This window comes from Ambystoma mexicanum, chromosome 3p (genome assembly GCF_040938575.1).
Source record: "Ambystoma mexicanum isolate Mex_15411 chromosome 3p, UKY_AmexF1_1, whole genome shotgun sequence".
Taxonomy (NCBI): domain Eukaryota; kingdom Metazoa; phylum Chordata; class Amphibia; order Caudata; family Ambystomatidae; genus Ambystoma; species Ambystoma mexicanum.
Window position 1 is genome coordinate 481,850,159 of NC_090925.1, and position 576,716 is coordinate 482,426,874.

The 576,716-nt window shown below is 45.7% G+C and overlaps 1 protein-coding gene across 1 annotated transcript; it reads left to right on the forward strand.

Annotated features, from left to right (window-relative positions):
* Positions 1–225,430: 225,430 nt before the first annotated feature.
* Positions 225,431–458,886, forward strand: ZFP64 (ZFP64 zinc finger protein). The gene is made up of 6 exons (XM_069651148.1): positions 225,431–225,630; positions 284,194–284,433; positions 304,657–304,812; positions 344,371–344,433; positions 363,542–363,793; positions 456,155–458,886. Exons 1-6 carry the CDS (start codon positions 225,564–225,566, stop codon positions 457,456–457,458), a joined length of 2,082 nt encoding a protein of 693 aa, XP_069507249.1. The 5' UTR covers positions 225,431–225,563; the 3' UTR covers positions 457,459–458,886.
* The last annotated feature ends 117,830 nt before the right edge of the window (positions 458,887–576,716 follow it).

Consider the following 576,716-nt stretch of genomic DNA (forward strand, 5'->3'; position numbering starts at 1 on the left):
AGCCCCAGGACCCAGTTGCCCACCCACGCCTGCCTCGGGGGTCGCCATGTCGGGGCAAACACCATCCGAGACCACTGGCGACCCCCAGCCAGAGGGGCAGAGGGCCACCAGCTTCAGTAAGAAGGAAGTTGGTGTCCTGGTGGAGCTTGTCCTGGGGCATTATGATGCCCTCTTCGGATCACCACGTGCCGACAAGGAAGGACGGGACAGGATCTGGGACGACTTTGTGGTTGCCATCAACACGGAGGGGGTGGCAACCCGCAACATCAAGCAAGTCAAGAAGCGCTGGGAGGACTTCATGTCCAGGACCCTCATAAAGGCCCGGCGCCTCGTGGAGGGGGGTCGGGGCAGCATGAGTACCATCCAGCTGAGGGTCCTGGAACGCGTACGCCCAGCGCTCCATGCCCAGATCCTTGAGAGGCAGACCCGTGTGGAGTCGAGCGGTAAGTGGCCAAGCATTGCTGTGTGAGACAGGGCATGTTGCAGCGTGCTGATTGTCTGATACTTGCCTGTATGTGTGACATAGGCCATGTACGCGTGTGTGTGTGTAGGGACATCATGGTCATGCATGTAAGACCAGTAATGTGTGAAGCACACGGTTGGTGTATGTGTTTAAATGTAACATGCGGAGACCTATGCGGAATGTACACATGAGTGCATGCCAGTCTCTGTTCCTGGACATGGGTGTGGGTGAGGGATGGGTGCTGATGCCATGTACATGTATGGTGTCCATGTCTGTGTTTCTAACCTGCGTGTCTGTGACTTGTGGATGCCATGGATGCATGACACATGTCTGTGACAATGTTCAGATTCACTGATGAAGCCTAGTTATCCTTGCATCCACTGTGTCTGGGGTGTACAAGTCCAGATGGATGAAAGTACGTTGAAGTGTGTGCATGTGATAGGCATGACCCATGATGCATGTGAGTCCAAAAACAACATTGTATGCTTCAAGAGTCCCTTGGACATGTTTGCTTATGTCCATAGCATGCACCATGCCTGTTACTGCATGTGTTTTGCCTGCACTGACCCATGTGTTGTGGAGGGATATGATGGAAGTGATCTTTGACAGTGCCACTCATCTGCTATTGCTTCCTGTCTAGGGGACCATTGTACAGTACCCTGATGCTTGTGTTCTATGTCTCCTTCTACACAGCGCAAAGTGAAGAAGAGGGCGGAGATGGCACTGTGGAGCTAAGCGGCGGGGATGCCCCCACGGCTGCAGCGGAAGGGGTAGGTGAGCCCCCACAGGGGCTTGCAACGGCGGAAGACGGTGTGGAGCCATCCAGGTTGGTGGTTTCCACAGAGGAGGAGGAGGCCGCTATTGAGCCGCACATGGGGCCTGGTGGGGGCATCCCTGCTAGTGCAAGTGGTGCAGTCCAGGGGCAGGGGCAGGAGGCAGCACAGGTTGCCGTGGAGGTGCCTGTGCATGTCACTGTCCCTGACACTGTGACTGCACCACCATGTACCAGCAGGGATGCCCCATCCCAGGCCCGTCCGCAGGTAGGGGGGATGTCCATGTGATCTGACTCCCCTCCACCTGCGGACGAGGGGACCCCTGGCCGTATGGAGAAGGTCCTGATTGGTGTTGCGTTGCGCACGGCTGTCATTCGTGATGAGGTGCGTGCTTCCCGGGGGCAGCACGCACCTCATCACGAAGAGCACCGTGCCAACGTGGCCCAGTTGGGAGCGGTCATGGTCGGGGGTCTCGTACATGTGTCGGGCACTCTGGCGACCCTCTCCTCCTCTGTGGAGGCTATGCGCCAGTCATACTCCATGCCGTCTTCCGGCCCAGATGCCACCAGGGCCCCCTGTGGACCTGCCCCGACCAATGCAGCCACCTCGGTGGGGATCCCATCCCTGCCACAGTCGGGAGTTGGAGGTCCAGCAGGGGTGGACACACCAGCAACTGGACCCCAGCAGATGGAGGATGTGACGGCATCATCGGGCAGGGCACGTGCACGATGGCGTCGGTGGTTTCCATCAGCCTGGATGCCGTCGTGCTGGCACAGGCAGTTGCGTCGGAGGCAGCGGCAGGCTCGACGTGGGAGGCATCATGGCTCGGGGCCATCAACATCAGGGGTGCAGGCATTGGCCGGAGGGCAGGAGAACCCTGGAATGGGAGTGGCTTCTGTGTGGGAGCGGTTGGGCCAGCAGATAGGTGCGGAGCCGCAGTGGGCAGAGGAGGATCGGCTCACAATGGTCAGGGCGGAGAACTCCATGCGGAGGGCGCTGAGGCGGGCTGAGTGCCTCGAGGGTCTTCGCAGGGAGTTGGAGCTGGACACTGCATTATCCCTGTGGGACCTCGGGGCCAGGGAACATGCCCCCCTCCAAGCCATTGAACAGGAGTTCGATGATGCCCTGGCCCATGACAACAACCAGTGAGCCGTCGGACTAGCCCGCTGCCCTTGTAAATAGTTCTGTAGTTAGTGTTAGGTTTCCTTTGCTTTTTTATTTATTTTGGACCTTTTGGACAATGGGCCACATTTTTGTATATAGTTTTATTTTATTAGGTAGTATTTTTATGTAGGTTTCATTTCTTCAGTTGGGATCATGGACCCTGGTTTGTTTATCTGTATATAGTTGACTGTTGGATTTTTTTTTTTTTTTTTTGGATTTACCCATGGAGCAATGGTTTTCGGTTTTGTTTTTACCTTGGATTTACTTTCTTGAACTGTGACTTTGGACACCTTTCCTTTGGATTATGATTTGTCGTTTTTCATTATTTTACAGACATGCTGCTTTTGGTTTTTGATTCCCGTTGTCATTTGTTTATTTTTAATTCCATTTATGCTGTTTTTAATACATTTTTTTCATCAAACTTCAATGTGTAGTTTCATCTCATTGGTATCATGCATATCATGATATGGGTTTTGAGATTCACTGACACCCATTGGGTGTATGTGAGGGCCATGTGTTCATTTCCAAACTTGCTATTGGGGTTCTATCATGTCATTGCCATTTCTAAGTGGGTGGATGCAATACTCGAGTGGGTGTTTTGCATTTGGAGGCTGACCATAAGGGCCAGGGATCTAGATTGTGATGACATGTTGGCTGGGGGACATGTGTGGGGGCCTGCTGGCAGGTGCCCCGCAATGCTGGGGGGTGGGGGTGCAGGGGGACATGAGTGGGACATGAGTGGGGGCCTTCTGGCAGGTGCCCCGCAATGCTGGGGGGTGGGGATGCAGGGGGACATGAGTGGGGGCTTGCTGGCAGGTGCCCCGCAATGCTGGGGGGTGGGGGTGCAGGGGGACATGAGTGGGACATGAGTGGGGGCCTGCTGGCAGGTGCCCCACAATGCTGGGGGGGTGGGGGTGCAGGGGGACATGAGTGGGACATGAGTGGGGGCCTGCTGGCAGGTGCCCCGCAATGCTGGGGGGTGGGGGTGCAGGGGGACATGAGTGGGACATGAGTGGGGGCCTGCTGGCAGGTGCCCCGCAAAGCTGGGGGGTGGGGGTGCAGGGGGACATGAGTGGGACATGAGTGGGAGCCTGCTGGCAGGTGCCCCGCAACGCTGGGGGTGGGGGTGCAAGGGGACATGAGTTGGTGATCAGTAGTGCAAGGAGACATGTGCCTTTGCTGGGGGGCATGCCCATGTTGGGTGGGCTGCCTGCGGGACATGACCAGGGATGCAGGGTAGTCCCCTGTGGTGTGGGCTGCCTGCAGGGGCCGTGGAGGGTGTACAAAGGACAGCTGGGAGGACCCACACTGCCAAATCACATGTAGGACTACCCGGCACCCCTGAAATACACGTAACCTGCTGAAGTCGCGTGTGAAAATTCTCGCGCACCCCTGAAATACACGTACCCTGCTGAAATCGCGTGTGAAAATTCTCGCGCACCCCTGAAATACACGTACCCTGCTGAAATTGCGTGTGAAAATTCTCGCGCACACCTGAAATACACGTACCCTGCTGAAATCGCGTGTGGAACTTCTCGCGCACCTCTGAAACACACGCGCCCAGGCCAATCGCGTGTGGAACTTCTCGCGCACCTCTGAAATACACGCACACACTCCCCCAGGCCCGATTGCGTGTGGAACTTCTCGCGCACCCCTGAAATACACGCGCACAGGCCAATCGCGTGTGAAACTTCTCGCGCACCTCTGGACTACATGCGCCCAGGCCAATCGCGTGTGGAACTTCTTGCGCACCTCTGAAATACACGCGCCCAGGCCAATCGCGTGTGGAACTTCTCGTGCACCTCTGAAATACATGCGCCCAGGCCAATCGCGTGTGGAACTTCTCGCGCACCCCTGAAATACACGCACACGCTCCCCCAGGCCCGATCGCGTGTGGAACTTCTCACGCACCTCTGAAATACACGCACCCAGGCCAATCGCGTGTGGAACTTCTCGCGCACCCCTGAAATACACGCACACACTCCCCTAGGCCCGATCGCGTGTGGAACTTCTCGCGCACCTCTGGAATACACGCGCCCAGGCCAATCGCGTGTGGAACTTCTCGCGCACCCCTGAAATACACGCACCCAGCCCGTTCGCGTGTGAAACTTCTCGCGCACCTCTGAAATACACGCACACGCTCCCCCAGGCCAGATCGCGTGTGAGACTTCTCGCGCACGTGTGTTCCCGAAACCCGTAATACACGTTCCCCGCTTTGCGTTTGCTGTTTGCCAGTGCGGTAAACTGGTACAGGGTTGGCGCAGCCCTTTTCGATGGTTTTGCGATCTTGATGGCTTTTCCTTGCGCGAGGGCGTTCTTGGGGGCGTAACTGGCGCTGCTGCAGGGTCGCTGCGCCACTCTGCGCCACGTCTGCTTTTGGAGGCGAGAATCCATGAATACGCTGTGCGCGGAAATTGATTTTATCTCACGCGGCTGGCGCAGACATTCGCACGGACACGCTGTGCGCCAGCCACGTGCAACACTTTTGTGAGGAATTCCATGAATCGGCCTGTATATAATTTGCATATTATGGAGTCCATCACATTATGACAATTTCAAATGAAAACAAGGAGCCAATGTGAAAATGTACAAACTCATATTACCAAATGAGATTATTAATCTATGGCTGTCAGATCTGCATAATCATGTGTATTTTTCTTGATTTAAAATACCAAACATAAAATATACAGTGATAGGAAGATGGAGAAATACAGAGAATTAGTAATATCAGGGATCTAAAAGCCTGACCTTAAGGAGTTAAACCCAATCCATGTTTTCAGTATAGCCACAAAAATTACATTTTTAAAAACATCAAATCTATATTGGAGGTATGTATAAAGTCAGTTCTCATCATTAAATACTTGTGTTTTGGGACTAATGGGGGTCCGAATTGACCACAGAATGTATTTTTATTGACTTGATAATGTATCACTAAACAGAAAATCTGCTCAAAACAAACATAAATCCCAGCAATTTAGTCTATTTTCCATTCCAATTTAAACATATTTCTGATATATTTTTAGGTGAGTAATGTTCGCCACCAATCAGCTGCTGAGATATTCAAGCTTTGCCTACAGATAAAAGCCAGCATTCTATGGTGCTGGCCAGTTTCTCCTCACTGATCATCCTAGTGTCCGCCATTTTTCGGACACCCAAACCCCCTTCCTCGATCCTTCTTGCCACCCTCCTCCTGTACCCTACATCTCCTTACCTCCAGTTCTGCGACGCCATACTACAAGCCTTTGCTCCAAACTCCAGACTGACTCGTCACACCAGTACCTCCATCACTGGCTATGTAAATGGAGGAGGGTCTCTGCTCGGATCCCTATTCGGAGCCTCAGTTTCCATTTGCAGGACGGGCATGACTACACACGCTGCGTGAATTCCGTGGCCTATATTTTTTTGAAAAGGTGCACCGCAGAGCCTACCCTGGAGCGCTAATAAAAAACATATTTCCCCTCTCCTTGGATTGTGCTGGGTTATAATCTCATTTTACTGTTTATTAAATCTGAACCACGTACCAACACAGGCAAGTGTAAATGGAGGACAACATTTTCCTTACCATCTAGGAACCCACCCACACCAAAATCCATGTGGCTTTTAGTAAGAATGCCAGTAACCCTAAATACATCAATATTATTTTTAAAGTTCATATTTCTATTTAGACATATTCCTGTGTTTGAACTATGTTATACAATTATTTCATAAAATCAATGACTGAATGTGGGAATAGTTTTTTTGATCAGCAAATGTATGGCCCCTCAGAAAGATAAAGGGCTTAAAGAGTCCTTCCGGTATTCCAACTTGTGACTGTGGGCTGCACAAGGATCTAAGAGACACACTCTGAACTCTTTTCTAAGCTAGCTTACTTGCTTGTGCACCCAATAAACAAGGATACTTCCATGGATTGGTATAGATTGGTCATTTCCTTCACCTACTCTACATATGTGTTCCAGTACCTACTCTATAAATGGCGATCCGCCCACTGACAAAACCCATTCCAGAAAATTATCCTTTTTTAACTCACCCCCCTTCCTCAACCAGTGTATAAAACCCCTTAGCTTACCAAGAATCCTCCTATTTCTCTTTCTGTCCTCTGGACAGTGATCCTGGACTGGTATGCATGGCTGGCATGCTTGTTTTCCTGAAGTTTAACTCCTCTGCTGTGCTTTCTGAGTTTATACATTAGATATTTTCCCTCTCAGTCGCAGGCACGCTGGTACATAGGAAGAGAAGGGTAGCCCCTTGCCTGGTGAGAATGTGGGGCACCTCAAGGGTTCAAGCTGAGTGAAGCACCAGGTGTGCCCATAAGTGGCTGCAAATTGCACTCCCTGAAATTGCAACTGCAAGGATCAGGGATTGAGATATATTGGAGGTCAATGTTTCCAGAGTCTATTCTGCATGGTAGACATCAGGAACAGGGCAGGATGGTGACTTGCATGCTTACACTCCCTTGTAGGTACATCGGCACGCAGTGATTGGAACATCTGCTCTGCTTGCTACATACATATTTAGCAGTGATGTGCTAAATTGGGAAATTCAGAAAGCATGTCCCTCACAATTGGGTTTGACCCCAACTGTGGGTTGTTCAGTGGGCAGAGCGGAATGACGTTTGGATCTCCTTGGACAATTCTGGTCTAGGTTCTCCACATCTGGATTGATAGACCACATTCTGGGAGCAAAACTTTGAGGTTCAATCTATGCCCTACCACTCTGTGAGTGTGTCTGTCTTATTAGAGACAGTAAGTCTTGGGGCCACAGGATTCCTGAAGGGTCAGAAATGTATGGGCTATCTCGGCGCATACACATGAATAGGGGAGGGGTCGATTTTTAGCAGGGTGCCCAGTTTTTTTTTAGCAAGCATTAAGAGGAGGCCACATTAAATGTGACTCAATTGCCCCAGTGTTGGTGTGCATTAGGATGGCTGCAGCCTCCTAAGTCACCTTCTGATTGGCTTCTATTGCCAACGGACAACGGACGCCCGCACGCTGATGTGTCGGCCAAGTTATGATCCCTGGAACCCAACCGGAGGAGTTAATACACCAAACAGTAAGTCATTATGACCAGTTGGAGGCTGCCGCTCTTTTCTTTCTTTCAGATTACGCAGAAATGTATTCAAGGAAATGGGTATCTAGGAGCTACTGGCATACTGTGCTTATCTTCAGAAACAGGTATCCCTCCATACCCTTCCTGCCATGATAACTGGTCCAAGACCCTGCCTGGTGGACAGGTGCATCCAACGCTATGCTCTCAATGAAGTGCTGACTTGGAGTCCCTCACTGTTGACTTGTATCCTGGATCTATTTGGAAGCTGTTGGTTTATGCCACTGGCTTATAATGGATTCCACCCTCCCACGAATTCCTCATCTATAATATTTTTCTACAGTGCAGCTGATGTTTGGAAACTGTCCGTCATGCGGGCCGCCGCTATTGTGCTGCACCCAGCACAAACAAAATACCCTGTAATCCACAATTTTAAAAGTGCGACTGATTTTCCTTTTTTTCACAATTTCTTGCACGTCTTTTGAACTGCAACTTGCTATATTTCTCACTAGTTTCTAACACTAATACATTGTGGATTATAATAGAACCAAGAGGACACACAACATTATAACCATTATTATATGCCACCTGACTCAGTTTATGTCTTAAAAGAGGATGGTTTATAAATAATAGCCCTACATGGGCGTTGTTGTTTCTGTGTAATTTTGCCTTGAAAAAGCCCAGCTGGGCGAAACTCATAGACATGTAGTCGACAACAGCGAAATCATTACTCTTACACTTACAAGTGCCTAATTATTGACTGCAATATGTATTACACAACACTATTACCTTACCAATCCTCACATTTACAATTATCAGTATGGCTTGCTCCGGAGATTACGCCAATTGATGCTAAAACAAAGATCAATTTAGCTTGTCGTATCGCATTATGTAATGGCATGAGAATGGCCTGTTGTAAATTAAGCATGGGCACTTTATTTTTGGACCTGAAACCAAGGGAGGGGTTCGAGCCATATCTGGATTGGGTGGGCCCCGGCTATGCCCAGGCACTGTTCATGCAGTTGCGGAACAACTCCCTTAAACTAGTTACATTTGCAGCTAAATGGTCCAGATCCAATGATTGTAGTTGTAAGGCACGAGTTGCACCCAGGGAAACCCTAATTCATTTTTTTTTATTCTGCCTAATTCATTTTTTTTTATTCTGCCCAATATATATGGATCTGAGGAACTGTTTTCTACTGCCTTTATTCAAAAGCAGGCCTGTCAGATGCGCTACCACGGCTATGGAATTATGTAAACAATCGTAGGACCTAAACGCAGTTCATTTAGTTTCAAAGTAAGTCATTAGGGCATGGCTACACAGGTCACGACTATTAACCCCAACATGAATTTATCCTTGAAGATTCCAAAGTTTTAATACTTTCCTCTTTTTCGATGCACTTTTTATTGGCCATGTCCCATTGTATTTAAGTATTTATCCATTGCTGTGTTTCTATTTTGTGTATGTGATAAAGAAATGCTTTTATGGTTACCACAACTGAATAAAGTTATGTTTAACTAATTTATGAATCATTTTGGTGTGTTAATATTAATCCCTATTGAGGATATGTAAAAAAAAAAATACCATGTTTCATGATTCAAACTCTTCACAAAACTGTTCTGACCAGATATTTCATTAGAGCGCCTGCATTGTGGATTGTGCCTTTTCTCAGTGTATTTTTACCCATGGTGATTGGTTGTTTGCTTAAATCCCCACAGTTAGCAGCTCTAACCTAGAGAAACACTTTCATTGTATAACCTAGTGGCAAAGGTCCCTCGGGTCTACTAACCACCCTGATTTATTTATTTACTTATTCACATTTATCAAGCACACAAACGGCCCTTGGGCATTGTGGCGCTGTTTACAGTAGGCTTACTTAGTTGCGAGAGGAGTACAAAGAATGACAATGAAGACAATAATAGAAGAAAATGGATACAAACACACAGTAGAATTACAAGTTAAAAGATAGGGTTGGCAATATGTTCCTTGGTTACAGGGTAACAGGGTAGCGGTGTAGATAGGCTAATGACAGTTACCGATTAATTAAACAGTTTGCTTTTAAGTACTTTATGGAGAACTGTGTATGATGCTTCATTTCTGAGTGCTGTGGGCAGAGCGTTGCAGTTCTTGGGAGCTAGATGTTGGAAGCTGGAGCCTCCAGCTTTAGCTCTTTTGAAAGTGGGGACGTACATCATGTTGAAGTGGCGTGAATGAATGGGTCTGGCAGATGTGACAGGAATGACTTTTTCTAATATGTAGAAGAGGGCATTGCGGGAGAGGCACTTGTGTGTGATGGCCATGGTTTTGAAAAGAATGCGCACTTTAACTGGTAGCCAGTGTACATCTCTCCGTGCCTGAGACAGATGTTGCCTTTTAGGGATGCTCAGTGCAGCTCTGAGGGCATTGTTTTGAGTAACTTGTAACCTATGGATGTTTTTTGAGGAATTACCCAGGAGAAGGGCATTACAATAGTCAAGTTTCACCCCAACTGTAGTTCTGGCTATTGCGAGGTGGTTTGTGGTTGACATGTAAGGTTTGGTCGCGTTGATGATTTTTGTGGTGAGTGCTGCAGAAGATGCAATGGCACTGACTTGGCACATCATGGACAAAGAGGAGTCAATAAAAACCCCTAGAGTTTTGACTGCTGGTGACACCGTACTAGGTGTATTATCAATGTTGAAACTCTTGTATTGAGGGTTGAGTTTGTTAAGTGTGTCTTTGGAGCCTACCTGGATGATCTCTGATTTATCTCAGTTGAGACATAAACCATTCGCTGCCATCCATGTCGGAATGGCTGCGTATATGTTGGTTAAGGCTGCTGCATCCTTTTCATGAGAGCTGCTGAGAAGGAGTAGGCCTTGGGTGTCGTCAGCATAGCTAGTGTATGCTATGCCGCGATCATCCAGGTCACTGAAAAGAGGTAGGGTAAATATATTGTATAGTGTAGGTGCGGAGCAGGATCTGTGCGGAACACCACAGTGTATGGTGGTTGGTGCTGCGCATGCCTGGTCTGAGAAGACCCTCATAAGTCTCCCCTTAAGGAATTAAGAGATCCATTCAGTGGCTTCGGGGGAGAAGTGGGCAGAATTTTAGAGATGTTTACACAACCTATCATGGTCCACGAGATCAAAGGTAGCTGACAAATCTAGTAGGAGGAGAAGTGCTGGCTTGTCTTTGTCCATTAGGTCACTTAGTTGGATCTTGAGATCCAATAGGTCAGATTCAGTCCCATGGCCCGGGCAGGACCCAGATAGCCTCTTGCCCAAGATGTTATTTGCTTCCAAGAACTGCTGAATTTTAGTGTATGCCACTTTGTCCAAAATTTTGTGCAGGAATGGGACCGTGGTGATAGGTCTGTAATTGCTGGGGTCTAGGCTAGGTTTTTTTAGTAGTGCTCGAACCCATGCCTCTTTAAGGCAGGCAGTGACTGTGTTGGAATTGAAAGAGGCATTAATGAAGGATGTCAGGGATGGGGCTAATGAGTCTGCACAATCTTTGACAAGATTGGCTGGGCAGACATCGCCTTTACAATTGGATGGTTTGGTTTTCTGGATGATGTCCAGTACCTTTGTCTCTGTGAGTTCCCTGAAGTAGAAGAGTGTTTTCTCTTTTGTGATTGTGCTGGTCGTATCATATGCAGGCATGTGTTCTTTGGAGAGGTCATTGAGGTGGTTGCTGATTTTCTTTTGTATGAGTTCAATTTTATTAATCATGGCAGTTTGTACTGTCAAAAGAGAAATTATATCGTGCCTCCTATTGCACTAAATATATGTATATTGGCCTACGCCCTGCTCGAAAGTCGCTTGCGAGAGAATCCGTGTTGCAAGGTCCTGACCTTAAATCAATGTAAGCCGCCATTTTAGGCCAATGTGCCATTTTAGGATTTGCTTTGTAAAAGTCACCTTGTGAGTTAAAATGGTGGACGATGTCATTCAAAAATACAACATGGCCAGCTTGACCTATGTACATAGCTAATATGTAACTTGCCTGCAGGCCACTTGTTGAGGTCGTGAACTGAGACCTTGTCCTTCGTTGACCTGTGTGTAAAAGGATTACTCATGCAACGAAACTAATCCACAAGCATTTGTTGAAACAATGTATTCAAATACTGAACCTAGAACACTTGTTTTACTACATTGTATTCATGTTTGAGAAGGCCTGCATGGAAAATCTTAGAATACACAGTTATTGCATAGGCTTGTTGATATGTGTATTAAAGGCAAACCAGTTATATGCCGTTGTTCGAGACTTGGCACGAACCCTAGATCGGTGATGTATTACATGGAATATTAACCCGAAGTGGGGCTGGGCATCGTGCCCACCAAGTGTATAAAAAGCGAATGCATTCTAATGTACAATGTCTCTCACTGAACACACTGAACCACGCTGGAGTTCGTTGTGTTGTACTGAGGGACGATAGCTATCTGATTTTACTCTGTTTTTGTAACTGGATTCAGTATAAAATAAAGTACTTTGTATGTTCCTTTATAACCCGTGTTCGGTGTATTTCCTTTTGGGGTACTCAGCCTCGACATTTTGATTCTGTTTTCACAGTACATTGGTGCACCAGGATTCGTCTTTAAGGACTTCTTGTGAGTTGGTGACGGGGGTGGCCAATTCTTTAAAAATGGCAAACAGCTCTTTTGATGCAGAGGTGGCATTGGAGAGCCTATCATTACAGGATGAGGATTTAGCTAGGATGATGGCTTTTTTGCATTGATTAGCCAGGGTTTTGTATGTGGCAAGTGTGGAATCCTGTGGGGTCCTTTGCCATTTGCTCAGGGCTATGCGCTTAAGGGCACATAGTTCTTTGAGCTCAGTGGAGAACCAGGAATTAGGATGTTTCTTTCTTTTGCTTTCTTGACCTCTAGAAGGCAATGGCATCCACGGCTGTACTGAGCGTGGCGTTGTAGAGATCAGCCAGCACAGAGGGGTCTGAGGAGAGTTGGGACTGTAGTGCTGGAATGTCTAAGTACGGAAGGGTCCTGTCTATGGTTGGGTTGCACAAACATCTGGCTAAGGCAGGTGGGACAGGCATAAATGTTTTAGATGCAATATTGTTGATAGGGATGAAGAAGTGGATAAGATGGTGGTCGGTCCATGGATACGGAGTATTGGTGCTGATGTCCACAGCGCAGTTGTGGACTACAACCCAGTCTAGGGTGGGCCCTCTGCAATGGGTGTGGTTGTCTATTTTTTCTGGAAGCCAAGTTCCTGCAGACATTTATCTAGGGCATTGGCTTGTTTATCTTTTGGGTCATTGAAGCCCAGATTGAAATCCACTAGAAGAATGGCTTTAGTGGAGGTTTTCAGATTATCCCCAAGGAGATGTATTAAATTATCATGAAAGTCAGCTAGTGGTCCCGGAGGGCGGTAGGCTATATGAATGTCAATGGTGGTGTTTGGAGAGATAGAAATCTTGACTGCCAGGGAATCAACATTCTCACCTAGATGTGACGAGGTTTGTCTAGCTGCTAGAGACTCTGGTTATTAGGGCTACTCCCTCACCTTTGGCATTTGGTCTGTCTTGTCAGAAGATGGTGTATCCTGGTAGAAGGGCTAGTGATATGGCAGGTCCTGACGCATCATGAAGCCATGGCTATAGCATCAAGGTCCAAGTTGGTAATCAGGTCATTGATTTTCAGTCGCATGTGCAGGGATTGATCTAGCATTTATCAGCGCACATTGCAGGGGACTAGGCTCTACCAATGTGATTGTATTACCTTTACATGGCTGGGTGGTCGTAGAGACCTTTGAGGCACTGGGTGGGGCCTGAGTAGGTATCAAGAAGGTGTTTGAGCACTGTGAGCTGGATTTGAGATATTTCTCTTCTGCGGCATGGTGGGAGCACTGACCTAGGAGTTTGTTTCTGGCGCCAGTCGATTGGGGTGCTTGAGGAAAGGGGGTGGTTTGGTGCTGCTCCCAAGCCTGTTGAGTCTAGTGGCTGGGGGTTAGTTGGAGCATTTGTTGGAGGCAAGAGGTGGCGTTTTGGAAACAGTTGGTTTATGGAAGAGATGGCAGGAAGTGGGTAGGGGCAATGTCCTCTGATTTGGGTGGTTCTTTGGTGGCCATGCTAGGTAAGATGGGGAAGGCAAAAGCTTCTAGTGTGCAGCTACTATGCTGGTGCCTGAGTATAGTGGGGAATAGGACAAATTCAAAGCTAAATACATATTCTTAGGATACAGCGTAGTTCAATTATGTATAGAGCTAGTATGGAAAAACTTCACTGTGGCCAGATTGATATGGTTTATAGTCAATAAGTCGAATTTAAAAAAGTCGAATACCAAAATGTCGAAAAAAATACATTTCAAATGTTTTTTATTTATTTTTTTAATGGGGGGTTCCCCTCCAGCCCCCCGTTTATTTTTATTAGCTAAAGCCAAAAAAACATACAAATAAAAAAAACACATTTGGATATTTCTTTTGACATATTTTTTTTCCGACATTTTTGTATTCAACTTTTTTCATTCGACATTATGACTGGCCACCGATTGATATGCGAGGGGCAGTCAGTTTACAAGCTAAACCACTAAGTTAATGTGGTATCAGTTGTAACTGTACAATGACAGTAAGCCCAGCTATCCGTTTGAGTAGAGGCAGGGTCGAGTAGTGGCATACGTCACTTAAATCAACAATTGGTGTTACAAAGTTAAGGCGAGGAGCATCTGTGCTCGGCATGCGGGTCAGCGGCGCAGCGCACAGAACTGTAATAGGCAGTTGATAAGGGGGCCGGCGACAAGGTGATAAGTATGCTGCAGTTCGCTAACAGCAGTGGGTCAATGAGGAGGTGTGGAAAGAGAATGTTAAGGAGCGATACTCGACCTTGGCAGTATGCTAGAAGTGGGGCGTGTTGCAGGGAGGAGCGCTAGGCGCACAAATAATGGTGTATGGAATAAGATTAGGTGGTTGCTATAGCTGCTGTGTGATAGCAGGTGTGGGGAAGAGGAGAGGGATAACAATACAGGGTATGCAAAGCACTTGTAGCTTTTTTACCGCATGATATTATAGGAGCACAACGTAAGTCCACAGTGTTCAGGAGATGTACAAAAGAGAATTACGGGATCTGCATGAGAAAGGTAGGGGGCAGCCCTCTAGTTCTCCCGGCTCAGACAGGCTCGGGAGAGGGCCTTTATACTTGGGGCCTTCTGCGGTAGGGCCGGCTTCCGCCTGCCGGCAAAGTCGATAGGCTTATGAAGACGGCTTCACGCTGGGTTGCTTAGCAACCAGTTAAACAACACAATGTGGTGGCCATTTCAGATCAGCTATGTAAAGCTGAAAACACGCACTCCGTGTGGCGCTCAAGGCAAACAAAGATGCTGCTGCAGGTAACAGATGGGAAATCAATTGGAAGGGCGTGCTTTGAGCCGGATAGTCGGCACCTGATGCTTTCTTTTGAGTTTTTCCAAACAAGGTGGCACAGCATGCCTCCGTCCGATGCTTCTACATGCCCCACACCTGACATGATATTGAGGCAGAATGTATTGTGACGTCAAGCCCCCTTTTTTCTGTGCACTTTGAATGCTTCAGGAACACGCTACTTCAATCAGAAAAGGACTAAAGAATGCCAAACTTTGCCTATGCCTCAGGATTTAAACCAGATGTCGGTTTCTGATTCCCAGCACATCTGTTTGTATTGCTCAGAGGATTGACACAATGTCAACAATTGTGGATCATGTCAATCCATGCATCCCAAGGCCCTCTTGGAAAGGGTGGCTAATCTCTGCACCTACCTCCACAAGGTGTCAGTGATTGCATCTTGTCCCACTAGAGGTCATGTAGAGCGCCTGCCTGAAGACATGAAGAAGCACCAAAGGAACTCTAGTTCCCCTTCAGCTTCTTCTCATCATCATTCTTCTTTGTCCTCAAGGAATAGGAGTCATTGTTCCAGAGCCTTCACAGAAGTGCTGCCACATGTGTCGTTTCCCACCCAATCTGCCCCTCTTTAGGAATAGGTGGGTTTCCAATTGAAGATGCTTGACATCTTCGTCAAGTCCCCGGGACCCACTGCGTTTCCCCAAACTAGCAGAGTACCTGCAGGTTAACACTCCTGAAAAAGTAGATGTTTGGGCCTGGAGACCCAAGGGCGACAAGGTCTCCCAGTGTCTGTCCAGTTGGCTAAAATGCCTGGGGAAGAGGAGGTTTGTGCACATAGTTCTTGAGAACAAGAAGAGTTTTCCAGACCTTTACCCTCATTACTTTACTTGCTGCTTGCTTTATAAGCTAGATCCACGATTCTTTGTTGACCATTCAGATTCTCAATACTGGTCATTATGATACTGAGGTGGTCCATGCTTTAGAGTGCATTTAGTATATTTTGTGGTACAGTTTGTCCTGCATGGGTTTGATTTCTGTCTAAAGGTGTGGTCTATCCTGGTGGGGTCCTGAACAGCTCGCGATTCACAGTTAAATATTCACTCTGATTTTGGTCTCCAACTTAGGTAGCAGATTTCAGTGTCTTCTTCCTTTCCCTGGTCAAGCAGCTTCTTTGCTGGACTGATCTGTTGTATTTGGTATTCTTCATAGAGTAAGTACTGAGACAAGAAAGAGGAACATGGAGGAAACGCTCTGATTATTTAACTGTAATGATCATTACTTCTAGTCTGACTCTTCATCGTCACACTGCTAACGACCTATCTCTTCCTACCCCATTGGGTATTGCCCGTGAGTGAGTCTTTGGTGGTAATGATGGATGCAGGGTAAGGTAACGGGCTTCATACCCTGTATGATGAAAGGGGGGAAGCTAATTGAGAATTTTTGAGAATTGGTTCTGATTGTGGGCGAATCACCCTCCATAGACCAAGTACTGTGACGAGGAAGAGCAGGACTAGGAGCACAAAGATTGCTAGCAAGTAATCGCAGTAATTTGTTTCAGATTCGTTCTGCTGCCAAGCATAATGTACGGATTTTGACTCCCGACTTCGACTCAATCAAATGGCAAAGAGCTGTTTTCCCAGTGACACAAATCCTGGTCCTACTTGTAAAGTAAATAATGAAGTTATGCACAATGTATCTGCTGAGGTATGTCTATAGGAAAACACCTATATACATTTGCAACAATCGAAAAATGAAAAGAAACCCTAGTTTTTAACTCTGCATTTCTAGTCAAAATATCACTCACGTTTCACGTGTATAGCCCTTAAATAAATCGTTTCCAGTATTGTCTGCACACCGATGGAGGCATACATTCGTGTCCTGACTCCATGAGAGGCTGAAAGACTGGAAAACGCAACAGCACGCACGACTGTAAGTTTGCGTACAGCCACAGCATTTAAACTAACCAATAAAATATCGCGCATTTCAAGAAATGCCAAAGGAATGCTCGTCTTTTACTTTCTGCGCAACAACACACAAACTGCGGAACATTGTCTTGGCTAGACTTAGTGAATGTTTTGTACAAGAGCATACACAAAAGTATTATTCTTGGACTGCTGAACGACGTTCAAGTTAATAAATTATAGCATTTGCAGCCCTCAGGAATAGGATTCTGTGTACATTTCGGTTTTGTTTTTCACCTTCTCTCCCTGGTGGCGTTGAACCCGGGAATCGCATCTTTCACTGGCTCGTTAGTTTGATAAGCTGTCATAAGTGACTAGCTACAATGGGCACCGCGAGTACAGAAGCATTTATGGCGCTCTGAGGAATTCTGAAAAACACAAGAAAGACTTTAGGTACCGAAACACAGCCAACCCTCCTGAATCTTTATTTTTTTTTTCTGAGGGGATGTCAGCACTAAAATATGGAACACAGTTTTCCCGTCTGGTTTTCGCTGCTTGTAAGCCATTGCAGGGCTTCCAGAGCGGGAATAACTCCATACCCATATGGACGGACAAGCAAACCCATGTCAACAAATCCATCGCCTGTCCTTGGTTTCCATTACGTGCAACAAATGTTTAAGCAATAATACCACGTGTTCGCGTCCCTTCCACCCGCCATTTTTCTTGTGCGCGGCAATGGGAGAATAACATTGCCGGAAGCCATTTTAGAGTAATAATGCCTGCTACGAAGGGCAGTTCATCTATTATTAAGCAGGTCTGTTGTTTCTAATGGAACAGCAAATGATCACTGTTTCAGGCCCACGTCTCCCGAAATCCAAAAGTATTGGCTTCTTTGTTGGACAATGATAACCGGATCTGGATTCAGACTGACAGATGTGGCAGACCCATGGAAGAGTTTAAAAGGGGAAAATAGATTTTGTAAACCTATGGAATTAGATATTATCAATCTGCGTTCCATTTATTTGAATTCAGCAAATGTGTGCTCTCGTAACCTCTACCAGATCAAATTGGCCTGATCCTACCAGACCAGAAAACTTTTGTGTGCTGAGTTAGATGAGATTGGTCGACTCATTTTCTTTAAAAACAGGAAAATACTTTCAGTTAAATATTTGCTCACCTTTATTTATTCATTATATTTTTACATTTACAAAGCGCACTAAACCCTGAGGTATCAAGGTGCTGATACATAATCAGTTACTCATAAAGACAGAACGTGTACAGGCTGTCAAATATATCAAGTTACAGGAACAACATTCAGGCAAACAGTAACGTTCTTGGAGATTTGCGGAAGGCTCCTTAGGAAGGTTCAGCTCGCAAGGTGGGAGGGAGTAGGTTCCATTGTTTGGATGCAATAGATGGGAAGCTCGAGCTTCCAGTTTAAACCCATTTAAATTTGGGTTGGACGAGACGATGGGCATAGGCTGCCCTCCTGGGTCTGTAGGAATTTACTTTGGTTATCGTCTGTGCAAGATACGAGGGGGGGGGAGGTCGTTGAAGAGGCACTCATGAGTGTTAACAATGTTTTGAATAGAATCCACTCCCGAATGGGGAGCTAATGGGCCTTTCAAGGTGGTGAATTTTGGATCCAAAATAAACCGCTCCCTTGCATAGGTGCAATAGTTCTCATACAGCAAAAATATTCATAGTACTATAAATGCCTATGGTCATTAGAACATTCCAACAGATAAGGTCCAATCACGTAGGAAAAGAGGACAACACGTGTTTTTGCCAGTACAATGTCCCTTCATCGCAGGATGTTTTTTTGCTGGGTTTTTTACAGCTATTTTTTTTACAAAAAAAAACACATTTTTTAGGAGGGGGTAGAAAATTATATGTATGGGGTGGGGTTTTTTGGGAATAGATAAAAAATTAAAGGGAATGGGGGGCTTGTGGGGGACACCCCCCAAAAATAATTTTTTAAAAATGTGTTGGTTTTTTTCGTTAAAATATTCACGGTAAAAAAAAAAAAGCGAAAAAACATCCCGCGATTAAATGACATGGAACCGTTTTTGCCATAGTCCTGCAAATATCAATTAGGAAATAAAGACAATGCAGAAATAAAATATGTTCATATGTTTGGAAATGTCTGTGTAGAGCAGCATGAAAACTCGGCAGAAGGGATTGGAATTCCTAGGGCACACTTAACATACATCAATGAAAGTATAAGGCAATCAAACGAGTGAGTTCAAAAACAAACGTACTATTGGCTTCCAGTTAATAATGGAACGTTGAATCCAACCACAGAAGGTGTTTATGCTCTTACTGACACTGTAAGGTGTGTTTTTATATGACCTCAGTCTTTTCACGTACGAGCCATAAAATCAAATTAAGAAACAACTTAATCAATTCTTAAAAAATGTCCTCATAGAGAATAAATAACTCAAAACGTTAAAATGAGTAAGAAAATAAAGATTAGTATGAGAAACAGTGAGGAAAACTTATTTTTCAAAAAGAAAACTGACAAGACATAGGTGTGCAGTCAAGATAAATATGGTGAAAAAACATATTCAGCATTTTGACGCGTGGCTTCCTTTCCAGTTTCTAGTCAGCGCACACCTGACTAATATAAGTATTAACTAGAGGTAGCGAGGATGTGGCATATCAACTTCCGAGAAGTAACCGGTCAGAGTTATGGGCTAGTCTGCAGGTTTTAAGAAGCTATATGCAGACGGATACCACTGTGAGGTTCTACAATTATCTATTTTCATGTGTACTGCTGTGGCTTCGCTCTCACAGAGTAGTGCATGGAATTGACTATGGGTACTTTAAGTCTAACTACTGTTGCACATCCCACTTGGGATCTTTGTTATGTTTACTCTTATATTAAGCGACTCTTGTAATTGTTGCATAACCACTGCTGTGACTTTGTCTTGATTGTCAATGGACAAGAACCATGATGCTTCAGAGTTGAAGATGCATTTGTCCTTCTCGTGTATAAAGTGATAAAACTTCATCCCAAAGCAGCAAAAAAGGGGCAACACGACATCAAATGTTATAAGCCTACAGCATCCCTTACATGGCATTGTCATTACTACACCTCACTCCTTCTCTTGCTCCTCACTTTCATTCTCACTCCTCAGTTATCCTCCCGACTTGTCAGCCGTTATCCTTCAGTGCTCGCTCTGATTTCTCCTCCTCATTCCTCACCACAGCTTCTCCTCACTCGTTACATACTGTGAATTTTAGGATATTATCATTCAGCCTCCTGTGGCCAAAGGGGAGTGAAGTATAGAGACCATGTGTCAGAAGGAATAAGGACAGTGGAGAATGCATCATAATGAATATGCATTATGCACAATAAGCAATAAGGATAATGTGAAGGAAGGAGTAAAGATGTGTGTGTGGAGTTTGGTACGAGGATTAAGAGGGTGACTGATGAATAAGAATGATGAATAGTCAATGAGGAGGAGGAATAATGAATGAGGAATAAAGCTGATGAGTAAGGAGCAATGAGGACAAATGGTAATATCTTTCAATGTACAAAATGTGTGACAAGTGAGAAGAAGGGATGAGGAGACCATGAAGGAGTGAGGCACGAGGAGAAGCCGTGAAGAGTGAGGGCTGAAAAGTGAGAAGGGTGATTGAAAAGTGAGAATGACAGGTGAGGTGCAAGGAGGAGGAGAGGTGAGGCTGTCCTCTAATAGATGTAGCATTGCAGAGGTATCATGTCTGGTTAGCAATCCATTTCCACATGATTTGCCTCTGCCCTCGCTCTCCTGATCAGAGTTACCCTTGTATTAAGGAATGTTCTCCTCTCTTCAGATAACAAGTAACACGCGTAAAGCAGCTTCAGAATAGGATCAGATGCCCATGGGTCCAATGAAGAGCTATCTATATGTCGTTCTCACTGCTGTTGTCAGCTTTGTTATCAGCATTTCTTTATGCTCCATTTTGTAGCAAGTCTCAGTCTTCTTCAATGTTTTGATGCCACCAGGAGAGCAGTCATGTTGTTTTCTTTAACAATATTAATTACTTTTGTTAGGCAGCATGTTTGGGGTTTTGTGCCTGCATCTCGTCCCAGATTGTGTCCTTAATAAATGGCTACAATTTCACCTTGCCAACTGGGCTTTCAAAAGCAGAATGGCAGTGTGGAGCAGAGCGTCTAACACCATACTTAATAAACGCTAAGTGTAGGGTTCTCAGTGGGAATGTGGTCATCTAGCGTGTATGGATGTATGTAAAGCTTTGGCTTGGTCAGCTGAGGGAAGTTATGGCAGGTGCTGGGAGAACATTGCTGTGCAGAGTAGTCTTAATGCTATCATTTCACTCTATTTGGCTGACCAGAGCTGGGTCAGGGCTGGTTGTACTGGCCAGAGTGTGGTTTCTTTCCTGGTGCTGAACGATGTTAGGTAAGGTTCTGTGCTTACTCCCCTCTTGTTGGCCCTCCACATCAGTGGACTGGAAAAGGCTTTGCTGCCTGTGACACATGATGTCCCGTCCATCAAGAGTAGGGTAAAGTCACCTGTATGTTTTGCTGATGATGCAGTGGTCATTGCTAAGACAGAAACAGCCCTCGAGGCATTACTGCGGTTATTTGAGGGATTTTGCCATGACCACCACTTGAAAAAGTATTCAAATAACTCTAAGGTTATGGAACTGGGAAAGAACCGTAGGCTGAAGCTGAATTCAAAGTAGAAAACAGAGAACTAGAGTTGGTAAAATATTATGATTATTTAGAAGATTTTAATCGAATGGGGCAATGGTATGACTATGATATATGATAGGTTATTAGCACTTAAAACCCAGAGGTTTCTAAGCGCAGATCCGAGGATCGAACCTGTGGCGCTCCATATTGTCTTGTGACCAAGGCGAGCACGTTGCCCGTGAGCTATCCTCCCGAGACTTTAGTTAAAACTGTTTTTTTTAATCTACCTGATCATCACCCCATTCTTGCTGACCGACTTCAAAGAAACCCTGAAGAGGGATAAATAATCATGCATTTATTATAACCCTCATGTTCTCTCTCCTTTGTAAATATAAACATAATAACTAGGAAAAACAGGAGGGACACAAACAACAAACCCTGACAAAGTACGTAATGTATGCATTTGCACAGGTATTGGGGGTCATTATGACCTAGGTGCAAAGGGATACCGGGCACCGGAAATGACACTGGTGCCGGTAATCACTTTGCGCCCTATTCCGAGGTGCCTTTGCGGGTCCTCCCTTAACACCTGGTTTTACCAGGCATTATGGATGGGACCCGCAAAGGGATACCGGGGTCAATAACGGTACCGCAATTTGTGGTACCGTTGTTGCCGCCTTCCCCCTTCCCATTGAGACCTATGGGGGCTCAAATGGGAATGGGGAATGGGTCTGGTGAATGGGGAATTACCGGTCCCGCCGACCTCGGACTGGACTGGTAATTATTCCCTTCACCAGACCGGAGTCGGACCGAATGAGGGTCATTGTATCGGTATTTCCAAACATTTTGCGCAATTGCCATCATATACTCACATCACTGGATAGACTGAATTCCCACTGAATCCAGGAGCATGCCCTCCACAGCATCCACTGTGGGGTGAATCCTTTGCGACCTACCACTTTGCAAATTAAAGGATACATACAGGACACCATTTTTGGAATTGCAGCACTTAGTTCAGTCGATCTCCTCAGCCCTCTATCATATGCATTACAACTGCTGTTCATTGTTGGCGGCACCACCGATCAAACCAAATTCAAAATCTTATTTTTGCTGCCAAAGATAAACCATGGGTTGCTAGAAGCCCAACTAGTGGCTACACTAGTGTAGTCTGTTTTCTTATTCCACTCCTTGCTCTTGTATTTTACGATCTATCGTCAATGGCCATTTGCGTTACATGCAATTGATTGAATCAGAAAGTGGTAACCACCTAAGACATGCTATTAAGACTATGCTACAATGAAACCTGTGAGTTAAATTAAATAACCCACCATGCCTGTTTTGCAAAAAAGCCTGCTATTAACTCATGTATGACACGGACACCCAAGAGAAGACTAGAAGTCATATGCTCAACACATTTTCCAGCACAGAAAAATGATAGAGGGAACCTAATGAAGCATGTTCACATGTAATCTATCATCTTAAATACACAGCCTGCAGTATGTGGCACACACTGGAAGGAAATAATAGAAATTGATTACACTCTATGTATTCTCTCCTCCAGAGTACAATCTCAGTTAAATAATTTATGATTCTGCAAAAATTATGATTTTGCATCAAGCCATGATAAATGAATGCAGAAGACGATAATAAATAGAAGGGTGGAAGCAGAAAGCAAGGCTAAATGGGTTTCCTCGACAATGATGCCATTTTTGAAGTGCTTAAAATATAAGCGAGGGATATTTAGAAGATATATCTAATTGTCTTGGTGTCTTTCCCCGAATCCCAACAAAATGCATTTCTTATGTTTAATTTCTTAGCACTTCTGGCGAGCTCTATGTTGCACATACATTTCAGATACAGCTTAATGCTTACACATTATTAGCTGTATTACATGAACTTTACAGGAACCCCTGTAAAATGAAGGTATTTAAAATCCCCGTGGTATGTTTTGCATTCGTTGAACACAATAACACAATTGGCACAATAACAGGAACCCGGATATTTGTTTTTTTGATACAAGCTTGCATTCCTGGGTGTGATCAAAGGTGTATCAGTCCTTGGGTGGACTGGGGAACTTTTGGAGGTGGGGCATCGGGGATTCCACACAGCTTCCCAGTTTTCCCTCGAGTGACTCTAGGCTGCAGCAGCTACCATCCTCAGGAATGGACCAGTGGCAGCTGGGGAATTGTTCTTACTAGAGGGGTGTACATCTCTTCACCTAATATGCAGGAGTGACCAAGCACAGAGAGTGAGCCCGAACCAAACAAGGACGTTTGGGGCGGGGTGGGGGGTAGGAGGGTTAGGAGTTGGAAATGTTTAAAATAATGGATTAAAATGGTGCTTTTTACAGCACTTTCTGTAGAAAATTGGTGAAAAAGCTACACCGTTTGCAATGGGTTGGGCATGGCAGGAAATGATAAAATCTATAAATAGATGTGTCAGCAACAGTGCACAGAACCATTTTCCAATGCTTTTCACGAGGCCTTTGCTCAAAACATATGCCAGCATAATAAACATTTTCATGCTGGCTGTGCCCTGTGATGAATCTAGGGAGTTCGTCCCTTCTCCTCAAGGAGGAGCCACCCTCTTTGGGACTAGGGAGGTGAGTCTGCTAGGGAGAACACTCCCGATACAGGTACAGGATCTCAATGTAACATCTTCCTTAACACAAGAGTCCCAATTGTTTGTTGGATGTATGGGGGCTGAACAGATAAATAATGGACAGGGTCATTTAACTGTACTTGGCTTGGGTGCTGAACGCACCTTGAAACCAGAAACAAGTAACAAATTGTGCTACATCCATGGACATCATTTAGTGGTCGCCAGCAGTCGCATTTATAATGCACTTAAAACCTCTGGGTATTAAGCGCATTATAAATAACCAATCAATCAAAAAACTGCGACCCCTGAGGTCTCCTTTGCTAGCCCTGAGGTTTCCCTTGCTACCCCTGTTGCCTCCCTTACTACCACTAAAACATTTCTTTTTGTTGCAATGTGTCTTCTAGTGGAATGTGGAATATCAAGATGGAATATGGACTGTACATCACAGTGGTAGAATGTTTGGATTCAAGGTCATGGTGGATGTGCTGGGGGGATTCTGCTATGTAACTGGACAGACAAACAGACATCATTGTCTACCTGGTGTGCGAATCACCTTCTTTACACTGGCATCAAGGACTTGGCTCAGCAGGCCCCCACCATCCACCATGTCGGTACGAGAGTGTGAATCAGCGACTCACTCCGTACTAAAGCGGATCTTCCAGGCAGTTCCCAGGTCGGAGAGGTGCCAGGAGAGGACAGGGCCGGAGCGGAACGTAGCATGTACTGGATCTGAAAGAAAGAGGCCCGGAGCGGAACACAGCAGGCCACGGGATGTGAAGGAAAGAAGCTCTCCTGCTCTTGTACGCCGACGTAGAGAGGCAGTGAGTGAAAGCCCTGGCAGGAGCAACAGAAGCCCAAGCAGTGCGCAGCAGGGAAGGGGAGCAGGAACCTTAAAAGCCTTGATCATCACCTTGAGGGTAACCGTGCACACCTAGGGCCCAAGGAGAGAGGCGTGAAGAGCCACAAACGTATTCTGTTCAAGGCAACAGTATGAGAAAGGGGGCATGTGTGCATGCGCATCCCTCGCAAACAAACAGCAGCTGACAGAACTGAACCCTTAGGGGGCCCTTTAAATCAGTAACACGTCATACTAGGGATGGAATGCAGAATAACTCTTACACCAAATAATATGACTGACTCAGGAAGTTGGCAAAAAGTCTCTCCCAAGTTTTATTTTCAATTGTCTAAAACAGGGAGTTACAACGGACATCAGCAGACGTCGCACAGCATTATCTCAACGCATTTCATAAAAAAACAAAACATTTATAGCAAAAATGTGTCACACGTGGCAAACTAAGAAAACCTACAGGGGTTGTGATTGGCTTAAGGGGAACATCTAAGTATACTTTCTTTAAGGGATTGGGTTGTGATTGGGTCTCTACAGTCAGGTGGACAACTTATGCCCACCCCTAGTGCAAGTCATCTTCATCAGTTACTAGATAAACGGTACACTATTGGCTATCAAACTATAAGGCCCTTCGTTATATGGCCCTCAACTATTGGTTGCCATGCTTGTACCCTTCTGGAACATTCGGCTCATTAGCCGAATGTAAACTCGTACCCCAGGTGCCCGTGGGTGGACTGGACCGTGTCTCCCCACCCAATGAGCCCAACATCTCTCATTGCTCATGCCGTCTGCCATTCAGATTGTCTTTGAACTTGCCCTTGCAAAGAATCATTGCTCCCGAGAATAAAAGGGGATATAGGCACACTCTTGTCGCAGTTCAGGTCTGTACACCCAACTCCTATTTCCATCCTGCACTCATGTGACAGGAGACCATATTTCGGCCTGCTTTGCAGCATTTAATTGTTTTTAATTAATAAACTTGGCACTCATGGTGTTCTTTCTTGTACCTTAACAAGGGCAGATTCAGCTTCTCACGTTCACTGTTATTCAAGGATAGATAACCGGTTCTTGGCTGCTCCATCCTCTGACATCAAGCCAGACATCCATTTCAGGCATTTCCTCGATCTTCTGCTGCTTTCTTACTGCAACACAGCTTTCCAATCCTTCTTTCTTCATAGGTCTAAGCTTAGTAAATATGTGACACTGATGTCCAGATTCTATATAATGGCAGTACTGCCTGCAGTCTATTCACTATGTATAGCCAGCCTTTATGATTACTTAATCTACTTGTGTTGCTGCATCTGTACAGTTATAATACGGCTTGCATTTTTCTGCAGCGCTCATTACACGTGCAATCTTCATTCCGCATTTGAAAGTTTACACAATTATTTACTTCATCATCATATTCTATAAGGTCTATGCATCTTCTTCCTCCACCATTCTTCTCAGTGCATCACACTCATTTCTTGTGACGTCACCAGCCTCTTTTCCTCTCATCTTCATATTCCTTCGGGGATCTCCTCCAAGAGATTGTCATTTCTGCGGGGTTAGTTCATGTAAGGTCTTCTCAAAGGACACCTTTCCTCAAAGACTCTCCTTGGAATTGGCACGATCACTGGTGTTGTGCATGTCATGATTTCCAGTTTCCACCATATAGGAAGAATGGGGGCAGGCCTTCCTGCAGAGGCATTCAGCTGCTCTTCTACACACACCCCTCTGGTTGATTCATCAATCCCACTCTCTTGAAGAAGTGCTTCTTTGGAGTCCAGATCTTTACTACTCCCTTCAGGGATCCTGCTGATTTCACATGTTCATCAACACTCCAGGTCATGTAGCTGCACTGTCCATTGGGATTACAGTAAACCCATCTTCCCACATATTATTTGTGATTTCTTGGATGCAGGAACATTGTTCCCTCAGGTGCTACAATGCTGGCCTCTATATATTTTCTGATCCCTTTATAGGTTAATTCCTTGGGTCCAAACAGTGACCCGACATCTATCATTATCTTCATTCCTACTGCTTTTTTTGCTGTCTTTTTGCACTGTGTGATAATTATCCTGATCACACAGAATCCAAACATTATCCCCACCAACACTGCTCCGAGGAACTTGAAGATATTCGCCATCCATCGTGGAACCCATGAGAAGATAGAAGCAAACCATGTATCATACGCAATGTCTTCCGTCTCATCTTCCATTTTGTTGTGTAGATTTGTCAGTAACGTTATGGCCTATGTCAAGGTCCCATTCTCATCATCATGAGAATGTATAAATGTGCAACATGATTCTCCGATTTTGGCGCAAACTCCTCCATCCATTGCTGGGAACATATCAAGGAAATATCTGTTCTGGAGGGTCATCACTCTTACAACCCTCTGTTCTTCCATGATAGCATTGAATCCCTTTATGGTGGTGTTGATTACCTGCAGGAGCTCCCAGCGAGTGATCTGTAGCCACTTTGCATTCACCATCATCTGGATCCCAGGCATAAGGATAGTTGTGAATATCGCTGAAGTCTGGCTGAACAACCCGTGCTCATATGGAATAGCATCAAAGACTTCTATCGATTTAGCAGAGAAATAATTCTCACTCCTTGTTCGGTTGAGGAATTCAAGTGATCTTTCTCCTCCTCAAATGGGTATCTGCTTTTGGAAACTCTCCAATGTTCAGGCCACTCTTTGGAATCACTAATACTAGAACATGAATAAGCACTATAGAACACATCCCCCCCAGTCTTTGGGTAGCTTCATGTAGGCTGTGGACCCACAAGCCCAATAGTGGTCCATCAGGACTTCTGTTCCTACTCCTATTTTAGTAACATCAACTGTAGTCTTGCAGCCTCTGTTATTTCCCACATGATTCTTTCCTTCTCTTCTAAAGCATAATGTCGCATTTGTTAATGGGATTACAAATATTGGACCTGATTCATCTGCGACCCAAGTTAATAGTTTGGCATACTTGGCCCATGACTTTGAACATTCCTTATCCACTTTCTGTACTTCTCGTATATATTCATTCTTTATTAAGTGAGCTGTTCAGGACATCAGCCCTTCTTCCCATCCCTTCTTTGTCTTAATTCGTCCATAGACTAGCAGCTGAGATTGTTCCCAGCATCCAGGCATCCAAGGTATCTCTGTTTTATAAGAACAGTTCAGTTTCTCCATTTCTTTAATGACTACCTCTTCTCGTTCTGCCGCCGGATACGTGAGCATTTTGCTCTTCCATGCAGGTTCCTTTTCCATCTGTGTAGTCTTGATATAATCATCCTGAAATGTAAACGACCACTGCGCTACTCCGCTCCTCATTGCAAAGTGGCCAAACTTCCTTGGAACTGTCTTCTGATTGTACATACTGCAAGATGAACAAGACATCTGGCATTGTGTTCTTAAATTTCTCTAGAGATAAAAGTTTGTCCAGTTTTTATGGCATAATGTATGAGTGTGCGGACATAGAAGTCCTCCTTAGACGTTTTCTCTCCCACCTTTTTCATGTACATGTTATTACCCAAGTGTGCTGTACTATCTAGATATGTGTTTAGCCAATTATTGTCTACCTCTGCACTTCTCCTGTGTCGCCTTAGCAAAATGTTTGCAGCCCATGGAAACAACTCTAAAGCAGCTCTATGCTGGGGATACAACACACGGGGACTTGGCTCATTAGCAATGGGCGCATCTATAAGGGTTCCTGGAGTGGGGAGAAGCAAAGGGACTTCTGCCTTTTTTGGATCAAAAGTAAAAAAGGTGAATCATGACAAACCAAATGACACAAAGCATAACTGTGCATATGATATGATAAGTTATTTATAACATGCTTAATACCCAGAGGTTTCTAAGCGCAGACCCGGGGATTGAACCTGTGTTGCTTCATTGCTTCCAAGACGAGCATGGTGCCGCTGAGCTATCCTCCCGAGACAATGTATATTGCAAACCAACATAATAATCCCCACCACTTATGCCACCCTGGTACTTCTTGAGCTTGCTCATTTTCTGAAATCGTGTTAACTTCACCATTTCTCATCTTTGCTGCAAGTTAGGGAAGGAAAACACTTTACTCAGGTAACTGTAATAGATTACATATTTGTAATAGTTCCCCTACTATTGCTATGAGCAGCCTTCTGATTACAGGGCCATTATTCGGATCCTGTAAAAAAGTGTGGATGTCCACATCTCTTGTAACAAGGGCCGGATATGCCCAAAGAATAAACACAAAAATAGTAAGCACAATACGATGCACATCACTTTCTGGGAGAACCATAAAGTCAGCCAAACAAATATTCAGTAAAAAAACGAATCGGAGTACTGTTCACGTTTCCAATTCTGAACCAAATGTTGGTGTTTAGGCATAATCATGATATATCAGCATTTGTCTAAAGTTCATTTTCAAAGATCCCTGTGGCTCAAGCAAAAGATTTGCACGCCTGCTTTAATATCTATAAGGAGTGTCCAAGGGGAGCCACAGTCCAAATGCAAATCTGCATTTATCAATCAGTTTGTAGCCTTATCGTCCATCTTCTTTGTCATCGATCAGGTCTGCACATGCTGAAATTCTTCGTCTTGTCTTTCTTCTGGATTGATGGCTGGGGGTGCTGCAGTCTCGCTGGTGTATAGCTTGAGGTTGTTCAGGTGAATCCTTCTTTTGCTGACTTCTGCAACCACTCCTTCACCACTGGAGTCTTCCCTTGCCCCCTGAAGCACTCACTTGTGCACCCACTTCTTAAGAAACCTTCAGCCGACCCCTCCTGCCCTGCTATCTACTGCCCAATCACCATCACTTCTTTCCTGGGCAAACTCCTGGAAAAGCTGGCCATCTCCCAGCTTAATCTTCACACTGAATTGGTTGGTTGTCTCCACAACCATCCATCTGGCATCAGAGCTGCCAGAAGCACGGAAACTGCTCTCCTGAACATCCTCGAAGACCTGCTCTCCAACCTTGACTCCAATAGCCCCTGTGTCCTCATCTTACTTGATCTGTCTTCTGCCTTTGACACGGTCAACCATGCCATCCTGCTCAACCGTCTCCATGATAACCTGGGTATCCCCAATGAGGCCCTAGCTTGGCTGCCCTCTTTCCTCTCTGATCGACCCTCCTAGGTACAACTTGGGTCCATCTTCTCCTCTATCTCTACCTGTGGTGTTCCTCAGGGGTCTAACCTCTCTCCCTGGTTGTTCAACCAATACCTGGCCCTTCTTGCCCACCGCATTGCCTCCCTTTGCCCCAAATTTCAGTGCTATGCGGATGACACTCAGCTCATTTTCAGGCTCCCTTCCGCCACCTCTTCTCCTTCTCTCATCTCTGACTGCCTGCTATCCATGACTGGTGTACCGTCAACAATCTCTGTCTTAATGCCAGTACAACTGAGATTCTCCTCATTGGCACACCTACTCTTTCCTTTTTCTGTCGCTCAATAGCCGACCTCTCGTGACCCTCTTCCTTCTCCCACCTGTGAGGCTAAAAACCTCTGGGTCATTTTCGACTCCACTCTCTCCTTCTCTCTTCACATCTCTGACGTCTCTAAGAAGTCACACTACCAGCTGCACCTGCAAGACTTGTCCCTGGCCTCAAGCCCAGGGATCATATCTCTCCAGGACTGACATCTCTGCACTGGCTCCCAGTGGCTGCGATGATTAAGTTCAAAACCCTCTGCATTGTCCACAAGGCCTTCTGGGGAATGGGGCCTCAATACCTCCAACTCTCTCTTCCTAAATATCTTCCTTCTCCAGCTCTTCGCTCATCTGCCTCCAACTCCCTCAAGGTCAGTCGCTTCTCCAAGCAACAAGTTGGTGGTAAATCTCTTTCTTTGGTTCGGGCCTCCCTCTGGAACAGCCTCCCTGCTTCCCTGAAACTCAAGGAGAACCATCTCTGGTTCCGGAAGCACCTCAAGACCTTCCTCTTTGCTTCTGCTTTCTCTCCTCCTCTCCCCTGCTGAACTCCTGACCGAAAATGCACAGGTCACCTGGCTACCATCTGATCTCGGGCCCAGGTCCCATCCTCCACCAGCTGCATGCCTGCACTGCCTCCCGGGCAACTCCTGCACTTGGGGGCTGTTTCTGTATCACTACAGTCCCCACCAGCTCTTGACACTTGATGTCTGCACTTACCCCTGCACTTGCCACAAGCTGGCTGCACTTATACCTACTGTTTTTATTTATTTTACTGTTGATCCTATGTATTACACTGCCCCCTACCACTCCTCCCGCAGTTTCCCTTTTCCCTCCCTCCCCTGCACTTGTATGATCTCAATGTCACCTGGCCTAGAGGCCTAGAAAGATTGTTGTCTCTGGTTCCCCTCTGTTCCCCTCCCTTTTATAGGCACGTTATGACTGCCATATCATATCATATCATGCTCATCTCCCTTGAACCTTTACTACCGAGGGAGTAATATTCTCTACAACAAATGGGCCATTAAACATTGGCTCGTGCCACTTCCTAGTGAAGTTTTTAATTAGCACGGTAATACCAGCAAAGTGCCTTGGTACTGATAAAAGTTCAGAAGATCCGGTTGCTGAATGGTTTTCATCTGTGTTCAGAGACCAACCCCCCTGGCGCTTGAGTTGATCTGAAATGAGAGAGACACTAGCAGTCATACATGTCAAATATTCACGTAACTCATTTCCTAACATTTTTGCTGTACTTTGGGCATCACTTCTACTCCTCAATGGAGGCGCTAAAGGTGTTCTCATTCGTCTTTCTGCCACTTGTTCGTGGGGTGTGAGGTGATGGTCCGAACCAGGCTGTTTTCTTAGGGCATATAAAGCTAGGGCAGTCAATATAGCCATCGCCTTTTCAGTGTCAGCTTGAGCTTGGCAATCCTTTCTTTAAGGAGGCCATTGAGTCTCTCACATATTCCGTTAACTTGCGGATGATAAGCTGAAGAAAACTTGTGCTTAATACTCAACAATAATTCTATCTGTTCAAACACTTCATTGACAAAATGTGACCCATTATTGGATCTCAGCACTTCACACAATCCCCATCTTGGAAAGACTTCACATACTAAAAACTTCGCTGTGCAAGTGGCGCCAGGGTGTGTATCATGGACCTGCTTCAGTCCACCTAGCGAAGGGACACACCACCACTATCTGATTCCTGTATCCACTACACACTTGCAGCATTTCAACATAATCAATATGTAAATGCTGAAAAGGGCAATTTGTTTGAGGAATTACTCCTCTAATCATTCGCAGAGTATGCCCAGCAGTAAACATTTGATATACGATGAAGTTTACTACATAAGATGCAACATGTTCTAACCAATTTGGAACAAACCATACTTCCGCTATTTTTGCAGCAAGACTTTCCCTAGTTATATGCAAAGGGTAGTGCAGCTGTTCAAGCACTACCCTTAACAAGGCTACTGGCATCACTGGCTGTCCAGTGCTGTCTTGTCACCATAATGCTTCAGTGGGGGATAAAGAACACCCCCTTCGCTTCCACAATTCCTGCTCTTCCTCTGGTGCACTTCCTTGAATCTCTATTAATTGCATTCTCGGTAAATGATTAGATCTTTCTTTCACTTCCATAATTGTGAATACTTTCTCTTTGATGTCTGGAGTATCACAACTTGAAATGTATGATGAATACGTAACCCTTTTGGCTTCTGCAGCTTTGTTCTGCAAGAAATAAAGTCAGTTTGCTTAGTATGTGCCGCACATTTAACTATCTCTATGGCTACTGGGAGTTGTAGTGTCTTCATAAGGCTGTCCAAAAAGGATGCATGCAGCATGTAAAGACTGGAGGGGGGTTTCTGTACTCCTGAACTCTATATGGCAGAGTAGAAGTACAGAGCACCCCAGCCAAGATTCCCTATTGTTGGTAGCAATGGACGAGCAACCAAGGCTTAAGCTCTCAGGAGGTGATGCGGGCTGGTTCTTAAGTACAGTGTAGTCCCCAAGCCCCCACAAAGGAATGTCTACACACTATGTTATGTGACAACACAGCTCTTTATATAAATAAGGTTCAATATCTATACACAATCAATTACACTCTTAGTACTTTGGCAAATCTCATATGGTAAATATGTACAATGTCTATGTGGGACTACTCTTAATTATCGACTCTTTTAAAAGGCACCAACTGCTGACAGTTCCAATGGCATACAAATCAAAAAGTAATGTGAATCAACATCAGACATAGGAAGGAAGACAAGTTAGGATAAACAATGGCAGAATAGTTTGTCCTACTACCATTAAACAGTTCTGTGTGAGGATCCCCCCACCTGGGCAACACATATATAAAGTGTATCAACAAGCCCAGTCCATATATGTTTAAAGCAGTCTTGTTTCCTGTTGAAATTTTGTACTACCTCAATGTACCTGAGTTTAGCAGAGTTTCTTCGACAGTTCGTCAATAGATCCCTCGTGGGTGTACTCCCTTTAAATCATGAGCCACATGGCATCAAGATTCCAAAGTGTGAACACTATCATCGAGAAAGCATCGAGAAAGCAGCTTCAAACTTTGTGGTGCTCGTAAATGATTGGTCGTGGATGTCCTGTGAATATGAGGCGTGCGGTACACCTCGATGACAAAGTGGTCGACAGTGATGGCCAGGGAGTCCTTGGTTTCAAATCTCTTAGGGAAAGGGTGGAGCGTTGTGGCAAGCAGCACGGCATCAAGCTGTCCCCACTTCTGGGCAGCACAACCTCGACGGGCTTGCAGTGGTTACGGAAAACCTCCGAACCCTGGTCGACGACAATGGACTTCGATGTCTGGGTGTTTCACTTCAGGATTCCTCGGCTGTTCCCCGTCTCCGGTCGACAGTCTTTCAGGAATGGCTTCCAGGGTGCTTTGGTGAACATTAGCTTTCTGCACGATGTTCCCTCGTAGCTCGGGGGGGAGTCTTCTAGCCAGGTTCTCTCTTGGATCAGTCCTTGACAGACACGACAGCTTTTGGATTTCAAACGACGGCAAGCAGCAGCAAAACCTTCTTCTTCCAGCTGGGCTTCAAGGTTATGTTGGGTATTTTGTGTAGATTTGGGGCCTAGCAGTATTTTCTTACCGCCAAAAATAAAAATAATTTAGCAATAATCACTCCTTGCATTCAGATTGGGTTTGGTATTATAGTGGTATCGTAGCTATGCATTATTTCAGTACACAGATATATTTGGTTGGTATACATTTCGTTGTGGTATAGTGATGAGCATAATTTCTTTGTTTTATTTGTGGCCCCAACATACAAAACCCCTTTCTTTTGTCTAGACTGTTCTTGTGATCTCTAGAGGCCTCAGACTTCTACATTATTCAATAACACCACATTTTCATATGGAGTGCCACTTATGGCTGTTATCACTGATTTATCTACACCAGTGAGCTATGCTTCCATTAAGTATTTACAATAACATGTGGTATAATCACTAATTCATTTACATTAGTGAAACTATTTCCAGAGGCCTCTCTCTCTGCTGACTCATGTACATCCAGCAGACTATCAGATTGTGTTCCACTCAGAAGTCACACACACATATACACTGAGTGGAGCCATGCATACAGCTACTTATAATTACTCATAGCATAACTTTTTCCACATGGGAACATGGCATATATTACCTAATAACCTCCCCATTTATCATGTGATATGGGCTAACTGCACCAGAGAAAAACAGAAGCAAATAGAAGCCTTTACACAGATTGTGATTTACATCAGTTTCATTTCAAAAATCATACATTACCAGTTTTGCGAGGCAGTCTTTTCTAGAATAAACATAAGAGAATCAATTGCAAAATACATGGCATTTCATTAGATTCTTTGCAACAATAAAAAGAACAGTGCATCAGTTGACTTGCATTTCTGAATGGCAACATTAGAATGCAGCTATCACTACACTGCCTGACTGAAATAGATTTCATTCACACACCACACTCTCACTTTGTATAAGATAATTACCAGCAAATTGTAGCTGTACAGCACGCAAACTCTCTGGGCTGGTCGCTTTCTTTAAATGGCTCAGGGCTTCCTTTTAGAGCACCCGGCGAGAACATGCAGTTCCAATCTGCACTCTTTTGTCCTCCAGCCGGTGCTAATTGACTGGAATCTCCAGCCTGTGAAGGTCAGCAGTGCACTGGAACAACGCCTCTCAATCAGGCAACCCCACAGCAACTCCCGCCAAGTCCTCACCGAAGCTGTGCAAAATGTCCACTAACTTTCTTTCTCCCCGGGCTGCTTCAAGAGACCTCTGTTACAGCCCCTTACGTGATGCCTGCTCAATAAGAATCCACTGTGTCATACCCTCCTTCTTCAAACAATAGCTCACTTTTCAGTAAGAAACTGTATCCACTAATGTCCTGCTTATTCGAGTTTTGTTTCCTGAGCAAGGACCTTGAAAAGCACAGAGAAAGAGAAAGAAAAAAAAAACCTGAATGCCCGTTTAAAATGAATTTCAGCCTGCCTCATTTTGCACATGGAGAACACATTATAATATTAAGAAGTTAGAATCATGTTAGTACTGTTAATTATATTACGTCATTAATCCTCTAATGTGTCTCCTGCAACAGAGGCATTTCAGGTGAGAAAAGAAATGGTGTGTTTTTAAATGTAAAAAATAATGAAGTGTTTTTGACTGAGTAGCCTGTCTTCATTCACATGTCCATATGTTACACTGGCAACACATGGCTTGCTGTACCGCATTAGAGCAATACATTGATCCCATGCAGTGGCGCTGCACTCCAAAAACACACTATACATTGATCCCGTGCAGTGGCGCTGCACTCCAAAACACACTAAATAATCCTACATATCCTCTCCTTTTTCTGAGAATTTTGCCATGGTCCAAGCCACAATTGGAAGAAATCCCTTTCTTCTTTTAAAATGTATGCGTGTTGGGATATCTTTCTCTACCTGTTGTAGCCACTAACATGAACAACATCTTCATTTTTACTGATAAAACAATCAACCATCCTCCGATTATTAGCACCAGGACAGCTAAACCCACTATAGAGCGTTCCCCCCAGGTTCCCCAATTAAATATTTCCACTTCTATTATACCCAGGTTACTAACCGTAATATTGTTCTTTCTTAGATTCATTTTCACTACGTGTTTCTCTTTATGATTCAATAAGAATTCTAGGTCCGGGTGTATTGGAAATGCATCCCTTTGAAATAATTCAATATTTTCTATTTGGCTTTCCCAAATGTCATTCGTAACATGAAATAATGTTAACCCTCCAATCGACACAATTGTATCTTGGAACCTGTAAGTAAAAGACATTATATTTCACCTGTTTAACCGCATATGTTCCATGATTTAAGTGTACTACTGTCAGGTTTTTTAAATAGGTGCTGATCAACCATTTACTTTTGACCATCTTAGCCTGTGCCAATTCTTCACTCCCCATATTGCTAATGATTACTTCACATCCTTCTGATATGCTTGGGTCAGATTTCAAACCACAAATAGCGTCTATAGCATCAAGAACAAACGGTTTACCTGGGCACATATAATTTTGTTCTTTAAATTTGACACACGTTTCCAAGTTTGGTATCAAGTAAACTTCAGGCTCCCATGACTGAAATTCCACCACTTCTGGAGTCTTAATCTTAATAAATTTGTCCTCTTGCCAAAATCCCACATTGTGTACCCACTTTGCAGCCTTGCTCTTCACCCCCTTCCAGGACTCCATCATCTCCCGTGGCCTCCGATTCTGGAAGCAGCAATTAAATGTACGTTAATATTCTAAGTCAAATAGAAAATAAACAAATTAAGTACATAGCACAATACTAACTTCACCCTTTTTCCAAAAATAAAACATGCTTTGTAAAACATTTCGCCCTTTTTCTCTCGCCTTCTGAAATTAAGCACAGGTTAAAGAGAAAACAAACATACATAAAACAGCATTCAATATTTAATACATTTTCATTTTGCAAACCAATTCCATTAATTTCAGCTTCTATTTTTTTTAATTTTTTTATATATATATATGAGACTAACATCTCCCAAAACAGCACCGATGACCACCGAAGCAACACCTACAAGTGCAAGCGAATTCTCTTCAATGTCAGAGTCAGATTTAACGGGGAGTGATACAGAAGAACCACATGTGCGTCGAAATTTTTTAGAAGAAATGCGCTTGCTACGCCAAGATGGCATAAAAAACAAACAAAAAAGAGGTGGAAGTGCAAATCGAGGCAGAGGGAGAGGCACCCGAAACAAACGAGGAGGGGACAAAGGAGCAGGAGGTTCCCAGAACAATACCTCGGGCAGATCACTGCGCTCTGGCAATTGAGCGAGGCTGACACACAGGACGATGAAAGTTTCAAAATTATAAATCTGTCTGACCACATTCTAACAAAGACTCAACAAAAACTTCTTGGCTTGGGACTAAACTATTGTCCAAATGCCAACAATGACTATGTGGACACTAGGATAGACCTGGACCATTTTATAAGAAAGATCCGCCTTAGAAAATTCTTTGCCAATAACACCTGGCAACAAAGAAAAAGGGAAGCACAGACAGGAAAAACAGAGATCACAATTAGGGAAGTCGATATACTTACTGATCTTATGGAACTGGAGAAGGGAACTGACATGGGAGAAGTAATCCCATCAACCGATCTTGAAGAAGCAGGAATAAGAACAGATTGGATGGCGAAAAGCAATTTGAAGTCGAAATCCAAATTCAATCCAACTACAAATGTGGCCAGTAATATTGGAGTGTTTCAAAGCCTCGTCATAGAAGATTTAAAAAGCTTACGTCGAAAAACAAAAAACTCAACATTGAAAGACAACTTGACAAAAAATGAGAGAAGGGCATTAAAAGATCTGCAGGAATTGAAGAACTGCATTATAAAACCTTCAGATAAGGGACGTAACATTGTTCTACAGAACAAAACTGAATATATTAAGGAGGCTTATAAACAGCTCAATGACATCAAGTGCTACATGAGATTGAAAGACAACCCCATGCCGGAATTAGAACTAACAGTGAAATCCTTTCTAAAGAAATACAAAGAAATGGGGATTATATCGGAAGAAACATACAAATTTTTATGGATCAGCAATGCCATAACCCCGACAATATACTTTTTACCCAAAGTTCATAAGAATCTGAAACAACCACCCGGGAGACCAATTGTGTGCCTAATAGGCTCAGCATTGGAAAACATATCGAAATATATTGACGAGGTACTGTTCCCGTTTGTGTATACACTTCCCTCATATGTAAAAGATACCACTGATTTCCTATGCAAAATAGAAAACATTCCCTGGGAAAAAGAATAACTGATGGCTACTATGGATGTTGTCTCCCTCTACACGTCGATCGGACATGAGGATGGAAAACCAGCATGTCTACACTATTTGAATACTAAATCTTTGAACTTTTTGAAACATAATGAGATGGTGATGCAAATGATCAACTTATGCCTTACGAACAATGTCTTCCTATTTAATGATGAATATTTCAAGCAGATGCAAGGGACAGCAATGGGAACAATCTTTGCGCCTTCTTATGCAAACCTGATGATGGGGGCATGGGAAGAACTTGAGGCATGGTCAGAGGGAAATCAGATTTATACGCAAAATGTGGTTCTATGGTTAAGATACATCGAAGACCTGTTTGTAATCTGGAGAGGGACTGCAAAGGGCTGGTTGGAGCATGTTAAGGTACTGAATCAAAACAATAAGAACTTAAAATTCAGAGAGACCCACAGCCGGACATTGACTACCTTTTTGGATGTGAACATCAGAATTGTGAATGATAAAATAACCTGCGAGCTGCACAGGAAAAAGATTGGCTCAAATACTCCTCTACATGCACACAGCGGACATCCCAAACATGTGATCTGGAGTGTCCCCTATGGGGAATTCGTAAGACTCAGAAGAAATAACACTACTTTGGAGTCTTACGACAGAGAGAGCAAATTGACGGCAGCAGGTTTCAAACGGCAGATGTACCCGAAGAAAGTCATCGAGAGAGCCTTCCTGAAAGCTAGAGCAATTGAGAGACATACTCTATTGGCTGGCAATAAGAACGAAGAAAAAGCAGAAGGGGGAATGAGCACTCAGTGTATACTAACGTTTGATAATCAGTCAAAAAGCATCAAACACATTTTGCAGAAACACTGGAGCATTTTGCTAGCTGACCCGGATTTAGCCAAAAGCCTTAAACCCCATCCCGAGGTGAAATTTAGAAGGAATAGATCCTTCAAAGATATGTCGGTCCAAAGCTTCATGACCAAGGAAGAAGAGAAGATTTCAGGAAACTGGTTAACAGCAAAAAGGAAAGGTTTTCATAAATGCACACGCTGCAATACATGCAAATATACAATTGATGGGGACAATTTTACACACCCAGTGACAGAGCACAAAATAGAGATCAAACAACGGATTACCTGTGAAACTGACTATGTAGTTTATGCCCTCACCTGTGCCTGCCATAAATACTACATTGGCAGCACGAAATGCAAGTTAAAGATCCGCATACAACAGCATGTGCGAGCCATTACACACAATGATGTGAACTATCCAATGGCCAAACACTTTTATGAATGCCACAATAAGGAAATAGACAGTTTCAGATTCTTTGGTGTATGTAAAATAGAATTGGGCCCTCGTGGAGGTGACAAGGAGAAGCAGCTAAGACAAAAAGAAACGAGGTGTATACTAGACTTTGAAAGCAAACAGCCCAATGGGCACAACATCGATGAGGAGTTATACACCTTTCTGGGCTGCTAAAAGATTTTTTAAGTTTTCATACCCATATGTCATTGGAAGAACGTTAACTTGCTGTTTACCTTGTTGTACTTTGGCTTTCAAATACTCATTTTAAACATTGGCATCTGGGTGTTAGAAGAGTGAAGAGATTAGTTGTAACAAGGGACTAACAAGAAATGCCTGATTGTAGATTTGGGTGCATATGTTACACAGCAGTCGTTTTTAATGCTTTTTTAACAATTTGAATGGTGTAGGTAGTTTTGTGTTTGTTTCTGATCACATTTGTTGCAAATGAATTTTAATTCTGCACAAATTTTTCTTTTAAAGAGGCTGGGAGAATAGAGAAGGGGACAAAGGGAGACATTGAAATATTGGTGGGAAGAAGGTTAAGCTGGATCAATACAGCTCAATGACCACTCAGCAACCCACAAATTTGAGGTGTGCTTTTTGGGATAAAAGGTCTGGTCTATGGTTACATTATGACCACTATGTCATCTCCAATTCAGCCACTATGGACAAAATGGAGAATTTCTGTGCATTAAGCACCTCATAAAGCAAGTAAACGCATAGGGGCCTGAGTTTGAGATTTAACATAGTTAATCATTCGATTATGGACACCACTATGCCATTTCTATAAGATCTAGTAGATGTCAGATTATGCACAGAATAGGTATAAATAAGCACGGACAACTGATACATTGGTAATGCTGCCGGCCCTTGAGTAGACCCTAGCCCCATGAAGTAAATCATGGATGGAATATCGGTACAATATGATCATGCATCGGGGGTGAGTCATGAAGACCTAGAAGCTGTAGTTTTTTAACACACCTTTATAGTTTAACAAGGTGGGAGAAGATGTTCTAAGCATGCACTTGTCACTTTAAAATTACATAAAAACCAAAGCTGCTAAATGCACTATGCACTTTAAAATCCCTACCCAGTACGATTAACAGACGTACTGGGTAAGGGTAGAAAAGCAACTAGGTCGAATGGGTTTTAATTAATTTTGTTTCAGTAAATTTTCACCCGTACTAGCTGGAAAATTGCATGAGCATTTTGGCAAACAAAAAATGTAAATCCAGAGGGTATGAGCACTGAGCCAACAGAAATAATAGACAAACGTTTTACCCAATGAGAAAACTATATACCCAGAAATGTCTGTTAAAGAATGCATTACCGAAGGGAAACCACACTAGGCAAAGATGCCTGACATGGAATTGGCTTGAAATGCTGATCTAAAATGTGGTCCTTTGTTGGTTTTCACTTTTGCTGCTCCCCCTCCACCTTTCTCCCTCCCTCCCCACTTGCTTAATGCTTTAAATCAGTACACGGTGAAGAGGGCTAACTGTTGCGAGCAAGCGACGAGTCAGTCGCGAAATGCGTTAACGCCTCAAAATAGGAGGAGTGTTGCACTTGGGAGGACCCATACTGGGGTCATTTTTCTATTTTATGGAAACGAATTTCCATTGTTTTTTCCCTGTGTTAATAAATAAAGGAAGATAACAAGAAAACGAGAAAGCGTTGGTGTGGACTTTAAATCCCCCCCTTTTTTTGTGGATACTGGGCGAACATGGAATTGTGGAGAGTGCAGCTCGATTTTGCTACCTGAAGGTAGAATTTGCTAATATATATATATATATATATATATATATACACATATATCACAGAGTTTATGTTCCATTATAATCAACCATCTTTATTTAACTTCTCTGCCACTGCTTTCTGACTAGACCCATTTACTTTGCTTTTTTTTTATGTTCAAGGGACTTTATCTGTTTCTACACGCTCAAGTTGTTTAATCTCATGTCTGGGGTGACATGGTTTAATTTGATTCACATGAACAAACTGTTCTGTTGCTGTTTCACCTTCAGTCTTCAAAATTTTATAGACCACAGGAGAGACCTTATCTATAATTCGAAATGGCCCCTGCCAGGCTGCTAGAAATGTGGAATTTTTCTGTTTACCTTTTCCAAAATGAAATTTATACAACTGATCGCCCACACAATATTCCTTTACTGACCTCTTTTTATCATAATATGACTTTGCACTGTCAGCAGCTCTTTCTAAATTTTTCTGTACAAAAGCAAATGCATGTTGTAAATGCTTACTCAGTTCATCAATGTATTCATGAACTGTGGATGCGCTCACAAGTGTTTGCTCATATGTCCTGTATAGCAGATGTTGTGGTAACACCATTTTCCTACCGTTAAAACTTCATGAGGGCTAATACCTGTTGCTTTGGCAGGAGTTGATCTGATTGCCATCAAAACCAAAGGTAAACGTAAATCCCAACTGGAAGCTGCTTCTGCCACGAATTTCTTTAAAATGTCCATAACAGACCTATTGCTGCGTTCAACTCCACCCGAAGAAGCCGCCCGATATGCAATATGTAGCTTTCTTTTCAAACCCAGTATTTGCCATACCTTACTCATTAGAGCACTTGTAAAATGACTTACTCTGTCTGATTCTATTCTTTGTGGCAACCCAAACCTTGAAAACACATGATTCTCCAGCAATGTGGCTGCTGTTTGCGCACTACAATCTGGTGCAGGAATACACTCAATCCACTTCGACATCAAACACACCACACTTAAAATATAACGGTTCCCCCTGCTCGACCTCTTTACAGGCCCTACATAGTCTATTTGCAAATCTGACCATGGAAGAGTTAGGCCTCTTTTCATTAATGGAGCTCTATGCATTGGTGAAGCAGGTTTAAATTGGGCGCATACTAGACATCCTCTAGTATATAAATCCACATCTTGGGACATGTGGCAAATAAGCATAATCCTTTAGTATTTCCAATGTTTTTTGTGAATCTCTGCGGCCTGCAGTTATTGCATCATGTGCATGGTGTAGCATTAGCCCTCTGAATGAAAGGGGTACCACCCACTGTATCTGTCCTGTTATGGACTCTCTAATCATGAGTCCATCCTGTAGTCTAATTCATTTTTTATTCTTTAATAACACCCTCAACTCTTCTTTTCCCATACAATCATTTTCTGTTAAGGGTTTTGTTCAGGATCTATCAAATGATTATAATAGATTCCCAAAATTCGATAATTCTTTTGTGCCTCAATCAGATCTTGGTCTGGTGTATCATAACTCCACTGTACCACTGGTTGCTCTGTCTCCTTTGGTGCTTTAGAACGTGTTACTGCACCAATTTGTATTTCACCCAGTAAATGTTCAATAGGTAGCAATTCTCCCATCACAACCCCAGTTTTAACCAGGTGATCTGCCTTATCATTCCCCTCTTTATCCTCTCCTGGAGTTTTTAAATGCCCACAAATGTTCCTCCAGTATATTTTAAATCATTTTCTGACACCAATTTGTCTATGGCTTGTATCATTTTTCCATGTTTAAGTGGCTTTTTGTTGTATGTAACCATGCCTCTCGCCTTGCAGCCAGATAAATATTCCACAAAGCTATTTCGTGCATAGTCAGAATCAGTCACCAGGACAATTTCACTGAATTTGTTATCAACTGCAGTAGCAATTGCTTTGCAAATGGTTGCCAATTCCGCTACTTGACTGCTCCTAGCACCAATTCTCATCCCTATACTCGGGATGCCTTCACATTTCAACCAGACATTTCCTGTTCCTGACACTAATTGTTTATTACTGTCATTTTCAATGTGGAAAGCACAACCATCAACATATACAGTTGGCAAGTCCTTGCATGTCTTTTCATCAAAAGCTTTGTGTGGTGATTGTTCAAATTCCTGCAAATTAAGTTCCACTTCCATTTCGTTTGATACTTGTTCAGCTGCACAGTCATGAAAATCTGCTAAACCTTGAGCAAGTGGGCTTTTTTATTTTGGCCATATCTCACTTCTACAGGAAAATCTTGCAATGCCAGCGTCCATGAAGTGATTCTGGACTGTGCTAGATTACCTGACCTAATTCTTTTACTCTCTAAAAACTGCAAAGGTTGATGATTTGTTTCAATAATCACCTTTTCCTCCTGAACAATGGGGCGGAAATGTTGTAGCGCCCACACAGTGGTTAATAGGGCCTTTTCACATTCATTGAATTTCATTTCAACTTGGGAAAACGCCTTACTTGCATAGGCAATGGTTTTGTGATTCAAATCATGTTTTTGCGATAACACTGCTGACATACCATGTTCAGAGAAACCTATTTCTATAAAGAAATCCCTATCCTTTATGGGGTATGCTAAACATGGTGTCCTTTACAAGACATTCCTTTAATTTAGCCACTGCCTTAGACTGCTCTTTTTCCCATTTCCAGGGTGTATTCAGTTTAAGCAGTTTAGTCAATGGTTGAGTGATTTCAGCATAATTTTCAATGAACTTTCTGTTATAGCCTGTCATTCCTAATAAACTTTTTACCCCTTTCACATTTTTAGGGTCTTTTAGTTTTTGTATAGCCACTATTTTTTTCTTTTGTGGATTTAGTCCATGTTCAGTCACTTCATGGCCTAGTCCATGTTCAGTCACTTCATGGCCTAGGAAATTCACCTTTTTCTTGCACCATTGTGCTTTTTGTAAAGATACTTTGGTGCCTGCTTTCTGCAATTGGCCAAGAACATGTCTTATTTCATCAAAATAGCTTCTCAAGCTTTCATTTTTTATCAAGACATCATCTACATAAATTATGGTTCCTCTTTCTGCTGCATCAGGCATGGCCTTCCTGAAAAATATTCCAAATTCACTCCCACTATTGACGTACCCGAATGGAGTTCTAACCCATGCATATTGAGTCTTATCAAATAAAAAGGAAAATAAATTCTGTATCTCCTCTGCCAATGGCACGCACCAATACCCAGAGGTGAGATCTAATGTGGTAAGTACTTTTGAACCATGTATCTGAGCAAATCCCTGATCAATGAATGGCAGTGGCCATCTGGATACTGGCACTCTTTTATTTAACTCCCTCAAATCTGCACACAGTCGCCATTGGCCATTTGGCTTTAACACACCTAAAATAGGTGTATTAGATGTGCTATGAATGGGCCTGATGATTCCCTGTGACTCCAAATATTTAATAATCTCTGCCAATGACTCTAAACACGCCAATGGTAGTCTATACCAGCGCGCAAATATTGGACTTCTGCTACACCCTTCCGGTAGCGTGGCCACATGTAAATCAGTTAGACCGCAATCATAAGCATCTTTTGCAAATACATCTTTAAACTCCATAAATATCCTCCTCAGTTCATTTATATCCTCATCATTGTCACATGCATCCGCTGATAAAATCTGCTCCTCTACCATTTTGGAGAATTCTGGAAAATGTTCTGGCATGGGAATCGCAGCGCTTTCCTCTAATTGTGTGGCTGTGTCTCTTTGTAAAGCTGCCACTTTTAAATGTTTTGGCATATCAGTTTCTACTTCAATGGGCTGATTTCCTATTTCATTTTCATTTAAGTTAAATGTTATGCAATCCTCTTGATGACAGCACACTGTCTCGCTTGAATCATAAGGGTACACAGAATGAATTTTAAATATCCCTTTGGGCTGAGAGTCCAGGTATTCTGGCAATTCACCCTTAGCATCTACATACTTTTCAGGGATATTTCCAATCACCATGTTATTTAGATCTGCTGTGTAATGTGATTTTTGTATGGCCATTCCTACTGGGGAGTTTTCCTCTAAATGAATATCCTGACAACCTTTATTATTCACCATCATTTTTACAGACCCTTACCTACATCTACCAATGGAATGTATTCATAATACAGGCCTTGCTGTTTTATGGATTCATTCAGACACACAAATGCATCAGAACCTTTCATCTGCTATCCATTTTTGCATTTCAGTGTTATTGCAAACTGCTTTGTGAATGTAGGGATAACAGTATCTTTCCTCATTTGTAATTCAATTGCATAAGGGACCAGCTGTGCGCAATGATAAGCCCTTCTTTTGTTTTCAAATTCAGGTGCCGGCCCACCTATGCGTGACCATATCTTTTGATTAAGGAAATCTAACACCATACACATTCTGTGCATGATGTCATTGCCCATGTAAAAGTCATTTTGTGTTCCACACACTATCCAAACATTATGGTAAATTGTTTTTTGTCCCTGCTAATTTTCAGCATGCATCTACCTGCAATTCGGTTTTCAAAGTCTGGAGAGTCCACACCAGAGACATACTGGTTTTTAATCCTAAATTTCGGGATCTCCTCCCTTTCCATTGTTTTTTGCAACAATTTCTCATTAATGAAGCTCCTTTCCTGTTCAAGCGCTAAAATGGCTTTTATTGTTTTAGAATAGTCATTTATCCCAACATGAACCCATGGTTGTTCATCTTCCATGTGTATTTCAGCAAGAGTGGTAATGTGTTTTTCTGAACCTGCTCCAGGAGCAGTATTCTGTTTGCATGTCTGCTCTTTTAAATAAAAACATAAGGTGTGCTCATCTATGGCAGTTTGCCATTCTTTCCTTGGGTCTAAGTATATTTGTACAGGTAATTTTTCATTTTCACTCTGCATTTTGTCTTGACACATTAATATAACAGTGACGCTAGGTATGCAACTATTCTGGAGATACACCTCCACTGCATCATTTGTTTTTGCAACAGTGTGACATTCATTTATATTGCTGTTTTGTGATTTTAGTTTCTTAGGTCACAATGGTTTTTTAGTTAAGGACCACAGTACTCCATTCACCCCATCTATGAGCGGAGATAATCTTTTCAGGCAATCTGTTCCCATCAGAAATGGAATATCACAAATGGATGTGACCAATACCTCCTGTTTCATTCTGTGTTTACCTATCTTTATGTCAACCTCGGTGACGCCTATAATAGGCACCTCCTCCCCATTAAAATTATGCACTGGACCTTGATTTTCCTTCACTGTGATCTGATTCTGCGGGGATCTCTCTTCATTGATACTCTTTACTAATTCTTTAGACATAATTGTGGCCTGTGCGCCAATGTCAATCATTGCAAATGTTTGGCATTTTTCTTCTAGAGTGATGGGAGCATAATACCTCTCTTCAACATCCTCTAACACACATAAGAAGTGTGAATTCTTACTGATTTCGGGGCTCACCTTTCTCAGGCCTTTTTCACTTTTGGCAAGCACATTGGTAAATGGAAAGACATTTTTCCCTCCCTTTTGCCCTTTTCTGTGCAAGAGACTTTATTCATTTCTCCATGTTCAGAGGTTTTTTGGAGTGTGGTCACTGTTCGCCTATCTATCCAGGTATCATCAGGGTCCACATTACAACCTTCCAACTGAACATGTGTAACAATATCATTCAGCAATTTGTCATTGTCTAATTCTGTGCATTTGTGATCATTTAGTGTGGTATCAGCCCTCTTAACCTCTTCAAAAATATGTGGCTCAAAGAATACTTCAGGTGATTGACATGTACCCTCCTTTGGAGTATTTCTTTTTACTGCCTGTGTTTGGTTATTATTCTGATTGCCCGGGGAAGGAGTTATAGCATCGCCACTTACTCCCTGTTCACTGGTATTCCCCATGCCTGAGTCATTTTTCCTAAATCTGTCTCTTTGTTCTTTTGGATCTTCAGGTTTTCTTATTTCATTTGTACATATCACCAACGTTTGATTTAGTTCTAGGTTAAACCGTACCTCTCTTTTGGAAGTATTTGCATTTTCTGTTACATATTCATGTACTGGTATTTTCACTTTTAAATCATTGGGCATCTCAGAGTCATTATGCAAAATTACATCAGAGCAAACTTTCTTTTTGGCGCTGCAGGTATCATAAGTACCTAGTCACTTTTCAGAAGCCCCCCGATCATTGCTATGGCCTTCTGCCCCCTCCTTTGATGACTGTTTTTGTGTTGTACAGAGCTTTCCTATTTGCTCAGCCAACATTTGCACTTGGGCCTCGAGGCATTGAAATCTATCCATCTCGCTAGAATCCTCTCTCTGTGGCCTAAATCGATATTGCTTGTTTTCTCCCTGATTGGATCTATTCTGATACCTCTCTGTCATGATCTCTGCTTCCAAAAGGTCAGGGTTTTCCCAACTCCCTTGGAAGCAGATCCATAACCCAGGTTCCGAGTGCCAACCAGTCCCAATTGGGACCTTTTGGACCCAGTCCTGGCGCCAGTGGCACCAGGCTCATAAATATGCCCAGTCCCAGTGCTGGAAGCGCCGGGCTCATAATGCTTGGGTGGACTTACCTGCAGCAGACCATGCTGCTTACTTGCCTGCCAGTTGAGCCTCTGATCCTCTTCTGTTTGGAACTACTTTTCCTGTTGGGTGGGGCAGGAGCCACTCCCTAGATTCAGAACACTGGAAAGCAGGAACTCTTTTCTTACCTAGGCGTGGCTGTGGAAGGAGACACCTAAGCACTACAGGAGGCTATTTAAACCACACCCGATGGATGAATCTTGCTTTGCGTTATTCTGCATCCTCTGCAGCAGAACGCTCATCATGTCTTCTGCATCTGATCCTGGGCCTAAGGAAAAAGGCTTACCATCCTGAATCCAGTCTTCAGCAACACCTATAAAGACAAGAAAGAACAGGTTAGCATTACGGTCTTCAGTGACAGCTCTTCACTTACCTGGTCCATCGGCTGTCACCAACGCCTCGCGCTGCATTCCGGCATCTGAAAGACAAAGGCTTACCAACTCTTTGCATGCTCCGGAGGCCTTCGGCGCTGCATCCCGCATCTGAAAGACAAAACAAGGTGCGTTTAAAGACATTGGGGAACTTTAATACTCACGTGCCATTACTCCTTTCCACATCTAACCCAGTGGGTATTCCGGCACCCTGCAGCCGCTCCGAACTTGTACCTGCAAAATAAAAAGACAGTTAGAGCGCATCGTGAAGCAGGCAACAGGCGCTTACTTACGTGCTTCCAGGCGCTTCTATTCATCACACGGACTCCATCTTCAACTCACTTCAGCCCGTCATCCGCCATCGCCGGAACCCTGCAAAACAAGAAACATCATTACTAAAGACTTTAAAGACATTAGAATTACTCGAAACTTACCGTTCGTGCAGTAAACGACGGACAGCAGTCCTCTGAAGTCAAAAGGCCTGCTCCCCTTATCCAGTGAAGAAACTGGTTACAGCACCCTGCCCCGAGGCAGATGGAGAGCACTTACCTAAGGTGAGAGCGTTAACCTTTGGGGTTCTACAGGAGAAGAGAAAGGGAAGAAGAGAGAGACATTCAATAACCCAGTTCCTTAATCCCATATTTTCTATCTGCAGACATCTTACCCTTCGAGTCAGACATACAGTGCACAGAGGTCCAGCCCAAAGAGCCAGCCGTGTGTTACACATCACCTTTGAAGATACGGTATACGCCCAGTCAAGACCGGCGCCTCTACGGGAATCAGGTGAGCGTTACAGAACGCAAAGCCTACCACAAAACTCCCGTCCAGGCGCTATGGAAACCTCGGATACCGACCAGCTAGCCCAGTTACTTGGGGAACTAAGGGCAGAAGTGCATGCAGCCCGTCAGGAAAAGAACGCTCTAAGAAGGGAACTGATTATTTCCAAGGAGCGAACAGATGATCTCGCTAGACAATTGCTACAGTCACAAGACGGACAGACCCCGTTACCCGCATCTGGGGGAAATCTTCCTTCTACATCCTCTATGAATCCAGTGCAGATCAACCTACCTGGGAATGTACCTCTGGCTCCGCCCGAACGATTTTCTGGTGACCCAAAGAGGTTTGCAGTATTTATCAATCAGTGCCGGTTGCATTTCTTATGCCGGCCAGCAGCCTTTCCAACTGATCAAGCTAAAGTAGCTTTCGTGCTTTCGTACCTTAGTGGCAATGCGGCAGACTGGTCGATCCCTCTAGTAAATCAAGATGATCCGGTCCTCCATTATTTTCAAGCTTTTCAGCTCAGTATGGAAAAACTGTTCGCAAGACATTCACAGGGGCAGGCCTTGGACAATGAGCTTCTTGCGTTACGACAAGGTAATCAAGACCTTTTGGCTTATATTGCGTCTTTCAACAGACTGATAGTGGAAACTCAATGGCCTGAGGACAAAAGGATTACGCTGTTTTATAGAGGTCTACGTGGAGAGCTCAAAGATGTGTAAGCCCAAGTAGTGAATCCCCCACAAGATTGTTCGGACTATATAGACTTAGTCGTTCAAATAGATCACAGACTGCAGAACAGGAAGGCCGATCGTTCCAAGTTTGATGCTCGAGTATTTTCCAAACCGCCAACTCCTTCCAAAGGAGTAGACTCTGGGGAACCCATGCATATAGGGGGTCTGAAAGGTCCTCTAACACAAAAGGAGCGGGAAAGGAGAAAACAGTTGCAATTATGCCTCTATTGCGGAAACTCAGGGCACTTTCTTCGAGACTGTCCGGTGAAACCTGCCAAGAAGGCAGTAGGAGCTGCAGTTACCAAAGTTACAAACTCTGAGCAGGGAAACGACCTCGCCCGACAAGAATAGAGGTCCTCTTGCCGAGCGTGAAAACCAGTTCCGTGAACTCGCATTTCGTGATACCTATGGTCCTCATTAGCCCTGATAATCCGGATCGATTACATGCAATTGAAGCTTACGTCGACAGCGGTGCCATCGGCAATTATGTGGATCATGAAATGGTTTTGAGGATGAATCTAACTCTTTGTCCCAAGGCTGTAAAGGACGTCATTACTACGGTGGATGGTACGGAGATAGCCTCCGGGCCAGTAACGCATACCACTCAAGAGGTGACGCTAGTAAGTCAAGATGGACACCATGAGAAGATCGTGTTCGATGTGATCAAGGCCCCTCAGTTTCAGATTATTCTAGGAATACCTTGGTTAGAGAAACACAATCCTCTGATCGATTGGCGAGCAAGAACGGTCCAGTTTCCAGAATGTGCCTCTACTTGTCACCCTCCACCTGGTGTTGCACTGGCAGCAATTTCTTCAGAGACTCCCCAGTTACCTCCCGAATACCTAGAATACCAAGATGTTTTCCGGAAGGATCAGGCTAACTCTCTACCTCCTCATAGGTCTTATGACTGCCAGATAGACCTGATACCTGGATCTACTCCTCCTTGTAGTAGAATTTATGCCCTCACCGAGCCTGAGAATCTTCACCTTCGACAATACCTGGATCAATACCTGGCAAATGGGTTTATTCGTCCTTCCAAGTCCCCTGCTTCTTCAGCTTTGTTCTTCGTTCCAAAAAAGGAAGGAGACCTTAGAACTTGTATAGATTATCGCTCCCTGAACCAGATCACCGTTAAGAATAGATATCCGTTACCTTTGATCCCTGAACTCCTGGACCAAGTCAGAAAAGCATGCATATATACAAAGCTGGATCTTAGAGGAGCTTACCACTTGGTACGAGTAACAGAGGGCGATGAATGGAAGACGGCCTTCCGCACCAAGTATGGGCTATTTGAATATCAGGTCATGCCCTTCGGACTTTGCAATGCCCCGGCCGCCTTTCAATATTTTATGAACAATGTCCTCAGAGAGCTCATAGATGTGTGTGTTGTTGTTTACATTGACGACATCCTCGTTTATTCTTCATTGGAATCTGAACATCGGAAACACGTGGAAATGGTCCTCGAAAGATTGCGTCAACACAAACTTTTCGCTAAGTTGGAAAAATGTGTTTTCAACGTGACTGAAGTTGAATTCTTGGGATTCATATTATCACCTGGCGGAGTGCGTATGGATTCAAAGAAGGTCAATGCAGTTCTCAAATGGCCATCACCATCCTCCGTAAAAGGTGTGCAAAGCATGTTAGGCTTTGCTAACTTTTACCGCAGGTTTATCCCCGAATTCTCTCGAATAGTCCAGCCCATCACTGCCTTGTTAAAGAAAAACAAACGTTTTGAATGGTCTACCGAGGCGGAACAAGCTTTCCAGGATTTGAAGACTAAATTTATCTCTGCACCAATCTTAAAACACCCTCGCCCCGAACTCCCCTACATCGTGGAAACTGATGCTTCAAGCCTTGCCATGGGGGCAGTTCTATCACAAAAGGACCCAGTAACCAATCAGTTGCATCCCGTGGCATTTTGGTCCCGCAAATTCTCGCCTCCTGAAATCAATTACACGATTACTGACAAGGAACTTCTGGCTATCAAGTCTGCCTTTAAGGCTTGGCGGCATTATCTGCTGGGGGCCCGACACACCGTTACTGTGATTACGGATCACCAAAACCTGCAATATTTGAAAACCGCAAAAGCCCAATCCTCTAGACAACTCCGTTGGGCATTATTCTTTGCTGAGTTTGACTTCATAATTACCTATCGACCTGGTACAAAGAACGGTAAAGCTGATGCCCTTTCTCGGATGGGAGTGGAAGAACACTTGATCAACCCTAAACCTGTACCAATCATTCCCGAACAAAGAATTCTGGGTGTAATCGCCACAGAATCCATAGAGGAAGTTAAGGATAAAGCCAGGCAACTTGTAACTCCAGCAGACATACAGAATTGGCATCTGCAGGGAAAGGACTTTGCAGTAAAGGACAACTTATTGTATTTCCAAGAACGATTATACCTACCCAGCACAGATTTACAGAAAAAAGTAATCTCTTGTTATCACGATTCTTTAATGGAAGGACATCCCGGTATGGCCAAGACCTCAGAAAAGATCAAGCGCTACTTCTGGTGGGCGTCTTGGAAAAAAGATATCAGAGACTTTATAATGTCCTGTGGAGTATGCGCCCAAAACAAGAGTCAAAAGGAAAGACCAGCATGCCTCTTACGCCCTATTGACATCCCACCTCGCCCATGGCATACGCTTTCTATGGACTTCATCACCGATCTACCTCCATGCTCCGGATACAATACGATTCTAATAATCGTGGACTTATTCTCCAAGATGGTGCATTTCATTCCGATGAAAGGCTTGCCAACAGCAGCAACTCTGGCCCGAGAATTTCTCGAAAACATCGTCCGACTGCACGGTTTTCCTTCGGTTCTAATTTCGGATCGAGGTAGTCAATTTATTTCTCATTTTTGGCGAAGTTGCTGTCGGTCGGCTCAAATTGATGTGAGACTATCGACCAGTCACCACCCTCAGACCGACGGACAAACCGAGAGGACCAATCAAACTCTGGAACAGTATTTACGCTGCATGCTGCAACAAACTGAAAAAACTTGGAAAGACATCCTTTGGATAGCCGAATATGCCTACAATAACTCTGTCCATTCGGGAACTGGGAAAACCCCGTTTTTTCTTTTGTACGGCAGTCACCCTCGAACCTCGGAGTTGGATCCCCTCCAAGATCTTGAAACACCAGCAGTAGACTACCTGCATTCTACAATCACCCAAGCCTTTAAGGAAGCTGTTTCTCACCTTCAAAGGGCTAAAGAACAATACAAGAAAGGAGCAGATCAACATCGGAAGGAAGCCCCTCAATATCAAGTAGGGGATCAAGTCTGGTTATCCACCAAATATCTACCTCTAAAAGGGCCACGCACATTCAACCCAAGATATCTTGGTCCTTATTCCATCACTACCATAGTAAACCCAGTAGCGGTCAAGTTGGACTTGCCCCCGCACATGAAGATACATCCGGTCTTCCACGTCTCTCTATTAAAACCTGTGCAACCTCAAACCCGACTAACTAAATCTCCAAAACCTATCCTAGTTGATGGAGAACTCGAGTTTGAAGTCAAAAGAATTCTGGACTCCAAGATCTCCAAATCTAAACTATTTTACCTAATTGACTGGAAAGGCTACGGCCCCCAAGAGAGATCCTGGGAACCTGCTGAATATGTCCACGCTCCTCGCCTAATCAAAAGATTTCACCGAACATTTCCTGACAAGCCAAAACCCCCGGAGAAGCCCGGTTTGGGAGGGGCCTTGAGGGGGGTACTGTCATGATCTCTGCTTCCAAAAGGTCAGGGTTTTCCCAACTCCCTTGGAAGCAGATCCATAACCCAGGTTCCGAGTGCCAACCAGTCCCAATTGGGACCTTTTGGACCCAGTCCTGGCGCCAGTGGCACCAGGCTCATAAATATGCCCAGTCCCAGTGCTGGAAGCGCCGGGCTCATAATGCTTGGGTGGACTTACCTGCAGCAGACCATGCTGCTTACTTGCCTGCCAGTTGAGCCTCTGATCCTCTTCTGTTTGGAACTACTTTTCCTGTTGGGTGGGGCAGGAGCCACTCCCTAGATTCAGAACACTGGAAAGCAGGAACTCTTTTCTTACCTAGGCGTGGCTGTGGAAGGAGACACCTAAGCACTACAGGAGGCTATTTAAACCACACCCGATGGATGAATCTTGCTTTGCGTTATTCTGCATCCTCTGCAGCAGAACGCTCATCGTGTCTTCTGCATCTGATCCTGGGCCTAAGGAAAAAGGCTTACCATCCTGAATCCAGTCTTCAGCAACACCTATAAAGACAAGAAAGAACAGGTTAGCATTACGGTCTTCAGTGACAGCTCTTCACTTACCTGGTCCATCGGCTGTCACCAACGCCTCGCGCTGCATTCCGGCATCTGAAAGAAAAAGGCTTACCTACTCTTCGTGCGCTCCGGAGGTCTTCACACTGCATTCCGGCATCTGAAAGACAAAAGCTTACCAACTCTTCGCACGCTCCGGAGGCCTTCAGCGCTGCATCCCGCATCTGAAAGACAAAACAAGGTGCGTTTAAAGACATTGGGGAACTTTAATACTCACGTGCCATTACTCCTTTCCACATCTAACCCAGTGGGTATTCCGGCACCCTGCAGCCGCTCCGAACTTGTACCTGCAAAATAAAAAGACAGTTAGAGCGCATCGTGAAGCAGGCAACAGGCGCTTACTTACGTGCTTCCAGGCGCTTCTATTCATCACACGGACTCCATCTTCAACTCACTTCAGCCCGTCATCCGCCATCGCCGGAACCCTGCAAAACAAGAAACATCATTACTAAAGACTTTAAAGACATTAGAATTACTCGAAACTTACCGTTCGTGCAGTAAACGACGGACAGCAGTCCTCTGAAGTCAAAAGGCCTGCTCCCCTTATCCAGTGAAGAAACTGGTTACAGCACCCTGCCCCGAGGCAGATGGAGAGCACTTACCTAAGGTGAGAGCGTTAACCTTTGGGGTTCTACAGGAGAAGAGAAAGGGAAGAAGAGAGAGACATTCAATAACCCAGTTCCTTAATCCCATATTTTCTATCTGCAGACATCTTACCCTTCGAGTCAGACATACAGTGCACAGAGGTCCAGCCCAAAGAGCCAGCCGTGTGTTACACATCACCTTTGAAGATACGGTATACGCCCAGTCAAGACCGGCGCCTCTACGGGAATCAGGTGAGCGTTACAGAACGCAAAGCCTACCACAAAACTCCCGTCCAGGCGCTATGGAAACCTCGGATACCGACCAGCTAGCCCAGTTACTTGGGGAACTAAGGGCAGAAGTGCATGCAGCCCGTCAGGAAAAGAACGCTCTAAGAAGGGAACTGATTATTTCCAAGGAGCGAACAGATGATCTCGCTAGACAATTGCTACAGTCACAAGACGGACAGACCCCGTTACCCGCATCTGGGGGAAATCTTCCTTCTACATCCTCTATGAATCCAGTGCAGATCAACCTACCTGGGAATGTACCTCTGGCTCCGCCCGAACGATTTTCTGGTGACCCAAAGAGGTTTGCAGTATTTATCAATCAGTGCCGGTTGCATTTCTTATGCCGGCCAGCAGCCTTTCCAACTGATCAAGCTAAAGTAGCTTTCGTGCTTTCGTACCTTAGTGGCAATGCGGCAGACTGGTCGATCCCTCTAGTAAATCAAGATGATCCGGTCCTCCATTATTTTCAAGCTTTTCAGCTCAGTATGGAAAAACTGTTCGCAAGACATTCACAGGGGCAGGCCTTGGACAATGAGCTTCTTTCGTTACGACAAGGTAATCAAGACCTTTTGGCTTATATTGCGTCTTTCAACAGACTGATAGTGGAAACTCAATGGCCTGAGGACAAAAGGATTACGCTGTTTTATAGAGGTCTACGTGGAGAGCTCAAAGATGTGTAAGCCCAAGTAGTGAATCCCCCACAAGATTGTTCGGACTATATAGACTTAGTCGTTCAAATAGATCACAGACTGCAGAACAGGAAGGCCGATCGTTCCAAGTTTGATGCTCGAGTATTTTCCAAACCGCCAACTCCTTCCAAAGGAGTAGACTCCGGGGAACCCATGCATATAGGGGGTCTGAAAGGTCCTCTAACACAAAAGGAGCGGGAAAGGAGAAAACAGTTGCAATTATGCCTCTATTGCGGAAACTCAGGGCACTTTCTTCGAGACTGTCCGGTGAAACCTGCCAAGAAGGCAGTAGGAGCTGCAGTTACCAAAGTTACAAACTCTGAGCAGGGAAACGACCTCGCCCGACAAGAATAGAGGTCCTCTTGCCGAGCGTGAAAACCAGTTCCGTGAACTCGCATTTCGTGATACCTATGGTCCTCATTAGCCCTGATAATCCGGATCGATTACATGCAATTGAAGCTTACGTCGACAGCGGTGCCATCGGCAATTATGTGGATCATGAAATGGTTTTGAGGATGAATCTAACTCTTTGTCCCAAGGCTGTAAAGGACGTCATTACTACGGTGGATGGTACGGAGATAGCCTCCGGGCCAGTAACGCATACCACTCAAGAGGTGACGCTAGTAAGTCAAGATGGACACCATGAGAAGATCGTGTTCGATGTGATCAAGGCCCCTCAGTTTCAGATTATTCTAGGAATACCTTGGTTAGAGAAACACAATCCTCTGATCGATTGGCGAGCAAGAACGGTCCAGTTTCCAGAATGTGCCTCTACTTGTCACCCTCCACCTGGTGTTGCACTGGCAGCAATTTCTTCAGAGACTCCCCAGTTACCTCCCGAATACCTAGAATACCAAGATGTTTTCCGGAAGGATCAGGCTAACTCTCTACCTCCTCATAGGTCTTATGACTGCCAGATAGACCTGATACCTGGATCTACTCCTCCTTGTAGTAGAATTTATGCCCTCACCGAGCCTGAGAATCTTCACCTTCGACAATACCTGGATCAATACCTGGCAAATGGGTTTATTCGTCCTTCCAAGTCCCCTGCTTCTTCAGCTTTGTTCTTCGTTCCAAAAAAGGAAGGAGACCTTAGAACTTGTATAGATTATCGCTCCCTGAACCAGATCACCGTTAAGAATAGATATCCGTTACCTTTGATCCCTGAACTCCTGGACCAAGTCAGAAAAGCATGCATATATACAAAGCTGGATCTTAGAGGAGCTTACCACTTGGTACGAGTAACAGAGGGCGATGAATGGAAGACGGCCTTCCGCACCAAGTATGGGCTATTTGAATATCAGGTCATGCCCTTCGGACTTTGCAATGCCCCGGCCGCCTTTCAATATTTTATGAACAATGTCCTCAGAGAGCTCATAGATGTGTGTGTTGTTGTTTACATTGACGACATCCTCGTTTATTCTTCATTGGAATCTGAACATCGGAAACACGTGGAAATGGTCCTCGAAAGATTGCGTCAACACAAACTTTTCGCTAAGTTGGAAAAATGTGTTTTCAACGTGACTGAAGTTGAATTCTTGGGATTCATATTATCACCTGGCGGAGTGCGTATGGATTCAAAGAAGGTCAATGCAGTTCTCAAATGGCCATCACCATCCTCCGTAAAAGGTGTGCAAAGCATGTTAGGCTTTGCTAACTTTTACCGCAGGTTTATCCCCGAATTCTCTCGAATAGTCCAGCCCATCACTGCCTTGTTAAAGAAAAACAAACGTTTTGAATGGTCTACCGAGGCGGAACAAGCTTTCCAGGATTTGAAGACTAAATTTATCTCTGCACCAATCTTAAAACACCCTCGCCCCGAACTCCCCTACATCGTGGAAACTGATGCTTCAAGCCTTGCCATGGGGGCAGTTCTATCACAAAAGGACCCAGTAACCAATCAGTTGCATCCCGTGGCATTTTGGTCCCGCAAATTCTCGCCTCCTGAAATCAATTACACGATTACTGACAAGGAACTTCTGGCTATCAAGTCTGCCTTTAAGGCTTGGCGGCATTATCTGCTGGGGGCCCGACACACCGTTACTGTGATTACGGATCACCAAAACCTGCAATATTTGAAAACCGCAAAAGCCCAATCCTCTAGACAACTCCGTTGGGCATTATTCTTTGCTGAGTTTGACTTCATAATTACCTATCGACCTGGTACAAAGAACGGTAAAGCTGATGCCCTTTCTCGGATGGGAGTGGAAGAACACTTGATCAACCCTAAACCTGTACCAATCATTCCCGAACAAAGAATTCTGGGTGTAATCGCCACAGAATCCATAGAGGAAGTTAAGGATAAAGCCAGGCAACTTGTAACTCCAGCAGACATACAGAATTGGCATCTGCAGGGAAAGGACTTTGCAGTAAAGGACAACTTATTGTATTTCCAAGAACGATTATACCTACCCAGCACAGATTTACAGAAAAAAGTAATCTCTTGTTATCACGATTCTTTAATGGAAGGACATCCCGGTATGGCCAAGACCTCAGAAAAGATCAAGCGCTACTTCTGGTGGGCGTCTTGGAAAAAAGATATCAGAGACTTTATAATGTCCTGTGGAGTATGCGCCCAAAACAAGAGTCAAAAGGAAAGACCAGCATGCCTCTTACGCCCTATTGACATCCCACCTCGCCCATGGCATACGCTTTCTATGGACTTCATCACCGATCTACCTCCATGCTCCGGATACAATACGATTCTAATAATCGTGGACTTATTCTCCAAGATGGTGCATTTCATTCCGCTGAAAGGCTTGCCAACAGCAGCAACTCTGGCCCGAGAATTTCTCGAAAACATCGTCCGACTGCACGGTTTTCCTTCGGTTCTAATTTCGGATCGAGGTAGTCAATTTATTTCTCATTTTTGGCGAAGTTGCTGTCGGTCGGCTCAAATTGATGTGAGACTATCGACCAGTCACCACCCTCAGACCGACGGACAAACCGAGAGGACCAATCAAACTCTGGAACAGTATTTACGCTGCATGCTGCAACAAACTGAAAAAACTTGGAAAGACATCCTTTGGATAGCCGAATATGCCTACAATAACTCTGTCCATTCGGGAACTGGGAAAACCCCGTTTTTTCTTTTGTACGGCAGTCACCCTCGAACCTCGGAGTTGGATCCCCTCCAAGATCTTGAAACACCAGCAGTAGACTACCTGCATTCTACAATCACCCAAGCCTTCAAGGAAGCTGTTTCTCACCTTCAAAGGGCTAAAGAACAATACAAGAAAGGAGCAGATCAACATCGGAAGGAAGCCCCTCAATATCAAGTAGGGGATCAAGTCTGGTTATCCACCAAATATCTACCTCTAAAAGGGCCACGCACATTCAACCCAAGATATCTTGGTCCTTATTCCATCACTACCATAGTAAACCCAGTAGCGGTCAAGTTGGACTTGCCCCCGCACATGAAGATACATCCGGTCTTCCACGTCTCTCTATTAAAACCTGTGCAACCTCAAACCCGACTAACTAAATCTCCAAAACCTATCCTAGTTGATGGAGAACTCGAGTTTGAAGTCAAAAGAATTCTGGACTCCAAGATCTCCAAATCTAAACTATTTTACCTAATTGACTGGAAAGGCTACGGCCCCCAAGAGAGATCCTGGGAACCTGCTGAATATGTCCACGCTCCTCGCCTAATCAAAAGATTTCACCGAACATTTCCTGACAAGCCAAAACCCCCGGAGAAGCCCGGTTTGGGAGGGGCCTTGAGGGGGGTACTGTCATGATCTCTGCTTCCAAAAGGTCAGGGTTTTCCCAACTCCCTTGGAAGCAGATCCATAACCCAGGTTCCGAGTGCCAACCAGTCCCAATTGGGACCTTTTGGACCCAGTCCTGGCGCCAGTGGCACCAGGCTCATAAATATGCCCAGTCCCAGTGCTGGAAGCGCCGGGCTCATAATGCTTGGGTGGACTTACCTGCAGCAGACCATGCTGCTTACTTGCCTGCCAGTTGAGCCTCTGATCCTCTTCTGTTTGGAACTACTTTTCCTGTTGGGTGGGGCAGGAGCCACTCCCTAGATTCAGAACACTGGAAAGCAGGAACTCTTTTCTTACCTAGGCGTGGCTGTGGAAGCAGACACCTAAGCACTACAGGAGGCTATTTAAACCACACCCGATGGATGAATCTTGCTTTGCGTTATTCTGCATCCTCTGCAGCAGAACGCTCATCGTGTCTTCTGCATCTGATCCTGGGCCTAAGGAAAAAGGCTTACCATCCTGAATCCAGTCTTCAGCAACACCTATAAAGACAAGAAAGAACAGGTTAGCATTACGGTCTTCAGTGACAGCTCTTCACTTACCTGGTCCATCGGCTGTCACCAACGCCTCGCGCTGCATTCCGGCATCTGAAAGAAAAAGGCTTACCTACTCTTCGTGCGCTCCGGAGGTCTTCACACTGCATTCCGGCATCTGAAAGACAAAAGCTTACCAACTCTTCGCACGCTCCGGAGGCCTTCAGCGCTGCATCCCGCATCTGAAAGACAAAACAAGGTGCGTTTAAAGACATTGGGGAACTTTAATACTCACGTGCCATTACTCCTTTCCACATCTAACCCAGTGGGTATTCCGGCACCCTGCAGCCGCTCCGAACTTGTACCTGCAAAATAAAAAGACAGTTAGAGCGCATCGTGAAGCAGGCAACAGGCGCTTACTTACGTGCTTCCAGGCGCTTCTATTCATCACACGGACTCCATCTTCAACTCACTTCAGCCCGTCATCCGCCATCGCCGGAACCCTGCAAAACAAGAAACATCATTACTAAAGACTTTAAAGACATTAGAATTACTCGAAACTTACCGTTCGTGCAGTAAACGACGGACAGCAGTCCTCTGAAGTCAAGAGGCCTGCTCCCCTTATCCAGTGAAGAAACTGGTTACAGCACCCTGCCCCGAGGCAGATGGAGAGCACGGCGTTCACTTACCTAAGGTGAGAGCGTTAACCTTTGGGGTTCTGCAGGAGAAGAGAAAGGGAAGAAGAGAGAGACATTCAATAACCCAGTTCCTTAATCCCATATTTTCTATCTGCAGACATCTTACCCTTCGAGTCAGACATACAGTGCACAGAGGTCCAGCCCAAAGAGCCAGCCGTGTGTTACACATCACCTTTGAAGATACGGTATACGCCCAGTCAAGACCGGCGCCTCTACGGGAATCAGGTGAGCGTTACACTCTCAGGAGAATGATTTCTATTGGGATGGTTACTGAATTCTTGATTCATTTGCGGAGGGGAGCGGGGTGCACCCATCCTTTGGTTGTAGTCCCCTTGTGGGGAATCATTTTACTGACGTGACATGTAGTTCATATTCTGTCTCATGTCCTGTCTCTCATGTGATGGGTACTGGCCCCTATGTTGATTCCCGTTATCAGCAAATCGATCCACATATCGGGGTCTATCCTGATTACCATACATCATGGTATTGGGATCAAATCTGCTTTGTGTCCCCAATGTCTGATAAGGACCATCATTTCTTTGATCCTGATTTTGTCTCTGGTTATTGTTCATACCTGACATATCAGGTCGATAGCCTGCCCGGGGCCTATCTCCTAAGTACCTGGGGCTGATGTAACTCTCCCTATTACTAGGATCATATGATTGGAACATTGGTGCAGTGTGTGATGACCTTTGTTGATTACCCCTCTGTTCAGGTGCCAAATTATTTTTACTTGGACTTTGAGCAGACTCAAGGGACATTTTGGCTGACCTGATTTAGGTCTAGTATCTTTCATTTTATCACTTTCTCTACCCTGACAATAGAGTACCTCATATAGTTGGACAATGGTGTACAATCCATTCCAGGGACTTGTCACGGTCAAATTCACGGACCAATTGGGATATGATGGCTTTCTTTAGCCCATAGAAGTAGGCAGTTTTAAACTCATTGGAATTGGGGTCAAAAGATACATCAAAGCGAGAAAATGCTCTTTTTAAGTCTTGTAAAAACTGGCGAGGGGATGTATTAGGCCCAGCAGTGATTGTGTAAGCGAATTTCTTTGCCTCCTGCAATGACTGCAAAGGAGAAAAATGACACCTAATCTCTTTTTCGAACTCTGCCATGTCATATTCTGCTGTTCATTCAATCCTCTTATAATACTGGCCGTCGGGGCATCTAAAGTTAAATGAAAATATTGCCTGTACTGTTCCTTAGGTATCTGGAGGGCTTTAAAAATGTCATGAACCGCTTCTAAGTGATCCTCTATGTAGCATTCCCCTCCGTTTTTAAATGGTTTGATCAGGCCTTTAATGGATTTCATTATCTTTATGGGGCTACTTGTTGCAATGCATGGAATTGCACTACTTGGTGACTCAACCCTGGTTCCAGGTGTATGGGATTGGTGGCGGCCCCCAATGGGAGTATCAAATCCCTCAAGGGCGCTGCAACCAAGTTCAGTCACAGGCCCAGTCACTGGGCCACTACCCCTTTGGGTAGAAATAGAATTCACCTCAACTCCATTGAATGTGGTACCCTGCCGCCTCTCCTGGGACATGGGAATGCACATTTGCTGTTCTAAGTCCTTACACTTTTTAAGGAGCCTGTTTGCTTCGTTTTGCAAATAGTTGTTTTCATCCCTCATTTTATTAATTACCTCCTGCATGTCACACATTTGCATTTGGCACTCATTAAATTCTTTATTCCTCTTGTCTCTTTCTTGAAGCATTTTAACCATTTCTTGTTCTGCATTTTGGAGGGCACATTCTTTCTCATAATGTTCTTTTTGTAAAATCTGCATTTCTGACACAACCTCATGTTTATCTTGTCTAATGTGGCCCACCAATGCTTTTAAGTGTACCATTTCTTGTTCACTGTCCTCAAACTGTTTCTTGCTTTTGGACAATCAAACATCAAAATTGCTGCATTTTAACTGCATGTCTTTTTGGCATACATCCAGTTCTGCTCTTAACGTTTCCTCTTTCTTACTTGCCCTATCTAAGTCAGTCTTTAACCTGTTAATTAGCTGGGTGTCATTTTCTTGCATTCGCAGGGACCTATTCAAAATAAACCAGATTTTGGCACATAGCCGTATCAAACAGTCTTTCTCTGCATTTTTATCGGCTGCATTCAATAACCTTAGAAGGCAGACTTGAATTATGCTGCCTTCTGCAAAAATATTGTCTAGTTTTTCTTTCTGCACCTCACCCTGAATGCGGTCATGCCATTCTGAGGTACTATTCGATGACCACGTCCCATGTGCAAATAACTTTGCCTCTAAATATTGCACTAGGTCTGAGAATGTGGTTTCCCTTTGAGACATTCTGAAATTCATTTTTAGTGACACACTGCTATTATGAAATGGGTTCCCTTTAATGTACAGATGGCAGTGTGAGACACACTTGCCACGCCCAGTAGGTGCTCTATGATCACTTTCCCCGCCTTCAACGCACCATAAATATGTTGGGTATTTTGTGTAGATTTGGGGCTTAGCGGTATTTTCTTACCGCCAAAAATAAAAATAATTTAGCAATAATCACTCCTTGCATTCAGATTGGGTTTGGTATTGTAGTGGTAACGTGGCTATGCATTATTTCAGTACACAGATATATTTGGTTGGTATACATTTCGTTGTGGGATAGTGATGAGCATAATTTGTTTGTTTTATTTGTGGCCCCAACATACAAAACCCCTTTCTTTTGTCTAGACTGTTCTTGTGATCTCTAGCGGCATCAGGCTTCTACATTATTCAATAACACCACATTTTCATATGGAGTGCCACTTATGGCTGTTATCACTGATTTATCTACACCAGTGAGCTATGCTTAACATGTGGTATAATCATTAATTTATTTACATTAGTGAAACTATTTCCAGAGACCTCTCTCTCTGCTGACTCATGTACGTCCAGCAGACTATCAGATTGTGTCCCACTGTTAACTGTTTTGTAAAGACAACAAAATTGTTCCGAAATACACTGGGAAGAAACAAAAAACCACCTACCTGGGGATTTATATGGTGAACAGATGTCTGAAGAAACCCTGGTGGATCTGCGAAGAATAGGAGAAATCCCCCTGAGAACTCCTCAAAGGACCTGCAAAAGCTTGTCCTTCGTGAAACTCTGAGGGAAACCCTCGTGGGGGATAAAACCCTGGAAGAGCTGCTGGTGGGCGTTGTCTTCCTGTGGAGACCCGGTGGGAGCTGGTCTGGGTATTCTTTCTGGCTGTTTTAGACGAGAGGCCTTTGAAACTGAGCTAAATATAGTGGGTAAAAATGAACACAGTTATTCCTGAAAGTAAGGAAAGGAGAAGTTCCTATAGAGGGTTCTGAGAGCTTACCATGTGCTAAACATGAAGAGAGCGGAGAGGTAAGGAATCTCCGTCGTGTTGCAAAAGTAAGAGGGCACTATGATGAGGGAAAGAAAAGACCTGTAAGATTTAGGCTGGATGTATCTAGTTCTATAAGAGTAGGATGAACTAGGAGAAAGCCTACCCTTTTACTTCCAAGTCCTTTTGAGCCAGCCTGAGGGGATGAGGAAAATCTGGAGGTTCCCAACAAGGTATTGCTATAAAGGAAGGGTGAGGAGTTAGAAACAGACGTCCGATAGCCGGGAGTGATTGAAGAAGTAAGATGAAAAGTAGATTAGTACCTAGAGACTCCCTGGAGGGAGGTATGGAGGAGATTCCGGGTCTAAGCGTGCTTAGAAGTAGAATCGATCCCGGAAATGCCGGAAATGAAAATGAAAGGTTCCGTAAAGCCTTCTGAAATAAAAGGGAGGAATGGAGAACAAGAAGGTGAGTAAAGTAGACAAAAAATGGTTGAGAGGAAAGGTCTTTGTAATCCTAGTGAGGCGAACTTACGAAGCGTGTGCCGGCTCCTGAGAGAGTAGCAACCCATCTTCCTTCTGTTGTTGCTGGATTATAAGGGAGTGAACAGGAAGTGATGGTGGAAGGTTGCAAGGCTTCCTGGGAATTAACAACTAGCCTGCATTGTACGCTAGCGATGGTAACCGCTGTGGCGGCCATCTTGGAATCAGTCTCAACTAGACTGTGGAGTAGACGATTTCCTAGTGCAGAAGTGGCGGCCATGTTGGAAATAGGTCGGAAGGCGAAATGCGCATTAGAAACCATCACACCCACTCAGAAGTCACACACACATATACACTGAGTGGAACCACACACACAGCTACTTATAATTACTCATAGCATACATTTTTCCACATGGGATGCTTGGCATATATTACCTAATAACCTCCCCTTTTATCATGTGATATGGGCTAACTGCACCAGAGAAAAACAGAAGCAAATAGAAGCCTTTACACAGATTGTGATTTACATCAGTTTCATTTCAAAAATCATACATTACCAGTTTTGCGAGGCAGTCTTTTCTAGAATAAACATAAGAGAAACAATTGCAAAATACATGGCATTTCATTAGATTATTTGCAACAATAAAAAGAGCAGTGCATCAGTTGACTTGCATTTCTGAATGGCAACATTATAATGCAGCTATCACTACGCTGCCTGACTGAAATAGATTTTATTCACACACCGCACTCTCACTTTGTATAAGATAATTGCCAGCAAATTGTAGCTGTTCAGCACGCAAACTCTCTGGGCTGGTCGCTTTCTTTAAATGGCTCAGGGCTTCCTTTTAGAGCACCCGGCGAGAACATGCAGTTCCAATCTGCACTCTTTTGTCCTCCAGTCGGTGCTAATTGACTGGAATCTCCAGCCTGTGAAGGTCAGCAGTGCACTGGAACGACACCTCTCAATCACGCAACCCCACAGCAACTCCCGCCAAGTCCTCACCGAAGCTGTGCAAAATGTCCACTAACTTTCCTTCTCCCCGGGCTGCTTCAAGAGACCTCTGTTACAGCCCCTAACGCAATGCCTGCCCAATAAGAATTCACTATGTCATACCCTCCTTCTTCAAACAATAGCTCACTTTTCAGTAAGAAACTGGATCCACTAATTTCCTGCTTATTCGAGTTTTGTTTCCTGAGCAAGGACCGTGAAAAGCACAGAGAAAGAGAAAGAAAAAAAAAATTCTGAATGCCCGTTTAAAATGAGTTTCAGCCTGCCTCATTTTGCACATGGAGAACACATTATAATATTAATAAGTTAGAATCATGTTAGTACTGTTAATTATATTACTTCATTAATCCTCTAATGTGTCTCCTGCAACAGAGGCATTTCAGGTGAGAAAAAAAAATGGTGTGTTTTTAAATGTAAAAAAAAATGATGTGTTCTGAGTAGCCTGTCTTCATTTACATGTCCATATGTTACACTGGCAACACATGGCTTGCTGTACCGCATTATAGCAATACATTCATCCCCTGCAGTGGCGCTGCACTCCAAAAACACGCTATACATTGATCCCGTGCAGTGGCGCTGCACTCCAAAACACACTAAATAATCCTACACTTAAGCACCAAGTTTCAATTTCAGCTTCTGAACAATTCTGGTAAGTGAGAGGTCCCCAGAAATACTCTTCTGTCCCTCATTCACATTGCTGATCCAATCTCAGGCAGCCAATCATTCAGAAGAGCATTCATGCAGGCAGGCAGGCAGCCAATGAGGCTCACAGTGCATTCAGGCCATTCTCTTTCATCCAGCCACCCATAACAAGGAATGTGGATAGGGGCAAGCACCCTGCCTTTCAGCAATTCACACTGCATTCATACAGTTTCGGGCAGGGCTGTCTCATTCTTTTTTTTCACCCACACAGATTCCAGACACCCATAACATGGAATGAATATTGGTCACACAATCCATTCACCCATATCCCGCCCCAATGGTGTCCCCACAACATACAGTCACCGGGAAGGCTCCAGCAAGTCTGGCCTGGACTTTACCACAATACGATATATGCTTTTTCCACACAACAGCAAGTCAGGAGAAGGGACAGAGTCAGGGTTTTCCAGGACTTTGGGAAAACAAGGTAACAGGTAATAGAAACCAAGAGGCCACAGGGGCCATCTGGTCTCCTATTAGGAATTCACTGATACCTATGGCAGGGCCTGGGTATCCCAAAACGGAGGATACTCAGAGCACCTGTCAAATTCAGCATGGAGCTGCTGCCAGCTCACACCCTACTTTGTGGGCCACACACAGGTGCCCAAAACATACACTAGGGGTAGAGAGCTGTACCCCCACCAAGGGGGGCCATAAGGGTATCCCAAAGGTCTCTGTTCACCACAGCCCAAAAGAGGAAGAGCTGCACCGCCCGGAGTTCCACATGGATTCCTGTTCTGAAAACAACACATAACACAAATGATTAAGGAGTGTAGGACAAGGACATGAAGGCACTGTCCCTCCAAAGCATTTCCAGCATCACAGTCAGCCCCCCCAGACTGAGGTTAGGGTGGTCTAAACTCGCGCGAGATTGACACCCTCATCCAGACGGTCCACATACCTTCTGGAAAGGCCATCTGCATTATCATGACTCTTCCCTGGTCTATGCTCTATAGTGAGGTCTAGCCCTTACAGGCTAATGGACCACCTGAGCAGTTTCAGGTAAGCCATTACAAGTGTTTATAGTCTGTTTAGACCTTGAAGGTAGACCCCCTGAGGTAGGGGCTAAAACGCCTAAGGCTCCAAACTATACTGAAACATTCCTTTTCAACAGTAGCCCACCTAAGTTCTCTACCTTTGAGTTGCCTACTGACGTATATGATAGGATGTTTCCTCCCTTTGTCATCTAACTGGGACAAGACAGCTCCAATTCCGGAGTCACAGGTATCAGTTTGAACAATAAAGGGTTTCTGTAGTCAGGTGCGCACAACACAGGTTGACCACAAAAGTGATGGGTGGAAGGTTTCAAATTAATCTAAACCACTGGCAATTGCTCTGGGCAACCTTCCACACCACCGTTTTTTAGCCCGTCTGCGCCATTGCAAAAGGGGACCAGCCATGTGCAAATCAGTCAGCAGCTGCCGCCACCGAAGGTAGCAGCCCAGCCCGAACTGCTCGGCCGGGTCCCCTCTGCACAGAAAACCAAGCAACCCCAGACATGTTTCGGCCTTGTTGGACCTCCTCAGTGAGGTGCAGCCTGGTTCCCTGTTGCGCAGCGAGCAAGGGACCCATGTCTGGGCATACCCTCTCTCACAAGGAGAAACAGACTGACCACAAAAGTGATGGGTGGAAGGTTTCGAATTAATCTAAACCACTGGCAATTGCTCTGGGCAACCTTCCACACCACCGTTTTTTAGCCCGTCTGCGCCATTGCAAAAGGCGACCAGCCATGTGCAAATCAGTCAGCAGCTGCCGCCATCGAAGGTAGCAGCCCAGCCCGAACTGCTCGGCCGGGTCCCCTCTGCACAGAAAACCAAGCAACCCCAGACATGTTTCGGCCTTGTTGGACCTCCTCAGTGAGGTGCAGCCTGGTTCCCTGTGGCGCAGCGAGCAAGGGACCCACGTCTGGGCATACCCTCTTTCACAAGGAGAAACAAACTGACCACAAAAGTGATGGGTGGAAGGTTTCGAATTAATCTAAACCACTGCCAATTGCTCTGGGCAACCTTCCACACCACCGTTTTTTAGCCCGTCTGCGCCATTGCAAAAGGGGACCAGCCAGACACAACACAGGTGCCCTACACAGACTTTCCTTCAATCCAACAAAGGCCTTCTGACAGTCTTCTGTCCAATTAACCTTCCTCTGTTGTGTGGGCAAAGTCAGAGCTGTCAGAGCTGACAGAGCGGCAGCTATGGTTCCATAGTCCACCATGAAGTTTCGGTAATACTCAGTGAGGGCCAAATAAGCTCTCACCTGGGTTTGAGTATTGGGAGTCTTCCAGTCATGTACATCCTGTACCTTACTGGGGACAGGTTGGATTCAACCCCCTCCTACCTCATGACCAAGTTAAGTGACTTTCTCCTGAGCTATCTGGCACTTGATGGCCTTGATAGTGAGGTTATCCCTTCAAAAGGCCTGCAACACCCAATCCAAAAGAGTCAAATGCTCTTCCCAGGTGGAACTGGAGACAGCAATGTCATCTAGGTAGGCCACACAAAAGGCCTCCAGCCCACTGAGCGCATGATTGACCAACCTTTGGGAGGTGGCAGGTGCATTCTTCAACCCAAAAGGCATGAGTCTAAACTGGTAGAGCCCCTCAGGTGTTGAGAGTGCAGTTTTTCCCTTGGCCTGGTCCATCAGAGCTATTTGCCAATAGCCTGAGGTAAGGTCAAAGGTGTTTACAAATTTGGCAGCACGTATGGTGTCCACAAGCTCAACAGCCCTGGGCAATGGGTACGCGTCAGTTTTGGTGACAGCATTGACCCCTCTGTAGACCACACAGAACTGTCAATTCTTGGTACCGGCCTGAGGACTTGCCTTGGCGACAAGGACCACTGGACTGTACCAGGGACTGGTTGAGGGTTCAATTACACCCAAACCCAATATCTTGGAGACCTCAGCCAGGATGTGGTTCTTCACAGTATCTGACATTCGATAGCACCTGCTTTTGACTAGTCCACTGTCACCAGTGTCAATTTCATGCCTGCACCATGGGTTGAGGCCAGGTGTCAGTGAGAAAAGAGGGGCATACTGCCAAAGCAAAGCCCTGCAGAACTCCCCAGCATGACTATTTCCACACACGCGTACTCTAGCCCAGATTGCGACCTCAAATCCTCTTGACTGACCCTGCCACCTCATTGTTATTACATGTAACATCTGCTGATTCACTGTGTCTTCAACCCTAACAGCGAACTCGAACTCAAATCTAGGTAGACCTTGATACCTATTTGTTGCTACATGCCTGCATACTATGTTTTCAGCCCCAATAGTGAATTTCGAATCTAGATAGACCTTGATACCTACTTGTTGCTACATGCCTGCATACTAGGTTTTCAGCCCCAATAGTGAATTTCGAATCTAGATAGACCTTGATACCTATTTGTTGTTACATGCCTGCTTACTATGTGTCAGCCCCAATAGTGAATTTCGGATCTAGATAGACCTTGATACCTATTTGTTGCCTGCATACTGTGTCCTCAGCCCAAATAGAGATTTCCCGATTTAGAACGACTTGCTGCCATATTTTGTTCCACATGCCTAGATTATGACTTTCATATTTAGGTAAACCTTTGTTGCTTGCTAAAACTACCCAAATCTATCACCAGATGCACCAACTGGCTACCGGCCATCCTATCTGACTGCTACTTCTGACAACCCTATTTTGAGCCTAACAGCCTTGCTTGAAGGTCAGTCCGGTCATCTAAGATGCACCTAGCAGTCACCTGCCCTATCATTTGACTTCTGCACATCACCTACACTAACGGAATCTACCTACCAGGCACCTACTCAGCACTGCTGAGAGTAATCCTTCACCTCCTCCACCTAGCTAGCTCTCCTAGCACCACCTCTAACCCTATACCCACAGGCACCTTTTTTCCACCTAGTATGCACTACTCTATGCCATGTAGCCTCTCAGCTAGAAATACCAAACTACGAGCCAGACTACCCAAACTATGTGAGCCCAGATCCAGGGATTCCAGCCAGACTAAACTAACTAACCGGACCCTACCCACGCATACGGTGGTCACTCCCATCATCCGTCCTACAGACTCAACCAAACACAGCCGTAACAACATTACAAACAAGACCAAGGTTCACAACTTAACCACCATACCCACTTATACCAAGACTCTCACCACACCCATAAGAGGCGCCTTAATCAATGCGAGATCTATAGTAGCACATGCCACAGACATAGCAGACCTCATTCTAGCAGAAGAACCAGATTTATTAGCATTTACTGAGTCCTGTCTCCATGCAGCAGCTGGCCCAGCTATCTCGCTCGCAATTCCCGACGACTACACTATCCTCCGAGCGGACAGAACAGAATCTAGAGGCGGAGGCCTCGCCATAATTGCAAAAACACACCTCAAAATTAGAATTGACACCACAAACCACCTCTCATCATGCGAATCACTGACAGCTAAGCTTCCCACTGCTAACTCCCAAACCATCACTATCCACCTCCTCTATAGACCTCCTGGACCCTTAGGCCCCTTTGACGAAGACCTCACTACCATCCTCACCAATAACCTAAAATACACCTCCCAGAGCCTTCTCTTAGGAGACTTCAACCTCGGCCTCAAAGACCCTAAAGACCCCCAGGCCACCCTTATTAACAATACATTGATAGAACTAGGCTTCACCCAAAGAGTGTCCACCCCTACCCAAAACAAAGGGAGACCCCTTGACTGGGTAGCAGACCACAACTCCATCACCGCTAACACCCCTCAACCATGGTCAGACCACCACCTCCTCACCTTCACCCTTGAAGCCTCAAGCCCCATTACTAATAACCTACTAGCAACAGCTATCCCCACGAAAAGCAAGAAAAACATCACAGTGGAAAAACTTATCCCCATCATTCTCCCAACTCTGAACCAACTCTCAGCTACTTCCAACCCTCACCACCTGGTGGAAAGCTATAACGAAATCATGCGCTCAGCCTTAGACTCCACCGCACCGCTAAAATTGAGAAAATGCAAACTGAAAAAACACCTGAACACCTGGTTCACCACCCACCTAAAAGCTCTCAGATCAGAGAAACGTAAAAAGGAGCTTGCCTGGAGACAATCTCCGACAGACTCTAACAAATTGATCCTGAACAAAATAGCCACCACATACAAAAAAGAAATTATTATCGCCAAACAAGAATCCTACAACCAGAAAATAGTACAAGCCAAGTCAAGTACTAAAGAACTGTTTACTATTATCAAAGAGTTGGAAATGCCTGTTCTAATCCCAGACACCTGTGTGAAAGATAAACAATGCTGCACAAGTGTCCAAAACACCCTTTTTCAATAAAGTCGCAGGCCTTCAAATCAAAATTAATAACAAAAAAGAATCTCTAACTAATTCCAACAACGCCACTTTCACGCCCCAATGCCCCATACCCCAGAACCCTATACCCAACCATCCCACTCGTTTCAGCTTCTCCAAAGTTTCTACGTTAGAAGTGGAAAAAAATCATACTCAGCCTCAAACCGTCAAATTGCCAGGGCGACCCATGCCCTTCACAAATCATGAAAGATGCGGCAAGAGACCTCTCACCATTTATTACCAAACTCATTAACGCCTCCTTCTCATCAGGTACCATACCCAATAATCTCAAAGAATCTTGGGTCCTCCGTCTTCTCAAAAAACCAACCTTAGACCCCTTTATTCCCAACAACTACAGACCCATCACCACCTTCCCCTATTTGCTCAAAATATTAGGTAAGACAGCCTTTCAACAAATTCAAAAATTCCTTGAGCAAAACCATCTCCTGGGAATCCGGCAATCAGGCTTTAGACCCCAACATGGGACAGAAACTGCTCTTATTGATCTCAAGGCTCAAATCGATACTCAGAGACAGTGGGAAAACTGCTTTATTGCTTCTTCTAGACATCTCTGCAGCATTCAATCTAGTAGATCACAAAATCCTATGAAACCATCTGGACTCGGCTGCACATTTCTCACCAGAAGGCATCGGCTGGTTTGAGTCGTTCCTGAGTAATAGATCCATGCGTGTTTTTTCCACCTCTGCCTCCGCTGACCCTATCCCCATCACATGCGGGGTCCCTCAGGGCTCATGCATCTCCCCCACTTTGTACAACGTGTTCACAAAGCCCCCGTTTGATGATCTTGATGGTCTGGGTATCACCTACACTAATTACGCTGATGATACCCAGATCCTCATCCCGCTGACGGGAGATTACAATAAGGATTTGGCCTTGGTGAACAGGGTGTACCTCATCATCCAGGCATGGATGGCCTCACACAGTCTATACCTGAATGATGACAAGACTGAACTCATTATCCTCGGCTCCACCTCCAATCTAAATAAACTGGACCACAACTACACCAGCTTCACTATAGACGGCAATCCCATTAAGGTAGCTAAGGAAGTGAAAACCCTAGGAATCTACCTAGACTCCTCCCTCTCCTTCCACAAACAGGTTAGTTCCATGGCCTCTTCCAGAGCATACACTTGTAAGCTTATAAGAACAGCCAGACCCTTCCTATCAACACAGAACTGCATTACCCTAGCAGGAGCCCTTGTGCTCTCAAAATTGGACTAAAATAACGACCTTTATGTAGGAGCCAACAAACAGATTACCAATAAAATCCAGACCCTGCAAAATAACGCTCTTAGAGCAGCACTTTGTATCCCCAAGAGAGAACACATTTCTAACATCAGGAGAACACACAACTGGCTTACCACCACCGACAAAATCCTTCTCAAAGTAGCCTCCCTAACCCACAAATGTCTCAACAATTCTGCCCCCTGCTACCTAGCCAACAGAATAAGAAGATACACCCCTAACAGACCCACCAGAACTACCAATGCTAACCTGCTAACAGTTCCTAGGTTCAAACGAATCAAAACGGGCGGCAACAGCTTCCAGGTGAAAGCAGCCCAACACTGGAACTCTCTACCACCCTCTCTAAGGACACCTCAAACATACCCCCACTTTAGATGCAACTACATTCAGTGGTTAAAGAACAACGACCAATAACTGTCCAATTACACAAACTCACAATTGTCTAATTACTCTGTAAATCATGTAAATATGTATACTTATAACCTATTTTTACTGTATCCTTCATAACTGTATTACCCATGTACCTATTGTAATTACTGTACAGCATTGTAACCAAGCTGAGAATAACCTTGATGTTTCTGCGCCCTCATACCCTCAGGTCTGGAGCGCAATATAAATGAATAAACAAACGAACAAACCCTCTGCTGCTCTGGTGTCAGATCTGTAGAGAGATGCACTCCCTTCACTGAGCCATGCTGAGAGTTGCTTTGCAGCAAATCAGGAAGGGGCTCACTCTCATCCTCCTCTTGCTCTGAAGCTAGAAGAAGGCATGAGACTTCCTCTCGCCTGTGGAAAGGCTTGAGCTTGTTATTGTGGAATACCTGATGGGCTACCCAAGGGACTCCCATGTCAACCAGATAGTTGACTTCTCCCATCTTGGAGATTATCCTGAAGGGTCCAGTCCACTTATCTGCCAAAGCTCTAAGCTTGGTAGGCTCCATCACAAGGATCTCCTGTCCTGGAGTCCAATCCCCTTGTCAGGCCTTAGGGTCGTGCCAATACTTGTTACATTTTTGGCTTGCCTTAAGAATCGCTATTGCCTGGCCCATCATCTGTGACATCCTCCGTCTGAGGCCTAAAACATAGTACACCATTTGGTTAACAGGACCTGGAGGGGTGGCTTCCAAACCTTCTCTTACTAAGGCAAGGGGCCCTCTCACAGGATGTCCAAAGAGAAGCCCAAAGGGGCTGAAACCAACACCCTCTTGAGGCACTTCCCTATAGGCGAACAGCAGGCATGGTAGGAGGAGATTTCCTCCTTATGGGCTCTTCCAAAGCACCCAGCATGCCCTTGACAGTTTTATTAAATCTCTCAACCAAACCATTGGTCTGAGGATGGTATGAGGTGGAGAGCATATATGTTACCCTGCACTACTTCCACATTGCTTGCATGTAACTCGACATGAAGTTGGATCCTCTGTCAGAGCCCACCTATTTAGGGAATCTAACTCTGGTAAAATGTCCAGCAGAGACCTGGCAACCACCTTGGCAGTAATGGTCTGAAGGGGTATAGCCTCAGGGTACCTGTGGCATGATCAAATAGGACCAGGATGAACCGCTGTCCATCTGATGTGGGAGGGTCAAGGGAACTGACAATGTCAATGCCAATGGGCTAGTTTAGGGGAGAATTGAAGCACTTAATGCCGTTTAGTTTTAGGTTGTTTTAAATTGTTTGAAATTGCTTTTAACCTTAATTCTTAAATATGCTTTGTTTTATGAGGGAGTGTACTGTTTTGCTAAGGAAATTCCATTGCAGCAACAACATTAGTTGAACACTTAAAATACCGACTGAATTTTGCTGTTTAATCACCCTATAACCAGTAATTGTGTCTCCGACTCAGTTGCATACCTACTTTGCATTGTTAGGAAGTAGTATAGAGCAACTGATCCCTGCATGGCCGCGAACTACATTTCCCTTCGTTTTTGTAGTTCACGGCAGTACAAATCCTCACATCAGGTGTGTAAGCGCTGGCGCGTAGGGGCCGGTTTACTCCCGTTTTGCTCTGGGAGTGCTCTGCTCTGCCCGTCCTCTTTCCTCCACTACAACATCACAGGTAAACCTTGCCAAATTTCTGCATCCAGTTAACCACTCCATTTCAGGATGACAGCCGATAATGGGGAACGGCTGGTGCCGGTACAGCTAGGATGTAGCATGGATGATGATTGATTCAGAAAGGGGAAGGACAAACATACCAAGCTTAGGGAGCCTCATCAGAGGCCCAAAGTGGGTTTGTTGAACACCCGATCCCTGGTCAAACACGCCATCAACATAAATAATTTGATTCAGGAAAAACAACTGGACATACTATGTGGGACTGAAACGTGGCTTAAGGACCCCATAGGTCCTTCTTGTACCCTAGCCGTCCCAGAGGGTTACACTATCTACAATGTAAACAGAGATAGTGGCCAGGGAGGAGGGTTGGCCATCTTAGCCAGAGAGGAGTTAAACATGTTCAAGGACAGCTTTAGCTGCAGTGGATGCGAAGCCATTCAGATGAAGTTGGCTTTCACCCCAATTGTTTTAATCTTATAGTCCTATATAGACCACCATCATTGGTCTCGGAGCACACTAATGAGCTCTGTTCCCAATTAGCAAACCTTACATCAACCAACGTGTCCACATTGGTGGTTGGGGATTTTAATTACTGGTGTGCGAGCCTGAAAGATAAACAAGCCATTTGCCTAGAAAAAACATTAAAAAACCTAGATTTCAAGGTAATTAACGATGAGCCCACAACACCGCAAGGGAACCAATTGGACTGGATAATATCTCATAACCTTTGGACCCAGATGTGCTCTACGGAACCATGTATTTGGAGTGACCATTACTTAGTTTGCCTGGACATAATACTGCAAACCACTCTCAAACTACATAATCCGCACATTAAGGTTGTCAGCAGAAACTTTAGAAATCTGAAAACGGATGAATTCCTACCCAGCCTAGATAAAATACTACAATCTTTTCAGGCACAGGACAGTTGTGAGACACTGTTAAATAAATACACCACACAAATTCAAGAGTTAGTTGACTAGGTGGTGCCATTAAAAACCAAGCTAGCCAGCAAAGACAGTAACAACCAGAAATGGTACAATACGGAGCTAGACACAATGAAAACGGAAAAAAGGGTCCTTGAAAGAAAGTGGATCCAAGACAAGACTAAGGAAAATAGAGATAAATGGAAGCTAGCCAATAAAAAGTATAGAGACAACATAAAGCTAGCCAAGGCTAATTTCTTCAATGAAGAAATAGAAGCCACAGCCAATACCACCAGTAACCTTTTCGAAATCTTGAAAAGTGTAGAGAAACCAAAAACCTTACTCCACCGTTTTCAGCCTCCAAAGCAGACTGTGACATTGCCTTCACTGCCAAAATAGCGACAGCAAGACAAAACATAATTAATGCCAGGAACACTCTGCATCAGGAACCTCTGACAAAGGAAGATAGCAAAGATGGGGGACCAGAGCACTTTAATTTTGTTACTATCACAGAGGCACAGAATGAAACCTACGTCCTGCGCTGAAAACGTGCTACCACCCAACATCTTTCTCCAACATAAGGAACTTTTCGCCCTTATCCTGCTGAGAATAGTCAATGCCTCATTTAAGGAAGGTGTAGTGACAAAGGAGATAAAGAAGGTTACCATCACACCTTTGGTTAAGAAAGTCAGGCTGGATCCTAAGGACCCAGGCAATCTCCATCCAATCACCAACTCTAATTTAATACTTAAAATTATGGACAGAATTGCCACTATGCAGTTGCAATAACATGTAGAAAAACATACTTCCTTACAACAACAACAATCTGGTTTCAGGGCTTCTCATAGCACGGAAACAGCAATGTTGGATCTCCAAAATCACATGTTGGGTCTGATTGACAAAGGAAAATAGGATTATTAATGCTGTTGGACCTCAGTGCGGCTTTTGACCTAGTTGATCATAAGCTACTAGTTAAAGCACTGAGAGACAATGTGGGCTGTTCTGAGATCGCGCTAGAATGGCAGGTATCATTCTTCACTGACCGTCAAGCCAAAGTGCTTTGGGGAAATAACGTCTCCGATCCAATTTCTATCTTATTCAGAGTCCCGCAGGGTGCTAGTTTGTCGCCAATGCTCATGAATATTTACTTGCAAAGTCTGTGTAATATTTTGGTGGACCCCGGAGTGTTCTTTACCAATTATGCGGACGATACGCAGCTCAACCTAGAATTAGTAGGTTCACATACTCAGGATAGCGAGAAAATTGCAAAAGTATACGACAAAATCAATAAATGGATGCAGCTAAACTGGATGTGTCTTAATGATACCAAAACCGAACTTATGTTGTTTGGGTCCAGTCGCACTCTAGCCAAGCTGGGGAAGGAGTACGAGACTTTTCAGATAAATGAAGCCATAATACAAGTCTCCAACCAGGTTAAAACCCTAGGTATGATGGTGAACTCCTTGGTAAATTCAGAAGCACAGGTAAACTACTTGTATAAAAACACAGCATACTATCTCCGCCTGAGGAGGGCCATTAGTCTATATCTCAACGAAAGCAACATGGCCACAATTGCAAGGGCCATTGTGCTATCCAGGTTGGACTATGGGAATGCCCTACTTACCAGTGCATCAGTGAAGGACTTGGCTAGATGTCAAGTTATTGAAAATGATGCAGTGAGGCTAGTTAAGAAGCTTAGGAGCGGAGACCACATCACCTCGGCCAGAAAATCACTACACTGGCTTAGGGTCGAAGAGAGAATAAAATTCCAGGCAATGACAGTTGTTCACAAGTGCCTTTTTGGGAAAGCCCCTAGCTATCTAAAGAACTGCTTGGTGTTATACACCCCACAAAGACAGTTACGCTCAGAAGGGCAGAGCTTACTAATAGTATCCAAATACAAGCTTAAGACTGGCTTGGGGAGATCTTTTATTGTTTTAGCAGCACAGCAGTGGAACAGACTCCCTCTGGTACTCAGACAAGAAGCAAACCACCTTAATTTTAGAAAACACCTGAAGACTCACCTGTTTAGGTAATGAGGACTTTTCTTTGATACACACTGAGCCTGCACACAGCCACAGGAGGCCACTTATTTTGTGTTTGTCTGTTAGAGCGCCCTGATGCATGCGGACTACCGGCGCTATACAAATCGACATACATACATACAACCCTCTCAAATGGAATGCCAACCACTGTGGCAAAGGCTGCAGTGGGGCAATGACACTGCCTCCAGTCTTGCCAGACAACTGACAAGTGGGACAGGTCCGGCAGTGGGATTCCACTTCTACTCCCATCTGGGGCCAGTAGAAATGTGCATAGAGACTTTGCTTAGTCTACTTGGTCCCAAGATGACCTGCTAAGGGCACTTCATGCGCCAACTGCAACAGGAAGGGCCTGTAAACATTGGTTACCACCAAGCTCTTGAGGGCACCAGGTTCAGGCTTAATGGACTCAATACAAAGGAGCTCACCCTTCCAATAAATCTTGAAAGACTTAGGCACTTCACCTTGTGCTTGGGACTGTTTTCTTAGACCCTCGAAAGAGTGGCACTCTCTCTGACCCTTACAGAAGTCTCCCTGAGAAGGCCCCCCTTCAGCAAGCAGGCACTGAAGGTCAGGTTGATCCTCTGGGTTGAGCACCTCTCCTGCAGGAGGGTCTTCTGGCTCTTCTCCTTCAGGAGTTAAGCCTCTGGTCACCAGTGACCCAGTCTGTCCGGAGCCTGAATCCCAGTGGGTGAAACAGCAGCAAAGGAAGGAGTCCCCTTCACACAGGTGGCCTTCTTGCTCTTCCATATAGCCATGGGTCTCCCCTTTGGCTTGAGTACCTGACTAGCAGTCAGAAACAGTGTGACCTGTGATCTAGTGACTGCAGCAGCAGTCAGGAGTTGTCCATCCGAGATCAACCCCAACTCCACTAGATCATTCCCCAACAAAATGTTGGTAGGTACATTGTCCTGAACCAGGACGTGAAGCTTCGATGTCTTGTCCGAAATCGTTATGGTGACTAGGCTAACGGGAGATAATTTGGGAGGCCCAACAGCTTACCCGATAGTTCTCAGAGGAGCACCTACATAGTCCTCTGGCATACTTGCCCCAGTGTCTCTCAAACCAGTAGAAGGCTGGCCATTCAAGAGGACACTTCTAAAAAATCTGCAGGTGTTTTGTGGGATAGTAGCCAGTACTTCTACGTTCTGGTCCCAGGTCCCAAGGGACACTAGGGAAATCTCTGCAGGAGCACCAAATGTGATTGCTGTAGAGGAGGGGATTCCAGTGGCCTCCACCTCAGGAATAGAACAAGGGTAGGTCAGGCTGACAGCCTGGACTCCAAGTGCCTTACCTTTACACTTTGGGTGGCCCTTATTGTGGCCCAGAGCCCCGCAGTTCCAACAAGTGCCAGATATGCGAGGTACGGTACTGGAGCCACTGGGAATCTTCTTTGCAGCAGGAGGAGAATGACTACTCTTACTCCCACCCCATAAGACATCCCCACTATAGGTTCGGTTTTTAGGAGGGGAAGGTTTAGGTTTACTCGACTGGGATTGCTTTTGGGACTCCTCAGACTTTTGAGAGGCCCCTTTCTCCTTGTCCTTCCCACTGGGTTCTGTAGGGGACACCCAGTGGGAGACCCACTTGTCAGTCAGACCTGGACAGCTTAAAGGGATCCAAAATGATCTGGTTAGCAACATACTGATGCAGCTCTGGTGAATAGGCTTCGGAAAATGCTTAAAAAACACAAGGTGGGACAATTCAACAAACATTTTCATTGTGTATCCTTCAATCCACCCCATCATGTTCATATGTGCAGCACTCACCCAGTCAACCCAAGACACATTTTCTCTTTTCTTATTTTCCCTGACCCCTTTACGGTACTGGGTAGGTGTGTTGCCAAACTTGCAATCAAACCAGATTTCATGCACTCATACTGACCCCTTTCTTCTGCACTCAGTTTCAGAATACAGTCATAACCAGTCTGAGGCACTCATCTTAACAACCACTTAGAGCAATCTCTTTTATCAACATCATGGATTCCACAAGCCATTTCAAATGCTTCAATCCATTGGAGGATATCATAACCCTCCACATACACACCAACCAAATCTTTTACAAACTTGGTGGCAGGGGATCTGCCACTCTCAACTGGTTGGCTGAAGTCTCCACTCTAGCTTTCTCTAGCTGGATTCTCTGACATTCCTTGTCCTTGTTTTTGCAGTTCAAGATCCCTATGTTTGAGTATCACTTGTTGTGCCAACTCCTCCTCCTTTAGTTCAGCATCAGTTTTCAACTTTTTTATATTCAAAGGCCAATACCATCCTCAATTATTCAAGTTCCAAGGCATTCCATGAAGAAACAATGCTGGGTTTTGGAACAGAGACAGCAGGAGAGGTGGCACTCACAGAAACAGATTCAATAACAACCCCAGCGCAGAGTCCTCAGTGCTTGCACCCCCCTTAATCAAGAACATTACAATCAGTCTGGTAGTCCACCAGGGCAGCTATCAGCTCAGCACTATACTTATCTTCAAAGTCTAACCCTAACTTCACAAGCACTCCGAGAGCCTCTAAGATCATCCTAGTCAATTTACCATTTGCAATAGATTCCATTTGCTTATAGTGAAGTTATCCTAGTACACACCACTAAACAAGCCCAGTCCATATATGTTTAAAATAGTCTTGTTTCCTGCTGAAATGTCTACTACCCCAATGTACCTGAGTTTAGCAGAGTTTCTTTGATGGTTCGTTAATGTATCCCTTGTGGGTGCCCTCCCTTTAAAGCAGGAGCCACAGTTGAGATTCCTCAAAGAAAGATTCAACACTGTCATTGAGAGAGCAGATTCAACCTTTGTGGTGCTCGTGAGGATCGGTCATGGACGTCCTGTAGTGCACCTCGAGGCAAGAGTTTGTTGCCTCATAGCAGATCGATGAAGAACATAGGCCTGGCAGAGGACATTGGGTGTCGCCGTTTGGCGTAGACGGCCGAGACTCGACCATAGCTGGCTTTTGGATCTTCGTTGGTCTGTGTCTTTGTGGACTTCGGGGGCGGTAAACCCACCGGCGGAATCTCCTCAGTTCGTTGACAACCTCGACTTTCTCTGGCGGGACAAAGTGGTTGACAGTGATGGCAAGGGAGTCCTTGGTTTCAAATGTCTTACGGAAAGGGTGGAGCATTGTGGCTCCTGTCGTTGAGCAGCACAGCGTCAAGCTGTTCCCCACTTCGGGGCAACAGGACTCAACAGGCTTCCAGTGGTAGGCGGCAAACCTCCGAAACCTGGTAGATGACGATAGACTTTGATGTGCAGGTGCTTCACTTCAGGATTCCTCTGCGGTCCCCGTCTCTGCTCGACAGTCTTTCGGAACTGGCTTCCAGGGTGCCTTGGTGAAGATTAGCTTTCTGCACGATGTTCCCTCGTAGCTCAGGGAGGTGTCTCCTAACCAGGTGCTCTCTTGGATCAGTCCTTGACAGACACAAGAGCTTTTGGATTTCGACGACGGCAAGCAGCAGCAAAACCTTTTTCATCCAGATGGGTTTCAAGGTTAAGCATCAAGTTTCGACTTCAGCTTCTGAACAATTCTGGTAAGTGAGAGGTCCCCAGAAATACTGTTCTGTCTCTCATTCACATTGCTGAGCCAAGCTCAGGCAGCCAATCATTCAGAAGGACATTCAGGCAGGCATCCAGCCAATCAGGCTCACAGTGCATTCAGGCCATTCTCTTCCATCCAGATACCCATAAACAAGGAATGTGGTTGGGGGGCAAGCACCCAGCCTTTCAGTACACCACACTGCATTCATACAGTTTCGGGCAGCGCTGTCTCACTCTTTGTGTCACACACACAGATACCAGACATGCATAAAATGGAATGCATATTGGTCACACACTCCATTCACCCAGGTCCCACCCCAAGGGTGTACCCATAACAAAGTCATTGGGAAGGCTCCAGCCAGTCTGGCCTGGATTTTCCCACAATACCATATATGGTTCTTCCACCCAACAGCCAGTCAGGGGAAGGGACAGAGTCAGGGTTTCCCAGGACTTTGGGAAAACAAGGTAACAGGTTATAGAAACCAAGAGCCCACAGGGGCCATCTTGTCTCCTATCAGGAATCCACTGATTCCTATTGCAGAGCCTGTGTATCCCAAAATGGAGGATACTCAGAGCACCTGTCAAATTCAGCATGGAGCTGCCACCAGCCCATACCCTGCTCTTTGTGCCACACACAGGTGCCCAAAGACATATACTAGGGATACAGGATTGTACTCCCACCCATGAGTGCCATAAGGGTATCCCAAGGGTCTCTGTTCACCACAACCAAACAGAGGAAGAGCTGCACTGCCAGGAGTCCTAAATGGGCTACTGTGCAGATAACAACACAGAATACACATTATAAGGGAGTATAGGACAAGGACAAGGACATGGAGGCCCTGTGCCTCCAATGCATTTCCAGCATTACACTGCACTGTACTGTCTGCTCAGAGGCAACCCCTCCTTTCCAACGTGCTAGCCCTGCATGTACAGTTAACGTCACATAGGCAGAGTCACTGTACACTGTCACTTCCTACCCTTCATGATTTTCAAGCGTGACAATAAGTGCTACCAATTCTGCTGCTTGCGTCGAAAAGTGACACAGTAGAACTTGTAGACTTGCTACAAGTTCAAACTTGCCATTTGCTCTGTGCCTCACTACAGCTGTACCAGAATACCTTACTCCACTCGTTTGATCAATTTTCAAAAATCCATTAATAAAGAGAATTTCCCCTCCTGATAACGCATTTCCTTTACGCGTGGTATATCATCATAAAACTCCACATAATTCGCACAGTCATGCACATGCTTGCCCTTTGCCACCGGCTCAGCTACTAAGGTGACAGGGTTCACTATTTTACATCTGACAATTTTAATCACTGGGTTTGAAATTATCACTTTGTAAGCATAAGCTATCTGGGATGTCAATGTACGCTTTGGGTTTCTCTAATATGGCAAACAAAGCATGTTCCACAAAAGCGTCATAGAGCAGCCCATTACAATGCATGCAAACTTCTCAATTGCGAACGCGGCGGCTGCCAATGACTGTTTGAAAGGAAAGTGTCCCTCCATAAGTGGGTCTAGAATACCACTATAATTGGCTTATACCCCGATGTGGTCCTCTGTGTAAGTGCTGCAGTCATAACTGTCCAATTTGTGTGTCGAAAATAAGAAAAACTCCTCAGCATAATTGGGAATTCCTAAAACAGGAGCTGTAAAATTGCTTTCTTCAACTCTTCAAAACCCTCCTCCATTTCCTCAGTCCATTCTATTTTCTCCTTGTTTGCCTGTGCTTTCTTTAAAGCCTGCTAAATGGGTCTTGTGTACAAACTGTAATCAAACACTCAGGCTCTTACATATTTATATAGTCCCAAAAACGATTGCATCTGCTTTATCGTGTGCCGTTTTGTAGTTTTCATAATCACCTCATCTCTTTCAGGTGTCTCTCTCTTTCCCTCCTGTGAAATCAACTGGCCTATGTATAACACCTTATATTGACAGTACTGTAGCTTATCTTTGTCTACCTTGCATCCCTTGTCTGCTAGGATAGTCATCAACTGAATCGAGTCCTGCCTGAACTCATCTTCTGTGGTGCTACAATTTAAAATGTCATCTACGTGCTGTATCAAAGCACTCTTCAAATCGATATTGCCTAGGTCCATCTGTAGGGCCCTGTTAAAGATCGATGGGGATTCACAGTACCCTTGGGGCAGCCTAGTGTGTTTCAGATGAGTCTGGCAGAACGTAAATGAAGGCAAGTCTTTTGAGTCCTTGTGCAACGGGATTGAGAAAAATGCATTTTTCATATTGATCATTGTGAAATATCGAGCTTCTACTGGGATACTGCATAGTATCATCGCCGGGTTAGGAACTAAAGGAAACTCTGAATCTACAATCTGGTTAATCAGTCTCATGTCCTGTATGAATCTCCACTGTTAGGAAAGATTTCATAATTGTATGTAATTTCCCTCCATGTGTCAACCCCCAAACCTTCTGCTGCTGTTTAGACTCCATTGACTGACTTTGCCAGAGAAGCACAGCCTTCAGCCTCACTCCTCTGGGCTTTCGCTCACTTTTTATGGGGAAACTGACATGCACTTAAGACAGTCAGTACTGGGAGACTTTGTTTCCCTTAGTCCTTTACGGTGTTGCAACTTTTGTGCAACATGTAACAAGTGTGCAATGTATCTTACCATACAGCACATTTGGGTCTACAGTCATTTCCAAACGCTCTAGATACTCTCGCTGGACTTTTTATGAACTGTGCAGATGTGTCATGGACAGGACTGGTGGCAGCAATCTTTTCGCATTATTTTTAACCCTTTTCTGCCATGTTAACCGTGTTAACTGTGTTTGGCACGAATAGGTGGCCTGGCTCCAGAATTGCCATGGCACGAGGTTCTTTGTCCTGTCCTTTGGCCATCTTGCCCCTTCACCTTCCCCAGGTCAAGTCGACCCGTGTCAGTCCTTATTTGGTCATGCACTTTCCCACAAATCCCAATGCTTTCGCTGGCTTCTGCATGCCTTGTGTGTGGGCCTCCAGGATGTGGACTGGAACGTCTGGTTCCAATACACATCCTGGGTGCCAGAGAGTCTGGAGTGCCATGAATTACTGCGACCGCCGTGGTCCGTAATTGGTCCACGTAGGGAGTGTGTGTTTGTGAGCAGATCTCTCATTGGGTCCTCTCTGTTTTGGCATGAAGGGAACTTTGAATAAGAGTAGACTGAAAACACCACTACCATGTCTATCTCCTGGGTTCTCACTGAACAAAGGATAGGATCCAAGTATCCTGCATCTACGAAGCTGAGTCGAGGAACCACTGGTGACCCGCTGGAAAGTTTGGCACCCTGAGCCCGCTGTCATCCCTTGTGACCCCTCTGGATCTGGCCATCCTAGAAGGTCTGCGAAGATGCTTCGACCCATTGGAATAGTGGGACCAACTATTCTGGGCACCTTCATCAAACCCTGCAAGTAAGCTTTCTCGGAAGTATCCCTGGGCCAACCAGTGGACTGACCAGTTTGACCAGTTGCTTTGCTCTGTCACCACTGCTGTTTTGAGAAGGCCCTCAAAACTTGGTATACTGCTAGCTCTGTGTCTCCGGCACCCTCACACTGAATTTCGTACACTTGGCATTCGCAGGTCTGAGGTGAGACGAGTGCGCCAAGACCGGAGTGAACATGGTTACCTTGTTGCCCCACCGCGGACACATCCTTTGCAAGTCTGCTGTATTTGTGATCCTCTTGCCCCTGAAGCCTGCTGCAGTGAACCTGGGTCGATTCATCCACCCGGAGTGAAGAAATCGCCACTGTCCCATTTGAGAATCATCGCTGTATCTCAGGAACTGAAAGGTGCCGAGACGTCATTTTTTGCCGTATTCGAACCTGCAAGTGAAGTGAACTGAACTGGCGAAGTTTGGGTCCACTTGCATCGGGGACCGGTGAGTACTCCATACCCAAACCGGTGGCCTCTAGCACAAGGGCCCATTTTTACGCACAAGTGGCTCCAGGGGACCCCGCTCCTTTCCACTGCTATTGCGAAATAGCGACCCCATCACAAACTCTTGAACTGCCTCTGCCTTCAAGTGGAGGTACTTCTTGAATAGTGGGAACTTGTTCTGCATTGCCTCATCCGCCTTCCCGAGCAACTAGAGACCCCTGAAGAGACCCTATTCTCCCCAGTGCAACAATTGCATGTGCTTGCATTGCATGTACTATTGAGCACAAGGATCCTCTCTTCTTAGGTCTTGGACTGCCTCTTAGTAAGGTGTATTTTCAATGTCGAATTGGGCCTAAAGACTATCTGCACTGCCTGTGTCCTTCCCCTCTAGGCTGCCGACATATTTTGTGTATTTAACCCTTTGGACCCCAATGGTCATGTATATACATTGTATTGATAGAGATGTGTTGGTTTACTTAATGTTACTGTGATTCTTTTGCTATGGTCTATGTTACAAAGACCTTGTAATAAATGTGTCTATGTTTTTGATATAACACCTTTCTGGAGTAATTTGAAAGTGTCCTTGATTTGTGTGCTCATTGAGGTCCTTCAGTCACCCTCACCCATCCTGAGACATAGTCTTGACCACCTGTCATAGCTATCCTGATTGGTCTGGTTTGTCCAGATGTTACCATGTTCCAAGAAACTAGGCTGGCCTTCTGAACCTCTGCTCTCTGGGTCAGAGTTCAGAAATCCATCTTAACATCCATGACCCTCCCTTTGATTTTTTCACAGGGTACACCGCGGTGTTCCAGGATGATTCTGACGGTACCAAAATACCTTGTTCCATCAGTGCTGAAATAGTTTTAAAATACTCTCATCTGCCTCTCGAGACATTGGATACTGTGTTGCTCGATGTAAAATTGCTCCAGGTTTCAGCGTTATTTTAACTTCCCCTATCCCCTTCAATAGGCCTACGTCATAAGGGCCTGTAGTCCATAAGGCTCTTGCCACTTTCTCCAAGTCTTCGTGAAAAAATGCTGGGCGCTGCCGTATTATTGCCATTTGCAGTGTGATCTCCCTTTTATCTATTCTAATCCAATATGTGATGCTCATAAGGAACACTACTTCATCATCTGTTGGGTCTTCTCTAAACATGTAATCATCAGTGATGTCAGTCAACCTACATCCTTCTTCAATAATTATTAGTGTTCTCGATGGTCTACCCCCATCATCCGATCCTTACAGCATTGCCATTTCTCCTCGAACTATGGCTGCATCTAATTCTATTGGGATGGTCTGCTGTCATGATGCCTACCCCCGGGGACACAGACGACGTCCAGCAACCCCGGAAGCAGGCATCAAGTTATCCTAAGCAAGCCCAAAAACCCCTGCTACGGGCTATTTGGGTCCAGTCCTGGCGTCTATGGCGCCAAGCTCATAGATTAAAACTTACCTGATGCAGACCATGTTGCAAACTTACCTGATGGAAACCATGCTGCAAGAGATCCAAGCCAAAAGAGGCTTGGAAGGGACTACTTTACTTAGGGACTATTTTTTACTCGGGCAGGGCTGGGGAGGAATACTTACCTGGGACTACTTTGGAGCAAATTTAAACAACGCCCGAAAAGCAGCACACGCTTCGCGTTATTCTGCATCAAGCAGCGTAACGCTCAACGTGCCTGCAAGTCGGAATCCAGCCTTCTCCCACGCCCGCCTCGAGTTTGGAGCTCCTAGAAAAAGGGAGAAAGAAGGTGAAAAAGTTAGAACAAGAGCAATACCTTTAATCCTTACCTGAATTCCCGATCCATCGCGCCTTCGAGCTGGAAGAAAGAAGTTATTTTTTGCGCGTCGCCTCGCTTGCTGCAGCGCAGCGCTGAACTCACCGGCCTTTGCAGTATCTTCACATTCCACCGCATCCTCCTGCATGTTCCTGCGCACTCCGGCACCTAAGGAAAAGACAAGAACAGCAAGGTGAGCTAAGGGAATACACAGAGGAATATTAGTTACCCCCCCATAGACTTACCTGATTTTACCACCGGGGGTACTACTCCTCTTCATTGGTTGGCGCAGCTTCCACTCCATCTTCGCCGAACCCCGGCCCCTAAGGGGAAACAAAAGGACAGCAAGGTGAAACAAAGGGACTAACAAGGGGAACCCTCCTCACCACAATAGACTTACCTGATTTTACCGCATGAGGTATTATACCCCAAGACCTCATACTTTCTCTCGGCGCCTGAATAAGGGAGAAAGCAACAGGTTACATATTGACTTTATTTTATCAAACTGTGTTGGAAAATACAAATCCTTACCAGAATACTACCGGTTGCCACGAGGAACTCTTCATTAGGGTCAAGCTGCAACCTGCAAGGAAATGGACAAGAGTGAAAGTCAGGCATTTGAACTCTTACGAACTTTATACTTACGGCGTCTTGCCGGGAATCTCGGAGTCAATATTGTTCTGGACCTCACCAATTCCTTTGAGCCAGTGAAGCAACTGGTTATCAACACGCCCCTGCGCTCAATGCAGGATGGAGAGCTCATCTTTTCAAACCATCAGAAGAATATTCCTATGGGCCAAGCAAACAAAGCTAGGTGGGCCAGTCCAGTCCGTCATCTCGGCCCTACGCATCACATTGGTGGAGACCACAGCTGTCCAGTTCTGTTTGACGCCTCCGTGGGAGCCAGGTGAGCGTAACAGAACACGAAGCCTACCCACAAATTCCCACCCGGGCGTTATGGATACCTCAGAGACTAACCAATTGGCCCAATTACTAGGGGAACTGAGGGCTGAAGTGCATTCCGCCCGTCAAGAAACCAATGCTCTTAGGAGAGAACTGATTTTGTCAAAGGAGCGAACTGATGACCTGGACAGGCTGGACAAGCACCCCTACCTGATTCCGGGCGAAATCCAGCTCCTTTGTTATCGAGTAACCCTGTGCAAATAATCCTACCACGAAACATTCCATTAGCTCCACCCGAACGCTTTGCTGGAGATCCCAAAAGGTTCGCCGTGTTTATGAACCAATGCCGCTTGCGCTTTTTATGCAGACCTAGAGCCTTCCCAAATGATCAAGCCAAGGTAGCCTTTGTATTGTCATATCTCAGCAGCAGTGCAGCTGATTGGTCAATTCCACTAGTTACTCAGGATGACCCAATTCTTCGGTATTTTCATGGCTTTCAAACGAGCATGGAAAGACTATTTGCCCGGCACTCCCAAGGACAGGCCCTGGATAACAAACTTTTGTCCCTACGACAGGGTAACCAGGACCTTCTATCCTACATCGCAACCTTTAATAGGTTGATAGTGGAAACTGGATTGCCTGAGGTAAAACAAATTATTTCATCGAGGGCCTCAAGGAGAACGCAAGGATGTCTTGGCTCAAGTTGTGAACCCACCTCAAGACTGCGCTGAATATATAGACTTAGTGGTCCAGTTAGACCACAGACTTCAGAACAGAAAGGCTGATCAAGCCAAGTTTGAGAATCGGGTGTTGGTCAAAACCCACGGTAACCCCAAAGGAGCAGATGCTTCAGAACCCACGCAAATCGGAGGGGTTAAAGGATCCTTAACCCAGAAGGAAAGAGAAAGGAGACAGCAAATGCAATTGTGTCTATATTATGGAACTTCTGGGCATTTTCTATGGGATTACCCAGTAAAACAACCCAAGAAGGTGGTAGGAGCTGCTGATAAAAGCCATATGGAGTCAGACTCGGGAAACGACCACGCCCGACAAGTGTAGAGGTCCGCTTGCCGAGCTTGAAGAAGGATACTCAGACCTCGCATTTCATCATACCAATGGTCCTCGTAGATCCAGAGCAGCCATCGTGTATGCACGCAGTAAGGGCATACATTGATAGCGGGGCCATAGGAAACTATGTGGACTATGAATTGGCTTCCAGGATGAATCTACCTCTCTGCCGAAAAACCACCTCAGATGTCATCACCACAGTCGATGGAACGGAAATTGCCTCTGGGCCTGTAACTCATTCCACCGCAGAGATGACACTTTTGGGTCAGGATGGGCATCGAGAGACTTTTGTGTTTGATCTAATCAAAGCCCCACAGTTCCAAATAATACTGGGGATACCTTGGTTGGAAACACATAATCCTTGTATTGATTGGAGAGAGAAGAGAATAACCTTCCCGGATTGTGCACAAACCTGTTATCCAAAGAAAAGTCAGAACGCAGGCCTGGTCACAGTAACCACAGCAGTCATGCAACTACCTCCAGAATACCAAGAATTCCAGAATGTCTTCCAAAAAGAACAGGCAAACACCTTACCTCCTCACAGATCGTACTATTGTCAAATCGATCTCATACCCGGTGCACAACCCCCTTGTAGCAGGATCTATGCCCTTACGGAACGTGAGAACCTTCACCTACGACAATACTTAGACCAGTACCTTGCCAATGGCTTTATTTGCCCATCCTAGTCCCCTGCATCTTCAGCTTTGTTCTTCGTGCCCAAAAAGGAAGGTGACCTCAGAACGTGCATAGACTACCACGCATTGAACCAGATAACGGTTAAGAACCGATACCCATTGCCTCTGATCCCTGAACTACTAGACCAAGTGAAGGACGCTTGTATATACACTAAATTAGATCTCCGGGGGGCATACCATCTGGTACGTGTAAAAGAAGGCGACGAATGGAAGACTGCTTTCCGCACTAAGTATGGGTTATTCGAGTACCAGGTGATGCCTTTCGGGTTGTGCAATGCACCAGCAGCCTTCCAATACTTCATGAACGATGTCCTTCGTGAACTCATTGACGTTTGTGTTGTCGTATATATCGATGATATTCTAGTATACTCCTCTTCAGAATCTGACTATGTGAAGCACGTCCGAGCAGTCCTTGAGAAATTGCGCCAGCACAAACTATATGCAAAACTGGAAAAATGCGTTTTTCATGCCACAGAAGTTGAATTCCTTGGGTTTATCCTGACCCCAAAGGGAGTCCGAATGGACTCACGAAAGGTGGACGCAATCCTTAAGTGGCCATCACCAAGTTCAGTTAAAGGAGTACAAAGCATGCTCGGCTTTGCCAATTTCTACCGCAGATTCATCCCGGATTTTTCACATGTTGTACATCCCATCACAGCACTCTTGCGAAAAAATAAACTCTTTATGTGGACTGAAGAAGCTGAAAATGCCTTTCAAGAGCTAAAAGCGAAATTCACGTCTGCACCTGTATTAAAGCACCCGCGCCCTGAACTTCCATACATAGTGGAAACCGATGCATCCAGTCGAGTCATGGGAGCTGTCCTGTCTCAAAAGGACCCTGAAACTGGCCAGCTTCATCCAGTAGCATTTTGGTCCAGAAAGTTCTCGGCACCCGAGTTAATCTATGCGGTTACCGACAAGGAGTTATTAGCCATTAAATCCGCCTTCAAGGCTTGGTGGCACTATCTTCTCGGTGCCAGGCATACCATTACTGTGATCACCGGAACTGCTATCAACTGGCTATCAACGTGCCCTTGCGCTCAATGCAGGATGGAGAGCAAATCTTTTCAAACCATCAGAAGAATATTCATACGGGCCAAGCAAACGAAGCTATGTGGGCCAGTCCAGTCCGTCATCTCGGCCCTACGCGTCACATTGGTGGAGACCGCAGATGTCCAGTTCCGATCGACACCTCTGTGGGAGCCAGGTGAGCGTAACATCTGCCCCCCTCTTTGTCCATGGGTATCTGTGGTTTAAACAAAAAATCATCAGGCATTCTCATAGTTCTTCCCATTAAGCCAGGTATCCATGTCAACAGAATGCTCACCCCATAAAGAAAAACCTCTGGCTCTATTGGAACGCCACACAGAGCCATTTGCCCTGTGAATGCCAATATGAATTTGTCCACATTCATGTAATGTATTCCATGAGTGGAACACACTATCCCTTTGACAGTAAAAGAAATCGTCATGTTGAGTTTTGTCATCAAATCTCTTCCCATAATGTTAACTGGCATCTGTTGGGAATACAACAATGGAACGGACATGTCACACTCTTCTATAGAGACTGGTAATTCATCAGTAAAAGGAACTCGACTCGTAGCTCCAGACAACCCTTGAACATTCATGACATTTCCCAACATTGGATATTTTCCTTCTCATGTCCATGAATGAGTAGCCCCAGTGTCTACTAAAAATGAAAAATATTTGCCGCCTATAGTCGCATCGACCCTTGGTTCCTCTTGGGAGTCTGGTTCCACTGATAGTACTTGACACATCAAGTCGCCTTGTGAGCTGTACTATTGTGGATACATGCATACCTGTGCATCTGTGAAAGGATTTTCTACCACCACAGTGACACCCCCTATTCTAGGTGTCAATAACTGTCCCAAGTTTGCATTCTGCTGTATTTGCATAGGGGCTTGCTGCGATTGCCCTTGCGGAGGATTCATTTGTGCTTGCTGTGGTTGCTGTGCCTGTTGCATTTGCGGCATCTGATACATTGTCTGATCTTGGGCAAACCCTTCCCTAGCTTGTGAGCTATATGCTGGAGCATAAGCTGTCCCACATCTTGAGAATTGACCATTCTGTACATACCCTTGGCTCCTGTATACACGCGCAAAGTGCCCTGTCATCCCACAAGTCCAGCAAACAGAAGGAGCTCTTCTAACTAGTCACCCTTGGTTGAACCCTCCTTGCGTATTCTGATTCTGAGCATTTTGAAACCCGCCGTGGTTGTTTTGCAATCCACCCCTTCCTCTATATCCCATGCCTTTACCTCGTGGTACAATCCCATTCCCTCCTTGGTCCATCGGGCGCTGATTAGTTGCCTCTGATGTACCAGCTGCTTGCTGTACTCCTAGTCCTTCTCTGCTTGTCAATATCGCTCCTTCTATGGCATATTTTGACAATTTCTTCTGAACTAGTTTAGCTTCGTCACATTTCATAGCCTCTTCCCTCTTCTTGTTTTTCTCCTGCAACAGCCAACAGTGATGCACTATTGTCAACTGTATTTCTGCCCATGGCTTTGCTTCCATTCCCACTTGCTTTTTCATACACCTCTGTTCCTGCTTGGGCAACCCTTGACAAAAAATGTGGTTAAAATAATGCTGTTTCTTGAATGTCCTGAATGTAAAAAGATGATCTTCATCTTCTTTTATTTTATGTGTCATGATTGCACCCATGTCTGATGTGTCAAGGTACTGTACCCTGAGAGCCCTCCAGACATCTGCTCGCCAATTATTAAACAGTGCTCCATCGTGCGCTGTGTTCTGTGCTGTCACACTCGAATGGCCTGCTCGCTACCTTACGTCATCAATGTCATCAGCTCTTTCCCCAAGAATGGCTGCTAAGAGACCCTTAATGTCCTCTATGGTTAGCGTGTTTCCTCCTGTCATGTTTTCCAATTTGTAACCCATTTTCCCGCACCCGATGTCAAAGTCGGGAGCTTGCATCTTAAATTAACCTTATCCATCTGCAGCCATGGAATATACTGTGGCGTTGTTCCCCCGTTTTCCAATAAAGGAAACTGCGTAAACCCTAACCCGGAAGCGTCTGCCTATCCATAGTAGGGACAATGGTTCCTGACCACCTCCTCTCTGGCAATGAACTTAACCCTGCGTATGTAATGACATATCACTCTCACGCTGGCGCCCTCCTATGACCATCCCTTTAAAAACACACACACACCCAGTACGCTCCGTACTGTACTGTTTGGGTACTGCTGGTATTTACCGACCCTAAACACCAAACTGCCCTATCCTAACTAAGGAATTACACTTGTACCGAATTGCTGCAATTCTAATTGTACAACTGTGCATTTGATCTAGCCGCTCATAGCCTGCTCTAGCCTACCATACTGAATTGCATAATAATGTAAACTTTCACTGCCTTCTATAGAAATTGCTTCTCCAACAATTGTTTAGTAAGCCTATTACTAGACATGTACCTTACCTTACGGCCTGTGTAATTGCCTAGTACTGTAAATACTTGTAAATGTAGTAATTGCTTAGCAATTTAACTAGCCCATCACTGTATATGCATTTTACCTTACTGCTTAACAACTCAAACTAACCTGCCACTGTAAATGTATATAATTGTAGCAACTGCTTAACAATTCAAACTAGCCTATCACGGTTTATGCATTTTACCCGCTAGACATGTGTAGTTTGAACTAACCTAGCACGGTATATGCATTTTACACTGTTTGTGTAACTCAAACCAGCCTACTACTGCGAACGCTTTACACTTAGTCTGCCTGAGTATCTCAAACCAGCCTAGTTCAGCAACTGCATTGCACCGACTCTGCTTGTCAATCAACATCAGTACTGAATTGCATCCAGCCTAGCCTGGATGCACTATTTTCACCTACCACTACCAGCCTACCACACTACTTACACTGGATTAGCCCACACCCGAGTCTAGCTGACTAGCTGATGCGCTGTTACCCAACCCTGGAACAAACTTGCCAACGCATGTCCTCATTCCCTCTCTGGCACTGACTGCATTACCATTGTAATATGTATACACATGACCTATACACTGTCCTTCTAAGGACCATTCTTAACCTGATCTGCATGACCAGCCACATCTGCCTACCTACCATGGCCACCATTACAACACTACACAACATCACGACTCCAGCCTACTCACCCATCACCAACACCCACTTCCTGAACACTCCTAAAAATAGGCTGTGTATTCCCACCAGCAGAAACATTAAACTCTAAGCTAGGCTACCCAAACTCTTCGAACCACTTGCAAGGTCCACTCTCCCCATGAAAACAGTAAACCTTTGGGAACCCCGTCCACGCACCAGACTTACCAAGCCCCACCGAAAATCACCCCAACCCCCACCTGAGATACTCCATCAGAACAAACCCAGCAAAATGCCCCCCAAGACCAATCCCATCATTCAGGTCGCTTCAAACTTACCCACTAGGACCACTAATCCAAATATCAGAGCGCAGCCATAAATGCCCGCTCCTTAGTAGCACATGCCACAGACATTGCTGATCTCCTACTGCTAGAAAATCTTGACTTATTAGCTATCACTGAATCCTGGCTCCACACAGCAGCTGGTCCAGCCCTCACAATAGCCGTCCCTGAGGATTAAGCAATACTCCGAATAGACAGAACTGTATCTCGTGGCAGAGGACTCGCTTTAATAGCCAAAACTAACCTGGCTATGAGACTTACCACACCACTTAACATGGAATCCTGTGAATCCCTTACTGCTAAAATGCACGTCGCCGGCACCCAAACCGTTAATATCGATCTCCTCTATAGACCCCCCCGGTCCCCTGGGTTCCTTCGAGGAAGAACTCACCACCATCCTTTCTGACAACTTAAAAAATACATCCCAAAGCCTACTTCTAGGTGATTTCAACCTGGGGTTCAATGATTCCAAAGACCAGCATGACCACTACCTCTTAACCTTCACTCTCGAGACCCCAAGCACGCCCCCCCCCCAAACAACCTACTGGCCCCAGCCATTCTCACCAGAAACAAAAGAAACATTACGGCCGAAAAACTTGTCCCACTTGCTCTTCCCACTTTGAACTCTCTCACAGAGTCCATGGACCCCTTCACCCTTGTCGACGAATACAACAAAACCATGACTTCTGCCCTAGACTCCATTGCCCCTCTTAAACTTAGAAAGAGCAAACCCAAAAAGCATCTAAATACTTGGTTCTCCCCATCCCTCAAATTACTCAGGCTAGAAAAAAGAAAAATTTAACAGATATGGAAACTATCACCTTCTGCTGAGAACAAGACCAACCGTAGCATTATAACCGCTCAATACAAAAAAGAAATACTACTAGCTAAACAAGACTCCTACAATCAGAGAATATCCCAAGCAAATTCCAGCATAAAAGAATTGTTCACAATCCTCAAAGAACTAGAAAGCCCCATCCAAACCCCAGACACCTGCGTAAAAGACAAAAGCTGGTGTACCAACATACAGAAAGCCCTCTCCAACAAAGTGGCGTCCCTACATCTCAAGATTGCCAATAAAAAAGAAGTCCTCTGCCACTCTACCCCCTAGACAGCACTCCCACTTCCATTCTGCCACAACAGGCCACACATAAAAAGCCTCACCATTTCAACTTCCCCAAAGTATCTATCCTAGAGGTGGAAAAATTAATTCTTACCTTCAAACCTTCAAACAACCAAGGTGACCCATGCCCATTCCAAACTATCAAAGATGCGGCCAGGGAACTATCACCCTTCATATCGAAGCACATCAATGCTTCATTCTCCACCAGCACCATCCCCTGCAATCTTAAGGAGTCCTGGGTCCTCCCACTACTCAGAAAACAATCACTGAACCCCTCTATACCCACCAATTATAGACCCATCACCACAGTTCCCTTCCTTCCCTTCTCAAGAACCTAGACAAGGTAGCGTACATCCAAATACAGCAATATCTAGAATCCAACCACCTTTTAGGAGTCCGCCAGTCAGGTTTCAGACCCCAACACAGGACTGAGACAGCGCTGATGGACCTCAAGGCACAAATTGATACACTAAGAGATGACAGCAAAACCACCCTGCTACTTCTCGTCGACTTATCAGCGGCGTTTAACTTAGTAGACCACAATATCCTATGCAACCACCTGGACTCACCTGCTCACTTTTCATAAGAAGCAATAGGCTGGATACAATCCTTCCTAAACAATAGGACTATGCGTGTCTTCTCATCCTCAGCTTCAGCAGACCCTATCCCGATTACCTGTGGTGTGCCCCAAGGATCGTGTTTCTCTCCCACCCTGTATAATATATTCATGAAGCCCCTTTTCAATGATCGTGATGGTCTTGGTATCACCTACACTAATAATGCCGATGATACCCAGATCCTCATACCGTTGACGGGAGATTATGGGCCTCATTACGAGTCACCCGGTATGGAAATAACGGTGGCGTCAAACCCGCTGCCACCGTTGTTTCCATACCGGGTGATCTCGAGTCCTGCAGGCGGAGGTGTCATTCCTGCCAGGTCTGACCTGGCGGGTTTAACACCGCCCGCCTGCAGGCAGATCTGGAAACACTGGCACCATCACGAGATGGTGCAGGTGTTTCCATGGTCCCCATTCCCCTTGAGTCCAATGGGACTCAAGGGGAATGGGGATTTACCGAATTCCACCTCCAGAATTCCCGGGTCACCAGGGTCGTAATGTCAGTCTAGAAATACGGATACCTCTACTTTGAGACCGCAAACGCATTTTGGTGGCCATGGGCCAACCCTCTCATGCACGATATGACAGAAAATAGGTATTCGAGTTTGCCAATGAGCGGCCATTTTGATGCAACAAGAATAGCCATTTTGTTTTCTAACCATTGCTCATTGCTTTCTGTTCCTATTTCTTCACAGTATATTTTCCGCTTACACTCCTCGACTGTGAAACATTGTTGTCTGTATGTGAAAAGGACAAGGCCACGGGGCCGTGAGGATAACAAGAGTTCGCTGAAACACAAACGTAGGCAGCGCCAGGAAGAATGCCCGGCTCCCTCCCGAATGTAGCCTTGAAGCAGAGCTGCAGGGCATTTAATCATTTCACAGCTGCCAGCCAGTCTTGTTATATGGTAGAATATGTTAGAATAATACCGCTAAAGGCTTGAATTATGCTTTTCTAATGGCCCCCCTTTGCTGAGCCCGATAGAGCATCTCAGCTCCCAGGACGCGAATAGCACCCGATAGATAGCAAGGTCCGGAATGCAACTCCCCCCCCATATGTACTTCGCTTCCAAGAACAGAAGCGTCGTGTTCTATTCAATAACCAAAGGATGCCTTCGCACTCACAAATTGTAAATTGTTACTAGAATAGATGTTTGAAGGTGTCATAGTGGTCGGAGATGTCCATCATCACACCAAGTTCAAAGAAACCCAATAAAGGGGGGTGTTAACCATGTCATAGCTGATTGTTTGATATGCATTTTGTATATATGTAACTGATGTACGTAATTCGATCTCTTGCGTCCCTCGAGGTCTAGAGATACACGTCGCGGGCGTGAGACCGAGTTGGCCAGCTGAGACTTTTGCTTTGCAATAAAACCCTAGCTTTGGGAATACAACCTCGTGTCTGGCGTCTCTATGGTGTTTGGTGACCCGCCTTGTTTCCATAGACATCAGGGTCCCCTAGGGGCCCCTTTCAAGATGGCGCCCGAATAGGGACCCTCCCCCACTTGTTCCTTCATGTAACGTTGTAATTGAGAAAGGCAGAGAACGGCGAGGACGGGATGATCGAGCCGGGATCAAGAGGTTTTCGGGGCGCCCTGTAAAAGTGATGAGAGACTCCTTTGCAGATCTGCACACATCTGATCCCTGATCGACGTGCCTGGCAAGAGAACAAGGAGGCGAGGGTCCCGAAACGAGGCAGAAGCCAAGAAACGCAGACACGACGTCCTTTGGTGCGTCAGTATACAGACGACTTATTTTATCAGGTGAGTCATTACCCGATTCAAAGCATCCTGATATTGGTTGAGAGTTGACTTTTCAAAATCAAAGGCCCTAGGTAAGGCTGATTAACCAGGGGGAAGGTTGAAACATGCCTGGGGTATTGTCCACCCTAGCAGGGTTTTTCCGCTGTGGTAGACAATCTTTGGAAGATGGCCAAATTGTACCATATGGGGGAACGCCGGCGTATGAGATGTATGTGAAGTATGGAGTGGGTGCGATAATATTCTGTGAGACTTGGCATAGGCAAACCAGAAAGCAACAAGACCATCAGTGGCCGATTAATGGTAGTTTTGAGATGGCGAGGATAGATAACTTGGAAAGGGTGTTGATAAGAAAGAAAGCGCGTCCTGCCGCATTTGAGACTATTAAAGACTGGAGAAAGGAAGCAATGCTCAGATTTAAAAGCAGAGCAAAGCATGCGCGCAGACATAAATCAAAAGGTGAGGTAGTGGAAGAAAAAGAAGAAGAGGAGTGGACTGAAAGTCTAAGAAGGGCAGGCAGGCGTGACCAGTTGAATATAGAAAAGATATACCCACAGCGAGAATTACACATACCAGATGAATTGATAGAAACTATATTGACCCACACAAAACAAGGCCCAAGATCAGAAGTAAGACCAGACACGTCAGTAGCTATTGCCCAGACTCCGCCCATAGCCCAAGCTCCCCATCCGGTAGCTCAAGCCCTCCAACAGCCACAGACCGCGCATGTAACACTTCCTATTAGCCACCCAGGACCACAACAGACACTCCCTGTTCCCATTGTCCCATCCGCACCTCTCGCCTTACGCACAGACTCGGTACCGTCCGTTCCTCCCGGGGTTGAAGTTGAAACCGCGGGGGCAAGAGGCAGGACTGACCAAAGGGAGTGCACGAGGTTAAGCCGCAGCGCAATCAGCAAAGAAATGAAGGTGGAATTGCAGCAACAGGCAGAGATGTATATAGACGGGAATGATGGGACGGCAACATTGGCTTCGATATATGACTTTCGTAGAAGCAACAAAAGACAGGTAGTGTTGGAATGCATGGTTGAATATTTGGTGGAGAAATGGAAACAGCTAATTGGGAAATTACCACCGCAGCGATTGTTAGATTTGAATGCATTAGCACGCTGTAGGGAGAGGGATGAAGAAGTGAGAGAACATGTTATAGACTTTTTGAGCTTAAAGATGAATTAGATAATGACTATGCCGAAATGTTTACTGCACCTGGGTACAGGAGTAGAGATATCGGGAGAAATAGGAAGGAAACTGTAGAGCCATATATACAACGACGACATTTGATGTCGTCAGTACAAAGGGGCGACAAGTTAAAAGTATGTATGCGAGAAGCGTTTAGATGGATGTCAGATCCTAGTATTCCCACAATGGAGATAAACAAGATATTTGATGAATATTCCATGCCTATGAAAAGAAAAGCGCTACAATCGATGGTTGAACATTTATTAGAGAAAGATATAAAAAACGATAAGGCCAGCCAGCCCGAAATAATGGCAGTATATAGAAGAGCACTAGAGCGAGGGACAGGAGAAATAGCCCTATCATTGGATCTGGAAATATTGTTACATCTAAGAGAAGGGGGAGGGACGGTAAGTGGGGCATTTCCTATGAGAAGGGTCCCACCTACCTTTGTGCCCAAAGTGGAGGTTCCCACAGTGGGCGGTGCAGCAGCGCAGGTGACACCAGCCCATTACACCGCCCAATATGTGCATGTCCCCTTTTCCAGACAGGAGGTGAACAACATAAAGCAGACGATTCCTGATATAAGAAAGAATCCTGCAGGGTTTTACAAGGAAGTAGAGTCCTGCCTACAATCATCCGTGCTTACCATGGGTGATATAGACCTAATATTCCCGGTGATCCTGCCAGCAGACATATGCAAACAAATAAGGAAGGTAGATGACACAACGGCCTTTGGAACCACATGGCCGGACTTGATAATAGAAGATAGAAATAAAGCGGTTGGAGGGACACCAGGACCGAACCTGGTGGTATTACCAGCACGTATAGTACAGAAGTTAAAAACAATTGTCCCAGAGAAAATAATCCAATGGGACAAATTGACTGCATGTGTACAAGGCAAAGATGAGTTGGCTACAGATTATTTTAATAGATTTGAAGAAGTATTCACCGACTTCAGCGGGCAGGATGTGGGTTCAGAAGCAGGAAAGAGGTTATTTGTTGACAAATATGTGAGGGGGTAAAACCTCCAATTCAGGATTTAATAATGACATCAGAGAGTGCATGGCAAGCAAAAACGTTGGGCAAAGTACTACATATGGCCCAATATTACGAGCGCAGAGTGACTGCAGGAAAAGAAAAATAAGAGAGGGATAGGTTAAATCTAAAGACACGAGTATTAATGCAGCAAGTAGTAGGACATAATAGAGGACGAGGGAACACACAAGGAAGGAGTAGTTTGAATATGCATGGGGGAACAGTGGGGCCGAATCAGTGTGCATATTGTAAAGAGGAAGGACATTGGCGAGCGCAATGCCCGCATCTACAGAATAGAAATGGGTCTGGTCAGAGGAGACAGCATAGAGGACACCCAGGAGCAAATGGACCAAATAGGAATAGTATGCAGCAGCATCATAATAACGGAGGTAATCAAAACCAAGGCCAAAACCAAAATGCCCCAAACCAGAGTCAGGGATAGCAAAATCAACAATATGGAAATCAGAGTGGGGGAAATAGAGGGAAGAGTGTAAATGTTTTCGATACACAGCCAAACACGTATTACAGTAATAGTAATGATTACATATCGGACGATGTGTTATTTCCCCAATAGGACAGCCCAGGAAAGGGGTCGGAACCAGTGTCTATTCCCGTGAATCAGTGAGAACCCTACGTAGAAATGAGAGTCGGGAATGAGGAGCATCGCTTTCTTGTAGATACAGGAGCACAGAAGTGTTCAATAGACAATCACTTGGTTCCGAATATACCACTGTCAGGGCAAAAGAATATTTCCGTAGGGTTCGCAGGTACACCAGTCATAAACCCAGTGTCCAAACCAGTCCCAGTTACCATAGGACCATTTACCGAACATTGTCCTTTCCTTCTAACAGAAAATTGTGGAGAAAATTTGTTGGGATTAAATTTGTTGAAAAATCTAGGTTCTGTTATACATTGCACGGCAGACGGAGTGTTTCTAACAATATGGCCACACAATGCCCCTGTGTCAGAATTCATATCCGAAGCATTACCAGGGGAACTAAGTAAAGTACCAACCTGTATATGGGCAATGCATGACAACGATGTGGGATGTTTAAAGATAGAGCCAGTAAAGATTATTTTAAAAGAAGGTGTTACCCTACCGCAAATACCCCAATGCAAAATTTCGGTTGAAGGTGAGAAAGGATTGAAGAGTATTGTTACCGATTTGGTGAAATTAGGGGTAATAGAGGAAATCACAGGCAGTACATGCAACAGCCCGATTCTTCCGGTTTATAAAAAAGGAGGTAATGAGGTACCATACCGTTTCATAATTGATCTACGCGCATTGAATAAGGTAGTAGATCCGCAATTTCCTCTAGTGCCAGACGTCACTACAATATTGACAATGATACCTGTTTCAGCAGAATATTTTAGTGTAATAGATTTGAAAAACGCATTCTTTAGTATTCCAGTGGACAAGGACAGTAGATATTTGTTCGCGTTCACATTAGGAGGACGATCATTTACATTTACGCGGATTCCGCAAGGTTGTACGGAAAGTCCAAGTATTTACAGTAGAGCATTAAAAGAACAGCTAGACATGCTGGAATTACCCGTAGGTTGTGTACTTTTGCAATACATAGACAATTTATTGCTAGCGCAGACACAGAGGAGATTTGTAAAGAAAGCACTGTATTACTACTGTCACTCCTAGCGGCACATGGCCATAAATCTAGTTTGAAGAAATGTCAGTATAATCGAAAGGAGGTGGCTTATTTGGGCTACCTACTTTTGAAAGGAGGGAGAAGACTAACGCCAAAATGCATAGAAAGTATTTCTTGTATCCCTATTCCAAAGACACAAAAAGGAGTCAGAGCCATAATAGGCATGGCTTCATATTGCCGACAATGGATTGGTAATTTTGCGTTAATTGTGAAACCATTAGTGAATTTAACTAGAAAAGATGCAGTTATGCCTTTGCAGTGGGATGAGGAATGTCAGAGAGCATTTGATGGATTGAAAATTGCATTATGCTCGGCTCCAGTTTTAGGTACGCCGAACTATGAGAAAATGTTTAGACTATTTGTGTGTGAAAGTGAAGGATGTGCATTGGCGGTTTTGACACAGTAACAAGGTGGAAGAAATAGGCCGTGCGGCTATTTTTCTTCTGTCCGGACCCTGTAGCGCGCGCACTACCATGATGTTTGCGATCTGTCACGGCTGCTGCTGCGTCAGTGAAACAAACGGAAGGGATGGTATTGGGGCACACTTTAATTCTGATGGTGCCACATGCCATAGATGTTCTATTAAATAGGACACAGACGCAACACCTCACCTCTGCTAGATTGACAAAATATGAGATTATCTTGTTCGCGCTCCATATCCAAATTATGAGGTGTAGCGCTTTGAATCCTGCAGAATTAATGCCACTAACCATAAAAGAAATTGGGAAGAATGAATCATCCCCCCACGATTGCTTAATGGTCACTGAGGAAGAAACCAAGGGAAGAGTTGATTTAAGTGATATTCCACAGAACAAGCCGGATGGAGAGTTATTTTGTGACGGCTCATGTTTTAAATTACCAGATGGCACGACAACTGCCGCATACGCTATCACTACCCTAGAGAGTGTTGTAGAAAGTAAAAGAATCCCCTATAATTCAGCACAAGCCGCAGAAATAATAGCATTAACCAGAGCATGTGAGATTTCTGAAAATTTGAATGTGAATATATATACTGATAGTCAGTATGCTATTGGAGTGGTTCATAACTTTGGTCGACTCTGGGCTGAGAGAGGGTTTCTGACATCACATGGTGCCAGAATTCAACATGGCCCTTTGATTGTACGATTGCTGTCTGCACTCACGTTTCCAAAGCGCCTAGCAATAGTGAAATGCGAGGCACATAAAAAAGTAACATACAAATAGGAGAGGGAAACGCGTTTGCAGACAGAATTGCGAAACAAACTGCCACTGATTTGAATACCAAGATGATGACGGTTCAGACAGAGGAAGTACCCTGTATGATAGAAGATAGAGTTGCGACTGTCAAGAAATGCAGGCCGAGGCTACGGCCGATGAAATGCAGGAATGGGCAGAGGGATCTGCTGAGTTGGATTTGGAGGGTTGTTGGGTGGACAAGTGAACTAGAAACTGGATGTTGTCAAATTTGTATGTGACTGCAATGGTCACAATGGCCCACAGCCCTACGCACATCTGTGCCAAGAAAATGATACAGCACCTTTCTACAGTATGGCAGAATGTAAACATAAAAAAGAATGCAGAGAGGTTGGTGCAGAACTGTATCACTTGTTTACAACACAATGTAGGAAAGGGAACAGTGACTTCAACAGGCAGTTTTGGCCCGCCCTTCATGCCGTTTGAGGTAGTTCATTTTGATTTCATAGAGATGGAGAGGTGCCAAAACTCAAAATACGTCTTGGTGGTAATCTATGCATTCAGTAAGTGGGTGGAGGCATATCCTTTGAAAGATTGCACAGCAATGAGTACGGCAAAAGTAATGTTGAAGGAGTATTTTTCCAGATTTGGCTTGCCCCGGGTCCTATGGACTGATAATGGGCCGCATTTTGTGGGTGCAGTGGTATTACAGATATATGCTGGTCTCCAGATTGATAAGAGATTCCATAGTTCAAGGCATCCGAGTTCTGCTGGTCTTGTGGAGAGGCACAACGGGATTCTTAAATCAAATATTAGCAAGATTTGTGCAGGAAGCAAGTTGAGTTGGGTGGATGCATTACCAATAGCACTATTATGCATGCGTACGTCTGTACAGGCTAAAACTGGGCTCTCCCCATACGAAATCGTAATGGGGAGGCCGGCAAATGTTTGGTGCGCACCTGAGCCAAAACGACTTAGTGAGATAGAACATCCTGTGCTTAGTACTTATTGTGGCCTTTTAAAGCAGAAATTGCATTTGATTCATCAGCAGGTGCAGGAGGCATTACCAGTAAGGTACACCGGTCCGGGGCACGCGCTGGAGCCAGGAGACTGGGTGCTGCTAAAAAACTTTGAAAGAAAGTCATCATTAGCACCCAAGTAGCGCGGGCCCCATCAATTACTTTTGGCGACGCAGGCGGCAATACGGGTGGATGGAAGGAAGTCGTGGATCCATGCCACCCATGCCAAAAAGATTCCAACTGCACTGAAAGTCTTGCCTGACACTGATGACCGAAAAGAGACAGCAGTCCCAGAAACGAAAGAAACTGTTGCCAGTGAGCAGCCACCGAATCCACCAAAACAAGAAGTGAAACTCGAAACAAAGCCTGAGATGATTTCCAAAAAGGGGAAAGGGCAAAGAGTGCCCCAACGTTGCCCAGCAGAATCGACATCACTGCTGACCGACGTGAAATCTGCCTTGCAGATACCAGCAAAACCAAACCATGTACCCCTTTGGCGCCCACCAGCACTTGCCAGCAGGCCAAAAAACAGATCTGCATCATTGGTGCGGCGCACACCAGCACCTGCAGAAGCGCCACAGGCTGACTTCAAGCCTGAATCTGAAAGTGCACCGGCACTGTTCACGGATCATACGATACCAGGAGCAAGGCGATACAACCTGCGGCCTCAGAAGACAAAGTGATCCGCATTCTTTTTTTTGGTGTTTATGTCAACCTCTGGTTCAGCTCATGGATGGAGAAGGAACCAGGAGTGTAGAGGAGAGAAGCGTGAGAATTGTGCAAATCGGAAAATTCAAGACTCGCGGCTGCTCGGTGCGACCATAAAAAGTACATGTGTCCGGAACCAGAGCGGACATGCTGGGCGCACATGGTACTATGGCAAGTGAGATAATTGATTAACAGTACATGTGTCCGGAACCAGAGCGGACAAGCTGGGCGCACATGATACTGAGGCAATAACTGATCAAAGGTCCTCTGAGCAGTATAAGAAGGGACAAGTGATCTCGCCTAAAAACGAATAATCAAATCCAGGCTAAAAAGGACAGGCAAAACTGAACTGTGAGAATTCCATTGAACTTATAGACATCAGAGCAAGCGCGACGAAGAGAGATATCCACAACGACCTGTGATAAGGAAGAAGAAGGACGACGAGAAACATGCCGGGACTGGTTCCAGCCTCCTCCTGCACCACCACCGCTGAGAATGAGTCAGTTATAAAGACTATAAGTTTAAGAAAAACGCATGGTAAAACAAATTGTATGCTGGCACTAACGATAATAATGTGCTTTACGAGCATGGTAGCACCAATATCGACAGCCCTAATATTATGGTGGGTAGAAACAATACACCCATTAGAAATGTTGTTACCAATAATTAATATATCCACTACTGAAAGCCCAGTTCAGGTGATCACTTATACCCTACCCCCAATGGAAGAAAAACACAGGGAAGGTTTTGGAAACAACACCTTACTGCTGATAATGAACATGACACATGCAATCCTGAAGAAATCAAACTGCTGGCTATGTGCCCATTTACCACAGCTTGCAGGAAAAGGAATAGGGTGTTATGTGCAGCAATTACCGTTAAGTTCTGCATGTAGTGCATCTTTAGGTGCAATGTTCTATGGGAAATGGAATAAGAGTAATACGGGTCAATTAGACGGAACCAACATGAATGAGTTTGAGGAGATAATAATGGAGCCTGTGGGTTGTTCCATTTTCCATAAAGCACAAGTAATAGCCCCAGAGCCCACAAGGAAAAGTACACGGAAGATAACACGACAAAATAGACGAGATAGATTGTCCCTGCCAGAAAAAACATCTGTAATGACGTTTCGTGTAAGAACAGAAGGGGACATAATTCAATTCCCCCATCTTACACAGTGAATTATAACCCAAGAACTGTCCCTTTTTGTCTAAAAAAAGAAAGGCTCTTTTTCAGTCGGAACATATACTGGTTGTATGAATACAGTGGTACTAAAATGGGAAATAGAACCAGTATACGTAGGTGATCCAGTTTATTTAATATGTGGAGAGAACGCATACCCTTGGTTACCCAGAAACTGGGGAGGTACATGTTACCTAGGGCTACTGTTCCCAGGAGTATTCCTCTTAGAAACAGCAGCCATGGTCAGATTATCCAGAACTAGAGTCAAAAGGACTGACGAAGGTGTTTTAATAGCAACTGATGTAGCAAAATCATTCATTCCATTCTTAGGCGAGATAGTGAACTCCTATAATATAAGGCAACTGTCCAGAATCCTAAAGAATAGAATAAACACAACAACAGATATATTATTTAACATGATGTTGGAAGAAAGAGGAATAAGGTTAATGACGCTGCATTCCCCCATGATCTTTGAAGCAATAAAGAAAATGCACGTTCTAAGCTCTGAGCTCCCCACGGGAGAAGGGAGCTGGGGAATAGGATCTTGGTTTTGGGGAATAGTACGATCTTGGGGATGGAAGTTGATCTCAATATTAGTAGTGGTGTTCGGAATATTCTGAACGTGCTGTTGTTGTATACATTGTTTACCCATAATTTGCGCAGAGGTAACTGAGGGATGTACGGAAGGATGCATGCATATGATAACAAAGAAAAAACAACCTCATGATCGAACTAGCCCAGACCCAAATGAGATGAGAGCAGTGAAAGAGTTGATGGCAATAGATATTGATGAAGACAATGATGTCCACGATAGCATGCAAGACTCAGACATAAGTACTTCAGATTCATCATCACTAGAGGAGGTTTCAATAAATAGATGAGACGTTTGGCATACGGCCAAAGGAGGGTTTGTCAGTCTAGAAATACGGATACCTCTACTTTGAGACCGCAAACGCATTTTGGTGGCCATGGGCCAACCGTCTCATGCACAATATGACAGAAAATAGGTATTCGAGTTTGCCAATGAGCGGCCATTTTGATGTAACTAGAATAGCCATTTTGTTTTCTAACCATTGCTCATTGCTTTCTGTTCCTATTGCTTTGCAGTATATTTTCCGCTTACACTGCTCGACTGTGAAACATTGTTGTCTGTATGTGAAAAGGACAAGGCAACAGGGCCGTGAGGATAACAAGAGTTTGCTGAAATACAAACGTAAGCAGCGCCAGGAAGAATGCCCGGCTCCCTCTCGAATGTAGCCTTGAAGCAGAGCTGCAGGGCATTTAATCATTTCACAGCTGCCAGCCAGTGTTGTTTTATGGTAGAATATGTTAGAATAATACCGCTAAAGGCTTGAATTATGCTTTTCTAACGGCCCCCCTTTGCTGAGCCCGCTAGAGCATGCCGGCTCCCAGGACGCAAATAGCACCTGATAGATAGCAAGGTCCGGAATGCAACTCCACCCCCCGTATCTAGTTTGCTTCCAAGAACAGAAGCGTTGTGTTCTATTCAATAACCAAAAGATGCCTTCGCACTCACAAATTGCAAATTGTTACTAGAATAGATGTTTGAAGGTGTCATAGTGGTCGGAGATGTCCATCATCACACCAAGTTCAAAGACACCCAATAAAGGGGGGTGTTATCCATGTCATAGCTGATTGTTTGATATGCATTTTGTATATATGTAACTGATGTACGTAATTCGCTCTCTTGCGTCCCTCGAGGTCTAGAGATACACGTCGTGGGGCGTGAAACCGAGTTGGCCAGCTGAGACTTTTGCTTTGCAATAAAACCCTAGCTTTGGGAATACAACCTCGTGTCTGGCGTCTCTATCGTGTGTGGTGACCCGCCTTGTTTCCATAGACGTCAGGGTCCCCTAGGGGCCCCTTTCGGTAATGCCCCTGTAATTCCGGGAATCACGGAGGCGGAATGCTAATACGAGTCCGGCGGTAACCGAGCCAGAAAAACCAGCAGGTTACCACTGGACTCGTAATGAGGCCCTATGACAAGGATTTGGCCTTGGTGATTAGAGTGTACCTCATCATTCAGGCATGGATGGCCGCACAAAACTGAACTCACAATCCTCTGTACCACCGCTAACATTAGCAAACTTAGCCACAACTATACACATTTAATCATAGATGGTAATACCATTAAAGTAGCTAAAGAAGTTAAAACTCTGGGATTCTACTTAAACGCAACACTCTCCTTCAACAAACAGGCCAATTCCACAGCCTCTTCCACAGCCTACACATGTAGATTAAACAGAGCAGCCAAGCCCTTCCTTTCCACCAACAGCTGCACCAGTCTGGCAAGAGCTCTTCTCTTGTCAAAACTTGATTATTGTAATGCCCTATATCTAGGGACTAACAAATACATCAATAACAAAATCCAGATCCTACAAAATAATGCTCTTGGAGCAGCACTGAGCATCTCCAGAAAAGAGCATATCTCTGACATAAGGAGAGAGAACAATTGGCTCTCTACAAAGGACACAATCTCTCTTAAAGCAGCCTCCCTCACCTACAAATGTCTCAATAATGCTGCCCCACGTTACCTCATAGAAAAATTCAAGAGACATTCTTCCAACCGCCCCTCTAGAACTGCCAACTCCAATCTCCTGACAGTGACCAGATTCAAACTCTCCAAATCGGGAGGTAGTAGCTTCCCGGTGAAAGCAGCCCAGTTGTAGAACTCCTTCCCCCCGACCTTAAGGGCAGAGCAGACCGACTTACACTTCAGGCATAACTCCATTCACTGGATTAAGGAAAATGACCACTAAATCCCAGCCTGCTTACCCCACACCTCCTCACTTGTCATGACTACCTGCACCAACTTACTCTCTCTTGACAGCCTAGGGCTAGGCCTTGCGCTCAACCTATTTATAACTGTATATAATTGTATTTCTATATGATCATAACTGTATATAATTGTGTTTCACCCTCATGCGTATGCCCTGTGTCCCATCTGCTTATTTTCATTATAACTGTACAGCACTGTAACCAAAGCTGAAAATCATCTTTCTGCCTTCTGCGCCCCGATACCCTCAAGTCTGGTAAGCATTACAAATAATAAAACAAACGAAACCTGCTCACATATGGCGGTGATACTCCCTTCTCACTATGCAATCGTCCATTGGGAAACTCTGGGTATACTATGTGGTCTGGCATTCTATCCCTTGGTTGCTCTATTCGAACATCTTACTTCCTTGTCTGCCCACAGGCTTCCATCGGGGGCACATGCACCTCTTCCCTCCACCCCACGGAAGGATTCTCTTTCTTCGTCTGACATATCTAGTCCCAACTAGTGTGACTCTCGTCCCCTTCACCCTTATCTAAGGTCAGTCTGCTTAAGGATAAGGCTCTATGCTCGAGGCTGAATGTATTTTCCTCTTCGCTCTGTGGTTGGAAGACTAGGATTTGATCTCCTTACCCTCGGCTTCCTGATTTACTACCTTACCTTAATTCTTGAATGGCTTTATCGATGTTCCCTATATCAAAGCTCTTCTAAGGCTACTCTAGATGGCCCTAACGTTGCTCCCTATAACGGGAGGAACTCCTCTATACTGCTCCATTGTATTGCTGGACTTGTTTCCATCAGCTCCTTTGGAATGAGGTTGTGCTCTCGCTGTCTTCTCTTTCATTCTAGTTCTTCATCTAGTTCTCTTCTCTTTCTCGCCTCCCATCTAACTCTCTCCTCTTCCAGTCTTTTCGCCTCTCTCCATGGCCCTGTATTCTTTTGTCCTTTAATCTCTGCGCTTCCTCCTCTTCTCTTTTCCTTTCTTGCCTATCCCATTCTTCTATTGCTCTCTGCCTGTTGTCATGCTTCCTTTGCTCCTCTTCCCTTTCTTCTTTCTTTTGTTGCTCCTCCTGATACACCTGTTCTCGCTGATGTCTCCTCTTTCTTTTATGCTCATCTTCCTTTAATCTCTTTAATTGTTCCCCGTCTTTTTTATCCTGTTGGTCCTGATCTTCTCTTTGCCTTACTTCCTCAATGCTTTTCCCACCTAGCTTGAGCAATATCTGTCCTCCCATCCATTAATTCTGTACGAGCGTTACCTCGTTAGTTTTATCCTTCTCTCCTTACCTTCTCTTAATCTCTCATTCCATCTCTGTCGATATATTCGATCGCTCACTTTTCTCCCCTTTGTCCTGCAAGATCTTAAAGATCTCCTTTTTTCTCTTACTCTCCTCTGGACTGTCATCAGTGCTATAAGTGGGCGGTTCGTATATCGGATTACTATACCCAGTTGCCGCTTTCAGTTCCTTTAAAGGATAGACTCCCATTTCTTCCGTACTTTTGCCGTTTTACTTCCGGTGAGGTAAGGGGAGCTGAGGACTCAACATCTTCCTCCTTACACTTATTAAGCATCCACTCCTCAGATGGCAGTTCTTCCCTCTCTTCCTGGTACATCTTCCAGATCTCTAAAATAGCTAATCTTTTCTCTAATTTCGTTCCCGTGTTTGCACGTGCAAGTATGTGGTCATGTGTTGCAATACTGCATTTGACAGTGATCCCCTTGTGGCCATAGCATGAATTTTTTATCTGCCATGCTTTTCACCCATTCCGCACTATACTGTTTGAGTTTGGGAATGTGCTTTGGTAATGTCTTACATAAATGCATCAGAGGAGTAATGTCTCCCATTGTGACGAGTCTCAATTGACTGTCATCTTTAACAGTGTTTACAAAATACCTTTAAAAAACAAATATGAGCACGCTCCAACAATTGCAGCTCAAAACCTTTCTCTCTCCAATTATCTCTCCAAGTGTCTCTGTCTACCTCTGGATTGGTACCGACCACTTCCCTGAATAGATAGTATAACTTTTTAACCTTGTCTCAGTTCTCATACAACAGTTTGTGTCACTCCTTTACACCTTAATTAAACACAAATACATAAACAGACAAGTCGACTCTTTACATATAAACCTAGGTGATCACCCTTACTCTCTGACCCTGTTAATACCCTGATTTACAGAGTTTAGATTGTCACTTTATGCAGACCTGTCCTGCACGTGGCCCAGTTTATTCCTATTGAAGTGTGAGGCAATCTCTTCTAAACTCCCTTGGGTTAGGACTCTCAGGCCTTCTTATCTCTTTATCTCTCTTGTTACAAAAAATAATCTCCTGTTACTTTGTAAATCACATGTCCTTAGTTTGCCATTCCCCCTAGTCCACTCCCCATTTGCTCATTCGGTTTGAAGCCCTCAGTTTTGTATCCTCCTCCAATCGACCACTTTCACCTTCCGTTTGCAAAGCGCCTGTGGAAACCAGGTAGGGATTTCGTCAAAGAGGGACCCTGCCCACCGTCTCGATTTTGCTTGCAAGTTTTCTATTTGGCCGCTCTCCGCAGGAAACCCTGTGACCTTCCATCTAGATGGTGGAGGATGTCCGATCTTCCAAAACTCTGGAGCCAACAGGTTGATGGGTCTTCTATAAAAACAGTACGACAATACTACCACCAGAACCCTTAGGACGCCCTTTAAATCAGTAACACGTCATACTCAGGATAGGATGCAGAATAACTCTTACTCCAAATAATAAGACCGATTCAGAAAGTTGGAAAAAATTATCTCCTGACTGTTTTATTTTCAATTGTCAAAACAGGGAGTTACAACGGACATCAACAGACGTTGCACAGCATTATCTCAATGCATTTCATAAAAAACTGCAGTTTCATAGCAAAAACCCATCATACGTGACGTCATACTACGTGGCAAACTAAAAAAACCTACGGGGGGTTATGATTGGCTTAAGGGGAACATCTAAGTATTCTTTCTTTAAGGGATCGGGTTGTGATTGAGTCTTTACAGTCAGGTCAACTTATGCCCACCTCTAGTACAAGTCATCTTCATCAGTTAATAGAAACACGGTACACAATTGGCAATCAAACTATAAGGCCCTTCATTATATGGCCCTCAACTTTTGGTTGGTCAACATGTGGGAGTGAAAGAAGAGGGTAAAACAACCTCAGAAAGAGAAGAATTAAAAAGAGCAGCAAGATAGGGAATAAGAAGAGGGCAGACCGAGGGAATCAGAGAAGAAGGGAGAGAATCAGAAGGCACTAAGATCGGGCTAGCTTTAGCAAGAACTGAGGCAACAACAACAGAAGGAGTTGCGGGGGATGAAGAAGGGGTGGGATAGGAGGAGACAGAAGAGCAAAGAGCAGAAATATTGTCAGTGAAATATTCGGCCAAGTTAGAAGCAGTGAATGAAAGGGTAGCTGGGTCAAGAGGAGGGGGTGACAAGATACGATCCAAGGCACTATACAGAAGACGAGGCTGAGAAGAAAGAGTCAAAGAGGTTAGTAAAGTAATCCGGCCAAAGTCTGGCCAAGATCCCTGCTGTCTACAGCTGTGGACTGGGGGTCACACTTCGAGTGAGACCATGCCTTTGCACCCTGTGCTTTCTGGGGCACCACCATCGTCTGTGCTGGGATGCTGTCCCTTAAGGAACCCACCATCTAGTGGAGCCTAGTCCTGCCTACCCATATGTCATCTGAGACGTGCAGTGAGTCTCCCGCTCTGGGCAGCTCCTCTGCTCATTGAGTCTCCTTCGCCCTGCCCCCTCAACGTGACTGATGCATAAGATCACATCTCCGGCAAAGCAAGCCCCAGCGAAGTCTGGCCAAGTCACCCTGCTGTCTGCATCTGTCCGCAGTGCATCCGCTGAGCACTTTACAGTTTCATTTCACCATGTTGCATTCTTGTCCATCCTTCTGCTGCCACTTGGCTCTTCTTCTCTGGACAGCAGGGTTCCCTCCCCATCTATTCATTCTTTCACACCACAGCCTACATTATGCAGCTTGTTCTCTCTATTTTTTTATCTATGGTGCTGCTTACCATTGTTTGCCGTCTCCCCCTCCTTCTTTAAACATATCGTTACACTCTTTCTCTCGGTCTCCACCTACAATGCCCTATTGCATTCCCCCGCCATCTCTCTAGTCATCCCTTTGTTGCTCACCATCAACTTCATAATATAAAGAAGATGCCCCTTCCCTCTTCTATTACCTTCTCTCCCCCACATCAAACTCATGGAACAACTGATCTCTGTGAACTGAAGCCCATTCAGTTGTAGACATTTTTCTCTGCTACCATTTTCCCTTCCTTTGCCTGACTGAGTCCTGGCTCATCCCCTTTAATAATGTAAGCCCGGCTTCTTTCTCTATGCCTCCTTATCCTTCTCTCATACCCCTCACCTTTCTGGATATAGTGGAAGGGTTGGCATTCTTTCCTCAACTTTTTTCACCCCTACCACAGTTTGCTCGAACGGGCCTTCCTCCCCTCCTTTGAATTCCACTTTGCCTGCTTTTCTGAACCTCATCCTATTGCTTTTCTGATTATCTACCAGCCTCCTGGACCTGTTACCTCATTTTATGATGATCTTGGCACTCTCCTTTCATCTCTTTTTCCATTGGAGTCACCTCTTATTCTTCTTGGTGACTTCAATCATCATCTTTCTTCTACCCACTCAAATCTCCCTCTCTTAGCCTTACTTGACGCTTATGAACTTCAAACCTTTCCTACCCCACCCTCTCAGTTCTCTGGCTCTTCTCTCGATCTGATCATTTCAACTGTTCCCAGCATTTCCTATGTCACTGCTGTTCCATTCCCTTCCTCTGATCACTTTCTCTTTACCTTCTGTCTTGCTTTACCCTCCCCTCCACCATCTCTTTCCCCATCATCACTTTTTCAGCATTATGATCTGCGCTCTTTTTCTCCTGCATCTTTTATTGCTGCCATTACCTCACTTCTTCCTTCTCTTGAGAATTTCTCTTCACTTTCACCTGACTCCACCTCATCAGACTTATCACCTCTCTCTTGGACACTCCTGATACCCAATACCCTTATTCCCCCCTTTTCCCTCTTAGAGAACTTCCCAGCTATGGATGAATACCTCCCACCACTCAACCCAATGTATTCTATGAATTCTATGTTTTTTCATCGTCAGGCTTTCTAACGCCTGCCTTTTAAACATGGAAAGAATAACTAAAAAGTTAATTGAATTCTTTTTTCCTTTTTTTAGGGGGAGGTTCAGCCCTCCACTCCACCCTCCCCCACCCATTTTTAACTATTCCTGACCCCCCAACCCTTTATCTGCCCTTTCCCAACCCCCACAAAAGAATTGGATGAACTTTTTCATTATTCTTTCCACGTTTAAAGGGCAGGCATTTGAAAGCTTGGCAATGAAAGGACGTCATACCCTACGAACGGTGGGGCATTGATGGCTCAAATCCCACTCATCTGTTGATCTTGATCTGTTCTTGTCTACTGCTCACTCTGCTAACGGTGCCCTATTATTGACTGCTAAAAAGAAATTAGTTTTTCTTTTTTCCCTTGGAGCAAAGTACATAAATGACACACAAACAATATATGGCCTGACTGGAGTCACCAATATCGAGGTGAGCCAGTCGTGCCACGCAATAAAACTCATGTTTTCTTTGTCCTTGATGACAAGTAAAAAGAAACAAATGGCAATCCGGTTATTCCAACTGCATTTTCAAGATCAAATAATCCTTACTTCTGGGGAACTATGGAAGAGACTTTTTCATGCAAACTCTGTCCGCTTGCAAATAGCAATTGTAAAATATATACTTTTACTTGATTTAGAAGCATAATTACTCTCGAAAAAGTGCAAGGAGTGCTAAACCTTACATATTGATACCAGTATCTAACATATGCAGGGTAATTCATAGAATTTCGCAGAAAAGTGTCGCAAGCGGCTGGCACAGAGTGTCCGCGTGCGATTGTCTGCGCCAGGCACGTGCGCTAAAACCAATTTCCGCGCACAGCGTATTCATGGATTTTAGGCTCCCAAACCAGCCGTGGCGCAGAGAATCGCAGCGACCTTGCAGCAGCGCCAGTAACGCCCCAAAGAACGCCCTCGCGCAAGGAAAAGCCATCAAAATCGCTAAATCATCGCAAAGGGCTGCGCTAACCCTGGACCAGTTCACCGGGCTGGCAAACAGCAAACGCCAAGCGGGGAACGTGTATTTCAGGGGTACGCGGGAAGTTTCACACGCGATTGGCCCTGTGCGAGCAAGGTATGTGTATTTCAGGGGTGCGCGGGAAGTTCCACACGCGATTTCAGCAGGGTATGTGTATTTCAGGGGTTCGTGTGAAGTTTCTCACGCGATCGGGCCTGGGTGAGCGGGCTACGTGTATTACAGGGGTTCGCGTGAACTTTCTCACGCGATCGGGCCTGGGGGAGCAGGCTACGTGTATTTCAGGGGTTCGCGTGAAGTTTCTCACGCGATCGGGCCTGGGGGAGCGTGCTACGTGTATCACAGGGGTTCGCGTGAAGTTTTTCACGCGATCGGGCCTGGGGGAGCGTGCTACGTGTATTACAGGGGTTCGCGTGAAGTTTTTCACGCGATCGGGCCTGGGGGAGCAGGCTACGTGTATTTCAGGGGTTCGCGTGAAGTTTCTCACGCGATCGGGCCTGGGGGAGCGTGCTACGTGCATCACAGGGGTTCGTGTGAAGTTTTTCACGCGATCGGGCCTGGGGGAGCGTGCTACGTGTATTACAGGGGTTCGCGTGAAGTTTTTCACGCGATCGGGCCTGGGGGAGCGGGCTACGTGTATTACAGGGGTTCGCGTGAACTTTCTCACGCGAACGGGCCTGGGGGAGCGGGCTACGTGTATTTCAGGGGTTCGCGTGAAGTTTTTCACGCGATCGGGCCTGGGGGAGCGGCCTACGTGTATTACAGGGGTTCGCGTGAAGTTTCTCACGCGATCGGGCCTGGGGGAGCGGGCTACGTGTATTTCAGGGGTTCGCGTGAAGTTCCACACGCGATTGGCCCAGTGCGAGCAGGGTACGTGTATTCCTCGGGAAGTTCCACACGCGATTTCAGCAGGGTATGTGTATTTCAGGGGTTCTGGGGTCCTCCCAGGTGTACGCTCCACAACCTCCACGGCCCCTGCAGGCAGCCCACACCACGGGGGACTACCCTGCACCCCTGCTCATGTCCCGCAGGCAGCCCATCCACCATGGGCATGCCCCCCAGCCAACCCACATGTCACCTTGCACTACTGATCAACAATGCATGTCTCCCACCACCCCCACCCCCCAGCAGTGCAGGGGCACCCTCCACCAGGCCCCCACTCATGTCTCCCACCACCCCCACCCCCCAGCCACCAGGGGCACCCTCCACCAGGCCCCCACTGATGTCCCCCTGCACCCCCACCCCCCAGCAGTGCAGGGGCACTCTCCACCAGGCCCCCACTCATGTCTCCCACCACCCCCACCCCCCAGCCACCATGGGCAGCCCCCACCAGGCCCCCACTCATGTCCCCCTGCACCCCCACCCCCCAGCAGTGCAGGGGCACCCTCCACCAGGCCCCCACTCATGTCTCCCACCACCCCCACCCCCCAGCCACCATGGGCAGCCTCCACCAGGCCCCCACCCATGTCCAACTCATGTCTCCCACCACCCCCACCCCCCAGCACTGTGGGGCACCTGCCAGCAGGCCCCCACCCATGTCCAACTCATGTTCCCCACCACCCCCACCCCCCAGCACTGTGGGGCACCTGCCAGCAGGCCCCCAACCATGTCCCCCTGCCCCCAGGTCCTGATGATACACAATCATGGCAGTAATGGGCAGCATACCCAGCACAAACACCCAGCCAAGGATTGCATCCACCCACATAGCAAATGCAATTACATGATACAACCCCAATGGCAAGTATGTAAATGAACACATGTCCGTCACACACACATACACAATGGGTGCAAGTGAATGTCAAAACCCATATCATGACATGCATGAAACCAATGAGAAAATACCACAAAAGAAAGTTATAAAAACATGTATTCTCGAAGAAAATGAAGTAAACTAATCAAACATACAACAATGGGGATAACAAAATAAATTGTCCATGTCCGATAAGTAATGTAAAAATCCAAAAAACAAAGGAATCCAAAAACTAATGTTGTCCAAAGCAAAATCATGGTGAAAAAAAATAAGGAAAAACCATTGCCTCATGGTGAACACAAATATAAATCAAAAAAATGTATATTAAAAAATCCAACTATACACAAGAATATTCCAGGGTCCATGAGCCCAACACTATAAATGAAACCTACTACTACCTAATAAAAAAACTATATACAGAAAAGTGGCCATTGTCCGAGCGGTCCAAAAAAATCTCAAAAAATAAAGGAAACCTAACACTAACTAACTAAAGAACTATATACAATGGCAGCGGGCAAGTCCTGCGGCTCACTCTGTGATGTTGCCGGCCAGGGCATCATCGAACTCCATGTCGATGTCCTGGAGGCGGGACTCTGTCCTGGCCCCGAGGTCTCGCCGGGATAACCCCATGTTCACCTCAAACTCCCTGCGAGCTTCCTCGAGACACTCAGCCCGCCTCAACGCCCGACGCATGGAGAACTCCGCCCTGACCATGGTGAGCCGCTCCTCTTCCGCCCGCTGCTGCTCCGCACCTATCCGCTGGACCAACTGCTCCCACACGGAAGACACTACCATCCCAGGGTTCTCCTGCCCTCCGGCCGATGCCTGCCCTTCTGATCTTGATGGCCCCGAGCCATGATGCCTCCCACGTCGAGCCTGCTGCTGCCTCTGACGCCACTGCCTCTGCCAGCACGACGGCATCCAGGATGATGGAAACCACCGACACCGTCGTGCACGTGCCCTGCCCGATGATGCCGTCACATCTTCCATCTGCTGGGGTCCAGTTGCTGTGTTGTCCACCCCTGCTGGACCTCTGACTCCCGACTGTGGCAGGGATGGGATCCCCACCGAGCTGGCTGCATTGGTCAGGGCAGGTCCACAGGGGGCCCTGGTGGCATCTGGGCCGGAAGACGGCAAGGAGAACGACTGGCGTATAGTCTCCACAGAGGAGGAGAGGGCCGCCAGATTGGCCGACAAATGCAGGAAACCCCCGAACATGGCCGATCCCAATTGGGCCACGTCGGCACGGTGCTCTTCGTGATGACGTGCGTGCTCCTCCTGGGAAGCACGAACGGCATCACAAATCACAGCCGTGCGCATCGCGACCCCAATCAGGACCTTCTCCACACGGCCAGGGGTCCCCTCATCCGCAGGTGGAGGGGAGTCAGATGACATGGACATCCCCTCTACCTGCGGACGGGCCTGGGACGGGGCATCCCTGCTGGTGCAAGGTGGTGCACCCACAGGTTCAGGGACAGCGACATGCACAGGCCCCTCCACGGTGACCTGTGCTGCCTCCTGCCCCTGCCCCTGGACTGCACAACTTGCACCAGCAGGGATGCCCCCACCAGGCCCCATGTGCGCCTCAGTGGCGGCCTCCTCCTCCTCTGTGGAAACCACCAACCTGGATGGCTCCTCGCCGTCTACCGCCGTAGCAGGCCCCTGTGGGGGCTCACCCACCCCTTCCGCTGCAGCCGTGGGGGCATCCCCGCCGCCTTGCTCCACAGGGCCGTCTCCGCCCTCTCCTTCACTAGCCGCTGCGTAGAGGAAGACATAGAACACACCCATCAGGGTACTGTACAATGGTCCCCTAGACAGGAAGCAATAGCAGATGAGTGCCACTGTCAAAGTACACTTCCATCATGTCACACCACAACACATGTGTCAGTCCAGGCAAAACACACACAGTGACAGTCATGGTGCGTGCCATGGACATTTCAATGCATGTCCAATGGACTCTCGAATCATACAATGTAATGGGACTCACATGCATCATGGGTCATGCCTATCACATGCACACACTTCACCTCAGTCACATCCATCTGGCCCCGTACACCCCAATCACAGTGCATACAAGGATGACTAAGCTGCATCAGTGAATCTGTACATTGTCACAGACATGTGTCATGCATCCATGGCACTCACAAGTCACAGACACGCAGGTCAGGCACACAGACATGGTACCACATATGTATCTGGCATCAGCACCCATCCCTCGCCCCCACCCATGTCCAGGAACAGAGACTGCCATGCTCTCATGTGTGCAATCTGCACAGGGCTCCCCATGTCGCATTCAAACACATGCAACAACCGTGCGGTTCACACATTACAGGTCGCACATGCATTCCCATGATGTCCCTGCACACATACATGCGTACATGGCCTATGTCATACATGCAGGCAAGTATCAGACAACCAGCACACTGCAACATGCCCTGTCTCACACAGCAATGCTTGGCCACTTACCGCTCAACTCAAGACGGGTCTCCCTCTCAAGGACCTGGGCGTGGAGCGCTGGGTGTGCGCGTTCCAGGACCCTCAACTGGATGGAACTCATGCGGCCCCGGCCCCCCTCCACGAGGCGCCGGGCCTTCATAAGGGTCCTGGACCTCAAGTCTTCCCAGCGCTTCTTGACCTTCTGGATGGTGCGGGTTGCCACCCCCTCCGCGTTGATGGCAACCACACAGTCGGCCCAGATCCTCTCCCGTCCTTCCTTGTTGGCGCGGGACGATCCGAAGAGGGCATCATACTGCCCCAGGACTTGCTCCACCAGGACACCAACTTCGGTGGCAGTGAAGCTGGTGCCCCTCTGCCCCTCTGGCCGGGGGTTGCCACTGGTGCCAGATGTTGATGTGCCCGAAATGGCAACCCCAGGGGCAGGAGTGGGTGGGCAACTGGGTCCTGGGGCTGGGCTGTGGAGCGATTTTATCCGAGTCGGGAGTCTTCTGTTCCAGCAGGGGTGGACACAGCAACTGGACACCTGCAGATGGCTGATGTGCAGGCACCAAATGGCAGGGCACGGTGGCAGCAGGCAGGCAATCAGCAGCAGATGGCACGTGGGAGGCTGCTCGGGGCACTGGGGGGCAGTAATTCGGCCTTCTGGGCAGGAGCGTGGTCTTCCGTGTGTTTTCGCGTGGCCAGCTTGATACAGAGTGATTCGGCACGTGAAAATCCTGCACGTCAGCGTGAAAATCGAGGAAAGGCCCTTAGCGCGTAAGCGCGTCAGCACGCGTACGCGATTTCATTGGACCAAAGGCCCTTACAGCGTAAGCGCGTCTGTGACGTTTTGCGCACGGGCGTTGCCCTGGCAGGGCTTGGTGATCCCGCGTGCCTTTATGTTCTGTACGTGCTTTTCGTGCGGTGCGTGTGTTGTCCATCCGTTGGGGTTCACACGCTATTACTTCACAGCGGGTGTTGGCTACGCGTTCTTTTACACGCAAGGCAGACGGTGAGTGGTACCCCGCTCCCCCAGGCCCGATCGCGTGAGAAAGTTCACGCGAACCCCTGTAATACACGTAGCCCGCTCCCCCAGGCCCAATCGCGTGAGAAACTTCACGCGAACCCCTGAAATACACGTAGCCCGCTCACCCAGGCCCGATCGCGTGAGAAAGTTCACGCGAAACCCTGAAATACACGTAGCCCGCTCCCCCAGGCCCGATCGCGTGAGAAACTTCACGCGAACCCCTGAAATACACGTAGCCCGCTCCCCCAGGCCCGATCGCGTGAGAAACTTCACGCGAACCCCTGAAATACACGTAGCCCGCTCCCCCAGGCCCGATCGCGTGAGAAAGTTCACACGAACCCCTGTAATACACGTAGCACGCTCCCCCAGGCCCGATCGCATGAGAAACTTCACGCGAACCCCTGAAATACACATAGCCCGCTCCCCCAGGCCCGATTGCGTGAAAAACTTCACGCGAACCCCTGAAATACACGTACCCTGCTGAAATCGCGTGTGAGACTTCCCGCTCACCCCGGTATACACGCAGACGTATTTTTTGTCAGCGGGTGTCCGTGTTTGTGGGTACCCCTTTGCACGTCATTTGTCCTGGAGGGCCACAGTATAGGACATTCATCATGGCAGTATATAGGTGCTATTTGTTGGTGCACCTTTTGGCACACATTTCTTACAGCCGCAGAGACGCTACCGCCTGCTTTCTTGTGGCGGTCGTGTTTGTGCCTGTGCGCTGGTTTGAGCGTGCGCTTTTTCCCCTATTCTATTCCATGAATACGTGTTGTAGGCGAGCGTGTGGGCGTTCCGCGCACTTGTGCCCTGTACTTCCCCCATGACGCCCACGTTTTGGCAAGTTGTTCCCCATTCCGAGTGTTACGCCCGTGTTCCGCCTACTTTTGTTGCGTGCGCCGCGCTATGTGCGAATTTCGCTGTGGCCTGTGCAATTTTCGCTGTGACCTGGCGCACGCTGTTAGATGGCCTGTGCGCCAACGTGCGCTGCGCACTTTTTTATCGCACATCCGCTGGTTTTCTCGCGCACGGACTTCCATGAATCGATGTGCGCTGCTTTTCGTGCGATTTTCGCACTTGCACTGCGATTTTCGCTATTCCACTGCGATTCGCACGTTTTTGCCCACTTGCGCCGCGCTAATTATTCCATGAATCGGCCTGATGATCTCTAATGGTCATCTTAACTACTGAGTTAACTCAAGACCTGGGTACCGTCTTGATTAGAGTGGTCTAAGTGACTAAGTGCTAGTCTAACCAAGAGATGCTGCCACAATCCTAAAAACAGCATTTTTCGTTTTGTTTTCTGTTTTGTAGAGTAATTTGTAACATTGTTTGTAACATCGTTTAAGTGATTTAAAATACTGCAACACTTACTTCTTTTAAAATTGGTTTGTTATATTTAAGGAACAGTTGTAATACAAATTTTTGAATCAAAACGATATTCTTTTTGTATTCAAGATTTTAAGAATTAAAATTTTATTTCATCTAAATTGTATATATCGATTTGTTTAACAATAACTATATTGAAAAGTTGTATAACAACTATATCAATAAAAAAAAATTTAAAAAATGGCATGCCACAGTAAAATAAGTAAATGAACACTGACACTGTATGCCAGGATAATCACTTGATAACCCTTATGTTTGCTTTACCCTTGATGCCCAGTAAAACATGTCATGTGGTTTGTCTCACTACTTTTAGCCGGATTAGCAATCAGGTGTGAAAGGTGATCAGCAAATATTGGCATCTTTTGGTACAGTGTTCATTCATCGACAGTTGTGTTTTCGATTTGTTTTGCTAAATATCATTTTCTCCCAAAATCCCATTGAAAAATATATGGGGTGGTTACGTAAGGGTATATAAGGGGTGGGGGATAGGGAATAGAGTAAAACTAATAGGGGAGGAGGTTTTGGGGCCCCCCAAAAATTAAAACGCATCGGAAAAACAACTGTCAGTGAATGATCATAGAACCCATTTTTTACAGAATCCTGGTTTTATGTTGCCAAACCCATTGTTCGCTTTTAAATGAAGCACCATTCTAAGGCAATCTCTAGTTCATGCACAACAATAAAAGTGAAGGATCACACTGACAGAAGGTAATGTGAGAAACCTGAGGATATTCTAACTCCTACTCCCCCTGGATCCCCTTCTCAGGTGGTCAGGGAAAGGCCATTGCTTTTGGATCCTGACCCTGCGGGGTAGAGAAGCGAGGGAGGATCACCTCAGTGGATGGTGCTTGGAGATTGGGAGTGGGGTGGCCACAGGCAAGACATGGTATTCCCCTTTCCCTATTGAAAACCAACCTAACCCTTCCCCTACCTTTATTGGTTGCTGTAAACCTCTCCCCTAATTTTCCCACATTTGACCTCTGACAGTACTGGGACGAGGAAGAAGAGACGAGTAATGAACACTAAACCTTCATTTCACCACTCTGGTACTGGGATGAGGAGGATGCCTGCAGAGTATGGCGACAGTCAGGCATGTCCCTTAAATCATAGTCAGGCAAGTCCAATTGAGGATCCACACCTTCAACCTGTCAAGTGGTTGCACATGTATAAAGAGAGAGACTGAGAACAGCAGAGGGAGCAGCACGGATGCCTGTATCGGAGAGACCAGTATAGAACCTCTGTTGTGAGGAGACACACGTGGTGACCGGGTTCTAGCAGTGACCGGTTTCTAGCCAGGACTCCAGTACCCACTTAGCTGGTAAGATTCTATGTCCTGAAACTGACATATCTGCATTTCCTTGCTTTATTACAATGATAACCAAATAAGGTGTCCTATGTCCCCCCAGGTTTTGCAGACTAACACTACTAGGTTGAAGCTCAAGCTCAATAAGAGGAACTCCAGCCACTCCCCCTTTTTATGGGGTGGGTCCCCTGAAAAATACCACAAGTTTAGCAATTTATCCCTACTTTCTCACATCACTGGTCCCTTAGATGTACCAATCATTTACGAATCCCAGTTTATCCTCAGTAGACCACATAACTCATACCAAATTGGAATTATGACGATCTAATTTCTAAACATGCACGCTTGTTAGAGATAACAGTTTTTTGAAGAGATATAATTGTAAAGGATATTGAGACTACAGATGTTCTTCAGTATAAGACTCTCTTGGTAATAATGTGTATGGATGGACATGTAATGTTAGCCTGAATTACAGTGTTACACATATGAGCTTTACTAAAAAATATTGTATATGCGCTTTCTCTATAGAATCACATATGCCCCTGATGAAGAGGGACTTTCACTCGAAACACGTTGGGCCCTCTCTGCATCATCATCATGAATAAAAAAGAAGATTCTTGTGATAAATAATTGATATATTGTCATTCTTGAATTTGTGTCATTTCAAAAAAAGACTATAGGCCTCATTACGAGTAGCCCGGTAAAAACGGGTTAATTACCGGCATGCCGGTAAGAGCGGGTCCGTGCTCGTATGAACCCACTAATAGCGGGTGATTACGAGTGCGCGAGCACGCGCAAACCCCCATGCCTGTAATGGTAATACCAGCATGCCGCTAAAGGCCCTCCAACCCCCTGATAGCGGCATCACGGGACCCGCCGATACGAGCACCGGCTCAGAGCAACCCCTAAATACCGGCCCGGTAATACCACCATGCTAATACCGGGTTTGCAAAACCAGATCCGGAAATTATGTCATTGCTCAGGAATGGGAAAAGGACCGGCGGCCATCTTTAAAAACACAATCCATTGCCATCCTCCCTAACCACCAGTCTTTTTGTGTCGTGCTGTGTTGAAAAACCCTGAGGATGTCCAAGGCCACCCGGAAGACGACCACCCGGCAGCAGAAGAAGTGTTTTTCAGACACTGAGCTCAATGTGCTTGCTGATACTCTGGCTGCACATGCGGGCATAATGAAAAGCAATGATATGAAGCGAGAAGCCCAGATGAGGAGAAAGGAAATCTGGCAGGAGGTTGCCTGGAAGGTGTCGGCCGTGGGGACCACCCCACGCACCGTGCGTGACTGCCGCAAGAGGTGGGCCGACCTCCGCTTGAGGGTGCGAAACATCCTATCGAGCAACAGGAGGGCGGCCATGTAGACAGGTGGGGGTCCACATTCACCTGCTAAACTGATGGCCTGGGAGGAGACTGCCAGCACTTTTATTGATCCTGAGTCAATAGAGGTATTCGGAGAGATGGAGATGGGTGCGGCATCATCCACAGAAAGAGGTGAGTGACCCTGCACATCCCTGTAGGGGAAAACATGACTTAGCACTAGTGACATGGATGTGAGACTAGGCAAGGCAATGCATGTCCCGAGACCCACATCAACATATCCAAGTCAAGATTGCGGCCCAAAGCTTCCACACAGAAATGCATGCTGAGTGGCAATCCCATAACCTACACACGAGCAACATACCAGGACCGTGCCCATGTAACCCAAAACCCAACCCCATATCAACAGCATGCCACCTGCCATGCAGTGAATGCTAACATGCCCCCTCTGAATACCCTGCGTGACACACCTCTAAGACATGAATGCATGATCAAATGAATAATTAACAGCACCATCGTATGCCTCTGCCTCGTCACAACATCACTGATGCCCTGCATCTCTTCTACCCCCCCAGGCATCGATGAGGAAGAAGCAACCCAGGAGACCACCGCGAGGGCATCCACCTCACACCCTAAGAAGAGGGCTACCACCACCACCACCACCACCTCCGTTGGAGGCAAGCAGGCCACAGCCACTGCCAGTGTGCCTGTGCGTGCTGGGACACAGCCAGCAACACCTGCTGCCAGTGTGCCTGACTCACTACTGACCCAGCAGGCCACACCCACACCTGTCGAAGGGGAGTCCCTGGAAGCACCCGCCTCCACTGGGGAAGAACTTGATGCCAGTGTGGAGCCTGAGGGAGACACCGAGGTGACATGCCCGTCTGCCCCGAGCCCCGTGCCCACCCCCTCGCCCTAACACCTGCAGTCACCCACCTGCAGTGAAGCTGATCCCTGCCTCTGTGACTGTGACCTACCCACCTCTGAGGAGTACAGTCCCAAAACTGCCGTCCACGTGACTGCACCACCTACCACTCCAGCCCCCTCCAAAACCCTGGAGACACGATTGTCGATGGTGGAGGCCATGTTAGATCTACTCTGCCAGTACATAGCGGACGGGGAGGAAACCAGGCGGGGCATTGCCACAGCAATTGCGGGGACCACAGCGGCCATCGCAGCCAACACAGCCGCTGTTAATGCATCGGCTCGGCTAATGAGGGACTGCCTGGGGGCGGTGACACAGTTGCCGACTTCAATGCTGCTCCATATGCAGCGGCCACGGCTTGCAGGAGGTGTGGAACCTGCCAGCGACTCACCTACTACCTTCACACCAGCTTCATCTGTCCCCACCAGCCCAGTGCGCCAGACACGTAGGCGTGCAAGGCACACTGAAATGCCGCCTCCGGACAGGAAGAAGTCCCGGAAGTAGTGTAGGCGGACAATGGGAGTAGGACACAAGGTTGGGGGTGAAGAGGTGCATCTTGTGGAGTCTATTGGGGGTATTGGTGTTGGTTGGGGGGGTTTGGAGTTTGTTAGGGGGTCTGGGAGTTTGTTGGGGGGGTTAGGGAGAGAGGAGTGGGCACATTTTTGCTGTTGTAAATAATACACATGTTGTGATAAGAAAAACCCATGGCTGGACATTTGTTATTTTCGTGTGCATCCATTTAATGTGTTACATTGTTCAGTGCCCAACTCCCAACATTCCCTGTGTGCATGTCCACATTGGCCCAGTGTCTGACTGACACATGTCTTTCATAGTCCCTGTGGGTCAGGAGTATTCGTGAATCTGTGCTTGGCGTACTGCATGGCCATCCCATGCATCATGTACTAGCAGGGGGGCTACTTCACCTCCGTCTCCATCCTCACCATCCTCCCCGGGGCATGCATGTCAATGTCAGGTGGCAGTGGTACATTTCTCCGGACGCCCGTGTTGTGCAGCATGACACAGGCCATGGTGATCTTTGCCACCTTCTCAGGCCTATATAGGAGTGCCCCACCAGACCTGCTTAGGCAGCGGAAACGCGCCTTCAACAGACCAAAGGTCTGCTGTATCACAACACGGGAGCGGGTGTGCACACAAATGTACTCCTCTTCATGGCCGTTTTGCGGGTTCGGCACAGGGACTATGCCACAGCCTCAAGGGATTTCCTCCGTCACCCGCAAGCAAATACAAATAGGTGTGTGTCACTCTAAGCTGGCACCTTCAGGAAGCACAGTCATGGCGGCAGCTATTTGGTGTGGACATGCACATGTCCCTGTACATATGCAAAACTGTCACCTAGATGCATTCTAAACTGTTATGAGGTGTGGTAGTCTGGATGGCGTTCAATAGATGATGCAGGGTGTAATCATGCATGCTGAGGCGGATGTACTGTGGTAGTACGACAATGTTTAGCCTCCCATTCAAACAGTTAGTTCTATGCATGGTCAAACTAGCCACATTGGCCAAGTTGCCATCCTGTACAGTCATGCATTGCTTGCCATCACCATGGTGGCCTGGTTGTGCCTCTTACTTGTTGTCATTGATATGCATTATTTGTTTAATTTGTGCCAGTGATGTGTCATGTTCCGTTGTGAGGTTCAGGTCTGGAGTGTTTAGCTCTGCATGTATTCTCCCATCACCAACAATTGCCACCCAGGTGGGGTATGCATCAGTACCCCAGAGCACTGCCATGGCCCAGTTGTGCAACTCACCAAGCAGCCAGGCACGTGGTCCAGCATGTAGCTCCATGTGACGGGGTAGGGTGGAGTTGCGCAGTACCATGGCATCATCTGTTGATCCGGGATATCGGGCACAGCAATGTGTGATGATCTTGCTGGAGTCACATGCCATCTGCACATTGATGAAGTGGTATTGCTTGTGATTGCGGTACACCGCCTCTATGGCATGGGGGACTACCAATTCAACATGGGTGCAGACCAGGGCACCAACACAATTGGGCATGCATGCCAGTGCATGGAAGCTTACTTTGGTGTCAGCTATCTCCTGGCCAGTCCGTGGTAGGGATATGTGGGTGCTTGCGTGCTTAAGGAGGGCATCCAGAACTTGGTTCAACATGCGTGAAAAAAGTGGTTGTGAAATGCCATGCAGCTGCCTGCCCCACTGTGTGTTGATAGGTGCCTATGGCCAGGAAGTGGAGCACGGACGCCACCTTTAGTAGCAGGGGGGATGGCAGTGCGTATTTATATGAGGCTGCCTATGTCGTTGTGTATCATGTCCACGATGGTGGTGGTGGTGATGGTGTCCCGGTCCAACCGGCACAGGTTGTGGATCTGCTCAGGGGTTAGGTTGAATGGGCTGGGTCTGGTGCGAGGGATTGGTGGCTGCCTACAAGGCACTGCTGGCTGCGCTGGTGGTATTTGCTGGGCCTGTCTCACCCTCCTTGTCCTCCTGCGTCTCCTCTGTGCTGCCTGTTGTTGATGCTGTAGTTGTTGTTGTGGTTCGTATTGTTGCTGTAGTTGTAGCAGTATTAGCATGTCCTCCAGCGCCATGATTGCAACAGCTAGTGGTGGCATTTTGGTGTTGGAAGGGGTGTGGTGTGTGCTCATTTTATACTGGCCCAGCCTCCATTGCCTCCACCTGTGGGGATTGTGTGCACCTGTGGCAGTTGGCTTGTTTCCTGAGCTGTTTGCGGGTGGTCCGCGATGCCTGTATGGCCAGCATCGTGCAGCCCGTGATTACCGGCTTCGCAATGCTGGTATTTGCATGTCCGCGTGGGTTGGGATGTCCCCCTATTACTGGCATGCCGGTATTTGCTCCCCGAAGGGGCGCTTTTACGCGCCCATGCCGCTATTTGCGGCACCATTATTTAGGGTGCCGCTAATACCGGGTTGCCGGGTCAGAATACACCGGAGTGGTAAACGATGCCGGTATTACCATACCGGCATCACTTTTGCCTTACCGCCAACCTTGTAATGAGGCCCAATATGTTTGACTCTGAATGTTTACTTAAGACCATGTAAATATGATTATAGCTACATCCTAAATTACTAGTCTGGTTATACAGACATCAGATAGTGTGCAGGGGTCGGGAGTTCCCTAATTGGGAACTTTTTCTTTGTTCATATATGTGGTACAACCTAGATGTCAAGGTTGTCTTTTTCTCCTCTGCACCTTAAATGACACTTAATCTCACTATTAACACTATACATTAATCTACAACTATATATAATACAAACAATCAAACAGGGAGTGCACAGTGTTCAAATCCTTCTGGTTTGTCTATAGGAATGGGGAACAACATTTTACCAGTGCCTGACTTCCCGGACACCAGGGTCGTAATCCCCCAGTGTTACCGGCAAGTCAGGCACTGGGAAATATTTACGGGTCCGGCGGCAACCAACCAGTATCACCGGCACAATTACTGCCGGACCCGTAATGAGGCTCAATGTCTCTGATTTAGTTTTCTTCCTCTAGGAAAATGTGTTTCCCTCATTTATTATTGCCTCTCTTTAGCGTAGGTAATGCTGGTTCTTTTATTCAAATATTGCCCCTCTTTTATTTGGCAATTTTAATTATAATCATTTACAGGTTTTGCCACCTTCTTTTGGCTTAGGCAATACTGGTTCCTTTGATCATGTATTGCCTCCTCTTTACTTTGGCAACAATTAATATAGTCTTTTGTTTTCCCACTTCTCTTTCTACAGGAATTATTCCAAAAATACTTTTCTTCATTCATTTGCTATGCAAAATATCTGTTTCCAGACAACAGTCTTTAATGGAGCACCCCGGGCTTACCTCGCATAGGCAGACTTACAGGTTTTCTTCTGTGCTTCCTTCCAACTCGCTGCTGGTTCAACTTCTGCTTCCCACGACGGGATTCAAAAGTTTGACAGCTCCGGTCACACATCCTGTGCTCGTGCCTTCTGTGTTGATAGGCTGCTTCACTCCCTGAGCATTCCGGTGCTCGCCATCCACCGGGTACCGCACAGAACTGGGAGAGCTCCTCTCTCCTGGGACAGACAGCCTCTGCATCGCTTCCCACTGCTTGATCTCTGCACCTTGAGGCCACAACTTCTACAACACTCTCAGGACTGTAACACTCAGAAAAAGCAGCAGCGGTACCGGTGTCTTCTCTCTGCTTCTGCTGCTCACTGGGCTGATGAGTTCTAATGGCCTGCACCCAAAGGGGTCTTAATAGTCACAAGTCCCACTCAGGTGTGGGTCATTATAGCCATTAGGCGGTGCATCAGAGTTCTGCACCTCTGAACTCCTCTTCCTTCTCCTCCTCGTCCTAGTACTTAGAGCATTATGGGGCCTCAAGTTCCTAATGTCCCGAGTTATTTTATGCTTATTCAATTGATTCTGTTTAAAGGTTTTATCAAAGGTACTTTTTAGAGAACAATTTAAAGGGATTACTGTTTGATTATTGGTTCTATATCTTATATTCAAAGGTGAACCATAACCGTCAGGTATTGATTCTCTGATTGCTATACTGACCTTAAAGGTCTTCATCACTAATACCTTGTGTGCTTCTGGGAAAGGAAACCTTACTCTGACAACACGCTATTAGGTATTCTGACATTAGAGAAACTTTACCTTCCAAAGAAGATAAATACAGCGTCTCTCTTGACATAGTCACATTATTCCCTTGGTGGCCTTCTCCTCCCAGGTGATCCACCTGGCGAATGCCACCCCCAGGGTTAGTATCAGGTAGTGGCTGCCTTCCCCATGCCACCTGGGAGAAGTCTTTAGGCAGGGTTTCTGTGAGGGCTACAGTTTGTGTATCAAGAATAAAGTTCAAGATAAACGCCTGGTTGAACATTTTTATAAAGAACACTCATGAGACAAATTACATTTGCTAGTTTGTCATACAACAAATAAGAACAAACATAAGAGGAGGAAACATGAAAGCCCTATTGTACAAGGTGGAACAAAGATGGATTAAATAACTTGACACAGTGGACCAAGGTTTAAATGTCTGTATTGAGTGTGGTTCTACATTGTTTTAACTTTAGAAATATTACATTACTGCTGCTCATGCATAACATCCTTGGTGGGACTTTGAATTAATTGTTTAATTTGTGTATGTCCAGCACACATAGGGATTAGATCCACCCGAGCTGCATACAGCTACTCCAAGATAGAGGATATTTGGAGATGCTTGTTCTCTATGAGATGATGCTCTAGCCTTTGGGAAGAAGGAAGGGAGAAGCCGCCCTGGTTACTAGAAACAACACCTTTATAGTGGAAGTAAGAGCAAGCTCTCACTTTCCCAGCCTTAGAAGATATGGCAGTGCGTCTTTCTTTTTTGTTGCAAAGTGCAATCGGCTACATGAATTGTTTAGAGACAGCTAAGTGTAGAGTTATGCCTATACATAGGCATCCCAGAACATGAGTACGTACACTTGAGAGATAGGAGTCTTTGCAATTTTGGCATGTCAATTTAAAATACACCCCAGTAGAATAACTTCCCGCTCGGTGGTTTAATCTAAATACATTGAAGATTTAAGTGCAGCCCAAAGTCAAAGCTCCATTTATATTTGGCATTTTCTGACCTATTGAAGTCTGCACAGCTTCAGCTGAGACAGGCTGAGCGCAAATGGCGCAAGGCCTATGACCCTATCCTTAAGGGAAGGTATAAAGTCTGCTCAACGGCATACACGTTAGCCATCAAAACATCCAAAACTCTGTATTTTACCAAGAAGATCGAATCTGCACTATGTCAACCTAAGGCTCTTTTCTCTGCCATTAAACATCTCTCTTCATCTGCCAAAGTTACGCCTAATATTATTCCCACTCAGGAATTGTGCAATGCCTTCTCACAATACTTTTTGGTCAAGATCGAGGCAATTCGTACTAGTATATCCACATTGTCCGATCAGTGAGAATATTTCCCCTGAAATTGTGGATCCTGTCGCTTCTATGAGATGCTCATCTTTTCGAAAGAGACAGTGTTGACTTCTATTCATAATATTAAGTCGTGCTCTCCATCAGACGCTGTCCCTCTAACTATCATGAAAAAGATCTCCCTCGACATTCTTATGGAGGTTACAGCAGCTATTAAAGACTCCTGCCAGTCAGGACTTGTGCCACCAGAGCATAAAGCTGCAAGGGTTATTCATCTCCTGAAAAAGCCATCACTGGACCCCTCTGTTTTATCTAATTTCCGTCCCATTTCTGTCCTCTGCTTTCATATGAAGCTTCTTGAGTCCTTGGTGTCACCTCTTCTCTCTACTTTTCTCGAATCTTCTTGATCCTGCTCAGTCTGGGTTTAGAACTGGCAGGGGTACAGAGTGTGTTCTGGTTTCTGTCCAGACGATATGTCCAGGCTTGTCGACTCTTGCCCTGACTTCATTAGATCTGGCAGCGGCATTTGACACTGTAGACCACCCCATTCTGTTGTCCCGCCTTGCCCAGATAAGTATATCTGGTCAAGCGCTGGCCTGGTTCACTTCGTTCCTGGCAGACCGCACCCAGACCTTTGCCACGCCTCCCTTTCTTTCTGCCTCTTGTCATCTCAGTTGTGGGGTGCCTCAGGGCTCCTCCTTGTCTCCGATTCCATTTAATATTTACATCTGGGCACTTGTGTGTCATCTGCTTCTTCAGCGTCAGGTGCTATTCATATGCCGACGACACCCAGATCCTGATCCGTTTAGATCTTGATCAGGCTGAGGTGTCGTAATGCCTATGGAGGTGCTTGTCTGCTGTGGCGGATTGGATCAACCACAATTGGCTAAAATTGAAAGGAGACAAGACTGAGGTTCTGGTGGTGGGCTGTCCTCCTGACCCTTCACTTTGGGTGTCCTCTTTCTGGCCTTCCTCTCTTGGTCCTCTATCTGTTCCAGTGGAGAAGTTGAAAAATCTGGGTGTAGTTATGTCTGCATCCCTGTCTATGGACAATCAAGTTGCAGCTGTCCGTCAGTCTGGTCACTTTCACCTGAAAGTGTTAAAGAAAGTGCTCCCAATGATTCCTGCCTACCTTCGTCCACCGGTGGTAGCAGCTATGGTGCTGTCCTGGCTGGACTATTGTAATTCCCTCTACTTGGTGCAGCCTAAGGGGCTGATCCAGAGGTTGCAGTGTTTACAAAATCTAGCGGCTCGCGTTGCAACTAGCACGCCTTATGGGGCCCTTATCTCACAGGTGCTCCGTTTCCTTCATTGGCTCCCGGTTGCCCAGCGTATCAGGTTCAAGGCGCTGTGCATCGTGCATCAGGCGCTGCACGATCAACGCATGGAATTCCTTCGAGCAAAGTTCACTCGCTATTGCCTTGTGTGTTGTCTGCCTCAGCTGATCGGCCCTGCGTTCCTTCTTTCCGACATGCGCGGATTGGAGGCTGAGCCTTTTCCATAGCAGCAGCTTGGCAGAATGGCTTTGGAATGAGCTCCCGTTAGCTATGAAAAAAAAAAAACTTTCCAATCACTTGGCCTTTAGGAAGGCCATCAATACCTATTTGTTCTAGCAGACCTGGCTATGGTTTGTTTCTCGCCCTCTAGAGCCAAGATATCCTAGGGTGATCGTGCACTGTAGAAGTTTCCCTAACATAAAACAACATCAATGTTTGTGAGACAATTTAACTGTTCAAGGTTGCCTCAGTACTCCAGAGCACAAGTGGGTGCCACATAAAACCATGCAGAGATGGAGTAGTTTCCATATTTTGGGCATGTAGATTTCCAATGCACTGTGTAGAATTACACTGCACATGCTTCAAATAGGTTTGTGTCATTTTAGAACAACTTGCAATTGGGAGCGGCAGCTACATCTTGCAGAACCTAGGTATAGAGAGTTGGGTCACAAGATGCACATTGGGCATGACATTTGAACATTGACAGGAGCTCGCCATGTTTATTTGTGGCTGGACTACTGGCATTTTTATTTTCATTTTAAATAATATTTAGGTTGGTGTATGTGAATTATTTAACATAGAATTCATTAAAAATCAGGATGATTTTGAACCATTTCATATTTGATACAGTGAAGGAGACATTGGATCCAACGTGGGAGTAATCCTATGCAGAGGCTCTAGATGATGCAAAGTAGTGATGTGCATTGTCAGAAGACAACAATATTGAAGTGCTAATCTTGTTAAAAAAAGTTTTGTATAGATTAATGGTGGTTACTGTGAGATATGTTTCCGAGTGTGATTAATTACTTGCTGAGGTGCAAGTTGTTGATGAGCTTTTTATCAGAATATACAAATATTTTTGCAGGTTGCCAAGCTCAAAAAATTGCCTGATTCAACAAGAAGAAAAGTGGGGTGCATTAGCTGCCAATAATTTGCATATGTCCTGATGAAGTCCAAAATGTTCTGTGACTGTACCCGATTGAGTGGCCGAAACACAGATGTGTCGACAGACAGATGTTTGAGAGACATGTTGGTGTTATTGTGACATTCGGATTGAGGGTATCCGTTAGAGAGCGGAGTACTTTATGGCTGCTCTAAATGATCCAGTTGATGTGGTTAAAACATTTACAACTGAGAACCCCACTAAAACACATATCACTGGAATTGTATTCACTCTTAGGGTTACTGATCCTTTGTAAGAAGAAGTATTTCAATTGTATCATGGTAGTAGGCTTGATATGATGAGAAGAAAAGAGTTATAGATGAACTTACTAACCCCTGTCACTTTAAAATTAAGGTTTCCTACAATTTGTATGCGAGTATAGTGAAATGTGATGTGAAACATATGTTGTAATGAATACACATTGGATTGGAATTCTAGAAGACCCTGATACAGTTTAACTGATTAGCAATATAATCACGTATTTGCTCCTGTTAGGTGCTTGTTAGTTTTTTCAAATACAATTTATATATATTATACAATAAAGATGGTTTCAACTGAAACAATGTTTCCATCTTTCAAATGAATAAAGAAACCACAATGGAAGGAAACAGAGCACCACTCCCAATAATTATACTTCTTTAACATCAACCCACAAGAATACTTTTTCTAAATAATACATGAATATAATAGATTTGGTGAATGTAAATGACTGGTGTAAGAATTACACAATTATCTAAATTATGTTTGTATTTAATACACTGATAATGCAATGGAAGGTTAATTTGTCCAAATCACCAAAATCATGTACTTACGAAAGTTCAAAATGGAAATTGAATGCAAATCATTGGGTTGGTGTAATGACTTATGGTAAACAGCCTTAATATTTATGATGGTTCCTGAAATTTGAGAAAACTGTATGGTTGGTCTTAAATTGCCATTTAATTTACAGAGGACAAATAAAAGTTGATCCCTCTTAAATATTTGGTCCTTTAGATCCTGTTCCTCATGTACAATGCTCTCCCCAAGCTCTCCAGTTACTACAAAAAAATATGCTCATTAGGAACATTCATTTGATGATGGTTCTGACAGGTATGAAGTCTTATAATTCCACTGCTAATCTGAGAAATTAGATGCAGATTCTGTTAGGCTCTTGCTTTCTGTTAGGCTCTTGCTTTTTTGCACAAGCCTGGGGAATTACTTTGTTAATTTTATCCTCCAGCGTTAACTACCTCCTCTAGTCTAGTTATGTTCAAAATGGTTGCATTATTTAATAAACACAGGAGAGCACTGAGTTAACTTACTTTGAAAATGCAGCAGCTAAACGGCGCTCAGCATAGACTTGCCAGACTATGGAATACCTGTGTCCTAGAATGATGCTACTGTCACATTCCTTCATGATCAGAGCCTATTAAGGCTGCAATAGAGGTTCTTTCGGCACACTGAGGACCCAACACTGTGATCTAGTCTTTCTCAAGATGCCCACCACCACTCTGATGCATACCACAATGCCAACTGAATGCCATTCATGCAGACCAGAGCTTGTCCCAACGCTTCAGGTTGAGCTGCCTGGGGTGAAACCATCTTTCCTTGTTTCTACCAGTGTTTTTGCCCCCTGTACTCTCCTGTTTTTTGGTCCCTGAGTCCTTGATGTTCTTCGTTCAGTGCTACCTTTACCCAACCTGCGCCTTCCCCTTCCTCTCCAACTGTCACTGATCCAAATCCTGTTGTTCGTCTTGGCATCCTGTTGTTCATCTTGCCATTCCTGTTGTTCATATTGGCATAACCTGGTCCCAGCCAAACTTCTCGAAGGAGGTTTTTTCCCCTATCACTTTTTCCTATGCTCTTGTCCACTTACCCCAAAGTGCAACAGGCTGGCGATCTATAGGGACAGATCCTATCTTGTTGAGTCCCTCATCCCCAGAAGTAGTCGACAAGTCTGGCTACTGACAGCAATGATCCTTTCCCCAATAGATGGACCACAGGAACTGCATAAACTGAACTCTCCTCATCTTCTAGGTTTTGCCTCATCTTCCAGGCATTAGAATTTCCTCTGTTACAACCTGGTTTAATGTTCCCCCGGAATGGGTTCTTCTTATTCATTTCCAGGTCTTTTCTCTCTCTCTTCTTCTGCCTGTTGTCTCTCTTTGTCTGACTTATGACTGTGAAGTCTGATTATTTGTTCTCACTGGTTTGGCCCTTAAGTAGTCTGATCATCCCTCCAACATCAGAGGGCCTCCGTTGCCACTTAATCAGGCTTCCTGGAAGGCTTGAGTACACCTGTCCACCCCCTCTTTCTTAGGCTCTTCCAACTGGCAGTAAAATGTTAGTAGGTTGCTGGTCTATAAGCACTTGTCGGGATTTCGTTCTCCGTGGGATATGAAGCTGGCACCACCACCCTTGGGGGTCGTATAATCTATACATTTGCCAGCCATTGGACATCTGTTGGTCTTTGTAAAGACCACATTTGGCCCTGGGATCATGAAGCATAACTTCATTGGTGCTGGTCATACCGCCTGCCACAGTTTCTCCTAGCACTTCAGACTCAAACACTGTGAAATACTCTTGCTCTTTGACTTCGCCACCCCTCCCCCTCAACTAACCATCTTGCTCCCTCAACTACTTGCAATGCTCTGCTCTTATCCTCCTTCTGTCTTGGCCCCTCTTGGCTTGTTTTCTCTCCCCCCCCTTTCCCACTCTCTTTACTAGCAGAATTACTTCTCCTCATCCAAGGTTCTGTTCACAATCTTTACTCTCCGCCAACTGCATAACTGTTATCTCCACCTCCTGATTATCTCTCATCACCCTCCTTCATTTTCTCCTACTCCGTTGGTCTCTTATGACCTCCAGCAGAGAAGCTACAGCAGGAGTCCAAAAGCTCAGGATGGCCATGGATCTAAGAGAGGAAGCCAAGGGGGGGTGACCCTTAAATACAGGTGGGTGGTGCCCAGAGAAGCAAGGAAAATGCCCAAAGGGAGAAGACATTCAGTGTAACAATGTTATTAAGTGTAGTGCTGAGAGGCGAGAAGAAGATAGACAGTGGTCACAACTTCTGCTTCTTAGCAGTTCCCTGCCCCTTCACGTACTTGTGGGTTTGATATGTGAGGGTATCCGCTCTGTCCCAGCTTCCTCTGTCAGGCACGGGACTCGTGCTGCTCTGCTTGGTCTGCGGCAGCTCTGCAGTACCGGCCTTCCTTCAGGAGGTCCTCTCACTTCCAACACCTCAGGACCACCTTCCATCTTCGTCCACCAGGCTCTTGTACCATCCAGTATCTCGGAAACCAGCTCTGGAGCTCTCAACCTCACCCTGGGGATTCCCGATTCCTTCCCAGGTGCAGCAAACACAGTCCTCTTCCTCACGGCTCCTCCAGGGAGAACTGGTCTTCATGTGGAGTACTTCCCTGCACATCTTCTTCATCGGAATAAGTAGTGTGCGAGAGAGAAGAGCTAAAAAGAAGAGGAAGGAGTATTGGGTGTCAGCGTGGCTACAGGAGACAAGATGCACGTATGAGAAAGTAAAGGTCATTGTGATCACCGTTTGGCATCACCAACAGAGGAGTACCTAGCAAAATACTCAGCAGCCCTTTTATCCTCCCTCACTCCTATGGGCCACGACTCAAGAGATTAGAGTTGCCCTGACCTCGATCTAACTGTCTTTCCACTAACACGTGAATCTGATATCCGCTGTAAACCAGACAGAAAAACCAGTGGGAAACACGAGGAAGAACAGACCATTTTAGATCAGCCAGCAGAGCTAAAGAAAGAGAGGGGGGGAAGTCCCCATAACCCAGTGCAGTAGGCAACTGACCAAGAACCAGGGAAAAGGCAAGTGCCCAGGTGTTGCGGATCTTACAGGCTTCTGTTTTGTTTGCTTGGAATCACTTTGCAGGATAGACACTTTGCTTTACCATAGCATGAACAAAACATAGAAACCACCTGAGGCTGACAGGAAGTCAACTTGAACTTTTTGTTGTCCTGAACTTACATTTTTTAGACAGCCCTTAAACACATTCTGACATTTCTATTGTGCTTGAATGACTTGCACTTTTATTATTTTGCCTAACCACTGTACAAGGTTCTGTGACAAATCGAGGGTATTTTAGGCTTCCCCCCCAAGGGGGAGCCACCCCCTTTAAGGTTAGGGAGATGATCCCGCTCCACCACACAGTTGCTAGGGGTATGGGCAAGTGAGACCTCACAGGGAGTGACTACCCCTTAGGGGACAAGGACTCCCATTCCTATGAGGAACTCCCCTTACTGACCAACATATCGGCATATATTGGACTGCATGTTGAGAAGAAGAATGTAACATCTTTATATTCGGCTGCAGGCTATGCGGAAGGGTATTTATCAGAAAGAGGAAAAGATGATGTCTCTTTAAAACAAGTCATTTATTTAACTAAGACGCGTGGAGGAAGGAGGAGGAGAGAGTATGGTACGCAGGAAAAGCTCCCTGGCGTGATTGTGCCTTGGTGTGACAGAGTAGAGCCAAACCGCAGAGCCTATGACTTTCGAATCGGTGAGGAATGCTACAGTGATATGCCAGGAGACTGGTGAGAAGGACAACAGGGAATCCACTGCCTGAGAAGAAAGAAGTATCCAGGAGATGGTGGTGGCGCGACCGCAATCGCCTCGTGGTGGGTGAGACGCCCACTGAATGACGCCAAGACCATCACAGCTGGGAGCAGTTGAAACTCCCTGGCACCCGTGTCCATAGATGGCTGCAGTCTGAGGGGAAGCCATGTACGAAATTGCACCTAAAATCCAGAAAGAGAGAACCGAAAATGGAGAAGAATACCCAAGCGAGTGTTGAGCCCTGCAAGGTTCCCCTACACAGATGCAGGTACTGGGAAGAACAGAAAAAGCGAGAGGCCATCAGGGCAAGAGTGTATGAAGAGTGCAACTCATCCCAGTCATAAAGCTGAGACACGAGGAATGCCGTGTCGGATTGCCAATGTGAAAGACTCATAAAGCAAATAACAAATAACCCTGTGAGAAGAATAAAGAGGGACTGGAAACAATTACCTTGGGAAGGAGGGAAGAGGTACTGTCAACAAAATGACAGAGTAGATAAGACAAAGCTCAGCACGGTTTCTGAGGAATATGAGATAAGACTATAAAGAGAATCAGATAATTGAAGAAAGAGTATAAAAGAGATCACCCAGAGTTGATGAATCTAAAAGGGGATCAAGTCCCATGCAAAGTAGGCAAGGATATATTCATTGACTGTGAAAGACTGATAAGTAAAGACAAGATTGTGAGACAATAATATCTGAATCTGTAAGCAGCCTAACCTTGCCCAGAAGTGTTGCACACGAACTACATGAGCTCATGGAGGACATATCCAAAGCTTGGAAGATGGTATAAAGAAACTCAAATATTAGAGAGACATTTCCATACAGACACTATCTGGAATGACAATAAGTCCAGAAGAAGAAATACCTTCTCTTGACTGAGTTTAAATTGGTTAAACTAGTGGTAGGGCAGGTAGGGGTAGATTTTACCGAGCACATTTTTACTTTGTGACTTTTCTGATGACAGACGAGCACCCTAGTTTCTTCAGATAGGCAGGGTGATCCCTTTAGCAATAGGGAAAGTTAGGCCTTTTCATATAATTTCATTAAATAGAGTTCATAATGTCCTCAATGTGTCTGACTCCTTTTTCCGACCCGCCACAGTTCCTTATAAAGCATGCTAACCTCTAAGTGGAGGTTCATAAGTTCACAAGGGCTCGACACAATTGTGAAGAAATGATGCGATTTGAAGAAGAATGTAATTTGCTGACAAAAGGTTTCAAGGAGAGAGGATACTCACCATGAACCATTAACAAAGCTTATAATAAAGCAAAGGAATTCGAAAGAAGTAGAACTTTAGTACAAAAAACAAGGGAAGCAAATATAGAGAAAAACTCAAATTTGTAACTAAATACTGTAGATATCATTCATTATCAGATCGAAAAAATTTTGGAAGGCACACTGGCATTTGCTGTACTTGGATAAAGATCTTACAACGTTTTTGGGTGACAGACACCCATTACTCTTGAAAAGGACGCAAACTTTGAAGAATAACCTAAGCCCGTCCAATTTAACAAGCACAAATCCTGAAAAGCTATTGACTTGGTTGCAACCAGAAAGAAATGGCTTTCAGAAATGTGGTGCACCATGTGCAAGTATGAGCATATAAGCACACGACCGTTCACATGCTCAAGAGTTATAAAGATACAGATTTGTCATTTACGCTCTAATATGTGTATGTGACAAAAGCTACATAGTAAGCACAATCCATGAATTGAGAGTCAGAATTCATGAACAATTTGCAACTATTGGGAGTCAGGACCCCAAATTGCCATTGGCCTTGATTTGCAGTCCACACATCAATTGGAAAATAAGAAAGATTTGAGTCTAAGGAAAATCTCTCTGGGTAAGCGGGGAGGGGACAAAGAACGCCTTTTGAGACAAATGGAATGCAGAATGATATGTAAAATGTGGGCAACAGAATTTGGACTTAATTCCAACCACAAGATGGGGTAATTCCTGTGAGGTCTAAAGATATTTCTTGTGCAGACATGACTTTTATATAGAGGGTGTGAGAAACCTAAAGGTGCCTCACCCGTGTGTCCCCGGAGAGGTGGCCAGGACACAGCCATCGCTATTGGCTCCAGTTCCCGGGGTTGGACCAGTGGGGGAGCATCACCTGGATGAGGAGTCTTTGGGGAGTAGAAGTGGCACACCGAATGTTGAGATGGGGTACCCCCTTCCTTGTAACACCTTTTCCCCATCCTACCCTGTAGGATATTTAGAAGCTCTACCCCGCTTTTCCAACACAAACACTTTCTTACACCGTACCAGACAACGAACTAACACCAGAGCCGTTTACCTGACCTGTCTCAACACAAGGGTCAGGCATAGTCAGGCAGTTGACAATATTCAGACACTCCTGACAGCCCTTTATCCACAGGGATAAAAGGAGGAGCACTAGAGCACACTATGAGCAAGCCGAACGCACGGGGAACCAGCAAAACCGAACTGAAAGTCCAAACGAAGGAGAAAGGCTGCAAGACCTGGAAGGACGCCCTTGCCCTTTGCAACTCAGACCCGTGAAGCCCCCGAAAAGGGAATTACAAGACCGTGAAGTACAGCTGATGAGTGGAGTAACAGATGTCAACGATGCACAGGGGTCTCCCGCATTGATAACATGTGTGGAGGCACACTGGCTACCGTGGTACCGTCCTTGATTCCAGAAGCAACCCAAGCCAGAGGACCCGACACAAACGATGAGTTGGAGGAAACTGATAGCAAACTGAACTGTGTTGAGCACAAGGTTGCAAGTGGCAACATTAGATGAACGCAAGTACTTGAGAGCAGAAGAACCTGTGTGTGTTTGAACTTTTGGGGGCAGCCCAGACAAGGGCCAGCTGGAGAGTGGTCAGGCACTGCAGAAGTGCTCATTCAAAGGACTCTCACTGGCCTTTGCGTTGAAACTGAAAGTACAAGAAGGCCCTAGGAAAGGGCAGCATGAGGTGTCAGATTGGCTCTCCAAGGGTCACATCAAATCCCTTGTACACTTGAAAGCCTCTGACCCGTTGCCAACAGAAAGCTAAGGGAAGTGAATCCTGCATCCTGAGAAAGTAAAGTGAACTGTATATTTGGCAAACGTGAACCTCCCTTGAGGGATGCCTGTGAGTTGGGGTGTAGAATAATATCCCTGTGAACATTGTAGATGCATTTGAAAGGCCATAGTGAACCCGATGGAGGGAGGCCTAAATTGCAAGAAGGATCCGAGCCCGGCAGAGGGAGATCCAAGGGGCGAAGAGCAATCGCGCAAGGTACAAGATTACCGAAGGAACATTTGTTTGTTAGTTGTTTTGATCCATCAGGCCTTCTAAGGCAAGAGACTTTGAAGAGAAGAGACTTGGCCCCTGAAGGCTCTGGTATCATTGAACTGGATTTGTAAGCATTGTGGTGGAGAGGCCCGGGAGTGTGCTCTGCTCAGATGTCCTGCCTTGTCCTCTGCTAAACATGTGGGGAAGTGAGACCAAACAATACCCCCCCCTGAAATATCATTTGTGAACACTTCTTTCTTTTCTGGTGAATATCCCACACTCTTTTTATAACTTAGTAGTAAGGATCGGCAATCGTTTTTTTTTCAGTATAGGCCTTTTTTATTTGACAAGATGCCACTAGGACTCCCTTGGTCGTAGCTTGGTCCCATCTTAGATTTAGGTGAAGATTAGGTGTTTATCTCACCCAGTATAAAGTTCAATAAACACCCTTGAACTGTGATCACTTGTGTCTGTCTTTACTATTGCCGCCAGGAGTTCCTTACGAGGGTTATAAAATGAGTATATAGACACACCATGATTTAAGAGGTCAAAATAAGTTTGAAATGCAAGAGGAATGTAACGAATCCCTTAGATTACGCTAAATCACGTTTACATGACTTTCTTCCAGTTTTAGGCAATTTTGCAGTCATCTATTAACATGACAAACAAGCCGCTTTGAAACTGGCCCAGTAACGTGATGATATCTGAAGTGGGTATTAAGTATTTAAATATGGCGGGTGGTTAGGCACTAGGCGAAATATGGAATATGCATTAATGGATATTGATTATCATTCTACTGTATTTAGATTTCACCATAGACATATACTGGATAATATCATACATACTAACACTGATGGTACACCAATAAGCAATGGTTGTTTCAGGTAATCTAGACTTTGCCTTAGATGGGAAAAGGCTAATAGTACGAACAGTTCTGTATGAGAGATGGATTCCAAAAGATGGCCACGATACGGAATGGTGTCACACGCACAACGTGTGACATCACTATTTGTTTACATTTACATAACGTAAGGTAAAATGGCGCCTGCAGTGAGAATCGTGGGACACCACATGAATTCATCACCATTCGAGAAGATAAGGTAAGATGAGAGGGCAACTGTAGACATATTGGTTGGAAAGTAGGATTATTCATTTGAGATATAAGGTTTGGAAACGAGGCCTGTGAAAGGGCAGATATTCAGATGGCACTTAACATTTTAAGGAACCGTCTGCCCAGTATGGGAGCAATAATGTTTGTATTTATCAGAAATCAGTTTCAAATACTGAGACGAGACATGAAGGTCCAATAAATTAGGAAGAATTTTAGTTCAATAAGGCAACTAATATATTGTTGTGTTTTGTATTGACAATTTCATTTAGTGAAATCTACTCCTACATAGGAGCATAGGCAAATCATCGATTTCAATAAGTGGGTATTATTATTTATGGACTCAACCAGTGAAAAAAACTGGTGGAAAAGACAAGATTGATGGACTGTTATTGCTATCTTATATAATGATAATAATGAGAAAAATATGAAAATAATATATTGTTTACAGGACTAAAGGAACTATCCCTAATAAATATTTCGGATCATACAACAATGCAATTTGGAATTAAGGCTTAATTCAAGCAAGGGATTCAGTAAGTAACACATATGTGAATTAGGTATAAAGAGGCAAATAGAATGCATGAATAACACTTAAGAGTGTAAGAATACCAAAGGTGACCATAACATTTATAAAGAACGCTTAACCTTAAAAATGGGCATATAGTGGATATTCAATAAGGGGAACCTAATGTCAGGAATTTGGGGTGGTGGAGGCGAAAAAGGTGTCTACATCTAAACAGAGCGTAGGAAAAACTACATTTCCCAGCAGCCCTTTGGTGTTTTGTAGTCCTTGTCGTGCGCGTGTATGGCCAGCTGTTCTTAATTAGTAACAGCTTATCAAGGGCCAACGGCGCACGGCAGGTGTGGCTTATTGTTTTCATGAGGCGAAGCCATGCCAGAGGTTCGTGCAGTCTCCAGCACACTCTAATCAGGATTCAGGGTATGTGGCAGCAGCAGCACACAGAGAACTACGCGGAACGAGCGGCGGAGCCCAGGAAGTGTAAGGAGGACGTGCACCGTCTCATTTCAGCTCCGCCCTCATCCCGGTGCTGACACTGTGAAAGGGGCTGCCGCCTCGTTCAAGCTCCGCTCCCCTACCGGCGCTGACACTGTGAACGGGGCTTCAATTCAAGGCATCATCATTCTCCGTCTGGGATGGCTTGCGAGTCGCCCAGGCGCACAGATAAGTGCTTTATGAGTTTTGTTTGCTCTCGTGAGTTAACGTGGGGCTATGTTTGCATTATTATTTTTTTGAGAGACTTCAAGAGCATGTCTTTTGGGCAGAACACTATGATTAATCCATTACTAAGGGGGCATGCAGTGCAACCTACAGCTTAGTATTACAGTGTATATGTTTGTTGAATCCATTCTCTGTGGAGTCGAATTCACACCTTTGGTCCTACATGTTCTATGAGTGTTTTATGTTGCTTACGCTTGCCCAAAGGGCCATGTGTCATGTTATTCATATTGGAAATAATATCCCATGAGTTTGTTTCATTGGTGCTTGCATATATGTCTTCTATGTTCTGGTAATTACTGCATGTGCCTGTATCAAGGTGCAATTAGAGAGCACAACTACACTAGCTAGGTACTAGTTTGGCCTGTATTAAGGGGGTCATATGTTGAGATCTATCTGTGTGTTATGTTTCATTGTACATTATCTACGCATTAGACAGTGCAGGGTTTGTCCCTGTTCTTTCCCCTCTCCTATCCCTTTTAGGTGTTTCCTAACCCTCTATCCGGTTTTCCTAAACTTCCCCTCCCCGTCCACAACCTCTCCCTAATCCTGTTCCCCCCCATTGGCTGCCACGTGGTATCCTGTGTTTTGGAATATCAGGTATCTGTGCCAACCACGGGTGGAGAGTCGACTTCATTCGGCTTCTGTGGTTCGGGGGAGAGTGTCGACACTTCTTCCCCTATGGTGTTGTTGACACCTAAGGAACTACGGGAGCTAGTTCAACCTGGATTCAATCATTTGGACTAAGTCATCTACCCAAGTAATTGATATCAAGTAACTTTTGCATGTCTGAGCTGTCACTGATGCACAGATTGCTGTACCTGAGGAATGCAACAACACATGTAATTAACTGACTATTTGTGCAGTAATATGTATATGCATTAATGGTTGTTACTGTCTCTTGCCCTTAACCAATCCTCCCCATTGCCAATCCTTTACTTCTGTCTGTCCATAATGTTTGTTACATACGAATAATGGTTGTTATTACATAACATTTTATTTATAAATAATTGTTTTGACATTTCAAATATCAAGCCCAGTTTTGAGAAAGACCTGGATGACCGAAACAAGTGTCAACCGAGACGGGCATAGATTTCAAATGAAACATGGTCATACAGACCTGAATTAAAATACATATAAAAAAAACAAATGGATTGAATATTTTTCTGAGAATTTTTGAGGTGCTGGCGCAATATATGAGTACTCAATCTAGTTTACAGCTAATCTTTAAGTGTCTGGTCACTGATCTCTATCATCCACATGATAAGTTGTTAACCGAACAAGGAACTTCAAAGGGACTTTTTAAAATGTTTCACAGCGTCGGTTTGTGAGCCACTGCACCCCTACCAGAACCCTGTCCTTAGTAAATGGACTACGAATTGAGTGATCAGAATGATTTCTGCATAATCCACTTTACACTTGTAACTGTAAATCAGAGGGTAACGGCTCATTCCCCTTAGCCCTTAGGCACACATGGGCTGAATGTATTTTAAACCTACTTGATTTGTAGACACATTTTCAGTGCATGTGCTGGGTCTTTAGATAGGACATTTTCAAGGTATGAATTGGACATACGATCTGTGGGATGCAATGAAATGGCAAGGCTTCAACCATATTGCAGATTTAGATAAGTTATTTTAAAGGTTTATCTGGCACAGACATGAAGGCTGTATTGCATGACAGGGTCAGAATTCACCACTATATGCGTTTATAGAAAATATCCAAAAGTGGTAACCAGTACCGGTCATTATTCATTTCCATCATAATGAATATGATGTTAGAAATCAATAAGAATATAAAACAAACATATGTCACTAACTCCACAATAGATATTCTAGGAATAATACCATATGAACACTGAGTTTGGTGCTAACTTTGAATTGGTCAGAATTTCAGAAATCTCACTGGCAGAGGTATTTCCTCCAGCGATATTTGTACCCAGAAATCCACCGAACTTGTAAAGACCCCGTAATTGAGGCAAAGGCTTAATGTTTTGGTTTATCCCCCGAGCAGTGCCTCCCTTTTAAATTCTTTTCTTTTCTTAACAATAGGTTACAAATACTTTAAAGAGACCATGTTCCTTACCTACATTTATTTCAACATGTAAGTACAACTATCGTTCCTTCTTTTAAATAATATCTAGGCTAATCATCATATTTTCTGAATTATCCATCGGTTGACTGGAAGTCTCTTGAGCATAAAACGTGTTGGGGTGGAATCATAGTTGCAACGTTGGTGGGAAATTCACATTGTTGTCAGTCTGTTCCTTTACAGACTTAAAAGTGATACCAGGTAGCTGAATAATTCTGAAAGGATTTCCGATTGGTTTGGATACTGCTGAATCAAATGAGTGTTGTTTAGGGTTACATAATCAGCACGCCTTTTAAGTTTGATTGGTTGGTGTTTCTGGTTCCAGAGGGCATGGTTCAGGCATGTGAGGATAGGGGAATCCAAAGGAAATCAGTCACCACTAGGAGCAGCGCACTGTCAGGAAAAACATCTACCCACAGATGCAATCCTATTTTTATATTTGATTATTTTGGTCCATAGAAAGACATTTCTTTACCAAAAGAACTATGTAAGGGTCCAAAAAGAGCTTTAACAACAATGCAATGATTCTCGCTCTACTTTTAGTGTTGAGTACTTCCTGTGAGACTATGGTTGCTTAAGACTCTGGGCCACATTACAACGTAGGTGGTAGAGGAATAACGGCGCAGGTAGAGCTGCCGGCGCCGTTATCCCTCTACCGCCTCATTACGAGGTCTGCTTGCGGATCCCGCTGAGGAAGTCTGGTAAAACCAGGCATTCTCAGCAGGACCGCTAGCAGACCAGGATGCTAACAACGGGCCCGTCATTAACAGGACCGTTGTTAGCATCCTCCCCATTCCCATTGAGCCCTATGGTATTCTTTTTATATTGACTGTTTCATTAACCCCACCTTGGGCTGCTGTAATGTTGCCCTTTTCCCCAATATCAAGTTCAGGTAGTTTGGCAAGGCTCTGCAGGAATGAAAATGCATTGTGAAATCAGGACTGGTTCAAACTTTTCCACCTTTCCCTAGGTTCTGTGTCCACTGAGATCATTTGAAGTGCCAATCTTTTTAAACATCCCCTCTACCAAACTGCCTAGCACAGCATTACCTGCATTGCCGCCATTATGGTCCTGCAGCGCCCGGAAGAAGACCAAAGACTCCATATTCCCTACCTTTCACCATTCCAACATCAACATCTGCTCTCGGACGAGCCTTATTCCCTAGCTGACCTCTACTCAAACACCTTGACTAGAGCTGTCAACACTGTAGCTCCACTGCATCCTTGTAAAGCTAAACCTGCAGGTCATATTAATGCATGGTTCACCCCTAACATCCAAGCCTTGAGCTAAAATAAAACGCTTAGCAGAGGCCACCTGGAAAAAGGCACCGGCCACCTCATCCAAAATGGCTTTGAACACAATTGCAAGAAAATACAAACATGCTATCATAGCAGCCAAAGCACCAGCCTTTAATTCGAGAATCTCCAATGCCAAATCTAACTCCCAAGAAATCTTCAAAATTCTCAGGGAGTTGGAAACCCCATCTGCTCCTCTTACCACCATCATCCAAGAGGAGCTTTGGTCCAAAATTACCTCCTTACCGAAGAAAATTGCCCTTAAACAATCAAACATTAAAACCACCCTCCTTCCCCACACTACACCACTCTCCTCTGACCCACACATGCCAGATTTTCAATTTAGAGAAATCACAGAAGTTGAAGCCTCCCTTTTCCTCAAAAGTTTAAAGCCATCAAGATGTAAGGGGGATGTTTGTTCAGCCTCGATCATCAAAGACTGCTCTGAAGCCCTTATATCTTTCATCACAAAATTCATCTACACCTTCATCGCCAGTTTGGTCTTGCCCAATAAAACAGACTTTAGACCCAGCAGCACCTTATAACTACCGCCCAATTAGCACAGTCCCTTTCCTCTTACAGATAATGGATGGAGCAGCCTACAACCAAAAACAGCACTTCTTGGAACCCAACCACATCCCATCGTCATGTCAATCAGGCATCAGGCCAGGCCATGGTAATGAATCGGTGATACTTGACCTGAAGAACCAACTTGACTATCACAGAGATGAGGGAAAGGCAGCTTTGCTCCTCCTCCTTGACCTTGTGGTTGCTTTTAACCTAGTAGACCACAAATCTCTTTGTCACCACATCTTGACAGCAGCCAACTTCTCCCAAGAAGTCACCAGTTGGGTAGTCTCCTTCCTTGAAGGTAGAAGAATTAGAGTCTTTTCGGAAACAGCATGTGCCCCCTGCCCCCCTGCTCCCATCCCCTGTGGAGTCCACTAAGGCTCCTGTGTTGTGCCAACCCTTTACAACATTTTTACCAAACCCCTCTTCAACCTTCTGGACTCCATCAGCATCTCCTACACTAATTATGCCAACGACACCCAGATCATCCTCCGCCTGACTAGCAACTGCGATAATGATTTCCTCAACCTCAACACAATCTGCTCGACAATACAGGCCTGGATGACCAATAACCAACTCTGCCTTAACGACGACAAGACAGCGTTACTTCTTGTAGGAACTCCAGCAACACTTATGAAGCTTGACCCTCAATTCACATCTTTCACCATCTGGATACCACCCTCTAATAAATGCCAAAATGCCACCAGACAATTACTGACACTGTCCAGTACCCTCACTATTGCCGTGCAGTCTTAGGTGCCAGACTGGACTACTGTAATGCTCTCTTCGCTGGTACATCCAAACAAAACATTTACAAAATGCAGATAATCCAGATCAAAGGCCTATGTTCTGCTCTGAACATCTCCAAAACAGAGCACATCTCCAGTGCTTGAAGGGAGGCCTACTGGCTCCCTATTCAGGAAAGGATAATTTTCAAAATGCTGGCTATCACTCACAAATGTCTATCAGACACAGTCCCAGTGTACCCGTCTCAAAAAATTGTGAGCGCCAAATTCTTCAAACCAGAGAGATCGGTGCATGCAAACTGTATATTGTGCATTGCGCAAAGCCCTCAAAACGCAGTTGTTCTCCTAACTTGAAACTAACAATAGGGTCCATGCTGCTGTAATTTATTTGGTTGCAAATTATTTTAAAGAAATTATTTGAATATTTAAGTGCATCTTTAGAGATATCACTTCACAAGTTAATTTTAGGCTATGCCATATTCTGAATGTAATTAAGACTAGTTTAGTGATATAGAATCAAAGTTTTTTTATTATGATTTATACATTCGAAACAAAATTTCTGTCACGCCTCGGCACCGTTCCACATTAAGACCCCGTGCTCTATACTTACCCCAGGTCCGACAGCGGAAAGGGACATTTGGCAAGACTATTGCGCTTCGCCGTTCCGTTGGGTATTCTGTGGCGCCATTCCTAATGAAGTGGAGAATGCCCTGGAGGCTGACGACTACCGCATCAGCCAGACGGTCTTTGAACTACGGTTCCCATGAAACCTAGGGAATCCGTAGTCCATGACATCACGATTGCCACCCTCATTCTGCTCCACCTCCTCATTGATTTAAGCGGCTGTAACCCGGAGGACGCTGCTTCTGTTTGAAAGTTACTGCCGGCGTTGAAGTTCCGTCTTATCGCCTTGTTCCTGAAGCTTTGTATCATTGTATGTTCCTTCATACTACGCTCCGTGTATCGAACCCTTTTCTGAAACCAAGGACTGCCTGCCTGCTGATTCTGTTCACTTATTGCTCGCCCGTGTACCGACTTGAGGATTGCTGTAAGGACTGCCTGCCTGCTGATTCTGTTCACTTATTGCTTGCCCGTGTACCGACTTGAGGATTGCTGTAAGGACTGCCTGCCTGCTGATTCTGTTCACTTATTGCTCGCCCGTGTACCGACTTGAGGATTGTTGTAAGGATTGCTTACCTGGTTCCACCCTTTAAGTGCACCTTGGGACGCCTTGCAGTTGTGCACCCACCCGGATCTAGTGCGTCCCTCGTTCCGCCCGGGAAAAGCTACCCAACTAACATTTCCCCGTTTATTATTTTACACTGTCGTTGTGTTCTGCATCCTGGAGTATAAGGAAACTTCGACTTCCTAGGGTAAGACCTTCAGTGCCCTTAATTTTGTTCTCCTTGTTATCTACACCTCTTAGGTTGTTTCCTACATTCTTGTCTAGAACTCTAGGGGGGACCAGGGCGTTGTGGGTTCAGGACACAGGGACTGGGTTGTTCCAGTATTATTCTATCTTATATCTACTTAGTGGTACTACTGTTATTTCAAGTGATTAATCGTGTGTTGTTTCTTGCAGCTGGGTCCGTGGCGGCGTGTTTCTCCCCGCTCTTTCGGGTGATCGGTCCCTCTGTCTGGTACTATAATCAGCAGTGGGTCATATCATCAGGAAGGTCGTTTTTTCCCTCATAGAGAGGAGGCTCGGGTGGAGGCTCCAACCCGAGCTCTTCAATCAAGGCACCGTCTCGCCGGTTTGGCCTCCTGTCTTGTCCACTCCCGTTCGGTGAGTAACAGAAACAGAAGCCATGGAAGAGATGGACCCCTTGGTTGCTCTGGTCCGTTTGGTATCCGACTTACGGTCGGACATGACGGCAGCACATGATGCCTTGCACCACCGAATTGATGGTTTGCAACACTTCCCCCCTCCGCATACACTGGGGATAGACACGTCTGGTGCCACTGCTTCTGGTTCCGGTGTCTCTTCGGCCTCCACGACGGGATTCACGGCAGCCCCTGTTCTCATGGCTACACAGTTTCCATTGGCCCCGCCGGAACGATTCACTGGCGATCCAAAGCATTATCGGACGTTCATTAATCAATGCAAACTGCACTTCCTTTGCCGCCCTGCAGCCTTTCCCAATCCGACCACGAAGGCGGCTTTTGTCCTCTCGCATCTAGGAGGGACGGCTGCAGCCTGGGCCAATCCGTTACTCGAGTCAAATAGCTTTGTCTTGTATGACTGTGATGCTCTCATCACTGCTATGAATAGGGTTTTCGATACCCGTTATAAATCCCAAGCTACAGACTTAGAGTTCCTGAACTTACGTCAGGGTACTTCTTCTCTGTTCACTTATCTTACCAGGTTCAATCAACTCGCAGCCGAGACTGACTGGCCCGAGGAGAAGAAGTCAGCAGTGTTCTATAAAGGGCTGTCTGAAGAGCTGAAGGACACCCTAGCCACAGTACCAGTAGTCCCTATCGTATTCGGTGAACTTCTGGACTTGGTATTACAGATTGACGCTAGAAAGACTGAACGGAAAGGAGAGCGTAAGTCTACCACACCAATGCCCCCTCCCTTGGATTCTGTCAGTCTTCCTTCCTCTGTTCCGGAACCCATGCAGGTAGGGGCCGTCCGAGGTCCTTTAACACCTGCACAACGGGAGCACCGGCGATCACATAATTTATGTATGTATTGTGGATCGGCCGAACACTTGCTAAGCGATTGTCCAAAAAGACCCAACAAAAAGGCGGGAAGCGCCAGAACCCGGCGATAGATAGAGTCCCTACGCCGGGGGTACACTCTTTGGACTCACACGAGGTCACTTTTGCCCCAGTCAATCTGCCGGTAGTCTTTAACATGACTCCTGGCGCTTCATTCACATCCCTCGCCATTATTGATTCCGGGGCCACCGGTAATTATATGGACTACGATTATGCTGTAAAAAACAACGTACCAGTTCTGCCCAAAACTCAACCCGAAACAGTACATGCAGTTGACGGTACGTCCTTGATTTCCGGTCTGGTTACCCAGAACACGTCCCTGCTCCGGATGCAGACAGAGGAAGGACATGTGGAGACCTTATCGTTTGATTTAATCAAAGCTCCTCAGTTTCGGGTCATTTTGGGAATCCCTTGGTTACGATACCATAACCCCGCTATCGACTGGGCAAACAGGGTGGTTCAGTTTCCTTCCCCCGTTTGCAATGAAAAATGTTTTCAGAACACAAGTGTGTATCCAGAATCATCCTCTCAGGCGTTGGTAGCGTCCATGTCAGTCATCGGGGCCGTTTCTACCTCTATGCACATTCCTTCGGAATACCTCTCCTTTCGGGATGTGTTTGATAAAGGGGGGCGGATCGTTTACCACCTCACAGACCGTATGACTGCCCTATCGATCTGGTGCCGGGATCTAAAATCCCGGTTGGGAGAGTATATTCTCTTACCATACCAGAGGACAAGGTACTGAAGGAATACATCGATAAATCTTTGGTTACAGGGTTTATTAGACCCTCTAAGTCCCCGGCAGCGTCTCCCCTCTTTTTTGTCCCTAAGAAAGAGGGAGACCTTCGTCCTTGTGTTGATTATAGAGCATTGAATGCTATTACAATAAAAAATCAGTACCCCCTTCCACTGATTTCGGTCCTTTTGGATCAACTTGGTTCTTCTGTCGTCTTTACCAAATTGGATCTCCGGGGCGCCTATAATCTCGTCAGGATGCGTAAAGGGGACGAGTGGAAAACGGCGTTTAAAACCCGGTATGGACTGTTCGAGTATCTAGTGATGCCCTTCGGACTCTGTAATGCTCCGGCCACTTTTCAGGCCTTTATGAATGACATCTTTCATGACTGTCTGGACCAGTTTGTTGTTGTTTACCTGGACGACATCCTAATATACTCATCCTCTAGTGAGCAACACACTGAACATGTACGCCTTGTATTACAACGACTTAGGGAAAACAATCTATTCGTCAAGGCGGAGAAGTGTGTATTCAGCTCCACTGAGGTCGAATTTCTCGGTTATGACCTAACCAATCAGGGCATCAGAATGAGCCGTTCCAAAGTTAAGGCGGTACTTGAATGGCCTGTCCCTGCCTCAACCAAAGCCTTGCAGTCCTTTCTAGGGTTTGCAAATTTCTACAGGCGTTTTAGCCACTCGTTTTCATCCATCTCAGCTCCTCTCACTGCTCTGACAAGCTCTAAGAAAACATTTCGATGGAACGAGGATGCACAAAACGCCTTTGAGGCTTTGAAATCTGCGTTCTCCACCGCTCCAGTGTTACAACATCCCAATCCTCACTTACCCTTTCTAGTGGAGGCGGATGCTTCTGGTTCCGCCATTGGGGCGATACTGTCTCAGCGTTGTCCTGACTCAGGGGAGGTCCATCCAGTCGCGTATTATTCCAGAAAACTGACCCAATATGAACGCAACTACCCCATCACTGAAAGAGAACTCTTGGCCATCAAGGATGCCTTCTCGGAATGGAGGCACCATTTACTGGGTGCACGTCATTTGGTCACAGTCTTCTCTGACCATCGAAGTCTCCTGGCGTTTAAATCTATGAAATGCCTCACCGCTCGGCAGGCCCGCTGGCATCTTTTTTTTTCCCAGTTCAACTTTACCATCACCTTCCGACCGGCCCGGCTCAACACATGTGCCGACGCATTGTCGCGTCTGGATCACAACCCGGGCAGTTCTGCATCAGACCGTTCTCTATTGTTACCTTGTAGAGTGGTTTGTGGCTGCACACCCCAGCCTTCACTTTGTTCCCTGGTCTCGGAATGGGTTTCCTCACATGCAGAGGAATGCTTGGCCCTCAATCTCGATGTTGTACAGGGATTGCCATACATTCAGGGTCGCTTATACTTGCCACCTGGTGAAGCACGTCTCCGCGCCCTGGAATGGTCTCATGACTCATTGATAGCGGCCCACCCGGGTCAACAAAAAACTCTGGTCTCTTTGCGTCGTTGGGCATGGTGGCCCTCTATGTCCAGGGATGTGGTTGACTATCTGGCCGCTTGTTCTGTGTGCGCCCAATGCAAAATATCACGGTCCAAACCAGTGGGCTTATTGCAACCGCTTCCGGTGCCGCACAAGCCGTGGTATATGATCTCCATGGACTTCATAGTGGAATTACCTCCGGTGGACGGTTTTGATACGGTCTGGGTCGTCATTGACTATTTCACCAAAATGGCACTCTTTATTCCTTGTAAGGGTCTGCCTTCAGCACCAGCGTTGGCATCTTTGTTCCTCAAGAATATCTTCCGATTCTTTGGCCTACCATCCATCGTGGTGTCGGATCGCGGCCCACAGTTTACCTCGCGTTTTTGGAGAGCCTTAACTGCTTCTTTACACATTGACGATCGGTACAGCACTGCCTATCACCCCCAGACAGATGGGCAGACTGAGAGAGCCAACGCTACTTTAGAACAGTTCCTCCGGTGTCTGTGCCTACGCTTTCAGTCTTCCTGGTTATCAATGTTGTTGCCCGCTGAGTTTGCCTATAATAACTCTTTGCACTCGGCTTCTGGGGTGTCACCTTTCTACGCTATGTAAGGGCAGCATCCGCGATCTTTGCCTTTGGACCCTTCTGTTCCCTTGGACAATCCGGCAGCCCAGGCGTGTCTTCGAGACATCAAGTCCATCCACACGGCAGTTCGTTTGCATCTCCTTGCTGCCCAGAATAGGGCCAAGAAATATGCTGACCGGCATCGGAGTCCTGCCCCGACATACAAGGTGGGCATGAAGGTCTGGTTGTCGACACGCAACCTGAAAATCCCTGGTAAACGCATGCTTTTGCCCAAATTTGTGGGTCCCTATTCTGTCACTGATGTGATTAGTCCTGTGGCAGTACGGCTTTCTCTACCCGCCTCATGGAAAGTACATCCGGTTTTTCATGTAAGCCTACTGAAGCCCCGTCCTCCTGCTACTCGCTTGCCACTCCGTCCTTCTCCCGTCCGGGTACTGAGCGAGGTTGAATACGAAGTGGCGATATCTTGGATTTTCGGCTACGCAGGAGTCGCCCGTTCTACCTAGTTGACTGGAAGGGCTACGGTCCCGAAGACAGGTCTTGGGAACCGCTGCATAATATACATTGTCCTAAGCTCCTGCGCTCCTTCCATGCACGCAGGGGGTTGGTGCCACCTTTGGGGGTGGATGCTGTCACGCCTCGGCACCGTTCCACATTAAGACCCCGTGCTCTATACTTACCCCAGGTCCGACAGCGGAAAGGGACATTTGGCAAGACTATTGCGCTTCGCCGTTCCGTTCGGTATTCTGTGGCGCCATTCCTAATGAAGTGGAGAATGCCCTGGAGGCTGACGACTACCGCATCAGCCAGACGGTCTTTGAACTACGGTTCCCATGAAACCTAGGGAATCCGTAGTCCATGACATCACGATTGCCTCCCTCATTCTGCTCCACCTCCTCATTGATTTAAGCGGCTGTAACCCGGAGGACGCTGCTTCTGTTTGAAAGTTATTGCCGGCGTTGAAGTTCCGTCTTATCGCCTTGTTTCTGAAGCTTTGTATCATTGTATGTTCCTTCATACTACGCTCCGTGTATCGAACCCTTTTCTGAAACCAAGGACTGCCTGCCTGCTGATTCTGTTCACTTATTGCTCGCCCGTGTACCGACTTGAGGATTGCTGTAAGGACTGCCTGCCTGCTGATTCTGTTCACTTATTGCTCGCCCGTGTACCGACTTGAGGATTGCTGTAAGGACTGCCTGCCTGCTGATTCTGTTCACTTATTGCTCGCCCGTGTACCGACTTGAGGATTGTTGTAAGGATTGCTTACCTGGTTCCACCCTTTAAGTGCACCTTGGGACGCCTTGCAGTTGTGCACCCACCCGGATCTAGTGCGTCCCTCGTTCCGCCCGGGAAAAGCTACCCAACTAACATTTCCCCGTTTATTATTTTACACTGTCGTTGTGTTCTGCATCCTGGAGTATAAGGAAACTTCGACTTCCTAGGGTAAGACCTTCAGTGCCCTTAATTTTGTTCTCCTTGTTATCTACACCTCTTAGGTTGTTTCCTACATTCTTGTCTAGAACTCTAGGGGGGACCAGGGCATTGTGGGTTCAGGACACAGGGACTGGGTTGTTCCAGTATTATTCTATCTTATATCTACTTAGTGGTACTACTGTTATTCCAAGTGATTAATCGTGTGTTGTTTCTTGCAGCTGGGTCCGTGGCGGCGTGTTTCTCCCCGCTCTTTCGGGTGATCGGTCCCTCTGTCTGGTACTATAATCAGCAGTGGGTCATATCATCAGGAAGGTCGTTTTTTCCCTCATAGAGAGGAGGCTCGGGTGGAGGCTCCAACCCGAGCTCCTCAATCAAGGCACCGTCTCGCCGGTTTGGCCTCCTGTCTTGTCCACTCCCGTTCGGTGAGTAACAATTTCAAAAGATGATAACATGTACAGATTACTTAAAAATTGTGTGGTGAAACAAAAAACACACATGTTCAGACAAGCTTGAAGCGGTTAATCAGGTGAGAAATTACACCTGAGACAGAAAGTCTAAACAATCATTTGCGAACAACATTGGGACAAAATTCTTGAATAATCATTTAAACAGACATTTATAAGCAAAGAAAACAATGGAAAAACCAACATTAATTGTTAGTAAGACACCTACTCAAGGTGCTGCTGAACAACCAGTATTCCAATTTTAAATTGGCTGATTAATTCTAAATAGGTCTGCCTATGTGTATGTGTCAGCTACAAAATTTATTTTCCAAAAGTGAAGGGATTTTTTTGAAATAGACATCTGGAACCGCGTTTCGGCAATTGAAAGATTCCCTTCCTCAGGGCAAGGAACAACAGGACCCTATGGGGAAGCAGACATAAAAAAATGATAAAAAGGAAAGAAAGGGATTTGTTTTACTTAATTTGATATTCTCTAAGTTACTTTCAGAAAATGCTAAGCCTTGTTTATGATTACTAATTTATTTTGGACTGTAACATAATTTGGTACCCAAATGTAAGGCTTTGGCTTGAAATAGGCTTGACAATCGGACTTCAACCAAGATAGATGTAATGCATTATATCATATGATGTTCTTACTGCATGTAACTGGTCTTGAAACAGCGCCCTGATGCCCCCGGGCTAAGGCGATTTACAAATGAAATTTTTTTATAAATAAATAAATTACAGGTTTTAGTTTTTTTTAGCTAACATTGTAGGTTTTCACTGTTAACTTTTGGTATTGCCATAGCTTGTCCCCTGAGTAGGCATTATGAGCATGCGTCAATTATGCGGCTGAGAAGTGCTGTTTGGAAGAAACTGGTGCAAAAGTCGCCTGGGCCTGTGTGATAGAGTGAACTAGTTAAAACAGGTAAGCACAATGGAACTGCTTATTCCTGGCAAGAAATGGTCATGTGGGTGGAGGCCCAACAGCCCTCGGAACTGATTGAATGGACAGTGCTAGATGACATTACAACCAGAAGTGGTCACTAAAGAAGGACAATTCTTCTATGAATTAATTAATTGTTTTGGTGGGAAGCTGAATGTTAGGCCTATTAGTAGCGTTCCCAAACTTTCCCTAGTCAGGTGACTGGTGACCTCTAAAGGCAAGGAGGTTTGGAGGGTGGCACATGCCAGTTAGGTGGGGTCCCTGTTAAGTACAGGATGGTGTTTTTCATGACTTGCAAGTCAATGAATAAATCGCCTCTGCTTACCGTCACCCGAAACTGATGTGTGAGCCTGGTTTCTCCAAAAAACCTAACTTTTTTGTTTTCATATTGCCTTGTATCAAAAGATACAGAGATAAAGGGGCAAGCTGGTGGTTTTTATCTGCTTTTCATCAAACTTTGTTTTTTTATGAGGTATTAATTAACTTCCCACTAGTGTTCATATCGTATCTGCCATGCCTCCTTTTTCCTCTTCCTATTGTGCTTTCATTTTCACTTTTCTCTTCCTGTCATGATGCACTTTGAACACGTAATTCATTTTGTATTTGTGTTTCAAATCGCATTAAGGCTAGGAGGTACCTGTTGGGTCCTGACCATTTGACTAGTGCTTTCCCTGAATTGTTTCAGTTATTGCTACAGATGAAGAGGGTTCAATTTCCGCCCTTGGTTGCTTGAAACTTGCATTTGTCTTTATCTAGGTTTCTGCCCAGGGAGAATGTCTCTCATGGAGAAGTAGTTGGGTCAGTGTTGGCAATTACTAGAGCAGAAATTACTTGGTCTCTGCTTGCTCTGCTACTGGGACATTTTTTGTCCTCATAGCACTGCATATAGGTGAAACAATTGTGGCTTTGATGATAGAACCATGAATGTTGGCGCACTTTTAAACTGCAACGTAATGAACATTTTTGGCTATGAAGCATCTCAGAGTTTACATGCAGCAAAGTTGGCAGCAATTTTTTAAAAATGGCGACTAGTAGTCATTTAGATATCTTAATGTTTGTAAATATAAATTGTTCAATCAATTACGTGTGGTCATGGGATGCCTATTGTACACTTTAGAAGTATAAATAAGGCTTAATAGTAAATATTTTTTTTTCTCCATAATTTGTAGCAGAGTATATACATTGATTGATTTAGTCAAGGGAAGAAAAACAAAACCATTAACAATTATTGATTGATGTTTATGTAAAGCAAACACCTCGGACAGTACTGGATTAATCCAAGTATTATTTTGAGCTTCTCGAAGGCAGTGATTAAGGCAGCAGTACTGGTAAAGGTTGACCACAACAATTGCTCTAATGTTGCAGGATCATGGGTCTTGACGTGCTATTGCAACATAAAGGCGACAAAGTGTTATGAGGATTATTTAGATCATGTAAACCCTAAACAAGATAGAGCATTGTTTATTAAGCTGCATGTAGGAATTTTACTGACTGCAAGCCCGCACCATAAGTGGAATAATAACATATCTCCAATGTGCTCGTTATGTGGTAGCACGAATGAAATCACGGCCCACTTTCTAATTACATGCTGAGCTACTCTGTCCTTAAGGATACGTTAACTAAAACCACTGTTTTTAGCCCGAGGCTGTCGGACAATTGAAGTCATGTCTGCTTTATGATACCTGCAAATACGTGGTGTTGGCCTGGATGGCAAGACTGAAGAAGCTATCGATCAATGGACAATGACGGTGGGAGATTGTATTTATTTTTAGCATGGTTTTATCATATCATCTTATTAGTTCTGATGTTGCCAATATTTATATAACCTGTTTTAATGTATTGTTATCATGAATGTTTGATGAAGGTTTGCTTTTATTACATTACTGTCGATATAAAGCTTTATGATGATGATGGTAATGCAAATACAGCATTTTAGATTACTGATTTTTATGTTATTGTTCATTATTGGACAAATATTGATACTATTCCTTAAACAGAATATTGGTGATAACCCTCCACCCCCTTATTTCAGCCAGTACAAAGAGAGCCACAAGTACAAAGAGCAGTACACTGTAGGCCAGTCTTCATACACTTCCACTGTAGTGTCCAGTCTTTCTTGAAGCTACATCGTAAGTGTTCCCTGCAAGCTTGTGTAGCCTCTGGTAGGGCTGTCCATGATATTTCCCATCCACCTTCATCCTTCTTCTTCCAAACCCAGTCACCTGGCGATGGAAGCTGTGGTATTACGACCATCATTTGGGCCCAGAATTAACCAGTCTTGTAGACAGCTATTTTTGTATGCTGAATGGACACATCTTGGTAAATTGTCAATTGCAGTACCTTTCTGAGTAAATAGGTGTTTTCTAACCTCATTAGCATGTTTGTCGCTGCTAGTACGGTCATATAACAAAACTACAAATCTTTCCCATTGTCACCTTTGTTTTTTGTACTTAGTATTGAACCTTTGGCTATAAGTTTGAGAAATGAAGAGGGATTACAGGGCATTAATTGTTGGGGAATGCAGCAAAAAATGTGGTTATACGCGGAAAACTTATTATTGGTCCTTAAGAACCTTGGAGAGTCAGTGCCGGTTCTTATGGACATTCTCAAGTCCTTTCACCAGTGCTCTGGATACAAGATCAATTGGGCATTGGGCAAAGTCTGAGGTTTTTACCATTGGTGCCGCTTTGCGACAAACAATTTATTACCAGGTTGGGTTTTAAGTGGTGTGCTGATAAACTATTGTACTTGGGGGGTTTGGATTTTGCCCAATGTTGCTGATTTCGTGAGTGTAAATATGACTATAGTGTGCACTAATTTCAAATTGGATTTGGAACAATGGCGTTTGTTGAACCTTTCCCTTTGGGGGAAGGTGAACACTTTGAAGATGGTGTCGACTCCTAGAGTAAACTTTGTTCTGAGTATGATCCCAGTAGACATTGAGAAACATTTTTGGCGTGAGTTGGATAGACTCATGCAGGAATTTTTGTGGGATCGTAAACCTCTCCGTCTGAAAATTGGCAAGCTGGAATTACCTTTATCTAAAGGTGGGCTGGGGGTCCCTAATTTCAAGGCATACCATCTGGCTTTTATGTCTCGGTATATATTTGCTTTTTTCAAATCGGAGCATGATGATTGGGTGTGTGTAGAGTCTAGCCATGTAGGACCTTTGTTGCCTGGTGCTGTTTGACCAGTAAGCCACGTCAGGCTAAGATGGTAGGCCCACTGACCAGGAGTTTGTGGACCTCATGGGTGGCATTGTGTGAGTGTTTGGGTTTCAAGGCATTGAAAGATCCGAGTGGTTCCATTTGGCTGAATCCAAGTATTACACAAGAGGGGAAAATTTTGTTCTGGCATGATTGGTACCTGGCAGGGGTGCGGCGGATTGGTGATCTGTTCAATGGCTTGAATTGGATGACGGCTAGGGAGATACAGTTGAAGTTTGACATTCCTACTTTTCGCCTGGCAGATTATCAGAAGATCAGGAGGGCGGTGGGGTGGTGGATATGGAAAAGAAAATCAATACGAACATGCTGGGTTGGGAGCCTGGAGTGAGTGGATGTGGCCTGGTAAGTTATGTTTATAGGCTGGTTGTGTCGAACTATCAGGCTAATGAGGCTTTAAGATTGGAATCGGAGAATTGGAGAAGATATTACGGCGGATGATTGGACGTGTATTTGTGAGAATATGAAGCTGTGTTCTTTGAGTCTTGCAGACAGGTCGCGTCAAATAAAGATTTTGAATAGGATATACTGGACGCCTGAGAGAATGATGAAGAGGGGAATGAGTGACAGCTCGGAATGTTGGGCATGTTTACATGAAGTGGGCACCTTTGAGCATATGTTGTGGGAGTGCTCAAGGGTGAGAGATCTGTGGTTTGAATGTGACCAGATATGTGAGAGGATTCTTGAAGAGAAGGTTCATATGGATTTTAAGACCATAGTGCTGGGTAGTGGGGATTTGTTGGACGACCTGACTACTTCTCAGAAGAAATGGATCTTTCGTGGGGCAATGGTGGGGAAGAAGCTAATTTTGAGACATTGGAAAACATCTACCCCTGTTACTGTTGAGGATTGGATTGCTCAGATGCATTCTTTAGCATATATGGAGAGAGTGCTGTATCGGGGAGAAAAGAAAGATGCATTATTTAATAAGATCTGGGGCATATTTCTGTTACTGTATTAGATTTGTTTTATTGCTTGTATTGTGACTCCTGGGGGTAAGAGGGTGTTTCTGATGTATATAGTTAGTGTTGATTTGCTGTGATTATTGCATGATGTTTGTATTTTGTTTGTGTTTTTGTTCATATGTTGTGATCCTTTTTAAAAAAAAAATATTTAAAAATAATAATAATAATAATCTTTCCAATGGCTTCAGCAATTCTTCTACTGCCTGCTGACTAGGCTTTTCAGCCAATCCACATAAAGCTGCAGTGATATCTCTGTATACATTCCAGATGTTCCATTCAGTCCTCTATCCTTTTCCTCCAAAAAAGAACAGTTTTAACCTAGTTATTGCTTGAAACTTCGGTAAGGCATTACAATGATCAGCTCTTGCTAAATCATGAGAAGAAAATAACTGGAAGTTCTTTCAAACTCCAAATGCAACCCATAGTTCCTCAATGTTCAGACGTTGTACAGATGTGATGGCAAGAATTACAACGTCGGTGTCCACAGTGCGTATTTCGGCTTTGTCAGATCCTTGCTGCACAGAATCACATAAATGGATTAGGATTTGAGTGTCTGCTTCTTCGTGTGAGCATGGAGCCAGTCCCAAGATATCTTGATGATTGATAAAAAGAACATTGGTACTATTTGTGGTAATTGTCTGCTTGTTTTGTCAATAGCTGTTAAGGTTTTTGGCAAGAAAGGGAATATTTCAGTCTTATTTTGAATCAACCTGGAGAAAATCCTGCCAATTTTTGGGAAGTATATTTCTTGGTTCAACACATTTCTGAACACCTTTTCCCCTTTCCCTCCATGTGTCACTCTTCTAGCTGTCAGGCCTGTACACATCCCAGGTGATATCTAGACATGTAACATATTGAAGGTTAGATTTGATGCAGGCTATAACCACAGTACTGGCATAATCTTCAAATGTTTTTCGCAAATCCTGGTCGCAGCATGCAGACTATTGCAGCACTGGCAAGAATGGTCATTTGAACTATTGGTTTGTAAGTAGTGTTTTTTTCCAGGTGTGTGTTCTTCCAGTCAAATCAATAAATCAGACTTTGTAGCGGCTCTTAAACTCCCTAACGTAGACAGTGCTGGATGATAAGTTTGGTTTCTGGGTCTAAAGAAATCATCCAAATCGCCATTACGTATCTGTGATGCAATGTAGAGTATAGAAAATCGGGAGCAGTCATTCCTCAGCGATGTCAGCTGTAACTGTTTACTTGACTTTTCACAAACTGGAGGAAATCTGAAGATAGTCTGCTTAATTGGATCTGCAATATGTTTAATTTGATTAATAAGCCCGTCGCAGACATATAACTCATACTGGTCAACACAATTCTTTCAATACTTAGCAATTTTTATTTTTTTATTTATTCTTAATATACTCTCAGCTGAATGGCTTTACATATACATCACAAAACATAATTACATATTAAACACAGTACATAAAACAGTATATCGTCATAAAAACGATAGGATAGGCTATCCACACAGCAAAGCATAAAATCACAAACATCATAGAAAAAGTTAAAGCATTCCTGCAAACGGGGAAAATTACAACTATTAATTAGTGCAATTCAGCAGCATAACGATTCTAAAATTACAGCACATTTCCAGTAAAATTTGAGGGCCTCATTCATAGAATCAAACTGCGTGGAAAAGAGGAGCTTGCTGTGCAAAACGTGCACAAGTGCCCACTTGTCGAGTCACGAAACACAATGTGCATGGGCTTACCCAAGACTTGCACTGAATCCACACGGCTCCAACAAGTCACTGCGACACCACAAACGCCTTGCACAAGACGCCCAGTGAAGGCGCATACCATCTTGCGTAGTCACCAAAAAAGGGGGCGGAACATGTGGGATGGGGAACAACAAGCGTAAATGTGGGTGTCACGCGAGAAGTACCACAGTAAAATACTCGCAACACCCACACGTGTGCTAACAACACGTATTCTTGGAATCGAACATAGCTCACTGGCGCACTGAGAAAGACACCGCGCACAAAAACAATGCATAAAAAGGGTGCGTGAAAAACCAATGCATTTGTACAGCTAAGATGAATGTCCCATTTTTCGCAGCAGTGATCACGGAACACTGCAGTAGGAGGAGGATAGCTATGGCATGCATTGTTTTACCCAGGACACGCCTTTTTGGGATGCCTGATGACCAAGTCTATGGCAGGTATAGGTTTCCACCTCATATCATATTAGACCTGGTCACAGAGTGGGAAGATGACCTCACATCACCCACCCGGTGCTCCCAAGCACTGAGTCCCTTGGAAAAGGTGCTCAATGTACTGTATTTTTTGGCCACTGGGTAATTTCAGCAGACAACTGCCATAGTCGGGGGTATTCCACAGGCCACGCAGTCACGCTGCCAACACCAGGTGTTGGCAATCATGACTGCACGCCCCTCAGTCTGCAGGCACATGTACATGCCCAGAACACCTGCAGAAAGGCAGGCCGTGGTCCAGGACATTTACGGGGTAGTGCACTTCCCTAAAGAGCTTGGTGCCATTGATTGCACCCATGTGGCCCTAGGGCCACAGATCACATCTATTGCAATCGCAGGCACTGGCATTCCATCAACGTGCAGGTTGTATGTGATGCCAAGGGAATCATTACCTCTGTATATGCAAACTATCCAGGGTCCAAACATGATAGTTTCATATTCAGAATGTCACCCCTATGCCGGGCCCTGCAAGCTGGGAGGCATGGCAACATATGGCTCATTGGTGAGTACAAATGGCCCTACAAATGCCTACATGTCTCAGGTAGACAGAACCAGACCACTGACAGCCCATCTCACATCCACAGGGGACAGTGCCTACCCTCTGAGCACCTACATGATGACGCCAATACGGAACCCTACCACACCACCCCAGGTAACAAACAACGCAGCCCATATTGCAACTAGGGCCATAGTGGAGCCCACATTCAGAGTGCTAAAGTCACGCGTCCGCTCCCTTGACCACTCTGGTGGTGAGCTACTATATGCACCACCAGTAGTGTGCAGGATCATTGTGGCAGCATGTGTCCTGCACAATGTTGCAACACGGCGTGGTGTACCGGTGGACATGGTGGTGCCCCCACATCCCCAACCACATGCACGGTGGCTGCGCATGGGAAGGGAAAGGGCACATGGCGAGGCTGCCCATACCCAGCTTTTGGCACAATTTTTCACTTAAAATCCAACCCCTGCGGAGTGCACACAGCCCTGGCACATTCCAGGTGACAATTGATGATGACAAAGGGACAATCATCTGTCCCAACCTTAACACCCTGAGAATGTGTCCTTGGAAGTGCTACATTGTGTGCATCCCTTAGTACTAACAGTATCTCAATCAGGTGTGGACAAAAGTAACACATGGAAGATGGAGTATGCCACTAACACCATGCCAACGTACACCTCTAAATGCCGGTATGTCACCTGAACCCTCCCACACTTCAAGTCACCTGGTTGACATACCATGCCATGGCATGCAATGTCCAAACTGAGAAGTTAATGGCCAACACATAACACCACTCTCACAAAGCGCTCAACAATCAACTGAACAAGTTCAGAATGAACTCACTCTCACTCATCAATCTAATAATGTACACAGGAACATCAATTGGTCAGTACAGCATACCAGAAACACAGGACCAAAGAGTGAATCCATCTGACCGTGACCATACATAATTGCACATGTGCCTCAATGTGTCGTGACTTGCACATGGCACCCTTGTATATTTGTGTGGCACTGCTAACCAAAGGGGGCACGGATGCGCATACAGCAGGCAGGCTAACAATAATGGAGATAGTCAAGCCAACACATGAAGATGAAACATGAATAAAGCATGGATCTCAATGTACAAACAAAAAGGGATGCCAACCATGCACTGGACAAACAATCATGAATCCCACTAGGGGTGTATACACAGGTCGGACTTGAGACTACCCACTGATAGAATGGAAGACCAATGCCTTGGTGTAAGTTACTTTTACACGCTGCACTCATTGTAAAGGGGAAGCAGGAGTGGCATATTTGTCTGGACCCTAAGGCACAAACAAGGAGGGTGCCAACACGAGACAAGCCTGCATGGGTCCAGCTGGAATCTACAGTAGATGCCCTTGGCTACCACACAAAGCAACATACTGGGCCTCATTACGAGGTCGCCGGAATGGGTTTGCCGGCACCGGTAATGGTGCCGGTAAACCCATTCCGCCCTATTACGAGGTTCCCTTGCGGGACCCGCGCAGAACGTCTGGTCAGACCAGACGTCCTTTGCGGGTCCCGCAAGGGGACCAGGGAGCTAATAACGTGCCATTACTAACAGGCCCGTTATTAGCTCCACCCCCAATCCCATCAGAATGTGGTAGTGGTAAGGGAGGATCACCACGTATAGCCCTGGTCTGGTCCTCCATGGCAGTGGCCATGCAGGACTGAGAGGCTTGCAACTGCAACATGATGGCTCGGAGGTCTCCATGCAACACCTCACGGGATGCACGCAGTTCCTCCGTGATGGTATGAGTCATCAGTTGCATCTGCTGTTCAGACCGTCTACTGCTGGATGCCTCAAGTGCAGCCAGAGTAGTCCTGAGGGACCTATACTCTAACCTCATGTCTTCCCTGTGGGTCAGACCCTCTGGAGCCATGGATGCGCGCAGAGCCCTCAGTTCAGCCCGTCGACTCCTGGTGCTGGCCACCATGTTCAGGCCTGTGTGAGCGGCATGTGGACCGCAATGCCTGCTGCTGGTGCTCCACCTGTCTTGCTGGGGGTATCATGGAATTGGCCACCCTATCCATGCCCTGAGCCAACATCTCATATGAAGCAGCCTGTTGTTGTGCAACAGCATACATGGACTGCTCCCACACAGTATCACCAGCTAACACAAGGCCACCACGTTGGAGGACCCCATGCCTGCCTGGGCCAAGGGAACCTGGCCCTTGATGTTATGGCGCTGTCTGTGGCTGCAGGACTGCATCCCTCCCTTGATCAGCTGCCCCAGGACCAGGGGTCAATACTCTGGAGCGTGACCTTGCAGCCGTAACCACCACAGACAGATGTACCAACATTGACTGGTCCTGTGAGGGCCCCCCCCCCTTCAGACATTTGGGATACAACAGCACCCACAGTCGATGCACTCACCTGCGACAGCCCAGAGGTATCCATGTCCGTTTCACCACAAGAGCCAGAAGCTTCATCAGAGGCAGACTCAGACTGAGTCTGGGCCAAGATGGCCTGTAGCACCAGTGGACCTTCAAGGGCTACCACACCACGTCTTCCACTAGTGCTTGGTCGTGGCTCAGTATCCTGTTCCTCCTCCACCTCCTCCTCTGCATCCAGTGCCTCATCACCTGCACATGGACAGAAAAATATCTGAAGAGCAATGTAAATAGCATAGCCCACACACATAGGCATCACAATGTCGTCATGCAACACATCAACCTGCCATGTCACAAACTCCTGCACGTACGCAGTGTCAATGCAAGTGAAGGGTAGCATGGAGGCAGCCATGGACGTGTGTGGAAGGGCTAAACACAAAATGTAGTGCAAGGTGCATAGAACCTGCTTCACACACGAGCACCTGACTGGCATAGTTCATTCACCAACATCATTGATGCAAATACACATACGCCACGTAGCATAGCCATGCCTGAACTGTAAAACTGCATGAGATGGAACCTGCTGACTACTGTCCCAAAGCCATGTAGAATGAATGTGATATGACATGACATGTAATTCACAAACTCAATATACACAAGTCTCACAAGGTGCTGCGATGCAAGGGTGGTGGAATAGAGTGAAGCCACACGCACACATCCCATGAGGCCATGTCACATTAACATTATGCAAGTGAATATGCACAGTGAAGGTGATACCTGTAGTTGTAAGTGGGAGTGGGCACTTCAGTACATGGGAACGGCATACAAATGAAATATAACTACATGAACAGCTATGAAAATGTGGCGGGCTGGTGGAAGTGTAAGTGCAGACATCAGGTGTCAAATGCTGGAAGAGGGTTTTAGGGATACAGTAAACAGCCACTGAGTGTGGGGGATCGCAGGGAGGCAGTGCATGGGTTCAACTCGTGGCACAGAGGCCTGTGTCGGAGGTGACTAGTGAATTCTCTCAGTCATCCAGGACTCCAGCAGGGGAGGGGAGGAGAGAAAGCACAACACATGAGGAAGCATAGAAGTGCCTCCTGACCCGGAGAAGGTTCACCTCCAGTTCCATTGAGGCAGGGAGGCTGTATCAGAGGGAGGCCCCAGCCAAAGATAGACATTAACCACCAACTAATTGCTATGTGAAGTAACTGACCCTGGGGAAGTAGGAAAGGGATGCTCAAAGACCATGAGAAGGAAGCTAATTGGGAAGATGGAGTTGAAGGAACTGCAGCACTAGGACTCATAAGGCTTTGTGGACAATACACAGCAATTGGACAAGAACAGTCGTAGCCACTGGGAGCCAGTGCCATCATCATCAGTCCTAGGGAGATACAATACCTGGCCCCAAGCCAAAAGGACTATTCCCACAGTCCAGGTCTGGAAGAGTTGCAGAGGGAAGAGAGTAGAAGCACAGAAATCTTGGTAGAGACCTTTGCAGTACCCCACCATAGGTATGACCAGTCCTCTGAAGACAGTGAGCTGCTGGTGGAAGGAGAGGAAAGGAAGATTACCCCTGAGGAGGTGCAGTTGGCAGGGTGATCTCTCAGAGACATCAGAGATGTGCAGAGAGAAGCTAAGTGTGGAGCGGCAGATTGTCCACGAGGATCTGGAGTTCCTCACCACTATAGCTCCTCTTCTTCGACGTGTGGGTCTCCTGTGCCGCGCCTTGGGACTGAGCCTGTTTGCCTACTGCACACTTTGACTTCTTGCTAGGTCGTGCAGACCCCGAGTAGCTGGGACCACTTGCGTCAGTAGGGGCTGGAGCACTGGTAGCCTGGGCTGTGGCATCACACACTGATGGTGTGACAATAGGTGCCCTTGCAGGTGGCTGTACCTGGGTGCTGAAGCCAGGGCGCTTCACAGCATGTCCCTTCCCCATAGATGCAAGGATAGCATCTGCCCCTGTGCCTCTGTGGACGGGGTTGGGGAGCACCACATGCCTGGCTGGGTGACCCGGAGGCTGGGTGGTGAGGTCTGCAGCTACCCCTGCAGCTACCTGACCCTGGTGGGTGTGCACAGCAGTTGACACTGCTTTATCTGGACCCTGGTTGCCGGTGCCAGGATGCCTCACAGCATGTCCCTTCCCCATAGATGCACGGATAGCATCTGCCCCTGCGTCTCCGTGGACTGGGGTGAGGAGCACCACAGGCCTGGCTGGGTGACCCGGAGGCTGGGTGGTGAGGTCTAAAGCTACCCCTAGAGCAACCTGACCATGTTAGGTGGGGGGCATAGCTCTCCCTGCACGGGCCCGGACACTTTGGACACCTGGGAAACCTCAAACACCCTGCTCACCTCTGCCACTTCTGCCACCTCGGCCACCTCTGCCATCTCGACCACCTTTGCCTCCCTTCCCACTAGTTGCCCTCCCAGTCATGGCACGGATGGATTAGTGTAATGGGAGGTACAGCTATGTTCTGGGCAATTTGAGTGAGGGGGCAGTGTACGTGATGTGAAACGTACCAGTGTGCCCCAGTAAGGCTCGATGTAACCCCTGTGGAAAAGTAAACGGGCCGCGTAATGCACAGGCACCCCAAATATGAGGAATACGTGTACGTGACCCCTCGGTAGCCCACGTGTAAAGGAAAAACCTAATGCAGTACACTGTGGCACCCAGCAAAACAAAAAATATGTACGACAAGGATACGTAAGCTACAGTGATGTTAAATAAGGGGGTACGTGACACACAGAGGCACCCACAAAATGCAAAATGCGTACGCAACTCACAAAAGTACACACGTGTGTGTGCACGGAGCCAATCCCCCACCAAAACAAGAGGCTTGCACGCAGTGAAGAGATGCCATGGAAACAAAGTCCACACGTCCACACATCCGTCTGCTATAACTCACCAAGTGTGTGATGCTCTCCTAAGTACTACTTTATCCCCATCCTGAACGCTACACCCAACGTTCAGCACGTGTCATGCTCAGGGCCTTTACTCTGATTTCACGCTTTCTCACAGTTTCTGCACGTGGAGATTCACTCTGTTTCCGGCTGCCCACACGAGTAACACGGAAGACCCACGCTCCTGCCAACCAGCCAATTTACCTGCCTCCAAGTGCCCGAGCTGCCTCCTACTAGCCATCTGCTGCTGCTGTCCACTGTGTGTTCCTGCTGCCCACGTGTCTTGCAATTTTGGTGCCTGCTGTACAGCCATTGCTCCTGTGGTTGGACCTCTGACCACATCCGCTGATCCAGAAGACTCCCGACATGCCAGACCACTGCTCCACAGCCCAGGACCAGGACCACCTTGCCCACCCACACCTGCCTCAGGGGTTGCCATGTCTGAAGCAACATCACCGGAGGCAAGTGGCAACCCCCCGGCAGCGAGGCAGAGGGCTGTCAGCTTCTCACCCAGGGAAGTTGACATCCTGGTGGAGCAAGTCCTGGTGCATTACGATGCCCTCTTCCACAGACCATCGCAAGTCGGCAAGGAAGGACGGAGGAAGATCTGGGTGGACATTGTGGGTGCCATCAACATGGAGGGAGTGGCACCCTGTGACTACATCCATGTCCACAAGTGCTGGGAGGACTTCAAAACCAAGACCCACAAAAAGGCCCGGGGCTTCCGCAAGGCTGGCATGAACCAAGAGTGGCGCCGGGGCCGGTTGACCACAGACATCAAGCGGGTCCTGGAGTGGTTCTACCCAGCGCTGTATGCCTAGGTCATGGATTTGGAACTCCGTCTGGAGTCGACTGGTATGTGTCCATGTGTACTTGTCCACCAAAGTGCATGTGCATGTTGATGTATGGTTGGAGTGTGCACCTTGGCCTTTTGTCGGGTATACCTCTTGTACAGATGGATGGGTGCCTGTCCCAAATAGTGCTGCATGTGAGTCCATTCAAGCATGTGTGATGACAGCGGTGTTTGTCTAGCAATGTGTGATGTGCGGCAGCATGTAAAGACATGCACATGTTTGATTTCATGTGTCTGGACTTGGCCATGTGAGAGGTGTCACACATGTGTGCTTTTGGCAACATCATGGGCATGCATGGTGCATATGTGCATGAGTCTGAAGAGTGAGTGTGTGACTGGCCAATACTCCGGGATGGATGTCACTTGAGCATTAGATTGTGTGATTGACTCATGTTGCTAAATTGACCTCCAGTGCACTCTGACGTGATAGCTCCATGGCCTGCTTCATGACTGTCAGCTGATGTGTGTGAATGAGATGTGTATGTCCCATGTGAGTCGAATGCACAATTTTGAGGTGCTAACAGTGCTTTGTCCAAGGATGTGATTGTCTGTTGAGAATGCCAGACATGATTGTGCATGTGTGTTAATTGCATTAACCTGTGTGTTGTGGACGGTGATGATGGTTGTGACCTTTGACAGTGCCACTCATGTACATTCTCGCGATTTGGCTTGGGTGTGGACGGGGTACACGCTGAGTTTCCACATGATTTGGCCACATCGCGTGGAAACTCAGCACGTACCCCCCGTCCGCAGCCCAGCCAAATCACGTGGAAACTCAGCGCGTACCCCGTCCGCACTCCAACTAAATTGCATGGACACTCAGTGCATACCCCGTCCACACCAGCCAAATCGCGTGAAAACTCAGCGCGACTCTGTCCGCACACCAGCCAAACCGTGTGGAAACTCAGCGTGTACCACGTCCACACCCCAGCCAAACTGCGTGGAAACTCACTGTGTGCCCCATTCGCACCCCGCCAAATCACGTGGAAACTCAGGCGTACCCCATCAGCACACCAGTCAAATCGCGCAGAAATCACTGTGTACCCCGTCCGCACGCTGCCAAATTGCGTGGAAACTCGTCCGCACAGAATTTTCCAGCGTTTTGGCTGGGGGGGGGCTGTATGCTGGACATGGGATGGCACGGGGGCTTGCACCGTGTTAGGCATTTCACTAGCTTTTTACTGCACGTGGGGGCGTGTTGGGCAGTGGTCGAAGTGTATGAAAAGAAGTAGTGGAACTATGTTCCCTGATGGTCTGCCCCCATTGCCCACAAACCCCATCACCACGCCCCCTGCCACTCACAATACAAACCCACAAACACATGCACCTGCTGTTTAAGGGAACGTTCAGTGCAGTGCACTGAGAGTACAAGTTTCAACTTCTTCCTACTTTTATTTTAAAACGAAACCATTCCGGCAAGTTTTTTTAAAAAAAATAAAAGTATAGGAACAGTAAAACTGAATAAAAAAAAGTAGAGGAGCACCGCTCCCAACCACTCCAGCTCACTTCGATCACTGGTGTTAGGGGCCTTACTGGTGCTGCTTGATGTTTCTTGTGCCACAGCCAGTGATGCCTTGGGAAATGCATGTATATTCGTGCCGTGCAATTGTTTGTTTGCGCCACGGCTGGTGCACGCATGGCGCACGCTCCTTCTCGCTGTACATCGCTTGTGCCTTTTCTGCGCTGGATTCTATGAATCGGGCCCTAAATTAGTCATTTCCCACCAAAAATGTCGACCGGAGTGAGAGCATGTCAGAGACATTAACAGTATTGCCGTAAGATTTCATATAACTAGATCTAATACGCTGTAAGCTCTCACACTTAGTCATGAGATGGACTAATGTTTCTATTTCAGATGAACCGCATAGACAACAATATTTCGGATCGTGGTATGCCATCAGGATCGTGGTATGCCAACAAACGCACCTTTCGTGGCAAGTGCCTCACTGATGTTACACTTGAGTAGCAAATATTGACTGGTAATTGCACTATGAGGATATGCAACAATATAGGTGGGTTTAGAGAAGCGAGCAATTCTATAATCACAATAGGGACCACTAGTACTTCTTGTTCAGAGGTTCATAAGATACTGCTCATGACTGTGCGAGATCATTGCTGCCTGCTTCAACTGATTTCTCACTAGGTACACCCCCCCTATGTAGAAATATTTAGGCACGCCATCTGCCATTTAGAAAAAAGTGATAAAATGGCACCCATGGTCCAAAGAGATGTACAATTATGAAGCTATAAATGCACGCAAGGAGCTCACCATCAAAGTGCCATTGTGACGTGCTCGCAGATGTTCACATAGCATACTTTAAATATAAAGTCATAAGTTATGACATTGAGCTCAAATTTTAACCACAAAAACTCTATGAACATGGCTTCGGGCATTCAAACAAATTACGCAGCAGTTTGGCTTTGAAACTTTTCAAAGCCACTAAATCGTGGTGACCCCAGATCTCAATGCCATAATAAAGAATTGACAGAAGTTTCGCTGAGTGCATTAGCAAGATTGTCGAGATGAACAGCCTGCCTTGTCGCCCTATAAAGTGGCTAATGGCACTCACATCCTTATTACATTTAGGTTTGGTTTCTGTCCAGTGCCTAGACCATTTAAGAATATTTTGGATATATAACCCGAGATATTTATAAACGGTTACACACTCAAGTGGTGGGCCATTTAACTTGCATATCACACTCTTATGATTACTGTTTTTATGAGAGAATGTCATAATATTACTTTTCTCAATATTCACTTTTAGTCCATTTACATTAGTGTACTGCCCCAGAGCCGTGAAGTCCTTTCGGGGTGTGGTCTATTTGAAGCAGATCATCCGCATATGCTAGCCAACTAGTCTGATGGGAGCCGACTTTCACTGCATGAGTGTGTAGATCACTAAAGGCCATTTGTAAATCAGCTAAGCACACCCTTGGTTTCTCCCCTCCCCCACCCCCGCATAGGTCAGTCAGCATCACTGAGGACAATTTGCCTTCAGCGTCAAGTCTAATCCTGACATTAGTATCAGAGAATAAAAACATTAGCATTTTCATTAGGACGGGAGAGATGTTCCAGAGGGACAACATTTGGCAGAGTTGATTTGGCAGAACTGAATGAAATGCTGCTGTGAAATCAATACATGCGCAGGAAACTGTGCTCTCGTGACGTACCCATGCATACTCCACAGAAGACAGAAGAATTAATAAGTCGTGCGTAGTGGACACTTTCTCAACAAAACCCATTTGATTAGGAGGAAGAATATCATTTTCAGCCATCCATTGATTCAGCTCTACAAGTAATACCTTGTCAAGTATCTTGGTCGGTATATCCAGCACAGGTAACATCCTATAGTTGGAAGGGAGGTTCCATGACCCCTTTGTATACACTGGTAGTATATGGCTAGCGCACCACGTGTTTGGAAGAATGCCAAATGTGCCAATATGAACAAATAATAAATACAATGCGTGTTCCCACAATTCCAGGGATAATTTAACAAGACAATTACAAATCTCATCTGGCCCAGCGGCCCTGGACTTATTTAGCGTTCAATTATGACAATAAGATCTCAAATTGACGTCTGACAAACCCATTTGGTTACAGGGAGGAGGATGGGTACGTCATTTGGAGGGAGGAATGTTACCTAGAGATGGAAGCAGTCTAATGTATCCAGGCAGCTTCAGGGACACAAATAACGGGTAGTGCTTGCTTTTCATTGCCTCTAATTCCATTCCATATCGCAGTACTGTTTTTTTGGGTTGCTAATTAAGCCATTTTCGATAATTCAGTTTAGCCAGATTAACATGCAAGTTAGTATGAACGTAGGTGTAAACACCTAAATATGGATATAAGACGGCCAAAATGTTTGCTCGCAGTAACTTATTGACTGCAGCAATATTCACATCGAAATGCAGCCTCTTAGTGACAACCTTGTTCGTACGCTCACAAACACCTTTTTACTTCATGCCTTGGTTAGTGGCTTCCTTGATCTGAGCAATCAAGGAAGAGAAAGCTGTCACAATTGGAGATGCGACATCTAGGTCGGACGCATCAAATTGTGATATAAAGGGGGGCAACACGCTTTCAGAGATATTATTTGCTTTTGTTAGAGTTGATACATTCCAACAAATTCGATTTCCCATCGAATTTACATAGATGTCTCAATTTAAATCATGTACACTAGTGGCTTTGGGAGCATATATGTTTGTCAGAAGTAGGCACAGAGGAAGATGGTCACTTTCATCACGGGATGTGATAGTCATATCATCCACCATAGACAGACCCCTCAGGTTCACAAACATATAATCAATGGTAGATGCGCTTTTACCACATACACATGTATAAGCCATCTGCCCGTCACCTGTGCATAGACCGTTGAGATGTATAAAGCCATAAGCCTCAAGAAGTGCTACCCAGGCTTTACCAGCACGCTTTTCCAAAACCGCCAGATAGGTCGACATGGAGATCTGGTGGGAGTAGTTCAATGCAGGCATTGAAGTCGCCCACGATCCATATCGGCAGCTCATGATGGTGCCTATTTATAATGGGCCTCATTACGAGCATGGAGGCAGCCATGGTGCTATTAGTGCCATGGCTACCCCCATACCGCATACCGGGTCCGGGTTCCCTGAATGGGGACTTACCGGGTCATTCCAACCTTGGAGGACCCGGTATTTCCCCATTCAGGGAACCCATCCCCATTCCCATTCGAGCCCCCATAGGGCTCAATGGGAATGGGGAGGGAGCTAACAATGGGCCCGTTAATACCGAGCCCGTTGTTAGCTTCCTGGTCTTTTAGCGGCTCCGCCTAAGGGACCTCATAATGGGGCGGTAAGGGGTTAATGGCACCGGCATCCTTACCAGCGCCGTTAAACTCTTACCGCCGACCTCGTAATGAGGCCCAATATATTTAACTGTTGAAACATTTTCGATGGTAGCTATACGAGTAGGCGGGTCACACACATTAATGAGAACAATAGTACTTCAGTGGTACTTAAGTTTAACCGTCTGTACCATGGAGTTAGAGCCTTCTAATTCAAAAAGAGACCATGGCGATCTAATGGAAATCAACAGTCCCCCTGATGGACCTTTCAATGCCAATTTCTGTAAAGTAGAGTGACCATCAAGTTCCAGAGATTCGGTAAGCCAGGTCTCCTGTAAGGCAATGATGGAAAACAATTCTATATTGGCTAAGAGGCCATCATCGCTGAAGAGATGTGAAAAGCCACGTGTGTTCCATGAACATAGTATATTTGTGTCATCGAGACATTGTAGCGTAGTGAGTTTTGAACATAGAAGGCAACCACTGCCAGTACCACTCTTCAGAGCCATTGATGGCATTCGTAGAACGTTGCTCTTGTGGTGCGACACACGATTTAATCTCTGACAGACAGACAGTAGTAGGTCAGAATGCTTCAGTGCTGGATAGTGAGCAGTAGCTAGATGGTCCAGCTAATTTACAGGAACGTTGACAACATAAGTTAGGAAGATGCTCTGAAGTCTGTTTGGCTCATTGTCAATCTAGAGCGGGGCCACTGTGTAACTTATTGTTACAGACTATAGACATTACTATTGTGGATCTCGGTTTAGTTTTTGACATCAATAAAGTTTTGCACAGGTAGCCTTCTTTAAATAAAGTGTCCTCATGGTTAATCACATAATCAAGCATACATTCTGATTTAAACCATATATTCGTATAGCCCTGGTCTGGTCCTCCATGGCAGTGGCCATGCAGGACTGAGAGGCTTGCAACTGCAACATGATGGCTCGGAGGTCTCCATGCAACACCTCACGGGATGCACGCAGTTCCTGCGTGATGGTATGAGTCATCAGTTGCATCTGCTGTTCAGACCGTCTAGTGCTGGATGCCTCAAGTGCAGCCAGAGTAGTCCTGAGGGACCTATACTGTAACCTCAGGTCTTCCCTGTGGGTCCGACCCTCTGGAGCCATGGATGCGCGCAGAGCCCTCAGTTCAGCCCGTCGACTCCTGGTGCTGGCCACCATGTTCAGCCTGTGTGAGCGGCATGTGGACCGCAATGCCTGCTGCTGGTGCTCCACCTGTCTTGCTGGGGGTATCATGGAATTGGCCACCCTATCCATGCCCTGAGCCAACATCTCATATGAAGCAGCCTGTTGTTGTGCAACAGCATACATGGACTGCTCCCACACAGTATCACCAGCTAACACAGGGCCACCACGTTGGAGGACCCCATGCCTGCCTGGGCCAAGGGAACCTGGCCCTTGATGTTATGGCGCTGTCTGTGGCTGCAGGACTGCATCCCTCCCTTGATCAGCTGCCCCAGGACCAGGAGTCAATACTCTGGAGCGTGACCTTGCAGCCGTAACCACCACAGACAGATGTACCAACATTGACTGGTCCTGTGAGGGGCCCCCCCTTCAGACATTTGGGATACAACAGCACCCACAGTCGATGCACTCACCTGCGACAGCCCAGAGGTATCCATGTCCGTTTCACCGCAAGAGCCAGAGGCTTCATCAGAGGCAGACTCAGACTGAGTCCGGGCCAAGATGGCCTGTAGCACCAGTGGATCTTCAAGGGCTACCACACCACGTCTTCCACTAGTGGTTGGTCGTGGCTCAGTATCCTGTTCCTCCTCCACCTCCTCCTCTGCATCCAGTGCCTCATCACCTGCACATGGACAGAAAAATACCTGAAGAGCAATGTAAATAGCATAGCCCACACACATAGGCATCACAATGTCGTCATGCAACACATCAACCTGCCATGTCACAAACTCCTGCACGTACGCAGTGTCAATGCAAGTGAAGGGTAGCATGGAGGCAGCCATGGACGTAGCATAGCCATGCCTGAACTGTAAAACTGCATGAGATGGAACCTGCTGACTACTGTCCCAAAGCCATGTAGAATGGATGTGATATGACATGACATGTAATTCACAAACTCAATATACACAAGTCTCACAAGGTGCTACGATGCATGGGTGGTGGAATAGAGTGAAGCCAGACGCACACATCCCATGAGGCCATGTCACATTAGCATTATGCAAGTGAATATGCACAGTGAAGGTGATACCTGTAGTTGTAAGTGGGAGTGGGCAGTTCAGTACATGGGAACGGCATACAAATGAAATACAACTACATGAACAGCTATGAAAATGTGGCGGGCTGGTGGAAGTGTAAGTGCAGACATCAGGTGTCAAATGCTGGAAGAGGGTTCTAGGGATACAGTAAACAGCCACTGAGTGTGGGGGATCGCAGGGAGGCAGTGCATGGGTTCAACTCGTGGCACAGAGGCCTGTGTCGGAGGTGACTAGTGAATTCTCTCAGTCATCCAGGACTCCAGCAGGGGAGGGGAGGAGAGAAAGCACAACACATGAGGAAGCATAAGAAGTACCTCCTGACCCGGAGAAGGTTCACCTCCAGTTCCATTGAGGCAGGGAGGCTGTATCAGAGGGAGGCCCCAGCCAAAGATAGACATTAACCACCAACTAATTGCTATGTGAAGTAACTGACCCTGGGGAAGTAGGAAAGGGATGCTCAAAGACCATGAGAAGGAAGCTAATTGGGAAGATGGAGTTGAAGGAACTGCAGCACTAGGACTCATAAGGCTGTGTGGACAATGCACAGCAATTGGACAAGAACAGTCGTAGCCACTGGGAGCCAGTGCCATCATCATCAGTCCTAGGGAGATACAATACCTGGCCCCAAGCCAAAAGGACAATTCCCACAGTGCAGGTCTGGAAGAGTTGCAGAGGGAAGAGAGTAGAAGCACAGAAATCTTGGTAGAGGCCGTTGCAGTACCCCACCATAGGTATGACCAGTCCTCTGAAGACAGTGAGCTGCTGGTGGAAGGAGAGGAAAGGAAGATTACCTCTGAGGAGGTGCAGTTGGCAGGGTGACCTCTCAGAGACATCAGAGATGTGCAGAGAGAAGCTAAGTGTGGAGCGGCAGATTGTCCATGAGGATCTGGAGTTCCTCACCACTAGAGCTCCTCTTCTTCGACGTGTGGGTCTCCTGTGCCGCGCCTTGGGACTGAGCCTGTTTGCCTACTGCACACTTTGACTTCTTGCTAGGTCGTGCAGACCCCGAGTAGCTGGGACCACTTGCGTCAGTATGGGCTGGAGCAGTGGTGGCCTGGGCTGTGGCATCACACACTGATGGTGTGACAATAGGTGCCCTTGCAGGTGGCTGTACCTGGGTGCTGGTGCCAGGGCGCTTCACAGCATGTCCCTTCCCCATAGATGCAAGGATATAATCTGCCCCTGTGCCTCTGTGGACGGGGTTGGGGAGCACCACAGGCCTGGCTGGGTGACCCGGAGGCTGGATGGTGAGGTCTGCAGCTACCCCTGCAGCTACCTGACCCTGGTGGGTGTGCACAGCAGTTGACACTGCTTTATCTGGACCCTGGTTGCCGGTGCCAGGATGCCTCACAGCATGTCCCTTCCCCATAGATGCACGGATAGCATCTGCCCCTGCGTCTCCGTGGACTGGCGTGAGGAGCACCACAGGCCTGGCTGGGTGACCCGGAGGCTGGGTGGTGAGGTCTAAAGCTACCCCTGCAGCAAACTGACCATGTTGGGTGGGGGGCATAGCTCTCCCTGCACGGGCCCGGACACTTTGGACACCTTGGACACCTGGGAAACCTCGAACACCCTGCTCACCTCTGCCACTTCTGCAACCTCGACCACCTTTGCCTCCCTTCCCACTAGTTGCCCTCCCAGTCATGGCACGGATGGATTAGTGCAATGGGAGGTACAGCTATGTTCTGGGCAATTTGAGTGAGGGGGCAGTGTACGTGATGTGAAACGTACCAGTGTGCCCCAGTAAGGCTCGATGTAACCCCTGTGGAAAAGTAAACGGGCCGCGTAATGCACAGGCACCCCAAATATGAGGAATAGGTGTACGTGACCCCTCGGTAGCCCACGTGTAAAGGAAAAACCTAATGCAGTACACTGTGGCACCCAGCAACACAAAAGATATGTACGACAAGGATACTTAAGCTACAGGGATGTTAAATAAAGGGGTACGTGACACACAGAGGCACCCACAAAATGCAAAATGCGTACGCAACTCACAAAAGTACACACGTGTGTGTGCACGGAGCCAATCCCCCACCAAAACAAGAGGCTTGCACGCAGTGAAGAGATGCCATGGAAACGAAGTCCACACGTCCACACATCCGTCTGCTATAACTCACCAAGTGTGTGATGCTCTCCTAAGTACTACTTTAGCCCCATCCTGAACGCTACACCCAACGTTCAGCACGTGTCATGCTCAGGGCCTTTACTCTGATTTCACGCTTACTCACGGTTTCTGCATGTGCAGAGTCACTCTGTTTCCGGCTGCCCACACGAGTAACACGGAAGACCCACGCTCCTGCCAACCAGCCAATTTACCTGCCTCCAAGTGCCCGAGCTGCCTCCTACTAGCCATCTGCTGCTTCTGCCCACTGTGTGTTCCTGCTGCCCACGTGTCTTGCAATTTTGGTGCCTGCTGTACAGCCATTGCTCCTGTGGTTGGACCTCTGACCACATCCGCTGATCCAGAAGACTCCTGACATGCCAGACCACTGCTCCACAGCCCAGGACCAGGACCACCTTGCCCACCCATACCTGCCTCAGGGGTTGCCATGTCTGAAGAAACATCACCGGAGGCAAGTGGCAACCGCTAGGCAACGAGGCAGAGGGCTGTCAGCTTCTCACCCAGGGAAGTTGACATCCTGGTGGAGCAAGTCCTGGTGCATTACGATGCCCTCTTCCACAGGCCATCGCAAGTCGCCAAGGAAGGACGGAGGAAGATCTGGGCGGACATCGTGGGTGCCATCAACATGGAGGGAGTGGCACCCTGTGACTACATCCATGTCCACAAGTGCTGGGAGGACTTCAAAACCAAGACCCACAACAAGGCCCGGGGCTTCCGCAAGGCTGGCATGAACCAAGAGGGGCGCCGGGGCCGGTTGACCACAGACATCAAGCAGGTCCTGGAGTGGTTCTACCCAGCGCTGTATGCCTAGGTCATGGTTTCGGAACTCCGTCTGGAGTCGACTGGTATGTGTCCATGTGTACTTGTCCACCAAAGTGCATGTGCATGTTGATGTATGGTTGGAGTGTGCACCTTGGCCTTTTGTCGGGTATACCTCTTGTACAGATGGATGGGTGCATGTCTCAGACAGTGCTGCACGTGAGTCCATTCAAGCATGTGTGATGACAGCGGTGTTTGTCTAGCAATGTGTGATGCGCGGCAGCATGTAAAGACATGCACATGTTTGATTTCATGTGTCTGGACTTGGCCATGTGAGAGGTGCCACACATGTGTGCTTTTGGCAACATCATGGGCATGCATGGTGCATATGTGCATGTGTCTGAAGAGTGAGTGTGTGTGACTGGCCAATACTCCGGGATGGATGTCATTTGAGCATTAGATTGTGTGATTGACTCATGTTGCTAAATTGACCTCCAGTGCACTCTGACGTGATAGCTCCATGGCCTGCTTCATGACTGTCAGCTGATGTGTGTGAATGAGATGTGTATGTCCCATGTGAGTCGAATGCACAATTTTGAGGTGCTAACAGTGCTTTGTCCAAGGATGTGATTGTCTGTTGAGAATGCCAGACATGATTGTGCATGTGTGTTAATTGCATTAACCTGTGTGCTGTGGACGGTGATGATGGTTGTGACCTTTGACAGTGCCACTCATGTACATTCTCGCGATTTGGCTTGGGTGTGGACGGGGTACGCGCTGAGTTTCCACATGATTTGGCCACATCGCGTGGAAACTCAGCACGTACCCCGGCCGCAGCCCAGCCAAATCACGTGGAAACTCAGCACGTACCCCGTCCGCAGCCCAGCCAAATCACGTAGAAACTCAGCGCATACCCTGTCCGCACTCCAACAAAATTGCGTGGACACTCAGTGCATACCCCGTCCACACCAGCCAAATCGCCTGAAAACTCAGCGCGACTCTGTCCGCACACCAGCCAAACCGTGTGGAAACTCAGCGTGTACCACGTCCACACCCCAGCCAAACTGCGTGGAAACTCACTGTGCCCCATTCGCACCCCGCCAAATCACGTGGAAACTCAGGCGTACCCCATCAGCACACCAGTCAAATCGCGCAGAAATCAGTGTGTACCCCGTCCGCACACTGCCAAATTGCGTGGAAACACAGCGCGTACCCCGTCCGCACAGAATTTTCCAGCGTTTTGGCTGGGGGGGGGCTGTATGCTGGACATGGGATGGCACGGGGGCTTGCACCGTGTTAGGCATTTCACTAGCTTTTTACTGCACGTGGGGGCGTGTTGGGCAGTGGTCGAAGTGTATGAAAAGAAGTAGTGGAACTATGTTCCCTGATGGTCTGCCCCCACTGCCCACAAACCCCATCACCACGCCCCCTCCCACTCACAATACAAACCCACAAACACGTGTACCTGCTGTTTAAGGGAACGTTCAGTGCAGTGCACTGAGAGTACAAGTTTCAACTTCTTCCTACTTTTATTTTAAAACGAAACCATACCGGAACGTTTTTTTTTTTTAAATAAAAGTATAGGAACAGTAAAACTGAATAAAAAAAAGTAGAGGAGCACCGCTCCCAACCACTCCAGCTCACTTCGATCACTGGTGTTAGGGGCCTTACTGGTGCTGCTTGATGTTTCTTGTGCCACAGCTAGTGATGCCTTGGGAAATGCATGAATATTCATGCTGTGCAATTGTTTGTTTGCGCCACGGCTGGTGCACGCATGGCGCACGCTCCTTCTCGCCGCACATCGCTTGTGCCTTTTCTGCGCTGGATTCTATGAATCGGGCCCTAAATTAGTCATTTCCCACCAAAAATGTCGACCGGAGTGAGAGCATGTCAGAGACATTAACAGTATTGCCGTAAGATTTCATATAACTAGATCTAATACGCTGTAAACTCTCACACTTAGTCATGAGATGGACTAATGTTTCTTTTCAGATGAACCGCATAGACAACAATATTTCGGATCGTGGTATGCCATCAGGATCGTGGTATGCCAACAAACGCACCTTTCGTGGCAAGTGCCTCACTGATGTTACACTTGAGTAGCAAATATTGACTGGTAATTGCACTATTAGGATATGCAACAATATAGGTGGGTTTAGAGAAGCGAGCAATTCTATAATCACAATAGGGGCCACTAGTACTTCTTGTTTAGAGGTTCATAAGATACTGCTCATGACTGTGCGAGATCATTGCTGCCTGCTTCAATTGATTTCTCACTAGGTACACCCCCCCTATGTAGAAATATTTAGGCACGCCATCTGCCATTTAGAAAAAAGTGATAAAATGGCACCCATGGTCCAAAGAGATGTACAATTATAAAGCTATAAATGCACGCAAGGAGCTCACCATCAAAGTGCCATTGTGACGTGCTCGCAGATGTTCACATAGCATACTTTAAATATAAAGTCATAAGTTATGACATTGAGCTCAAATTCTAACCACAAAAACTCTATGAACATGGCTTCGGGCATTCAAACAAATTACGCAGCAGTTTGGCTTTGAAACTTTTCAAAGCCACTAAATCGTGGTGACCCCAGATCTCAATGCCATAATAAAGAATTGACAGACGTTTCGCTGAGTGCAATAACAAGATTGTCGAGATGAACAGCCTGCCTTGTCGCCCTATAAAGTGGCTAATGGCACTCACATCCTTATTACATTTAGGTTTGGTTTCTGTCCAGTGCCTAGACCATTTAAGAATATTTTGGATATATAACCCGAGATATTTATAAACGGTTACACACTCAAGAGGTGGCCCATTTAACTTGCATATCACACTCTTATGATTACTGTTTTTATGAGAGAATGTCATAATATTACTTTTCTCAATATTCACTTTTAGTCCATTTACATTAGTGTACTGCCCCAGAGCCGTGAAGTCCTTTCGGGGTGTGGTCTATTTGAAGCAGATCATCCGCATATGCTAGCCAACTAGTCTGATGGGAGCCGACTTTCACTGCATGAGTGTGTAGATCACTAAAGGCCATTTGTAAATCAGCAAAGCACACCCTTGGTTTCTCCCCTCCCCCACCCCCGCATAGGTCAGTCAGCATCACTGAGGACAATTTGCCTTCAGCGTCAAGTCTAATCCTGACATTAGTATCAGAGAATAAAAACATTAGCATTTTCATTAGGACGGGAGAGATGTTCCAGAGGGACAACATTTGGCAGAGTTGATTTGGCAGAACTGAATGAAATGCTGCTGTGAAATCAATACATGCGCAGGAAACTGTGCTCTCGTGACGTACCCATGCATACTCCACAGAAGACAGAAGAATTAATAAGTCGTGCGTAGTGGACACTTTCTCAACAAAACCCATTTGATTAGGAGGAAGAATATCATTTTCAGCCATCCATTGATTCAGCTCTACAAGTAATACCTTGTCAAGTATCTTGGTCGGTATATCCAGCACAGCTAACATCCTATAGTTGGAAGGGAGGTTCGATGACCCCTTTGTATACACTGGTAGTATATGGCTAGCGCACCACGTGTTTGGAAGAATGCCAAATGTGCCAATATGAACAAATAATAAATACAATGCGTGTTCCCACAATTCCAGGGATAATTTAACAAGACAATTACAAATCTCATCTGGCCCAGCGGCCCTGGACTTATTTAGCGTTCAATTATGACAATAAGATCTCAAATTGACGTCTGACAAACCCATTTGGTTACAGGGAGGAGGATGGGTACGTCATTTGGAGGGAGGAATGTTACCTAGAGATGGAAGCAGTCTAATGTATCCAGGCAGCTTCAGGGACACAAATAACGGGTAGTGCTTGCTTTTCATTGCCTCTAATTCCATTCCATATCGCAGTACTGTTTTTTTGGGTTGCTAATTAAGCCATTTTCGATAATTCAGTTTAGCCAGATTAACATGCAAGTTAGTATGAACGTAGGTGTAAACACCTAAATATGGATATAAGACGGCCAAAATGTTTGCTCGCAGTAACTTATTGACTGCAGCAATATTCACATCGAAATGCAGCCTCTTAGTGACAACCTTGTTCGTACGCTCACAAACACCTTTTTACTTCCTGCCTTGGTTAGTGGCTTCCTTGATCTGAGCAATCAAGGAAGAGAAAGCTGTCACAATTGGAGATGCGACATCTAGGTCGGACGCATCAAATTGTGATATAAAGGGGGGCAACACGCTTTCAGAGATATTATTTGCTTTTGTTAGAGTTGATACATTCCAACAAATTCGATTTCCCATTGAATTTACATAGATGTCTCAATTTAAATCATGTACACTAGTGGCTTTGGGAGCATATATGTTTGTCAGAAGTAGGCACAGAGGAAGATGGTCACTTTCATCACGGGATGTGATAGTCATATCATCCACCATAGACAGACCCCTCAGGTTCACAAACATATAATCAATGGTAGATGCGCTTTTACCACATACACATGTATAAGCCATCTGCCCGTCACCTGTGCATAGACCGTTGAGATGTATAAAGCCATAAGCCTCAAGAAGTGCTACCCAGGCTTTACCAGCACGCTTTTCCAAAACCGCCAGATAGGTCGACATGGAGATCTGGTGGGAGTAGTTCAATGCAGGCATTGAAGTCGCCCACGATCCATATCGGCAGCTCATGATGGTGCCTATTTATAATGGGCCTCATTACGAGCATGGAGGCAGCCATGGTGCTATTAGTGCCATGGCTACCCCCATACCGCATACCGGGTTCCCTGAATGGGGACTTACCGGGTCATTCCAACCTTGGAGGACCCGGTATTTCCCCATTCAGGGAACCCATCCCCATTCCCATTCGAGCCCCCATAGGGCTCAATGGGAATGGGGAGGGAGCTAACAATGGGCCCGTTAATACCGAGCCCGTTGTTAGCTTCCTGGTCTTTTAGCGGCTCCGCCTAAGGGACCTCATAATGTGGCGGTAAGGGGTTAATGGCACCGGCATCCTTACCAGCGCCGTTAAACTCTTACCGCCGACCTCGTAATGAGGCCCAATATATTTAACTGTTGAAACATTTTCGATGGTAGCTATACGAGTAGGCGGGTCACACACATTAATGAGAACAATAGTACTTCAGTGGTACTTAAGTTTAACCGTCTGTACCATGGAGTTAGAGCCTTCTAATTCAAAAAGAGACCATGGCGATCTAATGGAAATCAACAGTCCCCCTGATGGACCTTTCAATGCCAATTTCTGTAAAGTAGAGTGACCATCAAGTTCCAGAGATTCGGTAAGCCAGGTCTCCTGTAAGGCAATGATGGAAAACAATTCTATATTGGCTAAGAGGCCATCATCGCTGAAGAGATGTGAAAAGCCACGTGTGTTCCATGAACATAGTATATTTGTGTCATCGAGACATTGTAGCGTAGTGAGTTTTGAACATAGAAGGCAACCACTGCCAGTACCACTCTTCAGAGCCATTGATGGCATTCGTAGAACGTTGCTCTTGTGGTGCGACACACGATTTAATCTCTGACAGACAGACAGTAGTAGGTCAGAATGCTTCAGTGCTGGATAGTGAGCAGTAGCTAGATGGTCCAGCTAATTTACAGGAACGTTGACAACATAAGTTAGGAAGATGCTCTGAAGTCTGTTTGGCTCATTGTCAATCTAGAGCGGGGTCACTGTGTAACTTATTGTTACAGACTATAGATATTACTATTGTGGATCTCGGTTTAGTTTTTGACATCAATAAAGTTTTGCACAGGTAGCCTTCTTTAAATAAAGTGTCCTCATGGTTAATCACATAATCAAGCATACATTCTGATTTAAACCATATATTCGATATATTGGTAGTAATATGTTCAACTTGATCGACTATGTAAATGTCATCTGATTTGATAACTCTGAGGGGTGCTACAGAGTGGAACAAACATAGTACGGCCTCACGATTAAGAGGACAGGGAAGAGACTTTGTGGGAATTCACTGCAGTTGAAGGGCTTTAAACTAGGTACCCACATCAGTATCTACGGTAGGCAACAGGGGAACAGGAGTCACTATAATAGTATTACGGGAGGATGAGGGCCACATGTCGGTCAATTGGGCTTGGCAACCTAATCACTCACCTTGGGGTTTCATGGGTGCCGGTGGCAGGCCAGATGGCACTACTTCCCTGTGCCCACTGAGGGTGGGCAAGGGAGTGGCGGTGGCAATGCAGCAACTGTGGCTTGCCGGTGAATCACACCATTGGTCACTGTAGGGGCTGCACTGGTGGTTAAATCAATTTGTGCCACAGCAATGTTCGTGGGCATCATCTTTATTTCAGAGATTATGGTCTTACCGTTTGCACTGCGCTCAAGAATAATAAGGCGTTCTTACTGGTTCTAGCTCTTTTTGCATACATGAAGGCCTGTGAAGTGGCTTCATACTAAAAAAATTTAAGGTGGAGCGACGCCGAGTGCGCGCGCACAGAGAGACACGTAGAAAGAGATGGCAGCGTCGTTACGGCCATGAGCGTGGTCTCTTTACCTTGGACAGAGTTAAATAAATCCGACACATGAGGATCAGTATTTGAACTTTGGTTTTGACAGATTTCCTCCCTCTATTAATACTTTTATGTAGGAGGATAGATTGTATACCTAATTTATTCTCCAACCTCTCGCATTTTTCAACTAGAGAGGTTAGGAGACATTTAAAGGCCATGAACATTACGTTTGATGACATACTTGAGTTAGTAGTGTCATCTGTATAAATCGCGGCTGTGGCTTGCACAGATGTGGAATTGTTCCCATTGTTAGAATCCTCAACCATGACCCTAGAAGGTGTAACAGAATAATTCTGAAAAACGTCCCGCATAGGGCAAAGAGCTTGAGTGCTAATGGAAAGCGCTGAGGATGTCAAGGCACAGCTTGAAACTGCTCGAGCATTAGGGGCTGAACTATTAGAGACGGTTAGTTGTGACTCTGGGTCGCTCTTGAAAAGTGACACGGTAGAATCCTCTTGTTTAGGTTGAATTTCACTGTGCCTAGTTGGGGAGTCCGTCAAAGCAACTGGACAGGACGGAAAAGATTGATTCGGGTCTACACCCAAATATTCTATATATATGGTTTCGTCCAACATATCGAGAGGATGCGGAGAGGCAGGAGGGGAAAAGGAGGCATGCAGCCCAGGCCGGTGTTTAAGGGCCGTTGTAATTGCAGGGCTAGCAATGTGTCTCTAACTTCTGTATGTGCTATATTTCTGCGGTCAAGTACCATTAGATCACAGCTGGTTTCACTTAATGGGTTTCCCATATCTTGTATTGCATGAATAAGAGACTTGATATCTTTTGCAAAATCCATCTGTGAATGCTTGTTGGCCACGTGGTGACACTCAACTTTTCCCCCATCTCTTGGTCTTTGTAGTATGACATTCTTCAAATAAGCGCGTCATCTCAGCACCACAGACCATCCAACGATGCAGAGATGTTGGGTTTTCTGTCAGGCCTACAGCTCCCCTCCATCATCTTTGACTGATGTCTCATGTTGTTCATGGGTCTGCTCAATGGCAATAGCAGAGAACACACACTTTGACTTTCTTTTAACAGACTTTCCTTTCATAAATTCTGCATAGGTGTTAGGGTGGTGCTTTTTAAGTGAAACCATATCATGTAAGTGGACAAGAAACCATTGTGCATAGTGAGTATATTACACAGCCACGGTAGTGGCTGTGTAGTTATGGTTAAGTTGCTGTTTCCATAGGAAGAGCATTTTATGGGCGGCTTATAACTACGCTCTCCCCTCACCAAACTTTGCAAAAAAAGTATATAGCCCACTCTGAATTTCTCTGCAAAGTATGGTGAGGTGTGGTCCGGGGGGGGGGAATGTCTTTTTTCCCCATAGACTGAATGGGGAAAAAACTTTGCTCACGCCTACAGCCCAAACCGCTGGATGGATTTTCACCAAATTTGGACCAGGAGCAGCGGCTTGGTCCCGAAAGCGTGCTTTTGAAAATCTGGTGAAAAACCATCCAGTAGTTTTTTTTTAAATGACCAAAAAGTAGGTCACCAAAAATTTGTGATATCTATGTTCAGTCCGCGGACACACTTCCCTGTTTGGTCTGCGGACAGTGTCCTGATTGGCTAATCGGCTTACGTCATGTCCGCGGACATACAACGTGTTCGCTGATTGGATGGTGAAGTACGAGAAGTGTGTCAGATTTTTGGAAACGCCCGCCATCTTGGATTCGCGGACTTCGCCGCTGTCCGCGGACATCGCAGTAAAAACATGTTAAAAAACACAACATTGCAGTTGTCAAACTTATGAAATAATCTCTGGGGAGCTGAGGGGTGATGAGGATGGTATTTGGCTGCACGAAGCAAAAAAACAGGTGTTTTTTGCCGCAAAAGTCCGCAGTTTGGATGTTCGCAAACAGTCCTGTGAAAGTTTGCGGACACCTCAGCATTACAGGGTTGGTGAAATGCAGTTCTTGGATGGCTTATAACTTTGGCACTACTTAATGGAACTGCATGCAATTGTGCATGTACATTGCTGGCCTGATTCTGAGTGAGTATGCAAAGATTGGTGGGATTCTGTCAAGAGGGTGCAAAATTAGAGGGGGAGGTCCCAAAATAATGTAAAGGCTTATAAATGGGGTGCCATTTGAAAAATCTACACTCAATTTGGGAAATTGATCATATATTTAGATATGATTGTTTTTGCTAAATTTGGTGGGATTTTGTGAAGAGAGGGCGAAATTAGAGGGGGGTCCCAAAATAATGTAAAGGTTTATAAATGAGGTGCCATTTGAGGAATCTACACAACATTTGGCAACCTGATAATAGATTTAGATATACATGTTTTTGCGAAGTTTGGTGGGATTCTGTCAAGAGGGAGTGAAATTAGAGGGGGGGGGTCCCAAAATATTGTAAAGGCTTATAAATGTGGTGCCATTTGACAAATCTACACAAAGGTTTGCAAAACGATTATAGACCTAGATATAGATGTTTTCGTAAAGTCTGAATGGATTTTTTCAAGTAGGGGCTAGGTTATATGACGATTGTATGTGCATACATTTGACACTTTTGAAAAAATAAAACATGGTTGGATTTCCAGCGAACTTGCATAAGGAGCATTGGCAAGGACCTACAAGCATGGTTTTGCAAATGTGCCTGTGTTTTATTATTTGCCAAGTGTCATAATGTATCTACAAAAAATAGCGGTATACCTTTAGTGACTGAGGGGTAGCCTGTGGCCATGGGCAGTGGCCAGATTGTCCGGGTCATGGAATAAGGTCATGATCCAGACAATCTGGCTACTGGCCATGACTACAAGGGACAGAACATAGGATTCAAGCGCTCATGTCCATCTGGGACTGGCTTTGTGGTAAAGTTATTCAAAATTAGGATAGATCTGAAAGGGAAGAAAAATGTGCTTGTGGTAATATGGTCACAGGGTTCTCTTTTTGCCTTCTGCAGGCTGCAATGCAAAGCAAAGAGGGGCCTGTATGGAGCCCTCGCCTTCCCTTTCTATGGTGGACATCTTGGAAAAGGATTTTCCTTCCTACAGTGTAGGAAGAAAAATCCTCTTTTTTTAGCACCCCGGGTTCCCGCTTTGGGAACCTGGAGTGCTAATGGCCTTCATCCCCCATTTGAGGGGCTGCAATGGGGGGATAACGGTCCAGAGACCTCGTTATCCACCCTCGCTTTGCTTGGGCTGATAACTTGGGCTGCTGAGCAATCTAGTCCCTGGAACAGAGGATGAACGCCACAATATTCCTATTAGCATAAGACAAAATGAAAATGGAAATGTTGGAAAATATTATTGAGTCTATGTACTTTACTGAGAAATATAAAGTAGATATACATGTTTTTTTTAGTTCTATTTTTTAACTGTGAAAGGTGCTAAAGGAATATGTCTTTTGTTGTTTTTGGATGTATTTTCTTTGGCAGGAGAGCTGAGAACGAAAGGTGGGGCAGGAAATGAGGGAAGAGGAAACAAACACTAATACGGAGGGGTCGGTGGACAAGGGAAAATGTTGCGCGTGTGTTATTTCTAAGGTAGGGGGCAGTGTTTCTCATGCTCCTTGATTACAGCAGTGGTGGTGGCTCTTGGGGAGGAGGAATGGCATTAGCTGATGCCATTTTAAGATAAATAGCAGTTTTGATAAAAGTATGTACTGTGTACTAGACTGTTAATGGATAATGAGTAGGAAAAGGTGTTGGAGCTGTGCAAGGGACATTTTGAAGTTGAAAGTTCCTAGATCAGTAGAAAATGCAGTTCTGAACTGTCCGTGAAGCAGAGATCTTATCGTGAAGTGCAGACGGGTTCTCGGACACGTCATCATGCCGCGCGCCAGCTTATGGTCATGTGGCACTGTCCGGAAGGTCCGCTATGAAGTCAGATGTTCGCAGACATTTACGGATGCAAAACTAGTTGAATTAGTTGCAAAAAGTGTATAGAAGTGTTAAAAATGATTCCCGAAGGTGGGAAATGGCAGAGTTTTAAGGTGACACTTTGTAAATGGGACACAAATATTGCTATATTGGGTAAGTATGATTTTACTAAGTTGTAGGAAAATAGCATGCACTGGTAAAAACCCATGACATTCAATGAAAAAAACTTTGTTAAAGGGATGTTATGATTAAGTTGCACTAATAAAAACCTATGAAATTCAATTAAAAAACTTTGTTAAAGGGACGTTATGGTTAAGTTGCACTAATAAAAACATATGAAATTCAAAGAAAAAGCGTTGTTAAGGGGACGTTATGGTTAAGTTGCCCTACTAAAAACCTATGAAATTCAGTGAAAAACCTTTGTTAAAGGGACGTTATGGTTCCAAGTAAAACCAAAAAAACCCTGAAATTCGCAAGTTATGGTAAGCTAAGCAACCATAACTCGCGCCACCACGGTGCACTGCTAACACTAACACACAGGATATCAAAGATGACATCACAAATGTCATTGATGACCTCACTGATGACATCACATGTGCATTTACCTTTCATAAAAAGTCTGTACATGGGATTCTTATTGTAATGTTAAAAGTAGTGTCAAGGATCATTGGAATAAATATCATGAGGTACGTAGTGCATTAAGCAATGAATTAATCCAAATAGCATTCTATTATGATTTTGTTTCCAATATACTAAGGTACACATGTAGTAACATAGGCATAGTTTGCAGGAGACATGATAGAGATGCAATATTAATAATCTTGCCATGTTAAATACTAAAATTATAAATGCTTTATTAGAGTTTTGCATAGTGTGAAACATTTAATAAGTACCTAATAAAACCCACTTACTACATTATTGCATTACTGCATGCAAAACACAGACAACTACACATACAAATATGAGCATATACAGGGAAAGTGAAGTAACCTAACTGAGTATCTTCATGCACAGAAATGATTGCTCTGTTTCAAAACTACTACTTCCCTATGTATAACTATCACATATTGTGACTAGGCCCTAAGGAAAGTAGTGTACGTACAATGTGTACAAATATGAGCATATCCAGGGAAAGTACAGTAATAATAAAACAACAGAACTATAAGACAGTGTTGATAACCTACCCTAGAGCTTATTCTCATTGTGTTTCTGGCTATTCTTCAGAGCACAGCTATTTCTCCAGCAACTTGCTGATTACACCATCGAGATGGCATCCCTGGCTGCAGAACTGCTACCTGGTGCTGCACCTGCTTCAGCACCACCCCATGCCCCCTCCACCATCACCACCTTCCCAAGGGCCTGAAGAGGGGAACAGGAGTGATGATGCAGAGGAGGAAGAAGAGGATGACGAGAATGAGGTAGAGGAAATCCCTACTACCCACACTAGACGTGAGTCTTGGGTGTGGCGGTTATTTTCCATTTATGGGAATGGTCCTAAGGCTCGTGCGAACCGTGTTACCTGCAATGAGTGCAAAATGATACTCAGTCGCGGGAAGCACGGTTCGTACAGCTTTGGGACCACGACCATGAAGCGACACCTGAGGTCATTTCACTCTGGGGCTATTCGCAAGATTGTACTTTGCGAAGAACGTAGTAGGTTGATTTCCTCTACTTCATCCTCCGTTTCTGATCCTGTCACCACAAGGACCACCTCTGTGGGACAGCGTCTTCCTCAAGCTGCCTCACAGGCCATACAGAATTCTGATGACCCTTACCTTTCGAGGGTCACAGTTGTATGTATGTACTGTGACACAGTACTCTGCAGGGGGGAACGACTTTGGAGTGCTTTTGAGACTATCATCTCAGAGCATGAGAAGACCTGCTCACTACCCAAATAAAACTCACTTTACATCTTCCTCTCTCAGCTCGCCCTTTCTTAACCCTGTGGTTGGTGTCCCCCCCTTTACCCTCCTTCCCTCTCCTCTCCTAGTGTGTCGTGTCTAAAAAAAACACGCTGCCTTTCACAGTTAAAAAATAGAAGTGAGGATAAATAAAGCAGGGCCCTTTGTATTTCTTAAAAGTCAGAGGACAGTTCGCGAACATTAAAAAAATTGGGGTGCTACCCTATTGTTACCATTGCATTTTTCTCTGGGAGGAAGTGGTGGCTCTGAAAAGAGCCTTTGGGAGATGTTTGTATGTCAAGAATTATAAATACTTAACACCTACAAAATGGATGCTGTATTTCTAAAAAAAAAGGTCGCAATGCATTTTGTACATTTCTCAGTAAAATCTGATTGCCAGCATAAGTAAGATGGACTCCATCTCTGCAAACAAATGTATGTACTACGAAATATAATATTTTCATTGTGAAAAGAGGACATGCCAAAATCTCTTAGAAATGCACAAACAGCCTTATTAACATTGCGCCTTGCTTTTTCCATTTGTGGACCAAATGAAGAAGAACAAAGCCAAATTTGTCTCTGCGCAATCCGTGAAAATATTACTTGAGAATTAGGAAACATGTCCATGACTTTCCCAAGTCCTTCTTTCATAGCAAATTGCAAAGAAATTCCAGACACATGTCCTAAACTGTTCCCTCCACAATGAATTACAATTATGTCTGGATGTTGCTTTGTTTCCAAAGTAGCACAGAGAGGTAGCAAGTCCAACTACTTACGTACTCCATGCCAGTGTACTTCCACATGTGGAAATCCAAGATCTACAGCTACTCCACAGCTTTCTGCATGCACCTTCAACCAATGTATCCACGAATCTCCCAAAATCCAAACAATCTGTTTTCTGAAACACACAGCCATAGCCATCTGTTGTTCTCTCAGCAAAAAGAGTATCTGAGAAACTCTCTCCTGGCACAACGCACCCACTAAACTTTCCTGACCAATCCCTTTCACTGCTCATTCTCATTTGCATGACTTCTGAACTCAAAAATCCCCGGATGTAACTCCCGATGTCGGCGAACTACCGCCATGTCCGCGGACATATCATAACATGAACAGCCCTTCTACCATTTCCACTTCACTCTCTGTGCCATTCCCTCATTGGATGTAGCTAAGAAATCACATGACCATGCACCAATCACATTCAAGACCTCTACATCTAACTGCATCATCATAGATCAGCACTGCAAATGTACTGTGAATCTCTCTGAGTACAAGTGTCATATCATTGGCAAGCACCATCTACAAGAAATACTGTACAAGTCTCCAAGATTTCTACTTGCAGCTCCATGCATATCCATATGCATGAACACAAACTACAGGTATGCATATTTTCTGTACAGTACATGAACACATTTTCAAACTGACTTTTAGCTTGTGTAATCTGTAAAATGATTCTACTGTCTTTATTCCAATTTCCTAAAATCAACTATCACTTATAAACCTTTATACTATTTACTTTCTTTATACACGCACTATCAAATCATGTTTTTTAAATGAAATTTATAGACTACATATATTCAAACAAAATTGCATGCATGCATGTTCAAATCTCAAAAAATAATACTTATACAATTACATTTATTTATTTATTTATTTGATTACTTTAATTTAAGCATGACATTAAGGCACTATTACCTAGAACAGCTTAGTTCCAGAAATGGTGGTATTCAGTGGTACATTATGAATTTCACAAGCCATACTAAAGATATTTTGTCTGTTACAGTTACTCATTGCAATACAATTTGTTCATTAAGAACATATCATATGTATTGAACCGGTGCGACGTATCTTATGTTAATAAGATAGTTTTAATGGTTTTAAGGAAGGCGCTGAGGATTTCAATTAAAAAAATCAATATCTAAATTAAAAACAATGCTATATACAAACAAAATTACTAATTTGTTTCTTTTACAATTGAAGTGAAGACCATTCTCCTGAAAAGAAGCAGCCGAATTTCAAGAACAAAGAAGAACTAAGAATGAAACTGCTCATTTTAGAAAAAAAGTAAGTAGAATATCACCATAATATTTGTATTATTACGCAAAAATGCTGTAAAGTTAATTCATGCTATTTCTGTGCCTAAAAATAGAGATTGTGCACCATTCTGTCCAAAAATCCCCATGTCTTAAACAGCGATTTACAGCCAGAATGGCACACAAATTCCTACTTTTGGACACACAAATTACCCAACTCAACTGCTAGAATTTTCATATTATAGAACAAACAACTGTTTTTATGGTATACATTAGATTGACTATTTGTACTTCTCCACACCACTAGCTTATTTTTTTCTGTCCTCTGAACCTGAGTTTAGTAACATACTAATTGAACAATATACATCCCTACTAGCTGTAGATCCCAATGCACAATCAGACACCATTACATACATCATCTTACTCAAACACTCATGCGCACATACATTGCAGAACACCCCGACCCATACCTTCTTTATTTTTTCAATAAAGAATGCCTACCAAAAGTCAAGTCCGTAGAAAGTAACATAGAAGTAGAGCAAATGAAAATAAAAGTGTCCAACATAAGCATCCATCTCTAGCAGAATTTGTAAAAAAAAGTTGAAACAAAACAGCTAATACAGTCATTTAGTGAAACAGAAGAAGTTTCAAGTACAAAAACTTTGCCTCCTATATCAAAATGTAAAACAAACCAAAAAACAATTAACAGAAAATCAGCGATCACTACAGATAAAACTACTTCTTTAAATTTTATTATAGTGCAAAGTAAGCATACCAAGAAAAGTATTTTAGCCAAAATGTTCCGTCACAAAGTCCTTCTAAATCTTATAAAAACAGGAGAGAAATCAGGTTCAATGCTTAAAACCTATCGTAGGAAATTAATTTTAGAAGCGTTTATAGTGCAATTCTTCTCAAAAGAAAGTTATTTATTTTAGTGTTAAACAAAATGAAACCACTAACAAAACTAATAACTAAATTACAAAAAAGACTTCTCAATAAACGAAATGTCAACAGAAAGAACTTCTTAAGTCTCTGCGGAGGTGAATGGAGTCACACTACGAGCACAGAACCATACTTTAATGAAGAAGCGTACAACAAAAGCAAACAAATACAATTGCCATACAAAGCAGTGGTCGAGGTTATGAAAGAAATAATACCATAATGGAACAAGAAGAACTCCTTACAAAAACATGCCCTGAAAACTTAGAATTACCCCTCCATTCAATCAGAACGTTTAGCGTACAAATGGCCATGCACGTCAATATGTAGCATTCTTAAACAATTCTTCAAGTCTTTATGCCAATTCCTCAATCAATATGTAAAAAGCAAAGACAAAATCAAAATTGAACTACTGCAAAATATGGATACCTGTCCAGTAGCAAATACTCAGGACTACAAGGACATTCATTGGCCTGCATTACAGGACCTACTTGTAAAACCACCTTCCATGATATCAAAAGAATATCAACACATCATTCAAGTATAAGAAATCTAGTCTATAAACTGTACTATGCTAAAGGTCCTGCTTTAGCACTAGCAAATTTAAATAACATTCTTCTACATGGTGCAGCGAAAGACCTACTTCAAGAAATTGACGATATCCAGAAAAAATATTTTGGAAGTGAAAGCCATTTACAGAATGAAATAGCTTTAAACCAAATTAGCAACAATTCTACACATGGCAACCTTTTGCTAAACACATACAAAAAAGAAATACTCAAATTTAAAAGTACATCAGCTGAGGTACCAAACCATGTATGTGTATGTTGCCGCAGAACTTTTAATAAAAGTAACCCGAAAACTGTAGACCTATCATATAAAATAGAAGACATGTGAAGATTCTAGATGGTTTGAATTAGCTCTCTACCTTGTAAAAGAAAACAAATACGAAATAAGTGACCCCTTAATACTTTGCAGTTACTGCACTACAAATCTTGACAACAACCAAACTCCTTCACGTGCTATCACAAATCTTTTGGAATTATACCCACTACCAAACCCCCTACAACAACTTAATTTATATGAGAGCATCATAATTCAAACAGTACACCAATTTCAAGCAATCATACGCCTTCAACCAAAAACAGTAAAATTACCTCCCTCTGAATTGGTAAAAGGCATTCGTGGAAAAGTAGTTTATTTACCATTAGATCTAAACGAAAATGTGCATACTCTAGGAGTGCAAAGTCCAATGCAGCAATCTTTAATTATCTAAATGGAGTACCTACAAAAGACAAACAATATGGCAACAGCTGGTAGATTTACATAAAGTTAGACAAGCCTTACAATATCTTAAAGAGAATAATGAATATTACAAAGAAATTAATATTGAAGAAAGCTTGAAGGATACAACTGAAATAATACAAGAAGCTGGTCAATTTGAGCTACTAGATCCTGCTACAATATCAAATACTTTAGACCATTATACAATTCATCCTTTGCACTCTAATGACACCATAGAAGATGCACTGGAAACATACCAAATGCGTCAAACAAAAGGATCACCAATCAGCATATGGGAAAAAAGTATAGAAGCACATGCTTTTCCTCTACTCTTTCCTATTGGCAAAGGAGGAAGGTATGATGATAGACCTATTCAAATATCAGCTTCAGAATACCGCTCATTACAGATGTATTCTGAAGATCCACATTTTGTCTAAATCTGGGAATACATATTCCACCTACTCTTTGAAAATGAACTAGCAACTTTATGTTACGGAGTTGCACCCATAGTAAAATCAGGATCACACTTTCAAAATATGACAGCTACACAATTATTACAAAAAGTGCAACAAAAGGATGAGGTTTTACAATCAAATATTACAAATCTATTAGCAAATATGCGTGGTACTAAAGAGTACTGGTTTCATTGGAGATGTACATTGTATGATCAGAAACCTTGGCCCACCCACTTGGTTTGCTACATTAAGTTGTGCAGAATATGCATGGGAAGATTTACATGATTTCCTATGCATATCAAATAAAAACAAAAGAAACATAGATATACTAACACCAGGAGAACTTTGTTCTTTGGATCCTGTAAATTTTTCAAGATATTTTCACCATCGCTTCATTGATATGGTACATTTTATTTGTAATAAAACTGTTCCTCCCCTTGGAGAAGTGCAACACTTCTTTTGGAGAAAAGAATACCAAGCCAGAGGACCACCACATATCCACATGCTTTTATGGATTAAAGATGCTCCTAAATTTGGTCAAGACAGTGATGCCACTGTTTTACAGTTTATTGAAAAATATGTCACTTATGAAATTCCATCAGAATACACAAATAGTGATCTCCATGCACACATTTTACAATTTCAAAGACATAAATGTGGCAAATATTGTCGTCGCAAATACAAAAACAAAGGGAAATTCTACACCAAATGCCGATTTGGTTTCCCTAGACCAGTTACAAATACAGGTCAAGTGAACAACCTCATGTCTTCAGTTAGACATAGTGTTAAAGGTAAGTCACCTAAAAATACATATTACATAAAATGAAAAGAAGAAGAAAAATATATCAATGATTATAATGCAATCATTGCCCACTTATGTAATGCAAACATAGATGTGCAGTACATTGCAGACAATTCTACTGCAGTTGCACGATATGTCACAGCATACTTAACCAAAGCAGAAAAGACAGAGCTGTAAGACCTCGGGAATGACCGGTCATATGATAAAGCTGTCCCAGAAATTATACAGCTTGGGCATAAAAATGCTCTCCCATAGAGAATGTGGATCATATGAAGCAGCTGATCATTTAACTGGTACTGCATTGTATGGTAAATCTGAAAATATAGTATGGCTAAGTCTTGGTCCAGCTAAATCTGGGAAAATAGTTCTAAAAACATACAAAGATATAGAAACAATAGCCAAACATGATCCCAACAGCCAAGACATTTTAAAAAACAATTTATTGGACACATACTACCCAAATAGTATGTTTGTAACTAATACTTTGGAAACCATGTGTCTATACCGCATAGCCCAAAACTACACATACAAAAATAATATAAAACCTGATGACAAAAAAGGTAAATACAGAGTGACAAACTGTGAAGGCAGCTTAGTTAAACTCACTAAACCAAAATTATTTAATCATATCAAATTGTCATTGAAGACTCCTCAACATAAAGAAATATATTACATGTCCCTGCTACAACTCTGGAGAAAAGAAGAAGAAATACTAGAAAACTATGACTCATATGGAGATGCTTTCAAAGCAAATGAAAGCACTATAACTGATGTAAACTTTACACAATACAAACCAATGTTGCACAATGAACAGCAACACGAAGAAGAACTGCAGGCCCAACTAGGTAAAGACACTCCTGACAGTAGTCAACCTTCTGTAACAGGAAGCCAAGAACCACTGGGAGAACCACTAATAATAAATGAGGCAGAATTAGCTATGATAGAAGTAGAAAACACCATGTGTCAGTATGAAGATAAAGAAGACTTAACTATACTACAATCAAAAATAAACAACGAACAACGTAGCATTTTTGAAGAAGTAACAAAACAAATTGCACATGGTGTACAACATGAAAATAAAAAATGTTCCCGCCATAATTATAAACCTATACTACTGTACGTCAGTGGTGAAGCTGGTTCTGGCAAAACATTCCTAATCAAAATCATCAGTAAATTCCTTCAACAATTGACAAACAACAAACTGTCAGCTGTTGTCACTGCCCCCACAGGTTTAGCTGCCTACAACATAGGTGGTGTCACTTTACACCGATTACTACTATTGCCAGTAGAACACCAGAACAAATTAGACTATTACAAACTTTCTGCAGAAGCTGCAATGGAACTACGCAGAGTATTGAAACAAATGAAAATGCTACTAATAGATGAAGTGAGCATGGTCTCCAACCCTAATGTTGGCTTTGATTCACCTCAGATTACAAGAAGTACTGAAAACAAACTATGAAGAGCTCTTTGCAGGAAAACACATTATAGTTTTCGGAGATCTTCTTCAATTGACACCAGTAAAAGGTGAGCCTATTTTTAAAACATTAGGACACAAACTCTGCCGTAAAACTGTTGGCAGCATTGGAAATGTCAACCTTTGGCAACATTTCCAATATAGAGAATTAACAGAAAACATGCGGCAATCTGCAGATCTTACTTATGCCAACATCTTAAAAAGTATCAGAGTTGGTATACTCTCTAAAGAAGCAGAAACAATATTGAAAACCCAGCAAATTAATGCACTTTATGGCGATAATGCATGTGCTACAGATGTTATGGAACAATTAGCCCACAAAAATGTCAATTGTATGGCCTTAATGCCAACTCTTGCAAGCTGTTTCAAATTCAATGAAATAATGTTAAGTAAAGAAATGCAACCAATAATGGAAATTAGTGCCAGAGACAAACTAGATGTACATGGTATGACACTACCCATGTGTGACCAAGCCATAACAAGACTAAATAGTTTAGAAAAATCAATCTCAAACACAGCAGGCTTAGAAAAGATATTACAATGAACCTTAAATTGCAGAGTAATGCTTAAACGTAACCTTGACCTGGACCAAGGACTAGTTAATGGAGCGCTGGGTACAGTTGTTGGCTTTCAAACATACCCACGTGACAACAAAATTCAGTTTGTCAATATACTCTTTGACAAACTTTCAGAAGTTAAAAGGATAGGACGCTCACCAGCTCGATTCCTTCTCTTCAAAGACATGTATGTACGCAGAGAACAATTTTCTCTAACTCTAAATCACAAGGTCTTACCCTAGACAAAGCAATGATAGATATTGGTAACAGTCTTTAAAGAAGGCATGAGCTACGTAGCACTATCACGCTTACGTACACTTGACGGTCTATTTCTAATCAACTTTGATGTAAGTAAAATAAACGCTGATATTCCTTGCATTTATGTCTAAAGACAAAAGTTTTGGGACTCCCCCTATAACTTTCCCCCCCCCTGGACGAATCCTCACCAAACTTTGCAAAAGAATTCAGAGTGGGCCATATACTCGTCCAGGGGGAGCGAAGTTATAAGCCGCCCAAAAAGTGCTCTCCCTATGGAAACACCAACTTAACCAATTGTGTCCTCTATGTCTTGGCTGTATCCATTGTAGCCCTCCTCCAGAAGTTGAGACTACTGGTTGTGATTTGATGAGCTCTACGGGTACAAGTCACATGGGAACCTTTTATAAACAAATTTCCTTTTCCAGCTGTGGCACTATCAGCCCGAACAAGTGCTTCAGTCCGCCCACTTTCATCCAAGAGATTTCCAAGGACCTTGAGAACTGCCACCTCAATATGCAGTCCACCAAATATTACAATGAATTGAACTTTGCCATGTGTTGATGGCCCGTTCCACTGGATTTGTTTTGTCAATGCGTAGTGTGGCCGGTCAAACGTAATTATTGGAATCTGCCCAGGATAACTACTGTCTTCACAATATCCATTGAATGGCGAATCGTGCCCACTGACATAGTATGGTCTGGAAATAGAGGAAGCAGGGATGAGAGGGTTAATTCACAATCTTTGGGAGTTTCTTCTTGTTGACTTGATTGGTATTCTGCCCAGGTGATTATGTCATCCCCTTGAAGGCTATCACTAGACAGAACATGTGTTACATGCTTCAGCCAGGTGCATTATTTCACTATAGTTTGCGGTGTAACTTGGTACTGAACTATGTTCACTTTTACAGATGGCAGAGGACAATCAATTTTCAGGGCACGCTGGTTTAGCACTCAGGATGATGTTTAGTCACTTTCTCAGCACATGGATTTTTAGTCACAGACTGATCAGTCCCAGTAAAATCATCAACTGGATGTTGAAATATTTATATTCCTGCACCTTGGTAAGAGTCATGAGCTGTGGTAGAGCTTGGATTGCGGTCTATATTTTTGGCCCGCCCTAGTCGTGAAGAGCTCTCCTTTTAACTGAAGAGGAATTACAGCATTTTCCGTGTGATAGTGTGACGTGCTTCATTGCCAAGTTCTGATGAGATGTGCAGCACACATTCGTATGATATGCTTAACCGAAGCTGGTGCAAGGTTTCAACAAGTTCACGCTTTCAAGCTATTGTATGGATTAAAATACCTAAGTGGATAGGAAAAGGAGTTTCCCGTTCTCGGTTGTGCCTGAAGGCTCTTTCAGACTCACCAAATTGTTGTACATTAGTAACTGTGCAACTGTGAGGATTGGTTGTGGTATTGTTGAAGAACTTGACTGTGCTTAATGTTTGGACTGTTCGTAACCATAGCAACCAGTGATAACAGAGATGCTGGCACAGAATCTTCCTGACACTTGTTTCCAAATGATCTGTTAAAGTGATTTTTCATTTTAAAGATGCATCTGCTCACTATATTTGCTGATTTAGCAAGATGTACAGCTTAACTATCTGCATCCCATTCACATGCTTTGCTCAGTGCAGACCCAATATCATTATTAAATATAAGCATCACATGACAACCTTGCTTCTGTACTTCCATGTGAAGAAAGTAATCAAGTATACTGTTTTCCAGTTTTGTGGAATGTATGCGTCCTGAAAGATCACTGCCAAGTTGTTTCATCCTCATGCTGTACATATTGCATAGGTCAGCAAGGTTAAATATGGGTGCAATTTTATTGTCTGTTCGAGCATCTTCAACGTACGATATAAGTTCTGCAAATGCAATACCATAGTAAATCTGGTCCATCTAAGTTTCTTGTGTTGGTTTTTTGTCTCTTGCTCTATTATATAATAATACGAGGCAATGAATAAGGTACATGGCATTTTGTGCAATAAGATCACCTGCACTCAGTTTAGCAAGCAGGGGCTTGTCTTCTAGTTTAGGGCACAGATAGGAACACAGTATCAAGGCAGAATGCAGATGCTGTGCACAATGATCTTGTAACTGGGGCAGGCATGTTACAACAAAAGCATATTGGTTTTGTATTCACTGAATGTTTTTCTTGAACACTGTGAAAATCATAGAACTATCAATTATATACACGGGTGAAATCTTCCCTTTCTCTGCTCGTTGCAGTTTTGTTTTATTAAAATGCAATCTACATGATTTGTGAAACTGAGCTTTACATCATACCAATGTTGCCTCGCACAATTAGCGCCAGCCGAAATAGCATCACAGCCGGAACAGGAAGCATGGCGACGGCCATCTTTAAAAACTCAATCCATCCACAATCAGCCACTTCCTGCAGCCACCCTCACCCATAAAGACGGCAAACATGTTTCAGGAGAGGACCCGAGGCAAGGTGCCCAAGAGCCAGCTGTGAAGGCCAAAATTCAGTGAGGGAAAACTGGTGGTCCTCACTGATGAGGTAGTGGCCCACTGCAACTAACTATGGCAGCAGGTAGAGAAAGACAACCGGCCTGCGCAAGACTGCCATCTGGCATGCCATCAGCCAGAAGGTGACTGCAGGCGGCAGCGTCCCCTGTGATGCTGAGGACTGCAGAAAAAGGTGGAACAAACTCAGGGTCAGGGTGCAGGGGCTCCTTCCCCAACACCGCCAGGAGTCCCTGGCAACTGGAGGTGGAACTGTCGAGCCACTAGTCCTAATGGCCTGGGAGGAAAAATGAAGCACCATCCTTGATACGGGGGGCATTGAGGGAGTCAGGGGCGGAGGCTGGTGCCAGCATCCAGGAGGCGAGTCAGCCCCCACCCTACCACACCACAAATGACCATGCACAAATGTCAGCCCAGCACAAGACGCCATAGTGGACAGGGACACATACCAGCAGACCCAACAGCTGGGCGGGCCAACCAGGGTAAAGTGGCAGGGTACCACATCAGCCACTCTCCACAGCAGCCAGGGGGCAGGGCACCAATTGCACCGCTGAACTGCGCTACTGCAACGTGAAGGGGTGGCAAATGACCAGTCCAAGTGCAATGCACCCCACACCCCTGTTGGTGCACCCAGTGCCAGCAGGATTGTGGTGCCCGAGTAACCACAACACTGTGCAGAAGTCACATTAACATGTGGCAGGCCCAGTCAGCCTGCCCCATGTTGGCATGGCAGACGATCCCCATGGAAGTACATGACCCCCTACACTAACATGGGTGCAGCAAGCCAAACCCAGAACACAACAGCGCAACACTGCTGGCTGCACAACAGTGCCCCATAGAGCTATGGCAGTGCCATAGAGGAAGCTGCCACACCCACTCCCACGAGGCGTGAGTCACCCGCAGAGGGGATGTGGGTGCCTCAAGGACCAGAAGCATGCATGCAATAAGTCTACTGCCCCAGCATGGACATCCTGCCTTCCCCACACACAGGCCAAAGAACACCTGGCCAGGTGTCTCCCACACACACACGGCTGCAACAATTCCCATAATCCTGTGCCCACATGCAATATCCCCTGACCAACCATGCCCATCTGCTCAAATGTGTGGGGTGCCACCCTGTACCATAGCAAATGTGTCTTGCATGCCAACACACGTGTAAGAACCCTGCCTGACAACATTTCATATGTTCTCTACAGGCACTAGGGCATCCCCGGAAGCATCTGAGGATGATGACATGATGACAGGGCAGGCCCATCGGAAAGTCGCGCCTCCAGGACCTTTAAGTCAGCCACCACCACCCCACAAAGGCACACACATGCCAAGCTGGGGCGCAAGGACGGCCTTGCAACACTTGGTCCCGACAAGGCAAACCCTGCAGGTTGCGGCGCAGGCCCTGTGCCAACACCACAAACCCCCAGAATTATGCCATTGCACCCACTCCCACAGCTACAGTACCAGACACTGAGGCCACACCTGCTGGCAAGGCCACCGTGGAGACACAGAGCGATATAAGCCCAGTGACACAGCCTGATGATGGACCTCACACCCAGGAAAGCCTACCCTGCCACCAGCGTGCCCAGACACTTGAGCCGGATGTTGACACGCCTTCATATGGCTCTCTGGCCTACAGCCCTGAGCCTCTGCACAGCCCCCCTCCCATTCACCACACACCAGCAAGCCAAGCCATCCTACAGAGGCTGGATGAAATGTAGAGGAGGCAAAGGTAGATGGAGGCCATTAGCCATACCCATTCAGAACACCTACAGGCAATCCGCGATTGCCTGCAAGGGGCCACCCGCAGCATCGTGCCAGCAGTGGACAGGAACCAGGCAGAGGCATATGTCAGTACTGGCGTCCTGTGTATGGACAGAGAGTCAGGAAGAGATGACAGAAGGGATCTCGGCCCTTGCAGAGGCTATCCGTCAAAGCAACAAACTCGCCCTGCAGCACATCCAGGGGCCAGGGTCAATACCCTCCAGTTTGGCCACACCCACTGAGGAGTCCCGGCTCAGCACACCTAGGCACCAGTCAGAGTGTCATTTGAGGCCCAAATAACTGGGGGAAGCCCTGGGGGGAAGAGGCCATAGAAGTGACTTTGACACACCTTGTGCTCACGGTGGTGGTGTTGGTGGGAGGGGGTAGTATTCTGGGGTGAAGATGGATAGTGTGCTGGGGTGTTGGGAGGGGGGTTAGTTAGTACACATAACCACATTAAAATAGTGGTAATTCATCAATGAAAGGACATGACTCATTGTGTCTTGGTTGGGTTTATTGATTGACGTGGGTGTCAATCGGTGGCGCATGGCATGTGCCATGTCTATGTCTCAGAAGAAATTGTCTATCAGTCTCTAGTGAGCTAGTTGCCCATCCCTGACATCGTCTCTGGCAATGCGTGCATTCGCATCTGCCACAGGCACTGCATCCTCATCCTCTGGGGGTGGCATATCAACATCAGGGGGTAGAGGAACATTCCGCTGGAGGCAGATATTGTGCAGCATGGCACACACAAGCACTATTTTGCCTGCTTTTTCTGCTGCTTGGACTATACAGTCCAAGCAGCAGAAACAGGACTCCAGGAGGCCAAAGTTTCGCCCCTGTGCACACACGGGTCCTGCTGCGAGCACGGTTATAGGCGTTTTGTAGCATGGTTGTAGGCAATGTTCTGTGGTGTGTGTAGAACCTGCACAGGTGTCATGAGCCAGGAGAGCTGTGGGTATCCGGAGTCACCTGCATGGAGAAAAGTGATCTTGGTGCATGTTGTGTCACTCGTATCATGCTTTGTATTCACTTAACATGCTACCTGTTCCCTTGCAGCAGATGCAACGTAATGTGTCTATCGGTGCCACATGAAGCTGACATGGTGATTGAATTGTGGCAGTTTATTGCTCTGATTCATGAGGCCTGATGGGTTTCCCATCGGCACTCCCTAGGCTTTGGGGGGACAGCGGGTCAGCATTGGGGGATGAGTGTACATGGGTACTTGGCTGTGGCACTTGCAGGCTTATGTTGTGTGATGCAATGTGGCACTTTGACATTGGGACGCATTACACAGGTTGCATTGTGGTACCTATAGTCATGTGCGTGTTTGTTGTTGCTAAAGTATGTGTTAATCACTGTCCAGGTATATCTGACATGTTAATGTCCCCCGCTATTTACTGTGACTTTGGTGCGGGAGGTGGGCAGGTCTGAATTTTGCATTTACTTGTCATTCCATGCGTTGTGGTTGTTATCGCACCCCCCCTTCCCCCATTTGTGCAGGTGCATCACAGCTCCTGCAAACTAACAATTATACTCACCCACTATCTACGTCGGTTGTCCTCTGTGCCTCTTCATGTATCCAGGCAGTGTACTGTTCCGTAGGACCATGGCTTCATGGGTGGAACCAGGGTAGCAGGCAAAGTAGTGGGTGATACACAGGTTGGGATTGCAGGTCACCTGCATATTCAAGGAGTGGTAGTGCTTACAGTTGCGGTACACTGCTTCATGGGTCTGGGGGGGGCACCAACGCCACATGGGCACAGTCCAAGGCTGTGATTATATTTGGCATTTGGGCAACAGCATAGAACTGTGCCTTCATGGCGTGCACCTGTACTTTGGTGGTGGCCAGTGAGATGTGGCGTGACACATGCCGTAGGACAGCATCCAGCACCTGGGTCAGGACTGCACCGAATGTTGGCTGTGCCATGCCGTGCATCATGGCCGTGGAATGCTGGAAGGTGGCAGTGCCTAACAATTGTAAAACAGACACTAGCTTTAACAGTGGAGGCACAGCTGTAAGGATGTTAATCCTGCTCCCTATGTTGTACTGTATTGCGGTGAGCAGCTCAGTTATGGTCTCCTTGTTGAGGTAGTACATAGTGACTAACTGGCTGTCAGTGAGGGTTCAGGGTGAAGGCCTGACCCTGGGGAACGGTGTACAACATACTTGGGCCCTCCTCCTCCTCATCCTCATTCCCACCCCCCTGTACTCCCTGTGCCCTGGTCTGGTTGTCCTGCCTCTCTACTTCCAGCTGCATGTCCCAGCTCACAAGAACTGTGTTTGAGGAAGGGGTCTACCTTATGTAGCCCTCGAGTGGATTGGGTACACCTGTGGCTTCATTTTTGCAACCTGTGTTCATTTACCTCCACCTGGAGGCTGGGGCTGATTGCACCGTGTTTTCGGCAGTATTGGCACTAGTTTATGGCGCTAATACTGCCGTACACAGACTTGTGATTCAGCGTATCTGCGCTGTTATTGGCGCAGATACCGCCGACTGTAATAGCACAGACTGTAATAGTGCTGTCTATTTTACAGTCAGCAGGATTTGCACCAGATTGTGATCCAGGGAAGCGGTATTGGCGGCGCTAACACAGTTAATGCCACTTTTAGGGCTTACCACCCAACTCATGATGTGGCCCTATGTCGTTGTATATACATAGACATATCCGTCCTTTTCTATGTTTGTCTGCTGTGACGAATCCCGAGATGTTGTCACTTCTCCCTGAGGAGGGAATCCCTTCCCACAAGGCCAGGGAGGTCAGGCCACTATCTGATAGTGCAACTGGGGGTAGTGCACAGTGGGAGGATCTCATGCGGACAGACTCCCTTCTGGGGACAAGGAAGAACATCTCAGGAGCACGTGGTATGGTGCCAACCCTCTACCCACACCCTGTAAACCTTTCTATTCCATAAAACCCAACTCCATTTCCCATACTTCCATGTATGTCTGTAAGTTGGAAAATGCAATAACTACCGAGGCGATGAAGAGCAGGGACTACCATAGGCAGACCTACTTTAACAAGTACTGGGATGAGGAGGAGGTGTAGAACAAAGACGAGAAATGGTGAGAACTTGAATGTACAGTCTAGTCTTCTATGTCCACTTACAAGAACAATTCAATGATCCCTCCACAATGCAGACCCAAGGACTACTAGGCTTTATTTAGGAACCACAGGGAGGAGCTGCGGCCCTCGAGCTCTTCCCCACACGAAGGAAATAGTTCCACTGGAAACCTCGTTGGCTCTTCTCAAGTTGGATCCCTTTCCGGCAAAAAAGATGGAGGAAGTACACATCTGGAGGTCTGATTCGGTCTGATTCCTGCCGGGCGACATAGACTTCTTGCTCTGTTTATCTAGTTTGGGTTGTTCACTTAAGTAGATCTGGAGGATATAGCAGTACTGAACTGTGGCACTGTGTACTGGAACTGATGTGGTATCATGGTTTTAACACTTTTCCGGCTGTGGTGTTGGAGTTAGGGAGAGTGCTGGGGGTTTTAGGAATGGGTTTTACCAGGCCCCGGTTGGGCCTCTGGTTTCGGATTTATGTATGTTGTATAATGATAATAAAAACTGTTTAAACCAAAAAAGAGCACTTACTGCCATTCCTGGACATCCTAAATCTTAAGCCTACATTCTCCAAAGATTACAATATCCTCGTAGAACTATACACCTCCACTTTAGAGAAGGCAGTATGCTCCATTGCCCCCCTGATGGCCCAGAGAGCGAAACCGTCAAGACACTCCAACTCATGGTTCACTGCAGACTTGATAGAACTCTGAAACAAAAAATGACATGCCCAATCAACCTGGCAAAAAAAAACTTCAGATTCCACGAGACTGGAGTGCTAAGATATCCAAAGTGTATAAAAAATTGATTATTGCTGCAAAATCCACATCCTTCAACGTGAGAATAGCCAACGCCAAGTCAGATACCAGGGAGATCTTCACCATCTTCAGCGAACTTGAGACCCCGGCCTACCCCTCAGTCACTCACCAAAGATGAAGCCTGGTGTACAAACATCCAATCTGTAATGCTCAGCAAAATCGACTTGCTAAATACACGAATCCACACCAATCAGGGTAGCCTGAACACACCCCTCTATGACACAGCCACAGTTACCTCTGTGGACCCATCAACCCCTGACATCACTTGGTTCTACTTCAAGGAGGAATTGAACCAGATGTACTCTCCATCTTGAAAAACATAAAACCCTCTAAATGCAGAGGTGATGTCTGTCCTGCCACGATCATCAAGGACTGCTCTGAAATCGTTGCAACGTTCATCATGTCCTTAATTAACGTCTCCTTCACCTCAGGATTGGTCCTGTCCAGCATCAAGGAAGCCTGGGTTCTTCCCTTCCTAAATAAAATGTTGCCAGACCCATGACTCCAAATAATTACAGACCCATCACGAAAGTCCTATACTTACTGAAAATTCTAGACAGAGTTGAATATCTGTAGGTTCAACCCTTCTATGAAACCAACCACATACTAGGCCTATGTCAATCCGGATTCTGCCCTGGCCATGGTACTGAATCAGCATTGCAGGATTTTTAATAAATGGTGGACGAGATCATGGACTGGGGTAAGCCGGCCCTGCTTCTCATTCTGGACCTGTCAGCCGCATTCGACCTAGTGGATCACAAAATCCTCTGTCACTACCTCACTACCTCTGCCCACTTCTCTCGTGAAGCAACAACATGGATCGCCTCATTTCTTGAGGGCAGAGTCATGAGAGTGTTTGTGGAGCACGCAAATGCTGTTCCAGCCCCCATCCTTTGCGGGGTTCCACAAGGCTCTTGCATCTCCCCAACACTATATAACATGTTCATCAGACCTCTGTTTGATATCTTGGACTCCATCGGCATAGCTTAAACCAACTATGCTGATGACACCCACATGTTCCTCCCTCTCACAGGCAACTTTGCAGAAGACTCCAAAACCCTCAATGTGGCTTATTCCACGATTTAGGCCTGGATGGCAGCAAACCGTATTTGCCTCAACGGGGATAAGACGGAAGTCCTGCTAGTTGGGCACCCGGCTGTATTAAATAAATTCAACAACCAAAAAACAGCATTTGTTATCGACAACATACATATCCCCGTCTTGTCCTCAGTCAAGACCCTGGGGGTAGACCTGGACGCCACCCTCTCACTGTCACACCAGGTCAATTCCATAGCTTCCTCCGCAGCCTATGCAACCAAACTACTGAACATGGCCAAACCCATACTGTCCACTGATAACTGCCTCACCATCGCTAGGGCTGTCATAGGTTTAACAGTTGGACTATTGCAATGTCCTCTTAGCTGGCAATTCATCTGAAAACATCCAGAAATTACAAGTCATTCAAAATAATGCGCTCCGAGCAGCCCTTAACATCCCAAAAAAGGAAACATCACTGCAGCCAAGAGAGCAGCCCATTGACTGCCTATGGGGGAGCGTCTTCTATTCAAAGCATTGGCCATCACTCAAAAGTGCCTCTCCAACATGGCCTCTCCCTATCTCTCCCAGATGGTTGCTAGAGCCTGCCCCTCCAGACTTACTAGAACACCATATGCCCATCGACTCTTACTACCCAAAGACAGGTGTGCCAATGCAGAAGGCGCAACTTTCCCCTTTGTTGCAGCCAAACAGTGGAATTCCCTATCCCCCACACTGAGAGCACAACTATCCTTTTGGGCATTCTACAAAGCCCTTAAAACCTGGTTGCTCGAATGAGCTGTGTCGGAATGATCCTAGTGCTAAGTATCACTAAATGTACATGTTATCCACCTGTACTCTGCACTGCCTGACTATCATGATATGACTGAACATATGTAACTGGTCACTGTAACAGCGCAGTAATGCCACCGGGTTGTTTGTGTGCTTTATAAATGAAAGAATAAATAAAATATAAAAAGTACAATCCTAATAACCGTATTTCCTTGTAACCTAATTTGACTTTGTGTCTCCAGAGTCAAACAGGATTTTCAATCAACAGTTCAAATAAGAAAGTCTTTATCTCCCCTTTTGAAAGGAGTTCAACACAACTTCTTGTTCAGAACAAATACTTTCACAATTCTTCTCTATCAACAACAATGTTTGTCAGGATGATTCCACAACAGTTCATACAACACTTTAGTGGCGTTGCCACTTCTTCACAACCTTCATCCACAATTCAGTACTTCAATGATTTCTTCCTGGTCCACTAACCTGCCAGGGATACCACTAAAAGGTCACTATCCTGGCATACTTGCCTGCCAGGATAAAAAGCTCCTAACACTACTACAAATACTTTGTGGTGAAATCCACTGCAACCTTTAGAAAAGTGTTTGACTTTCAACAACATCACATTTCACAACTTATTCTGGGAAGACAAGATACACATTGGTGCTGTTTATTATACGCTTGTTTTTGCCACAGGCAATGCAGGTTATCCTCCTCTCCTCCTTGATACTCTACACCAGGAGGGCCTCTCTCCTGCCACTTTTGTTTTCCCACTTTCTCATCAATTATCTGCTGAAAATAGTTTGTTATTACACTTGCCGCTCTTTGGCTTAGGCAATGCTTGAAATCTTGCTTAACTATTTCCACTCTGGCAACAATGGTTACAATCTTCCAGTAAAGATGTTCTTTTGTTACTTAGCCAACATAGTTTACGTGCTCTGTAAAGTATTTCCACCTCTGTACTTTGGCAATTATGGTTTTGGTTAACTTGCTTTAAAGGAATGTTTCGGTCAAAAAATGTTATTGCCCCTTCGGGTCGGCCATGTGTTTTTAAGCCTAAGTCGCTCGATTTTAGAAAAATTTCCAATGGACCTTACCCGAGTTTTCGTCCATTAAACGCATGCGAAAACAGGCACCAGGGAGCAGCCATTTTGTGATAATCCTATCATTTCCCCCATCGCCCTGGCTGACCTGCTTTTGCGGCACTAAATCATATCCTCTGCCCCTGAGCCTGTCATCAGCAGACGCGTACCGCACATTTCACAAAGCCAAAGCACGTCTCGTGTCAACATTCGCTGCGCTTCCGCTAATGACGTGTCGCCATGGAAATGGCAGGACACCTCTTTCCTCAATAAGTATAAACAGACCGTTTCACAACGCACAGCAGCAGATTTTCGATTCCATTCCTCTCTCTGTGCTACTTTGAGTATTCTGTCACTCGTTTCTGTGCTCTGGTCAGCTACCTTCGTTGCTTGTAGCCCGTGTGAACAGATATCAGTACCACCGCTATCAATTATTTTAGTTTGTGCAACACACAATGTATACAATAATGCCCTACATGTACGAGCCTGAGTATACCGAGGAGGAACTACTGGAAAGGGAAACACGTGAAAACGATGGGTCTTCGGACGGTAGTTGGGAGGACGATTCAACAGCTGAAGAGCCTGGACTTAGTCGCATGGACGGTGTTTCCACCTGGTGCACATGCAATCGGTGTAAGCTAATGCCAACCGAGGAGGAGAACTGCTGCGAAAACTCGGGATGCGTGGCCTACATTTCGGAAGGCGAGCCACGACCGCAATGCATCACCGAGCTGCCAGACTTCAGGGCAGCCTGCCTCACACGGTCCGTGTTGAGGACAATGATGGTGCGTCCTCGTAATCCGAGTAAGTATACTCTGCTTGTCATGCCACTCCTATTTCATGGTCTTTAAACTATATCCAAAATTACATCTACATATCATTGTAACGCATGAAAGTCGTTCAATAGTGTGCAGTGTCTAGATAGCATTTGTCCGAGCAGAATGCCATTAGTTACAAGAATTGTCATTGACAACAAACGTTTATTAAACTTATCTTGGTCATTTAAAAACAGTTTGTTTCATTCCTTTTCACAGGTGGTACAGGCTGGTGGCCTATCGTTCCTTTACATGGTGGCTTCACGGGAGGCTTGGACACCGCGTTCGAAGAGTGATACCCGCCTGTGCCGTTCGTGCCATAAGAGAAACGTTCCCGAGTGACAGCGGTCAGTACAGGGGATTTTCTCTTGCTGTGCTGCAACCTGAACTGTACAATGTGTAAAGTTTTGTATTTTTGTGTCATCAAAATAAGCTACAAAATAAAACACCACATATATTTTAACAACGGTTGTTTTGATTTTTTTAAATCAATCAAGTGTGTCTCCATTCAAGGATGGACGTCAGACACCGGTGCTGGGAATGGATGAAGTTCAGGTCGCTGTGAAGCGGGGTGGTCACTATCTAAGCTAACATAATATATTATCAATAATGCATGAACTAAATAACACTTGTTCAAAGTCTTTCAGTCGGTTATGTCTCTATAAAAGTCACACATATATCAATACTATCAATTAACATTGGATTATACAGGCCTTAGGTCAAGGGTCTTCACCACTGTAATACACTGTTTGAAGTGTGGGTCTGTGCTCACAAGAATCTCCGATATGTGGCATTTGTTATTGATAGGCAACGATATACTGCAGTAGGGGTCTAATGTTAGTTGGGGATCTGCTAGGTGGGCATCATGGCGTGGTCAGTGGTCTGGCACATGAAGAGAATACCTTGCAGGGACACAGGGTGAGAATGGCAGTAACTTTCCACTGGCAAGGGTGCGTGGGCAAGGACACGTTTGTGGAGATGAACGAGCCATGTGCTTGGTTCAGGCCGGTTCACATGCAGGACCGTGATCTCAGAGAGTGATGTGTTACATTTATTAGCTGTTGCAAATACCTCTAGAGTTTTCCAGTCAAGAGTGGGAACGAGGCTATGGGCCATGTGCTCTGCGCGCTGTACTATCGCAATGAGGCCTGGTCACCAAACTGGAGTGGAAAGGGGGTACAAAAATGGATGCCCCGTGTCCTGCTCATTGTTCCCATCTACATAAATGTCATGCAAAGTTAACATCACATAAGGGCAAGGGACGGGCACAAACGGCCAAGGTGCCAAACAGCATGTACACTTCAAAAGGTATCCCACGCCCAGGGGCCATCGCTCACATGGCCTCCTCAGACATCGTGTCTCCAGGCAGGCCTCCCCTGAGGCAGGGTGCCCCCCTGCAATCCACATAAGTGTGTCTCCATTCAGCAGTCTTCCTGTGCCTTATCTGCACGCCCCAGGCCCATCCATCCCACCCCCTCTATCAAAGGCGGTTCGCACCCGGGGGTGAGCGCTGGCATGGGGGCTGTGACGGGCACAAACGGCCAAGGTGTCAAACAGCATGTACACTTCAAAAGGTATCCCACGCCCAGGGGCCATCGCTCACATGGCCTCCTCAGACCCCGTGTCTCCAGGCAGGACTCCCCTGAGGCAGGCCGCCCCCCTGCAATAAACATAATACCACGACATACACGCGTCATTCATTCACAAACACACCCCTGTTTCTAATACTTTATAAACCACTTGATATGTCTCATGAGAATATCTTTGTGCTTTGCAAGTCAACTCCTGAACCTTCTACCTGAGAAGCACTGAGATCTATGCTAATCTGCTCGTCGCCGTGCTATCTGTGACCGCTTCGAGCAAACTCGTCAGTGTGCTACCTGTGGCCATCTACCTGTTCTCCTGCAACATACTGCTCGGCCTGCTGAATCCAACTGTTTGTTGGTCAAGGTAAGGCCATGTATCCTAGTCATATTTCGGTCATTTTTACATTTCAATCTATTTGCTATTACAGTATCCAATAGAGCTATGGTCATTGGTCTCATTGCTATTGACTTGAGTTTCAATTGTTATGCTATCAATAGATCTATTTATTTTCATCGGTGTCAATTGTCATCGAATTGCATCCTTCGGGGGGTCCAGTCTACAATGTAAGCATGGTTCCTTTTCGTGCAAGACAAAACAGAAATATCTGTAACTTATGCAAATACTAAGCCGCACATGATGAACTGGTATAGTTCCGGCGACCAAAACAAACCTTGCATTGAGCATGGTATGGTTCATTTACTTTTTTATGACATTTTTACTTGATATTTACTTTTCATAATTTTCAACAATGCCTGCCTGTTCGATTAGCGGTTGCCCTTCGAAGACCCATGCTAAATCTGAAGGCACTACAATGCATGTATTCCCGAAAACTGTTGATCGAATAAGAGAATGGGTCATACATTGCGGATATCCACTGGATGAGCTCGAAAGTAGAGTCCAACAAGTCTTACAGGACAAGAGGGGTGATCGATACCGCATCTGCAGCCCGCACTTTCCCTCGAACATGTACACCACACCACATCTTGGGTAACAAAGAAGAATAAACGGCGATCAACACAAAAATTGCTCGCAAACGCTATTCCCACTCTATTGGTCCACAATCCGCCACTGGTGAGTGAAGTGTCCGTTTTTAGCTTTAGGCCTTGCGGTAGTGTGTAGGTAGCCGAATGGATTCATTGATATTTTAGGTGTTGTTTCCAATTTGTAATACTTTCGACATTGATATGAGTATAGCTTTTTGAATAATGGCATTTATCAATATATTATTTTTAGATTTCATAACCCACAAACAAAATCTATATATGGGCACAGGGAACTTACATGCAAATTTTAAAAATTGGCATTTCATTATCAAACAATAATTTACCTTTACAACTTCTTGACTATCCCTTGAATCTGAAGCAAGAACATTCTACTTCTGTCACGTGCTCGCAGTTATCAACCACTTCTAGCGCGTATCAGGTAATCATACTTGGCTATTCTGCTACAGACTTGTTTTATGCATGTCAAGTAATAGTTTGTATGTATCGTGTGATTATTTTACCAGTTGTTTGGTTAGTGCTTTCCAATTGATATACACATTAGTTGTCGTCCCCTGGTGTTTGTTTTCAGTTATAATTAGTGTTATCCATACTAATGCAAATACTGTCTTTCAGGGAGATGCTGAAGCGTCCACCACATTGACAACAGCCCTAGATGTTCTTCAGCAGCCCGAGGTATGGATACTGACAGCTCAACTGACCGTGATCATCAGGACTGGAACACTTGTCGTTTGATTGTTCTACACCATGTTTCATGTGTGGTTAGCTGTTGATATACCTGTGCGGTCGACCCCAAGCGTGTGTTGTGTTTTCAATATTGTAATCCTTACTAATACAAATACTATGTTTCAGGCAGTTGTTGAATCGTCAACCCAATCACTTGATGCGGAGCCTGACATTCAAGTAATTCCAGTGGAAGCGGGACCATGCGGATACGAATCGGCGCAACAGCTTTCAGAAGTGCGCACCACATTGACAACAGCCCTAGATATTCTTCAGCAGCATGAGGTATGGATACTGACAGCTCCATCGAGCGTGATCATATAACGTGATTCCATTTGCTATACTTTCTTCCCTATTAACGCAAGTACTGTGTTTCAGGGAGATGATGGAGCTTCCACTACAATCACAAGATTCCATTTAGATGATGCAGATGTAAAGTAATCGGAGAAATAAGTCGATTAAATCTGATCATTTTTAAATATTCCTTGATTCTTTTAGACAATGCAACATTTGTGGTTATCTCTTTATATGTACCTGTGCCGTCGACCCCAAGTGTGTGTTATGTTTACGATATTGAAAACCATACTAACGCAAGTACTGTGTTTCAGGGAGTTGCTGATGCCTCCTCTTCAATACAATAATTTGTGGCGTCCATGTAGAGCCAGAGGTATGGATACTGACATCTCATCGAACTAGGTCATCAGAGCTCGAATACTTGTCGTTTGATTGTTCCGCACAATGTTTAAATAGTGTTTGGCTATTGAGATGTATATGTGTGTTCGTCCTCACATGCGTTTTATGCTAACAATATTTTGATACACAGTAATGAAAATACTATGTTTCAGGGAGTCGATGGAGCCTTATTCCGTGCTGTCTATGCGGATACAGAAAATATAGTCGTTGCAGCGCAAGAGGAAGGGAAGACATGCGGATACGTATCGGAGCAACAGCGTGCAGATGTTGAAGGTCGAGTCAAAAAAGTTGCAAAGAAAAGAAACAAAAATAAGGTTAGTTACAAACAGTTCATAACTTTAGAAATTTGTTTGTCCTGGGGACTATTTTATGTTTTTCTCCAGTCAGTTGTACTATACTTTATCTTGTGTTTAAACTGAACATCCCTTTTCCAATCTGTCCTCTAGTTACCCGTGGGTCTACGAACTATACATACACAGACAGTGAAGCGAATGAGAGATGTTGCTTGCCAGACCATTTACACTATGGAGGAACTATTAATTCAGACGTGGCATGTTGAGACTCGGAAATGAATGTGTCCGGAGAATTCAGCAAAGTTGTATTGGACCATTGCTACAGTACGACCGCACCGCCGCAACAACATGATACTGGATGTATTGAAGATAGCTCTGAAGTAGTCACAGATCAATTCACACAAACTACACCCGCCAAAAAATTGCCACCAAAAAAGCGGTCGACATTGTTGTGTTCTCCCATCAATGTTGAGGTAGCAGATGTTGAAATGACAGAGAATGAACCAGCAGCAGCATTTACCGACGCATCAGAACTTGATAGCAGCGATATTTCTTTCAAATGTGGTGATATGTCCTCAACATCACAGACCGAAACAACTTTGACGCAGGATGACAGTCTAATGAAAGAGGGCAAATACATAGTATTCGACAGTTGTTTGATGGATATTATAAGTATGCTGAAATGTGGGCATTCATCAGGGGGAAAGTATGTGGGAAGCCATTGATTCATGTGACTCGTCAAAAACAAGGCAGTAACGTCACAATACATGCCGCCTGTAGATTACATCATACGTTCTCATGGTCTGCACAACCGATGCTGGGGAAACTGCCAGCAGGCAATCTACTGTGTGCAGCTGCATCACTTTTTAGTGGCTCCAGTTTTAGAAAGTTAGAGTCTTTCTTTCAGTTTGTGGGACTCCATTTCATTTAAAAAACGCAGTACTACAAATACCAACATGATTATCTGTTTCTGGCCATTAGTGATGCTTGGAAAATTGAACAATTGTCTCTAGCAAGTACATTTGAAGGCAAACGATTCAGGCTAGCTGGTGATGGACAGTGCGACAGCCCTGGATTTTCTGACAAGTACTGCACCTACCACTTTCAGGACATGGATAGTAAGAAAATTGTGAGTTCGGTGGTCGTGCAGGTAACACAATGTACATCCTCAGTGGCCATGGAGAAACTAGGATTTATAAAATCAGTGGAATATCTACAATCGAGGGGAATGCACATCGACCTCATAGCCACGGACAGACACGTTTCAATTGCCAAGACAATGAGAGAGCAGTTCCCACATATTAAACATCAATTTGACGTATGGCATCTTGCTAAATCAATCAATAAGAAAATCTCGGCTGCAGGGAAAAAAAAGGTTTGGAAAGTATTTCAGAGTGGTCCCAGTCTATCAGCAACCATCTTTGGTGAAGCTCCAAATCTTGTGAAGGGTCAGCGGAAATACTACTTGAAAAATGGCAGTCACTGATGCACCACTGTACCAACGTGCACCGCTGGTCAGAAAACCTACATTTCCACCAATGTGAACATGGCCCTTTATCCCCAGTGGAGGCACGGAAGAAGAAGTGGTTGAATCCATCTTCACCGACACACAAAGCCATTGAGAAGACTGTTTTCGATAAAACTCTATCAAGAGATTTGAGGGGACTGACAGAATTCTGTCACACAGGAGGTTTGGAGGTGTTCCACAATATGTGCCTAAAGTACAGGCCAAAGCGCTTGCATTTCAGCATACAGGCAGGAGACATAGGACTCTACTTGCCGTCTTGGCCCATAACGAGAATCTCGGCCGTGAACAATCTAGGACTAAGGGTAATGTAAGGATGCCTCGCTAAACTAATTCCTTTTCAAAAAGAAGTAAGCAATGGGTGATCAAACCAGTCTATGAGGAAATGGAGTTTGACTTTGTCAAAAGCCTTATTGTTGCTGTATTAGAGAAGCACAGATATGGAATTTTGAACGTTTCTGTGCAGAGCACTGATCCATTGCCACCCAACATTGCCACTGTGCCATGTCCACCCAAAGGAGAGCTGATTGTGAAGTACAAATCCCGGTTTAAATAATTGTAATACGATTGTCTTTTTGTAAATAAATTTTATTGTACAGTGTGCATACAAAGTATGCTAACCCTAACCCCTACCTTCACCATCCTGGGTGCCGAACTACCTGGGTGTCATCTTTGAATTCTCTCTCTATTCACCTCATATTGCTGACCTTGTCTATATGTGTATGTATATATTTTTGTTGATGAAACTAATTTTCGCAATCTCTTATGAATGCTGGGCACTGTTAACCGAAGGGAGGCTTGTGTATTGCAAATAATAAAACAAACAAACAACAAATCTCACTTTCAACTCAACTCCTCGGGTACTTTATACTTTCCCTGACCTTCCCCAAAAAATTAAAAGTCTCAATAGCTATGGTTCTTTGGGTCTTCAAAGCTCGCAGACAACGAGGACAAAATTGGGGCCTTAGAACGCGCCAAGCGAGCCGTTGCAGATGGGAGAGAAGCCAGTTAGCATTTGCACATTGAGGCACACTACATAGATGGATTCGAAACTTCAAGTTCTCACAGATGGCTTTACTACGGGATGTTGCAAAGAAAGAATGTGTGTTCATTTCTAGTGAAGGTCAGCGGCTTTGATTTTCAGCTCGTGCCCTGAAGAGGCCCACAACTCGCACTGGCAGTATAAGGTTCTATTGTTTTTTGACCTTGAGAGACAGGGACCATGCAGAAAGAACTTCATTTGAAGGAGGGTTTGGGGGGGTGCAATAACGTAAGAGACGATAAGGCAGAAAATTCTTAAACTAGACCGAGTTTCATGTTAGTTCAGTATACGAAAAAACGTTGTCAAGAGCACAGTGGGATTTACGGACTGCATTACGCAGAGACACAATGGAAATTGCAAATATAATGTAAGTAACTCTTTAGACGCTTTTATACCGGAATGAAGAATTAATGAATGGATGCATGAATGAATGAATGAATGAATGAAGAGCTTTGAAAAGGTTTGTGGGATCGTCCTTGTAGCAGGCACATGGGCATGCAGGTCCACATTCCACACGCATGTAGACAAAAAGTCGTTTCTTATAGTGTACTAACCTCGATTTATTTCGTTAGTTTTCGCATTGATTTTAGAGCCGAACATACTCCATTGCACTATCCTTGAAAGCAAATAGTTTCAGCTCGGCCGTAATGAATAAAATGAATAATATTAATAAAGATCGGCTGGCAAGACTAATTATACATTTTATGTTTTCAAAATAGGTATATCCTTCCGTTTTGCCCCTGCCACCAGTTTCAGACACCGGAAGATGGTTTCTTCAGCCGCCAGCTGCAGCTTAATGTAAACAACTGCACCATCCTGATGATCTTATGGGGCGATCGCCAAGGGCCCATATGCCCTTACGCGGTACTAGAGGCTAGAAGCAACATATCAACCTTTACGCTGGGCTAGTGCCTACTTGATGGAACAGCCTTGCGGTTCAACGTGCGACAAAAGTGCTTCTTTGAACGAAAACCAACACCCTGTGTACCATAAAGGAACAGCGCGTGACTCACGATAACATTTTACGGATTTGCGGATAGAGATAAAAGAAAATAAATGAATTTCGGAGTTCATATGGCAATTGCAGAATATTCTATAAACATTTAATGTCAAATAAATGTACTTTACCAAATGTACCGTGTTGCTGTTTGATTTTAAAGTACAGTTTCATATTCCGAATTGTGGCGCGCTGTGTTGTGAGTTGATCTGTGTTGGTTTCCGGGTTCTGTGTGAAGTCGCGTAGAAGACGACTGGGCATGTTTGCCTACGCAGCACAGTAACATCACGGAGAGAGGTGGGGAATATGAATGTTTTGATAATGTCAGGCTCAGGGGCGGGGGATATGATTTAGTGCCGCAAAAGCAGCTCAGCCAGGGTGATGGGGGAAATTATAGGATTATCACAAAATGGCAGCTCCCTGGTGCCTGTTTTCGCGTGCGCTTAATGGACGAAAACTCGGGTAAGGTCCATAGGAAATTTTTCTAAAATCGAGCGACTTAGGCTTAAAAACACATGGCCGACCCGTAGGGGCAATAAAAAATGTTGACCGAACCATTCCTTTAATATTGCCCTTCCTTTACTTTGGCAATGGTGTTGGCTTTTATAAGCATGATGGTAATCTTTCTCTTCTTGCCAATTTACAAAGTTCTTATTTTGCATGGGTAATGTCTTTACATTAGTTTTGTATTCAAAATAGTTGTTAGTAATCAGTGGTCACATACATAGCGTACCGGAACTATCTTCAATGGTAAACTCACCGGCTTATGCACATGTATCTGTGCGACGCGCTGCCACGGCTTGCTCTGCTTCCCTTGCTGCTTCCCACGTGGCAACCTGCTCTGATTCTCCCGTGACCCATGCCATTTTGGAAAGGAGCCTTTCTAGCTCCTAATGCATACCGGTGCTTGCCAGCCACACAGGCACCACATGTAATTAGGAGAGCCTCTCTCTTCTGGGGAAAAGTCTGTCACAACGTCGCTTTCCACTGCGCAACCTCTGGAACAGGTTATTCAAATGTGAAGACCCTCCAAGGACCAACATCCGCTTCGAAACAAGTGGCGGCTCCGGCGGCTCCCTTCTTCCACTTCAACTGTGACAGGTGGTTTCTGCAACTCCACCTTCTTGTTCGTGTTCTAATAGCCTGCACGTGAGGGGCCTTATCTATAATGTAGGTGTGGGTCATTAGAACCACTAGACTGCACTTTGCAGTTTAGTGCCTCTGAACTCCTCATGCTCGTCCCGGTACATAGTGTATTGTGGGACTTGAAGTCCCCAATGTTATGATTAGCTTTTTCTACACATTTTCCAACTCTACAGTAGGCCATTACCATTGTAGGGTCTGTAGGGAAGTTAGTGAAGAGTTTCTGTCAGTTCTCCTGACCGGATTATCCTCCCATGTGGTTCTCCCGTAAAATACCACGCCGGGTCATGATCAGGAAGCGTCTGCCTTTCCCTGGTCACATAAGAAGGGTCAAAGGCCAGCGTTTCTGGGAGAATCATCTCTGATTCATCACATACCCTTAATGTTACTAGTTTTCGCAGCCTCTATTGGGAAACATGAAAGGAAATCCACTTGTACTTGTTCATTTCCTTTTTGATGTTCAACCGAAAAACAATAGGGCTGTAAATCTAAAAACCAGCGCATGATTCTAGCATTGGTATCTTTTCTCAAACAAAACCATTTAAGGGGAGTAGGGTCAGTTACTAGTTGGAATTTTTTTCAGTCTTCCAGACAGTATTTCAAATAAATTATAGCTCCTTTAATGGCTAGAGCTTAAAGTTCAAAGTAGCATAATTCTTGTCTTTGGGAAATAGTTTTCTGCTAATGTAGAGAATAGGATGTTCTATACCATCACGCATTTGTGATAATACAGCCCCAAGACCAGTATGGGACATATCTGTCTGTAGGATGAAGGGTGTATTGAAGTCTGCCACCTTCAAGACAGGTTCACTGCATAAGATCTGTTTTAATTTGTCAAAACATACTTGGTCTTCAGAGTGGCATTTAAGCTTTTGTGGTTGCACACATTTGTAAGTTTGTCTGTAAGAACGCGAGTGATGGGAGACACGTTTGGGCTGAATCGTCTGTAATAACCAACAAGGCCAAGGGAAGGCTTTTAGTTCTTTCTTAGTCTTGGGAACTTGGGTCTCTTTAACGGCTCCAACTTTGTCAATCTATGGTTAAGCTAATCAATTTCCCACAAAGAAACCCAGATACTTCACTGCAGATGTATTAAGATGACACTTCTTTGGGTTGGCCGTAAATCCAAGTTTCCTTAAGGCCTGTGTAACCTTATATAAACGTGATATATGTTCTGACCATATTTTACTGTGTATAATAATGTCATCAATGTAGGTGCCAATAAAACATATGGTATGAGAACATAGTCCGTTAGTCTTTGAAAGGTAGCTGGGGCCCCATGCAACCAAAAGGGTAAAAACTTAAACTGAAACAAACCTAGTGGAAAAGGCTGTCTTCGGTTTGTCTATAGGGTTGACTGGCACCTGCTAATAACCTTTCATTGGGTCAATGGTTGAAAGATATACTGCATCCCCTAATCTATCAACCAAGTCATCTATCCTAGGCATAGGGTAACTGTCAAAGTGTGATACCTCGTTGACGTTCCTAAAGTCAATACAATACCTTCATGAATTATTGGGTTTGGCAACGAGTACAACAGGAGAGGACCAAGGACTTTGTGAGGTTTCCATGATATTTGCTTTTATGCCTTTTCTGTTGAATAATTTGTTTCCTGCTCTCAGCGATTCTATAAGGTTTCTAGTGAACAACCATCCAAGGAGGACTGCGAATATGATGGTATACGCCTTTCCCTCTCCCCGGTTCAACACTAAATACATCAGGGAACTGTTGTACGAGGTCTATCAGATTTTGTTTTCAATTTTGGGGCAAATCAGGCGAAATGTATTTAATGGTATCATTTTCTTCAGACAATAAGCTTGTTAATATGACTGAAGTCTTTTAATAGGGGTCTTCTTTCAATTCTTTAAGGAAATGAATATGGTAAATGGGTTTTCATTTTTCTGGTTGATTAAGAGACTTTATAGTAATACGTCCATTTTCATAATGGCCATGCCAACTAGAAAGCATTTTATTTTCAGAGGATGGAAGTAAAACCAATACCTTTTGACCAACCGAAAAAGATCTCATCACAGCTTTCTTGTATTCTTTTTGATGTTCTTGCATGCGTGCCATATTAGTTTGGACTATATTTCGAACCGCTGTCAAATTTTGTTTCAGTCTTTGAGCAGTTTGGGATTAAGGTATAGTAGCCCTTTAACTTTCATCCCAGGTTTCACATAACACATCCAATACATCTCTAGGTTTTCTCTCATATACTAATTGAAAGGGAGAAACCTCTGTGGATGACTGGGGGGGGTTTTCCTAATACCAAATAGGGCCCAAGGTATCATAATATCCCAATTCTTTCCATCTGCTACATCCATCCGTCACTAGCTACTTTTAAATGTTTTAAAGTGTGATTAAATCTTTTCACTAATCCGTCAGTTTGAGGATGATAAATGGATGTGCGTAAAGTTTTAATCTGAAGGATTTCTTTAATTTCAGCCACAAGCGTACTCATTAATGTAGATCATTGATCCGTCAACATTTCTTTTGGAAACCCTAGTCTAGAAAGGAATGGGAGTAAGTGTTTCAAGATGTGTTGTGATGTATTATTTCTTAATGCAAAGTCCTCAGGGTAACGGGTTGCATAATCCAAAATAACTAATATATATTTATTACTTAATTTTGAGGTCTTCAAAGGGCCTTTTATATCCATCCCTATCCTTGAAAAGGAAATCTCTATAATAGGTACGGGTTTGAATGGGGCTGCAGGTTGAATTTGAGTACGGGGTTTCTGACATAGGGCACATGCGCTCACACAATTCTTTATGTCAGCATAAATTCCTGCCCGATAGAATCCATTCACAATATGGGGCTGAGTGTTTGCAGTTTTTCTTGGTCCCCGTAACCCTTGTGGCTTCTTGAGCCTTTAATAACAATGTCTCCATACAATGGGTCGCCTCTCTCAGCAGCGTTACATCTTCAGTCGTGGACACTTCCCTTACTCAGCCAGCGGCGCAGTTGTTGCGCTTGTGTCAAGATTGGGGATCCGACTTCTCTAGTGCAGTCTGGGTCTCAGTTAACGGGCCCCAAGGCCCACCACGGCTTCCGCATGGTCATGCCATCAGGGGAGATGGTCTGTCTACAGTCTCGCTCTCTGTCCTGACCTTAGCTACTCAGTTGGTAAGGATGCCAGCCTTCTGGCGTCCAGTTAGCGATTTGCTAGCTTTCCAGTCTACTGCAATCTCCGTGGTCTAGCATAGCAAGGCACCTCCAGGATGTCTTTCTGTCAGAGCCTCGCCTCTGCGTAGGAGTCTTCCTCTCTACTTTAAAGTTCCTTTTGGTTTTATGTACGTCATCCGAAACAAAAAGGGCGTGTCTTTCCTCTGTAACTGTGGAGTTCAGGTGAGATTCAGCATTACCCGACGCAAAAGAGACTAGGCAGGGTCTTGCTTAGCGGGCTCATCTTCCTAGCATCAAAGGTGTTGGCTCCCTTCTAGGGAGAAGGGTCTAATAGTCCAGATTTGGCACAAGTCGCGGAAAGAAGCCATTCTTAGGACTTCAGCAAATGAGGGCCACATTCTGGGAAGGACCACCCAGTAAGGGCCCAACCTCAGGTGACCAAGCATGCCTCTGATTAATCCTCCAGAGACCAATCACTGTGCATAGGGCACTTAGAAACTGGATCCCAGGAGGACCCCGGCACCTGAATTAAATAGAAACGCCTTCCTTTAGGCATGCTCCAAGGCAGGTAATTGTAAACATTAGAAAGGGTGAACGGTGGGGAGTAACTGCAAAGGTGTGGCAGGGTTTTAAAAATTTCGGAATGTATATGTTTGCAATTCCATGTGCGCAATGTGCTTACAGTGGCTTCTCCATGTTTTTAGTACGTATGAATTTAAGTGAAATATGGGGGGTTGTTTTCAGTGTGCCGGACAGCAGAGGGCAGGGTCAGAGGAAGACAGCAGGGTTATAGAAGGTCATCATGAACGAGAAATTGCTGATAGACAACAGTTAGCTTGAGTATGAGCTATACATCCAGGCATGCTATTGCCTCTGCTCTGGCACCACTCCTATTTGTGGTGTGTGATATTTTCCTTGGGTTTCTGGAATGCAATAGAGTACATAAAATGTGTTTAGTTTCAAACTGGCTGTGTGACACTTGACATGTCTGCACACAGAAGCACATACACCCACACCCCCATGCATTGCAGTCAAACACATGCTTGTGAATTGTGCTGAGAGCCCGGGGTGGACTGTCCAGCAAAACATAAAGAAAAAAATGAAACAGTGAGGCACTGAGGCAAACTCTGCATACCTAGTGAGGCCCTGCTTTGCCACAGTACATTCATAATATTGAGGGACAGTGCCAAGTCATTTCAATGTTTTCAGTTAATATGGGCCTGGGCACAGGCAGTCCCCAAGCAGTTGCACCCAGTTGGCAGTCTTACTACACAGCAAAATGTTTAAAATCATGACATTTAAGGCCCGATTCACAGAAGTGTTTTATAATGGCGCAATCCCATAGGAAAACGCTTTGTGAATCAGTGTTTTGCATGCGCACTGTAGCAGCTGCCTTTGCTGGCTGCTGTCTCAATTCAAGGCTTTAAAGGATTGCTTTGGAAAGCACACTTTACAGGCTGTCTTTGCTGACGCACAGCATCCAGCTGCGTTTGTATCTCCTTGTTGCCTTTTACCCCATTTTGTCTACGTTAGCACATTCCTGACCAAGTGCAATTACTAGTTCTTCAGTGTACATTCAAAATATCAGCTGCCCGCTGACTGCTTGTCCCATGAAAATCTCAAAACGATTAACATGCTTGCTGTATTTCTTTGTATCATTATTATTTAAGCTCCCCACAGGGACCTCAGAGCATTTGGCAATGGGGGGCACCCCAAATGCATATATGCCAACCCTCCTGATGTAGGCAGGACACTCCAGCTTTTCAATTAAAGGAAGGAATTGCTATTTTTCACTTTCTCTCACCTAAAATAATTTGAACCTGAATACGATCCTATGGGAGAAATCATGTCTACTTCTTTCTATGACAATCACATAGCTCTCAACCACATGTGTCGCAAAAGCGGGTGAAAACACCCGATTTTGTTTTTGGCGGGTGAGAGCCCATTGAAATGAATGGGAGAGCAGGAAGCTTGGCGGGTGAGTCAGCTCTTTACAAGGCGGGTGACACCCATCAAAAGCGTGTGAGTTGAGAGCTATGCAATCACCCATGTGCATACATGTCAACCCTGATGATTTTTCAATTAAAAATAGCGTGATTTTTTACTGTCTCCCGCCTAATATAACTATAACCCTAATGTAATCCTATGAGAAAATTACATTCCCCCGATTTCTGTGGTGAAATCTCCCTCTCAGGTGCTCCAGAACGTTGGCATGGGTGCATGTACTTCCGAAAACTAGCAACTATTCAAACACCAGACTGAAATGGGCCCCCACAAATCTGCAGCCAGCTTCGATAATATGTGCCCTCCCCCAAGTACTCTTTTTGAGCTGGAGAAATCAACTAGTACAAATCGACACAAGTTAACACGTGTCCCGCCTTTCGACGAAAGACAAGTCCCAAAACGTTTACTGGTTCACTGTAAATTAGCCTGGAAACAACGCAATCGCAGACGTTTTCTGCCCTCTTTGTCAATCTTGGAGGTATGCCGACACGATTCTCGCTACAGTACCTAATTTCCCCGCTTTCAATGGTCACGAAGGGTTGAAGAGCTGAGGCTCTCGTTTTAGCGAACAACTCAATGGGGTAGAACCAGTGTGTACGTTTACGTCCTACATAACCTGCACGTAACGTGCAACTCACGTGACGGGAAACAGGCAAATCCTTGCTAGGTCCTTTACTCGGATACACACTGTCAAGGGTTTCGGCTGATTCTTACCAATTCGAGTAGTTCGCAGATGTAGCTAGCATGATTAGCAATTCGCGTGATATAGATGGGGATACACGTTGCTAATTTTCTGGGATGGGAACTCGACACTACCGTCTCGGGACTGGTACGGGCAGCGGGGTTAACTACAACCTAAATCCAGGTGCGTTACTTTAACTGACATTGAAGTGTCTCTCAGTTGTGTGTTATGCAACTCTGTCAGTGAACTGCAGAGGGGTTGAGAATCGGGCTGCAATTATTTCTCTGAAGTGTCGGTGTTCACCTTAGTGAATACCTTAGTGATAGCATGTCTCCTTTAGCCCTCCAGCTATTGCTCTGTTGTACAACAATGCTGCTAGTGTCAGTTGATGGAAGCACGTGGGTTTCGTCATTAAAAGTATTGCAATACGGTGCTTTAGTTGAAGTGTTCATTTAGACCCACTTTTGCGCATGTGTGAACCCAAGTGACAGGCAGTTAGTCCTCCACAAGTTACAATGAATCGGAATCCATATTCGGCTATTCTAAATGCCACCGTCCTTGCAGAATCATGCATAGTTGTGAAAAGGCGCTTGTTTGGCCTATTGCAATCCTTTTTGAGTTTTATATTTTGAGTATTCAAAGCTCTGCCCCGGGGATTTGTCGATTAAATGTATAAGTTGGATCTGCATTGAAATGTCAAACTATCCCACTTAACAAAGCTTTGCCAATTAGCCAATGTGTAGGCACACGGTATGTACACTATTTCATGGAAACCCCACTGCCCCTGAGTTAATATATTGACATCAGGCCACCCACATGTCACACATAACTGCTTATGTTTTCTGATGAGCAGTTTTCGTACTTTTGAGACTACCACCACAGTTTGAAGATCTCTGATTTAAGGGATGTTTACTGTACATGTTTCTGTCCCTGGATACAGAGGGCATGTCTGGCCATAATGTAACTGTAAATACAAAGAAAAGAAAACTCGTATTTTATTTATGAATGGAACCGTGCTGTGGTACATAAGGCTACGTTTGCCCAGAATGTAAAGTGTTAGTTTATCAGTGCCCACTGATGACTCCGTACGTATGAGAAGCTACACTCTCTGTTTGTTTTCCCTGTTCTCTATATGCCTACCTCAACCCTTTGAGGCACCATGGCTGGTGAAATCGGGTGTAATTTTCTTTTGTTTTTGGTGGATGAGAGTCTGCTGAAGTTAAATGGCAGGTTTGGGGCTTGTCGTGTGAGGTGAATGGACTCCATGGCAGGTGACGTTTGCCGAAGCACTTGAGTTAAATATTATGTTCAATATTTATCTTGTCACTTTACTATCTCCACATCACAGAGCAGTCTTTCTATACAGTCTTAAAAGAAGCATTGACAAAGTCAATAGTTCTTGTGTTTTTAAAAACATTTCTTTAGTGTAGGTGAGTGGGCAAATATGGTTGTTTTTTGTGTATGTTATGGTTTGCGAGAAAACCTTTTTACATTTTACAAATACATAAAATGTAAAACAAGAAAATGTATATAGCGTTGCACAAGCATATACAATGATAAAATACAAAACAAACCAGTCAGTTCAGATTTCAAATTGCAGGTTACTTACTATCAATCATCCTGCACCCAAGAAAATGTGGGCGATTTTAAAACCTAAAGCCCAAATTCAAGAATCAATACTTGCAAAACCCTCCACAAGAAATCGGTACAGGGCAAGGATTAATGAGATGTTCTCGCCCCACATAAGGCGTGACCAAAAATATCCTCCAAAATATCAGAGCCCATAGTTTCTCTAAAGAGTTAGTTCCTAATATTGTTCAAGATAGGACAGGCAGTAACCAGTTGCCTTTAAAGTTTCCAACGTGGAGGGAGCGTTACAAAAATGACCATCTAAGACTAAATCTTGATGCTTATTCCAATGGCCAGTACATTCAAATGTAGGCAACTGGTTGAGACGAAAGCAAAGGTATATAGAGCGAGCCTTGTTGAATCGAAAGGATTGGCGATATCTTGCCAGATCACCTTTTTTTTATAGGGAATTTTGCGTTCTCTCTCTACAGCAGCTGTATGTACCAAGTTGTTTGATTAGTCTCACACCGTCATACCTGATCAGTCATACCTGAACAGTCTGTATTTGTTAGTGGCAGGGGGATTAATAAATTAATATTAAGAATAAATGTGATCTAGTAGGTTAGTCATGTCGTTCTTGATGACGTTAATGGATTCTACGGATCACTTGGATACCATTGTTTTTACATCAATATATAGAGAGTTAGGTAAGGGATGATCTTGGCATTGCTAGGCAGTTTTCTCCACAGATATCTATTCTGGGGGGAAATTAGCCCCAGTGTGTGCCTGTAGCACATTAGGCACATACATTGTGAGCCCAAGAGTCTCTTTCCAGATCTGTCCCTGTATGACATTTAAATATAGCCCCACATCCACTGTGGTCGTATCCAAGCCATACACCAAAATAGGTTCAATCTTGGCAAGATAGAATCTAATCAAAGGGGGCATGGAACATTTACACAGCTGTCTATATAGACATTTTAATTGAGAAGTTAAAAGCTGTGCCTTGTTTTTCAAGCATTCCTTCCAAGCAATGAGAGAGCTGCTGTTAGATTGTAACCCAGAGGGTCGCAAAGCAGATTGATGAAGAACGTAGGCCCAGCAAGGGCGTCTGGACTGGACCACGGCTGGCTTTCGGATCTTAGTTGGTCTGTGTCTCTGTGGACTTCGGGTGGCGGGAAACCCACCGGTGGGTTCTCCTCGGCTGTCGACGACCTCTACTTATTCCGGTGGGACAAAGCGGTCGACGGTGATGGCCAGGGAGCCCTTTGTTTCAAATGTCTTAGGCAAAGGTGAAGCATTGTGGCTCTGGTCATCGAGCAGCTTGGCGTCAGGTTGTCCCCGCTTCTGGGCAACACAACTTGACAGGCTTCCAGTGGTTACGGCGGTGCTCCGAACCCTGGTCGATGACGATGGTTCGATGTCCGGGTGCTTCACTTCAGATTCTTGGCGGACCCCGTCTCCGGTCGGCAGCCTTTCGAAGACTGACTTCCAGGGCGCATTGAAGAAGACCAGCTTTGCACGATGTTTCCTCGTAGCTCGGGAAGAGGTCTCCTATCCAGGTCCTCTCTCGGATCAGTTCTTGGAGACATGACGGCATTCGGATTGTTGAAGGAAAGCATTAGCAGAGCCGCCTTCTTCCAGCTGGGCTTCAAGGTTAAGCATCAAGTTTCGACTTCTGCTTCTGAAAAATTCTGGTAAGTGGGAGGTCCCCAGATATACTGTTCTATCTCTCATTCACACTGCTGAGTCAAGCTCAGGCAGCCAATCATTCAGAAGGGCGTTTAGCAGGCAGGCAGCCAATCGGGCTCACACTGCATTTAGGCCATTCTCTTCGATCCAGACACTCACAGCAAGGAATGTGGATTGGGGAAAGCACCCAGCCTTTCAGCACACCACACTGCATTCATATCAGCTTCAGGCAGGGCTGTCTTGTGTCACACACCAGAAACCAGACACCCATAACATGAAATGTATATTGGCCACATACTTCATTCACACAGGTCCCACCCTCTAGGGTGTACCCACAACATACAGTCATTGCGAAGGCTCCAGCCAGTCTGGCTGGACTTCCCCACAATACCATATATGGAACTTCGAAAATAAAAAACTCCAGTCATTTAGATCATGCGCTCCAATTCAATATTTTTATTTTTTTATTTTTGAAGTTTTATCTGAAAATTATTTAGTGATTTCTCAATTTTCAACAATTGATCATCATTGTTCTGCATTCATCTTCAAAATACCCATTTCATCAATTTTCCATCATTGTTTGACAAAGTTTTGTTTGTATTGGATAATCCCTCCTCTCAATTTTCAACAATTAGTCATCATTGTTCTGCATTCGTCTTCAAAGTAAACAATAATTCTTCATGTATCCATCATTATTTGGCCAATGTATTGTTTATGTTATGCAATCTCCCGACAAGTGTTTCTCCATTTGTACATGGTTCCTCGGGAGGATTTTATAATGTTGTCAATTGAATGTTCTGTTTAATCAAAAACATACACAAGAGACATGTCGTCATTGTTGTGCCCATACATTATATAATTTTTGTTATTCTATTGCCCCATATTTTCAGAAACTGAATAAAGTATCTTCTAGAAATTTAATAAAATAAAATGAATATTTGATTTCACCAACTTACTTTGTGCTTATAGCTTTTCTCTTAATTTGCCACTGGCGCTTTAATTTCTAAATTGGTTCTCAAAGTTGGTCTCAATGTCGTTCTAAGTGGTCGATATCTAAAAGGTTGATATATATATCGAAATCAATTTTGCTAACTGACCTAGATTTGAGAGATCTGATCCAGTTAAAAAAATCGGAAAACATATGAGAACAATGCAATCTAATCTCACCTATGTTTACTTAGGGTTCCGTTTATTCCATTCCTTTCGCGGGCATGTTTAGTTGTTGGCACAGAAAATGCCGATTTTACAAAATGGCGGGTTTTAAAGCGGCGTCATGGTGTGCGTTTAATAATCCATTTTGGATTGGGATCACTCTGTTGATTATAGTTAATGTTAAAGGATATTTGTACCGCGTACTATCACCACCGGAGTGGTCCTGTTGCGGCTCTGAAAGAGGGATGGGGGGTGAGTTAGTGGGAATAAGCTGGAAAAGTGCAAGAGAGCAGAGATGTGCTGATGGCAGTCTCAGCCCGGTGGGTCCGTCGGCTGAGCTTGGGGTGTTTTACGGTCGGTAGTCGTCGTGTGCTGATGTGCAAGTCTATGTGGGGTTTGTTTTGTTGTTGCAGTGTAGTGAAGTTAGTGCGGATTGCTGTGTTTTAGGCTTGTGGTTGTGTTGGGTTAGAGTTTGAGAAGTGTATGCAGAGGGATGAAATTGTTAGTGGATTGGTTAGTTGGCATTGCTGTCCTTGCAGTTTTGTCTATGTCTGATGTTTGCTTTCATTCACTTTTCCATCGTTGCTAATTTTCAATATTCTGTCTAGATGTGAGGCAGGCTAGTGATCATGATTCCAATCAAGTTTTGCACTTACCATCTTTCACAGTTTCATCGAAGTGTGGCACAAGCTAACATTCTCATTTCTATCCATATGCGACACAAGATAAAGTTAAGAATTCCATCTAAGTGTTGTGCTTGTCCAAATGAATGTATTTATACTAAAGCATGTACTGTTTCATTTCAAAATTTATTTTGCACTAATTTTCGTGAAAAAAAATTAGTGAAATCAAACTTAATTCCTGAATCTGAGAAAAAGCGAGAATTATATATAAACTTGAATCAGAAGAAAAAGTCACCTGAATTGCTTAAAAAAAAATTGGTTGTAATGGTATACTCATTTCTCAAAATTAATGAGAATACATATTGTCCTTAAATGCGAGGTTAGTCCACTCTTTTTTTCTTGTCCTTTTTTCAGACTATTTTAACCACGTGCATCACGCTGTTCATCTATTAATCTGTTAGCTCTAATGATTTTTAAAAAATGACTAATTTCTGTGTCCGAATTCAGTCTCGTATTGCATCAATCCATGTTGCATATCCAGTTTCTGTCGTAATAATTTTTCTTTGTTTGCCCCTCTGGGCGGTGTCTCTGCATGTTCTAGTCCACTTAATTTTCTCAGTCAGTACTTCTCTATGTTCTGTTAGGAAGTGTTGTCCCAAAGGATATCTGAAATCTTTATTTTTTTATTGTGTGTATATGTTCTGCAATTCTCATTTTCAGTCTTAGTATTCTGCTGCCTATATATAATTTTGAGCATTGACATTTTAAGGCATATACAACACATTTCGTATTACAATTGATAGTTTTTAAGCTTATGTTTTCAACCATTTGGCATCATCACCTTCTTTAATCCATTTTCAGAAAATTGGCACATTGGACAATTTCCACAGTTGAAGCTGCCTGTTAATTTCGTTGTGTCCCACAATTTTGTTTTTCCTTTGGTTCTTTTATTTGTCTCAAAATGTGACAAAAACACAATTTTTAAAAAGTTTTTTGCTTTGTGAAATGTAATGTTAGGAGAGTCTTCCAAGTGAGGTGCAAGGTCTGTACCCATTCTTAGAAGGTACCAATGTTTTTGAAGTATTTATTTTAAACGATGAACGTCCGACTATAGGTTGTGATAAACCTTAGTTTTTGATAATCTTTATTGGTTTCAAGCTTAGGTTTGTTTGGTAACAAATCAGTCCTTGCTCTTTCCTGAGTTTTTTTCTTGCGCTTTTGTCAGAAGTTTATTTGAATAGCCTCTTTGTTTAAATTTAGAGTGGCTATTAGCTTATCTCAAATTCTTCTACTTGCTTGCAATTCCGTTTGATTGTCAGATACTATCCATATGGGATGTTATTGATTACATGTTGAGGATGACTACTTTTGGCATGTAAAATACTGCAAGGGGCTCACTCTCCTCCTCCTCCTCTTTCTCTGAAGCTAGCAAGAGACACGAGACTTCCTCTCGCCTGTGGAAGGGCTTAAGCCTGTTCACATGGAATACTTGAGGGGCTACCCCAGGGACTCCCATGGCATCCAGATAGTTGACTTTGCCCATCTTGGAGATTATCCTGGTCCAGTTCACTTATCTGCCAAAGCTCTAGGCTTGGTAGGCTCCATCACAACAATCTCATGTCCTGGAGTCCAATCCACTTGTGAGGCCTTAAGGTTGTGCCAGTACTTGTTAAATTTTTGGCTCGCCTTAAGATTTTCTGTCGCCTGACCCATAATCTGTGCCATCCCTGTCTGAGGCCTAACACATAGTCCCCTACTTGCTTGCCAGGACCTGGAGGGGTGGCTTCCAAACCTTCTCTTAGTAAGGCAAGGGGCCCCTCACAGGATGTCCAAAGAGCATCTCAAAGGGGCTGAAACCAACACCCTCCTGAGGCACTTCCTTATAGATGAACAACAGACATGGTAGGAGGAGATCCCATTTCCTCCTTAGGGGCTCTTCCAAAGCACCCAGAATGCCCTTGAGAGTTTTATTCAATCTCTCAACCAGACCATTGTTCTGAGATGGTAGGAAGTGGAGAACATACATGTTACTCTGCATTCCTTCCACATCGCTTGCATGTAACTCAACATGAAGTTAGATCCTCTGTCAGAGACAACCTCTTTAGGGAATCCAACTTGGGTAAAAATGCCCAGGAGAGCCCTGGCAACCACCTTGGCAGTAATGGTCTGAAGGGGTAGAGCCTCAGGGTTCCTGGTGGCATGATCAACCAAGACCAGGATGAACCAATGTCCACCTGATGTGGGAGGGTAAAGGGGAATGACCATGTCGATGCCAACCCTCTCAAATGGTGTGCCAACCACTGGCAACGGCTGCATTGGGGCAATGACAATGCCTCCAGTCTTGCCAGACAACTGACAAATGGGAATGGTCCGGCAGTCGGACTCCACTTCTACTCCCATCCGGGGCCAGTAGAAATGTGCAGAGAGCCTTTGCTTAGTCTTCTTGGCCAGCTATGGGCACCTCATGTGGCAACTGCAATAGGAAGGGCCTGTAAATGTGGGCTACCATCAACCCCTTGAGGGAACTAGGTTCAGTGGGCTCATTACAAGGGAGCTCACCCTCCCAATAGATCTTGAAAGACCTAGGCACTACACCTTGTGCCTGGGCCTATTTTCTTAGCCCTCGAGAGAGTGGCACTCTCTCTGACCCTTACAGAAGTCGCCCGTAGAGGACCCCTCTTCAGCCAGCAGGCATTTAAGTTCAGGGTGATCCTCTGGGTTGAGCACCTCTCCCGCAGGAGGTACTTCTGGCTCTTCTCCCTCAGGAGTTGAGTCTCGGGTTACCACTGGACCCAGCCCGTCCGGAGCCTGAATCCCAGTGGGTGCTGCTGAAGCAGCAGGAAGAGATGGAGCCCCGTTCGCAGAGGTGGCCTTCTTGCTCGTCTGTCTTGCCTTGGGTCTCTGACGTAATTGAAGTACTACCGCTCCAGTGCTGATATTATTACGTTTTATTGTCCAGGTTCAGTTAACATACCAAGTTGACATAAGACACGAAGGGACGACAGAAGAACACCGGCTCCCCACACCCCTGCAGCCATCTACACTCACTCCAACTCCAACTGTCACTCTCAGCTCGCTCTCCAGTCCGATAACGTCACAATCACCTGCACACACATCACTCACGCGCCCAACCCCATGCACTAACCCCTCTGATAATCCAAAAATACCCATAACAACAGGGATAAGGCCCACCAACTTGGATAGAAGGTCCTAACAATCCCCCAATCTGTCCCAGAAACATGGACCCTCGAGAAACCAGAACAACCACCGGTCTCAAACTCTCCCTCAAGACCCCAGGCCTGCCACACCCAGAACGCTCCACAACCCACTCAGGGCACCCAACTAACAAACTAGACCATATACGCACTTTGCTCCTACCGCCCTGGTCTGCCCCCCAGAGCCTCAGGCCTGCCACACCCAAGCCCAAACCAGCTCACCTCGAGCACACCCAGCGCTACCTACCACAGAAATCTGCTGTTCTGACCTTGTACTATGGGACACCTCAAGTTCACCCAGAGTATCTCTGAGGGACCTGTGTTCTAACCTCGGGGCATCCCTGTGGGCCTGTGACTCTGCAGATATGGCTGTGCGCAGAGTCTTCAGTCCAGTCCGTCGGTCCCTGTTGGACGCCAACATGTCCTCCCTGTGTGAGTGGCAAGTGGATTCTGTTGCCTGCTGCTGGAGCTCCACCTGCCTTTCAGCGGGGAGAATGGAAGTGGCCCTATCCACGGCCTGAGCCATCATCTCACACGATGCCCCCTGTTGTGCTGTTATAGTGTACATGGAGTTCTCCCACACTGTATTGCCTGGTGGCGCACGGCCACCGTGTTGGCGGGCACCACACCTGTTTGGGGAAAGGTGATGTGCACCTTGCTCTGCTGGCACTGCCTGAGGCTGCAGGACTGCATTCCTCCTTTGATCTGCTGGCCCAGGAACAGGAGCAAATATTGTGGAGTGTGGCCCTGCATCCGTAACCGCCACAGGCGGACTTTCCAACACTGAATGCCCCATAGAGGGGTCTACCCCCAGTGCAGGTGGGTTGGACAGAACAGCATCCCTGCCAGAAACACTCATCTGCGACAGGACATATGTCTCAATGTCAGATTCAGCACCTGATTCATAGAGGTCACCGGAGGTGTACCCAGAGACACCTGTGGACAGTATGGTCTGTAGGAGTAATTGGCTTTCACCCATCACCACCCCACGTCCTCCACTGGTGCCTGGCTCTGGCTGTGAGTACTCCTGCCTCTGGATGATCAAAACGGCAAAAATGCAGGGCAACTTAATGTCCCCAGATGCTGTGATGTACATATGCCATTGAAGACATGAATACACGAAGAAAGAACTAAAGACCTTTTGACAAATTCCTAGCCGGAAGTAACAAAACATTTGTAGTGCTTATCCTACGGTCACGACTAATACAGATGACGTTTATGTTGCTGCCGTATGGGAAGAGTCCTACTAAGAGGCAGTTATGATATGCACACATATGGGATAGTTACAGATCTGTGTGTTAAAGGTGGGCGAGAAATTGCCATAATATATACACAGAGTCGACGAGATTGGGCTCCTTTATTCAATTAGGTGCTGAGTGCCTCTCTATCCTCCGGTGATTGTTTATCACTGGGGCTGGTATACACCAGTGTCCTCACTCAACCTAGTTATAGAAGATTGATCGTGAGCCCGTTGGTGGAGTATACACGTTCTTCATTTTTCCATCCACATTCCACACGACCCCGCTGGACCTTAGTGCCCCTGAAGAATTTCTGTTAACCAAGAATTATACAGAAAGAAACATGTCGGGTCGGGGAATGTACTGTTATTTGTAAACAGTGTTAAGTCATATTCGTCTGAGTCAGAACAGACCATATAAACAAGTTACTGGCTCAGTTGTGTTGAACTTACGGTTCATATTTATAATGGACTAGATATTGTATAATTGTGTTTTAGTATGGTTGTTTTTATTAATGAAATATTTGTTATAATTGAGTGATTTGATGAATTGTTTGGGTATTAATGTAGTATGGTTGAAGTGTGGTCCGTTGTGGTTTTAGATGGGAATGATGTATCTTGTCAGTCCAATGATGAATTGGAGCATTGATTAACTAATTTATTGATATTAATATTGATGTATGTTTTTATTATTATGAAATCAATTTCTTAGAATGATTTAGTCCATATATGTTAATAAAAAATATTGAATTGTGTTTGAGAGTCTACTGGGTTGAATTTAATTTGTTTAATCTCGGGGTCTGGTTTTTTTGAAAGACGCATTTTCTCTAGAGATGTGTTTTTTGTATTGTGAAGTTATCTTGATTATGTAGACAGGTGTATTACACTGGGACTCACCACATGAACACAACAGTACTCTGACTTTATTATTGTGAGCCCTGAAATTGTAAGTAAAATTCATGCTATGGTAGATTGCATTACAATCTGTAGATTTGGGTTTAGGGAAGCTGTGTGTTCAGTTTTAGAATGCACTATTGGTTCATTAACACTATGTAGAAACCCAGAATTATGTTTTTTTCTTCTCCTTTTCTTGAAAGGGCAACAACCACCACCACAATCCCTTGGATGATTTGGGCCTATCTATTTCATGATCCTCCCACTATGCAATATCTTTGGTAGAATTCGCAGGCTTAATTAAAATTGGATAATTTTCGAGTGAATGAAGATGGCCCAGCTAAGCTCCCTTTCACCTCCTTAGCGTGATGTGGGATTTCCCATGTTAATTTAAAATTGCATCATTTATGAATCAATGGAGATGGCCTAGCTAAGCTCCCTTTCACCGCCCTAGAGTGACGTAGGATTCCCAGTCCCCTTTTTTTTTTTGTTTATGGCCCTCCCAGCTCTTCATTTATTAATTCACTGTCAAGCTATTAAGCATTTCAGACTCGTTGATAGCCCCAACCCCTTACTACATCTGTTAAAACGTTGGGACAAATGTATCTTTGTCTAAAAGAAACACTGCACTTGTGAAGAAATGTAATTACATTCTAATGTGAATCAGTTCTCACTTGGCTATGAATATGTTCAGAAAGGAGGGTATGTTTCACATTAAAATGCTGCAACATTCTACTTGTATTCAATAGGCAATAGTTTATCAGGCTCTGCACTAAAAGTAGCTATTATTTTACATTAACCCCCAATTGATTTTCCTTCCAGTTATACCCCCTTCGGTGGAATTGCTAATAAAGGCCTCTTAAAGGCATATATCTAACTGCAATGTTTTTTTTATATACTCACATTGATATTGTTCTTTTAAGACATAGAACCAGCATGCTACACCCATTCAGTTTCTGTTAAATCATTCTAAGGGTAAAACCTGCATTTCAGGTGAACTCTACTTTAGGCCTTCTATTGGACAAGGCCCTGGGGAAGTTATTCCTCTCTCAAGGTATTCTCCCAGTCCAGCTCTCCTCCATTTGGACAAAGTTTCCCCTCTTCAGACCTTGAGTATCCCAGAGTGCTGTAGACGCTCTAACTGTTCCCATGGAGTGTCCTACTGCATCACAGTTTCTGATTGGTGAAATCTTCCATTGGCTAGCTCAACTGGTTGACACTCCCAGAGCATACACCCTTAATTTGATGGATGCAAAATATTCTGAATATGTGTCAGAGGAGAGGATTTGGACTATCATTCTCTTTTTTTCCAATAACTCTTGACAGGAATGTTTCCCATTTATGAGATGCATTTTTAGACTTGGACGATTGGACGATCATCCCAGAACCAGGCACATGCAACATAAGCTTTAGATGGAATTTGTTAGTTATTAAATTATGATTGTATTAATGTTTGATAAGTATAAAAATATTGTGTTTGGTACCCTCTTGCGCTTATCAGTACATTTTTATTCCGTTTGCTCAAGTTTATATCACTGCAGAGATGCATCAAATTGCCTTCTTCATTCTTTGCATGTAAATGTGAACTTTGAATTGTGATGGGAGCTCACAGGTTGAATCGTTCACAGGCAGAGGGCTGACTCGTGAGATCAGCTTTGTGAAGCCTTCCATTAACTTAGCAGAGACAGTGAATTTATAGCTGAATTTCTTATTTTAATTGTTTCGTCCCTTCAATGGTTTGCTTCTGAATATGGGCCTACGCACTATGTGACCAGCCCAGATTTGATCAATTAGGTTGACCATAAGAAATTGTATTTAGGTGTATCATGTTCATTTTTGTAAACCTTGAACATTTGATTCTGTTGTTGTACTAGGCTTAATGTGTCTTTGATGGCTGAATGACTAGGACTGGTCTTCACCGGATGGCTATTCATGATTCCCTACGCCTACACTGCAGTCCTTTTTCCCATGTAATTTGAACTGAAGTTACCCTAAGTACATGCAAAACCAAATTTAGGTCCATCCTATTTTGTGTTACAGGTAACCCATTGTTGTGCATTTTTAATTTGTAAACCTTCACTTAATGTCATAAAAAGGGTTTCTTTAAATAACACATTCCATGATACATGTAAGAGAAATCGATAATATATAATTGGCAATCACATATTCCAAATGAAATGCACATTACAAAAGTGAGAGCAGTGTCGGCTTTCAAATAATTATCTTAATAAAAATGTGGTAAGCGGGCTGCTCAAATAACATTTCCCTCTATAACATTTCCCTCATTATTATGCACACTGATGTGCTGCAATTAAAAACAGATGTCAACTTTTTAAAGGTAATGTGCAAAACAAGAACCAGTTCTCAGTTGAATTTCTTTTTACATTTTAAATGTGCAAACTCAATATATTGTAAATCGTATGTGTGTTCCACATCAGTTTTGTTTGTGGGCTCCCCCTACTTTTGTTAGGAGTTGTCTATTATCTAACCAAATGTATGCCTGCATTTCACAGGCTAGGCATTTCTTGTTGCAGTTGAAGGAAAACACTACTCATGTATAAAGCAATGCACCATTCTCAGTATTTCACGCTTTAGTTGAGTATTTGCCTATCCCAGACAACCTAATCAATTCACAGTTCTACTCAGAGATTTTACCCATCATTGTACCACACAGATACAAGTCATGTTAGAAAGTATTTCGTTTGTCAACAGCAGACTGTCTATAGCAAAAAGTCACATGTGTTTTTTTTGCCCAGCTTGAGAATCAACATCTTTTAAAATTATCACTGGCAATTGGAGTAAAAGAGAAACATTTTTATGCTCAAGCCTGTGCACAAATATGTACTCTTGAAGAAATATGGTGACAGATTGCCTACCCATTAGTGGGATTATTCCTCCTACAGCGGGATGAGCTGCTATTTTCTTTTAAGCATCCTTACTTGGGGGGTGGGGTGGCGCTGGTGCGCGAAACTAAGATGGCCGCCTGATCGGAGCGCTCCGATCCCACAAACATCCTATATATAAATAAATCCTTTTTGGAGCCGCGGAGAGAAGAAACTACTACACCATCTTTTTCCCGTACTCGTGCTGCACATTGTGTGCAAATCCTGCTCGAAACCGCAGAGGCGCGGGGGAGTTCACAGCTCCCTTCGGACTAACGGCTTCTCCAGTGAACCGCGGGCTGCTCCAGGAGAATCCTACACCTGACTGAGGCGCCGTCATCAGCACAAGGCCGTGAGGGGGAGGAGCGCCGATCACCGCGGTGCAGCCCCACAGCAAGGGCCTGAGGGTGGACCGTGTGTGCAGACATCAGGACCCAGGGTGGACGCGAGATGGTCTGTGGCTCCGGCCCACCTCCCGGATAACGACTGGGTCGGCACACCATCTTTCACGCAGGGCCCCAGCCGACTCAGGCCTCGGGCCTCCCACCGAGCGAGCCCTCGTCCGACGTTGTGAAAGCAGGTGAGAGATGTAAAAGCGTGCCGACCCAGAGACAGCGGCTATGTCACGAAGTAAAGTTTTATAAAATCCTTTCTATACTGGCTGCCACTCAGAGACAGTTCTAACCTGGGAGGTCACAATACATCCGTGAAGTGTACTATACCTGCAAGTTTCGTTGTGGGTTCTCCAGAGGGCACCGCCCCGCCGCTGGTCACCGCTGAGTGGGCCCACACAAGACTCTATAGACCCCTCAACACAGCCCACGCTGCCAGAGGACGTTTGCGATCCGTAGAAGGGGGGGCCCCCTACGCAACTGGCCCGATTGAGTCCTGGTTGCGCCAGGGAGCTGGGCGTCCAGCGCCATGAAGACTGGGGCGTGGTGCATGGGCGCCGGAGGTGGTGTGACATACAGTCAGCGGACCTCTGGTGCCTGTGTGGGGACGGGCCGACGCTGACGGCGGTGAAGCTCTAATACGAAGACTTGTGACATCAAAAAGACAGGAACGCCGTCACCACTTGCTGCAAAAGGACCTGAACCAGTGTGTGCTTCGACCCAAGCTCAGCCTCAATTCATTTAAATGCTCAAGCTACCCTCTCCTAGCCTGTAGCTACCACCTATAGGAATCCAAAACACACTGCCACCACTAGCTGTACAATACCCAAACCAGCATATGCAGCGGCCTGAGCTCGGCCTCAATCCAATTTAATACTCTGGCTAACCGCTCTTACAACGTACGCGGCCCTCGCCTGCAGCTACCACTGATAAGAATCCGATATACACCGCGGAGCATTTCCTCCCCGCAGAACAACCGAGGACCCGTGTGGCAACATCATGTACGTGACATAAGATTCGGTACACTGGTACCCAACAGGTTGCACAATATAGGTGTTAACGTTGTTCTGAACAGGCTATACTAATCCTGTGTGGCCGACTGGCCTGACCCGCGTCATCGACCCTTGCTCTGCACAGGTGACTCATGGGCCGCAACGAGAAAAAAAACACGGGTGGGAAAAAAACGGGCCCAATGGACTCCTATTCCAGCTCCCAACCTCAAAGGATGCCGGCCGCCATAACCATGGGGGATGACAATCCTGCTGTAATTGAACATGACGACAGAGAAGACTGCCTAATGACCATGGTACAGAACGGCTTCCTGGCAGTGAACGTCAAGCTGGACGATACTGTTTCAACTATCAGCTCCCTTAGGGCTAGAGTAGACAAGGAGAGCATTCGCGTTACAGAAGCTGAGAAGAGAATCGGCACAAATGACGATATGCTAACACAACAAGGTTGAGACATAGCACACTGAAAGAGGAACTGCGTAAGACTCCAGCAAAATGCGATGACCTGGAATCTCGATCTAGAAGAAACAATATCCGTATTGTCGGCATTCCGGAATCCTTCTGTAAGGGTCCGATGGAGCGACAAGTTGAGGTCCTTTTGAAAACTCTTCTGGGCACGGAATCCTTTGCTAACCACCTTCTTGTTGAGAGGGCTCATCGCATCCTAGCGCCGACTCCCAAGCCTGTGCGCCTCCTGATCTCTAGGGACATGGACGCGATCCTAAAACTTTCAAGGGAAAAAGGCTTCCTGCAATATGAAGGAAATAGAGTCCACATTTATCTGGGTTTTTCGACCAGCATCCAAATTCAACGCAGATCCTTTAAACAAGCCAAAAAGCTTCTGAGATTGCGTCATGTCCCATACGCCCTCATCTTCCTGGCAAAACTACGGGTTCAGCATGGAGGCAGGTCGCATTTCTTTGAGACCCCTGCGGAGGCCATAGCGTACTTTGAGGCGTCCATCCCCATTCCTCCCAAAGAACATCCACGAGATTGGAACAGGCCACCACGACCGGGAGACGAAGTCCCGGACTCAGCTGACTGAAATGGAGTTACGGAAACATACTTACTTAAGCTGTGAAGACGTCTCTACCGAGAGCAATGGCTCCAATTGATATTGTTTGAAAAGGGTGGGATCGTGAGCATCTACTGATGGAGGCCCTGCGACTGCAACTAGCGACCCTCAGGAAAGTTCCACAGGTTATGGGGAAAGGGTTTCATCATCGGGTTGGGTTGATGGTGCGGGCGGGGGTGGGGGTAGGGCACCAAGTTTTGCCACGGTTGGCAAGAGTTCTAAAATGCAGAGACGGGTTGCATCGGGTTCAACTGTTAAGGTTGGTGGCATAAGCGAATCACTTCACACTTTGATAGTTATAGAATTCTATGGTACTGGGTGACAGGGGGGTAACTGTTAAACTTCTTTCATGGAATATCCGGGGCCTAAACAACCCGAATAAGGCCAGGAAAATTGCAGCATACATAACCAAACATAACCCCCAGATCGTGTTACTGCAAGAAACTCACGCACTAGGGCAGGTCTGGTCCAATTTTCTCCCTAGATGGGGCGCATTGCGATATTATACGGAATATTCCTCCCAATCCAGAGGGGTTCTAACCCTAATACATCTGAATCTGGTCTTCCGTATCCAGGACGCTAAAACTGACACACAAGGGAGATATGTTGTAATCTGGAGCGTGTTGGCGGGACGGAAGTTGGTTATAGTTAACACGTATGGCCCCAACATAGAAGACCCTGAATTCTACAATGCTATATATAATATGTTGGTTGAAGCTGAGAATGCTGCAGTGATTTGGGGAGGAGATTTTAATACGATACTTGAGACAACCCTCGACAGGTCTACAACTTCTCATAGAACCTTGACCAAAACCGCATTAGCTATACGACAAATCAACAGATGACCATGGTAGACATCTGGCGAGAACTACATCCCCAAGAACAGCGCTTCACTTTCTATTCATCAGTACATGACTCTGAATCTCGAATTGATTACTGGCTTATCAGCTCAACACTCACGAATATGGTGCAGCACTGCGAAATGTACCCCCGTACCCTCTCAGATCACTCTCCTGTGTCAAGTACTTTTTGCATCGGTGAAGCTGCCCCGAGGGCCAGACGCTGGAAAATGCCCCCTGTTCTACTTAGAGACCCTAACGTTTGTGAATCACTGCACACTGAAATGGTGGAATTTCTTCAACTAAATGAGGGGTCGGTAGACCGGTGCGCTACACTGTGGGAAACATTTAAAGTATGGGTACGTGGCGCAATTATGGCCAAAACTACGGGTCTACTGAAGGCAGTTAGGCAAGAGTTGGACACCATGGAGGCCAAACTTGAGCTCCTGGAGTTCGAATACACCTGTACACATAGTAAAGAGGCCCTTCTGGACATTCACACTACATTGGCAGAATTTAATAAACTTGCTGCAAGGGAGGTACAATACATGGCTGCCCCATTCTGAGCTCGTAGATACGGGGAAATCAATAAAGCAGGGAGATACCTAACCCGCATGCTTAAGGCCGAACATGGCCATCCCGCTATAGCCACAATCCAGACACCTAGTGGTGACATAGTCAATGGGGACCAAGAAATTAATGATATGTTTGCCGCATTCTATAAATCACTATATTCCAGTAGGGACACCCACTATATTCCAATAGGGACACCAAAACTAAAGAAGAAATAGTGGAGTATCTGGACGTGATTGATCTCCCAACCCTAACTCCGGAGACACGCATGATATTAGGCACCCCCATATCACTCGAGGAAATTACAGAGGCAATGAAAGCATTAACATCAGGTAAAGCCACGGCCCCGACGGTCTAGGTGCTGAATTATACAAAGAATTCCATGACATGCTAGCCCCTGTCTTACTGAAAGTATGGGAAGAGGCAATGGAGTGCGGCATACTGCCAGACACTATGCGAGAGGCAGTGATAACAGTCCTCCTTAAACCCCGTAGACCCCCTCAGGACATGGGGTCATATAGACCCTTCTCGCTCCTTAATACCGATGCGAAGATTTGCGCAAAGGTCCTAGCTACCAGGCTTCTGCCCTATATGCCTATATTGGTGCACCCCGACCAGGCTGGCTTTATACCAACAAGGTCCAATGCTCTTAATCTGCGCAGACTCTTTGGAGTGATGACACAGATAGACCTAGCGGTCGATGTGGTGGCGGCGTCCCTTGATGCCGAGAACGCTTTTGACTCTATCTCCTGGGTCTATCTGTTTCAGGTCCTTGAGAGATTTGGGTTGTTAGCTGTGTCAGGTTACTGTATACTTGCCCGGGAGCGAAGGTACTAACAAATCAAACCATGTCATCCCTATTTCGCCTGGGTAGAGGCACCGGACAGGGCTGCCCCTTCTCCCTAATACTTTTCGCACTTACAATAGAACCCATGGCTGAATACGTCTGACAAAACCATGCATGTAGAGGTCTTCGTATGACAGGGAGACCACAAATCATTTCCTTATATGCAGATGACACCCTAATATATATTAGGAACCCAGAGGTAAATCTAGCGCCAATTATGGCTGAGATTAATAGGTCCTCTGAATACTCTGGGTACAGGGTTAATGTTTCTAAGTCAGAACTGTTTCCGCTTACACCTAAAACTAGAGATATGTCAGACACACAGGGATTCAAATTGTCACCAACGCACATCCGCTACTTGGGGATCAGGGTATCCAGAGGCGGGAGTACATTGCTTGCAGACAATCACGGTGAACTCCTACAATCCCTAACAGTTAAACTACAAGTCTGGAACAAGCTCCCTCTATCCCTATATGGGCGGATATCGTTAATTAACATGATAGTGCTACCCAAACTCCTATACCTTTTTTGCAACATACCGATTTGGCCGGGCAGAACATTCTTCACCAAACTCAATACGCTCGCCACTACATTTGTATGGGGAGGGAAAACAGCCAGGTTGAAGTGGTCCAAAATGACAGAACCCTTTGCAAAAGGTGGGATTGCAGCACCAGACTTTGAACTTTATTACCTAACATCACAGGCACACTTCGCGAGACACTGGTTCGACCCAGGGGATACAGCACCACACATTACCCTGGAAAGATTTGCGACATCCCCCTCAGACCTGCGAGCGGTTATGTTTGACCTTCATCGGAAGGACACGTGTAAATATGATCCTGTAAGTGCCACTGTGCGTGCGTGGGCCAGGTTATATAAGAGACTTGCCATTACAACCCCGTATGACCCGGAGGTGCCATTGTGGAACTTCCCGGGCATAAGCCCCACATTTGATAAAGCACTCCAGGGTACATGGGACCCACAGAAGCAATTTAGAATGTGAGACATGTTCCCAGAAGGGGGATACTGTGCATTAGACGATTATGTCGGGGCAGTGGGTGGAGATCACCTTAAGCGATTTCAGTTTCACAGGATGAAATCTGCCTTCGCCGCCAAGAGACCCTCCTTCCCAGAAGAGCCACCGACACACAAATGTATTGCAGCCATGACGGAACCAGGGGGACACAGGAAAAGTCTGTCTACACTATACAGCCTTGTTCAGATCCATTCCAAGCCATGCAATAACATTAAAGAGACCTGGGAACGAGATCTGGGTGTGGAGCTGTGTGAAACCACATGGTTGAGATATTGCCAGTTGACTAAATGTGTATCCATGAACTCAGGGCTACGTCTCATTCAGTGTAAAGTTCTAAACCAGTTGCACTACACCCCAGCCGAGTTAGCTAAGTTTGTGCAGGGCCACACGGGAAAATGCCCTAAATGTGACGCCGCTGACGCAGACTCCTATCACATGTATTGGGCCTGCCCGCCGATAACTAAATTCTGTGGGGAGGTGGCAGGGATTCTGGAAGACATTACGGCAATACCTGCTACACCTTCCCCACGGAAATACCTTTTTGGGGATATTGGTAAGGCTTTCAACTACCACTAGACGATTGTTCAAATTAGCATGTGTGGTTATGAAACGAAATATACTGAAATGTTGGAAGTCCATAGATCCTCCCAGGCGACTGGACTTCTTGAAAGACCTGTCGATGGTTAATGAACTTGAAGAACAATTTATTATTACATTGCCATCAAGATGCCGCCCTAAAGACATATGGTCGCTGTTCAGACTTTATCTATGTTATATGTTATCTGATGAAGAGGACAATCCATTGTCACCACTCTAGTACTGTCAAACAATGTGCAAATGTGTAGTGTATACTGTAAATGTTCATCCATGTTGTTATATCATGCTGTGATTCGCTAGCCGCTGGCCAGTTTGGTCTTGTTGTGCCTGTCTCTGAACAAAAAAAAACAAAACAACAAAAAAAATGAAGCATCCTTACTTGGATCATTTCATGCCTTTCAAAAAATGTTAATGTGGGCAGCATCAGCTTAGTGAGAGAAAGTTTTATATTATGCTTCCAGGAAACTTGGAGAATAAATGAGGTCTGTGTTGAGCGGTGTACTATTTATAAGAGCGCATCCCAAAGGAGGACTGGAAAACTGGGTGAAAAATATTTAAATGTAACTATTCTTACTGCAGATAAAGGCTTACATGATTTACAGGCTCTCCTACTCTAATTCCCAACAAAAATGAATATTCTGTTTGTGAGTGCTTATTATAGGCCATGTGGGCTAGTCGGTATGCAGTTTAGAGTTGCTGAAAGAATGCTATAGTATATTACTCATGAGAGGGAGATTCATGAAGCTGGTTGTGTGTGATTCTTAACCATTTTGAAACCTATGGTGGAACTAAAACGTATAACCAGAAGAAAGTCAAAGCTGAGGCAATTCAACAATTGATGCAAGTAACCCCAAAAGGAGCATCAATATTTTTCTAAAATGGCTCAATTTTCTATTAAACCAAGCATTCAATCCTGCTATGAGAGCTTCTGGTGATGTCCTTGCAGTTGTGACCTACAAAAGGAAAAGTATAGCCATGTAGATTACATTTTAATTAATTTAAGTTAATGGTATAGGGTTGGGACTAGGAGTTTGAATGTTTTAACACAATTAGTGTTATTGCAACTCTCGTTTATTAAGTTTCGATTTTCATTTCACTAGCGCATTTCAATATTTGTAACACAAAAGGCAGTATTCCATTTTAAAAAAGTCAGTATTCAGATCGAAATTAGGTGGTTCAATTTGGACCAATATATAATTCTCCCAGTAATCTACAAAATAATATTCACTATATTTTAAGAAACATTTGGTTATCTGATCCTTAAACCAGCTTTTGTCAGAGATACTTATGAAAGACTCGTAAACGTGGTGAAGCCTTTGTTTAAGAAAGGTTCCAGCACCATAATAAAGGACACCTTCCATAAAGTAAATGGTACAATTATAGAGCTTGGAATTGTATAAAGGTAGCTATTTTTGTGAAAGAGGACAGAAGTTCGTAATCTGACACAATCTTTGGCTATTTCTTTGGCTATTTCTGCATATAAGAACATAATCAATATAAAAAAGATCTGCTTTTGCAGAAAAGACAAATCCCTAAAAGTACTTGTAAAAACAAATAAAGAACACAACACGTTCTGCAGGTTAGTATATTGTGGTTCTGGACAGGCATGTATGGCGTTGAGTGTAGTATCCAAAAATGTGAGTGTTAACCATTTTAGTTCATAGTGCGAAGATGATGGGGTCTGCTACAGTGACTTCATGGGTTGCATTAGTCCAGGGGTCTGCAACCATTGACTTTCCAGATGTTTTGGATTACAACTCTAATCAGCTCTAGCCAGCATAGTCAATTGTGAGGGGCCATTGGAGTGGTAGTCAAAAAGAAATGGAAAGCAGCAGATTGCATGGCCTTGCGGTCACATCAAGAAGACTTAACAAATCTTACGTTTTCTCTAGAGAAAGTAAAAATTGCAATGTCATCCAGAAAAGGTGAAAATCCTCAGGTCTTATAGGCTGTCCATAAAAGAACTGTTTGGTTGTATTTCTTAATTTGTTTAATTTCATATTTGCGTTCAAGAAGGTGCTGTTCTCTTCCAGACTGTAGTGCAGGTTCTTATCGATTGGGGGTGGAGGGGAATGCCTTCATGTTAGGGCTCTGAGCCACTTGACTTGATTGGCTCCCCCTAAAAGCATTACACCACACCGCAACACAAATTATTACAGTTGTGAGGTAATTTGACCAAATCGGCCCATCCAAAGCAAATCACATTGGCTTCCTCTCCAACGCAGGATACTGTTCAAGACTGCATGTATCATCTACAAAGCAGTCCTGAGTAGCACACCAGCATACGTAGCAGCTAAGCGCCATATTTGGATGCTAAATGCTTCTCGCGAATCATATGACTTGTCCACAAAGGGGACATGGATACAATCCTTCTCTTGTCAAGCATCCACCCTGTGGAACTCGATTCCTGGTATCGACTTGGAATGCCCCCACGTTTCTCCAGTATTACAACTCTCTTAAAACATGGCTTTTTCAAAACCTCATAAAGGACTAATCCCAATGGACGCACAGACGGCAACTGTTAAAAGATGGCAGACCAAATACTGACTACCCACACCCTGTACACTGCTTTCGAGCTAGGGCTGCACTTTAAATCATAAAATGGATAATATGTACTTCTGCTGTCCAAAAAGGGAAATATGGAAAGTTTGGCTAACTGTCCACCCAGTTTCTTTGAATAACTGTACCACAAAAGCTATGGGCAAACGCTTTAATATCTTTTGAATGGAGGAAACCAAAGTAATTCTGCATCTAAAAATGATTTGTACAGTGAATCCGGCACTCAGGTTCTCATTACTCTTCCCTATCTATATTTTGGGAAAAAGAATGCCTCTGTGTACTTTTTATCAATTGTGAGAAACCTGAAGGTGTCTCCCTGGCTAGTCCCTGGGGATCTGTCATCCAGGTGCCCAGGATACGGCCATCGCTATTAGATCCAGTTCCTGCGGTTGGACCAGTGAGGGAGGATCACCTGGATGGGGCGTCCTTGGGCAGTGGGACACCGACAGGTGCGATGCGGTATCCCCCTTCTTTCAACCCCTTTTCCCCATCCTACCATGTAGGATATTCCAAAACACGGCCCCAGCCCCCTTTTTACACGCAAACACTTTCGCACAACACGAAAGACAACGGACTAACACCATAACTGTTCACCTGACATCTCCCAATACCAGGGTCAGGCAAAGTCGGGCAATACACCAGAATCAAACACACCCGACAGCCATTTCCCTTCCCCACAGGGATAAAAGTTGCAGCACAATACAAGCAACGCAGACCACACGACGTGAGAGCCAACTCAGCACAGCAGTACAAGAGGAGGAGAAAGACGGCGCAGACCAAGGTGGTGACAAGGAGAGAAGTGACCTTGCCCTTTTCGAGCCAGGCCTGTGAGTCCTCCGCAAACAGAAACATAAGACCGTGAACAAAGGCCAACGTGTGTTGCAGCAGATGTCTATGGTATTAGAGACCCTCCTCTGCTGATAACCAGGATGGGGAAGGATGTCTGTCTCGGTGGTACCAACCTTGACTCCAAAGAAAGCAGGGCAATCGGTTCATCACAACCGGTGAGTTGAGGGGAGAATCGATAAACCGAACTGTGCGAAAAGTAGCCAACCGCTAATTTTAACTTTGATAATGAGGGGGAAAAATCAGTAACTGAGGAGGCCGGCACCACGTGGGTGCTTAGGCAGGAATCTCTCGGCGATTACCCAATGCTAGAAAGACTACCATAATCAGAAAGCCTAGGGAAGAGGCGAAGAAAGGGGAAGGAAAGTATCCCCCTTATAAATGCCATATCATATCATGTGAAAACAGTTATCACACAAAATCCTTATACTATACAATACATATACATGACGTTTCCTAATGCAGTACAGTGGTAAAACACAGCCACAACCTGTAAAGAGATGGCAGAGTTAACACATTAATAGCAATGGGTAATTCTTCAGAGTTGTTCGCTAACTTTCGAGTTCAACCCTAAGAAGAGGGGAGCCTTGTGCTCAACAGTACAGTTGTGCATAAAATCGCACAATCGCGCAGGTGAAGCAAAAAGCGGGTCTTCTTGGGTTGGCTGTAGCAAGTCAAGAAGGGGCTTGAGGCGATGAAGAATTGGTTCCCACTATTCGAGCAGAGTCTGCCCTTGACAGCAGAACAGTTTTCAAAAGATGAGAATAGCTAGGGAGTGCAGGCTAACCCAGCCAAGATTGAATACCTTTAAGGGATACTTGTGCGTAAATGTTATCGGTTGTGTCAGGAGGCCACCAGTAAGTGATGCAAGTTACTCACTGACCCTCGGCACAATCTGGACCAAACTTTGCCAGTTTAGTCGAGGTTGCTAGTAGGTTCGAGTCCTGCAGTTTTGCAGTGCTCTGGCTCTCAGCGGCTGCAAGGGAGAATGATCGTCCATGAAGGGACAGTGTCCTTTTCTCAGCTCCGAAGGAGGTATGAAGTAAATTCCAGTGCAGCAGACTTCAGGCCTCAGGAGAGCAGAACAGCAAGGGATCTACAGCGACCGTCGCCAATAGGTAGTGACGCAGGAATCACAGATGCAGGCAGCGTTACGCATTCTCCCAATTCGGGACCCAGAGGAGCCAGGCCTGCAAAATCTGTCGGGAGAATACACGGGACCACAAGCAAGCGATGTCCCAAGGCTCGGGTTTGCACTCGAGACAGCAGAGGTTCTGCAGGATACCCTGAGGTAGAGCTGGACAATCCACTGGATGGCCCAGGAATACTTCCGAAGGGGCTAGTTTGGTGGCTAAGCAGGGGGCAACAAGAGTAGTTGTTCCCACTACTCGAGAGGGGTGAAGCGCCTTAGCATGCCTTCTTGATCGAAGAATAAATCTGGGGTCCGAAAGGACAGCAGAGGTCGAAAGGTGACAAAACCTTCCAAAGCGTCTCTGGCGGTTCCACAAGGCTGTTTCTTCGTGCAGGAGACTTGGCTCCTTCTGTAGTTCAGTGAGAACTCAGGTGATCAACCTGGAATGGATGCAGAGCCCCTTCTCATATCCAAGGTTAGCTTTGCGCCAAAATCAAGGACTTCCAATCAAAGATCTGCTCTATTGCAGGCATCACAGTCGTGGACCAATCATGGCCCACAGTGGTCTGTTATTCAGGCACTCCAGACATCCCGGTACCAATAGTTTGGATTGGGACCAGACCGCCCAACCTGCTTCTGGGGCACACACACGTGACAGGCAGAAGCCCGCGAAAGAGATCGGTTTTCGCAGGAAGCTGCATGCCCAAATAAGGAAAACCTGGGTTACTCGGCCTGGGTGAAGGCAAGGGACAAAATGGCCATGGGACAGAACAAAAGACTTTGTTGCGCGGCCATTTTCGAACCTCCCCACAGTCTTGAACCAAACGTGCTAAACGAGATGTGATTCAGTAAAAAGAAGCAAAATGCTATAAAAAGTAACTGCTGCCACCAGTTCGACCCAGGCACACTCGTACAATTGCCAAAAATTCCTTTGGGGGTATCTAGGGCCATAAAACAAAAAGAACCCCAGCGTACGGTACTGGAAGGTACATTGTGCACTGTTAAATAGTTACCAAGAAATGGCAGCATAGTCAAAGACTAAGGAAAACATGGTTTCCCAGTACTGACAGTCTGAAGGACATGTCAGTTTCCCCATAACAAGTGTGCAAACGCCCAGGGGACTACAGCTGAAGGCTGTGCTCCACTGGTAAGTAAGGATAGCAAAGCAAAACGTTTTTGGGGTGTGGGGAGGGTCCATAAATGGAGGGAAAATTACACATAAATGAAATCTTTCCTAACAATGCATGAAACCAAAATTGTGATGGGTCATGCATACAGGTTTATGCCAGTGATGCTGTGTTCATCTCGAGTACCCTGTGCACCTTATTTATGAAACAATTATTTTTATGGGAGCTTTGTACGCAAAAAAAGGGAATTTGATAATAACTGTGAAAAGATGAATTATATGGTTTGTGCTCCAAGAAGAATGACATCTGGCAATTGAGGCTAGGCCGGTGATGAAGAGATGGTAGTAGTGCATTCTTTTGTTTATGGAAGCTGGAAGGACCAATTTGGAAAAAGTAACTGCTTTTAGACTGCAGTAGTTCTGACACATTGAGATTTTAAAACTCCCTTTGAAATAAAACAGTTAAATCATCAATTGAAGTCTATAAGAAGCACACAGTTACTGCTACATTGCATGGATCAGAATTCTGGGGCGGAGGGGTCAGGGAAATGCTGTTAAATTAGGCAGGTGCGAGCATTTCACGTTACAAACTGCCAGCCAGCCCAAAAATCACTTGGCACCTCAATTCTGCATATACATAGAGTACACCATTTCTTACTTGCTTAGAGTCAAATGTAACTAACTAAAGGCAGGGGCACATTTTGAGCCTTGATTTGGACATAACGGAAAACTGCTTTTTGGAAATATATTAGGGCTCCCTTAAAATTCCCCAAGTGGCTTACTTCATTTGAAATTGGACTTCATAAAATTCCACCATTGTGCTTATCTTAAACCCATAAAGTAACGAATAGATCGCTGGCTGAACCCAAATCTCAGTGTGTATACTGATGGGTTAATGAATATTTTTAATGTCGGAGGAAGTACATGCATAACTTTGGTCAGACATGAGGGATGTGGTTAAATCATTAAGCGCAAAAAGCATTTGGGAAACGCCATCGAATAAAAGACACAATACAGATTTTTGGATAGAGAAGCATATGCTTCTTGGATAATGTTGCAGCACGACTCTAGCTCAGTTTAACATAGAAGTATGTTCTAGGTTTGTCGGATATGGATGCATTCATCGTGATGTGAAACTGCAAGTTTAGATGGGATTTTGATGATCTGATAATGGCTGAGTCACTAAACTGCCCTGGACAGGGGGTTGGAATTTATTTTTCAACATTAAAATCTAAAGGTAGTCCAACAAAATTTGCAGAGTACATTATGTGGCATGAGTAAGGTTAAACAATTGTTTTTCAGAGTTAAATTGCAAAATGACGCCGACAAAATGTTGCAATTACACTGACATTTTTTTTTCCTCCATCGATTAAATCCTTAATCCAATAAAACGTGCGACTGACAATTAACAGAACATGACTATTTGTAATGTACTCTTGATAAAAGGAGCCTAAATAAAGCCAAAAATAAGTATTTTGAAGTAACATTTAAAAAAAGGTTTTTCTTTTTCATACAGACCATCGTTGTCTGCAAAAGTTTAAGGCGGGGGTTATTTATAGCAATGTAAAGCCCCCACATTAGTTCAGCAAACACATTACAGTGAGACGCTTGGCAATATCACACTTGCATAATGGAACCTTGTACTGGGACCATCATTTGCTAAATATGCATAGTGGAATCTGTCCGGGCTTTGCTAACTGGGCATCTGGACTCTGCCCTGCTGCTCTAAAAGTATCACTGGGGCTCTGACCTTACTCTGACAACTGAACCTAATGGGATATAGACTTAGTTTAAAAGGAAATGTGTAATCTAGCTTACTTTGCACAAATCAATATTGTGTTTTTATTTGTGGGTTAATACTATACTTAAATCATAGCTGACTGTTTCAAGTTCGCTTCAAAGTGCACCATCGCCCACTATTTTCCTCCAAACCCACTTTGAGAGGGAAACTCCACTGATGTGGGTAGCTGGGTGTAAAGACTGGGGGGTGGGGCATTTGTTATCTGTACTTCTTCCGTCTTTAATTGGTTGGAACAAATGCACAGAGCCTCCCAACCAAGGTTCTGTACGTGGTAGCTTGGACGAGCAACCAAGGTTTAAGCACTCGGGAGGTGATGCAGGCTGGTTCTTAATTACAGCGAGTCCCCAAGCCCCTACAAAGGAATGTTCACGTACTGTTTGGTGATAACACAGCTTCTTTATATAAAATAAGGTTCAGTAATATATATTACACGGCCCGCGGTAGCACCGTGTAGTTATCGTTAAGTTGCTAAACTTATAACTTCGCTCCGCCTGGACGAATCCTCACCAAACTTTGCAAAAAAAGTATATGGGCGGCTCTGAATTTTTTCACCAAGTTGGGCATGGTTTTGTGTGGGGATGGGGCAGGGAGTTATAGGGGGGTCCCCCACATTCATTTTTTTGCCCCATAGACCCATAGACTGAATGGGAAAAAACTTTGCGCACGGCTACAGGTCGAACGGTTGGATGGATTTTCACCAAATTTGCGGCAGGAGTGGGGGCTTGGGCCTGAAAGCGTGCTTTTGTGTCTTCGGTGGAAATCGGACCGGTACAGGTTTTGCAAAACACTGAAATGTACGTCCCAAAAAATCTGTCATATCTGAGTCCGCTATGCGGACCCATTTCCCTGTTTGCTCCATGGACAGAAGTGTCATTGGATCGCGGTACAGCGTGGTGTCAGAGAAGTTTGGACGCGGCCTGTGGTTGGCTGGAGGGAAGCGTGCTGTGCGTCAACAATATTTGGGAAAGCTGTCATGGTGTATCCGAGGACAGTCCAGCGGCGGAAGGGTCTGGAAAATGGACCGTACTTATTGTGTTGGTGGCAATAAGGGAGGGAATGGCTGGGGGAGTGAGGTGGTTTATATGTGACATATGTAGGCTAGTATTTTCTGTGGTGATCGGAGGCAGCTGTTGTAACGGTCCCTTAGCTTCTGCCGCGACCTGTTTGCGGCAAACTCTTTTCGGGGTGAGTGGTGGCAGGTCATTTGCAGATGGGGAGTAAATTGCACATGACCTGGGATTGGGTGGGAGCGCGGGTGGCGGTGCGCTGTGGATAGAATGCAGTAGTTGAGCACATGGAGGCATGCATGGGTGAATGAAGGGGCGGTGGGTCAGGGTACTTTGTGAATGGGAGTGGGTACGCTTATAGTATGTGAATGAAAGCGTATAGGGGTGCAGGAGAGAGTGTTTTCTTTCCACATTATGTTAACTGTTGCAATTTGTTGCTGCATAGCTACATGATGGTGCGCAGGTTGGTAAGGACTGCTGTTGGCAGTGGTGTGTATGTCGATGGTCCTAGTTGGTGAAATGCATGGTGCATTACGTTGCTGTAGGTGTGTTCAAAGCCTATGCTGTGTGCAGAATTGTTGAAGTAGGCCGAATGTTGTGGTTAGTTACACAATACTTTGTGAATGGCTGTGGGTAGAGGTGGTGGAGGATGTGGTATGTTTATGCATTCTGGTAAGTTCAACCTGTGTTCGTGATTGGGTGTTTTATGGTGTGGGGGAGTTGGGGTGAAGTGCTGCTACCTACGTGTGGCACATTTGTGCCAAATGGTAGGTGCCCACATGGCCATTATGTTAACTGTTGCCATGTGTTGCTGCGTAGCGCCATGGCGGTGTACAGGTTGGGTAGGAGTGTTGGTGGCAGCGGTGTCTTTGTGGACTGTCGCAGTTGTTGCTATGGAGACATGGATCGTGGCATTCCGTTGCCGTGAGTGTGTTCAAGGCCTAGACTATTGGATGCATAGCCGAAGGCTGTAGGCCGTAGGCCATGCATTCAAGAGCCTAGGCCTTGAGGACACACACAGCAGTAATGTATTTTTCAATGTGCATGAGTTAGAGGGTGGCGACGTGAAAGGAATGGGTGTGGAGCACATTTAAGCCGTTATAGGCCACTGTTGCAAACAGATTGCGGGTAGGTTGGCAGTGGCACAATACTTTGTGAATGGTAGTGGGTACGCCCATAGTATGTGATTGAAAGTTTGTACATTATGGTAACTGTTGCAATTTGTTACTGCATAGCTCCATGGCGGCGCCCTGCGAGATGCTACATTGAAAAGTCCCGCTGTGTGGGCACTGGGTGCAATGCTTGTTTACTGTCATGATGTTACAGGATATGGTTGAAGGGCAGCTCATGTGCTTGGATAGTGTGCTGTGTGCACAATGCTTGCAGTATGGGCAATGTTGTAAACGTGTTGTGTTTAAGTTGCTAGTGAAACAATCCTTTCTGAGTGTAAGTGGTTAAGACAATAGTATGTGAATGAAAGGCCGTAGGGGTGCCGAGACACTGTAATGTTTATACATTATGGTAACAGTTGTATGTAATGTGTATGTCCATTGCGGTGTCGAGGTTGGTTAGGAGTGCTGGTGCCAGTGGTGCATATGTGCATAGTGGTAGTTGGTGATATGCTGACCTTTATTGTTGAATAACGGTGTGGGGAATGTGTGCAAGGAGCAGACCCACTGGAGCAATGCAGGTTTGGCAGTGTATGAGGCACAGGGTGGTGATCGTTGGAGAATGGGTGTGTGGCACATTGTCGACATGCCACAGCAGCACAAGTGAGTTGCAAAGCGTGTGTTGTGCATTCTATGGTTGTGGTGATAGTTGGAACATGCTACAGTATTTGGTGTGTGGCAGGAGATGGTGCAGTGAGAAGTTGGGTAGTGTGGCCACAGGGTGCAGTGCGTACAAATGCGAGTATGGAAGTGGGTATGGTTGAAGGGCAGCTTATATGTGGTTGGTTACTCTGCTTTGTGCATATTTATTGAAGGAGGCCCAATGTTGTGAAGGTGGTGTGCAAAGGTTGGCAGTGACACAATAGCATGTGAATGGTAGTGCGTAGGGGTGGTGCATGCTGCGCTATGTTTGTGGCTTCTGCTAAGTGTGACACGTTTTCATGAATGGGTGTTTTATGGTTTGGGGGAGGTCGGTAGAACTGCTGCTATGTATGTAACGTTTGTGCATACTGTTAGGTGCCCACATGGTCGCTTGTTTGGATGTGTTGTGGTGGGTTTGGAAAGGGTTGCCATGTTGTGTGCATAGTTAAAGGTGTGCTGGGGGCGTGTTAGGATGTTTGTGGATTGCTGCAATAGTGCCTTTTTTAGCAGAAATTTCTCGTGGAGGGGCTTTGCTATCAAACGGAATGTGTACTGAGTGTGTGTAACGGTAAATAAGGAGTGGTATATAGAAATGACAGTGTGCTATGCAGAGGTTTTGTATGTGATTGGTGCATGCATGTTTTGAAATGTGACCGCACCCAATTTGGGGAATGCTGCAAAAAGTGACTCACTGTAGGTGAGAAAGCGCACGTGGACATCCTCCCATTATGAGCAGGGTGGAAATGGAAATGGAAATGGAATTGTGGGAAATAGGGAATTAATAGTTTAGGGGATGGTTCATTGGAAGGGGCGGTACCATTTTGTCACAATACTGTGTCATGAGGGCAGTCGCATTAGAGAGAAGCACAGTGCTTATCGTTGGTGATACCTTTTGTGTGCCATCTGCACAGGTGTTGCATGCAAAGAGGCGTTGCTGGTAATTTCGGGTTGGAAGGAGTGGACGCTTTCTGGGCCTGTCAGGGTGACTGCTGTTTCGGTGGGATGTTTCACCTTTGCAGATATTTGGCATCCGTCACGAACGTGGACTCTGTCGTGGTGCACTTTGGAAGTGCACATTTGGGTTGCATGGCGTGTGTGCGATTAATCCGTTTACTGATGAGGTTGCTGACCGCAGTGATGCGTATTTTTCCTACTGCCAAGGTGGTTTCCTCATGCATATCACCAAGAGCAGTGTGGGTCCATGACTGTGTAATTTGTCACCAGCCAACGGACGGAAGGTGTGTTTTGAACAGAATTATGCGTCCGTTTATGCAGACTGCTGGCATGTTCTCCACCCACTATGAGATCATGAGGGTGCAAAATATGCAGTGGTTGCGTAGAAATAGCATTTGAGCGCCATTGACAATGCCGTTTTCTTTCACACTGTGCAAGAATCATTGACCAGAATGTTGTAAAAATGCGAGGACAGGCAAACAGAAAAGCATATAAAGAGAAAATACAAAATAAGATTGCTTGCACACATGTAAAAAAACACACAAAAAAAAAACAAAACCCCCACTTTATAAATATACGCTGGAAGACTGAATCCCCTGCCCAGTTTCATATTGTTTACCACAAGCCCCCCCACACCTCCCACTCCCCCACCTTCACTATCACGAAAAAGGTAGTGGATTGCGCAGTACTTTCAGGATGGCACGTGCCACATCCTGGGTGGCTATGTGGATGGAAAAATAGTGCATACCTTCATTGAACTTTGTAGTGGATGTGCTTTGGAATGGCTCAAAATTTGTACTGTAAATTTGTAACTGTACATTTCAAGTGTTGTACAGCAGTGACAGTGTTTGATGATGGTGGCTTTAATGCAATTGGTGGATGCGTGTGTGCGCCTTTTTACCAGTAACCTAATGAAGTAGAGCTGCAGAGAAGGGAGGCGCATGTGCCAAAATCTGCCATTTACACCACCTTGCCCAATTGCCATGGCAGTGCGGGGGATTAGCCAATCAGGTAGTGTGGGTGTGGTTAACAAGAAGGGGAGGTGAAACGAATGCACATTATACTCTGCATACTGAAGGTGGCTGACATGGCGAAACATATTGTGTTGACTGTCAGTGATTCCTTTGTAATAGAACTGCACAACTATACGTGGCAAAGAAACTGACGGCAATTTTGGTTTGGAAGGAGTGGACGCATTGTGGAACGCTGTGCATGAGTGCCATTTTTGTCGATATGCATGCACTTGCAAAGACCTATCCACGTTTCTAGTAGTAGATGTTATCGTAATTCATTACGGCGGCATGCATATGGGTTACCTGCCTTGCTTACGTTTGTTCCGTAGACTGAGGAGGTTGCTGGATGTCGTGAGGGCGCTTTCCCCCCCCTGCTTTTCTCATCTATAATACCGCAAAGACTATGGCCTACTGGATGTTGTTCCGAGCCAGACAAAGGAAGTTGTCTCATCAACAGAAGCGTGTACACTTTTTTTTTTTGTCCGTTCGTGAAATGTTCTTCTGCAACAACGATCTTATTACTTGTGGAAATGCAGAGTTTTTCCAAGAAAATGGCATTTTGTTGTCATCCATTGGCTATGTAGTTTTGTTTGCTCGTCTACAGGATGCGGTGAAGAGTTTACTGATATGTGCGTAGAAGAAAACACAAAACCTACCAAAAACAGACCAGGTGTTTTTGTAGAAGGATCTACACAAAAAAACAAAAAAACTGCCCTGGTTGCACATTATTCCCCTACGCCTGCATGCAGCACAAAAGTCACATGCAGGGATTTTGCGGGTGGCGGCCACGAAAATGGAACTGTGCGGATTGTCCAATGAGTTGTTTAGGACGTGCAGCAATGGGAAGAGAGACGCCTGCTGCACTGGGTACCGGCCCTCAGCGTACTTGGGGACCCACACGTGCCACATTTGATGCTCCTCTCCATGCTGGCCTATGGAAATGGGACTGTAGCGATTGCCCTATCATGTGCTGCTCAGGGTGTGCGTCAGAGGAAAGCTCGCCAATAGGAAAAATGACTCCTCCGACTTTACTAGGGCGCGGCCCTGGCGGCACTTGGAGAAGGCACGTGCCACATTCTGCGGTTGTGAGCATGCTGGCCAATAGAAATGGGACTATGGCCTTTGGCCAATCGGGTGCTTTGGGTGTGCGTCGCACAAAAGGGAGGCATTCACTTTCCCCATTACATTGTGTACTGCGGTTGGCAAACATAGCAAGACGTACAGTTTTCGTCATGGGTGATGGCTTTGTGGAAGATCTGTGCTTGTATGCCCTGCAAGAAGACATGTCTGGCAATTCCGGTTTGGAGGGAGTGGACGCTTTGTGGAGAAGTGTCGAATTGTGCTGTTTCGACAGACTGCTTCTAGAATGTCGACGCAGGGCCTCTGTGGTGATCGTGCACTTTGGATCCTTCTTTATGGGTTACATGCCTTTTTCCCCGTGTGTTCCGTCAACTTAAGATAATGATGAAAGCAGTGCAGCTCTTTTTTTCTACTGCCAAGGTGCTTTTCTCACGTATACCCCCGAGGATAGTGTGGACATATTCCAATGATTCCTGTCGCCAGCCAGAGGACGCAAGAGGTCTCAACAGAAGCATGTGTGGCTTCTTAAGTGCTGCTGGGATGTTCTACTGTGAGAATGTGAATATTGGTTCGCGATACATACACCTTTTCACAACAAATGGCATGTCTTTGTCGTACAGTGGCAATGAAGTGTTGTTTCACAATCTACACACTGCACCGAAGAGCCTATTGAAAGAATATGAGCTAATGTTGAAAACTCACATGTATGTATAAAAACAGCAAAAACAGTGTTTCTAGGGAAGCACCTTTAAAAAAACAAACAAAAAACACAAAGACTGCAAAGGTTCTTTTCAGATTCAGTACAACTAATGACGTTCGTTCCCCTGGTTCAAAGTTATTCCCCCACTCCTGCGTGCGCCCAGCACAAAAAGTCAGCGAATATCGCGATAGTTGCAGGGTGGCACGTGTTACATACGCCCCTTTTGCAAATGACCCTCATAGAAATGGGCCTGCAGTCACTATGGGATTGGGTAACAAAGTTTGTGTGTGTGGTGTGTATGGACAGACTGTACTGCACAGTGTATTTGTGGACAGAAATGCATAGGGTGCGGCTATGGCTGTGTTTCACGAGGCACAGCGTGCAGGTTTTAGGCCATTCCGACAAACATTGACTGAAAGTGAATGGAAAACACTGTGCAGTGGCTACTCATTTTGCAATCTATGATGTGAATGTGTAGTGCTATGGAGTAGCTACAAAGAAGTGCCTGATTTTGGTTTCTCTGTGTGACACTTTGGTGGCAAGCAATCATGCCGATATTATTATTGTTGTTGATTGTGCAGGGAAAATTGCACAGTGTGTTACACTAGTTTCAGTGCCGTTTGCGATGGAGGCGCTTGACTTGTTCATCCGTTTGTTTCCGATCTTTTGCATAGGTTTTTACTGCATTATACTTTGCCCCTGGGAATATGACGTTTCACAGCACAAATACTTTTCATCAGCTAAAACGTTCATCTTAGTACGCCAGCCATCCTGATTTTGCACACCATCTCTACTTTGGTCTGGTGCTCTTCATGAAAGTATTCATACTTATTTGTAGTTAGTGTTGCGCTATGACTCTCTTGAAAACGCTCTGCAACATGTAAGCAAACCTATTTGTACAGCAACCCCCCCTTTTCTAACCGATTCCACTGCAGTGTTTGCCACATTTCTAGCCGTGCATGTGTGCATTGGCAATTCCATTGATCTGTGAAAGGTGCTTTCTTTATTTAATTATGTTCCTTTCCCAGTTCATTTTAATCTATCATGCTGTTCTCACACATGCCACAGAAGTAACGACAGCAAAGGTCAGGTACAGAAGGGGCAGCACCTACCTGGATACTATAGGGGACGTGCCAGACCGGATTATTGGGTGGCCCTCACGTACATAGGCGCCAGTCATTGTAATGCTCCCGTAATGACTGTTCCCACGCACTTTGAAGTACCTCCCCTCTGTAGAGTGGCGGGTTCCAGGACATGCACAATACAATGCCCTTTGCCGGGTAAGGGTCTGTAGTGTGGCACATGGTTTGCTAAAGTTGTTTTAGAGCTCTGCTGCCCTACAGGAGTGCCCCTCTTGTTGCCCGTAGCAGTAGGATACATAATTGTTGGAAGGGCGGGAGCATGCCCACTGTGCTTTCATTTCAGTTGTCGTCACATCCAGTATAACCACTTTATGCTACGCCATTAGTGTTAGGGGTAGCATTCACGGATATGCATACATTGTGGAATACAAGACTGTTTACAACAAGGGGAAACACAGCTTCATTACATGCAGCAGGAAGCCATTTGTCATGTGCGACCGATGCAGCTAACGTGCTTTTCTAACCACCACTAAGGTTGTTTGCGCTCTGCATATTCTGCTGGGGTTTTTGTATTTGCCTTTACATGCACTAGTATGTGCATGAGGAAGTTGCACAAGCTTTGCCATTTTGCAGACTTAGTACAGACTGTCCCACCTGCAGTTACATGTTTTCTTCAACTGCACGACCGGCAGGCGATTTGTGATGCCATCTTTGATGTCTTGGGTGTTACTCCTTGCAGTGCACACTAGTGGCACGAGTTATGGTTGCTTAGCTTACCATAGCTGTCGAATTTGGTGAGTTTTTCTGTTTTACCTGTAACCATAACGTCCCTGTAACATTTTTCCATCGAATTGCATAGGCTTTTTTCGATATGACTTTCGACGAAATGTTTTAAATTTATCTTTTTTTACTGCACACCGCTGTGTTGTTAGCTTTTATTATACACACGCTTTAAATTTCTTAAAAGTAAACCAACTAGAACTGCAGGGCGAGTTCCTTAGATTACATACTGCACTTAAGAGAAATGCTCTCGCCCATGATGACAGGACAAAATATTTACCAGTGCTTTCTGTAAAATGGTGCTTTTCCTCACAAGCATACTTCATATTTGGCGAAATGCTGCCACCCAAAGGCCAGCAATGCACAGTGAAACCTTTATTTCACATTTACTGCAGTTTCTTTATAGCAAATGTCAAATAAAATGTTCAAACATCCCCCACGCTTGCCAGCAACATCGAGTACAAGGCATATTTACTCAGCCTTCATAAAATCTCCACATTAATACAGGTGGGTTAGTAGTTCTTGTGAACCCTGAAATTGTAATTAAAGTTCAAACTATGGATGATTGCATTACAATGTGTAGATTTGGGTTTAGGGAAGCTGAGCGTTCTTTTAGAATGTAATATTTGTTCGTTAACACTATATAGAGACCAACAATTATGATTTTTTTTAAAGGACAACAACCGCCTCCTGCCCGCAATCACTTAGATGATGTGGGCCCATCTATTTCAGGATCCTCCCACTTTATGCAGTTTTGGTGGTGGAATTTGCAGGTGTAATTAAAATTGGATCATTTTCGAGTGAATGATGGCCCAGCTAACCTCTCTTTCAACTCCTTAGTGTGATGTGGGATTTCCCAAGTTAGTTTGAAATTGCATCATTTTCTAGTGAATGGAGATGGCCCTGCTAAGCTTAATTTCACCTCCTTAGATTTATGTGGGATTTCCCAATGTGTCACTTTCTTTTAACAAACTTTGGCCTTCACATCTCTTCATTTATTGATCCACTGTCAAGCACATTGCATACTGGTTGATAGGCACAATCTCTTACTACATCTGTGAAAACGAATCTCTTACTACATCTGTGAAAACGCTGGGTGAATTTATCTATGTCTAAAAGAAACGCTACACCTGTGCAGAAATGCGAAGTTCTAATGTGAATCAGTTCTCATTTGGCTTTGAATATGTTCAGAAAGGAGGGTACGTTTCACATTAAAATGCTGCAACATTCTACATGAGGCCATAGTTTATCAGGCTCTGCACTAAAAGTAGCTATTTAAACTTCATTTTAGATTAGCCCCCAATGATTTTCCTTCCAGTTCTACCCCCTTCAGTGGAATTTACCTTTGCTTTCTGTAAAAGGGTGCATTTCACTATAAGCACACTTCATATTTTGTGCACTGCTGCTACCCATCTACAGTGAAACTTTTATTTTCCATTTTCTACACGTTTGTTTGCAGTAATTGTCAAAAGCTTCAAACATTCCCATACTCGGCAGCAAAGGTCGAGTACCATGCACACGGTGTTCTCCCATCATAAAATCTCCCTGCCAATACGAGTGAGTTAATACATTTTGCGAGTCCTGTCAGTGGCTCCTGGCGAGTGCACCGTTTGAGACCACCTTATTGGGAATGAGAATCTCCCTAAAAGTCATTTTACTCACAAACAATATAATACAAAATGTCGAGTAAAATACTCTTAAAACGTATCTTTATCCCTGATAATGTGTTTTTGCTTAGATATTTAGGTGTGCACGTTTTGATGTGTGGATGGATGAGTACAGATGGAGGGTAGGTTGTGCAGTGGATTTAGGCTGTTTTGCAAGGATTACTGTATGTGGGTTTTTGCTTTAATGGTGCGATGGACCTATAAGCATATCTGACATGTTATGGAAATGTCTATGCACTTGAAGTTGTACTACTGTATGGGATAGTCCCTCTTTTTTGTTTTTGGGGGGTTGATCTGTTGTAGGGACAATATCATGTGAACACGCACAACAAGTACAGATCAAATACCCCTTTCTCAATCCGCCTTCATACGAACTTTAGGTGTAGTATATTGTCGCTTTCATGTGAATCACAGAAAGTGACAGACACAACAAGGTAAAACTACTATTAATTAGATCATTCACATTTTTATTCAATCAAAAACATGTCTAAAAAAGATTTGAAAACAACTGAATAAAAAAAGGCCACAGTAAATGTTTATAATTCTATTTCATATCAAACAAATGTTCAATGTGAGGTTAGTATGTGACAGAACCACTGTTTTAAATCAACAGGTACTCTTTAGTTTATATATTATTACGGTATAAACTTTCCATATATGTCTACATATGTGCATATGTTTTGGCCTTTATCAAAACAACTTTAGAAACCATCTCTGGCGTCGTAGTTTGATGCATTTTGGCCATCATCAGGAAAGGAATTTTATTTATTTTTCGACTGTCCTCTCACAGAAGCTACAAAGTAAAAAAGCAAAAAAATATCCTATTAAAATCATGATGACAAATACCATGTCATAAACATTAAAAACTAGTTTTGTGTGCATCCTCCTGTGGTGTCGGAATAGAGCAGTCCGATTGGAACTTCAAATATTTATTGTTCAACAAGAGTGTGGTTTCTTATTCTCTTGGATCTTCTATTTTCCAAGATGTGTACATTGCGGGTGTTTTTTTTTTAAAAAAAAATTTACCCAGTCTATAATATAATCAAATAGACAGAAAGAAGAGAAGACATAATGTATCTCTATTCTTCATGAATACTTTAAGACAAATCGTCTCAAAGTTAAACAACAGACCTGTTTTAAAATCTTTCATCGTCATTCCATGGTTAATTTTGGTTAAATGTTTCTTAGTTTTTCAGTTAGTTTTCTCAGAGCGTTATTCTGTGGGGGACATAATGGAAAACATGTGTCTTGGATGTAAGTTATCTTTCTCGGAGAGTGTTGTCAATCGTTAGTGTTTTTCTCTTTTCTGTTGTAAACAAACAGCTTATATATTTGAGAATGGAATCACGATGGGTACTGACATGTACGTCTGTATAATTTGTTGTCACGCATATATCTGTCATTGCTTTGTATGCCGTGTTTCTTTGTTTCAAAAAGAATAAATCTTTTCTCATAGTTATGTGGTTTTGAATAGGAATTTTCCATATAATTAGTCTACATTTTTCTTTTTTTCTCGATGTCTGTACAACAGAAGCATTTTCTGGTTGAAAACATTCTCAACATTCAGAAAAAGAAAGAAAAACGAAACAGAAACAAGCAATGGGGCTGCAGCTCACCGTTTCTTATTTCACTTTTTCCCGTGGCAACCCCCTATTGTGATGATTATTACGCAAATTACCCTGTATCTATCAATATTTAAAATTTCAGCTATATTTTAAATATTGATAGATACAGAGTACTATGCTTAATAATCACACGAGAAATGAATAGTATAATTGCTACAAATTGAACACACATTGTCATAAATCTTGAAACCTTAGCTAACACCTGTCTGACAACAAGGCACTTGCCTGGTGAATGCTAGCAATAGGGGGTCGCCACGGGTAAAAGTGAAATAAGGAATGGTGAGCTGCTGCCCCGTTGCTTGTTTCTGTTTAGTTTTTCTTTCTTTTTCCGAATGTTGAGAATGTTTTCAACCAAAAGATGACATGGAGAAAAAAAAAAGATATATGTAAACCAATTATATGAAGAAAAAAATATCTAAACCATATAACTATATGAAAAGATAAATTCTTTTTGAAACGTGGCATACAAAGCAATGACAGATATATGCGTGCCAACGAATTATACAGACGTACATGTCAGTACCCATTGTGATTCCATTCTAAAATATATAAGCTGTTCGTTTGTTTACAACAGAAAAGAGAAAAACACTATTGACAACATTATCTGAGAATGAGAACTTGCATCTAAGACACGCATTTTCCATTTATGTACCCCACAGAATAACGCTCTGAGAAAACTAACTGAAAAACTAAAACATTTAACCAAAATTAACCTCGGAATGACAATGAAAGATTAAGAAAAACAGGTCTGTTGTTGACAATCGATTTGTCTTAAAGTATTCAAGAAGAATAGAGATAAATGATGTATTCTCTTCATTCTGTCTATTTGATTGTTATAGATTGGGTAAATTTAAAAAAAACACCCGCAATTTACACATCTTGGAAAATAGAAGATCCCAGAGTATAAGAAACAACGCTCTTGTTGAACAATAAATATTTTTAGTTCCAATCCGACCGCTCCATTCCGACACCACAGCTGGCTGGACAGAAACCTAGTTTTTAATGTTTATGATATGGTATTTGTCATCAAGATTTTAATAGGGCATTTTATCGCTTTTTTACTTTGTAGCTTCTGTGAAATGACAGTCGAAAAATAAATAAATTCTTGTCCTGAAGATGGCCAAAATGCATCAAAGTACGACGCCAGAGATGGTTTCTAAAGTTGTTTTGATAAAGGCCAAAACATATGCACATATGTAGACGTATCTGGAAAGTTTATACCGCAATAATATATAAACAAAACAATACCTGTTGATTAAAAACAGTGGTTCTGTCACATACTAACCTCACATTGAACATTTGATTGATATGAAATTGAATTATTGAAATTTACTGTGGACTTTTTTTGTTCTTCCGTTTTAAAATCTTTTTTAGACATGTTTTTGATTGAATAAAAATGTGTATGATTTTAATAGTAGTTTTACCTTGCTGTGTCTGTCACTTTCTTGGATTCACATGACCAAATACTACACCTAAAGTTCGTATGAAGGCGGATTGAGAAAGGGGTAGTTGATCTGTACTTGTCGTGTGTATTCATGTACTTGTTGTGTGTGTTCATATGCACTTGAAGTGCCTGTGCCCATTGACTGCACATGACCATATGAGAGGGCATTTAGGCCTCTGATGACAGAAGCATGCTCTGTTGCGATGATTAAAGGTCTTAGTATAGCACAGCTTTCAACGGTTGCATGGTTTCTTGGTGTTACAACTCCTGCAAGTAAACAAGGTGATGTTTTCGTGGTGACATCGCAGGAGTTGTGTATATATCAGCTGTGAGGTTGTAACATAAATTACGATTGTCTGCATTGAGGTTTGCATGATATTTGTGAACATCAAGTTTTGGTTTTGTTAATTCGGTATGACAGAATTTGTCACATGCATGCAGGTTAGTCTAAGGTATGGTGAAGTGGCAATATTCAGTGATAGATGTCAGGAGAAGGAGTGCATTCTTGATTTCTGTTCGTCATGCCTGGTACGTGATCCTGAAAGGCAGGCACATTGAGAGTGCTAGTGTAGTGTTGTGTGGGTCCAGTTAGATTAATAGGTTAAGATTTAGAAGTGGCTCAAATTAAATTAGCATTAGATCTCATGTAGTCATGTGGTTGCGGTACAAGGCCATATAAAGCCGCTCCTGGTTGTACGAGTCCACCCTTCTCTAGTCCTCCTTCACCGTTTTTTTTCAGCTAAGATTCTGTAAATGTGCACATGTACCTTGGCCCTCTCTGGCCACCATAAGCCTTCCCTGTGCTACATCCAGGAAGCTTCTTCAACCTATGCTCTTCCATCCCTAATCAACCCTTGCTGAACACATGGAATATTTTCACTATAGAAAAGTCCAGAGTATTGGAATTGGCTGCAGTTGTTTTCATATTGGGTGAGTTAACATGGGGAGAATGTGACGTTCTGCGCGATGGGAGTATGATGCCCTATTTCTTTCGGGTACCTTTTGTACTGTGTCTTTCATCTTGATAGTGCTTAGTCTCTCTGCGCTATGCAATTTGACAAACGGGTAGTCAATTGGAGCACTCCGCTAGATAGTTGTAAGTATTTAGTACTCTGCTCTCAGCAATCCTTGGCCTCGCTCAGAGTTCTGATTTTAATGCCCAGACCTTATTTCCGTGACCTAGAACTGTGGTCTTAATAAGTATCCCAAATCACTGCAAATGCCCACACTGTGGAGCATATCTCTTTTACACACAATCACTCGGCATACGCTCCTGAAAATATCCAGACTTATTCGGACTATGCAGATTAAACTCGGGGTCACTCCAAGCTTTACCAATTTTGAATCAATTGTTGTTAGCGCATGATGTCGAGTGAAGCACATAGATCTGCTCATTGTAACACCAAGGTTAATTCTCCCTGTTTGTTGTAGTAGTAGTCTGTCTCAAGCAGAAACCTGTTTGGATGGCAAACCCAATTTAACTCCCACCTCTGCTCTTGATCAAAAAATGAACTCGAAAAAACTTCAGCTCTTTCAGTGAAAGTTAATAATTGTTTGAGGAAGAGACATTCAAGTTTCACAAGACCATGCTTTCTGTTGCAAGAGTACATAGACAGGATGCCAATAGCAAATATGCTGGAAAGTTTCTTTATTGTGGATCTTTTCATACAAATTCCTCTTTTCAAGAAGAACATGCAAGTCATTTTCTTTGGGCTGGGACTTTGTGCACGGATAAGAACCTCCTGCTTACATTACATTTGCAGACTTGCTCCATGTATGAGTGGTTTTTCACAATGTTTCCTGACATTATTGCCCCTATTCTTCAGCAGTCAATTGTTGCATTGGAATCTAGGTGCCTATACCAGGTGTGGTGTTACAAATTTCAAGATGCTCAATGTGGATCCTGCAACACTGGTAATTTCTAGGTGTTGGGTAGTTTTATTTCCCCACACCCCTGTGCTAGGTGGAAAGGGGGGGGGGGGTGAAACCATGATCCTAAAGGCAAAACAGAAATCCCAACCAAAAGATGGAACAAAATCACATTATTGGTAGCAATGTGGAGGCCCCTTGGCTTAGTTTAGGCAGGAGGCAAAGGCTGGTGGATGGGTATGTACAGTTAGTCTCAATAGAAGACCCGATAATTTATGCTACAAAGGTATACTGAAATATACACTTTATTACAGAACTCCACATTAACTGGAATTCATAAGTACTTTGAATTACAACACTGGAAGTGTTGTAATTCAAACCGCAAAGGGGCAATAATGTGGACTCTTACAACTCATCAAGGTCAATGTAAAGCCTATACCTGATGACAAACATTATAATGCTAAGAGAGTGAGTGGAAAAGAGATCCATAGGGACCAGCAAACACTGACGAAAAGGAGAACCATCAGTCTACCTCGGAGGTTGACCCACCAGCCAAAAACAGTGTCAGGAAAATCCCCATGAAGACTGTGGAACCTGACCAAGGGGATCCAGGCAGCTTGAGAGGCAAGAGGAGGCAGTCTGCTAAAACAGAATGGTTCCATGACAGGAGTATTGGGTGGGGGTGACCCAGGACAGTCCAAGACTAAGCTGAGGTGGATTAGTGGTGACTCTCCTCTCATCCAGGCCAGGGACACTACCCCACTTTGAGGCTCTTGGTCCAGGAGGAAGTTGCAGGGTGGCATTACAGCAATGGTCCAGAAAATGTGCCAAAACAGTACAGCCTGTTCAGTAGTAAGGAGAACTGAAGGAGGATGAGAGAAAGCTCTCGGAATGCTCCCATCAGGTGCGGGGACGAAGGAACCAGAATCCAGCCAAAAGGGCATCAGATGCAGCAGTCATTTTCACAGTAAATTATGCAAGTATCTGAGCAATGGACAGGGTCTCGTCTAGATGAACACGTTCCCTTAAAGGCTGTCTTAACCGGCTCCCCAGTTACACACCATGTTTTTAGCGGCTGGCTAATCAGGCTGGCCCTTAAAACTAGCAACACCCTGGTCGATCCACTCATGATTTGTATCAGGCATGTCTGGGGCCGAAAACTAGGGCAACCCGGTTCAAACCTCTCTAGAAGGTGCAGGTGTGGGCTTAGAGTGGGGCCCGTGTCCGCACAACACCTTTTGGTCCTGCCTCATGGTCCACACAGACGAACGGTTGGCCCAAAATTCAATGGCCAGGATTAGAGTTTAAAAATAGATTAGTGCCCCAATGGCTACCATACTGGTAAATTGGACTACTAATGCTATACAAAATGACTGCACTCCTGGTGAAGCCAAAACATAATTACAGCTATCACCAGACTACACAGCCATATGAGCTACTAGATCATCACATCACAACAAGTGTTGCACTGGCAGGAGATCTTCAGCAGAAGTTCATCTGGCAACAAAAGTAAAGTTATAAAATCAGGGAACAAAGCAAAGTGTTTACTTGTTCCATAAAATGGGACACAAGGACCCTAAAATAGAATATTGGCCTAACCTGTGTCCTAGTGGATAAAGTAATAATTTCATGTCCGCCAACCAGTATCCAGAAGATTAACTGTTGGCTGTTTCTCATGGAATGGAAACTGCAATTGTAGTTAACTGGGACAACCCTTTGTGGATTATGGGCCAGGGGAAAATGACAGGTCTGTCATTTTCAAACTTATCAACCACCCCTGATGTGTGGATTATCAGATTTTATTGCATAGGAAGATCTCCTTGTAAGGGAATTAAATTATTTCAAAATGTCCAATTGGACAAGTCTCATTGTTATTTGATGTAGTGTGCAGAGTCCATCGGGCACTCCACACACCCTTGTTACTTTCAATGTATTCTTTAGCTGTTTTAGTTCAGCTATATGAGCTGTGAAGGCATCATGAAGTAAGACGCAGACAACAGACTTAAGGTTCAAAGTAAAATACTTTATTCAATCAACTCAGGAAAGTAGAAGACCTAACTTGCCCTTTGCTAAGGTCGGATTTCCCTACCTGAATGAATCTAAGGAAATTATGAGTCAAAGAGTTCAATTTAAAAGTCTGTCTGTGTCCCGAAACCTTATACTTGCCCTCACAACTAAAGCTAACCAATGTATTGGGATGTCAAAACCAACAAAAGTAGTGTTCAACTCAAAGTTCTGAGCTTCTTCCAGCTCACAGCTTTCTCTCAGCTCCCCTTCCCCAAGTACAAGAAAGTTTCCCAAAAAAGGCTCGCAATTACATTTCTCCAATTCAAGGTGATAAAGTTCAAAACCAATCCTCAGGGTTACCTTCCCCAAGTTCCAAGCACCACAGTCTACAGAAAATAAACATGTCTAGACTTCGTTCTCAAGATCACACATGTAGCTCCTCAAGTCTCAGGGTTCCCAAGACTTAACTTGATCATAATGTCTTTGAATTTTCAACCTTTAGGGCTCACTGGTCTAGGCGCAGTTGTCGGACCAAATAGTCCACCAATTACAGGTCGCACAACCAGGATCCCTAACTCTCGGCCTCTTGGCTTTGATGTGTGGATTCACAATATTCTAGCTTTTTCTTATCAGCCACATGATTCTGCCATCACTTGCCACACATCCTTTCCAGTCTTTGGCTTTGTCACACTGCATTCATTCATAAAAGTTCACTTTAAGGGCGTTTTGCTCACACCCACGTTCCTATGACTGGCACACTTGTGCCGTTTTCTGTAATTTGGTTCCCCCATTCAATTGGGCTATTCACTTTATTGGTGAAAAACCCATGAAGGTTTTTATTCCATTCTACGCTTTGGATGCTTAATTTTAGGGTTTCATTCAATTCAGTATTCGATAAGCATTGATGCCGCTTATTTATAAAGTTCCATTCAGTACAGTATTTCATATGCTTTGGTTTCGCAGAATTTTAAAGTTCCATTCACTTTGGTATTCAATATATATTCACAGAAGCGTCCAGGTGCACCGACTTGTGGCGTCTCCTTCTTGCGGTCCCCTCTGCTGGGAAGTTTGCTGGCGTCCTGGCTCCTCGTCTAATCCAACCAAGGGTTCCTCCTCGTTAGCAAAGTCCCCTGATGGTCTCTCCCACACAGGCCTCCCTGTTGCTCTCTGTTCTGCTCCACCGGTCTCTTTGTATAAACCTGCAGCCTTTGGACAGGCTGCAGTTGTGACTTGCATGAGCATAATTAAAGGTACATGCTTGACCCTCATAACTCCTAGATGTCATCTTCCTCGTCCCAGTACCAGCTTGATGAAATGGTATAGTGTTCATTACTCTGTTGCCTCTTATTTGTCCCAGTACTGTCAAGTGTGATATGTGGGGAAATTAGGGGAACAGCTCTATAGTAACCTTTAAAGGTCAGGAAAGGATTGATTCTCAATGGGATACAGGGGAATACATGTCTCCCCCAAGGGTACCTCACTCCCAGGTCCCAAGGGCCCTCCACCCAGGTGATCCTCCCTCACTTCTCCACCCCAGGGTCGGGATCCAAGAGCGATGGCCTTTCCCTAGCCACCCAAGAAGAGGATCCAGGGGACCTAGGAGCGAGAATACATTTGGGTTTCTCACAGAACACAGACCCACCTACAAATACAGACTTTTCTAGTGTTTACTTTTTTTAGCGAAAGTTGAAATACTAAGGCTCGTCCTGGATGCTGACAAAGCCCTTTAAATCCAAGTTGTGATGATTTAAAGTCCTATTTAATTTCCATGTCCTTCTTTGAAAACAATTTTGCATTTGGTAGCATTAAAATAGAGGCATCGTAATTGAAGCGGCTATCCACTTGCACATCAACTACTACTCATCTTTAACCAATCCGCCCAGGTACCTCTTAACACTAAAATCCAAGTGGCACGAAGTTAGGGTTTCATCCGGTTCAGTTCTTGATAAAACTGACCTGCTTTCCCAGGGTAAAAGGGGATTGTATTGGCTAATAGAATTTGAATTTAAATATTCTGCATGTCTTCCGAGTGTATACATAGGTCTTCCTCCTGATACCAGGTTCCTTGCTGTTGCTCAACAGTCACAAAATGTCAGCCTAGACCATCTGGGAGCTCTTCAGGGGACTCCCAAGAACACCCAGAGACCCAGAAATACCTAGCTCCTCATCCTCTCTGCTGGCCCTCTAGAACAGGGAAATAAGCCTGACAAGCTTCATGATTACATTGGCAATAGTCCTAGAGAGTCAGTCACACCCAACTGACTGACCCAAACACCTAGCTTGAAATTCAAATGTTTCCCTTTAAATGAAGTGACACTAGTCTACAGCACTCGCCGCAAAGTGCAGATACATTTTCTCTCTACATAATTGTTGAGGGAATTCTCGTAAGCTGCAAGTTTCCCTTCAAGATATGATCAAGGACTCCCGCTCAGCTAATGGCACAGAGTTTATTGTTGCCATTTCCTTTAACAAAAGCTTTCTATACACGTTTCCCCGACTTATCAAAAACCTTCCGGACTGTTAATTCACATGCAGGAAGACAAGAGGGCCAGGATTCAAAGCAGGCAGTGCCACTAGAGCACCAGAGGATATTATCGTCATGGCCAGGACTAGCTTGAAAACCACAATGGTGACCGGCTTCAATATAATCTCAAGCCCACCACCTGTATCAAAAATGACCTCCGGCATGGGGCCCACCTGGAATCCAAGACAACCTACATTATACAGGTCCAGCCTAGTTCCCTAAATCCCACACAGAGGAGGTGCAAACAGCCTTTTAAGAACAGCAGATGCTGGAAGGCCTCCAGTGTGTGGGGAGCAGAAATCCCAAAAGAGACTTTGTTGGATTGATTGATGTGTGGCAATGTTAGAGAAGTGTTGGGATATTTGTGTATGGAGGAGAGATATTTTTCTGTATTGGATGAAGAGGAGATATGGATGGTTAAAGGGAAAAACCTTTTGGAGAAGTTGGGATGAAGAGTAGACTCGCATATACCAGAGTAGCCTGGCCAGGATGCCTGTGTAGGTTCAGACGCGACAGTCAAATGCCAGTGACCGATGAGGGAGCTTGTATGCCTGTGTGAGCACCAAACTAGGGTTTATACGCACATGTGCTCGGGAGATAAAGGCAGTGATCGAAGTGAGCGGAGCGCTGTTCCACGTCTTTTATTTTATTCTGCCTACCGTTCCTCTACTTTTTACAACCATATTCACTGTTCTATGTAGAGGATTTGTCCATTCATGTGCTTGTGCAAGTGTAGAGTTGTAATACGAGTCTTAGTTACTAGTCGCTTAGATTATTTCAATGTCCCGGCTGCAACACCTTGTCACATATTGCACTATGCTTCCACCTACTCACTATCCTGCCGAGACCACTGATCCACTACTTTTTCAGTACACTACTGGCACTGGATAAATAGTGACAACACTGTACTGCTGAACGTAAAGCAGCTATGCATCAATGTTTTTGCTTTGTCCTAACCACAGGGTGCAAAATGTGCACTTTGCACTAGCTATTGGCTGGTGATATTTAACTCTTGGCGAGTAGGACATAGTGTTCTTTGCGTCTGAATATAATTGAGGTGGCGAGTGAATTTTTATGGCTAGCTATTAGCTTGCAACCTGAATTTCTGCCACATGCTTTATAATATAAAGACGTCCTGTAGACAAATACTGGTAATGGCAATGAAATGTACAGCACATTTGCTGCAATGTATGGTGGCTGTCTCATTAAACTTAAAAGAGAGGTCCTTTGACGTGCCTGCACTGTGCCAATAAAAGTATGTCAGCCCTGTTGAAAAGGTTACTGTGCAGTTGTATTAAACATACACTATTCAGCCAATAAATACATTGCACAATGTTATTACCAATTATTCTGGCACAATGCACCATTTGCTTTGGTCCCCTTGTGTTAAAATCTATATGGTACATTCCAGCTTAAGGTTTAGTTGTCTAGGCTTTGGCTGCTCCTCTATGGAATGGAGAGTCGAATTAAACTGTAGCTTGTGTACCTTTTTAGCTCCAATGAAGTTGAATCATTGGATGCTTTTATTTTGTCCCCTTTTTTCTCTCAAAAAGACTTACTATATTTTTGGGCTTGAGATCCAAAAGCATTCCCACAATAGGGAAACCCTGAAAACGGTGTCCTTCTTCCCATCCTTGATCTGTATCTGTCATGTTGGGAAACTTTGTTTTGTTGTTGTCCTCCTCGGTGTTTATCCCATCTCTCTCCCACTTGTAAATAAATCGCACTTCAATTTGAGTCATGGGTTTTCTCCATCGGCCACACTACAGAAAGGAAGTTTGCATAGTCACCTGTGATTTTGAGGACAATGACTGCCATGCTTGTATGTGGTAACATCAGATATGACATATTGAAAGATCCTATTTGAAAGAGCAGCTTCTAATTGTTATTATGGAATCCAGGTTTTTTGATTGTGGCAGGTTACAAATTCTTCAAAAGAATGTTGCGGGGAGGGCGATAGTAGGGTTGATGTTTTGTAGCTCCACACCATTCTCTTTTGGTCATCACCCATGTGTCTATCTATGATGTCGAGGTCCAGTTGATTTATGGTTTAGGGTATATGGTTTGGCCTTTTGTAAATCTGCAGATAATCCATGTACTTGTAGGTTTGGAGAGGAGTACCTGATCATTTTCAAGACTGGGAGTGTGGCGGAGCGTCACATTGGGAGCGAACAAGAGTTTAGGTAAGAAGTGCTGTCAAGTAACTATGAGGGGTCAGAAATGTGAGGCGGACAACTTGGTAAATGTTTTTCACAAGATACCATTTTATTAACTCAAAAGGGTTTGACAAACTCCTCACTATCCTTAACCAAAAGAGGATTTCCCTAAGTATCAAAATAAAATAAAGGAAACACTCTAACAAAAAGGAACCTGTCCCTCACACTTCTACATGTATCAAACTCATAAATTGGAATATATGGCAATTCAAATATAACAGAAATAACATTTATGTTCAACATAAAGTTGGATTTTCAATCAAAAGTTCAAATAGGAAAATTCCTGTTGGCAATCAAGTTATTATGAAGTTCTTTCAATTGGACTTTATTACAAACAGACAACAAGTCTTTATCTCTCCAGTTATAGCAATGAGTGTAACATAATCTCCTTAGGAAACAAAATAATTCCACAATTAATTTGTATCAACAACAATGTTTTATCAGGATGATTCCACATTTGTTCATGACACACTTTAGTGGTCTTACCACTTCTTCACAACCTTAACCACAACACAGTACATGATTTCTTCCAGGTCCATTAACCTGCCAGGACTACCACTACAAAATCCCTATCCTGGTATACCTGCCTTCTAGGACAAAAAGATCCTAACACTACTACAAGTACTTCTGTGGTAAAGTTTACTTCAAATAATTTGGTAAAATGTGTTCTCTTTCAACAATATCAACATGTACTACTTCTTCTGGGAAGACCTTATACAAATGAGTGCTCTCTGTTCCACTCTTGTGATTGCCACATGCAAAACAGGTTATGTTCCTCTCCCTCTGAATGCTTTCTATCATGAGGGCGTCTTTCCTGCCACTCTTGCTTTCTCACTTTTGCATCAAACAAATGCTGACAATGTCTCTGTCACATTTGCTCTTAGTTGGCTTAGACAATGCGTGTTGAGGTCCTTCTCAACTATTGCCTTGTTCTTACTCTTGCAATAAGGGTTATAATTAGCTTGTTTCAGTATTTCCCTCTCTTTGCTTTGGCAATAACCTTGACTTTTTATAGTTTGAATTATAACCTTTGTTTTCTTGTCTGTTCACAACAATCTTATTATGCCACTTCAACCTCTTTATATCAGTTCAGTATTCAAAATTACTATTTGGCGGCTAGTGGGCGATTACGGAGTGTTTTGGGGGTTACCCAACAGTGGTTAACTCGCTGGTTGCTGCATAGGCATCCACTCGCTCCGCTGCTAGAGTGCCTTCTGCTTCCTCTGCCTCCTCCTGCAGGGCAAACTGCTTTGGTTTGTTTCCCTTGGCCCGCGCTGTTTGGGAAAGTGCTCGCCTGCCACTGGAGCACCGCTTACAATAAGGAGAGTTTATTTCTCCTGGGGGAAAGCTTTTCACAACAATGCTTCCTGCCGTGCGGACCTATGCATTCATTAAAGTTGGAAACCCTCTCTGAACCATCATCCGCTCAGTAAATGGCAGCGGCTCTGTTTCCTTTCTTCTCATGCCACTGCAACGTGGAGTCTCTGCAACCACTCCATCTCTTACTTCATATTACATGCACCTGAGGGGGTCTTCTATATTCAAAAGTCCCACTCAGGTATGTGTCATTAGAACCACTAGGCTGCACCTTGCAGTTTAGTGCCTTTTGAGTCCCTCTTCCTTGTCCCAGTACTTTGGAGATGATGGGACTTCTTTTGTTCTAAATATTGTCTTCAACTTTACTCACTTCACTCTTATGATTAATTACACATTCAAAAAGAGTTTTTAAAGGTCTCCACGGTTGATTCAAATTTAAAGGAGAGTTGGCTTCATCCAAATGTAGGTTATTAATGTTCTGATGTCCACATCTATCATTCTACTGTTGATTACAAGAGTGTTCACTACCATAAATGCAGGAACTTTGTGAAGGGAAGTTGTACGCTTGATAAATTATTGATTCAGATTGAGTATTAATGTTCAGTTTCCTATGTTGAGTGACAGTTTTCACAACCAACAAGACGGATAGCTTTGAAAAGGCAAACCTCACTCTGACAACAAGCCATTACATGTTCTGTTATCACAGAAATCTCTCCCACTGAGGGAAGAAAAATATAGCGTTTCTCCAAACAGAGTCCTCCTATTCCTTTGGGGCCCCGCTCCTCCCAGGTGATCCTCCCGGTTAATACCACCCCCATGGTCTGGATCGGGTAGCGGCTGCCTTCCCCTGGGAGGAGACTTTAGATAGTGTCTTTGTGAGGACTATCCAGGATTCATCACATAACACATAGTTGAGGTTGTGGAGGGTTTTACCATCAGCGTTATAGTAGCAAAGAATGTTATGAACTTGTTCAGTGATTTACCTTAATTTCTGACTACACATAGACTGGATCTGAGACCACTTGTGCTGAAGGCCATTGTAAACCCAAGTGATAATCTGTGGCTCATATCGGGGCAAAAGGACATGGTAAAAATGTCAAGGGGCAAGCTACAAGCCAGGCATAAAAAGTGACTTGCCACTTCAGCTTTTTAAAACTTCCTCACAGTACCTACTGGTTTAGAGTACTTCATTGCACTTTTACCCATCTTCTTGGGAAACATGATCCTATCCCCAGTCTCCTAGATTCACATCTGTGCTCTGGACAGCACTCCTCATCAAATCGCTTCTTCATCTTGTCCTGCTAAGCCTCTACCTTCCCGCGTACTAATTAATGACTCGCGCACAATTCCCTCTGGAACTCCATCCAAGGAGGGTTAAGATTAGTGGGACATACCCTCCCTCTCATTACTTCAAAAGGTACAGCTCCGGTTGACTAATGCCTGGTAAACCTCAACGCTACTATCCTCTCACTCAACACCTGCTTTCAATCTTGACCACAACTTTTTTGATCCATATCCCTTCCATAATCACTTGGTTTACTCTTTCAACTGCGGGTGATAAAATGTTTTCTTATATGCAATGCCACACCGGTCCAAAAACATCCCCATGTCCCTTCTGACATACACTACTTTGTTGTCTGACTTGATTTCCATAGTTATTCCTTCCCTGTCAAAAAATGTCGTCAGGATCTTGACGATCCTGTTTGTTGCAATGTCGGTGACATACTCAAACTCGGAGTTGCCACCCGTAGCCCATTACCAGATTCCTCACACTCGGAATATCTTGACACTCACTGTTAAAACATCTGGTCTATAATCGGCCACCAATAGTAATCCTTCAACCTATGCTTGGTCTTAGTCATGCCAATATGTCCCTCCTGCGCGATCTCAATAACTATTTCCTCAGTGAGAGGGGTAGGTACTACAGCTCTATACAGACTTCTCCCTTCCACACGTAACTCATCTCTCACCTGCCAAAAGTCTTTTAAAGTCCCAGTCAACCTTGCCTTACTCTTCCACCCATCTGAAACTTCTCTAATGGCACCTTGTATGAACTCGTCACTCGCACACTTTGTATCCCAAATCTGCCTTGGAGATAACTTTCAGCCCTCAGAAAAACTTGCTCAGTCGAGCTGTCCTCAGCACTCTTAACACCTGACTCTGGCAGCCTAGACAGACAGCAACCTTATTGTTCCTTCCTTGTACCTCAACACTGATGTCGCTGCAACTGAGTGAACCAAACCCTTTCCTTTCAGTACTGCTTTCAAAGGGGTTGTGGTCCGTCCTCAAAACAAACGTAGATCCCCATACATATGACTTGAACTTCTCTAACCACCACAAACGGGCCAACCTCTCTTTCTCAATAACAGAGTATCTCAACTCTGGTCCCTTCAATTTCATGGAGGCAAATGCGGTTACCTTCTCCGCCTCCCCTCAGTTCTGGGGCAACATCACTCCAATTCCTTAGTTACTGGTGTTTCTGGTGTTTCTGGTGACTATGCACTGCAAGCTGGTGTCAAATTCTGCCAGATAGCTGGCATTGCCGATCGTTTCTTTTTTCTTCAAAATTCACATTTGCACTTGCCTGTCCACTCAAACTCCTCCCCACCCCCTCTTGTCTCTCATCTTCTCCACCTTATCCGAAAAGTTTGTCACAAACGTCTGGTAAAAGTCAACTAGTCCGAAAATTGATAACACTTCTTTACTAGACGGCCTGGAAGCATCCCTGATGGCACTCACAATTTTCCCACTTAATTCTTGCCCCAGGTATTCAATAGATATGCGTCTAAACTTACATTTGTCAAGTTACACCATCAAACCTCTCTTGCAGTATACTCACAACCTCTTCAGTGTTTTATCATGCCCCCACCTTTCCTCCTGCAACTAATGTAATCTTGAACAAAAAACTTATAAAGACCACCAAACAGCCTTTGCATCATTTTTGGGAAAGCTGCTGCCACTGCAGTCCGAATGGCATCCAGTTAAACCTAACTTGGCCCTCTTGAGTAATTAATATGGTGATGTCATTCGACAAGCCAGGAAGCTTGATATGATGATACGCTCAGGCTAGGCCAATCGTTGAAAACACCTTAGCCTTGCCCAGCAGACCCATCTCACTAATGTTTGGTAATAGATGCATTGCTGCTACCGCACATCTATTCACCGCCCTCAAATCTACACATAGACATAACTCCCCATTGGCCTGCCTTGCAACCACAAGGGGACCTGCCCACTCTGCACTTTATACGGGTTCTATTACTCCTTTCTCACACAACAGTGGGATTTTCTTCTTGACATCATCCCTTAGGTTAATCGGAACATTTCACACTCAGGCTAAACTAGGGATGGCACCCTTCTTGAGCTTAATCATGTGAACATACCCTTTAAAACAGCTCAGCCTTTCCTTAAACTGTTTAGGAAACTTCCTTGTGAGCTTTCTTTGCTTCTTCAACCCGGTAGATTATTTTTATTTGTCTGTTGGCGTCAGCGAAATTGTGGGCGGTCTCTACAGCCATTGCTAGGCTAGGTTTATTTACCCCCAATTCAGTACGTGTTTCTCCAGGGTTCAGTTTGATTTACCTTAACTGTTTGGCCTACTCTTTGTAATGATCCTTATCTTATTTCATTAAATGTTGCTGTTCCCAAAGGATTTAAAAGTTGGTATGAATTCTGTAATTCTTTTAATAGGGGACCCAGGTAACATGTTTTTAAGTCGTCTCTCCAGCGAATTTGCTGCGCTAGCCTTTTGAAATGGAGAAACAAATGTCCTAACTCCATATGGCATTTATAACGTGCCTATGCACAATATGTCTCTGCTGGGAGGCAACAATCTGATCCAGCCTCAAACTGTATTTCTGCTTGGAGCTATTAATTGTGTCGACAGATTTTCTATAGTGGCTCATTGTGTCTGTTTTTGAATGACATCAAGTGTTCTGAATTTATTTTCTGAAAAGGTACCGATGCAAGTTGCTGTCGATCAATAAACTGAAATATTCATTTTAATATGATTTGGCAGCAACATTTTAAATAGCTAGTTTAGTATATTGAGAACCTTTCATAGTTTTACATGCCAGCAAAGTACACTGGTGTGTTTTCACCAGCAAAAAATACCATTGGCAAGTTTAAACTGGCGCAGTCACGCTTTAACTATATATATTTCTTTGATTGCTCTGTGAAGAGCTAAACCTAGTGGTCCACTTCCATAACATGTGCTTGTTCCTTATGCCAGTCATCTCCGCCGATGAACTCTAGAACAGAGTTCTAGAGTAGAAACTAGATGGTGAAGTAGTTATGATACTGGTCAATGGAGGATAATAAACTATGTGTCTATTCTTTGGAATCAAATCGTTCCGGTTCTTCCCCCTCCTCATCTACTTTTTTTCTGTGAGATCCTTTTCAAAGTTTGGTTGAATCTCTCAACCAGTCTATCATGCTGTGGGTGATAGACTGATGTCCATAATGGCTTGATGCCCATTAACTGCTCATTTCCCCATCAACCTGATGCTGCTTCTCTGGTCGGTCAACATTTCCTGAGGGAATGCCACCCGAGTAAAGCAGGGAATCCGCACCTTCAGGCTCGGTTTATGATTCCAAGAGCGTTAAGATCTGGCAGATTTTGCAGAGTACCGAAAGTGATTAAAACCCTGCACCATCTGTGAGAAGCCAAAGTGTATCTCACCCGCTAGTCCTCTGGGACTGGTCATCCAGGTGGCCAGGATACAGCAATTGCTTTTGGATCCAGTTTCTGGGGGTGGACCAGTGCGAGAGGATCACCTGGGGGAGGGGTCTTGGTGGAGTGGGGGTGAACTAGCCGATGGTGCGCCGCAGTATCCACCCTCCCTTTTTTGTTCATCTATCCCATCCTATTTTGTAGGATTTTCTAAAGTCCCAACTCCCCTCCTCCCCCCCTCACCTACACACTTTAACACTAGGCCGAGGAAGAGGGTGACTGAGAGTGACCAGACTAACTCTATCATATTGGACTTGTCCCGTTATTTGGGTCAGGCAAAGTCAGTCACCTTTGCACTAAGTGCATAGAGCTGATACCAGTTAGCTCTCTTCACACAAATAAAATGGAACACCTACAGACACACTCTGAGCAAGGTGGAACACGAGCAGAACTTCTGGGACAAAGGCATATCTAGTGGAGCCGAACAATGGTCCCTGGAATGAGAGCAGCAGGCCGAAAACCCTGGGGGCTACTGGAGGTCGTTGCCTCTGACAGACCACTAAAGACACGTGGAGAAGACCAGATCCCACAAGTGAAGATTGTGTTGTGTTTCAAGGACACTAGTGACCCTCCCGGGTGAACTGCAAAGTTGGGAAGGCGAGGCCAAGCCTGTTGTACTAACCTTGACTCGTGAATTGTAAATAGCAAAACAAGAAAGAAGCGCACACAGCTGGAGAGTTGGCAAGCGACCTGAGAAACTGGTGCGTGTTAAAGCGAATGGAGCATCAACCTTATATCACAAGTGAAGGCTGCACGCGTGTGGTTAAGACGCAAAGAAGTGCAGACCTGTGAAGGAACTTTGTAGTAAAGGGCAGCTGTGAGAACAGTGATACGAAGAGAGTGGTCTGGCGAAAGGAAGTAGCCCATTCGAGTCTCAGTGAAAGGTACATTATTTGTAGTTCTAAAGTGAACAAACCGCAAGAGTGAATTAAGCAAGAGTAAACATGCACATTGATGTCAAAGTGGTCCTGCGGTGGTCTGTAAAGAAAGCAATGCACATTCGAAGGTCTTCGACATCCAAAAGGGGTCCTAGCCGGACAGAGGGAGGCCCGAATTATGAAAGGGAGCCCTGGCAAGTTTGTGTTGAACTGTGACGTGTGAGGTCTGAGCACGACAGAGGGGGACCTACATAATCTGTGTGCTGTAAGGTCTGAGCCTGACAGAGGGGGACATTTGTGAATTTTACGTTGAAATACAATTTTGAAAGTCAAGAAAGAGACTTTGTGGAAGGCCAGGCGGCCTCAATCCACAATTTGGAACTGCTTAGTGTTAAGATCCCGAGCCAAAATGTGTCATCCTGCTTGCAAGGATAGCCTTACTCCGTGAGGTTTAAGCTGGTTCAGCTACCTTCTTTCTTTTGAACACTGGCTTTTCCTTTGCATACATTTCTCCTTTTTACACTTTTTGTACAAGTGATGGGGCCAGCATGAGGTTTTTGTTGGCACAGACGGACTTCACTAGTTCTCTATGGTTTATCGTTTGATGGTCGAGAATACTCCCATCTTCATTTTAGGGAAAGGTTTCTCCGACCCCAACATTTGTCAATAAAGGTTTTACAAATTGTATCAATTGTGTCAGTGTAATACTTGTGATGCCATACCTTCCCTACATATGGGGTTAGAGTGGGATACGAATCAATTGATAAAAATTGAGAACCCATACTGGTAATTGTCATCCTACCGGAAGCAGAGCATAGGATTATTGGAGTCCTTGATTCTGATTGAATTTCCGCTATTAAGGACACCTTATTCTCCCAACTTCAAATCCCAGTTAGCCAACAGGATTTGTTTTTCAAAACCCAGGTACTATTAGACACCCTACCGATAGCCCATTATCAAATACAACAGTGGTAACACATTTTCTTATAGGTAAGACCCTCCCATATATTTATTAGACCTAGTGCCTTAAACCCACCTTTACCCGATGTTTTTGGTGTCAAACTGCCTTCATCAGTGTCTGTTTCTTAAGGGTCAGATGACTTTAAAATCTTCTCTAAAGAGGTTCAGATCCTTTTTGTCTCTGAGTCTGAAAGCCTGACAGAGGGAACCTTTACCCCTTTTGAAATTATGACCGATAATGAAGCAGTCCTAACTGGCTGCCCATCAAATTCAGGCCGAAGCTCGACTTCAAGAAAATCTGACTAGATTAGTCGAATTACTAGCCAGAACCCTATTACCTCAAGGGATATTACAACCCTACAAGGAAGGAGAAGACTTGGGGACATTTGTTTTGAATTTTGAACGACTGGATGAACAACTTCGATGGGGAGACAATATAAAGAAATGCTACTTGGGACTCCTGTTAAAAGGCGAGTTTTTAATCTAACCTTGGGAGATACCTTCATAGCCAAGGAAGGACTACTTAAAAGAGTAGGTCGAACCAGTAATTTGTATCGACAAAATCCAAGGTCCATCAGATTTAAACCCCAGCGAGACCCCTCTGGAAGTAGAACAAATTAAAAACACTGTTGCCCTGTGGGTCGGCAATAAAAACGCTGGAAGAGATAGTAGAAATTATCATCTTGGAACAGTTTATCAACTCATTACTTCCTTTCCTACACAAAACCGTGTTACGTTTAAATAAACCCACTCTTAACATCGGTATTAAGACTGCCCAAAATCATTCAAATGCAGCAAAACATTTCTATTCCTTCCCCAAAAATGAAGATGAAAAAGACCAAAAACCACCCTACCGCTCTCAAAACCTGACGTCAGACCGAGGAGGACTTTCTAAGCCCCGAGAATGGACCACAAAAGAAAAGGTAGAAATAAAAAAAACCTGACGCTAGGATTAAAGAAAATGAAGGAGAGACGAACCCAGAGGGATTAAGCCATCACCACTCATCTGTTTCTCATGTAGGGAAATAGATAATCTAGCTCGGCATTGTCCCAAAAATCAAAAGGAGGAGCCTATGGATATAGGATGCCTAAAACGAGAGGAATGGGAAGGACAAGAGGAGGATTTAGAAATCTTTAGCATCGTTTGATGGTCAAGACTACTCCCATCTTAGTTATAGGGCAAAATAGTTCTTCCCACCCCAACATTTTTCCATAAAGGTTTTACAAATTGTATCCATTGTGTCGGTGTCATACTTGTGATACCATGCCTTCCCTACACATCTGATTGTGGAATTCAAAATGCTAACCATTAAAAATTGGCTATTCTTTGAGAAATTGTTTCGTGATATAAGCATTGTAACTGAATCTGAATTTTTGATTAGGATCATGGGTGGGTATCAAGTTTCTCTAATCATTGCAACTACTATAATGGAAATTACAGAAAACTGATGACCTTTTATAAGCATTGAATGGATGGTGTACTTCGTATTTTAGGGATTTTTTAAATCAGGTTTATTTATTTTTCTTTTTGTAAGAATGTGTTTGTATGGTGAACTGTTTGTTTTTCAAGCTGTAACACCTTAAATACAAAGGAATTAAACCCTTTGTAGAATTTTGTTTTGTGGATACTCTAGGTACAGTTTAGGAGCACAGTAGGCTATCCTTCAGAAAACCTGAACAAACGGTTGGCCTGAATCCATCAATTGAACAATACTTTGAGAAGCCCTCAGAAATAAAACCTTAACATAAATGTTGAATAAAGTTTTTTTAAAGCTGATTTTGATTGGTGGGCAAGTACCAAACGGATGTGTTAAGAATCCAGGGAATTTTGTGCAATTTGTCAAATATATGTGCTCTTGTTGTAAAGGTCAGGTGGACCATATCTCAAATGTTCAGTTACATATCGATTCCCACAGTGTTTAAAAAAAAGAATGTTTTTAATTGCCTAATTTCTTTATTTAATTAGTATTATTTCTACCTTTTCAGTTGTAGGAGGTCCTACGGTCCTAGTCGAGATTTCTCCAGATATTCACATATGTGGCATTTGCAAACAACAATTCAATAATCTTGATGCTTTTCTTGCTCACAAACAAAATGGTTGCCAGCTGACAAGTCCCACAAATGGACCTACGAGCACCATCCAGTATGTCTCTGAGGAAACTGTGCCAGATACACAAACTCAAACTTCAACCAGAACTTTCACTTCAGAGACCCAGACCATCACAGGTAACAATATATTGACAGAGGAAATGTGTAATGTACGTTTGATCTGTAGAGAAAATGGTTGACTAAATAAAAAAATAATATATATATATATATATTTTTTTTTTTTTCCTGAGGCTTGTGGATCTTCCTAGATCACATGCTATGCATATGCCGGCTTCTAGTGGTAGCCGCAGAGTATTACATTTTTGTTATCGAAACTCGAAGGGACGTCAACAGGGTGTGCCATTGATACTATCCCTAGTGTGACGTCCACTGTACCCCTGGTTCTTCACGCGTCAAGGTCCCTCAGATTGTTTTTTTCCGCCCTTGTAGTCAGACGCATATCGCAGAGTTCCTTCTTCTGGCTGACGCCATTACTTAGAAAAAGTTTAAAGTTAGACTTTCTTTCTCTCCTTTTGAAGACCGTACACCACAAGATCTCCGGCAGCGGCTTTCGCGGACAAGACCCTACGTCAACGACTCCCGTCTGCTAAAACAGAGGGACTACATGGCAACCTTGGATATGAAAGATGCATTCTTTCATATTTCAATGTTACCAACGCACAGAAGATTTCAGCGCTTCAAAATGGCGAACCAACACTACCAATTCAAGGTTCCCCCCCGCACCAAGGGTATTCATCAAGGTACTAGCGGTAGTGGCAGCGCACCTACGCAGAGAATCAATCCCAGTGTACCCTTATCTGGACAACTAACTGATAACTGGGGAATCCTGTCAAATTTGTTAGCAAAATACCCAAAGAACAATCCATCTTCTGTTCCAATTGGTATTCTCAATCAATGAGAAAAAATAGTCTTGTTCCAAGCAAGACATAACGGTTCTTATGAGCTGTCTAAAGACAGAAGAGTGTCTAGTCTTTCCGTCAAACGAAAGAGTGCAAAACATACTGCTGCAAATACCTCATTATATAGCTGGTCGCCAAATAACCATTAGCAACCCAATGCACTTGCTCGTGATGATGGCTTCATGCATTTACCTGGTTCTGCACACATGGTTGTGCATGCGCACAATGCAAAAGTGGTTAGCAAAACAGCGGTCTTAGACAAGCGGTCATTGGGACGATCTAGTAGCTGTTTCGCTAACCCTAGTTCAAATGCGTTAGGCAAGACTGTATGCAGTAACCCTCAGGGAGACTACACCAGTCGTGTCCTCTTGGTATTGGGTAACCCATCTATTGGTATAGGTCTGAACTACACAAGTTGGTAGAGTGACTGTGCAGCCAGACTTATCTCAAGAGGGGTAAATGTGAGCTATAGAGCTGTAGCATCGAAATCCACACATACAAGTATCCAAATAACACTTACGCTCAAGGTTTTCTAGTAAAATAATTATTTATTTAACGGTCAGTTTTAAATGAGCATTCTTTAAAAATTCTTTAATAAGGGCAATGTTTAACAATAAAAATACACTTCATAACACGGTCTTGGCTGGCTTCCCTTTTTCTCGATCTCAATTTTGCCAGTGGTGACCTACCTACTCTTCTTTCCTGTTTATACTCTTCCTATGTTCCTCGTCCTCAGCTGAAACGTTAGGTGGGACCTTTGTGCATTCTCTAAGGGTGCAAGCAATTATTTGCTTGCCTAAAGGTGGTGCGGCAGGAGAGCGAATAATTGAAGGGTTCTTAAAAGTGGTCCTCAAATAACCCACAAACAGGAATTCTGTTCTAGCTTGTATCAACTTACAAAATGCCTATCTTCACATTCTCTTCTGGCAAATTCCTTCCTGTTTGGACTTGGCTGTGTCTGCTGAGTTTTCAGCAAGGTCATGACTTCAATTGCAGGACTATGGAAGCGGATTGTCGCCCATATTTAGCCCTACCACACCGACCTACTTTAAGGAATTTCTGTAGGACATGTACAATGAATGTCTTATCATTTTCTAGGAACCTCTATGTTCTTTTGTATTGTTTTGAAATCAACTTCCGGGGCACCAGTGGTCCAGGGATGAATATCTGTTTCTAAACCATCAATCAGCCCCACACCTCTAGTACACCAGAAGGAATCCGAACCGATTGGAAACACAAGTAAATTATAAACCTCCTTGTCCAATTTTGGTAACGTGCAAGGCATAAAAAGCAGTGTCGCAGAGCCATTTTCTATGCAATTCTGTAGGTTTGCTAATTAAATTGACACTTTTCTAGCAAAGCTAGCTATTTAATGTACCCTGTCCAATGAAAGCACAGCTCACCCTACATTCCTCTCTTGCCCTCAGGGCTCTCTCCACCCCCCTTTCTATGTTCACTGCAAGTCCAAGAGGGCTAATGGAATGGGATAGTGAGTGGGAAGCAGTAATCGTCTCCAATCTAGTGCCAAAGGCCTGTGTGGGAGCACTAGGCAAGGCTTGTTTTTTTTCTTCAAATAATTGGAGTCAGGATGATACTTTTTATTAAGATAACTATATCATGTCTGGCAAAGACCAGTATGTGTTAACTTAGATTTTTTTGAAAGACAGTCATGCAATTCCAACCCTAAAAATGTAAGCTGTTATATAATACATAATTACAGTATTGCCACTGTAAAGCACTGTACTTTCTCCATGCTTTACATTAAAGTCTTGGTTAGTTTATTTAAATCCCACAGTGCAAACTATATTTAATTTTGTTGGGGATGATGTGTCACATTGACGAGTGAACAGTTTTGAAAATGTACATGACACAGCCAAATGCTTTTGATGGCAAACCTAGTTCTGTGACCTTCCGGTTACATGTATCTGTGCAACTGGTGCTCAACCCATGAGCTGATACCTACTCCTTGACATTCTATCTTATCACCCTATTGCTTTATACCAGATACACTGAAAATGAGAGGGCAGGGAGAAGGCAGCAAACTTCAATATTTTGCATAGTGTGCCCAGTTCTCTAGCAGCTACTGCATCTAATCTGCTTAGTCGCTTACTTTCGCTCCTCTTGCATAAGGAATGCAGAAAGCCAACTACATGTTTACGCAAACTCGTTATCAATATTCCATCTAGTCTGTAAATCCACAATCTACTCCAATATCATACACTGGAGTTACCTCATAGATCTAGCTTTGCTCTATCATTAGGATTGCATTATATATTACACCCTGTGGGAGAGAGCTGGCCAAGCTGTATTCAGAACCTTTCTATCATATATATATTTACTGTTTCCATTCTTGCAGCTAACCCTTTATATTTTACAGACACTCATCCAGGGTGCGCAAAGTCTACTCGCCCACTCACATAGTCGAGTAGATTTAATAAAGGGCGTGTACCATTTGCATTGCTGGCCACTCTGGGTGGCAGTAGGGCACCAAGCATTAAGTGAGTTTGTGGTGACATGCACCATTTTACTGAAAGCACATTTAAATTTGTCATCCGTTGCCATGGGTTGAATGCATTTCTTTAAGGTTGAGTAGGTAAATTAAGTTGTTCGACCTGCAGGTCCAATGGAATTTTAAAGAAAGTTCAAGGTCTGAATCCTCTTACTAATGTCTGTCTTCAGCTGTACACATAAATGCTGGATTGATGCTTATTTTATGTACTGGGTACAAATAGCTTCTTGTGAAATTTAAAATATTAGTACAATATTGCTAATCAAATGGGTTACTTTGCTAATCAAGAATATTTTAATTAGTAAAGTGTGCTAATCAATTTTTGAAAGCTAATTTATGCCTTGACGTGGATGGAACAGCAGGCTCAGGCCTCCAGATAAGGTGCGTACCATGCCTTTTTACGCATGAAAATCTTGCAAATACGACAGCTTTTTTATTTTCCTGCGTACATTTACACACAGGTTTAGAGCAGAGGGCAGTGCAAAGGTCAGGTTACTTGACAGAAACCAGAAGACTTCTTTTGATTTCTATCTACATGGATGTAATTGCATGCCACCTCTGAAACAGAATGTATTTCTCTGAAGCCGGCTAGGTTTTTGTGATTTCAACATTTAAATATATACAGGAAAGATCAAATGGCCAGACCTTAGAGAAATAATAAAAGGTGTATTCTGTCACAATGCAGAAAGCTGCCGTACAGTAAGGATTTCCATACAGTTTGTGCATGCGTCGCTGGATGTCAAATACATTTTACTCTCTTGCAAAGGAGAAAAGTAATTTTTACTCTCTTAAAATCACATTTACTCTCAAAGTTTAAAAACAAGGAGTTAAATACTCCCACATCAAAATCTTATCTGGAGCACTGAGCAGGCTTATCTCCGCAAGGTCGTGGATCGTTGGTTAATTGCAACACAGCAAATATACAATTATTACCCAATGATAAAAGGGTCTGTACAGTCAAGGTTGTATACAAATATTTACTTTATTATTCAACTCACAGTTCTAGCACAATACAAAATACAACCTGCGCTGTAAAGGAATGCAGAGGACAGAAAGTTTCAAGAAGGAAAAGGGATGCACTCTGGATACTGACCGGAGGGTAGCTGGTGAAATAATTAATCACAATAGTTCAAGGATACTTGGTTTCAGCACAAGGAGCAATGGGTTGTGTAATGTCACTAATAACCTTCATAGAAGGACGAGGGGGACAGAACCACAATGTGCCTTGTGCTTGTAGAATTTCTTGGTGCTTGACAGGGTTGAGTCGGTTTCGGGGTGCTTTGCAGCTTCTGCAACAGACTTCAAGACAGGAGACAGCTGCGGGTATCAGACGGCCAGCAGTGGGGCTGGATCGATGCTGCAGGCTGGCCTACACAGGGATTTGTGGTCCGGAATTGTTGTCTCAGTACTGGTTGGCCGGTCTGAAGCACTGGCTGAGGCTTCTTGGACGACGTTGACAATTGCAGCGGTTCAACAGTCAGTGGTGCAACTGGTTGCAGCTCAACTGGCTCGAAAATGTCCTTTAAGGCGGACGCTGGTTGATGCTTGTCGATACACTCCTCCTAGCTTCTTCACTTTGTGTTGTCCTTTTAAGGCGGACGACCCAAAGCTGAGGCGAGTGTTTCAGGCACCAGCCTTGTCCTTGATTTGGTTCAGAGACTCTCTGGCACTTCCCACCTAGGAGGCCTACTTTCAGCACCTAGCAAAGCATGCTGTGTGCTGACTGGGTCTCAGTTCTGGTGCTGCTTGAAGGGTCCTCTGTGTTCAGTATCTCGCTCTGTTCCCTCAGACGTTTATGGAAGGGATCTTCCTTTCCTCTTTGGAATTCCTGGCATTCCTTCACTGGCAGAAGCTGTAAGACAGACTGTACCTTCAGCCAGGGACCAAATGAGTTCTTCTCGTTACTCCTCGCAACATCTTCCGATGTTCTGCCCAAAAGATGGGCTTGGCCCTCTTTTAAAGCATAGTGGGCCACAGTAATTGGTGTAGCCTAAGCCTACCTTATTGAACCAATCCTGGGCCTCCGCCAACAATCTCCTGTACGTGTGAGGTCCTAATCAGAGTGCTTTGCAACAGGAAAGGTAAAGGGGTGAAAACGTGTACTACTAAGTCCCACCCATTTTCCTGTCTGAGTGTCTCTCTGGTTAATTGAGCTCTCTGATTAAAGCGGCAGGTCTCCCTTAAAGCTGCGGCCAGACCAGACTTTTGGTCGCCGACAGACCGCATACTCGTACCTTCTGAATGGAGCCCCCATCCGGGGATGACTACTGTAAACATCTGTCGCTTTAGGTTGACACAGATGCATATGAAAGGTGTTTGGGTTTCCTGTCTTTTGTTAGCCAGGCAACCAGGCCTCCTGTGGGCCTGCTTAAATTAACTCATCAGTATGCATAGCTGCCACAAGCAGAGCCAACAAACGATAGGGCGGATCCATTAAGCCTTAGTTATCTAATCAAGCTGCTTCAACAACAAAAAAAGGGAGATAAAGGGGTAAGGAGCACTAGCATACCCTCTTGTGTTCACTCCAATGGTCAACTAGGGGTGCATTCTGAGTTTTATTTCTAATACAGCTTTTATGTTCCCCTATCCAGATTTAGATTTTTCTCTCTGTTTTTCTGACATAGATTTTTCTGCAGGGGCACCAAACCGCATAAATGACCATCTTAGAGTTGCAGTTAGTAATGCTTTTTGGTTGCCAACGGGTTGGTAAACCAATATCAACTGCTGTGCTTTTGAATGTGGAGGGGCAACAGCGGCAGTTCCCACACTGAGTGGCCCGTCATGGCTGGGAACCCCTATTGTTGTGACAATGTGACCTGAGTTGTAGGTTTCTTACTGATGCCATTTCTGGTCTGGAGTTCTTTTACATTTCAACTTCTTTTGAAGGCAATGATGGGTCTGGCCATCGGGTGATCACCATTCTCCAAAATGTGACAATTTTTCCAAATGATTTTTTTAATTCCATTGGAAAGATGGTTATCTGTATTAACAAACACAAGTCGTTTGTTAGGTTCTTTCTGTGTGCGTTGTGTACGTTGTTCCCTGTATTCTAGAAGTGCCTCTCTATTATTGTTGTTAGCCCGTTTCCAAGCCGTCTGGGCGTTTTTCTTTGGGTAACCCCTGTCTTCGAGTTTGTCTCTCATTTTGGCTGCTTCAGTTTGATGGTCATTTCTGTTGGTGCTATTTCTCTTTAATCTCAGGAACTGGCCTAAGGGTAAATTATCGCATACATGGCGCGGATGAAAACTTGAGTAGTGCAACAGTGAATTTCTATCTGTTGGTTTGTTATACGGTTTAAATGCAGTTTTTTCTTGTCAGGTTCGGAACAGATGGTAATATCCAAAAAATCTAAGGCTATCTTGCTGTGTTGGTGAGTACATTTCAGGAAACCATTTTGTAAATCGATCCACTTGAAAAAGTGTTCCAGTTCCTGTTCATTTCCCGTCCAGATCATAAATATGTCGTCTATATATCGACGCCATTTTCTAATATGACTAATGAACGGGATAGAGTTGTTCATAATGATGTTCATTTCAAATCCTTCCATGTATAGATTGGCTACGCTAGGCGCCAAAGTGGCGCCCATGGCGGTTCCTTGTATCTGTTTAAAGAACTCCCCATTGAAGTGGAAGTAACTCTCTACTAAGGCCATTTCCGCGCACCACAGAATGAAAGATACAGGGGTGGTTTTCACGGTATGGTCTCTTAACAGTTTTTCCTCGAGCACCTCCAAAGATAGTTGTCGGGGAATGCTAGAACACAAGGCCACTACATCGAGGTCCACCAGGAACTCGATCTGTGGATCAAAATGTAAGCCTTCTACCTCTGAAATGATTTGCGTTGTATCAAGTACAAATGAGGCCATCTTCCTTACCAACGGTTGAAGAAATGTATCTGCAAATCTTGACAAGGGCTCTAGAACTGAGTTCACACCCGAGACTATGGGTCTCCAGGGTGGATTTGAGATAGGCTTGTGAATTTTAGGCAAGATATAAAATTGTGGAATCTGGGGTTTGTCTTTAATCAGAAAATCACATTCTTTCCTGCTGATCCACCCTCTTTCATGTGCTTTTGAAACTCTAAGGGTGATCATATTCAAAAGGCGAGGGGTAGGGTCCTCTGTAAGCATTTGGTAGCATGTTAGATCTAACAATTGACGGTTACATTCCCTTACATAGTCAGCGCGGTTCAGAATCATTGTGGTTCCTCCTTTATCTGCCTTACGTATTATAATACCTTGATTATTAGATAGTTGTTTCAGTGCAAGGATTTCATTTTTGCTAATGTTTTGGAACGTCTTCTTTCCTTTGGCCTGTGGTTCTAAAGTTTTTATCTCTTGCGGTACTCTTTTTTTGAAATACCTGTGCTTCTGAACTCTGGTACACGGAAAACAGATTTGTTACTCTGACCTGAGTCATAGGCCTCACGTTCATGTGTATTTTCTTTGAAGAATTGGTGTAGATGAATTTTTCTCATGAATTGGCTGAATTCCTGCCGAAAGATAAAATGGCTATGGTGATTTGTAGGGACAAAACCCATCCCTTTCTCTAGCACCTTCATTTCTTGTTCTGTTGGTTGGTAGTCAGAGAGGTTTACCACAAGGCTGCCATGCTTCGTGTGACCCTGGGCCCCAGATCCCAGGTCTCTGCGCCGTTCTCTAAAAAATGCTGTTGATCATTCGGTTTACCACCTTGATTGACTCATCCTCTATTACCTCTCTGGCCTCGGGAGTTACCTCTCCTCATATTGCGTCGATTTGTTTTGCCGCAATATGTTTTGTTATCACCAAATGAACTTCCATCACTAGAAATGAAGGAAGTATTTCTGAGGGACTCCTTTTTTTTATTGCCCTGCCCACCCTGGGCAGAGGTACCATCCACTACCTCTTGTGCGAAGTAGTTTTCTTGTGTATAGGGGAATGATTTTTCATGGCTGAAGTTTGTAAGGTCTTTATTCATCCTTCTTACCCGTTCTCGCAAAGTGTCTTATTTGAAGATATTCATTTCTGTCAGTAGATCATCCACTCTTTTTTAATTTTTTTATAGAGATAGAGGGGTACAGTTTTTTTTGTATTTCTTCTTCGAGTTTCTTGAGGTCAATCAGTATTTTCTCTGTCATTTCCGTGGCAGTATCGATTATCAAAATCAGCCAATCTCAGCCACATTTGTTGGCCACATAGCTCCATTCCAATATAAATCTAGGGTTGTCTAGAAAGAGCCTTGGCTCATTTCTCACTACCAATCCTTGAGGTAATGTCCCTTTCCTCAGGTACTCTAGCATTATTGAGCCATGCAGCTCTGTTCTTATCAATCTTTTCTTCCTGTTACTTAATTCATCCCAATTAGTGATGTTAGTAGTGGCTTCTGCAGACCCCCCCTCAAAAAAGAGGCTTTTGCTAGGAGTTCGGTAATGTATTTGTCGTCATAACTCTTGCATCTATCCAACGCCATTATTGTTAATCTTTTACTCTGGTGAAAATCAAACTAGATTAGATCTGTTAGGTCCCTACTATGACAAATCCTCTGTTAGTATCTGGGGCATATTAGCCCATCGCCTTAGTTAAATTGCGTTCCAACTTGATTTAGCTTCCCACCGTCTATCTAGTTCCTCTGGTCGGGCATATAAGCCCAACTCTCGTGTTTGTTACGAACACAATCGACCTTAAAATATTCCAGCCAGACGTACCAATGTCCTAGTGACCTCCCTATTAGAAACGTTGGGGCCTTCCGTATGCCACAAACAGGTTTAGGGCTTTGATCTGAGCAGCAGTATTCAAATCTCACGGTCAATCGACCGTACTAGAGCTTATTCAAACAAAAAAGGGAGATAAAGGGGTAAGGAGCACTAGCATACCCTCAACATAAAGGGATTAACCCTTCACAATTTGTGACAACAGAGTTAGTGCTACTAGTTGCTGCTCACTCTATGTGGTCCCTATTCCTGTCTCATATCCACTTATGGGCACTTGAGCAAGAACTACTTCAGCACAAATTTATAAAAATAAATACATATTTTATTATTAGATTGCTCAAAAACAATTTTTTAAGAACACCAATGGTGTAAAATCACTGTCCTTTTTTGAAAGTTACTAACAGTGAAAGTCTAAAAATCAATTCACGGGATTTTATGCACAAACTTCAACCCTTCATTTGGTAAGCTAATTGATTTCAATTCATAAGCTTTTAAAGTGTACTGTGCTGTGTTATTTCTAACAGACGGACATACCTCACTTCGCACAACTCACTTGAACTCATTTCATTCACTCTCATATTCAAACATTTTCACTGTTTCATTCAACACACACACCTGATGCCCAACATGTTTCTTTCCATATAGTATGTGGCTGTGATAAGTGTTAGGAAATTCTTCAAGGGCTTTCTTGAAGGATTAGAATAACGTGCATAATCAATCTGTCAACATCAAAATATTCCACAATTGAGTACATGGCTAACAAAAGCAATCTTAAAACGACATTTCAAGTTGTAGTCTTAATTGTCTCTTCTCCTTAAGGGTTTGTAGTCCCTTGCTGTTCATCTATCTGGAAAGGACTCGCCACCTATCGAGGAGCAACAAAACAACAAAGATAAGGCGTATTAGTGACCTATTCCGCTGCTTAGCTCATAAGCCTGCCATTGTTAATTAATAGCAGTCAAGATTCAAAGTAAACCTGTGGTCAGGAAGGCATAAGTGCACATTTGAAAAAGGGATCAAGCTGTCCATGGCTAGAGGAAGGTTTTGTCCTCCCCTTTTGAGATGCTTTGATGTACTCCTGGGTGTCCTATTCCAACTAAATGTGACGGGGAGACTGCGCCTGTAGGCTGTGTCCACCCAGAGTACACAGGTCTATGTGTATGTCGTGCAGTGAGCATAGGACAATGTGTGCAGATTAGTCCCACACGTTTTCCAGAGGTTGATCTACCATCATTGATTTTCATATAACATTTCAAAAAAGACCAGGTGAACGCAAACCCACGGTGAGGATCGTCAAATTCCTCACAAAGCACCCATTAGCTACAAACTTGCTTTTTAACAGTCTGACTTTATTTTATTCGAAATCATTTTCAACCTGTATAACTCTTTATTGATCCAAAACTGTACAATTATTAGTAATTTCTAAACCGGCTCTACATCATCCTCTGCCCTAACCATGTATAACAAAACCTTGACAGACTCCTCAATTGTTGGCCTGTCTGTGACCCTGCAAGGTCATCTCCCATTCCGATTTAGAGAATTCAGTACATTGGTGTTCTCTCCTCCAGAGAGGATAATGATCGTGAAATCAAACCTGTTCTTGCCTCCTATCCACCAACAGTGCTTTAGTGTTCATGTTCCAATGACTCTGGGTCATGTTTCTGTGGCATACAAGTTGTCCCCATCACCAGGTTGTGAATGTGGCTCCGAAAACTGGCCTTGGCAGTCTAGTGGGATCACAAATTCCTTCCACCGCCTCACAGAATTTCAGCCACAGTTTGATTTGAGGTGGTGGCTATACCATCAACCTTACTCTAGGAGTTGCATTATCTCCTCTATCAAGATCTATGGAATGGGGACCACCCCATGTTCCCTCATGACCCTGTTTTTCTCAGGTACTACAGCAATTGTCCCGAACTTAATACAATAGGTTTGGTACTGATGCATATATCCCTAAAATTCAGGGTTCAAAGTTGAGGATATTCGCATCCAATACTAAGGCATTTTTTATGTGAACAAGCCCATCAGAACCAGTTATCCTAACTTTTGTCACCTAGCAATCAACATCTAGAATTGATCCCTCGATCGCCTCCTCATCTTGGCCTTGTATGTGTCAGAACAGCACCCAGACAAACTCATTGAGCCAACTCCCTAATTCTCCCTGTGAATTAGAGCTCAGTCAACAGGATGTTTTTCTCATATGTTCTGGGCACATGTGTTCTCACAGTTCAACCTGTTTCTTTCCCATCCAGCACTACATGCTCCATGCTCCATCTTCGCGAGATGGGAGGGAATCGGTCACTAGGAGACTCCTTCCTGCTCTTGTGGGATCATTTTATTATCTTTGTTCTCCAGCATGGGGTCTGGCATGGATTCACATGCTCATGAATATTCCCCGTCGTCAGGCTGGGAATCCTCGGTAAAGAAAAAATCAGTATCAGTTTCGTTTCTGATCTGTCTTTCGTAGTAGTAACCAATCACTGATCTCTGCGTCATACTGACCACAGCCAATGACTGCCCTCTACCTAAGCCCCGCCTCTGGCAGCCATCTTCAGATTTTTACCGCACGTTCAAGTGTTGGGATCCTCGTGCTATTGCTCTCGAGCGTTAGTGCTATTTTTCACGTTTTTTCTCAGAAAAATTTCTCTTTTTTCGGTCAAAAGAGCCTCAAGCTCCACCGTTTCTTCATCCGATCAACAGGGACCCGTGTCGGATTCGTCTATGCCCCTCAAGGGTGAAGATTTCGTCGAGCCGCGCTTTTGGAGGACTCCAGAAGTTTCTCAGGCCCATCTCGAACATGGCCCAGGAGAAGGGAAGCTCGACGCCCGGAAAGCTGTTCAGGGTCTGCCCTGGATGCCAGCTTCAGAATGTCTTTAAGGAGGACGAACACTCCCTTTGCCTTTACTGCCTACATGAGGACAAGACGCACGTGGAGAAGGACTGTGCGTTTTGCGGCAATATGTCGGAGCGGACCACGAAGGACCGCCATCAACGTCTCGCCAACTGGCTGGAAGGAAAGAGCCCGTCAGGCGAGAAGAAGATGAAGAGGTCCGAGCGGTCTTCTAAGACCTTTGAGGGCGCCCGGGCGACGGGGGTCCAACAGAAGGCCAAGCACCGCGAGCGCCGAATGGTCGGGCTCTACGGGCGCCAGGCAGGGCGCATCCTCCCCGGCGCCATCAACCACGAGCCAACGCTCTGGCTCGGGTAAGAGGAAGGCCGAGCACCCGGCGAAACTCCTGGAGAGACCCCGGTCGTGCCCTAAGGCCCCATCGGAGGGGGAGCGAGGTGGTGACCCTCCCCCCAAGGAGAAGGCGGTGAGCGCACCTAACGTGGTGAAAGCCTTGATCCATCCGGCCAAGGCCTCTATCGAGACAGTCGCGGCGGCCCTGGCACAGCCTGTGGAGGCTACACCAGTGGTGGCGACCCCGGGGCCCAGAATCTCCCTGCCACCAGAGAGGGAGTCCTCTTTCATGCCCATCGACAGGACCCCCGTGAAACCTCCGACGGAGAAGAAAAAGGGGGGGCAGGAGGTTGTCGTGGATTGGGCCTCAACCTCTGAGGAGGAGCTGATCGAAGTGTGAGGCCACGGCTCTGGCGTGGAAGGCGGCCATCCTGATCGCCCGTCGGATCTCCCTCAACCAGTGCCGCAAGACAAATCGGCTGCCATTTTGTTGGCTATACAGTCCTTATGCCCGGAGATAAGGACGAGACTGCCGTTACCACCAACGGAGGAACTGCTCCCAACGGGGGACCCGGAGCCATGCCCTTCTGGGAGCCCTCTCCCTAAGAGAAGAAGGATTCATCCTCCACCTCCTTTTCAGCCATCGCGCCCTGTTCAGCCCTCCTCCCCGTCCACGACACGTGGGAATGATATGGGCACTGACACGGCCGCGACGGGTACAGACGACGAGGTTTACGACGAGGATCTCCCGTCGTCACCTCCCACCCGGGCTTCCCCGCCCGACGAGATTGGATCGTTTCACTCCATGATCGCCAGGGCATCCGAGCTTTTCCAGCTCTGCACGGAAGAGAAGAAGAAGGAAGGTTTCCTTTATCAACGGCGCGAGACCAAGAGGAAGACGGTCCTCGCTGTACCTCTACTAGACGATATTTGGGATGAGGGCCTCGCCCTCCTCAAGAACCCATCCACGATGCCGGCTAGAAAGGATCGGTACGAGAAGAAGTACCGGGTCCCGGACGCGGCCCCCTTGTGCCTTCGGGCACAGCCGACCCCGGACTCGGTCGTCTCCGCGGCGGCCAGGAAGAAAGCGGGGGGGCGCGGCCTCTACGTCAACCTCCCCGCCGGACGGCGAGGGAAAGAAATTAGACACGATGGGACGCAGAGTCATCTCGTCGGCAGCGACGACGATTAAGGCGGTCAACGCCTTGGCTATCGTAGCCGGCTACGACAGGGAGTTGTGGTACAAACTGGCCCCCCTGCTGGACTTCCTACCAGACGACAAGAGGGTGGAAGCCCTAGAGATCTTGCAAGAAGGAGAGGTGGCGTCGGACCACGCCATTACGATTGCGACAGACATCGCTGACACTGGATTTCGCCAGTTGGGCAACGGCGTGTGCCTTAGGTGGCGTGGATGGCTCAAGGCTACTGACTTCCGTCAGGACGTGCAAACCAGAGTCTTGGACATGCCGTTCGACGGAAACAACCTGTTTGGGAAAACGGTGGACGATTCCCTTCGAGCCATCAAGGTGGACACGGAGACGGCCCGGGCTGTTGGGGTTCTCCAGCAGCGGCGGCCGCCCTTTCGGAGCGGCGGAGGCAAACAGGGTGCCTCCAAAGGTTCCAGCGGCGGATTTTCCACCTACCGTCAAGCGGCCCGTTCGTCGTCGCAGGAAGCTTACAGGGGACGAGGCAAGTCAGGCGGACCCCGCCGTCGTCGCCAAGGAGGACAAGGCGGCAAAGCCTCGTCGAAGCAGGACTGAACCGGCCGTGTGGTCGGGCCCCCACCGAAGCACCCCGTTGGGAGGCCGGCTGGCGAGCTTAGTCAGCGTGTGGGAGTCCATCTCCACCGACCGTTGGGTGCTGGACGCCCTAGCTCAGGGTCACGCGCTCGAGTTTCTAAAGAGGTGCCCGCGCGTCCCCCCTGTGGCCAGGAAAGAACATCACGTCCCTCAACTTCTCTTGGAGGTAAAGGCGATGCTCAAGAAGGGCGCCATCAAGCTCGTCCCAAAGAGGCTTTGGGGCTCCGAAGTTTACTCAAGATACTTCCTCGTGAAGAAGAAGACTGGAGGATGGCGTCCCATCCTGGACCTACGACGACTGAACAAATTCATCAAGGCACAGAAGTTCCTGATGGTCACCCTCCAACACGTCCTGGGTCAACTGGAGGAGGGCGATTTCCTGTCGTCGTTGGATTTGGAGGATGCCTACTTCCATATTCTCATCCTAAAGGGACACCGAAAGTTTCTCAGGTTCGTGGTCCAAGGGCGTCACTACCAGTTCAGAGCCCTTCCCTTCGGATTGAGGTCGGCACCCAGGGTGTTCACCAAGTGCCTCGCACCGGTGGCGGCGCAGCTGCGCCGAGAGGGGATCCACGTCTACCCCTACCTGGACGACTGGCTCATCCGAGCAAAGACGAAGGAGCTCACCGTGGAGCACACGGCAAGGACCGTCCAACTACTCACGGACCTGGGATTCTCCATAAACTACGCCAAGTCCCACCTGGTGCCCGCGCAAGACGCTCTGTTTCTGGGAGCGAAGCTCGACACAGTGCCGCTTCTGGCCTCTCCGTCGGAGGAAAGAACGAGGGCCATCTTGGGCAAGGTGCAGCGGATGCTGGTTGCGGACGCGGCCAGGGTGAAGTCCATCAAGTCCCTCCTCGGAATAATGTCTTCTTGCATTTATCTCATCCGCCTGTGCAGGCTCCGGATGCACCCGTTGCAGGAGTTCCTGGGTATGCGCTGGATCCAGACGACGGGCAGCTTCGAGGAGAGGATCACACTCGACGAGAGTTTACGACGAGCGATCCGGTGGTGGGGCACCCGCGCGCATCTGACGGCGGGCATGGACTTCCAGAACCCCGGCCACCAGGAGACAGTGACCACGGATGCCTCCCTGGAAGGGTGGGGAGCGCACACCGAAAATCTGCACGCGAGAGGCCTTTGGCTTCCGACGGAGAAGTCCCTCCATATCAACGTCCTGGAGCTCCGTGCAGTGTTTTGGGCCCTCGGGTCCTTTCTTCCGTCCCTCAAGGGCAAGGTGGTGAGGATCTTCACCGACAACACCACCACCATGTTCTACATCAGGAAGCAGGGCGGTACCAGATCCTCAGCCCTGTCCAAGGAGGCGCAGGATCTGTGGCATTGGGCCGTCGCCCAAGGGATGTTTCTGGTGCCGTTTCATCTGGCAGGGATAAAAAACACCATCACCGTCTCGCTCAGCAGAGAGCTGCGCTCGTGCCACGAGTGGGAACTACGACAGGATCTAGTGGACCGCCTCTTCCGACGGTGGGGCACACCCCAGATCGATCTGTTCGCGACGGCGACGAACTCCAAGTGCCCGAGGTTCGCCAGCAGGTTTCCCCAGCCGAGGATCATGGGCGATGCTTTCTCGTTCCCCTGGGAGGGCCTGTTTCTATACGCGTTCCCTCCATTGCCATTGCTGATCCGGCTCATCAACCAGCTCAAGAGGTCACGGTGCAGGATGATCCTCGTCGCACCTGCGTGGCCGAGGCAGATATGGTTCCCGGACCTTCTGGACTTGTCAGCGTCCCCGTCAATCAAGCTGCCAGTGGATGCGGATCTTCTCTCCAGGGAAGGAGGTGCCATCCTCCATCACGACCCGAAGTCGCTGAACTTGCAGACCTGGCTCCTGCAGCGTTAGAGTTTGGAGGATACGACATACCGGCCGACTGCAGAGAGGTTCTTGCAAAGGCCAGGGCGTCCTCAACTCTTAAATGCTATGGACACAAATGGAAGAGGTTCTCTGTCTGGTGCCACGCACAGAAGATTAACCCTCTACGGATTACGGCTCCCCAGGTACTGCCGTACCTTCTGACGCTGGCCAAGGCTGGACTGGCGCACGCGTCCATCAAGATTCATCTTGCTGCGATCTCCCGATACACCAGAACCACGGGGCGGACGTCTTTGTGGTCTCATCGTCTGGTGAAAGAATTCATGAAGGGACTGTTCAGATCGTTCCCGCCGGTGAAGGCTCCGGCCTCGGCGTGGGAGCTCAACGTGGTGCTGACCAAGCTCATGGGACCTCCGTTCGAGCCTCTGCACTCGGCTCCGTTGAAGTTCTTGTCATGGAAAACAGCGTTTCTTGTGGCCATCACCTCCGCACGAAGAGTGGGAGAGATCCAGGCCCTTTCCTGCAAACCCCCGTACTTGACTTTTCATGACACAAGGGTAGTGCTCAGGACGCACCCCTCCTTCATGCCCAAGGTGCCGTCGAACTTCCACCTCAACGAACCCTTGGTGTTGCCTGTTTTCTTCCCGTCGTCTTCGTCGCCGGCCGAAAGGACTTTGCAATCGCTGGATGTGGCTAGAGCGCTGAAGTTTTACGTGGACCGCATAAAGTGTTTTCGGAAGACGTCACAACTTTTTGTGAACTTTGGACCTGTCAATCAGGGGAAGGCTCTCTCAAAGGCCTCCATTTCCAGATGGCTCTGCGGCTGTATCATGTACTGTCATCGGTTGGCAAACCGACCGCTGCCTGGCCGTCCGAGAGCCCATTCCACCAGAGCGATCGCAGCTACCACGGCGTTCCTATCTGGTGTGCCCTTGCTGGACATCTGCAGGGCTGCTACGTGGAGGTCGACGCATACCTTCACGAAATTCTACTGCGTCGATCGGGATTCCAGGGAGGAGTCCAGGGTCGGCCAAGCAGTGCTGCGCAATCTGTTCGCCTAAGGTGAGCCTGGTGAGGAGGTAAGAATTGCTTAATGTTGAGTTTGATGTAATGCTTAATGTTGAGCCTTTGCCACCTCCCGTGGTTGTGCATGTGTGTACTGCTATGTATTCTTTATTCAGGAGCATGTGAATCCATGCCAAGACCCCATGCTGGAGAAGGAACAAGTTACTCACCTGTAACTGTTGTTCTCCAGCATGGATCTGGCATGGATTCACATGCGAACCCTCCTGCCTACCCCTCTGCGGCTCTTCACTTGGTCATACTGCCACTTCACGTGCTACCAAATCTGATGATGGCTGCCAGAGGCGGGGCTTAGGTAGAGGGCAGTTATTGGCTGTGGTCAGTATGACGCAGAGATCAGTGATTGGTTACTACTACGAAAGACAGATCAGAAACGAAACTGATACTGATTTTTGCTTTACCAAGGATTCCCAGCCTGACGACGGGGAATATTCATGAGCATGTGAATCCATGCCAGACCCATGCTGGAGAACAACAGTTACAGGTAAGTAACTTGTTCCTTTTCTCACCTTTTTTTGCCACTGGTTTTCGAACTTCTCCTTCTGAATCGTAAGGTCCTTCTTTATCAGGAGGAGGACAGCCTGACAGCTCTCCCTCTCATATCTGATCTTAATTCTGCTCTTTTCTTTCTTTTCAAGCAGACCTTGCAAAGTAGGGCATTCAAGTTGTCTTAAGCAAATCTATCTGGTGGCTATAAACGTTATAAATTGAGGAACCTTTTCGTGATATCAACGTGTTGTCCTCCGCGACCACGTTATATTTCGGTTTAGAATTTTTTTGCATAGGTGTAAAGAAGAACAACAGAGACCTTGAGTTCCTCTACTCCGTTAGAAAGAGAAAAGTGAAGTGTGTCTCCTCCACACTATTTACTGCGCCAAAAACTCTCTTCTAATTTTTCCTTTATCACATTGAACAAGTAGATCTGCCCTGATTTGAGAAAGGGCCACCATTAAAAATGTTCCTTTTGAGCACCAGAAACCATTTCTTTGACTCTTAATGATTACAATGTGTAACGTCAATAGAAGAGAGTTTTTGGCTCAGTAATTAGTGTGGAGGAGACACACTTCACTTCTATCCAGTGGCTATTTTGACTTCTCAGAATTTGAAGACTCCTCTTTTCTTCCTTTCCAACCCAGTGGTTCATAGGTATTCAGACTCTTCAAACTTTTTCCATTGATGAGGTTTCCTCGTACTAAGAGATCTGAACATTTGATCATCCTCCTTAGCTTGTAAACCGGTTTAGCCATCTTTATCATTCAGGGTAGAAGAGGTATTGAGCCTCAGGCCCTCTGTGCTGAAGAAACGTTTGCAGTGTTGCACAGAGAAGATGCTAAATGTTCTGTTGCCTATCTTAAGTGGTACCTTTCTTTCCATTTGATTTTAATATCTGCTTGTACTATCTTACTGAATCCTCAGTCCAATCATTACAGGATAGTGCACACACTGGATGTTTGCAGTGCCCCAAAGGTTTACTAGTCAGTGACATAGTCCTTGTATGTTTTTTGCATTTAGTACTTGATCCACACAAGTTGTCAATTTGATGCCCAGTTTATTCTGGTGGTTATTTGCAGTATATTTTGGGTCTATACATGTAGTGCTTTAAATGTCTTCTTCCTTTTGTTACAAATGCTTAATGCTTGGAGATTCCCCCATACTATTTATTTATTGATTTATTTCATTTGTTGACAACACCCAAACCCGTAAGTATCACGGCGCTGGTAGCTTAAGTACATGTGAAGAAATGGTACATACAGCAGTAAAAGTAACAGAGAGACCGTGGGAGACCATGGGGTGCCGCAAAACAGGTTAGTCGTATTTGTCAAACAGCCAGGTTTTTAGCAGTTTTCTGAAGATGAGGTAGGAATCCTGTTCTTGGATGTGGGAAGGTAGGGCATTCTATGGGGTAGGGCCAATGGCGCTGAAATAGGTGCCCCCTGATCTTTTTTTTTTGTTTTTAGAATCGCGGGATGGCTAGTGACAAAGTGGATGCAGAGCGTAAGCAGGGGAGTTTGGTTCTTTTGGAGATGCATTGGGCAAGGAAAGTAGATGCATCTGTGTGTTAGGGAGAGAATCTTAAAATCAATGCATGCTTTTATGTGCAACCAGTGTGCGTCGCGTCTGACATGAGAGATGTGGTCAGAGTGTTTGAGGCCCCAGATAGCTTGGGGGGCATTGTTTTGGATCAGCTGTAGTTTTGTCAGGTTTTTAGAGGAGGTGCCTGCAAGGATGGCATTGCAGTAGTGTAGTTGTCTGCCTATAATGGCTCTGTCAGTGTCTGAGGCAGTTGTCAGTGGATAGGAATTTTTCTACTAAGGTTGAGGAGTCTAGTGGTGTAAGCCTCTGAGGAGGCTAGGGCTTTGACGTGTTTGTGCATAGATAACGGCCAGTGTTTTCACATGGTTTGAGACACTAGTAATGTTAACGTCAATGCAGAAGTATGCATAGGCGGGGTCTAGACTTTTGAAAGGGTATGGGGAGCCTACTATTAGTAGCTTGGTTTTGTCGTCATTCAAGCAGAGATGGTGTTCCGCCATCCTTGCCTGGATGAGGCTGTAGACTTGATTTATATTAGTGTAGTAGGTGGCGTGGTTACCATAAGTGTTAGCAAAATGCGGTTGTCGTCAGCGAAATTGGTATAAAGGATTTCAAGGGTGATCGAGGTGGTCAAACAGGGGTTTAGTGTATATATTGTACAGGGTAGGTGAAATGCATGAACCCTGCGGACACCGTAGGGTAAAGGTGTTGGATTGGCAGCTTTGAAGTGATGTGCTTCAATTCTCAAAAGGATGTGCTGTGCATGCTCTGTACTCTGGCTCAGTGCACAAGATATCCTGTGGTAGGCCGGAATGGGACCAGAGACTAGGAATAAAGTAGACCCTACATGGAGTAAATGAAGCCTTTCAATGCATCGCCTACCCATCATTAGTGAACAGCAGAGCCAAACACATCCCAAACCCCAGGTATAGTAATCCCTTCTGGATTGATGCTGAAATGAGAGCTAACCTAAGATAGCAGTCTTTGCCGAAACAATGATGGTTTTAACTTGTTAATTTTATGTGAGCTAATGCGTATTTTGTGTTAATGTATGTAACTGTTATTTTGGTATTAGAAATCTATAACCATTCACCTTGTTTAATCCACAGCACTACAAGGCCTTATCAAAGACACCATTCCACTTTACAAAGACCATCAATATGTAACGGTGTCCATCAACAAGCTTATCTGAGGCCCTCTGCACCAAGTTGTGGAATTCATAACATTATTTTGCTAAGTTGTCTGTCACTTTTTAATGTTATCTTTTTGAAATGTTCAAAACTCTTATAATGACTTGTCTCTATTCCTGTTAGTTTCTGCTCCAGAGATTGTATTCAAACATGGCTACGAAGCGTCTCTTCCCAGTGAAAATATTGGGTCTACTTCCGCTGAGCATGTTCCTTCAATACTCCGCTCCCGAAAACATACCACTTCTCTTGGGCAAAAGAAAGTAAAATGTAATTATGAAGGTAAGATGTCGACTGCTTAGAAAAGCGACTCTTGTTAATTCTTGTGTAGTGGTTTTCCAAAAGGAAAGCTGCACTTGCATTTAAATGCACGTGTTTTAGAATCGAAAATGAGAGAAAACTACTCTTGTTCCCTGAACTGTTATGAATTAGATCCTGTGCACGTCACTGTACCAACAGCTTGATTCACAAAAGGGAAATGCAAGTACTTTCGACTAATGTTTTCGTTCCTTTTGAGAATGTGCTGCCATGTTTAGTTTTTTGGATATATTGACTGGTTTCCATCTCCTAGCAAGTACCTCCTGAGTATTTCAAACATTAGGAGCTCTAGGGTTCTGCCTTGAAAGTCAGATCTGCTAAACAAACTTACTTTCAGACTGTTTTCTGTGTTACTAACTTGTTAGTTTGTACCATAAGGGCCCTGCCGACCATTAGGTGCCTTATTGAATTTAGCAGCACCTACATAGAAGACAGTTACCTGTTGCTGTGTATGAGTAATTGGCATACAAACAGCAGGTTTCCTGCATGGAACCTCACCTTTTTAGAAAGTGTCAAATCTGCTTGTTGCCGAAGTGTAAACTCTATTTTCGTTAGCTGGTATGTATAAGACACAAGTTATTCTTATTTTTGTATTGCCATTTTTGCAATAAAAACAGGAATGCCTTTTTTTTTTTTTTTTTTTTTTTAGAACTTTATTTTAGATTTTAACATAAACATACAACGAACCACCTGTAATAACAGGTTAACTAAACATAAGAGAGAAAAAAGAAAAAGCCAAACGTTACGTTCATAGCACATACAAAACATATCGGCTAGTGCAAATCACATGTTCGATGACAAACTGCTCTATCAAATAATCCGCTCTACGGGTGTTCGCATGAATAGTGGGACCTGGAACTTTGTCTGGGTTATGATTGCTGAGTCTGAGATTGGGAATGTGTAGCCTCGGTGGTAGTGAGTAGATATTGAATATAGGGACCCCAAATGTCGGGTGGTCGCGCATGTAGGGGAAGGGTTCGCGTGAACTCAGTGTCCATGTCCTGACAATAAAGGATATCTTTCTTCCATGCGGTGAGCAAGGGAAGAGGGCCACGTCCCCATGCCAGGGCTATCCTTCTACGGGCGAGCACTAAGAGCAGGGAGGCCAATTTCCGGACCGGGGTTTGCAGGTGTCTTGTCATACCCAAGAGCGCGACTACTGGATCAGTGGCTAGCACCTCACCCAATATGTCGCTCGTATGCTGTAGAACTGAGGACCAGAATCGGGCTATGCCCGGACAGTGCCATGCGAGGTGGACGAAGTCGGCGGAGGGGGTGCCACATCTTTCGCAATGGTCAGAGGCCTCGGGGTGGTGATGTCGTTTCTTTTGGGGAGTATAGTATGTTTGATGCACAAAGTTAAAGTGGGTCTGTTTATAGCGAGTGTTTAGCGCTACTTTTTGAGTTTTCCGAAGGATGTAGGTCCAATCGTCTTCGGGTATTGTGGTGTGAAGGGCCGTTTCCCATCTGCGCCTTGCCTTAGCGGCGGTCACAGTTGAGTCAGCAAGCAATGATTTATAAATTATGGACACTAATCTTCCCTCTCCCTTGGCCTGGATCGCATTGTGCAACAGGGTCCACGTTGGTGGTTGTTTCGGGAATGTTGGGAAGCGGGCCTGCAGGGTATGACGCAATCTGAAGTAAAGGAAAATGTCAAGTGAGGTGGTGCCGCCCCTCTCCCTGAGCTGTTGTGGGGTGATGAATACGCCGTCTGGGAACAGGTCACCCATGGAATGTATGTTGGTTTTATTCAGCCAGATCAGAAAAACTTTTTCGTTGGTTAGGGGAATACCGGGGATAAACTTGGCGGGTAGTAGCAGGGAATATCTTATCTGTATTCCGTGATTACGGGCGATTCTCCTCCAGATGGCGTATGAGGATAGGACTGTGTTCAGCGTGCCATATGGCACCGAGAGATTGCTGAAGATCACAGCTGTTAAGAAGTCTGGGGAGGCCAGGGCGCGTTCAACCTGCACATGTGGGCGGACATACTCAGAAGCATACCAATGGCTGAGAAATTGAGCCTGAGCGGCCCAGTAGTATTTTTCAATGTCCGGAAGTGCAAGGCCGCCGTGTGACACCGGTAACGTCAGAGTTGTGTAGGCGACTCTCGCCGGTTTACCCGCCCAGATTAGTTCCAAAATGAGGCTTCTAATTTTCTGCAGGAATGAGCGTGGGAGTAATAGGGGTATATTCGTAAACAAATAGAGAAGTCTGGGGAGAATCATCATTTTAGTCAGTGAAACCCTCCCCCATAGTGTTAGGGGAAGCGCCTTCCATCTCTGGATACGCTCACAGAGGGATTGGAGTGCTTGGCCATAGTTATCTTTGAATATCTCATCATGATTAAGTGACATGAGAATGCTGAGGTAGCGAACCCCTGTGTTTTCCCAACTAAATCCATGGTCGTCTCGGAACTGATGGGTGGTTGTTGTTAGCGGGAATATTACTGATTTAGAGTGATTTATTTTGAGACCAGAGAAGCCACTAAATCGGATCACCTCGCGCATGATTGGGTTGAGATTTGTTTGGGGATCTTTGATCAACATCATTACGTCGTCCGCGTAGAGGGAGACGATCAGTCTGTGTGGGCTTAGGGTGAGGCCTCTCTCGATTCGGTGCATCCTTAGCCTGGAGGCGAGTGGTTCCATAATTAAGGCAAATATGAGGGCCGACAGGGGGCATCCCTGCCTGGTTCCCCTTTCCAGTTTAACACCGGGAGATTTGGTAGAGCCGAGGGTAATGTAGGAGCGGGGGTCATTGTATAATAGTGAGACCATCCTGATAAAGGTTTTCCCTAGACCCATTTGTGTGAGTGTTGCAAAGAGGTATGGCCATTCGACAGAGTCGAAAGCCTTTTCGGCATCTAGTAATACTGCAATGGCCTGCTGTGATGGGTCGAGTGCAGCGATGACTCCGAACAGTCGGCGAATGCCATATGTCGTACTGCGTCCGGGAATAAAGCCGGCTTGGTCACCCAGAACCAGTGCAGGCATGAGGGGGAGGAGACGATTCGCTAGGACCTTGGCTAGAATCTTGTTGTCGAGGTTGATCAGTGAGATCGGCCTATGGGAGGCACAATCGTCTCGGGGTTTGCCTGGTTTGTGAATGAGAGTGACATTGGCTTCGCGGAGGGTGGGTGGAAGAATCCCTTGTTCTAGGGCCTCTTCATATACTTGAAGGAGCAGTGGGGCTAGCGTGGGTGCGTGTGCCTTATAAAATTCGCCGGTGAGACCGTCGGGGCCAGGTGCTTTAGTGTTTGGGAGTGATTTTATTGCCTCAGTGATTTCTCCCTCTGTGATGGGCGCATTCAAGGGTTCACGGAGTTCATGGACCACCCAGTAAAGTTCAGTGTCATTAAGGTAGTTCTGGATCTCTTCGGGGTTACTAGTGAATCGGGAGCTGTACAGGTCCTGGTAGAATTTATGAAATGTATTCACAATGTCTTCTTTGGAGTAGGTTATGTTCCCGTTCATGTCGCAGATGCATTCCACCTGGGGGGGGGTGTCTGGTCAAGTCTCAAGAGGCGGGCCAGGAGCGCCCCGGGTTTCTGCCCTTCGCCGTATTGCCTGATCTTATGTCTGCGGCCCAGGAATTTCATTTCGCGTTCAGCTGTTGTGTGGAATTTTACTAATTCCATCTTTAGGTCGGCCCGGGTCTGCGCGTCTGGGGATGTCGCTTGTTTGTTTTCCAGGTCTTTCAAACGTCGTTCACTGTCTGCTAACTCTTGCCTGATCAGCTTCAGGATGCCACTTTCTTTAGCCATGCATACGCCTCTCACGTAGCATTTCAATGTTTCCCATAGCGTGCCGGGTGAGTCGACTGAGCCTTGGTTCGTCTCGAGGAAGGTGGTAATGTCCTGCCGGAGTTCATCTGCAAACGTAGGGTCTAGGAGCGCACCCGATTTGAATCTCCAGTTCACGGGGGTTTTCGGCATCTCGGATAGCGTAAATTCGAGTGTGACCATAGAGTGGTCGGATAGGGATCGTGGCAGAATTTGGCAGGGCCCCCATCTGAACGGATTCCGGGATGACACCAGTAGATAGTCAATACGGGAGCTGGTGTTATGGACCGCTGAGTGAAAGGTGTAGTCGTGGGAGTTTGGATGGGAGTGTCTCCAGATGTCGGATAGCTCAAAGGCCTGGCAGATCTCTGTAACTTGGCGACTGGCCTTGGAGATTCTGTTGCTCGGACCGTGCGATTTGTCGATATGGGGGTTTAGGGGGGTGTTGAGATCTGCTCCCCAAATGATAGTTGCTGAGGTGTATGTTTCCAGGTTTGACATGATCCAGTTGAAGTTACTCGGCCCGTCGACATTGGGAGCGTAGGTGTTCACCAAAACTATTTCCTTCCCCGCAAGCAGGCCCCTCACCAGTAGGAACCTGCCTTCTTCGTCCTTCTTAGAACCGATCAAACTGAAACTGGCCTTCCTGTCGATCAGTATTTCTACGCCTCTCGCGTACGAGGAGTATGAAGAAAAGTATCTATGGCAGCCCCATGAGCGGGCCCAGTGCTGTTCTGCCGATGGTGTAAGGTGTGTCTCCTGCAGCATAGCGATAGTGATCTTGTGTCTCCGTAAGTACTGGAGGACTTTCCTGAGTTTGGAAGATTGGTTGCCGCCTCTGATGTTCCAGGTGGCGGTTTTAATTGACCCCATCTTGTGACGGCAAAAAGGAGGGGGGCAATGCCACCTCTGTCATGCGGATCTGGAAGTGCTTGAAGGTGCAGAGGTTCCTCTCGCCGATTGCAGGCTCCGGGTCAGTGATCTGTGGTTGTTGTGTGCTTGAACGTAATTGATCGGACAAAAACAATATGGTAACTCTTGGCTCTTTCCCTCGTGCGGGCAACCCCCAACAGGCCCACGGTGTACCCACCCTCCCGTGCACGGGCAACTCCCAACTGGCCCGTGATGAACAGTCCTCGGTAAACCCAACAGTAAGCATTGCTGTGCTAGGGGTGCTAGTGGCCCTCCAAGAGGAGGCTGGCTCCCAGTTGCATAGAGAGTTTGTTCCATGGTGGTGACGTTGTTGCCTCTATGGCACTAGGAAATTTTCAATCTGTGACAGCTGCGGGGTGGGTCTTTATGGCGGCTCCCTTCTAGGTCTGTTTCCTCTTTGGAGGTTTGCATCGCTCGGAGCGGATCTACAGCCATTGCGGTCTAAGTATTCATTGATCTCCTCAGGCGTATTGAAGAACTGAGTTTTGCCTTTGTATTGTATACGGAGTTTCGCAGGAAAAAGCATGGAGTATTGAATCTGATTCTCTTGCAATCTACGTTTCACTGCAGTGTATGAACGCCTTTGCGCCTGGACTGCTTGGGAGAAATCCGGGAAGAATTTGATCTTGTCTCCATCGTGTTGAAGGTCCCCCTTGTCCCTGGCGGCTCTCAAAATGGCGTCACGATCCCTGTAATTGAGCAGTTTTGCAATGATGGGTCGAGGGTTTGCTCCCGGGACGGGTCTTGTGTTGGGGACTCTATGGGCCCGTTCAACCACGAAGAGTTTCGATAGGATCTCTGTCCCAAACAGGTCCGTGCAGATCTTCTCTATGTATTCTTCCATTCTCTGAGGGGGCTGATGTTCCCTAATGCCAACAATCCTTAGATTATTTCACCGGGAGCGTCCCTCTAGATCTTCGTTCTTGGCGCTCACCGCCTTCACTTGCGCCTCCAACGGGGATACTCTGGCGGTTAAGGTCGATGTACCGTCATCAAGGTCGGAGACTCTCTGTTCAACTGTATCTAGTCTGTCGGCGTGCTTGTCCAGTCTATGTTGAAGTTGGTCGACTTTGGAGGAAAGGGAGTCTAGTTTGCTCCCCAGGCCTCCTATTCCAGCCTTGAGATCTAGCAGGATTTCCCTAATGTCAAGCTCTTGTGACTCTCCGACTTCGTGGGGCTGGTCCTGCTCGGGTGATTGTGGTCTGCTGGTTGAGCCGGTTGCTTTGGCAGAGACACAGCCTTCAAAGTTTAATTTCCTCTGCGATCTATAATTTTTCCCCATCCTTGAGATGACTACGGGTGGCGGGATGGTTCCGCTGTAGGCACGCCGAGTATGTTGGCCGCTGGAAGGCTGGGAGGGCCCGTGAATTCTGAGTAGCTGTGTCGATTAGATTCTGCTTAGGCCGTCCTTGGATAGAGCTCTGTTCTGGGCCTCTGGGCTCAGTTCTGGGCTAGGCTGTGGTCCTGTGCTGGGGTGCGATTGTGCCGAATGTCTGATTTGGACTTTCGATATTAGGCGCGTGGTCATAGATCTCTTGGGCCTGGTACGATGACTACTTGCAGGCACCCCGCTTTATAAATGTAGCGTCGCGGATCCCCTCGGCTTCAGGGTTGTTAGAAATCACGTACCAATGGGCTCGGGTGCTCCGAATGCAAGACAGGCCAGCCGCGGGCCCACGCGGGTGCAGCGGGGGCACAAGGCGCTCGTACCTGAATCCTCTCCGCTCCTTCCGAAGCGTCGGGCCCGCCGCCGGGTCTCCGGATACCCATCTGCCGCGGCCGCTCTCTCGCCGGTTCTCTCCGATCTACTGTGATGGGTGATTTGGCTGTCCGCGATGGGCACCGCGGGGGCACGATCCTCCGCTCCACCCCGCGATAGGGGTTCCGACAAGGCCCGTGCCGCAGCTCGTGTGATCGTGGTCGTGGGCGGATCAAGTTTCCGGAGCGTATTCGTACGCTGCGGCCCCAGCAAGGCCGCGTCCGCCTGGCAGCTGAAGGGCGGAGGGGTGGAGGCCCCGCAATCCGTCGCCCACGGGCGAAACTGCGGCGGTCAGAGGAAATAAAGGCAGGAGCTGAAGTAGAAACGCCACAGCTGTCGATATCTAAGGATTGTAAACTGTGTAGAAGCCACGGAACACGCGATTTTTCAGGATCTTTTAGGGAGCTCCGCGGAGCTCACAGGGAGGCCGCCATCTTGGACGGCTCTCTAGCGCCCTCTCAGGAATGCCTTTTTAAAATCCTAATTGTGGGCCTTTGAATCTGCCATACCCGTTTATGACATGGTGCTCTCTGGGGATTCACAATCATGCTTGTCAAACCAGTTGATGTCATTTTATCATCAGCTTGGATTACTTGTGAGCTTCCTGGTCTTGGGCTTGTGCTTGTTCAAGACTTGGGGCTGAGTTTCATCCGAAACAAACCATTTGGACTTTCCCCAGCAAAAGTCTTTTGTCTCACTAGGAAAGGTTTGTCGCATCCCAGGAAGGCAGGAACTACCCCAGGGGGCAGGGAGAGGTCCCATACTTAAAAGAGCAGTCTCCACCAGGCCAAGGTAAGCCACTCCAGGGTGGTAGTTAACAGCTCTTCTGATGTAGGCTGTTAGAGGAAGGCGGCAAAGTGAGTAGACTAGGAGAGAGCTAAATTCCACAAAGTGGTTCCAGCGTCTTGGATTCTCCTAGTGCTCCTAAATGTCCTCCCCATTTCCTGAGTGTCTGTTTGCCCCCCCTGCCCCCCGTGAGCATCTGTGTGCCCCCCCTGCCCCCCCGTGAGCGTCTGTGTGCCCCCCCTGCCCCCGTGAGCGTCTGTGTGCCCCCCCTGCCCCCGTGAGCATCTGTGTGCCCCCCCTGCCCCCCGTGAGTCTGTTTGCCCCCCCTGCCCCCCCGTGAGTGTCTGTTTGCCCCCCCTGCCCCACGTGAGCATCTGTGTGCCCCCCCTGCCCCCCCGTGAGCATCTGTGTGCCCCCCCTGGCCCCGTGAGTGTCTGTTTGCCCCCCCTGCCCCCCGTGAGCATCTGTGGGCCCCCCCTGCCCCCCGTGAGCATATGTGTGCCCCCCTGCCCCCCGTGAGCATCTGTGTGCCCCCCTGCCCCCCCGTGATTGTCTGTTTGCCCCCCCTGCCCCCGTGAGTATCTGTTTGCCCCCCCTGCCCCCCGTGAGCATCTGCGTGCCCCCCTGCCCCCCGTGAGCATCTGTGTGCCCCCCTGCCCCCCGTGAGCATCTGTGTGCCCCCCCTGCCCCCCGTGAGTGTCTGTTTGCCCCTCCTGCCCCCCCGTGAGTGTCTGTTTGCCCCCCCTGCCCCCCGTGAGTGTCTGTTTGCCCCCCCTGCCCCCCGTGAGTGTCTGTTTGCCCCCCCTGCCCCCCGTGAGCGTCTGTGTGCCCCCCCTGCCCCCCGTGAGTGTCTGTTTGCCCCCCCTGCCCCCCGTGAGTGTCTGTTTGCCCCCCCTGCCCCCCGTGAGCGTCTGTGTGCCCCCCCTGCCCCCCGTGAGTGTCTGTTTGCCCCCCCTGCCCCCCGTGAGCATCTGTGTGCCCCCCTGCCCCCCGTGAGCGTCTGTGTGCCCCCCCTGCCCCCCGTGAGTATCTGTGTGCCCCCCCTGCCCCCCGTGAGCATCTGTGTGCCCCCCTGCCCCCCGTGAGTGTCTGTTTGCCCCCCCTGCCCCCCGTGAGCATCTGTGTGCCCCCCCTGCCCCCCGTGAGTGTCTGTTTGCCCCCCCTGCCCCCCGTGAGCATCTGTGTGCCCCCCCTGCCCCCCGTGAGCATCTGTGTGCCCCCCCTGCCCCCCGTGAGTGTCTGTTTGCCCCCCCTGCCCCCCGTGAGCATCTGTGTGCCCCCCCGCCCCCCGTGAGTGTCTGTTTGCCCCCCTGCCCCCTGTGAGCATCTGTGTGCCCCCCCTGCCCCCCGTGAGTGTCTGTTTGCCCCCCCTGCCCCCCGTGAGTGTCTGTTTGCCCCCTCTGCCCCCCGTGAGCGTCTGTGTGCCCCCCCTGCCCCCCGTGAGTGTCTGTTTGCCCCCCGTGAGCATCTGTGTGCCCCCCCTGCCCCCTGTGAGTGTCTGTTTGGCCCCCCTGCCCCCCCGTGAGTGTCTGTTTGCCCCCCCGCCCCACGTGAGCATCTGTGTGCCCCCCCTGCCCCCCGTGAGCATCTGTGTGCCCCCCTTGCCCCCCCGTGAGTGTCTGTTTGCCCCCCCGCCCCCCGTGAGTGTCTGTTTGCCCCCCCTGCCCCCCGTGAGCATCTGTGTGCCCCCCTGCCCCCCGTGAGCATCTGTGTGCCACCCCTGCCCCCCGTGAGCATCTGTGTGCCACCCCTGTCCCCCGTGAGCATCTGTTTGCCCCCCCTGCCCCCCCGTGAGCATCTGCGTGCCCCCCCTGCCCCCCCGTGAGCATCTGTGTGCCCCCCTGCCCCCCGTGAGTGTCTGTTTGCCCCCCTGCCCCCCGTGAGTGTCTGTTTGCCCCCCCTGCCCCCCGTGAGCATCTGTGTGCCCCCCCTGCCCCCCGTGAGCATCGTGTGCCCCCCCTGCCCCCCGTGAGCATCTTGTGCCCCCCTGCCCCCCGTGAGTGTCTGTGTGCCCCCCCTGCCGCCCGTGAGTGTCTGTTTGCCCCCCGTGAGTATCTGTGTGCCCTCACCCTGCTTGCCCCCCCTCATGCTCTGCGCTCCACCCCCCCTCCTCATTTCCATCCTCTTCAACTTCCCTCCTACTCCCCCCTCCTCTTCTCCCCCCTCTTAGACTTCCGCCTCCTAGCACTTACTCCTATCATCTGTTCCGTGACTCTTGATAGCAGCTTGTCTGTCCCCCCTCCTTTTTGTTTTTCCCCCTCCCCCCTCCCCTACTTTTCAATTTGTCACTGACTTTTTGATCAGTAGCGTGTCTTGTTCTCCTTTCCCCCCTCCGTCCACTTGCCCCCCCTCCCACCCCGCCTCTTGTTACCACCTGCACTGCGTAAATTGTCGTCAGACTTAGTAATGTTACTGCTTGCTCTGTTTTCCTTCCTTTCCATCACCTCTTGCCTTACTTGTTCTATGCACTTGCACTATCAGAAATGTCGTCAGGCCTATTATGATAGTTATTTTCACATTCTGTATTGTTTCAAGGACTTTTGCTGAATGTAACTGTATTTTTCCTATGTCCCCTCCCTCCTTGAAGCGCTTTGAAACACATTGTGTATAGGCGCTATATAAATAAACTATCATATCATATCATATCACAGGGAGGCCGCCATCTTGGACGGCTCTCTAGCGCCCTCTCAGGAATGCCTTTTTAAAATCCTAATTGTGGGCCTTTGAATCTGCCATACCTGTTTATGACATGGTGCTCTCTGGGGATTCACAATCATGCTTGTCAAACCAGTTGATGTCATTTTATCATCAGCTTGGATTACTTGTGAGCTTCCTGGTCTTGGGCTTGTGCTTGTTCAAGACTTGGGGCTGAGTTTCGTCCGAAACAAACCATTTGGACTTTCCCCAGCAAAAGTCTTTTGTCTCACTAGGAAAGGTTTGTCGCATCCCAGGAAGGCCGGAACTACCCCAGGGGGCAGGGAGAGGTCCCATACTTAAAAGAGCAGTCTCCACCAGGCCAAGGTAAGCCACTCCAGGGTGGTAGTTAACAGCTCTTCTGATGTAGGCTGTTAGAGGAAGGCGGCAAAGTGAGTAGACTAGGAGAGAGCTAAATTCCACAAAGTGGTTCCAGCGTCTTGGATTCTCCTAGTGCTCCTAAATGTCCTCCCCATTTCCTGCTCACAAAGCATTCTGGATATTCCCTCCCTAAACAAGAAGATTCTGAAACAGCAGTCAGGAGTTTGACCCCTTGCAGGAGGCTAGAAAGGAACCAATCTGCACTGGTCTTTTGCATACATTAGGGTGGGGGGGTCCCTCCCCTTAATTGATTAATCTTTGCACACCTTGAAGGATGCGCCTGGAACTAGAGTACAGTCTGCTGTCAAGACAGAGTTCCAAGAAAAGGACAAACCTATTCTCCTAACCCTCCTAAGAAAATAATTTGGATGACCTGCTGGCTGTGCCAGGCCTGCTGCAGCTCGTATCCAGGAACCTGCTAAATGGAGGAGATGTAACCCTGCAAATGCTTTCTATGAAAACTTCCACTTTGGGAAGTGCAAAAGAAAGGACATGCCTTTGGCTGCCCTGGACAGGCCTGCAAGAAGTTAGTTGAGGAACACCCCTGGGTTGCTAGTTCCTGTGCCAAGCCACTTGTAATCGTAATCTACAGCAACCTGGATGTCACCTTCCTGTCGCAAGCGTCTTCGTGCCATGTGACGTTGCTGTGCAGTTCAACAATCGGTGTGTTAGAACCAGGTTTCCAGCTCAACAACTAGATGCTGAATCATAACGTAGAAAGCTTGCAGAAGCTTTCGAGACTTAAGAACAAGACTAATGGGCATTTGAAATGGTTCTGTCCACCGTTCCCTGCCTTAAAATGCCCCTCTGGCATTAAAGACCATGTGCCTTACTTTTTTTAAAATACCTCCTTCTTGAACTTGAAGATTTGTAGCTGAAATTATTGCCCATCTGCCTGTCTCTTCTGGGCCAGAATGTTCCTTCCTGATAAAGAAGAGTGTAAAAAGTGACCATGATCCGCTAGTGCTGTCGTGGGAGAACCCGTACAAAAAGCAGCTGCAAAGATATATAATTCCACTAGACATAAATAATGCTCAAAATCGAATACGAATTAAGAATAAGCAGATTGACAAATTAACAACAGGATATATTCAAACACAGAAATCACAGAATCAAGTGGAATATATATCATTACTAAAAAAGTTTTCCCACACAAACAAACCAAAAGTGGGAAGTATCTCAAATACGCATCAATTCAGCCCATCCTTAGATGAGGCAAAGAAACAGCTGCAAAAAGACCTGAAGCAGATGATGACAAAAGGTGGACTTAAAAAAGAGTCGTTGATGAAGAGGCGACGCCAACGTTATCGTAATTGGCTAAAATCATTCAATCACATACAATCTCAATAACAAGCCGAACTGATGCTCTGTCTATTAATACAAAAAGATAGCCGCAATATCTGGCAAATTATAAATACTGGCAAATTGAAGAAGATAGACGCTCTAGCGAATGAAGTGAATGCAACCAGTTGGGTAAATCACTTTACAACAGTATTCAATGAACAGGAAATTGGGAAGTTAATCGATCCATGGGTCGAAGCAGAAAGATGGAATGTCATCGAAACCGTAGAAGACATCGAATTAGCAATTCAGAAATTGATAACCTCGGGAGCAGCCGGACCAGATGGCATTTCAAATTTAATGCTTAAAGCACATAAAGAAAATTGGGCGAAATGTATCAAAATACTATTTGAGCATATTGCAATGACAAAAAAGATACCCGCATCTTGGACAAGCGCGGTGGTAGTTGCAATTTCTTAAAAAGGAAACCGTGTTGATCCAGAGAACTACCGCCCCATTGCGCTGCTAGATACCATGGGTAAAATCTTTGCCACATTCCTCCAAAAAAAAATTGCCCAATGGCCGGAAGACGCATTAATATCAGATAACAGACAAACAGGCTTTACAAAAGGCGTTGGAGTGGAATTGAATCTAGTGATATTGAATATAGCCAAACTGAATGCGTTAAAACAAAAGAAGAGGGTTTTTTTTTGCATTCGTCGATTTAAAACAAGCTTTTGACAGTATCAACCGCCAACTCCTCTGGAACAAACTGAAAAACTGGGGCTGTCCAAATCAACTATTGGCTCCACTAATGGCACTGTATGCAAATACTAGCATTTGCTGTACGTTTAAACAGGGAAGGTGATCTAACAGATGAAATATTAACTAGAAAGGGTGTGAAACAAGGCTGTCCCCTAGCGGCTCTACTATTTAAACTGTTTATTGCCGATCTCCCAGCTGCACTAAGACAAACAAGGTGTTTTCTGCCAAAAGTAAATGGAAACCAGGTAAGCCATATAGTATATGCTGATGACATAGTATTACTTGACAGCAAGGAAATTGGTCTCCAAAGACTGCTGTCGTCTTTACAAGCATATTTAACAGCATATCACATGACAATAAATGTAAAGAAGTCGCAAGTCATTGCACTGGGACCAAAAATAAACATCAAGGGTAAAACATTTACGTGGAAAATAAACAACGAAGCCCTGTGTAATGCAGATACAACTAGATATCTGGGAGTTGTGTTCAATATCTCGATAAGAGAGTGGAGCTGGACAAACGAAGTAACTTCGAGAATGAAAATTCTAGCTCAACAAGGAGCAAAACTACACGCTACCAATGAGAAATTTTCATTACTACCACTAATCACTTTCTACTCCCAAAAAGTGGTTCCAATATTATGTTTTGGCAGCGAAACAAGTTGGAATATTAACGCAAACCTTTGGTCCCCAGTGGAAGGCAAATTTTGGCGCAAAGCTCTCAAACTACCACAATGTACACCAATGGTGGGAATCCGTAATGAGCTTGGGCTTAATTCCTTGTACTCGGTAGTTCTATGGAAGTCCATATGCTTGCTCCGTAAAATGAGGATAACACCAGGAGCAAAACCATACTTGATTCTAAATAACGAGTCAAGATCCGTCCGCAGAATTGCTAAACAGCTGGGAAGGGAAATTGTGTCTACTCTAGAAGCAGCAGACATAAATATGCCAATGTTAATGAATACTCCACAACTGGCAAAAATCAAGTTCAACCAATGGAACTGGATCATAAATACCAATATGAGAGTCGCATTGCCTATGAATATTGATTCAGGTATGTCTTCAACAAAAGTAGGAGACCTACCTAAGTATCTTACCAGATTTCCATCACAATACCATAGAAACCAATTTTTAAGACTGCGACTCAATCTTTACCACACTCGCGAGATCTTGATGAAAAGGAAAGATCCGGCGACAACAAGTGCCATCTGTCGCTATTGTTTGTCAGAGATCGAATCATTGAAACATCTGATAATTGAATGCCCAAAGATTGCCACCCAGCGTTCACTACACTTGTCGTGCTTTGCGCCAAAGAATGGAAACATGGCTGAATGGTGGAGTTATGTAATATCAGGGATTAACACCAATTTGACATGCTCGCTCATTAATTTTGTTGAAATGATACTCCCATGGCAAAGAAAGCTGAGTGATAGTGTGACGTGAAGTATCAAATTCAAACAGGGGGAGCTGATGAAGAGAACTGAATAGAGAATTTGAAAACTTATAATGAGGAGTTGAGTGAATTTTGACGACCGGATGAGAGAAACTGTGGTGGAAAGGCAAACAGGAGGAGAACTGATGGCCATGCTCTTGCCTTGTCGTTCTTCCGTCTTGCTCCCCTCTAAGAAATTGGAATGTAGTGATGAAAACTGTGACAAAAAAAGTTTATCTTTCCAAACTAAAGTCAATAAAATTAAAAATAAAAAATGATTTTCCTTTATTCCGAAGTCTGCATTCAGTTTTTTCCCTTACATGGGTGGGTCATTAGTATTTTTATTAGCTCTGTGTATTTTTAGTTTTGCATTTTTGTAGAACCTTGATTGGGCATGTATTTTGGTTCCACTGTACTATTGGTGTTTTGGTTACTTCTGTGCTAGCTCCTGTCCCTTCTGAGGAGCGTAACCTGCACTCAGCCTGCGCTATCTTTTAAACAGCAAAGGAGGTGTCTGTTTCTGGTTGTGGCTGTTTCCCCTTTATGCTTGAGATCATTGTTGGTTTAGTCGGGTGGGGCTATAGGCGCTTTAGTCACTACTCATCCCTGTACTCTTGCACAGCTGGAGTCATTTCATCACACTGGTGGCAAGTGGTGGGATTTAGCACAGACTGCACCTACAGCTTAATCAGTTAAAATAAAAAAACTATACAAGCATTGTTAGAAAACCCTAAAAGGTAGTTTTATATCATGACATCCATACCAGGCTTGTGAAAGTCTGAAAAGGGAAGATGGTTTTTCATACAATCAGGCCAGGAGTCCTGAGCTAGGTACAGCAAGCCAACTGGTCAGGTGAGGGCGACCCAACAGATATTGAGATTCACTAGGCCCTACAGACCGCAGTAGTTTAGGTCCCTGAGAAAGCGAATCAGAGTGGTTATAAGGGTGACACAGTTGAAAACCCTTATTTGAAACTCCACTCCCCGCCTGTCTTTTCTGTAGATCCATATCTGGTGGGAATGGATATTGAGTGGGTTTGCATTCTGCAGGGCCCGGCAAGGAGCTGAATTCCACTGGTGAACCATCCTGGGGAGCAATTTACCCAAGAAGCCATTTTAGATTTAGGGCTCCACTAGAGGTGCATCTATGCTTAAATGAGAAGAACTCTGGTGGATTACATCTGTGAGACTAGGGATTCTTTAGGTATTTTAGGTGTGTAATGTGTTTTAGACAAACGCAGGCATGAGGGGTGATTTGACGTTTTGGCACAGTTTCCACTGCTGGGGAACCCATTGTGCAGTTAGTGGTTACAAACAGTACTTTTGGATGACCGGACTACGGGACACATTTCACGAAATTTGTGATGCTTACATAGAGTTGCTTATGGATCGTCCTTGGAACAGATCCCATACATCCCCTAGTTGGGGAACCAACCACAACATCAAGGCAGCTGGCTGAGGCCACTGTGTGAACTCAATTGAAAGTAGAGTAACTATGGGATGGGTCACCACCTCTGCAGAAAAGTATGTAGATAACAATGGAAAAAGCAGAGGCCCTAGTCTTTAATGTCGTCCAGGCTCCAAAATAGAACAGATCGGAAAAGTCATGGGAAAGTTCAGCAAGTCTCTAGACACTATTAGAAAGATACGGGTGCCCCTAACCCTGGATTGCCCTGCCCACTCCAAAAGTCAAAGGCTGGTTGGTTTGCCGGGAGCCATCCAATAAAAAAAGGGGATATAGCCTTCAAGAGTTCATTCACATGGAAAGTAACTTGTTCGGGTGCCCCTTAAGAGGAGGCTTAGAGATGGTTAGCAAGGGCTAGCCTATGCCATGCTACCAGAATGAATACAAGTCAAAAATACAAAGGCCGGAGAGGCCAGCATGTCTATAAGGAGCAGAGACTGAGAGCAATTTGCAAAAAAGAGGAGGATTGAGAAACCAGTAGCCTGCAGGCTCAAGCCGAGCTAAGAGAGAGAAGTATGATATCTCATTCTCTAAGTGAAACCAAGAAATACTGTGAATGTCATAACAAGCAACCTAGTGGGTATCAGCCACTTCTACACGGAAACAAACGTTTTTGAACTATTGGACAATTGGGACAATCTGCATGGGGGTCCCGAGTAACATTGTCCAGGAGGGGGAAAAGACTCAAAGGACAGAACTTTGAACTTGATCATTATCACCAGGTTGGGGCCTGAGAGAAAGAAGAAGCCAAGAGAGGACTGGGTGGGGGTCAGTAACCATCCATCCGATGCCAAGGTAGAGTGAAAGCAATTTACTTATGCCAATTAATTGATTAGTTTTAGTGGTAGGGCGAGCATAGGATAGAATAGGTTTTGGACAGAATTTGTGACACCTGATGAGCACCCGTTTGTTGTTTTCATTTTAGAGATGGGAATAGTTGAGGTTTTCTATTCTTTAATAAACACCCTTGAATCATGTCTTCTTTTCCGTTCCCCTTTGACTGATTTACCACAGCCCCACTGAGTCCCATCACTCCGCATGGAGAAGAGGACGTGGCTTCTATGTTTCTTACTCTAGAGCGAGGGCTTACAGAGTAAGAACAGCTGTGCCTGGTTTCTGTGAAGGAGGGCACATCAGTTTTCAGCAGTGCAGGCCTCAAGAGGTCCAGACCCAACACTCTTTCCATGCATACCGTGAGTGTACAGCCCTTGATTTCTTGTGCCCACAGATCGTGGAGATTGAAAGGCAGGATGACCCTGCAGTTGCAATGCAAGGCGTAGTGGCCCTTGTGCTTCCTTCTCCCGAGTTAACGGAACAAGTGACTTCAGGCTTTCCTGTTCTTATGGGAGAGGAACCCAGGCTAGCCCCAGTACTCCTAACTTTGATCATGGTGTTCTGGACTGTTGTGGAGGAACTGCTGGCAACAGAAGAGCCAGACCAGGCTACCTTTCAACAGATCCTTTGAGAGCAACTTACCCTGACAGGTCTGTGCGCACACGGTGTTCCCCGTACTGGTGAAGTTAGAAATCTTTGCAGGTTGGAGAAGTACCTCTGCTCTCTGAGCAGTGCAAGACTTCTGCCTCAAAGGGTTCCTATAGTTGCTGACCAATAGACAGCCCAAGACTCTGAGAATTCTGTGGTTCGCCCAGTATGGTAGGGGAATAACCCCTTGACATATCGGAGAAGAAGGGGGACCGCAACTCGGAGCAGGACTCTCAAATTGGTTCCGAGGTTTTTAACCTAGAGTTGACAGAGGTCCACTGAGTAAGGCAGGTCAGGAGATTAATGCACCAACCTCAAATTACGGACTGTGCTCTAGGAATGATTTCTGATGGCGACTCTTCTGGATCAGATGGATTGATTCCAGACCCTGCAAAGCATGCTGTAATGGCAATGGAACCTATAAACTAGAGGAGGTGGTTGAGGAGGGCCACCTTTTGTCTGCTGGCTAGAGGCGCTTACCCCAGAACACCTAGAAAGCCTACAGACACTGAATGACTCTTGAGTGTGAAGCCTACCGCCCATCCCAGAGCAACACCTGCTTAATCCATTTGGGTAAATTTGCTCTTGGATGAGTACGCTGTCCTTTGACTTTTGTGAGGAAAGTCAGGGCCGCAACCCACAGGGTGTTACCTAGTGGTCGAAGCGGTGCTCCTCTACGTTTTTTAAATTAAAGTTTGACTGTTCCTATACTTTTATTTTAAAAAGGAACCATTCTGGAATGGCTTTGTTTTAAAGTAAGTGTGGGAAGAAGTTGAAAATTGCACTTTCAGTGCACTGAACGTTCCCTTAAACAGCAGTCTTATATGATCTGGTGGGGGGAGGGTTGTATTTTGCATGGGAGTGGTGTTGTGGCGATGGGGTTTATGGGGAGCGGCGGCAGGCCAGTGGGGATTCTTTTTAATTTAATGTGCATTTGTAAGGTGCTTATACCTCCAAGTAAATTGTGTTTCAAAGCGCACACAGGGCAACAGGCGGGGGGGGGGTACATGGGAGAGAAATCAGATGTAACAATGAAAGATGGAGGCGGACCTACTAGGCCTTGTGAGGATTCAGAACGTGCAAGTGCAGAAAGAGAAAGCGTGGAAGTGGGCGGGTTAAGTACTGGGTATGCCAAGAGGGAAGTGCTAAGGAGTAAGCAGCTGTTAAGTGACTTAGTGGTCTGCTTCCAATAAATAGGTGCAGGCCTGTGGTGGCATAGGCCAGTGGTTGCTCAGAGCGGGCGGAGGCTGAAGACTATTGTGTGAGAGGTCAGGACCCTGGAGGACACAAAAGCTCCCTGGTCACGAATCTCAGCAACTGTGGGGTTTAGCAGAGGAGGGAGGAAGGGAAGGAGGTGAAAAGGAAGGTCTTGAGGAGCTTCTGGAATTTGAGGAGATCCGGCTCAAGAGGAAGGGGGAGGCTGTTCGATAGGAGGGAGCCTGCCGAAGAAAGTGATCGTCCACCAGCTTGCTGTTTAGCAAAGCACTTGACACAAAGAGAGTGCCCGAGGAACTTAAAGATCTGGACGGAGAGTGTTTAGTGAGAGCCAGTTGTAGATAGCGTGGTCCCCGGCCCCGGACTGCCTTATGAATTATGCAGAGGGATTTGAATTTGATCTTGCAGCAACCGGGAGCCAGTGGAGAGATGCGGTCCCTGGGCTTGAGGCCAAGGAGGCCAGCTATCCTGGATTAGCTGCAGGGGTCGTAGAGAAGAAGGGGGTAGGTTAAGGAAAAGGTTGTTGCAGTAGTCTAACCTAGAGAGAACCAAATCTCTGGAAACATTGAGCTTCTGGAGGAAAGTGTGGAAAGGAAGAATTCTTTTGAGGAGGTGGAGTTGAAAGTGGATACTCTTGGCAAGGTCCTGAATGTGAGGGAGGAAGGAAAGAGAGGAGTCGAAGATGACTCCAAGGTTTCTGGCTTCAGATGAAGGAGAAAGGGGGAGAGCCCATAGAAGATGGCCAGAGTGAAGGCAAGAAAAGGGAAGCAGGAGTCCCAATAGGAAGGATCTCAGTCTTGTTGGCGTTGCAGCAGAGATCATTGGAAGTACACCAAGACTGGATGGGGGAAAGGCAGTAATGGAGGAAGAAAGGAGAGGAACAGATGGAAATTTGAAGAAGAGTTGTCATCTGCATAGCACTGGAGGTTGGGGGAGTAGGTGAAATGAGATATGCAAGCGCAGCAAGCTAGGAAGAGACGGGGAGAAATGTTGGATCCCTGGGGGATGCCGAAGGTGGAGATAGAGGTTGGGGAGGGAACATAGTTCCACTTCTTCTTCTTTTTGCACACTTTGACCACTGCTGCTACCCTAAACTCTTTCACCAAGGTTGTCCTCCATGAAGCAAAAGAGGACTCAGAGCGAGGGGACTCAGAGAGCCCACTTCAGACTCCTGGAAGCCAGGTGTGGAGCCAGATGGGTTACCGCCACTCTGGATTGAAACACAGGACTCTTGGACTCTCAACTGAAATGCAGGCCAACAATTCAGTAGGCCTAAATATTACTTTTTTACTTCATATTCCTCATTAAGTACAACCTGACTCTAGTTTGCGCTGGTGTGCTGCTAATCTAGGGTTAGGGGACAGAAAAAGAGGGAATGGAGATGCCTCGCTAACCCAACTGGGACGGGAATTGGTGCCTCTGCCTTAGAAGAGCCACTCGCCAATCCATTGGGGTGAGTCATCACTAGGGAGAGCTACTGTGCTGTTATCTCAGAGGAGAGGCTGGTCCGTGGTCAGGAGCAATCTCTGGTGGAGAGACCCCTACAAAGTTCTGCTGTTCTTTGCTTGCTGTTTTCTACCTTAGTGGTATAACGGAGCCCATGGTGGGTTGCGACCGTGTAAATGTTTGGTTTAGGTGCTCTTTTACCATTCCTCTGTGGCTTTTAGCTAGATAACAATCTCCAATCCATACCCACTTGTGCACCAAACATGGTCCAAAACCTATAAATGAAGTAAGCCCCACCAGTATGATGTGAAGTTTGTAGGCACACGGGACAATCCTTAGCTAATTGCGTGACAGATGTTAATCCCTTTAAGGAATTTAAATGGCCCATTTTACTGAAGTGAACAGTTGATATTTATAGCCCTGAGGAGGGCTGGGTAGAAGAATAATCGCACCCCACAAACTCGAGTTGGCATATATACGACAACTACTTTTGAGGAAAGTGTTTATGGACATTATCTAGTCCTTTTGCTCTCTTGGTTGAGTTATCATTGTAAACTCCACATGGGTATAAGTTGTGTTAGGCACATATGTGAAGACATGTTTAGGTGCCTTAGCCGCATTAGTAGCGACCATTTTAGGTTCAATTTAACTGTCATTGGCATTTTCTGCACAGTGTCTTGTGGTATGGATGTCAGTATGTCTGTCTGTGTCAGTATGTGGATGTCGCTGGGATTACATCTATTATCACATCCATCGTACAGTGGATTATTCATGTTTTTTAGTTTAAATGTGTTTTCTATAATTGTTGCACCCTTATTTAAATAAAACAATTCAATGGTTATGTTCATTAATTTTTCATTACAAGTTGCTAAAATGGTGTTAGTGTAAACTCTTTTGCATATAATACAATTAATCTGGATGTAGAATCTTTTGTTTGTTCTCTTTGTTGGATTCCCAATTTGTTCTAAATCCTAGAATTATAATGATGGGTATACCTCAGATATGTGTGGCAACAATTGTGAATTAAACCAACCTAATAATAAGTTAGCCTGAATTGTCAAATGACGTTCCAACCCACAGAACCCCATGTCTTAGAAGCGCACCATAAAAAAAGGTAATACTGCCTAATAAAATGTATCCCGACCTTCTTGCCTTCCAGGTTTAAACGTTATATCCCTGGCTTCACACTATGCTCTTCTGGGGCTTTGTGTGAATGCCCCAAATACTGACTTTCCTATAATGGTGGATGCTCACTTTTTCTGCACCAACACTGTGGAGCACATTGCCTGCTCATTGAGAAATTATCATACATTAGGTTTTTTTGGGTGAAAATGTAGTACTTTGCTGTTAAAGATGCGTTCTGCCAACACATTGTACTACTGTGGCTGACTGTGGATTTGATGACATGAAACCACCTGTGTGTATAAACCTTTAAAAATCAGTATTTGATACACAATGAAGACCTCCTGATGAATGGGTAGTTGCCTGTAATTCCAGTTTTCTGTCTTAGGGATTTTCATTATCCTTAAATGAAACTCCCTCTTCCCATCACATCAACCAACTTTGTTAGGTTACCAGAAGACTCCACCCTTTGTGACGCGTCAAGAGTATTTGCCCCTTCTCCCCAAGGGGGAGCCTCCCCCTTTGAGGGTATGGAGGTGAGCTTGCTCTGCAAGGCCCTCCCTAGGGTTATGGTAACTGAGTTCTCACTGGGAGAGGCTCCCCCTTAGGGGACAAGGACTCCATCCACCCTAGCAGCATACATGTGAATACCTGTTATTAGGAATACTGTAAGAGTGGGGTGTTTGGCTGAAGGCAATACTGAAACAAACCATCCTGCAAAAGAAAAATAATCTATCTCTTTAAGTAGCGACTTATATTTAACTGAGATAGTAGAATGACAAGAGAGAGTCTGAAGCTGGAGAAGCCCACTTGACATCACCACACTTTGGAGAGAGAGAGAGTACCATAAGCAGGAGAAATCCGCTGACATAATCACGGCTGCAAAAGGCGGAGTAGGAATGCCAGTGGAGTACAAAGCTTTTGAGAAAGCACAGAATGCCAGTGTGAAGCGCTGGATGCCCGGTGTTTGCAAGAACGGCGAAGCTGTTGTAAAGCAGCAGAAGGAAATCCTAGGTTCAGTGGTGGCGTGGCCATGACAACCTCGTGGTGGGCAGAGAGCCTAGTGAACCATGCCAAAACCATCTCCATGGGAAGTGTACAAAGCTCCTGAGTCCCATACCCCCCATCAGAAAGAGAGAGAAAAGACTGAGCATGGTAAGCCGGCAATACCGAGAAGCAATCAGTCAGGAGTCGAAGAAGAGGACCCAATCTTTTGCCGAACCCTACAGCGTTCCTTCACACATACAGAGGTAACTGGTAGAACTGAAGATCCGGGAGGCCGCCGGGGCTCATTGTAAAGAGGGAAGAACTTTTCCCAGTGAGACAGGTGAGATACTATATATAAGCTTGTTTAACTGGGTCTGTGAAAATACAAAAAAGAGAGTACCACACAAGCCTGAAAGAGAAGTAATTAAAGATTGGACCAACTACCAGTGAAAGATGGGAAAGTGCCCCATGGCATAAAGAGTGTAGAAAACGAAAGATAGAATTCTGTGATTATGAATGGGAATAAAAATATCTTCTGAACAAAATCGGAGGAGATAATCGGAGTGAGCAACCTCCAGAGAGGTGAAATGTCAAACTGGAACAGGCCTACCCAAACAAATGAAGCATGAGTTACGAGAGTCAGAAAAGCCTACACGTTTATGTTAGGAAAGATTTCTTAATTGTGGGTAATTTTCCTTCCATGTGGCAACCCCTTAACTTTTTGCTGTTGTTTTCACCATGATCTAGACTTTGCCAGAGAAGTGCAGCCTTCTGCCGCACTCCTCTGAGCTTTCGCTCCATTCTTACGGGGAAACTGACATGCCCTTAAGACAGTCAGTCCCGGGAAACGTTGTTTTCCGTAGTTTCTTTATCATGTTGCAGCTTTCGCGCAACATGGCACAAGAGGGCACTGTAAGCTAAGTTACTGCTCTCTTGGGTCTCTAGTCTTCTACAGGCCATAGATACTCTCTTTGGATTGATAACGAACGGTGCAAGTGAATCACGGACAGGACTGGTGGCAGCGATCGTTTCTTGGTGTTTTTGAGCTCCTTTTGGCATTTAAGCGCGTTTCTCGCACTTAGCCCAAAATGGTGGCCTGGCTCCCAAAATGGCCAGCCCGCGAGGCTCGTTGTCCTGTCTGCTGACCGTCTTGCCCCCTTTACCTTCCCCAGGTCGAGCCGACCCGGGGCCTTCCTTATTTGGGCATGTACTTTCCCGCGAAACACAGATGTTTTTGCGGGCTTCTACAGGCCTTGTGTGTGCCTCCAGGATGTGGGCTGGGATGTCTGGTCCCAATACACATCCTGGGTGCCAGAGAGTCTAGGGTGGTGTGAATGCCTGGGACCGCCGTGGTCCGTGATAGGTCCACATATGGTGTGAGTGTTTTGTGAGCAGATCTCCCATTGGGTCCCCTCCGTTTTGGCGCAGAGGGAACCGTGTATAAGAGAGGGCTGGAAACACCACTATCATGTCGATCTCCTGAGTTCTCACGAACAAAGGAATACAGGAGCCAAGTATTCTGCAACCACGAGGCTGAAATGAGGAATTGCTGGTGACCCGCTGAAAGACTGCTCCATTGCACTGCTGTCGCTTTGTGAAACCCTTTCTGCCTCTGATCGAACGAGAAGGCCGGTACTGGTACTTCGACCCTTGGAATAGTGGGAACAACTATTCTCAGCATCTTCACCATCTCCTGCAAGTAAGCCTTCGGAAGTGTCTCTGGGCCATCCAGCAGACTGACCAGCCTACCCAGGAGCCTTGCTCTGTAACCGCCGTCAGGTTGTGTTGTATTACGAGTCCTTATCACTCTCACACGATTCGTACACTTGGCATTCCCAGGTCTGAAGTGAGTAGTGTACATTGGGCTGAAATACACATGGCTGCTCCGTTGCCCTGCTGTGGTAACACACTGTGCGGGTTCACTGCGTCCCCTGCTCCTATCTGAACCTGCCAGCACTGAAACTGACACGGAGAATCCTGGGTCCGCTTGCATCGGGGACCGATGAGTAGCATCGCTAGGAACTGGTCGCCTTCCTGCAAGAGCCCATAGCTTTTCCCCGCTGTGTCTAACAGCATGCCTTTCCGTACTCGCGCTCTGCTTCTGCCCACAGTGGAGGCTGCGCTTGAGTCGCGGAGCTCTGTTCATCTTCATTTGTTCACCGAACTAAACTGCTTGATTCCCTCGAAGAGACTCCCCTTATTGCCCGTTGGCACCAGCGTGTGCAGGTTCTTTTGAGCACAAGGCCCCGCTCTTCATAGGGCTTGGACTTCCTTTTGGTTGGGTGCCTCTGAAGGTGGACTGGGTCCAATTATTATTCGCACTGCCTGTTTTACTCCCCATCTAGGTGGGCTACACATTTTGTGCGTCTAACTCGTTAGACTCGTTTGTATTTGTATATATATTGTATTGGTTTGGTATGTGTTGGTTTACTGGAGTTTTATTGTGATTTCTCGCTGCGGTCAATGTTACAAAGGCCTTGTAATAAATGTGTATATATTTTTAATATAACACCTGTTTGGAGTCATTTGTAAGTGTCCTTGCTTTGTGTGCTCATTGCGGGCTTTCAGTCACCCTCACCCCTCTTGAGACCTAGTCTTGACCGCCGCGATTGCTACCTTGATTGGTCTGGCTTGTCCAGAGGTTACCCTGTTCCAAGAAACTAGGCTGGCCTTCTGAACCTCTGCACCTCCAGGACAGAGTTCAGAAATCCGTCTTAACAGTTTAGACCAGAATCTGAAAAAGTGTATGACGGAGAACTGTCAAAAACCTATCCCTAAAGAGGGAATAAAACGCAAGCATAATGTGTACGTACTACAAGAGCTTAAGAAGGATGTATCAAGAGACTATTCAAAGAGACTATACTAAGGTAACCTTGGAACAAAGACATTTCTAGAAGAGGCAACCAAGAGACGAGAGACATTCTCTTTGTATTATTTAAGTTAGTTAATATAGTGGCAGGGTCAGTTAGTGTTATTTTGGACAGTGTACATATTCATTTGAACTTCCTGATGACCAACGAGCACCTTTAGTTTATTTAGACAGGCAGGGATACCCTCTAGCAGTAGGGAAAGATGGGCCTTATCTTTAGTTTATTAAACCTCAGTCAAAATGATCTTAACATGTCCGATTCCTTCTTCTAACCCACCCCACCCTGCAAAAAGGATGATAACTCTCAGTGCATTATGTTGATCTATCAAGCTTCGTTTGTAAAAGAGCAGTGACTATGCATTTGTTTCAAATTTTCACATTTGAATGGATTGTGTCCTCCCATGTATTCGTCATCTTTGATATTTCCAATATCCAACTTTGCTGCTTCGGAAAAAGAATTTCAGCAGGGGGTGCTGTGTGTTGATGGCTGTCGACTTGATTTCCCTATGTTTCAATGTCGACATCACTGCAGGTATATGTAGCAGGCGTGGCGCCCGTTGGCATCCGTTCTGTTTTTCCACGCTTACGATTCGGATGCAGTACGCCGCGTTCTTTGACAGGAATATCTTAAATACTTCTTCGATATGTTCTTCATTCTTCGAATTCCGAAAGTCAAAAGGCTTCATTGTCGGCATCGTCCACTCCTAGGTCAGGCTTCAAAAAATGCTGTCATTGCGGTGCGAAGATGCCCCTTATGGACCCTCACAGGATCTGCCTGGGGTCGACTCATCCGTACTTGAAGTGTGAGGACTGCCTATCCATGACGGCTAAAGCCCTGAGAGAGCATAGAGGGAAGTTTGCGGCAGGTAAGACCCAAAAATCCCCTTCGACTCTGTCAAAACAAAAAACTTCGGACGAGTCGAGACCAGTTTCTCCTAGTCGCAAGAAGAGCAAACGTTCCTGGTCATGAAGTGGTTCACATCACTCGTCGACATCAAGTCATGGAAAGAAACGGCGCCATAGATCGCCATCTTCCTCGTCTACAAGTTCCTCACCGGAACGGGTCGTTTGCCCCACTAAATCAAGTTGACCGGCCCAGTGGGAAGAGTTTAGACTACGAATGCCAAGGGTTTTTGATAAAGTGGCCTTGCCCCCCTCGACTGCACGTAAAGGCCATGTTCCAGTCGAAAGACCTCAAAAGCACAAAAGCTGTGGGTCTTCGGACCCGGCAGTCAAGTCTCCTCGAGAGCGATCCACTCGCTTGAGTCGAGAAAAAGTCCCCTCTAGTACTGAGCAAACGACGTCATTGACGCCATAGGACTCTATTCCAACAGGGTCGAAAGGTGCGTCATCGACTCCATCGGCGCCGATAACTGTGGAGAAGCCATTGACGCTTGGAGCGTCAACCTCCTTGACGCCACATGTGTCGAAGCCATCAACACAACCGTCAAAGCCATCGATGCAACTGTAGAAGCCATCAACGTCGACAATTTTGACGTTTACGTCTCCTATAACCACAAATATAATGTTAACTACCTTTTGAAAAGGCTTATGCTCCTTTGCCACATTCTGATTTTTTTCAAATCCATCTCTTCTATTTATGAAGATGCAGAAGAATCGTCTGATGAAGTCAGGCCTTTTGGGTTACAATATGGAACACCATCAGTCCCTGAGGCATTGATATCAGAGGATTCACGGATTAAAAATTTACAGGAATGCCTTCATGAGGCTAGTGGAGGTTGGATTTGGCAGGGCAGACCCAGGTGACCACGCAGAAGTGATATACAGGCAACTGATGTCAGAGTTATGGAGTACATGGGGTGGTCAAGACATACACCAGTCTTTGAACAGACGATCTTACCGATATCTTGGACAGAGGGCAACAAGAGGACCCAATTGTACCTTTTCATCAAGCCTTACAAAGTCCTGTGACTACTAACTGGGAAGCACCAGAGGTCATTCCAGCTGTCAATAAAAAGCTGATGGCAAAGTACAGAGTTTCAATCTCTGACCCTTTTTACCTGTCTAATTACCCAAGACCAGAAAGTGTGGTGGTTCAGGCGGCCACCTCCACGAGTAGGCAAAATGCCTATCCTACAATACCTCAGGATAGAGATGGTGAGCGTTACGACGCCATAGCCAAAAGGGTATTTTCGGCCAGGAGTATGGCCTTGAAATCGGCCAATGCTACGTGCATGTTAGCAAGACACACACTCACTCTCACTCACTCTCACTCACTCTCACTCACTCTCACTCACTCTCTCACACTCTCTCACACTCTCTCACACTCTCTCACACTCTCTCACACTCTCTCACACTCTCTCACACTCTCTCACTCCCGCCCCCTCCCCAAGTTCTTTTCTATGGCAGCTGACTATCTCCCCGAAGCGGAAGAGCAAGACGTATTTCTAAACATTAGCAAGGATGGGAAAGATGCATTTTGCGAATCCCTCCAGACTGTTGGCCGTATCGGCAGAGTTATCGCATCAAGTACAGTGATGCGCAGATTTGCATAGTTGAGAAAGTCAGGATTTGCCGCAGACGTACAATCCAGGCTTCTCAACATGCCGTTTGACGGCACTCATTTATTTGGAAACAAAGCTGATGAGAGTTTGGAGAAGCTGCAACTTCCCAGCAGCCAAATCCCTTGGTGCTGCAATAAGACAAACTCCAACCTGTCCCACGGGTACACCCTGGAGGGGTAGGTACATTCTTCACTACTCCACATTTGGAAGGGGCAGAGGAAATCCAGCTCAAAGAGGGCAAATAAGATTCCTCTGCGGTGGAAGGGGAAGAGGTACTAAGAACGAAGCAGCTGCCTTATCTTCAGCCACTGTGTCAGCCACTCCAAAACCTCTCTGAGGACCAGTAGTAGGCAGATTGATTTAGATTGTCTACAAAATTCTCAGAGTGATCTACCAGGGAAAAAACTTTTTGTTTGAAAGTTCCAGATCCGCTCCTTATGCAGGAGAGTTTAACCCTGCTAGAGAAAGGTGCTACAAAACCAGCTCTTGTAGCAGAGAGTAACAAGAGTTGGTACTCCCCATATTTTCTAATCCCCAAAAAGGACAGAGGATTGAGACCCATCTTGCACTTACGAGACTTGAGCAAGTTCCTCAGGAAGGACAAGTTCGAGATGGTAACCCTTTCTCAGATCCTTCAGGCCCTCCAGCTTCAGGATTGGATGGTATCATTGGACCTTCAGGATGCTTACTTTCAGGTGCCGATCCATCACAAGCACAGACAGTATCTGAGATTCGCTGTTGGCGGTTCTCAGTATCCATTTCGAGATCTGCTATTTGGGTTGACCTCCGCCCGAGGGTATTCACCAAACTGATGGCATTTGTGGCAGCAAGTCTCAGGAGAGGGGGAATTCACATTTACCCCTACCTAGACGATTGTCTGATCAGGGCCAGTTCCCCAGAACAGACTCTGGAACATCTCAGCTATACCTGCCACTCCCTTCATAGACTGGGCTTCTCCCTCAACTTCAAGAAGTCCCACATGATACCATCACAAAGACTCCAATTCATTGGAGCAGTCCTGGATGCATCCCTGGGAAAAGCCTCACCGCCAGAGGTGCAGATGTTGACCAAATTCCAGAATGCCCACAATCGGCCTTCGATTTTCTAAGTTTGCTCGACCTCATGACATCCTGCATTTTTCTGGTTCCAGAGGCTCGTCTGAGAATGAGATCTCTTCAGTGGGCTCTCAGGGCCCAGTGGTCACAACTCAGGAAGTATGTCAGACCTCCTACAAATCCTGAGCAGAGTCTCATTGGCTCTTCAGTGGTGGGCCTGTCGGGAGAACATCTTGAAAGAGGAACCATTTTGGCAACCATGGCCGGAAATAACAGTAGTGACTAATGCCTCACTTCCTGCCATCTGTACGGGGAAAGAATGTCCTGATAATGACGGACATCAGTGTCCATGTACTAACTCAACAAGAGAGGAAGTGTAGGGTCACTACCACTGTGCAGGGAGGCAATGCAGCTCTGGTTCTGGGCAATACAAGAAGGAATCTCTAGCAGCAGTTCATCTAGCCGGCGAGAAGAACACAACAGTGGATGCTCTGAGCATGCAGAGCACAGTCTCCCATCGAGTGGGAACTAGGTCAGGAAGTCCTTCAAGAGATCTTCACCCTTTGGGGAACCCCTCAAATGGATCTATTTGTGACCAGTGGCAACCGGAAGGGAAAGCTGTACTTCTCAAGGGAATTTCCCCCAAGAGGAGCTCTAGGAGACTCATTCATAGTGGACTGGGAATATTCACTCCTGTACGCGTTTCCTCCAGTCCCTGCGATTCATCATGTATTCAGGAGGTTGATAAAGTTCAGGAAATCCATGATCCTAGTTGCCCCGGATTGGGCCAGGACGACGTAGTACCCAGACCTTCTGGACATGTCCATCTGCCCTCCAGTATGTCTTCCACAAAGAGAGGACCTTCGCTCGCGAGAGGACGGTCGGGTTCTCCATCTGGCTATCAGGACAATCGGCCTACACACATGATTTCTGAAAGGTGGAGATGCAAAGATTGGGACCTACCAGATGACGTAATGGAGATTTTGCTTTCGGCCAGAAAGCCAGCAACTAAATCTTTGTACCGCTACTGCAGCTGGTGTAGAGATGGGAATGGTGATCCTTTTACATGTAGTACACCAATGTCGATATCCTTTTTATTACATCTGGCAAATCTGGGGCTCCAGATTGGTACCATCAAGGGATATTTTACAGCGCTTTCTATTTTTGAGCGCACTTCAGAGGAAGTCTCTTACTTTAAGATTCCTCTAATAGTACAATTCGAGGGGATTGTGTCCTCCGACGTATTCCACATCTATGGCAGGTAATGACCACAGCTGTGCTGCTTTGGAAAATTTCGGCAGAGGGCGTCCTGCGTTAATGACGTCGATCCGTTGTCCCTCAGTTTTGTTCTTTCCGCAAACGTGTTTGCTTCGGAATCTCGGCGCACTCAATTCTTCTCTTCGATAGCGATGTCGTCTTCTTCTACTACCCCGAAGTCGGGCTTTAAAAAATGTCAGGACTGCGGTTTGAAAATGTCCATTACGGACCCGCACGACAACTGCCTCTGGTGCCTCGGCGAAAGCCACACCACTGACGATTGTGATGATTGCCAGTCCCTGACGTCTAAGGCCTTGCAGGAACGTAAGAAGAAATTAAAGGTGGGTAGGGTGTCTAAGCCCCATAAATCGAAGTCTGCTGGGCTTTCCACTGATGACTTGAGGGCGACTCTCCGCATCAGCGAAAATCCAAGGGGTCTCGGTCTCGGAGTGGTTCCAGGCATTCCTCTGCCTCTTTGAGGCATTCTAGGAAGCACCGTCGCTGCTTGCCTTCCCCGTCCTCGTCGGAGCACTCCGCCAGATGGTTGACTTGTCCCACCAAGTCTTCATTGCGGGCCGAATGGGATGCATTCCGCCAGCAGATGGCAATTTTCGAATCGCAAGGCACAGTTCTGGTCGCGCCTTCAAATGAAGCCGGCAGGGAACGGGCTCGGTCCACCACTCGCACGCCTTTGGGCTCGGGCGGTCGGCGCGATCATCGGGAGCCATTGAGGTCCCGCTCGGACAAGGGAGATCGCCATAGCCATGCCAGGTCCCGGTCCTCGACGCCATCGAGACCGTCGGAACCTGTGAAGCCTTCGAGGAAGGCGTTGACGCCATCAGCGCCGTGTCTGTCGAGGGACTCTCTCGGGTATCCACCCTCGAAGAAGTAGTCGGCGCCTCGTTCAACATCGACGCTGATTCACTCGGCGCCCTCGGCGCCGTTTGTGGAGGATTTGCCAGAGGTGCCCTGGAGGGCTGTGGAAACTCTGAGGAAGGCTCCCAGTAAGTCTGTGAGGCCTGTTTTTGAGCCCTACTCTGTTCCTCCTCCCAGACTAGATTTGTTCCACACTTTGGAGTATATTTCAGAGGTGGAGGAAGGGTCTGATGATGAGATGGTTGTGCTTCCTGATGTCCCTGATGACCTTTTGTCGGGGCACAGTCAGATGGAGGAAATCCGTCAGTCCATGAATGATGACAGTGTCTTGACACCTCTCCAGAGGTGGAGTTCGGCAGGCCTGAGCTTGGGACGCATGCCGAATCCTCCTATAGGCGTCTCATGTCAAGGGTGACTGAATACTTGGGGTGGTCTGCTCCACCTGTTGATTTTGATCAGGATGATCTGATGGACATCCTGGACCAAGGTCCACCCACTGACCCGGTGTTGCTGTTTCACATGGCTTTGCAAAGGAGGGTGGCGGCGGCTTGGACTGCTCCGGAGAGTCTCCCGGCAGTTAATAAGTTGCTTCCGAAAAAATATCACCCAGCCAGTAGTGACCCCTGCTACTTATCGATGCACCCTACTCCGGAGAGTTTGGTGCAGGCGGCTACGGCCCCCCGAAGCAGCCTGCGTACCCTACCATCCCTCCGGATAGGGACGATAAGCGCTTTGATGGTCGGGCGAAGAAGGTATTTTCATCTGGGGGTATGGCGTTGAAGGCAGCCAACTCCACTTGTACCTTGGCGAGATTCACTCACACTCTATGGAACTGTGCATCTTTGGCGGCTGAGCATGTTCCTGAAGGGAAAGAACGGGATGGTTTTCTAGCCCTCGTGCAAGACGGCATGGATGCCATGTGCGAATCCGTTCAGTCTGGTTTGGACACAGCAGACTGTGTCAGCCGGTCCATGATTGTGAGCACTGTGATACGCAGGTGTGCGTGGTTGCAGAAGTCGGGGTTTGCTCCTGATGTGCAATCCCGGCTTCTGAACATGCCCTTTGATGGATTTCATCTGTTTGGCAGCAGGGCTGACGAGAGCCTTGAGAGGTTGCAGATCTCCAAAGCTGCAGCGAAGTCTTTGAGTGCTGCAGTTCGTCAACCTCCGCCTTTTCGTCCTAAGGGACAACAATGGAGGGGGAGGTTCCTGTCGGTACTACTCTACCTTTGGTAGATCGAGAGGAGCTGCCAGTCAAAGGGGCCACCGTAGGAGTACCAGAGGTGGAAAGCAAGGTACTTGAGGTGCCAAAGCCGCTCGAGCCACTTAGCCCTCAGGCACTGCCGCACCCGAGTCCGCTCAGTCATGAGGCCATGTCCCATGGTTCGCCGGTTGGGGGCAGACTTGCGTAGCATCTTGGAGAATGGCGAGCCATTACTTCAGATGTGTGGGTTCTGGAGATCAAAACCCACGGCTACTGTCTTCCCTTCCGGCAGAGGCCTCAAGACAGTCCACTGGGGAAGCTCTCTTTGAAGCGTCCGGATCCGCTCCTTGCGCAAGAAATCCTATCCCTGCTGGAGAAAGGCGCCATAGAACTGGTGCCTGTAGCGGAGAGGAACAAGAGATGGTATTCCCCTTATTTTCTTTATCCCGAATAAAAGACGGGGATTGAGACCCATCATGGACTTGTGTTGGCTGAACAAGCTCCTCCGGAAGGACAATTTCAAGATGGTAACTCTTTCTCAAGTCCTCCAGGTCCTTCAGCTTCAGGTTTGGTTGGTGTCTCTCGACCTCAAGGATGCTTACTTTCATGTGCCGATTCATCCCAAGCACAGGAAGTACCTGAGGTTCGCGGTTGGCGACTCGCATTTTCAGTTTCAGGTCCTGCTGTTCAGATTGACCTCCGCCCTGAGGGTCTTCACCAAGCTGATGGTGGTGGTGGCAGCGGATCTCAGAAAAGGGGGGCTTCACGTCTACCCCTACCTGGACGATTGGTTGATCAGGGCTCTCTCTCCCGTGCAAGCCCTAGATCATCTGTCCGTCACCTGCCACTCCCTTCACAAGCTGGGCTTCTCCCTCAATTTAAAGAAGTCCCATTTGACACCTACCCAGCGGCTCCAATGCATTGGAGCAGTGCACATCCCTGGGGCAGTGTTCGCCTCCCCAGGTGAGGGCTCATCACATTCTGCAGATGGTGGACAAGTTTCAATGTGCCCAGAGTCTCCCGGCATTCGAGTTCTTGAGGTTGCTCAGCCTCATGGCATCCTGCATTTTCCTGGTGCCAGAGGCCAGGCTGCGATGAGATCTCTGCAGTGGGCTCTCAAGATGCAGTGGTCGCAGTTCTCCGGCAGGATGTCGGATCCCATTCAGATTCTGCCCTCGGTTGCCCAGGATCTTCTGTGGTGGGCCGTCAAAGGCAATCTGATGAAGGGCGCTCCATTTTGGCAACCGTGGCCAGAGGCGACGATCGTGACGGACGCGTCCCTCACAGGTTGGGGAGCTCATGGGGAGTTGACAGCCAGCGGTCGTTGGTCTCCATCGGAGTCCAGACTCCACATCAATTTGTTAGAGCTTAGGGCCGTCAGGCTAGCCCTGAAGGCTTTTCTGCTGTCTGTGCAGGGGAAGAATGTCCTGATTATGACGGACAATACAGTGGCCATGCACTACCACAACAAAAAAGGGGGGCAGGGCACTCCCATTGTGCAGGGAGGCAATGCAGCTCTGGTTCTGGGCCATCCAGCAGGAAATTTCGATCTCGGCAGTCCATCTGACCAGAGACTAAAACGCGGCAGCAGATGCTCTGAGCAGACAGAGCACTGTCTGTCACGAGTGGGAGCTGGCTCAGGAAGTTTTGTTGGAGATCTTTGCCCTTTGGGGAACCCCACAAGTGGATCTCTTCGTCATCAGTGTCAACCGGAAGTGCAAACGATTCTGCTTGCAGGAATTTCCTCCAAGAGGAGCCTTAGGGGACGCGTTCGTAGTGGAGTGGTCCTTTCCACTGCTGTACATGTTTCCTCCAGTCCCCGTCATTCCACAAGTGTTGCAGAGGTTACGGAGCTTCGGTTCCCAGATGATCCTCATTGCTCCGGCATGTGCCAGGATAGCGTGGTACCCGGACATTCTAGACATGTCCATCTGCCCTCCACACCGTCTTCCCTACCGAGACGTTCTGCTCTCACGGGTGGGGGGTTGGGTTCTCAAGTCTATCAGCCTTCATGCTTGGTATCTGAAAGGTTGAGGTATAAGGATTGGGACCTCCCCGAAGACATGATGGAGGTGTTGCTTTCGGCCAGAAGGCCCGCAATGAAATCCCTGTACCATTGCCGTTGGAGAAAGTTCTGTGAATGGTGCAGGGTACAGAATGTGGATCCTTTCCAATGTTCCATTCCTTTGGTTTTGTCTTTTTTGCTTTCTTTAGCCCACAAGGGCCTGCAAGTGGGTCCCATTTAGGGTTACCTGGTGGCGCTGTCCATATTTAAGCGCTCGTCTGAGGAATGTTCGTATTTCAAGATCCCTTTGATTTCTCAGTTTCTAAAAGGGCTAACTAATGTGTTTCCACCATCGCCTTTCCAGGTGCCGGGATGGCATTTGAATTTGGTTTTAAAGTTCCTAATGGAGCTCTGTTTGAGCCCTTACATTCTTGTCAGTTGTGACTGTTGTCCTTTAAAACAGTATTTTTAGTTGCGGTTGCTTCCGCACGCAGAGTGAGTGAGTTGCAGGCACTTTCCGCCAAGCCACCCTTTACTGTGTGCCATAAGGACAGGGTTGTCCTGCGGGTGCGGCCTTCTTTTCTTCCGAAGGTTGTGTCCGAATTCCATTTGAGCCAGAAGGTGATTCTTCCAGCGTTTTATCCTCCTCCACATCCTGGTAACGAAGAGGAGAGGCTCCACAGTTTGGATCCTAGAAGAGCTTTGAGTTTCTATCTCTCACGGATGTCCCGGGTCAGAGTGGACGATCAGCTCTTTGGTGGTTATGCTAGAATGCGCTTGGGTCAGGCTGTTTCCAAACAGACCTTGTCTAGATGGATCATTTTGACGATCTCGGAGTGTTACCGTTTGGCAGGAAAGGACACCCCAGTAGGCTTACGGGCTCACTCTACTAGGGGTGTGGCTGCCTCCCCTGCTCTACAGAGGGGTGATCCGATTTGCAATATTTGCGAAGCAGTCACTTGGGCCTCTGTACATACTTTTGTGAGACACTATTCCTTGGACTCACTCCATGGGCAGAATTTCTTTTCCCACCTCCATATGTTGGTACTGCTTTGGGAGTCTGTCATTATGTGGAATACGTCAGAGGACACAATCCCCTCGAAGGACAAGTTACTTAACTTATCTGGTAACGTACTTTTGATGGGATGTTCTGCCGACGTATTCCACATCGAACCCTCCCAGCCTGCCCCTCTTCAGAATTTCTTATGCGATTGCAGCTTACATTTCTGCAAGGTTTTCTGCAGTCATACTGGCAGGAGATTGGTGCCACACGTTCTGGGAAAAAACTACAACTGAGGGTACGTGCGCCGTGCGTCCTATATTTAACATCCGGTGACGCCGACCCTCGACGGAGGCCCTCGAGGGACAACGGATCGACGTCATCGATGCAGGACGCCCTCTGCCGAAATTTTCCAAAGCAGCACAGCTGTGGTCATTACCTGTCATAGATGTGGAATATGTTGGAGGAACATCCCATCGAAAGAACGTTACCAGATAAGGTAAGTAACTTGTTCTTTTTAAAGGGACTGACAAATGTTTCCCTCAAAACCTGTTTCAAGTCCCACTTTGGGATCTCAACTTAGTGTTAAACCTTTTTTTGGGAGCTCCTTTCGAGCCTTTACATTCCTGTCCCTTAAGGCTACTAACTGTAAAAACAATTGTTTTAGTAGAAATTACATCTACCCAAAGGGTGAGTGAGCTACAGGCTTTATCCTGCAAGCCTCCTTACACTATCTTTTATGAAGACAAAGTGGTATTGAAAGTGAAAACCACTTTTTGCCCCAAAATTGTCTGAGTTTCATCTCATTCAGAAAATAACGTTACCGTCTTTTTATCCTCCTCCACATCCAGGCTTGACCCTAGACGTGCACTGAGCTTTTACATCTCCAGATTGAGAAGGTTAATACAAAATGGGCAGTTATTTGTGGGCTATTCAGGTCACAAATTAGGATTGGCTATTACCAAACAAACTATATCCAGATGGATTATACTGGCAATATCGAAATGCTAAGATCCTCCAGAACACCGAAGAGCTAATTGGACCAGGGGCATGGCAACTTCTTCTGCTTTACAGAAGAGGGTTCCAGTAAGGGATATATGTGCAGCTGCCACATGGTCATCTGTACACACCTTCACTAAACATTATAGTTTAGACTCTTCTTCGGGTCAAGAATCTGCATTTGACAAAGTAGTGTTGCATTCAGTGCATGCACAACCATAATAAATTCATGTCCTACTAAATTCTACTCCCTCCTCCAAATTAAAACGCTTTGGGAGTGTATTAAAGATAAGGAATACATGGGAGGACACAATACATTTGAAGAACAAGTTACTTACCCCTGGTAATGTTCTTTCGACTGGATGCTCCTCCCATATATTCCTTATCGTCCCTCCCAACCTACCCCGCAGTAGAATTTCCCTTGCAGTTGCAGTTTACACTCTTTCACTGGGGGTAACTGTCGGACACAAGAAAAACGTTTCACTTGTAAAAACGGAACTGAGGCCAACGGGCACGTGCTACATATACCTGCAGTGACGTCGACAGGCATCTACGTACAGCGCCCCTTGCTGAAATAATTTTCCGACACAGCAAAGCTGGATATTGGAAATATCAAAGATAAGGAATACGTGGGAGGAACATCCAGTCGAAAGAAACCAGGAGAAAGTAACTTGTTCTTTGCTTTCATTTGCGTTCTTTTTATTTTTTATTTCTTACTTTGACATTTTGTGTACAAAACAGTGGCCCTTGTATGATTTTTTTAAATGCTGTCTTCCGGGAAACCAACTTGTGCACATGGATAGTCTGTGGCTATGATGAAGGTAGGAGTATAGGTAAGGAATGTTCTGTCACTAATTCAGTGAGGTTATGTATCTGGCAAGTAGATGGTCTATCCTCAGTTTCCAGTCTCATTCCTTATGTTTAGGTGAAAGCTGTTACCATGTGTGATGTTGGAAATGCATTGGAGGGACAGTGTTCTGTGTTATTTGCTGCACAAGAGTCCAGTTGTGGACCCTGGCAGTGCAGCTCTTACTCTTTTTGTTTGTGGTGAACAGAGACCCTTGAGATACCCTTATGGCACCCATGAGTGGGGGTACAACCCTGTACTTGTCATGTATGTTTTTGGGCACCTGTGTGTTGCCCACCGAGCAGGGTATGGGGTGGTGGCAGCTTCATGCTGATGTGACGGGAGCTGTGAGTATCCTTCATTTTAGGATTGCCAGGCCCTGCCATAGGAATCGGTGGATTTGTGATGAAAGGCAAGATGGCCCCAGGGCCTCTTGGTTTCTATTACCTGTTACCTTGTTTTCCCAAAGTCCTTGGAAGCCCTGACTCTGTCACTTCCCCTGACTGGCTGTTTGATGGAAAAACCATATATGGTATTGTGGGGGAAGTTCAGGCCAGACTGGGTGGAGCCTTCCCAGTGACTGTATGTTGTGGGTACACCCTTGGGGTGCGACCTGTGTGAATGTAGTGTGTGACCAAATGCATTCCCTGTTATGGTTGTCTAGTTTCTGTTTGTGTGACACAAAGAAGGAGACAGCCCTGAATGAAACTGACATGAGTGCAGGCGTAGTGTACTGAAAGGCCCTAATTCACATTCCTTGTTGTGGGTATCTGGGTGGAAGTGAATGGCCTGAATTCCTGTGAGCCTGATCGGCTACTTGCCTGCATGAATGCCCTTCTGTGTTATTGTCTGACTGAGCCTGGGTCAGCCAGGGTGAATGAGGGACAAATGTGTATATCTTTGGACCTTTCACTTAACAATTTGTACAGAAGCAGAAATCGAAAGCTGAAGCTGATCCTTAAAACCTAGCTGGAGGAGAAGATTGCTGCTGCATTTCCTTCGACGTAATCCAAGAGCTGTCGAGTCTGTCGCGGACTGATCCAAGAGAGGACCTGGCTAGGAGACCTCTCCGTGAGCTACGAGGGACCACTGTGCAAAAACTGAGGCTCATCATTAAAGCACCCTGGAAGCTATTTCTGTGCTATTTCTGTGAGTCTGACGTCCGGGTAAGGGGTCCACCTAGAATCCTGCAGAGTGCCTGGACATCGTGGGTCGCCTAAGTTCATTGGCGTCGACCGGGATCGGTTGATTTCCATGATCGCTGGAAGCCAAATTTAATTGTGATGCCCAGAAACGGGGACAGCTTGAAGCTGTGCTGCTGAACGCCCAGAGCCGAGAAAAGCTCCACTTTGACAAAGAACATTTGGAAGAGGGCTCCCTTGCCATCACTGCTGACCACTTTATCCCGCCAGAGAAAGCGAAGGTCATCGGCCACAGAGGAAAGTCCACTGGTGGGTTCCCCGCCACCCAAAGCTGACACACGTCCCGAGGACACTGACGTAGTGAAGATCCAAGGTCCAACCGTGGGAGAGTGCCAATCGCTGAAGGTATCCCGAGGTACGTGCTGCAGCTTCAGCATCGACAGGCCAGAGGGACGCCGACCGCGACACCTGATGCCCGCTACCGGGGTCTACATCCATCACCGCCGAAGGCCTTTCAAGTCTTATGTGCGGCAAAAACATTTAGCATCGAGGCCTACCGCACGCCTCACCTACCAGGACTTCCACCATTGAGGAAATGAACGATCATTGAAGAGTACCGCGAAGGTCAAAGCTGCAGTATCACTGCAAGTCTTACACGTTTCCTCGAGGATCTCAACGCCCAGTGGGTCCTTCTTCAAAGAGGGTCCACCCTCGAAGGATACCGTCAACGAACCATCAAAGCAACTCTTCCACTTCAGGTAAATTGGGGTGGTTGAACTCTTTAACCAAGAAGCAAGGCTTGAGCATTTATGGACTGGGATTGTTCATTCCTATATTGCAGGTTGCCCAGGTGGGGGCGAGGGGGGATCCTCATTCAGAATTGTGCATCTATCTCCAAAGAAAGCATTCTGCCATTGCTTAACTTTAACCTGCCTGCCTGCCTGCCTTCCTTCCTTAATGTCTGTGTTGATGCACCTTACTGAATGATTTGTATGCTCTATTACAACTGCCAGTAGTTGATGCATTTTAAAGGAATCCAAAGTCTAAGTGTGGTACCACATAGCATTGTATAGCTTTGTCATTATACTACTACCAGAGAACAAAGTGCGTTATTGAGTTGTGTGTATATATATATATGAACCTAAAGAACTGCGTTAGTACATAACCTAGTGTATGGACATTACTTTGGGGGGGGGGGGGCTTGGGGACTCGCTGTACTGAAGAATCAGCCTGCATCACCTCCTGAGAGCTTAAGCCTTTGTTGCTCGTCCATAGCTACCGTATAGAGGACCTTGGCTGGGGTGCTCTGTGCCTCCACTCTGCCATATAGAGGGCAGAAGTACAGATACCCTCCTCCAGTCTTTACACCATGTACTTTAAAAGTATTAGGACTACCGATCTCCCTTATTCTGATAATTTTTAACTTTTTTAGTTTTTTAAATTCCCGCCCTTTGAAACGTGAAGCATTCAGTAGCAATGCCATTGAAATGTGTATATTTTATTTGAAACTTATGTTCTTTGACACCTATATAATACGGTTTATAGTGAATTTTTTTAATGGCATATTTTCGACTGCCATTTTCTCGACACAATTTTGCCTAAAAAATGTTTTTTGAATGTTTATTTTCTTTTTTTTTTTTTTAAATGGGGGCGTTCCCCCAACCCTCTTTTTTTAACCCTTTTTTTTTTTACTTCCAAAACCAAAAAAAAACATAAAATAAAAAAAAGAATACATTCGGAAAACATTTTTTGGCAAAATAAGTTTTCGAAAAAATGACCGGATACCATAAAATACACCCTGTGAAGAGTATGCTAAATAGCTGTTAGTCCAGTGCTGCCAGGTTGGAGAAGCACCACATTGCTGGGGGCTGTTAGTAATACAACTGGTAGTAATTATTGGCAGTAAAACACACCATATACTTTGGCAATTTAGTTTTTTGGTGAGAATTACCACTTTTTTTAGATGTCATATTTTCTTGTGATGTGCAGTACTGATTTATCAAAAGCATTAATTTTTCCACTGTGGAAACTATGAAAAATCAGCTCTGCAGGTTTTCTGCTCTAGCGGAAATTGCGGTGTCAGCCACTGGTGGTATTTTACTAATTGCCATCAGCAGTAGAATTAACACTGTTTCTGGAACGAGGCGTAAGATTACATACATTTGAAATAAATTGGCAGACTTTTATTTTGCATTTTGATTTGCCTTCCAGGTTGCCAGTTTAAGACTGCATATGGCATGAAAGATATGGAACGACATTTAAGAACTCACACAGGTAAGCTTCTCATTTTGAAATCCGGAAAAGACTGTTTGAATGACTTTTAAATCACTCTTATTTTCGTTATGTGTTTCTCATGGTATTGGCTTTTTTTGCTAACCAATGACCTCAATTTTACCCCAACCACTTTGGAGTTACTATTTTTGATCATTCAAAAAATGTGTTTTGCAATTTTGTTAACTTTTAGCTATTTTACGTCATGTCATTACCAGCTTAGTAGTTTATGGAATCTGGTGTCAAGGGGTAATGTTCCTGACAATATTTGAAAATGCTTTGTATGTTACTTTACCTTTTTTATCTTTCCAAAGTAAATGTTCTCTTTTTTAATGGCTTTTTACAGCAGTCGTGCTTGATTTATATATTTATCTAGAAAATACTGTGAAAAGTAAGTCCTAAAACGCAGTGTAGATGTAGAAGTTTATGTTAAGTGGTATGCTTTCTGCATGTTCCGTCTCGCCATCTTTGTCCTCTGTTATGAAGATTGTTGTGCAACTATCTGGTGAGGGCTGTGCCACAAAGAAAGACCTGACTTTCTAATAGTAGTTGTAGACAAGCAGTCAGACTCCTCTTCAAGAGGAAGGAATGCTAGCAGGGAGGTACAGACGGAATGTACACCACAAAATAATACACTACACTGGTATACTGAAAGAAATTAACTTTATAAGGTCACACAAAATATTTTATGATGGGAAGGATTTTTCCAGCATGGGGTCTGGCATGGATTCACATGCTCATGAATATTCCCCGTCGTCAGGCCGGGAATCCTCGGTATAGAAAAAAATCAGTATCAGTTTCGTTTCTGATCTGTCTTTCTTAGTGGTAACCAATCACTGGTCTCTGGGTCATTCTGCCCCCAGCCAATCACTGCCCTCTCCCTAAGCCCTGCCTCCGGCAGCCATCCTCAGATTTTTACCGCACGTTCAAGTGTTGGGAGTCCTCGTGCTGTAGCTCTCGAGCTTTTGCTGCGTTTTCGCGCTTTTTCAGGAGATGTTTCTCATTTTTCAGTTAAATAGAGCCTCAAGCTCCACCGTTTCTACATCCGATCAACGGGGGTCCGTTTGGGAGTTTTCTACGCCCCTCAAGGGTGAAGATTTCGTCGAGTTACGCTTTTGGAGGAGTCCAGAAGTTCCAAGGCCTACCCCGGACATGGCCCAGGAGAAAGGAAGCTCGACGCCCGGGAAGCTGTTCAGGACCTGCCCTGGATGCCAGCTTCAGAATGTTTTCAAGGAGGACGAGCATTCGTTATGCCTTTACTGTCTCCATGAGGACAAGACGCACAAGGAGAAGGATTGTGCGTTTTGTGGGAACATGTCGGAGCGGACCATGAAGGATCGCCACCTCCGTCTCGCCAACTGGCTGGAAGGGAAGAGCCCGTCAGGCGAGAAGAAGAAAAAGAAGACCGAGCAGTCTTCTAAGTCCTGTGAGGGTGCCCTGGCGACGGGGGCCCAACAAAAGGCTAAGCACCGCGAGTGCGCGGGCACCGGGAGCGCCGAACGGTCGGGCTCCTTGGCTGCCAGGCAGGGCGCATCCTCCCCGGCTCCATCAACCACGAGCCAACGCTCTGGCTCGGGAAAGAGGAGGTTTGAGAACCCGGCGAAGCTTCTGGAGAGGCCCCGGTCAATCTCAAAGATTCCGGCAGAGGGGGAGCGAGGCGCGGACCCTCCCCCCCAAGGTGAAGGCCCCAGACGTCCAGAAGGTGGCGATGGCCTTATTTCACCCTGCTAAGACCTCGATTGAGGATGTCGCCGCAGCCCTGGCTCAGCCTGTGGAGGCTACACCAGTGGAGGCGCCCTCAGGACCCAGCGTCTCCCTGCCACCGCGGAGGGAGTCGTCTTTCAGGCCCATTGAGAAGACCCCCACGAAGTCCTCGTTGGAGAAGGTGGGGGAGGGGCTGATGGCCATCGTGGATACGGACACGACCTATGAAGAAGAGCTCATCGAAGTCGTGGAAGAGGCCCAGTCCATCGGGAGGGATCCCAAAGAGGGCGATGACGAGAGTGACGGTGTCGCCGACAAGGCTCCTCAAGAGCCCTCGCGCCCGTCGTTTCTGGTGCTGCAGAACACCTCGGCGGCCATTTTGTCAGCGATTCAGTCCTTATGTTCGGAGATAAAGACAAGGTTGCCCCTTCCCCCGACGGAGGTACCTGAGCCAGACCCGACGGGGTAGCCGGAGCCAGGACCTTCGGAGAGTCCACCGCATAAGAGGAGGACGACGCATCCTACACCACCTCTCCCACCTCTGCGGCCTGCTCTGCCTTCCCCCCGGTCTACTACCCACGGGGATGATACAGGCACGGACATGGCTACGGCAGGTACAAATGACGACGGAGGCGACGACGGGACGTGTCCCCCGTCGCCCCCTGCTCAGGCGTCCCTGCCCGACGCGATTGGATCCTTTCGTGCCATGATTTCCAGGGCATCTGAGCTTTTTCAGCTCTGCCCAGAAGAAAAGAAGAAAAAAGGTTTCCTTTACCAACGGCGCAAGGTAAAAAGGAAGACGGTCCTCGCGGTACCGCTTCTTCATGACATCTGGGATGAGGGGCTCGCCCTCCTCAAGAACCCTGCCACGGCGCCGGCAAAGAGGGACTGGTACGAGAAGAAGTACCGGGTCCCCGTTGCTGCCCCCATGTGCCTTCGGGCACAACCTACCCCGGATTCGGTCATCTCGGCGGCAGCAAAGAAGAAAGCTGGGAGGGCATCGGCCTCGACATCAACTTCCCTGCCGGACGGCAAGGGCAGGAAATTGGACACGATGGGGCGACGGATCATCTCATCCGCAGCGACGACTATCAAGGCGGCCAACGCCCTGGCTATCGTAGCCCGCTACGACAGGGAGTTGTGGTTCAAAATCGCCCCTCTGTTAGACTTCCTTCCGGACGCCAAAAGGGCTGAGGCCCTTGAAATCCTACAGGAGGAGGAGATCGCTTCGGACCACGCCATCACGGTGGCAACGGACATCGCCGACACTGGTTTCCGTCAGTTGGGCAGCGGTGTTTGCTTGAGACGACGAGGATGGCTCAAGGCCACGGATTTCCGCCAGGACGTACAAACCAAGGTCTTCGACATGCCCTTTGACAGGAACAACCTGTTTGAGAAGGCGGTTGATGAGTCCTTTCAGGCCATCAAGATAGACACAGAGACTGCCCGGGCACTGGGAGTGTTCCAACAATGACGGCTGTCCTTTTGGAGCTCCGGAGGCAGACAAGGTGCCTCCAAGGGATCTTGCAGTGGCTCCTCCACTTACCGCCAAGCGGCAAGATCTTCGTCCCAGGAAGCCTACAGGGGACGCGGCAAGTCAGGTGGTGCCCGTCGTCGTCGACAAGGAGGTCAAGGGGGCAAGGCGGCCTCCAAACAAGATTGAACCGACCGTGGGGTCGGGCCCCCGCCAAAGCACCCCGGTGGGAGGCTGGCTGGCAAGGGTCGTCAGCGTGTGGGAGTCCATCTCCACCGACCGTTGGGTGCTGAACGCCCTGGCCCAAGGGCACGCCCTCGAGTTTCAGAAGAAGTGCCCTCGCGTTCCACCCGTGGCCAGGAAGGAAAATCACATCTCTCAACTACTGTTGGAAGTAAGGACGATGCTCAAGAAGGGTGCCATCGAGCTCGTCCCAAAGAGGCTTCGGGGCTCTGGAGTTTACTCAAAGTACTTCCTCGTAAAAAAGAAGACAGTAGGATGGTGCCCCATCCTGGACCTACGACGACTGAACAAGTACATCAAGGCACAGAAGTTCCGTATGGTCACCCTCCAGCATGTGCTGGGACAGCTGGAGGAGGGCGATTTCCTGTCGTCGTTGGATTTGGAAGATGCGTACTTCCACATCCCCATTCTAAAAAGACACCGAAAATTCCTCAGGTTCGTGGTCCAAGGGCGGCACTACCAGTTCAAGGACCTCCCGTTCGGATTGAAGTCGGCACCCAGGGTGTTCACCAAGTGCCTCGCACCGGTGGCGGCGCGGCTTCCCCTACAGGGGATCCACGTCTACCCCTACCTGGACGACTGGCTCATCCGGGCAAGGACAAGGGAGCTTGCCGTGGAGCACACTTGCAAAGACCGTCCAGCTGCCCACGGACCTGGGATTCTCCATCAACTTTCCAAAATCCCACCTGGTTCCGTCGCAAGTCGCCCTGTTTCTGGGAGCCAAGCTCGACACAGTGACGCGGCTGGCCTCGCCGTCTGAGGAAAGGACCAGGACCATTCTGGGCAAGGTGCAGCGTCTGCTGGCCACGGACATGGCCAGGGTAAGATCTATCAAGTCCCTCCTCGGGATGATGTCCTCCTGCATTTATCTGGTGCGCCTTTGCAGGCTTCGGATGAGACCCTTACAGGAGTTCCTCGACGCCCGCTGGATCCAGTCGACGGGCAGCTTCGAGGACAGGATCCCTCTCAACGAGACGTTCCGTCAGGCGATCCGGTGGTGGGGTACCCGCTCTCATCTGTCGGCAGGCACAGACTTTCAGATCCCAGCTCACCAGGTGACGGTGACGACGGACGCCTCCCTGGAAGGTTGGGGAGCACACGCCGGAGATCTTCACGCGAGAGGCCTTTGGCTCCCGGAGAAGTCTCTCCACATCAACATCTTGGAGATCCGCGCGGTGTTCTGGGCACTCAGGTCCTTTCTTCCGTCCCTCAAGGGCAAGGTACTGAGGATCTTCACCGACAACACCACCATGATGTTCTACATCCGGAAGCAGGGCGGAACCAGGTCCCCGGCCCTATCCAAGGAAGCCCAGGATCTGTGGCAATGGGCCGTCGCCCAAGGTATGTTTCTGGTGCCTCTTCATCTGGCAGGAATAAAAAACAGTCAGCAGGGAGCTGCGCTCGTGCCACGAGTGGGAACCACGCCAGGATCAAGTGGATCGACTCTTCCGACGATGGGGCGAACCCCAAATTGATCTCTTCGCGACAGCGATGAATTCCAAGTGCCGGAGGTTCGCCAGCAGGTTCCCCCAGCCGAGGAGCATGGGCGATGCTTTCTCGTTCCCCTGAGACGGCCTATTTTTTTATGCGTTCCCTCCGCTGCCGTTGCTGCTCCGGCTCATCAACCAGCTCAAGAGGTCCCGGTGCAGGATGATCCTCGTCGCACCGGCGTGGCCGAGACAGATCTGGTTCCCGGACCTTCTGGACTTGTGAAAGTCCCCACCAGTCAAGCTGCCGACGGACGCAGACCTTCTCTCTAGAGAAGGAGGCACCATTCTTCACCACAACCCGGAGTCGCTGAACTTGCAGGCCTGGCTCCTGCAGCACTAGAGTTTGGAGGGTACGACATCCCGGCCGACTGCAGAGAGGTTCTTGCAAAGGCCAGGGCGTCCTCAACTCTCAAGTGCTACAAACATAAATGGAAGAGGTTCTCTGTCTGGTGCCGTGCACAGAAGATTAACCCTCTGCGGATTACAGCCCCTCAAGTACTGCTGTACCTACTGTCACTGGCCAAAGCTGGACTGGCTCACGCCTCCATCAAAATACATCTGGCTGCAATCTCCCGATATACCAGGACGACGGGTCGGGCGTCCTTGTGGTCTCATCGCCTGGTGAAAGAATTCATGAAGGGACTATTCCGATCATTCCCGCCGGTGAAGGCTCCTGCCCCGGCGTGAGAACTTAATGTGGTGCTGACCAAGCTCATGGGGGCCCCATTCGAGCCTATGCATTCGGCGCCTTTGAAGTTCCTGTCATGGAAGACAGCTTTCCTCGTGGCCATCACCTCCGCACGACGAGTGGGAGAGATCCAGGCCCTATCTTGCAAGCCTCCATATTTGACTTTTCATGACACAAGGGTGGTGCTGAGGACACACCCATCCTTTATGCCCAAGGTGCCGTCGGACTTCCACCTCAATGAGCCCTTGGTGTTGCCAGTTTTCTTCCCGTTGCCTTCGTCGCCGGCCGAGAGGACTTTGCACTCGCTGGATGTAGCTAGAGCGCTGAAGTTCTACGTGGACCGCGCGAAGAGTTTTCGGAAGACGTCACAGCTGTTTGTGAACTTTGGGACTGTGGATCAAGGGAAGGCTCTCTCAAAGACTTCCATTTCAGGATGGCTCTCCGGCTGCATCATGCACTGTCACCGGTTGGCAAACCGACAGCTGCCCGGCCGTCCGAGAGCCCATTCAACCAGAGCGATCGCTGCTACCACGGCGTTCCTGTCTGGTGTGCCCCTGCTGGACATTTGCAGGGCTGCGACGTGGAGGTCGACGCACACCTTCACAAGATTCTACTGCGTCGATCGGGACTCCAGGGAGGAGTCCAGGGTCGGCCAAGCAGTGCTGCGCAACCTGTTTGCCTAAGGTGAGCCTGGTGAGGAGGTAAGAGTTGCTTAATCTTGAGTTATTGTATTGCTTAATATTGAGCCTGTTGCCACCTCCCGTGGTTGTGCATGTGTGTACTGCTATGTATTCTCTTATTCATGAGCATGTGAATCCATGCCAGACCCCGTGCCGGAGAAGGAGCAAGTTACTTACCTGTAACTGTTGCTCTCCAGCATGGGTCTGGCATGGATTCACATGCGAACCCTCCCGCCTACCCCTCTGCGGCTCTTCACTTGGTCATACTGCCACTTTACGTGCTACCAAATCTGAGGATGGCTGCCGGAGGCGGGGCTTAGGGAGAGGGCAGTCATTGGCTGGGGGCAGTATGACCCAGAGACCAGTGATTGGTTACTACTAAGAAAGACAGATCAGAAACGAAACTGATACTGATTTTTTTTCTATACCGAGGATTCCCGGCCTGACGACGGGGAATATTCATGAGCATGTGAATCCATGCCAGAAACATGCTGAAGAACAACAGTTACAGGTAACTAACTTGTTCTAACTATTCAGTTTACACATAGTCAAGCATAGAGACAAAGAGCGAAGTCTCTCCTTACCCTAAAATGTATGATTTTTTTTACCTGACGTCAGACACTATTTGTGTGGGATGTTCAGACGTAAGTTGAGAAAAGACCTCTAGAGAGTATTACACACAATAGTTACCAGTTGGGATCCATAGGTACCACACCAAACCTGCTTAAGGTTTTTTGCTAAACGCTAAATAAAAGTATGATACATAATAAATATCCTCAATACAAGTAGCACTTGGAGGTACAACATAGGGGAACACAATGTTCAACACAGCCAGTCGGGAATCAAAGTCTAGGATATTCTTTAGACTGTCTCAAGAACCAGAGGATCAAGTTACACACCGAGGAGGGAAACAGTAATACCACAGTGAAACATTGCATATACCTAGACTGGAGTGTAAGACACATATTTAAAAATAACTAGTAAATCTGGGAGAGTCTCTAAAAATACAGGGCATGGTGATGAAATTCAGAGACCCTAGACAAATTCCTCCATCAAGGTAAGTACCTTGCTATGTCATTTGTAGGTGTTTTTTTTTTTTTAAACTTTTGTTTATTCATTCAGCTTGGCAACACAGATACAGGTGAGTAACGATAGAGCCTTCAGAAGCAAAACAGAGCAATCGGCACATTTCATACAGTACATATAAACGGGGTATAAAAAGGAAAGGGGATCGACATATGCACCTGGGGGGCCCATAGAAGGTCGGAACGAGGGTAGATGAAAGACAGCTCAGGGACCACCTGAAGTTAGGTTAGGAGAGGGAGCTGGGGATGCGGGATCTGAGTCGGTATCAGTGGAGGACATAAATGAGCGGAACTTCAACCAGATATCTCTAGGCCTGGAGCAGGCGGGTTGTTGAACAGCCCAGGATTCTTCGGTGTCGGAGGCCCACGTAACCGCTCTGAGCCACTGCGCGTGGGTGGGGGGGATAGGCCGTAGCCAGCAAAGTAGAATTGTACGCACCGCTAGTAGCATACAGAGGCCAGCCAGTTTCCTGGAGTCACGGTGGAGTTCGGGGAAATCATGAAATAGGCATTTCATTGGGGATGGCAAGAAGGGGGATTCGAGGATGGTCGATGTAGTGGAGCACACTGAGGTCCAGAATTGGGTGAGTCGGGGACATGACCAGATCATGTGGATGTAATCAGCATCCTCATAGCTGCATCTAGGGCACCTAGGGGAGGAGTCGCTCGATATGCGATGTAGCCTGGTCGGGGTGTAGTGGTACCTGTGGAGCACCTTAAATTGGATCAATTTGAACCGGGAGTTGAAGGACACCCCATGGATCCGTGCACACATGTGGGACCAACGCTCATCGGTTATCTCGAGACCGAGATCTGTCTCCCAGGAGCGTCGTAGTTTGGAGAATGTAGGGGGTGTCCTGGTTTGGAGTAAGGTGTATAGTCTGGAAATTTTGCCCCTCATTGGGTCAGGTGAGGACAGTTCGGTGATTGCAGGTTCATCAGGTGGCAGTGTTGGGAAGCATGTGTATTTGTGCTTGAGTACTCTACGTAGGGATGAATACTGAAGCCAGACGGAAGGTTTCCGTCTAAGGGGGGCCGGGAGGTCAGGCCATTCTATAAAATTACCCTGTTCGAATATGTCACGCAGCAGTTCATAACCCGCCTCGGCCCATGTGCGAACCACGGAGGGAGGGACTCGTAGGACCCCAGGGAGGAAATTCCAAATTGGGAAGTTACCGTGAAAGGGGTGGGCGGTGCCCAATATTTGCCAAGATTTGGACAAGGCCAAGGATGTGCATGTCGCTGGGTCCAGTGAGTCTGATATTGCTGGCATTGGTACGAACACCAGAGATCGGATGTCGCGATCGCTGACTGACAGCCTTTCCAGTCTAACGTGGGGTGGGGGGTCTGATATGTTGAACCAGTGTGCAGTGTGTTGGAGTTGAGCCGCCAGCCAGTACTTGAGGAAGTCTCGTGCCCCAAAGCCGCCAGCTTCCATTGGGGCAGAAAGGGTCTTGAGCTTAAGGCGGACCGCACCAGAGTGCCAGAGGAAGGAGTTAAGGGCATGTGTCAATGCCTGAAAGAATTCAGCTCCTGGCCACAAAGGAATATTAGCAAATCTGTACAGGAGTTGGGGAAGTACCACCATCTTCAGTACCCCTATCCTGCCCGCCAGTGAGATCGGAAGTTTGTTCCAGCCCTGTATTTTTATCATAAGGTTTGTGAGGTATGACTGAAAATTATCTTCCGAGACCCGTTCAGTATGACGTGACACCACTACGCCCAAGTAAGTGAATCTAGATTGGGCCCATGTGAATCCCATGGTATCTGGAGGGGGGGTGTGCTGGGCGTGAGCGGAAAGAGGGTTGATTTAGAGCAGTTCACCGTGAGACCAGAGATCCGTCCGAAGAGAGCAATGTCTGCCAGTATTGGGGTTAGATTGGTTTCGGGGGAGCGGATATAGAGAAGAGCAGCATCAGCGTATAGAGAGACTATGTCTGAGGAACCAGCAGTACGTAGACCCCTATGCGCATGGTTTTGGCGAAGCATGTCCGCAAACGGCTCCATTGCCACAGCGAAGATTAAGGGCGAAAAGGGGCAGCCTTGTCTGGTGCCCCTAGCTATTTGGAATAGGGGGGAGCAGCGGTCCTCAGTACGAACTCTGGCAACGGGGTTGGAGTAAAGTAGCCTGACCCAGGATACAAAGGTGGGACCAAATTTGCATTTATCAAGTACCCGCCAGAGGTAGTTCCACGAGACTGAATCAAAAGCTTTTTGCATGTCTAGGGTCGAGGCCACCGCGTGTACACCAGGGTTCACTCTACTTATAATATTGAAAAGACGTCTCAGATTTAAGGAGGTGGAGTGGCCCGGGATGAACCCCGCTTGGTCAGGGTGGATGATATGTGGCATGTAAGGGACCAGTCGTAGAGCGAGTAATTTTGCGAAAATCTTAACGTCGCAATTGATCAGTGAGAGCGGGCGGTAAGAGCCGCATTGAGTGGGGGATTTATTAGGTTTTAGTAGGACTGTTATGGTGGCTTCGCGGAGTGAGGGGGGGAACTGGCCCGCCTCCACCGACTCCTCCCAGAGAGCAACCAGGCGGGGGAGTAGGAGTGATTTGAAATGCTTATAAAACTCAACAGGAATATCATCTGAACCTGGGGCCTTACCCGAGGATAGAGATTCTATAGCATCCGAGAACTCCTCAGGGGTGAATGGATTCTCGAGGGATTCGATGGTGTCGGGAGAGAGGACCGAGAGTGGGAGTCCATTAAGATAAGCATCGATCTCTGCATCGGTGGCATTGTCAGAGTGTGCATATAGGGATTGGTAGAAGGAAAGGAATTCCGCATTGACATCTCCAGGGGAGGTGGCCATGGAACCATCGGGTCTTTGAATTCCGGGAATGGGTGGGGAGCCAAACTCATGGCGGAGGTGTCTAGCTAGGAGACGGCCAGGGCGTTCGCCCTCACCATACCTCCTCGCCCGCCCGGGATTATCGAGAAACCTCGGCTCGCGGTCCGCGAGGGCGTGGAAGGTGTCCAGTTCAGTGCCAATTAACGCGAGGGTCACAGGGGTTGGATCTAGGGAATACTGAGCCTCCAGTGAAGATAACGTGGCCTCGCTCTCGGCGATTTCCCTATGAATAGTTTTGAGGATACCATTTTCCTTGGAGAGGGCAATGCCTCTGATGTAGACCTTAAAGGATTCCCAGAGGGTGGCTTGTGAGGACACGGAGTTGGTATTGATCTCGAAGAACTCCGTGATCGCCGACTCCATCTCAGAGCTAAAGACCGGATCTAGGAGGGAATGTGGCTTCATTTTCCAGTATCTGGATCGATCCCGATCCGGGCCCCAGCATAGAGTAACAGTCACAGGGGAGTGATCAGATAGGGTCCTGGGGAGGATTGCCATACCAGATACACTCCTTATTAGCCCATCGGACACCAGCCATCTGTCAATCCGAGAAAAGGAATCGTGAACCGTGGAGTAGAAGGAATAAGAGCGGGAATCAGGGTAGAGAAGCCTCCATGCGTCAAATAGGGCCAAGCGGGGAAGAGAGGAGAGTGTAGTGTAAGCCGCTCTGGAGAGCTGACGGGGTCTGGAACCAGATCTGTCCAGATCCACGTCGAATATCGTGTTGAAATCACCTCCCCAGAGAATCGGTATCAGAGGGAAGCCATCTAAGAGAGTTATAAGATCAGAGTAGAATCCGGGATCATCAATGTTGGGACCGTATATATTTAACAGGACCACTTCCTTATTCTGTAAGGTACCATGGAGTAGCACATATCTGCCCAGGGGGTCGATAACCGTAGCAATGGGGCTGTATCTGAGGCTTCTGTGAATAAGGGTCATAACCCAGCGGCTCTGGGTAGAATAGGTGGTAAAGTACCTTTGGGGACCCCATGATTTAGCAAATTTTTCGCAGTATTCTGTGCATGCATGTGTCTCCTGAAGGAAGAGGATTTTAGTCCCATGTCGCTTGGCTTGAAGTTGTAGTAGCCTCATTTTCTTATGATTACCCAATCCCCGTACATTCCAGCTCATAAATGTCAGGGTTTCCTCACTCGACCCTCCAGGGATAGTCATAGAGAAATACGGGTGGGTGGAAATGTGCTCCCCATGGACGGTGCCCAATGTGGACCAGACTAAAACACCGACGGGGCCATGATGCTTCGGACTCTTTCTGCGAATACCAAGCTGTTTTTAACATATAACTCCGATCCCCCTCCCCCTCCTACATCCCTCCCCCAAACGAAGGGATGAACAACCCACACCCAAACAACCAGAACAAATACGATGGCATCAACGCCTGGGGGGCCTGTGTACCGGCCTGGCGGCGATGCTCCGAACCATAAGGCAATTTTAGGATAAACATAATGCCCACTAAAATTACCCGTTCCCGCCCAGGAGAGGGCCCATGGGTGACGGGGGGGGCATGGACAGCAGGTGGTGAACCAAGAGGACAGGAGTGAAAATGCATATACATCCGATCCACTGGACCGAGAAGCGTATTAGCTCATCTACAGGAACTGAGAGAGATTCCTAAAGAGAGGTGAACAAGGGGAAGAAAAGCATTTGACGGGCATTCGGAGCCCATCGAGGAGGGGGGTGGGCCGAGCAAGAGATTGTCCAGCAACCCGGCCATATTATGATAGGTCAGTGAATCTGGGGGCAACAGTCAAGTGAGAGAAAACAGCAATGATAACAACATTTTTGTCAAAAGCGCGAATGAGGCATTACACAGGAAACTTATCAGGTAATAATGGGGTGACGAAAGTCCAGACAAGAACTAAGGCAGGGTTAGGTGGCGTCCATTCAACAATTAGAGCGACCTGTGGCGAGCCAGTGTCAGTGACTGTTACAAGAACATTTCAGCCGGGAAAGTGTTAATCAATGAACCTGGATGCCTCCTCAGGCAGCGTGAAGAAGTAAACCCGGTTTGTATGCTCGATACGCAGTTTAGCGGGGTATAACATGGCATATTTAACCTGGAGGTCGCGTAGTCTCTTCTTCACTGCCAGGAAGGTTTTTCGCTCACGTTGAACTGACACAGAGAAATCTGGATATAGGTGGATCCTGGCTGCACCTAGGAGAAGGTCCCCCTTGGCCCTTGCCGCCCTAAGGAGTGCATCGCGGTCGCGAAAGTTCAAGACCCTGGCTATGATCGGGCGTGGGGGTGCTCCGGGTTTGGGTTTCGCCGTGAGTGAGCGGTGGGCCCTCTCGATCGCGAACTGCGGGGAGAGTTTGGGGGAGTCAAGGAGTTGGAGTAGCATGCCCTCCACGTAATCTTCCATGGGTACATGTATACCATCCTCTGGCACCCCGATTATGCGGAGGTTGTTGCGCCTCAAGCGGGATTCAAGGTCCTCATTCTTCTTCTCTACCTCCGTAACGCGGGCGGATAGCGTGGAGACCTCCGCACGGAGGGAACCCAGACCGTCCTCGGCGGTGCTCACTCGTGTCTCGATCTCGGCAACACGACCATCAGTCCTCTCCATATGTGCTTTAATGGAGGAGATCGTGCCGTTCATGTCATCAAGTTTGCTATGGATTGTGGTGAACCCCTCTCGGATAAACTCCATCATTTTCTGGGAGTCGGATGGTCCCAGCACCGGTGAGGGGGAAGGTTCCAGTGATGACGGCTCAGCTCCGGGGGCCCCCGAGGGTTTCATGAAGATATTGATCGAGGATTGTTTCTTGCCGGTTCGTGTCGACATGTTGCCGGTGGGGGGGAAAACGTAAGTACAGAAGAGAGAGGGTAGGGCCACAAGGGGAGACACCAGGATCGACACGGAGGCGTATGAGCGGGGGGCTCGAGCAGAGCACCAGGAGGGAAGGGGTATGGCGTCTCCGATGGGGGGCCCCGCCAGACCAAGAGGGAGCCGGTGGACGTCGAGCGGACCCGAGCAATTCAGCGGGAGGTCTGTGGGGGTGGTCAGGGCTCGAGTGGTAGTGACCAGTAGTAGCGGCAGTAGTAGCCGGGGTCGTAGGTGTTAATATGGTGTAGGAGACCACCACAATATGAGGCAGTGAGACGGGTGGTACACGGTGCAGATCGCTAAAGGCAAGTGGAGGGACCCCAGAGCAACCTTGGAGTCAGGTCCACCAGTCGGGAGGTTCGGTGGGAAACAGTTGAGGATGTCTCCGTGTAGGTAGACGTGCCGGCTACCACATCCAGAAGGCTTCAGGGGGAGTTGGTGGTTGAAGGAGAAACCAGTGGAGAGGAATATCTGCGTAAGTGTAAAAGGCAGTAAAGCGGTCGGTGGAAGGAGGGCATCAAGGACAACTGGGGCCCAGGAGCAGTGGCAAGTGGAACGTTGGTGGTTGTTGGCCACAGTGCACTCAGGTACGGGAGGAGAAGCAGCCGAAAGGGGCTTGGCAAGGGTAGGCTCCCTAGAGTGTCCCTGAGTCAAATTAACAGGCCGGCGAGACCTCCAACCGCAGGCCAGGGATCCGGGGAGAAACGTTTATGGTGCAGTGAAGTTGGCGTGAGGAGGACCCGAGGGGGGGGGGGAGCCCCGGGCCGGCACGCAATTAGTTGAGAGGGCAAGGGTCCAGTTCAGGTGGCGGGGCGCCCTCGCCGCGCGCCAGAGGGCCCGGGAGAATCCTGCAGCCCCAGGGATATAAGAGGTGTAGGGCTGGGGTCCGGGGCAAGGGGCAACTCACCGCCCGGAGCCGGAGCAATGGAGGCTCAATGGTGTGCAGCACGCCGCCCAGGAAGGGGCAGCGGAGCGAAGCGCTCTGGAGTCCGGTGTAGGGGCTACCTGGATGCAGAGGATGAGGCCAGCGGCACTCGTATCAGGCGGGGGAGGGCGATCGCACAGGGCGAGTAGAGTGCCCCTCCCCCACAGTAGGCCTCAAGCCGCCGGTCGCCGGCGCGGTCCCTCGGAGTCAAGAGCGGGGCCGGGGAAGCACCCGTTCCCGCACAGCCAGCGGCGGAAGCTCGGTGGTGTGCAGCACGCCGCCAGGGGTGGGGGCAGCGGAGCGGAGCGCTCTGGAGTCCGGAGCAGGCATCGGCAGGATTCGAAGGATTCGGCAGCCGCTCTCGTATCAAGCGGGGGAGGGCGAGCGTGCAAGCGAGTGAAGCGCCTCTCCCCCACTGTAGGCCACAAGCCGCGGGACTCCGACGCGATCCTACGGATCCAAGCGCGGGGCCAGGGAAGCACCCGCTCCCGCCCAGCTTGCGGCGGGATGTAGCTCCGCAGCAGGAGCGGCACTGTGGGCAGCGCTTGGACTGCAAATGCCCGGACTCCTCAGCAGCCCTCCTGGTGTGTCGGATGGTCGTGGCGTAGGGGCAAACAGGAGAATTCAATCAAAACGGTGCCTCACAGATCGGAGCCGAAGATCAGGCGGCCATCTTCACTGAGCGCAACAGCGCCCCCCCTGTAGGTGTTTTAAAGTTGAAGAATGTGCCACTTGGGGAAACAGGACAAAGTCTGGAGGCTGACATGAAGTTATGAGGCAGCCAAGTAAGTTCCAGTTCCTTCTCACTGTACCCAGAAGAATGAAATGGACTTCAGGGCACCCCAGTGGAGAACCAGAAGAAGAAATCCAGTAGAGGGTTTAAGAACCACCTGCCCAGGAGCAGAAAAGTAGAGCCTGCGTCGGCGCCCAATGTTAACCAAAAGTGAAATGTTGTTGAGGGGGCCTACTGAACCTGACAACTTGGACCTCTGTGGTGAAGTATCTTGAATAACCCACCAACCCAGGGCTCCGAGGTAAGTACTTGCAGTGTTGGATCCTAAAAACAATGTATGTGGTCATATCGGATTATGAAAAGCTTGAATAGAAAAATGTTGAGGCCCACTTTGCTACATTTTGCAATTCGAGCTTTTTAGCGATTTGTCCCCTGATTTTCCACCCTGTGACTGGGGGACACCCCTTCAACCCCTGAACCTGAAAATACCGAACTAGAAGGGCGGGGGGACACCCTTGCAACCTCCGCTCACCTAATTCGATATTTTCGGGATCTGTCTTTTCTAGTTATACTGAATGCTGGCAAACCATCTACTCAGTCTTTTTTTCTCGATCTTTTGGTGCGATTCCTCCTAAAAACACTGTTCCTGGAAAGCAGAACAACTCTAAGTACACACTTCTTACAGGACGAAATGAAGGATCCATTCACTCATGGACTTGAATCCTGAACCAACGACTTACCCGACTACCTAAAAGAAAAATCGTCCTTCATAGTGGTCCCCACTACCAAGAAGTGGGATCAGTGACGGAGATGGCTCCAGGAGGAAAGAGGGTACCTGCACAGGGCAGACGCTGGTTGCTCAGGAGACGAGCGTGAATGGTACACAAGCAAAAATGGCTCCTACACAGGACCATGGTGGTGACGCCCAAGATGGCCTAGAGAAGCAGATTTGATGCAGTGTTTGAGTCCCAATACCATTCCAGGTGGCAGCAGCTTTCAAAACAAAGACGGAAAACCCTGGCAGTAAACCGTGGTAAAAGGCTGAACAGCCCATACAGCTGACCCATCATGGAAGGCATACCCCAAGCAGACAAAAAGGACTAGCAGGAGGGTGATTAAGACCCAAGAAGGATGCCCAGAAGTAGAGCATGCAAATCTTCCAGCATGGCCAGACTGTGTCTCAAAATGTTTTCGGTGGAAAAATAAAACCACAGGTAAGCAGACCTGCTCACATCAAGTATCTGGCATCACTTTGTGCAGGAACAACGGTTTCTGTACATGTACCTTCTGCCATCCCACCAATCCCATTAAGGATTTAAGAGACGTTTTGGCTGCCAACCAAACAGGTTTGTTCCAAACACTCAGGTACACCCCCACAGGAAGTGTAGTGGCCTGTCCAGTGCCAGAACCTAGTCTAAACCAGTTCAAACCACTATGGAGGCTGCCCTGCTGGACTCACAAAGTGAACAGCCATTTTAGGCCTGACTTGTGGTTTCCTTAAACAGAGGAAGCCCCTAAAACAATATGGCTGAGAGTTAAAAACCCATTAGTACCCCAATGGCTACCATAAAGGTACTAAGGCAGTAAATTGGCTTGAATCCGTGGTGTAGGCAAAACTAAATATTATCGGCCACCAGCCTACCCCCTAAAACTAATGTAGGGTGATCTAATCAACTTGGGGATGCTTATGAAGTGCCCCTGAGTGCCTTATGGGTGACTGCAAGGGTGCAGAAGTATGAGTCTGACACAAAGGTGGCATTATGGTTTGTATAGACTTTAATTTACAATAATGAAGGAAAAAGAAATCCTATCTCGACATTGTTTTCTATGAGGGGTTGCCCTACCTCAACAAATACGAAGGACCCAGTCAGGATGTCCATATGGTAAAGTATCACTGTCCTGTGTCTAAATCTATTTCCATCCCTTACACTTTTAGTCTGACTAAAGAACACTGAATATCTCAATCCAGAAGGCAGCCCCTCTCATTCTGGATGTCTCCAGTTCACAGTTCTTTGTGAAAAGAATATGTAGTTAACTGTTCACTGTGGTCAATGTTCAGCCCAAAGAAAATACAGTTTCTCACTTTCCTGGGAAAAACCTCTTCCTTGATTCTTGCTTCCGCTTACAAAAACACAGTTCTCCCCTCTCTCTTAGAGGGAGCCTCTCTTTCTAAAAAACAGTACACAGTTCTCCCCTCTCCTGGACAAACCGCTCTTGAACAAAACATTGTCTGAAAACAATACACGGTTCCCAGGCCTTCTGGAGGGAACTTGTTACTTGCTTTGTTTGCTTGAAATTGGACATCAGTCTTTTATCAGGCCTAGTTCACTAACCTGCCAGACCTGACTTTAGACTTTCCAATGGTGTATCAAGTCAGTTTCACTAACCTGCTTGACTTGATTTCATAGCTTTCAAGTTCCACAAATATTTGCTCTTCCACTTATTTCCCTATTTTATCCCTGTAGGCCTTCTCAGGATCTCACAGACTACTTCTGGGCTCTAGCTGTCTGGTTATGTGTGTCTTGGCCTTGAAGGGGGGAGGGGCCTTCAACCCTTAAATACCTTATTGCTGGTTTTTGCTTGGTTCCATTTGGATCCCAGACCCTGTTGCACAATGGCGGGGCTGCCCCGCTTTGATATGGGTCCCAGACCCTACTAGTCGGCTTCTGTGGGACCCAAGTCCCTGTTTTGCATAGTGTCCACTTGGACAGACCAGGTATACTCTCCTGCCAAGTAATATCCCTCATAGCTTTGTTTTTAATGTTCGTATCAAAATATGTGGTTCCCCTGCTAGCCACTTGTGCCCTTTGGGATGTGTTGTCTGGTTTACATTCATATTCAATTACACGATTCCTCTTCTATTGCCTTGGACTTTCCGGGATATAGTTTTGTGCTTTACAAAGTTTGTATCAAGTTGTAAAATGTTATCCCCTTGGGTTGTTCGCGATATATTTTAGGCTTATTATTGTTTTCAGCTCCCTCAATGGCCCTCCAACCGGCCTGACCCTTTCCCTACCTTTTGGGAAGTCATGGGGCGGTCTCTGGTCTTTTCGGGAGGTGGAACAGAGCTTCTCTGCTGCTGCCGCGTGCAGCAGTCTCTCCCTCATGGCTCCAGAGGTCTGGACTGTTCCTCGCTGCTCCGGCTGCTTGCTCCTTTGTTCTCGGTTGGATTCTGCCGTGCTGGCTTCCCTTCTCACTGCCACCGGCCAGGTCCACCTTCTGGGATTTCTTACTGTCGCAACCCTGCGTGCCTCAGTTTACAATCAGGTTCTGTTCCACGGAACGAGCGTCTCGCACCCGGCTCCTCCAGGGCTGTCTCAACCTCTCGTTGCATCCTCCTTTCCTTTTTATGCTTGGGGCTATCTCTTGACAACTATACCGCTTGTATTGGTTCCATGGTGTGCCTTTTCCACCTTCTTCCCTCTTCTTTGTCTCAGTGATCTTTGGTATTAAGTTTGGACAAGTCTCCCTAATCCCAGTATTGTCAATTAGACAATCTCTTTTACTATAACATATAGAGGTATGTGGGCCCAGAGGGGCCTGAGTGGAGAATGAGAGTGGGGGCACAAAAGGGTTAAGTGAATACTGCGTTCTCCCAGGACCAACATCACTGGTCCCATGAAAGATCTCCCTCCCAATGAGACCACCCACTGAGTACCACCCGCATTGGGGGCTATCGGATAGCATCATCCCCTCCCTGGCCTCCTAGAAAGTGGCCTCCCTCGTGGAAGTAGTGGCAATATGGGATTTGTCGCAGTGACCCAGGGCAATATACTCTTCAGGAGTGAAAACGGGATGTTGTGGCAGGGAAACTTCGGCAGAAGTTCTTCAGACCAGCAGGATAAATTAGAAAACTTGTTTAAAAAAGAGGGCAGTAGGGGAGAAAAGAGTGGGGGGTCCCATAAAAGGAGTCTGTGTAACTCTAACAATGGAGATCTGATCTAGTGTCCTGAGATTTTTGGGACATTTGATTAGTCTTGCCTCTTCATTCATTTATCTGTAATGGGGCGGTGTTGGGGTGGATTCAGTCCGAGTAGCCTCTTTGATTACAATGTGAAAATGCCAGAGTTGAAGTTGCTATGAAGAGACTATCTGCTTATCACAAAATGGCTTCACTATCAAATTGTGTTATGGGAAGTGGGGTGTTTATTACCTTTGCTAGATGTCATGCCTTTTTCCACCTCACACTAATAGTGGATGCATAAAACAGTGTGATCTGCAGGGGTTAGACGCTAGTGTCGGCAATTAAAAATATTCTGAATGGACTGCATTTTAAAAAAATAATTATTTAGCAAGACAGTTAAAAATGGCTGTGGTTATACTTTCCTTTGGGCTACACTACCCTTTAAGATTCATTATGTCTGTGATCCATTTGTTTCAGGCGATAAACCTCATAAGTGCAAGTCCTGCAGCAAAAGTTTTAGCCGCAAAGATAAATTGAAGATGCACATAAGATCCCACACTGGGGAAAAGCCTTATAAATGTCTGAACTGTAATTATTCAGCAGCTGACAGCAGCAGTTTAAACAAGCACCATCGGATTCACTCGAATGAGCGCCCTTTCAAATGTCAGATCTGTCCATATGCCAGCCGCAACTCCAGCCAGCTTACTGTACACCTGCGATCACATACTGGTAAGTGTCACACATTCGGAAGTACTTTTGGATGTTTGAAGGAACTCGTGTTGAGCCGCTTGCAGTAAAGGAGGTTTGCAAAGTGTTTTTTTTTTATTTTTGCTCTCAAGGCAAGATCTGCATTTAAAATAAATCGGTCAACAGCGCGTGCCAGTAATACTATCCCTAGTGTTATGTTCCCTGTACCCATGTTCCTTCACTTGTCGACGTCCCTCAGATTGCTTTTTCCATCATAGTCGGATGCAAGTTGCGGAGTATCTTCGTCTGGCAAACGCCATTAATTATCCTAAGTTTAGACTTTCTTTTCCTTTTCGACAGCCATATACCGCATAATCTTCAGCAACGGCTTACAAGGACAGATTCCTGGTCGACAACTACTAATTCAACCTTCTCAACAAAATTTGACTGCGGCCTACCTAGGCCATGACGGGCCTCGGCCCTTCACAGTAGGGAGAGTGGGGGGAGGTCATATTTTCTTCTTTTAGAGAATGCCTATTTCCCTATTCTTCCCTTTTCATCGCAGAGCTGCCATCTCTTTAGACTATGCAGAATACATCATTTAAATTCTGCCCTTCCTGGCAGGACTCAAACAGCGTGTGTAACCTCTGCCTTGCCAGGGATCATCCTGAAAAACAATGCAAGTTCAACTTTTTTTTTCGCCCTAAAACACTCAAGGACTGGAAGACTAAGCGCTGGGCCCATGACGCCATGCAAGCTGAGGCCGCCATGGATCATGGATGTGGAGGGAGCTTCCAGCGATGTCCGCGTCCTAAGTGACGGATATGTCCATCGGGACTTGACTATTTCTGCGTGTGAGCCCCTGACTCCAACAGGCAGGCCGGCGGTTCTGCCCAGGAGACGACACCCGGCAGCTCAAGCACCCACTATGCACACCCCCATGGCCGACAGTCGACCGTGTTGTTGACCCATAGGCCGTTTCTAATAATTGAAAGAGAACTCTTTAAGAAACATGTCCCAGACACACTCCTCAAATCCAAGACGTTGAAACACTCTTCGACGGCCCTATCCTGAAAAACACCTGTTTCAATGGATAAAGACATTCTGCCCCTAGTGACACCCTCTCGGGGGCAATGCACCACAAACAACCCTCCACATCAGAAGCTTTCCCTACCCTGTTCCCACAGTTTTCACAAGCTCCACTCAATGGAACCCTGAGCAATTTGATAGAGTAATGAGGAGAATGTCTAGCTTTAATTTATTTTGATGAACACCCTGATCAACTGTCTAACCTCCATGGGCCCTCTCAAGGCAAAGCAGCTAAAAAGCAGCCCGACGCCAAAAGACCTGACACTTCCCAGCCTAGTACGTCAGTAAACACCCCTGAGGACCTATACTACACAGACACTTCAGGCTCGCAGTTACCTGGTTCAATAGCAGAACTATGGGACCAAGGGGATGATGATTATGATAATATATCATACAATCCCCGGACCATCATGACCAACCCGTAGCTGATTCCCCTGTAGACAGTCAGCTCCAGTATAATGAGCACCTCTTAAAAGCGGCAGAACATTTTAAGATCGATACCCAAGAGGCTCAGGTCTACTTGCTTGGGGATAAAAGGTCTGCCGCACAGTTCATACAACTCCTTCAGTCAATCCAAAGGCGCATTCAGCCTTCATTACTTACCCCCAATCTTACAAGGGCAGTTAACCCTTGTTTTGAGAAGATGTTCAGACCAGTCCCATCACACCCATTATACATCAGTGGGTCAATTAAAGCCTGATTCTCTTGTCGGGACTACCACAAGAAAAAGAGCAGGCACACCCTTAGCCTCTGCTGAAGCCCCTCCTGACAAGGAGAGCAGGAATATGTATACACTGGGCAGGAAAGTTGATTCCTCAGCTGCTTACCAAGTAAGAATAGCCAATAACACCACGCTCTTGGCAAGCTATAATTGCCACAAATGGGTTGAGATCTCGAAACAAATTAACTCTGTCCCAGAACCCCTTAAATCACAGTTTTTAAAAACAATAGCTGAGGGCAAGCAGGTGGCAAGATGCATCCTGGGACAGCTGACAAATAAACCCTTTGTACAGAGAGGCGCATTTAATGCACACCGCTTCAAGGACAAAACTCTTAGCGGTCCTCCAACTACAATCAGGGCGGACAAGTTTGATATTGGGGTTCCTCGCAAAGGTCAATCCTCTCAGCAAAACTTTCAAAGAGGGCAAAAAGGGTCGAGAAGTAGAGGGAGATCCTCCTCCACCAGAAGCTCCAACCCACCAAAGCAAAGACCACCCGCTCCAGGTCCCCTCCCATGCTTCTTCAGTAGGAGGTTGCATTATTCATGTTATCCACGCATGGGAGGGGATCATGTCAGACAAGTGGGTACTTAGCTGTTTTTAGCTGACAAATTAAGAAAACAAACTTCCCGCAATTATATGGCCCAACTTAAAAATGAACAAGGGAAACTATGTGCTGCGGAAGTGGAGAAAATTTATATAATGGAAAGATTCCACAAAGCAAAGGATTGTTGAAACAAGAAGGCCTGAACCCGCTGCTACAAGCAGCTCATATGTCAACATTGCCATTATTACCCCAAATAGCCTAAGAGGGTAGGGACACTTTAAAAGTTCCTATAATGGTACAAAAGGTTAGTGAAGCGATAACTTCCTTGCCTAGTAACAAGACACCGTGCATGCATGGGCTAGGAAATGGCTATTACAAAACTTTTAGGTCTCACCTACTAGCTCCATTAACAGGGCTCCTCAACCATATAAGGGAGAGAGGCATGATCACTGAGGACATGGGGAAAATCCACTACAGTGCTAATACTCAAACCAGGAAAGGATCCCACAGACTGCGCCAGTTACCGCGCCATTTCACTGCTAAATAGTGATGCCAAGATTTACACGAAGTTGTGGCAGCAAGACTAACGAAGGTACTACCGGGGATGATACAGGAGGACCAAGCGGGTTTTATAGCGGGGCGGCATATGCTGGATAATATAAGACGTGCCATAGACATAATAGACCTGGGGACTAGGACAGGAACGGTTCTCTATAGCAGCGTTGGACGCACAATGTGCTTTTGATAGTTTAGACTGGGAATATTTGCAAATGGTCCTGAATTTACTTGGATTGTTTTAGCGAATTTCCAAATACCCACAATGAATTTCCTGGTTAATGGGCGGTTCTCGGCACAGATTAAAATACTGAGAGGTATGCATCAGGGGTGTCCGCTATCTCCCCTAATATTTGATATGGCCGTGGAACCCTTAGCGGTGGTGGTCAGACAGAACCAGGAGATCCTAAGGGTGACTTGAGAGACAGGATACATAAAATTGCGCTGTATGCAGATGATATTGCTATTCCTGAAAACTTCAAAAGATACAGTACCTAGAGTAATGGAGCGGCCTCAAGAATTTACCACAATCTCGGGCTTCACCATAACCTATACTAAATCTAAGGCGCTAAATATAACTGAGGAGCGAGGAGAGATAATGAAATTGGGCAAGACTTCTCCCTTAACCTGGGAAGATGAGAGTATAGAATATCTGGGGATAAAACTAACAAGCGAATACAAAAAGCCGGACGGGGCAAATATAATCCAGGTGTGGAAGCAATTGAAGGATAACTTGCATAGATGGGATGCCCAGGAACTCTCTTGGTTTGCACAAATTGCAGCGGTCAAAATTACACTGCTCCCCCAATTGTTATATATAGTGGGCTTGCTTCCAGTAGACATACCATCCTGCATGATCGGGACATTACAGGGCGAAATAATTTCCTTTATATTGCACAGAAAGAAATCCAGAATACAAAGGAAAATCCTGCTGCGCCCAACGCTTCTAGGTGGACTGGAGTCCAAGACGTTGAGAGATATGTCTTGACGCAAATAGCACCGATGCTGAAATGGGCAGGGCAAGACAGACCAAAAGGTTGGTGTGTGTTTGACCAGGCCATCACATCTATTCTACAGAGAGCTCTACACGCTTTGAGAGCAGGGGCCCGAGGGGCAGAAGACCACTTGCTAGAAGCTACCAAGGTGTCATTGACGGGATGGGATCAATCACTTGGAAGAAAATATCACGTGGATTAGGCCCATACACCCCGATGGCCCATAATGCAGATTTTACCCCAGACTGGCAAAGGACATTTTGGGATACTTGGGTGGGAACGGAATCCCTTCACTTAAGAGAATTCTTTCAGGGTGGGACCCCCCCTCCTTTTTGAAGAATGTAAACAGAAATTTGGTATAGGAGAGAGGGGACTTATTGGAAAGGGGTCCTAGGGCATATACAGGAGATCACAAGGGCACAATTGCCAATCTTACCAAAAGGGATATTGCTGGGGGCGGAAGTGGAAGTGGTTTACGTGGCAAGTGGTAGCAGTGCCACCCTCATTATACACCTGCTGATGACAGCACGATTGACCCTAGCTCAGGGGTGGAAAACGGTGGAAGGACCTATAATGGCTTGGTGGTCGGTTAAGATCTGGGGAGTGCTGGCCATGGAGAAAGTATGTGCCTTGAAAGCGGGAACGTATCAGAAGTTTTTAACAGTTTGGCTGCCCTTTCATGAATATGTAAAGGATAGGAAAGATCTATATCACAAACCAATGCTACTTAAGAGTGTACATGTGTGCTGAGCAAGGGAAAATGGACGTCAAGGAAATGTCCCTGTGTTGAAAGGAATACGAGAATCCATAACCGGAGTAAGAATACTCAACCAAAACCTCAGGATCACTGAAGCTACAGGATATGATACCAGATGGTTTCAATGCATAAATCCATGAAGCAATTATACAAAACGATACTGCTGGTAATATAACTGGAATTGTGATTATAAATGAATAAATAAAAAATGTTTAAGAAAAAACATAGTACAACATTCAAATACCCATTGCAACAGAAAAAACAAGAGACAGCAACATCTAGAAGTACAAAAGAAATGTGACCCAAGGCTGATCCAATCTAGCAATACTGAATGTGCAAAATGTGTGAGGATGTAAACTATCAAGTCTGTGCAAACTCTGCATGATAGAATAACTACAATACTATATGGTACTATTGCAAATTGTGCAAAAATGTAAACTTGCGAAACTGTACAAGCTCCACATTGTAGGGGAGGTACGGAACACACAATGCATGTTTTACAGATGTTATGGTAGCAAAAGGACTTTCCTCACAACATTAAACTTGTCCCCAGCCCTGAGTCTGTGATTGTGTCTTGAAAGTTCTGCGCATGCTAATTTATACAAACACTGTAGTATAACTTGATAAGGGCCGGATTAAGATTTGTACAAGTATAAGGGAGGTATCAGTCATTATTTAAACCTTCATTAGTCTCGATCTTTTGAGCCAGGCTTGGTGAATGCAGCTAGCTGCACAATAAACTATTATTTGCTATTTGACTGTATATTATATCCATACTGTGAATAAATACATGGCATTCCATTAAAAAACTTTATTTCTAAAACCTCTGTGAAAGCCTGATCTGAAATATGGCTAGAATTGATTGATGTTAATAAAATTGATTATATGTTTTGTTCTAGGCTATGATTCTGCTTTCTTCTCAGCAATTCATTGTAAATCTGTTCCCTGTTATTAGATTACTATATTAGTGGTTTCCCTGCGTGACGCACCTTTCCTGTGTTTTCTGTTCCTCAAGTTTCCCCTGTTGTCCGCGTTGTAGGGGACACCCATCCTTTGCTTTTACACAATATAAAATGTCATAATCATTTGTCTGCCTTATCAGTGCTAGGGCTTGATTAACATGGCGCACATTATGGGCAATACAGATTGGTTTCAAATGCCTAGATTGGATGATCTGATACCCCTCACAAAAGAACAGGAAGTGGCTTGATGTTTCTTTTGTAAAACCACATAATGGGCATGTCATTTCGTCCGCAGATCATATGCACGTACTACTCGCTGTGTTCAATATATTTAGACTCATTTTCAAATACAGACGGCGCACCAGAGGGGGACATGCAACGCCCAGGTATTTTTCGAATCTTAAGGAGTCCTTGCCAGTTAAATAAAATGTGCCCGTGTGTAAGGTACTGCAAGTGTCAATAAGTTTAACGTCTGCTAGCTTGCGGGCCAGTGTCTTGACTACTTCCATGCTTCCTTGTGTGATCCTGGAGGGGTTATCCCATAGACTAATTAGTCGATTTTTAACATGCGCGAACCATGGGAGTGATTTACTACCCTCCAAGCATCGGACATGCTCTACTGCATAAAGATAAATCGCAAGCTCTTGCACTGTCCATACTCTCAGCCATTACAATAGTGGGCAGAGGCCGACAACTCCATTGATGGGCCTCAAGCTCTGCTCTGAATAAAAGGGGAAGCTAGGACATGCAGATCCATCCATATTTCTGCCCCATAAAGAACAGCTGACTTTGTCTGTGCTGTGTACATGTTGTAAACATAATGGGAAATTTGTTCCAGGGGTAGGCCGATGACCTTCAGTATAAACCTTTTGTGTTCCCTAAATTTAAGTTGGAAGACCAAGTTTTTGTTTTCCCCATATTGACCTCAAATTGGCCTTCATAGCATTTGTCCAAAAATGCACAGGTAGTTGTCGCTACTCCTTTTTATTTTGCATGTCGCCAAATGCACAGTGACAGCAAAAAGCAGTACCAGGATTGATTTTGGCCCGAGCTTTGGCGGATCCAAAAATGGTGTCCTCAATTCACTGATGGCTTAGTCTATTTTAATTGAAAACAGGGGGGCGAGGCTGCAACCCTGCCTCACCCCTCTGGTCACAGCAAAGGGATCAGTGAGTTCACCCTCTAGCCCCCAACGCACAGAAGCTTTATTTTCAAAATAAAGATGTTCAATGATTTGTAATAAGTTGTGTGGGACCCCGTCAAAAGCAGTTTGCAGGTCGACAAATACCATTAAGAGTTTGTTCCTCAGAACTGTGTACTTCTGAACAATCAAACATTAACGAAATCCCTGGTCCACAATACTTACCTTGTACTGGAAGCGTGCCTGTATGTGATCAATTATGCCCACTTCCACTGTCCGTGCCTGGACGTGTTCATAAATTGCCCTAGCAAAAATGTTCCTTTCACTATTTAATAAGGATATGAGCCTGTAATTTCCCGGATCATCCCTCCCACCTTTCTTGTAGATGGGAACAATTGTAGCATTTTGCCACAAGGTAGGCACTTTGTTGGATCTGAGGACACTGGTGAAATACCTCTAGAACACAGAGACCAGGCAATCAGTTTGTCTTTATAGAGATCTATCGCAATGCATAAATTAGTTTTCAAAAATGTATTAGCAGTGTTTGCTAATTAAAGTTTTCTTGATTATTAAACAACGCTATTTGATTAGCAATGTTGTACTAATATTTTTAGTGTTTCCAGAAGTTATTTGTACCCAAGAACTAATATGAGCAATAGTACAGCAGTCTTGTAAACTGTTGAAGACATTAGTGAGAGGAGTCGGTCCTTGCAAATTCTTTAAAATGCTGCTCGACCTGCAGGTCGAGTAACTTAGTTTACCTACTTGACCTAAGAGACATGCACTCGACCCATGGCAACTGATGACAAATTTAAATGCGCTTTCTGTAAAATGGTACATGTCACCACACACCAACTATGTTTTGCATAATGCGGTCACACAGAGGCCAGCCATACACCGTGAAACGTTTATTTGATATTTATTGCAAACAAAATAAATGTCAAAAAGTTTCAAACATCCCCTGCGAATGGTACTCGCCCATCAAAAATGTATTTGATTATTAGAGTGGGCAAAAATCCCTGAATGAGTGTCTGTAAAATGTAAAAGGTTAGCTCCATAAATGGACACAAATAAAAAGATATGAAGAAAAGGCTCTGAAAACAGTTTTGGCCAGCTCTCTCCTGAAGGAGTTAGTATAAAATGTAATCATAACTATAGAACAAAGCGAGCTTGGGAAGCTAACTACAGTGTTTGTAGTACAGATCGGTCGGTGGACAAACTGGATGGAACTATTGTTCACTACTTTGCATAAACATCTACTTCGCTTTACATATTCAATATGTAAGAGGAAAGAAAGTAAGATACTAATCAGAGTGTGTGGCATAGCAAGGTGAGAACTTGGCAAAGTAGGGGGGGAACATTATAGTTGGCAGCCATCTCGCTTTCCGGGTAGCTGTTATAAACCAACAGGGTGATAGATAGAATGTCAAGCAGTGTGGATCAGCTGGTGAGCACCACTTGCACATATTCATGCAACCAGCAAGTTACAGAACTAGGTTAGGTTTGCCATCAAAAGCAGATGTGATCAAAAGCATTCACTCATTAATATGATGCATCTTCTCCAACAAAATGAAAATAGCTTGACACTGAGATTTAGATACACTAACTTTACAGTGTTTTACAGTATCAATACTGTAATTATGCATTATGTAACAACTTACGTTTTTTAGGAATGGAATTGCATGACTGTCTTTAAAAATATATATGTAAAGATAACACATACAGGTCTTTGCCGGACATGATATAGTTTGCTTAGTAAAAGTTTCTTCCCAATTACTTCTTGTTTGCAATTATTTAAAAAAGAAATTCTTGCCTAGCACGCTCACACAGGCCTTTGCTACTTAAGAGTGGGTGAGATGATTGCTGCTGCACTCTCTCTCTCCATTAGCCCCATTGCACTTTCAGTGAACAGAGAAGAGGCTGAAGGGGGACCCGGGGGGACCCGGGGGAAGAGAGGATTGCAGGGCGAGCTGTGCTTTCATTGAACAGGGTAACTTAAATAGCTAGCCTTGCTACACATGTGTCAATTTGATTAGCAAAACTACAGAATTGAATAGCAAATTGCTATGCAACACAGCTTATTTTATGCCTTGTATTGGAATGTAATCTGGCCCACGAGCTTCCCCCCCCCCACTCGCTGTGACTTGGTGTTGCAATCAGTGACTTTAAGCATTTGTCCCTGTTTCAGTGGAAGGCACCCAGGAGTAGATGTATTTTCCCTGGGCCATATAAATTAAGGAAACCGTTTCCCCAACTGCTCAGTGATGTTGGAACCTATTTCATTTGGGCCGTATCAGAAGCCGTTGGAGATCGGGCAACAATGAATGGTAAATATTTATTTTCAATGAGGGTCAGTTTAGGGTGGCCCATTTAATCCCTTTCTGTGATTGCCTTACAATCGGAATTCAACTGCATTAGGGCCTTGGTTCCTATTGGGCCAATTGTATATATTAAACAATAGTGTTGTTGGGTAGATTCAGTTCCAAGTATTGGATATCTGTGAAACCAGATTTGTTCATTTTTATCTGCCAATCAAGGGCTGCATTAATACATGTGGCCATGCCCCAGTAGGGTCTACATTTCAGGCCCTTAGCCGCTGGTGTCTGAAAGGTTTTATAACCTTGGAGATCAACCTATTCCAGGGCCCAGGTTTCCTCGATGCATACTGTTATACCCCCAAATGAATTTTCATCATTCCGGATCCTCAAGTTTTTTTTAAACTTGTGATGTTCCATGAGATCATCCTACAGGGTCTCAGAGCAGACTCGGACTTCGTAACGGGGGTCTGTCAGCATCAGTCCACCTCATCTAATACGTTTTTCGCCTGGCCCGCTGCAGTCCCAGGTTTAATGATTCTTTTCCTTGGCATTGGTACATTAGATCGAATGGGCCTATGTTGGGTGTTACCACAGGCTAAGATGTTTGGCCTACTATTTTCCAAACAGAGGAAGGAGGGTTCCCGCAGGGTCAAGGTTCCGAAGACTGTAGTGTCCATTCCTGTTCTGGAAGACGTCAAGGAGGATGGCCTCCTCACCCGAAAAAATTAATCGACTGGTCCTCCCAAAAAAGACAGGTTTTACAAAAAATATAGGGCACATGAGGCTACCCCCAAGTGTCTGCATGCTCATCCCAGTCCTGAGGCTGTACTATCCGCTGCTGCCCGGCAGAGATCGACCACCCTCTCTTCTAAATTTGCTGTACCTGCGGACAAGGAAGGGAGGTAATGTGATGTTTTTGGTAAACACAGTGTCTACGACAGCTACCACCAGTAAGGTCACTAATTCCCTCACTCTCCTATCATGATACGATCTGGAACTGTGGTATAAGATGGTATAAGATGGGGTCCTAGTGTGGATTTCTTGCCCAAGGACAAGAACGCCTTCAAAATGTTTCATGAGGATGAGGCCGCTTTCGATCATGCCATCTCGGTGGTGGTTGACATCACTGAAACCTTTTTTTGCCATGTAGCGAATGGCTTAGTGTTGCACCGCCAGGGATGGCTCAAAGCTGCAAATTCTCCCCCACTCCCCGCTCCCCTCCCTCCCGGATGTGCAAGCAATGGTTGTAGACATGCCCTTTGAGGACCTCCTTTGGAAAGAAGGTGGGTGATACCCTCCAAGCCATCAAGACAGATAGCGATATTCAATCCTTGGGTACCGTGCAGCAACGTTGGCAGTCCTTTCGATCCACTAAAGCCCAGTTCCCCAGCATCCCCTGGGACCAACGTCCAGCCTATTCGTCCCAATCTTCTCGAAACACCTCTTATACTTTAGGAGACCACTTCAGAGGTAAATCTCAGTCCTACAGAGGCAGTCAATGACTCTGTGGATCCTTGCTGGCGAGAGGCCTGCATATTAAACAGGCCTAGCAACAATATGGACCTGCCCTTCCACTTCCACACCCCTGGGAGGATGCCTTTTCCATTTCATCCATCGTTGGCTACACATTACCAATCTCCTTGCTACGTCACAAGCATACTCTGGAGTTCCTACGAACATCTGCCAACATTGCGGGAGCAGTAGAAGGCTTACTGTGCAACCAGTGCTGATTAGGCGTTTATTCACGTTACTTTCTGGTGAAATAAAATTCAGACGTTTGGAGACCAATTCTAGACCTCCATCTCCTAAACAGGTTCATCTGATCCCAACCCTTCAGATGGTCACATTTCAACCCATGGTCATTTAATTAAAGCAAGGAGATTTTTTGTCTTCACTGCACTTTGAAACTGTGTGGCGATGATGCATCGGGACCTGGAACTATGAGATTTACGGTGACAGAACTTTATGATCAGTTTAAGGCCCCTACCCTTTGGCCTCAAATCTGCATCAAGGATATTCACAAAATACCTAGGCCCAGCGGCGGCTCACCTCCAACGATACGCTGTCCACGTATGCCCATACCTCGATGATTGGCTGGTCAGAGCTTCGTCTCTCTCTCCAGCCCACCAGCACACAAGGCACGGTCTCTTACACAGCTACCCTGTACGACAGGGTCAAGATCATTCTCACGAAGGCCCACTGCTGTCACAGTAACCAGCCAGATAGGTTTGCACTCTGAAGTATCATCAAGCGATGATGTTCTCCTGCATTAACCTCATACAACACTGCCCGCTTCGTATGCAAACCGTTTGAATTCACAGATGCCCGCTGGCAGCCAGTCACTGACCATTGTGGTGACAATGTGTTCCTCATTCGTCCTTTACATGACAGTTTGCTGGTGGTCAGTGAGCACCTATCTCATGCAAGGGTAACCTTTTATTGCACCAGATCATTAGGTAACAGTCACAACTGATAACTCCCTTGGTGGGTTGAGGAGCCCACACCTGCATTCGGCGCGCCATTGGTCTTTGGTCGCACACCGGAAATTCCCAGCACATCAGCATTCTAGAGTTGATGGCAGTATTCTGGGTGTTAAAATCTTTTCGAGGGGATTGGGTCATATCTATGACAGGTAATGTCCACAACTGTGCTGCTTCGGAAAATCTTTGGCGTCTGCATCCTGCGTCGATGTGCCGTCCCCGAGGAGCTCCTCCAACGTCACCCGATGTGATAAGTAGGACGCACGACGCCCATAGCCTCAGTTCCGTTTTTTCCGCGACGTGTTCGATTCGTGAATCTCGCTACGCCTCGACTAGTTGGAGTTTGCTGTTTTCAATTCTCGGTTCATTGAACCTGTTCGGTTTGTTGTGAAGACCTGTTCGTGGCGATGTCTTTCTCATCTTCAACCCCGCGTCCGGGCTTCAAGAACTGCGGGGACTGTGGGTCCAAGATGTCGGTCACGGACTCGCACGACGCCTGCCTCTGGTGCCTCGGGGAGGCCCACGATACGGACGACTGTGTCGACTACCAGTCGCTCACGGCAAAGAAGCTGTCAGTAGGCCGGGTGTCTAAGCCCCGGAAGTCGAGGTCTGCAGGGCTTTCGACGGATGACTCGAGGGGCGACTCTCCGCCCCTCGAGTCATCCGTCGTCAGAAGTCCGGTGGGTCTCCTTCCAGGAGTCGGTCTCACCACTCCTTCGCCTCTTCGAGGCATTCCAGGAAGCGCCGGCATAGGTCGCCTTCCCCGTCCTCTTCCGAGGACTCCGCCCGTCGACGGGTCACTTATCCCTCCATGCAAGCGACACCGGAGGAATGGGCTTCATTCGGGAAGCAGATGCTAGCGATTCTGGAATCGCAGGGCACCGGTCCGTCTGCGCCTCCTAGTGGGGTAGGTCGGCACCGGTCGAGAGACACCGCTCGTACGCCTTCGGGCTTGAGTGGTCGGCACGGCCCGCGGGAGAGGTCCTGCTCGGACAAGAGTAGCCGTTCTCGCCATGACCGTGCAAGGTCCCAGTCCTCGACGTGCTTGAGACCGTGGGATCCTGTGCCATCTTCAAAGAATACGTCGATGCCTGTGGCGCCGAAGTCGTCGACGATTTCGCTCGAGGCTCCGCCTCCGAGGGGGTCGTCGGCGCCTAGGTTGTTGAGAGACACGCGCAGAGCTCCGGCTTCGAGGACTGCGTCAACGCCGCCGATGCTGGCGGCGCTGCAGCTGACGTCGCTGCAGCTGACGTCGACGCCTTTTCTGTTGACGCCGGCGCCAACTCGTTCAGCGCCCTCGACGCCTTTCGAGGCGGTGGTGTCGGAGGGGCCCCGTGGCACGGGGTTTGCCCCTAGAAAGGCTATGGCTAAGGTCCGGCACTGCTTTGGTCCACAGAGGTCTTCCTCTCCCCGCCTGGAGTACATTTCAGAGAGTGATGAAGGCTCTGATGGCGGCCTGGTTCCGGTTACGGTTCCAGATGAGCTTATCTCGGGCCATAGCCAGTTTGATGACCTGAGGCAGTCACTGCATGATGCCAGTGGACTGGACACCTCTCCAGAGGTGGAGTTTTGTCGGCCGGAGCCTGGCACTCATGACGATTATTCATATCGGTGCCTTCTCGGGTTACCGAGTACTTGGGTTGGTCAGCTCCCCCAGGGGAGTTCGTTCAGGATGATCTCACAGACATCCTTGATCTCGGTCCACCCACTGACCCAGTTTTGCCTTTTCATATGGCTCTGCAGAGAAGGGTGGAGGCGGCTTGGACTGCTCCGGAGAGTCTCCCGGCAGTGGGCAAGCCTTTGTCGCGAAAATACAGTCCAGCCAGTAGCGACCCCTGCTACTTTTCTAGGCACCCCACCCCAGAGAGTTTGGTGGTGCAGGCGGCTACGGCCCCGGAAAAGCAGGCTTTGTATCCTACCATCCCTCCGGATAGGGACGACAAATGTTTTGACGGCTGGGCGAAGAAAGTGTTTTCTTCGGGGGGTATGGTGCTTCAGGCAGCCAACTCCATATGTGCCTTGTCTCGTTTCACACACACTTTGTGGAACTGTGTTGCATTAGCGGCTGATCATATTCCCGAAGGGGACGAACGGGATGGTTTCCTTGCTATGGTTCAGGATGGTAAGGATGCCATGTGTGAGGCCGTTCAGTCGGGTTTGGACTTGGCGGATTGTGTCAGCCGGTACATGGCGGCGAGCACCATAATGCGCAGGTTTGCGTGGTTGCAGAAGTCTGGGTTTGCTCCTGATGTGCAGTCCCCCCTCCTCAACAAGCGCCTTTGACGGTGAACACCTTTTTGGCCTTGAGAGGTTGCAGACCTCCAAAGCTGCAACGAAGTCGTTGGGCGCTGCAGTTCGCCAACCTCCGCCTTTTCGTCCTAGGGGACAGCAATGGAGGGGAGGTTCCTTTCGCTATTACTCGTCCTTCAGTAAATCCAGGGGAGCTAGCAGTCACAAAGAGCCATCGTAAGAGTGCCAGAGGTGGAAACAAAGGTACTCGAGGTGCCAAGGCCGCTCGGGCAGTTGCCTCTTTGCCCTCAGGCAACGCCGCAGCCGCTACCACTCAGTCATGAGGCCAGGTCCCATGGTTCGCCGGTTGGGGGAAGGCTGGCGCAGCATTTTGTAGAGTGGCAAGCCATTACTTCAGATGTGTGGGTTCTGCAGATCATAACCCACGGCTACTGTCTTCCTTTTCGGCAGAGGCCTCACGACAATCCACCAGGGAGCCTCTCTTTGAAGTGTCCGGATCCACTCCTTGTGCAGGAAATTCAAGCCCTGCTGGAGAAAGACGCTATAGAACTGGTGCCGGTAGCGGAGAGGAACAAGGGATGGTATTCCCCTTCTTTTTTGATTTCGAAGAAAGACGGGGGATTGAGACCCATCATGGACTTGTGCGGTTTGAACAAACTCCTCAGGAAGGACAAGTTCAAGATGGTGACTTTCTCAAGTCCTCCAGGCCCTTCAACTTCAGGACTGGTTGGTGTCTCTCGACCTCAAGGATGCTTACTTCCATGTGCTGATCCATCCCAAGCACAAGAAGTACCTGAGGTTCGCGGTTGGCGACTCGCACTTTCAGTTTCAGGTCCTGCCTTTCGGATTGACCTCCGCCCCGAGGGTTTTCACCAAGCTCATGGTGGTGGTGGCAGCGCATCTCAGGAAAGGGGGGATTCACGTCTACCCCTACCTGGTCGATTGGTTGATCAGGGGGAGGTCTCCCGAGCAAGTCCTGGATCATCTGTCCGTCACCTGCCACTCCCTTCACAGGCTGGGCTTCTCCCTCAATTTAAAGAAGTCTAGAAGTCCCATTTGACACAAACGCAGCGGCTCCAGTACATCGGAGCAGTGTTCGACACGTCCCTGGGGCAGTGTTTTCCTCCTCAGGTGAGGGCTCTTCACATTCAGCAGATGGTGCACAAGTTTCAGCTCGCCCAGAATCTCCCAGCATCCAAATTCTTGAGATTGCTCGGCTTCATGGCATCCTGCATTCTTCTGGTGCCAGAGACTCGTCTGCAGATGAGATCTTTGCAGTGGGCACTCAAGCTCCAGTGGTCTCAGTCCTCCGGCAGGCTGTCGGACCCTGTTCAGGTGCCGCTCTCGGTAGCCCGGGACCTTCTGTGGTGGGCCGTCGAGGGCAATCTGATGAAGGGGGCCCCATTTTGGCTGCCCTGGCCGGAGGTGACGATCGTGACGGACGCATCCCTCACGGGATGGAGAGCTCATGCCAACGAGTTGACAGTCAGCGGTCGTTGGTCTCTGTCGGAGTCCAGACTCCATATCAATCTGTTGGAGCTGAGGGCCGTCAGGCTAGCCCTGAAGGCTTTTCTGACAACTGTGCGCGGAAAGAGTGTCCTGATTCTAACGGACAACACGGTGGCCATGCACTACCTTAACAAAAAGGGGGGGGCAGAGTCACTTCCGCTGTGCAGGGAGGCGATGCAGCTCGAATTCTGGGCCATCTAGCAGGAAGTTTCGATCTCGGCTGTTCATCTGGCTGGAGATGACAACGAGACGGCGGACGCTCTGAGCAGGCAGAGCTCGATCTCTCACGAGTGGGAGCTGGTTCAGGAGATTCTCCTGGATATCTTTGCCCTTTGGGGGACCCCTCAAGTGGATCTCTTCGCCTCCAGTGTCAACCGGAAGTGCGAAAGGTTTTGCTCGTGGGAATTTCCTCCAAAAGGAGCCTTAGGAGACGCGTTCGTGGTGGAGTGATCATTCCCACTGCTGTACGCGTTTCCTTCAGTCCCCGTCATCCCGCAAGTGCTGCAGAGGTTACGGAGGTTCGGTTCCCGGATGATCCTCATTGCTCCGGCGTGGGCCCGGAGGACGTGGTACCCGGACCTTCTAGACTTGTCCATCTGCCCTCCACGTCGTCTTCCCTACCGAGACGATCTGCTCTCACGGGAGGGGCGTCAGGTTCTCCATCCAGAGGTCAGATCCCTCAATCTTCACGCTTGGCTCCTGAAAGGTTGAGGTATAAGGATTGGGAACCTCCCTGAAGACGTGATGGAGGTGTTGCTTTCGGCCAGGCGGCCGGCAACAAAGTCTCTGTACCGTTGCCGTTGGAGAAAGTTCTGCGACTGGTGCAGAGTTCAGAATGTGGATCCTTTTGAATGTGACATTCCCATGGTTCTGTCTTTTTTGCTTTCTTTGGACCACAGGGGCTTGCAATTGGGGACCATTAAAGGTTACCTGGCGACGCTGTCCATATTTAAGCGCTCGTCTGAAGAGTGTTCCTATTTTAAGATTCCTTTAATTTCGCAGTTTTTGAAAGGGCTCACTAATGTGTTCCCTCCGTCAATTATTTTGGTGCCAGGTTGGGATTTGAACCTTGTTCTTAAGTTTCTTATGGGTGCTCCATTTGAGCCTTTACATTCTTGCCCTTTGAGGCTGTTAACTCTTAAAACTGTGTTTTTGGTTGCGGTTACTTCCGCTCGCAGAGTGAGTGAGTTACAGGCACTTTCAGTTAAGCCACCCTTCACTGTGTTTCATAAGGACAGGGTTATCCTTCGAGTTCGTCCTTCTTTTCTTCCGAAGGTGGTTTTTGAATTTCATTTGAGCCAGAAGGTTGTTCTTCCGGCGTTCTATCCTCCTCCACATCCTGGTAAGGAAGAGGAGAGAGGCTCCATAGGCTTGATCCTCGGGGAGCATTGAGCTTTTATATTTCGCGCATGTTCCGGGTCAGAGTGGACGATCAACTTTTCATTGGTTACGCTGGAAAGCGTTTGGGAAAAGCTGTGACGAAACAGACTTTGTCTCATTGGATTATTTTAGCTATCTCCGAGTATTACCGCTTGCCGGGTAAGGACCCTCCGGCTGGCTTGCGGGCCCATTCTACCAGAGGAGTGGCTGCGTCTACTGCCCTGCAGAAGGGAGTTCCTATTCGTCACATCTGTGATGCAGCCACCTGGGCTTCAGTACATACTTGTGTACGTCACTATTCCCTTGATTCCATCACAGGGCAAGATCTGGCCTTTGGGAAGGCAGTTCTCTATTCCGCAATTTGATTGGGCATGTTAAATTTGTATTCTAAATTCTTTCCCACCTCCTTGCTTGGTACTGCTTTGGGAGTCTGTCATAGATATGGAATACATCGGAGGACCCAATCCCCTCGAAGAACAAGTTACTTTCTTACCTGGTAACGTTCTTTCGATGGGATGGTCCGACGATGTATTCCATATCGCTCTCTCCCTGCCTTCCCCGCTGCAGAATTTCTTTTGCGATTGCAGCTTGCGTTCCGCAAGGCCTTGTGTGTCTGACTGGCAGAAAACTGGTGGCACACGTTCTGGGAAAAAACTATAACTCAGGCTATAGGCGTTGTGCGTCCTACTTATCACATCGGGTGACGTCGGCCGTCGGAGGAGGTCCTCGGGGATGGCGCATCGACGTCATCGACGCAGGACGCAGACGCCAAAGATTTTCCGAAGCAGCACAGCTGTGGACATTACCTGTCATAGATATGGAATACGTCGTCGGACCATCCCATCGAAAGAACGTTACCCGGTAAGAAAGTAACTTGTTCTTCTCCTCCACTCCAAAGGAAAGTTGTTTGGCTGTTCACGGACAATACTACCACAATTTTGTAAATGTGGAAACTGGGCCGCACCAGTTCACCCATCCTCTCCACGAAAGCGCAGTCCCTCTTGTGGACAGGATGTTCTTGTCCCCCATCCATCTGGTGGGCATTCACAACTCGATGGCTGAATATCTCAGCAGGGAACAACGCTCCTGCCACGAGTGGGAAATCCTCCACCGCAAAGTTCTGCTCCTCTTTTGTACTGTGGGTTCTCCAGCTGGTAGAATGCGAGACACCTTCACTTTCCTGTGGGTGAGCAAGGTTCTTTATGCTTCCCTATCAATTTCCACTAGTACCGACAGTCCTACATGCTTTCAAATGCTAGCCTAGCTGAGACCGTTCTGATTTCGGCACTCCACGCCCTCTCGTCGGCACTTCCACTACATCCAGTCTTCTACCTCTCTTCCATGGACAAATGGACAGTCCTACACCATAGCCATTCTCCCTCAATCTGACAGCCTGGCTTCTGCTTCCTTAGAATTCAGGCATTTTCCTGTGCCCAAGACTGCAGGGACATAACTGAAGCTACTGCTTCCGATAATAGCAAGTGCAAGCATTTCACAATTTGGTGTGCTGCTCAGGAGATAGAAACATTCCACTTCCAGCCCCTTCACATTTTGCTGTACCTGCTTTTCTGGCCTTCAGTGGCCAGGTGCATGGCTCCATTAAGATCAACCTGGCTGCGATTTTAACATGTTGCTAGCACCTCCGCTGCCCCTTCACTGTGGTCTGATTGGCTCATTATGGGAGTTCCTGAAGCGCCTCTTACATGCCTTCCCGCCAGTCCGAGGTCCAGCTTGGAAGTTGAGCATTCCTTGGCTCTCCTTGCACTCTGGCAGAACTCTCCTTACGTTCATTGGGTGTCATGCAAGATTTAAAGTACTATGTTGCCCGTTCCCGAAATCACCACGGCTGTTGGTAAAGGTCTATCTAAGCCTTCCATCTCCCAATAGCTTCTGATTTCATGTCCTATTAAATGGGTCCCTCTCCGGTCTGCCTAAACCTCATTTCACGAGGGCTCTTTCATCCACTACTCATGCAGCTACATGAAGGTCTGTTCACACCTTCACATGGTTCTACTGTGTTGGCAGGGACTCCACAGAGTAGTGCAGGGTTGGACAAGCAGTGCTTCATCATCTGTTTCTTTTCCTGAAGGAGGGCTTTTCTGAAGGCGGGATTTCTCCTCGTCTGCCTTTTGCATGTTTGCGCATGTATACAGCTTTATATTCCATTCAACCAACATGTGAATCTATTGAAGATACCAATGCCTGAGAATAGGAGTTACAGAGAAGTAATGTAATCCTTCTCCACACCAGTTCTCCAGCATGGGTATCTGTCATTGAGTCACATGCAACCCTCCCGCCTACACCGCATATGACTCTTCTTGGCTCATCTTGCCACTTTTTACATGCGTTATGCTAATCTGAAGATGGCCTCTAGAGGTAGCGCTAAGGGGAACAGTGCCACGATTATAAGCAAACACTAAAGTGACTGCAGTTTTTCAAATTCAAATGAACTTTGCTCTAATATTACTGAGTATTCCTAGCCTGACGATGGGAAATATTCAAACAGTATGTGAATCTATGAAAGATACCAATGCTGGAGAACATGAGTCACAAGTAAGAAACGTATTCCTTACACTCAGTTGCTACAGACTACTAAAGGCTCACAGTGGGCATGATTGTGCACAGCTGACTTGCAATCTGTACTTTCCAGTGAAGCACTTTCAGAAGCTCCCTTTTGGGAGTAGCAGTTGTTCTATTAACTGCCTTCACTGGGAGTACCTTCTTCTTCATTGGCTAGTTTTTCTTTTTTAACTTTCCTTAATATTCTGCTTTTATTGCAATAACCTACCTGCTGTATCTGCATTATGCAGCATCTAGTTCTTGAACCTTTTTTGAGATCTGGCTATTGGCTACTGAATCTTGCCTGCTGTGGTAGCTCCTGCCCTGCTTGATATTAAAACCAACCGATTCTCTGCTGGTTTTGTGCTGCCTTTCTGTCCTCATTCAGAGGACACTCTCACCTGTTACAGTGAGTGAGCTGGAGGAAATCAGTCTGGAGACCCACAAATGGGCCATAAGTGGGAAGGTGTGCTCCCTTGGTGGCTACTACAGCTTTCCCCACATCATGCTGGAGGCAGATGGCACACAGTTTACAGTATTCATTAGCCACGTTCTTTGCGAACGCTGGTGCAAATGATGTTTGGTTCTGTGTCCTAACCAATCCTTCTCGTCCCACATGCACCTGATTATGGTATTTTCTTCTGACAAGATGAAATGGTAATATTCAGTGTACCAATAATTGACCTTGGTCATCTCGCAATAGTCAGCAATCAACAACCTTTTCTTACCCAATTGTCTTTTTTGAGATCTTGCTATTGGCTACGAATCTTGCCTGCTGTGGTAGCTCCTGCCCTGCCCTGCTTGCTATTAAAACCAACCAGTTCTCTTCTGGTTTTGTGCTGCCTTTCTGTCCCCCATTCAGAGGATAGTCTCACCTGTTACAGTGAGCTGGAGGAGCTGCCACAACTGATTTCGTCATCTGCAGCGTTTTTGATAATGGCAATCTTTTCAGTTAACGTAATAACATCCAGAAGGGCATTGGTGTACTGGCTGTTTTTAATAGGGGATCCTGTTGATGTTAAGAATCCCCTTTGCGTCTAGGTACTGACCAAAGTCTTGTGCCACCCCAAAGGTGTAACCGGAATCGGTATTTTTGATGATTGTTAATCTGCTTAGAATCACATGCTGTGCATAGTCCGACATCCAGTGGTAACCGCAGAGTATTGCAACTTGTCTTTCGGGAATCAAAAGGGCATGTCGACATGGGCATGCTTTTAACACTATCTATACATGAAGTGTAGTGTACCCAAGATCCCTCGCACGTCGAGGTCCCTCAGATTGTTTTTTTCTGCCCAGATAGCTGGTCACCCTTATGCAGAGTTCGTAAAGAACATTGGTATTGTCCAACTGACCTTTGGTCGAATAATTCTATAACATAGTTAAGATCACCTCTTCCGTCCCTTATCTCGATGGCTGTTCCAGTCTCCGCCGAAGACCTGCGAGAAATTCGACGGACGGTGATCCTGTCGGCGTTGCCGACCACGTGACCGTGCCTTCTGCGGCCTATACAATAGGGAGAGTGGGGTCGGGGTGGACATTTCTTTTCAAACTGAAAATGCCTTTCCCTTTCCTTCCTCTTTCCCATTTGGTCTTAGTCACTCTGTGTGCCCTCAGCTATGGAGAGGACTCCATTTAGAGTTTGCCCTATTTGTAAGAGCAAATTCCCATGGAAGGATAAGCACCAACAGTGTAACCGGTGCTTGCCGCTCTATCACAAAGAGGAAGGATGTGCGGCTTGTAAGCTCTTCCGCCCAAAGACCTTAAAGGAGCGTAGAGTAAAACGGTGGGCGGCCTATGGTATGTCCAAGGCCGGGAATTCTCCCACTGCCGCTACCACTGAATGTGACGATGGCAAGAGTGACTATCAGACCTCCGAACCGGAGGTTGTAGACCTTTTGACGGAACACTCATGTTCTGCATCATCTGTCTCTGCCCCCGATAAACACGGTATAAGCTCTGTTATGGGGAAGTCACACCCCAGCGACAAAGACGGACACTTGCACGGCACTAAACGCACAACCCCCAGCCTTACTTCGACTACGTCGGAGAAGACGTTGGCGCTAACGGGTTCACCGGTACCTCCGGCGATGCCCGCCGACTGCCAGGATTGGCAGCCCTCCCCGCAGCCGCATATGTGCCTAGCGACTGGGCAATCCAAAACAAAGTGCGCTACCACAAAAATATATAGTTCCATTGACAGGCATCACAAGAAGGAGTACGGCGACAATAAGATTTCGGCTTCGCCGAGGACTGCTACAACTGAAGACAAGACCTTAACACCGGAAAAGGTGGCCGATAAAGGCAAAGCTTCGGCTCTGCCGAAAAAGACTCCCTTACACTCGTCGGCTGCTACGCGCCTCCCGTCTACGGAAGACATTGAAGACAGCCTGGCAAGAATCGTGTCAGCCGATTCTCAAAGGCGGCAGTTTAGGGACTCTTCAAAAGTTTCTGAGAGGCCCAAGCATCTGCCGAGATCTAAGGAGAGTGTTCATAAGTCGAGAGAAATGCTATGCCGTAAAGACTGCATATGGATACTAAGGCACAATAAACATACTAGAATGACACGTCAGACGCAAGGTTAATTTTCCAAACAAGTCTGGTTTATTTCAAAGTATTCTCAGTCGGCCGACTGGGTCTCACCGCCTCATGACCTGTGTTCCCAAACACTGTGAGATGCGAGAGAGAGAGCGAACAGCGCTCATGTAGCAATATATATACATTAGACATATCCTTTGCTGAAAGCAATTCGACCCACCCTCTTACATGTTATACAGGCTAGGGTTCAGTGATTGACAATTATGACACGTTATGATTCAGCCTAAACATTCAGCCTAAACATAGTTATTTTAGCAAAGGCAGCACTGACAGCTTTCTGTTATGAGGAACATGGAGCTCTGGCTCGGCAAGGTTATTGTGTTCTTAGCAGGGAAACATTCCTTACTATGTTATCTGTGTGTTTCGGCTCATGAGCTAAGGGTCAGATAGTTCTGAAGCAGAAAATACCACTCTCCGCGAAGGAGCACCGCTAGGAGAATATAATTCATATTTAACTGCCTTTTGCAACAGCGCTTGCAAGACAATTCGGCACCTGGACTACTGATTAGATGCAGCTTCTGCTCTACTTCACTACTTAGTGAGAGAGAAAAACAATGTATTTCTGCACAGTTTGACATTCCTTCTGTGTTGGTGTTTCAGCATTCAAGCCGTGGCCTCGCACGGTGTGCAAGTCTAAACCATGGAATACATTTGCAAAGCGTTTTGACAGAAAAGAAAAAAGCAAATGGCCAACATTTCACAAAAGGCACCCCCTGACAAAGAAGGGAAGAGACTTTATGCCCTTGGGAAGAGGGTTACCACAGCAGCAGCGTACTCTACGTGTATTTCCAATAACACCACTTTATTGGCCAGTTACGCCGATGCGCAATGGGCTTTAATGCAAGAAGGCCTACAAGAGGGTCCAGAACCTCTACAAACTCGTGTCCTCAGTCTCTGAGGGTAAGCAAGTTAACCAGAGCGTTTTAAAGAACACTTTGGATTCTGCCGAGACGGCCAGTCGAGCCCTGGCTCAGGGCATACTCCTCAAAAGACATGCATGGCTTCGTAACTAAGGATTTAAACATGAGACGCAGGCATCACTTATAAACAAACCTGTGGAGGAGTCCAACTTGTTTGGGAAGGCGGTCGCCGAGGCCCTACAGACCACAAAAAAGGAACATGACACCCGTCTGGACTAAATTACTTGGAGGCCGTTCCATAATACAAGTTTTTGGAAACAGAAGGTTTTTTCATGGCCAACGCTTCAGTCACAACAATACTCTTCAGGAAGCAACTGGAACTCTCCACAGGGAACCAACACTTCTCCACCCCGTACCCCCAAAGGGGACAGCACAGTGGTAAAGGAAGGGGCAGGAACCCTACCCCTCGAGGTTATCCAGCCTCGGGTTACAAATGACCCGAGGATTCGGGTCCCATCCCATGCCTCCCTGGTCGGAGGCCGGCTTATATCGTTCCTTCAGGCATGGGAGGGAATAACCGCAGACCAGTGGGTGCTAAAAACCATAGCCCATGGGTACTGTGTAGAGTTCAACTGGTCCCCAAAATTCAGACCTCTACGACAACCAAGACCAACACCAGAACATCTTTGCATACTTCTTCAAGAAGTCGAGATACTGGAACAAAAAGGAGCCATAGAGATCGTACCCCTATCACAGGTAAAAGAAGGTATTTATTCAGTGTACTTCCTTGTACCTAAAAAGGATCTAACCATGCGCCCTGTTCTAGATCTGCGCCCAGCGAACAAATTTGTAAAACCACAAAAGTACCGCATGGTCACCCTGCAGAAAGTAATTCCTCTGCTCAGACAGGGGGATTACATGGAAACTCTGGACATGAAAATACTTTCATATTTCGATGTTGCCATCGGACAGAAAATACATCAGATTTATGATACAGAACAAACATCATCAGTTCAAGGTACTACCCTTCGGCATAGCATCTGCCCCAAGGGTATTTACAAAGGTACTGGCAGTAGCGGCAGCACACCTGCGCAGGCAATCCATATCGTTACCTCGACGACTGGCTCATGACAGGGGACTCTTACGAGACATGTCTGTCAAACACCCAAAAGACGATAGATCTGTTATTAAGTCTGGGTTTCTCTATCAGCGTGAAAAAAATCCAGCTTAGACCCCAGTCAAGTCAAACAATTCCTAGGGGCTCTAATTTGAACAAAGGACAGCCTCATCTTCCCCTCCAATGAGAGGGTTCAAAACATGTTACTTCAAATCCCTCAATATGTAGCCAGTCGAGAGGTAACAGTACGCAAGGCTATGCATCTGCTAGGAATGATGGCATCATGTATCTACTTAGTTCCTCACGCGCCCCTGCGCCCAAAGTAAGAGTGGCTAAGCAGCCAGTGGTGTCACGCCAATGGACAGTGGGAGGATTTAGTAGTGGTCTCGCCGGCCCTAGTTCTCTCGCTGCGGTGGTGGTCGAGGGAAAACCTCTTGAAAGGGAAATCCTTCACCACCCTCGCAGTGGAAGCCACTCTAACTACAGACGCCTCCCTTACAGGGTGGGGAGCCCACCTGCTTCAGCAAACAGCAAGCAGAGTTTGGTCGTCAGACATCGCGTCAAACCACATAAATCTGCTGGAACTGCTGGCAGTGTTCAAAGCACTGAAAGCCTTCGAAACACAACTGCAGGGAAAGACGATCCTAATCCTCACAGACAGCACTACGGCCATGTACTATCTGAACAAACAAGGGGGCACTCATTCTCCAGGGCTGTCCAAACTGTCTCAGAACATTTGGAAGTGGGCTTTCAAACGCAACATGTTTCTGTTATCACAACATGTTCCAGGGAAACTCAGTCTTCTGTCAGGCATACTCAGCAGAGACTTTCCGTTGACCAGGGAGCACGTAAGGCGATTATACAGAGACATCGTCGGCAATGTTTTTACACAATGGTGCTTTCCAGAGATCAATTTATTAGTTAGCAACTCTGGAAAACGCTCAATGCCAATATTACACCTCCAGGTACCCCCAGAACCGCTCCAAGGGGAATGGACTCTGGATAACATGGTCAGGGAAATTTGTCTACGCTTTGCCCCCCACCCCCCCCGACTCCCCTTCTCAACAAGATTGTGCACAACATGCACCAGGAACCAGTCACGATGATACTGGGGGCCCCCCATGTGGGCCCGCCAACCCTGGTTCGCTCATCTGATTGAGATGTCCCCATCTCCTCCAATCAAACTGCCTTGCCCGTACAAGATGTTGCCACAAGACGGAGGGGAGACGCTTCTCCCATGCCCGCAGACATTGAACTTGGCGGCCTGGCTCCTGAGGTCATAGAGTTTGGACACCTGCAACTCCCTCAGAGATGTATGGATATTCTCAGGGAAGCAAGGAAGCCGAACACCAGATACTGCTATTTCAGCAAATGGAAACGGTTTATCATCTGGGCAACTCAAAGAGCATTAACACGATTAACTGCTCTCCCACACATTGTGTTATATCTAACTCATTTACTTGACTCAGGACTGGTCTTCAACTTCTTAAAGATGCACTTAGCTGCACTTTCAGCCTACACTACATCACAACAGAAAGTGTCATGGTGGAAGATGCCAGTTATTAAAGCTCTCATGGAGGTAGTGAAAAGAATTCACCCTCCCATTTCTAACCCGGCTCCCGGATGGGACTTAAACGTGGTGCTGACTAGGTTTTTGGGGGCACCCTTCGAGCCCATGCACAAAGCAAGTCTTAAAGACCTCACCCTTAAGACTGCTTTTTTAATAGCTATTACCTCCATCAGGAGGGTAAGTGAACTACAAGCACTCTCAATCCTAGATCCCTTTATAACAGTTCACAAAGACAAGGTGGTTCTGCGCACTCACCCTAGATTTGCGCCCAAATTCATTTCCATGTTCATGTGAACCAGTCAATAGAACTACCAACGTTCTTTCAAAATCCTTCAAGCATGGGAGAAAGAACCCTGCACACAAAGGATGTACGCAGAGCTGTCATGTTGTACATGGAAAGAACTCGCCCACTTAGGAAAACTAATCAGTTTTTCTTTTCAGTGGTGGCAGGAAGAGGAGACGCAGTCTCCAAATCCACTATCTGTAGATGGAGTGTCAAATGCATTACACTCTGCTACACTATTTCTAAGAGAGAGCTGCCCTTCAAGCCTAGAGCACAATCCACTCGAGGCACTGACGCACCCATAGCATTAATTGCAAATGTTCCCCTCAAATCTATTTGCAAATGCATAAAGATATTGACTGTCTTTTTGACAGAGAAAGGCTGAGCATAAATGTACTAGGGCGCCGTGTGAGCTGGACTGTTTTTGCTGTCCTCCATTGAACTGGATGAATGCTGTCACTGCTACTTTAAGAGCGCTGAGCAGTGTGGGGGCTGACAATCCGTGCATTTAATCTGCCTCAGCAGCCCTTGCGGCGATAAGCCCTTTAGTGGAGACAAGGGTGCCGTGTGAGCTGGACTGTTTGCTGTTTGTGCTGGCCTGAGCAGTATCTGTGAGTAACTGTGGAGGCCCTCCCAGCTGAGCCATATAATACATTCTCACGGTCAGAGAGTTCTGCAGGGCGTAGCTGGTAAACCCAGTTGTTTTCACTTGCTGATTTATCGAGATCTCTGCACTATTGACGTGGGCAGTAGCAGGAGACTGTTGGAGGAGAGCTCCTTTGAACACCATATAACCGTGGCATCGGAGGAATTTCATCTTTCACTTTGAACTTTATTGCTGGTCACTGGGGGGGAGAGACGGACTAAGGCTGCTCCTCAAGCCATCAGGTGTTCCCAGGATGGCGAATAATTATATATTTATTTTTATGTGGTTTTGGCTTTTATAAATGACTCATGTCCTATATTTAATTCATATTGAACTTTGTATGCTACATTATCTTAAGGAAAATACCACCCAGGGGCTGCAAGGCTTACTCTCCCTGTGGGGCCATTAATCCATTGCTTGGGCTTTGTTTGCACAGAGTTTCTGCTGTCTTTTAAAATTTTTGTGTGCTGGCTATTTACTTGAAGATCATAAGGAATTATTACCCTTCCCAACACTGATATATCTTGTAGAGCTCACAGCGCACCTTACTTGACATTTTTATATAACGTGGGGTGATATTGTTTGCCTCCTCCTTTGCTAATTTACAATATTGGTACAGGGTACTTTTGGGGATAATTTCAATTTAAGGCTCCTCCTTTTCCCCGATTACTTATACTTTTAGTGCTTTTAATTTTTAAATAATGCCAGCACTGAGAAGTAGTTTTGGATCCGTGGAGATTCAGGAGCCTAAGGAGATGGATGTACAGCAGATATATCTATACCAGGGGTGCGAGGGGAGGTGAGATAAAGGATTTTTATGGAAGAGGTGATATGCTCTGTTGCATCTAAAACCCAAAATCAGGAAGGTTGTGAAAACTTTACCCCAGCAGACCCCGCAAGGTTGAGTAAGGCTGTGTCTTCGCTACCCATGATGAGTACATCAGTTTCCAGTGAAGAACATAAGCATTTAGAAAAATTGGATGTAATACCTAAAGAGTCATCATTAGTAAATCTGGGCCTTTTACGTAGTAGGTATGAATTTACCGATGCAGAATGTTTACAGGAAAGCATCCCGGGCCTTAAAAGGGTGGTGCGTTTCCATGCATCCACTCCCCTACAGGAGGCTCACTTAAGAAGAAACATGAAGGAAAAATGCCCTCCATTTTCCGATTCCTTTAGTGATCGAGCGGTGGACGGTGTTGATGAGAGGTGCTTTCCTCTTTCCCCTGGGGTGTTTATATTTAGGAACACTAACCATGACATGACTTATCCCAAAATCGTTGTATTTAACAAACCAGACAGGATTTGCCGACCAGCGGAAAGAGACGGTGACCCCATGTAGGAAAAAACGTAACCTGGGAGTGGGCGGTAAAGATTTGGATGACTCATTTATGCAAATGGCGGATGCAACAGCGGAACTACTTAAAGAAATTATCGACTATGAGATACCCATAGGGTTTTCTCTTCTTAATCAGAAGGCGTGGAGGAGTCTCTCAGAAGGGGCGGTTATTCGAGAAGCATCCAAAACTACAAATAAAAAAATTGTTGCTACTCATTTAGGGGGTAAAGAGAATGAACCCATAGTCTTTGGCCAAGAGAAAGTTAACTTAGCCATTAGTGTGAAAGATGGAGGAACTCAAACAGAAGGTGGGGAGGGCTGGGAAGAACCATCTGTAAGGGTGGATAGAGCAACAGACTCCGATCAGGAGCTAACACAAAGCCAATCTATACCCCCAGGCAGATATAAGCCTCAATCCCCCATTAATAGGGATGGGCGAGACTATATCCTTTCCCTCCTGTCCAACGTACACATCAGCCTGAACTTGGCCCTCAAAACTTTGGGTGAGACGCAGGAAATTTTGGTCTGTTCTTTGGTGGGCCAACAATCAGTCTTCAGTGAGTTAACTCTACGTCTGGCTTTTTTGGAGGGTCTTGTGGAAGGAAAAATTAAGATCGACCAAAACATTAATGAGGCTAATAGATTTGATACACTAAGGGGGGAACAAAATACTAGACTGTCCACTATGGATGCCAAAATCACTACACTCCTGGAATTTATGATCACAGGAGAATGACCAGCCCCATCCTATAGAGGGGTAAGAGCGTAAGAAAATCTATGTCCAAGGGGGAATAGAGGGGAGAATATTCAGCAGCAAGTGATTTCTAGGGCTCCTGAGAGCACGTCCCCGCTCTTAGATGTGATGGTAACAATAGAGGCTGAGGCTGATCCTATTGTGGAATTCACTAATGAGGAGGGGTGCCTGAATATCAACAGCAAAGAATCTGATGATGTTCATCTGACCCGTCCGAAAAAAGAGACAAAGTGTAAACGGAAAACAAAACACATTAGGAAAACAAGTGACCCATCTTACGAGGAAAGCCCTCCTTCTCCTAGTTCTCAAAGACAGGGAGCATCACCCCTCAATATATCCAACTACGATATTAATGAGATGCCCCAGTCACACATTCAGAGACGGAACAGAGTAAAGAAATGAGCCAGGATGCTTAAGAAAACAAAAAATATGCCCAATATTAAAATGAAGGGGAGGAATTTGAATCTTAAAGCGATTAGAAATATACCAGCTCAAGAGGAGCAACCAAAAGTGTTAAATACCGGTAGGGTCCCTGATAGTGTTGAGGGGACCGCTCCGGGGGAAAGGTCCGAGGAGGGCCTTCCGACAGGGAGGGAGAGTACAAGAAGGGGAAAGATAAACCAACACTGGATATTAGAGATGAAACTCAACCCAGGGCTGGGCAAGACCGTCCCCAAACTTAGCAAACTAAGATGACGGCCTTTGGGAAAATAGTTAGCACTAAGCATGCTAGAATGTCCACAGGTACTCAACAACTGGGTCCTCTTCCAGTACTGAGCCCCCAATTTATAGTCCCTGTAGACAGTGCTACTTCCCTGATTATAATACTGACTAGTGGGCCTGTGCCTACGGTCAATAAACAGGGTGGGCTGACTTCTACCAATAGTACACCAATGAATTTAACCTACACAGAGTACTAATATGAAGGAGCTACCGATAGCCAAATTAGTAACATCTAATCTGGTAAATAATATGGAGCGGGCAGTAGCTGAACAACCAGTTACGTTGAGTTATACTGGAAAAATTATTGGCTGGATTAATAACAACAAGGCCGCCCAAGTAGCCAACCTGAACAGAACTAATTTGTTAAACATCTTTAAAAAAATCCCTCTACTCCGCTCTATAACGACTCATGGTATAGATGCAATAGCTCTTCCAGGGCATAACAATCTTCGCATGGTAAGTAGCTTCCATTCGGAGATGGCGACCGATGTGGTCAGAGCTCAAGAAAAAAATCTTGAGTCTTTGGGATACGGCTTGTTCACATTAGCTAATGCTAAAGAGGCGGATCATTTCCTGTCATATAAGGAACCTGTAAATATTCCAGCGGAACAAACTATACACTTTGGCTCCAACTCATCGACAAATTCTGTACCGGTTCTGAATCTGATTTCGAGTTTGTTAAATGACGGTCAAGAATGGTCTTGGTTGGGGCCAGCTCCAAAACCCTAGAGACACTTAGACAGGGGCCAGGATGTCCCTGATATGATTGAAATAGAGATCATCTCATGGAATACGTGTGGGAGTATGAACTTGAACACATTTTTGACAAAACATTTGATTTATACCCTCCCACGTATTTACTTATTTCTGGAAACTATGATGGTTGATCAACTCTATATGGAAGGCTTCTATACTTTTTCCCATCCTGCCTCAAAGGGAATAGCAGGTAGGCCGAGTGGGGGTCGAACTATCACTGTCGATTGCAACCTGGGGTTCAGGTGCAGAGTGGTCCATAGTAGTGATTGGCTCTTGGGGATTGTATTTGTTTCGGAGAAAGTATTAGAGCCATTTTTACTGTTGAATCTTTACTGGAACCCCTTGAAAGTGCCTTTCGACCAAGTGGAGGAGACACTTTGTGATATTCTGGGAGATTGGTATGAGAGGGGATTTGGGGATCATATTGTGATGGGAGGAGATTTGAATTCCCTTTTATGCAGAGGGTACCATTTAGAATGAAAGGGGGGGCTATCCCTAAGGTGTCCTACACCGCCGTTAGCAGGGGGGTGCGATGGGAAAAATTCCTGGAGACATGGGACTTGGGGATGTTGGACTATCCGCTTAATTTGGATCTACCTAAATATACGTGGAAGAGGGGCTCTAATAGCTCTAGGATCGATTTCTTCTATGTATCTAATGGATGGAAGCAAATTTGTGGCAATTTGACCCATATAGATACGGATTTGGGTGACCACAACCCTTTACTTTTTACCCTGACTATGACCCTACCCGGTATTCAAGTAAGACAAGAGTATATGGGTCTCTCATTGATAAACCAAGGAAAAAGGGTCAGTTGGAATAGGAATACTGTTAAGAGATTTAACACCTGCATCCTAGAACATCTGACTAATGCTGCTCACTTGTATTTAGGGGATGGGGTTCACAAATTTGGGGGGAATTTGTATAACAACATCTTGCTGTCTTGGGCCTACAAAATTAGTAAGGTGAGGGGGCATCCCACTCATAAACCTGAGAACATCAACTGGGATTCTAGAATTTATAATTCCAAACTTAAGAAACGGAGGGATCTGATGAGTCTTAAAAAATTAAATAATTTCTTCCCTCAATGCCTTTGAGGCCCTCAAAGGCTTTGAAGAAGAAGATTATCTTGAGACATAAAAATTTGGTCAGATCACTGAAGATGGACCAATATTTGAAAGTCCACCAGCAGATAATGGAAAATGTATGTAATGGCATGGACATTCAATTTTGGGCGACGGCATGGACATTCAATTTTGGGCGACGGCATGGACATTTAATTTTGGGCGACTGTTAACAGAACCACTGTTAACAGAACCTTAGCTCCTGCTAGGGACAGACTAAACTGCCCGATCTAAGCTGAGGACTTGTGTACTTTTTATATGAACAAATTTGCGCTGCCTGAAACATTTGCCACAGGGTTAGACATGGACTTGGGGCCACCGGTTAAGGGAGGGTGCTCCTGGGACCTTGAAGATATTATCTGGGCCATTAATAAACTTAAGCCATCTAGAGCGCCAGGGTCTGACGGAATTCCGCCATTTGTCATCAAGGCGGCACCGGAGATATGGGCAAATTTATTGAAACCCATATTTGATTACATCTTTGACAACCACACAGTCCCGGAATCTTGGGTACAATGTATCATTGTGCCGATTTATAAAAATGGAGATGTTTTAAATCAGAGGAATTACAAACCTATAGCGCTCATAGATGCGGCTAGCAAGGTCTTTGGTATTTTGCTCTTAAGAGACCTCAATAAAGTGGTCAGGGACAATTCATGTCTTAGTAAATTTCAAGTGGGGTTCAGAGAAGAGCTGGGAATCAACTTGAATGGCACGATTTTGGCTCATATAAGAGATTCTGTACACCAGTCAATATAGGAGAGGTCTTTATAGCATCCCTCGACCTCTCGAATGCATTTGATGCGGTTATAAGAGCAAGACTATGGTCAAAGATGTTGGCCCTGAAGATCCCCCTCAAGATTGTTCAGCTCCTGGCCATTCTCCATACGAACACCTCTATTAGGGTTTGTCTGTCCAAAGAGGGTGCTTTGTCTGGGGTAATTGCCAGATACGTGGGGGTTAAGCAGGGCGGTTTGCTCGCCCCAATTCTCTTCAACCTATACGTGTGCGATGTGGAGGGCATGTGGCAGGGTCCTTCCATCGCTCCGGCTAGGTTTGGGAACATGGGGGTGGAGTGGATGGCTTTTGCAGACTATTTTATCCTATTAGACCGCACTCCCCGCAGATTTAGGAGAATGATGTCTTTTTTTATCAATATGCAATGGCGAATAACCTCTTGCCAAATTCATTCAAATCCCGTATGTTGATGTTTTCGAAAAAATGATGATTCCAACCGGACCATGGGAGATGAACTGGTAGAACAGGTTCAGGCCATCACTTATTTGGGCTATAATCTCACAAATAGGGTCAACTTAAAATCTTGGAAACAGGGGCTCGACGAGAAGGCGGCCAAATTCAGATCTCAAATGGAATTTTTGAAAGTTAGGGTATGTAAATTTGCATTGCTACCATTGAGGCGATTTTTTCCTCGCCAAATGTGAGCCAATTTTTCTTTATGGCCTTGACATCTGTACTCATGATATGAGTTTGGCTCTTAATACTATTCAGGGGAAACTGTGGAAAGAACTTCTCGGTTTATCCGTGGCAGTCCACAACGCAGTCATCCGTCGAAGGCTTTGTCTCATATCACTTAAAGCTAGATACTTTTGGAAACAACTTTCTGTATTTAGAAAAATAAGTGACCCACCAACAAATACACTGTATGAAACTTTGAGTGAGGTTGCCAGAACCGATTCCACTATTTCCATTGTTATGTTATGTTATGTTATTTTGCACTTATATAGCGCCTTATATACCATTGGTATGGTCTGAAGGCGCTTGTAGGTTGAACGCCCTTGGGAACCGAAGTTCAGATCAGTAGAGAGAGTAGGGAGAGTCAAAAGGTGCATGTGAGCACCGGGTATGTGTGCAGCTCGTGCGGTACTCGTGTAATAGCTGCTTCTTAGCGGTAGGTGTGGTGGTTGAGAGATCAGGAGAATGTGTTCGTTCTGGCAGGATTTATCCAGAACGGATGTGGCTGCGTTAGGCCTGAGGAAAACGCCTGGCTGGGGGTGTGGAACCAGCAGTGATTACATAGAATGATGTGGAGTAAGCGGCGGAATGTTGGTATGAGAACAGTTATACCGAATGGTGTCATAGTATCTCTGTGTTCTAGTTGAGTGGTGATGTAAGGAGAGAGTAAGCATGGTGGTGTGGTATGATCGGTTATATGCTCTTTCACTGAGCACACTTCTAATTGCAACTTTCCCAGAGAGGGTACTGGGCGCACTTCTAAATACAGTTTTCCACAGAGAGGCTATTGGGCACACTTCTAGATTCAGTTTACTAGAGGCTATTGGGCACACTTATAAATGAAACTTTCCAGAGTGTCTATAGGATACAATTCTATAGTCAACTTTCACAGATGCTATTGGGAACACTTCTAAATTCAACTTCACAGAGCGACTATTGGGAGCACTTCTAAATTCAACTTCACAGAGCGACTATTGCGAACACTTCTAAATTCAACTTTACAGAGCGTCTATTGGATATACTTCTATAATCAACTTTCACAGAGGGTATTGGTTACACTTCTAAATGCAACCTTCACAGCGATGCTATTGGGCGCAATTCTAAATTCCATTTTCTACGTAGTGGATTCTGGGCGCACTATTAAGTCAATTTTCAGAGAGGCTTTTCCAGAGAGGGTGTTGGGAACACTTCTAAATTCAATTTACTAGAGAGACTATTGGGCACACTTCTAAATGCAACTTTCCAGAGTTTCTATAGGATACATTTCTATAGTCAACTTTCACAGATGCAATTGGGAACACTTCTAAATTCAACTTTACAGAGCGTCTATTGGATACGCTTCTATAATCAACTTTCACAGAGGGTATTGGTTACACTTCTAAAATGCAACCTTCACAGCGATGCTATTGGGCGCATTTCTAAATTCCATTTTCTACGGAGAGGCTACTGGGCGCACTATTAAGTCAATTTTTCAGAGAGGCTTTTCCAGAGAGGGTGTTGGGCACACTTCTAAATTCAATTTACTAGAGAGACTATTGGGCACACTTCTAAATGCAACTCTCAGGGAGGCTATGGGTACACTTCTAAATTTCGCTGAGGGGATAATGGACATACTTCTAAATGCAACTTTCATAGAGTGTCTATTGGGAACCCTACTAAATTCACAGCAAGGTTATTGGGCACACTTCTAGATGCAACTTTCCAGAGTGTCTATTGGGCACACTTCTAAATGCAACTGTCACAGAGGATCTTGGGTACACTTCTAAATTCAGTTTACCAGACAGGCTATTGGGCACATTCTAAATTCATGGAGAGGCTATAGGGCACGCTTTCTTAATGCATCTTTCACATGTTAACATTTACAATTCCATCTAGATGCGACGCAGGCCGATATTCACAATTCCATCTAAGTGTGGATATGCTAACATTCACAATTCTATCCAAGTGTGGACATGCTAACATTCACAATTCTATCCAAGTGTGGACATGCTAACATTCACAATTCTATCCAAATGTGGACATGCTAACATTCACAACTCCATCTAAGAGTGGACATGCCAACTTTCACAATTCTGTCTAAGTGTGGACATGCTAACATTCACAATTCTATCCAAGTGTGGACATGCTAACATTCACAATTCTATCCAAGTGTGGACATGCTAACATTCACAATTCTATCCAACTGTGGACATGCTAACATTCACAATTCTATCCAAATGTGGACATGCTAACATTCACAACTCCATCTAAGAGTGGGCATGCCAACATTCACAATTCTGTCTAAGTGTGGACATGCTAACATTCACAATTCTATCCAAGTGTGGACATGCTAACTTTCACAATTCTATCCAAGTGTGGACATGCCAACATTCACAATTCTATCCAAATGTCCCTGAACAAAACCATTGGTGGTCTTTGTGTTTTCTTCATAGGCAGTATCAGGGTGCTACATGCGCTAATAGGAACAATTATGCATTGTCTTAAGAGTGCTTTGATAACCAGAGTAATTATTTGCTCTTCTTTGCGTTTTAGTAGGGATGAGGGATTTGGGGAACCTTCTAGAAGGTATCGACCTTTATCTTGACTGCTTCTGCTGTGTGTGTGTGTGTATCCTACTTCATTATCATACGTTGACCATAAAGTGGAATGTATGGAATTAATAAAGTCCTTGATCGTCAGAAACATTCCTCCCTCTCAGTGTGGTTCCTCCTTTGGGCCTATGCGTTGGATTGAAGGACACTTTTTAAACACACTCTGGTGTACAGTTTACAGAGTATGTTCCTGCCTGGTTGGGTAACTGGGGCCGGAGGGCTTAAAAGATTGGCATGTGTGTCGGTTAGAAGTGCCAGAGTCATAGTGGGTGGGGGTTCAGTGACAGGATTGTTTGAGATTCCTACTGATCTCTGTTTCAGTGGATATTGGTACATTCAATAATTATTCAGACATATGGGCCATCTTGGTCAGTTGGGAGTAATGGGTACATAGGGATTTCTTTATCCTGTTGTACTCAGAACAGGTCCTGGTCACCTTGGGGGATGAGGACGGTCCAGGAGCAAAAGTTGGTGTGTTCATATTCGGGAAGGGGTTGGGAGCTCCCTGGTTGGAGTCGGGGAAGGGAGCTGGGTTACTGGCAGGTGAGGTTGGACTATTCTGTTGTTGACTGCTCTGAAAGTACACTCTTTGTGGTATCTAGGGGCACTCTTTCTTCCAATTTCCCTCCCGCTTGCAGTAGTTGCAAACATGTGGGCTTGTCTCTGCCCACTGGGATTCTTGTGGGATCCAAGGACCTGGTTGTGTCTGTTGGCCACACTGTCCTTGTTGTCCCTGCAGTCTTTGTTGTCTACACTGTCTTTGTATTTTTAAAGGTTTGTTATTAATTTTCTAGAACATTTACAAAAAGTTCAGTCAATCAGCATTGGTAAACATATCTCAAAGCATGCACATCCCCATATTTACTAGGTGTATGCCACTAATCCTGCCTCTCTTCACTCCCAGCAATACCAGTCACTCCCTACGCCTCGCTCCCAAATTGTATCCACCTTCCCGGAACAACCTCTAGCAGTGTAGGTACATTGTTCCATAGCCACACAGGCGTCAACCTGGGACACCCATTGTCCAATCGAAGGGCACTCCGGAGCTCGCCATATTTGTGCGATATTCCGTTTTAGCAACCCTATCGCTGGGGATATCCACAATCTTTTGCACTGGCTGTAAGAGTTCGCTCCACATATCCTCATAAACAATTACTTGGGGTAAAGGGGTAATTCAGTGCCTAGCACTCTGGAGAGCCTACGGCAGCATCTTGTCCAATAGCATTGAATCCCATGGTAATAACAGAGGATTTGTATGAAAAATCTGCCCTCCTCCCCACACCTCAGGCATTGTGGACCATTGATTCGACCCCATCTGAAAAGTAAGGTCCTCGGGTAGTATACCCTGTGTAAAATGTTTAACTGCACTAGACGAAGCCTGGGCGATATAGCCACCTCTCTAGGAAACATCAGGGCTTCCACCCATTCTTCAGGCTCAATGTGTCCCACCTCTACCTCCCACTTGGCTTTAAGGGTAAGCAGCTCCAATGCCGCAAATGCAGCCAGGACCTGATACATAGTGGAGGTAATCTTGGCAGTGATCTGTTTCATTACTACGTTTCTCTCCAACGGTGAACATGGTGTTGTCTGGATAGCTTGCCATGTGTGTGCACAGTGCATGTGTAATTTGTAAATAGTGGTGGTATTCTCTGTCTGGTAGTCCTCCATTAATAATGTTGCCTATGTTTCTGATCTCCATAACCCTCCATTTGGGCAGATCTGGTAATGCAGTCAATTCGGGCAACAGGTAATTATTCAAAATGGGTTGGGCCAGTCTTAGTGTATCTCCCCATTCTATGTGTTTATGGGCTCCTCTCCATACCTGGAGCATGTGGCGTGCCGTGGGAGAGGAGGCTGTACGTTCTGAGCATCGGTGTATGTAATGAAGCGGGTGCATACCTTCCATTTCCTTCCCTGCGCTAAGATATGTGGCATTTTCAGATCCACATGTAACAATAATCTCACTGAGCCTCTTCCAAGCTTCTATGGGAAACCTGTTAGGACCAGGAGTTTTCCCTGAGTTGAGTTGGGCAATCGCAGTTGCAATCTCTTCCTGAGTATTGTCTGACTCTAGACTGAGGGACTAGGCCTCCGGGAGGCACGGAAGTGTCAGGCCATCTAGAGCAGTTGTTTCCCTTTGCTCCTATTTGTTTTGATAGTCTAGTGTAGTAGTTGGAAAAAGCTTCTGCTATTTCACTGTCGGTCCTAACCACTTCTCCTACCCCTGATCTTATCTCCCGAACTTGTCTATTCCCTTCATCACGTTTCTCAAGCCAAGCAAACATTTTGCCGCTTTGTCACTTTCATAGATAAGACTCTGTGACGTCCACTGGGCTTGTCTTTGTACAGTGCGACATTATGGAGAATCTCCCTGGCTGCTATAAGTGACTGATGTGGCCCTGTGCGAAACCTGAAGGTGTCTCCCTGATATGCCATCCAGGTGGCCAGGACACGGCCATTGCTATTGGATCCAGTTCCGAGGGAGGATCACCTGGATTGGGGGGGGGGGCCCTCGGGGAGCGGGAGTGGGAAACCGACGGGTGAGACATGGTATCCCCCTTCTTATGACACCTTTTTCCCAACCTACCACACAGGATACGCAAACACTCTATTCCCCACCCTCCTTTTCTGACTCGAACACTTTGACATATCACAAAGGACGATGGACTGACCCAACACAAGGGTCAGGCAAAGTCAGGAAATTTCTCAGGATCTCACACACCTGACGGCCCTTTGCCTTCCCCACAGGGATAAAAGGTGGAGCACAAGAGCATAATACAAGGAAGGCAGACCACATGTCCAGAGAGCTAACTCAGCACAACAGTTCAAGAGGAGGCGAAAGATGCCACGAACCGAGAGGTGACAAGGAGAGAAGCAACCTTACTCTTTCCGACCAAGGCCCATGAAACCTCTGCAGAAGGAACAGTAAGACAGCGAACAATAGCCTCTTCTGATAACCAAGCTGGGGAGAGAAGCTTGTCTCCGTGGTACCAACCTCTACCCCAGATAGAAGAAAAGCCAAGTCGTTCATCACAGCCGGTGAGTCGAGCAGAGAGCCGATAAAAAACCGGACTGTGTTGAAAGAAAAGTACCGGTCTCATTCAGTTCTGGCAGCTGTGGTCCTCCGCAATGCTCTGTTTCGAGCTGGGGGCTAAGGATCCGTATATGTTATTGCCTAATTCGCTGGGGTCTACTTTAGCCACCTGCTACTTGCATCTTGGACTTGCTTCGTGTTATAGGCACCCTGGCTTTTATGTTGTCTGGCGCAGCTTTAATTGTATCACAAAAGTGCGTCTGTTCGTGCCGCACTTTTAATATAAGGACTCTAGACTTTTGTGTGCCAGGGTCGGCGGGGAACTGCGCTATTATATAGGCATGCTCTGAGTGCGCTTGGTCTATCTTATCACCCAGACTTTTATGCGTGCATCGGAATGGCCTCCTTACTCGGATTGCAGCAACGTTTGGGCGTGTGTGCTTGTCCCCTTTGCAGGTCACGAGAGGCAATTACTTCCCTACTATGTGTGTCCAACGCCCTGTTGCAGGAAAGAAAATTGTTGCTTTTTTGTCTATATGCAGCCATTTTGTTCATTTTCTGCATTGCAGCAATGTTTCTCTGGCATTTCGTCATGTTCTTGCTCACCCCACTTGCTTTGTTTTACCCGCAGGTGTCCTTTGTACCAGGGCCACTCCTGCCTTTGTGCGTTCTTCCATTCCCTCCTTACAAGTAACTTCCCACCACTGTCCATGCGCTGTCTGTAGGGGGCCGAGGGGCAGGCCTTCATAGTGTGCCCTGTGGTGTGTCACAGCGCCTCACTTACTCTTCTTCGCTCTTCTCCAAGCCTCTTTGTGGTTGTACTCTCCGGCTTCTGTATTCTGTTGGGCACTTGTATCTGCCTTCAATGTAATTCCTGTGTAGTTTAGTACTACCAACGCACCGGCGCCCTGTACTTAGACATGCCTGATATCTTTTTTCGCTTCAACTTTTGGTAACCGTGTCACGTAGCATCAGATCTGCTACGGTCCTTGAGGGGGTTACACTGTGGCCGTTATATATCTGGGATCTTGTTACACCGCTTTAGACATCTTTCTTTTGCTTGGGCGTCCCGTTTGTTACAAGCGTGTCTCTGTCCTTTCTTAAGCTTCACCCGACCTGAGCCGGGGCGCCCGGGCTCCAGTGCACTGTTGGTCTTCCTCTGTGGGGCACAGTGTGGTGGGGGAGTACATGCACCAGAGGGGTGATTTTGTGGTGTGTTCTGTTACGGCACCCTCCACAACGGAGCACCAAGTACTGGAGATAGCAGGGGGAACCCTCTTAGGCCGTTATGAGTGTTAGCATGCATGTAGGTCTCACTCCACCTCCCCTGCTCCTTACCACCGTTCTCAGGGTTGGCACTCCCCTCCTACTCCCCTCTGACCTCCACGTGTGCTATGGCCGCTGCTGTTCACTGGCAATTGTTCTCTGCCTTGAGCACTTCTCCTGTCACTTGTGCTACGCCACTGTAGTCGGTCTATACTCCTTACGCTTGGATTATCCGGATCGGTAAATCTGATCACTGATCCACAGCAGTGCCGTCGCCAGGGCCACTCCGGCTGCCTCCTATGTCCTTTCTCTGGGCGATCGCAGTGACCGATTCTCTCAGCCTCAAGGTCTCCTGATCTACGATGCCTTCCTCCAAAGGTTCAGCGCAGGCTCTCCAAGCAGCCAAGTCTGTTGCTGCAGTCCTCTGCTCCGCGCCTTCAATGTGTCGGGCGCTGAGAACCTCCGTTACTGCGGGCGATTACGGTCTGCCTCAGTTTCTGTGTTGCTCGGGAAGCCGCTCATTTTCGCCATGCTGCCATTTTCTGCCCGGACCACTCGGCTCTGCTCCAGCACGAAGTTTCTGACTCAGCAAAGTCTTTCGGAGCTTACCACTGGCACATAAGCTTCCCACATGTTCCGAAACTGCTGTTGCACCGTTTGAAGTTAAAAACTTTGTTATTTAGAGCTTATTATTGTACGAATCTGCAGGAGCTACCAGTTGGCACCTCCTCCTCACATGGCTGCTGGCCCTTATACTGCCCATCATAGATTCCATGACAGTCATAAGAGCATAATATATGATCTTAAAATTATACCAAAGAAAACGGACAGATGCTGTACTTGCAGAGACGTACAACTGTATAAGGAAGACTTGGTAGTATAATATTTGGGTGAAGAGTTAGACACTCAACCAACCCGACATTACATGTTTTGGATATTGCAGCAATGGATGTGAAAAGGTGTTGGACAGTAATGGATACATTCAGAGGAAATGATGAAAAGCACATGTTATTCATTTAAATTGAGATTTGCGGGAAGAGTGAGTTTAAAGTCAACACACACAGTATAATCCACCATCCAAAATTGACCTTACTGAGGATGTACGTACATAGTTCTATCCAAAAGTAACAATTCTCGGGCCTTGAACCAGACAGCATCACACATGTCATAACAGGAAAGCCTCCTAAACTTTAAGCCTGAATTTGATATAGCCTAATTAAGATATGGGATAAAGTACCCCCTGCCGTACCTTGTAACGATATTGCAAGTCACTGAGCAGTTCCATGACCAAATAAAGGAAGAAGGCCAAAGGCAGAGTACCTATATTGGGTCACAGAACGCTGAGCTGACTTGCAATTTCCTTTTTACTTACTGTAGGGGATATTTTATTCTCCAGCATGGGGTCTGGCATGGATTCACATGCTCATGAATATTCCCCATCATCAGGCCGGGAAGCCTCCGTAAAAGAAAAAGTTTCACTTTCACTTACAAACTATATTTCCCTTTAAACCAATCGCTGTCGTCTGGGTTATACTGCCCCCAGCCAATGACAGTCATCTCCCTAAGCCCCTCCTCTGGCAGCCATCTTCAGATTTTTAACGCACGTTTCAGTTTTGGGAGTCTGAGTTTTGCTGTGTGAGCTACAGCTACAGTTCAGCTGTTTCAACAGTAAATTTCTATTTTTGTCAAATAAGAGCCGGTGTGCTCTTCTCTCCATCTGCGCACAGCAGGGATCCGCTTGTCGGTGAATTTCAGCACCCCTCAAGGGCGAAAGTCGTTAAAGTTTTCAGATGGCCATCGGGCCTACTCCGCACTCTCGACATGACAGAGGAGAAGAAGGAAGGAAGATCCATTCAGTCCCTGCAGCAGATGCAGGATACGGGACATGTTTGTAGAGGACAAGCACCTTCAATGCCTCTACTGTCTTCACCCGGATCACAAAGAGGGAGAGTGCGAGATCTGTCTCGGCTTCTCCAAGAAAACTAAGTATTGCCACAGTAGGCTGGCGGCGTGGCTAAACGGCAAGGCCTCTGCCCCGAGCAGGTTCAGGCCTCACCCAGGACCGGCCTGTCCAAGGAGCGGGCTTCATATTCCTTTAATGGTGCCCCATCCGTGGGGGCCAAATAATAGGCCAAGCACCGCAAGTCTAGTTCCATCGGGGTCGCCGCGCAAGCAGGTCCCACGATGGTCATGGTGCGATCAACCTCACTGTCCGCCTCCATCGCCAGCCATCGATCAAGCTCCTCCTCAAAGAGGAGATCACCCAACCCGGCTAAGCTACAGGAGAAGCCCAAGAAGTCAAGGGCGGAGGAGAAAGTGGCAGACCTGCCCAAGAATGCCCAGGCAGCGCAGGAGAAGTCTTTGTCAAGGATTGAGCTGGTGGCGCTGCTCTCGAAGGCAAAAGGGGCTGAGCCTCTGAAGATAAACCCTACTGCTGCCTCTGAGGCGGGAGGCCTCCATTGTGACTGTGGCGAAGCCTGCTGGCACACCAGAAAAGAGGATGCCGTCTGAGTCAGGCTCCCTCAAGGTGCAAAAGGGAGGGTGAAGAAGTCCCAGCCTAGCCCCAAGCCGTGGACGACGGGAACCTGGAGTCCCTACACATGGTCCACCAGGATGTGGAGGAGGACGACGATGGCGCAGGGCCTAGTGTTCCAATCATGCCAGTGCAGCCGAGGGATGTATCCCTGGACATCCTATCGACCCTACACACTTTGTCCAGAAAAGTATGCCACAGGCTATGGTCCCTGATCATCCTCCGGCTAAGAAGAGGAAGCACCATCTGGCGCCCCCGTTTCAGCCTCCACACCCACGTTGTCGCCTTCTTGACGTCGCTAGACATAGAGGATGCCTAGGTCCACATCCCCATTCACAAAAAGCACTGAAAGTTCCTACGCTTTATAGTGCAGGGATGGCACTACCAGTTCAAGGCCCTCCCCTTCGGCCTGAAGTCGGCTCCCCAGGGTGTTCACGAAGTGCCTGGCACCAGTGACGGCCCATCTGTGTCTACAGGGGATACACGTGTACCCATGCCTCAACGACTGGCTCATCAGGGCCAGTTCGTGACGACCGTGCCGCTGCTGATGGATGTGGGATTCTCCATCAATTATCCGGTCCTGCTTGACACCATCGTGGAACGCACTGTTCCTAGGAGCCAGACTTAACACGCTCTCCTGCCAAGCGTTGCCCTCGGAGGAAAGGGTAGCGGCCATGCTGGGGAAAGTGCAACGGCTGTTGACACTGAAAACTGCCACAGTGTAGCCCATCAAGTCACTACTTGGCATGATGGTCATCTTGCATCTACCTTATCCAGCTTTGCAGATTGCGGATGCAACCTCTTCAGGAGTTCCTGGACACCCGCTGGGTACAGGAAGCTTCACGGACAAGATCCTGCTCTGCTAGGAGTTCTGTTGGGTGAAAAAGTGGTGGGGCGTTCACTCCAACATCGCCCAGGGCACAGGGTTTCAAAACCCTCCATACCAGGAGACTGTCACCACGGACGCATCCCTGGAGGCCTGGGGAGCCCACACCAGGCATCTGCACGCCATAGGCTGCTAGTGAAGGATCAATACATCAATATCCTGGAGCTACGGCTGTGTTCTGGGCCATCAAGTCATTCCTTCCATCTCTGAAAGGCAAGGTGGTGGTGATCTTCACGGACAACAATTTTCTACATCTGGAAGCAGGAGGGCACTCGATCCCCAGTGCTCTCCAAAGAGGCGCAGGACTTGTGGCACTGGGCTGTCAAACAAGGTATGTTCCTCATCCCCTTTCACCTGGCCTGGGTAAAGAACACCATCACCAACTCCCTCAGCTCCTGCCACGAGTGGGAACTTCGGCAGGACCAAGTGGACCGCATCTTCATCAAGTGGGGCAGGCCTCAGATCGATCTGTTTGTGGCGGCAAACTCCAAATGCCTGAAGTTTGCCAGCATGTTCCACCAACCGAAGAGCATGGGGGACGCGTTCTCCTTCCTGTGGAAGGCCCGTTTTGTACATGTTCCCGCTGTTGCCTCTCCTGGTACATGTCATCAACACACTCAAACAGTGCCGATGCAGGATGATACTCATCGCCCCGGCGTGGCTGAGGCAGATTTGGTACCCGGACTGTCGGTGTCACCTCCGATCGAGCTGCTACTAGTCCCGGCTCTTCTCACCAGAGAAGGAGGCGCAATCCTGCATCACGACCCAGGATCACCGAACCTGGGTGCTTGGCTCCTGCAGCCTTGGAGTTTGGAGGATACAAGTTGCCAGCGGACTGCAGGGAAGTCCTTGCCAAGGCCAGAGCATCGTCGATGCTGAAGTGCCACAGTCACAAATGAAAGTGTTTGTTATGTGGTGCCAGTCGCAGAATATCCACCCCTCTGAGGGTCACGGGGGGCAGATTATTCCATACTTGTTATCCTTGGCCAAGGCCGAACTGGTGCACGCCTCTATCAAGGTGCATCTGGCGGCTATCTCCCGCTTCACCAGGTCTCCAGGAAGCTCTTCACTTTGGTCTCATCCACTCGTCAAGGAGTTCCTCAAAGGATTGTTTCGATCTTTCCCGCCGTCGAAGGCTCCTGCCCCGGTGTGGGAACTCAACGTGGTACTGCTGAGGCTCATGGGAGCCCCCTTCGAGCCTATGCATCAGGCTCCTCTCAAGTTCGTCTCTTGGAAAACGGCTTTCCTTGTGGCCATCACCTCTGCCAGGAGGGTGGGTGAGATCCAGGCCCTATCCCGCAAAAAGCCATATCTGACTTTCCACGAGTCGAAGTTGGTGCTGCAGACTCGTCCCTGTTTCATGCTGAAGGTTCTGTCAGAATTCCACCTCAACAAGCCTTTGTTGTTAACTGTGTTTTTCCCAAAGCATTCATCACAGACTGAAAGGGCCTTGCACTGTCTGGACGTTCCTGTCTGTTATGCCCCTGCTGGACATCTGCAGGGCTGTTACGTGGAGGTCCACATACACCTTCACGAAGTTCTACGTTGTCGACCGGGATTCCAGAGAGGAGTTCAGAGTCGGCCAAGCAGTACTGCGCAAACTTTTTGCTTGAGGGGAGTCTGTTCCAGAGGTAAGAGTTCATTGCTTTAGTTACTTACCTGTAACTATTGTTCTCCAGCATGGGTCTGGCATGGATTCACATGCAAACTTTCCCTAATACCCTTCTGCGGCTCTTCTTGGTCATACTGCCACTTTAGCTTAGGGACTGTCATTGGCTGGGGGCAGCATGACCCAGATGACAGTGATAGTTTAGAGGGAACTACAGTTTGTAAGTGAAAGTGAAACTGTTTTTCTTTTACCAAGGATTCCCGGCCTGACGACGGCAATATTCATGAGCATGTGAATCCATGCCAGACCCATGCTGGAGAACAATAGTTACAGGTAAGTAACTTGTTCCTTACTTTATAATATATGTCCATACACTGCCATCCGCTTTAATACCTGTCCTCTTGCTTAATTTAAAAGATTTCCAGTTGCTGATACATATACTAATAAATAGTATATAATCTGTTTGGATTAAAAAGAAAAAAAGAAATTCTATGCAGCTCTTAATGTTAAAATGTTAAGCAGGTAAATACAATGCATCTAAAAACGTTTTGTTATTTAAAATAGGCAATTACATGCACATTTTTGCTTATGTGCTCCAGCAGTGCACGCAGTAAGCATACTATCATAACCGTTCTTTGTCAGTTAATGGCAGTAAATTGTTATAGAAAGCAATAAAGGAATTTGTAAACCTTGTCACAGTTTTAATTAAGTGCTGCAATGACAACTAGAAGGCTGCTCTGTAATGGCATAAGCAGCAGGCATTGTGACATAATTATTGAAGTGTAATTGATTATAGAGCATGTGTGAAGTTATTTTCTTATTAGATGTATGTAGTGATGTTACTACTAGGCTGCAATAAGACTTTTATTTACAGACTTTTATACAGGTGTTCACGCTGCCATGTATTACAAGATAATACATTATAATAACTTGATTTCATGGTGGAAAGAATCGCTGTTCGTTCCCATATTCAAAAAGGGAGACCTGCTAAATCCAACAAACTACTGCTTGTTGGCCATGTTGAATACCTCCAGCAAGATATTGCCCCAAAAAGAAATGACTCACTTTCAGATTGGATTCCGTAAATTAACCGCTAGAATGCATAACAGACTTGCACTGAATGTTCACAAGGCTAGCAGTGAATTCTGGAAATCCCTCCTCTATACATTGCTTTCTTGGACTACACAGTGGTATTTAATTGCGTAGACTGAAATTTGCTATGGGGTACATTTTGGAAATGGGTGAAGCCCCAATCTGCTTAACATGTTAATGCAATGCCATACTGGCATAACGGTTAGAATTAGATTGCACACTAGTGGGGCATTTACTAAGAAGTGTGACAAACCCATAGGTGGTGTCCCTATCTGCCACCAAGTGAACACTGCCCTAGTCCTCAAAATCCTACTTAGCACTTGTGTACCATGCCAACCTAAATATTCGAAAGAGAAAGCACTAATACTGTAAGTAAAAAGTACCAACAACATTCTAGTTGTTGTGAAAGAAGAGCTAAAAGGGGAGGTGAACACGGTCAAAGGGATTGCAGTAGAACTAATAGTAGTAGCAGCATTGGCGGTTGTCGTGGGGGAAGTGGCAGCAGTGAAATCATTGGAAACCGTAGCAGGGTTAACAGTAGCAGTGGATTCAGGGGCAAAAGTATACGGAATGAAGGAACCCTTGTATCGCTGTTTGGAATAGAACATCATGTCTGAAGTTCTGACCGGATTAAACGGAACAGATGCATTGTGGCATGCGAAGCAGAAAGAGAAAGGAAACGCTTCAGAGGAGAAATTTTCCACCTGGAGCCAGTTCCCGAACGAAGCAGAAAGGAAATAGAAAAGTGCAACAGGGCACATAACAAGAAATTACAACTTCTTTTACACTGTAGGAGCCCAGGAATCGGCGGAAACCAGGGCTTCACGCAGAGGTCCCGTCTGCCTCTTCGTACACCACGGCCTGAGAAAGGTGAACAAACTGTCCGTAATTCCTGGGGCTTGGAGAGCGGGATCTGACAGCGCTGTGTTCAATGTTAATGGCAACATCCCTGGGAGACACCAGATTCAATCATCAGGTGAGAAATACCCTGGACGGCGGCACTGCCTGAAAAGGTATCTCAGAAAAGTGGGTCTCAGTAGTGAAGGGGTTGGGAACCAAGACGCAACAAATTCTCGGGTACTGATTGAGAGAGGGGAATTGCGGGAATCTGAGTCCCAATGATTGTTAAGAAAAGGGACGTAAAGTGTAACAGTTGGGCTTTGTCTGGTAAAGTGGGCAAGAGAGTACACCCACTTACTAAAGAAGTATGCCAACAAACATATATACACATGCCTTTGTGAAAACCATATAGGGGTGGTGAGAGCTACTCTTCCTCACCCCAGTGGTTCTAGGAAAATAACTGTATTTGAAAACCCATATGACGAGAACTGCAACAAACAATTGAGGGAATTGTTTGTAATCCTTAAAACCAGACCCATTGAAAGTTGACACTTCCTCCTCGTCACAGTGATTTTGAGGAGTACCATTGATGGTACTTAAGAGGAAAGACCAGGGGACATGTATTTTCCCACTTGGTGTTTGAGCACATGGTATAAGTAGCTGCAACTTACTAATTGGTACGAGCAAAGACCAGGTAGAGTGGAACTTCCTCCTTGGCAATTGAGCACATGGTATAAGTAGCTGTAAGCTACTAATTGGTCCAGGGGATGTGGATTTTCCCCCTGGCATTTGGGCATTAATGGCCAGGGGAGGAAATCCTTTTCCCCAACAGTAATAAAACCCACCAAGACATTACTGAGTTGGTGGCACTGTTTATTAGGTTGGGAACAGTGTACACAATATTTACTTTGAGTTTCTGGACTGGCAAATTGAAACATGTCATAACCAAGCTGCGAAGGATTGCAGGAAAGCAGTATGGAACATGTTCATGTTTTCCTTTTGTAGTTGGTTTTGGCGCTTTTAGAGTATGAGGGTCAGATTCGGGTTTTGAAACAGGATGGTGAGTATTGATTTGGACATTCTGACAAGTACTGCCTCATAAGTTTGTTTTGTTGAGGCAGGGTCATCCCTCCTCATAGTGATGGGGTTGGTGAGGCCTTTTTCCCACCCCTTTTATTATTTAAATAAAAGTATTGTGGACTTAGCCAAACTGTGTCTCCTTACACCGGCTCCTCACAGAAGATTAAAGCCACCTGTGGCCTGAAGCAGGGATTTGTCCTTGTCCCCATTCTCTCTAATGTATACCTAATAGACATGTTTGATATTCTATTGCAAACAAACAATTGTTTTCTTAAACTAGCGATACAGAGCATGGATGACTTACGCCGATGTGGTCCTAATTGATCATTCGCCCATCTGCCTGTGCAGAGCAGTTGAAGCAATTAGTCAATATACCAATAGAATCCCTGTAAAAATACATCTGTGGAAAGTAAAAAGAAATTGGTTTATAAAACAAGATAAGCCAAGCAATGGAAACTGGGATGGGCAGATTGAACATGTACAAGCATATATGTACCTAGGCATTCTATTTGAAAGTAACAATTGTGATCATTGTGCCAATAAGAGAATTATGAGACCGGTTACCCATTGATGACTACACTATGTGGTTTCACCAATAAAACAAGGGGCTCCAGCCTGATTGGGCTAATCATGTGCAACAAGCAAAGAATAACTGCAACAATTGAATGTTGTATAGAAGCAAAGGTAAACATAAACTTGGTGTGGGTTAAGCACATAGAGGGTAGGTTCCTGGTGCATTGCAATAGGACTTCCAAGTTGAACTCCGTAGAATGTTTTAATTGGGTGACACATTGTTTGGGGGAATTTTCCACCAACCCCAAATTTTATTTATCAAAGTTTTTTTTATGAACCTGGGATATGCCAGTTTAATATTAGTGATTCACTACATCCTCCCTTCCCATTTGAGACGAAAAACACATATGGTTGCACAGAAGATCTATCTATTAAAAACTAGAAATAATCAAACCAATTCAAAATAAAAGCACATTACTCATTTACATCATGCTCCATAATATCCGACTACAATGATGAATGACCATACACTGTTCAATTGAATTGTTACTCCTGCTTTTAAGTTGAATGTAGACTTTTTTTTTTCAAAAGACATGTCAACATATGTGCATTTAAATTAAATCGGGACATCCCTGTCTATCTAAATCTCACTAATTATTTTAAATAACCTCCTCTCTACCGAGTATACATGTGAGCATCTCAAACGGCATCCTAGTAAACTCTATTAAAGTGGGCTACTTGATATTCCAGCATATACATTGTTTGCAAAAAGAAAAATGAATGTTTAACATGCATGTTTGCCTGCTTCCCTGCTGTTGTGTTTCGAGTGTACTAATATGTAAATGTCATTTTCAATGGGCAACTGGTAGAAAAATTGATATCAGTAAATAACGCTTTTCCTTGAATTGTTCAGCACTAATACTAGCTCTCTACTTGATGTGCATAGGGAAGGACTTCAGTTACATTATTTTTCCAAGTATGTACGAAGTGAGATATTATTTTGGCTTCCATTCTGTGATTGTGCATTGCTCAGAAGTGGAGTGGTGGATCTCCCAATTTTCAAAGCATTGTACCTATTTCATCAAATCTATAATTTCAGAAGCATACGCGCTTATGAAATATTTGCTAATTTTCCAGAATGTACAATCCATTTATATTCCCCACCCATAGTCATTTCACAATAAAAAGGGCTGCAATTTAATCTGCTCCCCTTTAGAGTATACTTCACTTCAGTCATTATATGTCCCCTTAGCATTATACTTTCATACACATTTATTTTGGCGGTCTCAGACAGGGAGGGCACCCTCTAAAGGTTCATTCTCCCTGTCAGTAACAGCTGGGTATCTGTCAGCAAGATGAGGTCAACTTCCCTCCCCAGCCTGGTTTCTCTCCTTCTGTATTTTGCCTACCTGCTATATCTTCTGTTGAAGAAGCCCTTGGGTTTTAACTCTATGTAGACCTCTCTTACAGTGCACGGCTGCTAATCCAGAATGGGTCCAAAGGAAAGCAATCTATTCTATTCTCCTTTCTGTTGGTGTCAATTCACCTTTCTCTCCTTCTTTCCGTCAGTCCATCCCAGTCAGTGAGTGAGCAAGTGAGTCACAGAATCTGTGTATTTGGACTTTTATAGATTAGAAACCCCACTCTTTAGAGGTGGGTATCATTTTTCGAACCTAATTGTTTGTATGCGATTCGATAATGTTACAAAAGTGAAATCCGTCTAAACCCTCCCCTTCGTACTCACTGGGCATATCAATGAAGAGGGCAGTCTAACGGAGTAACTCCAAAACCCAGTTTGCCTCCCTTTTGATGTGATGTTGTATTGGATATTTCTACATTACACAAATTCTGAAACTTAGTGTTCATCGTATGTGTTCATGTTACTGATCAGTTTGAAAGATTGTTCATATGCGGGTGAATCCTATGATGCTAGTCTCACTTCGTAAACAACATGATGTGTAAATGTGTGTGACAGATTTTTGCTTTTCATTCTCGAATACTTTCACATAAATATTGTATTCCCCTCTCAAATTATTTGCCTTCGCAGCACGGAAGTAGGATATATGAACCACAAGCATGCAATATTTCGGCACAAATGTATCAATGTTAATATAATGTGCATAATTAAACATGGCAAAAATCATTTCTACGGTCGGCTGATATTTTGGGAAAAATTGTTCAGAATTAATTTCTTTTAAATGTTATTTAAGGACATTGATTCCATATTTTAAAATGTAAATGAGTGCATTTTTTTCTTCTACATGTAATGACTTCAACAAAATATTAAATGGCATTCCGTTCCCTTTCTGACAACCGCCAAATAATATTGGTTTCTTTTGAGTCTTCAGAGCTGGCCATTTGACCCAGAAAGGCCTTGTTGTCATGGCACCAGTTTCATAAGACTTTTTGAAATACGGCTGCCCATATCCATTTGTTAAGAACTGCAAAAAGCAGAAAGAAATTGGATTAGGTATATAGCAGTATGTTAAGTTGTTTGAAATATTCTCATATCCATGATTATTGATGTAAATAAGAACAGGGGTTCAATCATCCATCAAAAAGATAGGCATAGCAGCCAGTGTGGCCTCACAAAGATGGCGGACAAAAGGGGACACGTAATAGCGGCAATAATCACGGTGCAGTGAACGGAAGCTTTATATTGCCATGGCAACAGCCTTAGCTGTTTTGCAAGTTCAGACGTAGCCGAAAAGGCGAACGGTGCAGGTAAAAGCATTGAATGTTAACACTTTGGGGGTGACCTCAGGAACTAGAGGAGATTTTTAAGTTGTGGTTACCCATCTGGGTGTTTTGCGAGAGCCGTAGGATTACTATGTGATACGTACCGGACGATTGTTTCTTATTTTCCCTCCACATGACTTTTTCCTCTATTACAATTGGTATATTGAGTGGCGCTTTGTAACCATCCCTTGCTACAAGGAATGAGTGGTTTCAAGTATCCGCAATCACGAAGGGATATAGGTATTTCTCTTTATATATATTGATTTCTATAATTATTTGGATTACGTTCTACAGTATACAGTAAGACTATTGGAGTACATTATAAAATGTTCTTGCAGCACATGCATTACGACACACTGATATATCTATATGTATAAATATATCTTTAGAGATCCGAAATGGGGCAATGCACCCTTGAGAAATATATCCTGGTGAGCTTTTCTTATTGCACTTAACATAAAATGTATGTATGTATGCATGCAATTGACGACAGTCACCTACTCAGTAGGGCAATTGTATTAAAGGCAATCTTTTTTTCCCCCCCCGCAGTTTGGATTCACCGCATATGATAACAAAGGTAGATTTACCTTAGTAGATGTATAAGGCGTATGTGACATGTTTCAATCCGTATGTTACACGTGAATCATTTATTTATATTGCTTTTGCTCATATGTTATCCTTGTTTTGTATTTGTTTTTTTCTTCTTCTGGGGCTTTCGAATCTATGAATATGAAATGGACCTTGCCTCATGTATCCTTTTTTGGTTTAATTGGCAATTTATTTCAGTGTTCGAATATGTCATTTTGTGTATAACCACCACTGATGGAAACTTGGTTTGTACATACTGACGTTGTTTGGGATCATTTAATATCGATGGTGTACCATGTTATGAATGGGAATTACACCAATGGTATATTTTGTATAACCACTCAGCCTTCAGAAAGAAATATGCTCAAAACATGTTGGGTGGTTCCAAAACCAACTTGAATGTTACTAAGCATTAAACCGAAATGTTTTGGACATTGGCTCAGTGTGATTGTGTCCACAATTCGATCATATCAATTTGTTGACAGTGTCCTCGGCCTCTTAAGTAATTATATCAATTTGCTGTCACAAATGCCAGACTTCATGTTTGAGTCTGATTCTCATTCACCTGAAAAGACCTGCCTGGTGGGAAGGTCTGAGTACTTGGTGGGAAGGTCTGAGTACTTGGTGGGGCGGGGGGAGAGTGAGCAAGAGGTAGAAAATATTTGGTTGTTTGAAGCTGGACTGTAACACTTTGACACTGCCTGGATTCAGCAATGCCCACAGACTCTCCTCTTGGGAAAGCCTTCCCCCGTGTAGCTATTGGTAGAAGCATGTAATTTTGCTTTCTAGGCCAAAGTTACAGTTTCATTCACAAACGGAGCCTTTAAAGACATTGGGTTTCAAATATTTGCACATTTCAATTTTCACGCTAAACAGGGAAACAAGATTTTCTTTGCAAACACGTTCCTGTCAAAAGTTTACATTTTCAGTATCTAAGTTTCATTTTCTAATGCTGGTTCTCAGTCCTGTAAAGAAATAACATGAAACGAAGTAGGCCCAAATGTGATTTATTTTACTCTCATTTAACATTCTGTGCTTTTACATCCATAATTGAATGATTTCCATTTGATAAAAGGTTGATGGACAGTTTCTGGTAACTGGAAAGATTTGTTTTGCGCCTTGTCAGTTACTTTGCACAAACAACATTGTTGCTGTTGATGAACTGGTAACTTCACAATACTTCCTTGCACGTATCTTTTCAAAATGCTTTGCGCAGGATGCAGTTCACGTGTTTTCCTTTTTTAAATAAGGCACTTTTCTTTTTGTCCTATCCTTCTGTATAGATTCCCCAACAACTCCAGTAAGGTGTATACAATTCAAGACTTCTATAGCCTCTATTGGCCCTTGTTTGTAGAAGGACGCTGTACTTAAAAAATCTATAAACATAATGACAATGTAATGCTGAACATTAAAGTATAAGGAAGGGCTACAAAAAGATCAATTACTAGATCACCAATAACAAGGATTACATCGAATGAATCTATTGGATTGAGTTTGAATTGTTCTCTTGACACAAGCACATTGGTTAAGCAGTTTAAGGTAAAATGTAAGGAATGGAACTGACACCTTATTTTAGCTTCTGTTTCTGGGAAAATGCTTATCAGATTACTCTTATCGATTTATCTTTTTGCAGCCACAGACCTACATCATAGAATTTCCCTAACAAGAACCTGAGATTAGTTATTTTGCCTGGATTTACTACCCATCCAGAAATAATGTTGAAGACTGGAGATTTTTGGTGACGTACAGCTGGTTGCCAAATCACTTTAATCGCACTCATACATTGTTGGTTAATAGTTCAAAGTTGATTATGATTAGGACTATTCAATTTTGAAATTTTAGTTGTGAAATTTCAGATATTAATCATTATCCGACTTAATGTATAAATAAATAATAAGTGGTCCCTAATTGCTCCTGGGGCTACTTTGGAGTTGAAGGTGGGACCGAGTATATAACCTGCCAGTTTGCAATCTTGGAAGCCAACAATCCTTCTGTGATTCTTATCTGTGCAGCTTATGCTGTCCTGAGAGCTTCTGGCCTTCCAGTGTGCGAGTTCAATACTGTAAAGTGTCTTGGGTTGGCTTCCCTTTACACTCTACACCTCTGCTCTTGGGGCACCAATCTCCTCCTTTGGGTTCTCCTACCAACTCTTCGTGGACAACACCCAAATCTTCTTCCCTGTTTCTGAACTCTCCTCTGATCTCTCCATCATAATTTCCAACTGTCTCTCTGCCATTAAATATTGAATGGCTTTTCACTCTCTAATGTTAAACTCTACCAAATCAGAGGTGGTGTTCTTCCATGCCAAAAGCGCTCTCTCATCTCGTCCTATGCCTATCCAGTTCCCACCTGGCACTCTCCCCTACTCTTCTTCATCTAGAAACCTCTGTGACATCTATGAGCCTTCTCATAATTTCTCTACTTTCATCTCCAAAACTGGAACAGCAGCTCCCCTCAACCTCCCAAATATTATGAAAATCTGGCACCTGTGTCCTTCAACACTGCCAAGCATCTCAACTATTCTTGTCTTCTCTAAATTGGACTACTGTGCCAGCATCCTCTTGGGTCTCCCCAACTATGCTTTGTCCTCTCGACAAGATCATTAACTTCGCTACCAGGACTCTTTGAACTCCCTCACTTCACACCTACTTCTTCGTACTGTATTGAAAATGTAAACTTTGCAAGGAAAAGAGGCACGCACTTATTGGTTGTGGCAATAGCCACTAAAAGTGAGGGGTCTCATTTACAGCTAAATAATTATGGGTGTCAAACCTGGGAAGGGCCTAAACAAATGAATTATAAGTAGATGGCATAAAACAATAAAGATATGTTGCAGGTAAGTATGTAGGGTTTAACATTAGAACACGGTACTGTAAACAGGCCTCAGAGTATGACACTTTAGCAGACAAGAACTTGCACGCTTTAATTTAACATCGAAGCCACTGGGGCTAAGAGCACATTGCAAAAGTACACGTTCCCAGGGTTGAGCGAGAGGAAAGGAATGAACTGCTTATGATACTTTCGAGCTCACAGAGCCAAGCTCACGAGGGGTAGGGCAGTGACCATAACCTCCTTTTATAATTCAGCATATTAGTTATGAAGCTTGCCTCCTGGCAGTTTCAAAGTGCCCATGGCGATTTCAAATTTCCCTTCAGTACAACTCAGCCGGGGAAGCAGTTCTAATTGTTTTTAAGATGCAACATTAAAAGTATCAATGCTTCAAACATACATTTTTGTACATACATCCCTTGGGATAATCCGCATCTGTGTAAAAAGTTACGGGATTTTAGGCCAAATCTTTAATGCTAAAAATTACCAAAATGTATCAGAAAGGCGAAACAAGGTCCCACAGACTTGAGGATTGGACTGACATGTGCTGCACATAATATGTAACCTGGGTATATAATTTACTAAGAGATTGCAATTGTATAAATATCTGTTTTTGGCACCATCGGAGTTTAAGTAAAGAAAATGTGGGAGTTTTTGGACATTGTAAAACTCACCTCATAAACTTGACATCATTCCCTTGGAAATCCAACCAGTTGAGAGCAAGGCGGAGACTAGCAACCCTGCCTAATCCAAGTAGTTTAGGGGAATGTTTGGTTAACCCTGTCCAGCCTATACTTTGATGATGACTTAATGCACTATAAATAAGGGTTCCTGACAAGATTCTGGACACATATCTTCCTGATTTCCTGCGCGGTCTCCTGTTCCTGTTTCCTTCATCTTGCACTGATCCAGATTCCATATCCAACTACAAGTTCAAGCATTGCTGACCCTTCCAGCAAGGCCTCAATTCTAAAATCCCAATACCCAAAGGGAGAAGCTGTGGTATTTTTGTGGCAAGCCTCCTGATACCAGCCTGGCTGGTGGCCCACCAATAGCTGCCCAATAACTGCATCCAGAGTGCCATCCTGTGACCAAACTGTCATTTGGTATGCAGTCCCTGCCCAGCTGATCCTGTCCTGCTGATTTTGTCCGGCTGTCCTTTGTTAGACCAGATCCGTGTGGTGATCAGAACGCTGACGGTCCAAAAATCCTAAACTAAAGTGGACTGTGAGTATCAATAGAAACCCATAGAAATCCATACTATACCTTGCCATGCTTTGTCCTTAGTTCCCCTCTCTAAGCCATCCTATTCTGACCCCGATATCCTGTTAAAATTGTCGGCATTATTTGTGAAGCCTTGGCTTGGATTTCTATGGCTAGCGCCATCTCTTGATAATTTTGTCTTTTGAAACCATAAGTTATTAATCCTATTTCGAGTGATCAGACTGGTTCGGCCGGGGTGGGCGCAGGGGCGAGGGTTGAACTCACAAATCAACCTTTGAGCTTACTGTGTCCCTTCTTGGTGGCCGAGCCTGAATGCTTTATTGTAGAGTAAAACTATACTTGTCGCAACTGATTTTTCTTCCTTTTTTGCGCCTTCATTTACTCAAAGTGCACCTTCTTAGATCTTGCATAAACCATTAAATTTAACAGCTGGAGGCTAACTTTCACTTCAATAGTATACCTGTGATATATATTTATCTCCCTACCTAAAAACCGCAATATTTCACCCGTTTTTCAAAGAAACCCCTTTAGTAAATTTACACGTGAAACAGAAATATTTGCAAAGTTTCCAACGTGTCATTTTGATTGTCAGTTGTTTTAAATCTTCCATTAATTTTTCGATCTGTATGCTCTTGCTAATTCATTGCTTGTGATTGTTAGTACCTTTACATTGTTGCTTTAGTGAAGAACTGTATTTGTTTCAAGGTTTTTGCACACATTCATTATCCTATTCATCCAGGTCTGAGTGTCCTTTTTAACATTACAAGGGTTCCAAATCCGTTTTTCGCTCTTATTTGGGGAGGGAAGGTCGGATTTGGATTCCGTTTTCAGCTTATTATTTGTGGGTTGAGGGAACTTTGCAGGGAGAAATCCTAACTTGAGTGCTATCTGTCCTAAATTAAAAGTGCTCATCTTCTGCTGTGCTGTGTAAGTACTCCACTAAAAAGTCAAACCCAGTGCATTGCTCACATTCCTATTTGTAACTATCACTCCGTTGGTGATTGCGGCCCTATATTAAAAGTGTGTGATTTCTTTTGAATTTTAAATAAATAAATATTGCATTTGACCAACCAGCCTGGTTCATGGTCCATTGTGACCCGTGGTATTTGAAAAGGGGTGTGATATGAGTGATGTAGCATCCTAAAATTGAATCCACATAAATAAGGAGAAAAGCACCTCACTTAGGTGCCACATACTAGGCCGAGACCACGGTGTGCGTGTCGCCTGGTTGAAATACTTAACAATGATCAGTAGTATTCCTGTGAGAAGCGGATGGGGATGATTGGCGGCAGATGAATAAAGATCTGCTGGTCAACACCAATGTTTCAATACCTTGGCTTCATGATGTGGGAATTGGGGGTTGGATTGTAATGTCACAATGTGCGTCTAGGGTGGTGTAAGATTTGCAGGACCCAATCATCGCAGGCTAGTGTATGTCCCGATATAGTGGAATGATATGTTCGCCCAATGATCTTCGTTCTAAGCACAAGCCAATTGTGTCGGTATGCTTTGATGGTAATTAGTTTAGACGATTATAAAAGTTCTGGACTTATCGGTGTTTCTTTGATGGTGCCTTTTCATCCAGTTCTGTTCTGCCTTCAGTTTGAATATTGCTGTCCCAGCTGCACCTGGAACCCTAAATAAATTGGTTACTTCTTGTCTGCCGTACACTCTTTTTTTTGGATTACTTTTGTACTTTTTAGTGGTGAGTTCTAAGGCAACCCGCACTACAGTACCATCACCAGGCTGGATTGCTGACGATGCAAACCAGGTCAATATTTAAATGTCTTCTCCTGGTTCACAAATCTATCCATGGTAAGGCACCACTGTATCCAACTCTACAATCCTTCTCATAATTATGGTTCTGCTTGCTCAACTACCCGCTAGGCTCCTCACCTTCACTGTGCTTCCTCTTGCTTCTACTCCTTCGCTCTTCTTGTTCCACTTGCATGGAATTCTCTTCCCCTGGACATCCAGCTGGTCCGATAGCACAGCGAGTAGAGCGCTCGCTTTGACATCTGTGCAAAGCCTGCTGACACAGGTTTGAATCCCGGCAGGGCCAAACTCAGCCTTTCATCCTTCCGAGGTCGATAAATGAGCACCACACATTGTGCGAAATAATAAGCAGCGCTCAGATACCTGAGGGTTTGTAGTGCTATATAAATGCTAAATTAGTATTATTATATTATCCGAGAAACAGTACATACAGATTTGTTAAAAACAAAACTAAAAGCCTACTTCCTCGCCTCAGTTACCATTTTACCCTACCTGTCATCTTCCAGCAAGCTAACATTTTTCACCCCGCATCTAGCATGCTCTGTCCCTCACTTCCTCTGCCTCCACTCTAGCACTTCACCAATCATGGTCGCATCTCGAGCACAGCTGACCGTACCGTTTATCTGCAGTTAAAATGTCCACTGTCCTTAATCTATGTATGTCCACTTATGTATTGTCACCGGGGACTGTTCCATTTACTCCTCAACAACCTTGTCGGAATGTCCTTCTAACTCACCCCATTGTAAGAAGCTCACTGCTTCCAGACAAATCTGATTTCTTATCTATTGTATGTTCTTTTGTGATCAAAGGAGCATTGCTCTTCCTGTATATGAATAAAATAAACACTTGGATATGCTTTTTTCAGTCTTCATCTAATTGAGTTGTCTTTGTGTTCGGGGTTGGGAGGGGGAATTGCAACATTGTATCCTTGGCAGAGAAGCTATATGCCAAGAATCAATGCTTCTGTAAATTTGATTTTCCTTTGATGGAACCCCTGGTTGGAAAAGGGAAAGCTATGGGCTTTCAAAACTGTATTGGGGCTCGCTGGCTAATCAAGTATCCCTTTTAAGTGTTGAGTTTGTTGAGTGAATGGAAAGTGTTCCTTTAAAGGCAACGCCCATTTTCCTTCACTGGAGCTGGAGGTTTGTTTTTTAAAAAAAACAAGAAAAAATAGCAGATTCATTTGAAACGTGTGTCTTATTATCCTTCAGGATCCTACTAGTGCTTCTGGGAGAAGTAGTGCTGCCAGAATTAATCTGCCCCGGTCGGGTCGATTGGGGAGGGTCTATACTCCCGGACTGACCTGCAGTGTGATATTGTGACTGTTGCTGGTCATGTAATGGAGCCAAGGTAGGGTTACATGGGTATCGTCCCAAAACCACCACAGGCCCCACACGACTGGTTTGGGGTGGCCCCTGTAAGTCACCACCCCAGATCCAGTCAGAGGAATTTGTCGCATCACTCCACACTTCTACTTCTGCGGGGGTTTTGGGGCGGCTGTGTCTGGGGGTGATGACATCTTTTTGTCACAAAATCATGGAGCTACTCTATTACTTTTGGGGGTTCGTGGAGCCCACTGTTACCCCTGCAGCACCAACTCAATGGTGGATGCCTTGGACTACCCTCTCATCTTCTGTGGGATGTGCTTTTGGGACTGCTGGTTTCAGTCACTGGATCTGGAGGTTTGTTTAAAGGGAGCTGCAGGCTCTCTCACTTGGAAAGGGTGTGCCGTATTACCCTGCAGGGTCCTACTAGCAGAGAATTGGGACTTCCAGAATTCATTTGCCAGAGTCGACAGGTGGATTGGGGAGCACCTGTACCCCAGGACTGGCCTGCAGTGTGTCATTGTGACTGTCCCCTGGCATATAATGGAGCGTAGGTATGGTTACATGGGGATCCTCCCCAAACCACCACTGACCCAGCATAGGCCTCCTCGGGTAACCTCCTTTCCCCCATCACTCACCACCTTGGTAATCTCTGGAACCAGACAGACCAGAAGCCCACCGTTCGTCCTCCCACCCACCCAATGATGGATGCCCTGGACTCTCCTCTGGTCTTGTATGGGATGTACTTTTGGGTCTGCTGGTTTCTCCCAGGGACCTACCAACTTGCCTGCCACAGTGGTCTTCTCCAATGTGTTCTCTGTACTGACGGTGTAGTTCATAGTCTTTCCAAGGGATGGTAGGATAGGTTGTGCTCCCAGATTCCCTGGCTCCTCCCCTGCTAATCAAGGCAGAAGATGTCGGACACAGGCTGTCTACTATGTTTTTTATGCATTTTGGCTTCAACATCAATGGATGTCTATGAACCAGAAGGAGACACTTGAGGCCTTGGTTGAAACCATGATTTATAACCATTTCTTTTATGGGAGAATTCAGAGAAGGCTACATTCTGCAATTTAATACTAATGTATTTGTTGATTTTCCAGGACCTCAAGCCAGGTAATCCTTCCTGCAGGTTTAGCATTTATGGAACCCTTAGCCTAGCCAATCAGGTAAGGGAATAATTTAACCCCAGGAATTGATTTTGTTGTATGTTTGGATGTGAAGCATACATCATGCCAGAGTTTGCTGGTTTCCTTGAAGCACAGAACAATGTTTATTTAGGGCTTCTTGGACTGAAGCGGGAAGCAGGTAATTAAGGGAATGTGTGAAGCCACTGCCTTTGACCTTAAGTGGGTGTTTAAGCATTGCCTTCAGTGTTAAACATTTTGGTGCTAGATTAATAGCAGAGGAATGGCATGCTAGAACGGGTGTTGCAGTAGGAACTTATGATATATTTTCTGGGTGGACATTTTGTTTTCCTAAGCCTATCCAAGGCTGCAATGTTGATTTTGTAATAGAGGTCCCTATCCGAATGAGGGTTACAGGACCGATAATATGTCAGAAATAGCAGGCTGTTTTTATTTTCTGATGTGTGTGATCTATGTAGTTTTGGGAACATATACTAGGAAGGTCATACCAAAGATCATTCCCAGTGTCATGCCTTTTATAAATGTAATATCCCAAAGAAGATGGGGCTGAATGCATTTTAACATGTGTCGCAATCCAGTTTTATTTTTATGAATTATTCACAAACTGTTACAAATGTCCTTGTTACCAAAATCGAGCTGTGCACCTTTTTTATTAATTAACTTTTTAAAATTAAAAATTGAATATGGCATAAATGTTTCATGTCAACATTTCCTTTTCTCTCTGAGGATTAATGTAAGATGTTGGTTGGAATAATTGCTACGCATCCTCTGTGTGCTTATTGTCACTTGCCAATTGACAGGAGCCAAGGTACATAGACTTGGGGGTCATCGGCATAACGCACACAGGCCCAATAATTACTTTGTTAGGGTGGCACTTCCCCCTCAACCCCTTAGCCACCATCTTGGTGGTCTTCAGATATAGGCTGGGCATCGCATCACAGGGGCCCATTGCAGGTCTAGCTCTGAGGCAGGGATTTTCACTCCCCAGGGCTCAGCGCCTTCTACTGAGTGCATGCAGATGTTTCCACTGCTTTTACTGGGTCTACACCAAAAGCTGTAAACAAACCGAAGGTTAGACTCCTTCTATGCTAAATGTTGATGGATGATCAAGCTTAAGGGTGCTGTGGGGCCATTTGACACTCACCTTCTGCCATATTCTCCCCAAATAAGTCGATTCTTTACTATATGAACTGTAGTGTCATCTGGGAAGTTAACACCCTGCATCACACTTCCCCAACAGTCAGTACATTATTGTTTGTGCCTCAGGAGGATTGGTACCTGCAAATCTCTACTCCTTGGGCTACCTGGTAGCCCCCTCCGTCAGGGCTTTGAGGCTTTTGGTAACTTTACACTCTGCACGGGCAGCCAACATGGTGCCCGGTCTCCACTTCACGTGGACATCCTCCATGGCCACACCTGCCTCTCAACCTGCTAGCGAGGACAGGTGTTCGGAGTTCATCCAGCATCTCATAATCTTCAGATATGGCCACCTACTTTAAGGGTCTATTTAAGGAGATTTTCCATCAGGCCACGAAGCCACTGCCGGTGCTTCTGCATGTACCGCCAGTTCTTGATACCATTATGGCACCGGCTTCCCCTTAGATTCCAGTCGTGCTTGTTGGGCCAGTGCTGGATCAGAACAGTGGGAAGCCTCCTCTGCTTGCAATTTAAGAATAGATCTTGGTACCTCTCATCCCTTAACTGCTTTATCAGATGATTCTCCCCCCACTGGATTCCTTCCTCCCTCTTAGATGCAGGATGACCTTCTCTTCTCGTTTCGTGCCTTCCGCAATAGTATTTGTGACAATGATGATTTCTTCTGCCTGACCGTGCAAGATAATGCTTTAGTTGAAGGGGGAGTATTCTCTAGAGTACTTAGGCTGTTTGGGTCCTACAGGCCTGGCATACTGTTGCAAAATTATGTTTCAGTAAAGTCTGCAAAGATTTGCCATAAGCCACAAACAATAGTGCCAAATAAAATGTATGACCTCTGATTCGGACAGCTAGTACTGGATAGATATGTCTTCCTGATAACCCTCTACCTTTGTCTTCTGTGGTGGCTGCTGCCTGTCTCTTAAATTTAGCTTTGGGAGTAGGGTTCTTCTTCCGCTAACCTCTCCTTTGCATGGCAAAAAAACATATTAGACTGTTTGCTCAAGAAACTCTTCTTGGCATTTGGGGAAAGCTAAGCAGACGCTTTGTATGATCATGGCTAATTAGCGACTTCGGCAGCAAATGACATTTTTTCCTGATCAGCAATTGGCATTTCGCTCTAGTCTCTTGGATGCATGCCTTTGTGTTGACGGCTTATTTGAAGCATCAGCTCTTCATGTATACTCTTCTGGGAGGGGAGTCCGCTTAGGTCTTGACAGGAGACAGTGACCAAATATATGAGTGACCAAATATATGCAGGAAGTTCAGGACTTTTCTCTAGTTCTAGCAAAGATGAGTTGACAAAGAGCATATCAGTGCAAACTGAAAATTCTTCCGAGTTCTGACTATGCCAAGACATAAGACTTTTCAATCATCATCTAGGTCCAGATAGGACAATAGAGTTGAGTCCTCCAGTGACTTGCAAGGATTTATAGAGTGCTTAAAGACATAATCCGACCTCCCTCCACCCTCCCAAGGGTTCTTATAGCAGGCTCTTGCCTCCTATTTCTATAGGGAGAAATCTATGTGATCTCAATTTGGGCCCATTTGTCCCCGTACGGAGGTTGTTTAGGGAACTTTCTGGCAGGCTGGGTTTCAATATTTTTCTGATCCCTGGGTCCTCTCTGTAGTCACCAGCGGTAATAGACTCCTTATTACCACCTTTACCCCTTTTCCACCCTCCTTTGGTTCAAATAGGCTCTGCTTCAGTTGCACAGGCATTGCAGGAACTTCTTGCAAAGGCTTTGGAAGACATTCCTTCCCAAAAAAAGAGACAAATATGTTTTATTGAAGGCTTATCCCCATCCCAAAGTAGAGCAGGGCAGGCCTGCCGATGGCCCTGGATATCCCCACTAGCCCCTCCTCAATTCCTTACTGCCTTTAGGAAAAAATTACAATGACCATGCAAATTCAGATTTGCTCTGCCTATGTTCAGGGGTATTGGTTGTGTTCACTGGTCCTCGGGGGCGCTCATCATTTTATACCTGTCTGAACGCAACCAGCAGACGTTTGTCTGCCTATCCTTAGTAGAAAAGCACAATCAATACAGAGTGCTATCCTTTGTCCTCAGCGCAGCTATGATGATCTTCACTAGGTTGATGTTTCAGAGCCCTTCGATTTGCATCTGATTGGGATTCACATTTGCCAGTACTTAGATGACTCGTTGGTCAGGGGACCATCATATGGGCAGTGCCTGCCTCCCTCCGGGTGCTGCTGATTCTCTTTATGATCTGTGGCTTTCAGTCGAAGGAAAACTGAGCCCACACCTTGGCAATCCATTCAGTTCATTGGCTTTTTTTTGTTGAAATTTCAGTTTTATTGGTTTTATATATATCATACAAACATTACTTACAAAGCAATATAAAGAAAGAGACCATATTGCCGCTATAACATAATTTAAATAAAAGTAAGTATGACTTCATGTCTCTCTCCCCTTCCCATCTTGTATGTCCGTAGGCGAGGCGGAAAACATTCTATTGCTTCGCATTATAGTCTTTAGCGGAACCTTGACGTCAACAATAAACAGAGGCGCTTATATAAAAGGAAACAGCTTTTAGCAGGCACAGTCAGCTGATTAAATGTGTCTTACTGATCATTTTGGCACATTATGCACACAAGTGTTAATGTGATGTATTTGGCACGGAATTCAGACCATTCATTTTCAATAGAAGTGCGATCTCTGTGAAGGGCAGCAGTTAGACTGTCCATTCTAAAGATATTGCGGGTGACACTCACCCATTCAGCCTTGGTGGGGAGGGTTGATCTTTTCCAGGTCATCGTGAGGCAGGCCCTTGCGGCCAGCAATAGCCCCAAGACCATTTTTGGAGCCTTCAGGATTGTCTCTTCATTTTCAATTAGGCCGAATAAGGCCAGTAAAGGGTGTTTTTTCCCTCTCCTCTTCCTCTAATTCTTTGATCCAGCTGAGAATTTCGTCCCAATATGCTTGCACCGCACTGCACCCCCACCACATGTGCCAATAGTCGGCCATCTGTATAAAAGCTTGAGTGTGTGTAGTTTGTATTGGCAAGATATCGATGATTTTTGCTGTTTGTCTACATATTTGCAGCCACTACTCTTGCGAAAGATGTCCTCCCAGGTCAGTTTCCCACCTGTTTTTTAGTTTGTTCAAGGGGGCTGTGTTGACCTCTATTAGTGCTGTGTACATTGCGTTTATTAGGCCTCTGGAGCCTGTGCAAGTGTCTAGAACTTTCTCGAAGGGGGTAAGGTCCCTTTGCAATTGATCTTTCCCTATCTCTCGTGTCATAATGCCTTTCAGTTTTAGGTATTGGAACACCGATATTGGGCCTATAGCAAGTGCTTCTTCAAGTTCTTGTATTTTTATGAAGGCCTTATTTCTCCATAATTGTTCGGCTCTTTCCAGCCCAGCTTCGTACAATGATTGATAGCTCAGTGGCTCAGGTATGTCATCACGGATCCCTGGCACCCAGCGATGTCCCAGCGGGGAGGGCCACGACGTGACCCCTTTCATATCTTTATTTGGTTTCCTTATTGCCCATATGGTCCCAAGGATGGGGTGATTTTTGATGCTATTCTGCAATTGGGGGCCAGGGACCCATAACCATTCTCCTACAGTAAATGGGCAGAGGTGAAAGTTATCCACGGCTATCCACTGTAGGGTCTGTCTGCTGTCTCAGGCGTGGAATTAATAGTTATAATTGGGCTGCTTTATAGTACAGTTCCAGTTCCGGAAGGCCCACCACTGCATTATCCTTCCTAAAATGAAGAAGGGATCTCGAGACCCTGGGTTTTCTGTTCTGCCATAGGAAGGCCATTAGTGATTTCCTGGTGGCAGCGAAGTATTCTTAATTCATTTTAATGGGGAGCATCTGAATAAGTACAATAGTTTGGGGAGGATTACCATCGTAATAGCGTTTAAGCGGCCTAACCAAGAAATCATGAGTCTAGCCCATCTCTCCATATCTTTCTGCAGTATTAGTGACAGAGGGGGGATGTTAGCTTGGTATAGTGTATCAGGTTCCCCGGTGATGTTGATGCCCAAATATCTGAGTGCAGTGAGACTCACCGTCATTCCCAAGGGGGCATACCTATCCACTTCGCCGTCTCTACTTTTTTCACTCGAAAACAGGATTGATTTCCCAGTGTTAATTTTGAGGCCCGCTAACTGCCCATATTCGTCAATTATTTTTAGCGCTGCCGGGACAGAGGCGAGGGGATCGGTAAGGTGTAGAAGTATATCATCGGCGTATAGGCCCAGTTTATATTCTCTGTCCCACACTTTAATACCTCTGACCCTATCATCAAGTCTCAGTTTCTATGCTAATGGTTCGAGGGATAGGACAAATAAGATGGCGTATAGCAGGCAGCCTTGCTTTGTCCCTCTTTCTAATGGGAACCACCTGGAGTAGCCACCATTCACGGACACTGATGTCTGCGGGCATGTGTATAATGCCTTTATGGCAAGGCAGAGTTTTGGGCCTAGTCCTATCTCAGCGAGTACCTCTTCTAGGAAGCCCCAGGCAACCCTATCGAAGGCCTTTTCGGCGTCAAGGGACAGAAGGGTTGGGTCACCTCGCATTCCCTGTGCTTCATGTATCAGATGAAGTGTCTTTCTCATCGTATCAGCTCCCTGTCTCCCCATTACGAAGCCAACTTGGTCTGGGTGTATTAATCGTGGCAGGTGGATTTCTAATCGGGCTGCTATGACTCTTGCATATATTTTGGCATCTATGTTGAGGAGCGATATGGGTCGATATGATCCGCAGTATTTCGGATCCCTGCCTTCCTTCGGTATGCCTATGAGGAGGGCCTGTGCAAAAGACGGGGGTGCCCGGCCTGTTTCGAAGATGTTGTTAAATAGGATCGCTAGGAAGGGGGCGAGGAACGTGGAGAATGATTTATAGAAGCCAGGAATTAATCTATCGTCTGCTGGAGCCTTTCCTGTTTTTAAACGTTTGATGGCATCCATTACTTCTTCTTCCCTGACCGGTGTTTCTAGGGATTCGGCTTCTATGCGTGTCAAGCCGGGAGTTTCACTTCTTTGAGGTATTTAGCAATGGTCCCTGGTGGGGGAGGTGGATCATTAATATATAAGTCTTCAAAAAAGAAGGCAAATGCCTCCCGTATTCCCTCAGGGGAGGACTCTGTTGTATCCAAAAGTGTGCTGTCTGACCTCTCTATGAGATCCACCCATCTCTCTGCCCTCTGTGCTCGAAGTCTAGCTGCAAGAAGGGTGTCTGCCTCGTCACCTTTTTCGTAATATTTTAGTTTCAGGTATTGCAGGGCTGAGTTATTTTGCCCACTTCCATTATTTTTAGGTCCTCCCTGAGTTCTTTAGCCTCGTTAATATATTTCGATCTCTCATGTGGGGTTGATTGTGCTAGTTTTTCTGCCGTGTTCAACTTCTCTCTGTTTCTTTCTAATAGGGTACACTCCCTTTTTTTCCAGGCTCCCTCCCTGATGAGGATACCCCTCCATGTTGCTTTGGCTGCCTCCCATACCGAAGTCTTTGTGACCTCACCCGTATCAATAGAGACAAAAACATTTTCTCCTGTGTGCCAGTGTGAGGAAGGAGAAGTCTTGGAAGATGGCGATGTTCACTTCCCCCATTGTGATCTGCGGCCTGAGCCTGGCTTTCTCCAGAATTCGAGCTCTGTTTGCATAGTTATGGAACTGAGCTAATACCGTTCTCGGGCTGCCTGGCTTGCCCCCAGCTCTGAGGGTCCGATATATTTTTGGTTGGTCTACCATGTCAACTTTAAAGAGTAACTTCAGGATGTCGTGTAGGGTATTCTTTAGTTGTTACTCGGATTCCCCCTCTGTCTCTGGAATGCCAAATACATGTTGTTGCGGCATTCTCTATTTTCCAAATCGTCGACTTTTAAGCACATTTCTTCTTCTTTGTTTTCAATCTCTGCAAGACGCTGGTCTATTTGCATCTCCAATGTGCTCGATGAGGTTTGGTTCTGTTCAACTTCTTCAAGCCTCTCCTCCATTTTGTCGATTCTATTTGTATTTTTGTCAATCTTATTCCCAATGTCTGCTCTCATGCCCTTCATTTCAGTAAGCAGATCAGCGATGTCCGCTTTGGTCAAGGCCGCCTCGGGTCCTTTCGATGCCATATTCATGCACTTTGATGTCTGGGATGTGTCTGGCGCTTGGGAGAACTTGTATCTCGCCAGTTTCTGTCTAGCGTCCATAAATGAAGGAACCGCTGATGTACCAATAGATAGGGATCTAGCCGCCGTTGATTAGTACCTGCAGTGAATTGAGGAGAGGGATGGACGATCACCTGTGATGTTGTGGGCACTCTTTTGGGCATGACCTGCTGCGGGATCAGTCTCTTTTACTCAACTTTTTGCTCTTTACTCACGGTTTCAGGGATGCATCTTGTGAGCTCAGAGTTTGCGGCCACAATTTCATGTCAAGGTGACTCCAGATTGATTCCAGGAACTTAATGGAGGACGTCAAGGATCTCTTCTGCGTTTACCCTGAATTCGTGTGTGTCTCTTACTGTGTTATGTTGGGTTCAGTCATCACAATGGGGGTTCGTAGTTGTAGTTGGCTGGAGTAATGAGAGGCAAGTTGCGTCCGAGGAGGGCACACGCCTCAAACGCTGTGGGCCCAACCCTCGCACCTTCAGTTGTTCGATAGGTCCTTGAGGTTTTTGTTGGGCACCCACTTGTGCGCATTCTGAGGCTTTGCTGTCCAGGATTCGCAGGGATCTTTCTCCTCTTTACAGACCAGCACACCCCACCACAGGCTAACTAGTAGTGTTAATTTTCAGTGTCCCAGCTGGTGTGTAGGGTTCAATATTCTAGCCTTTAGGTGAGCGTGCACTTGCACTTAGGCCTTAGAGGGCTGACTGTGTGCATGCAGTGGGCCTGAGGCAGACCAAATCGTTATGGCGGTCATGGTGTCCTCATGAGCGTAATTTCCTATCAGGAACAGGGTCTTCACAAATCACCAGCGCTGCGCTGTACCCTGAAGCATGAACCTTGGTGCAGAGCTCACACGGAGAGGCTTGCCATCCGTGCGCCCCCTGGTGGCCAGCATCGGTTCATTGGCTTTTGATGCAATTCAGCACATGTGAGGATGCAGGCCTGAAAAAGGCATTTAGGCATTTTCTTCCCAAGAGGCATATACATATCAGCATGTTGGTTACAGAGGTTTCTGGGCCTCATCGCCTCCTGAATGGTGACAGTTCCCTTTGCCAGGCTCACAATGACATGTGCAAAACGCCATTATCTGGCTGCCTTGTTGGACCAGCTACGAGATTCCGAATTAAAGGGCAGCATCGCAGTCTCTGTACAGGCTATCTCTCCTGGTCCGCACACGCACACTAGTAGTCCTGTTCGATTCATCCCTCTTAGGCCGAGTGACATGCCATTGAGGTTCTCTCGGTTGACGGACTCTGGTCTGACTCATAGCAGAAGGCCTTTCTCCCCTCAATTTCAGGGGCAGTGGTCTTCGCTTGAGCAGACACCACCACCAGGTCTCCTTCCTTCTGCACTTTACTTTGATTCGGGAATGGGTCCTGAACAACTATATCTATCGGAAAGTAGCTCACCTAGTCAATCAAGAACATGCAGACAGATTGAGCAGACTAAAATGAGCGAACCACCAGTGGCCTTTCCACCTGGAATTTGTGACTCACAGGTTCGTCAATGGATGACCCATCAAGAGGTTTTTTTGCATTCCCAGCAATGTCAAGTGTGAGAACCCACCCTTCTCTCATCCACAAGGTGATCCTCAATTGGTGGAGTTCCCAAATGGCCTCATTGATCCGGGTGACGCCTCTCTTACCAGCACATATGTGGTTCTCAGACCTCAAAGTGCTTGTGCAACAAAGTCCACAATTTCGCCAATATTTTCCTTAAATTCTCACCTTGAGTACCGGGGTGGGCATATGGAGGGATAAAGGGGGTAGAGTTATCCACCCTTCATGCAATCATTGAGCTTTGTGCAAACTCCTCAAGTGTTAATCCTGGGCCACTTAATCCTCTCTCAGGAACATAATGAGGGTTATTCAGGCAAAACAAAAGAAGTGATGACTGGAAAGATTGGAATTACTCCTAACCCCTGGCATTGCTCTGGTCAACTCTCCATACTATTGTTCTTCACCTGCTAAGCCATTACAAAAGAGGAAAGACATATGCAAATCAGGCTTGGTCCCACCCCAAAAGGGGCAGTCCAGCCCGAACTGCTTGGTCACATCCCTTCTGCATGAGACCACAAGCATCCCCAAACATGTTGCGGCCTTGTTGAGCCTCATCAGTGAGAAGTAGCTTGGGTCCCTAGGCCCAGCATGCACGGGGCCCAAGTCTGGGCATACCCGTCCCACTCTGGGTGACTTAAACAAAACAAAAAGAGGCGATGGCTGGAAGGTTTGGAATTAATCCTATCTCTGACATTGCTCTGGGCAACCCTCCAGCCCAGATGGGCTAAAAAAGGTGGCGTGGAAGGTTTCCCACGGAGATGCCAGTGCTTCAGATTAATTCAAAACCTTCCACCCATCACTTTTTTGGTTTTAGTTTGTCTCCCTATGTGAGAGAGGGTATGCCCAGATGTGGGTCCCTTGCTTGCTGCTCCATAGGGAACCAAACTGCACCTCACTGAGGAGGCCCAGCATGTCTGGGTTGCTGGTGTTTCCGTGCAGAGGGGACTTCGTGCCTAGAAACATTTGTGTACAGGCGTGTTATAAATGCCATATCATACCTGGCGTAGCAGTTGGCCAGGGCTGCTCCCATTGGTGGCAGTACCTGACTGATTTGCATATGGCTGGCTCCTTTTTTGCAATGGTGCAAACAGGCTAAAAAGGGTGGTGTGGCAGGTTGCCCAGAGCAATGCCAATGGTTCTGATTCATTCTAAACCTTCCACCCATCACTTTTTTTTGTTTGGGTTATTCAGGAAGCCAGAAAGAATTCCACTTGGACCCAACACAGAAGCAAATGGCTAATGTTCTGCCACTTTACAATGAATAAGACATTGAATATACTCCCTTGCTTGCTGGATCAGGTCTTTTCCTTCATTATCCATTTAACAGAATCTGGTCTTCAAACCGAATTTGTCGCACATATATGGTGTTCTTTGGCGCATACAGGAATTCCAAGTCTTGTCTTTTCTACTGCAAATTCTGTTATCGGGAGACATTTTGATAGGCTGATGTGGTTGTTCCTGTCAGTTTGAGACCCTCCCCTAGTGTCATGATCTCTGCTTCCAAAAGGTCAGGGTTTTCCCAACTCCCTTGGAAGCAGATCCATAACCCAGGTTCCGAGTGCCAACCAGTCCCAATTGGGACCTTTTGGACCCAGTCCTGGCGCCAGTGGCACCAGGCTCATAAATATGCCCAGTCCCAGCGCTGGAAGCGCCGGGCTCATAATGCTTGGGTGGACTTACCTGCAGCAGACCATGCTGCTTACTTGCCTGCCAGTTGAGCCTCTGATCCTCTTCTGTTTGGAACTACTTTTCCTGTTGGGTGGGGCTGGAGCCACTCCCTAGATTTAGAACACTGGAACTCTTCTGGAAGGCAGGAACTCTTTTCTTACCAGGAACTCTTTTCTTACTTAGGCGTGGCTGTGGAAGGAGACACCTAAGCACTACAGGAGGCTATTTAAACCACACCCGGTGGATGAATCTTGCTTTGCGTTATTCTGCACCCTCTGCAGCAGGTCGCTCATCGTGTCTTCTGCATCCAGTCCTGGGCCTAAGGAAAAAGGCTTACCATCCTGAATCCAGTCTTCAGCTACACCTATAAAGACAAGAAAGAACAGGTTAGCATTCCGGCATCTGAAAGGCAAAGGCTTACCTACTCTTCGTGCGCTCCGGAGGTCTTCACACTGCATTCCGGCATCTGAAAGACAAAGGCTTACCTACTCTTCGTGCGCTCCGGAGGTCTTCATACTGCATTCCGGCATCTGAAAGACAAAAACTTACCAATTCTTCGCACGCTCCGGAGGCCTTCGGCGCTGCATCTGCATCTGAAAGACAAAACAAGGTGCGTTTAAAGACATTGGGGAACTTTAATACTCACGTGCCATTACTCCTTTCCGCATCTAATCCAGTGGGTATTCCGGCACCCTGCAGCCGCTCCGAACTCGTACCTGCAAAATAAAAAGACAGTTAGAGCGCATCGTGAAGCAGGCAACAAGCGCTTACTCACGTGCTTCCAGGCGCTTCTATTCATCACACGGGCTCCATCTTCAACTCCATCGCCGGAACCCTGCAAAACAAGTGACATCATTACTAAAGACTTTAAGAAGACATTTGAATGACTCGAAACTTACCGTTCGTGCAGTAAACGACGGACAGCAGTCCTCTGAAGTCAAGAGGCCTGCGCTACCTATCCAGTGAAGGAACTGGCTACAGCACCCTTCCCCGAGGCAGATGGAGAGCTCGGCATTCACTTACCTAAGGTGAGAGCGTTAACCTTTGGGGGTCTACAGGAGAGGAGAAGAGGAAAGAGATAGGGACACCCCAATAACCCCAGTTCATTAACCCCATATTTTCTATCTGCAGACATCTTACTCTACACGTCAGGCATACAGTGCACAGAGGTCCAGCCCAAAGAGCCAACCGGGTGCTACACATCACCTTTGAAGATACGGTAGTCGCCCAGTCAAGACCGGCGCCTCTGCGAGAATCAGGTGAGCGTTACAGAACGCAAAGCCTACCGCAAAACTCTCGCCCAGGCACTATGGAAACCTCGGATACTGACCCCCTAGCCCGGTTACTTGGGGAACTAAGGGCAGAAGTGCATGCAACTCGTCAGGAAACGAATGCTCTAAGAAGGGAACTAATTATTTCCAAGGAGGCAACAGACAATCTTGCTAGACAAGTGCTACAATCACAAGCCGGACAGACCCCGTTACCCGCATCAGGGGCAAATCTTCCTTCAACATCCTCTATGAATCCAGTGCAGATTAACCTACCTGGGAATGTACCTCTGGCTCCGCCCGAGCGATTTTCTGGTGACCCAAAGAGGTTTGCAGTATTTATCAATCAGTGCCGGTTGCACTTCTTATGCCGGCCAGCAGCCTTTCCAACTGATCAAGCTAAAGTAGCTTTTGTACTTTCGTACCTTAGTGGCAATGCGGCAGACTGGTCGATCCCTCTAGTTCATCAAGATGATCCGGTTCTCCATGATTTTCAAGCCTTTCAGCTTAGTATGGAAAAACTGTTCGCAAGACATTCACAGGGGCAGGCCTTGGACAATGAGCTTCTTTCGTTGCGACAGGGTAATCAAGACCTTTTGGCTTATATTGCATCTTTCAATAGACTAATTGTGGAAACTCAATGGCCTGAGGACAAAAGGATTACGCTGTTTTATAGAGGTCTACGTGGAGAGCTCAAAGACGTTTTATCCCAAGTAGTGAATCCCCCACAAGACTGTTCGGATTACATAGACTTGGTCGTTCAAATAGATCACAGGCTGCAGAACAGGAAGGCCGATCGTTCCAAGTTTGATGCTCGAGTTTTTTCCAAACCGCCAACTCCTTCCAAAGGAGTAGACTCCGGGGAACCCCTGCAAATAGGGGGTCTGAAAGGTCCTCTAACACAACGGGAGCGGGAAAGGAGGAAACAGTTGCAATTATACCTATATTGCGGAAACTCAGGGCACTTTCTTCGAGACTGTCCGGTGAAACCTGCCAAGAAGGCAGTAGGAGCTGCAGTTACCAAAGTTACAAACTCTGAGCAGGGAAACGACCTCGCCCGACAAGAATAGAGGTCCTCTTGCCGAGCGTAAAAACCAGTTCCGTGACCTCGCATTTCGTGATACCTATGGTCCTCATTAGCCCTGATAATCCAGATCGATTACATGCAATTGAAGCTTACGTCGACAGCGGTGCCATCGGCAATTATGTGGATCATGAAATGGTTTTGAGGATGAATCTAACTCTTTGTCCCAAGGCGGTAAAGGACGTCATTACTACGGTGGATGGTACGGAGATAGCCTCCGGGCCAGTAACGCATACCACTCAAGAAGTGACGCTAGTAAGTCAAGATGGACACCATGAGAAGATCGTGTTCGATGTGATCAAGGCCCCTCAGTTTCAGATTATTCTAGGAATACCTTGGTTAGAGAAACACAATCCTCTGATCGATTGGCGAGCAAGAACGGTCCAGTTTCCAGAATGTGTCTCTACTTGTCACCCTCCACCTGGTGTTGCACTGGCCGCAATTTCTTCAGAGACTCCCCAGTTACCTCCCGAATACCTAGAATACCAAGATGTTTTCCGGAAGGATCAGGCTAACTCTCTACCTCCTCATAGGTCTTATGACTGCCAGATAGACCTGATACCTGGATCTACTCCTCCTTGTAGTAGAATTTATGCCCTCACCGAGCCTGAGAACCTTCACCTTCGACAATACCTGGATCAATACCTGGCAAATGGGTTTATTCGTCCTTCCAAGTCCCCTGCTTCTTCAGCTTTGTTCTTCGTTCCAAAAAAGGAAGGAGACCTTAGAACTTGTATCGATTATCGCTCCCTGAACCAGATCACCGTTAAGAATAGATATCCGTTACCTTTGATCCCTGAACTCCTGGACCAAGTCAGAAAAGCATGCATATATACAAAGCTGGATCTTAGAGGAGCTTACCACTTGGTACGAGTAAAAGAGGGCGATGAATGGAAGACGGCCTTCCGCACCAAGTATGGGCTATTTGAATATCAGGTCATGCCCTTCGGACTTTGCAATGCCCCGGCCGCCTTTCAATATTTTATGAACGATGTCCTCAGAGAGCTCATAGATGTATGTGTTGTTGTTTACATTGACGACATCCTCGTTTATTCTTCATCGGAATCTGAACATCGGAAACATGTGAAAATGGTCCTCGAAAGATTGCGTCAACACAAACTTTTTGCTAAGTTGGAAAAATGTGTTTTCAACGTGACGGAAGTTGAATTCTTGGGATTCATATTATCACCTGGCGGAGTGCGTATGGATTCAAAGAAGGTTGATGCAGTTCTCAAATGGCCATCACCATCCTCCGTAAAAGGTGTGCAAAGCATGTTAGGCTTCGCTAACTTTTACCGCAGGTTTATCCCCGAGTTCTCTCGAATAGTCCAGCCCATCACTGCCTTGTTAAAGAAAAACAAACGTTTTGAATGGTCAACCGAGGCGGAACAAGCTTTCCAGGATTTGAAGACTAAATTTATCTCTGCACCAATCTTAAAACACCCTCGCCCCGAACTCCCCTACATCGTGGAAACTGATGCTTCAAGTCTTGCCATGGGGGCAGTTCTATCACAAAAGGACCCGGTAACCAATCAGTTGCATCCCGTGGCATTTTGGTCCCGCAAATTCTCGCCTCCTGAAGTCAATTACACGATTACTGACAAGGAACTTCTGGCTATCAAGTCTGCCTTTAAGGCTTGGCGGCATTATCTGCTGGGGGCCCGACACACCGTTACTGTGATTACGGATCACCGAAACCTGCAATATTTGAAAACCGCAAAAGCCCAATCCTCTAGACAACTCCGTTGGGCATTATTCTTTGCCGAGTTTGATTTCATAATTACCTATCGACCTGGTACAAAGAACGGTAAAGCCGATGCCCTTTCTCGGATGGGAGTGGAAGAACACTTGATCAACCCTAAACCGGTACCAATCATTCCCGAACAAAGAATTCTGGGTGTAATCGCCACAGAATCCATAGAGGAAGTTAAGGATAAAGCCAGGCAACTTGTAACTCCAGCAGATATACAGAATTGGCATCTGCAGGGAAAGGACTTTGCAGTAAAGGACAACTTATTGTATTTCCAAGAACGATTATACCTACCCAGCACAGATTTACAGAAAAAAGTAATCTCTTGTTATCACGACTCTTTAATGGAAGGTCATCCCGGTATAGCCAAGACCTCAGAAAAGATCAAGCGCTACTTCTGGTGGCCGTCTTGGAAAAAAGATATCAGAGACTTTATAATGTCCTGTGGAGTATGCGCCCAAAACAAGAGTCAAAAGGAAAGACCAGCAGGCCTCTTACGCCCTATTGACATTCCACCTCGCCCTTGGCATACGCTTTCTATGGATTTCATCACCGATCTACCTCCGTGCTCCGGATACAATACGATTCTAGTAATCGTGGACTTATTCTCCAAGATGGCGCATTTCATTCCGCTCAAAGGCTTGCCAACAGCAGCAACTCTGGCCCGAGAATTTCTTGAAAACATCGTCCGACTGCACGGTTTTCCTTCGGTTCTAATTTCGGATCGAGGTAGTCAATTTATTTCTCATTTTTGGCGAAGTTGCTGTCGGTCAGCTCAAATTGATGTGAGACTATCGACCAGTCACCACCCTCAGACCGACGGACAAACCGAGAGGACCAATCAAACTCTGGAACAGTATTTACGCTGCATGCTGCAACAAACTGAAAAAACTTGGAAAGATATCCTTTGGATAGCCGAGTATGCCTACAATAACTCTGTCCATTCGGGAACTGGGAAAACCCTGTTTTTTCTTTTGTACGGCAGTCACCCTCGAACCTCGGAGTTGGATCCCCTCCAAGATCTTGAAACACCAGCAGTAGACTACCTGCATTCTACAATCACCCAAGCCTTTAAGGAAGCTGTTTCTCACCTTCAAAGGGCTAAAGAACAATACAAGAAAGGAGCAGATCAACATCGGAAGGAAGCCCCTCTCTATCAAGTAGGGGATCAAGTCTGGTTATCCACCAAATACCTATCTTCAAAAGGGCCACGCACATTCAACCCAAGATACCTTGGTCCCTATTCCATCACTACCATAGTAAACCCAGTAGCGGTCAAGTTGGACTTGCCCCCGCACATGAAGATACATCCGGTCTTCCACGTCTCTCTATTAAAACCCGTGCAACCTCAAACCCGACTAACCAAATCTCCAAAACCTATCCTAGTGGATGGAGAACTCGAGTTTGAAGTCAAAAGCATTCTGGACTCCAAGATCTCCAAATCTAAACTATTCTACCTAATTGACTGGAAAGGCTACGGACCCCAAGAGAGATCCTGGGAACCTGCTGAATATGTCCACGCTCCTCGCCTAATCAAAAGATTTCACCGAACATTTCCTGACAAGCCAAAACCCCCGGAGAAGCCCGGTTTGGGAGGGGCCTCGAGGGGGGGTACTGTCATGATCTCTGCTTCCAAAAGGTCAGGGTTTTCCCAACTCCCTTGGAAGCAGATCCATAACCCAGGTTCCGAGTGCCAACCAGTCCCAATTGGGACCTTTTGGACCCAGTCCTGGCGCCAGTGGCACCAGGCTCATAAATATGCCCAGTCCCAGCGCTGGAAGCGCCGGGCTCATAATGCTTGGGTGGACTTACCTGCAGCAGACCATGCTGCTTACTTGCCTGCCAGTTGAGCCTCTGATCCTCTTCTGTTTGGAACTACTTTTCCTGTTGGGTGGGGCTGGAGCCACTCCCTAGATTTAGAACACTGGAACTCTTCTGGAAGGCAGGAACTCTTTTCTTACCAGGAACTCTTTTCTTACTTAGGCGTGGCTGTGGAAGGAGACACCTAAGCACTACAGGAGGCTATTTAAACCACACCCGGTGGATGAATCTTGCTTTGCGTTATTCTGCACCCTCTGCAGCAGGACGCTCATCGTGTCTTCTGCATCCAGTCCTGGGCCTAAGGAAAAAAGGCTTACCATCCTGAATCCAGTCTTCAGCTACACCTATAAAGACAAGAAAGAACAGGTTAGCATTCCGGCATCTGAAAGGCAAAGGCTTACCTACTCTTCGTGCGCTCCGGAGGTCTTCACACTGCATTCCGGCATCTGAAAGACAAAGGCTTACCTACTCTTCGTGCGCTCCGGAGGTCTTCATACTGCATTCCGGCATCTGAAAGACAAAAACTTACCAATTCTTCGCACGCTCCGGAGGCCTTCGGCGCTGCATCTGCATCTGAAAGACAAAACAAGGTGCGTTTAAAGACATTGGGGAACTTTAATACTCACGTGCCATTACTCCTTTCCGCATCTAATCCAGTGGGTATTCCGGCACCCTGCAGCCGCTCCGAACTCGTACCTGCAAAATAAAAAGACAGTTAGAGCGCATCGTGAAGCAGGCAACAAGCGCTTACTCACGTGCTTCCAGGCGCTTCTATTCATCACACGGGCTCCATCTTCAACTCCATCGCCGGAACCCTGCAAAACAAGTGACATCATTACTAAAGACTTTAAAAAGACATTTGAATGACTCGAAACTTACCGTTCGTGCAGTAAACGACGGACAGCAGTCCTCTGAAGTCAAGAGGCCTGCGCTACCTATCCAGTGAAGGAACTGGCTACAGCACCCTGCCCCGAGGCAGATGGAGAGCTCGGCATTCACTTACCTAAGGTGAGAGCGTTAACCTTTGGGGGTCTACAGGAGAGGAGAAGAGGAAAGCGATAGGGACACCCCAATAACCCCAGTTCATTAACCCCATATTTTCTATCTGCAGACATCTTACTCTACACGTCAGGCATACAGTGCACAGAGGTCCAGCCCAAAGAGCCAACAGGGTGCTACACATCACCTTTGAAGATACGGTAGTCGCCCAGTCAAGACCGGCGCCTCTGCGAGAATCAGGTGAGCGCTACACCTAGTTTGGGATCTGAATGTATTGCTAGCAGCTCTGTCCCATAAGGTGTTCAAACCGATGGCTGCCTCAAACATTAGACAGTAGTGATGATCAGACATTGTTGGCCTTGGAGGCTTAATATTCCACACAGATGGTGGTGCTGTGTACCCACATCACGTTCCTACCTATGGTGGTCTCTTCATTTTAATATAAACCAGTAGGTGGTCCTGCCCACATTTTGTCCAACCCTTAGTAGGCTGAGCAGACACTTCATGCTTTGTATCGTTACTGGGCTCTTTAATTTCTATCTGGATAGGCCAAGAACCTTAAAGGATGTCGGTTTCTAACATTTAGCAGTGCTCAGCTGGGCAGAAAGAGTTGTAAATCTTCTGCTACTTGGTGGGATGTCTACTGCATTTTTAAATCGTAGAGCATTTAGGGCAAGGTCCCCTTTAGGAGTGTACTTGCTCATTCAGTCAGAGCAAATGCCATTACATTGGCTGTTATGATGAGTCAGATGGAGGACACGGGCTCAGTTTAGACATTTCACTAGGGTATTTATCAAAGAAAATTAATAAAGCCTGTCTTTCCCTGTTCTACAAGGTGTCCCTATGTAATTAAATGATCTAGGGTGCTAGTCAGTCGTCCGTGAATGTCTATAATTGATACTGTTGTCCAACTCTAACCTACCACTATTTTTAACAGTCTTGGGAATGTCTCCCTTTCCTGAGGTTTGTTGGCTTGTGGTTCAGCCACTTTTCAATAGATAATATTCAGGTAATCTCTTGTGATCACTTTTAGCAGTTTGTACAGTTAACTTGTTACTGTTTTGGACTTCTGTTTCTTCTCATTTTCTTCTACAGCAGACAATCCTTCTCTCTTCTCCTGGTGACTTTATCAAGCAGTTATATTTTACTTCTGGGCTAGTTCTTATTTTCCTAAATAGTTCGTAGTCTTTGATTTCCTTTTTTTTCAAAAGTCCAGCTTCTTCTCCGGTTTCTCCTTTATGACCGGCTCTGTAATTTCACTAAGGCCTTCTTGTTATGAATCATTACTTATTGAATCCCTTCCAAAATATATCTCTTCCACTTCCCTTTGTACTAGCTGTACAGCACTTCCTTTTAGTCCAAGATGGGTTGGTGTTCCAGCAATGATTCTCATTCACTCTCGTTAAGTTTTCTTTCTCTTCTGCGACGAGTATGAGCATTCGAATAATGATTCTCCTTCTCTCTTGTTGTTTTGCTCTCTTGACTGTGGTAAGTATGTGCATTCCAGTAATGATTCTCATACCCTCTCCTGTTACCTTTAGTGTTGAAGGTTAACGTCACCAGGGTTCTTGTTTGTTGAGGATCGGCTTCCTTTCGTCTTTCTCTGGCGTCTCAGGTCTTCTTGCACATTTACTCTTTCTCTTCGTTTGTCATGGATGCCGTTCCGGTCTCATGGTTACCGGCTTCTCTTTAATCTTGCATGGCAGAATAGTTTCAGCGTCGTTATGAGAACCTCTGGTCCACCACGAGCTCCCCATGGTCGCACCACCAATGTCTGCTTTTTTCTCCTGCTTTGCTGCAGTACGCCACACATCTGGCTTCAGCTTGCCTGACCATCTTGCTACCAATGGTAGCACATCTGGCAGCTCTTGGTCTCCTCTGACTGTAAGACGTTGCAAAATCCGAAAATCCAACCCACTGAAAAGTACTTCTCCTAGCCCCATAATTACACATGAGCAGTGTAAATTATATTTTTTTTCTGTGCCTCCATTGGAACACATGAGGTGTTCCTGCTTCGACATGGCCGCCGACCTCCTCCTTGCCAAGAAGGCGACCACATGACATCCAGGAGAGTCCCCATTGGCCAACTGCAACTACAGAAGGCCAATCCGGCGCCGGCAGGCAAACGCCAGCCTCCTCATCCAAAGGATCCTCATCACAAGGAACTTTTCCTGTCTGGAGCCTGTCCGGAGGGACCTGAGGCCTGGACCAAGGACTCTGCCCATTTTCTGGTAAGCCTGCCCTGACCGTGCAGCTTGCCCACACCTCCCCAGAACCTAACCTTTCCACCTAATCCCTTCATGCGGTACACCTCGTGGGTGCCTCTGCTTTTCACCGACATTGGACAATTGCTTGCTATCACCTGGTCTATTGTTGATATATATCATATCTCACTATACTATTTAGCGCATTTACCAGTATTGCTTTCCGCTTGTACTGTATCCTCTTGTGCAGCCAACTGCCACCTATTATGCCCTGCCACCATTTAGCCTCTGCCTGCCCCACTTAGAAAATCAAATTATGGCATTGTATTTTGTTGAATTGTGACCCACTTGTGACCTGCCTCTGAACTACCTAGCACTAGTCGCACAATCCCCCTGTCATTTCTGTCGCATACCAGCGGCACACACCAGCTGCACACACACACATACACACAGCCACTCTCCACTATCATGATGCCGAAGAGCGCACCTCCCAATCATAGCATAGTTTCACTCTCCCGCACTCTCCCTGCCACACTCCGCTTAGCCAGCCTAACAGCCATCCTTATAGCCCTCACTATAATGGCCTCTACGCCTCCCCACATATTCCCGGCACACCTCACCCAGCGCCCGGCACTAAATTCACATGCCGCAGCACCAGACTACAACATCACACAGTCTCGGCCACCTAGCCTAGCCACCAGACTCCGCAATCTCAGAAATCAATCACTTCCTAGGTATTTACTCTGCTCACCCACATCCATTACGACTAGAAACACCAGATTAAGCACCCGCACTGCACCACTACCCCATACTTAGATGAGCATAGGCACTGTCCCTCTCCCCCAACACCCAAACTCTACACTACTTCGCACTAAGCCCCTCACTACTATACACCACAGAAAGCACATTTCACCCCATACTAGTAAAAACAAAAACATCAAAGACACACAACACCCACCTCTTAAATGTGCACTACTGAACGTACGCTCCCTACCTGCACATGCCCTTGAGATAAATGATCTACTATCCACACTTAATCTGGACTTACTTTGCATCACCGAATCCTGGCTCAATGATGCCTCCTGCACAGCCATCGCACTAGCCCTACCCAAAGGATGCACCATCCTTGGGCAAGATAGATGTGATAAGATTGGGGGACGGGAGTCACCCTTATCCACAAAGACTCACTATCCATTAGATTAGCAGACCATAGTACATGGGGTGGTAATGCTGATACCCTATCAGCCAAGCTTACACACTCCTCCAATAATCTAATCAACATCCACATCCTATACAGACCTCCCGGACTCCCAGTTGACTTCCAAGAGCACCTCTCCCATCGACTCAGCAACAACATTAAAAAGTCCTCCAAAATCCTTCTATTAGGAGACTTAAATTTAGGATACAATGATCCTAAGGATAAATCCGCCGCAACCCTAGCTAAAGAACTTGCAGACTTAGATTTCTCCCAAGGAGTCCTCACCCCCACTCGCTCCAAAGGCCGCACCCTTGACTGGGTCATGGATCACAACTGTGCATCCAACATTACCTCAAACACTGCCCTTCCACACATGCATCGAATTCCTCATACCCACCAACCCTAAACCTAAGACTATCACCCACGCACCACCTGCCGCAGTAAGAGGTTCTAAAAAACTCAACGCAGACAACTTGCGTCCCCACCTTAAAAGCCCCTGCCTAGCACCACCTTTCTCTCAGGACCCAAATATACTATCAGGTATCTTCAATGATACTCTCACCAATGCCATAAACTCTATCGCCCTACTTGAAAGTAAGAAGGAAAAAAAATAATTTCACTACAACTCTTGGCTCTCGGAAGAACTCCAAACCCTCTGAGCTGAAAAGCGTGAGTAGCTTAAAAACGGGCAAACTGACCCGAGTGATCTAAATAAGAGCCTCTTCAAACAAATAGCCCTCCACTATAAAAAAGCCATTTTAGCAGCAAAATCCAACTCCTTCAATGATAGGATCCCAAGCTACAGAACTATTCGCAATCTTTACTGAATTAGTCACTCCTCCGGCTACCGCTGACGAGATAACTAAAGACAAAGCATGGTGTGCCAGCATTCAGTCCGCCATGCTCAACAAAATAGAACTCCTCCAGAACAAAATCCAAAACCACTGTATGGCCCTCCCAAACCAAAAAACCAACCGCCCTACAAAAGACAAGCTTAGTAATCTCAACCACGCTCAATTCTCCTTCAGAGACATTACTGAACCTGAGGTCCTTAATCTCATCAAAAACCTCAAACCATCCCTCCCAAAATCATCAAGGAATGCGCCAATGACCTAGCACCCCTGATTACTGCCTTCATTAACGCATCTTTCCAAACAGGAACTGTCCCAAACGATCTCAAGGAAGCCTGGGTGCGGCTACTTCTAAAAAAGGCCACACTTGACCCAGCACAACCCAACAACTACAGACCGATAACGACAGTCCCGTTCCTCCTAAAAAAACCTGGACAAAGCAGCTCACATCCAGATCCAATCATACATAGAAGCTAACTCCATAATAGGCAAAAGACAATCTGGCTTCCGTGTCGGGCATGGAACAGAATCCGCCTTACTAGACCTAAAAGATCAAATATCACAGATCATCGGCAAAGGCAAACCTGCCTTGCTCCTCCTTCTCGATCTAGCAGCTGCTTTTGACCTGGTAGATCTCCGAACACTCACCACCCACCTCACCCATGCAGCCCATTTCTCTAATCAAGCAGCATCCTGGATCACTTCCTTCCTTGAAGGAGGAGCCATGAAGCTCTACTCCAACACAGCTAACGCAGATCCTACCACTATAAACTGCGGTGTCCCCAAGGATCTTATACAGCCCCCACCCTCTATAACCTCTTCACAAAAACCCTCTTCGACCTACTTGACTCCATGGGTGTTGCATATACAAACTATGCAGACGACACTCAAGTACTTTACCCCTATCTGGACTCTTATCACCAAGACGCCACGGCCCTTCACAACATCTATGCCACTATCCAAGCTTGGATGGCAATCAATGACCTCTGTCTTAACGGGGAGAAGACTGAAATTCTCATCCTGGGCCAGACAAACACATTATCGAAACTAAGCCCCCAATACAACAACTTCAACATAGACAACTCAACCATCTCCGTATCATCCTCTGTCAAGACTCTAGGTGTTCACATTGATGCAAATCTATCGATGAACAAACAAGTCAGCACCATAGCCTCTGCATCAGCGTTCAGCACCAGACTCATCAATGCCATTAAACCCTACTTATCCACCCCCAACCGCTTGGCCATAGCTAGAGAAACTATAGGAGCCAAACTCGATTGTTGCAATGCCCTCCTAGCTGGCACCTCCCCCAAAAACATTCACAGACTGCAAACCACACAAAACAATTCACTCAGAGCCGCCATGAGCATCCCTAGAAGAGACAATATATCCCACGCCAGACGTGAAGCCCGGTGGCTCCAGGTCAAAGACCGTATTACTCTGAAAATCCTCACCATCACTCACAGATGCATCAACAAAACCGCTCCAGCATACCTATCTGAAGCAATATCAAGGACCACATCCACTCGCCCCACCAGAGCTCAGTACACCAACCAGCTACACATACCACGCATAAAGAGAGCCACAGCGGGAGGTCTAGGCTTCTCCTATATTTCAGCGAAACTCTAGAACGCACTCCCTGCCACCCTTGGAGCTGAAACTTCGATCTCTCTGTTCTTCCGCAACAACCTCAAGGCCACTCTCCTCAACTAGCAAGTGGAGGACTGCCTCCTCCACTTCTGCCATGTATATTGTAATATAACACAAATGGAATATCAATATATTGTAACCTGTATATATACTGCTACTGAGTATGTAACTATATTGCAACCGTATATATATTGCTAATGACCATGTAACTAAGTAACTAAGCTTTGTACTGTAACAAGTGCCACGATGTCCTCTGGCTGTTGTGCACTATATAAATACGAATAAAACAAACAAACAAAACGCGTCTTGCCTCGGCTGCTCTCTGGATTCAGCGTGTCTCACTTTGAAAATCGTGTGCTCTCTATTTCCACAGGCGTCTCCCCTTTCTAGATTGACATAGCCGTGGGGCTTCCCCTGCGCAAGTAGCTGTTCCTTTTTCTTTTGTGAACTCTCTTGTCCTCCACATGTCCTTTGCTTCGTCCCAGTAGAATTGGAGCTTAAAGGGAGGTTTTCACTTTCATGCTGGCATGAACACATATTGACGCTTCTCTTCACAGATATTGTTATCAGAATTGTTAAAAGATGTTACTTTGGCAGGTCCTCTAATGGAGTTCCTCTTGGGATGGGAGTCCTTGCCCACAAAGGGGGAGTCTTCCCCGGTGAGGTCACACTTACCGCTACCCCTATGGAGTGTATTGCAGAGCGGCTCATCTACCTAACCTCACAGGTGGAAGGTCCTACTTTGGGAGAAGGAATGAATTCCCGCGATTCTTTGCACTTTCTAAAAGCATGGTTCCTGGGAGGTGTTTAGCAAGGCAATCACTTGGTCTTCAAACTACAGTTTTTGGTAGGCACAACTGTATATATATATAATGGCATGGATGCCATTTTAGAGAATTAGCACACCATCACTTCTACTCTGGGTGAGTTGGTTGTTTTTCTCTTGTTGCTATGGAGAAAAGAGACATGACCTAGGAGTAAGAACGTTATCTACTGTAGTGAATACTGTAAACCTAGTCCACTTCACTCCTTGAAACAATTGTGTATAGGCGCGTTATAAATTCCATATCATATATCAGTCGCCATTCCTCCAGTTGCCCTCTTATCATCCCCCTAATGAGAGCTAGTTAGCTGACTCTTCTGGCACAGAGTGTGCAGTAACTGTCTGGCTTTGCTTAGAGGCAGAGCCAGCATGTGCTGAGGCCAGACCCTGCACATGTGCACTGCTTTGGCCCTCAAATTTTATGTAAACAACTTTGCTGTGCAGAAGGCTCTGATCCAGTCACCAATGAATGGACATCCATAACTATGAAGGAAATGGCATGCAGAGTACAGAAGTCACTTGGATGAGTCGTTAAATTTCTGAACTGTCAAACAAAATTAAATAAAGGCTTGGACTCTGTTCCATCACTTAGGATTGCTTGCTTCTTGAAGAAGGGTTCTAACCTCTTGCCATCAATGTTCTGGCTATGAGACCTGCCTAAGTGTTTAGATTATGCTTTTAATAAAGTGAGGTTGGACAAGGCTTCACTACAATATTGGTTGTGGAGCACCTTAAGACCATGAAAATGGCAGCTGTGTGCAGTATAAGGCACATTTACATAACATGTATTTTAAAAAGGTGTATGGATTAGAGTAAGAATGCTATTGTAGATGTGATTTAGTGAGAACCTGTAAATAATCACCATTTCTGATGTTTGTTAATCTTCTTAGAATCACATGCTGTGCATATAGTCCGACATCCAGTGGTAACTGCAGAGTATTGCATCTTGTCTTTCGAGAATCGAAAGGGGGCGTCGACATGGGTGTGCCCGTAACACTATCCTTATGTGATGTGTAGTGTACCGTTGATCACTCGCGTGTCGAGGTCCCTTAGATTGTTTTTTCCGCCCAGCATATTGGTCGCCTTATGCGGAGCTCGTCAGAGACATTGCCTATTGTCCCGTCGGCCTTTGGTTGAATAGTTTATATATAAAATACTTAAGATCACCCTATCCATCCCTTATTTCGACAGCTGTTCCAGATCTCCCCCGAAAATCTGAATCATCAAAACTTCGACGGACGGTGATCCAATCGGCGCTGCCGACCCTTCCGCCGGTCTACACACTAGGGAGAGTGGGATCGGGGTGGACATTTCTGTACAATCTGAGAATGCCTTTCCCTTTCCTTCCTCTTTCCCTTTTGGTCTTCGCCACTCTACCCATCCTCAGTTATGGAGATGACTCCATTTTGGTTTTGCCCCATTTGCAAAGGCACATTTCCTTGGAGAGATAAGCATAAATAGTGTAACCGTTGCTTGCCCCACGGTCACAACAAAGTAGATTGCGCGGCTTATAAGCTCCTCCGTCCTAAGACATTAAAGGAGCGCAAAGTCATGCGGTGAGCGGCCTATGGGATTTTGAAGGCCGAGTTATCTCCCGCTGCCACAGCCACCGAATGTGATGACGGCAATAGTGATGAAAAGACCTCCGACCCGGAGTTCGTTGACCTTTCGACAGAGCGCTCCCGCTCCTCATAGTCTGTCCCCGGGCCCGCCAGGCACGGCTCAGGCACCCCGGTGACAAAGACGAACATTTACATAGCACTAAGCACACAACCCCAAGTCAATCTTCGACCAAGTCGAAGAAGACCTCAGCGCCAACAGGTACACCGGAAGTTCCGGTGGCACCCACCAACCGTCAGGATCGGCAGCCCTCCCCGCAGCAGCATATGCGCCTAGCGACCGGGCCATCAAAGGGTGCTATGTGTAATATCCTGGGTTCCATCGAGACGCATCGCAAGAAGTCGTCTGGCAACAACAGGGTTCTGGATCGCCAAAGAAGGCGTTCGCCGAAGACAAGGCCCCGGCTCCACTGAAAAAGGTTCCTTCACAATTGCAGGCCGAGGCTACGCGCCTCCCGTCTGCGGGGGACGTTGCTGACAGCATAGCAAGAATTATTTCCGCGACTCTCATAAACGGCAGTCAAGAGATTTACTGAGGCCTACGGTAAAGGCCAAGGATCCGTCGAAATCCAAGAATAGCCTAAGAGGAGTACCGGAACCCTCCCCTAAGCCAAAAGAAAGGCACAGAGACACCCCACCTCTGTCGGGCCCCCAGAAGGAGTTTTCGGACCGCGAGGAAGAGATTTCTTCGAAGTTGAGACAACAATCTTGACGTTTTACGGGAGAAGAGGGTTTTCAAGATCCTTTTCCACCTCTAGACCATTCTAGGTCTTCTGTTTGGACTAGAGAGAAGTTTGAAAATTGCATGGAAAGGCTGGACAGGTTTGTTACCCGTTCAGAGCAACCCACGCCTAGAAGACCACGGGATGATATCCCTTTGGACCCTGTAGCAGAATTCCCAAGACTCTTTGACCCCTCTCAGGAAGAGGATATATACACCGATGACTTCACTCAGGAGGAGATTCCTGCAGACTCTCAGGGTGAACATCAATTCACCAATCCTGAGGACGTGCATGATCCCATGGCAGTCTCCAGATCCTTCACCAGACCCTGATGCCCTGTGTTTTGGATTCCCCCCAGACCACTCCCACTAGACAACCCTCGCCACTGGATGATAAATTGACGTTTAACGTCATGTTGCGCAAAGCAGCTGAACACTTCAAAATCGCCACAGATGAAGCTGTCCCTGAAGCTGACTTTGTGGAGGACATTCTGAAAGAGAAGCCACCGGCCAGCCAGGCTATTCTTCTCCTCAATTAGATTAAAAAATGTCTGGCTCCCTCCTTATCAACACCTGCTCTTACAAGAGGTGTTAATCCAACGGTAGAAAAGCTCTTTGTCCTTCTCCCTCGGACCCTCTTTATATAAGAGGTCACTCCACCCCAGACTCTCTGGTGGTGACCACTACAAAAAAAGGAAAAAGGGGAGGGGTTTCTCTGTCAACCGGTGAGGCACCCCCTGATAAAGAAGGTAAAAGACCTTACGCCCTTGGAAAGAGGGTCATGGCCGCAGCAGCTTTTTCAACTCGTATCGCCAACAATACCACCTTATTGGCCAGCTACGTGGATGCTCAGTGGGCCTCGCTACAAGAAGGCCTACAGGAGGTTCCCAAACCACTACAAACTCATCTCCTGGCCACAGTGACTGAGGGCAGAAAAGTGAACCAAAGCCTACTTAAAAACACTTTGGATTCTGCCGAAACAGCTGGTCGATCTCTGGCTCAGGGCACACTCCTAAAGAGACACGTGTGGCTAAGGAATTCTGGGTTCAAGCCAGAGAAGCAAGAGTCACTTATAAATAAGCCCTAGAAAGAATCAAACGTGTTTGGAAGAGCGGTCGACGGGGCCCTCGAGACCGTAAAAAAGGAGCATGACACCCTGAAAACGCTAGACAAAATTACACAAAGAGCCTCTACAAGACGAGGATCTGGGTCCAGGCGGCTTTTTTGTGGCCAACGCTTCCCTCAACAACAATACACCTCGGGAAACAATTGGTCCTCTCTACAGGGAACCAGCAGATACACCACCCCGTATCCCCAGAGGGGCCAGCATCGTGGGAACGGAAGGGGCCGGAACTCTACCCCCAGAGGCTACCCGGCCTCAGGTTCAAAATGACCCAAAGATACGGGTCCCCTCCCATGCCTCCCTGGCCGGGAGCCGGCTAACCTTGTTCCTTCAGGCATAAGAAGGAATAACTACAGACAAGTGGGTGCTAAAGACAGTGGGCCACTGGTACTGTATAGAGTTCCACCGGTCCCCAACATTCAGACCTCCACGAGCAAGACGACTAACATCAGACCATCTTCGTTTCCTCCTTCAGGAAGTCGAGACACTACAAGAAAAGGGAGCCATAGAGGTTGTACCTCTGTCACAGGTAAAAGAAGGTATTTATTCAGTGTGCTTTCTTGTACCCAAAAAGTATCTAACCATGCGCCCTGTATTAGATCTTCACCCAGCAAACACATTTGTAAAGCCACAAAAGTTCTGCATGGTCACTCTGCGGGAAGTATTTCCCCTGCTATCACAGGGGGATTACATGGCAACACTGGACATTAAAGATGCATACTTAAATATTTCAATGTTGCCAGCGCACAGAAATGACCTCAGATTTATGATACAAGACAAGCTTTAGCAGTTCAAAGTACTACCCTTCGGCATAGCATCTGCACCAAGGGTATGTACAAAGGTACTAGCGGTGGCAGCAGCACACCTGTGCAGGCGATCCATCCCGGTCTATCCTTACCTTGACGACTGGCTCGTAACAGGGGACTTGCACGAAACCTGTCTGTCAAATACCCAAAAGACGATAGATCTTGTATTCAGTCTGGGATTCTCTATCAACGAGAAGAAATCCAGCCTAGACCCCAGTCTGGTCAAGCAGTTCCTAGGGGCTCTAATTCGAACAAAGGACAGCTCTGTCTTCCCCTCCAACGAGAGGGTCCAAAACATGCTGTTTCAAATCACTCAATATGTAGCCAGTCGAGAGGTGACGGTACGCAAGGCTATGCGACTGTTAGGAATGATGGCATCATGTATTTACCTGGTTCCTCGTGCGATTGCGCATGCGTCCAATGCAGGAGTGGCTCAACAGCCACTTGTCAGGCCAGCCGACAATGGGACGATCTAGTGGTTGCCTCACCGGCCCTCGTTCTCTCGCTGCAGTGGTGGTCGAGGGGCAACCTCTTGAAGGGGAAATGCTTCACCACCCCCGCAGTGGAAGCCACACTAACTACAGACGCATCTCTCACAGGGTGGGGAGCTCACCTGCTTCAACAGACAGCGTACAGAGTTTGGTCGTCAGACATACCATCCAACCATATAAACCTGTTGGAACTGTTGGCAGTGTTCAAAGCACTGCACTAAAAGCTTTCCAGACACAACTGCAAGGGAAGACAGTCCTAATCCTCACAGACAGCACCACGGTCATGTACTATCTGAACAAACAGGGGGGCACTTGCTCTCCAGGGCTGTCCAAACTGTCACCGAACATTTGGAAGTGGGCTCTCAAACACATGTTCCTTTTGTGACGACATGTTCCAGGGGAGCTCAATCTTCTAGCAGACATACTCAGCAGAGATTTCCCACTGCCCATGGAGTACGAATGGCGATTATACGAAGACATCTTCTCCAACGTTTACGCAGAATGGGGCTTCCCCGAGATCGACTTTTTTGCAACTATGGAGAACGCTCAATGCCAAGATTACGCCTCTAGGTACCCCCAGAACCATTCCAAGGGGAACGGTCTCTCGATAACATGGTCCAGGAAATTTGTATACGCTTTTCCCCCCCGACTCCCCTTCTCAACAAAATTTTGCACAAGATGCACCAAGAACCAGTTACGATGATACTGGTGGCCCCCATGTGGGTCCACCAACCCTGGTTCGCTCCTCTGATGAAGATGTCCCCATCTCCTTCAGTGAAACTGCCTTGCCTGTACAACATGTCGCAAGACAAAGGGGAGACGCTTCACCCATGTCTGCAGACATTGAACTTAGCGGCCTGGCTCCTGAAGTCATAGAGTTGGGGCACCTGCAGCTCCCTCAAAGATGTATGGAAATTCTTAGGGAGGCAAGAAAACCGAACACTCGATACTGCTATTGAAGTAAGTGGAAACAGTTTGTCATCTGGTGCAACTCAAAGAGCATTAACCCGATTAACTGCTCTCCCACACACGTTTTGTACCTTACTCATTTACTTGACTCCGGCCTGGTCTTTAACTCTCTAAAGGTTCACTTGGATGCGCTTTCAGCCTACACTTTATCACAACAAAGTGTTGTGGTAGAAGATACCAGTTATTAAGGCTTTCATGGAGGGAGTGAAAAAGAACTCACCCTCCCATTTCTAACCCGGATCCCAGATGGGACCTAAACGTGGTGTTGACTAGATGTATGGGGTCTCCCTTCAAGCCCGTGCACAGAGCGAATCTTAAAGATATTACCTACAAGACTGCATTTTTTATAATATCTATTACCTCCATTAGTAGAGTAAGTGAACTACAAGCGCTCTCAGTACTAGATCCCTTTGTAACAGTTCACAAAGATAAGGTGGTTCTACGCGCGCACCCCAGGTTTGCGCCTAAATTCATTTCTAAAGATCCATGTGAACCAATCAATAGAACTACCAACGTTCTTTCAAAACCCTTCAAGCACACACTTGATGTACGCAGAGCAGTCATGTTCTACATGGAAAGAACTTGACCACTGAGAAAGACTAATCAGTTTTTCGTTTCAGTGGCGGCAGGAAGAGAAGGAGATGCGGTCTCCAAATCCACTCTCTCTAGGTGGATTGTCAAATGCATCACACTCTGCTACACTCTTGCTAAGAGAGAACTGCCCTTCAAGCCTAGAGCACATTCTACTCGAGGCACTGGGGCTTCCATAGCATTCATTGCAGATGTTCCCCTTGAGTCCATTTGCAAAGCGGCAACCTGGAGTTCTGTACACATCTTTGCAAAACACTATTGCCTAGACACTCACTCTAGGTCTGATTCTTTGGTGGGACAGGCAGTACTAAGACATCTTTTCACTACTGTTCCTTCTCACAACCCACCTCCAACTCCGGGTACTGCTCGCTAGTCTATGCACAGCATGCGGTTCTAAGCAGATTAACAAACATCAGAAGACATGCATTACTTACCCTAAAAGCATTTCTGATGATTGGATCTGCTTGGATTCATATGCGCCCACCCTTCCTCCCCACTCGGATGGAAAGAACATAGACGTCTTACTACTTTCTCTCTTTTTTGTACTCACTCACGATAGTCCTAAGGCTCCCTCACGACAGACAAAATACAATCGGAGGCGTGAGGGATCTTGGGTGCACTACACGTCACGTAGGGATAGTGTTACAGACATGCCCATGTCGACGTCGCCTTTTGATTCTCAAAAGACCAGGTGCAATACTGTGTGGTTACCACTGGATGTCGGACTATATGCACAGCATGTGAATCTAAGCAGATACAATCATCAGAAATGCTTTTATGGTAAGTAATGCATGTCCTCATTCAAGACAGTATAGCAAGCAAGTGATGGTTCTGATCTATAGTGTAACACATTTGTAAACATGAAACGAAGTACCAGAAACCATAACAAAGGCTAAGAATTGTGTGCTGCATTGTATAAGGACCCATGTGCTTTTTCAAGGTTTGGTCAAGCATCTTTCTGAGAAATCACTGATATAAACTACAGTCTTTGCAGGTGACCCTATTAGAATAGTATACCAATCGGGTATTTTACTCTGCTGTAAAGCTTCTCATTATTGGTGATGTGAAGATAAGACCTTTGTGTGCTACATGATTTTCACATATTGGTTAGAAGTCCTGCATCCTGTTCAAATAGCTCATAGTCATTAATCTTTCTAAAATATACAGATAACAATTGTGTGAAATTCGCTCCGTTGCAGCACCAAGCAAGTCAGTTGCAACCAATCCATGAAAATCCTGTAGCACATAATGATCTCAACTTCGCATCACCCCTAATTAGAAACTTCCATAGCACTTTGAAATACCTAAGATTGATATATTGATGTTCTAGAATTGTCTAAATTTAAGTTTATATCTGTGCTTTCTCTGAATAATACTTGTCCAGACCTTGTAAACGCATGTTTTGGATCTGTATAACAGATTTGTTATGGTTCCTTTTATTTCCTTTTTTGTTTATGAATGTCACACCCTAAACAGTTTAGTTAATACTGGCTTTTTATGATTAGTATGTAAAGGTCCTGAACCTACAGGGATTACTTACAAGTTCTAACTTAACCTAAACTATGCAGTGTCATTTCTTTTTTCTAATCCATGCGCTCATTAAACATACATAACTACTATTGTATTTACTCCCATCTCACATTGTTTTCAATTTCCTAGATGCCCCAACAGATGCAGGGTTCAGGAGTTTTAGTATCAATGACCACCTTACACAACTTAATATATGACCGTGCAGGCATTAAGAACATTTGTAATTCAGTTTTGCTTAAAGTATGTGCCTGAGAACAGAACCCCATCTGCATGGTAGGCAAAGCATGTATTTGTAGGAATGAGGTCTCATTTTGAATAGCAAGGAGATTCCTAATCGTGAAACGTTAACCAGTGTTGCATGCTGCTGTATCTGGGAAGATTTTGGCACCTAAATAGTATAGTTTTGCCATATCAATGAACCAGCTATAGCAGGCAGACAATAAGTGATTGGTCCAAATTTTGCTGCTCTCAGGTTCAGTATTTGGCTGCCCAGTAGGCTTTCCTAATGATAAAATATAACGTTTCATAGAAGGGTGTTGGGTAGAACATCTGTGTGTTCCTGAGTTTGTGATGAAATTTGGTAATCCATCGTGTTCAGTATTTATATTACTTTTTCATAACGATGCAAGAGTAGTTGGAGTAATTTTTCAAAAAACTAAGCCTTGCCCACTTGTACTGGATGATTTAACTGTAGGTTTTCTGCTTTCGATAGATATTATCGACTTGTCTCATACATCTAAACCAAGTATTGCATAAAGAGTAAACCGCATAATGTGGCTGTTTTTAATTCTCTTTTTTTTTTTATTAAACAGGTGATGCTCCATTCCAGTGTAAAATGTGCAGCTCTAAATTTAAAATAAACTCTGATTTGAAGAGACACATGCGTGTGCATTCAGGAGAAAAACCCTTTAAATGTGAATTCTGCAATTTCTTCTGTGCCATGAAAGGAAATTTGAAATCTCACATCCGTATCATGCATAACTCTTCAAACACGTTCAAATGCCCGGAGTGTGATTTCCATTGTTCAAATAAAACAAGTCTTCGACAGCACACAAGAGTCCACCAGCCTGAGCAACCAGTCAAATGTTTTGACTGCAACTATTCTTGTTCTAATAAAGCTGCTCTTAAGGTACATGAGCGAATCCACTCCAACGACCGTCCTTTCCGATGTGAGTTTTGCAGTTTTGACACCAAGCAGCAGTCCAACTTGACCACACACATGAAGAAAATTCATGGAGACAAAGTAAAATCCAAGAAGTCAATAATCGAAAAGAAAGATGGAGAGTTACTAAAGCAAGGCGGTTACCGGCAAGTCGCCAAATTAGATGCCAAGAAGGCATTTAAATGTGATATTTGTGATGCTTCTTTTGTCAGAGAAGATTCTCTACGCAGCCATAAAAAACAACACACAGAATATAATGACCCCAAAACACATGACTTGGCTGTTCTACAATTTCAAGCGGATAATAGTAGGGAAAGTAATGTGCCGATTTCAGTCAAGCACCTTCAGGTTCCCCGTACCTCTCACCAAGCAGCAGCTTATAGTGAGAGCAGAGTCATGATTATTGTTGGACATCCCGTTCCACAGACCAACACTGTTGTACAGGCTGTGTCATTGAATGGTGTGTCTCCTACTTTGGGTAACCAAAATCATGAAGACATGGGAGCAAATACACCGCTGCAAGTCTTGCGGCAAATCAATTTGATGGCACCATCTGATCCCATCATATCGAACAATGATGGTACCTCACTTGGTCAACAAACTGTGCTTCTTGCCACACATGATCACAGTGATAGCTCCACTCTTCATCAAAATCTAATTGCTCCTACTTCCATCAACAGCCATATGTCATTGCCCAACCAGGCTTATCTTACTAGCGCCAGTATCAGCTGCTCAGACTTTGAACGTCTCAATGCTTTGATTCATAAGGGAACAACTGAAGTGACAGTAGTTACCGAGGGAGCTGAGCATATCACAGTGTCGACTTCAGAACAGCCCCCTTCAATGTTTTCTACATCTTCTCATTCAGAAATACTCAAGCAATCTTATTCTATTGTTCACCCTGCTGGTGGACAGTCTGCGTTGCTGTATCCTGCCGACTCCATACCAGATTAGCTCAACCTTAGTTTTTGATTGACAGAAATAGGACAAAAATTAAAAGACACAAGACCAAAGAGGCTGGACATTTTCAATTGATCCTGTGCTGTTCATGTCATTGTCTTCTATGTACACATAAGATTATGATTTGAAACTCCTTTCTTGGGGAATTATTTATGATTCTGTTGCTTGTAATTATAGTTGTTTTTGCAAAATTGAATGATGTGTATAAAGTACAATTTTGGTTGTAATTTACAAAGATACACATTGGAATTATGAATATTTCAGTATACTAAGTGCTGTCCAATCCAAACTATACTGTACCCATTACAGAATAATTGCTCTGAGGCTCAGTTTTGGATTACGAGTAAAACTAAGTGAGGTGATAAGGTGCATACATTTTGATAGACAACTCCTAATTAATGGTATAAAAATCCATCATGGTTTGTTGCAGGCCAGCCCCCTTTGTGTGTTGTAGCTTGATCAGGATTATATGCCTTCTCAGTTGCATAGATGCATATTATGTATCACTTTTCCATACTGTTAGAATGTTTGTAAATAAATATTAGCATGTAATTTCAATGGAATAACGAAGTATGTTCAATAGAAATATAGTGCAGTCCCATCAAAAGTATAGTTATTCTTGCTTAGGTGTTGCTAGAGAAATATTGCCCCAAATGATTCATTGTCTCTGAAAAATCATTGAAAAACGAAACTCCAAAATCCTTATGAGTTTGGCGGTATTTCGGATGCTACTACTGTCAAACTGGTTTACTGTTGCTACAATTCATTTCCGAAAACTCTTCAAGATTAGGAATGGAGGGTGTAGGTGGTGTATTTCCCCATTTCTGGTTACAATAGCACTCCAAGGAGAAATAGCAAGATTTACAGTTAGTGGTAATTCTGATGTAGTAAATCTAACACGTTTTTGAGACAAAGTGAAGGCTTAACCTCTAGATATACACTTGAGATGAATCCTCTGCAAAAAACTGATGGTATTTCGGTAACAACCGTCTCCTAACGCTGAACGTGTATGAGGTCCAGAGTTCTAACTTTGTTTTCTGCGATGTGATTTTTGTTCAGTTGTTCCCCAAATTTCCTTTAGTAGGCAACAACTTGGCTATTCTACAACCTCAACAGAGCATTTGTTCTACTATTGGGTGAAATGTTTACATTTTATTACAACTATTACTTACAGTTCTATAAACCCGGTAAAGGGATGACTGGAATTCCTTTGTGGTATTTCTTAGTAGAATGTATGGATAATGTTTACTTTGCTCATTATTGCTGTGATCATTGTACTGTTTTTATTGGTTTCTCTAACATGTTATTGCTAACAAAAGGTCACCTTGGATCAAAGTTAACACTTCTTTGAATGAGAAATTCCCCAACTTGTCAAACTAATTAATGTTTCTTGAAAAATAAATTAGGACTATTAGCCCTGCAGATCCAAATGTTCATCTCTTAAAACTCGATGCATTTATGAAGTGCAGTGTTCTAAAATACTTTAAGAATGTTCTAGGATATTCGATAACCGATTTAAAGTAACCATTGAGTAACATCATTTTTTAACACTCTGATGGTCTATGGTTGTAAAGGCATGTTTTGCATAACATTACAGAAAGCTAATAATTTCAAGTATAGTTTGCCATGCTTGCGTATTAGATTGGATTTCAATTCTTATCCAAATAGGAACATCATGAATTGACATTCAAGTGCCTAAACATAACTATCTGTCTAAGAATGAAAGCTCCACGATAAGAGCGAAAGTATGGAAATATAACACTTCTGATAATTTTGGTAAATGTCAGTTAATTTAGCACAATTCTGGGGTTTCCGTTATTCCAAAGAAATGTAGATAAAAGGGAGTCCATTTTGTTAAAGAGTTATGAAGGAAAAGCAACAGGAATCATGGATCATGGGTACAAAATTATATGGCTCATAGTCATTTTAATAGAGTCAAGACTGACCCACCAAGTTAAAAAACAAGGGTGTCCATTTCGTAATCAAATCTTTAATCTTATCTGGAGCATTGTGACTGTTGATGTCTTTAGATACTTGAATACCAAGATATTCATCCCATGAAGTGTGATATTATCAAGAGAGCAGCCATTAGTTAATGGAATAATCTCAGATTTATCAAGATTTAGTTTAGAATCTGAGGAAATAGATAAGTCATTAATCGCTGACAATAGGTTAGATAGATTGGGATGGATTGGATAAATAAAGTAAGTTAACATTGGCGTACGCCGAGAGTTTGACAGAATAATTGCCAACTGAGATACCCAAAATGTTTACAATAGTTGTAATACTTTGCAACAGAGGCTCAAGAGTGAGAAGAAATAACATGGGGGCTAAAATCCATCCTTGAAGAGCCCCTCTTAAAAATGGGGAAGCGTGTGATGTGGAGTTATTAATGGAGATAGGCATAGTAGTGGTGGAATAAAGAATTTTGAGTATGTATTTTAGTATGTTTACAAAGGTATTGATTAATTTGGAAGGAATTAATATTATAATTAGCTGAGTATAGATTAGAGTAGAAATCAAAAAAATCATTAACAATGGAGGAAATCGTAGATTTTTCTTTTTTATGCTTCAAATAGGAGGCTAATAATTGACATGTTTTGTTCGTGCCAGCATAGTATTTAGCTTTAATTCGAAGTATGGAATTGCATGCCCTTTCTGTTGAAATTGTATTGAATTCTACCTGTTTAGACATTAATTCTTTCAAAATAGTCTGAGGGGGTGCTTATGATAATTAGATTTCAAGTTTAATAGTGTGAAGCAAGTTGATAGAGGCTTTTGCAGCATGTTTCCTTTTATATGCTACGGATTGTATAATAAAGCCTCTAATAGTTGCCTTAAAGGAATATCAATTATTGTGCGTAGGTGTATCTAAAGGGTGATTATTGTAAAGAACTCTGTTAAAAAAAATCATTCGTTTTCTGAATGAAAGAAGGATCTTTTAAAAGAAAGGAATGAAATGTCCATCTGGAAGCACTATTAAAAAGGGTTCCCAAACGAGGAAGGTCAGGACTGGAGGATGGTCAGAAATAGTAAGAGGGCCTATTTCAGAATGTTGTAAAGATGGGACCAATAATGTGTTGACAGAATAGTCTATTCTTTAAAAGGATTTGAGGAGGTAGATAAAAATGATTTCTTTTTCAAATGAAGGTGACTAAATTTCCAAGAATCAAATAGATTTAAGTTGTCTTTAAAATGAACAAAACTCTTATGAGACTTGTAATTGACAAACTTGCCATCAGACTTGCGAGCTAGGAAAAAAAATCACAAATCTGATTGCAATCCTCACAAATGATCAGATGCTCAGAATAATGATTCATACGTTTCTGTGACAAATCATTCCAAAAAGAATGTTCAGCAGCAGTCCGGCCATAAATGTTAACAATAGTTGTTGCTAAGTTATTTACAATGGCATCAATCACAATGCAACAGGCAGAAGTGTCTTATTTCCTCTGTGATAAGTTGAACATTCACCTTCTTGTTTGTGAATGGCAACACCACTTTCTTTTTAAAGGCAAGGGAGAAAAAGACTTGACCAACCCATACTTTTTTTAATTTCTAATTTTCTTTATCTGATTGTAGGTGGGTTTTTGAATGCAAGCAATATGCATTTTGGATGTAGACATGTCAGCACTTTTAACCGTTTAATAGGATGATTAAGGCCCTTAACATTCCATGTTAAATTTGAAACACTGATAATCTATAGATGGAAGTATAACAATAGTAAGCCAAAACATGAACAAAGCAGTGTCTAAACCCTAACAAAATAAATACAAAATGAACCCTAAGCGAAGTAGCGTTTAGAAACCACCAATAATTGGAAAGGGCAATATAATCCTTTGAAAAATAAAAGCGAGCACCTGAGAGAAGGGTGACAAATGCTGAGATATGAAACAGTTCAAATAATATCAAGAAAGAAAGTGAAGAGGAAAAAATGAAAGCTAAAGCAGTAGGTAATAAGGAAAAAATATAAGCTAAAGGACACATTCATTGATACAAACAGGGGTAGGACTAGAAGCACCATAAAACTCCAATGAACTCTGGTGAGGAAATAGGAAAGTTGAGAATATCAAGAAAGATATGGGCAAATGGTTATCCAAAAGAACAAGGATGATCTGATGTAATAAATTTGAGTTAAGTAAGATGATGTGGCTGTGTGACAGTATACCAGGTGTCATTCAATCTTGAAGTGATGATGATGAAGAATCTCAGATTTGTCTCAGACTGTCTTTATTGCCATTGGAGGTACAAGAAGGCCTAAAGTCAGACCTGTTGCAAAAAGGATTGAATTTCCATAAATTGGTTTTATAGCATTTAATAACAGCTTTTGAAGAGGAATGATCCTCATGAGAGGATGAGAGCAAGGAAGAAATATCCATTGAGGAAGATTCCAGGGACTGAATGCATGAGAACAAATCAGGATCCAGGAATTCATTGGTGGACTGTCAGGAATGGGAACGATCATTTAGCAGGATCCAAAAGGCCATTTCGAGGGGATTGGATCCTCCGACGTATTCCATATCTATGACAGTAATCACCACAGCTGTGCTGCTTCGGAACATTTTCGGCGTCTACGTCCTGCGTCGATGCGCCGTCCTCCAGGACCTCCTCTGACGGCCGACGTCACCCGAGGTGATAAGTAGGACGCACAATGCCCGTAGCCTCAGTTCCGTTTTTTCCACGAACGTGTTCACTTCATGAATCTCGGTACGCCTCGACTCTTTGGAGTTTCTGTTGTTCATCTTGGTTCTTCAAACCTGTTCGTTTTGTGAAGTTATTCTTCGTGAAGATGTCTACCTTGTCTTCAACCCCACGTCCGGGCTTTAAGAAATGCGGGGACTGTGGGTCCAAGATGTCGGTCACGGACTCGCACGACGCCTGCCTCTGGTGCCTCGGGGAGGCCCATGACACGGATGACTGTGTCGACTGCCAGTCGCTCACATTGAAAGCCTTGCGGGAGCGCAAGAAGAAGTTATCGGTAGGTAAGGTGTCCAAGCCCCGCAAGTCGAGGTCTGCAGGGCTTTTGACAGACGACTCGAGGGGCGAGTCTCCGCGTCGTCGTCGGAAGTCCAGTGGGTCTCGGTCCCGGAGTCGGTCTCGCCACTCCTCTGCCTCTTCGAGGCACTCCCGGAAGCGCCGTCCTAGGTCGCCGTCCTCATCCGAGGACTCCACCCGTCGGCTGGTCGCTTACCCCACCAAGCAATGGGCTTCCTTCGGGAAGAAAATGTTGGCGATTCTCGAATCGCAGGGCACTGGTCCGTCGGCGCCTCCGAGTGGGGTTGGTCGTGATCAGCCGAGAGACACCGCTCGCATGTCTTCGGGCTCGGGTGGTCGTCACGATTCACAGGAAAGGTCCCGCTCGGACAAGGGGAATCGTTCTCGGCTTGCCCGGTCCAGGTCCCGGTCCTCGACGCGCTCGAGACCGCGTGAACCTGTGAAGTCTTCGAGGAAGACATCGACGCCTGTGGTGCCGAAGTCGTCCATGGACTCTCTCGAGGCTCCGCCTCCGAGGAAGTCGTCGACACCGTCGACCAGGATGTCGAGGGACTGTTGTTGCTGTTGGCGCCGCGTCTGTCGTCGACGCCGATTCTCTCGACACCAGCGCCAATTCACTCGACGCCTTTTGAGGCTGTGTCGACAGGGGTACCCTGTGGCTTGGGGGAACCACCTAGAACCACCTAGAAAGGCTCTGGCCAAGGTCAAGCATGGCTTTGGTTCCAGTTCTGTGCCTTCTTACCGCCATCTGGAGTTCATTTCAGAGGTGGATGAGGGCTCTAATGATGGCATGGTGCCTGACACGGTGCCTGACGAGATTCTCTCGGGCCATAGCCAGTTTGAGGACCTGAGGCAGTCCCTGCATGATGCTAGTGGGCTGGACACCTCTCCGGAGGTGGAGTTTAGTAGGCCTGGCTCTCATGCCGATTCTTTGTACCGGCGCCTTATGTCAAGGGTCACTGAGTACTTAGGATGATCTGCTCCCCCAGGGGAGTTTGTTCAGGATGACCTTACGGATATCCTCAACATTGGTCCACCAACTGACCCGGTACTGCTATTCCATATGGCTCTGCAAAGAAGGGTGGCAGCGGCTTGGACTGCTCCGGAGAGTCTCCCAGCAGTGAGCAAGTCTTTGCCCCGAAAATACCGCCCAGCCAGTAGTGACCCCTGCTACTTGTCCAAGCACCCTACTCTGGAGAGTTTGGTGGTGCAGGCGGCTACGGCCCTGGCAAAGCAGGCATCGTACCCTACCATCCCTCCTGATAGGAACGACCAGCGTTTTGGCGGCTGGGCGATGAAAGTGTTTTCTGCAGGGGGTATGGCGCTTCAAGCGGCCAACTCCATTTGTACCTTGTCTCGTTTCACGGACACTCTGTGGAACTGTTTCCTTGGCAGCTGACCATATTCCCGAAGGGGATGGTTTCCTTGCCATGGTTCAGGATGGCAAGGGTGCCATGTGTGAGGCCGTTCAGTTGGGTTTGGACATGGCAGATTGCGTCAGCTGGTCCATGGCGGCGAGCACCGTGATATGCAGGTTTGCATGGTTGCGGAAGTCGGGGTTTGCTCCTGATGTGCAGACCCGGCTCCTCAACATGCCCTTTGACGGGGAACATCTTTTTGGCAGCAAGGCTGACAAAAGCCTTGAGAGGTTGCAGACCTCAAAAGCTGCAGCGAAGTCGTTGGGCGCTGCAGTTCGACAACCTCCGCCTTTTCGTCCTAGGGGACAACAATGGAGGGGGGGGCCACCGTAGCAGTGCAAGAGGTGGAAAACAAGGTACTCAAGGTGCCAAGGCTGCTCAGGCTGTTGCCTCTTTGCCCTCAGGCAACGCTGCTTCAGCTCAGTCATGAGGCCTGTCCCATGGTTCGCCGGTTGGGTGAAGGCTGGCGCAGCATCTTGCAGAGTGGCACGCCATTACTTCAGATGTGTGGGTTCTGGAGATCATAACCCACGGCTACTGTCTTCCTTTCCGGCAGAGGCCTCAAGACAATCCACCGGGGAATCTCTCTTTGAAGAGTCCGGATCCGCTCCTTGCGCAGGAAATTCAATCCCTGGTAGAGAAAGGCACCATAGAACTGGTGCCTGTAGCGGAGAGGAACAAGGGATGGTATTCCCCTTATTTTTTGATTTCCAAGAAAGACTGGGGATTGAGACCCATCATGGACTTGCACGGTTTGAACAAACTTCTCAGGAAGTACAAGTTGGTTACTCTTTCTCAAGTCCTTCAGGCCCTTCAACTTCAGGGCTGGTTGGTGTCTCTCGACCTCAAGGACGCTTATTTTCATGTTCCGATCCATCCGAAGCACAAGTACCTGAGGTTTGCGGTTGGCGACTCGCACTTTCAGTTTCGGGTCCTGCCGTTCGGATTGACCTCCGCCCCAAGGGTCTTCACCAAGCTCATGGTAGTGGTGGCATCGCACCTCAGGAAAGGGGGATTCACGTCTACCCCTACCTGGACGATTGGTTGGTCAGGGCACGCTCTCCCGAGCAAGTCCTGGATCATCTGTCAGTCACCTGCCACTCCCTCCACAAGCTGGGCTTCTCCCTCAACTTAAAGAAGTCCCATTTGACACCTACTCAGAGGCTCCAGTACATCGGAGCGGTGCTCGACACATCCCTGGGGCAGTGTTTTCCTCCCCAGGTGAGGGCTCATCACATTCAGCAGATGGTGCACAAGTTTCAACTTGCCCAGACTCTCCCAGCGTTCGAGTTCTTGAGACTGCTCGGCCTCATGGCATTGTGCATTTTTCTGGTGCCAGAGGCCAGGTTGCGGATCTTATGAGGGGGGCTCCATTTTGGCTGCACTGGCCAGAGGTGACGATTGTGATGGATGCATCCCTCACGGAATGGGGAGCTCATGCCAACGAGTTGACAGTCAGCGGTCGTTGGTCTCCGTCGTCAGCCTCCATATCAATCTGTTGGAGCTGAGGGCTGTCAGGCTAGCCCTGAAGGCTTTTCTGCCGACTGTGCGAGGAAAGAATATCCTGATCCTGATGGACAACAATGTGGCCATGCACTACCTCAACAAAAAGGAGGGGGGGGGTGGGCAGGGTCACTTCCTCTGTGCAGGGAGGCGATGCAGCTCTGGTTCTGGGCAATCCAGCAGGAAGTTTCGATCTCGGCAGTTAATCTGGCAGGAGACGAAAACGAGACAGCGGACGCTTTGAGCAGGCAGAGCGCGATCTCTCACGAGTGGGAGTTGGCTCAGGAGATTCTCCTGGAGATCTTCGCCCTTTGGGGGACCCCTCATGTGGATCTCTTCGCCTCCAGTGTCAACCGGATGTGCGAGAGGTTCTGCTCGCCGGATTTTCTCCAAACGGATCCTTAGGAGACGCGTTCGTGGTGGAGTGGTCATTCCCACTGCTGTACCCGTTTCCTCGAATCCCCGTCATCCCGCAAGTACTGCGGAGGTTACGGGGGTTTGGTTCCCGGATGATCCTCATTGCTCCGGCATGGGCCCGGAGGACGTGGTACCCAGACCTTCTCGACTTGTCCATCTGTCCTCCACGTCGTCTTCCCTGCCGAGACGATCTGCTCTCATTGGGTTTCAGGGGGGTCAGGTTCTCCATCCCGAGGTCAGGTCCCTCAACCTTCACACTTGGTTTCTGAAAGGTTGAGGTATAAGGATTGGGACCTCCCTGAAGACGTGATGGAGGTGTTGCTTTCGGCCAGAAAGCCCGCAACAAAGTCCCTGTACCGTTGCCGTTGGAGAAAGTTCTGCGACTGGTGCAGGGTTCAGAATGTGGATCCTTTTGCATGTGAAATTCCCATGGTTCTGTCTTTTTTGCTTTCTTTGTCCCACAGGGGCCTTCAAGTGGGTACCGTTAAAGGTTACCTGGCGGCGCTGTCCATATTTAAGTGCTCGTCTGAAGAGTGTTCCTATTTTAAAATTCCTTTAATTTCTCAGTTTCTGAAAGGGCTCACTAATGTGTTCCCTCCATCACCTTTCCAGGTGCCCGGTTGGGATTTGAACCTTGTTCTCAAGTTTCTGATTGGTGCTCCATTTGAGCCTTTGCATTCATGCCCTTTGAGGCTGTTAACTCTGAAAACTGTATTTTTAGTTGCGGTCACTTCCGCTCGCAGAGTGAGTGAGTTACAGGCACTTTCAGTTAAGCCACCCTTCACTGTGTTTCATAAGGACAGGGTTGTCCTTAGAGTTCATCCTTCTTTTCTTCCGAAGATGGTATCGGAATTTCATTTAGGCCAGAAGGTTGTTCTTTCGGCATTTTAGCCTCCTCCGCATCCTGGTAAGGATGAGGAGAGGCTCCATAGGCTTGATCCTAGGAGAGCGTTAAGCTTTTATATTTCACGCATGTCCCCGGTCAGAGTGGACGATCAGCTCTTCATTGGTTACACTGGAAAGTGTTTTGGACAGGCTGTGACGGAACAGACTTTGTCTCGCTGGATTATTTTGGCTATTTCTGAGTGTTACCGCTTGGTGGGTAAGGACGCACCGGTCGGCTTACAGGCCCATTCTACCAGGGGTATGGCTGAGGGGTGTTCCTATTCGAAACATCTGTGATGCAGCCACCTGGGCTTCGGTACATACTTTTGTACATCACTATTCCCTCGATGCCATCCGGGTCCTTTACTCCGCAATTTGATTGGGCATGCTAAATTTCTGTTTTCTAAATTCTTTTCCCACCTCCTTGGATTGGTACTGCTTTGGGAGTCTGTCATAGATATGGAATACGTCCGAGGACCCAATCCCCTCAAAGAACAAGTTACTCTCTTACCTGGTAACGTTCTTTCGATGGGATGGTCCAACGACGTATTCCATATCGCTCCCTCCCTACCTTCCCCGCTACAGAATTTCTTATTCGATTGCAGCTTACGTTTCTGCAAGGCTTTGTGTGTCAGACTGGCAGAAGGCTGGTGGCACACGTTCTGGGGAAAAACTACAACTGAGGCTATGGGCGTCGTGCGTCCTACTTATCACATCGGGTGACGTCGGCCGTCGGAGGAGGTCCTCGAAGACGGTGCATCAGCGTCATCGACGGAGGACGCAGACGCCGAAGACTTTCCAAAGCAGCACAGCTGTGGTGATTACTCTCATAGATATAGAATATGTCATTGGACCATCCCATCGAAAGAACGTTACCAGGTAAGAGAGTAACTTGTTCATCTGATGCAAAGCTTTTTTTTTTAGGACATGTTTTATGTCAAGAAATGTTTTCCTTTTGTTAGTTTGGAGAAGTCAGGAGATTATAACAACTTTATGGCCTTGATTGAAAATCTGAGGTTATTTCCTGGCTGTAGAAAGCACAAGATGGGCCTGTTGATGCCTTAAAAATCAAGCGATCATAGGGCGACGCAGATTGTTATTGCTAGACAACCAAGGATTGATTCTGTGAGCTCTTTGTAATTCTAGCGGGGGCATACAATTAATGCGTAAGGCTTTAGGGAGCCAATCTTGAAGGGATTTAATTGGGTCATTCTGTCACGACCTGGGTAACTTGGCTTGTGTGCAACCGATGGAAACAACATCCACCATTGAAGGTTCCATCGTGTACTACACAGAGTTGTGTACAGGTCTAGTTGTTTGTTGCTGCATGTCCGACGCCGGTTGTTATCTATCGTCACTTCCGGCTATCGGACGCGTTGTAACGCTCCTAGGTTTTCTGCCTGCCCAGTTGCCTTCGCTCTCGTGTTCCTTGCTCCCTCATCTGAGTTTCACCCAGCCGTTTTTCCTCTTTTTCTCTTCCAGTTTCCTGGTCCTTTTTTTTTTCTGTTCCTCCCTTCGATTTTTCCCTTTCCTCCATTCTCGCCTTCCCGTCTTTCGCCTCCCTCCTGTTTCCTTTCCTTTACCTGTTTTCCTCTGCATTCCTTCTCCGTGCTATTTCCTTTTCTGTTCCTTCCTTATCTTCCCAGTCTCCCATGTACAGACGTTTGGCCTGTCCTTGAATTGCCTCTGATATTCCATTGTCATTGTTCGCCCATCCTGTGTACCTGACCTCGGCCTGCCCCCGGATTGCCCTCTCTGGATCCCTTGGTACTGTTTCCTGTTTGGGATACCTTTCCCGAACTGTCGGCGGATTCTGCTGATACTCCTCGTTGTTCTACGGATCTCCAGCACATCTACTCTTGCCCGGTCCTCGTACTTCAGCCTTCTCACGTGGATAAGTACACCAGGATAGCCGGAACCCAGTTTCACCTTCGTCCCGCCCTGAAGACTCTGTTGGGGTTTCTTATGCCTCTGGCTTTTTCCCCACTTTGAAAACCACAGAGGATTGCCCACAGACAACCTATTAGGTGTCACTGTAGCATCATTCCGTGGGTGCCCATATCTTCATTAAAAAAAGGAGAGACCCGGGCCAAGAGGGAAAAAGAAACCGGCACTCAGGTGGATAAACAGAGGTGAGGAGGTAGGGGAGGCGGGAGACGGGAGACTCAGTCCTCTGTTGAGCAAGAGGACATCACTGACTCATGTGACAGTTTGCAACACCCTCAACCCAACATGGCTACACCACAGCAAGTACGGGAGCTTGTAGCCGCTGTCCAGAATCTCAACCTGGAAGTCCAAAATTTCAAGAGTGCCAATGCCACCCTACAGCAACGGATGGCAGAAAGGGAAAAGCCAACTACGGACCATCCCCCACTTCTGTTAGTGTCAGGAAAGTTTGATGGCTCGCCTAAGAGGGTGAAAGGGTTTTTGGACGCTTGTAACTTGCATTTTTCATTTCAGACCCAAGCATACACTTCTGATCATGCCAAAGTAGGTTTTATGATCACACACATGACCGGTAACGCCCTGGCTTGGGCTACTCCGTTGGTCAACCAAAATGAACCGGTACTACAGGATTATAGTGCCTTCAAAACTCTGATCCAACAGACTTTCTTACGTACTAAAAGCACTTACTTGGCTTCTGAAGATCTCTTAGACATCAAACAAGGTAATTCCGATTTACTGTCTTACATTACTTCTTTCAAGCAGATTGCGGCAGAGGCCGGATGGCAGGAACAAGCGCAATATGGCATATTTTGGAGGGGTCTAAGAGAAGATTTAAAGGACGAGTTGGCCCGTATTGCTAGACCTCCCACATTCTCTGAGCTAGTTACTGCCACTTTACGCATTTACTTTCGTTTATCGGAGCGTCGAGCGGAAAGAAAGAGAGCAAAGAATTTTGGCTCTTCTCCCCTGGAGACCCTCCTCTGCAGCCTTCCACCCCACGCCCATCTCGGGATGAGCCTATGCAAATAGGAACCACCCGCGCCCCTCTTACCTCTGAGGAACGTAAGAGGCGCTGAGAGGGTAATTTATGTATGTACTGTGGCTCATCCGCAAATCTGCTCTGGGATTGTCCTGATGTCCCACCCAGACGCTCGGGAACTGATCGCCCTCGGTAAGTGCTGGGACTCACTACCGAGGGGCGATCACCAGTCCTTATGCCACTCTCTCCGTCACTTCCTCGGACAGGACAGAAGATTCACGTCTGATGGTTGTTGCTGTGAGACTACTTGTCGGAGACCTCTAAATACCGTCCCAAGCTCGACTCGATTGTGGGGCGGCTGGGAACTTTGATACCCAGTGGGCTGAACAAAGAGGATTAACCTGCATCGCTAAAACCGAAGATCAGAAGGTTGAGGGGGTTGATGGCGAACCCCTGAGTTCGGGTCTGATCACCCATACCACCGAGGAGCTCACCATGTCTATTCAACAGCACTCTGAACGTATAATCTTTGACATGATTCGAGCAGCACACTTCCCTCTCGTTCTTGGGATCAGTTGGCTACGCAAGCACAATCCCACTATAAACTGGTCCAAGAATCTCCTGAGTTTCAATTCCTCTGTATGCAAGACTGATTGTCTACCCGAACCCAAGTTTGAAACCGTGAAGACAGTATGCAGCACTGAGTCCAGAGTTGTTCTTTGTCTACCCAACCATCTCAAAGACTACGTCGAGGTGGTGGCAGAAAAGATTCCCATTGAACTACCACCCCACAGACCTGAAGATTGTTGCATCGATCTCAACCCCAGAGCTCGGGTACCGTTCTGCCGCATGTTTCTGTTATCCGTGGAAGAGAAGCAATATCTCCGTGAATACTTGGACAACAATCTTGCCAATGAATTGATCCTCCCTTCTAAATCTCCTGCAGGAGCCTCGTTATTCTTCATCCCTAAGAAAGGGACTCAAGAGTTACGACCATGCATAGACCACAGGGGCTTAAACAAGGTGACCATAAAAGATTGCTATCCCATGCCACTTATAACCGAGATAATCCAAGCGGTCCAAGGGGCTACCATTTTCACGAAACTCGACTTACGCAATGCTTACCATCTGCTCTGGATCCAGTCGGGTGACGAATGGAAAACCGCATTTCGCACCCCTTTCAGTCTCTACGAGTATCAAGTGATGCCTTTTGGGTTAGTAAATGCTCCCTCCATATTCCAACGTTTCATGGACCGCCTATTCTCTGATCTACTGAGTCGTATCACCATTATTTACCTAGATGATATCTTGATATTCTCCAACACCCAAGAAGAGCATAACCAACATGTCGGAGAAGTCTTTCAGAGGTTACTTGATAACCATCTTTCCGTGAAACTCAACAAATGCGTGTTTTGTGCTTCCTCCATTTCTTTTTTGGGATTCATACTTTCCCCTGAAGGGATTTCGATGGATCCCCAGAAGGTCAGTTCCATCCTAAGCTGGCCCTCACCTAAGTCAGTGAAAGATGTCCAGAGATTTCTTGGATTGGCAAACTTTTATCAGAAAGTTCATACCAAATTTCTCTCAATGAGTATTACCCATCACCACCCTCCTCAAGAAATCTTCTGCTCCGTTTTGTTGGTCCCAGAATGCCGAAGAAAACTTTCTGCAACTCAATCTTTCTGCTCTGCGCCAATTCTGGTACAGCCAGATCAACATCTCCCTTTCATTTTAGAAACTGATGCTTCAGCGGCAGCAGTAGGGGCAGTTTTGCTACAAAGACACAATGGTAAGGAACATCCAGTATCCGATTTTTCTAAGACACTTAACAGTAGTCAAAAGAACTATTCCGTCATCGAACGCAAACTGCTAGCTATGAAATTAGCCTGTCTTGAGTGGCGTCATCTGCTACAAGGAGGTGAACATCCCTTTACCATCTGGACCGATCACAAAAACCTATAAGTTTTACGTCAGTTCGAATGCCTTAATACCCGCCAGGCGAGATGGGCTCACTTCTTTGTGCAATTCAACTTCGACATCACCTACATACCAGGCAAACAGAATTTTGGTAGCAGATGCTCTTTCCAGACGCAGTGATTACACCTCCGAAGCCGACCGTGCCAAAGAGATGATGTTCCCAAAGACCAAGAGGATTGGAGTACTATCCACATTCCTTCAGCAAGTAAGGGATGGGTCTGGAGGGCTCTTTAAGGTCGAAAAACACCATACTAATATCTGATATCCAGGACGGACTGTACTTTGTTAAGGGGAAACTGTATCTGCCTTCACAAGCTTTGGGGAAGACCGCCTTGACGTGGTGTCATGACTCCAAAATTGCAGGGCATCGAGGCAGCAAAGGAACCCTCGCCTATCTTCAAAGACACTTCTATTGGCCAGGTATGAGAGAAGACACCACCCTATATGGGCAGTCTTGTCCTACGTGCCTCCGCAACAAGTCACCTATTCAAAAGCCTTTGGGATTATTAGAGCCATGTGCCATACCAACGAGCCCCTGGAGTACCATATCGACGGATTTCATTGTCGAATTACCCAGATCCCAAGGGTCTACCTGCATAATGGTCGTGGTGGACTCTTTTTCTAAATTGGGTCACTTTTCACCTCTGCAAGGAATTCCATCTGCCACAGAAATGGCAGAAGTCTTCCTGAAAGATGTGTTCAGACTTCATGGGATACACACCAAGGTGATCTCGGATCGAGGTAGCCAGTACACCTCCTGTTTCTGGAAAGCCTTCTGTGAAGGACTGGGGATAGAAAGAACACTTCCGGTTTCCATCCCCAGTCAAATGGACAAACCGAACGACTGAACGGCACTTTTGAACAATATCTTCGATGTTTTGTTAATCAGCAGCAGGACAATGGGGTCAGACTCCTTCCCACCGCAGAATTCTCTTACAAGAACTCCATTCATTCCACTCTTGGGATGAGTCCGTTTTTCTGTACTTATGGTTGCCACCCACGTTCGATTCTCCCCTTAGCAGGCCTTACCTCGAAAGTTCCCTCCATTGATTCTTCCCTTACACTCATCCAGGAAGCCAACAACATAGCCAAGATGAGTCTCCAGGAGGCTCGAGATCGCAACAAGACTCAGGCTGATAAACACTGTAGGCCGGTCCCAGATTGGGAAGTCGGTTCTCGTGTACTGCTTTCTACCAAATTTTTACCACGCTGGGTTCGCTCTTCCAAGTTGTCCCCAAGGTTCATCGGGCCTTATGCAATCACCCATAAGATAAACCCTGTGGCCTTTCGTCTCCAGCTCCCTGCGGGTTTACATAGAATACACCCGGTTTTTCACACCTCACAGTTGAAACCCTTTCAGGTCGATAAGTGGGCTCGTGTCTCCCATAACACCCCCTTACCCTCTGATGCATCCAGGGAAGAAAACTAAGTAGCACAGATTTGTGACTCGAGATATCGTCGGGGACAATTGGAGTATCTGGTACATTGGAAGGGATACCCTTGGTCAGAAAATTCATGGGAACCCAAATCCCATATCAATGCCCCACTTCTATTACATAAGTTCCACCGGTATCATCCGGGTAAACCTGGGGGAGGGGGCATACCGTCACGACCTGGGGAACTTGGTGTGTGTGGAACCGATGGAAACAAGGTCCGCCATTGAAGGTTCTATCGCGTACTACACAGCGTCGCGTACAGGTCTAGTTGATTGTTGCTGCATGTCCGACGCCGGTTGTTATCTATCGTCACTTCCGGCTATCGGACGTGTTGCAACGCTCCTAGGTTTTCTGCCTGCCCGGTTGCCTTCACTCTCGTGTTCCTTGCTCCCTCATCTGAGTTTCACCCAGCCGTTTTTCCTCTTTTTCTCTTCCAGTTTCCTGGTCCTTTTTTTTTCTGTTTCTCCCTTCGATTTTTCCCTTCCTCCATTCTCGCCTTTCCGTCTTTCGCCTCCCTCCCGTTTCCTTTCCTTTACCTGTTTTCCTCTGCATTCCTTCTCTGTGCTATTTCCTTTTCTGTTCCTTCCTTATCTTCCCAGTCTACCTTGTACCAATGTTTGGCCTGTCCTTGGATTGCCTCTGATATTCCATTGTCATTGTTCGCCCATCCTGTGTACCTGACCTTAGCCTGCCCCCGGATTGCCCTCTCTGGATCCCTTGGTACTGTTTCCTGTTTGGTATACCTTTCCCGAACTGTCGGCGGATTCTGCTGATACTCCTCGTTGTTCTACTGATCTCCAGCACATCCACTCTTGGCCGGTCCTCGTACTTCAGCCTTCTCACGTGGATAAGTTCACCAGGATAGCCGGACTCCAGTTTTACCTTCGTCCCGCCCTGAAGACTCTGTTGGAGTTTTTTATGCATCTGGCTTTTTCCCCACTTCAGCTGCCACAGAGGATTGCCCACAGACCACCTATTAGGTGTCACTGTGGCGTCATTCCGTGGGCGCCCATAGCTTCATAAAAAAAAAAAGGAGAGACCCAGGCCAAGAGGGAAAAAGAAACCGGCACTCAGGTGGATAAACAGAGGTGAGGAGGTAGGGGAGGTGGGAGACTCTGAGTCCTCTGTTGAGGAAGAGGACATCACTGACTCGTGTGACGCATTCAGCTCGGATTTTTCAGGAATCCCATAAAAGCAGACATTGTCCTTTCTAGTTCTGTCCTCCAGTTTGATGGTATAATTTTCTATTGGCACTAGTCTTTGTTGTAAACTTTCCATGCCTTCCATTCTGCCTTCTAAATGTGAAGTATGTTCCTCTGGATCTCCCTGAAACAATTTAATTTTTAAAGGATTTGAAATCTTTTTGAAGAGCTAACAAATGAGAATCAAGAAGAGGAATGGAGGAACACATATTGGACATTTCAGATCAAATGTTCTCCATCCCCAGGTTTAAAGAGGATACCTCATTAAGAGGAAGGTTCACATGACTATCCATGTTCTGCCATTACAAGATTAAGGTACTGTGCCACATAGAAAAATAACTGAGTTTAATATCACAGAAAAAATGTGCAAGCTGTAATAAATCTGTGACACTTGAGGTGGCAGCAGTGAGTAGGCATATTTGGCAGAGCGATGCCACAGAAATGCGTAATTAAGTACTGCATGTTACCACAGACGTGGGTGAAGGCGTCCAATGCAAGGCGTTAGTGATTGAAGCTTCAGGAGAATGAAAAAAAACATTGGGTGACATTCAGTGTCAGGGATGGTAATTGAAATAATGTGTGTGTGACGTTTTCAACATCAATCGGCACTGAGAGCCACTGAATGGCGGCAGAGAGCAGCATTCGATCTCAGCTCTGAGACTGAGGCGCCCTTAAACACAGTCAGATCCTCTCCAAAATCGACATTCAACGAGCAGAAGAAAACAATAGCATTACTTCATCAGATTAACACACGCCGCCTACCATATGTTTTTCGTTCCTAAAACAATGTATTTCTATAGTTGTGCAGTGCAACTCAGCTGCCCATAATAGTTATATTCCTCATATGGGAAAGTTGAGGAATTAAGTGGACTTCTTGTAGGCTGCTGGCTACGCCTTTGTGGCGTGTGGTTTGTAAGGATGAATTGCATAGCCTGCATTTTATTGCAACATTTGGACTATGATATCTGGGACCAATTACAATATACAAAGTCAACTGATAGAATCTCAAAAGCATTAAGGAACTGCACTACAGCTGATTACACTGAATGCATGCAGCTAGGTAATTGAATGCCTGCTTGGAGTATTCAGACAAACCCTTTTTACTATGTATGTAGCCGGTATTAGTTGTCCACTCCCAAAGTAAGGCCTGTTTCCTTATTTGGGTCTTAAATTGGGAGAGGTGCAGCAACAGATTAACTTGACAGTTGATTTGTACTTGAAATCACATGCATGACCTTGCATCTATTGTGGTGGATGGGCATTGCCTTACTGAGTGCACTCAGTCATTCACATTGTATGCAACATAATTCATGTATTTGGCTATGCGCTGACGTCACTCATGCAGTTGACTGTGTGCAGATGGCGGTAGGCTATGTACTGTTCTATGGCCATCCAATGTCAGTGAATGGTTTGACAGGTGCCTTGCTTGGTGTCCCTGATTGTGTTCTGCTACCTTGCATGCCAGGATGTCGTGTGGTGTCACCTGAGTTCAGTCTGTGTACTAGGGTAAGTCAGTCATGGTTCAAGGCCTGTTCATTGCTTTCTTGGTGATGCATCATGGGACTTGTAGTTGTCACATTACTACACATTCCATCTCCATGTGTGTAATAGTGCTATGTCTTTGTCAGATTAACTACTGCTACTTACCCACAAGTCAGGTAAGCTGTCTTCTGTGTGTGTCCATGTACGCTGGTAAAGTGCTGTTCTTGAGTATCATGGCATCATGTGTGGCTCCAGGGTATCGGGTGCAGCAGTTGATGATTGTGCGGTCCGCATCACATGCCATTTGGACATGCATTGAATGGTAATGTTCTGGTATGCCTGCTCCATTCCCTGGGGGGGCCACCAATACCTTATGTGTGCAATCCAGTGCTGCTCTGGTGTTGTAGAAATGGACAATGGTGTAGAAACGTGCCTTTGCTGCATGCACCTGCTCCTGGTGGTGGACATAGAGATGTGCTGATGGGCATGCCACATGAGCGCATCCAGGACTTGTTCCAGCACCTTTGAGAAAGTTGACTGGGACATCCCATGCAGCATCCCAACAGTTTTCTGGATCCGCCTGTGGCACAGAAGTGTAGGGTAGGCACAAGCTTTGGCAAGGGGGGAGGTGTCAATTCTGATTGCAATGGCACTCAGTAGCTTAGCCCGGATGAAGGTGATCAGGTCTATGATGGTTGGACGGTAGAGTGCCAATAATTGGTTGTCCATCAGTGTCCAAGGGGATGGGCGGACATGTTGTATGAGTGCCTTCTGCAGCACACATCTCCTGCGCCTTTGTGGTGTCTGTCTCCTTCCCTCCTGGGGCTCTTGCATGCTTCTGTAGCTGAATGAATAGTACAAGGTTGTGGATCCCATAATCAACATCTACTTCTGGCTGCATGGTGTTTGGATGTGTGTTTGGGGAAGGTGTGGGCCTTATATACTCCTCCTGAGTGGATCTGGTGCACCTGTGCCTTGATTTCCATCACATGTATGCATTTACCTCTACCTGTTGGGTGGAGGTAACTGCACTTTGTTTTTGAATGAATTGTCACCGATTTTTGGTAGTAATTCCGCTGGATTTTCACTTGTAATCCTGCAGAAATATCATTTGTTATTTCTGGCGGTAATTCTGCCGACGCAATTAGCCTCAGTCCTAATTCCACTAGATCTTTGAGGAATTACCGCCCGTGGCAATTCCTCCGGTGGAATTATTGCTAAGTTTCTAGTAGGCATAATTGGGCATAGAAGTATGGCGGTTACTGATTTACTGTCATTTTTACCATTTCCACTATACTCATAATGACCCCATATGTCATCAAAAACCTAGCTAAGCAGATCAGAGCATATCCCGCATTACCTATAAGATAGCAAATATGAAGCAACTTGAAAGATCCTGGAAGTCATTGTCATTCTGTCATGGCCACAGGCCCCAGAACACAAAAACCACACCATCTAGTGATGGGGGCAATGGGTCACTTGACTCACTTATATCCCTTTGGGACCCATAAATACAGGGGCCCTGGCTGGACTCAGTCCTGCCGTCTTTGGCGGCAGGCTCATATAAAGATGTGAGCAGGAACAATTTATTTCAGTGCAGGAGTGCTTTTACTTTATTTCAGTGCAGGAGTGCTTTTATCTTGCAAGAACTTTCCAGGAGCTGAAAGCCTTTATTCCAGAGAACATGCTCATGTGCTGACTCATCGGGGGTGGCAGGCAGACTGAACCTGGTGGGCGTAGCTTCAGAAGCTCAGCTATATAAGTTGCTCCATCCTTAAGGCCAGTGCTTCGCGTTACTGTGCACTCGGGTGCAATATGACGCTCACCGCTACTTGGACCAGTTTGCTTACCTTTGAAACCAGGCGTTCTCCTGCATACTCACCTCCAGGAAACCGGTGCTTCATCGCTTCGTCTGCACTCATCTCCTGACATCCAGTGATCTTCATCCTGATGCCGCAGCACCGCGCTCTGCATCCACCAACTCGGACCCTGTGAAGAATAAGAAAGACAAGGTTAGAACATCCGTCCTAGGGCTGTGCCGCATTTGAACCCTGCCACATTCGAACCCCGCGTGCCTCCTAATTAACAACTTACCAGCTACTGTACTGCTGCAGCTTCATTCCTCGTTCCCTCCGGCTTCCGCCTCGAGCAGCGTAGCTTCTGCCGGGCTGTCAACATCACCTGCAAGGCAAGAAAGCAAAAGAGCAAACATCAAAAGTGGAACGGACAGCAATACAAGACAACACACTTTATAATACAACAAAAACCGATGAGGAAAGACAAAGGCAAACAGGAACACTTGCCTGAAGTATAGTGGCTTAGTCACAGCAGGACGGGACTGCCACGTGCAAGGGACCAGTGAAGGAACTCGTTCCAGATCATACAAGCACCCCAGCCAGAAGCAGCAGGACGGCGTGCTCGTCAAAACGAATCAACAGGTGAGCTTTCCAGGTACAGCGCATCCCACGGTGCAACGATTTGGAAGAAGGGGTCTGGAAAGGGATCAGGCGCACACGCTTGCATACTCACGCCCCCTATTCTCCACGCAGCAGCACTTCCAAGCGGCATCACCTATTACCACCAGTCAACACATAAGCGCAGAGGGCGAAGTCGGACCCGAGCGAGCTCACCCCCGCGAGGGCTGCAACCGTGCCCCAACACCTCTGCAGAGACCAAGTGAGCGTAACAGAACACAAAGCCTCTTCGAATTTCTGCCTGGGCATTATGGAAACTTCTGAAACGGACCAGTTGCCCCGATTACTGGGAGAGTTATGGGCTGAAGTTCATGCCTCAAGACAGGAAACCAATGCCCTAAGGAGGGATCTAATTGTGGACCGGGAGCGGACAGATGAACTAGCGAGGCAAATTCTCTAGGCACCGGCAGGCCAGGTTTGGCTGCCGGGGTTTGCCCCTCCTGCTGCACCTCCACAGCCCAAGACAGTACAAGTGGTTCTTCCAGGGGGGGTTCCCCTGGTCCCACCAGAACGCTTCACAGGCGATCCGAATAAGTATGCCATCTTTAAGAAGCAAGGTCACCGACATTTCTTGTGCAGACCTGGGGCATTCCCCAACGATCAAGAGAGAGTGGCATTTGTACTCTCATATTCGGGAGGTAGTGCAGCTGACTGGTCAATACCCTTATTAAACCAGGATGATCCTTTTCTTCGAGACTTTGGAGGTTTCCAGCGTGAAAAAAAGAAACTATTTGCACGTCATACTCAAGGACGGGCTCTGGACAATGAACAGTTATCACTACGGCAGGATAATCAAGACCTACTAACATATATCGCTTCCTTCAATTGTCTGATAACACAATATAACTGGCCAGAGGATAAAAGAACTACGCTCGTTTACCGAGGCTTGCGAGGGGAAGTTAAGGACGTATTGGCCCAAGTAGTAAACGCCCCGGAAAGATGTGCTGAATACATCGACCTGACAGTGCAGCTCGATCACAGATTGCATGATCGGAAGATGGATCGAGCCAAGGACAAGGGGCGGTCGGTCTATGTGCGACCCCCGTGAGAATCAAACCAAATACCACGATCAGTTCGAGCCAATGCAAATCGGAGGCTTGCGGAGCCCACTCACCAAGGCAGAAAGTGAGACAAGGAGACAGCAGCAGCTTTGTTTGTACTGTGGTAAGGCAGGTCACTGTCTCCGAGAATGCCTGGTGAAACCACCCAGGAAAGCAGTTGGAGTAACTGACAAGGGTGAAGAAGAAGAAGAACAGGACTCGGGGAAACTCCAACGCCCGGCAAGCGTAGGGGTCCACTTGTCTAGCGGTGAAAAGGAACCTATACAGACCTCACATCTAGTCATCCCTGTGCTCCTGGTAAACCTCAAGCAACCATCGAAAATACATGCCTTGAAGGCATACATTGACAGTGGGGCTGTGGGAAATTATATGGACCAAGATCTGCTAGGCCTTCCTCTCTGACAGAAGCAGGTTTTGGAAAACGTTACAGCAGTTGATGGATCTCAGCTATCATCCGGCCCAGTGATGCATTACATCGAGAAGGTCACGCTTCTGTGTCAGGATGGTCACCAAGAGGACATCACCTTCGATCCCATTGGTGCCCCTCAGTTCCAGATGATATTGGGAATGCCCTGGCCTGAGACCCACTATCCCAGAGTGAAGGAGACGAGAGTCACACTAGTTGGGGACTAAACGTGTCGATGAGCGAGAATCCTTCTGAGGAGAAAGGGAGGGGGTACATGTGCCCCTGGGAAGCCTGCAGGCAGACCAGGAAGTAAGATGGTCCAATCTAGAGCAATCTAAGGAAAGGATGCCAGAACCTATAGCATGCTCAGAACATCCCACAGGACGATTGTTTAGTGAGAAAGGTGAATCCCCTCCACATGTGAGAAAGTTAATATCGCGACCAGCGAGGAGATGGTCAGGGACAATTGGCCCTGCCATGGATAGGCAGACGATGGCAGCTGATTGCGGATTAGGGTATACACAGTTTCCCTTATTGGAAAAAGGGGGAGCAAGACCACAGTAAATTCCATGGCCACTGATGGAAAAGGATAATTTAAGATGCAAACTCCTGAGTTTGACATCGGGGGCAGGAACATGGATTTACGAATTAGAAACAATGACAGGAGGAAACCTTGGCAATAGGGGACATTAAGGGTCTACTAGCAGTCATTCTTGGGGAAAGAGCTGATGACCTATGGTGGAGAGCGAGCTATTCAAGTATGACCACACAGAACACTGCTCGCAATGGAGTACCATTTAATTGCAGACCAGATGTTTGGAGGGCTCTCGGTGTGCAGAATCCTGACACATCAGATATGGGTGCAATCATGACGCGTAAAATGAAATAAGATGAAGACCCTATTGCTTACGTTCAGGACATTGAAGAACGTTGGACCCTTGAAATGATGGAACTGTGTGAAAAAACTGTGCATTATCTTACCAATTTTTATGTCAAGGGTTGCCCGGGTGAGTACAGAGGCAGATGAAGAAGCAAGTGGGGATGGAAGCAAAGCTATGGCCAGAAATACAGTTAACGATAGTGCATCTCTGTCGGCTATTGCAGGCGAAAAACCAGAAGAAAGATGAAGCGAGGAAAATTGAGGAAGCTAAATTAGTTCCGAAAAATTGTCAAAGTATGCCAGAGAAGGGGCGGTATTGACAAGCAGAGAAGGGTTGGGAATAAAGCAAGCAGTGGGTACTTCGCAGGCGAATAATCCGTGCTTGATGGACCAAGGAGGGAATGAGTTCATGCCACAAGGCAGAGGCATGCGCTTTATAGGATGGGTTGGATTCCAGAGCAATCAAGGTGGGTTTCAGAATGCACAGAATGAGAATCGGAATGCGCAAGAAGGTGAACTAGTCAGATGGGCTCCTCCTGTATGTTGTACTTGTGGGATGACCGGCCACATTGCACGCATATGTGGGAGCCAAGGGAATTTACAGAATGGCCAATTCTCAAGAAGGACGACAGTTTATCCACCGCCATATAGCACACAAGATAGGGCAGGGTTTGCCCAAGATCAGACGGTGTATCAGATGCAATCGCTGCAAATGCAACAGAGGCAGCAAGCACAAATGAATCCACCGCAAGGGCAATCGCAGCATGCCCCCATGCAGACACAACAGTATGCAAACACAAGACAATTATTGACACATAGATTAGGGGGTGTCACTGTGGTGGGAGGAAATCCTTTACCAGGTACAGGGGTATGCATGCTTCCACAATAGGACAGCTCACAGGGCGACTTGGTGTGTTCAGTACCATCGGTGACACCAGACCCCTAAGAGGAACCATGGGTTGAAGTGACGATAGGAGGAAAATCTTTTTCTTTTCTAGTAGACACTGGGGCTACTTGTTCATGTATTCGAGAGGGAAAATATCCAATGTCGGGAATTGCTATGAATGTTCAAGGGTTCTCTGGAGCTACAAGTCACGTTCCTTTTACTGACAAATTACCGTTCTCTATAGGAGAGTGTGACATGTCTGTTCCATTGTTGTATTCCCGACAGACGCTAGTTAACATTTTGGGAAGAGACTTAATGAAAACACCTAAGATGATTTAATTTACTTACAAAGGGATAGAGTGTTCCACTCCTGGAACACACTACTTGAATGTGGGCACATTTATACTGGCATTTACAGGGCAAGTAGCTCCATGAGGCGTACCAATAGAGCCAGAGGTTTTTCTTTATAGGGTGAGCCTTCTATTGACATGGCTACCTGGCTTAGTAGGAAGACCTATAAGGATACCTGATGATTTTTTGTTTAGACCTCATATACCTATGGACAAAGAGGGGGGCAGACTATCCCTCTACGATTAGAAGCAGCCATAGTACGAAGGGAAATTGCGATGCTTGAAGGAACGGATGATGAGGGTACACCATGGAGAACAGTAATAGCTCTAGGAGAAGGGTGCAGACTGACTGACATTACTCATGATAACATGTTTAGAGACCATCCAACAGACGATGAAGCAGTGTTCTTTATGAGCATTGCATACTGGATAAGAATAGAGAGAAGGGAAATCTCACAGCAAAAGGCAATAATGCAGCAGCGTCCAGCATTTTTTGACGAAGACTTTGAGAAAGGGCCAAGTGTCTTAAGGACTACAGGCCCTTATGATGTAGGCCTATTAAAGGGAATCGGGGAAGTCAAAATAAAGCTGAAGCCTGGGGCGATTTTACCTCGAGCAAGACAGTACCCAATGTCTCGAGAGGCCGATGAGGGTATATTCAAGACTATCTCAGCACTAATGGAACAAGGTATTCTGGTGCCATCAGAATCATCATGTAACACAGCGGTGTATCCTGTGAAAAAAGCAAAGCGAGGGTCGTGGAAATTTATACAAGATATGAGACTGATTAACTAGATTGTAGATGCAGAGTTTCCTTTAGTTCCTAACGCGGCAACGATACTATGTAGTATCCCAGTGGAAGCACGATATTTCACTATGACTGATTTGAAAAATGTGTTTTTCTCAATCCCTTTGCAAAAGGACTCACAAGACTTGACTTTGTTTACATTCTGCCAAATGTGTCTGAAACATACTAGGCTGCCCCAAGGGTACTGAGAGTCTCCAATCTTTAATAGAGTCCTACAGATGCATTTAGGCAATATGAATTTGAAATGTGCTGTGATACACTACATAGATGACATTTTAATTTGTAGTACTACAGAAGATGAGTGTCGACTGGACTCGATTCAGTTGACTATTCTAGCAGACAAACGATACAAGGTAGACAAAGAGAATCTGCAGGCTTATCAAGAATAAGTGTTGTACATAGGGCAGTTTATTTCACATCAGGGGAAAAAGGTGACACCTGAAAGGGCTGAGGCGTTTGTGAAAACCTGCTAAACCGCACACAGTGAAACAGATGCAACAATTGTTGGGGCTATGTCATATGTTACAGCCTGGGTGTTTGATTACAGTTCATGCATAAGACCCCTTGTGCAGGCTTTAAAGAAAGCACAGGTGAAAAATGACATAATAGAATGGACTGAAGAAATGGAGGAAGTAGTTTAAAAAAGCAATTTGCACAGCTCCTGTTTCAGGAACACCATATTGTGCGGAGGATTTTTTCTCTACTTGCACCCATTACCAGGCTATTTGAATCTGCTTCTTTCTCCTTGCAATGTAATGTTCCTGGTGCCTGTATATTATTACTGTGTATATTATTATCTTATATCCTCTCAAGAATACCTGCACCTGTAAAACTTTGTTTCTGGACCTAGATCCTGCCTTGTATATATCTGCCTACTGTAACTTGTCTGATGTCCCTGTACTGTCCTACTTACCATGTACCTGTAACTAAGTTGAGCATATTCCTGTCATTTGCACCCTGATGCCCCAGGGTCTGGCGCACTCTATAAATAATAAACTAAACTAAACTAAGCTTATTCTTGCATATGAATGGTACAGTCATGACAGCAGTACTTAAACAGAGGACTACATTAGGGTACAAACCTCTGGCATATTATAGTGGGACTTTAGATCCGGTTATGAAAGGACTCTTTCTGTGCAAACAGTCATTGCCAGCCACTGCGTTCACAATTGAGAAGTCTACAAGTATTGTAATAGGCTACGCTATGACGCTTTTTGTGGAACGTGCTTTGTTTGCCATTTTAGAGCAAACCAAATGTACATTGACATCCCAAAGAGATGCTGCTTATGAAGTAATGACTTCGAATCCAACAATCAAAATTATCAGATGTAAAATAGTGAATCCTGCCACATTTGTAGCTGAACCAGTGGCAGAGAGTGATCATGTGCATGGCTGTGCAAATTATGCTGAATTTTATGATGATATAACATGTGTAAAGGAAAATGCATTGTCGCGGGGAGATTCTCTTTATTTGTGGTTTTTCGAGAATTGATCAAACAAATGGAGAAAGAAATTCTAGTGCCACTGTGGTGAGGCATAAAGCAAATGGGGAATTTGAGGTTGTAGTAAGCATAAGGCTACCATCTAATTTTTCAGCTCAAGCAGAATTAGTGGTTCTTATTGTCACGCTTGATAAACACGAAGGACAGGACGTGACAGTGACTCCGCCTATATGACGTCAACCGTACATGCAGGGCTAGCATGTTGGAAAAGGAGGGGCTATGCAGCACATATCCATATTGGACAGGCTTATTAAGACACTACAACTCTCAGCAGCCATGGTGATAGTCAAATGCACAGCGCACACAAGAGGTGGGGATTAATAAATTGGTCTGTGATATACAGATGTGCGACTATACTTTGTGTCTTTCTGTTTCTCCTTGTTTACCATTCCCTATTACATTGATGCTCCTGTTGAGAGAGACTACTATGGTTCTCTCTACTACAGGAACTACTTCTGGTTTGCTTCCACTGAGGTAGATGTTCCTATGATCCTCCCACAAAGAGAACTCTTTTTGATATGCTTCATGGGTATTACATAAACCGTGTATTGTGGAGATACAGATAAACACTTATATAGATAGTACAGCACACCTGGGTAATAACACGTGGTACCAGCACGTGAAAAAGCTGAGGGAGAGAACATCTAAGGAGAGTTGCTACGTGTGTTTCCTGGTACCTCATGCTATGGGAAACTCTAAAATGTTCGTAGCCACATAAGTATCTGCGAAAAGAGCACATTGCCTGACGCATCTCGCACTACGCATGGCAAGAGGACAGTGTCAAGGAAGAACAGCATCCATAGTGTGGATGACTAAAGCGACAAATCTAAGAGAAGATAATGATGTGCAAGACTTAAAGACAAGAGAGAAGCCAGAAACAAGGCATCAAGTAATCCGATATGAACAAGCTGGAATAAATGGAGCAGGAATCAAGACGAAGAAAACAAGATTCTGCAATGAAAAGATAAAGATGGAAAATAAATACGTGAATGCTGGGAGAGCATGAACAGTGCTTACTAATGGAGGATGGGTTGATGGACTAGTTGTGTTAAAAGCAGCAGCAGCAGCATTAACTGGACAATGGGAAGCAGTTTTTCAAAATACAGAAAGAGAATGCAAGGATCAATGGCCAAAGATTGCAAGAATGTTGACATGGGTCGACAATAAAGGAGGACCATTGACAGATGAATATGAAGATATTAGAACATATATAGAGAACAGCATCTTAGCACCTGAAGGAACGAACTTCCAGCATCCAAGGAATCACAAGATGTATGTGGGACAATGGCTCTACTGTAATCCGAATGGACAGTGGAGCTACATGACCTGGAGTGTAGATGAACATGTAAAACCAGCGGGATCCCTGAAGGAGTAGTGAAGATTTGGGCCCCGAAGATGGTGTAGTTGATGGGGAATGTAGAGGAGCAGTCGAATGCATCTGCAGGAAGTAATGCCCCCCTCGTACCTATATGCTGGAAGCAAGAGATTGTGCCATGCATGACACCAGTGGTTGTGGCTGTTCCGCAGAGAGTTTTTGAGAAAAGGTATCCACTAAGAAAACCCTAACTGATGTATCTCTGTAGGGAAGACAATCTCTTGGAATAGGTCCCCGAAGGAATATGAAGAGGAGAGAAAGAGAAGTTGGTGACGTCGCAAGAGATGAGCGTGACACACTGAGAAGAATGGCTGGAGAAAAGGATATATAGACCTTATGGAATCTGACGACAAAGTAAAGAATCAAGTAAACTTTCATATGCGGAAGGAAGATTGCACGTGTGAAGAGCACTTCAGAAAATGCAAGCCGTTTAATAACTGCAGATGCAGCAACTCAAGTAGACTTAAGTGATCATAGAAGCTAGTTATACGCAGTGAATAGACTGCAGGTAGTGCTGCCATTGTATAGAATCTGGACACCGGTATCACAATTTTAGTATGCTCAAAGCCCATGGAGAAGATGGCTGAAAACTACGTTGCAGCTGGAATCGTGGAAAGACAGAGAGAGGTTATCTGGCCTGGTGTCAAGGGCTGGAGCAGCCAAGAACTGGTTATCTATCCTTGCAGAACCGTGAACATGAGAGGGAGAGTCATCCATTGTTAAGGTGCAAAGAAAGAACACCTTCAGTGCCAGGTTTGTTCATTTAATGCAATTAAATGCTAGAAAGCAGCCAAATTGTGGTCTCCTGTCACATGGGCTATGGATAGAAATAGAAGTTGGGCATGCAACTCTAGACTTAAGATAGCACGTCCTCACACTCCCATATATTCTCAGGAGCAAGGATACATTGCAAGGCTAAGTTCAAAGGCAACCTGCATGGCAGAAGGCACAGGCGTTGAGAGATGTTGGGCTAATTGGGTGGAGAGACATGATCAAGTCCACCCACTGACACCTAAGTACTAGCCTATGTGCTGCTAGTGGACCGAATGTTCCAGAAGGGCATGAGCATGCCAACCTATTGTAGAAGGCCATACATCAAAGAGCTTTATAGTTTAATAGCCAATGATATACTGTGTACTTAATAACTGTTGAAGATGACTTGCACTAATTGTGGGCATAAGTTGTCCACCTGACTGTAGAGACAAAATCACAACCCGATCCCCTACAGAAAGAATACTTAGATGTTCCATGGTGGTATGCATGGGTGAATGAAGGTGCAGTGGGTGTGTTGTAGGAATAGGCTATTGGGTGCATGGCCGAAGACCATAGGGTGTAGGGCACGCACTGAAGAGCATAGGGCTGCAAGATACCCACCACAGGAACGCAGGTTTGACTCTGCATTTGGTAGAGGGTGGTGCTTGCATAGTGTGGAGTGTGCAGATTGGTTGCAGTAGGGCCAATGTTGCAAACAGAATGGGGTAGGTTGCCAGAGTCACCATACTTTGCAAATGGAAGTGGGTAGGCCCATAGAATGTGATTGAAAGTGCACAGGGAGGCAGGAGAGAGAGGTTTGTTTGTATATTATGGTAACTGTTGCAATTTGTTGCTGCATAGCTCCATGGCGGTGCTCTGTGGTTGGAGATGCTGCAGTGAAAAGTCATGTAGTGTGGGAACTGGGTGCAGTGTTTGCATACTGTCAGTATGGTAGAGGCTACGGTTGAAGGGAAGCAAATGTGTGCTTGGATAGTGTGCTATGTGCTGTGTGCACAATCCTTGCAGTATGGGCAATGCTGTAAACATTTTGTGGTTAAATTGGCAGTGACACAATAATTGTGAGTGGAAGTGGGTACGACAATAGTATGTGAATGACAGGACGTAGGGGTGCCAGAGACAGTGTAATGATTACACATTATGGTAACTGTAGCATGTAATACTGTGCATGTTCATTGCGGTGTGGAGGTTGGTTAGGAGTGGTGGTACCAGTGGTGCGTATGTCTATAGTGGTAGTTGGTGACATGCTGACATGCATTGTTGCATTATGGTGCGGGATTTGTGTGGAAGGAGCATACCCACTGGAGAAATGCAGGTTTGACAGTGCATGAGGCACAGGGTGGTGATCTTTGGAGAATGGGTGTGGAGCACAGTGTCGATGTGCTACAGCGCCACAAGTGAGTTGCAAAGCATGTATAGTGCATTCCATGGTTGTGGTGATAGTTGCACAATGCTACACTTTTTGGTGTGGGGCAGGAGATGGTGCAGTGAGAAGTTGTGTAGTGTGGCCACAGGGTGCAGTGTGTACGTAATGTGAGTATGGAAGTGGGTATGGCTGAAGTGCAGTTTACATGTGGTTGGTTACTCTACTGTGTGCCGATTTATTGAAGTAGGCCCAATGTTGTGAAGCTGTTGTGCAGAGGTTGCCAGTGACACTATACTTTGTGAATGGCAGTGCATAGAGCTGGTGGAGGCTGTGGTATGTTTGTGGGTTCACCGAGGGAAGCACCGCTTGCCCGCACCTGCTGCTCCACTGTGCCTTTGGCTTTTTACCTTTTCACCTTTTCCGCAGAACAAACGCTGCAGATGTGCCTTTACGGTTCTTTTGACCTCAAAAGACTCTTCGTGAGCTCTATTACCTTTTATGGACCTTAAACCCATGCCCTAATAGTGTATTTTTCTATTATTACAGTTTTCTGAATCGCCACGCCCACTGCCTCGCGCCTACTAAACCAGGCACCCACGCGCACCAGCGGATGTGTACCGAGGGAAGCACTGCTTTGCCATGGCGTCCGGTGTATGGTGCCTCCCTCCTGGTTCATATCCTAGCAAGTCTCTCTTTCCTCTTGGTACGGGGTTAAATTATTGTGCATGTCACACCGCAGGAGAGGGCATTACTCTTTACGAACTGACATGCCTTCTCCAAAACGCATCCGTATCATGTCAGAGTCACCAGAGCCTTCCGAAGACACAATAAAAGGTGGAGGATCTCCTACATCATGTTGGACTCCGAATGCCAGAGGATTATGGGAAAGACGACTATTATCAAAGCAAAATATCGTTGTATTTTCTAATTCTGACATTCGATCCTTTTGGATTTATAAAAGTCCTTGCCTTGTCAGCAGTAATCAAAGAAGGATGTCAATCCCTTGCCAACTTGTCACTGTCGAACTTGCCCATCAAGACGCCCTTGAATAAGATATTAACTATGGCGTCCGACTGAGAAATTATTAAACGGTCTAGGTTATTGATGCTGCGGCAAAAGAAATGTGCTTATAGCACCTCGGAAAGTCACTTTACTGTGGCGCCCTTGCCCTTTGTTTCCAATGTCATCAACAATACCTCACAAAGCGCCATTAATGGTAATGGTTCCATAAATGCCTCTTTGTCTGGTAGTATGTTACTGCAGGGCGCACAAACAGGTCCTATGGCGGTCAATGAGAAAGGAAGTAAAACTATTGCCGACCGGGAGGAGACTGTCAATGACTTGAATTCAAGCAATTCCTGCTTTTCAGCCGGAGATGAGGTACAAAATCTATCGCAATCTCCTGAACTGTTTCAACACTCTAGTCGATGTGATTCTGCCCTAGCGATATCATTTATTGCCCCGACTCCGCGAAGGCCCCCAGTGGACATTACGTCTTTTGTGATCAAATCACCTGTAAATAAATGGACACACATAATGTTAGAAGTAATGAATACAGTGCTCATGTCTCTTGCGAAGCTGTATGAAACACTTGATAATAAACTGAATTGTCATACAGCTCAGTTTCAACAAATTCTTGACTCTGCCCAAAAGCACAGTTTAAGTCCTGTGAGGCGTGTATCTGTTCCCTCACAAACCATAAGGAGTGAGTCTCCGCTTCCGAGTTTGAAGGAGGGTCCTCCGTCATTGGCTGTGGTTTCCATTCCACAGCCCTCTGCTGAGGTCCCAATTTCAACCGTACCTTTTGTTAGTGATATTATTCGAGATAATGCTGCCATTGATCTACCTATTGCAACCCTTAAACCTCTGCCATCAGACCCTACAACTGCAGAGATCCAAGTGGTAGACTTGCCCTCTAAACGTGCCTACACGATCTTCGCAAAGAAGGATGCACTGGCTAGCAGAGCGTCTTCGAAGATATTAACTAAGTCCCAAGAAAAAATTAAAATAAATCTGAAATCCTCAAAAGTTGTCACCAATTCTGCAACCAAACATTATATTAAAAACATCACAAAACCAAAAAAAAAGGAAAAGGCTATTTTTCCCATTCACTACATTCCCCGCTTGATGCTCTCGTTAAAGCCACATAGGAGCTTCAAGTTGAAAGTGGGATGGTGCCCTCCTGGCCTCTTCCACAACAACAGAAAATGCCCCCCTTTTATGTTTACAGGATGACAATTGAGCTCAAGAAGCTGATGTTAATAGATAGGAGATTAGGAAAGCAATTGATACCTATATGCGCCAATTCAGGACCGAACCCCCTATGATTACTTCACAGGTTAGTGAGAAAATTAAACTCGTGAAGCCACTGTTATTCTGAATACTCTGAGCAAACCCATTGATCAAATTACTCTGCTACAATTGTCAGAGGAATTAACAGAAAGGGTGAGTCGAATTTGTTAAATAAAGACGCATACACAATTGTCCACAGGCCCGCAGAACTAAAGAAAATAATGCTTTGACTGACATTAGAAATACTCTGACTCAGCTCATGTTAGATCGAAATAGCTTCAAAAAATCTCTGCTGTCACTAGTTAGATAGGTTAGATAATGGCACAACGGAGAATACATCAGAACCAATGGCTAGTGCGAATTCATGGACGCAAGTAACACAGGCTAATTTAAACAAATACCCTACAGATAAGTCCAAGCTTTGAAAGTCAAATCTTCACTAGTGCAATCTGCTCCAAAAAAGTAAACTTATTATTGCACTCTCTTCTGATCAGCTGCCACGTAGACTCATTCCAGAGATATGACATGAATAGAATTATTTTGACACTCTTCTCCGATATACCAGCATTAGAAGATATTGGCCCTCATTACGACCGGCGGTAAGTGAATAACGATGCCGGTAAAGGATTACCAGCATCGCTTACCGCTCTGGCCGATTATGATCTGATAAAGCGCTAATAGCGGCACCATAATTAGCGCAAATACCGGCATGGCGCAAACAGTGGAACATTACGAGTCACGCAGACATGCAATTAACGCCCTAGTGAAGGCTGTAAAGTACCTTACCGCCATGGTGCAAATACCGGCATCGCAGACCACCCATAAACAGCCATGTGCAGTGTTCCCAACTGCCACAGGTGCACACAATCGGCACATGTGGAGGCAATACAGACTGGGCCAGCAGAAAAGGAGCACACCCCACCCCTTCCCACACCCAGTCACACCCCATAATGATTCCAATACTACTAGCAATGCAGGGGCTGAAGGAATTTATTGCAGCGGAAGTGCAACAACAACGACAACGACAAAAACAACGCAGGAGGAGAAGGAGGGTGAGGAAGGCCCAGCATGCCCCACCAGTGCAGCCAGTGTCACCATGCAGGCAGCCCCCAATTCCACGAATCAGAGCAAGTCCATTCAACCTAACCCATGAGCAGATCCACACCCTGTACCGTCTGGACAGGGACACCATCACCACCATTGTGGACATGATACATGACGACATTGTCAGCCTGATTGAAACACGCACCGCCATCCCACCCCTACTGAAGGTAGTGTCTGTGCTCCACTTCCTGGCCACAGGCACCTACCAGCACACAGTGGGGCACATGCATGGCATTTCACATCCATTATTCTCACATACGCTGAATCAAGTGCTTGATGCCCTCCTCAAGCACACAGACGACCACATCTCCTTATCACGGTCTGCCCAGGAGATCTCAAACACCAAAGTCGGTTTACATTCACTGGCCGGCATCCCTGGTTGCATTGGCGCCATCGACTGCACCCATGTGGTATTGGTGGTCCCACATGCCATGGAGGTAGCGTACCGCACCCGTAAACTATACCACTCAATCAACGTGCAAATGGTATGTGACTCAAACAAGATCATCAAACATTGTTGTGCCCGATTCCCTGGATCAACCCATGATTCAATGGTCCTGCGGAACTCCACGATAACACACTACATGGAGCGACATGCAGGGCAGAGATCCTGGCTTCTCGGTGAGTCGCATGTTAGGCCCATGGAAATGTGATGTGGGTAGGTGATTGGGGTAGAGATGCATACCTCACCTTGCTGAGATGGGGGGTAGAGATGCATACCTCACCTGGCTGAGATGGGGGGGTAGAGATGCATTCCTCACCTGGCTGAGATGGGGGGTAGAGATGCATCCCTCAACTTGCTGAGATGGGGGGCAGGGGGGTAGAGATGCATACCTCACCTTGCTGAGATGGGGGTAGAGATGTATACCTCACCTGGCTGAGATGGGGGGTAGAGATGCATACCTCACCTTGCTGAGATGGAGGGGTGAGGGGTAGAGATGCATACCTCACCTGGCTGAGATGCGGGGTAGAGATGCATACCTCACCTTGCTGAGATGTTTGGGGGGTAGAGATTCATGCCTCACCTGGCTGCGAGTGCCTGATGGAATGGACCATGCTCATACCCCAAAGCAGCCCAGACCGGACCTGACACCTGACCCCATAATGCAAGATGTGAGCAGCCCTACCGTGTAAATGATGCAGTGTCACAACCATTCCATAGCCATCTGCATGGGCACTGTATCAAATCACACCGTATCCCGCTCAACACAATGCAGCTGCAAGCAATTACTATGACCAACACACAGCACTAAATACCATCAACTGAAAGGACAGTCCCCCATTACAGCGTACAAAGGAGTCACATGAGGGTGAAATACATCAATACACCACTACAATGACACAGCGGTCCTACTGAATTGCAAGTCACCATTTGTTCTGCATAGTGAGATCATCATGAGGCTGACATCAACAGTGCCAGGATGAAAGTACACAAATTACAGGACAACAGCCCGATCATAGAAACAACGGCCGTGGACTGACACAGTGCATGAGCACTCACAAGGAACTGGACCCCCCCTGCACACACTAGTTGATGGCACGCACACCAGTCCACAAGAGTAATACACACATGGAAGTCACATGGTGTCCCCATTAATGCATGTGAATGTGGTTGTAATAAAAAAATAAATGCATGCTATGGTGTCATTCATTGAGGTCCCATATGATGTGATGAATTACACATACATTGTTGCGCACATGCAGGTGATTCAGGCTATCCCTTGAAGAGGTAGCTCCTTACCCCAGTCCGGAACCCACAGAACAGGCCCGAGGAGGACTATAATCGTTCAACATATACGTACACGTGTGGTGATTGAGCAGACATTTGGCCTCTTGAAGACACGGTTTCACTGCCTCAGCAGGTGGGGCACTCCATGAGAAGGTGGCAAAGATCGTCATGGCGTGTGTCATGCTACACAATATGTGCATCATACGGAATGTGCCCCTGCCCCCTGAGGCCGAACTGCAACCACCTGATGATGAGGATGAGGAGGGTGGGGATGGGGTAGCACCTCAGGGAGGCAGCGATGCACAGGAGGGACGTGACATGCGTCAGACTCTGATCAACCAATGTTTCTAGCACACATGGAAGGGGGGTGTTACATGGAGATGGCATTCTGGGCACTGGGTGTGTCAGGGACATGGACACTGTAGACTGTTGACCAATAAAGCACACATACGCAATAAGCAATGTCCACACATGTGAATTATTAGTAACCAAAATGTGTATTGAAGAAGCATAACCAAGTGAACAAGCCCTCCACCCCACACACCCTCTCCCCCTCCCCCCACAACTCCCACACACACCCTCTCCCCTCTCCCCCCTCAACTCCCACACACACCCTCTCCTCCCTCCCCCCTCAACTCCCCCACACACCCTCTCCCCTCTCCCCCCCTCAACTCCCACCCACACCCTCTCCCCCCTCAACTCCTCCACACCAGTGGTCCACATGGCACCAGTATGGAAGGCTGTGCCTACTGGCCTCCCCCTCTTCCAGAACCAGGTGCCCCCCTGTCCGATCGGTGCAGGTTCATGCAAGACCTGCGCACAGGGCTGGTCCTGGTTGAACTAGCAGCTGAAGATGTGCTTGGTTGCTCGGATGACTGTGGTGGACGCATGTCCCGCATTGCTGCCACCATCTCAGATAGTACATGCCACAATGCAGCCAATTCGGCACATATGTCCTTTGAGGATGTCTCTATAGCTGACTTCAAGGATTCTGCACATTCCCGGATGTCGTCCCTTACACTCCCACATTCAGTTATGTGCTGTGTCAATAGGCCAGTGAGCTCCTGCTGGCGCCTTTGGCGCCTTTGAATGTCCTGGATCCCCTCTTGGGTGTTTGGGGCTGCGGTGGATCTTTGAGGGGTTCCCGAAATACTATGCTCCTCGGGCACAGTTGGGGTGGGGCTGGGAGTTGCAGGCCATGAGTGATCCGGAGACAGGCCGTGCATGCTGGTGTCGGGCAGGCTGCATGGGGACCGGAGTGGGGAATGCAGGGGGCTAGTGGGGGAGTTGCAACATGCAGCTGATCCCCTTCCTCATCATCTGAGACTGCTGCTGTGGCAGCTGTTTTGCCAACTGTGCTGCTTGCAGCCGATGCAGTCCCTTCTGCCACTGACACTTGGGTGCTGGTGGCTGTTGTGGACGCCATAGTGGGGGACGTTGAGCACATTGGTGCTGTGGCCTGTGGTGTGGTCTTGGCCTTCCGATGTCATGCCGGTTGGCCTATGCCCCTTGAAGTGGAGGGGCGGTGTTGTCCCTCCTCAGCCCTGGCCTTCTTGCAGGGTGTGCCATCTTCCTCCCTTCTGTCCACATCACCACTGTCTGATTGCGTGCCTGTGGGGGACCAATAGAGGGAGAGGGTTAATGATGGGTCTACAGGCATCCGGCGTACATTGGGATGGCAGATGATTGACATTGGAGGAGTGACATACGGGTTGCTTGGATTTTGGGTGTGTGATGCATAGAGGCATCTGGCCTTACACATATGGGGTGCATTCTGCATGTGGACAAGGTGAAGCTCTCCACTGCCTGTAGGCAGTCTTGTATTCATGTGTCTGGTGACCCTGATCTACATCATTGCACTGTCAGTTCTGGTGGACATCAGCGTGGCATGATTAATATTTATTCATTTAGGACACTTACCTGCATCGCTGATGACGGTGCTCCTTGCTCCATGTACCCGACTCCGTGTATTGACTCTGCCCCTATGGTGGCGGCGCATATCTCCTCCCCAGGTTGTAGTTTGATAGGGGAGTCTGCTCCTCCACCTGTCGCCATCCCCATGTTGCGATTTGCAGAGAGTATGCTGCGCACACGTAGACGCAGGTCATCCCAGCGTTTGCAGCATTTTTTTTGTGTGTGGGGTGTGGTGCCAACGGTGCTGACTTTCTGGCTGACCTCCGCCCAAATCTGCTTTTTCCGCAGCAGTGCTGGACGGGACATCTCATTCGAGAAGACCTCATCTGCATGCTCCTGCAGTGTCTCGGCTAGCATTGTCAGCTCCTCTCTGGAGAAGCGCTTCTTGCGCATCCGATCTCCCGTTTTCTTCACACATTCGGCATGGTTAAATGGAGAAAGTAGTGGTGGAGGTATGTATGAGTTCTGGGGGGTCAGATGGCTTCTGGTTGTGGTGGATGGCAATGGATTGTGTTTTTAAACATGGCCGCCATGCTCTTTCCCGTTCCTGTGCGATGACGCACCTTCCGGTTCAGCTTATTAGCGGTCCCCGCTAATAGCGGTCAACGCTAATAGCGGTGGTCGCTAATGCTGCATGCTTGGATGCCGGAGTTGCTATCTCCACTACTGACAGTGCTGGAAAGGGGGACTTTCAGGGGTTTTGCAGCATGGCAGTGAGGTCTTAACCGGCATGGCGCAAAGCTCGTGCCCGCGTACTCGTAATGGGCCGCTTTCAGCGGTCCATTGCCAGCACGGACACGGTAATTGTGCCATGCCGGTAATGGCAGGTACTTAGCACCCGGGTCGTAATGAGGGCCATTGTCTCTAGCGACATTGAGCAAGTTGAATTTCCTGATAATATTAACACGATTTGGCTAGTTAAGGCTTCTTTATTTGAACTTGGTTTCTTAGTAACTACGAGCCCAAATTCTATAACCTTTCCTATGCACATGAATGAAAGAGTGTCTCTTGTGGACAATACACATTTGCTTTCCCAGAAAGAACACTTACCTGGAGACTATAATGCAAACAAATGCCATTGCAACCTGAAAATGTAACTAGAAGATGCACCAGCCCAACAAAAAATATCAATTCTGCTTAACAGTTCACAAAGCATGTTGGGAAACTTTGATATTATATTATTACAGGAAACCTAGCTGACATCTCTCCCTTCATGAAATAATTATGATCTCCACTTACAGCCAGCGAAAAGAGGGACTAAGGGAAGACCAATGTCTGGCTTACTAACTGCGACAAACCACACAGGCAGTATTATTTCAGTAACACGGCCCTCTCCCAACCCCTTTATGCAACTAACTCTAATAACCATACAATTCCTTAATTTTGCAATTGTGAATTTATATTGGAATCCCATGGGTATAACAAATACCTCCTTTTTTTCGTGATCTGAAAGGTCTGATGGAAAGTATTGTCCTATTGCATGACATAACGCATATTATTGTTGCAGGTGATCTAAATCTACATCTTTTTACCAAAAAACGGCCAAAATACTCTGAACGAGAACGCATGTGGAATAACTGTATTAGTACATGGAACTTAGTATTATTGAATGGTGCGTTTTCAACTGATATTCCCCCACATAAAACCTGGCAGAGCGGTTCTCAGAGCGCAACAATCGATTATGTATGCGTGTATATATATATTACACAGCCACAGTAGTGGCTGTTTAGTTATGGTTAAGTTGCTGTTTCCATAGGAAGATCACTTTTTGGGCAGCCTATAAATACTCTCCCCCTGAACGAATCTCCACCAAACTTTGCAAAAAAAGAGTATATGGGCCACTCAGAATTTTTTTGCAAAGTTTGTTGAGGATTTCGTCTAGGGGGGGGAAAGTTATAAGGTGGGGTGGGTCCCAAAACGTCTTTTTTTTCCCCATAGACTGAATGGGGGAAAAACTTTGTGCACGCCTACAGCCCAAACCGCTGGACGGATTTCCACCAAATTTGCGGCAGGAGCTTGGTCCCGAAAGCGTGCTTTTGTAAATTTGGTGCCAATCCATCCAGTAGTTTTATTTAAAACAACCAAAAAATAGGTCTCAAAAAATGTGTGATATCTATGTCCGCTCCGCGGTCACACTTCCCTGTTCGCTCCGCGGACAAGATACCGATTGGCTAGGGGGCTGGCGTCATGACCGCAGACATGCAACGTCTCTGCTGATTGGCTGCAGTGAGACGTGTTCTGTGTCAGATTGTTTGGATGCACCCAACATCTTGGATCCGCCGACAGCGCAGCGGCGACCAGTGGCAACATGCTATTTTGAAACCTATTTTGCTGTGTCACAGTGCTTGGGGAGGTTCACACAGTAAGAGATGGGTGAAAAACTGTACTTGTTCAGGCGGTAGATGTTAATGATGTATTCTCTATGCACGCCTTGTTAGGAATGTTTGTGCGTACAGAAAATGAGGGTTTTAATAGGGGTAGTATTTCAGTCCGTGCTTTGCACAGGCACCTTGAAAACTGTTCTACGGACACGCGTGGTGTTGGCGAACATTGAAATTGAGTACATGTCGTTATTACATTATTTTTTCCTATGGTTCTGCTATTGATTAGTACGCCACCATGGGTGTGACATGCTGCAGTGGTTGTGGCCAGGGCCTAGAGTCTTGGATGCATGGCCGTAGGCCGAAGGCCATACTTCCAAGACTGTAGGCCCTGGCCACAACCATCACAGCATGCCACACCCATGGATACACCTGTAGTATTGATTATCGATTAGATGGTTGTGGGGAGTGTGCACCCAAGAACAAAGTTATAAGCACTGGAGGTATAGGCCACTGCACACCCATACATTGTAATATGGTTGTGGGGAGTGTGTACAGTCTTTGGTGCATGACCGAAGGCCATGCACCCAAGAACAAAGTTATAAGCACTGGAGGTATAAGCCACTGCACACCCATACATTGTAATATCTATGGACATACAGGTAGGAGTCTAGCCTCTGGCCAGAACCACTGAAGCATACTACAACTATCTATACACCCCTACTACCGCACATCACTCAGCTGGTTGTGGGGAGGATGTGCAGTCTTCGGTGCAAACTTGTCAACTCTAAAGTTATAAGCCAACATGGATTTTAAATAGCGCAGTGGTTGTTGGCAGGACATTAAGTTTTGGGTGCATGGCTGCAGCTTGTAGGCCATACACCGAACAGTGTAGAGCCTGTCCACAAGCAGTGCAGGATATCACATTTATACATCACACCCATACATTTCATTATGTATCTGGTAGGTGTGGGCAGGGCCTAGAGTCCTGGGTACAAATTGAGTGCATGCTACAGATATAATGTTTCATTGTATGGGTGTGTCACTCATGTATAAGCGACCATGGGTGTAATATGTTGCGGTGGTTGTGGCCAGGGCCTAGAGTCTTGGGTGCATGGCCGTAGGCCAACTTCAAAGACTCTAGGCCCTGGCCACAACCACCGCACCATATTACAGAAATGGATACACCTGTAGTACTGCTTATGGATCAAATGGTTGTGCAGAGTGTGTGCAAATTTAGCTGCATGGCCAAAGGCCATGCACCCAAAAACAACGTTATAAGCACTGCAGCTATAAGCCACTTCACACCCATTCATTGAAATATGTATGGACATACATAAAAGTCTTTAGGCCCTGGCCACAACCACTGCAAAATATCACAGCTATAGATTCACCTGTACTATTGTACATCACTCAGGTGGTTGTGGGGAGGCCCTGCAGTCATGGGTGCATGGCCGAAGGCCATGCACCAAACAGCACATTTATATGTAGTGTTGTTACAAGCCACAATGGGTGTGATATGGTGTGGTAGTTGTGGCCAGGACGTAGAGTCTTTGGTGCATGGCCAAACCATGCACCCAAGAACAAAGTTATAAGCACTACAGTAGTAAGCCACTATGGATTTTATATACTGCATACCCATACATTGAAAAATCTATGGCCTTACACCCAAGTCTGTAGCCTGTGGCCACAACTACTGCAGCATATCACAGGTATAGGTACACTCGTACTATGAAACATCATTCAGGTGGTTGTGGGGAGGGCATAGCATCCCAAAACCAACTTTATAAGTAGTGACATTAGAAGCCACAATGGTTGCGCTATGCTTTGCTGGTACTGGGCAGGACCCAGCGTCTTGCGTGCATGGCCAAAGGTCATGTGCCCAAGACTGAAGTCATAAGCAGTGAAGTTATAAGTGAACATGGGCGTGGTGTGGTGCAGTGGTTGTGTGCACGTTCTAGTGTCTTGCCTGCATGGCTGCAGACCATGCACCCAAAACTAAACTTAGAAGTAGTCAAATTAGAAGCACCATGGTTTTGATATGCAGCAATGGTTGTGGGTAGGACCTATAGTCTGGGTTGCTTGGCCGTAGGGTGTAGTTGGTAGGTTATACATCAAAGATGCTAGGCCTAGCCTACAACCACTGCAACATATTACTGCCATAGATTAGCTGTGTAGATTTGCATATGTATGAAATGACTATAATTATACTTACTGTTTAATTTGTTCGGAATCCATATATGTTTTACATGACTGTAGTACTTGATGGAACTAGCCTTTTTCAATTTCTGTGTTAAAAGAAAAAAGCATGTTAGTGTTTGCATTTTATGAATACTTATTACATTGTATAATAAACAGTTTAGCTATTTTTTTTACCCTCATATTTAGTTTACAAACCAGTGTACTATGCATTTTGCTCAGTTTCTGTGTTTGTTTTTCAAATTCTTGTGTCTGGGGGAAAAAAAATCCTTGTCGGATTAAAAAAAAATAATTCTTTGCTATGCTACAAACTACTTCTTTGCTTTCTTTGAGTGTTTCCTTGTTCTTTCTGATTAGTGTTATGTTTGTTGCCTTGTTGCAGATTTCTAACAGCAGTTAGATACCTGTTGGCGTATTCTAACTGTGCATTTGTTGTTCTGGTTCTGTGGTATTTATTTATCTGTGTCGTTCTTAAACATTCTTGGGCAGTTGGATACCTGTTGGCGTATTCTGTTTGTAGTCTTTCACTTCAATTTTTGGTAATGTTGAAGTACACATTAGTCATTAAATTTTGGCTTTAAGAAGATTAAATATGCATTTGTAAGATTAGCTGGCAATCTGCTTTAGAGTAATGTGCTATCATTACATTCCACCCATCCACATTTATATTTAATGTATGCAGTGTAGTGACCTGCATTGGTTGTAGCTCCTGCATGGTAGATTAAACCTACTGTTGTAAAGGTTTTCTTTCCAAGTGACACTTGATCGTGTGTGAATCCAGTCAGCTTGCAGTTGTTTTTCATACCATCTGCATTATAACATAGCCGCATAAGCATTATGTGCCTACTATGAGTTTGTATCACTAAGGTGGAGCGATTGTCTGAATTGCACATAGTACATAATCTGCCATGGTTTGCATTCTGTACAAGTTGCTGAAATGGAATGGATTCACAATTAGGTATGGATACATACACAAATCGCTCTTTTGGGATTTGTTTCTGTATCGCATTGCTACAGAGAGTGCATGTATGTTTCCACATGTATGAAATCTGGAATATTTCATTTATATGTATGCTTTTGTTGTCTATTACTTGTGGTAAGTACATTAGAAATTCTTGTGGATCTTCTTGTGAGTTTATAGTGAATCTCACCCTTCCAGCACAGTAGTCCAATTCTTGTCCTATTCCATGAACACTGTACATGTTGTCAGGATTGTTTGTTGCGTTTCTATGAAGGACTAACATTTGCAAACACAATTGGTCTGTACTGTGTAAGTAAATATTGTTAACAATTGGTGGCAATTTCAATAGAATATTCATTGCTACATTTGCATAGCAACTTACACCAGTTTCATTTGAAAATTTGAATGGACCAGCTAGTTCCGTATCTGAGTTCTCTTTTTGGAGTTTCTCTTCCTTCTTTGAAGAAGTACCTGGTTAACTTTCCCTAATAGGTTCTTCTTTGCTTGTGGTAATTGATGGACCTTTACCTTCTTTTGTTTTCTTTGAAGGATTTGCTGTCAGATTCTGATGCATTTCTGTTTCAATTAGTTTTCTTGTACCACGCTTTACTTTTTCTGGATCAGGATATTGTTTCAGATGGGGGGGTGTACAGTGAACGCAGTCTATTGTATTCTAAAATGCAAGGAATATCAGCGTTCACTTTACTTGCATTAAAGTTGATTAGAAATAGACCGTCAAGTGTACGTAAGCGTGATAGTGCTACGTAGCTCATGCCTTCTTTAAAGACTGTGTTTCCTATATCTATCAATGCTTTGTTTAGGGTAAGACCAGGGGATTTATGAATGGTGACTGCATAGGCAACAGTTAGAGAAAATTGTTCTCTACGTAGATACATGTCTTTGAACAAAAGGAATCGAGCAGTTGAGCGCCCTATCCTTTTCACTTCTGAAAGTTTGTCAAAGCAAATATTGACAAACTGAATGTTGTTGTCACGTGGGTATGATTGAAAGCCAACAACTGTACCCAGTGCCCCATTAACTAGCCCTTGCTCCACGTCAAGGTTACTTTTAAGCATTACTCTACAATTTAAGGATAATTGTAATACTTTTTCCAACCCAGCTGTGTTGGAAATTGAATTTTCTGAGCTAGTTAGTCTTGTTGTGGCTTGCTCACACATGGGTAGTGTCATACCATGTATGTCCAGTTTGTATGTGGCGCAAATTTCAATTATTGGTTGCATTTCTTTATTTAACATTGTTTCATTAAATTTAACACAGCTTGTAAGAGTTGGCATTAAGGCCATACAATTGACATTTTTGTGCGCTAATTGTTCCATAACATTAGTAGCACATGCATTATCGCCATAAAGTGCATGAATGTGCTGGTTTTTCAATATTGCTTGTGCTTCTTGAAATAGTACACCAACTCAAATACTTTTTAGGATGTTGGCATAAATGAGATCTGCAGATTGCCGCATGCTTTCTGTTAATTCTCTGTATTGGAAATGTTGCCAAAGGTTGACATTTCCTATGCTGCCAACAGTTTTACAGCAGAGTTTGTGTCCTATGTTTTTAAAAATAGGTTCACCTTTCACTGGTGTCAATTGTAGAAGAGCTCCGAAAACGATAATGTGTTTCCCTGCAAAGAGTTCTTCATAGTCTGTTTTAAGTACTTCTTGCAATCTTAGGTGAATCAAAGCCAACATTAGGTTGGAGACCATGCTCATTTCATCTATTAGTAGCATTTTCATTTGTTTTAATACTCTGCGTAGTTCCATTGCAGCTTCTGCATAAAGTTTGTAATAGTCTAATTTGTTTTGGTGTTCTACTGGAAGAAGTAATAATCGGTGTAAAGTGACACCGCTTATGTTGTAGGCAGCTAAACCTGTGAGGGCAGTTACAACAGCTGACAGTTTGTTGTTTGTCAATTGCTGAAGGAACTTGCTGATGATTTTGATTAAGAATGTTTCACCACCCAGCTTCACCACTGACATACAGCAGTATTGGTTTGTAATTGTGGCAGGTACATTCTTTATTTTCGTGTTGTACACCATGTGCTATTTGTTTTGTTACATCTTCAAAAATGGTGCGCTGATCTTTGTTAAGTTTTGCTTGTTGTACAGTTAAGTCTTCTATATTTTCTTGATAGTGACACATGGTGTTTTCCACTTCTGTCATAGCAAATTCTGCCGCATTTGCTATTAGTGGCTGTCCTAGTGGTTCCTGACTTCCTGTTATGGAAGGTTGACTACTGTCAGAAGAGTCCTTATCTAGTTGGGCCTGAAGTTCTTCTTTGTGTTGCTGTTCATTGTGCAACATTGTTCTGTACTGCGTAAAGTTCACATCAGTGATAGCGCTTTCATTTGCTTTGACAGCATCTTCATAGCAGTCATAGTTATCTAGTATCTATTCCTCTTTTCTCCATGGTTGAAAAAGTTGTAGCAGAGACATGTAATATAGTTCTTTCTGTTGAGGAGTTTTTAATGACAATTTAACATGATTAATTAAGCTTTGTTTGGTAAGTTTCACTAAGCTGCCTTAACAATCTGTGACTCTATATCTGCCTTTGCTTTCATCGGGTTTTATATTATTTTTGTATGCAAAGTTTTGAGCTATGTGGTATAGACACATGCTCATTTCTGGCAATTATTTCTATGTCCTCATCTGATTTCAGAACTCTTTTTCTAGATTTAGTAGGACCAAGACTTAGCCATACTATGTTGTCTGTTTTTCCGTACAAAGCAGTACCGGTTAAACGATCTGCCTCTTCATAGGCGCCACATTCTCTATGAGGGAGCATTTTTATGCCTAGGCTGTACAATTTCTGAGATAGTGTTTTGTCTGATAAGTCATCCCAGAGGTCTTGAAGCTCTGTTTTTTCTGCTTTTGTTATGTAGGCTCTGACATATCATGCAACAGCAGTGGAATTGTCTGTAATGTACTGCACATCTATGCTTGCATTCCATAAGAGGGAAATGATTGCATTGTAATCATTGATATATTTAGATTCTTCGGTTCTTTTTATGTAATACGTGTTCTTAGGTGATTTACCTTTCACACTATGTCGAACTGAAGACATGAAGTTGTTCACTTCACCTGTTTCTGTAACTGGTCTAGGGAAACCAAACCGGAATTTGATGTAGTATTTCCCTTTGTTTTTGTATTTGCGCCGACAATATTTGCCACATTTGTGTCTTTGAAATTGTAAAATCTGCCCGTGCAGGTCACTATGTGTCCGTTGTGAACGGATTTCACAAGTGACATATTTTTGGATGAACTGCAAAACAGTGGCATCAGTGCTGTGACCAAATTTAGGTGCACCTTTGATCCATAAAAGCATGTGAATATGTGGTGCTCCTCTCGCTTGGTATTCTTTTCTCCAAAAGAAGTGTTGCACTTCTCCGAGGGGAGGACCAGTTTTATTGCAAATAAAGTGTAGCATAGCAATGAAACAATGATTGAAATATCTTGACTCATTAACTGGATCTAGAGAGAAAAGTTCTCCAGGTGTTAATAAATGTATGTTGGATTTGTTGTTGTTTGATATGTGTAGGAACTCATGTAAATCTTCCCATGCATATTCTGCACAACTTAGTGTAACAAACCAAGTCGGTGGTCCAAGGTTTGTGATCATACAACGTACGTCTACGTGCCGTCGGAACCAGTATTCTTTTGTACTACGCATGTTTGCAAACTAATTTGTTATACTTTATTGTAAAACTTCATCTTTTTCTTGTACTTTTTGTATTAATTGCGTAGCTGACATATTTTGAAAGTAATTTCCAGATTTCAAAATGTGTGCAACTCCGTAACATAGGGTTGCTAGTTCACTTTCAAAGAGTAGGTCGAATATGTATTCCACATTTTGTTTAAACCTGTGTAACGCTCACCTGGCTCCCACGGAGGCGCTGGTCCGGTCTGGGTTGCTGTGGCCTCTTCAAGCGTGATGCGCAGAATTCGGACCACCGATTGAACAGGACCCTCAAATCTTGCTTGTCTGGCCCGTAGGAATATCCTTCTGCAGATGAGAAAGGGGATTAACTGTCTGCTGAATAGTGTGCTTGCTCCCCCCTTTCCCCTTTCGTTCTCCTCTGACTTCCTTCAAAACCCCCCAGTTTAAGCTCACCTTATGGTTTGGAAGGATGAACTCTCCATCCTGCTTCTGGTGCAGGGGCGCGTGTTCGTCCAGTTACTTCACTGGTTTTCAGAATGGCGCTGGCAAATCCACTTGACTTTTCTGAGCGATACACCGTAAGTATGAAGATGCTAAAGTTCAAGTGTGAGCCTCCTTTTATGTTGTTTCTCCTAACCTGTGATCTGTCCTTATTTCAGGTGCAGAACCGAGGCGATGCGTTGAGGGGTTAAATTGCCGGTGGTAATATCAGGTGAGTTAGTGATGAGGGCGACCCCTCTAAATCTTTATAATTCCCCAGTAATGTCTTTTGTCCTTTCCCCATAGGGGCCGGGGTGCGGTACCTGCCAAAGATGCGGCGCCGACCTGAGATGTGGAATGGTTCACCAAGAAAAGCTGGTAAGTAATATGGCTGAAAATTCGGCCTTCCTCTTGTGTTCCCTTGCTCACCTTTTGGTGCAGAAATGTGGCGACTGGTGCTGAGAGCCGCGATGGAGCCGGGCGGCGTCTCGGGAACAGGTGAGTGAAGCGCGGCGCTGCAGCGAGCTACGCGGTGCTTTTAAATGGAAGTCCTCTTTCAGGAATGCTGGCGTGAAGATTCCGGATGCAGGTAAGAAGGTTGAATAAGTTCTTGGTTTTCACCTTTCTCTTCTCTTCTTTCCTTACAGGTGTTGCAGCTTCGAGGCGGGCGTGGCTGGAGTCCAGGTGCAGGAGCTGACACGGTGAGCGTTCAGCTGCTGGGATGCAGAATAACGCGAAGCACGTGTGGCTGTTCGGGCGTGGCTTAAATAGCCTTGGAAGAAGTTCCAGGTGAGTATTCTTCCACAGCCCCACCCAAGTAACAAAATAGTTCCCTCAGAAAAATAGTCCCTCCTAAGCCTCATTTGGCTTCGTTCTTCATGCAGCATGGTTTGCATCAGGTGAGTGTGCAGCATGGTCTGCTTCAGGTAAGTGTACCAAACACTTCCCCTTATGAGCCTGGCGCCTATGGCGCCAGGACTGATGTCCAACATGAGACTGGCGCCAATGGCGCCAGGACAGAGTCCAAAGAGCCCCTATAAAGGGCCGCTAGGTTTTTACCCGGGGGCGTGATGCCTGCTCCCGGGGGAGCTGGGCCTGGCCTGGTACTCCGGGGGTAGGCATCATGACAACCTGGGATCTTGCGAATACATTCGTAATGAGCGGTATTCTGATGCTGTAATCTGAGTGGGTCTATCATCGTATCTTCCACCTTTGCCAGTAGGAAATAGCAGTGGAAAAGCTGCCAGAAGTTTGAATTGTCCAGTTTCTGATGACTCTTCAATTATTACAATTGTTTCCCTTAAGCTTTCTTCAATATTTATTTCCTTGTAGTATTCGTTATTGTCTTTTAGATATTGCAAGGCGTGTCTAATTTTATGTAAGTCCACCAGTTGTTGCCAAATTCTTTTGTCTTTTCTTGGTACACCATTTACCAAGACAATTAAAGAATGCTCTATTGAACATTGCACTCCTAGAGTGTGTACATTTTCTGTTAGATCTAATGGCAAATAAACTACTTTGCCACGAATGCCTTTCACCAATTCAGAGGGAGGTAATTTTGCTGTTTTTGGGTGAAGGCGTATAATTGCTTGAAATGGGTGAACTGTTTGAATTATGATGCTCTCATACAAATTGAATTGTTGCAGGGTTTTTGGTAGTGGGAACAATTCCAAATTATTTGTGATAGCAGTTTGGTTGTTGTCTAGTTTTTTAGTGCAGTAACTACAACATATTAGGGGTTCACTTATTTGATATTTGTTTTTGGCTAAAAGGTAGAGAGCTAATTCAAACCATTTGGAATCTTCATTGTCTTCTATTTTGTATTGTATGTCTATATTTTTTGTGTTCCTTTTGTAAAACTTTCTGCGGCAACACACACACACATGGTTTAGTATTTCAGCCGATGCACTGTTAAATTTTAGTATTTCTTTTTTTACGTGTGTAATAGAAGATTGCTATGTGCAGAAATGTTGCTAGTCTGTTCTAAAACTATTGCATTTTGTAAGTGGCTTTCACTTCCAAAATATTTTCTCTGGATACGGTCCATTTCTTCTTGTAGATATTTGGGTGTACCATGCAGAAGAGTGTTATTTAAATTGGCTAGTTCTAAATCTGGACTTTTAGCATAGTATATTTTGTACACTAGATTTCTTACATTTGAATGATGTATTGATATCATTTTGATATCATGGAAGGTGCTTTTGCAAATAGGTCCAGAAATGCAGGCTAATGAATGTCCTTGTAGTCCTGTGTATTTGCGCACTGGATAGATATCCATATTTTGCAGCACTTTCATTTTTATTTTGTCTTTACCTTTCACATACTGATTGAGGAACTGACGTAAAGATTTGAAAGATGTGTTAGGAATGGCACACATTGACATGCACGGCCATTTGTATACTAAACGGTCTGGTTCAGTCGAATCAAGAGGTAATTATAAATTTTCAAGGGATACTTTTCTATGCAGTGTTTCTTGTTCCATGATGCTATTATTGATTTTTGTCATACCCTCGTCCACTGCTATGGATGGCAATTGTGCTTGTTTGATTTTGTTTGTATGCTTCTTCATTAAAATATGGTTCTGTGGTTGTTGTGTGACTCCAGTCACCTCCACAAATATGTAAGAAGTTATTTGTGTTCACATTCTGTTTATTGATGAGTTTCTTTTGTAGTTTGGTACTTACTTTTGTTAGTGGTTTCATTCTATTTAACACTACTATAAACAACTTCCTTTTGAGAATGATTGGACTGTCCACGAGATCTTGTAGGATTAATTTTCTATGGTAGGTTTTAAGGGTCGAGGATGATTCCGGTCCTCTTCTTATTAGATTCTGAAGGACTCTATGGCGAAACATTTTTGCTAAAATACTTTTTTTTACTATAGGTTCTTGTTACTGTATCAGGATTAATAGGAGCATTGTTAGCAGTACTGGCAGCCGATTATTTTGTGAACAGTTTTGTGTTTCATGCCACATTTTGTTGGAAGAGGTAAGGTTTCGGTGGTTGAAGCTTCCTTTGTTTTCCTAAACGACTGTATTGGCTGTTTTGTTCCAACATTCTCTAAACAATCTGCTACAGATGGATGCTTAGGTTGGACACTTTTGTTTTTATTTGCTCTACTTCTGCATTCCTTTCTACGGGCTTGCTTATTGGTAGGCATTTTTTGGGGTCTGTTGAAAAAAGAAGGCATGGTTTGGTCTGTTGTACAATGTATGTGTGCTGTGTGCATGCATGCATGAGTTTGATGGGGAAGCTCTTTGTGGTGGTGTGTGAATGTGCATTGGCCACTTACAATGATTTCGGAAGGCTATTTTTCTGTTTGCATACTACTACAATGTTACAAAAAAAGGTAGCAGGCGCCCCTCTCTCGAAAGAACAAGGCATGATAACCTGTCAAGTGGTTATTAACCACATTGAGAGTTCGCAGCCATTGCTTTTTGCTCACTGTACCTTCACAGATGGGAAATATCCATTTGCATATCAGTCTTTGTCCCGCCCACAAGGGCAGTCCAGCACCGAAATGCTATGGCAATTCCTCTCTGAACAAGAGTACCATCAGCAACCCCATACACGTGTTTCAGCCTTGTTGGGCATCATCAGTGAGGTGAAGCTGAGCCTCTCTAAGTACAGTGAGCAGGGAGTCCACGTCTGGTTGCCCCCAGGTAACCCAGGGTGACCAACCCCAAGTTGCTTTCAAAAATACAAAAAAAGGTAGCAGGCGCCCCTCTCTCGAAAGAACAAGGCATGATAACCTGTCAAGTGGTTATTAACCACATTGAGAGTTCGCAGCCATTGCTTTTTGCTCACTGTACCTTCACAGATGGGAAATATCCATTTGCATATCAGTCTTTGTCCCGCCCACAAGGGCAGTCCAGCACCGAAATGCTATGGCAATTCCTCTCTGAACAAGAGTACCATCAGCAACCCCATACACGTGTTTCAGCCTTGTTGGGCATCATCAGTGAGGTGAAGCTGAGCCTCTCTAAGTACAGTGAGCAGGGAGTCCACGTCTGGTTGCCCCCAGGTAACCCAGGGTGACCAACCCCAAGTTCCTTTCAAAAATACAAAAAAAGGTAGCAGGCGCCCCTCTCTCGAAAGAACAAGGCATGATAACCTGTCAAGTGGTTATTAACCACATTGAGAGTTCGCAGCCACTACTACAATGTGCTTCAGATGAGAGTACTAAGTGAGCAAGTGGTGAGGAGAAGCATAAATAGTGAACATAATGGCTTAAAATTGAAACAGCTATTTGTTTGCTAGTACTAACATTCTAAGGGTTCTGTATGTTGAGTTCCAAACATACAGGGATTTGTGAGTCATTCTGCCTGTTATTCTTTGTTTAATAAATGAGGATTTGTGGGTGTAATGGGTCAGAAATCACTGTTTGCTTTGGTGCGCAAATTAAATACATAACCCACACAGTCTGTGTGAGGAATAGTTTGAATATAAAGGTTGTACTGTACTTACTTTTTTTTGCAGAATGACCAGGTTTCATCGGATATGTTGTTTGCAGTGTAGATGCTGCTGATTTTCAGGAGAGTAGTCTTTACTGCGATTGTAAAAAGAATAAGTTAGTAACTTTGTGTGGTTAAATCAGTGATGTTACTGTATACGTTAATTTTGCATCTTTCGTCTGAGTATTCTCCTTTGATATACAACACAGTGCATGTGTGCATTTCACTTCACTATGTGCTGTCTTTGTATGTTTTTCGCAGTATGCCAGTTGCACGTGCTTCAGAAATTAGTACAATTTTTAGGTTATGAAAATGCCTTGTTTCTTTTGCGCTGTGTTATCTACAACAGAGAGGTTTGTAAGTGATAGGTCATTATAGTAAATGGGAAAAATGTCTGTACTTTCATATTATAAGTACGATTTTGAAAAATCGGGAGTCCCTCAGAGGGAGATGTCACCACAGCAATCGGGAGCATTGACTTTTTCTCATACGATCGCATTGGAAGTAGCATTTATGTAGGCGGTACACAGTGTAATGGAAAATTGAGTTTCGCACTAAATAGGGAGGGTTGTAACGTATGTATAGGTTATGCGGGAGACAGTAAGAAGTAGTGCGGTTTGTCAATGAGAAATCAGATATCTTGCACCTAAAGGGGGAGCGCTGGTATGTATTGGCTATGCAGATTTAGTGGCATTAATTTGTTTAAATGAAATCATAAGGGTTGCATGTTCTCTGAATAAAATATGCATACCTGTACTTTATACACATGCATGTGCGCATCCATGGAGCTGTACGTAGAAATCCGCCACACTTGAACAGCAGTTTTTGAAGTAGGTGCTTTGCAATGATATGCGACTTGTATTCCGAGTGCTCAATAGTACATTAGAAGTGTGAAATTTTGATGACGGAGTTAGATGTAGGGATGTTTAATGTGATTGGTGGATGGTTGTGTGACTGCTTAGCTGTGTCCAATGAGGAAAGGGATTCGCGAGTGATGTGGAAAGGGTAGAAGGACTGGCTAAGAGTTATGTGTCGCACGTAGACAATGCTTTTCCGTGGGTTGGGCGTGTCACATATGGGTTTTACAGCAAATCCAGCATGGAAAGGGGACTGTGGGCATGAGCCAATCAGATGTTGACATTGTTCTTTTGTGTTGAAAGACGGTCCGTATACTGAAGATGGCAGAGGTGCAGAGGGTCAGGTTTTTGGTCCTTGGAGATATTTTTGTCGACGGTTTACAGCACTATGCCTAAAATAGGCATGTGGCACATCATTTTGATGTGAGAGGAGTGGAGGTGGTGTGGAGCACTGAGACTGATCGCAATGTTGCAGCAATTCTGCAAGTTTGCACTGAGATGCGCACAATGACCACTCCTCATGTGATACTTTTGCCATTTGGGCTACGTGAGTTCACATACTTTGTTGAAAGATTTGGAACAGTTGGTTCAAGCAGTCATGAACATCTTTCCAACTGCGAAATTAATTTTTTCTGGTTTACTCCCTAGAGGAAAAAGCGACAACAGTTCTGTTTTCTGTCCTGATCAAAGTATTGGGAGGTGTAACATCAATCACTGAGTGCGTGCTTTTATGTTACGCGCTGGTATGTTTTTCTGTAGCCACGAGAACATTGTTCCCAGTAATGCAGCTTATTTTGAAGCAGATGGTGTTGTGTTATCTTCTTTGGGAAATGCCATGTTCTTTTGGAATGTGAGGCTTGCTTTGGAGAAGGGTCTGTAATCGTTGTAGGAGTAAAGTAACAACAAAAAATAAAAAATAACAGTGCCCACCTTAAAGGGGAAAAGGGGAATAATATTTAAATGTACAGTCATCACGTTCTGATCTTGCTAGTCATGTCATCAATGACATTTGTGATGTCATCTTTGATGTCCTGGGTGTTAGTCTTAGCAGTGCACGGTGGTGGTGCGAGTTATGGTTGCTTAGCTTACCATAACTGGCGAATTTCAAGGGTTTTTCGGTTTTACTTGGAACCATAACGTCCCTTTAACAAAGTTTTTTCACTGAATTTCATAGGTTTTTAGTAGCGCAACTTAACCATAACGTCCCTTTAACAAAGTTTTTTTCACTGAATTTCATAGGTTTTTAGTAGCGCAACTTAACCATAACGTCCCTTTAACAAAGTTTTTTTCGCTGAATTTCATAGGTTTTTAGTAGCGCAACTTAACCATAACGTCCCTTTAACAAAGTTTTTTCACTGAATTTCATAGGTTTTTAGTAGCAAAACTTAACAATAATGACTTTGACTTTATATACATGTCATATGGAACTGACTAGATCTCTTCTTATGAACTTGATGTCCGCAAACTTATTTAATGTTCGCGGACATGTTCGGAGAACAGTACCACTACCTAAAAACTGTGGGGTTATGTTTGATTGTTATATCATAATATAAGAACATTTAACAAATTCAAAAAGCAGCACACAAATACATTATATATAGTAATACATAAGACATGTAACCCATATGCACACTAACCATTCATTTAAATACAATATGTTCTGAAATGGAATATACCACAAGAACATAAATTGGCTTCCAACATAATTACCTCACAGACACAACAGAACTGAGAACAAGACCAGGCCCACTGAATACATAGGACTTATCTTACCAGAAATAGTAAGTGTACTTCATTTTACTCATATATTTATAAACTTTCTGTATTAGATTAAAAAATATATTATCTTTTCTTTTGTTTCTCACAGAAATGTCTAGTACTCTGGAATGGCTAGAGGACAATTTCCCACATGAAGAAATGTAACAAGATAGTGAAACTAATGGTAAACACTTTATAATATAAACCATTTAAATATTATTATTTTGTATACATTTAACATATATATTTTTTTTTATACAGAGCATAATAAAATAGAAACTACCTCTGAAGAAGCTGTTATGGAAAACACGCTTGACAACATAAAAGAAAAAATTGATTTACTGTTGACCAATTTTAATAATTTGAAAACTTTTGTTGAAGATCATTTTACAACAAAAACGTCATACCATTGCCCCACTTGTACTTGTCCCTCCTCACCATATCCCAGTCAATTATCCCCAAACCCTCTCCATAATCCAAAACGTTTTGATGAGATTTCCATCCCTTCCTCACCTAATACCAATCATGTTGAAACCCCAAATTCTCCTGTTTTTGTTTCTATTCCTGCCTCACCTTCTCTGTCATAAATTATTAATATATGTTAAATAAAGTTTAATTTTTATATTGTATTGTGAACAGTTTCTGTTTTTTTTTTAAAACAATAAAAGTGTCCGCGGACAGTGCGAGTGTTCTGAAATGTTCGTACATAAACGAAAATGGAGGTGTCCTGAAGCACACCACACCTGTTCGTACTGTTCGCTAGCAAGTTGAAACTGTTCTAAGAACACACGTGGTGTCCTGAAATGTTCGTAAAGAAACAAAAATTAAAGTGTTCTAAAGAACACTATATCTGTCCGTAATGTTCGCTATCAACTTAAAACTGTCCTAAGAACACAATTGGTGTCCTGAAATGTTCGTAAATAAACAAAAATGATGTGTCCTGAACAACAGTACAACTGTTCGTAGTGTTCGCTACCCAATTGAAAGTGTTCTAAGAACACAATTGGTGTCCCGAAATATTCGTACATAAACTAAATTACATGTGTCCTGAAGAAAACTATATCTGTCCTTACTGTTCGCTACCAAGTTTAAACTGTTCTAAGAACACACGCGGTGTCCTGAAATGTTCGTTTCACGTGTGACGCACTTTTAATTACTTCAGAACCCGAACAGTGTCCGTAGGACATAAATGCGCATGCGCTAACCAATCTCCGTGCACTTGGTGTCCTGCGGACAGGCGCTTCCTTCGCAGACTAGTTCGCAAACAGATCATATGACTGCGCCCACGCTCATCGTGTGTTCTGAAAGGCGGACACTGTTCGTGTCCCCGAACAATTTAACAGTACATTTTTAGTTAATCCATAATATTTTTCAATAAAATCTCACCATGCCACAAGTCCCACATAGCAATCTTGAGTTTCTATATACCTTTTGAAACTTTCTGATCCTTTTTTTGTGTTCGATCTGTCCGCGCACAGTGCGCATGTCCGCGGACCGCGCACAAGCACCCCTATAAAAGACCACGACCAAGAGCTTATTCCCATTGTGTTTCTGGCTATTCTTCAGAACACTGTGATTTTTGCTGCCACCTGCAGACTACACCATCATTGACATGGCATCCTTGGCTGCTGAACTGCCACTTGGTGCTGCACCTGCTTCAGCACCACCACCACCCCCTCCACCACCACCACCTCCCCAAGGGCCTGAAGAGGGGAACAGGACTGAGGATGCGGAGGAGGAAGAAGAGGATGATGAGAATGAGGTAGAGGAAATCCCTACTACCCGCACTAGGTGTGAGTCTTGGGTGTGGCGGTTATTTACCATTCATGGGAATGGTCCTAAGGCTCGTGCGAGCCATGTTACCTGCAATGAGTGCAAAATGATACTCAGTCGCGGGAAGCACGGTAACTACAGCTTTGGGACCACTACTATGAAGCGACACCTGAGGTCATTTCACTCTGGGGCTATTCGCAGGGTTGTACCTTGCGAAGAACGTAGCAGGTTGATTTCCTCTACTTCATCCTCTGTTTCTGATCCTGTCACCACAAGGACCACCTCTGTGGGACAGCGTCTTTCTCAAGCTGCCTCACAGGCCATACAGAATGCTGATGACCCTTACCTTTCGAGGGTCACAGTTGTATGTATGTACTGTGACACAGTACTCTGCAGGGGGGAGCGACTTCAGAGTGCTTTTGAGACTATCGTCTCAGAGCACGAGAAGACCTGCTCACTACCCAAATAAAACCCACTCTACATCTTCCTCTCTCAGCTCGCCCTTTCGTATCCCTGTGGTTGGTGTCCCCCCCTTTACCCTCCTTTACCCTCCTCTCCTAGTGTGTCGTGTCTGAAAAACCAAAAGAAATACAAAATTACAAAAATAAAAAAAAAATAAGGCTCTTTTCAGAGCCGCCTTTCCCAGTTAAAAAATAGAAGTGAAAATAAATGAAGCAGGGCTCTTTGTATTTTTAGAAGTCCGCGAACAGTTCGCAAACATTAAAAAAATTGGGTTACTACTCCATCACAAACATTGTAATTTTCTCTGGAAAGAAGTGGTGGCTCTGAAAAGAGCCTTTGGGTGGTGTTTGTAAGTCAAAAATTGTAAATGCTTAACATCTACTTCAAAATCGTTGTTGTAATTCCAAAAAAGTTTGCAATGCATTTTGTACATTTCTCAGAAAAATCTGATTTCCAGCATAAGTAAGATGGACTCCATCTCTGCGAAAAATGTATGTACTACAAAACATAATATTTTCATTGTGAAAAGAGACATGCCAAAATCTCTTAGAAAGCCACAAACAGCCTTATTAACATTGCGCCTTGCTTTTTCCATTTGTGGACCAAATGAAGAAGAACGAAGCCACATTTGTCTCTGCGCAATCCGTGAAAATATCACTTGAGAATTAGGAAACATGTCCATAACCTTCCTCAGTCCTTCTTTCATAGCAAATTGCAAAAAAATTCCAGTCACATGCCCTAAACTGTTCCCTCCGCAATGAATTACAATTATGTCTGGATGTTGCTCTGTCTCCAAAGTAGCACAGAGAGGTAGCAAATCCAACCACTTCATTCCACGTACTCCATGCCAGTGTACTTCCACATGTGGGAATCCAAGATCTACAGCTACTCTACAGCTTTCTGCATGCACCTTCAACCAATGTATCCACGAATCTCGTAAAATCCAAACAATCTGTTTTCTGAAACACACAGCCATAGCTATCTTTTGTTCTCTCAGCAAAAAGAGTATCTGAGAAAATCTCTCCTGGCACAACACACCCACCAAACTTTCCTGACCAATCCCTTTCAGTGCTTATTCTCATTTGCATGACTTCTGAACCCAAAAATCCCCAGATGTAACTCCCGATGTCCGGGAACTACCGCCATGTCCGCGGACATATCGTAACATGAACAGCCCTTCTACCATTTCCACTACACTCTCTCTGCCATTCCCTCATTGGATGTACCTCAAAAATCACATGACCATGCACCAATCACATTCAAGACCTCTACATCTAACTGCATCATCATAGATCAGCACTGCAAATGTACTCTGAATCTCTCTGAGTACAAGTGTCATATCATTGGCAAGCAGCATCTACCACAAATACTGTACAAGTCTTCAAGATTTCTACTTGCAGCTCCATGCATATCCATATGCATGAACACAAACTTCAGGTATGCATATTTGCTGTATAGTAGATGACATAGCTCTCAACCATTTTTGTTTTACAGGCGGGTGAAATCACCCGATTTTGTTTTTATCGGGTGAGACGCCCATTGGAATGAATGGGCGTACAGGAGGCTTGGCGGGTGAGTCTGCCCTTTACAAGGCGTGTGACACCCGCCAAAAGCGTGTGAGTTGAGAGATATGGTAGATGAACACATTTTCAAACAGACTTTTACCTTGTAAAATCTGTAGAATGAATTTACTGTACTTTTTTCAATTTCCTAAAATCGGCTCACTTATACACCTTTATACTTTTTACTTTCTTTATACACACACTCAAATCATGTTAAACTAACATTTTTTAAATGAAATATATAGACTACATATATTCAAACAAAATTGCATGCAAACACAATCTATGTTTAAACCTTTATAAAAATACTTATACAATTTCATATTTTTTGTTTTTATTTATTTATTTACTTAATTACTTTAAATTAGACATGACATTGAGGCGCTATTACCTAGAACAGTTTACTTACAGAAATAGTGGTATTCACTAATATATTATAAATTTCACAAGACATAGTAAAGATATTTTATTTTTGCTACAGTTAGTCATTCAATACAATTTGTTCATTAAGAACATATCATATGTACTGAACTGATGCAATGTATCCTATGTAAATAAATTAGTTTAATGGTTTTACAGAAGGCACTGAGGATTTCAATTAAAATAATCAATATCTAAATTAAAAACAGTGCTATATACAAACAAAGTTACTAATTTGAAGCTTTTACAGTTGCAGTGAAGACCAGTTTCCTAAAAAGAAGCAGCCGAATTCGAAGAAGAAAGAAAAACTAAGAAGTTACCTGTTAATTTAAAAAAAGAAGTAAGTAAAATATCACCATAATATTTATATTATTAATCAAATATACTATAACATTAATACCAGCTATTTTGGTTTCTTAAAATAGAGATTTTGTACCATTTTGTCCAAAATTTTCCATGTCGTAAACAGCGATTTACAACCAGATTGGCCCACAAATTTCTATTTTTGGACAAACAAATTAGCCAACTGAACCACTACAATTTTCATATTATAGAACAAACAACTGTATTAATTGTATACATTAGATTTACTATTTGTACTTTTCCATACCACTAGCTTACTTTTTTTTGTCATCTGAACCCCAGTTTAGTGACACATAAATTCAAGAATACCTATCCCTACTAGTTTTAGTTCCCAATGCACAATCACACAACATTACATACATCTTTATCATCTTACTCAAACACTCATGCACACAGCACACATACATTCCAGAACACCCCAACCCATATCTTCTTTATTTTTTTCAACAGACCCTAAAGAATGCCTACCAAAAGACAACTCCGTAGAAAGCAACGCAAAATTAGAGCAAATGAAAATAAAGGCGTCCAACATAAGCATCCATCTCTAGCAGAATTTGTAAAAAAAGTTGAAACAAAACAGCTAATACAATCATTTAGTGAAACACAAGAAGTTTCAAGTACAACAACTTCGCTTCCTCTATCAAAATGTAAAACAAACCAAAAAACAATTAACAGAAAATCAGCTATCAGTACAGATAAAACTACTTCTTCAAATTTTAATATAGTGCAAAGTAAGCATACCAAGAAAAGTATTTTAGCCAAAATATACCGCCACAAAGTCCTTCAAAATCTTATAAAAACAGGAGAGAAATAAGGTTCAAAGCTTAAAACCTATCGTAGGAAATTAATCTTAGAAGCATTGATGGACAGTGCAATTCTTCTCAAAAGAAATTTATTTATTTTACTGTTAAACAAAATGAAACCACTAACAAAACTAATAACTAAATTACAAAAAAGACTTCTCAATAAGCGAAATGTCAACAGAAAGAACTTCATAAGTATCTGCAGAGGTGAATGGAATCACACTACGAGCACAGAACCATATTTTAATGAGGAAGCGTACAAACAAAAGCAAACTAATACAATTGCCATAAATAGCAGTGGTCGAGGTTATGAAAAAGTGAATAATACCATAATGGAACAAGAAGTACTCCTTACAAAAATATGCACTGAAAACTTAGAATTACCCCTCCATTCAACTGAATCAGAACGTCTAGTGTTCAAATGGCCATGCACGTCAATGTGTAACATTCCCAAACAATGTTTCAAATCTTTACACCAATTCCTCAATAAATATGTAAAAAGCAAAGACAAAATCAAAATTAAATTACTGCAAAATATAGATACCTGTCCAGTGCACAAGTACACAGGACTACAAGGACATTCATTGGCCTGCATTACAGGACCTACTTGTAAAACCACTTTCCATGATATCAAAAGGATATCAACACATCATTCAACTATAAGAAATCTAGTCTATAAACTGTACTATGCTAAAAGTCCTGCTTTAGCACTAGCAAAGTTAAATAACATCCTTCTACATGGTACAGCAAAAGACCTACTTGAAGAAATTCACTATATCCAGAAAAAATATTTTGGAAGTGCAAGCCATTTACAGAATGAAATAGCTTTAAACCAATTAAGCAACAATTCTACACATGGCAACCTTTTGCTAAACACATACAAAAAAGAAATACTAAAATTTAAAAGTACATCAGCTGAAGTACCAAACCATGTATGTGTATGTTGCCGTAGAATTTTTTTATAAAAGTAACACAAAAACTGTGGACCTATCATACAAAATAGAAGACAATGAAGATTCTAAATGGTTTGAATTAGCTCTCTACCTTCTAGCAGAAAACAAATATGAAATAACATCCCTTAATACTTTGCAGTTATTGCACTACAAAACTTGACAACAACCAAACTCCTTCACGTTCTATCACAAATAATTTGGAATTATACCCAGTACCAAAACCTCTACAACAACTTAATTTATATGAGAGCATCATAATTCAAACAGTACACCCATTTTAAGCAATAATACGCCTTCAACCAAAAACAGCAAAATTACCTCCCTCCGAATTGGTAAAAGGCATTCGTGGAAAAGTAGTTTATTTACCATTAAATCTAAAAGAAAATGTGCATACTCTAGGAGTGCAACGTCCAATGCAGCAATCTTTAATTATATTAGTAAATGGAGTACCTACAAAAGACAAAAAAATATGGCAACAGCTGGTAGTTTTATATAAAGTTAGACAAGCCTTCCAATATCTTAAAGAGAATAATGAATATTACAAAGAAATTAATATTGAAGAAAACTTGAAAGATACAACTGAAATAATTCAAGAAACACAAGAAGCTGGTCAATTTGAGCTACTAGATCCTGCTACAATATCAAATACTTTAGACCATTATACAATTCATCCTTTGCACTGTAATGACACCGTACAAGATGTACTAGAAACTTACCAAATGCGTCAAACAAAAGGATCGCCAATCAGTATATGGGAAAAAAGTATAGAAGCACATGCTTTTCCTCTACTCTTTCCAACTGGCAAAGGAGGAAGGTATGATGATAGACCTATTCAAATATCAGCTTCAGAATACCGCTCATTACGGATGTATTCTGAAGATCCCAGATTTAGACAAAATGTGGAATACATATTCCACCTACTCTTTGAAAGTGAACTAGCAACTTTATGTTACAGAGTTGCACACATATTAAAATCAGGATCACACTTTCAAAATATGACAGCTACACAATTATTAGAGCAAGTGCAACAAAAGGATGAGGTTTTACAATCAAATATTACAAATCTATTAGCAAATATGCGTGGTACTAAAGAGTACTGATTTCGACGTCATGGAGATGTACGTTGTATGATCAGAAACCTTGGCCCACCCACTTGGTTTGTTACATTAAGTTGTGCAGAATATGCATGGGAAGAGTTACATGATTTCCTACGCATATCAAATAAAAACAAAACAAACATAGATATTCTAACACCTGGAGAACTTTGTTCTTTGGATCCTGTTAATGTGTCAAGATATTTTCACCATCGCTTCATTGCTATGCTACATTTTATTTGTAATAAAACTGTTCCTCCCCTTGGAGAAGTGCAACACTTCTTTTGGAGAAAAGAATACCAAGCCAGAGGAGCACCACATATCCACATGCTTTTATGGATTAAAGATGCTCCTAAGTTTGGTCAGGACAGTGATGCCACTGTTTTACAGTTTATTGAAAAATATGTCACTTGTGAAATTCCATCAGAAGCCACAAATAGTGATCTTTGTGCACAAATTTTACAATTTCAAAGACACAAATGTGGAAAATATTGTCGTCGCAAATACAAAAACAAAGGCAAATACTACACCAAATGCCGATTTGGTTTCCCTAGACCAGTTACAAATACAGGTCAAGTAAACAACCTCATGTCTTCAGTTAGACATACTGTTAAAGGAAAGTCACCTAAAAATACATATTACATAAAAAGAAAAGAATAAGAAAAATATATCAATGATTATAATGCAATCATTGCCCACTTATGGAATGCAAACATAGATGTGCAGTACATTGCAGACAATTCTACTGCAGTTGCACGATATGTCACAGCATACTTAACTAAAGCAGAAAAGACAGAGCTCCAAGACCTCTGGAATGACCTGTCATCAGATAAAACAGTATCTCAGAAATTATACAGCTTGGGCATAAAAATGCTCACCCATAGAGAATGTGGATCTTATGAAGCAGCTGATCGTTTAACTGGTACTTCATTGTATGGTAAATCTGAAAATATAGTATGGCTAAGTCTTGGTCCAGCTAAATCTAGAAAAAGTGTTCTAAAATCATATGAAAATATAGAAACAATAGCCAAACATGATCCCAACAGCCAAGACATTTTAAAAAACAATTTATTGGACACATACTACCCAAACAGAAGTAATACTTTGGAAAACATGTGTCTATACCAAATAGCCCAAAACTACACATACAAAAATAATATGAAACCCGATGAAAAAAAAGGTAAATATAGAGTGACAGACTGTGAAGGCAGCTTAGTTAAACTCACTAAACCAAATTTAATTAATCATATCAAATTGTCATTGAAGACTCCTCAACATAAAGAAGTATATTACATGTCCCTGCTACAACTCTTCAAACCATGGAGAAAAGAACAATTACTAGATAACTATGACTCATGTGAGGATGCTTTCAAAGCAAATGAAAGCACTATAACTGATGTAAACTTTACACAGTACAAAACAATGTTGCACAATGAACAGCAACATGAAGAAGAACTCCAAGCCCAACTAGATAAGGATACTCCTGACAGTAGTCAACTTTCTGTAACAGGAAGCCAAGAACCACTGGGAGAACCACTAATAACAAATGAGGCAGAATTAGCTATGATAGAAGTAGAAAACACCATGTGTCAGTATGAAGATAAGGAAGACTTAACTATACTACAATCAAAACTAAACAATGACCAAAGTAGCATTTTTCAAGAAGTAACAAAACAAATTGCACATGGTGTAAAACATGAAAATAAAGAATGTTCCTGCCATAATTATAAACCTATACTACTGTACGTCAGTGGTGAAGCTGGTTCTGGCAAAACATTCCTAATCAAAATCATTAGTAAGTTCCTTCAACAATTGACAAACAACAAACTGTCAGCTGTTGTCACTGCCCCCACAGGTTTAGCTGCCTACAACATAGGTGGTGTTACATTACACCGATTACTACTATTACCAGTAGAACACCAGAACAAATTAGACTATTACAAACTTTCTGCAGAAGCTGCAATGGAATTACGCAGAGTATTGAAAAAAATGAAAATGCTACTAATAGATGAAGTGAGCATGGTCTCCAACCTGATGTTAGCTTTGATTCACCTCAGATTACAAGAAGTACTCAAAGCAGACTATGAAGAGCTCTTTGCAGGAAAACACATTATTGTTTTTGGAGATCTGCTTCAATTAACACCAGTAAAAGGTGAACCTATTTTTAAAACATTAGGGCACAAACTCTGCCGTAAAACTGTTGGCAGATTTGGAAATGTCAACCTTTGGCAACATTTCCAATACAGAGAATTAACAGAAAACATGCGCCAATCTTCAGATCTAACTTATGCCAACATTTTAAAAAGTTTGAGAGTTGGTATACTTTCTAAAGAAGCAGAAGCAACATTGAAAACCCGGCACATTAATGCACTTTATGGCGATAATGCATGTGCTACAGATGTTATGGAACAATTAGCCCACAAAAATGTCAATTGTATGGCCTTAATGCCAACTCTTGCAAGCTGTTTCAAATTCAATGAAATCATGCTAAGTAAAGAAATGCAACCAATAATGGAAATTAGAACCACAGACAAACTAGATGTACATAGTATGACACTACCCATGTGTGACCAAGCCACAACAAGACTAAATAATTTAGAAAAATCAATCTCAAACACAGCAGGCTTAGAAAAGATGTTAAAATTATCCTTAAATTGCAGAGTAATGCTTAAACGTAACCTTGACGTGGACCAAGGACTAGTTAATGGAGCACTGGGTACAGTTGTTGGCTTTCAAACATACCCACGTGACAACAAAATTCAGTTTGTCAATATACTCTTTGACAAACTTTCAGAAGTAAAACGGATAGGACGCTCAACAGCTAGATTCCTTCTCTTCAAAGATATGTATGTACGCAGAGAACAATTTTCTCTAACTCTTGCATACGCAGTCACAATTCATAAATCACAAGGTCTTACCCTAGACAAAGCAATGATAGATATTGGTAACACAGTCTTTAAAGAAGGCATGAGCTACGTAGCACTATCACGCTTACGTACACTTGACGGTCTATTTCTAATGAACTTTGATGCAAGTAAAGTAAACGCTGATATTCCTTGCATTTTAGAATATAATAGACTTCGCTCACTATACACTCCCCATCTAAACACATATTCTGTTCCACAAAAACTAAAACGTTGTAAAAGAAAACTAAATCAAACAGAAATGCAACAGGACGTCACTGCAAATCCTCCAAAGAGAATAAAAGAAACTAATACTTCATCAAGTACCACAAACAAAAAAGAATCAATTAGAGAAAGTAAATCAGGTACTTCTTTAAAGAAGGAAGACAAACTCCAAAAAAAGCAGTTAGATACAGAACTACCTGGACCATTTAAATTCTCAAATATAGTTGGTTTAAATTGCTATGCAAATGTAGCAATGAATATTCTATTTCAATTACCACCAATTGTTGACAACATTTACTCACACAGTACAGACCCATTGTGTTTGCAAATGTTAGTACTTCACAGAAATGCAGCAAACAATCCTGACAACACATATAGTGTTTTTGGAATAAGACGACAATTGGACTACTGTGCTGGAATGGTGAAATTCACTATAAACTCACAGGAAGATCCACAAGAATTTCTAAAGTACTTACTACAAGTACTGGAAAACAAAAACATACCTATAAATGAAATCTTTCAGATTTCATACATGTGGAAACATACATGCACTCTCTGCAACAATGTGACACAAGAAGAAATCCCCAACGAACGCTTCATATATATATATCAATACCAAATTGTGAATCCATTCCATTTCAGCAACTTGTACAAAATGCAAACCATGGTAGATTATGCTCTACCTGCAATTCAGATAATCGCTCCACGTTAGTAATACAAACACACAGTAAATACGTAATACTAATGCTTCTACGTTACAATACAGATGGTACCAAAAACAACTGCAAGCTGACTGGATTCACACATGGTCAAATATCACTTGGTAAGAAAACCTTCACAACCATAGGTATAATCTACCACGCAGGAGCCACAACCAATTCAGGGCACTACACTGCATACATAAAAAAGAAATGTGGATGGTTTGAATGTAATGATACTACCATTACTCTAAAGCAGAGATTACCAGCAAATCTTACAAATGCTTATTTGATGTTCTTAAAACCAAAATTTGATAAATAAACTGTATTCAAACCTTTAAGTAAATTTGTGTTACAAAAATATAAACTGTTAGAATACTCCAAAAGCTATCTAACTGCTCAAAGATTCTACAACAACTAATCAGATAAATGAATACCACTAAATTAGGCCAAAAAATACACAGTTAGAATACGCCAATTGGTATCTAACTGTCCCAAAATTTAACAATATCCAAATAGGTAAATCAAAACTACTAAAATATATTAAAAAAATAGACAGTTAGAATCTGCCAATTGGTATCTAACTGCTCCAAAATTTTATAATATCAAAACAAATGAAGAATCTGTTACTGCTCCAAAAAAAATACAACGAAGCAAAGTATAAAGCATTAGCCAGAAACAACAAGTGAACACTGAAAACAAACAAATAAACTGTAGCATAACAGAAAAAGGTTTTTTTTTAATCCAACATGGATTTTTTTTTCTCCCACAGACCCAATGATTTTAGCAACAAATACAGAAACTGAGCAAATTGCACAGTACTCTGATTTGTACTCTACTAAATATGAGGGTCGAAAAAAAATAAAAGTATATTGCTTATACAATGTAATAAGTCATTACAAAATACTTATACTAACATGCTATTTTCTTTTATCACAGAAATGAAGAAGAAAAACATGGACTCCCATTACTAGACCAAACAGTAAGTATACAATAATAAGGACAACCATAGCAGCATATCACATCCATAGTATCTAATACCTTTGTTCCTTATACATTTGTTTTTCACCCAAAGTTATAAGCAAATATGAATGTGATATGCTGCGGTGGTTGTTGCCAGGGCATAGAGTCTTGGGTGCATGGCCAAATGGCCATGCACCCAAGACTCTATGCCCTGGCAACAACCACCGCAGCATATCACATCCATAGAGTCAAACATTTCAACTATGATCTATGGTAAACTTTTAATGTCCGCGAACAATGTGAGTGTTCTTAGAACACTTTGAACTTGCCAGCGAACAATACGGACACCGTTTTCAGGACACCCCCTACGAACATTTCAGAACAACGCGATAGTTCTTACAACACTTTCAACTTAACAACGAATAATACGGACAGCGTCCTAAGGACACCCCCTACGAACATTCCAGGACACCGTGCGTGTTCTTAGAACACATTCAACTTGACAGAGAACAATACGGACAGCGTCCTAAGGATACCACCTACGAACACTCCCCGGACACCGCGAGTGTTCTTAGAACAGGTTCACTTTGCTTGCGAACAAAACGGACACATATTGACTCCTTAGAACACCCCCTAGTCAGTTTATTTAGAACATTTCAGAACACCCGTGATGGCCGCAAACAAATCGAACACAAAAAGAACGTCTAACACATAAAAAACACAACTTTCATCCTATCTCATACACTCCCACCCTCCCCAAACACTCCTACACACCAACACACTCTACAAAATACACATTTTGAACAAAGTTTCACCGCGCTGTCCGGGGACGTCCGCGAATCCAATATGGCGGGCGCTACCGAAAAATCTGACGCGCTTCACGCTCCACGCAGTCCAATCATCGAACACTTTGTATGTCCGCGAACATCACGCAAGACGATTGGCCAATCAGGACACTTTCCGCGGAGCGAACAGGGAAGTGTAGCCGCAAACCGAACACAGATATCACTAATTTTTTTTGACCTACTTTTTGGTCATTTTAAAAAAAACTACTGGACGGATTTTCACCAAATTTGCAAAAGCACGCTTTCGGGACCAAGCAGCTGCTCCTGGCCCAAATTTGGTGGAAATCCGTCCAGCGGTTTGGGCTGTATGCGCGAGCAAACATTTTTCCCATTCACTCTATGGAGAGTGAGTATAATGTATACAAATATGAGCATATAGAGGGAAGGTAGAGTAATAAAAATAAAACTATGAGAAAGTGCTGATAACCATAATCATTATCTTCATGCACAGAAAGGATTGCTCTCTTTCAAGCCTGTATCTTCCGCTATGTACATGTTTCATATGATGTGACAGGACCCTAAGTCTACAAATATAGTACCTTTTCAATTTTTACTTCCTGACTGTTACTGAAGAAAACTATGTGGCTTTGATATGTCAGTAAAGGATAAAAAGGGAGAGCCAGCCATGTGATGTCATCAGTTATGTCGTCAATGACATTTGTGATGTCATCTTTGATGTCCTGGGTGTTAGTGTTAGCAGTGCACGGTGGCGCGAGTTATGGTTGCTTATGTTACCATAACTGGCGAATTTCAAGGGTTTTTCGGTTTTACTTGGAACCATAACGTCCCTTTAACAAAGTTTTTTCACTGAATTTCATAGGTTTTTAGTAGCACAACGTAACCATAATATCCCTGACATGTAACATAGAACATACTAACCCCCTCGTAGTGATTTTCATGTCCGCGGACTACCGCCATGTCCGCGGACACATCGAAAATCTGAGCGTGGTGAATGTAAATTTAAATAGTGTGCCCCATTTCCCCTTTGAAGTTGGCTCTGAAAAGAGCAGTTTTTTTTTTACAGATGCTCGACAGACACCTGTTATTTTATATTTTCTTTCTTGGTTTTTTTCGTACTTTACTCCTAAAATCTTCACATAACCTTCTCCAAAGCAACCCTTACATTCCAAAATAGAAAGGCATTTCCGGTAAAAGATAAAGAAATGCCATCTTCTTTAAAATTAACAGCATTACTGGCATCAATATTCTCATTGTTACAGAAGAACATACCAGCTCTAAGCATGAAGGCACACATGCCTCGGTTGATGACAGACCTAGCAATGTTTTGCTGAGGACAAAAAACTGAAGTATTGTCCCATATTGCCCTAGGTAGTAATCCAGAAAAAATTACTTTCACATTTGGAAGGATCTTCATTACGGCTTGAACCAAGCGTTCCAAATCAACCAACAAAGTAGGGGCACTGACGTTGCCCAAATGGAAAGCACCATAGTGCAAAACTACCACATGCGGACTGTTCATCGTGGCCATATCCGCACAAACTTGTACAATTCCCTGTACATTGGAATCAGGCACAGTGCTCCACACCACCTCCACTCCTTTCACATCAAAGTTCTTTGCAACATGCCTGCATTCAGCGTACTGCTGTAAACCATGCACAAACATATCTCCGAGCACCAACACCCTGACTTTCTCCACTTCTGCCATCTTCACCACAGACAGTCTCTTTCAACACAAATCCACAACCTCGACATCTGATTGGCTGATCCGTACAGTCTTCTTTCCATGTTGGATTTCCTGGAAAAACCCGGATGTACCACGCCCTGTCCACGAAAAGCCGCGGTGTCCGCGGACGGCATCCACTTTACTCTCTGTACCATTCCTTCATTGCATACAGCTAAGCAATCACACAATACGAATAACGTCCTCATTTGTGAATTTTGTGAATTTTGTGAATTTTCGAACATTTCAGGACAATTATCATTTCATTATTCAATATATTAACATTACAAATATTATACTTTTATCTTGTACTCTACACACAATGCTATCTTTCTCCATTAGTAGCTCAGTATTCCACATAGAATCCCATAATACAATGCTATTTGTATCAATGCATCGTTCAAAGCACTAATAACGGTATGATATTTATTGCAATATCCTTGACACTTTTTTTGGAACATTATAATAAAAATCCCTAGTACACAAATTCCATGAAAAGTACATACACATGTGATGTCATCTGTGATTTCATCAGTGACATTTGCGATGTCATCTTTGATGTCCTGGGTGTTAGTCTTAGCAGTGCATGGTGGTGGCGCAAGTTATTTTTCATAGCTTACCATAACTTGCTATTTTCAGGGGTCTTTCGGCTGTACTTGGAACCATAACGTCCTTTAAACAAACTTTTTTTAATATCACACAAACAATATACAAACATGGCGTGCAAAAACCAACTTCTACAGATGGCTTTACACAGAATGTCTCAAAGTAAGAATTTATGCTCGTTCACAGTGAAGGTCAGCTGCTTCCATTTTTTTCTCGGGCCCCGGAGAGGCTCACGAAGCAGACTATAGGGTTGTATTGTGTTTTGACCTTGACAGACAGAGATTGTGATGAAAGACTTCTCTTGAAGGAGTGTTGCTAAAACATAAGAGAAGATAAAGATGAAATTTCTGAAACGAAACCACTTTTACATATTATATCACTATGCGAAAGATCGTTGGCACACGCGGAGACGTATTTTGGGACTGCACCACTCGTAGACAATGGAAATTGCAATTGTACTGTAAGTAACCCTTTAGATTACTTTATACCAAATATAATTACAATAGCGTAGCATTAAAGACCGCTGAAGTTGAACTTGTTCGTTGAAAGTGGCATAATGTTTTCTACCGCGCACTATCACCGCCGAATAGATCCCCTGTCGTTTAGAGGGCTCTGAAAAAGGCAGACGACACAGGGTGGGTTAATAGAAATAATTTAACCGGTCTATAGGCGGTCAAGCGCTCTACTCGCTGTGCCACTTCACTGTAGCCTGTCAATCGGCACAGCAAGTACAGCGCTCGCTTTGACATCCGTGCACACCTTGCTAACGCAAGTTTGAATCCCGGCAAGGCGAAACCCAGCCTTTGATCCTTCCGTGGTCGATAAATGAGCACCACACACCGTGGTTAATAATAACCACCGCTTACATACCTCACAGTTCTTAGCGCTATATGAATGGGAAAATATTATTATTTTATTATTAACATACTCTGTTGCACTATCTTCGATAGCAAATAGTTTCACGCCCTAATAAATAAAATGATGATTTTTAATGAAGATCGACTGGTGAAACTAATTTATGTTTTTTAAAACAGGTACGTGGCCCCATTTTGTCTATGTCACGATTTACAGACTCCAGCGGATGGGGTCTTCAACTGCCAGGTGCATGTCCAAATATGCAACTTCATGACCCTCACCATTTTATGGGACAATCGCCAAGGACCAATATGCCCTTACGCAGTACTAGCGGCTACAAACAACATACCAACCAATAGGGTGGTCTAATGGCTCGTTGTTGGAGCAACCTTCCGATTATCAGAGCGACCATTTACTGCTTTTATCATAAACCAACAGCCTATCTACCGCAAAGGAACAACGCGTGGCTCCAAATAAACTTTTGCTGATGGACAGCAGAGACAATAGCAAATCCCTGAATATTCACTAAACATTTCATGTGAAATAAATGTACTTTACCAAATGTACAATCCTGCTGTTTACTTTTAAACCACAGTTTCATATTCCGAATTGTGGCGCACTGAGTTGTAAGCTGATCTAACACTCTCTGTACCGCAAAGCAACATTGCGTGTTTCAACATGAACTTTTGCGGATCGACAACAAAGACAAATGCAAATTGCTGAATATTCTCTAAACATTTGATGTCAAATAAATGTACTTTACAACATTTACAATCTTGCTCTTTGCTTTTAAATCACAGTTTCATATTCCGAATTGTGGCGCGCTGTGTTGTGACATAATGTGTGTTGTCTTCCGGGTTCTGTGTAAAGTCGTGTAGTACTGGAGACCGCTGGGCGCATTTCATTACGCACCCTGTAACGTCACGGAGAAAGGCGGGGAATATGAATGCTTTGATAATATCAGGCTTAGGGGCGGGAGATATGATTTAGTGTTGCAAAAGCAAGTCAGCCAGGTCAATAGCGCCAGTCATAGGATTATCACATAATGTCGGCGCACACCAGCCGAATTTATCGTTTCTTTAGTGGACAAAAAGTCGGTTGACGCCCCTAGGAAATTGTACTATTAGCGAACAAAAGGAGTGCTCTTAAAACACTTTCACCGTGACAACGAGCAATACAAACAACGTTCTCAGAACACCCCCATTTTGTGTAATTGCAACCATTTCGGGACACTGCGAGTGTTCTTAGAACACATTCAACTAGACAGATTACAATACGGACAGCGTCCTTAGGACACCCCCAGTTTGTGTATTTACGAACAATTAAGTACACTGCGAGTGTTCATAGCTCATTTTACCTTCCTTGCGAACAAAAATGACACATACTCCGTCCTCTAAACACCCCACCATTTAGTTTATTTACAAAATGTCAGAACAGCCGTGTTCTCCGCGGACAAATCGAACTCAACAAAAAGGTCTAGCACATAAAAAAAAAAACATTGAACCTATCTCATACTCCCCAACCCTCCCCAAACACTCTTACACACCAACACACGGCACTAAATACAATTTTTTATCCACGTTTCACTGCGCTGTACGCGGTCGGCTGCGAATACAAGATGGCGGGTGCCACAGAAAATCTGACGCGCTCCACGCCCCTCACCATCCAATCAGCGAACACGTCGCATGTCCGCGGACATGACGCAAGCCCATGCGCCAATCGGGGTGCTGTCTGCGGAGCGAACAGGGAAGTCCGTCCGCAAAGCGAACGCAGATATCACTAATTTTTTTGCCTTACATTTTGGTCATTTTTAAAAAAACTACTGGACAGATTTACACCAAATTTACAAAAGCACGCTTTTGGGACCAGGCCGCCGCTGCTGCCGTAAATTTGGTGTAAATCCGTCCAGCGGTTCGGGCTGTAGCCGTGCGCAATTTTTTTTCCCATTCAGTCTATGGCAAAAAAAAAAGTTTTGGGACCCCCCTATAACTTCCCCCCCTGGACGAATCCTCACCAAACTTTACAAAACAATTCAGAGTGACCCAACTACTTTTTTTGCAAAGTTTGGTGAGGATCCGTCCAGGAAGAGCGAAGTTATAAGCCGCCCAAAAAGTGCTCTTCCTATGGAAACAGCAACTTAACCATAACTACATGGCCACTACCGTGGCAATGTAATATTACATGGCATAGCAGGCATGAAGTTATGGTTAAGTTGCTAAACTCACTCACTTTTTTGGTGGTTTATAACTTTGCTCCACCTTGACGAATCCTCACCAAACTTTGCAAAAAAAAGTATATGGCCCACTCTGAATTTTTTTTGCCAACTTTGGTGAGGTTTCGTGCAGGGGGGAGTTATAGAGGGGGTTCCCAAAACATTTATTTTTTTCCATAGAGTGAATTGGGAAAAACTTTGTGCACGGCTGCAGCCTGAACAGCTGGACGGATTTGCACCAAATTTGTGGCAGGAGCGGGGTCTTGGTTCAGAAAGCATGCTTTTGTATGTTTGGTGGCAATCCACTCAGTACTTTTGTTCAAAAGAACTGAAATGTACATCTAAAAAAATTAGTGATATCTGGGTCCGGTCCGCAGACCCATTTCCCTGTTCATTCTGCAGACAGAAGTGTCATTGTGTGCACTAGGACCCCAACTGGCCCATAACGCTGGGGGTTGCCCAATAGCACTATAAAATGAAGTAGCATCACCCGTGAGATGGATGGGGATGAAGATTAATACTCTAGCATGAAATCAATAATGACAACTCAATGGTTTGGCAAAGGGAGTCGGTTTAATGACAAGTACAAAAAACGGAGAGTTTCATGAATACCAGCGGTTGCTTGGTCTTCCTTCTCGCTTCACAACTCCAACAAACGTCATAAAAAACACATAATTTATACTAAAAACTCATCATCACTGACGCGTAATGCTTAAAATGTTGCATGCAATTCTATTGGTTCTAGGAAGGTGACTTTAATATAGGTACTATATTTGTATATGGTAACGGATTGAGGGGATTGGGTAAACACTGTCAGGTGGGGTATCTAAGCCCTACCTTAAAAATGGCTACTGTAGACATCACTAAAAGTACGACTTCCCATTGGTTCTACTAACTATAAGACCCTAGATTACTTGGTCCACTATGATTGGGTTGGCACCAACCCCACTCATACTTTTCCTGTTTGTCTAGCAGCATGCAGAATAGTCGGCCAGGTGCAGGGTTCTCGCCGGCTCCCCCAGCCTTTCTCCAATTATTGCTACAATCAATCATCGTTTCAGTGGTCATGTGTCAATTATTTCACTGTGGTTGGCCTTGTGACTCCATCTCTGTCTGGAAAAGTTCTGATATCTTTGCATGGCACACCGCCATGCGTAGGTGTGAAAGTCCCCCTTCTTCTCGCTTGGCTGGTCACATGATTCAGACACCGTAAAATCGTCTCATTCTCCATATAATTAGTGTATTTGATTTTCGTTTTGTCCACCACCTGCCTTCTGCTTCTTATCTTGACCTTTCTGAGCAGGATATTCTGTTCCTTGCTTCATTAATTGTAGCTACTGTTGGTCTATTTTAGCTGATACGACCTTGGATTTTTGGCACGATTTGTCTCTGTCTGAGTTTCACTTCTGTCTTTTATTCTTGATTGGTTAACTATGAAACTCTCCTCATGTGACCTCTAGTAACCTTTGGTTGATTCTGCCCTCGTGTGGAGTGGAAGTATACTTATAGACCATGCTTCTATTGAGGTAGGTATGTATAGGTGGCGCTTGCTGCAATTTATCTTACTACTAAGCATAGCAAGCCTCACGATTTTCTTAGCTTTCTTGCGGTTCCAAGCAAATGTACACATGTAAACTAACTGAATATCTTCGCCGTGCTCATGGCATAAGCTTCTTACATTTGACATTGTCCTTTCACTTTAGGTTCACGATGTCCCTTATTCATGGCGTTTCGTCTCCTTTTGTCATTTGCAGGTCGTTATACCTTCTATATGTGAGTCAGTCCGGGTTCCTGTGACATCACCATTCATCTTCCTTTAAGACCTTTTTGGCTTCTTCAGGGACTGTACTCTGACAATCTTCATTCCGTTTCATTTGTTGATCTGGTTTTCTCAATGGATACTTTACTGTCCAGTTTTTTTTAGGTGTTGGTACCTCAATGGGTGCAGTTCTTATGATAGGTACTGGACAGAGCCCCACTGCAGCTCTCTGCTGGTTTATTTGCTCCTCGTACATCATACACTTCGGCGTGAACATTCCTGGTACTTCAAAAAGGACGGTTAGAGTGCAGGCCATACTTGGGACCTCCTCTACACTCCCCCCTCTGGGCGATTCATCAACCACTTTTATTTCTTCCTTTGTATCATTCTTCTTTGGATCCTCTGTATTCACTTTCACTTCATCCTATGGGTCAATGTTTACTTCATCTTCTGGGTCCATACATGACAGTCTGAAGAAATGTCTCTTTGGGGTCCATATTTTTATGACTCCTTTTAGACTTCCTGCTGTTCTTACTTGTTCGTCTTTGTTCCACGTCATTAGTTGACACTGTCCATTTGGGCTGCAATAGATCCATCTTCCCACATCATTTCTATGGTTCCTGTGATATCAAAACTTAGTTCCTTCTGGTGCATGAATGCTGGCTTTCACAAAGTCCCTTATTTCTTCATCAGTCAGGTCTTTTGGCTTCCAACCTGGTTCGACATCAATCATTGTCGTGATGCCTACCCCCAGGCATCAGGACCAAGGCCATGAGCTCCGGGAGCAGGCATCCAGACATTTATTTAAACCTCAGCAGCCCCGGCTAGGGGTTGTCTGGGTTCAGTCCTGGCGCCTTAGGCGCCAGGCTAATCATAGAAATCAGTCCTGGCGCCATAGGCGCCAGGCTCATAGACTTAACTTACCTGATGCAGACCATGCTGCAAAAGAGCCCAAGCCTACATGAGGCCTGGATGGGACTATTTTGTTACAGGGACTATTTTGTTACAGGGACTATTTTGTTACAGGGACTATTTTTTACTCGGGCGTGGCTCTAGGGAACTTCTTACCTGGAACTACTTTGAAGGCTATTTAAACCACACCCGAACAGACGCACATGCTTCGCGTTATTCTGCATCCAGCAGCGTGACGCTCACCGTGCCTGCAGCCAGCATCCAGTCTTCTGCCACGCCCGCCTCGAATCCGGAGCTCCTAGAATAAAGGGGAAGAAAAGGACAAGGTTAGAAAACAAACTTATTTCAAATTCCTCACCTGATTCCGGATCCATTTCATCTCCGGACCTGGAAAGTACATCAATCCTGCACGCGCCGCTTCGCCAGCTCCAGCGCCGCGCCATACTCACCAGTCCTCACAGCATCTTTCGATCCAGCGCTGCCTCCATCATTTCTTCGCCGCACTCCGGCACCTAGAGGACACAAGAAAGAACAAGGTGAGCCAAGGGAATCAACAAATACAACCTCTTTACCACCATAGACTTACCTGATTTACCACTGGAGGCATTATACTATAACTCTCCACATTTTCGTATGCCGCACCTGTAAAGAGGGAGAAAAACAACACGTTAAAGCATGCAATAGTTACCGGACTGCGTTGGGTAATACAGACTCTTACCTGAACGACATCAGCAGCCACAAGACCTTCTTCTCACGAACTCCGCTGCAAGATAAAGAAGACAGGGGACAAGAGTGAACATCGGACACATTGAACTCTTTGAACTTGATACTTACCAATCCCGCAAGGAACCTCAGAGTCAATACTTTCCGGAACTCTCCCAACGCCTTCAAACCAGTGAAGTAACTGGTATCTATGCACCCCTGCAAGACTCGCAGGATGGAGAGCTCATCATTTAAAAACATAAGGTGAGGTTACTAAAGGGGGTATCAGAGGTGATTAGTGGGGGAGAACAAGAACAGTTGGGGGGGGCATCAATAAAACCCGCGGGTGGCTAAATCCCTGTCTCCACTTGCAGGAAAATACTTCTTCGGGTCCAGCAGACAAGACTAGGCGGGCCAGTCCAAACAGTCATCTCTGCACTACGCATCACGTTAGCAGAGACTGCAGCTGTCCGGGTCCGATCGACGCCCCTGTGGGGTCCAGGTGAGCGTAACAATCATGATCTTCATCCCTATGGCCTTTTTCTCAGTTTTCTGACACTGAGAGATTAATATCTTGATAACACAGAATCCGAGCAATATTATCACTAGCAGGGCTCCTAGGAATTTGAATGCGTCTGCCATCCATTGCGGAACCCATGAGAATGGTGATCCAAACCAGCTGTCATCGTCCACTTCATCAGTTTCCTCAATCATTTGGTTCTGTAGTTTCGTCAGCATACCTATGGCCTCTGTAAGAGTTCTATTGTCTTTGTCGTGAGAAGATATAAATCTGAAACATGATTCTCCGATTTTTGCACAAACACCTCCATCCATGGCTGTGATCATGTCAAAGACATACCTGTTCTGGAGAGTCATTAGTCGAATCGCTCTTAACTCTTCCTTGATTGCGTTGAATCCCTTTATGGTTGTGTTGATGGTCTGCAATAACTCCCATCTGGTTATCTTCAACCATTTAGTATTTGCTCCAACTTGAATTCTTGGCATGAAGATCGTTGTGAACACTGATGAGGTCTGGCTGAATAACCTATGTTCACATGGAATCGCATCAAAGGCTTCTATTGATTTGGCAGAGAACTAATATTCTCTCTTCATTCGGTTCATCAATTCCACAGATCTCTTCTTCCTCAGGTGAGCATCTGCTTTCGGGAAACTGTCAATATTCAGGTCACTTTTTGGAATCCCCAACACTGGAACATGGACATTCACTCATCCACATGCCCAATAATGATCCATGATCACTGCAGTACCGTGTATTATTCCTTGAGCGTCAAAAACTTGTCCACAGTTCTGGTTCTCTCCCATTTTTCTTGTGCCATTCCTGAAGCAGAATTTTGGGCTTTCCAAAGGCACTATCTGCAAGGGTCCTCCTCTGTCCTCGACCCATGTCAGTAGTTTAGCAAGTTTTGGCCATAATGGCTTGCATCCATTTCTCACTATGTTGATGGTGGGCTCGTAGTGACCGAAGACCATCCTTGCCCTGCATATCACTACTCCTTTCTCCCATCCTTCTTGTGAAAGCACTGTTCCCCAAATTTGCAATTGGCCTCTGTTTTTCCACTTCCAAGCTTCTTCTGGAGTTTTTCCTTGTACGTTCAATTTATTATTTGCTTCAGATTTCTGCTCCTTTAACTCCAGGCCTCTCATATCTGACCATAATGTGTTTTGTTTTTCAATTGTTTCTTGTCTTTATGTCCAGGACATAATCATCTTCATTTGGATCTGTTGCTTCAATTGCCAATTTCAATGGAGCATTTCTTTCCATGAACTGGCATCTGGTCTTGCACACTGCTATGTGTGATGGACAGTGTGCTGTTTGAACATCAATTTCTACAGCTACAAAGGTCTTTGAGTTCCCCATGCTGTAAGGTAGGAGTGCACAAACAGTGCATTCCCCCTCTGAATGCCGTCTTCCAACTTCTTTCATATGGTGGTACCATATGTTATTTCCCAAATATGCTGTGCGGTCCAAGTGGACGTTTAGTTCACTGTCATCTCCTTGTATGCTTCTCTTGATTCTCAAGGTTCTCATGTAGTTTGTTATAACTACGTCCTTGAGCGCATCCATATGGCTTCTTCTTGCTGGAGGATTCTCAGGTACCTCAATCCATGGTGCGGGCCTCTTCATCTGCACCAATTGAGTAAGCAAAAGTCTGGCAATTCTTTCTTTTTTCTCTTGCCCTTTCCTGGCTCTGGCTATGAACGGGCAGATGAACTAAAATGGTCCGTAGTATATCAGGTGAAAGTGAGCAATGACATCAATATTAACAGGTAGAAATTACTGTCAAAAGAAAAAGAACTGTTCTTCCTAACAAAATGCTGTGAGACGGGTCTCAATGAGAGAGTCGAGTGATGGGACCATAAAAGAGCATAAAACAATAATCCAACTGTAGTATGTATTAACAGCAATGGTTGTTACAGTTTGTATCACACTGAAACTTGTATCACACTGATTCGAAAAATGAGAAAGGACAGATTTTAAGTCCTTCGGTAAAAAACGTGAAATGGTCATTCGAATCTCACGTATTCAGAGGGTAATACACAATGACAATGGAGAAAGGATAGAGTTAAAGTTCCTTTTTTAAAACACGTGAAGATGACAACTTGAAAGAGTGGCCAGAGAACAATAGGTATTGCGAGATTCAGAGTCCGTTGTTAAACATGCTAAATAGTAAACTAAATCCCAAATGCTCAAAAAACAAAGGAAGTCGAGTTCTGAAAGTGACCTGCGATAAAAATGCCACTGGAACCTAATTATTACAGCCCCACTATCGGATGGAGTATTTGGAAACTCAAATAATGTATAGGCAAATAAATACCGGGTATGGCATCGTGGGACTACAAAACAGGAGCCTCGCCATCTGTGTGTAACGGGAGTGACAGGCTAGGTAAACACGGGACACGGCAAAGAAAAAGAAAAAAGGACCTGCAATTTAGGAATGATGACGTGGCGGCGCGCCATTGATTATACGGAGCTGCGCCTAGCAACCAAAATGTTTAAAAAGATATGGAAACACCAATATGCCAGAAGGAGGAACCAGCTGAGATGCGGCAAGTACTTCCGGATGGAAAAGGAATCTACAGACGTTTACAGAGACGATAGAATGCCGGCAGTAACCTGCAAGTCGGATTTGCCTTGTCTTCTGTATGGAAAGTAAGTAAAACAATGGGAGTAGCGAGTGGTACACTATAGGGGGGGTCGAATAACAGAGCAGGGAAATTTAAACTAAAAATGTTTTTTTGTCTGCCCCATTAGGTTTCTGCTTTATACAAAAACCCAGAAGTTGACTAAGAAAATCTTGGGAATCCTGGGTAGTCGAGGTTGCCCCCTCAAAAGTAAGTAACAAGTATTAAGTAACAAAAGGGATGAGAGCAACTTCAAAATGTATAGTTAAGGACGCAAAATCAACACACACTATCGTGTTCTCTATCATTCTGATATTTTAGAATAAAAGGAGAAACCTACCTTGAGTAAGGAGCATTGGGGAGCCAGGACTAACTGGGTGTCGCCAATGAGGTGGACTGTGCGAACAGGATCACACAACCAAGGTAGAATTCCCTAGACTATGGAAACAGTTGTGGTGTGTAGACCACACAAAGAATAAGAATGACCAATCCTGTTGAGAGTGGTTGAAAGATGTACCCTTGTTTTTTGAAATCGGAAAATACAGAAATTGCACACCAAGTGCCATTATTAAAGGAGTTTCCAGAGATAGACATCTGGGATAAAGATTGAAGATGAGAAACAACTTGCGTACCAGAGCTACGAGGTAAATAGCGTACCTTCATAGTGTTACAGGTATAGACAAACAAAATGTATTAATAATGCCCATTGAAGAACAGGGGAATTAATGCCATATGTTGATAGGGTAGGGTGCCAATTTTAAAAAAATGGTATGCCACCTTAAGAAATATTGTTGTTTGTGTCTGTGATAGTGTCCCCCACCAAGTCGTACAGTGACAAATGATAGAAAGAAGACAGTATTAAATTCCCTCTTTCTTGGTAAACTATATACCCTTGATGTAGTAATATAACTACAGTAAAGTTGGCTAAGTAATCAAACCAATCTTTATATACTTGCTTCTCGCAGATATCCTCTTGGAATTCTGGCCCAGACACAAGATGGATGGGAGTGGAACAGAAGAGCCTTTACCAAAAAGTCTAAGGAATATAAGAAGACCATAATGGTCACTACATAACAAACTGTTGGAGTACTAAAATGAACCCCTGAAGAATTTCCTAGATTTGTGATAAACAAAAAAGGAAAGAAACACGTTGGGTAATGTGGATTGTTGAATAACAGGATGTATGGATGACAGAAGTATGAATGAATAAAACGTCTTTTTTGGAATATTTATTACCCTGCCAGGATAGGTAAATGTGTATAAACAAACTGTTAACTGAAAAAACGTGTCCTTTTGATGAATTAATTAACAGTGATCTAAAGTACCTGGTAACAGTGTTGTGTAAGCTTTTTCTTGGGATATTAGTGCCTAAATTATTGGTAAATGTGCAATAATTCATCTTAGAAAAAATGTTGAATTTATTTTATTGATGTTTTTATGGAAAGCAAATAAATTGATATTTTGGATAAAAAATTGTTTGAAAGAGTACGTTGTAATTTAATGAATAAACAACATACATGATTGAGTCAGATGACTAAGATACTGGAGAAGCAAGGGACCCTTTAAGCATTAGTGTTGTATGTTTAGTCTTTTGACCTTTTTGAGGGTTGTCTTAAAGAGGTCCAGATAAATACTCCCTCTAGTCTCTCAAAGTGTTATATCTGGCTATGAATGGCCATAATGATTCTGCTATCATTTGTGCATGTGAGATTTCCTCTGGGCTTGCACTTGCCCTTGTCAGTGTTGGATCAGGGGTGTTCATTAATGCTGTTTCAGTTGGCTTCCTCTCCAACTCCTTTTGTCTCTTCACTAGTTCAGCTTTCTTCATTTGGCTTTTAACTTCACTTATAGTAGAGCTTCTCATTGTTGGCTGTCCAACCTTCCTGTCTTCTTTGGCATGTGGTTCTGTAATTATTGACACTAGACCTGGTGTGTGTGCATTCATCATTTGCGTGCGTGTGGTTGTCAGTAAACTTCTTTCATTCTTACTCTGCCGACCCTGTGTCCGGCTTTTCAATTTGTTTGTTACCATAAGTGTGTGTGTGTCATTGCTAATCACATCCATCTCAAGTTCACTCATTCCGCTATCAGACCTTCTAGGGACTGCAATGACTATATAAGGTCTAGGCGCCTTCGTGGGTTTCATGTGTACATCAATATGTGGGTGCACTGGAATCGGAACACTTTGTGCACTAATAAAAAATGCAGTTCTAATCATCAGTGACAGTAAAACAATGATGAATACAATGCATAGGTACATGATTCCTCTATAGGTTAATCTACAGCACTTAATTTGGAAGAATAAGAGTGTCTCTCATCCTGAGGGATGACAAGATTACTACTTTGGTTGCCCATCTCTATCATTTAAGGAAAGTAACCAAATTTTGAATACATTCTAGGCAATATTCAGGGTAATTCATAGAATTCAGCGCACAAGTGGCGCACGCTGCTGGCACACAGTGTGTGCGTGCCACTTTCTGCACCAGCCGCGTGCGCTAAAATCCATTTCCGCGCACAGCGTATTCATGGAGTTTAGCCTCCAAAACCAGCCGTGGCGCAGAGTGGCGCAGCAACCCTGCAGCAAAGCCAGTTACGCCCCCAACCCCTCCTCGTGCGCCATGCACAGCGCACAAATCCCGTACATGGCGCACAGGCCCAGAACCATGAAAACGCCAGTAAATCTCCCCGCGCACCCCTCCAAATACATGTACACCCCGGCGCGGGGAGTTTCCCACGCGATTGGCCCTGTGCGAGCGGGTTACGTGTGTTACTGGGGTGCGCGGGAACTTTCACACGCGATTGGCCCTGTGCGAGTGGGGTATGTGTGTTACTGCGGTGCGCAGGAACTTTCACATGCGATTCGCCCTGTGCAAGCGGGGTACGTGTATTACTGGGGTGAGCGGGAACTTTCACACGCGATTGGCCCTGGGCGAGCGGGGTACGTGTATTACTGGGGTGCGCGGTGAACTTTCACACGCGATTGGCCCTGTGCGAGCGGGGTACATGTGTTACTGGGGTGCGTGGGAACTTTCACATGCGATTGGCCCTGTGCGAACGGGGCACGTGTGTTACTGAGGTGTGCAGGAACTTTCACACGCTATTGGCCCTGTTCGAGCGGGGTACGTGTGTTACTAGGGTGCGCAGGAACTTTCACACATGATTGGACCTGTGCGAGTGGGGTACGTGTGTTACTGGGGTGTGTGGGAACTTTCACATGCGATTGGCCCTGTGCGAGCGGGGTACGTGTGTTACTGGGGTGCGCGGGAACTTTCACACATGATTGGCCCTGTGCGAGCGGGGTACGTGTGTTACTGGGGTGCACGGGAACTTTCACATGCGATTGGCCCTGTGCGAGCGGGGAACGTCTGTTACTGGGGTGCGCTGGAATCCATTTCCGCGCACAGCGTATTCATGGAGTTTAGCCTCCAAAACCAGCCGTGGCGCAGAGTGGCGCAGCAACCCTGCAGCAAAGCCAGTTACGCCCCCAACCCCTCCCCGTGCGCCATGCACAGCGCACAAATCCCGTACATGGCGCACAGGCCCAGAACCATGAAAACGCCAGTAAATCTCCCCGCGCACCCCTCCAAATACATGTACACCCCGGCGCGGGGAGTTTCCCACGCGATTGGCCCTGTGCGAGCGGGTTACGTGTGTTACTGGGGTGCGCGGGAACTTTCACACGCGATTGGCCCTGTGCGAGCGGGGTATGTGTGTTATTGGGGTGTGTGGGAACTTTCACATGCGATTGGCCCTGTGCAAGCGGGGTACGTGTATTACTGGGGTGAGCGGGAACTTTCACACGCGATTGGCCCTGGGCGAGCGGGGTACGTGTATTACTGGGGTGCGCGGGAACTTTCACACGCGATTGGCCCTGTGCGAGCGGGGTACATGTGTTACTGGGGTGCGTGGGAACTTTCACATGCGATTGGCCCTGTGCGAGTGGGGTACGTGTGTTACTGGGGTGTGTGGGAACTTTCACATGCGATTGGCCCTGTGCGAGCAGGGTACGTGTGTCACTGGGGTGCGCGGGAACTTTCACACATGATTGGCCCTGTGCGAGCGGGGTACGTGTGTTACTGGGGTGCACGGGAACTTTCACACGCGATTGGCACTGTGCGAGCAGGGTATGTGTGTTACTGGGGTGCGCGGGAACTTTCACATGCGATTGGCCCTGTGCGAGCGGGGAACGTCTGTTACTGGGGTGCGCTGGAACTTTCACACGCGATTGGCCCTGTGCGAACGGGGTTTGTGTGTTACTGGGGTGCGTGGGAACTTTCACACACGATTGGCCCTGTGCGAGCGGGGTACTTGTGTTACTGGGGTGCGCGGGAACTTTCACACGCGAATGGCCCTGTGCGACCGGGGTACGTGTGTTACTGGGGTGCGCGGGAACTTTCACACGCGAATTTGCTGTCAGAGCGGGTTACGTGTATCCAGTGTGGTGCGCGGCGAGTCCTACACGTGAATTGGCAGTGTGGGTCCTCCCAGGTGTCCCCTCTACCCCCTCGACGGCCCCAGCAGGCAGCTCACACCACAGGGGACTACCCTGCACCCCTGGACATGTCCCGCAGGCAGCCTGTCACCATGGCCATGCCCCCCAGCCAGGCCACGTGTCACGTTGCACTAGTGATCACCAACTCATGTCCCCCTGCATCCCCATCCCCATCAGTGAGGGGCACCTGCCAGCAGGCCCCCACTCATGTCCCACAGCACCCCCACACCCCAGCAGTGAGGGGCACCTGCCAGCAGGCCCCCACTCATGTGCCACTCATGTCCCCCAGCACCCCAAACCCCCAGCAGTGAGGGGCACCTGCAAGCAGGCCCCCACTCATTTCCCCCCCAACATGTCAACATGACCCACAATCATGGCCCTCATGGCCACCAAAATCCCATGGCACGCCACCCCTGCCCAAATTACCAACCGAGCATAACATACACCCCACATTCAAATGCCCATTACATGAAACAACCCAAGTGGCATGTATGTACATCAACACATGTCAGTCACACACACACACTGGTTGTCATTGATTGTGTAAACCCACATTTTCACATGCATTAACCCAATGAGCGAATCCCACACATGGAACTAAAATATGAAAATATATTCTGTACAAAAATAAAGCAATGAAATGAAAGCATAACAAAATAGCAAACGTGAAATGAAAAGCATGTGCAAAAGATGAGTAAATGAAAAGTACAACCAATCCAAAGTAATCCTTAAGAAAAATAGTCAAAACTCTCCCTCCACCAACCCAAAACCAAAGGAAATGTAAAAAGAAAAATCCATTGATCCATGGTGAAATCTAAAGAAAAAGTTCAAAATAATCCATTGTCCAACTATGTACAATCCATTGTCCAAAAGAAAAATCCATTAATCCATGTTCAAAATCAAATAAAAAGTTCAAATAAATCCATTGTCCAACTATGTACAATCCATTGTCAAGGGTCAATGAGCCCAACGAAAGAAATTAAACCTACCTAAAAAACTACCTAATAAAAAAAATATATACAAATGTGTGTGGCATAGTCCATTCACCACAAATCAAAGGAAAAGGAAAAGGAACCCTAACTCTAAAAACTATTTCCAATGGCAGCGGGCTAGTCTGACAGCTCACTTTTCGATGTCCCAGGCCAAGGCATCATCGAACTCCCGCTCGATGTCCCGGAGGCGGTCCTCTTCCATGGCCCCGAGGGTTCGCAGGGACGATGACATGTTCACCTCCAACTCCCTGCGAATTGCCTTGAGGCACTCGGCCCGCCTCAGTGCCCTCCGCATGGAGTTCTCCGCCCTGACCATTGTGAGCCTTGCTTCTTCCGCCCGCTGCCGCTATGCATCTATGGCATTCCCCAACCGCTACCACGCGGAAGACCCTTCCAATCCTGGGTCCTCCTGCCCTCTGGCCAATGCCAGCCCCTCGGATGTTGAAGGCCCAGAGACATCATGGCTCCCACATTGTTGCTGCTGCTGTGCCTGTGCCTGTGCCCCTGCTCTTTCTGCCTGCACTTCTTCCTCTGGCTGGGGTGCAGTTGTTGAGGTGGCCACCCCTGCTGAACGTCCGACTCCTGACTGTCGCAGGGATGTGTCCTCCACCAGCCTGGCCGCAGGGTCAGAGGCAGCTCCACAGGGTACCCAGGTGATACATGGGTGGGAAGATGGCATGGAGGACGGCTGGCGCATAGGGGATTCAGGTGAGGAGGGGGTCAGAACAAGGTCCAGCAAACGAAGGAATCCGGCCCTGGTGACCCGTCCCAGTAGGTCAACACGGTCAACGAGGCATTCGAGATGACGTGCAGTGTCCTCACGAAAACACTGCTGGTCACTTTGCATGCCCCGTTGATGCAACGCCATCCCACTCAGAACAGCCTCAACCCGGTCCCGGATAGCCACGTCCGCAGGGAGAGGAAGGCCAGTTGTTGTAAGCGGATCCCCTCACTGAAAACAGGTCTGGACGTAGGCATCCCTTCTGGTGCAGGATGATGCAGTCACAGGATCGGGGACAGGATTACACACAGGCACCTCTGCGGCAGCCTGTGCTGCCTCCTATCCCTGCCCCTGCACTGCACCACTAGCACCAGTGGAATCCCCACCTCCAGACCCCATGTCTGTCCCTTCCACGGCCTCCTCCTCCACCAAACCCCCCACCAACCTGGATGACTCCGTGCCATCTTCCTCCGTCAGACCCTGTGGGGTCTCAGCTGCCCCTTCTGCTGCCGAGGAGTCCAACTCCATCCTCTGCCTCTTGGACCTACCCTCAGCAGCTGCGGTCTGGGACGTGGCACAGGACTCCTCACTCCCTGACGAGATGACAACCTGGGAGGGGAGCTGGGCCTTGCGTCTCCAATTGGCGGTGCAATCCCTGCCGCCTTGCTCCACAGCACCCTCTCCGCCCTCTTCATCAGTTGACGCTGCAGACAGGGAGAGATAGGACACAGGCATCAGGACACTGTACAATGGACTGATACACACGACAGTTGCACATGAGTGGCAGTGTCACACTTCAGATATGGCATCACAATCCCCAACACACATGTCATTTCAACTCATACACATGAACAATTCCACAGCAATATTGCACCAAGCAATGATGTTGCATCATAGTTTCACACTTGTCAAATACACACACATGCACATGTACACAGTGCAGATACATGCAGCTGGAACCACCATCCATGTGTGATACCACAACCATGCCAACGTACATACACAGAAATTCAAACATGTGTGCTCCCACATCTGCATTTGGCCTGCATGCTTACCAACACATACACCATCAATGTGTCTCACACCTGAGAGGACTCACATGTGTCAGCCTCACGCCCCTGTACATACACATCCCTACATGGCCCTACAAAAACACATGTGCAACCTGCACACTACTGGCATACCACAACACGTTCCAGGACCCTCATTTGGTGGTCAGACAGGTGGCCCTGGCGCCCCTTGGCATCTGCTGCCTTCAAGAGGCGCCGGGCCTTGTTGAGGGTCCTGGACCTGAAGTCCTCCCAGCGCTTCTTGACATGTTGTAAGTCGCGGACTGCCACCCCCTCCGCGTTGATGACAGTCTGATGTCCATCCAGATACTGGTCCATCCTTCATAGTCGGCGCGCAAACTTCCAAAGAGGGCATCATACTGCCCCAGGACTTGCTCCACCAGGACACCAACTTCCCTGGCAGTGAAGCTGGTAGCCCTCTGCCTCTCTGGCTGGGGATTGCCAGTGGTGCCAGATGGTGTTGTGCCCGACATGGCAACCTCAGAGGCAGGAGTGGGTGGGCAACTGGGTCCTAGGGCTGGGCTGTGGAGCGATGGTATCCCAGTCGGGAGTCTTCGGTTCCAGCAGGGGTGGTCACAGCAACTGCACCCCTGGCTGACGTGCAGGCAGCAAATAGCAGGGCACGTGGGCAGCAGGCAGTCAGGCAGCAGCAGATGGCAGGTGAGAGTGTGCTCGGGGCTCTGGGGGGCAGTAATTCGACCTTCTGTGCAGGAGCGTGGTCTTCCGTGTGTTGTTGCGTGGCCAGCTTGATACGGAGTGATTTGACACGTGAAAAAATTGCACGTCAGCATGTAATTGGAGGAAAGGCCCTTAGCGCGTAAAAGCGTCAGCACACGTATGTGATTTCATTGGACCAAAGGCCCTAGGTGCGTAAGCGCTTCTGTGATGTTACGCGCGCGGGCGTTTCCCTCGTGATGTGGGCATAGTGGTTCAGCACACGTGAAAAAACATCACGTCTGTGTGTGAATGCGTGTAATCCAAGGAAAGGGTCTACGTGTGTAAGTGACGTGATGCGCGCGGGCGTTTCCATCAACACGGGTGCATGTTCATCGTACACGTCCAAAAACTGCACATCCGAGTGTCAGCTCGTGTAATTGGAGGAAAGGGCCTTAGCGCGTACACGCGTAAGTGACGCTGTACGTGTGGGCCGCTTTGAAAGGTACGTGTAGGACCCCATTTCCTTGTACGTGCTTTTTGTGGAGAGCAAGTGGGTGAATTCTTTACTTCTTGTCGGTTCACACGCGATTACTTCACAGCGTTTCAAGTTCGTACTCCCTGTTACCTCTGACAGCGTTCATTTTTTTTTTGGGCCTGTTTCCTCAAACAGCGTTCACTTCTTCTTTTGTCCTGTCTCCTCACACAGCGTACTATTCTTCTTTTGCCGGGGGTGTTGCCAATGCGCACACGCGTGTTTTTTTCACGTTCTTTTTCCATGCAGACGGTGAGTCGCGCACGCATTTACCAACTGTGCTTGCCCCGTGTGTCCCGTATCCCTTCAGAGTTCATTGTAGGCTGAGTGTAACATGCGTATGCTTATTTTTGTTTTTCTGGGTGCCACAGCGTAGTGCGGGTTCATTTTTCCACGCACGTGGTCTACGAGGGGTTGCGTGCAAGTTACTTTTTGTTTTCGGGGTGCCTGTGTGTTGTGTGACCCATCATCTTCCCCCAGGGGTCACAGACAGCCTTGCTAGAGCACTAGGGTACGAATTCCATCTAGTACCCTACCCCTTTCACCCCCAATTGCCCAGGACAATTGTTTACTGCAACTCCCATACGCACAACAACATCAGTGCCATGGTTGGGAGGCGACCAAGCGGTAAGGGAGGCAAAGGTGGCCGACCTCCAAAAGGTGGGCGTGGTGGGCGCGGTAGGGGATGTGGCCAGGATTTGCAGGGTGCCCCTAGACCCCCATGTGTGGAGGACCAGTCAGGGACACCCATGCTATCCCCCATGATTGAGGGAAACGTGGCTGACACCATCCCAGCTCAGCCCTTGTTGGACCAGCCCATTATGGCACCTGACCCGGCACAGGATGACTCCCAGGCTGACTTCCAGGTCAGCAAGTCTAAGACACGTGTGCCGGTGCAAGTTGGTGTCACCAGGCCACGTGGATCTGGGGCAGCGATGTCATCTGCAGCCCCAAGTAGGCAGGGTGGGGAGGCTCCAGGGGCAGCAGCAGCTCTATCCTCCCCAGCTATGAGTCTCCCAGCCAGGACAGTGTCGAACCTGGTCCATCAAACTGACGTTGCCCCTGCCAACATCACACTTCAGCCAATGCCTGCACCATGACCTATGGTCATTGTGCCATTGCACACTCCCAGTACCCAGTCCACCTGCGCTTCTGCCCCTACTGACCAGAGCGGCGCAAGCCACTCAGGCTCTGCTCCACCTTTGAAAAAGAGAAAGAAGGGTGCTCTGGCACTACAGGCTGAGACCCCAGACACAGCTACACAGTCCGGCACGTCAAGGAAGCCTAGCTTTAATGACCCCAAACTTGATGCACTTGTGACCTATGTGTTGGCACATAGCACCGAAATGGTGGTGACTGCAGGGTGCAAGACCACACCTGGTCAATGTAGGGCACACTGGCAGACCATCGCGGACTGCATAAGTGCCCTTGGATTTGTGAGGCGCACAGCTGATGATTGCTACAAGCGGTGGAATGACCTGATACGCAGAGCAAAGAACAAGCTGGCCTCAAATCATGCCGCTACTCTGGTGACTGCCGGTGGGTCTCCACCAAAGGACAACAAACTCACTGAACATGAGTCTGTTGCTGGGACCTTTGTCACAGAGGAACAGATCCAAGCTGTGGGAGAGCTACCTGATTACGACGCATTGTCCGGTGAGTGCCCATGGATGTGTGTGTAATCCATGTGTATGTTGTTTGGGTGACGGGTTCTGATTGAGTGCCAGGTGAGGGTGTGTACTCCTGAGTGTTATGGGTCACCCATGTGCTTCCTCCAATACATTCACGTGCCTTTGTTTTGGGTATGACAGTATCCCTTCTGCCCACAGTAGCCAATTAGCCCCACATTACTGCTGTTGCACTTGAACTATCCTCTTGCAACAACATTGTTCTGATTTTTTCTGTGTTCATTCAGGCTGATTGTTTAGATTATCCCATTTTTCATATGCTTTTTTCATCCCTAAGGCCACATATGTGACATGCTTCTGTTATTATTTACATCTCACATTGTGCCACTTTAGTTACCTGGTTATGTGAATGATTAAACCATTCAGGGCGAGGGAGTATTGGCCTGCTGAAATGTATTTTTAGGGCCTGTTTGCATGTGGAACATGATAGTTGTTTCCTGTCATGTTGAAGTGACCAGCCATTGATGTGTACATCTGCCTACAATAACTGTCTAATTGTACACTGGATGTGTTGCAGTGTGCGGCACATGCATATTTTGCAACACTATTCTGCATTGATCTTCTCATCATGTCCATGTGACATGGATGTGTGACAGTACTCATTCACTGACATATCGCTGTAGTTGTCTAATTTACCATGGCTATGCTACATGACATCTGTGTGCTGGCATGTGTCATGTATGTGTATTGGACATGCCACTCACAGGCTGATGTGTGATGCCGGTGCTACAACACATGCTGCGAATGTGTTGCTTTTCCATCTTGGTGTCTTCATTGTCTGCCTTTTTGACAGTGCATGCATGCCAGGGTTATAGTCATGTGGGACATGTGTAAATCATGTACAGGATCTCTGTCTTGTCAGGCCTATGTGTGTGCTATGGTGCTCATGCCTGTTTCCATTTCTTGTATTTCATGTTTTTGCAGGTGATGACGCACTTGATGCTGGTGAGGTTCAGGAGATGGTGCAGACCCAGGAGGATTCTCAGCCATGACCAGGCACCAGTGGGGGACGTGGTGTGGTGGTGGGTGAAAACACTTTGGTACTGCAGACCATACTGTCGAGGGGTGCCTCTTGGTGCAGCTCCCCAGACCTCTATTCAGGTGCTGAGTCGGATGATGAGACTTATGTGCTGTCGCAGGTCAGTGCTTCTGGCAGGGATTCTGTTCTGTCCAACCCACCTGCACCAGAGGTAGAACCCTCTATGGGGATGTCAGTGTTGGCGGTTACGGATGCAGGGTCACACTCCACAGCATCTGATCCTGTTCCTGGGCCAGCAGATCAGAGGGGGAATGCAGTACTGCAGCCTCAGGCAGTGCCAGCACAGCAAGGTGCAGATCACATTGCCCCAAACAGGTGTGGTGCCCGCCGACGCGGTGGCCGTGCGCCATTAGGCAATACTGTATGGGAAAACTCCATGTACAGTATGGCAACCCAACAGGCAGCATCAGTAGAAATGATGGCTCAGGCAATGGAGAGGGTGGCCACTTCCATTATCCCCCTTGAAAGGCAGATGGAGCAACAACAGCAGGCAACAGACTCCATTTGCCAATCACACAGGGAAGACATGTTGCCGTCCAACAGGGACCGATGGGCGGCATTGCGCAAATCCATATCAATAGAGTCACAGGGCCACAGGGAAGACCTGATGGTGGAACTCCATAACCTCAGGCAGAGTCTGCTTGAACTTGAGGCTTCCCGAAATGTTAGGGCAGAACAGCAGCTGGAACAGCTCACATGTTCGCTCTCAGCTGAGCTGCAGGCAACACGTGAGGAGATCCGGGCATCCCGCGAGGCCATGCGTGCAGAAGTGCAGGCAACCCGTGACGTGCTGCATGGGGATCTCTGCACTTTAATCCTCCAGAATCAGACCTTCCAGACCTGCATGCTTGCTGCCATGGAGTACCATAACAGGGATTTGCGTGGGCTGCCTCCCATAGTGCCACCACCTCCTGATGCAGCAGCAGAGGGTGAAGAGAGCGACAGCAGTTCTCCCACAATGGCATAGCCGTGCAGGCCATGAGCCCATGGAGGTATTTTTTTTCGCAACATCGACGCAGGTGGGTGTTGGCGTGCACCCTGTCCTCGAACCTCCTGGGTGCCCCCCCTCTACACCCCCTGGCCCCCACATGGCCATGTTGCCTTGTGTGGCTCCCGTGGGCATTCACTGTATTCCGGCTGGGCACATGCAGGCTTGTCCTGAGTTTGGGTTAGATGCTTGGGTTTGTGACACACACACCCCGCCTGCTTCCCATTTCCATGGGCTTGCAAAGGGTGTGACCAAGTGACAGTGACTTACACAGTGACATTGGGCTCCCATGAGCTGTGTGGGCAGTCTGTAGTCAATACTGTGTGTACATCCCTAGTGGCTATTGTTGTTGTATTGTACACTGCATGGTGTATTGATATGTGCTTGTGCATCCATGTCTTCCTCCTAATTTGCAGGTTCCTTCCTCATGTCTTCACAAGGCCATCTCCTTTGCAGATGGAGTTCATGTTGTATGCAGTACACTGACACATTTGCGTGGCAGCAACACTCTACAGTTGGAAGGGGTCGATGTGCTGGCTTATTCAGGTTGTAAGACTACCACTACTTTGATTTAGTACTGTCATGTTTTTGCAATGTTTCATGGTGTGTTGCTGTATTGTGTTGGTGGTAAGTATTTCATGTGTGCTGTTTGTTATTGATTACTGGGAGCATATTGTCTGTGGGCAGTTTCCATTTGGGACAGTGCACTTTGTGACACTTGTGTCAGGTCTTTTGCATTGCTTTGTTTGCTTTCACATTGCATGACATGCCATGGTGTGTTGGCTGGCGGAGCTGGGAAGGGGTTAGGTGACATGGCGCTATTTTCATGTTGTATTTTGCAAGGGGGTAGTCATTCATGCAGCATAAATGTTTTTTTGTGACACAGCATTGATTGTCTTTCGGCAGGTAGGGATGCTCACAATGTAACAATTCCAGGTGACCAATCTCAGGCTGGTATGTTTGTGACAGTTGACTGTCCCATATGTCATCATCATTGATTGTCAGCTGGTATGTGCCAGGGCTGTGTGCACTCCACAGGGGTGTGATTTTAGGTGAAGTAATTAGCCACCAGCTGCATACAGGCTGCCTCACCACGTGCCCTTTCCCCTCCCATGTGCAGCGGCTGTGCTTGTGTTTGGGGATGTGGGGGCACCACCATGTCCACCGGCAGGCCACGGCATGTTGCAACGTTGTGCAGGACACATGCTGCCACTATGATCCTGCACACTACTGGGGGCGCATATAGCAGCTGCCCACCAGAGCGATCAAGGGAGCGAAAGCGTGACTTGAGCACTCCGAATGTGCGCTCCGCTATGCCCCGGGGTGCAATATGGGCTGTGTTGTGTCTTACCTCAGGTGGTGTGGTGGGGTTCCGAATTGGCGTCATCATGTGGGTGCTCAGTGGGTAGGCACTGTCCCCTGGGGAGGTGATGATGGGTATCATTAGTGGGGTTGTGACATTATTCAGTATCTGACATGCATGCATGTGCAGGGGCATTTATACTCACCAAGCAGCCATGTATCGCCATGCCGCCCAGCTTCTAGGTCCCGGTTTAGGGTTGACATTCTGTAAATGAAACTATCATGGGTGGACCCTGGATAGTTGGCATATACTGAGGGGTGTCTAGTCAAAGGATCGAAAAAAAAGGGTTGACAGGACAAAGGATCGACACCAAAGGGTCGACAGGACAAAGGATCAATTTTTTTTTTTAATTATATATTTTTTTTAGGTTTTCGTTTTGGAAAAAAGTGATTTTTAGCAAAAAAAGGGGAGTTGGCGGGGACCCCCCAATAAAAAAAAAAGTGAATAAAAATAAAAATATGTGAAAAAAAAAAACATTCGATCCTTTGACCTGTCGACCCTTTCACTGTCGATCCTTTGACTGGCAACCATACTGGGGGTCATTACGACCCAAGCGCTAATTGCGCCATCATTACCACGATGGTGTAAACTACGTTTACACCATGGTGGATGGTGGATTTACCGCCCCATTCCAAGGTGAGTGGGGCGGTAAATCCCCATTTCCCATTTTCCCTTCCCCATTCCCATTTTTTCACCATAGGGCATAATGGGAGTGGGGAAGGCGCTAATTACGCCACCGTAAATTACGGTGGCGTAATTAGCATCATGGCAGGTTAGCACCATGGATTTTAACGGCTGCTAAAAGCAGCCGTTAAAATCAGAATCAGGCGTTAAGGGTTAACGACGGCGTTAACCCTTAACGCCTGGGTCGTAATGAGGCCCACTGAGGTGATGATTCCCTTGGCATCACATACTACCTGCACGTTGATGGAATGCCAGTGCTTGCGGTTTCTGTAGATGTGCTCAGTTGCCCTGGGAGGACGTAGAGCCACATGGGTGCAGTCAATGGCACCTAGCACTTTGGGGAAGTGTGCCACCCCGTAAAAATCCTGGACCACAGCCTGCCTTTCTGCAGGTGTTCTGGGCAGGTATATGTGCCTGCAAACTGATGGGCGTGCAGTCATGATGGCCAACACCTGGTGCAGGCAGCGTGACTGTGTGGCCTGTGAGACCCCCCCCCACTATGGCAGTTGTCAGCTGAAATGAACCAGTGGCCAAGAAGTGCAGTACATTGAGCACCTTTTCCAAGGGGCTCAGTGCTTGGGAGCACAGGGTGGGTGATGTGAGGTCATCCTCCCACTCCCTCACCAGGTTATTATGTGAGGTGGAAACCTGTACCTCCCATACACCTGGTCATCAGGCATCCCAAAAAGGCTGGTTCTGGGTGAAAAATGTCTGGGCCTGACTATCCTTCTCCTCCTCCTCCTCCTCCTGCGGTATCCCACGACCACTGCTGCGAGGAACGGTATATTCATCTTAGCGTCTGAGCTTGTTTGTTGTTTGCGCTCACTTTTATGCTGCGCGGGTCCACATACGCCTGCTTCCTGCTGGCGTACGTGTTTCCGGATTAGTGCGTGTTTTTTGGTGCACGCATTAGCCCCGTTCGATTCCATGAATACGTGTTGTAGGCGTGTGTGTGGGCGTTCCGCGCATTTACCTCCTGTACTTCCCCCGTGGCGCCCACATTTTCACGCGTTGTTCCCCATTCCGCGTGTTATGCCCCGTGTTAAGCCTACTTTTGTTGCGCGTAGCACACGCTGTTTGAAGACGTGTGCGCCAGCATGCGCCACGTAGGATTTTAGCGCACATCCATGGATTTACACATGCACGAATTCCATGAATCGCTGTGCCCGGGTTTTGCTGCGATTTTCGCACTTGCGCTGCGATTCGCACGCTTGCGCGGGAATTTTCAGCACACATTAATTCCATGAATCGGCCTGTCAATCTCTGGATTTGCCGTTTCTGCTTGTGGATTGCAGGTGCTGAAACAACTGTACTTCTTTGCTTCAATAATATATTGTCTCTTGTCTCTGGAAACAGTTCTCTTTGCCGTATACGAAAATTTCAAGATCAGGTACTAAGTTCAGCAATTTTCTTAGCTTGCATGTTCAAAATAAACAAGCTCCCAATCGATTCCTCTTATCTGTTTCACTCCAGAAGTCGTGTCGTGTCCTTGTCTGCATAAACAAGTGTGAAGCTTCCAGCAACACTTTCTCAATCTGTCCTGCAGCGGAAAGTTTAAAATCTTCTCAGATAACTCTGCTGATGGTTAGAAAGTTTGTCTTGCATCACAATACCATGCAAAAGCATGCTCATCTGTGTAGAATTAGCTGGGTCTCTGATGAATGTGAGGATGTCACCACCGGCGGGTCTCCCCACAAGTTCTGGAAAATTCTCAAATAGGCGAAAGAAGACGTTGCTTACCAATCTGCTATCTTCTGGTGATAGGGACAATTGTCTTGCCCTTACTAAAGTTTGGAAATGTTTGGCCCTCACTCACTGTGAGCAGTTTCTCGATGTGTGTGGAGACCAACTTGGATGATAATTCCGTTCAGGATGATACTTAAACATTCTGTCTTTGCTGGATCTCAAAGAAATGTCAAAACGCCTGTGTTTCTCCCGAGAAGAACTGGGCAGTCTTCAATTAAGCGAAAGAACAGCATGCTGACAAGCCTATTTGCTTCTTCTTCTGCTTGGGACATTTGTTTTTTCCTCTCTGTTCTCTGGAAGGAGGAGTAACTACTCGGCAATCACAGTGATCAGCCTCCTTATTGTCTTTTCGTTTTCAGGATCTTGAAGAAATTCAGTGATGCTGGTGAGCCCTACCACCAATGACGGGTATGATCTTAATACTAGCTCAAAGTAAATTAAAACGTCTTTAGTGATGTCATTGCTGTGGGACACCATAAGTGAGTCCAAATAATGCTCCTGTTCGAAACGAGTCTGTATACTGTATTTTCTTCCAATTTGTGTGTTCTCGATCAAAATTTAGCATATCCTTTTCTTATCAAGGCTTCAGTGTGCCTCAGTCCAAAGTTCGAAGTCAATGACCTATGTTGTGGCTTTATGTATGCAATTTTCTTCTTCACCCTGCAACTCGGATACACAGAGTGTCCGTTTTTATGTCCTTATCCCCTTTTTTGCTCAGAGGAAATGTCCAAAATTAAGCCACAACTTTGCACAAAAGTTATTTGTCTTTGCTTTGCTGGTCATGCGTCCTTCTTCCTCGTCATGGATCTCGTCTGCACGTGCTGTGGTTCTTCCCCGTCGTCTGTAGTCTCTAAGCATTGGGGTGTGGGCAGGGGGCCTTCTCCGATGCATTGCTTCATGTCACCCAGACAGATCCAAGCTCTTCTTCCTTGTAGCTTGACTGTAGAGGGAGTGACGTCTTCCACTTTAAAGGGTCTGTTAAACCTTGGCTCGTCCCGTTTTTTTCTCGTGTCGTTCTTCACCAGGACCGTGTCTCCAGGGAAGATTGATGGTTCACATAAACTCTGAACTCGGTTTGCAGTAGTATCTCCTTCTGTGTTCTGTGCTGCCCTGTACCCTTTTCGTCGTCGCTGCAGCTGGCCTGCAATTACAGTAAGGCAAGATGTCATGCAATTCAAGTGATTTTGCATTTCAGACCCTAAGATTTCTCCTGTTAGCTGGGCATCACATCTAGCTCTGTCTCGGGGTGTCAGGGGAGTGCGCATACTTCTACCTGTTGCTATTTCGTGCGGCGTAAGATGATGGTCAGAGCCAGGCTGGTTTCTGAGTGCATACAGTGCCAAAGGAAGGCAGTGTAACCATCCCTTCCTTAGGGTTAGCTTCAACTTGGCTATCCTTTCCTTTTAACAAGCTGTTGAGCTTCTCACATATTTCATTACCTTTCAGGTGATACGCCAACGAGAACTTGTGCTTTATACCAAGCAGAAAACTAATCTGTTCAAAGACTTTGTTAAAAAAAGTGAGCCCCATTATCTGATCTTATAACCTCACATACTCCCCACCTGGGAAATACCTCTCTGACCAGAAATGTGGCCGCACAGGTAGAGTCTGCATGTGTGCATGGACCTGCTTCTATCCATCGAGACAATGGACACATCACAACAATTAGGTTCCTGTACCCATTACATACTTGAATCATATCGACGTAATCAGCATGCAAGTGCTGAAAAGGTCCTTTGGGCCTTGGGATGACTCCTCTAATTACTCGCAGTGCCCAGCCGTGAACTGCTGGCAGATTATAAAGTTCACCATAAAAAATGCAACGTGCTCTGCTAAGTTCTTTATGAACCAGTCTTCAGTGAGCGTTGCCGTGAGATTCTCTTTTGTCATGTGCACTGGATAATGCAACTGTTCCAATGCTAATTATAACAGGGCTATAGGCATTACTGGTTTACCAGTGCTGTCTTTTCGCCACAAGCTTTTGGAGGGGTTTAAAGAACACTCACCGCTTCCAGAGGTTCTTCTACTCCTGTGGTGCCTCCCCTTGGAGTTCCATTAATTGGGTTTGCCCCATGTTATTATAGCTCTCAGGTTCACTTTGTACAACAATAATTGTTTCATTTACATCAGTTATTTCCACATTCATTATGGTTGTATGTCATACGCTTGGCCTCTGTGTCTGCTGCTTGATTTCTTCATGAGATAAAATCTGTCCCCTTTGTGTAGGCGGTGCATTTCACGACCGCTATGCCCACTGGGAGCTGTAGTGCCTTAATGAGCCTATGCAATAGGGCTGCGTGCTGTACTGGCGTGCCGTCCGCTTGGAGGTAGCCCCTCCTTTTCCAGCGTGTTAGGCCTGCGTGCACCGTTGATGTCACATAGGAGACGTCACTGTACACCATTACTTCCTGGTCTGCGTGATTCTCAATAGCGAGTATTAATGCCAATAATTCTGCAGCTTGTGCTGAATAATGAGATGTAATCGTGCACTAATGAGTACTCGAAATTCTCTGTTTGCTATGTGCTTCACCCCAGCAGTGGCTGTATATCTTTGCCCATCATTTTGATCGATTCTCGAGGAACCGCCAACGAAGACAATTTCTCCATCTGCCAATGCATTTTCTTTCACCCTGGGAATCCCATAAAATTCTTCATAATTCGTGCAGTCATGTATTGGTTCTCCTTCAGTGACTGGTTCTGCTATGAACATAGCAGGGTTTACTATCTTACATCAAATTATTTTAATTGATGGATTTGATATGATCACTTCATAAGCAGAAGCTCTCTGAGATGTCAATGTGCCCTTTGGTTTCTCTAAAATAGCAAATAGCGCATGCTCAACATACAACGTCATGGAGCATCCCATCACAATAGCTTTCTCTATGGCGAACACTGCAGCAGCTAAACTTTGTTCTCAAGGGAAGTGGCCCCTCATCACTGGGTCCAAATTCCCACTGTAGTATGCCAGGGGGTTGTACCCCAGTGTGGTTCTCTGTGTGAGCACTGCCGTCATAACGCTGCCATTTGTGTGTGAAAACAAGTCAAATTCCTCTGCATAATTGGGAATCCCTAAAACTGGTGCAGTGCAAATGGCTCTCGAGTTCAATAAACCCATTTTCCATGGTCTCAGACCATTCAATTTTCCCTTTTGTCACCTGTGCCTTCTTTAGGGCCTGTAACAAGGGCTTGGTATATGAGCTGTAAGTAATGTAATGGGGTGAAAGCTATCAGCATGCAAACTAGAATTGCTAACAATGGGTTTACCTGGAAGGGTCGTGTTTAAGCCGAAGTCATGCACATATGTTTCCATTTCAAGAAATATTATTCTCTCATTTCTCTTGTTTGCTTACTATTCTCTCATTACTCTTGTTTGCGGCCACATGAACATTATACTGGTTTTTATTGTGGTAGGATAAGTAATTTGTAATGTTCTAAGGCTATAAAATCACCTCTCCAAATGAGGAAGATGTCATATATCCATCGTTCCCTTATATGCAAAGTTGTTGCTATTTGTACATTTTTCATGGGTCTAAGCAAGTTGTAATTCATAATGGAACCAAAAAAGTGATGGTCCATTAAAAGGATGGCATTTGCGGGAACATATTTAGCTCCAATATTTGTACCCTAGAACTGTTTGTAGAGGGTACTGTTGAAACAAAAAGTATTGTTATGCAAAGTAAATTTGAGCATTGAAAGCAGCCTCTTATTATGCTCCAAGAACGAAATTAATTTAGTCCTCAGGAAGAATTCTGTAGTTTTGAGACAGTGTTTATGTGAATTGCTAATATGCAATGATGTGAGCTTGAGAGTAAGTAGTATGTCGGTGCTTTGCCACAGGATGGTATTTAGTGTATGACGATTCTTAGTGTCCTTGATCTGTGATGCAAGAGTATTCCCTAATGGTCTTCACAGAGGAAATCCATGCTCCTGTTTAGTGATTTTCATAAAGAGATACAAGGTTGCCAATAGGTGACATAGCAATATTTGTCATCAATGAGTCCAATTAGATTCCTTTTTTCGTTCCGCTCAGTTACTGGCAATATAAGAAAAAGGATTGAAAGAGAACACCTCACAACAAGTATCATCATTGGGTTGTTTGAGGCCTTCCAAAACATAGTTGATATGATTCATAGTGACAATATTTCCTTCCTTTTCGGCTGTTTGATTGATTTGGAAATGAAATCATGGATTTGACAAATTTTCTCAAATGATAATCCTTCTTTGTTTCGTAGATTTTGAGTAATGCACTGGTTTTCTTTATTCTTAATAATGTTTTTATTGTGTTGATTAGACCACACTTTATTGGTCACTACTCTTCAAAAAACATTTATAACACATTCTTCTGTTTGAAAAGGTACAATGGTTGATTTTGAATTTAGATTTGTACCAAATGTGATTATGTTGAAAGTCTCACTTTCTGATGTGAAGTCTTTAATTGTAAAGCTGTCCACGTCTTTAGACCGAGGATGCATGTGTTTTTTATAAGTTTAGTAAAGAGATTGGAGTCTGGGGGTCGGCATGAGATACATTTTCATAGGTTGAACCTCTAGTTTCTGAAAATATTTTCAGTTTACGATTTCCAAAGAATTATTGAATGTTTGCATGTTTATTGGTATATATAGCCTTTCTGTTTACTAAGGCAAAATGAAAGGGGAGCTAGTATCAGATGAGATTGTTTTATATGGGTGGTTGCAAATCTGAGTCTTCTCACTGGGGTCCGCCCATTCTGTCTATTCCTCCAGACAAAACAGGAACTGTGCCTGATAACCTTAAAGATGCTTGGATCATCCCACTAATCAAAAAACTTTGACCCCAGTAACCCCTCCAACCCCTCCCTTGACCCCAGTAACCCCTCCAACTATAGACCCATCACAACAGTGCCCTTTCTACTAAGAATACTGGACCAAGCAGTCTACCTGCAAATACAGGCTTACCTAGAAACTAACAATCTTTTGGGCCTCAGGGAATCAAGCTTTCGCCCCAGACACGGTATGGAAACACCCTTGATTGACCTCATAACACAAATCCAAGACATAAAAGACAAAGGTAAATTAGCCTTCCTACTTCTGCTTGACCTATCGGCAGTTTTTGATTTGGTCAACCACCAAACTCTCTGCCACCACCTGTAAACAGCTGCCCACTTCTCAGATACAGCTACATCTTGGATTAAGTCCTTCCTTGCAAATAGAACTATGAGGGTCTTCTCACCAACTACCTCTGCTGATACTTCCCCAGTACTCTGTGGGGTCCCGCAAGGGTCGTGTGTCTACCCCACGCTTTATAATGTGTTCACTAAGCCTCTCTTCGACATTCTCGATTATCTGGGTGTCACGTATACCAATTATGCGGACGACACCCAGATGCTCATCCCCATTACTGGCGACCAAGCAACAGACACAAAAGCCCTTAACGAAATCTACTCAATCATCCAAGCTTGGATGGCACATCATGGTCTCTGCCTAAATGATGAGAAAACTGAGTTACTAACCCTTGGCTCACACATTAGACTCAATAATCTGGACCCAACCTTCAAATCCTTCACTATTGATGGCAACACTATTAAGGTCTCCAATAATACTAAAATGCTAGGTATTTACCTTGATTCCATACTATCCTTCACCAGACAAACTAACGCTGTGGTAGCAGCATCAGCGTACACTTGCAAACTAATCACTGTGTGCAGGCCCTTCCCTACAACTTCTAACAGTATTACTCTTGCTAGAACCCTAGCTATGGACAAAATTGATTACTGCAAAGCCCTCTATTTAGGGACTAGCCACAGAAACCTCAATAAGTTCCAAGTAACACAGAACAATGCCATCAGGGCCGCCCTCAACATTCCAAAGAAGCTCCACGTATCAGACACAAGACATAACCTTCATTGGCTGTCTGTTGAGCATAGAATCTCCCTTGAAACCCTGGCTTTAACACACACAGCAAGGGCGAATCTCGCCCCAATATACCTCACCAACAGACTCTCTGCGCATACCTCCACAAGACCCCTAAGAGCTGCTCAAGTTCACACCTTTTCCATCCCTAGATTTAAGCTCCAGAAAGCCGTAGGTTCCAGCTTTCCTGTCCTGGCGCCCAAGCTCAGGAACACGCTTCCTTCCTCCCTCAGATCTGAACCCTCCTTCCGACTATTTAAGAATAATACTAAACATTGGCTCCATGAACTGGATCTTGCTGGGTAGCAGTTATCAGTTTAGCTATGCCTTAATGATTTCTTTGTACCCACTGTATAACCTGGTGCACTTTTGTTAACCTGGCACTAATTCAATACTGTGTATTGTCTTGACTGCATTTTGTAACCCATGAACAAGATTGTCTATTTTTATGTAATGCTATTTTCTGTAAGACATGTGCCCAGATGCATTAGGGCCAGGAGAGCTTTACAAATAAAATAAATACAAATACAAAGGTTGTACGCCTTCTTCATGCGAAGGGCTAACATGTTGCAGGGTTGTGGGTTTTGTGTGCAGTGTCAACAAGGTTGACAATTGTCCAAATATTCATGATCCAATATCACGCATCAGCACCTCGCAATCCCCGGCTCCACCCCATCGTAATCATCCATCAGCACCTCGCTATCCCCGGCCGCACTCCACAGAAAACGCATGCCCTCCCACGCAAGTCCAGGCTGTACACCATCAAAATCACGCATCAGCACCTCGCAATCCCTGGCTGCACCCCATCATAATCCCGCATCAGCACCTCGCTATCCCTGGCCGCACCCCACAGAAAAGCAGGCCGTCCCACGCAAGTCCAGACCGTACATCAGCGAAATCCTGCACCCCCTTGGAAGTGTAGGCTACACACGTTTAAAAAATATGAATCCCCACAGGCCCTCTCAACCCAGCCTGCCCACATAACCACCCACACCACATTAACCACTGTAGGGCACAAACCATCCCCGGGTACCCTCACCAGTGATACCCCACAGCAGGCAGCACCATCCACAAGTGACACCACCTCCCAGCCCCACTCACCCATGACACCCCCCTGCAGGTAGCCCCCTCCTCAAGGGACTGTGCCCCACAGTCCCCTTCACCTGTGACACCCCACTGAAGTTAGTCCCCTCCACAAGGGACTACACCCCACAGCCCCTTTCACTTGTGACACCCCCCTGAAGGCACCCCCTCCACAAGTGATGCCACCACCCAGCCCCACTCACCTGTGGCAACCCCCCCCTGCGGGCAAACCTCTCCACAAGTGACTCCACCCCCAGCCCCTTTCACCTGTGACAGCCTCATGCAGGCACCCCCTCCACAAGTGACACCACACCCAGCCACACTCACCTGTGACACTCTCCACAAGGGACACCCCCTGCAGGAATCCCCTCCCCAAGGGACTCCACCCCCAGCCCCTTTCACCTTTGACAGTGCCATGCAGGCATCCCCACCACAAGTGACATCATCCCCCAGACCCCCTAACCTGTGACAACCCCCTGCAGGCAGCTCCCCAACAAGGGACTCCACCCCCTAGCCCCTTTCACCTCTCACAGCCCCATGCAGGCACCCCCTCCCCAAGTGACACACCACCAGCCCCACTCACCTGTGAACCCCTGCAGGCAGCCCCCTCCACAAGGGACATCACCTGCATGCTGTACCTTGACATTGTGACACATCATCACTGCAACGATTGTGTGCTGTGCACCTGAACCGGCGTGTTGTGACATCAGCCAGAATATCCTCAGGAACATGTATCCTGCAAACCAAAATGAAAATAAACCCAGCAACAATACACATGCATGGAAGCAACCAGACACATGACTACCAATGGATAGAATCAGGGCTACTAAATGGACTACCAAACAGGCACACAGCAACAAAAAAAAACTGCTACAATGACTGTCAGTAAATAATAAATTATAATATACAGTAGTATTAATGGCATACAGACTCACAAAAAAAAGAAAGATGTCATGTACATTTTTCAAAAAAATATTCATCTGCATGTCAAGAAATATATGTACAATTCAAAAATTAAATAAATGTCCATAAAGTCTGGTTATTATTAATTTAAAAACCTCACCCTAAAGAGCTATGTACAAACCAACCATGGAGGATTGTCCAATTAGTCCACTCCGAAGAAAAAAAAAATTAAAAGGAAACTTACACTTACAGAAGTATGTACAAACAATAAATGGAGCATTGTCCGAAATGTCAGCCCCAAAGAATAATAAAAATCAATGGAAAACCTACACCTAAAAAACTATGTACACAGACAGCGGGTTAGTCCTCTTCGTCTACAATCCCACTCGAGCACTGCATCCATTACCCCCAGGGGGGCCTCCGTTGATTCATGGAGGGCTTGCAGGGCCTCGAGCATGTTCCTCTCCAACCTCTCCACCTCCCTGCAAGTTGCCTCCAGGATGGCAGCCCGCTTCCTTCCCCGACGCAGTGCAACCTCCGCCCTGGCCATTGTCACTTTCGCCTCCCGAGCCCGTTGCCTCTCTGCTTGATACGCTGCCCATAGCGCACAAACACGGAAGATATCCTGGTTCTCAGGTCCACATTTGCATCCTGCCGGAAACCTGCCCCCTTGTGATGAAAGCCCTGAGTAACATAGCCTCCTCCTCAGAGTCAGATGCTGCCATGCCTGCTTCGTGTGGACACCCTCCAGGCTGATGACATTACCTGGGATTGTCTGGCCATGCCCTGCTCCTGGGTGCCTGCTCTCTCTCCATTGCCGTTGCTCCTGTTGTTGCCTGGATCAGCATGGAGACCACCCCAGCTGATCCACTGTCGACTCCCAACTCGGGCAGGGATGTTTGCTCAACCAGACGTGCCGATATGGGTGGGACTGGTGCATGAGGCGCCCTGGTGTTATCTAGGCCAAAAGGTGCCCCGGGGGATGATTGGAGCACAGAGGAGTAAGACGAGGAGGGGGTCGCATTAGTGGACAGCCCACACAGCACAATCAAGACCATGAATGCTGCTAGCTAGTTGAGGAGCTGCCAGACGTCATCGTGATGATGTGCAAGTATTCAACAGGAAGCCCACACTTCATAACGTATGTTGCCGGTACGCCTCCCAACACCAACCAGCAAGGGTACCACTCTGTCCCGAATGGCAACAGCCGCCGGCATTGGGTTGTCAGTCTGGGTGGAAACATCCGACACCTGGGACTAGGTCCGGTTTGAGGCATGCCGGCAGGTGCATACAGCTGTAGCCTCTGTTCCAGGGACAGTACTTTGCACAGGCCTCTCCATGGTGACCTGAACAGCCTCATGCCCCAGGTGCAGGACTGCAATAGTCACACCCACTTCACCACCCCCGCCTGACATCATGGACTTGGTTACTACAGCCACCTCCTGCCCCTACCCCCTCCATCCTGGATAATTCCAGAGCATCTTCTGCACTGGATGGCCCCTGTGTTGTCTCACCTGCCCCTCCCCCCTGCCGAGGAGTCCACGTCCACCTTTGCCCTCTTAGACTTCCCCTCAGCAGCTATGGCCGATGGTCCAGACTTGGCACCAGCCTCCTCGCTCCCCGATGATGTTGTGTCCAGGGGGCGTGGTTGGGCCATGCACCTATGCCTGGTGAAGGCATCCCTTCTGCCTTGCTCCACAGCACTGTCTCTGCGCTCTTCTTCCAACGCAACTGCAGATAAGGAGACATAGAACACATAGGTACTGCACCAATGTGTGCATGCCAACAAAAACTTTCACATGAAGTACACTGGTAAAGGTTACAACCATCATCCCCTCCACAACACACATGTACATGCAATGTACAAACATGCACATACATGTCTGTCCAGCCCAACAAACAATCACATTGGGAACATGGCACTGTCACAACCTATCAATCGTGCATGCTACACACACAAGCATCATGTGCTCATACACATGTCATGCACACACATCACCTGACAGTCCTCATGCAGTGCAATGAGCAATCAGATCAGAGTACCCTCAAAGGCAAACCGGCCACATGACTATGTCACACATTGAAATGCACCTGTTTCATCCATCCATGAGCGATGGCCAGTCACACAATCACATATTTGACACATGCACATGAGGTTGCCAACACCACCTTATCTGTCACACTTGTCACATGGGCACGTCTCAGACACATGTAACAAACCATGTGCACATTGTGAAATGCAGCAGTACAGCACAAAATGCAAATGTAATCCCATTTAAATTACACATGGTTCCTTGCACACATGTAGAGCACTGTCTGGGTCATGCATGAAGACATCCGTACATGATGCATACTTGATGTAAGCCCAAAGTGCCCACTCGCTACATACAGCAACATGCACATGCAGTGTGGAGCCCAGCAACACATGGACACTCACCTGATGACTCCAGACGTTGCTGCAACTCGCTGACCTGGGCGTGCAATGCCGGGTGGAACTTCTCCGAGACCTGCATGTTGGTGTTGTTGATCTGGCATCTGTGCCCCCCTCTGTTGACACCGGCCTGGAGGAAGCGCAGGCCCTTGTGGGTTCTGGATTTTAGGACCTCCTATTGCTTGTGCACGTGTTTGATGGTGCGGGATGCCACCCCCTCTGTGTTGATAGTATCCACAGTCCCTTCCCAGATCAAATAATGTCCTTCCTTGCACTCTGCGTTGGGGCATTGAAGAGGGCATCACAATGCCCCAGGACCTGCTCCAACAGGATGTCAACTTCCTTGGCAGTGCAGTTGACAGCCCTCTGCCTTGCTGCCGCAGGGTTGCCACTTACCTCTAAAATGTTGTTTGAGACATGGCGAACCCCGAGGCAGGTGTGGGTGGGCAAGGTGGTCCTGGGTCTGGGCAGTGGAGCGGTGGTGATGGAATGGCATGTTGGGAGTCTAGTGAGTCAGCTGAGGTGGTCACAAGGCCAAGGACAGTAGCACTGTCAATAGATGGACAGCAGACCCTCAAAATTCAGGGCAGGTTTGCAGCAGGCACCCACAGTGGGCAGGCAGCAGCAGATGGCTCGGTAGGAGGCAGCGCACGGCAGTAGGAAGCAGGTACAAAGGCTCATAGGCAGGAGCATGGGTCTTCCGTGTCTATTGCATGGGCAGCTGGAAACAGAGTGACTGTTACTCTGTGCCTTCGAAATTAGCACGGACACGTGAAATCCAAGGAGAGGCCCTGAGCGTGTAATTTATGTGACACGCGCTGGACGTTGGCATTCAGATTTGGTATGAAAAATTGCGTAGAAGAAAATCCGACCATATGTGCGATTTGGAGTGGACGGACAAGTGCATTACTGAGAATTTTGGGGTGCCACGCAATTCGTTGACTACTGTGACAGTATGAACTTCCTATTTTGGTGTGGGATTTCCCTCTGCACACACGTGTGTTTACTTTTCTTTTTTCAGAGGCGAACGGTGAGTCACCTACGCATTATTCATACTCTGGGCACCCCTGTGTATTGTGTACCTCCAGTATTACCATTACAGTAGTTTCCCTGGGCTTTGTGTATGCATTTTTTGTTTTGCTGTGTGCTAGAGCATTACGTGTAACACTTTTTCTTTTTACGGGAGCTACTGAGGTGTTTCATACACGCATTGTCGATTTTTGGGGTGCCTGTGCATTACGCGTCCTGTATAATTTTTCACCAGGGGTAAGATTGAGCCTTGATGGACCCCTGAAGTACGTTGACCATCACCTACACTGCCCCCTCAAACCATTTGCCCAGGACAATTGCTTGGTGTGCCTTCCACTGTACTAATCCATCTGTACCATGAGTGGAAAGGCCCCAAGAGGGAACGGTGGCAGAGGTGGCTGGGGTCAGGATGTGCAGCAGAAGCTGCTGCCCCCACCTCCATGGGTAGGGGTTGTGTAGAGAGAGCTGTGGTCCCCCCACCCCCCAACAGGGTCAGGGAGCTGAAGGTGCAGCTGCTGTCCCCACCACCCAGGGTCAGGGACCTGCAGGGGAAGAGATGTCCATGTAAAGCTCCTGTCCCCAGCACCCAGGTTCAGGGAGCTGCAGTGGTAGCTATTGTTGTCCCCCCCCCCCCACCCAGGTACATGGACATCCAGGGGAAGCTGATGTCCGTCCCTCAAAGGGTAGGGGCCTTCACTGAAAATCTTCTGTCCCCAGCACCCAGGTTCAGGGACCTGCAGGGCAGCTGCTGTCCCCACCACCCAGGGTCAGGGAGCTGTAGTGGTAGCTGCTGTCCCCCCCCACAGGTACACAGACACCCATGGGCAGCTGATGTCCATCCCCCAAAGTGGAAGGGACATCCACGGGAAGCTCCTGTCCCAACCACACAGGGTCAGGGACCTGCAGGGGCAGCTGCTGTCCCAGCATCAATGGGTGATGGCATGGCCCAGGCTACTAGTGGTCCAGCATCTGGTGCCCTGAGTGGTCCCAGCCACACAGGGTCTTCACTACATGCCAAAAAGACAAAGCGTGCACAACAGGAAGAGGCTTAACCCCAATGCACGGCACAGGACACCACCATGCAAAGGAAGAGGAGCTTCAATGATGAAGAACTCTAGATCCACATGGAATACGTGCGCAAACACCACCGTGACATGTGCACGCAGCCAGGGAGCACACAGACGCCTGCTCAGTATATGGTGTACTGGCAGCGAAACACAGATGACATCAACGCCTTGGGGAATGAGAGGCGAACCGCTGCTCAGGTCATTCCTACATGGGCTCACTCCATGCACACTCATCCAAGGGCAGGAATGTTGGATTCATCTTTGACTACCCCCTTCCCTTAATGCCACATATTTGTGTGATGGTCAAGGTGTCCGACTTGCAGCTGTTGATGCACATAGTTAATGTAAACTTCCACAACATCACACTGAGGTTCAATGTTACACGTGCTGTGGTACTCTTCATGCTACTCTACTGCAACATCTGACTCCTGAATGTTCCTTGTTCTATCCTGCGACCCCTACAGCTTACCCAGATTAAGTATGCAAGACTCGTCATTTGACTCAGGGCCAGGGCCAACGTCTCTCCTGCAATATGAATGCTTCTGAGGCTCACAGACTGTCATGATCACTGCTTCCAAGGAGCCAGGACCAGCCCAACGTCCTTGGAAGCAGGCCCCTAACCCTAATCCTAGGCACCAGCCGGTCCCCACGGGGACCTTTTGGACCATGTCCTGGCGCCGGTGGCACCAGGCTCATCAGAATCATCGGTCCCGGCACTGGAAGCGCCGGGCTCATAATATGTGTGCAGATGCTTGGGTGGACTTACCTGCAGCAGACCATGCTGCTTACTTACCAGCCTCTTAGAAGTCCTCTGTGAACAGGAACTACTTTCTTACCTGGGTGGGGCAAGCCCCACTCCCTGGATTCAGCACTGGAAAGCTTCTGGAACTGGAACTCTTTTCTTACCTAGGCGGGGCCGTGGAGGAAGACGCCTCATCACTCCAAGGCTATTTAAACCACACCCGATAGACGAAACGTGCTTCGCGTTATTCTGCATCTGCAGCAGAACGCTCACCGGGTCTGTTCCAGCCTTTCTTCTTACGATCCCGAATCTGCAAGAGTCATACTCACCATTCCTGCATCCTGAATATGCAAGAAGCATACTCACCATTCCTGCATCCAGTCGACAGCAGCACCTGCAGAGACAAGAAACAGCAGGTTAGCAAGGCAGCCTTATCTCGCAGTGCTACTCACCTGATCCATCGGCTGCGGTCATTTTCGGCACGCTGCACCTCCGCCTGCGAAGACAAAAGCATTGTCACTACTTACCGGCACTCCGTGAATTCTGGATTTCTTCACACTGCATCGCCGCCTGCGGAGATAAAAGCATCGTATCTACTTACGGACATTCCGCGGACTCCGGCGCTGCAAACCAACTTCTGAAAGACAAAAGAAGAGACATTAGACAGGTATTTACTTACGCCCATCGCGCTCTTCGCAATAGACTGCTCTTCAGCACGAACTACGCTGCAAGGAAAAGACAGTTAGAGCGCTTGCATTTACTCACGCATTTCCAGGCGCTTCACTCCATCTTCCTCAAGAGTCCTGCACGACAAAAGGGAGAAAAGCATTATACGAAGTCCTGTTCAATGTTAACGTGCCTTGCACCTAAAGACTATAAAGACTAAAAAGGTGTCTGGAAACTCACCGCTCGTGCAGTTAACGACGGTAACGGTCTTCTGAGTCCAAGAGGCCTATGTTTCACCAGTGAAGGAACTGGCAACAGCGCCCTGCACCAGACGCAGATGGAGAGCCCAGCATTCACCTATCTAAGGTGAGCACGTTGACCTGGGGGCTCTACGGAGAGGGAGAGAGAGGAAGAGGGACATTGAACAACCCAGACCATTAACCCCCATATTCTTTCACCTGCAGAAACCTCACCCTACGAGTTCGACACACAGTGCGAAGAGGTTCGACCCCAGAAGCCCATCGGGTTCTGCACATCACCTTTCGAGTCACAGACACCTTCCTGCCAAGATCAGCGCCTCCGTGGGAATCAGGTGAGCGTTACAGAACGCGAAGCCCACCGCAAAACTCCTACCCAGGTGCAATGGAAACCTCAGACACTGATCACTTAGCCCAGTTGCTCGGGGAATTAAGAGCAGAAGTACATGCAGCTCGTCAGGAAACAAGCTCTCTAAGAAGAGAACTGATAATTTCCAAGGAGCGAACAGAGGACCTTGCTAGGCAATTGCTACAAACGCAGGCAGGACAGACACCCCTGCCCGCTCCAGGAGGAAGCTATCCTTCTGCATCATCTGTAAATCCAGTGCAAATCAATCTACCTGGTAATGTGCCCTTGGCTCCGCCCGAACATTTTTCTGGTGACCCAAAGAAATTTGCAGTGTTCCTCAACCAGTGCCGCTTACATTTCTTATGTCGAACAGCTGCATTCCCAACAGACCAGACCAAAGCTTTCGTGCTTTCTTATCTCAGTGGCAGCGCCGCAGATTGGTCGATCCCTTTAGTCACCCAGGATGATCCGGTTTTACATGATTTCCAGGCCTTCCAGTCCAGCATGGAGAAACTGTTTGCAAGACATGCACAAGGGCAGGCCTTGGACAATGAACTTCTTTCATTACGACAGGGTAATCAAGACCTCTTGACCTATATAGCCTCATTCAACAGACTCATAGTGGAAACTCAATGGCCCGAGGATAAGAGAATAACGCTTTTCTACAGAGGCCTGCGTGGAGAGCTCAAGGATGTGTTAGCTCAAGTTGTGAACCCTCCACAAGAATGTTCGGACTATATTGACTTAGTCGTCCAATTGGACCACAGATTACAGAACAGGAAGGCTGATCGTTCTAAATTTGATACCCGAGTGTTTTCTAAACCACAGACTTCTACTAAGGGAGCTGACACTGTGGAACCCATGCAAATAGGGGGAATGAAAGGTCCTTTAACCCAAAAGGAGCGGGAAAGAAGAAGACAGCTGCAATTATGCCTCTATTGCGGGAACTCGGGGCACTTTCTTCGAGACTGTCCAGTGAAACCAGCTAAGAAGGCTGTAGGAGCCGCAGATTCCAGTACCTCAAGTTCCGAGCAGGGAAACGACCTAGCCCGGCAAGTGTAGAGGTCCTCTTGCCGAGCGTTAAGATCTGTCCCGTGACCTCGCATTTCGTGGTGCCCATGGTCCTCATTAATCCTGCACATCCGGATCGTTTGCATGCAATTGAAGCTTACATTGACAGCGGAGCAATCGGCAATTATGTGGACCGTGAAATGGCATCAAGGATGAATCTACCCTTTGTCCCTAAGGCAGTAAAAGACGTCATTACTACAGTGGATGGCACGGAGATAGCCTCCGGACCAGTAACGCACGCCACCCAAGAAGTGACGCTAGTGAGCCAAGATGGACACCAGGAGAAAATCATGTTCGATGTGATCAAGGCCCCTCAGTTCCAGATCATTCTGGGAATCCCTTGGTTAGAGACGCACAATCCTCAGATCAACTGGCGAGCAAAGACGGTTCAGTTTCCAGAATGTTTTACCACTTGTTATCCTCGGCCTGAAGTTTCAGTGGCGGCGATCTCTTCAGAGGTTCCCACATTGCCTCCCAACTACCAATAATTCCAAGATGTCTTTCGGAAGGATCAAGCTAACACCCTGCCTCCTCATAGGTCTTACGACTGTCAAATAGACCTGATACCCGGAACAACTCCTCCTTGCAGTAGGATTTATGCCCTCACCGAGCCAGAGAATCTTCACCTCAGGCAATATCTGGACCAATACCTAGCTACCGGGTTTATCCGTCCTTCTAAATCTCCAGCTTCCTCGGCTTTGTTCTTCGTTCCGAAAAAGGAAGGAGACCTTAGAACTTGTATAGATTACCGCGCCCTGAATCAAATCACCGTTAAAAACAGATACCCGTTACCTTTGATCCCTGAACTCCTGGACCAAGGCGAAGAAGCATGCATATATACAAAGTTGGATCTCAGAGGAGCCTACCACTTGGTACGAATAAAAGAAGGCGATGAGTGGAAGACGGCCTTTCGCACCAAGTATGGGCTATTCGAATATCAAGTGATGCCCTTTGGACTTTGTAACGCTCCTGCCGCTTTCCAGTATTTTATGAACGATGTCCTTAGAGAACTCATAGATGTGTGTGTTGTTGTCTACATTCATGACATCCTTGTCTATTCATCATCTGAAGAGGAACATCAGAAACACGTTAAAAAGGTTCTCGAGAGACTGCGTCAACATAACCTTTTTGCCAAGCTTGAAAAATGCGTTTTCAACGTAACTGAAGTTGAGTTCTTGGGATTCATATTGTCACCTAATGGGGTTCATATGGATTCAAAGAAGGTCGATGCAATCATCAAGTGGCCGTCACCAACCTCGGTAAAAGGAGTTCAAAGCATGTTAGGCTTCGCTAACTTTTACCGCAGATTCATTCCTGAATTCTCTCGGATAGTCCAGCCCATCACCGCTCTGTTAAAGAAGAACAAACGTTTTGAATGGTCTACAGAAGCAGAACAAGCTTTTCAGGACTTAAAAGCTAAATTCATTTCTGCTCCTGTTCTAAAACATCCTCGCCCAGAACTCCCCTACATCGTGGAAACGGATGCTTCTAGTCTTGCTATGGGGGCAGTGTTATCACAATGAGAACCGGTCACACACCAATTACATCCAGTAGCCTTTTGGTCCCGCAAATTCTCGGCTTCCGAGATCAACTATTCAATTACAGACAAGGAACTTTTAGCTATCAGATCGGCCTTTAAAGCCTGGCGGCATTATCTTTTGGGAGCCAGACACACAGTCACCGTAATGACTGATCACCGCAATCTACAATATCTGAAGACGGCCAAAGCTCAGTCTTCCAGACAGCTTCGTTGGGCTCTGTTTCTGGCTGAGTTTGACTTTATAATTACTTATCGACCCGGCAGTAAAAACGGAAAAGCAGATGCCCTCTCTCGGATGGGAGTTGATGAACATTTGACCAATCCAGAACCAATACCCATAATCCCAGAACAAAGGCTTTTGGGGTGGGTCAACGCTCAATCCTTTGAAGACATCAAGACTACAGTCAAGTCACTCCTAACTCCGGCCGATTTGCAGGACTGGCAATTAAAGGGAAAAGAATTCTCAGTGGATCAAGACCTACCATATTTCCAAGGGCGATTGTACTTGCCCTGTGAGAAAATACAAAAACAAGTAATTTCCTGTTATCACGACTCTCTAATGGAGGGTCATCCCGGCATTACCAAAACTATGGAAAAGATCAAGAGACATTTCTGGTGGCCATCATGGAAGAAGGATATTAGAGACTTTGTAATCTCCTGCGGTGTGTGTGCCCAGAATATAAGTCAGAAGGAGAAACCAGCCGGCCTGTTACACCCTCTGGATATTCCTCCCTGTCCATGGCATACCCTGTCCATGGATTTCATCACGGACTTACCTCCATGCTCAGGGTATAATACCATTTTAGTAATCGTGGATCTATTCTCCAAGATGGCTCACTTCATTCCCCTGAAGGGCCTACCTTCAGCTTCGGTATTGGCTCGAGAATTCTTAGAAAACATCGTTCGGTTACACGGTTTTCCCTCGGTTTTAATCTCCGATAGGGGAAGTCAATTCATCTCCCACTTTTGGCGAAGTTGCTGTCGTCTAGCCCAAATTGATGTAAGACTTTCAACCAGTCACCATCCCCAAACTGACGGACAAACCGAGAGGACAAATCACACTCTAGAGCAATATCTGCGTTGCATGCTCCAACAAACTGAAAACCCTTGGAAGGATATTCTTTGGATCGCTGAATACGCTTACAACAATTCGACTCATTCTGGAACCGGGAAGACTCCCTTCTTCCTATTATACGGACATCATCCTAGAACCTCTAATCTGGATCCTCCCCAAGAATTCAAAACACCTGCTGTGGATCATTTGCACTCTGAGATTACCCGTGCTTTTAAAGAAGCCACTGCCCATCTGCAAAGAGCTAAAGCTCAAGTCAAAAAGGGAGCAGATCGACACCGTAAAGAGGCCCCTCACTACGCAGTAGGAGATCAGGTCTGGTTATCCACAAAGCACCTGCCTCTAAAAGGACCCCGCACCTTCAACCCGAGATACCTTGGACCTTACCCCATCTCTACCATAGTTAATCTGGTGGCGGTCAAATTGGAATTACCTGCGCATATGAAAATACATCCAGTATTCCATGTCTCCTTATTAAAACCAGTACAACCAGAAACCCGATTGGCTGAACTCCCAGAACCTGTTTTGGTAGACGGAGAACTTGAATTCGAAGTAAAGAACATTCTAGACTCCAAGATCTCCAAATCTGAGTTATATTATCTGGTTGATTGGAAAGGATACGGCCCCCAGGAAAGGTCTTGGGAACCCCCTGAATATGTCCATGCACCTCGTCTGGTCAAGTGATTCCATCTGAATCACCCCGACAAGCCAAAACCCCCGGAGAAGACACGCTTAGGAGGGGCCTTGAGGGGGGGTACTGTCATGATCACTGCTTCCAAGGAGCCAGGACCAGCCCAACGTCCTTGGAAGCAGGCCCCTAACCCTAATCCTAGGCACCAGCCGGTCCCCAAGGGGACCTTTTGGACCATGTCCTGGCGCCGGTGGCACCAGGCTCATCAGAATCATCGGTCCCGGCACTGGAAGCACCGGGCTCATAATATGTGTGCAGATGCTTGGGTGGACTTACCTGCAGCAGCCATGCTGCTTACTTACCAGCCTCTTAGAAGTCTTCTGTGAACAGGAACTACTTTCTTACCTGGGTGGGGCAAGCTCCACTCCCTGGATTCAGCACTGGAAAGCTTCTGGAACTGGAACTCTTTTCTTACCTAGGCAGGGCCGTGGAGGAAGACGCCTCATCACTCCAAGGCTATTTAAACCACACCCGATAGACGAAACGTGCTTCGCGTTATTCTGCATCTGCAGCAGAACGCTCACCGAGTCTGTTCCAGCCTTTCTTCTTACGATCCCGAATCTGCAAGAGTCATACTCACCATTCCTGCATCCTGAATCTGCAAGAAGCATACTCACCATTCCTGCATCCAGTCGACAGCAGCACCTGCAGAGACAAGAAACAGCAGGTTAGCAAGGCAGCCTTATCTCGCAGTGCTACTCACCTGATCCATCGGATGCGGTCATTTTCGGCACGCTGCACCTCCGCCTGCGAAGACAAAAGCATTGTCACTACTTACCGGCACTCCGTGAATTCTGGATTTCTTCACACTGCATCGCCGCCTGCGGAGATAAAAGCATTGTATCTACTTACGGATATTCCGCGGACTCCGGCGCTGCAAACCAACTTCTGAAAGACAAAAGAAGAGACATTAGACAGGTATTTACTTACGCCCATCGCGCTCTTCGCAATAGACTGCTCTTCAGCACGAACTACGCTGCAAGGAAAAGACAGTTAGAGCGCTTGCATTTACTCACGCATTTCCAGGCGCTTCACTCCATCTTCCTCAAGAGTCCTGCACGACAAAAGGGAGAAAAGCATTATACGAAGTCCTGTTCAATGTTAACGTGCCTTGCACCTAAAGACTATAAAGACTAAAAAGGTGTCTGGAAACTCACCGCTCGTGCAGTTAACGACGGTAACGGTCTTCTGAGTCCAAGAGGCCTATGTTTCACCAGTGAAGGAACTGGCAACAGCGCCCTGCACCAGACGCAGATGGAGAGCCCAGCATTCACCTATATAAGGTGAGCACGTTGACCTGGGGGCTCTACGGAGAGGGAGAGAGAGGAAGAGGGACATTGAACAACCCAGACCATTAACCCCCATATTCTTTCACCTGCAGAAACCTCACCCTACGAGTTCGACACACAGTGCAAAGAGGTTCGACCCCAGAAGCCCATCGGGTTCTGCACATCACCTTTCGAGTCACAGACACCTTCCTGCCAAGATCAGCGCCTCCGTGGGAATCAGGTGAGCGTTACACAGACTCTGCACGTATAACATAGTAATACCGGGATATCACCCACAGGGATGTCTGGGTCCTGGTACTGCCTTCAACCCTTCATGATGATATAGTACCCTTCTGTACTCCTGCATTCCTCAGGCAACTACTCCCTGTGTGTGAAGCACTTAGGTATTAGAAGGGAGGGTGGTGGGTCAATTTGCTCTGCATGATGTCTTCTGAGTAGTAGACTCACGTTCCCCCTGCACATTGAGAAAGTACTCCTTAAGGTCACATTGATCATGTAGTCCTTTCTCTTCTCCCATTCCATCCCCACTGTATTCCGTGCTATTGAAGCAGTAGCATGCTTCATGTCAATGTGCCTTATGTGTCCTAGGTGCCCTGGCCCACTACATGTATCATGTGAGGTACAGTGTATATGGTGTACTTGCTCACGATCCACATCGACACGTGACTAATCACTTCCATTAGTGTATTATTTTCTTGCCTTTTCTGCACAAGATGTTCTCTTCAAAGCTTTTGCCTTAATGACATCACATGTACACTTGCACATTGTAAACACTGACAAGGCATTGCGGCCTTGTCTCCCCTTTGATTGGTGAGTCACAGTCATGATTTCTTGGAAGTATTGATTGTCTGATCTGTGTTAGTGAGTGACTGTGTACATTTACTTATCCCCAACCTGTTGTCCTGTGTGCCCTCCAAAATGTTTTTGGATATTGGATGTATGCCTGAGCTATGTGCAACACAGTTGTTAATAGGTAATGTGCTTCCATGACTGTATGGAGTGGAATGTTCTGATAATATGCAGGTGGATATCCAGACATTATCAGAGTGTGGCCCATATTTTCTTTTTGGTAACGTTTTTGTCATATGTGCTGTTTTCACAGTTTCATGTGGCATGTGGAGTGAAGTGTGCCTTGTGAATGTAACCGTGTAATGATTGTGGATGTTTTGCCTGCACATTTGCTGCATGTCATTGATGTGGACAGGCAGTGTGTGAGAAATTGTTGGGTGTGATTGTGTATTGTGTGTTTGTATTGCATGCAGTGTACAGGTTTTTCTGCATGTGTGCAGGGACACATATTACTGGCTGAATTGGAACTTGTGATTTGCATGTGTTTCAGTTCACTGAAGGTTGCCCGTGAAGTATTTTTATGCATTTATGTTGTACATGACAATGTTTCATTTTTTTCGTTGTCTGCAGATTCTTACGTCTGGTAATGATAGGTATTTCATGTTCGCAAATTGAAGTGTGAACTGCATGTCAAGGGTACAGGTAAGATGTTCTTTTAAATTGATTGTTATGTAAGATTACTGTTTTAACAGGCATGTTAGTTGTCCTCCACTAATGCAGCTTGTGTACACTATTGTGTGTATGGTGCACAGGTTTGGGGATCAATCTCTGGTGTGGTTAACCTCATTACTTTCTGCCCACCCCTCCCACGTGCACAACTAAAGCTTTCATTCTTCTATGGCTCTTTCTAACAGTGGCGCTAAACGCGGATGTTAGCTATCCCCATGGTGATACTACGTGTACATGGCTATCTTTGCACGTGTGATAGGCACTTTCACCTCTGGATTGAAGTGAGATGTGGATGACACAGTACTTTATTTCATGCTACTCTCAGCCGCATCATCTTCATCCCGCATTTCTGATTGTCCACGATTCAGTCATGGTGTGCTCCAAATAACCTCTGCCTTGATGCCAGCAGGATTGTGTTAATTTGCATTATGGCCCCGAACCAGCTTTCCCACTTTCTCTGTGACCAGACTCCATTGGCCATACAGCCACAACCACCTGCACAGATATTAATGATTGTGGTCATGATTGCCTCAAATCTCTCCTTCTCATGTCCCATTTCAGTCATCTCTTGGAAGTACAACTATCTGCTACACCTCTTCTGAGGTACTGCAAATGTTCTCACTTTCCACCAGCAGGTCACTATCTCCACAGCCATGTTTTTAGGCAGGCTGCACGACTGCAACTGCATCTTGCTCAAACTCCATGCTTCAAATCCACACCCTGTGTAATTCATTCAGAACAAGACCGCAAGGATTATGCTTGACGTCAAGGCCAGGGACCACATCTGTCTGCCACTGATTGTCCTCCACTGGCTAGACATGGCTCAAAGCATCGAGTCTTAGGAAGTATGCATTGTGCACAGGGATTTGTGGGGCCTGCATAATACCTATTTGCAAATATTCATACCTCAATGCTGTTCCTCCAGAGCCATTTCATCATGTTACTCCTACCTTCAGGTGCGCCAGTTCTTGATGGAGATTTTTGGAGGGGGATCTTTATCGCCAGCAGGGGCCAACCTCTGGGATACCCATCCTGCCACCCTCTGTTTGGGGTCTCATATACTTATGTTGCAGGAACTACTCGTGTGTTTCATCTTCTACTCTTCCTTCTCTCTCCCTCTTCCCTGCTAAGCGATTCCTCTGCTCTCTCACTCTCTCCATTCTTTTGTCCTTGCTGCTTGAAGACTGTCTGCTTGATTTACCTCAAGGTCTCACGCGCCCCTCTCACCCCCAGCAATTTTTGGGCCAATTGCATCCGGGACCTTGACTAGTGTCATAACTGCACTTGGGGAATGACCTGAGAGAGTTGCATCTCTCTGCACTGACCCAGGCATCCACTGACTGAACGCACTTGAAACATCCCTGAACTTGTTCCTACCCTCCAAATACCACGCGCCTGTAAGCATCTGTGCACTTGCTCCTTCTGTTTGCACCATGCCGTTATGGTGTCTGTCTTTTCCACCCTGTCCTCGCTCCCTGCATGGTGGGACATTCATGCACTTGATGAAACTGTCGCTTTATCATCAAACATAATCACTGTTGCCACAACTGTTGATTGTGTGACATGCACAGGGGTGGACTGGAGTGACTATTTTGGTTTCAGTGATTCTAGGGCTCTGCACAAGTGTTCTATTTCACCCCTTGTTCCATCCATCCTTGAGCTCTATGAGAAACTTGGCTTGTGCATCAGGCATTTAGGTAGATACTTTTACACGACGTGCCATACCATGACACAGTATAATGTACATTTTACATGACATATGGGATGCATTGAGTGACACATTGAGTGACACAGAGGTTTGTTAATTTAAGGTTTGGCATGTTGGTAGTGGTGTCATTGTATTACTTGTGGTCATAAGAGAGGAATGGCTTTTAAGTTGTAAGGGATGCACACAGTTTTACACTTCCAGGGGCACATCCTAAGGGTGTTTTTTTGGGCACTGTTGATTGGCCTATTGTCATCATTGAATGGCACCTGAAATGTGGCATGGTCAGGTGCACTCCGCAGGGGATGGGGTTTAGGTGAAAAAAGTAACCACAAGCTGGGTATGGGCAGCCTCTCCATGTGCCCTTTGCCCAGCCATATGCAAGCAGTGTGCCTGTGGATGTGGCTGTGGGGGCACCTCCATGTCCACCAGCACGCCACACCATATTGCAACATTGTGCAGGACACATGCTGCCACAATGATCCTGCACACTACTGGTGGTGCATATAGCAACTCAACACCAGAGTGGTCAAGGGAGCTGAAACGTGACTTCAGCACTCCGAAAGTGCGCTCCACTATGGCCTGAGTTGCAATATGGGCTGTGCTGTATCTTACCTGGGTAGGTGTGGTGGGGTTCCATATTGGTGTCATCATGTAGGAATCAGAGGGTAGGCACTGTCCCCTGGAGAGGTGAGAATGTTTGACAGTGCTGTCTATTTGTCTGTGTCTGACATGCATTTACACAATGAGCCGTGTGATGCAATGCCTCCCAGCTTCCAGGGCCCGGTGTAGGGGTGACATTCTGAATATATAACTATCATGAGTGGAGCCTGGATAGTTAGCATATAGAGAAATAATGATGACCTTGGCATCAATACACCCTGCACCTTGATGGAGTGCAAATTTTTCTGATTGCGATAAATGTGCTCTGTTGCCCTAGGTGGACGTAGAGCAATATGGGTGAAATCAGTGGCACAAGCACGTTGGAGAAGTGTGCCACCCCATAAAACTCCTGGACCATCACCTGCCTTTCTGCCGGTATTCTGGGCATGTACATGTGCCTGCGGATTTAGGGACTTGCAGTCATTATTGCCAACACCTGGTGTAGGCCAGCGTGACTGCGTGGGCTGTGAAAAGCCCCCAACTATGGCAGTGGTCCACTGAAATGACCCAGTGGCCAAA

Coding starts and splice junctions, on each gene's coding strand:
- ZFP64 (XM_069651148.1), top strand. CDS start 225,564: ATGGGAACTCGACACTACCGTCTCGGGACTGGTACGGGCAGCGGGGTT. Junction 284,434..304,656: donor AGAGACCCAGACCATCACAG/GTAACAATATAT, acceptor TATTCCTGTTAG/TTTCTGCTCCAGAGATTGTA. Junction 304,813..344,370: donor AGTAAAATGTAATTATGAAG/GTAAGATGTCGA, acceptor TTTGCCTTCCAG/GTTGCCAGTTTAAGACTGCA.